General features: G+C 43.5%; 4 protein-coding genes, 2 long non-coding RNA genes, 1 other non-coding gene and 1 pseudogene across 28 annotated transcripts; 2 read left to right on the top strand and 6 right to left on the bottom strand.

Annotated features, from left to right (window-relative positions):
- Nucleotides 1–32,039: 32,039 nt before the first annotated feature.
- Nucleotides 32,040–147,839, bottom strand: TRIM44 (tripartite motif containing 44). Of its 17 annotated transcripts, none has more exons than XR_014069899.1 (6): nt 146,976–147,839; nt 127,396–127,473; nt 102,016–102,255; nt 88,872–88,891; nt 33,975–37,088; nt 32,040–33,487 (listed from the first exon to the last, which is right to left on the bottom strand). XR_014069899.1 is itself a non-coding variant. In XM_081545996.1 (6 exons), exons 1-5 carry the CDS (start codon nt 147,618–147,620, stop codon nt 70,272–70,274), a joined length of 1,107 nt encoding a protein of 368 aa, XP_081402122.1. In that variant the 5' UTR covers nt 147,621–147,839; the 3' UTR covers nt 36,263–37,088; nt 70,247–70,271. The 17 variants fall into 17 exon arrangements, 9 of the variants coding, with proteins under 9 accessions (XP_081402124.1, XP_081402125.1, XP_081402119.1 ...); XR_014069900.1 differs by having other exon boundaries at nt 32,040–33,507; nt 33,987–37,088; XM_081545996.1 differs by lacking the exon at nt 32,040–33,487 and adding an exon at nt 70,247–70,395 and having other exon boundaries at nt 36,263–37,088.
- Nucleotides 147,840–191,849: 44,010 nt separating this feature from the next.
- Nucleotides 191,850–194,378, bottom strand: FJX1 (four-jointed box kinase 1). Its single transcript, XM_081538106.1, has one exon. The coding sequence runs from the start codon at nt 194,076–194,078 to the stop codon at nt 192,765–192,767; it is 1,314 nt and encodes a 437-aa protein (XP_081394232.1). The 5' UTR covers nt 194,079–194,378; the 3' UTR covers nt 191,850–192,764.
- On the top strand, nt 193,285–374,561 carry PAMR1 (peptidase domain containing associated with muscle regeneration 1). 4 transcript variants are annotated; one of them, XM_081538104.1, is made up of 12 exons: nt 193,285–193,824; nt 195,502–195,606; nt 314,743–314,919; nt 321,166–321,294; nt 334,785–334,899; nt 338,681–338,898; nt 344,668–344,775; nt 364,931–365,143; nt 367,958–368,024; nt 370,291–370,523; nt 371,488–371,780; nt 373,500–374,561. In XM_081538104.1, the coding sequence occupies exons 2-12, from the start codon at nt 195,570–195,572 to the stop codon at nt 374,034–374,036; spliced, it is 2,127 nt and encodes a 708-aa protein (XP_081394230.1). In that variant the 5' UTR covers nt 193,285–193,824; nt 195,502–195,569; the 3' UTR covers nt 374,037–374,561. The 4 variants fall into 4 exon arrangements, with proteins under 4 accessions (XP_081394230.1, XP_081394227.1, XP_081394229.1 ...); XM_081538101.1 differs by lacking the exons at nt 193,285–193,824; nt 195,502–195,606 and adding exons at nt 292,115–292,336; nt 346,926–346,965 and having other exon boundaries at nt 364,920–365,143; XM_081538103.1 differs by lacking the exons at nt 193,285–193,824; nt 195,502–195,606 and adding an exon at nt 292,115–292,336.
- On the bottom strand, nt 226,551–226,623 carry TRNAG-CCC (transfer RNA glycine (anticodon CCC)). The gene has a single exon. It is a non-coding gene; the product is annotated as a tRNA-Gly (tRNA).
- LOC145525313 (uncharacterized) lies at nt 322,532–344,018 on the bottom strand. Its single transcript, XR_014068097.1, has 6 exons — nt 340,557–344,018; nt 339,650–339,690; nt 338,649–338,881; nt 336,994–337,160; nt 330,116–330,297; nt 322,532–322,566 (listed from the first exon to the last, which is right to left on the bottom strand). It is a non-coding gene; the product is annotated as an uncharacterized LOC145525313 (long non-coding RNA).
- Nucleotides 360,182–360,811, bottom strand: LOC145525312 (nucleolar protein 56 pseudogene; annotated as a pseudogene).
- Nucleotides 374,562–389,119: 14,558 nt separating the features above from the next.
- On the top strand, nt 389,120–539,283 carry SLC1A2 (solute carrier family 1 member 2). 3 transcript variants are annotated; one of them, XM_081544845.1, is made up of 11 exons: nt 389,120–389,415; nt 485,918–486,057; nt 488,065–488,217; nt 490,510–490,760; nt 495,593–495,761; nt 500,073–500,199; nt 510,402–510,635; nt 516,370–516,564; nt 520,906–521,040; nt 534,990–535,221; nt 539,120–539,283. In XM_081544845.1, the coding sequence occupies exons 1-11, from the start codon at nt 389,399–389,401 to the stop codon at nt 539,189–539,191; spliced, it is 1,725 nt and encodes a 574-aa protein (XP_081400971.1). In that variant the 5' UTR covers nt 389,120–389,398; the 3' UTR covers nt 539,192–539,283. The 3 variants fall into 3 exon arrangements, 2 of the variants coding, with proteins under 2 accessions (XP_081400971.1, XP_081400972.1); XR_014069583.1 differs by lacking the exons at nt 389,120–389,415; nt 539,120–539,283 and adding exons at nt 403,370–404,395; nt 524,005–524,394 and having other exon boundaries at nt 534,990–536,597; XM_081544846.1 differs by lacking the exons at nt 520,906–521,040; nt 539,120–539,283 and having other exon boundaries at nt 534,990–536,071.
- On the bottom strand, nt 402,459–404,338 carry LOC145527230 (uncharacterized). The gene is made up of 2 exons (XR_014069584.1): nt 404,251–404,338; nt 402,459–402,675 (listed from the first exon to the last, which is right to left on the bottom strand). It is a non-coding gene; the product is annotated as an uncharacterized LOC145527230 (long non-coding RNA).
- Nucleotides 539,284–576,716: the final 37,433 nt, after the last annotated feature.

The following is a 576,716-nucleotide window of genomic DNA, read 5'->3' as shown; positions in this document are numbered from 1 at the left end:
TAATATGAGTCCCTCCAGGGCACAAGAGTTCCCAGGGGAGCAGAAAGAGGGTAAGTAGCTCCATTTCTTTTTTCCTTTCTTTCCTTGGAGTGAGCACTCTGAGACTAGAAGGTGTAGCATGGTTGCTATAACTCTGTGTGCCCAGGAGGTATCCAAAGAAACTGTGACTTGACTAGGATATGTCCGGAGGTTGGGCCCTGAGCTGGCCTCTTCTGCTGCCTTGATGGTGTATCTTATTGGGCTCCCATCCCCTTGGCCATGGAAATGGTATGTCTTCTCTCCTGACCTCAGGGCAGCTCATGTATTTCAAGAGTTGGGTGTGTTGGCTCAGGTCACAGCTGTGCCTATCATTTCATATGGAAGATGCCAGATTTAGAACCAACACCCATAAACTCTATCCTGTAAAAATGAAAGTACCAGCACCAATGGATTTAAATTATAGGATATTTATTGCTACCTCATTTGTAGTGGCCAAAAAAAAAAAAAACAACAGAAACACCATCAATGCCTGTCAATAGAGCCAATGAATGGTGGCACCTTCAAACAATGGGGCATTGTTTTGCTCCTAAACAATTAGTTAGAGCTGGCCCTGCTGATCTAGAGAGACAGCAGTGATATCCTCTACTGGAAAAGCTCCTGCAGTGAAATGCGTCCTGTGTGCTCCACTTTTCTTGGTTATTTTAAATGATTGAAAAACTTCCTTTGTTTGTGTCTAGGTTTTTGTTTATATGTTTGAATATTTTGTATATCTTGGACCTTGGATGCTTCATGTGTAAACTGAGGATAACACTAGTATTTCCTTTTTTAAAAAAGTCTTTATTGAATTTGTTACAATATTGCTTCTGTTTTCTTTTAATTTTTGTTTGTTTGTTTGTTTTTGGCCCCGAGGCATGTGGGATCTTGGCTCCCTGACCAGGGGTCAGACCTGCACCCTCTGCATTGAAAGGCGGAGTCTTTCTGGACTTTCTGGACTTTCTGGACTGCCGGAGAAGAACCTAGTACTTCCTTTAAGGTTGTTGCAAGGATTAAACAAGCTAGAGTAGATCATATGGTAAAAAAACAAAAACGATGCTTACTTTGTAATAAGCATTGAGTAAGGATTTTGCTATTATTATTTGCTGTTATTTTAAATGAACATAGAGAGAGATGCAGACAGATGCCCCAGGCTGTTAACACAGGTCACAGTGTGGGGGGAAGAGAAAGTTGGAAGAAAGGGAGATAAACTGTGATTTTCACAAAATGTAAATATTATTTACGGTAAAAATTAAAGTGAAAATGAAGAAATTAATATTCTAAGTTATATCTATAATGTTATAAGGAATATGAAAGAACTATATATGCATGTGGAAAAAATAAAAATAGTGACTTAATTAGGTGACTGTGTAGGCAGTTTTTATCTTTAGATCCTGTAGCTATGTCAACATTGTTTTTCCTATCAACTATTTAAAAAAAGAAAAAGGCCTCATATAGCTCCTGGTTTCCCTGGTGGCTCAGATGGTAAAGAATCTGCCTGCAATGCAGGAGACCTGGGTTCAATCCCTGGGTTGGGAAGATCCCTTGGAGAAGAGAATAGCAACCCACTCCAGTATTCTTGCCTGGAGAATCCATGGACAGAGGAGCCTGGTGGGCTATAGTCTATGGGGTTGCAAAGAGTTGGATACAACTGAGGGACTAACACACACATAGCTGCTGACATACAGATGCTCAATAAATGGTAACTACTGCTAAAATAATTTCATTATAAGACCTGCTTCTCTAGCAGCTTCCCTTCCAAAACCTTATGGGAGCCCTTAATGAACTCCCCTCTACCTAATGGCCTATCTGCTGATGATTCCTGTCTGCAGGGTTGTTTCAGTCCTGTGCCACTAAGCCAGCAGAGAACCATGATCAACATGGTTGCCAGTGATGGAGCTGCGAAAGGCAGCAGGGCCTGACCCTCAGGCCCTCCACCTACTCCAGCCTCATCTACACAGGGGACATGAGAGGGAAAGCCTAAGTCACTTTGTGATATAAGACAGAGCCAATTTTCACCCGGGAGCTCCACCCCCTGGGAAGTCACTTTGGAAATAATAAAATCTCAGAGTCAAATCATCTTCTCCCATTTTACCAGGGAGGGCACAGCAAGTTCTAGTGATGCAGATCCACAGAAAAGCAGCCTGAGGAGGAAGAGAGAGGCCTAGCCTGGGGGGTGGAAGAGGGAGTGATGAATATTGGTCAAGGCCTTGGGACCAGCACAGCGGGGAATGCTGCTTGCTCTGTTCATCTTCTTGCCTTCAGTTCTACTGGAAATTTAGACTGGCTGTGACCACGAAGGGACTTTGTGACTGACTGGATTTTTACCTTACTTCTCAGGGAGAAGCCAAGGCATCTCGTTCCCAAAAAATAACCACATACCTCATATTATAACCTGGAAGAGGACATAATGGGAGGGTCTGATGGATCTGAGACATTCAGACACATGTATCCAAGTGTCTTGGATACATCTCAGGGACATCCTCAGATTCTCCTGACTTCACTGTCTTTCTTGGATTCTTTTGGTTCCACTGAAACTCGGCCCCTCAGCTGATCGCACTGTCTCGGCCATAACTTCCCTGTAGGCCTGCTGAGGCTGACCAAATGTTCATGGAGTGTCTGGTTCCACCCATCACTTGCAGACTCAGACACTACACCGCACTGAAGGGCCTTCCAAAAAGCTCTCAAAGGGTTCCGAATGATGCAGCCCGAATATGTGTAGGAATTCACTCTGTGTGGGGCAACTGTTGATAAATGGGAAATAAGAATTGGGAGGGTACCTGACAGATAAATTCCCCTTCATTTCTTCCTTCAACTGACTGCTCCAGAGACAGTGTCTCCAAATAGCCTACTTGGAGACTTCCACAGGGCTGGACCATTCACCCGCAGAGCAAGCTGCTATGTCTTTTCTCAGCACATCCTGGTCTGCTCAATTATCATCTTACATTGCTTTGCATTTTTGCTGCTTGGTAGCTCAGATGGTAAAGAATCTGCCTGCAATTCAGGAGACACAGGTTTGATCTTTTGGTCAGGAAAATCTCTTGAAGTAGGGCACAGCAACCCACTCCAGTATGCTTGCCTGGAGAATTCCATGGACAGAGCATCCTGGCGGACTACAGTCCGTGGGTTCATAAAAAGTAAGGTATTAATGAGCAACTAACACTTTCACTTGCTTTACTTCCCTTTTTCCTCACTCTTACTGCCGCAGGCTTATACATAAGGATAAAATGAGCAGCATATAATCCTTACCTTAAGCTCTATTTTCTAGGGTACATTGGTACCCTGAAAGATGCCTACATACTAATCCCAGGAACTTGTGACTATGTTACCTTATAAAGTAAAATAGACCTTGTGAATATGATTAAATGAAGCATCTTCAGATGAGGAAATTATCCTGGATTATCCAGTGAGCACAACGGAACCACAAGGGTCCCTATCAGAGAGAGAGACAGAAAGGTTAAAGTAAGGAGGTGATGTGGTTATGGAAGCAGAGATCAAAGTGATGTAGCCATAAGCCAAGGCATGCTGGTGCTTGTAGAGGCTGGAAGAGCAAAGGAACTGCCTCCCTTGAAGTCTACAGATGTAACCCTAGTAACACCTTATGCCCAGAAGACTCCTTTCAGACTTCTGACTGCCAGAACTGTCAGAGAACTAATTTGCTTCATTTACCACTAAGTCTGTAATTGTCCCAGCATCCATAGGAAACTAGTGTAGGAACCTTGGCTAAAACCTCTGGTTTTCTGCAAAATCCTATTTTGCACGACTAAGGCTCGGTGTCACATTGTACTTTGCCTTTGAATTCCTCCTGTGAACATATCCTAATCTCTTCTCAGGCAGATACTTTCCCTGGGTGGACTTGGCACAAATTTAATTCTCTGGAAGGCAACTATTTACCTATATGTTTATATATCCATAAAGAACAAAAACGGGAAGACCGGAAGAAGATATCAAATAATGGCAGCAGGTGACTTATTTCCTGCTTTCAACTGTTATGGATTTTTCAATTATCTTTAACAAACAGGCATTTCTTTTTACAATAAAAACCATCCTTTTAAGTGATCAGATATGAGAGTCTAAGTATTTACATCATTCTCTGGTACTTGAGCAGTTAACCCAAAGACTAGACCACCATGAGCTAGAAGGATCTGGGAGGGTTTCGTGGAGGAGGAAGAATCTGAGCAAGACCTGGAAGGATGGGTATTTGAGAGGTAGAGCAGTAAGGGGAAGGGATATGATGTGAGCCAGGAAAAGAGTGAATCTTCCTAGGTTAATAAATAAACCCATTTGACTTCAGAGGAACATCTTCAGAGACGATAATAACAACACAAAGAAAAAAATGATTTATCCGGCATATACTTTTTGCTGGATACTGTACTAAGTGCTTTGGTAGATTATCTAATTTAATTCTCCCAACAGTCTCATGAGGAAGGTTCTATAAATATCCTAAATGTATAGATATAGAATAGATGTCATTAACTGGTCAGCAAGTGATAGAGTTCAGATTTGAATCCCACAATCACACCAGAGCTTAAGTTTGAGAGGTGGATTGGAGATGTAGGATGACTAAGAACTCTTAAGGTCTTGAAATATCAAGTGTATTTACTTTCTGCTGCTGCATGCTAGGAACAGAGTATTGCATCTTCCCCAAAATTCATACGCTGAAGCCCTAACCCTCAGTGTAATGGCACTGGGAGGCGGAGACTTTGGGAGGTAATTAGGTTATGAGAGTAGGAGCCCTTGTGAACGCCCTTACTAGAACAGAGGCCAGAGAGATGAACTCTCTCTCTATCACATAATTCACAGCAAGATGAGAACCATGTGTAAACCAGGAAGAGGATCCTCGCCAGGACCTGACCATGCTGGCAACCTGATCTTAGACTTTCCACTTTCCAGAACTGTGAGAAATAATTTTCTGTGGTTTAAGCCACCTAGTCTATGGTATTTGGTTAAAGCAGCTTGAGTGAATATATTGCATAACAAATTGCTAAAAACTTAGCAGATTGAAAGGGCACTGCTTATTATATCATAGTTGTGTAGGTCGGAGTTCCTGGGGTTTCTGTTTAAAAGTCACAAGGCTGAACCCATGGCCTTGGCCAGATTGGGCTCTTATCCAGATGGTCTGGGGAAAAAGCAGCATCCGTGCTCCTTCAGCTGGTGGGATTCATTTCCTTGTGGTTGTGGGACTGAAGTTCTTACTTCCTTGCTGGTTATTGTTGAATCCTCCCCAGGCTTCTGATCTCTGAATTCTCTTCTGCTACTAGCTGAGAGAAAACTCTCTGCTTTTAACAGGCTTATATAATTAAATTGGGTCCACCTGGGTAATTTCCCTTTTGCTTTATGACATAATTATGGAAGTGTTAGCTCATCCTGTTAACAGGTTCCACCCACACTCAAAGGAGAATGAATTATACAAGGATGAGTGTCACTGGCTCATTTTTAGAATTCTGCCTACCACTGCTAGGCTAAGACTTTGGGCTTTTGTTTTGGTCAAAAAGTTTTGTTGAGGGATGCACTTTGCTGAACGGTGGGGTTTAGAAAGATCACGGGGCATTACTGTACAGGTGGGACTAAGGTGAGGAAAGAGTAAAGACAGGGAGACCAAAAGAAGCAGAGATGGGATGATGGTGGCCTAGACTGGGGTAGGCTTGGGGGAAGCTGAGAAAAGACAGACAGGAAAGAAATGAAGAAGAGAGGCCTGCTGATTATTCTCTAGGACTTTGACCTTTTGGAACACTTCTGCATCCATTACTTCATCTGCCCCTCAGAGGCAGAGGAGCAGCTGCCACCTGTGAGGCAGAGATACCTGTCAAAAGATTCTCTCCTTTTGACAAATGAAGAAACTGGCAAATCCCCAAACCTTGTACTTCAAAGGTCATCCTGTGGCTCTGTGGTCCTGGTCACTTGACTCAGCCCCCTTTCTCCTGGAGCTCAGGAGAAGGAAGTTGCGCAGGATAGATTTATAGCCTTATTGTCATGTGTCACTCTTGTTCCTGCCATCTACCCTGCTGGAGCCCATGGTGGTTCCTTCCTAAGTGAAACATCTGTGGGGATCTGATGGACAGGCATGTGGCTGAGAGTAGGAGAAATTCCATTTATATCCTGGAACCCCCAGCAATCTCAGCAATGCTATGAGGAGGAAGGAAGGGAGGGGAGAGAAAGGAAAGGGGAGCATATTGTCTTTGTTCCGTTGCTCAGTCATGTCCAACTCTGTGACCCCCAAGGACTGCAGCATGCCAGGCTTCCCTGTCCTTCACCATCTCCCGGAATTTGCTCAAACTCATGTCCATTGAGTCGGGGATGCCATCCAACCATCTCGTCCTCTGTCACCCGCTTATCCTCTTGCCTTCGATCTTTCCCAGAATTGGGTGGCTAAGGTATTGGAGCTTCAGCTTCAGCATCAGTCCTTCCAATGCATATTAAGGGTTGATTTCCTTTAGGACTGATTGGTTTGATCTCCTTGCAGTCCGAGGGACTCTCAAGAGTCTTCTCTAACACCACAGTTCAAAAGCATCAATTCTTAGGCATAGGGACGATTTTCTCAGCCTTGTTAGATACAGAGGAGATGGGAGAGAGAGAACTTTTTATTTTTTAAAGTCATCACTTTGAAAAGGCAATGGAAGTGGAAATGAAAAGAGTAAAATGGGTGGAGATTTGCCCGATGATATCTATGCTAGCCCATGACACCTATTGACTTTAGGGGATAAAAGACTATAGAAGAAACATGAGACATTTTTCTCAAATGGAACAGAAAGGAAAAAAAAGTCACTCGTAAGCCCACCAAGTAGAAATAACCCTTTTTAAGATTTTAGAGCCAAAGTTTCCAAGTTTGGTATGTGAATATGTGTGTCTTACATCAGGTACCTACTGTTCTAGAAATCTGCTTCTGTGATTGATCAATACTTATGATAGCTGTCAGGGACAGGTCCCTGGGGCCAGTGAGAGTTGATGTCTCTCCAAGCAGGTTCCTGCAGGGGCTGTTCCCCCTCCCTTACCACATCCCTCCTGACCAGCAGACAGGAAGCAAGTAAGCCCTGTCTTCCTCTCTCTCCAGGAAAGCAGTCCACTTAGCCGGCCCCAGACTGCCTATTCTTCAGAAACAAATCACTCCAACAACAACAAAAATCACTCCATTAAGAAATTCAGCTCAGTAATCTCAGCCCTTAAATGCTTGCTTTTTCTCCAGCCTGCCTGAATAGGAGAAAAGCGGAAAGGAGAATTTTAAATGGCACATATTGATTGGCTTGGCTCACCAAAAGAAGGCACTTTTATCAGCTTTTCAAATTACAATTTATTCAATAGTGAGAAAGTAACTCAATTTGAGAAAGAGCTCTGACACCCTTAGGAGGAGTTGCTTTCTCATTGGTTGAATTTTGTCATTATCATCGTTCACTCATCATCCTCTGGGAGCCACTGGGCAAAGCACAGTTCTTGGCACCCAGGAAGCAATTGATAAAGGCCATTGAATTAATGAGACTATAACTGGCAGGGAAATTCAAATTCCAGGGATTTGGGAAATTTGATGTGGACTGAAATGAGATACGCTTGTGAGGTTTGTCCCTTTTGAGAAGTACTGGGAGGATCTCAAAGTTTAGAATCAGCTACCTAAGGTTCAAGGCCCCCTTTACCTCTGTGAATGTCATATCTCTGAGTCTTGGCTTCCTTGGGACAGATATCTTTCCTGCATGCTTCTTGTGAGAATTCAGATACTCCTCATCAAATGCATCTAAAGGACCAGAACAAAGATGTCAAAATGGTTCTGACATCTGTGCCTTGCAGAGTGCTGCTTCTAGATCCTGTTTTAACTGAAGACTGGGGTTTGATTTTCCATGGCGGAGGCAGCTCTATCATGCGTGTGCTGTGAGTTAAGTCGTGTCCGACTCTGTGCGACACTATGGACTGTAGCCCGCCAGGTTCCTCTGTCCATGGAATTCTCCAGGCAAGAATGCTGGAGTGGGTTGCAATGTCCTCCTCCAGGGGATCTTCCCAACCCAGGGATCAAACCCATGTCTCTCTTATGTTTCCTGCTTTGGCAAGCGAGTTCTTTACCACTAGCACCACCAAGGGAAGCTGTCTCATGATCCCCTTAAAATAGTTGTTGAATTTTTGAAATAAGTGTTTATTCTCTTTGCTTCCCACTTCTTCCTTGCCTGCAATTCCACAAGCTGCCACTAGGGCTATAACAGGGGGTCCACTCAAAGTTGCAGTGAAACGCTGGATTGTTGACTTGAGGAGTGCATAATTTTTGTATTTGTTCCCTCTCCCATTTTTCTGTCCTCAAATGACCTTAATTTCTTTACCCAAAATAGAAGAATTTGTATATTAGTTTCTCAATTATTTCATTGTCAAATTTATGGGGTGCGTCTCTGCTTGGGACTGTCAGTTGTAGGAAAGAAAAAGGATAAATGAGAAAATCTTTGCAAGTTTCTGAATTCTTGCATTGGGATCAGTTGATGACATTTTGGGAGAGATTTACTACTAAGTGTTCTGGGATGCTTAATGAGGTTCCAGAAGATAAGTGGTTAATTCAATTCAAACACTGAAATTAAGAACAAAGATCATAGTGGCATGAAAAAGAATTCTTTTTTAAATTTCATGGGATTTTCTTTCACTTTAATTTTTACTCATTCAATTAATTTTGTTTCATTCTATTTCATTTCTTTCACTTACTCATTCTTTTCATTGCATTTTTTTTTTCTTTCAAACATTTATTGGGTGTTACATTTTGTTCAGCACTACTCTATTTAGGCCCTGGAGATATACCATATTCCTGGAAACAAAGCAAAGGAGTCTTTGTCTCATGGAGTTCCAGTGGGGGAGACAGACAATTGAACAACAAACAAATATAAAATAATGGCAGGTGGTAATAAATGTTTCAAAGAAACTAAAGCAAAGTAAGAAGTTAGATCATCTTGAAGGTAGTATTAGGACAAAACAACAGCAGACTAAGTCAGAGCAAGCCTTTGAAGAGATATGGGGGTGAAGGAATGTTATTGGAAATAGAAAGTGAAAGGCCCTGCAGACAGGAGCACACTTTGTGGATGCGAGGAGCTAGGAGGCCAGTGTGACCGGAGCACATGGAGCAAAGCAGGGGGTAGAGGGAGATATAGCTGGAGATGTGGCAGGGCTCCGAGCACACGGAACCCTAGGAGGTGTGGAGGTGACTTGGGATTCTAGTCAAAGTTAGTTGGGAAATCATGAAAAGGTGTAAAATGGCTGCATTGAATCCCCTACAAATTAATATGTTGAAGCCCTAACTCCCAGTATCTCAGAATGTGATTAGATTTGAAGACAGTGCCTTGATAGAGATGCTTAAGCTGAAGTGAGGACATTAGGGTGGGCCCTAACCCAATATGACGGTCCTTGTAAGAAAAGGAAATGTGGACACATAAAGGGATGTCAGAGACGCACATTTATGGACAAAAGACCACACGAAGACGCAGTGAGAAAGCAGCCATCCACAAACCCAGGAGAGAGACCTAAGAACAAATTACACCCGCTGACATCTTGGTCTTAGACTTTCAGCCTCTAAAACAATGAGAAAATAAACTTCTGTTGTTTAAGCCACCCATTCTGTAGCATCTTATTATGGCAGCCCTTACAAGCACAAATGATATCGGCTTCCCTGTTGGCTTATTGGTAAAGAGTTTGCCTGACAGTGTAGAAGACATGGGTTCTCTCCCTGATCTGGGAAGATCCCACGTGCTGCGGAGTAACTAAGCCTGTGCACCACACCGCTCTGTGCTCTAGAGCCCGGGAGCCGCAACAACTGAGCCCACATGCCCCAGAGCTTGTGCTTCACAATGGGAGAAACCACCACGATGAGAAGCCTGCCCACCACAACTAGAGTAGCCCCTGCTTGCTGCAACTAGAGAGAAGCCCACACAGCAATGAAGACCAAGCACAACCAAAACTAAATATAAAAAAATATAAAGGCCATCAAACTGTAGATCACTACAATCTGACTTTAATTTTCAAATGACGTCATTCCAGCTGGTATGAGAAGACCATAGTAGGGAAGTGTAGAGTCGAGGAGACTAGTCAAGAGGCTACCACAGTGATGCAGGTAAAAGGAGTCAGTGGGTTGGACCATATTAGCAGTAAAAGAAGTGAAGAGAAGTGACCAGAGTAAGGTAGATTTTGCAGGCAGAGCCAACAAGATTTGTGGGAAAGAGGAATTAGAACTGCTGGCAAGATCAGGCTTGTTCAGAATGTCCACCCATGCACTGGCTAAAATTATTCATAGCCTGGTCCCCGTGAGGGTCTGGGTACTGAAACAAGCTCTTTTAAGAAGATAAAAACAAGGAAGGTCTTAAGACTTTGAAAAGAAAAAAACGACCCCCTGAGACCAGAGCCAAACCAGTTTCAGAAGGAGCAAAAGGCAGAGAGAGGCTACTGAAAGAAAGGAAATCCTATAGGGCAAGTTATTTAAATTTTCTAAATCTCAGAAATTTTATCTACAAAATGAGGATGGCAATATCTACTTCATGGGCCAGTGTGAGAATTAAAGGAAGTATTTATATAAATCTCTCAACATAGATTTGGCTTACAGTAAATGGTCTGTGGTCTTCCCAAGTGGCACTAGTGGTAAAGAAGCCACATGCCAATACAGGAGACATAAAAGATGTATGTTCAATCCCTGGTCTCTGTGTTGGGAAGATCCCCTGGAGGAGGGCATGGCAACCCACTCCAGTATTCTTGCCTGGAGAATCCCATAGGCAGAGGAGCTTGGCGGGCTGCAGTCCATGGGGTTGCAAAGAGTTGGACAAGACTGAAGCAAATTAGCATGCCTATTTATGGTCCCTAAATACGATGTATCGGTTAGCTCTTGCTGTATAACAACTCCCTTCCCCAAACTCAGTGGCTTAAAATATGACGCGTGTATTATTGCTCATGAATCTGTCAGTTTCTTGTTTAAGGAGGCCAGGCAGGACTGAAAGAGATGAGCTCTGTTTTCAAGGAGCCTGTAAACTAGGGAAACAGTGGAGATACACCATAAGTTCACAAAGCTTTGCACAGGTTGTAGAAGCTTGTGAGTGTGGACTAGGATGAGCTGGGGAACCCGAGTTCTTGTTGGACTGTCATTTGGGGCATGTTTCACCTCTCACTGTGCCTCAGTTTCCTCATATATAAGGGGAGGAGTTGGATCAGAAAATCTTGAGTATACTCTCTTGAATACATGTAATACGCCTACCTACCTGTGTCTTAAACAAACAGGGAGTTATCTGTCTTTTACAAATCCAGAGTCAAGCAGTCTGATCTGAGGTGGCAGCTAAATGACATCATACGAATAAGTTCTTTTCAGTCTCTCTGCTCTGCTGTTCTTAGAGGGTAAGCTGGTTTTCTTATGGTGCCAAGGTGGCCACTGCACCTCTAAACATTACATCTTTGTTCTAAGCTGGCAAAGGGAAAAGGCAGAAAGAGAAAACATATTTATACCAGTGGAGTCTGTTCCTTTTTATAAGGGAAGCAAGTTCTTCCTCGGGAGCCTCCTGATGGTTTATACTTATGTCTTATTAGCCAGAACTGGATGGTGACAAAGATTCTGAATGGGAATCGGATCAGGCAACTCATGGTATTGGCTGCAAACACTTACTACAAACTCATATAGTGTGGAGAGGGCATTACTGGGTCAGCCACAAGGAGCTCTGGCCAGTCAGCTGGTATCATGGTAGCCTGCAGAAAGGTTGTTCTCCTGGTAACAGTTCTCACGTAATGGCATGGGACTAGAAATTCCAGAAGACAAGGACATTATTTGCTTGATCCCACTTAGAGCTTCAGGACCTAATCCAAGGCCTGGTACTTGGTAGCTGCCTAACAAACATTTGCGAATGAATGAATTGTCCCCCTCAATGAGGATGGATTTCAGTGGGCTGAGGCACTCAGGGAATGAGGGATCAGGATAATTGGATTTTCTGGCAGCCTGAGGGTGAAGCAGAAAAGCTTATGATTTCAAATTAATTCCAGCAACACTAAGTGCCTTCTACATCCAAGGCTCCAAGCTAAAAAAAAAAAAAAAAGAACATCCCATGTGTTACGTATGTGTAATGGTCAGGATCTTGGCAGGAAAGATGGCATGACCAGGGCAGTTCAGGAGGGCGTAATGAGGGACCACTTACAAAGATGTGGGCCGGGGTATAGGAAGCCAGCTGTGGGTGGTGAACTCCCTTGGGGCTGGTGATGATACCAGATAGTTGTTACCAACCTGCTGACAGAGGAAAGGGAGGAAGTGGAAGAAGTCGATCCTAAAAGAAGAGAGAGAGAGATGGCTGGAGCTGGAGGAGTCGACCTGGACTGTCTGGAGGAGCTGCATCCTTCCATAGAGGAGCACTGCCACTGTCTACAGCTGCAGACTGGGGCCCTGGCTCAGAGGGAGCTGGGGATGCGCACACCCCTGCTCACCTGTTGGCGTATCCCATCCCTGAACCGTCCTGGGGACCACAGCAGGGGCCCTGTTGATGCAGTGTGCCCTGGGGCACAAAGCAGGGAGGAGAAGGGTGGAGACAGGATCTGGGGTGAGGTAGGTGGAGAAAATCCAGCACAATGTATTAATGTTATATTTGCATGATTACTCTTTGAGGTTCAATATTACTGTGTCCACTTCTAAATGGTAGAACAGACTCTCAGAGTAGTTCAGTCTGTCTGAGTACACACAGCTTGTCAGGGGCCAAGCCAGGACTAGAGCTCAGGTCCTGTGACTCTCATTCCAGTGCTTGTGACTGGTTCCACGCAGCCTCCCACCCCAGCCTGCTGGGGAGAAAGCCTGCTCATTCCTTTGCCTTCTGGACTCTTCTTGGAATCAAAGGGACCAGAGTGGGAAAGAACTGCCTTTCTGAATGGGAGAATAAATTCTGCCAAGTGTAGGGTTGGAATTTGGATGCCAGGGAGGGGAGTTTTCTGGTTAAGCCTCTCTAGAGTGGCAGGAGAACTAGGTCAGCGGCCAGCAGGGCTGAGATCCAGGTTCCAGTTCAGTCACTCAGTCCTGTCCGACTCCTTGTGACCCCATGAACCGCAGCACGCCAGGCTTCCCTGTCCATCACCAACTCCCGGAGACCACCCAAACCCATGTCCATTGAGTCGGTGATGCCATCCAACCATCTCATCCTCTGTTGTCCCCTTCTCCTCTTGCCCTCAATCTTTCTCAGCATCAGGGTCTTTTCAAATGAGTCAGCTCTTCGCATCAGGTGGCCAAAGTATTGGAGTTTCAGCTTCAGCATCAGTCCTTCCAATGAATGTTCAGGACTGGTTTCCCGAGGCCCCCACTAATGACTGGAGGCACAAGCAAGTGAGCCTGTGTTATGTGCCAGGCACATAAGTGCTTCACATACATCCTAGCAAACCCTCAAATAATAAAAATAAATTGTTATTCTCCCTTACTGGCCCCCAAACAAAAGCACAGAGGTTAAATTACCTGTTAAAGGTAGACACAAGACTGGCTGCAAAGGCCAGTGGTTGCAAAGGCCTTTACTCCAGTGGTTGACCTTTGGATGCCTGCAACCTGATTTTAACCCACTTGCATCCCAAGATTTTTGTAAAAAAATAAAACCAGTGTCTAACATCTTAAATTTGTGGATTTCACATAAACCCTGAATTTTTGACTTCTATTTAAAAATTGGAAGGTTGGAGACCCTGGGTCCACACATGGCAACTATTGACCAAAACGGAGGGACAGCTGTCTCCTTCAAATGAAGGATTTGTTCCCATTGTTGCCACAGTCCCTACCACTCCCTATTGGCCCAACACTGAGGCTGAGAATCAGTTGCCATTTCTCAACTGTCTATACCATTGATTCTCTTACATTCAGTCCACTTTACTTACTTATGTTGCCTGCCTGGCTCTAATAGGCATTTGGGCTTATGTCTCCAAAGTGCCCACTTCAGCAATGGTACAAGATCACCTACTAGGGCGAGAGAAGCAAATATTGGACCTTCTGTTAACAAGTATGATCTCATTCATTTTACCATTTATTTTCATGTTTTATAACGTAATTAATAGAACAGTAGTCATGGCTGTATTTTATAAATAAATTTTACATATACATTGGAGGTATTTGCTCAGAATTCATTTTCCTGTTACCCCTCTGAGATACAAAAAGTTTTGACATCACTGCTCTTTTTTTTTAAAAAAAATTATTTATTTTTGGCTGCACTGAGTCTTCGTTGTATCACACGGGCTCGTTGGTTATGGAGCATGGGCCTCGTTGCCTCGTGGCATGTGGAATCTTCTCTGACCAGGGATCAAACCCATGTCTGCAGCATTGGCAGGTGGATTCCCAACCACTGGACCACCAGGGAAGTCCCAGAGGAGACCACCGCTCTTCATCACTACCTTTGTGCTAGCTGTGCGACACTGTGAAAAGTCCTTTGACTTCCTAGTCCTAGATTATATTTTTCCACTGGAAAATGGAGATATTGGTACTGTCTGCCTTGAAGAGTTGTTTCAAAATTCTAAGCCCGCAGCAACCAATAAAGTGCTGAGCACTAGAAGCAGAAAGCCACCCTGGGAGCAGGCACTCGGCACAGCCAGCCATGCAGCGGCTGTTTCTGCTATGTTAAAGTCAACCTGGAAGAGGAACTGGAAGGTTCCCTGTAGGGTGTCCAGCCGTAAAGCCTGGGCTGCGGGCTGACCTGGTCTAAGCCCCTGCACAGCCACAGGGATTGATTTCCAAGTTTTTTAGTGCTGTTGATGTGTTCCTGGGGCACACAATGTCTCTGCTCTCATTAACGAGAAGCAGCTGCCCCATTTCTGTTCACCTTCCCCTTACCTCTAGCCTACAGCTGGCATCCTGGGGAGAAATATCCCCATTTCCTTCAACCCCACTGGCCTCCTTTGTCCTTGGGTTCATTGTGGGTTGGGCAGAGTCAAGATTTCAAGGGGGACTCAGAAACACAGGGGAGGGTGTCACGGGAGCACTCACCCCAGTGTGGTCACGTCAAAACTCCCTCACTCCAGAAGGAAAGAGGTGACCCTGAGACCAGGCACTTCATAGATTCTCAAGGGCAGCTCTGCCTTTGTGTGAGCTCAGGGTTAGAGAGACCCTGAGAGCTGATTGAGTTTCTGGGACATGCTGCTCCAGGAACTCACTTCCTGCTGTCCAGTCACCAAGGACAGCTGCAGAATGGAGGTATGGAGAGGTACTGTTCGTCAGAACCATTGCCCACTAAGGAGTCGAGGGAGGATGACCAAATGTCCTGCTTTGCCTGGGCTTGAAAGGTTCCCTGGGATGTGGCACTTTCAGTGCTAAAACTGGGACAGTTCAGGGCAAGCTGGAAAGATTGGACATCCCAGATGGAGCCGGAACTCAAACCCTCACCATCTGTCTCCAAAGGACACATGCCTCTGCAGGGCCCCGAGTGAGGACAGTGAGAGCCACTGGGACGTGTGCAGCATGGCTGGCAGTGAACACCTGGAGAAGGAGAAGAAATAGCCTCAAATGCAGGGACAAGTTCTCTGTGTAGCTTTTTTTGTTTCAGAGAGGGGTGGGAGAGAGGCGAGAGGGTGGCTCCATACCCAGTCTGTTGGCAGGATGAGATTCCAGTAGGAAGATGGCCTGAGTCTGTGCAGATCCTAAGAGCTACTCTTTATGAAGCATCTTTCCATTTAAATTTCAGTCGGGCCCTTGGGAGGTAGGTTTTCACAGATGAGGAAGCTAGGGCTTCAAGAGGCTCAGTAATCTCCTCAATGCCTACTGTAGACCCCTGAGAGCTGCTATAGCAAAATACCAAAAAGTGGGAAGCTTATAACCAGCAGATGTGTGTTGCTCACAATTCTAGAGGCTGGACGTCAGAGGTCAGGGTGCTAGCACGATGGGAGGAGGGCCCTCTTCTGGGTCACAGGCATCTCATGATATTCTCACATGATGGAAGGAGCGAGGGAGATATGTGGGACCTCTTTCACATGAGTACTAACCCAAGTCACAAGGGCTCTAGTCTCGTGATCAAATCACTTCCCAAAGCCCCCACCTGCCACTGCTATCACCTTCAGGGGTTAGGATTTCAACATACAAATTTTGCAGGGAAGACACAATCAGATCATAGCAGCACCGTCCCCCTTACCCCCGCCCCTGTTGAAAGCGCACTTGACTTCAAGTCTGCTCGCTTCCAGTGTCTGTACATTTACCATCAGACAACATGGTTTCTCCAGGAGGACTTTCTGAAGACAGCAAATCATTTCAGAAGATTATTATAAAACATGAGCTGGCAGGGGTGGGAAGTAGGTGGTGGGGAGCTTTTGTTAAATCTTTCTGTGCCTTTTGAGTGTTCCTGAGTTTTCACTATTGGTTGGCTGGAGTTAAGGCAGAAGAGAGTGAGCCAAACTTCAGTGTCTTCTATTTCCTACTTATTAACACCTGGTCAGGAGAGACGGTCAACACTGTTCAGCGCACCAAGGTGGATTTCAATTAACCACCAGAAGCTCCCCCATTCCCAACAAACCCAGACAGTCTTCGGCTGAATTTTGCTCAGAAAGTGCAGGAGGTGGAGGCTGTCTGAGCCTTGTCTGAACATTTTGTAGAATAGTGAACGGTGTTAGCACATATGTGCATGCTCTGGGTTTAATTTATCAGTGTTACTGATTGTGAAAAAAGAAAGCTAGACTTTACAGCACTGCCTATGGGCAAGCACCAAAATTAGTGTTATTTAAAATACAGTAGAGAAACCAATAGTCATTTAAATAGCTTTAAAAAGAATAAGACTCCATTGGCTGTAAAATACTACCTTCTTGGGAGATCCATTTCAAAGAAGAGATTTTTCCTAGGTCCTGAAAATATATGTTTAGGTGCAGTCTTCTCATATCTGAGTAAAAGTCATTCACTTAATCATTTCACAAACATTTACTGAATGTCTCCTATGGGTCAAGACTTTTGCTCGGTGCTGTGAGGTTATAAAGAAAGATGAAATTGACTAGGATCTTTCCTTCATCAAGTCTCCAGGTCATTAAAGGAGATGAGACACAAAAATTAATTTACTACTAAGTAGAAATGAGGAAAGGGAGCGCATTCCAAGTAGTGGGCAGTGTCCTGAGCAAAGATCCCAGAGGATGGAAAACAATATGGTGGAGAATTCACCTGCAATGCAGGAGATCCAGGTTCAATCCCTGGGTCAGAAAGATCCCCTGGAGAAGGGAATGCGACCCCACTCTTGTATTCTTGCCTGGAGAATTGCATGGACAGAGGAGCCTGATGGGCTACAGTCCATGGGGTTGCAAAGAGTGGGATATGACTGACACTTTTACTTCACTTTCACCTTCTTGGAAAGCTAGAAAACTATTCTGGCTCACAGAGCACACGGGAAGAGATGAGAGAACACAGCAGGAAAGAAGTACCCGTGATGTCATCAGGAGTTAAACGTTGATAAATCAGAACCCAAAGAATGATACAAACTTGGGGAACTGACAAACAGGAGGCACAGATGACAAGATCAGAGGTTCAGCTGAGAGAGAGCTTGGTAGAGGCTGGAGGAGATGTAATCTGTTTTAAGGCTAGAACAGGAATTCAACCTAGAGGTGGGCTTTGGAGGATGGGAAGAATTTCTTTGGTGGGAGGGAAGAGCTAAGGTCATTTTGAGCAGAGAAATTGCCCTAAAAGGGTGGGGAGGAAGGAAGAAGGGAGGCCTGGACTGGGGGAGTCCCTGGTTTGGCAAGCACAGAAAGATGCTGCTGTAGCTTCCGCCCCTTCTGGATGAGTGGCAGACTGTGTGATCAAGGGCAGCCCAGGTTTTGGAGGCAGACAGATCCAGGTTGGGTTCAACTTCAGCTCTGCCTTTGACTCATTTTAGGGCACCTCTGTGCATCTCCCTGGCCTTGGTTTTCTTATTTTCAGAAAGGCCTTAACCAGGTTTCCCTAGTGGGGCTGCTGTGAGAGTTAGAATCTTATGTCAATCAGAGCATCTTGGGCACAAGTCTTAACAAGTTGGCTTCAAGTTGCCTTGCCTTCTCCCTTGCCTCCTCTCCAGGTTGGCTCCCTTCTCAGGAGCCTTGGTCACATCCAGGCACCTGTTGCCCTAAAACTATTAAAATAGCAGGTTATTTTACAGCAAAAATTTTGCAGCAAGATTTTGCAAAGAATTGCAATTCAGGACATGCAATCTATGGTGAACCATAGGCATGTCTGGAGAACAAAGGAAGGGAGCCTGCTTTTATAGGAAAAAGCAGGGGACTAGGAGGGGCTGTTGTGAAGGAAAGTTCATTGGAAAAAAGTAAAAGTTCAGTGTGGCGTTTCTCATTGGCTGGGTTGTTGGCTGAGCAAGGAGAAAGTCTTCTTGGGGAAAGTCTAGTAGTTGCACTTCCTGTTTGGGAGTGCAAGGTTATGCGTCTTCCTACGGGTCATGCAGTTGACCTTGAGTAGCAGGGCATGAGAGCACCCCCTCTGGCCTCCTGACTCTATTTTTAAAATTTTGGCTGTGCTGCTTTGCTGCCTGTGGGATCTTAGTTCCCCAACCAGAGACCGAACCCACGCCCCCTGCAGCGAAAAAGTGGAGTCTTAACCAGGGGGCCGCTGGAGATGTCCTCTGACTCCATTTTAAAGGAAGTTCCTGTTTATTAATTAATTAATGATGTTAATTTAATGATATTAATTAATAATGACAATTACAAGTAATAATATTAATAAATCAATTCACACACCAAATGGGGAAAGAGGAGAGGTAAGGCCTTGGAACCTTCTAATGGCTCTCTCCCAACTGGGAGGAAATCTCCCAGAAGCCCCAGCAGGTCACATCTCATTCTGAACCACTCACTGACAAAGGGACTTCCTTTAGACCAATCAGGCCCTCTCCCTGGAGCTAGGAGGCGAGGCATATTCCCAGCCCCTGGAAGGGGCAGGCAGCTGCTGCAGCTCTCTTGGTTAGATAGACTACCTGAAACATCCACTTCAGAGACACTGCAAAATCCTCCACACACAGTAGGTTCTCAGGTTGTGGAGGTCACAGATAACTGAGCTTCAGGGGTCTTTCCTTAACTGTGCGTGGGGTCATTAAACCTCTAATTAAAAGGGAGAGGAGAAAGTGAAGTGAGATGCTAAGAGAACCTGAACAGCTCAGAATGTTTAGCATCAAAATCATGTTGTAAACTTCCTTTAAATCTGTATTTCATGACTTTAAAAAAAAGTATGTTAACATATCTCTCATGGAGAAGGAAATGGCAACCCACTCCAGTGTTCTTGCCTGGAGAATTCCGGGGACGGGGGAGCCTGGTGGCTGCCGTCTATGGGGTCGCACAGAGTCGGACACGACTAAAGCGACTTAGCAGCAGCATCCAAGGTATAGCCACATACCCCTTTTCATTTCACACTGAGAAGCACCCCGTGTCTTGTAGGACATTCTAGAGTCCTTCCTGTTACCTCCTTGTGCCACCTGGAGATTTCTGTGTTGGGCCCTCAGGGTCCAGCTCCCTGAATACAAATCTTAGCTCCAGCACTTAAAGGCCTCTCTGTGCCTTTTTCCTCATCTGGAAAAATAATAGTACCTAACTCTTCAGATTGTTTTGAGGATTAAAAACTAATTTGGTCTTCTCTCTCTGGCAGCCTGTTGAAGATAGAATTTGTGAATCCTGGGAGACTGGATTCTTCCCACTTCCTGCCATCTCATCAAAGAACAGAACGTAGAATAGGGCCATGGGAAGGCAAGGAATGTGCAATTTAATGAAAAGCATGCATTCCATAATTTAAGGAAATTAGAGTATTATTACTCTCCAGCATAGCAACAAGATATAAATAGATACTAATAAGTAAAATTAGGTTAACTGATGCAAAAAAGCATTGATATAATTCATAATAGGGTTGCATTATAGAATTGTTTGCACCTAGTAAATTCTGCTAATATACATGGACTTTATTTGCTGTATAAATAAATCACACCACTAGCTGTGTGATTTCAGGCAACTCTCTTTACCTTTCTGAGCCTCAATTTCATTGGCTATGAAATGAGACTAACAATTTCTTTTTTGCAATAAAGGACCAGATGAGGTAATGTGTGTAAGGGCTTTGAAAACTGGAAGGCACAATACTTTCCTTAGGTAATTAATAATTATTGTAACTGATAATCATCCACAATAAAAATATATTCAAGGAAAATGTACAGACTCATTGTTTGAAACACCAGTCTTAAAAAAGATCTATAAGTACTAAACTCACTCTATTCTTTACTATAGCATCTATAAGACATTTGTTTTGCTTTTTAGACACTGACTTTTTTTTTATTAACATCACTTTTGGATCGCGTGGCATCTTCTTTAGGGGCGGAACAGTAATTGACAAACTGTTTCAGACAGAAATCTGGAAGATCCAAGCTCCTGGATTAAGGTAACTCCCTTATAGAATGCATTTTCTGTGTAAACATGAAAACAGGATTAAGCCAAGCGCTTCATTGTAGATAAGGAAAATGATGCCATGTGGGCTGAAGTGTTTATAGTCTTACTACAGAAATGGATGCGATATTTATACATATGAGTTCTGCTATCTCGAACCATGGCTCCTTAGCTCCTCACTTCATGTTTACACAGCCATCGAGATGGAGAGTCAGTCATTGTGGGTTAAAAGCAACTAATGTCAGACCCCTGCTGGCCTAGTCTGGCACTGCATAGGGAAACAACCTCCAGTTCATATTAATGAGGAAACTGGCTACAGGGGCAAGAGACCTGAGATGCCAAGGATTCAGTCTTGTCTCACTTCACATGTAGGTGTCGATATTCATCAAAAACTGTGTCAAAATGGGAGCTAAAGGAAAGGTCAGACTTGACTTACAATAGCTCTTAAGAGGCAGCCGGGGATAATGATCTCTATTCAGGGCAATTTGAGGCTTGAATCTGCCTGTCCCTCCAGCTTGTTCGTCATTGCTAACAGCACTTGGTATAGCAGTTGTTTTTCAATATGCTTTCAAGCTCATTGTTTGTTACATGCTCTTAACTTCTAAAGGGGCAGAGGTCTTCTCTCCAGCTTTTTCACTTTGCCCCTACAAGGCAAGGAGGAAGAACTCTGAAGGGTCAAGGTCAAAAATGGAGTGCTCAAGGATATATTTAATGGGGCCATTATAATAGGAGGTAGAGTTTACAGGTTTAAAGACTGCCCGGAAGGGGCTTCCCTGCTCTCTCCTCTTCTTCATGAAATTGAGATAAAATGGAGCCTGCCCCTGCGAAGAAAATGGGGTCCAGGGAGAGGATGTACAGGGTAGCCCAGGGATAGAGCAAAAACACAGACAAAAACCTCAGATGAAGAGTGGTGGCTCTTGTTTTGCGGAGGAGGCTCGTGATTAGTGCTCCTGGCTGGTAGAAACGAGACACAGCAGGAATGAGGATTTACTTTGGAGGAGCAAAGGCTGGAAAGTGGCCAGGTGGCTGAATCGTGTCTGGCTCAAGTCACAAGCTAGTGTTTCTGGCTACAGGGAATAGGTAAACCCCAGGGAGAAGACCAAGGGATTGAGATTGCAGAGCCATAAGGGATAAGGAAAGTCATTTTATTTTCTCTGTTTTAATGGCCAAAGATATGAATTTTTCTTCCTCTCATGGTAGGGAGCTTTGAGGAGCGTTTCCAATGACCGGAAGTCAGGTCCTTAACTCATTTCCTTCGCCCTAGTGACCCCAATGCTTGAAGGTCACAGGAAGAAGATGGGATTGCACCAGGAACCTGGGCATCCTTCAGCCAAGCCCATTAATCCCTTCCTCTTCAGGGTTTGTGCCTTTTCAGTTTGGCTTGAAAAATCCACTCTTCCCAGTAAAACGAAATCATCTCATTAGCATCTCAGAGAATATCCTGTGATTGCAGGAAGAAAATCTGTGATTGCCAGTCTAAATACAGAGGTCTCGGTGATTTTCAAAAGAATTGTTGGCTGAGCTGAGCAGGCAGTGAGAAACCCACCTTGATTTTCTGTAGAGTAGTCCTTTACATCAGTGGTCCCCACCAGGGACTGGTTTTGTGGAAGACAGTCTTTCCACAAACCAGGGGTGGGAAGATGGTTTGGGGATGATTCAAGTGCATTACATTTATTGTGCACTCTAGTTCTATTATTATTACATCAGCTCCACCTCAGATCATCAGGCGTTAGATCCTGGAGGTTGGGGACCCCTGCTCTACATGGAAGAATTCTAAGATAGTTAGCTAGTCTTCTGTTGATGGATGCTTAGGTCATTGCCAGACTTTTGCCATTAAATACAATGCTACATGGACATTCTCATGCAAAAAACTTAACATGTGTCATATTTCTTTCAGTTAGATTTCTAGACATAAGATTAAATATAGCCAAATTTACTTTCCAAGCATTTTCCCCCCCGCCCCAAGTCTTTGTTATCCTTCATCAATCAATTTATTATAATAATGCTAATATGAATCACAACTACCTTATTTCTTGAGGAGTTACCATGTGCCAGGCACTATAGTAAACAGTTTCCATGTATATTCTTATTGGTCATCTCATCAACCCAGAAAGGTAGGTTCTATTATTATTCCCATTTTAAAAGTGAGGAAATAGAGGCACAAGTCACTTATTTAAAGTGACTTACAAATGTGAGACCCAGCCCAGGCATTCTATTATTTCACTCAAAAAGAACCTATCTTTATTTTAGAAAGAGAAAGCTTGGGTAAAATGTACAGTGAACTTGGCCACCACTGCAGGAAAAGGAATCCAACTGGAAGCATACTATTGGACATATCAGCATCTTGAGTCTTCATTAGCAAATCTCTAGGTTTGGTGTTAGTGCAAGGACCTTAAGCTCAAGGTCACATGAGGATTTCATTCCAGCTGTGCCTACAAAACCTCATTTTTAAAATGCATAATCCAATTGACCCGAGTAGTTGTTTTATTTAATCTCTGCAAAACAATTGGTTGAAGTGATTTTTTTTCCCTTAGTTACCTGGCTGTCTTGTTGTTCTGTTCTGTCAGGCTAAAAGTCCCTGAAATGAGATGGTGGTAAATCTAGCTCAAGGCCATAGGTGATGTGCATTCCTGGGAATGAAATCCTTGAAAGACGTGCAACATCATAATTAGAACTGGGAACCACTCAGGCAACTGCGTTTTCCAGGCATGTTTGTGTCCATGAGCTCCTCTGGTGATGTACCTTTGTCCCTGGGAGAGAAAGGGTCAGAAGCAGCTAAGGAAAGGGGTGAGAAGGAGGAGGCAGAGGAAAGTCCAGCAAGTGGGGATATTTATTCCTTATCGTTGAGTAGTGCTCTTGTTACAGTCCACTGGATCTAATAATTGCCTAAGAAAATACCACCCTGTGTCTCTTCCTTACTTGGAAGGGCATGAATCGTATTAGGAGACAGCCTGTGACCACATGGGGAGTGTCCTGCATACTTTCTATCTAAGGATCATCACTAAATCATTAGCCTGACGATACACACACACACATGTGTACATGACTCATGTCCAGTGAGTGCTGGTGTCAAAGTGTCACTAAAATTGTAATGAGGTAGAAAACCATACTTTCAAGAAGTCCCTTCAGGGAGATACTTGTGTGGAACTGCAAGGAATGTTCTAACAGCCATTTGGAAGTGGGTGGGACAGACCCCAAAAGAGTAATTTGGAATAACAACAGATGGTCTTTTCTAAAAAGGGGGTCAGGGCTTTTGTCTCTGTGAGTGTGTGGAATGCAGGTGGGAACAGCCTTGACTGCCTGTGCACCACACTCAGAGAAAGGTGCCTGCCGCCCTTTCCTCTAAGTAAATGTTGACCTCATACTTGAAGCATGGGAGTTTGGAAGGGTGCCAGGTCAGTATTCTTCCCAATGTGCTCACATTTTCCTCCGGTGTTGCATGCATGCACACGCATGCACACACAGAAACACACACACACATTCACCGGCATCTCCCATCTCTGTGCTGTTGCCTGACACACCGATGCCCCCACAAGTGCATTTGAAGGTTCAAGGCTAAAGAGCCCAGGAAGGCATTTGAGAATGGTCCATAGTCAACTCTGTTAGAGGCCAGACACAGATGCGTTTTTTTTAGTGACCTTAATTTCCTAGTATTGGAAATGGATGTAACTGTTAAGCTGGGAACAAAAGGGCTGTCTTATCCACAAGGCTTACTGAGCAGCTTCGCCCTGATGCTTGCTGTACTGTTACAGTAGGGGTCTCAATTTAGTGGTCGGTGTGGCTTTTACTTGTCCCAACAGTAATCCCAGAACACAGCCTGGAAAAGAGAGCCCGCATGAGGGGGAGGGAGAGAACCAGAGAGAGAGAGAGAACTATAAATATGTAGGGAGAGCGAGAGAGGAAGATAGCTGGGTTCCAGCTGGTGCCTCTCTGACAAGGAAGCTTACAGAAGGCCGAATGCTAATGTCTGCTCAGGACCGAGACTAAGAACCCCAGCCTGTGCAGTGCTTCTCTTCGGGATCAAAGAAGGACTCTTGGGATGTCTCCTAGAATGTGGACTCTTGGGCCAATAAACAGACTTTCTCTTCCGGGAGAGGGTGGCCAAAGCAAGGCAGAGGTCAGGTTTCCCAAGAGCCTGATGACCTCAGGCAAATCATTTCATCTCTTTGGGCCTCAGTTTTTTCACCAGTTAAATGAGGTCAGCTGGGCTCAGCCCTAAATCAGTGCTTCCTAAAATTGTTAGAGGGAATGCCTTTAAAGAATACCCTACCCTTTCTTGAGGTTCCACAATGCAACTGAATGTATGATAAGGTTTGGGAGGTCCCACAGGAAAGAAACCTGCTCAGCATTGTCTAGCCCACTCTTCCGCTCAGCTACTGTCCAGTTGGCCATGGCTTAGGCACATCTGATGTCAGTCTGCTTGGTCTGTGATAACACCACGCGGTGAACTGGATGGCTCTTCAAGAGGAATTCCTTCATTTCTCACAGCTCTGCAGGCTGAAGTCTGAGGTCCCAGGCAGGTCCTGGTGAGGGCCCTCTAGTGGGCTGCAGAATGCTGACTTCTCCTTGAACACTCACATGAGAGCTCACACTCATGACCTAATTACTCCCTAAAGGAGTAACATCATTACACTGGGGGTTAAGATTTCCACATAGGAATCTGGGGGTAACTGGGATATTATGCCCAAAGCATTTGGGCAAGTGTCACTCTCATGAAGTCTACATGAGTCTAATTCTCCTGGGCAGCCCCAGTTCAGATGCTCCTCCCCACCCCATGCTCACACACCTGCATGGACACGCGCGCACACACACACACACACACACACACACACAGGAAGAAGGGTTGGGATTCTCAGAGGAAGCATCTTGCCATTCCCACTGTCACTTCCAGCTTTGTTAAGACCTTACAATGTTAGAGCTAGAAGAGACAGAGAGATCCTCCAAGTCAGCTGACTCTAGCCCTCATTTCACGAGGACTGAGAGAGGGAAGCTGACCTGCCACATGCTGCACAGCTTGTTAGTGGCAGAGCAGGGATGGCCCTTAAGTTGCCTAACTCTCTTCCCTCTTCTAAAGGAAGGTACCTTTTGATGCCACCACACGCATTGGGCACTCATGCTGAGGTAGATGTCGCTAAAGGTGTTGCCCAGTTTTCTGCATCAAGATGTAATATCTGAAGTAACTACGGATACGAATGCTATCAAGATGTCAGTCAGCATGTCCACAAATATTTTTGAACATCTATTTTGTGTCAGGCAATCGGTAGTACAGTGGTGAACAAACAATACAAACTTTAAAGAGGCACAGATATGAAAGTGTAGTTGGGTAGGTGTGTAGGCAGGGCTACGAAAGTAGCCTTTAGGGGAGCTAGAGGCTGATCAGACAAGCCAGTGTAGGGCAAGATGAGGACAGGCTCTATCCACAGCCCCGGTGGAGGGGGCTCCATTTTGACGAGGGATGGTCATCAAAATACACAGTGGTGAGCTACCACTTATTAAGCCCCTCCGATGTGTCGGGGACTGTCTAAGGCCCATAGGTAGATCCAGCTGCTTATTTAATTCCTCAGACTTACTTAAGGACAGAGCCAGTACTAGAACCAAGTCTGTCTGCTTCTAGAATTAAGTCTCAGGAGGAAGCTCATTCCGTTTCCCGAGGACAGAGGACCACACAGTGCTCTTTATCCTGGAGCTGTAACACTGGGGTTAAGCGGTTCTTAATGTCATAGTTTCTCCCTAACAATTTAGGCTGCGCTTTACTTTTCACTTCATTCCGTCACTCCTAGGTCTACCCTCCAGGGACCCTCCTCTTCCTCCACAGATGCCACACACAAAATCAATTACATCCTATTATCTGATGCCAGTTTCATTTATACCCCAGGAGGGAGAAAAGTATGTTTTTATGAGTGGAGACTTTATTTTTTCCATTCTGTCCCCTCCCAGGAGGGAATTTCAATATTTCTTCTGAAATCAGACATTGTGTGTGGGTTTGGAGTGGAGTGGGCGAGGGGATGGATACGTACCCCACCTTATTTATTTTCTCTTCTGTGGAAGGGTCTCAGCTGTTTTTCCTCCCAAATTGAGTTCTCTTACTCTTGAAGAATGACCCAAGCAAAGAAATTTCCCAAACATCTGAAATCTGAGAATTGGTGCCTGGAATCCATGAGGCTCATAGTTTCCAGATGGGGAGGCCGGAAGAAGGGGAGGCGGAGGAGCAGAGGAAGGAGGGCGGGAGGATGAAAGGCAGGGGAAGCCTGAACTCTGGCTCACTCTGCCTGCCCCGTGAGCCAGGCCAGCCTCCCATTTGTTCCACGGGTCTGCCATCTGAAGGCGTGCCAGGCCCAAAGAAATGCCGCAGTCGTGCTCGACCTCGTGAGACCATTCCAGTGATTACTGGGAAGTAAGTAATGGTGAAATTGTCTCTTCTGAGGGCGGAGACTGGCTTCTGGAACACAATATGAAAGCAAGCCCATGGCTTGGCTATCAAGAGGGGCATAAACACTCCAGATGGATTTTCTCACCATCTCAGAAACAGCAAAAGACCAGACGCTTCTAGAAATCTTGGCTTCTCTACACCACTTAACCAGATGCAAGAGTGGACCCCCAGGTGACCTAATTCTTCCTCCACATGTCTTGTCCTCATGCCAGAGGTGGGGAGAGAGGCTTAAAAGGCAACCTAGCTTTGAGTAAATTAACAGGCAAGTATAGTTTGGCCATAAGTGGGCTAGGTACAGCCTCAGGAGGAATGCCCTTTTTTTGATCAGACAGGCCAGTATCTCAGGCCAGACAGGCCAGAGGAAAAAAAGGAGTTCGGGGAAAATAGATCACCCCCACCTGTTAGCGAATGGGAAAGTGGTTTAAGTGCTGAGGAAAAATACCCATTTTTATTGTTATCAGTGGTTTCTTCACCACCATCCCCACCCACAATCACCACACTAACACTCACCACCACCACCATCGCCCCTGCCCTCCCCCTCCCGCCCACCAAACCAAGGAGCAATCTTACTTGTCTCTCATGGTTCTGCCCACTTGGAACAGACTCAATGTGACACTGGGATACAGTCATACAACCAGGTCAAACAGTCCTAGAAGCCTCACTGGGATACAGTCATACAACCGGGTCAAACGGTCCTAGAAGCCTCACTGGGATACAGTCATACAACCGGGTCAAACGGTCCTAGAAGCCTGAACGTGTGGAGAGAAACCAAATACAGAAAAGTTCCTTCCAATTAACACCTGCAGTTTCCAGATGTCCTAATAAAAATGGTGAGGCAGCAAACAGCCACCTTCAAGCCAGAGGACTACACCTGGACTCAGTGTTGTCAAGAGCCAAGCATTCAGGCTCCTCATAACCTGGTCTCCTGGCCTGGGACATGTAACTGTTGAACTACTCTCTGGCTTGGGGAGAGAGAGCAGGCAGGGGTGAACGTATCCTGTAATGGCACGACTTCAACAGACCATTCATCTCACCCTGAGGTATGAAGGGAAACTGCCTGCCTCCTCAGACTGAGCAGTGCCCAGAATTTATGAACTTCTTCAGAGTATGATGTGAATCTGGGGTCTGAGCCAGGCATTATCATCAGGAAAAGGTGGCAAATTTCCCTCTCCCTCCCCTCTCCTTTTCCTATTGCTGACTGTATTGTTCAGACATGGGCTACAATTTAATCCCTTCTGCTGCTAAGGGTGTTACAGAATACTGGTTGCCATGTAGTCATAAAAAGTATTTAAGTAATAGAAAGAATGAATGAAAGAAAAGAAAACGGGAAAAAAACAGTAGCAAATGACAAAACTTATCATTACTACAAGCAAAAAATAGATAGGCAGGGAAAAATCCTTGCCCATGTACCAGGTGGAATGCAGTTGATTACCTTGGATCATTTCTATCTATAATCAACATGGCATGTGCTTTTACAATCATGCAGTGTTGAAAGCAGTGCTTCTTGGGAGAAGGGATAGCTCCAGTCCCACGCTTACAAATTTCTTTTATCTTAGGGTCATCAGATGAGGGCTGAGTTGCCACAAAGTGCTCAATGACTCCTGGGAAATGAATCATGTTTCCATTCCAGGGCTTAATATATGCATTACATCACTATTAGAAGCAAGCAACTCTGTGGTGGATGGCTCTGATGTGGATTAAGGTCAAAAGTGGCCCTGGAGACCAAATTCCCTGATGAGAGTTTGCCACACAGCTCTGTGTGTCCTTTGCTTCTGAATTCTTTCTTTTCCTAGCAACAACTACTAAATACCAGCTTCCCAGGCTGGTTTTATGAGGTTTATTCTTCTTGCAGCAAAGAACTGGAGAAATACAAATGAGACTCTGTTATTACAGGTTAAATTCTGTTATACTCAACTTGCAGAGAGGGTCCAGTTTCCTTTTATTATACCCCAATTTTGCTGTAATGACTGTTGCTTGAAATAAATGAGCAATTGACAGGGGGTTAGAGATAACAGGGATGCTTAAGTGATTTTTATGGTAGCAGTATTTGCTGTAACAGAATTTGACCTGTATTCTGATTATTAGTTTTACTCATCACATTGGAAACTTGGCACTTCCATTGTTCATGCCATTATATGCAAAGCACTGTAGCATGAAAGTCACTTACAAAGCTATGAAAAGAAACTCTCTAATCACAAGAAGCTCCTGGAACAATAAAACCTCAGGTAGGGGGATGTTTTGTTTTGTTAAGCTGAATGTTCTGGATAGTTCCAGGTTTATTCCTTTAACCCCTAAAAAGGAAATTTGTTTCATTCTTCTGTACCATTTGTGATAGAAATATTTCTAAAATTTGATATGGAAATTCTTGCTTTCTTCTGAGCATAATTTAGTTTCAGGGTCATCATTTTGAGTATAATTATATGGTCCTATGATATGAGCATTTAGAAATTGAGATGTGTAAAAGAGCTATTTTTGGCACTAAATGCCACCCTAAAACAGTGTTTTTTTAGCTCGTCAGTCTATTTAAACTTTTTTTTTTTTTGTCTTCTGTATTGCTGTCAGCTCTTTTTCCTTCTTGATTTAGGTTTCTGCTAGATATCTGTTTCCCACCCTTAAATTTAATCTGCTGTAGGCTGGGAAACCAGACAGCAAACATTTAGAATTATGTGTGAAACAGAAATAAATAGGTCCTGAGTAGGTGCTTTATGGGGAGACAGATGGCCTTTCTCTTTATGTGTTTGCTTCATACTATTTATTTCAACTCATCAGAAGCCTTGTTTACTCGCTCCTTAGTTCTCAGTCATTTTTAAATGGGTCCAGCCAAGGTTTCAGACCTTTCCAGTTCTGCCTCAATTACTCATTGTCAAACCTCTTGTGTGGGTTTTGTTTAAGAAGTAGGGACAGGTGAAGCTAGCTGAGCCCTAGGAAAATGAGTTGTGACCGACTCCCTAAACTGGTGTGAAGATTGTGGACCATTTCGGTAAGGCAAATTGTATGCTATGGCCAAGATGGCTCAACTCAGTAAATGAACTATGAAACAGACAAGCTCCCTTTACAGTCCCTTTCCAAGAATATGAAGCTGGGCTGCTGTCAAGCTGTTGGAGACGCCTTCAAGATGTTTAATTAAATGACAGACTCGGTGCCAGAGATGGCTGACTTTGGGGATTCTAAGACTAAAGCCCAAGAAGCCAAGGCTTTGCCTCCGCTGGTGATTTAATGATTTATGGTCTTGGAAGAAAGGAGATAAAGCAAGTCTAGTAATTCCCTCCTTCCCAAAGTGCAGTTTCAGGCCAGAGAGGATTTCACTGTTCTCCTTAGCCTTCCTTCCCTCACTGTACTCTGTATTTCACAAACTGTATAAAACAAGGCCTAAAAAGACAAATTCCTTTGCCCCAAGGCCACACTGCATGTGTTTGTGGGGAGGATGTGCGTGGGTGATGCTGTTCACTAGCATAAGGTAGAATCAGTGCAGCTAGGAGAGGAGAGATTGAGAGCTGGGGTTTTATGTCAATTCACCTGTGCTGTGCTTAATCGCTCAGTCTTTGCAACTCCACAGACTGTAGCCCACCAGGCTCCTCTGTCCATGGGATTCTCCAGGCAAGGATACTGGAGTGGGTTGCCATGCCCTCCTCCAGGGGATCTTCCCAACCCAGGGACTGAATCCAGGTCTCCATTATTGCAGGCTGATTCGTTACCGTCTGAGCCACCAGGGAAGCCCAAGTCAGCTAGATCTGGGTTTAAATCCTACCTTTTCATTTATCGGGGTGTGTCCTTGGGCATAGCTTTTAACTCTCTGATGCTTGAGCAATAAAATAGAGAATAATATCAGTGCAGTGAGAATTAAATAAGATAATGTAAAAAGCAATGAGGACAGTACCTGGTCCGGAAAAAGAGCTCACTAAATGGTAGCTATTATTTAACAAAATGATTTAGCCTGAAGACTGTCACATTGAACGAGGAATGAGTACAGACACTCTGCTCAGCCAGTTATTGACTTTAAGCAGCCTTTCATTTTGTTTCCTTTTCTGTGACATCTTCTTTTCTTGCTAATACTGGCCGCCTGACTTTCTGCCGGGTGTACCCACCTCTGGTGTCTTGTTAAGGCCAGGAGATAGTCCAGACCAGCTGCAATTTCACTCTTTTATGAGTGTGAAGGAAATGGGGCCACCTGTAAGTTGGACCAAGCAAAGATCAATGAGACAAAATAAAGAGTTGTAGCTTTCAGAGATAAAGACGATAAAACGAGAAAAGGCTGGGGCAGTGGGATGTGGTATTGAGTTGCTGGCACCAGGAAGCAGGGAAGAAAACCTCCAAACACACTGTGGTTTGTTAAAACACTGAGACTCCCAAGTACCACAGTGCTTGGCAGCCCCACCTCACCAGGCAGAAGTGTCCTCGGCAGCTGGGGAGCTTATGAGAGATGGGAGGAAGTGGGCCTAATGGTTACTCCAGGAGACAGAGAGTCTGCTGGCCTAGCTCACTGGGTGACCTTGGGTGACTGACTTGCTATAGAACCCTTACTTGAACAATTTCTCCAAAGTTCATATAGCCCCCAGCTAATAAAGGGGTTTGATGGAGACAAATTTGTTAAAAAAAAAATTGTTTAGAGCAGCGCTCATAAACTGCAGCTCCTGCAGACACTCTTGCTGGTAGGTTTTTAAAAATTGAATTTTAATACCTTTAGATAGGACTTGTGCTTTCCAATTCATACATTATCTACTACCTTGAGTTTTCACATTTTGCCTCTTGGTTTTAATGCATCCTTGGCTCCTAGTATTACAAACTGGATGAGAACGGCTTCATTTGTAACTTAATTCTATCTCTTCATCAGTTGTATCAAATGTGTACTTCTAAGATTCCCCAAAGATGATTTTGCTGGCCTAACTGTAATTTGCTCTATGAAATCTCTTTTTTTTTCCCCTAGAAAATATGGTAAAGATTAAAGTTTGACCACCCCCTTGGGTTAATCCAGATTGTAAAGATTTAACATTATTTGAAAACATCATTCAGGACCAAGCATTCTTTACTTTATAATCTACTTTGCTCAGAAAATTTAATGTAGGCATGGATCATTTCACTTTGAGAAGAAAACATCTCTTTAAATAACTATGATTTTCAATCTGTCCTTCTGCAACTTCCAGAGACCTTCTAAGTCACTCCAGAGAAGTCAGGGCAAAGGAGCATCCCATCTCTCATAATCAAAATACCATCATCTGCGGCATGATCACGGTTAAGAGTGCAGATCACCGTGAATATTTACACCTAGCAGGGTCCTTTGTGCAAAACTCTGAGAAACAAATGGTATTTCCAGGAATAGTTTATTGATTTCCAAATGCACAGGGGCGTCGAGTCCAAACATCCTGGGATAGCGGTAAATCTCTCTTACAAAATAATTTACAGCATGAAAATGATATACTGCAACATTAACTCAAACGTATAATTCCCTTGAAAGATTGAGTGTTCCCTTGTTTAGTGTAAAAGGTGAAAGGGGAAGATGACTGAGGAGGGAATGTGACAGTGTGCAGGAAAACAGGCAGAGGACAATGGATTCGTTGGTTCTCCCCATCCATGTAGTGTATGAAAGACTGGTCACTGTAGAAAGACTGGTCATTGTTACTCCCATGAAGTATAAATCTACTGTCCCCTCAAAGTCATATCAAGCCCAGGATGATATGACCTGGCCCTGTGGCATTTTTGTACCAGTATACCCACAAGTGTTTTAATTAATTTATTTTTATTTTCCTGCTCTGGTACCTGTTCTGCTGTTTCTGGTGTGTGCTTGGGCCTTATAGCTCTTGGAATGAGCTGGAGTGGGACTTCCAACACACTGTTGGGTAAGGCAGTATTAATGAGATCTAAAGTCTCCTCTATAGGCCTTTTTTTTTCCCTCAGGGCTAGGCTGAGTCCACTCATAATGAGATCGATTTGTTTTTTAAACAGAAAATTTTAGATGTGCTAGGCACACAGTAAACATGCAACTGATTTTCTTACAGAAAAGCATGTGTCGAACAGTGATTATGTGAGTGTGCCAATTTCAGGTATGGGCAAGAGAATATTGTCTAGGTTGAGGAAAGAGCTTCCTAAGCCCTACCACTCTTACCAGTTATGAATTCTTCAGCCATGCCCTCAGGCCTGACTGGAATGGTCAGACTCTCAGGTCACCAAAATGGCTGGGTATCCAAATTTCCCGTATCATTAGACATCCTGGAAGAGGGCTGGAGTGTAAATTCCTTCAGGGCTGTCACCTTGGCTCAGCTTTAGGAGCTGACAACCTTTGCCAAGGCACTGCTCTTTCTATAAGCATCTCTTGAGCAAGCACCAAAGCTCCAATTACCTGGTGACACTTGTGATCAGAGCTGGCAGAAACCTCTGCCGTGGTATGTAAGATAATGAGGGGACTGCTCTGCAGTTCCCTTAGTTGTTAAACTGAGTGTGTGTGTATGTGTACATATACACATCAGGTATTTGCAGGAACACCTATATTCACTGGACTTTGAATTGCCACATCCTCACAGGGCACAGACTAGCTAGGTTTACTAGAATATGAAGATTTCCTTTGCAGCAGCAGGCATTTTCAAACAGAGAGCAGAACACTGCTCACTTCCACTATTTCTGAGAAGTTCCACACTCCTAAAGGCCTAGAAACACTTTATTTATTGGCTGTGTGCATGCCCAGTAGTGTCTGTACTGAGCCTGAACTGTAGCCCGCCATGGGATTCTGTCCATGGGGTTCTCCAGGCAAGAATACTAGAGTGGGTTGCCATTTCCTTCTCCAGATCTTTTCCACCCAGGGATCGAAGCTGCGTCTCTTGTATCTACTGCATTGGGAGGCAGGTGTTTTACCAGTTGAGCCACTGGGGAAGCCCAGTAACTGGCCTAGATGGCTTCAACTCCCCCTTCTTCATGAGGGATGGCACCAAAAAGGAAAGGCCTCCTTCCATTGCTGGGGGCAGGCTCAAGTTAGCAACATGTACTTAATGTATCTGCTAAACTGGAAGAATAAGGCTACCCTGATGCCATTTCTGGGCCCAAACTACTGCCACGAAATGTCACTGTGAAAAAGAATCCTTTATGGAATGGTCAGACTGTAGCAGGGGAACCCACAGCCTTTTCTGTGTTTTAGGGATACATAGAGTTAGGAAGGGAGAAGGAAATGGCAACCCACTCCAGTATTCTTGCCTGGAGAATCCGGTGGACAGAGGAGCCTGGAGGGCTGCTGTCCATAGGGTCGCACAGAGTCGGACACGACTGAAGTAACTTAGCATGCATGCATGCATTGGAGAAGGAAATGGCAACCCACTCTAGTATTCTTGCCCGGAGAATCCCAGGGACAGAGGAGCCTGGTGGGCTGCCGTCTATGGGGTCGCACAGAGTTGGACACAGCTGAAGCGACTTGGCGGCAGCAGCAGAGTTAGGAAGAGCCGGGTACAAAAATCTGGCTCCCATACTTCCTAGTTGTGTAACTCAAGACAAGTAACTCTTACCTACAAATCTGTATTATCATCTGAGGAATGGGGCCTTGGTGCAGGGTCCTCAATATTTCAAATCATTTCCCTTTTTGGGCTGTCAGAGCAGAGACTCCAGGCACTTCTTGGAATTGCCCTGGATTTAATGACACCAAATCAAAGGTCAAACCTCCTCTTAGCCTCGGATACCCAACCTTTGGAAGGCATCCAGGGATTGCTGTGAGGACCCAATTCATTCTGAAGACAGTCATTACCTGTCTCCCTTGCTGACTTCTCCCTAGGGATGTCTGCAAACCCTGCAGCCAGGCAGGACACAATTTGGAGCAACTCTACTGACCTGGTAGGAGGCAGGCCTCCTCGTGCTGGGGCTTAAGGCCAAGCAGCCTGCTCCAGCTTTGGGGAAGCTGGTGCCGCTGCAGGAAGCATCCTAGCTCTTGTGTTGATAGATGCTGCCGGCAGGAACTCAGAAGCCTGGGCAGAAGCTGCTGTGCCATGTTTAATGCTTTCCTGGTTAAAGTTTTATCAGGTACTGAAGACAGCGGGAGCCCATAAAGCAGATCTGAAATCCTTTCTAGGTAAAAGCCAAAGTGCTTTCCTCGAGGATTATAGAGATACGATAATTTATTGAGACAGGCTGGTATGTATTTTTATATTTCCATTCATATCCATTGCATAAATGCCTGGGTTTCCCAAATATTGATTTAAAGTAATAACCTATGATCAATTATGGAGGAGCCAATAAGCTGTCCATTGCTAAGATAAGGCTACCACTTGGAGATTAAACAATGATTACTGGGGAAAGACAACACAAGCTTCCAAATCCTAGAGTCTTCTTAATCTTCTGATTTTTTAAATTCTTTTTGAGAATGGCCACTGTTCTTCCTTCATCTTTCCTTGGATGTGGCTGGGGGTTGTAATCAGTGCATGCCAAAATCTCCGGTCTTTGTGAGCAGAAAGGTAAAGCACTGAAAATGTCTCCGCCATTTGCTGGCCACCAGTTTGAGAGAAAAAATAGTTTTTTTTTAAAAAAAAAAAAAACAGCCCAAACTACTCTCAGCCCCCAGTATCCAACATGATTTAGTGAGCTGGGGTACTCTTAACCGAGAAGCGTATATGCCTGGTAGCTTCCTGGCATCAAACAAATAGTCATTTCATAGCATGCACAGGATTGAACAATGATATAAACAGGATTCCGACAGTAAGCACTGTTTCTATCTCAAAACCATCCTGCACACACACATCAGTTGGCCCTAAAGCTTTGTTGACAGGTACACAGGTCACGGGCAGGCAGGCAGGAAAAGAGGAAGATGCCCCTGATGCAAGTTCCTTTGGTTCTGCCTCAGAAGCACTAGAAGTCTGGGTCCTGAGTCAGCAGAAACCCCAAGGCTCTTGGATGTATGCAGTTCCAATTGCACTTCTCAGAAGCAAACACCCAAATACCACTAACAGCAGAGGAGGGGGAACACACAGCCCGCTTGCAAATAAAATTCCTCTGTGAAGTCTCCTGTTTTATCTTTATAGTTTATGTATATGAACATTCTATTTCATAATGTAACTGTGTTTGTTTTATCCAAAAATAACATCATTCCCTGACTCCAAAACATTTGTTAAGTCAAAACCGCTGCTGCAGAAGATGCATGTTTTTCAGTTTACAGTTTTGTGTTCCCTAGTTCATCACTGCTTACTTGGGAGTAAAAAAGCTTGGCTGTAAGGAATTGTGATTTGGGAGAGGGGAGAGGCCAGAGTCCAACCACGGTGAGTCTCCACTCACGGCCTGTAAGAGGGGAGAGGCAGGGGGTGGGAGATGAACTGGAGGTGGGGAGTGCTGGGGCAGGAGGGGTCCCTGGAGTGAAGGGAAGGCCTGTCTGCCAGGGGGTGGAGCTCAATTCACACACCACAGAGGGCCAAGTACCCTCCCCGCACTGCACTGAAGCCAAATCGGGCTAAGCTAGGGGAAGGGGAGCAAAACCTACAGTGCAAATTCCCATTTGTGACACACATTCCAGACTTTCATGATGTGACGAGACCCATAAAACCTCAGAATCCACTCAAATAATTCAGGTTCCATCAGATCCTTTAGTGACTATTTTGGAAACCTAGGCAATTTGAGTTCAGAAATACTGATTTCGATTTCAACTTTTAATCAGATCTTTTTGGTCCCCCCCACCTTTGTTTTAAAAAGTCATTTCCTTTCTACCTCTTCAATCTTTTTTTTTCATTTCCACAGGATTGAATTATGAATCTGAAGTCCAGGATAACCTCACATACTAAAAATATCTTTATATATTTCTAACTTTTAACTCTGTCGGTTTTCAAGCCATCCATCTTATTTCATGAAACCACATTTTCACAGATGTATAATTGGACTTGTAGAGACTAATTACACGGGCTGATTCAGCCCTACTTTCCCCCTCATTTATTCCATGCTTCCGATATGAATAAAGTGGGGGGTTATTAGCAGGGAGGGAAACAAATTCTGACTGCCCTTCAAGATGATTTCAGATCCTTCTTAATGAAGTGATCCTGTTTGGGTATACACCATTACAGGGACTGGCTTTCCTGAGGAAGTTCAAAGCAGCTGTTGAGGGAATGGCCTGAAGGACCCTGAAACTGCTTCTGGTTGAGCACAGGGGCACTTTTCCTTTTCCTACCACGACAAGAGAATGAGAGGCATGGTCAGTAACAGTAAAACTGGTCACTCCTTGGAGAGCTCTGGGCCTGCTGTGGGTCTGGGGACGCATCTGGTGGAAGCACGTTGCTTGCCGGGCAGCCTTCACAGGGGTCAGAAGACGTTGCACACACGCGGTCACATACGCACAGGGGAAGGGGGGTCTTCACCAGGGAGGCCGGGCCTTCACGTGTCCTCCTCTTCATCGGCACCGCTACAAAGGAAAGGAGGACCGGGTGAGCTGAGACGTCACAAGACGGGAGGCACAGGCTCTGCTGTCAGACCCCGCTGGAGCCCTCACCCTCCCACCGCGGGGCACTGTGGCCAGCGGCATGCTTCTGCACCTCTCCACGTTCTGATTTCTTTATTTGACTGCAGAGATAACGATGACAATGAAACCTACTTTCTCAGGTTACTAGGGGAATAAATAAGGTAATACAGGTCAAATGCCCGTGCCTGGTACACAATAGGTGAATAGCTATTTAAAGGAACAAGTGATTTGTCACAGTATTTTTTTATTTTAACTTGACAAAATAAATAGCTGGTAAAAACTGGGAGTCTGACTTCCCCTAAGCCTTAAAGCCAGGGCTTCCTAGGTGGCTCAGTGATAAAGAATCTGCCTGCCAATGTAGGAAGCAGAGGAGACCCAGGTTCGATCCCTGGGCTGGGAAGATTCCCTGGAGGATCTGGAATTCCCTGGAGGAGGATATGGTAACCCACTCCAGTATTCTTGCCAGGATAATCCCATGGACAGAGAAGCTTGGCGGGCTACAGTTGTGGGGTCACAAAGAGTCGGACGTGACTGAGCACACACACAAACCTTAAAGTCACCTATTGTTACAAGAGAAAAGCAAAGAAGTTATCATTTTGCACATCCAGTGGCACTTCTCACTTGGAATAAAACCAAGGTTTCAATTCATGCCACAGGGATAGTCACTGGATTCAGATGTCACCGCCTCAGAGAAGGTCCTCTATCTCAGTCAGACTCCTTGGGCACTGTCCATCTCCATCTTATTGCTTTCATAGCCCTTATCATGTCCTATAAATCATTTGTTTGCTATTTATGCTTCCCTCTACCCCCGCCAGATCATAAAAAGAGGAGCAGTACTGTCTATTTTATTGACAACTGTTTATCTGGCACAGTACTGTGCTACGCATACAGAAGTGTTCAATAAATAGCTGTTCCTAAAAGGGAGTGAGAAATAAAAATGGGAAGGGAGGGAAGGAAGGTGCTGAATGGAACAGTCATTCAAAGCTGCCTTGATCAGGGCATCTTGGGTGTTGGTGGCATGTCGGGGCCAACAAATGAGTTGTAAGTCTCAGAAGCATGGCTAGAAGCTCAGCTGCTCGAGGTTACAGCCTTGCTGGCTTGTTCTCTTTGCAGAGAACACTGTTGATACAAGTACTAGGGCAAGAAAGAGGTAGGGTCAGTAAAAGCCTTAGAAGGAGAGTTAGAAGGACAGAGGTAGCAAACTTGCCTGGTTTCTCCTCCTCCACCACTTCTAGGGGTCACTATCCTGAAAATAAAGAAGGCTGCGCACCGAAGAATTGATGCTTTTGAACTGGGGTGCTGGAGAAGAGTCTTGAGAGTCCCTTGGACAGAAGGAGATTAAACTCGTCAATCCTAAAGGAAATCAACTCTGAATACTGGCAGAACTGGAAGAACTGATGCTGAAGTTGAAGCTTTAATACTTTGGCCACCTGATGTGAAGAGCTGACTCACTGGAAAAGACCCTGATGCTGAGAAAGACTGAGGGCAAGAGGAGAAGGGGGCGACAGAGTATGAAGGGGTTGGATGGCATCATCATCTCAATGGACATGAGTCTCAGCAAACTCCAGGAAACAGTGAAAGACAGGGAAGCCTGGTGTGCAGCAGTTCATGGGGTCGCAAAGAGTCAGACATGACTTAGTTACTGAACCACAACAACATCCTGAAAATAATGAGTCAGCTTGATCAAGTGTGCCAGGGCACCAAGCTAAGCACTCCTCGCCCATTCTTTCTATTACTCCTCACAACAATCCTAGGATGTAGGGACTGCTATTAATATTATTATGTTCCCCATTTGGCAAATGAGGAAAGCGAAGCTCTGAGAGATGTAAAATCCTCGGCCACAGAGTAAGGTCTGTGTCCTTAAAACTCAGGGATTAGTTTTGGCTGGAGAAAGTCTCACGGAGTCAGGCTAGGGTACTTGGAAGGGAGGGAAAATCTCCTTCCTCTGGTCAAGACAGGAGTTAGGAAAAGGAAAGGCCTGGGGTGCCTTAGCTCCCAGCTATGACCTAGAAATTTCTTTTTTTTTTTTTTACCTCACAAAGAATTGTCTATGTCTCTATAAAATATGTGCTGTTTTGCATCCACTTGGGAAAGACTGTAAGGGAAAATACCTTTGACAACAGACCTGTAGAACTGCTGCTAAGGGCGAAAGCATTTTAAGACACAGAACCTGAAATTAAGGCAAGTGTACTCTAGGAACCAAAAGATCCAACCCAGCAACCTTCACTATCCAAACTCTGCCCTATTCCATTCCCTCTTTCTGCCTGTTGTCCAGTCTTGGGAGGAAGGGTGCATGGTAGGAGGGGCTGGTCAGTGGACTGTCATTAAGGAGCAGTGCTTGGTGGCATCTGTCCCAAAGGGAACAAAGGGTCTTTCATGAGAGTGTCTTGGCAGAACCAAGGCACAGTTGGAACTGGCGCCATAGTCTCCCCTCTGGTATTATACCCAAAGCAAACTCAATGTTCTTTTGTCCATTTTCCTTCAAATATGAGAGGTCAGCATCAGCATGTGCCCTTCCCTTAAACTGCGGCTCACTTTTTAGCATTCTTAACTTGAGATGCATAGTTTAGAGGGTTCGTGAACCTACTGAAATTGTATACAAAATTTTGTCTGTGTGTTTCTTGTCGGACAGAGGCCATAATTTTCATTATACTCAAAAAGGGGTCAACAACCTCCCAAAACTAAGTACAATGAAATTATAAATAAATTTAAGTTCCTTTCAAGTGGCCAGGTCCCTTACTATAAGACATGCGGAGTTGGCTTGGGGAAAAGATCAGAAGCCCTGACCGATAAAACCTTTTCTCATTATCCTGAAAGAGATCTGTTATGGGGCCTGAATGACCATGCTCACATCACAGTTTAAAAGCATAAGACCTTGGGATTCTGGCACCAACTCTTTTGTGACCCCATGGACTCTAGCCTTTCAGCGTTCTCTTTCCATGGGATCTCCCAGGCAAGAATACTGGAGTGGGTTGCCATTCCCTTTTCCAGAGGATTTTCCTGATCCAGGGATTGAACCCACGTCTCCTGTATTGGTAGGCAGATTTTTTACCACTGAGCCAGCAGGGAAGTCCACATCATTGGTTAATTTGACTGTACACTCAGTATTAGTCATGACACTAGGCACAAAGTAAGATGAAATCACAGGAGTTGCCCTCATGGACTTTACAGCCCAGTAGGTGAGGGAAGGAGGAGGGGAGGGGAGGGATGAGGGGAAAGAGAAAGAGAGAGAGAGAGATGGGGGGTAGAAGGAGAGAAATATTTTTGTCCAGAATAGCGTCTTCAAATAAAGCATCTTCTTTTTCACAATTAATAACCTGGTTTTTTTACAACAATAAAGAAGAAAAAATTATAACTGAATCTATAGTACAGATCTCTGTTCACCTTGTGTGTGATCTCTCCTGGAGGGTCACATAGTACAACTGGTGTGAGATATCATTTAAATGCTCCTTCTTTACTCTGTATATATGACCTGATCTGTGTTCACAGGATTTTATCTTCGTCTGTAGGAGCCTTTAGTTTCCCCAAGGGAAGAAACACAGTCTTCCATCTTAGCCACTTATCATCCTCTACCCCTCACACTGGATTTATAATTGGAGTGATACTCAGAAATTTTTAAAAGTGTCTGTTTTGTTACTGCTGTTTTGAGAATAAACTAAGGGTATTAGATAGCCCATTCTGTAGTAGATATTTACCACGAGAGAAGCAGCACTATATAATGGCTTTGAAGTCACCAAACTAAACTAGGTTCAAAATCCCACTCACTCTGGCACTAAAGAGCTGTGGGACTTGGGGTGAGCTGACCAACCTGTCCGGGTCTCAGTTTCCTCGTGGTAATACTGTGCATCGGGGTGGGGTCACAATACGGGGATACTCTTCACAATACGGGGTTACTGTGAGACTTCTATGTGTTTTATGCAGTATACATACAATGTTGGCTCCCTTCTTCACCCTGCCTTTCTGCTTATCCAGAAGCAGCACCTGCCTAACTTTCCTTCCACACTGCGCTTCCAGCCTCTGAGATGCTACCCTTCAGAGCACGTGTGCTCCTGTCCCCAAATGTCCTTAAAGTTCTGGAGTGCGACAGTGCCTTGGTTTGCTTGCTTAGCGACAGACCTACGGATACTGAATAGGAAGAAAGGCTGAGCTCCCTGCTCCTGACCCTTCTGCCTGACGCAGTCGTGCCTGACTCTTTGCGACCCCATGGACTGTAGGCTCCTCTGTCCGTGGGGATTCTCCAGGCAAGAATACTGGAGTGGGTTGCCAGGCCCTCCTCCAGGTTCTACTTGACAGATCTCTAGAAAAGTCAGTCCCTGAAAACCACTGGTGAGGACACTGTGTGAACCCAGTTCACTGGCCTCAGTCACAGACTGACCCAGTTAGAGAGTGCTGGTGTATCTAAAAGCAGAGGTTTTGAAAGTAGGGTACACACACCTTTGTGCTACCTAGTGATCTCCCAGGAGGTTATCTGGTCACGGCTAATTCAAGGGAAATTAATGACCAGATCTGTACCTTCCATATATACTCTTTCTTAAAACTGACCTCTCCCAGAACATGCTTGTGATCTACAGGTTCTGTCTTCAGTCACTCCCACTTTTTACAATCACCTTACCCCCACCTCAGAAAAGAAATGCATATCCCTTATCCTACGGAATCTCACCACAGGACAATTTTAGAAAGCCTTGCTTCTATGAGAGCAGGGTAAGAAATAGTGAAGGATATAATCCCTTATTTCATCCGGGTAGTAAACTCCTGGCAAAGCTGTGTGCCTTTATCTGTCTATCCGCGGATCTAAGAATTCATATTCAGAAGTCAGACACTTGTCATGAAATGTGTACTAATATGTTCATTTTAATTGAAAAAAAAATGAAACAAGACTTGGATCTGACAGAAAGCAAAACTGATTTGGCTGGATGGTTTGACCATATAAACCATCTTTGCCCTTGAGATTATACAGTGGATCTTGTCTATAAATTTAATAAGCTGTATCTGTAGTGTCAAAGTTTTGACAAAAATGTATATAAAGCAACAAACTATGTCATAAATAACATCCTTTCCAACGATCTAAACTTGATGTATAATTTTAGGAGTTAAAATGGGCAAGAAGACACGTGATTTTTTTCTAAATTATTTTTGCGGGCGTAAGAACAAGAAGAATAGCGAAAGGAACTGAGAATTTCTAAGTAGTGACTGGGTGAGTGATTTGACATCTAACACCTGCTGGGAGTAGCGGTCCAGGTGACAGAACGCGGCTAAGAAGCCCAGCCAGCAGGCCGCTGTGTTTCCTCCGCCAGCGGGGTGCACCTCCTCGAGAACAAGCCCTTCCGTCTTGCTGTGCTTGTGAAACTGAAGGCCTTGTTAGAGGCAGGCCACAAGCCCCTGTCCTATTGAGCCCCTCAACCCCTACTGATAAAGTGATTATGATGGAAGAGTGTTTCCCTGCCTGACAAGCTTTTAGATAGTCCATATAGACAAGCAGCTCAGGTTTTCAGCTTCCATCCCCAGAGATGGATGCTTATACACGGAAGTTAACATTTGAGGTGGGTAAGTACTCTGATCTCGCAAGTTACTTTCTTTTCCTGAGAATATAATACAATTTAATTTGATTTGGCATCACTTACACTGCCGAGTCCTTGGCTATTTATTATTATTGCTGTGGAAATATTTTTCACTCATGATGATAGAGAAATTAAGAGGTATCAACAAGAGAGGAAAGCTAGACTCAGCTGGGATTCCAAACGACAGATGCGGTGTTCTCCAACAATGAAGCCACACAGGAACTGCATGAGGAACTAACGGGAAGTCTCCATTCACCGTCTAAGGCTGCAGCGGCTCACTTCCAGTAAGTGTGTGTTCAGCCCAGCTGGGGGATGGGCCAAACACCCAGATCAGAAATACTCCTCCACCAGCCAGAGCAGAGCTGCCACTCCTGTCTCCCAGGTCAGCTGTCCCAACAGTCTGGGATGCAAGCGAGGGGGTTACTGTTCTAGAAGGCATCAGAACTCATATATTTAGCTGCAGCTATGGTTTTTCCAGTAGTCATGTATGGATGTGAGAGTTGGCCTATAAAGAAAGCTGAGAGCTGAAGAATTAATGCTTTTGAACTGTGGTGTTGGAAAGACTCTTGAGAGTTCCTTGGACTGCAAGGAGATCCAACCAGTCCATCCAAAAGGAAATCACTCCTGAATATTCACTGGAAGGACTGATGCTGAAGCTGAAACTCCAATACTTTGGCCATCTGATGTGAAGAGCCGACTCATTAGAAAAGACCCTGATCCTGGGAAAGATTGAGGGCAGGAGAAGGGGATGACAGAGGATGAGATGGTTGGATGGCATCATTGACTCAATGGACATGAGTTTGAGTAAACTCCGGGAGTTGGTGATGGACAGGGAGGCCTGGTGTGCTGCAGTCCATGGGGTTGCAAAGAGCTGGATACGACTGAGCGACTGAACTGACTGACTGACTGTAGGACTAATACAAATTAGTTTTAAGAGATATAAGTGTAAATTTAAAACAGATACAAATATAAAGCAAAATGCCCTCAGTTTATCCTGGGATAACTGAGAAATACAAGACAGGACCCCACAGTTCTAGTCCTGGCTTTGCTGTGCAACCTCATCTCCTCACTTGGTGAATTTTACCTTAGTGAAATTTACAAAATTTCAAACCAGACAAAAGTGAAGCTCCTTTCTGACTTACACACTTGCTGGGCTCGTTAATTAGCTCTCACTTACACTGTTTTTTCTCTTCCTTCCTGTGTACTACCCTCTTGCTCCATGCTTCTCCAACTCAAGCTGAAGGCTAACCTCAAGAGTTCAAGTTCTTTCACCTCTTTTTCTGGCTGGGCCCAAATTCCAAGGTTGATGAACTGTAGTGCTTGCTCAAGATCTAGGGCTGACCCTAGTACAGTGAACTCTGGTAACCCAATTCATCGTGGCTCTTGAAGTCTAAAGTGGCACCAGCCTTGTTGCATCTTTCTTCGCAAATTACAGGAAACAGGGAGAAGGGCACTTCTCTCTCTAGATCCCTTTATATTTTATCCCATGAATCTTCTCTCCTTCAATAATAACCACTGTTCGCAGATGGGTGACTTCTTGTCCTAGGCACTGGGCTAAGAAATTTATATATACAATCTCACTAAACCCTAATAGTGACTTTAGAATAAGTATTATTATCTCCATCCTACAGATGAAAACACTAAGGCCAAGAGCAGCTACATGACTTGCTTGAAATACACAGCTTGTAAATGGTAGATTGAGCCTATGAAGATTCCAGGACCCTCAGATATGAAACTGCACTCCTGTAAAAGGAGAGACATAAACCTGATGTTCTGACCCTTGGTAGCCCAGATGGTAAGAGACAGCCATTCAAGAGCTCGAGGTTCAATTCTTAGCTGAAAAATAAGATAATAATTATCTACCTCAGCTATTTCAAATCCTGAAAGATGATGCTGTGAAAGTGCTGCACTCGATACGCCAGCAAATTTGGAAAACTCAGCAGTGGCCATAGGACTGGAAAAGGTCAGTTTTCGTTTCAATCCCAAAGAAGGCAATGCCAAAGAATGCTCAAACTACCGCACAATTGTACTCATCTCACACGCTAGTAAAGTAACGCTCAAAATTCTCCAAGCCAGGCTTCAGCAATACGTGAACCGTGAACTTCCAGATGTTCAAGCTGGTTTTAGAAAAGGCAGAGGAATCAGAGATCAAATTGCCAACATCCGCTGGATCATTGAAAAAGCAAGAGAGTTCCAGAAGAACATCTATTTCTGCTTTATTGACTATGCCAAAGCCTTTGACTGTGTGGATCACAATAAACTGTGGACAATTCTGGAAGAGATGGGAATACCAGACCATCTGACCTGTCTCTTGAGAAACCTGTATGCAGGTCAGGAAGCAACAGTTAGAACTGGACATGGAACAACAGACTGGTTCCAAATAGGAAAAGGAGTATGTCAAGGCTGTATATTGTCACCCTGCTTATTTAACTTATATGCAGAGTATATCATGAGAAACGCTGGGCTGGAAGAAACACAAGCTGGAATCAAGATTGCCAGGAGAAATATCAATAACCTCAGATATGCAGATGACACCACCCTTATGGCAGAAAGTGAAGAAGAACTAAAGAGCCTCTTGATGAAAGTGAAAGAGGAGAGTGAAAAAATTGGCTTAAAGCTCAACATTCAGAAAACTAACATCATGGCATCTGGTCCCATCACTTCATGGGAAATAGATGGGGAAACAGTGGAAACTGTCAGACTTTATTTTCTTGGGCTCCAAAATCACTGCTGATGGTGATTGCAGCCATGAAATTAAAAGATGCTTACTCCTTGGAAGGAAAGTTATGACCAACCTAGATAGCATATTTAAAAGCAGAGACATTACTTTGCCAACAAAGGTCCGTCTAGTCAAGGCTATGGTTTTTCCAGTGGTCATGTATGGATGTGAGAGTTGGATGGTGAAGAAAGCTGAGTGCCGAAGAATTGATGCTTTTGAACTGTGGTGTTGGAGAAGACTCTTGAGAGTCCCTTGGACTGCAAGGAGATCCAATCAATCCATCCTAAAGGAGATCAATCCTGGGTGTTCATTGGAAGGACTGATGCTGAAGCTGAAACTCCAATACTTTGGCCACCTCATGCAAAGAGTTGACTCATTGGAAAAGACCCTAATGCTGGGTAGGATTGGGGGCAGGAGGAGAAGGGGACGACAGAGGATGAGATGGTTGGATGGCATCACCGACTCGATGAACGTGGGTTTGGGTAGACTCCGGGAGTTGGTGATGGACAGAGAGGCCTGGTGTGCTGCAATTCATGGGGTCGCAAAGAGTTGGACACAACTGAGCGACTGAACTGAACTGAAGCGTTGTTGTAATGAGTTGGAAGGTACATGCAAGTTCTTTTTTAAGATGAAAAATTTCCAGATAAGGGTAGGATGACTATGGAAGGAGAAGGAAATAGACACTGGGTTTGTCTCTCAGCCCTCACAGCTGCCTCTGCCCCTATAGACTGGTGTAGGCACCTCTGAGAGAGGCTTGGGGTTCCAGTGGCCACAGATCCACACACTGACCACAGTGCTAAGTTTGATCTCTATGCATCTTGCAACCTGTACTGTTGGACAGGTGGCTGCCCTTCTTGCACTCCACAGAGGCTGTGTGGGTGGTGGCCCTTTTCTATGGAGGATGGACAGGCACCGGCAGGCCTGTTCAGGCAGTGCCCTTTGATAGGGAGACCGCTGAACACAAGTACCGGGCAGGCTTCTTAGCTTTCCAGTGTTCCATCTGTTCTCAGAACCCCCTTCTGTAGGACTGAGTCTTCTGCTACTGCTGCTGGATTTATAATGGAATTAACCCCAACCTTTTTTCTTTTAATTCAAAATGTAACTTTTTGGTTTTTGCTGATCTGTACTTTCTGGAGCAAAGAAGTACTGCTTCTGTAAAAAGGAAAAAAAAACCCATGGTGTTATCCACTGGTGATTAACACATTGAAATATATTCATTTATACCCCTCCTATGCATGCTAAGTTGCTTCAGTCATGTCCTACTCTTTGCGACCCCCTGGACTTTAGCCCGCCAGGCTCCTCTGTCCATGGGGTTCTCCAGGCAAGAATATGGGAATGGGTTGCCATGCCCTCCTCCAGGGCATCTTCTCGACCCAGGGATCCAACCTACATCTCTTCTGTCTCCTGCATTGGCAAGCGGGTTCTTTACCACCAGCGCCACCTGGGAAGCCCCTATACCCCTCTGATGCATATGTAAAAATATATATTTCAATAGGTTCTTTCATAGTTTACTTTTTTCTTTCAACTATCAATCACGAATACTGTTCCTTATCAAGAAATATAGTTCTATAAGGTTATGATTCATGATTAAGTTATACAGATTTATCATACCTAATATTGGACACAAATTATTTCTACCTTTTCACTATTACCTACATACTCTGTGATGCATATTCACACTGGTAAATCTTTAGGTTCACCCTTAATTATTTCCAAAGAAAAAATTCCCTGAAGGGAAACTCCTGGGTCAAAGGAAAAATTACAAAGATAGTACAGAGGGTTCCAATATCTAGTTTCCTCTAATATTATTATCTTACATTAGTGCATTTGTTAGAATGAATCAACAAACTTGGTATACTAGTATTAATACTTATATAAACTAGTATTTATACTTATATAAGTATTATACTTATATAATACTTATTATATAAGTATATATATACTTATATAATATTTAACATAATATTAAAGTATTAATATAAGTATTAATACTTATATAAACATATATCATGTCTATATTTGATACAGACTCCTTTAGCTTTTTCCCTAATGTCCTTTTTCTGTTCCAAATTTCACTCAAGATACTACATTATATTTAGTCATCAGGTCTCCTAAGTCTTATTTTGGCTTTGACGGTTTCTGAGACTTTCTTGTTTTTGATGACCTTGACAGTGTTGAGAAGTGGTGGTCAGGTATTTGGCAGAATGTCCCTACCATTTGGGATCTGTCTCAAGTTCTTTTCATGGTTATGGGTCTTAAGAAGGAAAATCACAGAAGTAAAGTACTGTTCTGATCACATCATATCAAGGGCACATGCTACTGATATGACAGTGCTGTTGATGCTGACCTTGATCACCTGGCTGAGCTAGTACTTGTTATAGGTTTTCCACTGGAAAGTTACTCTTTTTCCCCCTTCACCTACTGTACTCTTTGGAAAGAAGTCATGATGAGTAGCTACACCTAAGCAGTGAGGAGTTATGCTCCCCTAGGATGAAGGCAGAGTATTGAAAATCAACTGAAATTATTCTGAACGTGAGATCTGTCTCTTCTTCATTTATTTATTTATGGATCATTTGTTTACATCAGTATGGACTCACAGATACTTATTTTTACATTTGGGTTATAATCCAATGCTACTTTATTTTGTTGCTCAAATTGTTCAGCTTTGGCCTTTGGGAGCTCTTGTATTAGAAATAGTCCAATCCTGTGACCTCTGACATACCCTCATCAATGTGAGGTTTGTTTTGAGGTTTGGGGGGAGCACTTCCTTGCTTTCAGACACTACAAAATACTACAGCCTCATCCTATATATTTCCTGCCCCAGTCCAAGAATCAGATATTCCCCCAACAAGCAAAGGATAAGCATTTTTAAAAGTATTTGATCTATTATTGTTAAAATGCCCTCCAGAAATCATTCTGTACTGATTTACAATCATTACTCAAACAGGTATGAGAATGCCCATCTTCCCCACACCCTTGCTAACGTGGGGCAGTTCCAGTGTCTGTGGGGATGATATGATGTGTATTTCTTCTTTCTGCAATAATTTCTATGTTACTATTTGGTTTCCTGTTGAACTTCAAGAGGGAAATGCCATAGGGGCTGATTATTTGGTTTCCTGTTGAACTTCAAGAGGGAAATGCCATGTGGGCTGTAAGCTCTTCCTTTTCTCTGGCCTTTCTGTTGGTTTTCCCCAACCTCCCCTCCCTCCCACTACTGCTGACCTCCTGTTGTGAGGGCTAAAAGGAACTCTTTCCAAAGCCTCCATTAGGCCCTGGGCAACTCCAGGGGGTGGGGGTTTAGAAGCAGAAAATAGCTCAAGGGTTTACCTTCCCTGCTTCCTGCACCTCCAGGAAATCCACCCGACCCAGTTTCCTCATCTTTTCTTGGCAAGTGCATAATAGAAAACAGATCTCTCTCAAGCAGTTTCCTTCCACAAAAATCTTAAACATAAGATTTAATAAAATGCTGGACTTCAAATTTCCTGTTGCCTCAGCTGCTGTATCTTACAAGTTACCAAAGGGAGAGGAGAAAAGATCAATAAATAAATACACTCTTGATATTAATCTCTAATCTCTGTATGAAGAGTAGGCTTTTTTCCCCAAGTGTCCCATATTAGTTCTCAGTAGTTTTGAGTCCCAAGATGACCTTAAACTGAGGTCCGGAAGTTGTACAAAGTTGTAAATTGGAAGCACACCAACTCTCAGAATCTACTTCTCATGTCACAGAGGGTTATGAATGTGGATTTAAGAGTTAGGAACACCTAGGTTTGAGTCACAGCTTTGCCATTTACTAGTTGTGGGATTTTGAGTTTAGTGTTCTTACCTGGAAATGGAGGACAACTTAGTACCTACCTAGAGGAGTTACTGGGAAGATGAGCTGAGGATTAATATATAGAGAGACTGCTGGACCTATAGAGAGAGAGCTGGGCATGGAACCTGGCACCTAGAAAGTGCACAGTACATTGTATAGTTATAGATGAAGAAATCAAAGCTAAGAGAGGCCACAAGTTAAACAGGGAGCTGATGGCGGTGAGATGAATTGAACATGAGTTTCTGGTTCCTGAACATATCATCATATTTGCAAGCTTCATTTTCTCTAAGAATGCCATTTATTAACGAGAGAAGAGCCGATGCCGCTGTCACACATGCATGACAGGCATCATTCTGCCACTTGAATGGGTTCAAGATTGCTTCTCAAGCTTGTTCTCTTGGTGTTTGATAATAGGCTGTTGGCTAATAACAATAGTCAACAACTATAATTCATTGAGTGCTTTATGTGTACCAACCACTGTGCTCAAAATCTCCCTATCCCACTGAGTACCAGCGAGTTCTGTCCACTCCCACCGCACTTCTATCCTGTGGCTGTCTATTCCTCTTCTCCAATGCCACCACCATCTCCTGCTTGAACTGCTGCAGTTGACTTTGGACTGGTTTTCCTATTTCTATTCTTACTTCACTACTGTTTGGTTTTCAAACAGCACTCAGAGTAATAGTTTGTAAATGTACAACAGATCATGTCACTGCCCACTTAAAAATCCATCAATGGCTTCCTAGAGCCTTAAAATAAAGTCCCTAGCCTATATGGTTTGGCTCCTGCCTACCTCTCTGACCTATTTCATGCCACTTGCCAGCCACACTAGCTCTCTCTTTGCCTCCTCAGACAAGCAGAGCTTGGTCCTGTCTAAGACTTGTGCATTTGCTGTTAGAACTCAAAAGCTCTCCCCATCACAGCTTGGAATGACTGGCTCCTTAACACTTAGGTCTCAGCTCCAATGTTACCTTTTCTGAGACTTTCCCTGACCAAGCAGTCTAGAGTAGCAACCCCCACCCCCCGCCGTGCTATTCCATTAGATTCTCCTGTTGTCTTCACAGCACTGATCACTATCTAAAATTGTTTTGAGATGTAAAGGTCCTTAACTATTTTGTTCCTTGCTATGTCACTGGTACCTGATAGTGTGCCTGGCACCAGTGAAACTTCAACACAGTTATTCTGAGCGAATGGTCAAAACAACCCCATAAAGAATTACTGTTTTAGAAACATTCCAAGTCTCCCCAGGCACGATGTGGGCAACTTGTTGGTCTTAAGAGATACTGCCGAGGAATCTCATGGACAGCTTACTCACAGGTGAGCACGGGCTCCACTTCTTTCCTAACTCTCACTGCGATCACCAGGCACAAATAACCACCGGGGGCACCAGGTGTGGATTAAAATGCTGTATCATAAATGATGATTACTTTTACAAATGGCTGAGCCTTACTGGTAAAGAATGTGCATGTTTGATGGACAAGGAATGCTGTGCCACTGAGGATAAAGCAGAAGCAAGTTCATGTCCAGTCCTTCCCAAGCAAAGAAACCTGAAGAACCCACTAGGCTCCATGAGGAAATGTTCCCATCTTCCTTATAAAACAGCTGCATGTTTGGCAACTTCCAGCCCTCTACAATCCAGCTGTGAGCTGACTCAAGGCAAGCTTGGATTCTAAGACTTCAACTATTTGCCCCTCACCCTAATGGTCTATGGAGGGAGAGTCGTCCAGGCCGAGATGGAAGTAGAGGGGAGTTTGTTCACTGCCCCTCTCCTTCCCTTGGATGAAATGTCAGCTGAGGTGTAGATCCAGGAGTGGGAGAGCTGGGTGGTTACTGTGGTTGTAGTGACAGTTGGTACAAAAGCACACAACTAAGAATCAGAGACATGGCTTTAAACTTCATCCCAGTTCACATCAAAAGTGTGACCGCGAGCAGTGGGGGAGAATGCACACATGTATATATAGGGCTGAGTCCCTTTGCTGTCCACCTGAAACTATCACAATATTGTTAACTGGCTATACACCAACACAAAATAAAAAGTTTAATAAAAACATTCAGTTAAGCCCTGTGATATGCTGTGAAATCACATGCAAACTTCATATTGAAATCATTTACTAATCTAATTATACTAAAATTATCAGAATTATTACATTTTGCTACTTTTCTTTTAATATACAGTTTTCTTCCTATCTGTATTTCAAAATTTACATAGAACATTTTAAAGACTTTTATAAACTCTGATATAAACATTTGAACATTTTTTGTTTTAAATTTATATTATATATTTAAAAATTTCTTGATGCTTGAAACAAATTATTTTATTTTATTAAAATATCATTTCTGAAGTAAAATTATTTTGAATTGTGAAAAAAAGAAAAGCGGTACGACCTTGAGTGAGAGGCCTCTTTAAAGTTTCCATGTTTGTTTGTAAAATGAGGATAATGATACCTGTAATACTCACTAAATGGATGCTACCATTATTTACTAATGGGCTTTCCTGATGGCTCAGATAGTAAAGAATCCACCTGCAGTGCAGGAGACCTGGGTTCAATCCCTGGGTTAGCAAGATGCCTTGGAGAAGAGAATGGCAACCCACTTCAGTATTCTTGCCTGAGGAATTCCACGGACAGAGGAGTCTGGCGGGCTACAGTCTATGGGGTCGCAAAGAGTGTGATATGACTGAGCGACTAACACTTTCACTTTTCACATTATTTACTAATAACGCTAATTGTAACCCTCTATAACAGCACCACCACTCCATTTTACAGATGAAAAAGTGAGAAGTAGAGAAATGAATGACATCCCAAGGGCAGAGCTGGAATACAGCCAGGGCCTGGCCCTTGTTTTCAACCATGGACAGGGGACTTAGTGCTGAGTGAAGGCAGCTATGAGGGGGCACGTGAGGTCGGCTTGGCTGCATTTATTCAGCCAGGTTACTGGTAATGCCTCAATACCAGTAGCAAAGGTGGTAACCCTTGCTGACTGCTAAAGATTTTGCCAAGGCTTTGGCAGACTCAAATCCAAACCAGGTACTAGAAAACCACCTCCCTGCCTAGAGGACCCCAAGAGTCTCTTTTTTAAAAAAAAAATACAGCTAGATGTTTTCAGTTTTTTCAACCATAGCCAGTCTGTGACTTCCCTATAGCAAGTCAGCTGCAAGTCAGCCATTTCCCTCTGATTCTCACCTTGGTTCTTGTGAGCTTTAGCAAACAGTCATGCAAAAGGGCCCACCTCTAAGACACCATCCCCTGGACAGAGTCTCTCTGGGTCAGATATCAGTTTCAATTTCAATTCCACTTGTCTTGAGGTGACAGCACTCAGGTCCTATTTAATTAGGCTGCACAGAAAATATCCTTCAAGGCTTCAGCTGATTTTCACTCCACCCCACTAGAGAAGAAAATCAGTGTTAAGTCGAGATAATGCCCCGCTGTCTGCCTTCAGGGAACTGGTGATGAAGGTGGTCTGAGGGATGTCTGCTCGGCCCGTGCAGCCTGCAGGGGATCAGGGATTCAGCATGCCTTTACGTGGCTGTATTGTAAATGTCAGTCTTTCCTACTTGGACTCCTTGGAGGCCAGATCTGTTGCTCATTCACTGTTTGCCCCGAGTGTTCACCAACATGCCTGGCTCCTACGACAAATCTGGTGATGGGTATACAGTCTCTCTCGCAACCTGCCTCAGCCTAGGAGAAGGGAGACAGCTGGTGAAGGGAGTGGTGGGGAATGCTGGCCTACAAGCAGAAGCTAGGCGCAGCAGGAAAGCAGATCCTTCTCCTAGGATTGCTAAGATCCGCCTGCTAGGAGAACGCCTATAGGAGGTGGTGTGACATGTTAGGATTGCCCACTTTGGGGGAAGACCAGAATTCCCACCCAAGCCCTTCTGAGCTGTGCGACTTTGGTAAAACAACCTCTCTAAGTCTTCATCTCCTTATCTGCGAAACAGGGAGCCATTCATTCACTCACTCTCTCAGTGAACAAGTGTTTATCGAGTGTTCACAATATATTGGGTTTTGTAACACATGATAGCATTATAGTAGTGAGCAAGACTGACAAGGTCTGGTTTTCATGAAGCTTAACTTCTAGTAAAGAAAGGCAACTAATAAGGGAGTTACACAAATTAATACTTCCAGATGGTGGAAAGTACTACAAGGACAACAAAGCAGGATTCTGAGACAGTGAATGATGGGTGCATGTGTGTTTAGGGGCAAAAGTATCGGGATCCACTGCTCGGAGTCGACGAGTATTAAGTGAGATAACAGATGTAAATGATTTAGCATCCTCACTAACAAGAGAGGAGCACTCAACTGAAAGTCAACTGTTGTTATGTTACTTCATCCTGAGGTCAGCTGCTTCTCTCTCAGCTCACAGTGGCTGAGCCCCTGCTACAGGCAGGTGACCGGAGGCAGGGGGGGGATCAGATAGGAGCTCAGAGTCGGGCAAAGAATGTAGCCTGTGTGTTATAAGAGAAGGAAGAAGTGGTAAATTCCACCTACAGAGTCAGCAAAGGCTATCACTTAATGTTGACAGATGGACTGGTATGATCCAGGAAGACTACGGGGCCAGAAGAAGGGCATGCCAGGTGGAGGGAACAGCTTGAAAAAACTCTTGAAGATGCAACACAGCTTGGCATGTTCAGGGAGCTGTGAAAAACTCAGAACGGCTAGAGATCAAGTGCGAGAGGGCACGTGGAGAGGAGAGGCATCTCATCAGCAGCTCCTAATGCTTATCTTCATGGGTCTGAAGTCTCTCCTAAGGAGATGCGGGGCGGGGGAGCTGTGGACAGGAAAGAACAGGAGATGAGAAGTGTGTCAGAGCTCCATATGGCGTCTACCACACTGCTAGCACTCCACTCCAAAACGTGAATAAGGACTATGTTGAAAATGTGCAGCCTGAGTTCTGCGTGACGCTCCCCCAGGCAGCACAAACAGATGTTTCGAGGAGGGGGAAACCAAACGCCCAGTGGTAATGCAATATAAATCCCGTGTCAGTGGAAGGCAGGCATCGGGCTGCTCAAATGGGACTGTATCATCAGCGCAAGCCTGAGACTCAGCCCAGACGAGGAATGCAGGTGCCAGTGTGTGATGCTGGGGGTCTGGAGTGAATGGACACTTGTTCCCAAGAAGAACCAAGGACTCCCTCTTTGCCAAAGCCAGATACACTTGTCCAAGGGTCTAAGGCCCACGGGGGGAACTTTCTATAAGAGGGCTGTGTAACAGGGAAACAGGAAACTACAAGGAGGTTTCCTGTGCCAAGTTAGTAACTCAGGCACCTCTGCTAGCACGTCTTCTCTGAGATGAGTGCAGAAATGTTTGTGTAAGGGCACCATTCAGACGGGGGCCTGGTTCCCTGCCTGTTTATTACTGTGTCCTATCCCTGCCCCTGCAGTACACGTTCTTGTCGGGAGTCTTCCCAGGAAATGGAGAAGAAATTAAGAATGTCTCATCTCCATTCCCAATATTCCAAAAGCTTATGATACAGTCAACAGGTCTGGCCTGTAGGAATCTGCCCTTACTGAGAGGAAGGCTGCTCGAAGCAGACAGCCAAGGAAGGAGATGAACATCACGTCCAGTATGTATTCAGCATCTTACCTGAGGCTCTCCTTGGACTCCAGGTCAGTGCTGTCAGAGACAGAGCATTAATCTGGCCAGAAGAGAGGAAGATGACCCCCCACACGTGAACACAGCAAGCAGGAGAGACGAGCAAAGTGAGAAAAGAGGAACCGAACACTCCAGGTCTATCATCCTTTCGCCTGCCACTGCCCAGTCACAAGACTGAACAAAGACCACTGCTCTGGCTCAAAGGGCTGCCCTAGGCATTAGAGGAATGACTAGATACCCAACATGACATCATGCAGAAAGCAGCCAAAGCCTTCGTTACATTCAAAAGATCTCCGCATAAGCCATTAAAATCTAAAGACCTTATCAAGGTCACTTACCTTAAGTCTAATGTACTCACTCAAGCTGAGCTCCCAGAGTTAAAAATCAGTAGATATTATAAGACAAGAATAGGCCACGGGATCACCATAAGCACTTGAGCACAGGTGAGTTTTTAAGTGAGTCAGATGTCATCTCAGAAGCTGATAGGTTGAGATGGATGGTTAGATTTCACTGGGGAAAAAGAAGTAATACTCCTTAAAGGGCCAGGACTAGGGTATAAGTACAGGATACTGAAGGAAGCAGATAAAGATTATTAAAGACATGTTCTGTCTTCCTCCTAGGCTTTCCTGAAGCCAGCTCTGCTGTGACACTCAAATGACACAACCCTACCACTTCAGACCTGGTTCATCCGTTTTCAAAAGAACCTGTCTATGGCTCAGTCTCAACATATATCAGAAGTTGTAAGATTGACTGAAGGCAACTGTTCTCCACTGGCCCAGTCACAGAGCTCAGCTAGCCAGAGAAGACAATTCTTTGACTACCTGATGCAGAGAGCCGACTCACTGGAAAAGACCCTGATGCTGAGAAAGACTGAGGGCATGAGGAGAAGGGGGCGATAGAAGATGAGATGGTTGGATGGCATCACCAATTCAATGAACATGAGTTTGAGTAAACTCCAAGAGATAGTGAAGGACAAGGAAGCCTGGTGTGCTGCAGTCCATGAAGTGAGAGTCGCTCAGTGATGTCCGACTCTTTGCAACCCCATGGACTATACAGTTCATGCAATTCTCCAGGTCAGAATACTGGAGTGGGTAGCCATTCCCTTCTCCAGGGTATCTTCCCAACCCAGGGATCGAACCCAGGTCTCCTGCATTGTAGGTGGAATCTTTACCAACTGAGCCACCAAGGAAGCCCAGTCCACGGGGTCTCCACTTACTACCTGGTTCCCCTGGCCTCAATTTCCTCACCTGTGCAACAGGCTCACAGGTTCTTCATGAATCTAAGAGGCATATGGCACATGGCAAATGCTCATTAAGTGGCTGTTCTTGTCAGGAAATGGTGCGCAAGACAGTACCTGCAACTTTCCCCACGCAGCTCTGTTCCCTTCCTCCTGCCTGGATCAGATGCTCTCTCAGACTCCACATCCAGAGTCCCAGTCAGAATTAAAGTTTACACAGGACAGTAAGCATATCAGTAAGCATGAGAAACTAACAAAAGTACACAGATCTCCTGCTTTCCCTACCTGCTCACTACTTAACACAGTCCTCACCCAGCCCAGCACAGACAGGTCGGAGGGCCAACAAAATAAATATTTCAGCTCATCACTTTGGGGAAAAGATAAGAGAGTCCCTTTAGGGGTTGTTTCTAAATTAAAAATAAATTTTGCTGTGAGACAATAAGGCCACTCTTCCCTAAAAACTATTTTTACGGCTCTGGGCTAAAATATATACAAAAAAGAAAGAAAAGAATAAAAAGATGAGAATTCTGTATATAAGAGTTCAAGAAAAGTCTATGGAACTACTTTACCTATGGAAAGAGAAAGCTCTATTCCTTCTCCCATGGCTTCTCCAATCTCCCTGAAGTCTGATTTCATTTCACCAGCTTTCCTGATCTCCATTACAGACGTCACGGACATATGCTATTGTGTCACCTAAGGTATACAATGTGATGATTTGACACGTGTATACTGTGGAATGTTTCCCATTGTAAGGTTAGTTAACACATCCTTTGCCTCGCATAATTAGACTTCGCTATTGTTATTATGATCTAAGTCTGATTTCTGACAGTGCTCGGAACCCAGTGGGACGAAGGACTCTGGTGGCTACTCAGATGCCTCCTCTGGCCCACGGAGGAGGATGGGAAGACCAGTCTCTGGAAATGGCGCTAGATTAACTGCAGGAACCTGGTAACAAAGGCCAGAACCACTGGTCTATAAGGAAGACAACATGATCACCCACTTAGCTCTGATTCATTTTAAATGGCATGAACAGTCGCAGGGGAACTGTAAAGGGCACTCTTGCGAGGGGTCAAAACGAGACTCTGATGAGCCTCTAGCACAGGAATGTGAAACGCGTCTAGAAGAGGAGAGTAGAATGACTCCATGAATCTGACACAACTCCATACTAAAGGCTTTATTTTCTCGCTTTCATTCCAACTCCCCCACCCCTCCCCTCTGGTAAAGAACAGTAATAGCATTGAAATCCACAGATAATCCTTAAATCTCTGTGGCAGCTCCAGTTCTAAACTCCTCCTTCACACTGACGGTTTTAACAGCTGTTAACAAGTCATAACAAGACCCTCTCTTGCTCCAGCCTGGCATATCGATATCCTTTCTCTTGCCCTACTCAAATCATACCAGCCTTCAAGGCCACATGTTCCATGAGGCTGTGCTGACTCTCCAGCCTACATGTGTGTGTGCTCAGTCATATCCAACTTTTTGCGACCCCACGGACTGTAGCCTGCCAGACTCCTCTGTCCATGGGTTTGTCCAGGCAAGTATACTGGAGTGGGTTGACATTTTAGAGGGGATCTTCCCAACCCAGGGATCAAACCCACATCCTGTGCGGCTCCTGCACTGCAGGTGGATTCTTTACCACAGAGCTACCTGGGAAGCCCTACAGAGACTCCAGCCTACAGAGACTACTCATCATTCCCCCTCAGACTCTCAGGGTCTGGGTCCTGCCTGTAGGGCCCGGGGGAACTTGGTTCCACTGTTCATGGTGGAGTGGTAGAAATGCAGGATCCTGAGGGTGGGTGGATGAGACCAGGCGAGCTAGAAGCAGCCTAGTTAAGAGAATATGCATGAAAATTGCCATGGAGGCAAGGCACTGAAGGGGCAGAGTGGCAGCTGGAGCAGTGAACCATGTCTGTAAACAGGATCATTCATTATAAAGTCCAAACTTCAGAAGGTCCGAGAGGGCAAGGAAGTCGAGTGCAAGGTGAACAGGAATGGAGTGTTCAGGATGGGGGCTGTGAACACAGTGGGCACTGGAAGCCTCTTCAGAAGTCTAGGCTGTGTGGTTTGGGGCAAAGTGCCTGAAAAGTTCAAGAGTCACAAAGACGGGGATGAAGTACTTAATTTGAAATCCACTTCCCTGGCACTGACCCCCTCCACTGCGGGTATCTCTTGCGGTGCTATTAACCTGGTAGGATGCTTGCCTTTTCCTCCTCTGGACAGCTTGCAGCCTCTCAAAGGCATATATTGTGGCTTATCACAAATCTGATGAGCAGTCTTGTGTCTAAGAATTGTGAAATGAAGGTAAGAGCTTTGGATTTTTCCTCCATTTCCTGTACCTCAATCACCTTCCCCTTGGTGAAGACAACAGGCATTAGAAGGTTAAGAAAAGCGGGAGGCAATCTAGACCCCCGCCCTGGGGTGGGGGGCAGACCATGGGATGATGGCTGGTGGGCTCTAGTGATGGCAGCATGCTCCTAAGGGCACTGCACGCCTCTCACAGGGGTAACACACGCTGCGGAAATGTACTTCCAGCTGCCCTGTGCTTGTTATCTGTTTTCATTTTGTTTGGGGTTGGTGTTGTTTAAGAACAATGGAAGCTTACCCATCCCATAATTCTCTCCTGATCATACCTCCAGACACGCTGGACAGAGGGAGCCAAGGTGGGAAGGCGTCTGGAGCCATGCCTCCAGCTGCCTCCCAGGTGCTCTGGGACCCATCGTCTTGCTTTGCTGGAGCAGAGCCTGGCTGCCTCCTCCAGTCCCCACTGCTTTCCCAGAGGTCAGCCACAAGGTCACGTCAGCAACAAGCAGCGATTACAGGTTGCATGCCTGCTGAGAACATCCTTCCAGTGTCAAGACTGTTAAAAGCACTTAAGGAAATCACAAGTGGGAGGTGAGAGAATACTTTGGGGAGAGATGGGATAGGGAGGCAGAAAGGAAAGCAGCAGCCCACCTCCTGCCTTGGAGGGAAAAACAGGCCAGAAAAGCAAAACTGGTTCTAAAGAAGGGGCCCTCCTTTGGGAAACGCAGAACACTCCATTTTTCAACCACTCAACTGCTAGGGCCAAAATATTTCAGGGTGCCTGGGAAACCTTTTGCTGATACAGAATAAAACGAAATTTTAAGCAACTTTGTATTTTTTAAAAATTACTCAACGGCATGTATTAGAGTAGGTATTTATATATAGTCTCTCATCCAATTTGGACTGCATCTTTGTGAAGAAGATATTTTGATTCCTCATTTTACAGATGTGTAAACTGATGTTCAGAGAAGTCAGTGGCTTGATCATGTTTGGAGTTCAAGTTTGTCTGACTGCAAAGACAATGTTCTTCCTACCAAAAAAAAAAGAAATGTGAGCTGTGACTCCTTGGTAGGGCTGTGTCATTCTGACCTACCTGCTGTTAGTTACTTACTCCTGGGTTAATCAGGTATTAGCGTGTGGTGTGGGGTCTGTAGAGCACAGTGGCCTTTCCTGGGACCCATTTAAAGAAAGAGCAACCCTATCTATCTTAAGTGGGCTAACTGAGTCTCTGACGGAATCTTTCTTCAATCTTCTAGGTGTCAATAGCCACCTAGAAGAGAAGGACTGGGTTCTGAGATAAGCAGACAATGTAACCTAGGTCACTTTCCTCTTTGAGTTTAGTATCCTCATCTGTAAAATGGGTTCAAGAAAACCTTTATAATTGAGTAGTTGTGAACACTAAATAAGACACTTTATTAGAATCCTTAATATTATATCTGGCACAAGGTAAATACTTAATGACAGCTATTATTGCAATTTGTTTTTATTTCAGACAGTTTTGGAAAATACATAGGTTTAGCTTCAATTTGTTCCAATTCAGTAGATACTATTTATTACTGAAAATTTTTTTTTAAATCTTGAGTTTGTTTCATAGCCAAGAACAACTATTACAAAAGAATGGCAATGGAAGCACAGACAATTTGAGTTCAGGAAACAGAGTCATATTCTCTTCGGGGCTGGTCTTCTCCTTATCTGGTCAGTCATCTTTGTTGTTCAGTCGCTAAGTCCTGTCTAACTCTTCTGCGACCCCATGGACAGTAGCCTGCCAGTCTCTTTATCTATGGGATTTTTCAGGCAAGAATACTGGAGTGGGTTGTCATTTCCTCCTCCAGGGGATCTTCTGGACCCAGAGCTCCAACCTGCGTCTCCTGCGTTGGCTGGTGGGTTCTTTACCACTAAACCACCAGGGAAGCCCATCAATTATCTTGGAGCAGACTGTTAAGTACAGCTACTTAGAGACTAGAAACTTATGCTATATATATATATATATACACATATATATACACACACATATACATATATATATATATGGCAGGAACCTTGAGCACTTTAGGAGGCAAAAGACATGTGTAGGATGAATTAATGCAAATGCCTCTGCTTCTAGTTATATAGTCCCCTGAAGGCAAATTTACTTGAGGAACTCTCGTAAGATGGGCGGTTCCTCAGGAGGGCAGTTTAGGCTGGTTCCCTGGCTTGCCAGCCAGCTTAATTGAGCAGGGAGCAGTGAACTGAAGGAGAATCAGGCTGATACTGTGTCCTAGTTCCTGCTCCTCACTCTGACCCCAACATGGGCACAAAGACCTAGATTTCTCTGTGGGATTTATTCTCTGGTACTTCTGACTCAAAGCTGGTGGTAAACTGCATCTTCTTTTGCTCCAAGTCCATGGAAACCTGAAGCCACGCTGCAGGAGACAGCTTCTACCTGCATCCTCACTTCTGCACCCCTTTCAGAAAGGCTTTCCAGGTTGACGCAAGACTAAACCCTGCTGCAGGGCAGAGGTAAACTGTGCTTCATATCACTGCCCCTGAGGAAATGGTGAACAATCTTTCTCTTACTGTTTTACTCCTTTTCTTTTCGAGGACACAGCAAGCCGTTCCAGTTGTTTGAATTTGCAAGAATGGAGACTTTGAGACTCAAGAGATCCAACTCAGAGCTAGAATCATTTGTGTTTTAACTAAACCCCCAAACAGTATATTTGGTTCTACAGAACTTTCTATAAAATAGACTTTTCAGTATAGGACAAGTGCAAGTAGCTCTGTGGCATGAAGGAAGGAAGAGCAATAACTTCTTTGAGTACTGCACTGGTCTTAACTGGGCTTATACCGTTATGTAGATTTGGGAAAACTAGTTCTCTCAAGTCTGTCTTTCAGGTATTGACAGAAGAGTCAGGTGATACATTGTGTAAAAATTAAGGCTCCAGAGACTCAGAGGAAAAAGCACTCCCTATGAAACAGAAAAGGACAGATATTGAAATTCCACAGCCTCAGTTTTTTGATAGTAGATTTTCAGCAATAAAAATCTAGTGAGATTTAAGATTACTTAGAGACCAGAAAGAAATTTTGCTCCCCAAGCCAAATTTTACAGTTATGCTTGCCCTTTTTTTGTTAAAGGCAAAACCAAACATTTCGGGACCCCCAATATTTGCATTTTGCATACATGTGTACAAACACACACGCCCATACCTATTACCCGTTCTAAATTCAGTCTGCAACCTCTATTTCTTCTTTAATTTGCCTTGCAATCACTGAGTGGCCAATTTTTATTAACAGGCAACTCCTGAATATCTAAAAGATTTCGCTGGAATAGGTGTGGTATAAAAACATAGGGTTTTATAGAAATTTAGGATATTCTTACATTCTGTAAACCACCACATCACCTCCTTTAAAATTCCTAGAACCTTTGAATGGGGATTCACAATATTGGGCCTCACAGGTTATCTTCCAGGTACCCTTTAACTGCTGAGATCCCAAGCCTTGGAAAGGATATGTTTGGTACAGCTACACCTAACAAGATATCACCCTAAGAACCCCCTGCAGACAGCAGGCTAAATATCTAGCACTTCTTGGCGCACATATTGCTTCAAATATACAGGAGGCCATTTCTTGGATAGCTAAGAGCCCCAGCCTCTCTCCATAAAGGCAACATTCTACTACAATCGGGCATTTCAGATTCTGTGACTATTACCATCCCTCTTTTTCATAGACAGACTCTCACTATAAAGATAAGGTCATTCCCACCAAGTGGAAGGGGGGTTCTGGAAGGGGAAAACATGTACATCCATGGTGGATTCATGTCAATGTATGGCAAAACAAATACAATATTGTAAAGTTAAAAAATAGAAAATAAACTAATTTAATTAAAAAAAAAAAGATCAGGTCACACAATTAATTCCAAACTGAGCACATTCTTCTCCCTGGTGGGCCTATCTCACTATTTACCCTCAATGTCAAAAAGGCTGTGACGGTGTGTGCTGACTGATGAGACTGGCTGGTACCAAGCATATCAACCTTGCTGACTGTACACACGAGGGCAAGAAGATCTTGGGGGTACCACCAAACTTGGACCCCTCAATCAGCAAGGCTCTCTCTCTAACAACATCTGACTATAATTTATGCCCACTGGGTAGGCCCTTCTATCCCTTAGGAAACCTGCTTGCATAGGTTTGCTGATGTTCACAGCACATTACTTCCAATGTGCCCTTCCAGGAAAGAGCCAGACTCCTGCTTTGGGCACACAATTCATTCTGACCAAAACATTCTATCTGCTGCATGAATGCAAAAACATATGCACACACACAGGGCGGCCCTCATTTTCTCTGGAGTAATGGGAGCCTGGGCAATACTTTAAGTATTCATTTCCCAACATAAATTAGAATGGAGCATTGAAAACACCAGTGACATCTGCACGGATCCAGAATGTATTCATTATGGTTGGTGCTATTACAATGAAAGGAAATGCATTCATAATGGCAGGACATTTGAAATAATGTGTTGCTGGAGTCCGTGTCCATCAAGCAATAATGAAGAGACAGGAGTGGGTCAAATAAATTAGAAGGAGTAAGAGGGGCTTGTGATGAGGTGGCTTCAAGGGCTCTGGGCAATGTCAGTGAGCTGGCACATTCACTGGGTTCATAGGGAGAAAGTTATGAGAGTTTCAAGGTAGTAGAGGCAAGAAGGGCATCAGGCTGACCTTCTGGAGAACTGAGGTCTGAATCCTGGCTCTGTTGTATGCTAGCTTTGTGATCCTGGGCAAGTCACGTCAATATGACCTTGGTTATGTCCATACCTGGACTACTCATTTCTAACAAGAGGAGACAGATCTTAAGGACTGCATGAGGAGGAAAGGAGATACCATATGTTAAGTGCTCAGCTAGAGACTGGTGTGTAATGAGCATATGTCAACATTAGCTCTCCGTTTTCTTTTTTTGTTATCACTAACTACATGTTCAACTTTGTGATTTCAGGCATCGTCTAGCTCACCAAACCTCAGTTTCTTCTGCAAAGTGGAGCTAATAACACTGGCTCTTCCTACTGCGTGAGCGTATTAGAAAGAGTAAGTGAAATGGAAAGTTTGGCAAGATACTACTGATTGGCTGAATTTAGTCATTCTCAACTTGCTCTCCCTGCTGCTTTCTAGTCTGGGGTGAGGAAGCGTTAAATATCTGCATATCAAGCCTGTACTGCAGTGGGGGATGGGGACATGAAGCCCAGTTCAGGCCTCTGACATAGAAGGATAAGTCTTCTGGTTGTACGTGGGAGGCTGTTTGCTGGAAAAAGTGTTTACTTTTCTGATTAATGCAGACATGGCCCTTCTTCTGAGCCCTTCTTCATGCTTGAACATGGATATGACACCCAGAGCTGCAGCCCTTTTTCAATCATAAGGCAACGAGCACGAAGGAAAAGCCCAGGGAGTCTCAGAGGATCATGGCAGTACTGTCATCATTAGCAACTGAACCAAAGCAAGCACTCACCTCCCTCCAAACTTATTATGTGAAACAAATAAACCTCTTTGCTTAAGCTACCGATACCAGAGTTTTCTCTTACTCAAAGCTGAACACAATTCTCATACAATGCATTAAGTACTCTGGAGAATTAAAAGCCCTGTATATAAGTACGTGATCCTTCCTCTGCCAAGAACTTCATTCCCTTGGACCCATCTGGCTAATTTATCTATATCCTTTAAACTTAGGTTTAGTAATATCTCCTCTAGGAAGCTTTCCAAGACCCTATCCCTTGCATTTCTCCCATCCTCTGGACTTCTCAAAGCACTCCATAACGCCTGGATCAGTACATGTTCCACTGATTTGTAATGAGCCATCTCCTTGTCTCTTTGCTCCACTAGATGCTTTAAATGTCTCAAGAGCAAGGATCCCTATTCTACCCACTTAAAAAATTTCGTAGCGCTTGTCATTACCTGGCACACAGAAATAAATCATTAAGGATTTACTGAAATACTGAATAAACCAACCAAAGAATGACCTGAAAGGACATGAGAAGTAAATGAGAGCCTGTGTAGTCTCACTGTCCATTCATACTTTTGAGATACTGCAAATAGCTTTCTAATTCCTGTTATTACTTTTGGGGTATCTGGGTTGGGACAGCCTATGTTAGGTCTAGGCAGTGATTTATTAGTCTGAGTTCATGACAGTCCCCTATTCCTACCTCCTAAACTCTTTTTTGCTGTGTATTGACTGAGTCCATACTTACCTACACAAAAAGAATTTGATTTCCTTCCTTGTGGTGATACCCAAAGACATCCTGGGAATATCACAATATAGCACCAAGTAAACGTTCACACCGCCCAGCAGCCCCCTCCAAGGTGTCTGAGTTCTGTCTGCGTGTGACTGGGCTTCTGGGGGCGCCTGCTGACTCTGCCATCCCTGGGTCCTTGCCATCCTCGAACGTACAGTGTGGGGTCCTCAGGCTCAGCCTGAGGTATGTGGTTCTCTAGAAGGAGATACATGTAAACTCGCGTGTCCTCTCTGTTGATAAAGCTAGCTTGTCGCCATGACTTGTAGAGATCATAGCCTTCTTGAAGCCACATGACTAACCCATTGCAGAATACCCAGACAAAGAGTAATGCCAGATAATGTAATATTATGATTCAGATTATAAATCAGAAACATGTTCTATTATGAGGCATGTTATATTTTCAAAAAGTCTAAAAGGTGAAGTGGCCTGCTGTGACGGTCACCAGCGGCCAGCCTCAAGTCTGAACTCCCGTTCCCTTTGCCTCTAATGCTCACATGCCCATTTATGCTTGGCTGGCCCCTCTGTTCAGTCAGGTTTCAGCTCAAAAGTGACCTCCTTAGCCCTTCTTTGAACACCTTATCTTTAGCAGCTTCTTCTCCCCAATCCCCTTGTATCAAGTCACCCTTTGTCATTTCCTTTCTAGCACTGCTATCTGAAATTACTTTCTTCATTTAATGGTTTACCAGGTTTTTTTGTCTATCTCTTCTCACTAGAATTAAATTCCACCAGGGAAGGGATTGCATCTGTCTTGTTCACCGTGTATCTTTAGTCATAAGAGCTGTGCCTGGCATAATAGAGGTGTTTAATAAACATGTGTTGAAAATGAGGAAGAGAGTGGGCAGCGTGTATTCACTCAGGAAATCCACTTTGGTGCCCTTTACTTGAGTTTCCCTTTGGGAGTGAGGATGAGGATGGGGTTGAGGGCCAAGAGGAATCCTTAGGAGGGAGAGGCCGGCTGTGGGAGGCTCCGTGCAGATACGGAAAGGGCCAGAGTTCTGGTTCTGCTACTGTCCTGACTGGAACATGTCCCTTGATTTCGCTGAGCTTCAGCTTTGTCATATGAATGGTAAACTGTTTCAGCAGATCAGTGTAACAGTTAAATGAGACGGCAGTGGCACACAGTGAGGGAGTTTGTTCCCCTTTGCCTGGCCCTTGAGGCTGTAAAAGGAGGAAGCAGTCCAGGAGCCCCGGGAAAGTCATCTAATGCTTGTCCCTCTTCTAGCAGTCACCTTAGCAACCAAACAGTCCTTCATGGAGATAATGTCAACCTGCTGTATCACGGAGGCTAGCCCACAGGCCAGTTGTGAAGTCCTGAGGATGTTCTCAAAACACTGAGCATGAGTCTACTTTGCAAGTTTATTAGAAATGTATTCCTTCCTTCTCAACCTTACATCAACCTGCGTTAAACTGGGGCCGATGTTATTCCACAGAGGTAAGCTTATTCATCTGCTTGAAGAGCTATGGGTGCTGATTCTGCCACAGCATGTGCTTGCTGTAGTCTCATCAAAATCAGACATTCATAGCCATCAAAAATTTGTAGTCTCCGGGCCTGCTAGACACACTACTGGTGACATCTTCTTTGATAGATATTTACTTGTTTAAACACATTTAAATCTTACACTCAATTTATTCTACCCATTCATTTGTTAATTCAACAAGCATTATCTTAGTGCCAACGGCATGTTTAACCCTAAGAGTTACCATATCCTCACAGTTACTAAATGGTAAGCACTGTGCCTAACCCTTATGAGCATCAGATCATTCAATCTTCATTTCACCCCATAGGCATTATGATTCTACTCATTTTACAGACAAGAGAGCTGAAACCCAGGAGTTTACATCAATTGCTTACATGGACAATTAATGATGGCCAGAACTTTAACCTAGGTCTTTCTGACACCAACACCAACCCCATTCTGTTTCACAAATACTCGAGCAAGTAGGTCTTGAAAAGGCACTTGGTACTTATCAGGGTCCTAGACACTTTCATGAATTAAAAAGAAACAACGCTAGACTATGTGACCTTTCTCAGGAACTCTGTCTTACTCTTCTTTGCATTCCCAACCTCTTAAGCAATACTGAGAATGTGACTCCTGTTTTCAAAGATACAGTAGAGCCAAATAGACAAGTAGGCATGAAAGACCTTAAGAAGAAGTCCAAGACACAAACTCTACAGGGTACAAAATGTATGTGTATGACTACCACTAGGGGATGGGTTTAACTTTATAACTAAGCAACAAAACAAGGAGACTGGATGAGCCTGGGCATCAGAGATTCCAATGCTTATAGGGACCCCATAGGTAACATGAATGAATGAGGCGAATAAATTGTGCCAGGTGGAGGCTGGTAAACTGCAAAGTACATACCCCTTCTAAGGAGCCAGCTGGTCAATGTCATGGGTAAATACAGATTCAGTACTGCTAAAAATTCTGAATTTTCAAAAGAAGCTGAAAAAAATCTGCTTTTTGATGTGGAATCTTTCAATTTTTGAATGCTGGTCAGTTGAAAAAAATACTTTATGAGGCAAACAAAACCTCCTTGGGCTAGATTTGGCTGGCTGATGACCCATGAGTTTGCAGTTTGGGGATTAGGCTGCATTTCATAATCTTTTCACCATCAAGGACCCCCATGTACCCTCCAAGGCTTCAGAATTTGAAACTCTTTGTCTAACACACAACATTTTTGAATATTTAATTAGTTTTCTTGTGTGAATTAAATAATCAATAACTGACAAATTAGGTCACCATGGGGTGAAAAAAGTTAACATAATTCTGCTCTGTTGCAGTTAAATGTAAGATTTCTCACTACAATTTTTGAAATACTGAAAATAGTTTATAGACTTTTATTTCTATCTTCATAGATCCTTTTGGGGTCTGAAGAGTCCAGGTAGAAATTAAACATGTAGACTCTTAACATCTGGTGGCAGTAAGGCATAGTGGGGAAAATGTGGGAACTAGGGTCAAACAGAACTGGGTTGAATCCTAGCTCTTCGACTTATTAGCTGAGTGAACTTCAATAAATAATTCAGCATCTTTTACTTATTTGCAAAAGGGAATAATTTGTGATCCACGTTTTTCTCTTACCATCATCTAATTAAAAGAAGCACCCAGATAACAGCCCACTTAATACCATTACGATGATTTAAATAGCTCCAGCTCACAAATGAGCAAAGCAAAAGGCTCCCTGTCGTGAACAGGAGTCATGGTGACGTGCACGCTGATGGAGGAGCAGCGCATCTATGACCTTCCATTATACCTTTCATCCAAGGAACTCCAAGTGTGCGATGACAGCCCAGAGAGGCAGAGAAGTAGAGACTTGGTGTGTTTACAAGTCCTGCCGAAAACCATGCGTGCCCTGCCTTAGATGAACAGATGCCAGAGGGTCTAATCCCTTAGTAACTCATGCTAAATATCAACCAAAAAACTATCATTGTTGCCACCACTAACATAATCGATTAATAACTGAACTCATCAGTATAGTGTTTTACTATTCACAAAATCATTCAATGTACATTTATCATATGTTTCTCACAAGTATCTAGAGTGGCTGGGGAGGTACAAGTCAGCTCCATTTTGTGAATCAGAAAACAGATTCTAAGAAGTTGGAACTCGTTCATGGCCACTAAATCAGCGAGAAATGGAAGTAACTCCAGTGACTTAAAATTCATGGTTTTTCTCATATACCCTGACCTTTAAGAGGCAACAGCAAATGAGAAACAGGGGTGCTGTTAGGAGTCACATGTTGGTTGAGTGCATCTTCTGTTTATCTGTGAAATGCTAACTGTATAATAAATGAAGTTGTTCTGCAATAGACACTAGGTACAGGCACTTAGAGGCACTCTGTTGTCTAACTATTAAAAAAACTGTTAAGAAAAATTAAATTATCATCTTTGATTACATACCAGTTTGCTTCTCTAGGGGAGCAGAGCAGAATATTGTTTAATTTTTGCTTACCTTTTTCAATTCACCCTTCAATCCTGTCCCTACCTGGGGGAAGAAAAGCCCCACAAACCACATGACTCCTCACCTCCCACTCCCACCCCCCTTCTGCAGTAACTGACGAGACAGGCACCTAACTCAGGGGTAGCTAATTAATAGACATGAATTGGCTAGATTTTCTCTCAAGACTGTGGTGAATCAATGTTGAATTCTGCATCAGAAAACTGCTCTATAGCAGGGACCAAAGTGCTGCCAGGACAAGCTGAGATTATAGGGAAAGAGGAGAGACAAAGCAAACAGAGAAGTCTGCCCTGTGGGGTGGAGGGTGAAGCAGGAAGAAGAAAGAGAGAAAGAAAGAACAGAGACTGCGAGAGCAACTTCTGGTCTTCACCAGTTTCCATGCCTGTGCCCACCAGGCACAGAAACACTTCCCTTGATGGGTCCTGTGAAAAATGTACCGTATCTCTTCCATATCCCACTGTGTCATCTGAACTAGTTGGGGTGGATTTCTGTTCCTTACAATCAGAGTCTCTGGTTAATACAATAAGAAACAGGAGCCATAGTTATAACAGAGAACAGTTAAAAGAGTAGGAAATAGTTAAAAAGAAATTAAACCTCTTTCTTTTAGATGACAGAGAAAGAGAAGAAGAGAACGAATGACTGAAACTTCAAAACTGAAAAACTCTAGATTATGGATCCTCAAAATATGCCAAGTTTACTTCCATTATGTCTATGCTCTTTCTAAAATCAGAAGGATAAATGTTGGCAAAGCTCTCTTCTTATAAAATAAAGCATAATGCTGACAAAGGACTTAAATAGTGATATAGTACATACCTTCCCCTCGTGAACCACAGTTCAAAATTCCCTTGTCACTACCAGAACGTACAATTATGACACCCATTCTCTAATCTCCATCAATCAACTTACTGTTGTATAGCTCAGTTCAGGTCACTGGTTCAAATGGGTCAACACCTGTGAAATCTTCCCTGATTCCCCAGGAAGAATTAGTCACTTTTTATTCTGCTTCCCACAGCACTTAGCACATCCCTCTATGTGGGTTCTCGTACCAGTATATTATAATCCTTTGCCGATGAGCTTCATTTCTCAGTCGAACTACAAGTGCTTTGAGAGTAGGGCCCATGGCTCATTCTTTAACCCTGCTGCGCCTCACACAGTGTCTGACATACACACTGATGGAATAATTCAAGGCTCATTAGTTTTGCCTCCTGGGAGACTTCCTAGAAATAATAATTAAGATTTAAAATTTTTTGTAACAAATCAAGTGGGGTTACAACTATGCACACAAATGGTGTTTAACCATTTCAACTGAATTGGCCTATAATTTTAGTTTTTAAAAAGGTACAAAAATCATGTCAGAATTTAAATACCTGCTTGTTAAAAAGTTATATTTCAAAACACTGGCTATAGTGGAAGACAGGAAGGAGGTTAAAAACCTCAAACTATTTAAGTATAACTCTCATCTTTGGTCAACTTAGATGGTACCATTAATTTAATACTGAAATTTCAAAGTTGTCATTTAACTACAATGACCATATGAAAAGAGCACTGAATCCAGCATTTTGGGTGAAGTGGCTAAAAATATCAGGATATAAGAGGGTACCCAGTTTCCTGGAAACAAAGTTTATAAGGCAGGCAGACACTGGTTGATGGCAACTCAGCTTTGATGCAATACTTACGATGCACAATAAACCAGTCCCCTCTTTAACAGCTGCACTCTCCTACGGGCAAAGCTGAGGGAGGGGGACAAGAAGCCATCACCAAGTGTGGGGTGACGTTGAAAGGGTTCTGCTGAAGACTTGCTGTCACCTGTTCACTGCATTCTCCACTGTCAAACAAGGAGAGTAGAGACTTCAGGAGCTAAACTATGATCAAGGTATTACTTTTGTTAGTGGAGACCCAATTAATATAGTGCCGAGATTTCTAAAGCTACAGTAGGTGCCTCCTGCCACCTCTTCCACCAAATTAGTGAAAGTGAAAGTCGCTCAGTTGTGTCCAACTCTTTGCGACCCCATGGACTATACAGTCTATGGAAATCTCTAGGCCAGAACACTGGAGTGGGTAGCCTATCCCCTCTCCAGGGGATCTTCCCAACTGAGGGATCGAACCCAGGACTCCCACTTTGCAGGCAGATTCTTTACCAGTTGAGCCACCAGGAAAGCCCAAGAATACTGGAGTGGGTAGCCTATCCCTTCTCCAGGGGATCTTCCTGACCCGGGAATTGAACCGGGGTCTCCTGCATTCAGGCGGATTCTTTACCAGCTGAGCTACCAAGGAAGCCCCCCACTAAATCAAAGTCATCTGAATTCCAGGGAAGGAGTGACTTACTTAACTAGCCATCGATGGGGAAGCTGGAACAAAGACCTATCTGCATCCAGAAGAGACAACTTCCTCCTAGTCTGCTCATTTCAATGGAGAGCAAAGAGCAAGGAAGGTCCATCCTGCCTGAACCCAGTGATTCAAGAAAGCAAAAGGGGAACACATGTAAACCCATGGCTGATTCATGTCAATGTATGGCAAAAACTATTACAATATTGTAAAGTAATTAGCCCCCAACTAAAATAAATAAATTTATAAGAAAAAAAAAAAAGAAAGAAAAAAAAAAAAAGAAAAAAAAATAATAAGAATCTGAAATAACGTTTTTAACTATTTAAAAAAAAAAAAAAAAAAAGAAAGAAAGCAAAAGAGAAGAGGGAAAGCCATGGCCATGCTCTCTTTTCAGGGCAGTGATTGTTAACACATTAACCCTGTGCAACTGAGAGGAAAGGTCAAATAATTGCCAGACTCTCACCAATCAGACAAGTTATTCCTCTTCCCAAGGGAAGGAGTGAGTATAGGATAAGAGAGGCTGAAGCATGTCCTTGAGAGGGAGGAGGAGTGGCAGAAATTTCTGATTCTGTGGATATGTGGTAGGTGGTAGGCTGGGGCAGAGGGATAAGGATTCCTCTGAAACAGACTCCCAGGCTGGCACTGTGAAGGTGCTATCATAACATGAAATACACTGAAGGAAGCATAGAAAGATGCCAGGATACCAAAAGATGCTGGAGAAACACTGTCCATAAGGCTACATTAGTCCCATGACCTCAAGGTGCTATGTGTTTCTAAGGACCCCACTTTGGAGATGAAAAAGAAATTCTATTTCCTTTTTGGATTCAAAATGAAGCCAAGGAGAAAGAGGGCTATAAGCAAAGTCAAAGAGGAAAGGCACACAACCCAATGGGCTGAGACAGATGCAAACTGGAGTCATAACTATAACACCTTCTCTCTAAGCCAACCTTCCCTCCCATGAGCACCACTCCCAGTAGTCTGTGATCTCCTAAGACAGAGACTTCAGAGTCTTAGAGCCAGAGAGGGACAGAGCTAGAGGGAACCTCGGGGGCCACATCAAACTCAGGCCTTTCATTTTATAAACGTTGAACTCAAGCCCAGAAAGCTTCAATGACTTGCCTGAGTTTATGTAACTAGGTAGCGGCACAGCAAGGCTTGGAAGCCAGTGCTCCTGACTGAGCTCCATCTTCCTCCTTTATTCTCAAATGCAGCCACTCACTAAGTTCTCTCCAGTCCCCATACCCATGTTTCCCCCATCTGTTCTTTTCTCTGCGTGGCCACTCTTCTAATCCAAGCCTAGAACTTCAAGCTCTTTCATCTGAATCACCGCAAAAATGTTCTCATCTTGCGAGCCTTCCGGACTCTTCTCTCCCTCTGTCTCTTGCCTCAAAAGTGAGCCCCTGCTCTCCTGGGGTGAGTGCACCATTTTGCCACCGCTCTTTTTCCTTTGCCAGCCAGCATGTCCCACACAGGGTCTGCTCTTTAGCCTTGGTCTTGGAATGAAGGAGAAGGAGGCAGAGCTAAAGCTGATCCACAGGGAACATGCAGTATGTGAGAGAAGTAAAGGCTTGTTGTTGCCACTGAGACTTCAGGGGCCTTTTCCATATCCCATGCACTCAGAACAGTGCCTAGCTCAGATTTGGCACTCAAAAGATTTTTTTTTTAACTGAATGATCTCACTAGTCCTCACATTAATCTTAACTTTAGATACTGTTATCATCTGTATTTGGCAGATGAGAAAACCAAGTCCTAAGGAATTGAAATAGTAGGGCTAAGATTATAGAGCTAGTAGGTGATGAGGTTGGAATTCTGACCCAGAACCTCTGACCCCCAAAGCCTGTATTCTTTACCTAGTGCATCACACTGATTCTTTAGACTCTTAAAGTGATAGAGTATAAAACATGAATTCAGTTTTCAATGAGTATTTTATCTTAAAGCTGTCTGATTATTTCGTATATTACATCATTCCTCCGTATCCACAAGGGAATTGATTCCAGGATCTCCCTCAGATACCAAAATCCATGATGTACAAGTCCCTTATTTATATATAATGGTAGAGTACACACATATAACCTCCTCTGCCATTTCTCCTTAGTTGCAGGCAGAGTCCCTCCTGAAGATGTCTTTATTGACTGATGCTGGTTGATTCAGGACAAGAGTTCACTCTTCCTACTTCCAGTTCTCATGGAGTCAGAAGGCTGACTTGCGTACTCCTCACCTTGACTCAAGAGCTCCAGAGGCAAAGACTGAATTTTAAACAACTTTCAGGTCTGATGGACATGTAACTTGTAAAGAAGTAGATCACTTCTCCTTTTTCCCAGATGTCAGCCCTGTCACTCAAACGCAGGTAGGAAGAGAAACGCCTTCTAGAAAGATTGTTTTAAGAGAAGAAAGAGGAAACAGTCAGGCCTCAGCTGGAAAAGCAAGAGTCAGCACAAAAAATCCGTTTATTTTGGGAACTATCTCATGATAATACATGTGAGTTCACACCCTGCTTTTCCAGACAGCAGCCTGTACTACTGCTGGCTCAGACAGGCTGCTGTTCTCCAACTTCATCATCATAAGGCACACAAGTCTGCAGCTAAAAGGGCGGCCACTGACATGAAGGCACCTCTGCAGCCCATCACTTGTCAAGGACAAGGAAAGAGCACCGCCCAAATCTCTCCACGGTCCTCAGAGCACAGTTTACTCCATGCAAAGCTCTCACTGCCACATCCCTACCCTTCTCAGAAGGCTCAAACAGAGCAGACAGGGCATCTCTGCAGCTTTAAATGAAAAGAGCCAAGAAACTAGCCTTGAATACTTAGATTAAAATCCCTCTTTAGAGCAGATGCACACAGCTGAACTTTTATTTTTTAAAATATTTATTTACGAAATCATCTATTTATCTATCTTTCTCGCTGTAAACCTACATTGAAGATTTGCAAAGGCAGAACAAAGAGTTGGTTAAGAATACAGACTCCACAGCCAGATGGCTTTGGTTCAAACCCTGGCTCTCTATCATTCACTGGCTATGTGACCTTGGGCAAACTATTTAATCTTTCTGTGCTTAATTGTCCTCATCTGGAAAATGGGGGCAGCAGCAGCCTCTACCCCTATGGGGCTATCAAAAGGATTAAATGAAATCATGACACGTAACACTCTTAGAACAGCGCCTGGTATGTGGTGAGCCCTTTTATCAGTGTTTGCTATTATGGCTATTATCTAAGGAATAGCCAAGGGTTCATGAGTGCTAGTCAGTCATTTTCCAAGCCTGGAACATGGCTAAGTATTGCTTGTGTATACAGTTAGCGAATAGTATAACAGACCTGCTATGTCTCCTACTGAGATGAAGAAAAACCAAGTACAGCTGCCACTGTTCAGAAACTCACAGGCTGTTGGTGGATAACAAAAGCCGACTCGCAAATAACGGCTGAAGGTAAATGACCTGCACGAGGTGACAGATTGAGAATATAATCCAGTGAATCTAAGGTTTTCCTATTCCAAACCAGAGTTCTCTCCACAACTTCGGAAACAGGTTCTGCATAACTATTTATTCAAAGTAATTGTGTGCCTATCACTTTCCAGACACCAAGAGAATGGTGGTGAAAAAGACAAAGCTTCTGCCCTCATGACACTTACTTCCAGCGGGGGGAAAAATAAGTTACATATATAATCCATTTTCATGTAGTGACAAGCATAGCAGAAAGCCAAAGCAGGTAAGGAAGCAAGGAAGGTCCGAAGAGGCAACATTTCAGCTGAGGCCTAGATAATGAGAGGGAATGAGCCGTGTGAAGATCTGAGGAGCAACACCCAGGCAGAAGGGAACCCAAGCACGAAGGCCCTGAAGTGAAGGAACGTCTCCTCTGTCTGAAGGACAGTGAGAGAGCTGTGTGGCTGCAGCAAGCACAGGGCTGAACAGCGGGCGTGAGGATGGTGGAACCCCCTCCTGTGTGACTTTATAGGTCCTCTTCCTCCAGGTGATTCTGAAGCAAACTCCAGACATGATATAGTTCATCCTGGGGCATTCTAAATAATTAGATGACCTCCTTTGTATCCTAAAGGAACATTCCAGCATCTATGTGAAGAATGGACTCGGTGGGGGGGGAGTGGTTACAGTGAGGGGAAAGATGAGTAAGAGCGGCCATAGGGAATGACAGCAGAATGCCTGCAGAGAAATTATGTGGCCTGGACCAGTATGGAGAGTGGGCGGAGGAGAGAAGTCCTTGGATTTGATATATAGATGAGGGTAAATCTGACAAAATTTGCTGATTAATTGGATGTGGAATGTGAAGAAAAGAGAGATATTGAGTATTACTCTTAGGTTACTGGCTTGAGACATGATGATGCCATTTACTGAGAAGGAAAAGTCAAGGGTAGAACATGCTGGAGAGGGAGGAGAAAAGCAAGAGCAATGTTTTGAACAAAAACAGCTGTGAGGGCAAAGGCATGGGATGGAGAACAAGAACGCCTTACTGCAAGTCCTGACTCTTGCCACTTCTAGTTCTAGCTGGGCGACCCTGAACAGATCACGTACTCTCATTGAACTTTCTCATCTATGTAACATGGAGGTAAGCAAAACTACATCTCAGGTTTGTTTGAATAAGGGAATAAGATGTCCATGTTGTTGTTGTTTAGTCACCAAGTCGAGTCCAACTCTTTTATGACCCTGTGGACTGTAGCCCACCAGGCTCCTTGTCTATGGAGTTTTCCGGATAAGAATACTGGAGTGGGTTGCCATTTCCTTCTCCAGGGGATCTTCCCAAGCCAGGAAGCAAACCCACATCTGTTCAGCAGGCGATTCTTTACCGCTGAGCTACCTGTGTATACCATGTAAATTGTAAAGGTACTGAATCAAAGGTAACCTACTTGTTTGTTACTTCTGATACATGTTTGTTTAAATAATTCATATATGAACCTCAGGTTATGTCTTAAATAGTATTATGAAAAGACTTAACTTTATATCATTTTGCTTGTTTAATGCTCATACTTTTGAAGGGCACAGAGCATCATTTCCATTTCTTATTTGCATTTATTATATACTATTATCCACATATGTTGTCTCACTTAATCCTTAATACAGACAGAATGGGTGCTCTATGGGCCCTAAACTACTGATGAGAAAATTGAAGGACAGAGAAGTTCTATCAAAGACCTGACAACCTAGTCTCACGGCCTTCCTCTCTTTAAGTCAGAATACTGCAATCCTGGTATATAATCCACTTGGCATTAGGGCCGGGTCATACTGGGGAAATTTCTGACACACAGAATACTGAGCACCTCCATGATCACTGGTTAAAAAACAAACAAACACCAAACACAACAACTCCTTAGACCCAGCATGTAACAGCTTGAAAGATACTTCTGTACATATAAATTTTCTTGGTTCCCTCAACCTCTGATTAAGCTGGGCACTATCATATGACAAAAGGATACACTCACTTTATACACTGACCTAAAACTGGAAAAATGGCACTTTTCTGTATTGCTCTGTATTTAGTAACGTTCCTTGTCATTGTCTGTTTCAGTCATTCACTTAACCAATATCTGAGAGTCTACTCTGTACTACATAATATGCTGGGTGCTTGGGATATGTAGGAATTACAACTTTTCTATTGTTAAAGAGTGAAAGGAATTATGTTGTTAAGACCAGAAGAACAAAAAACTGATTTATGATAGATAAGTTATTTTTGAAAGGAATCACGGACATCCAAGTTTCATTTTCATGTCAATTAAAAAAATTCCCAGCGACCTTCTCCAGACTTTCTTTTCCCAGGAAGGTATATCAGTTTCCATTATTTGAACCTCTGATAGCTACACTCCCATTTGTATTGGACATAGATTAATAATAGTAGAGAAATGGTTCAGAAGACCTAGTTTTTTAAAAATACAACAAGATTTCAACCTAAGAGATGTAGACTCTTACTACATTGTCTTACGTTTCTTATACCCTCTTTCTAGATGGCAATTCATCAGCATCAGTTCTTAATATCCAGTGGACGATGAGCCACATTCCTCCAGTTGAGGAACACTGTTGCTAAAGGGTATTTATGTGATAGGGGATAAAAGATCCTTATGGTCAAGAAGTTTGGGAATGCTGGGTTAAACAAAGTAAGTAAGTCTTACTATTTACAGGAGTGCTCAAAGCCTTTATTATGCCATGGTACTTGTGGAACTTCAAGAGCTGGGTAAATGAGCAGCATTTGCCAGACTTATTGGACCCTAGAACCCTAGTTTAAAAGACTAAGTCAACAACTCAGATAATCAGTGTTCAGTCTAATATACTCGGAAGCCCAGGACTGGGGGATTTCCATTTATAACTGCACGTGATGAGCATCTTTTTAGTAAGGTGATGTTTCTTTAAGACTGGGGCGAGTTGAACAGACAGAGAACAGATGTATGGCTCTGAAATGGGGAGGAGAGACCAACTGCTATAAGTAAGCACCATGCAAAAAGGGACTGTTTTGGCTTTTGATTTCTATGACAGTGTCAACATCTAGCACTGCCTGGCACATAACAGACATTGGATATAATTTATTTTAATAAATGGATAAGTGGAATGAAACCTACAGAAATAAGATGGTTATGTAAATTTCAGAATGAGTGACTTCATTGTTTTTCTGTCTTCAGTGATTTCGATTTCCACATCTAGACTTCTAGACAGTGCTTAATTTATTTTCTTAGAACAAAAGACTGAGAATTATTCCAACTGCCTTTTGCATCATGACCCTGCAATAATCTAATAAGAAAGGTTACACTGCTTTTTGTAGATGAATGCACATTGAAGTAATCCCGCTTCCATTATGTAGACAAAATTACATTTTCCAGCATAATTATTGTGTCAGTCGAGCTCCCAAATTTTGATATTGTTTCATTTGCAAAGGCAACATCAACTTACTAGTTTGTCAAACCTCTGAAAAACTGAAGGGAAACTCATAGTTTTAAGTAGTGATTATCAATCTATGTCTCTCTTGTATTCTATCTTTTACATATTTTCCTACTAGCCAGAAGGACTGGGCAAGTTTTAGTCCTTGTAATAGGTTGTAAGAGAAGAACTAATGGCTTTCTTTAAGATGTGTTTTTAAACTACATACCATTTACATTCTTCAGTCTTTACTTGAGATTCCAGACTATAAGCTCTTTGAGGGCTATGTGGACCATGAATGCTTTGTTGAAAACTATATCCTGCACACCAAAGGACAACACCTGGAACAAAGCAGGTGCGCTGTAAGTACTGCATGAACACCATGTTTCTCCTCTCACTGGGACTCACTGTTTTAAAGTAAGATCTTTCTCTCTCTCTCTCCCCCTTCCCCATAGTTTCTCCCTCTCTCTCCCCGCCTGCCAACTCTGTTTCTCTCTCGTATCATGTATGTGCATTACACACACATACTCTGGAATACAGGGAGGTCTTGCTATACACTATGGCAGTTTTCCCATGAAAGATACATAAAGCATGGAAGTTTGGTGAAAATCTGTCATCAGAGGAGTTTTGGACAGTTACTTTGCACTGTGCAATGTCACCTCCTTGTCCAAGCCTTAACCTGCCCTGAGCCACAGAACAAGTCTGGAAGAAATCCTGACTCACACTTAAGTCATCTGATCAGAGCTGACCTGTGACACAGGGCTAATCTGTGAACCATGAATCTGACAGATCTCAAACCCATGACAGGACATTCTCCAGCACTGCTTATCTAGTAATTTTTATTTTGTAGCTTATCTTTATTCTACTAGAAAACAATATTTTCCTCTTTATTGTAAACTGTTTGTATCTAATTAAACCTGATTTTACTCTAGATTGGGACCATGACATCCCTATAGAGTACTATAGGTTTTACTTTAAAAACACAAATCAATAGGATAATAGGATTCAGTACATTGCTTTACTAGCTCTGTGACCTTGGGTAAAGCACTGAACATGTGTAAGTCTGATATGAGAATAATAACAGCACCATTGTCCCAGGCTGTTGTAAGGATTAAATGAGATAGATGATCCATGTGGAATGCTTAGCTCACATTCATTATTTCAGTCTCTGAGGAGTTGACAGACTAATAGCCATGATGATCAATGACCTTAGCAAGTTCATCACCTCTGTAAATCTTTTTATTTTCTTTCTAATAAGCCACTCTCCTGGATTCCATCCACAGGAGTAGAAGCTCACAATGGGTATGCCTTGTGGGTCTTGTTTTATCTCCAGGCATGAATTCCTCCTGCAGAGCTTAGATAGCATTTCTGGGTTGCTGCTGGTGGGGTGATGTCATTTAGGGTAGTCATTTATCTGGCCCCCTGCATTTCTTTCTTACAGCCTATATAATTTCCTTTTTCCTTATTTGGTACTTAAAAGGTCTTGATTGGCCGGGGACTTGACCCTTCATTTTCATTTATCAAAAATTCCTAACCAGAAGGGGTGAGTGCTGAGTTCCAGGGGCATGCTGAGCTGGGGCGTCTGTGCCTGGCCTTTTTATCTGTGCAGCTTGCTGGTAATTGCTAAGTTTTCCCTCCTGAAACAATTATCCCCCCATTTCTCTCCCCACCTCCACCCCACCCCCCAGTTAATTATCAGTTCTGGAATTAAACTGCTTGCCTCTCCTGCTGTTGTCATGACAACAGTTGGCCTGCACCTGCCACTGGGTGAACAGTGGCTCTTTCAGAAGAGGCGATGGCAGTTGCTGGCTCCACAAAAGCCAGGGAGTAAAGTAATGTTTACCTGTCTGGGGAGAGAAGTTCCTGTTCATTCCACCTTAGGCATTTTCCTGGCAAGTTCCAGGACTTCTGCCTCATACAAACTGCTATTGGCATTCAATAAAGAAAATGAAAACAACATTTTCTGATAAAAATGCCAAATCCCTGTTGGCTTGTCACCGTTCCATCCATTAACTTTACTTACTGCCAGCCAAGATGTTGGAAGATACGAATCTTCCATCTCCTGAGAAAGAGAGTATAGTGTGCAGGTTAAAAGCACCGAATTTTAAGCCTGACAGATTTGGGTTCTAATCCTTTCTAACTGTGTGACCATGGCCTAAGACTTTTTTGTAATATCAATTTCTTCATCTGTAAAAAGGGGATGGGAATAACTAAATTTAACAGAGTTTTTTTTTAAAGCATTGAAATAATATATGTAGGTCTGACTTCTACTTTAGGTATAACACATAAGCAGGTATCACTATGACAGCTGCTTAGGTGCTAATCCTGAACAGCCCTGAAAGTCAGGGCAAAGTTGGCAGCTAGGTTGTTTTTAACTGGTCCTTGTCTGAGTGGCAGTACCTGAGAAGCAGGATAAAACGGTACACTGCCCCACAGCATCTGAACCGATGCATCTAGCAGCCAGGGGCAGCTGAGCGATGCTTCTCTGCCTGCCTCCTCTGTAATTCTGTCAGCTCCTCCCTCTCTGTACTGTTTTTCTCACGCTCAGTCTCACTTTCCTTTAAATAGAATTGATAGAACCAGGGGGGAAGGAGACATGTACTCACCAAGGAAACAAAACACTTTTCTGTTTTACAACCACATTACAACCTACAGGGAACAATTGGTAGTGGTGTTAAGGAGTGGGGGAATGAGGCATTTATGTAAGGAGGGCTTTTTCTTTCCTAACACCCCTGCTTCTGGCTAAAGATGTCTTTTTTTTTTTTTTAAATGAACCTACAACCACTCACAGTTAGGTCCCAGGTCCAAATAGCACAGGCACAAGAGTATTGTTCCTTGGCAAAGACGTCACCATTTAGGGTACCCCAGCCTTAGCTCAGCCTTTGGCTACCTTCTTCATGTTCTGAAGCTCCCTCCTTGTTGTTCTCATTTTAAAGAAACCTGTATGCAGTGACTCCAAAAGTTCATACCATCTTGAAAAGAAAAAGCCCCAAACAAAAAACACACCAGCTTCTGCTCCCAGCATCTGGTACAGACACCTGCTGTGGGTTTCTGGGTAAAGAGGTGAATGCAGTTCAGCCATACAGAGCTTACAGAACAAGGAAGGCTCCTTGGAAGTTACTGGGGAAAGAGAATTATTCACCTCTTGCCTGCTTCTCATTGAGAGGCAGTAAGAAGGTGCTAGAGACCAGCAGGTTCCTCCTAAAATGAAAAAAGACCACTAATGACACTCGGCTGTGGCTGCCAGGGGTGAGAAGCGGGCAGAACCAAGGACATCAAATTTACTTATTCTTAAAACACAGACTGGAGTTTTGTGACTCCCTAACATCTATCACTGGCTTAGTGCCAGTCCAAAATGTTTAGGAAGATTAAACAAGGAAGAAGAGAATCAGGCTCCAACCAGACTATTCAGCACCGGATCTAACTCAGGGATACCTGTGACATCAATTTAGTTCTTTGACTAGCTTCTAAGAAACATCTAGAGCCTTAAATCTGTTTGGAAAATGCTGGTGCTTTTAGTATTCCTTATCTCCATTAATTTAGAAGGAACCAGGTATCTACTCTCCAAATTTGGTTTTAAATTAGAGGAAGGAGGGAGCTGTGAAAACTGGTATAAATAAGATAAAAACAAACAATTTCCTTTTACAACTATATCTCAGTTGCTTGCTTTTCTATATAAAAGAAGAAATCCAAAAGAAGAATACTTTTAATGCTTCATAAACTACTTGCCGTTTCAGTATAGCTAAGATGTGCAATTTGATGGAAAAACTGAGGCACAGAAAAAGCAAACAATTTACACATAACAACTCATGAGCTATGACTACAGGAGGAGACCCATACGATTCAAAAGTCCACCCATTTCTTCTATGAATAGGGAGGGCATTGCTGTAGTCAAGAGGCAAAGCCAACAGGAAGCGGTATAAACCATCTGGTGCCTCAAATGGCACACAAGACCCTGGACAAGGGAGACTCAGCCACTCTTTAGTCCCATCTCCTGCCTCAGGCCAGTCATGCAGTTACTCACCCTTCCCCACACAGCACAGGAGTCTACATCCCTCTGAGCCTTCAGAAATGCTGATCTCTGTGCTTGCATGGCCTTCCTACCCTGTCTGTCTAGAAAAGCTAATCCCTACACCCATCCTTCAAAGCCAGCACAAATGCTATTTTTTCTGATTCTCTATTTTGAATTAGTTGTACCTGATTCTACATCCAACATATTTATTGTAGCGAATCATTGTACTGTAGTGGTTAAGAGCCCACAGTCTCAAATCAGAGTACTTGAATTTGAATATTGGTTCTACCACTTTTCAGCTGAGTGACCTTGTTAGTGAACATATAACCTTTCTGCAACTCGGTTTTCTCATTCATATGAGAAATGAAGATAATGTATTAACCACTTATTAGGACTGTTGTGAGAAGTAAAAAAAAAATATTTAAAATACTTTCTGATACATTGGAAAAGACCCTGATGCTGGGAAAGACTGAAGGCACAAGGAGAAGGGGCAGCAGAGGATGAGATGGTGAGATAGCATCACTGATGTTACTGTTGTTCAGTCGCTAAGTCGTGTCTGACTCTTTGCAGCCCCGTGGACTGCAGCACTGCAATCAGGGTCCTCTGTCCTCCACTATGTCCCAGAGTTTGCTCAAATTCACGTTCATTTAGTTAGTGATGCCATGCAATCATCTCATCCTCTGTCGTCCCCTTTTCCTCCAGTCCTCAATCTTTTCCAGCATCAACAACATAGCTGGCATTCAATAAATGCTTTTTTATAATAATGTATAATTATAATTACTATATTGCCCTTACATGTGAATTAAAATTGTTTACTTAGTTCTCTCTTTTGAACTTCCTTGGTGGCTCAGATGGTAAAAGCGTCTGCCTACAATGCGGGAGACCTGGGTTCAATCCCTGGGTGGGGAAGATCCCTGGAGAAGGAAATGGCAACCCACTCCAGTACTCTTGCCTGGAAAATCCCATGGACGGAGGAGCCTGATAGGCTACAGTCCATGGGGTCGTGAAGAGTCGGACATGACTGAGTGACTTTACTTCTTCACTTCGCTTTTGAACTAGACTTTGAGATCTTCAAATACAGAGCCAAAGTGTTTCTTCATCTTCATATATCTGAGGCCTAGCATGGGGCCTGGCAACAGAGTAGACAATTGAAAATGTTTCTGAAGAAACAAATGAAAAAATTCCTCTGCAATTTTACTTGCTAAAGAGATTAGGGAACAGAACTCCTAAAAGTGAATGTTATTCTGATGAGCTCTGAGGTCAAACAATATAAACAAGGTAAGCCTGCCAAGCATCCTAACTATGCACTGGATGGCAAACCAAAGTTGGTTTAGCATAAAACCACACTATGAAAAGTGATATCCAGGTCTCTTCCTCCTGGGCCTTTTTTTCTTAGCATTATGAAGCCAGGCTTCAGGCTTGGCTGAAGCTGCTCCTAGCAGGCTGCTCCTAGCTAGCATTGCCACTGTGAGGTAGGTAGAATATGCTAGAGTCACCTTGGCTGAAGGTGTGAATGGATTCTCTGGTTATTGGCGAATATGCACAAAATAAAATAAAGCTGTGGCTCTCACAGGTAAATATATGAAAATCAATTACTTTAGGAAGACGGCTTGCTTTTATTAAAGATAGGCAGTACAATGCATTGCATGGCTTCATCCTTCATCGGGGTGAGTAGAGGATAAACAATTCACATCAGCAGAGGAAAACAAAGTCAGCTCAGGCTCCACAAGGGGGAAATATGACAGCAAAGACACTCTCTGTGCTGAAGCCAACTTAGATGTTTGAGCCCCATGTGAGGATAATAGGCAATCCTGACAGTTCCACTCCATGTCACAAGTATCAGAGCCATTTTCTTTGGCTTCCACCTGCTGCTGCTGCTGCTGCTGCTAAGTCGCTTCAGTCGTGTCCGACTCTGTGCGACCCCATAGACGGCAGCCCACCAGGCTCCCCCGTCCCTGGGATTCTCCAGGCAAGAACACTGGAGTGGGTTGCCATTTCCTTCTCCAATGCATGAAAGTGAAAAGTGAAAGTGAAGTCGCTCAGTCGTGTCTGACTCTTAGCGACCCCATGGACTGCAGCCTACCAGGCTCCTCCGTCTACGGGATTTTCCAGGCAAGCGTATTGGAGTGGGGTGCCATCGCCTTCTCCTGGCTTCCACCTAGATGTTCTCAAATGAAGACAATGTAAATACCAAACCACAAATTTACCATCAGAGGATAAAAGATACCTAAGTGTATCACTGACTTAGTGCCCTCTTATCTCTACAGACTAAGTAATTAGGAAGAGAAATGCCAGATCTGAGGACATGCATATGGTTGTTATTTTAGGGCATGGGAGAAAAGAGTACCGAGTATAAAGAACCAAGAAAACTTTTAAAGAAACAAAATTGACAAATGTAGGGGAAAAAACTCTACCAAATTACAGAATCTATAATCTGCTATAAGCAGATTCTTTTCATTTCATATTTGATATATGACTGTATTCCTGCACACACTATATTCCCAAAAACTGGGTGCAGAGTAGGGCAAGAAGGGCTAATATTTACAGGAAGATAAAAACCGGCTACATACAAAAAGGCTAAATGACTTGTCCAAAGTCATCCAGTCGGTCCCCTACCAAGAATAGAAGGTAGGTCTGCTGACTCCCCTTGAGCTCCTACTTCCTCAGAACTGCTGCTTGCTGGATCACAGAATCAGCTTGCTCAGATTCACACCGATCTCAGCAGGAGCTCTTTGCCTGAATAAGAGCCAGCCTTGACGATGAAAAATTCTACAGAAATCCTCAGTATGGTTGTTACTATTTAAAAAGCCATTTTCCTTTTAGTTAAAAAAAAAAAATCAGAGAAAATCTCAATAGCAAATGAAAATGTATTATTGATCCTGCTACTCTCTCCTCTGAACACACGAGTTTAAGGGTCCTTCCCTCTCTGATTTCCTCCCACTACACAACAGCTTTCAAGGTAGCAGAGCCTATTGCCGCCTCCTCTCCTTGAATATATATTACTTCTCAGCAGGCTCCAGCAGGAGTAGAGAAGGAGCCAATCTGTGAAGGAGCAAACACAAGATCTCCCATAATAGCACAGAGAAGACAGAAAATTGCTGCCAAAAGTGTAAATTGCTTTTTTTTTCCTTTGGCTTGGAAAAAAAAATCACTCTGGGCTTTAAAGATACCCTCTTAAAAGGTGATTCCACAGTGGTTAATATCCATGTTCTACATATTAGGACTTCTGTTCCTCCACTCCCTCTAAGAATCCTTGTCATCTGTATAACTGTATCATGGATTTGAAGAGGGACTACCGAGAAGCGAGAGGCAGCTGATTCTGCAGGGTCAAAGAAAGGCTTGGTTGCCTGCTCCCAAGGAGTCTAAAAGCACTCCTTTTACTACTGACCCTCAGGGAGCATTGTGTGAGGATGAGATGAAGAAATAGCTCCTACAGTAACAGAGGCTAAGGAGAGGAAAAGTAGCCTGCAGAAAACAGAGGCCATAACATTTGAACACCAGTGCAAGTAAGAACTCCCAGGTTAGAGGAATGAGATCAAAGTGATGCTCTGACAAGGGAGTGTGAATCCTCATGCCTTTCATTCAGGGACACAGAGAGAAGTGGGCTGGCCCCTGGGAGATAGTCCGTATCATGGCTGAGGGCATGGGCTCTGAAACCAGGCTAGATTTCAATCCCAGCTCTGCTTCTACCAGCTGTGTGATCCAGGGCAAGCTAATCTTTCTGCATGTTCATTTCCTCTTTTACAAGTGGGACAATAGCTCCATCATAAGCTTTACATGAGGGTTAAAAGAGAATATATAAAAATATAAAATATATAAAATATATAAACATATATAAAAAACACTTGTGCACAGTTTAAAAAATGGTATCTTTGATTATCATTGTTGTTAACTAGTAGGGAAAGTACACAATAGAATTCAGAACAAGGAACAGACATGATCAAAAGCACAAATACTTGGCCACCTCAAATGTAACCAGCTTGGGAAGTCAAAAGTGAAAAGAAAAAAGAAGGCAGGGAGACTCTAGCTGGCAGGAATGGAGGAAAATATAGATCTATTACAGACAAATATGTTTCAAAAGGACAGGATATTTCCTTTGTTCCGACCACCATAGAGAGTGGTTGGAATCCAGTCCTCCCTGAACTCCTGTGCAGAGCGGGGAAGGAGCTGTGTGGTAAGACTAGCAAAGGAGACACAGGTGTGAGACTCCAAGCAGACCTGGAACACACCGTCTCCAGATTCATGTCTCTTCTTCCAGCCCCCTGCAGGGAGACCCATACTTCCTTCTGTCTTCCTTACACATCAAACTCTCATTTAACACTGTCAGCAACACAGAAGCCTTTGGAACAAAACACTGGCTTACTGAGATGGTAAAGTGTATATCATAAATGTGAGAAATTTCAGATCAAAGGCAATCTGCCCTGAGGTGTTAACTGGAATAAATTGAGCCACATGGTAGTTCAACACAAACTGAATGGAACCAGGTAGGAATTTAAAGGGTAAAAGGAAAATTTGACTCTTCTTCCTGCCATACTGGAACACACTTTTTTCAAGTGCTCATTTTACCAAATAACTCCCAGTCCAACAGATCCCTACTGATATCCATGGCAGCTTGGCTTGAGGGAGAAAGCTTGATATCTTGGTTGCTAGTAAAGAAACTATTTGTTGTTGTTGTTTAGTTGCTAACTCGTGTCTGACTCTTCTGCGAACCCATGGACTGCTGCCTTCCAGGCTCCTCTGTCCTGGAATTCTCCAGGCAAGAATACTGGAATGGGTTGCCATTTCCTCCTTCAAGGATCTTCCAGACCCAGGGATCGCACTCACATCTCCTGCATTGGCGGGTGGATTCTTTACCACTGAGCCACCAGGGAAGCCCAAAGAAACTCTAAACACTTCACCACTATCTTGTCAAAATGACAGGAAGGAATCTGCAATTAAATTCTGAAGCCAGTATCTCATACTGAACAGTATCTCTGAAGGGAGTTAATCTCTTCATAAGGTCCCTTCATAAGGTCAACATGACTCTGGTATGTGGTCATAAAGACAAGATGAATGTGTCCATCCTAACCAGGCGCTCACGAGACAGAAATGCCATTTCTATATGCAGAATATGTACACTACATTGGCTGAAGTGTTTTCTTTATATTGGTCTTGCCTGAATCCTCTCTCTGGGGAAGAAAATGTCTAAGACTCTGCTTTGTCTGGATTTTAAGGAGCTAGAACTAGTTTTGAGAGAAGAGGTAGAGTTTGTCTAAACCAAAGGTTGCAGATAGTCTGATGAGTTTGTCTAAACCAAAGGTCTGTGTAAAATGGTGAAAACTTGGTCAATAACTAGAGAAGATGTTGATACAGGCTCCCATCATCACGAGCCTGATCTAACTAGTCTCCCAGGCTCTGAAACACCTCCCATTCATTTCCCATTCTGCATGCAGATGAGCATGCAGACAAGACTTCCAAAATGCAAATCTACTCAGGTTAATTCATGTTTTAGATTATTTAATGCCCTCCTACTTCAGGAGGCCTATAAGGACCCTCAGTGAGCTGGTCTCTGCTTTCTTTCCTCCACTCTCCTCTTGTCTACAGCTATTACCCAAGTTGTTCCCTGTCCTGTAACAGCCCTGTCTCTGCCTCTCCTCTGACTGCCTCCTCATCCTTTGGACCTCCGTTTTCACAAAATCTTTTCTGGTGAGCCTCCCCTTATTCTCCAAGACTGTCTCAGGAGCCCTTCCTAAAGCAGCCTAAACTTCACTTAATCATAGCACTTCCTCCAGACTATAAGTGCCCAGCCATGTGCTTGTCTCTCCTGCTAGACTTAGTACTCACAAGGGCAGGGACCATGTCTGTCTTAGTTTGCACATATGCCCAGTGTGCAGCACAGTGCCTGACACACAGTAGGGTCATGAGAAAAAGAGAGTGGGAGAGAGGAAGGAAGGAAACAAATGAACCACAACACAAAGGCAGCCTGGTCCTGAGGATGGCTGGAGGATGGCATCTGAAGGGATGTGTGGAGGGAGAAAGGAAAAAGAAGGAACTATATTTGTAAACAAAAACACAGAAGGACCAAATCCTGGCTCCAGTAAGGTAACCTTGGGCAACTCATTTAGCTTCTTTCAATGAGAGGCTTGCATTAGATGAGTGACTTTCAAACTGAGTTCTCAGGAACCCTACGTTTGTGCAGCAGCCCCTCAGGGTCTATTGTAAGGAACAGAGAAGTTTCACCAGTAGATGTGGCCCCAACTTTAACCAGACAAAAAATGTTTTGTATACACTCTACCCAAGGCCCATCTGAAAAAAAAGCTGTTTCTACTAAAACTAAAGTTTGAACAGCAGTGGCCTGGATGATCTTTCTGACAACTCCCAGCCTTAACAGTCCTGGATCCTATGTGACAGAGGGGGCCCATCTGGACATTGCACTTTTTACTTGTACAAATGCCCCTTGATTGTGTTCACAGCAGAGCTACCACATTGCCTAGAGCCTGATCTTGCTGCTGAGCAGAAAGAAGCAAAGGTAAGTAAACTTAAGTCCAGGTTCACTGAGAGGCAGAGGCAACAAAAAAAATGCACTTTTAAATCTCATGTGGTGAAACAAAGGCACAAAGAAGCATTTTTTTTCTTCCTAAACAAAGTGTTGTATACCTATGACCTTGGGTTCACTGTATAGGTGTCTTGAGTCAGACACAAGGCTGTTATAGGTCAGAAATAAAGAATATTGGATCCAGAGTCCATTAAAATTAAAAAAAAAAAAAGCAATCCAATTTCAATCAAGAAAGAACAATGCAAAAGTTTATCTATTCAGTCCACCTGATACCTAATTACCATTTAAATATAGTACATACTGGTCTTAACAAGGTATTCGGAATGTGCTACAGAATAAAGCAGAGTTACTGTCATTGTACACTTTAAAGCTTATCTTTATCTGAAGGTTACAGACAGGAAATGGCACAGATGGGGAGGGAGATGGGAATCTTACAAAATAAGATCTTCAAAGCCCTGGCTTAAGATGGAGATCCCTTATCTGTGCTGTTCCTTGGCTGGTCATATTTCATGGGGCCTTCAAAGGCCACAAATGTCACTCTACTCCAATTCTGAGAACACACAAGCAACAGTAATGTGATCTTACCCGGGTCCTTCCTCGTCGCCCTGAAAGAAACAGAAAGAAACAACATAAGAAATCAGGATCAGTAGAGACTGATTGAGATTTTTTTGTCTTCCCTCTTCTCTCCCAATCTGAAAGCGAAGCTTGCACATTTATTGTAACAGACACAAGCTAGTCGACATCTAAGTGCTAAGACAAGGGCTAATATAATCCTATGTTCAAACTGCTGAGCAAAGATGAACTAATAATTTGCCCTTGCAAGCAGAGAAGTGAATGCATAGACCTAGGAGGCCTAAATAATAGCCTTGCCTTTTATTTGTATGGCTGGCAGTATTTAGTTTTGAGCAAACTGAGAGCCCAAAATAGCAGTGGGTCTCAGGCAAAAGCTGACCAGCTCCAAAAGCATCAAGCTGTTCCCGTCAAAGGCTCACTTCAGCCTCAGCCTGGCATCTTTTCCCTCCAAACGTGAACACAGAAGCTCCAATAGAGAGCACACTGTGCGCACAAGGCTCTAAACTGGGACTCGGGAAACTGGAATTCTAGTCCAAGCTCCGTTATTTATTAGCTATGAGCCCTTGGGCTAGCCAGTTAATTAATCTGGACCTTGATCTTCTTTGTAAAAGGACAGTTCCGGCATTTGATGAGCCACACCATTCTCCAGTCAAAGAATGACATTTCTCTACTTCTCATCCACTCTTTACAAAAGCAATGTGTGATGGTGATTTTTCCAGGTACTGTATTCTGTGAGCCTAACTTTATCAGTGATCACAGTAGATTTCTTTGAGCCTCTTTTTGTGACCAAACAAGATTTTTCAAATGACAGTCAAACCTTCTCCAATCACTTATCCTTTTGGTGACAGAGTATCTTTGACATCCTCCTCTTTAGTCATTCAGGATTGGTTTCAATGGAGACTGTATCTCTTAGCTGGAGATAACTCCCCAGGAACTTATTTGATTAATGGATAGATTGACTGATTGATCTTATAGGTATCAAGGAGAATGAGCTCTGGAGTCAGACACTTGGTTCAAATCTTGACTCCATTACTTGCTTGCTATGCTACCCTGGTCAAATTATTTTGCCTTTCTTCACTTCAATTTTCTAATTTGTAACATAAGGGTAAAAACTGTCCTGATAGGGTAAGCATGAAATTAAGTGGAATAATGTGTACAAATGTCAAGCACAGTGCCTAAGACACAGAGTGCACTTAATAAAGGTTATTATCAATATCACTAACAATTCAGTATGATTCATTAGGAAGCTCTTACCTGAGGGCACTGAAGATAACAGACAAAAAACCCATAATGATCTATCCTTTTAGGAGCTCCCGTTCTGGAGCAGGGGGACTAGATAGCAAGTGAACTATGCCTGAATGTCTTAAGGGTGCTACCAAAGACATATCCGGAATGCTCGGAGAGTCAGAAGAGAATTGATAAACACAGCCTCTCCTGCAGAAGGGGGAAAAGGCTCCACAGAGGACATGGCATTTATACTACCCCTTGAGGAATAAGAAGGATTTTCCCAGGTTGAGAACAGAAGATAAATAGGGAGGGCACTGGAATAGCAAGAGCAAAGCCACCGCAGTTTATAAAATGCAGGCTTAAGGAATTTTGAGTTCTGTGAAACTAGAGAATGGGGATGTATATGTGCGTGTTTTGGACGAGAGATGTGGGGGTGGCAGTGGTGTGGGTGGGCTGGAGGGGCTGGAAATGCAACAGAGGTAACGGGAGCCTGCCAGCGCACAAGCCTCTCAAGGACACCTGCAGTTGGAAAGGTGATTCTGAACAGATTATGCACTGGAGCCTGGATAAAAAAGGACATTTTTAGAAGACTGTTAAGAATCTGTACTATTGCTGAGGGTGCTAATCATCTAATGAGAAGGGGGCAAGTGGTGGAAGGAGGGTATAGGAGTGGTGGAAACCTTCTCTTGTAGTTTGTTTGACTGCCATGTCTTATGGGAACTATAATCTAGTGAGAAAAATCCATATAATTTAAATTTAATATGAGCTACATAACTATCAATGACATATTTAAACCTCAACACAATTTTCCAATTATCTTTGGGTGTTAAAACATAATTAACTAGGAGAACTGTAAGGAAAAAAGTACCCAAACTTCCTTCCATAATTCAGAGGAAGTCTTCACAATCACCTATCTTGGTACAATGGTTAAGAGACAGGCTTTCTAAGTTAGAGAAACATGGCTTTGAATTCTGGTTTGTAAACTCCAACAGTGAAGCTTTCGGCAATTAACTTTTCCAAGGTTCAGTTTCCTCATCTGCACATGGAAATCCTAATTCTTACCTCACAGGGTGGCTACATGGATTCATTAAATGAGAAAATGTGTATAAAACATTAAGCAAGTGTCTAGCATAAGTGCTCAACAAATGGTGGTCACTATTGTACTTCTCTGAAACGTTATTTGATAACATTTCTAGGGATAGTGGGAAAGAACAGAAAAGATGGGCTTTGCTTTCCTTCATCTATTTCTGCTGCCTGTAGGTAAGTGATTATTTAAAAAAAAAAACAATAATTACTATCACTAAGCATGGGAAAAACAGGGTGAGAGTTTCACTTTTGAAGAAATGAATAAATTAATACAAGAACAAATGCACATACACATAAGGCAATTTTGAACAGGTCAGCAGACACTCAGAGATTTAGAAATCTTGCTAGTAAAAGGTGAGCCCATTCTCTTCCCACTACTTGAAATGCACATTCCTATTCTGAAAGCTAATTCCCATCCTTAAAGGTCAAGGCTCACTTGGAAAATTTTTCTCAATGGCAGACTGAGTGGTACAAATGAACTTATTTACAGAACAGAAAAAGACTCACAGACATAGAAAACAAACTTATGGTTGCCAAATGGGAAAGGGTTAAGTTCAGTTCAGTCACTCAGTCGTGTCCGAATCTTTGCGACCCCGTGAACCACAGCATGCTAGGCCTCCCTGTCCATCACCAACTCCCGGAGTCCATTCAAACCCATGTCCATTGAGTCGGTGATGCCATCCAATCATCTCATCCTCTGTCGTCCCCTTCTCCTCCTGCTCGCAATCTTTCCCAGTATCTTTTTAAATGAGTCACCTCTTCGCATCAGGTGGCCAAAGCATTGGAGTTTCAGCTTCAACATCAGTCCTTCCAATGAACACCCAGGGCTGATCTCCTTTAGGATGGACTGGTTGGATCTCCTTGCAGTCCAAGGGACTCTCAAAGAGTCTTCTCCAACACCACAGTTCAAAAGCATCAATTCTTCGGTGCTCAGTTTTCTTTATAGTCCAACTCTCACATCCATACATGACTACTGGAAAAACCATAGCCTTGACTAGACGGAACTTTGTTGGCAAAGTAATGTCTCTGCTTTTTAATATTCTGTCTAGGTTGGCCATAACTTTTCTTCCAAGGAATAAGCGTCTTTTAAGTTCATGGCTGCAATCCCCATCTGCAGTGATTTTGGAGCGCAAAAAAATGAAGTCTGCACTGTTTCCACTGTTTCCCCATCTATTTCCCATGAAGTGATGGGACCAGATGCCATGATCTTAGTTTTCTGAATGCTGAGCTTTAAGCCAACTTTTTCACTCTCCTCTCTCACTTTCATCAAGAGGCTCTTTAGTTCTTCTTCACTTTTTGCCATAAGGGTGGTGTCATCTGCATATCTGAGGTTATCGATATTTCTCCCGGCAATCTTGATTCCAGCCTGTGCTTCTTCCAGCCCAGTGTTTCTCATGATATACTCTGCATATAAGTTAAATAAGCAGGGTGACAATATACAGCCTTGACGTACTCCTTTTCCTATTTGGAACCAGTCTGTTGTTCCATGTCCAGTTCTAACTGTTGCTTCCTGACCTGCATACAGGTTTCTCAAGAGGCAGGTCAGGTGGTCTGGCATTCCCATCTCTTTCAGAATTTTCCACAGGTTATTGTGATCCACACAGTCAAAGGCTTTGGCATAGTCAATAAAGCAGAAATAGATGTTCTTCTGGAACTCTCTTGCTATTTCAATGATCCAGTGGATGTTGGCAATTTGATCTCTGGTTCCTCTGCCTTTTCTAAAACCAGCTTGAACATCTGGAAGTTCATGGTTCACATATTGTTGAAGCCTGGCTTGGAGAATTTTGAGCATTACTTTACTAGCATGTGAGATGAGTGCAATTGTGCAATAGTTTGAGCATTCTTTGGCATTGCCTTTCTTTTGGATTGGGATATGCACACCTGAAAAGAATACGTATTCTGTAGTTTGAAGTGTGGTGTTCTTTAAATAGCAATTAGGATTTCAGATAATTTATGTTTTTACTTATTTTTATGTCTAGTTCTTTCATGCATTGGAGAAGGCAATGGCAGCCCACTCCAGTATTCTTGCTTGGAGAATCCCAGGGACCGGGGAGCCTGGTGGGCTGCCGTCTGTGGGGTCGCACAGAGTCGGACACGACTGAAGCGACTTAGCAGCAGCAGTAGCAGCAGCAGCAGCAGCAGCTATCAACTGCTGAGAGAGGGGTGTTACATTTCAAGTATGATTAGGGATTATCTATTTCTTTAATTCTGTCAAATGTTCTTCAGATATTTTGAAGCTCTATCACTAAGCAAATATATATTTATGATTGTTATATCTTCCTGTTGAACCAGTCCTTTAATCATTATGAACATTCCCTTTTTCTCTGTTAATGGTCTGTCTTGATATCTGTTTTATCTAATGTTAGTAAAGCAAGTCTAGTGTTATGCTTACTGTTTTTGTGGTTTATCTCTTTCTATTCATTTACTTTCAATCTGTCTGTATTGTTAACTTATGTCTCTCATAGATAACATGTAACTGGGTCTTAGTCATTTATCCCTTCTGGTAATCTCTTTTAATTGAAGTGTAATGTCCATTAACATTTGATGTTATTATTAATATGGTTATATTTAGGTCTGCCATTGTACGATTTGTTTTCTGTTTTTGTTCTTCTCATTGTCTTTTCTTGCTTTCTTTTGACCTTTTGAAACATTTCCTTGAATCCCATTGTAATATATCCATTGACCTTCTAGCTCTATTATTTTGCATTATTTTTTAGTAGTTTCTGTAAGGGTTATAGTATGTATCGTTAAATTTTCAGTCTACTTAAAAATAATTTTAAACGACTTCACATAAAGTGTGGATAGCTTGAAACTATATAGGTCAATTGACCCTCTTTCCATATCCTTTATGTTGTAGTTGTCATATGTATATAATTTATATATGTAATAAACACTGCAAGACAGCTATAATTTTAGCTTTAAAACTGTGGTTTTAAGGAAATTAAGAAGGAAAAAGATAATTTCATGTCTGTGTGCTTGTGTGTATGTATGTAGAGTTTTAAAGCAAGTTTGTAATAATAGTTGCTTAACTCTAAATTTACTTAAAGTTATTTATATAAACTTAAAGCAGTTAATTTTATGGTATTAAAAATTATACCTCAATAAATCTGATAAAAACAATATGTCTAGGTGTCCTACCTGTCCAAGTGCTATTTACTTTTTTTCATGAAGATTATTCTAAAACCAGCAAATTATTTGCCAGAATAATATATAGCCAGCAAAATATATAGCCAGTATATTTATTTGATTCCAAGTTAAGGCCTTTTCTTTGAGAGTATGAGTTTGCTCTTTGGAGTGGAATGTCCTATTTCTGGCATAAGCCATACTCATACTGTTTCACTTATAAGGTCGTTTCAGTCTCTTTTTAAGTGAGGAGGATAACATTTGAAGAAAGTTGAATGTAGAATCCTTTTTTTATGTCGACTTTTTTATACCATTTTTAAATTGAAATATAGTTAATTTACAATGTTCTGTTAGTTTCAGATGTATGTCAAAGTGATTCAGTTATATAAATATACCAAATTTATATATATAAGTATGATATATTTATATAACTGAATCACTTTGATATATATATATACACACATATATGTTTATATATATTCTTTTCCAGATTCTTTTCCATTACACATTATTATAAGATATTTAATACAGTTGCCTGTGCTATACAGTCAAACCTTATTTTTTATCTATTTTATATATAATAGTATATATCTGTTCCTGGAGTAGGAAATGACAACCCACTCTGGTATTCTTGCCTGGCAAATCCCTTGGAAAGGGAAGCCTGGGCAGGCTGTGGTCCATAGGTTGCAAAGAATCAGACACTACTGAAGCAATTTAGCATGTATGCAAGTATGTATCTGTTAATTCCAAACTTCTAATTTATGCCTCCCCCGGATCATCGAAAAAGCAAGCGAGTCCCAGAAAAACATCTATTTCTGCTTTACTGACTATGCCAAAGTCTTTGACTGTGTGGATCACAATAACCTGTGGAAAATTCTGAAAGAGATGGGAATGCCAGACCACCTGACCTGCCTCTTGAGAAACCTGTATGCAGGTCAGGAAGCAACAGTTAGAACTGGACATGGAACAACAGACTGGTTCCAAATAGGAAAAGGAGTACGTCAAGGCTGTATACTGTCACCCTGCTTATTTAACTTATATGCAGAGTATATCATGAGAAACACTGGGCTGGAAGAAGCACAAGCTGGAATCAAGATTGCTAGGAGAAATATCGATAACCTCAGATATGCAGATGACACCACCCTTATGGCAAAAAGTGAAGAAGAACTAAAGAGCCTCTTGATGAAAGTGAGAGAGGAGAGTGAAAAAGTTGGCTTAAAGCTCAACATTCAGAAAACTAAGATCATGGCATCTGGTCCCATAACTTCATGGGAAATAGATGAGGAAACAGTGGAAACAGTGGCAGGCTTTATTTTTTGGGCTCCAAAATCACTGTAGATGGGGATTGCAACCATGAACTTAAGAGATACTTATTCCTTGGAAGGAAAGTTATGACCAACCTAGACAGCATATTAAAAAGTAGAGACATTACTTTGCCAACAAAGTTCCGTCTAGTCAAGGCTATGGTTTTTCCAGTAGTCATGTATGGATGTGAGAGTTGGACTATAAAGAAAGCTGAGTGCCGAAGAATTGGTACTTTTGAACTGTGGTGTTGGAGAAGACTCTTGAGAGTCCCTTGGACTGCAAGGAGATCCAACCAGTCCATCCTAAAGGAGATCAGCCCTGGGTGTTCATTGGAAGGACTGATGTTGAAGCTGAAACTTCAATACTTTGGGCCACCTCATGCAAAGAGCTGACTCATTGGAAAAGACCCTGATGCTGGGAAGGATTGCGAGCAGGAGGAGAAGGGGACGACAGAGGATGAGATGGTTGGATGGCATCACCGACTCAATGGACATGAGTTTGGGTAAACCCCAGGAGTTGGTGATGGACAGGGAGGCCTGGCGTGCTGCTATTCATGGGGCCGCAAAGATTCGGACACGACTGAGCGACTGAACTGACCTGATGCATTCAACAAGAAAGGACACATGACAGGTCATAAAACAAGCCTCAGTAAGTGTTAAGATGATTGAAATCATTCAGAATAGGTTCTCTGTTGACAATAAAACTAAACTACAAATAACAAGTTATGTAGGAAAATACCTTATATTTAGAAACTAAACAATATACTCCTAAATAATCAATGAACAAAAAGAAGAAATCACACGGTAAATGAAAAAATATTTCAAACTGAATGATAAACCACAACATAACCAAGTTGTATGATTTAACAGTGATTAGAGGAAAATGTATTGCTGTAAAAATTTACATAAAAGAAGAAAGTAGTAAAATTCACAATCTATGAAGACAGAAAAGAGAATAAAGTAAACTCAAGTAGGAAAAGAGCAGATACAAACAAAATAGAAAACAAAGAGTAAAATTAGCAAATCCAAAAGTTAGTTCTTTAAAAAGACTAATGAAGTTAATAAAATTTAAGTTAGGCTGATCAAGGACAAAAGAGGGAAAGTCACAAATTATCAGTATCAGAAATGAAAGATGAGTTACCATTCTAGAGACTACGGACAATTAAAAAATATAAGAAAATATATGAACAACTTTATACTAAAAACTAAAACAACTTAGGTGAAAATGACAAATTCCTTGAAAATTACAACCAATATAAAATTTTAACATTTCAAATCAATGTAAGATGAAAAAGTCTGACTAAGTCTATATCAAAGAAATTGAATTGGCTATCAAAAACCTAGGACAGATGATTTTGCTGGTAAATTCTACCAAATATTTAAGAAAGAAATAACACCAATCTTACAAAAACTCTTCCAGAAAATAGATGAGGAGGAAATAACTTCTCAGGTTGTTTTCTGAGGCCAGCACTATCCTAATACCAAAGCCTGACAATGACATTATAAAAATATAAATTTACAAATGAATATCCCTCTTTGAAGGGGGCTTCCCTGGTGGCTCAGGCAGTAAAGAATGTGCCTGCAACGCAGGAGATCCAGGTTCAATCCTTGGGTCAGGAAGATCCCCTGGAGAAAGGAATGGCTACCCACTCCAGTATTCTTGCCTAGAGAATTCCATGGGCAGAGGAGCACGGTGGGCTACAGTCCATGGGTTCGCAAACAGTTGGACATGACTGAGAGACTAACACTTTCACTTCACATCTCTCTTTGAACACAGACATAAAAATCTTTAACAAAATATTAATGAATTGAACTCAGATAATACATAATGACCAGGTGGGAGTTTATCTCAGGAATGCAAGGTTTAGTATTGTAATGCAAGATTCAACATTGTAAAATTAACCAAAGTAATCAGCCATCACACCAGAATAATGGAAGAAATTCACTTAATAATTTCAGTGGATATAAAAAAAAATTTTACTTCTAACCATGTTCATCTGAATTATTGTTCCCCATGTCTAATGTCATTTCTCTTTGATTTCAAGATTTTTTCTTTGTCCTAAGTTTTTGGAAGTTTGATTTTGATGAGTCTAGGTATGGATTTCTTAGGTTTATCTCACTTGGGTTCATTCAGTTTCTTAAATCTCTGGGTTTATATTTTTCAACCAAATTTTAGAAATTCCTTTTCCTCCTCTTGCTTAATAGTGACATGTAGGTCAGAGCTTTCTTTATTGTCCCACAGATCTCTGAGATTCAATTCAATTATTTTTCAATCTTTTTTCTTGGTTGTTCAGACTGAGTGTCCATTGATGTGTCTTCAAATTCACTGATTCTTTCCTCTGTCATTTCCTATTTGCCATTGAGCCAGTCCAGTGAATTTCTTATGTCTGTCATTGTATTTTTCAGGTTTAAAATTTCATTTGGTCCTTCTTTATATCTTATATTAGTATTTCTTTCCTGAGATTTTAAAATATTTTTCATTTGCTTCCAGCATTTGTTACTGCTTATTGAGACATTTTTATAACAGCAACTTTAAAATTCTGGTCTGATAATCCCTAGTACTGTGTCTTCCTGGTGTGGCCATTTACTGATTTTCTTTCTCATTAGAATTGAGATTTCATTGATTCTTGGTATAATGAGTTAACTATGGACTATATTCTAGACATTATAAGATCCGGTTACTAATTAAATCTTCTATTCTAGCAGACTGTCAACCTATTTAGGTTCAGAACACATTTCCTAGATCACTTTTATGGCTTAATGTTCACATGTCATCTGAGTTTATAAAACTTACGCAGGGCCATTCTGGTCGCCTCCTTTAGATGACAGAGCTCCAGTCTATAGTCTCCACTGGTGCTAGTTCAGGAGGAGGAGGGGAACCAACTCATCACTACCAAGTAAAAGGGAAAGGTATGATTCCACCCACTGACTCAGCTGGGGAGGGGCATTGCCTAGTTAATGCAGGGTGTGGGGGGAGGCGTTAAAGCTCCATCTACTGTCCCCAAGGGGAAGGGTGATCTGGAAGTGAACGTGTTAGTCGCTCAGTTGAGATCCCATGGACTATAGCCTGCCAGGCTTCTCTGTCCATGGAATTCTCCAGGCAAGAACACTGGAGTGGGTAGCTAGTCCTTTCTCCAGAGGATCTTCTTGACCTAGGGATCAAACTCAGGTCTCCTGCATTGCAGGTGGATTCTTTACCATTTGAGCCACCAGAGAACCCCACAGGGATGGTTTGCTATTTCCTGCTATTATTGCAGAGGAGTGGGAGAAGTCAGAGTTCCACCTTCAGGCTCCACAGGAGGTAGGCATCATTTAATTACTGTGAGGGGTAGGTACAAACTTTTATCTAAAGACTCCATGGAGAAAAATGACACCCCATTACTATAGGTGAGGGTGCAAAATAGGTTTTCCCTCACTGGCTCCACTACTGCAGTATCAGTTGGCGCTGGGAAGGGATGCAGCTTTTTTCGTGGTGCCTTCCACACCAGGAAGGCACAGTATTAGGGATTATCAGATCAGAATTTTAAAGTCACTATTATAAACACCATGCTCATTCATCCAGAATAGGCAGAAATGATTAAAGGGTTTCTCTTCAGTTGAACTGCCCTTTTCCAAGTCCTTTGGCTGCAGAGCAGGCTTTCTCTTGGAGATGTTCTTTTTGTCTGTGCTCATTAGTATTTCTAGCTTGCAGAACACCCAGGCCAGGATATATAGGAAGCAAGAACCCTGCCTCCGCTCCCCACAAGGAACTCATTGTGGTGTGGCTCCTCATATCCCAAGATCCCTGGTCAGTCTGCCATCTTTTCTCCACTTTTTGAGAATCTTCTGGTAGGTGACTCAGTATTTTGTCCAGGAATTTTTGCTGTGATCAGTGGAAAGAGTACAATGAAAATGCATTTACTCCATCTTGTTCAGAATAAGGAGGTGCAATTTGTTTTTAAATGCGAAGACAAGAAGAACTGAAGAGTAGAAGTTGGAAAGATGGCTATATACATAAAATGAATCAAGTACAGTAAACTGTTAAGGGCACAATCCTGGTGCAAGTATATGTGTGTTATCTACAAAATTCTTTCAACTTTGCTATATATATGAAATTTTTCATAATAAAGTGTTGGGTAGGATTTTCTGATCAAAATAAAAATTCAGGAAATTTTTAAAAACCCATACAATGCAAAGAGAAGAAAACAATTCCTCTGTTGAGTAAAAGAGAGGTACTGGAAATTTGCTCTGATCAGTAAGTTACCACATTAGCTGGAATGAGCGGCTATTAGATAATAACAGCTTTGTGTAAAAGCTTTAGCCAGATGTATGCTACTTCTCATTTTTAATAGCTTACTGTGTACATTGCCTCGTCCTTAGGGCTTGTCATCTTTGCACCCCTAAGAGCAATTCCATCGGAGTTAACAAGCATAGTGAAACTGAGCTACTCAAGTAGTTAAAGGACAATTAATGTTGGGGAGAGGCTAAATTCTTTATTTGAAATGAAAATAAAAGAAAGGGAGATCTCTTCAAAATTGAATCTTTATTTCTGAAAAAAATAATCGACTCACAGAATAAATGTGAAGGGTCCAATTTGAGCTGAATTGGGGACAGAGTTACGCCAATGATCTCTTAAGGCTGAACCTTTTGTTTGTTTGGACTTTGGACATAAAGTCCACTCCAATATTAAAGAAAAAATTTTAAATAAATTTATCTATAAATAAATTTATTATTATTTATAATTAATTTTTAAAAAGACACACAGTGACCACTTCCACAGAGTAAAAGGTCTTAGGAATGCAAAGCGGTCCAGGACACTGATTCTCCTTATTCTTCGCACAGATATAAACAGGACATTTGGCAGATGGTAGGGAAAAGCACAGGCACGGGAACAGGACGGACTGAATCCTGGCTCTTTTCTGCTAACTAAATGACACCCGGTCAGTGTCTACAGTTCTTGGCATCTCAACAGCCCATCTGTAAAATGGAGACAATGAACATTGAAATAAGGATTAAATGAAATGATAAATATAATATGCTCTCTCACTTATCTAGAAATGTATTTAGGCACACACTTTGTTCATTCTGGGGAGGATGAAATGAAAAGAACAAGTGCTATTTATTCCTTTCACACTCTGATGAAAACTAATCAAGAACTCTAGATAAGCAATGGTCTCTTATGTTTCCTGTCAGGATGACACCAGCAGTGCCTGCCTCCTGGATGTACCCTGGCTGCTTTGCTGGCTGGAATACTCTGTGTCTGGGCTCTCCTGGGCCAAGGCAAAATTATTCGTTAAGGCTGAGCTCACTGAGTCAGCAGCTATACTAGAAAGTTCACAGGACTCTCCTACGTTTTCTTCTAGAAAGGCCTACCCTAAACCTACCTGGCATAAGCTTAACCAGAATTTTCAACATAATGGTATGAAACCTCATCAACAATAGCCTCTCTCCGGTGGCTGAAATATGTTTTACCTGTGGGCTTCCCAAGGCAGCGCTAGTGGTAAAGAATCCACCGGCCAATGCAGGGGCCACAAGAGACGTGGGTTCAATCCCTGGGTCTGGAAGATCCCCTAGAGTAGGAAATGGCAACCCACTCTAGCATTCTTGCCTGGAAAGTTCCATGGACAGAGGAGACTGGCAGGATACAGTCCATGAGGTCGCAAAGAGTCAGGTGCGACTGAGCACATGCATTTTAAAAATAGCCACCTTAATTTTTTTTTCTTTTTTTAGAAATAGATTCTAAATGCCTGAATATGTTGTTTGGTAAAATGTCTTAAGATTCTTTTATTCTTGTTACAAAATAACAATGAATGTAGTGACTAAAACTGTCATTCAACATTTACCTTGAGTCTTTCACTGATATCTCTAATCCTCACAATGCCTGAGCCCACACGCCCCTCAACCCAATAGTCAGGCCCCCAATTTATGCAATTAGCTTCATAGAAAGACCAGCTGGAGGCACTTTTTCACTATTCACAAAATGAGTCCAATTTTGTGACATATTCTTTATGTCACAAAAGAATGCTCTATGCTTTATGCTCACTTCCTGACATATTCTCACTCAGCCCAGTTCTCATCCATATGGTGACTTTATCTATAGGCTCATTTAATAACTGGGAATCTGTCAATTGTCCTCTTCTTTGGCTCTGATTTCTGGCTTCCCTCATTAACTGGGAACAGTATCCGCCCCACTGACTACACTCCTTTAAGTCACAGTGTACACATATTTTGCTAGGCCTAGTTTTTGAGTACAGGCCCTAGCAGCCAATATTTCCAAACTGGTTTACACACCAGTCTAAACACTTATGTCCTGTTGAAGCTTTCAATCCATTCATGTTTAGGGACCAAAATGGGGGAATTTCGAGAATTAACAAACATGGCAGTCAGTTTCTGCCTATTTTTCATGCTACTGGCTTATTACAGGCATTCTCCTTTACCTCCGCCTTTGGCTCAGCTGATTCATTAGAGGTATCAAGTTGTTCCTTGGCTTGGGCCATCTGAGTCATCAATCTATCCATATGGGACTGGATGTCAGCCAGTATCTCAGTCACATGAGCTGTGGCCATTGCTTCCTGGATGTCCACTAAATGAAGGGCCTTCTGCTCCTCATCCGCAATCACCTTTTGAACTTTCTTAAATTCTTGCTGTATAAACACCTTCATCTGGTCCCGGGTTACCTGTAGAACAGAGAGAAGCAAGAATACATTGGACACGCAAAGAAATGGGAGAGTAAGACTATTACCCTAAATGCTAGGTAGCCCTGGCCAAAACACAAACCATGGGTCCTATCCGATCCCGAAGTTTGGGGAATATCCTCTGAACAGTGTTTCTCGGATATTGTTGATGAAATTCCTGCTACTCATTTTGCTTTTTTCATTCTTTAGGAAGTGATTCTTTATCCTTCCTTTTACATTTTTGTTTTTATACCAATAATACATAATTACTTTTTAAAAATTTAATAGATATTGTTGTTGTCATTTAGTTGCTCAGTTGTGTCTGACTTTTTGTGACTCCGTGGACTGTAGCCATTCAGGCTCCTCTGTCCATGGGATTTTCCAGCAAGAATACTGGAGTGGGGTGCCATTTCCTTCTCTAGGGGATCTTCCCTACCTAGGGCTTGAACCTGCGTCTCCTATATTGCAGATAGATTCTTTGTGTATATTAAGAAAAAAAAAGAGAAATTCTTCTTCTCTCTCTATCCCAATACCATTTTCCTCCTCAGTGGGTAATTACTGTTAACAGTCTGATACATGCCTTTCTGGCCATTATGTATGTATGTGTGTGTGTGTGCGCGCACGTGTGTGTGCGTGCGTGTGTGTGTATATATAATATATACAGGCCATTGTGTGTGTGTGTGTGTGTGTGTGTGTATATATATATATATATATATATGCATACCTTGGAGACACACAGGTTCTGCCCTAGACCACCACAGTACAGTGAATATTACAATAAAGAGTTACACAATTTTTTGGTTTCCCAGTACATATAAAAGTTATGTTTATATTATATTATAGTCTATTAAGTATGCAAGAACATTATGTCTACAAAACAATATATATACTTTAATTTAAAAAATACTTCATTGCTAAAAAATGCTAACCATCATTTGAGCCTTCAGTGAGTCATAAACTTTTTCAAATGGTAACATCACGATCACTGATCAAAGATCAACAACATAACAGACACAATAATAATGAAAAAGTTTGAAATGCTACAAGAATTACCACAATGTGACACAGGGACAGAAAGTGAGTATACGCTGTTGGGAAAAGAGTACTGCTCAATGTAGGGTTGCCACAAACATTCAATTTGTAAGACACGGTATCTGCAAAGCACAACAAAGTGAACCAAAGTAAAACAAAGTATTCTGTACGCATATAGACAATTACGTTGTTTTTATGTAAATGGATCATGGTGAACATATGTTCTGTGTCTTGATTTCCTACTTAAAAAGTTAGTATATACAGAGCAACTTCATTCATCATATTATTTTTAATGCCTGTATGATACAGGTATATATAAATATGGACATCTATATAGAGAGAGATAAAAGAATAAATATATCCATTAAATATTTCCCTTCTTAATAGAAATACAAGATATTTCCAAACGTTTGCTTTTATGAACAGGACAGCAATGAACATCAATGGCCATACCTCTTAATATTTGCATATGGATTTCTTTAGAAACCTTTGGAATCACTGAATCAATTTATATATATTCTAAAACTACTGACTGATACTGCCAAACTGTCCTCCAAAAAAAATGCACCAATTACATTCCCACAATGTGTGAAGTAATCATTTTCCTACGCTTTCCCCAATAGTGGATATAATATCAAGTCTTTAAATTTTTATTCTCTGATGAGTGAAAATATATTATTGTTCTATTTTGCAACAACAACTGTGTAGAATAAATAAAATATGACTAGGCTGCATTTGGCTAGGGCATAAGGCAAACAAAATGAGAAACTACCAAATATGAACTTCTAAATGCCATATCTTGCCAGCAACTACACGTATTGATGTGTCCTCATAACCATGTTTATTTTATGAGTATTGTTAAACAACTATGCATACTGAGTAGCTGAGGTAGGAAACAGGAAAGAGGCAGAATAGTAGACAAAAGGACAAAAGCCAATAGAGAATTTTAGAGCTGAAAGAGAAAGTAGCTGACATCTAAGTGAACCCCCATCTTTCACAGATAAGGAAAGAGACCCAGCTCTAATCTTGCAGGAAACACTGAGCTCTCTAGTCTTCTCGCTCCCAGTCTGGTGCTCTGTTCACTATAACAGTCTGTCAGAAGGGAAGTCAAACTGGGAAAACCTAAAAAGGAGACTAGGAAAGAAAAAGACTAAAGGAGAGAGGAAGATGAGGCCATTTTCTATTAGCCTCTTAAAACCTGAAATAGGCTTGATACTTTCAGCAGCTTTTGTAACACTGCCATAAAAACGTCAATGCAAAATAAGGCCTGCAGGACACATACCCATTCACGTGGCAAGTGACAAAGTGACAGAAGCCCTCATGAATTCACCTGCTCTTTGCAGGTGCTCTCCCCAGTGCTAAAGAAAAGGGGAGGGGGAGAGTTAAACGTTATTAATGTCCCTCCAAGTTCTTTATCAGATTGAGAACTGTGATTTGTGTTTATTTATACAATTCCTTTTTATTTTTAGTGTATATATTTCAAGGGTGTTATGCTTTATGGTAATCATTTATCAGTGAATCTGGATTCCTACCCTTGAAATAAATTTAGTCTTATAAGACCTCTCTTTAGGGACTAAATCTTCAACTAAGGCATAAACTTTTTGAATTCCTAAGAAAAGCTCTTCCAAGTGACTAAAAATGGAGAGCATAATAAAAACTGACTTGTAACCTACTTCACTAGACATCACATATACGTGATTTGAAGTTAAGAAGCTGACATCACAGTCAGGAAAGGTGGGGACTACATTGCAGTAGGTGAATAAACCATGGTTTTTAAAACTTAAATTATCTCTTTTCCTTTACATAAGTTTTTCAACCTTTATTTTATGCAATTAATTTTTATACAGATTAGGCCACAGATTTGAAGGCAGAATACTTTATAAAACCTTTATGCCTTCTTCTCACTCTGATTCTCTACTAATCAACAATAGGTATTCTCCAGCCTAGTTCAAAATGGCAAGAACACACTTATGGGTCATGACATTCATTTAAATTCAGAGCCCAAAGGAGAGACTCCCCGGGGGATCAGGCCATTGGATCAGGCCATTGGTAGGTTAATCGGTTGAGTACTCTGGAGAAAGGAGCCCTATCAATGGCAGAAATGAAACAGCTTTCAACACTTCCTTTCAGGTTCCATTTCACCCCATCATCAAAACTCCACCTTACTATAAACTTCACAGTTTTCCAGAAGCAGCCAGCCCCTCACATCAGCACTGATAGTTGGGAACCACTGACATCATTTCCGAGTAGGTTTCCTAGAATTTCTGCAGCCTCTATCCTACAGCTCCCCAAAGATGACAGTGATAGTCCCATACTTTTGACTATACTACACGCAAGTTATGTCAAAAGAGAAAGTTCTTCACAAGCAAAGAAGAGAGAAGGCTGGATGTATCACAGAATGATAAGACTGGTGATGTAGAAGTTTCCTTTTTATAGAATCTACTGGTAATTGTCACACCTTTTTAAAGCCACAGAGCTTCCCTTGCCTCAAACAAAGTCTTAATGTAGAACCCCGAAGTTTAATAGAGCCCAAAGTAAAACCACTCTGGTTAAAAGAAAAACCTCCCCCTCCTCCCTGAAGTGCTCCCTGGGGCACTGGAGGTACTCTCCAGGAAAATCGCACCTGAGTGAACTGGGTCCCTTACACAAATGAAACCATAAAAAGAGTTTGCTCTCTTTGGTCAATTGATTAGTTTCTAGGTTGTTAAAACTTTAAAGCCCTAGGTTATACGCAAGTTGATATATCTTTCTTATAGGCGTATTCAGTGAATAACAAAGCATTTTCTAAAATTACTTAAACACAGCATTGTAATATCAAAGAATAAGCAGCTTATTTGTGAATGGTCAGAACTAACTAGTGAACATCTGATTGTTCTTACTAGAGCTGAGTCCAACTTTCTGGTGAGGAAAAAAAAAAAAAGCCCCAGAGAGGTACAGTTACAAAGTATGGTTTAGAAACCAACTTTCCTCTGGTCTAGTCTGGTGTACCTTCTGCTGTAATGTGTTGCCTCTAAGGATCCCTTTCTGCCTGCTTCAAGTTCTTCATATTTATTTCTTCTTAATTGAGATATTTCTGCTGTTAACAGGTTGCTTCTGTTATTATCCCCACTAGGATGTTATTTCCCCAAAGTGGATCTTGGGACAAAGGATGAACATTGGAAGAGTTGTCTCATCCCACGGTACTTTCTATATGCTCTTATAGTTAATATTTCTAAGCCAGACCAGACCCAAGAGGCATGCAGACTGGCACTTTACATATACATAATTAAACCATAAAACCCCGAATTAAGAGCTTGTACTTGAAAACACTACCATTCAGTGGGTTTGCCATGAGCTGGAAGTCATTAACTCCTCATTAGCTGGCCTGTAGGAAACCAAGGTTTTATTTACTTTTTATGATAGGCAGATTATAAAAACAACAAGCATAGTAGCTAGAAAGCATGATGGCTTAAGAAAGATTTGTTCCAGAAAAGTGTTGCTGAGATGAACTGAGAAAGATGGAACAGGATCAGGAACAGGAAGCTACACAAAAGCAACATATCTGAGTCTACCCTGATTGAAGCTTCCAGAAATACTTGTTCTATTAGCCAAATCTCCTGCAAATAACTTCAAAGCAGCCCATTCCAAAAAAAAAAAAAGGTTCCAGTGGAACTTTTTCAATGCTGTAATCTGTCCTCACTCCCACAACACAGTACCCTCTCAGCATGCCAGTGTCCACGGAAACTTCCAGGTAGGGAATCTCAAAGTTAAGGCTACCAGTATAGCCTGTGGATTTATTCTGGCATTTTTACCTCAAGAGAGCTCCTTGCAAACCTCTGCCAAGCTCCAGTGAGGGCAGACAAGGGAACAGCTTCATCAGCAAGGAGGACAGAGTCCTTTTTCAGTGGATGCCTGGATCTCCCATTTCCTGTGTCTTTTGTGTATGAGAAGAATAGCCAATATTTATGAATAAAACAACTGTCCATTTCTAAGGCTTGGAAAATTATCTAACAGAAACTTCCCTTGTGGCTCAGACAGTAAAGAATCTGCCTGCAATGTAGGAGACCCACCTTCAATCTCTGGGTTGGGAAGATCCCCTGGAGAAGGGAATGGCTACCCACTCTAGCACTTACGCCTGGAGAATTCCATGGACAGACGGGCCTGGCGGGCTACAGTCTACGAAGTGGCAAAGAGCTGGACACAACTGAGTGACTAACACTTTCACTACACTTCACTTTTAGAAGCATAGCAGATAAGAACTACGAAAAAACCCCCAAAACTATGAACCACATTCTATTACCAACATTCTGAGAGATGACAAAAATTTTCCTGACAATGGTTAGAAGCATGGATTGCTTGGATTTTACAATGGGGTATTGAGAAGCATAGTGAAAAGGCTATTAAAATGAATATTTAATCTCTTCCCAAACCATTTTTCTCATCATCAGAAGCCTCTAGACAAAAGTAGTCATTAGTGTCTTCTTTACCTTCTTTCCTCATTTTGTTAAGAGTACCATGGGATCACTGCCTCAGCTATCACTTAGTTATTTCAAGTATCCACAAAATGAAGTAATAATGATATTTACTATTCCAGTTATTATTTGTATTATAAAGAATAGAATAAATATGGCTTCCCTGGTGGCTCAGCAGTAAAGAATCTGCCTGCCAGTGTAAGAGATGCAGGTTCAATCCCTGGGTTGAGAAGATCTCCTAGAGAAGGAAATTGCAACCCACTCCAGGATTCTTGCCTTGAGAATTCTGTGGACAGAGGAGCCTGGCGGGCTACAGTTCATGGGGTTGCAAAGAGTTAGACACGACTGAGCGACTAACACACACCAGGATTCTTGCTTGGGAAATTCCATGGACAGAGGAGCTTGGCAGGCTACAATCCATGAGGTCACAAACAGTCAGACGCAACTTGGCGACTAAACAACAGCAAAACAAACACATCAAAATGTTGGAGAGTGGTTATGTCTGAATGTTGGAATTAAGAGCACTTTTCTCTTTTTTTTACTTTTAAGTTCAAATTTTCTACAATAATGTGTAATACTTTAAATCCTCAGTAAGAGGGTCAAAATCCAAAAATCAAATCAAATCCAAAAGTGTATAAAAGGAATTATATACCACGACTTAGGGGGATTTACCCCAGGTACGCAAGGCTGGTTCAACATTTGAAAATCAGTTCATCTAATCTACAACCAACAGGCTAAAGAAGAAAAATCACATAACCATATTAACAGATACAAAAAAAGCACTTGACAAAATCTAATATCCATGTATGATAAAAACTCTCAGCAAACTAGAGAAGAACTTTCTCAACTTCATAAAAAAAGTGTACTAAAAAAATCTACAGTTAATGTCATACCGTGTGGCAAGAAACTAGATTTTTCAAGCTAAGATCAAGCACAAGGCAAGGATGTTTTATCTCACTTCTCCTTTCCAAAAGACAAAAGGAAATAAAAGGTTTACAGGTTGAGAATGCAGAAATAAAGCAGCCTCTGTTCACAAATGACATGATTATTTATGCAGAAAATCTGACAGAATTATCAAAAAAAGCTCCCAAACTAATAGGCAGTTATAACAACGCTGCCAGACATAAAGCTAATATATAAAAGTCAATCACTTTTCTATACATACCATCAATGAACACGTGGAATTTGAATTTAAAAACATAATATCATTTAAATTAGCACCCAAAAAGTGAAAGACTTAGGTATAAATCTAACAGAATATGTACAAAATCTGTATACTGCTACTAAATCTATAATGAAAGAAATTAAAAGAGAAAAAAATAAATGTAAAGACAGTCCATGTTCATAGACAGGAAGATTAAAAATTGTCAAGGTCTAATTAGCTGATTCAGTGAGTGACCTGAAGTGTGAAGTCATTGACTTTTGAGAAATTCGAAGCACACCAATGACATATAGACATCATCACAATATAGTGGAAAGATATCTGCTTTAAGACCTCGTATAACTACAGTAACACCAACCTTCACTCTACTGCTCTTATGGCAAAGCAGGAGACGGGGTTAGGGGCAAGGCTGGGGGACCCAGAAGGCATGCCTAACTTAGGCCTGCTCTCTATCACCGGACATTCTCTTGCCCCTTAATCTGTGCCAAAGATAGGGTCTTACAAATCATAATAATGAAGATATTAAGAGGGACCATGTGCAAGCAGTGTTCCAAGTGCCGTCACAGACGTGGTTCTGATTTAATCCTCAGGGAGGCAATAATACTTTCATTTTATGGGTAGGGGAAATTGAAGCCCCCAGGGATGAAGTCACTGGTCTGGTGTTACACAGCAGGTAAGCTATAGAGCAAAGATTCACCTCAGGTCAGCCTGATCTAGGTCATCACTCTAAAAACCACTCTATCGCGTAACCTCCTTCCTCTGAGAACCAGAATGAGACCACTGGAAAGCAACATGGCACAGAAGCGAGCACTGGCGATGGGAAGTCAGCGGCCGTGGGAGGCACTCAGGTCTGTCTTTTAGAACTGACCAGCTGCATGACTTTGGATAAGCCAGGGAATCTCTCAGAGCCTCAGGCTCCTGAGCTATTAAAAGTGAAAAGCTAAACTCAGTCTCGCTTTTATCTCTAAAATGATACAGCTGCACAAATGTTACACTCTTGGAACTAATGCACTAATCCAGATTCGCCTCTAATCACATTTGTTGCTAAAACAAGAGGGGCATCAGAGGAGTAGGAATCTGACCTAGAAGTTGTTAGCCTGATACAGTCAAATTGAGAAGTAACGAAGAATGCAGAATAACCCTTTTCCTATGGCAATGCTGCCCTCTCAAGAGATCATCCTCTCTCCTACCTTTCACCACCAAGCTTATTTAGAAAGTCACATAAAACTTGCTTCCCAGTCTCCGCCAGCACTGAAGACTCTACTGGTTGCTGACTCCATCTGCTCTCACGACTGACCTCTCTGTACCCTATGCCACTGCTGATAGCCCTAAGTCTTTAATTTCTCTTCTCCCGTGGTTTCTGTGACCTGAACTTCCCTGGCTTTATGTTTATCAGCTTCATCTCCGCAAACTTTACACATACTCTCCAGATGACTGTGACTGAGGAAACTACAAGGGTTTTTCAGCCTTGGCACAACTTACATCTGTCATTGGTGTTTCTTTGCTGGGGAGGAAATGAACTGCGCATTGTAAAATAACGAAGCAGCGTCCTCGGCCTCTATGTAGTAGATGATACATCGCTCCCCATCCCCAATTACAACAAACAAGAGTCTCCAGACATTGTTAAATGTCTTCTGGAGACAAAACTGCTTTCTCTCCATAACTTCCTCCTTATTAGTTTCATCTCATCTTTGCAATTCAACTACCACCTCAATGGAGATGGCTCCAAAGCCTAGGTTTTCTCTCTAGGTCTCCAGTCTCACAATTCCTTCTGATGTGTATCTCTACCTGGATACTTTCCTATCACTTAAACCGTCAAGCATCAAAAAGAATCCTTGTCCTCATCATTGTCACTGCTACCCTTTTGAGCACTTACATATCAGGCACTATTCTAAGCACTTCACATGCTATTTCAATTAATCATCACAATGATACCATGAGGTAGCAATTATTACTATTTTATCAGTTTTATAGATGAAGAAACTGAGGTTGAGTGGGGGTAAGAAACTTGCCCAAATTCACACACAGAGCAGGTGGCAAATTTGGAGCTTGAACTCACATAGTTTGATTGCATAATCTGCCTTCTAAACACAACACTATTCTTTCATATCTTCCATTCAAACCTTGTCTGTTCTCTTCTCCTCCTTAACAATATCAAAGTTTAGGCAGTCACCCAGGCTTTAAACTCTGGAGTCAGGTTTTATTTTCTCCACTAGATAATAGGTGGACTTAATATCTGAAGAAAAAAATTATGACATCTTTGCTTAGGGTCTGGCACATAATGGCAGTCAATACCTTCTGACCAAGTGTCAGAAGCCATCCCACGCCTGCCTCTCCACCACAGGTTGGCTGAAGAAGCCTGCCCCTACACCAATGAATACCTTTTCTTGCACCCTCTCCACTACTCCCCACTAAATAACTATACCCACTCTCCAGACTCAAACACTCCATTTACACTCCACCTACCTCCACCCCCACCTAGACCCACCAACGTTCAACTAGCCCCACTCTCCCTTGCACCACTAATTTTCTGAAACAAAATTCTAAGTCACAAAGAGCTGCTCAGTGATTTGAAGAAACTCTAGGATTCCAATCCTACCTCCAACTTGTTTTTGGCCAGCTTTTTCTTTCTCATTTCCACTTGGCCCAAAATCGTTGGCTTTCTAATCTTGACCTCAAAACCCACCTTAACCCTTTTGGACTTGGTAACTACATATGACTTTCAAGCTCTCCTTCTTGATGTTTAGACCTTAGATTTGCCCTACATAGTCTTCAGCTAGGCTTGTATCTTTGACTTGCAGAATCACATTCTCGTGGATAGGAGCCCCATATTTCAGCTAGAATACTCCAGCCTTCCTCTATTTCTGCCAGAGTGCTTCTTCCTGAGATTACACATTTTGGTACTTGAGCCTAAGTACTCTATTGTTCTTTATCAGCTTCATGTATAAGACCCAGCAATATGCTTCTCCTGAGTATCTTCCCTTTCATGGTTTTTCCACCTCAACATACATAAATACACATGTACACGAGCACACACATACAGACTGTTAGAGACTCAGGACTATGTTTTCTAGAGGCTTGGTGCTGGAAAGATGCTAATAAACACTTGAATCTGCTAATCAGCTGTGAAGTGGATAGCAACTGTGTGCTCTAGTCATCTGCGAGACACAGTCACAGCAGACGGACAAGCAGCCCTGCAGGAGAGACGGAGAGCTAACCACCACGGTGATGGCATCAGCGCAAGTACTCTCTCCTCCCAGGACTGCCTGTTCATGCTGTCGGCTGCTACGGATTTCTTGCCATGAAAACTTGATGTGGAACCTGGTGTCATGGCACTGAACTGGATGCACCAGAGAACAGTTCAAGAGGGGTGCTGGGCTCTCTCTGTATGGTACTGTTGCTTGCTCTTAAGATGCTTCTCTCTGCCTGATCCCAGGGTGACAACGGAGAAAGCAAACATGAGCTTCTGAACAACACTTTGCTTGAGTGAACAGAAAAAAATTCTGGGTGCCCCCTGTAGAAATGTGGAAGTAGAAGACTGGGTCCCCTGAGATCTTTAACAAACATGAATATGAGTGAGAGCATCTACTCCACCTTGTTTTTAGCTTTATTTCTACCTTAACGTATGTAGAAACCAGACAGATGGCTTCTGCCTCAGGAGTTATTGTTTAGGAAGTGGGAGGTAGGAACCGACCCTGGAAGTTTCAGTGGCAACTAAACAGAAATTATACTATTTTTAAACCTCTTATGGAAAATTCTGAAAGAGATGGGAATACCAGACCATCTGACCTGTCTCTTGAGAAACCTGTACGCAGGTCAGGAAGCAACAGTTAGAACTGGACATGGAACAACAGACTGGTTCCAAATAGGAAAAGGAGAACGTCAAGGCTGTATATTGTCACCCTGCTTATTTAACTTATATGCAGAGTACATCATGAGAAACGCTGGGCTGGAAGAAACACAAGCTGGAATCAAGATTGCCGGGAGAAATATCAATAACCTCAGATATGCGGATGACACCACCCTTATGGCAGACAGTGAAGAAGAACTAAAGAGCCTCTTGATGAAGGTGAAGGAGGACAGTGAAAAAGTTGGCTTAAAGCTCAACGTTCAGAAAACTAAGATCATGGCATCTGGTCCCATCACTCCATGGGAAATAGATGGGGAATCAGTGGAAACAGTGTCAGACTTTACTTTTTTGGGCTCCAGAATCACTGCTGATGGTGACTGCAGCCATGAAATTAAAAGACGCTTACTACTTGGAAGGAAGGTTATGGCCAACCTAGATAGCATGTTTAAAAGCAGAGACATTACTTTGCCAACAAAAGTCCGTCTAGTCAAGACTATGGTTTTTCCAGTGGTCGTGTATGGATGTGAGAGTTGGACGGTGAAGAAAGCTGAGCGCCGTAGAATTGATGCTTTTGAACTGTGGTGTTGGAGAAGACTCGTGAGAGTTTCTTGGACTGCAAGGAGATCCAATCAATCCATCCTAAAAGAGATCAATCCTGGGTGTTCATTGGAAGGTCTGATGTTGAAGCTGAAGCTCCAATACTTTGGCCACCTCATGCGAAGGGTTGACTCATTGGAAAAGACCCTAATGCTGGGTAGGATTGGGGGCGGGAGGAGAAGGGGACGACAGAGGATGAGATGGTTGGATGGCATCACCGACTCGATGAACATGGGTTTGGGTAGACTCCGGGAGTTGGTGATGGACAGAGAGGCCTGGCATGCTGCAATTCATGGGGTCGCAGAGAGTCGGACACGACTGAGCGACTGAACTGAACTAAAACCTCTTAGACTTAAATATACAAAGAAAGCCTATTTTATCTGTTGAAATTAGAGCAGTTTCAAAACAAGACCCACCCATCACCTCCATTCTGGTTCTCTACGCAAACATCTTTACTGCAAAGCCACAGCTATCTGCGTACCATGGAGACCACGAAACCAACACAACCCGTGCTACCAGGAATACTCAGGAAAGGGCACTGAGATGCAGGGCTCATGTTTTCTGGGTCTTCTTGCTACAGAGGGTCAGAATGGTAAAGCTGGTGGACTCTGTGGTGATAGAGAAAGCTTTTAGCATTGGCCCTGCTAACTCTATGCTTCTGAAACTCAGAAAGGGGTAAGTTGTTTCATTTGTAAAACAGGGCTAATAATATAGCTCTTGTAGACATTTCTGTGATGTTTATACAAAATAATACGTGGGAAGAACTTCATACTTTCTGGGAACACAGACATATCAGTAGAACTGTTCTGCTGGCCCAGGTAACAGTAACTGTGAACGTTTAGGGGCTCCCCGGGTAGCTCAAATGCTAAAGAATCCGCCTGCGATGTCAGAGACCTGGGTTCAATCCCTGGGTTGGGAAGATACCCTGGAGAAGGGCATGGCAACCCACTCCAGTATTCTTGCCTGGAGAATCCCATGGACAGAGGAGCCTGGTGGCAACATTTAATGTGGGTTTTCCCTTTGGTACCCACTGAGTTCTCACAGATACACAGCTCCAGTTTATTCTCCCAAAGAAAGAGAGCCCACACCCTTGGGAGTAGATTCTAATTTCCCAAAGGAACACGAGAAGGACTTCCTCACAGACCCTAGGCACTGAAGAGGACAGATGTCAAGTCAGAGGTTCCTCGTCTCAGTTTCAGTAGATGGTCATGGATTTTCACAGAGCCTTTTCTAGTTTGATAAGATTAGATACAATCTACTTCCATGACATAGACACAAAGCACAGAAAGCACAGGAAGGACAGGTCACACTCCGCTCCTCAGCACCTACGCAGAGTCTGAAGGTAGAGTCAGCTCCTCAACTTCACAGCTTGCCTCTATCATATTTGCTCTCTTTGGCCGACTGAAACCCTACTACACCTCCTCGAGGAGCTGACAATCTGTTAACCTAAGAACCACAGGGCCTGTTAAATAACTACAGTTTCTAAAATCCTTTTTGGGCTGCCAAAAGCCATGAAACCAATCTTCCTCCATAATTTCTTATCTGCCTCTCAAAAGTTTCTGTTTTGAGGGCACTCATTAATAAAAACATAGTATGATTAGTGTCAGTTCAGTTCGGTCGGTCACTCATGTCCGACTCTTTGTGACCCCATGGACTGCAGCACATGAGGCCTCCCTGTTCATCACCAACTCCCGGAGTTTACCCAAACTCATGTCCATTGAGTCGGTGATGACATCCAACCATCTCATCCTCTGTCGTCCCCTTCTCCTCCTGCCTTCAATCTTTCCCAGCATCAGGGTCTTTTCAAATGAGACAGCTCTGCGCATCAGGTGGCTAAAGTATTGGAGTTTCAGCTTCAACATCAGTCCTTCCAATGAACACCCAGGACTGATCTCCTTTAGGATGGACTGGTTGGATCTCCTTGCAGTCCAAGGGACTCTCAAGAGTCTTCTCCAACACCACAGTTCAAAAGCATCAATTCTTCGGCACTCAGCTTTCTTTATAGTCCAACTCTCACATCCATATATGACTGCTGGAAAAACCATAGACTTGACTAGACGGAACTTTGTTGGCAAAGTAATGCCTCTGCTTTTTAATATGCTGTCTAGGCTGGTCATAACTTTTCTTTCAAGGAATAAGCGTCTTTAAAGTTCATGGCTGCAATCCCCATCTGCAGTGATTGTGGAGCCCAAAAAAATAAAGTCTGCCACTGTTTCCACTGTTTCCCCATCTATTTCCCATGAAGTGATGGCACCGGATGCCATGATCTTAGTTTTCTGAATGTTGAGCTTTAAGCCAACTTTTTCACTTTCCTCTCTCACTTTCATCAAGAGGCTCTTTAGTTCTTCTTCACTTTCTGCCATAAGGGTGGTGTCATCTGCATATCTGAGGTTATTGATATTTCTCCCGGCAATCTTGATTCCAGCTTGTACTTCATTCAGCCCAGCATTTCTCATGATGTACTCTGCATATAAGTTAAATAAGCAGGGTGACAATATACAGCCTTGACGTACTCCTTTTCCTATTTGGAACCAGTCTGTTGTTCCATGTCCAGTTCTAACTGTTGCTTCCTGACCTGCATACAGATTTCTCAAGAGGCAGGTCAGGTGGTCTGGTATGCCCATCTCTTTAAGAATTTTCCACAGGTTATTGTGATCCACATAGTCAAAGACTTTGGCATAGTCAATAAAGCAGAAATAGATGTTTTCCTGGAACTCTCTTGCTTTTTCAATGATCCAGTGGATGTTGGCAATTTGATCTCTGATTCCTCCGCCTTTTCTAAAACCAGCTTGAACATCTGGAAGTTCACGTATTGTTGAAGCCTGGCTTGGAGAATTTTGAGCATTACTTTACTAGCGGGTGAGATGAGTGCAATTGTGCAGTAGTTTGAGCATTCTTTGGCATTGCTTTTCTTAGGGATTGGAATGAAAACTGAACTTTTCCAGTCCTATGGCCACTGCTGAGTTTTCCAAATTTGTTGGCATATTGAGTGCAGCACTTTCACAGCATCATCTTTTAGGATTTGAAATAGCTCAACTGGAATTCCATCACCTCCACTAGCTTTGTTCATAGTGATGCTTCCTAAGGCCTACTTGACTTCACATTCCAGGATGTCTGGCTCTAGGGCAGTGATCACACCATCATGATTATCTGGGTCGTGAAGATCTTTTTGTACAGTTCTTCTATGTATTCTTGCCACCTCTTCTTAATATCTTCTGCTTCTGTTAGGTCCATACCATTTCTGTCCTTTATTGAGCCCATCTTTGCATGAAATATCCCTTGGTAGCTCTAATTTTCTTGAAGAGATCCCTGGTCTTTCCCATTCTATTGTTTTCCTCTGTTTCTTTGCACTGATCACTGAGGAAGGCTTTCTTATCTCTCCTTGCTATTCTTTGGAACTCTGCATTCAAATGGGTATATCTTTCCTTTTCTCCTTTGCTTTTTGCTTCTCTTCTTTTCACAGCTATTTGTAAGGCCTCCTTAGACAGCCATTTTGCTTTTTTGCATTTCTTTTTCTTGGGGATGGTCTTGCTCCCTGTCTCCTGTACAATGTCACAAACACCCTCTTCCAACAACACAAGAGAAGACTCTACACATGGATATCACCAGATGGTCAACACCGAATTCAGACTGATTATATTCTTTGCAGCCAAAGATGGAGAAGCTCTATACAGTAAGCAAAAACAAGACCGGCAGCTGACTGTGGCTCAGATCATGAACTCCTTATTGCCAAATTCAGACTTAAATTGAAGAAAATAGGGAAAACCACTAGACCATTCAGATATGACCTAAATCAAATACCTAATGATTATACAGTACAAGTGACAAATAGATTTAAGGGAATAGATCTGATAGACAGAGTGCCTGATGAACTATGATTAGTCTCACTTTATAATTAAACTGAAGGTTCAGTCAAATCCAGTGAGGGAGGTAATTAAGTGCCAGTGCTTGGACTAAAATCATCATGCTCCAATGTCTGTGCTCTTTTGCCATAAAAGTAAAGGAAAGCATGGCATACTCAATTTAACTTTTCCCCTAAAAGTCTGAACAAACTCTGTATTTGTATACTATTCCCAACCCATCTTGTATAAGTAAATAGTTAATAACCTCCTATAATTACTACTAATTCTGTATAGCAATCACACAAAGGCAATTGATTGCCATCACCAGCCCTGTGGCCTTGGACAAGTCATTAAACCTCTTACATATTTGCTTCTTCAATTGTAAAATGAGGATTATAATGTCTATTTAATCAGATTGACTTGGAATTAAGGTGATATCATAGAATCTGTTTCACCTACTAAAGAAGTAAAACAAAAGCCATTCAACCATGGGATAGTCATCAACTGGATCGTCGGGTTGAATGGCAGTTCTCCACACAACTGCAGAGACTCAGAGACTTGATGGATTTTGCCCTTTGCCTAAATGCAGGTCTCAACCAGGGGGACAGGCCAGTTTTCAAATTTTACATTCATATATACATACAAGCATCTATGGGGCTTCCTCATTGGCTCAGCAGTAAAGAATGCCTGCAACGCCGGAAACGTGGGTTCGATCCCTGGTTAAACTAAAAGGAAAAGTGGAGGGAAGGAGACAGGAAAGGAGGAGGCCCTTAAATAAAACTCTGGGTGGTTTTTTATCACTATTATCGCAGTGAAGTTTTATATCTAGATACCCAGGCTCATAAATTAAATGTCAAATACAATCCTGCACTGGAAATGTGAAGTGTGGCTGCTGTGGGGGAGTCCTAACAGCTCCATTGCCTTCTTCACGTTGGCAACGTAATCGCCCTTTAAGCTCTGGCAGAGAGTATATTATCAAGGCTCCTGTCAGTGCGAAGGAGCTGGAGCAGGAGGAGAAGGACATCACGATGTGTTAATTTTATTAAGCCATTTAAAACTCAATCCCTTTGATTTCTAACAATGCTCCAGCCCACCAGGCGGCTCAGAGACCATGTCCACCTAGTTTTAAAATGCCTGGAGTCGATTTGTACAGGTGCTTCAATTAGGAGCTCGGGGGCTCCAAGAGAAAGAGAACAGTCAAAAGGTAAAGCAGAAGGGGAAGGGGAAGTAGGGAGGGAACCAGTATCTCAGTGGTATTTACTTTAAAGTGGGTTACATTTCCTGGTATGTCTCAAATGCCACACTCGATTTCTTTTGTGGCTCTTGATTTCTTTATTTTTATTTTAATTTGGCACCAGACAGTTATGCTAACTAGAGTTTGCTCCATAACAATAAACAGAATTGCTTTTATGCATTGATTTCTTATTTCTACTGGGAATCTATGGACAGTCCCATACTCCCCGAGGCAGATATATTTGCCTCAACTTGAATGGGCAATAGACACTGCGTCAACAACCAGCAAGGTCGCCCTGCAAAGCCCACAGAGTCAGCCAGCCAGGCAACAACACCTAGGGGTCTCAACTCTGAGTTTTAACTCAATTTATTTGCATGTCATTATCAGTCAAAGAGGTAGCAATGGCCCTTTGAAACCTGCAATCTGTAAGTGTCACTAATCCTGGGAAGTGTTAATTGATGTAAGTGCAGAATCCAGTTAGTTATAAAACAGGTGGCTTATTTTTCTCCACCAGTATCAGAAGGTCTCCTGAACTCTTGGAGGGGGTGAGGGAGGAATCTACACCCCCCACGAACCCTTGCCTTTCTGATGGAAACAGTGATGGTTCTCAGACTAGGAGAAAGCTAGCAGCAGCCACCATTTACAGGATGTTGTCCTGAGCATTTTAAATGGATTACCTCATTTAATTTTCCTAACAACTCTATGAAATATGTACTATTATCCTCTATTTTGCAGCTGAAAAAACAAACAAAAAAAACACCTGAGAAATGGGGAGGTTAAACACATGATCTGCTCAATACTGCAGTTATCAAGGCATCTGTCCCAGGGAGCTTTCAGTAACTATAAAGTGTTGCCTCCCGTAACAGAGGCTAACATTAGATCTCTGACCCTCACTCCTGCTAGAAGAGGAAAGGGGAAAGAAAAAGACTATTCACTGCTGACATTTCAAGTGAAGGGCTGAAAAAAAGTGACTCAGACAATAATTTTCTCAACAGCTTTACTGAGATATAATTCACATGTCATATAATCAGTGCTTTTTAGTACAGTCACAGAATTGTGTGATCATTACCACAATCAATTTTAGAACATTTTCATCATCACAAAAAGAAATTCCATACCTATTAGCAATCACTATCTCCCCATTCCTCCATCTCCCTCAGCTCCAAGCAACAAATCTATTTTCCTTCTCTAAAAATTTGCCTATTCTGGACATTTCATATGAATGGAATCATGCAATCATGCAGTATTTGGCCTTTTGTGAATGACTTTCACTCAGCATGTTTCAAAGCATTATCCTTGTTGCAGCATGTGTCAGGACTTGATTTCTTTTTATTGCCAAATAGTACTCCACTGTACGGATATACCACATTTTATTCACCCATGCATTGGTCAGGTTGTTTTCACATTCTGGACAGTGTGAATAATGTTGCTATGAACACTGGTGGGCAGTTTTTTGTGGATGTATGTTTTCATCTCTCTTGGGTTTATACCCTAGAATGGAATTGCTGGATAACACAGCAACTCTTAGGTTTAACCTTTTGAGTAACTGCCAGATCATTTTCCAAAGTGACTATACCATTTTATATCCCCCCAGAAAGATCAGCTGGTGAAGAATCCGCCTGCAATGCAGGAGACCCCAGTTCGATTCCTGGGTTGGGAAAATCCACTGGAGAATGGATAGGCTACCCACTCCAGTATTCTTGGGCTTCCCTTGTGGCTCAGCTGGTAGAGAATCTGCCTGTAATGAGGAAGACCTGGGTTCAATCCCTGGGTTGGGAAGAGCCCCTGGAGAAGGGAAAAGCTACACACTCCAGTACTCTGGCCTGGAGAATTCCATGGACTGTATAGTCCATGGGGTTGCAAAGAGTCAGACACGACTGAGCGACTTTCACTTTCAAGAAAGTCATGAGGATTCTAATTTATCCACATCCTTGTCAAATGGACAAAACTTCTCTTTATTGGAAAATTAGAGCTGTAGTCCTAAAAGCTGTCAACCTTCTCTAGCTCCGCTGTAACTGCCTGGGTAACCTTGGACAAGAACCTTTATTCCCCTGGCACCTCAGTATTCTCATCTACAGAGTGGAGGGACTGGAGCCGATGGCCTTGGACGTCCCACTGTGCTCTGCATTTATTCATTCAGTCCCATGACGGGAGACACCCTAACCAGTGGGGAGACAGATACTGTGAAACAGGTAGCTTGGAGCTGACTACCCAACTGTATATCTGACTTTGTACTAACTCAGTTTCCATTGTGCCTGAATAACCTTAGACTATGACTATCATGCTTGCCTCAAAAAAACAAATAAATAAACTCACAGAATCTGCTTATGCTATTAGGGAGAAAACAGAAATACCTTATTAGGTAAAGTTTCCATTTGGCAATAAGGGCAGACTGGCATTCAGGACTTGAGCTTCTGAAACTGAGATTCAAAGATAGAAGTGAATTCAAGTGATAAAATATATGTGTTTATAAGGAATAATGTCAGGTGATAAAAGCAGGATACAAACTATGTATGTATGTGTGTGTATATACAGCTATATAGTTTTACATATATATGAACACACACACACACAAAGAATTCCAACAGGTATATATACCACTGTCTCTTGAACGGTGCTGTGGGCAACCCTCTGTTGAAGTTGGGCTGAAGGTCCCTGTCTGGTTCAGAGTTAGCCCTCCACATACGGAATTCCTCCATAACCGTGGTTCTGGGTTCTGCATGCACAAATTCAACTAACTGCAGATTGTGTAGAACTATAGTATTTACTACTGAAAAAAAAAATCCTTATATAAGTGGAACCTCGCAGTTCGAATCATGTTGCTCAAAGGTCAACTGTATATAGAATAACAGGACTCTTCTGTCTAAAAGGCCAAGCCCCACAATATTAACCAGCTTTTTCACTGGTGTGTTTCAAAGTTGACAGTATGCATCAGGCTGCATACTAAAAAAGCAGAACTGCGAACTACCAAATTAGATGTTCTGAGTGAGGCTCAAGAATCCTCAATTTTAAAAAAAGAACTGAAAGCTTACAAACCACTGCAGGCAGCAGCAGACTGGCAGATTTTTTCCCTTTTTCATTTTAGTTGTCTGTACTTTCCATATTTTTCTATGAAGAACATGTATTACTTTTATAACTGGAGGATGAGAAAAAGGGAAACTGTTTTGTTTTTATAAAGGCAGGGAGTTGGTGAAAGATGGCAAAGAGCTTGTTTCTCTTTTTTTCACTGCCCAAGAGTCTACATGGGATGAAAAGAGGTCACATTTGCTTCTGGGTGATTTCTATGCCTCAGAGCCCAGACTGGACCTGAAAAAGCACTGGTATGTTTCCTATTTGGTATCATCTAGCCATAAGTTCTCCATCTGGCCAGGGCCAAATGCTCTGGGGCTATCATGCACCCTTTGCCATCTCCCCATATTTTCTCCAGTCCTGGGACTCTAGAGTTGTGGGGAGCTGTGGCTGCAGGATCCAGTATGAGAGGTAAAAGAAGGGTGTGAGGGAAAAGTAGTGAAGAGTCACATTGCTAGACAGGCTATGTGTATAAACATCAATTCATCCATGGGTTCAACAATAGTATGGGTGTGTAACATGAAACAGGATGAATCTGAAGTTAAGTTCTATTCCCATCACTTAACTAGCAAGCTATTTACCACCTATGAGTCTTAGATTGCATATGCATGAAACAGGGCAAATAATAATATTTCTTTTCATATGGCTGTTGTAATAGATAATGCATATCTATTACTATAGGGCTTCCCAAGTGGCTCAGTGGTAAAAGAATCCACCTGCCAATGCAGGAGACATGGATTTAATTCCTGGATCTGGAAGCTCTTCTGAAGAAGGGAATGGCAACCCAGATCAGTATTCTTGCCTAGAGATCCCCATGGTTGGGGAGTCTGGTAGGCTACAGTTCATGGAGTCACAAAGAGCTAGACATGACTGAGCACGCACAAGAAGAAGAAAATCTATAACTATGTGCCAGGTACCATGCTCACAGGGCTTGAGGATACAGAGATAAACACAATTCATGTTTTCCAAGATTACTATTTACAACTTATTTATTTAAAGTGAAGAACTAGGTCAATAATTCTAATAACCCTCCAACCAAAAAACACTTTTGAACGAACCAATTTAATAACTGGGGCGTCTTAATTATTTGCTTAAGATGGTTGATTAAATACTGCCTCAGTGACTACTTCTATCTTGCAGCAGGACAAGGACTGGTACAAGGCCTGGTTTGACCCAGGTGATAACAAGACACTAACACTAAGAATTCAAGTTCAGTTTGGCTTATATCCATTACCATTTGTACATGCAAAACCTATCATTTTAACAATAGTCTTATTAGCACTGGAGTGAAGGTCTGGGCTATGTTCTATGTCAATGACATCAGCTATTAAAAAGTATATTAAAAAAGTATTTTATAAAGTCCTCTTTCAATTATAAAATCCTCTGTAAATGCTAAATAAAAATAAAACAAGAAAACAATCCTCAGTTCTATTTAATTTCATGTTGCTAGACAATTCTTTGGTTTCACACTTCAGTAAGAATAACTTTAGAGATCAGAGAAAAAAGGAAAAGAACCTGATTATATTCTACCCAGTCTTAGTATGATTAGATCCCATGTTTAATCCCACTCCAGTCAGAGAAAATAATGTGAACTATTTGGCTCGAGTTTAAGATGCTTTTTTGAGGATAACTTCTTAATAAATTAGTATAAATTCTAGATATACAAACATGGTTTAACTGTTTGTTTCAAGCACAACTGCTATAGGAAGCAGTCAATGGTGCATCTTATATGGAAAGGAAAGTAATCAATATATAATGGAGAAAATGGCTATCATTAACTGCATGATGAGAGGTTGGTTACAGTGAGCTTAGCATGTTATACATTTGATTCAATGCTTTCTGGGAGACTGAGCAGAGGGAAGGAAAGGAAGGGAATCGATGTGTTTTTTAAGTTTTAGGTTTCCCCTGGGTAAACTATGAAAGATGATTGCATAGTCACTACAAAGGAAAGCTGTGAAGAATTCATGTGCTTTACATTTCCTATAAATCCAGCCTGGACATACACACACATACAAACCCCTAATTAACTACATCTTTTAGTTTCCCTAAAGTCTAGAATAAATGTAAGAAATCTAGAGACTAAAATCCTGCTTTGTGCAACAGATGTTTCTGAAAAGTTTGGCTGCAAAAAAATGTTTGCAAACTGGATCATGTCAAACACATGAGGATTACTTAATAGACCACTTCCAACTAAACATAATAAAGACTGCTATTAAAAATAATTTCTTTCCACTGTACACAAGTTCTGGATCCCTGGAGGTCTGTCCCCCTTAAAACTAGGCTCACCCTAGCAACATGCAGGCACACAACTTCGTGTGGACCTGTGCCTTATTGACCAACCATCACTGGTGCTCTTTCCCACCCTCAGGCTCAATCTTAGTAGCTGGGATTTGATATCTCTTGCTGTTCTCTGGAGAAGGCAATGGCACCCCACTCCAGTACTCTTGCCTGGAAAATCCCATGGATGGAGGAGCCTGGTAGGCTGCAGTCCATGGGGTCGCTAAGAGTTGGACACAGTGAGCGACTTCACTTTCACTTTTCACTCTCATGCACTAGAGAAGGAAATGGCAACCCACTCCAGTATTCTTGCCTGGAGAATCCCAGGGACGGCAGAGCCTGGTGGGCTGCTGTCTATGGGGTCGCACAGAGTCAGACACGACTGAAGCGACTTAGCAGCTGTTCCTCTGGTCTTAGAACTCAGCCCACTCCTGGACCACGACGCTTTGATCATCCTCCTCATTCCTGACCAGAACTCCTTTCCCTTTATTTGGCTTTGTTACTTTCCTGCTGGATATAACTGTTTAAAGGAACCCTGCCCTCTCAGGGAGCCTGAGCTGATGACTCAGCTCACCTCCCTTCCCCTCTCTTACTCCTTTGCTGCCTCAGCTCAGTTTGTTTTCTAAGCCTGGACTTTTATGTATTCCTTTTTTTTCAAGGTTGAAATCATTTGGACTTATTTACAAGGGCTCTTCTGGCTACTTGCAGAAAAGAATGAAAAAAAACAAAACACAAGAGGGCAGGAAAATAACGAAGGTCCAACACAGTTTCTAGTCCCCCCCAGACTCACTGAATCAGAAGCTCTGGGATGAGTCCAGTATGTTACATTTTAGTAAGTCCTCCAAGTGATTTTCATGCACATTAAAGCTTAAGAACCATTGATATGAAGAAAAGAGGGTATCCGACGAATATTTTGGACAAAATGAGGCATCTCATTTAGAAGTCTATATTACTGACACTGAAGAATGTTTTAGACGTTCTGTCTTAAGCCATAGCTATGGGATAATTTTTGTAAAATATCTTAGAAACGTATTTCCACATGAAAAAACGTCTAGAATGTTACATAGCAAAATGTTAACAGTGGTTAACTTGAGGGAAATTTATTTTAATTTCCTTTATGAATATTTGTATTTTTAATCTATAAGCATATATTATTTTATAATCTTTTTAAAAAGTTAAATCTAGGCATCTTTCACTTCTCTCGGGCAAAACTGAGATGTAAAAATTAACTCAGTCCCCAGCAGACCTCAGTGTCTGGGCTAATCAAATTTTGTGAGGCTTTAGGGAATTCCTGAGGAAGTGAGGCAGAGGTAGTGCTCAGTGCTCCATGATTCAATCAGTGCTTCTACGTAAAGCTGCCACACCAGGAAATAACAGGTCCCAAAGCCTGAGAGATTGTGTCCTTCTTAAATAGGCCAACATAAGAAAGGGATGGTAGGGTTAGGAGGGAAGACAGAACAGACTAAAAATGCCTGGATTCTTTTGGAAGACACCAGTTTATTACTGGGAAAATTTTCTTTGTTGCAGAAATTATGTATTTAAGTGTCCCATTTTTCATCCCCTCTTTGTGATCTGACAGTCATTCTGCAATGACATTGGTCCTTCTTCAAGCTGGCTCCAGGTAAAAAATGGCACACACATAAGGTGGACGAGAAAGGGGCTTGACAATAAAACAGACTGGTGGAAAATTATCCAGGACGAGACAAAGAGAAGATGAAAGAAAGGTGATTGTGTATAAACATCCTCAAGATCAAGTGAGGTCCTAACAAACGTCCTTTAGCTTGTGATGCATTGTGGGAGAATCCTGAGGCTTCCAAGGTCCCTCTCAGGGGACTGCTCAGTCCTCTCACCTCCCGCAAGCTTCCTGTCAGATGCACTATCTGCATTCATAGAGGATCCCAAAGCACTCCACCTGTATGCTCATCAGGCACAGAAGCCACTCAGTGTCATCTGTGCACATCCTCTGGCTCTTCACTGCCTATATGCATGTGGGTGTGGCAGAAAGAGGAAATACCTTTGTTTCCTTCAGGATAGCTGTTGTCCCAGAAACCAGAGAAACTTGGTTAAAAAAAAAAAAGCTTTCTGCTAGCTTTAATAATTTACTGGCTCACCTTCACTAAAGGAAAACTACTTTAATGTAAGTAGTTTTGAGGGGGTCTTTCTACTTTGAGCTACCAAAATTGACAAAAGTTACTCCAATTTTTTTTTTTTGGTATCAAGATGCTCTGGAACCCTAACCACACCAGAAGGCAAGAGGTGTTACTGATGTCCGAAAAACTTTCAATGCTGTGTAAAACGAAAATTATTTTGTAGACTGGTGACTGCAGCCACCTTTTGAAGAGCCTGTCATCGTCTGTGGCTCTGCCTCATCTAGTGTTTCACATTAGAAAATGGAAGTATAATGTGATTATATAGGAGAAAGGAGATGAAACCCAGTGCTTGCAGCATAATAAAAAAGAACAAACACTGGAATAAGATTTTGAATCTCAGCTCTAAATTACACTCTACTTGGGGCTAATGGACCTATCTCTCTGAACCTCAGTGTTCTTATCAATAAAATGGGAATAAAAGCTAATGTACAAGGTTACTGCAATGATCACAAGTGTGTAAGAGGAGAGGGAGAATGAAAAGTTAGTGCTTCATGGGCACAGTTTCAGGTTGGGATGATGGATAAAGTTCTGGAGATGGAGATCAGTGATGCTGCATAACAATGTAAATGTACTTAAGGTCATGGAACTGAACACTCCAAAATGGTTAAAATGGTAAATTTCATTTTGTATATTTTACCACAATTTTTTAAGAAGGTATGTAAAGCTCCTAGCACAGGGCCTGGCTCTTAGTAGGTGCTCAGGAAATGCTAGTCTAATTCCTCTTATAAAATTTTTTAATTAAAAAAAATGACAATACAAAAAGTCAAATAAAAATCATGCTCCTTTCTCTCTCAAATTGTGAGAGCCTCTGACTCTCAGGCGAAGCCAGCTGGCACCAGTACCGGGTAGCGCCACAGCGAGCATCGGGGTAGGAGAAGGGAGGCTGCATGAGTCATAATCCCTCAGGCATGTTCAGTTCCCCATCCATCCCTAAACCCTGGTATGGCACCTCCCAGAATACCAATCCTAGAGGCCCCCCAATATCTTACAAAGAAAACTGGGAAGCTTAAATCATTTCCCAGACCCGACTCCAGGTCATGAGAACAAAGGCATTCACTGCGGCAGCTGGCTCCTGTAAGTGAGAGAGTGACCAGACACTAGTCCTGAACACCAACTGCATAGGCCTGAGCTTATTCCAGTCCCCGGCATTAAGCTGACTGCATCTCTGATGCCTTTGGCTGGATTTAATGGACACGGGGACCAGTAGTCTCAAAGGCCCAGTAAAGGAAGATTAAAAATGCACTTGTCTGCAGTTCAGAAAAACAATTAATGATTATGTGTTGTAAGTCATAAAATAGAGAAGGGGAAAAATAGATGACTTATCTCTAGGCACATTAGAACACTGCTTTTGATGGGCAGGCTTAATTAATCTTGATGCAATGTTCAGATGGACGGTCATTAACATCCCTCCAATTTAGCCCAAGGAGAATGAAATACTTGGGGGTACCAATATCCAATTAAATTCAAAACAATACTTACTTTAGGGTCTGAGCTCTTGAACTTTAACCTTTCCACCAACTCTATCATAGCCGCCTTCAGTCCGCCTGAGTCTTTGCTCTAGAAGAAAGGAAAGTCAGGGGTCATTAGACAGCACTTTGTTACTCTCTAGAACACAAACAGTATTTCATGGGACAATGAACCGGAAGGCATTTTTTTTCCTTCCTATCAGCAAGAAGACCAAACGACTAAGGAAAGCTGTGTTGCCCCTTTTCCTCTTCTCTATGGACAGAGATGGTTGGGACATAAATTGCTCAGTGACCTGAGAGAACAATTGGAATGAAAATTAAACACAGTTTGTATAGAATGACTCACTGCTTCATCTCAGGGCTCAACTGTGCTATTATTCCCTAAGGGCCAAAGCTTTGCAAGAGATTTCTATCTGGGATGCCTATTTTATGACCAAGTGATTTTGATTTTAAACTTCTACATCACGAATACAGATGTATGCAATAATAAATATTCTTACAAAAATAAAAACAAACAAAAAAATGCCCCAAGGTTTAATTGGAAATGGCATTTCAGTGTGCTGGCTGAACACAGGTTTTTGAGTCAGACATAGAACGTTTCAAATTTGGGGTCTACGTTAACTAGTTAACTAACCTCAGGCAGGTTACTGACTCTCAAAACCTCCTCCCTTTTCAACAAAATGAAGATTATAAAAAGGGTTATTCTGAAGCTTAATTGAAATGGTGTTTATAAAGGCATGAGCGTAATATGTGGCACACAGTAAGAGTTCAATAAATGTCACCTATGATTATTGTTGTTGTTACTACATTATAATGATTTAGACTAGCAGAGTCCAACAGAAATATAAGCCAAAAATGCAAGCCACACATAAAATTTTAAGTTTTCGAGTAGTCAAAAAAACAAAATGAAATTAATTTGAATACATTTTACTTAACTCAGTATACCCACAATATTATCACCGCAACATGTGATTTCAGCATGAGGTATTTTATACATTTTTTTCATACGAGAGCTTTGGAATCTAGTGTGTATTTCATACAGCCCAATTCAATTTGACTTACCAAATTTCAAGTACTCTAAAGCCACGTATAGCTAGTGATTACTGCACTGGTTAGCACAGATTGAAAGCATAGACTAAAGCTACAATGCCTGGATTCAAGTCCCAAAGCTACTACTAGATCTGTGTGACCTCAGGCAAATCACTTAGCCTCTCAGTGCCCCAATTTCTTTATCTATAATATGAAGCTAATAATAGTACCCATTTCAGAGGGCTGTAGTAAGATAAAACAAGCTCACATACATCAAGGTACTTGGAACAGGGCCTGGCACATGGTAAAGCCAATAGACGTATGAGACATATTTATTATTATTGGCTGTCTCCCTCACAATATTTAAAATTCCTTAAAGGTAATAACATCTTCATTACATCTTTTTTCTGTATCTGTGTCCAGCATCAAGAAGGTGTTTTAAAAAGTACGCTGAACAAATGAATGAATGAATATGCAATCTTAAGATACAAATGCCTTAATAATAATACATGTGTGTAGCACTAGATGAAAAGTCACATGAATTTGTTTTCTTATCTCATCTCCTTGGGGATAGGATAGGATCTTTACCCTCATTTCACCAGTGACGGAAAGGAGGTATGAGAAAATCAAGTCATTTTTATGGGTAAGGGACAATAAATAAGTGTAATATAATCAAACATGACAAATATCTGTTCTTCAAAATTGGCCTCAGAATCAGTGATATTTTCCCGATTTGGGAGAAAAATGTCAATTTCTCCAAAACAGGACATACTTAGTAAGTCTCCATCATATAGATTGAAATAGACTAAAGCCTAAATCCTTTTTCCCCCTCTACCCTCCATTCTGTCCCAAGTCCATAGTAAAAGTCTGATGTAACCTAAGATGGATATCTGCTTTAGATGTGCTCTCCAGACATAGCTGACATTCCCACTCTAACTGTTGTTCTAAGTTTTAATAATTTGTATTTTTAAGATGATGACTTATCACTTCCCAAATTTCATCACCAATTTAAATCTTTAATCTCTGGTCTCACAGCAGACAGGTGGGAAAAGGAATCTGGAGGTCACATACCAGGAAGTGCGTGAGACCCAAAGTACCTAAAGAAGGGTTAAATTGCCAGACACAATCCTGCTTTTATGAGATGATCAGACAATAACGCCTGTCTGGTGATATCATTCCTCTAACCTGCTTCTCATTGGCTGAACAAGCAGGTCACTTGTCACTGGAAAGCTCTCTTCCCCCACATACCAGCTGCCAGCACCCATTTTAAGCTCTTCAGCAAGAGCCCTGATATATTATGACTTCCCCAACACCCTGCCTCCCCCCACAGCTCTAGAGAACAGAAAGGAATGCACTAAACTGTGTCTTAAAACATTCAGAAGAGAAACAGGATGACGAAGGAATCCCTAAGAAGCAGACAGCCTGTTTGCCGGCAGATGTGCCTTGTGAGGGGAGATAAGGGAACCCTTAGCCTTCTTTCATAAAAATCCAGTGGGTCAGCAGAATCCTTCCTCCTATTCACAAAGCAGCAGCAGCACTGCCTACCAGGCGAGGGACAGAGGAGAGGCAGAGACCCTTCCTTCAGGAAATTCACCCAGACCACTCCCCACCCTGCTCTCTTTGAGAATATTCTCAAAGATAATTGGGGTCTATATGGAGTCAGCCTCTAAATGAGTGGTGGAAAAAAACTGTCCCTAATAGCTTTTTAAAAAAAAAAAAAAAAGAAACTACCCTCCCCACCAAATGAGCAGTTGGGAGACTCTCCTCTGACAGCTGCAGGGCTGAGGCAAGAGCGAAAATGGACTACCCTGGCCCCAAAGCCACTGCCTTTTTTTTTCTCACACACCCCAGTCCCTTCCTGCACCTCAACAAGCCTTGTACACAGATGCTCAGGCTAGTACACTCAAGTTCTGGGAACATCACTTTCAAACAGTCACCCTGGGCCACACCTGGAACATAACAATGCACATATCAGGGGTGATGTATAATGGTTTGATTCATCTTTTGGAGGATGGGCTCAGAAAAAGCCTCTGCAGGCCCTGACAGCAGGGTCAGGACATTTCTTTAGGTAATTCTTGGATTCTGGATACTTGGGAGAGTGGTCTAGAAGGTGGGGGTGGTGGTGGTGGTTTAGTCACTAAGTCGTGTCCGATTCTTGCAACCCCATGGACTGTAACCCGCCAGGCTCCTCTGGCCATGGGATTCTCCAGGCAAGAATACTGGAGTAGGTTGCCATTTCCTTCTCCATTAGAAGGGGGCAGGTGTGGGCAAAGGAAGGGCCCTCTAAAGCATAGGACGGGGCACAAGGTTGTCTATGTCTAAGGTGGTATTTGAGTATGAGTGTCTCCAAAGCATCGTGTGGTCTTGTGTTTTAATAGTTTGCTGAGGGTACTCATTAGTCAAAAGGTAACTGGAATAGGTCATACTTACATACTTCCCTACTGTGGTGGAATGGAAGAGGTGCCTCTGAAACTTGTGTTCTAACTGAGAAGTCAGAAGAATTCTAACTTTGGAGACATGTGGAGCCACAAATGGCCAGATTCTACTATGTCAGTCCTTGGAGCAAGCAGCCTGAGTGGTGATGAAGTGAGTGTCTCCTGATGCTGCTCTTCCTCACCGCCTTCCCCAATGCGAGCCCATCCTTGTTTATGAACCTCTCTCCTCCCCCAAGAAGAGTGTAGATTAAAACAAGACAAGTGCTCTGTTGTGACACCCACCCCTCAAAATCTGATCCACCTGTGGAGAAGGGGATGCTTCATAAAAGTTAACTGCTAGGGATAAATCATAACAAAGTCAAAGAAAGGACGAAATGCCTACATTTGAAGGTATTCTTTATTCTCCAAAGTACTTTCCTATGCTCTACCATTAGCATTTCATAATAAAAGTAAAAAGTAGTGTATTCTCACTTTACAGCTGAGAAAAGGCTGGTGGAAATAAAATCAGAAACCCCCAAATCACAGAGTCTATACACTGTTTCACTAGCCTTACAGTAACACAATAACTAAAAGGTAGTATTATTGCCAAGAGCCAACTGATGCAATAAGCCAACACATTGGAAAAGACTAATGCTGGGGAAGATTGAAGGCAAAAGGGGAGGAAGGTGGCAGAGGATGAGATGGTTAGATAGCATCACTGACTCAATGGACATGAATCTGAGCAAACTCCAGGAGACAGTGGAGGACAGAGGAGCCTGGCCTGCTGCAGTCCACGGGGTCGCAAAAGAGTCAGACGCAACTTAGCGACTGAACAACAAGTATATTCTTATCATACAATAGGAAAAAATGGCTCTGTGGGACGTTAAATGATATCCCTCAAATTACAGAGCTGGTCAGTAGCAAAATCAGGATCAAAAAGATCCAAATGACAAAGATTTATAACATGTACAAGAGAAGAAGTTGGTATCAGGAACACATGGAAAAATACATAAGGGATTCCTATAAATAAGAAAAAGCCAAATAAGCACAAAAGAAACCCCAACAAAGGATATGAACATAACAGAAATGTGAAATGGCTAAACACATATGAAAAGATGTTAAGAGATGCTCAAACTTACTTGCAATTATGATATCATTTCTTATCCGTCATACTTATCCAAATCAAAAAAAGTTTTGATTTGATAACACCAAGTGATGAGAGACTTTGGGGAGGCTGGGGATTTTCATATGCTGCTGATATTACAAAGCTACTTTGAAATCACATGCCAAGCAAGTCCATTTTTCACTTTCTTCCCTTGAGAAACACTAACATGTGTCAAGGAGGTATGCACAAAAATATTTATTGCAGTACTGTTTTTAATAGTAAAAACCTGGAAACATCCTAAGCATCCATCAATTGTGGGTGGCTAAATAAACTATGGAATTAACAAATGAGGTCTGATATGGCAAATAAAAAGAATGAAGTAGACTGGTATGTACATGGCAATGCACAATGCTGAATTTTAAAAAACTTGCCAAACAAGGCATACTATATCATTTATTTAAAGAAATACAAAACTATTCTATGGATTACATATGTATGTAAAACATTAGAAAAGCAATGACTTGGGGCGACTGGTAGTGGGAATAGTGGTAGGAAGAGTCTTAGACTTACTTAAATGTATTCCTATTGTCTAATTAGGATTTAATACACAAAAAGGAAGGGGAGGGTGGAAGGGAAGACCGACCCAGAGTTTCTGCTTCGAGTGTCTCTCTCCTTGAGTTTGCCTACGTATAAATACCAGAGCACTGTTCCCTTTGCAGCAAACACGCACCAAAGGTATAGGAGAAGATTCTCCACCTAGGATTCATATATCGATTTCAGGGAGTTTGAAATCCCCAAACTATACGCAAGATTTGGAAAGTACATGCACTATTCTGTGAAAAGGGACTCGAGCGTTCCTCAAAGTTCCCCCAAAGTTTAATTTTCCTAGTGTAAGGGGCACTGCATAAAGAGAAGGGAGACCCAGGCTTCATTCCGACTAACTGCCACGTGAGCTTGGAAAAGTCATTTTATATCTCAGTTTCTGTTTCTCAGCTTGTAAATGAGGAAAGGGGGCCAAATCAGAACCTACACATTCACAGGCCACAGCCTACACAACTTTTGTTTTGTTTTTGGAGTGTTGTCCCACACTAGCATGCTAGGAACTTTAAATTAATCGCCAACACTTAAAAACCAGGAGATATGACATAATAAAGATTGCTAGCTTCTTCTGAAAATCTGAAAGGTCTGACTGTACTGGGTTCCCTTTCCACTCAGCAGCAGCTGGCGGAAGCTGAGTAGCAACTACCCACCTCAGGCAAGGCCAGCTCCCTTCAGCACGCCACAGTTACCCTGGGTGGCTTCTCATTTATCTTGTCTTTCTGTTCCCTGTAGACATCTGAAGTCGCCCCCCTTAGCAGCAACTCTGAGAGTTTTTTTACCTCTAAGGGTCTTTGTATTTGAACACCAAGAAAGCTGGCATGTCTCTCCTCAAAGGGATTCAGAATACCTCATAAATACACGTCCATCCAAAACACAGAAATAATATAGTTCACTCTGATGTAAACATTCTTTGAAAGTGGGCAAGCGGTAGAAACAAAGGTGGAATATGGTAGGTAAAGGGGGCATCAGAACAGGAAGTGTTTCTTGACAACCAGTCTCTATACTTTCAGAGGAGTCAGTCTAGTCTAATGCCTGTTACCAGCTGGGGACCAAAAGAAAAGTCATACGTCAGTAGAAATGCAAAAATCACTTAGTATCTTAAACTGACTCCTAAATATTGAATTCTGTATTACAAAGAATCAGAAGATACTGAGTTGCAAAAGAATATTGGCTGCCTGTTTTTTTTTCCCCTATCCCAATGGCCTTTCATTGGTACCATGCTTTAAAAAAGAAAAAAAAAAATCAAGTCAACTTTCTATCATTTTCACAGTTTTGGGGGGGAGAAACAATGGAAAAGGATTATAAGACAGAATGTATAAAAAAATCCTCCTAAGGAATCCAACCATAAAGCAAAGTCCTGACAAAAGGAAATTAAACCGAATTTAGTATCACCACACCGTGTTCAAAAATTCTTTTCCATGTTCTTCACATGACTTGATTTTCCAACTCCAAATCCACTCCCATGTTAGGTAACCACCTTTATACAGTTGCTCAGATCCAAAATCACTTTTGGGTCTCAGAAAACCTATCACCAAGTCTTTTCAGACCTAACTCAAACACAGGCCGAGTTCGATTACTCTTAACCATTTCTACCTGCTTGCTCGAAGTCCAAGAAGCAATATCGCTCCACTCACCCACCCTACAGTCCCTTCTCCACACAAGCAACAGAGTGAAATTTAAAGGTTAAAATATAAAAGGGCATATATGACTTCCATTCTCCACACACAGGAAGTCAGAGTCTATCATTCAACACAAGTTACACCCTACCAGGGTCCACACAGACCCAAAGGATGGAGCGGAGGACAGTAGCGGTGCCTATAATTCTTTCCCCCACTTGTCCCCATTTCCTACTGGAAAGAAAACACAGGCTATTTTCTAAGCAGAAAGAAAAGGGTATATTGTCCCTGCCTCCTCTCTGCTTCTATAAAAATTTCCCACAGTTCAGAATGTAAAACAGAATTTAAAGAGGACAACCAGCAAGGCTTGTGAACCTAAAATTAGACATACCAGCTGTGTTTTGGTTAGCTAGTGCATAAGGCACCAGCAGGACACTGAAATATACAGGAGCCTCTTCTCTGAAGACAGGTTTTTCACCAGTCTTTCTACCCACCAGAATAGAGCAGGCAGAAGGAGCAGAAGGAGAGGGGGCTGACCAGTTTCCACCCAAAGAAACTTGGTGTCCGAACTTCTACTTCTATCAGACTAACTGGTCTGGAATTGAACTCAGAATAGAACCATAGATGGCTCCGTAAGTATAGGAAGAGTCACTAATCGCTGAGGGATTATTATATTCCAGGCACTGTGCTAAGATCTTTACATGTATTATTTGGTTTTCACTATAGCCCTAAAAGAAGAAGTACTTATTATGGCCATGTTACAAATGATGAAACCAAGAATCAGAGAGAGAGAATGAATTCTCCGGCATGACACACACAGGTAACAAGTAGCAGAGGCAGGATTCAAACCCATAGAGGGCAAAGCCAATTAAGGCAAGACAGCTTGGTCCTTCATATTCATTCTCCCATTTCTCCTGAGTAAGACACTCCAGTTTTAGCTGGACACACCATGGCCTGAAGAAAAGACTGTTCCCTAGCACCCCCTCTTGCAACTAGATAATGCCATGGAGCTCAACTCTGACCACTGAAATATAAACAGCAATGTGTGCAACTTCTGGAAGGTTCTCTTAAAGGGTTCTCTTCCCTTCTTCACGTTCCTGTGCCTACCATCCTGGAATTCAGCTGTATTGGCTGGACCTCCAGTAGTCATCTTGGTCCATGAAAGGACTATACCCTAGGGATGCCATAGCAGAGACAGAAACAGCCTAGATTCCTAGTAACTTCATGATTCCTCCATACTAGCTTTAGACACCCTAGTTCCTTTTATACAAGAGAGAAATAAAACATCCGTCTTGTTTGAGCTGCCGATGTTTTGGACTTTTCCAAATTACTTCACTATTTTAGATGCAGTTGAACTTAATGTAAACATTGATGTGGTAAATCCCTATGGAATAGTCTCTTTCTTGATGCCCTGTGATTATTTGAGATTATTATACTTCATACCATACATTTACCAAACATATCATGTACATCTACTCTCCACCAGGCACTGTTCTAGGTACAGGGAACAGAAAGATGAATAGCATACAGTCCTAACCCTAGAAGAATAATTTATAACAAACACAGGACACAGACATGTTGGAAAGAAATAATATTGATATAATATACCGTGCACAGGCTATTGCCATGGGAGCATAGAGGCCAACTGCCTAACACTTGAGTGGTATCTACCCAGTAAAAGCGCACCCATCAAATCCCACCTCCAATACCGCTTCCTCTAAGAAAGCTTTCCTGATTACATGTCTCCAGCTGAAATTAAATTCTTTTCTCTGAGCCCCCACACGTGCATGCTAAGTTGTTTCAGTCGTGTCCGACTTTTGCGACCTTATGGACTGTGGTCCGTCAGGCTCCTCTGTCCGTGGGATTCTCCAGGCAAGAATACTGAGCCCCCATGACATACTATTTGTACCTCTTTTCTAATATTGACACACAAATAGGCATGTGAAAAAGAGTATAAGCTTTCCGATGTCAGGAATCTTCTTCTCAGTATCTGTCACACAGCTCATCATAAGTGCTCCAAAATTCACATAAATAAAATTAGCTTTAAAATACCAGTTTTTGACAATAAAGCTAACTATATGCTACAGTTTGGATATATTTTCTCTAATATTCTATTGAAGTTAAAAGCAGATTACTCTACCTGATCAAAAACTAGCTAAATACATCTGAACTTAGTTTAATTTATAAATACATGTTCAACAGGAACAATTTAGCATAACACAATGCACATCAGAGTCACTGCCCATATGGTTATTTGCCATAAATCATGGAGTTAACACAGTGTATTTGGAAGCTTTTGCTTGCTTGGTTTTATGTTTTTCATTCTGGATTAATTTCTGACATCGGTAAAGGGCATCGATACTGATTTTTTTATCCCGATATCATGTTGGCTTGATCCCTAGCATAGACGCACACACACACACACAGGCATAGACGCACACACACACACACAGGCATAGACGCACACACACACACACACAGGCATAGACGCACACACACACACACACAGGCATAGACGCACACACACACAGGCATAGACGCACACACACACAGGCATAGACGCACACACACACACACAGGCATAGACGCACACACACACACACAGGCATAGACGCACACACACACACACAGGCATAGACGCACACACACACACACAGGCATAGACGCACACACACACACACACACACAGGCATAGACGCACACACACACAGGCATAGACGCACACACACACACACAGGCATAGACGCACACACACACACACAGGCATAGACGCACACACACACACACAGGCATAGACGCACACACACACACACAGGCATAGACGCACACACACACACACACACACAGGCATAGACGCACACACACACAGGCATAGACGCACACACACACACACAGGCATAGACGCACACACACACACACAGGCATAGACGCACACACACACACACACAGGCATAGACGCACACACACACAGGCATAGACGCACACACACACAGGCATAGACGCACACACACACACACAGGCATAGACGCACACACACACACACAGGCATAGACGCACACACACACAGGCATAGACGCACACACACACAGGCATAGACGCGCACACACACACACAGGCATAGACGCACACACACACAGGCATAGACGCACACACACACACAGGCAGGATTCTCATCTCTACCCCACATATCTGCACTGAAGTATTTGTTTCACCCCTTCTTTGTGCTGCCTCCTCTTCCGAGAGGTCATGAGCATCTGTGCTCCTTCCTGCCACATGACAGGTTTAGCCTCTGGCTCTGGATATTAAAACACACAACAGACACAAGAGTGTGAAACTGAGCCAGTTATCCCAGTCTGAACTGTAACTTCAAGCAGAAGACACACTGACATCAACAGATCTCTAGCTTCTCAACTGTGGGTCAGACGCATGGGAAGAGAAAAGGTGGATGTTATCAGTGGACAGACAGGGCAACCTCCATGTTGTAGGCTGTGTCAAGAAAAGGTGATACCACAGGCACACAGTCCTTTATCCCCAGAGTGGCTTAAGAATTACATACCTACTACATCGCAACCTTACCCTGAAAAGTAATCATCTACTGGCACAATATGTCTATTAATCCATTCTATTCTGATTGAAAGGTTGGGGAAGTGAAAAAGAGGGCACTTCTTGGGAGAGAGAGCAAGGCAAGTCTGGACCTTTTCTCACAAGAGTCCTCTTGACAGTATGTACCCTTAATTCCATGGTCTTCCTTCTACAAACCAGTAACTCCAGTCTAACCATGAGATGAACAGGTGACAAATCCCAAGAGAAAGACATTCTACAAAATACCTGCTATTCCCTAAGATTTTGATTTTAGGCTGGGGTGAGGCCAATCATAGGTATTTTCTAAAGAATCCCACTCCATAGGTGATTCCAAAATGTGGCAACAAGGTGAGAAACACACTGTCTTATTAACCTACTTCCCACTCCTCTTTCATTCCATAATGGCCTTTTTGCTGTCCTTCCAATACCCCAAGGTCACCTCTACCTTTTTTCTTAATTCTTAGATTATAAGTGTCATTTTAATAAAAGGGGGAAGAGTCATACCCTTTACAAAACAAAATTTGATGACTTTTCCCCTGCACTTAACCCTGCAGAAGCCCTCTAGGCTCTCTCTAATGAAGTTCCATCCACCATGAGTGCTGAATCCCCTTTTACTTTAGTCTTAGCTTTTGTCTTCTTGTGTCTTATTCTATACAAATAAATGGGGTTTCCCAGGGGGTGCAGAGGTAAAGAATCCACCTGCCAATGCAGAAGATGCAAGAGACGCTGGTTCAATCCCTGGGTCAGGAAGATCCCTGGAGGAGGAAATGGCAACCCACTCCAGTATTCCTGCCTGGAAATACCATGGACAGAGGAGCCTGGCAGGCTATAGTTCACGGGGTTGCAAAGAGTCAGACACAACTTGAGTACATACATACAAATAAATAAAATACTGAGTGAATGACTGTGTAGCCAATGCTTTATGGTTTTATTAGAAGATATCCCAGATCCATTCAGTCAGGAATAAAACTATAAATAGGGACATTACAGAAGAAATTCAACCTTTTGCCTGCCTACCAGAGCTGCTTCTTAGGAGCTGACTACACAGGCAGAGCCACTGGCCATTAGGAGATGCAGCAGTGGCAAACCCCCAGCTCCAGCCCCTCCAGAGTCACAGCTGTTCTGAGCATATGCCTAAATCCTCCCAACCACCCTGCTACTAGTGCCCCCTCGCTGGGTACCCCCTGCAGTTGTTCCCACTGCCACTTAACCAAACATTCTTCTCTCCTAATATCCATCCATCTTAAAGACACATCCAAGCACAAAGGGAGTGGCTTCAAAATCTTCAGATCTGTCCATAGCAAAGCAACGTTAAAAACGCCACAGATGCTTGTAAGCACTTGCTGGATTCTGTCAATCACTTCTCCCTTTGCCATTTTATAAGACTCCACCTTTTCTTTGGGTGATCTTAGAATGAACTAGACAAGTACATTTAAAACCATAGGACTTGACCCACTAGTGTGCAATGAAATCAATTTATTGGGAGAATCTAGAATTTTTTTTTGGACAGAAAATAAAAGAAACAGAACAGAATATATCATACGCAGTAAGGTTAATAGTGTTCCATTTGTGCTAGTTACATGTGTGTGTGTGTGTGTGTGTAAACTAGACTACAATAAACTATATTTCCCCTACTGTAAGTTATGTTCAAAATAAGTTTTTTTAATTGCTGGTCTAGAGTTCTGAATATATGTAATTGCACTTACATTGTTCAACAAAAACAATTCATTAACTATAGCTATGAATGCAAACTCCCATGGCAACATAATTTTCATATGAAAATATCCACGAACCAGATCAAGCTCCTTTGTCAGACTCCGTGACCTATTTTCAGAATCAGAAACTATGGTCACAGTAAGGGAAACCCGCGTATCTGGGATGAGAGGTTCTGAGCCAGATGAGGGGTCATAATATGTGCCGTGTAACTATATTTCTATGATAAGGCTGGACCACAGGCTCAACACAAGTTTGGACCCGCAGAATCCTTTGGAGACCAAATCCTCTGGAACCAAACTGGAAATACAGCACAGGAGGAAAGGCAGGACTTTAACAGTCATTTCAGTGATTAAGGGTTAAGCTTTATCCCTTCAAGGTGTTCGCCTTAGTCCTTCTGGCATAGCCTTCAAGTTGCATTTGCCTGGATCCCTTCTTGCTCTACAATCACCCCGGTTTTCTGACCATTCTGGCCTGCCTACTCTAACTTTCCTTTACTCTAGCCCTTGGCAACAATTTGATCTTCTACTGCCAATATAAGCCACTCATGGTCCAGTCTGGCATTGAGATCTCAAAATATATATCGTTTAAATTCCTCTTAACTCTAAACTTATACATTTAACAAGACTCCTCCTATAATAATAACAAAGACAACAGCTAACATTTAAAGAGCACTTACAATGTGTTAAGCATTGTTTAAGTTTTATCACAAACTAGATTATTTTACTCTCACAAAACACTATTTCTTAACTTTATACCCATTTTAGAGATATAAAAACACAGCCAAACTGTTAAGTAACTTGTCCAGGGTCTAAAAGCCAATGGCAGAACTAGGATACTTCTGTCCCTCTCTAAACCCACAATGTTGTTTTATTTTTTCTTTGTATCACTTACTACATGCTTATGTGCCCGTTTGTTCTATTTCCTTCCAATACAATGTATACTCCAGCAGAACTACAGACTTTTTCCATCTTGCTATATTCCCAATGCTTAGAAAGCACCCGCCCTTGGCTGATGCTCAGTAAATATTTGGTGAAAGAATAAATGAAGTATAACAAAGATTCTCTTCTCTAGCCATTATCATGCCAAAACACTTTTAATATTCTAAGAGACCTACTCTCTTGTCAATAGGTAAATGTACACTGTCCTCAAAATATATGAAACCAGAGGTGAAATGAAACTACTTAATGCTGCAATCAAGCTCTGACCAAGTTCAAATTTTTAATGGGTAAAAATGATCAGCCCCTCATCTTAGCTGGCTTACAGAGCAAATGGTATGCCCTTTGTGAGGGGGGAAAATATGACTCTAGTATCTAGAGTTCTTTTAAACCGAGTGTCTAACATTGAATGAAAAATCATGAGAGATGAGAAGAATCATGAAAATATGGCATATAATCAAGAATGAGATCTCAAAAGATACAGAGAAATCGATCTTTTTTAAAAAGAGCTAAATAGGTACTCCAGAGTTGAAAAACAATATCATAAATTAATAATTTAATGTCTGCATCTCCTTTCCTGCTCTGCATGTAAAACCATCATACCATCTTTACAGATTCCAGGAGGTTTAAGAGGGAAGGGACATATGTATACCTATGGCTGATTCATGTTGACGTACGGCAGAAACCATCACAATATTGTAAAGTAATTATCCTCCAATTAAAAATGATTTTTTTAAAAAACAGCTAAAAAAAATTAATGACTGACACTCATTGGAGTATTTGCAGCTGAAATAGGTAAGTAAATAAATAAATAGGGAGGTCTATGGAGTGATTTCCAAGACATACTACTAAGTGAAAGAAAGCAAAACATAAAAGAGAATTTCTATTGCCCCAGAACCCATAATTCAAGTTTCACCATGAGAAAAACATCAGACAAATCCAAACTGATGAACAGTCTACCAAATACCTGACTGGCACTCCTCAAAACTATCCATGATCAAAACCAAAAAACTATAATATGGCCAGAGGACCCTGGCACTGAAGTCATCAGAGAAAAAACTGGTGAAATTCTAATAAGGTTTAGTAGTACTGTTCCAATGTTAACACAAGCAGAGTATAAGAAACAGCTATTGATCTGAGTACATTTACTGATCACAAGAAACTGGGATATGCGTTTGATTACAGGCAGAAAGTGACGGGGGGAGGGGGCTGCCACTTCAAGAGTACATGAACCAAGAACTTCCAGATGTTCAAGCTGGTTTTAGAAAAGGCAGAAGAACCAGAGATCAAATTGCCACATCCGCTGGATCATAGAAAAAGCAAGAAAGTTCCAGAAAAACACCTACTTCTGTTTCACTGACTATGCTAAAGCCTTTGACTATGTGGATCACAACAAACTGTGGAAAATTCTTAAAGAGATGGGAATACCAGACCACCTGACCTGCCTCCTGCAAAACCTGTATGCAGGTCAAGAAGCAACAGTTAGGACCAGACATGGGACAACGGACTGGTTCCAAATTGGGAAAGGAGTACATCAAGGCTGTATATTATCACCCTGCTTATTTAACTTATATGCAGAGTATATCATAGGAGAAGGCAATGGCAACCCACTCCAGTACTCTTGCCTGGAAAATCCCACGGACAGAGGAGCCTGGAGGGCTGTAGTCCATGGGGTCGCGAAGAGTCGGACACGACTGAGCGACTTCGCTTTCACTTCTCCCTTTCATGCGTTGGAGAAGGAAATGGCAACCCACTCCAGTGTTCTTGCCTGGACAATCCCAGGGACGGGGGAGCCTGGTGGGCTGCCGTCTATGCGGTTGCACAGAGTCGGACACGACTGAGGTGACTTTGCAGCATATCATGCAAAATGCCAAGCTGGATGAAGCACAAGTTGGAATCAAGATTGCTGCGAGAAATATCAATAACCTCAGACATGCAGGAGACACCACCCTTATGGCAGAAAGCGAAGAGTAACTAAAGAGCCTCTTGGTGAAGGCAAAAGAGAAGCGTGAAAAAAGCTGGCTTAAAACTCAACATTCAAAAAATGAAGATCATGGCATCTGGTCCCATCACTTCATGGCAGATAGATGGGGAAACAGTGACAGACTTTATTTTCTTGGGCACCAAAATCACTGCAGATAGTGACTGCAATGAAGCCTTGCACACTGCAGTTCATGGGGTCGCAGAGTCGGACAGAACTGAGCGACGGAATGAAAACAACAAAGGGGTCCTAAACAAGCTGTCCTAAACAAGCTGTCGGAGAAGGCAATGGCACCCCACTCCAGTACTCTTGCCTGGAAAATCCCATGGATGGAGGAGCCTGGTAGGCTGCAGTCCATGGGGTCACGAAGAGTCAGACATGACTGAGCGACTTCACTTTCACTTTTCACTTTCACACATTGGAGAAGGAAATGGCAACCCACTCCAGTGTTCCTGCCCGGAGAATCCCAGGGACAGCAGAGCCTGGTGGGCTGTCATCTATGGGGTCGCACAGAGTCGGACACGACTGAAGCGACTTAGCAACAGCACCAAACAAGCTGTACATTTAGGTCTTAGCAAAAGCAAACTCAAATCCTCTTTTGAAGAATCCAGCTTCATGCCAAGGCTTGGGAAATCCCCCCAAAATAGTTTTTTAAAGGCAATGAAAAGTTACTCAAATGTAACAAGCACAAAAGGAAATAATGAAACCTGAAAACCACCACCAAAAACAATAGCTAGCAGAGAGAGATCTACAGCCTTCACGTACTGGAAATATCAGTGACAGATTATAAATCAACATGCTTATTGTTCTTAAAGGAATAAAGAGGATAGCAATGGTATGAAAAAAAGATAGCAAGAGGATATGATTCATAAATCTATACTAGCATATTTGAAAATTTAAACAAAATGGACCAACTTCTAGGAAAATGTAACTTATCAAAATTGACTCAAAGGAAAACAGACAATCTAGACAGGCCTATAACCACCAAATAAATTGAATCCATAGTCAAAATACCATAAAAGAATAACAAAATAACCTCTTTCTCTTTCTCATTTCAGATGCAAATGGCTTCCCTGGTCAGTTTTATCAATCATTCTAGGAAGAAATATTCCAATCTTACACAAACACTTCCAGAGCATTAAAATAGGAAGAAAATATATGAGAAGCAATACATCCTGACTCATACTACGAAGCCAACATAACCTTGATAGCAAAATCTCAAGAGGACATTACAAGAAAGAAAATTTACAAGCCAATTTCTCTCATAAATATAAATGAAAAATCCTACATAAATTATTAATAAGCTAAATTCAAAAACATAAGGACACTTCATCACAACCAAGTTGAGTTTACCCAAGAAACGGCAGATTGTTTTAATTGGAAAATATAATAATAATAATGAAAGGCTGAAAATAAGATTATATATTTGTACACACCTGTATTTGCAAAAAGAAACACTTGAACAATAAGTGAAAAAACTAATAAAAGTGGTTATTACCAAAGGTGAAAAAGAGGTTTTTGAGACATATGAACATAATATTGATTTTCAAATTATTAAGTATATCAATTAATGCAATTCATCATATCAGCACAGCAGAAGAGTAAAATCATATGAACATGCAACAGATGCAGAAAAAGCATTTGATAAAATTCAATATCCATTCAGTACTAAGAAAAACTCTTAAACTTGGACTAGAAAGGAATTTTCTTAATCTGATACAATATGTCTGTAGGGAAAAAGTTATATCACACTTGTGAATTGTTATGAATTATCCCTCAAATTAAGAACAAGGCAGAAATACCTACTATCAGTTTTATTCAACATTATATTGGAGGTCCTATCCACAGCATCAGAGCAAGGAGGAAAAAAAAACAAGCATAAGGCCTGAAAAGAAACAAAAACTGTCCCTCTTGAAAATAATATGATCATGGGTGTAGAATAAATTTACAGATTTATTATTAAAATAGTAAGACAGTTTAAATGAAAATCAGTATATAAAAGTTAATCATATTCCTATATACAATTAGGGAAAATATAAAAAACATTTTTTACAATACTATAAAACTGTAAGTACCCAGGAATAAACTTCCCAGTAATGTATAAGATCTCCAAGAAAAAAAACTATAAAACTTTATTGTGAGGCAATGTAAAAGACCTAAAAAAATGGATCAGATGACTTCATTTTGTAATGGCATTAATTCTCCTTGTATCAGTTTATAATTCCAGTACAATACAAAAAAAGTCTTGCAAACTTTTTTTTTTTAATATAGAACTTTATGGTATGATTCTAAGAAATGTAAAAGGCCAAGACTAGTTAAGACACTCTTTTAGAAGAACAAAGTGGACAGACTTGCTCTACCAGATATTGAGACATGTTGCAAACTTCTGGTAACTAAGAAAACATGTGGCTCATGCCGGAATATACTAACAGATCAATGGTACCAAAGAGAGGTGCCAAGAAACACACTGCACACGTACGGGCGTTTGACAGATGACTGGCGCCACAGCAGATCAGTGCAGAAAGGAAAGGCTTTCCAACAAATGCTGCCAGAGCAACCGGCTATCTGCACAGGCTGAAGGGTGAAACTGAGCCCCTACCTCCGCTACCCAAAGAATCAATACTAACTGGAACAAGACACAAAAAGAACTAATGATAAAGGAAGTTATTGATCAAGTTTACCACCTTAAAATGAAGAACTTCTCTGTTCAAGGCACAATTTTTAAAAAAATGAAAAAGAGAGTAGAAGAAATTTGTAATTCATAAAAGTCAGTTATATATATATATACACACACACGTGTGTGTGTGTGTGTATAAATTCCTGTAAATTAATGAGAAAAAGACAACCCAAAAGAAAAATGAGCAAGACTTGAATGAGTAATTTGCAAAAGAAAAAACACAAATGACATTCAAAGTAGCTTTAAATTTTAAACCACAAGAAGAAACCATGACATATCCACATGACTGACAAAAATTAAAAATTCTGTAATAACAAGTGTTGGTGAAGATACTGGGAAAAAGGAACTCTCTTACACTCTTCATGGGAATGCAAATTGGTACATCTTTGGAAAACAGTTGGCAACATCTAATATTATTGAAGATATGCATAGTGTGTGACCCAACAATAGCACTCCTAGGTTGATATTCCATTTAAATGTATGTAGATGTGCAGCAGGAGATATATACAAGAATGTTTATACCAACACTATTTACGATAATCAGAAGCTCCAGAATTTGGAAATCAGATGTTCATCCTTGACAGAACAGGTAACTTGTGGCATATTTAGAAAATGGAATTCTACACAACAATGAATATGAACAAACTACAGTCACCCACTGGATGAATCTCACAAACACAATGTCGAAAAAATGAAACAAATTCCAAAAGAATGCACGATAACAATACAATAGCAATATCAACTGTGTCAAGTCAAATAAGTTTAGAAATGCATAAATGTGGTAAAAGTATAAAGATAAGCAAGGAAATTACCACCATAAAAGTCAGGATAATGGCTACCTATGGGAAAGGGAGATGGTTATAACTAGAAAATTATAAAAAGGGCATTGGGCTTCAATAGTGCTACTAATAATCTATTTCTTCATCTAGGTGGAGGTTACATCAGTATTTGCTTTACAGTTGTTGGACTGTGCATATGTTTTTATACACTTTGAGTGTGCATTTTATAATTTAAAAAAAGAGGAAAAATCCTAATATAGTGGATTTTGTTATCAAAGTATTTGCTATCCCAGTGCCAGCAACTGCAAGGTTGCTTAGAGAAACAAAAGATGTCACAATGACAATAAGCTAATGAACTAATCACTTAATGAACTGATAACTCACTTTCCTGACTGGTTAACTCCAGATGTCTCTCTCACTGATTCTAAGTATCCACAGTATAAATAAAAGGCAAATCATCTTCAAATCCATTCATTCAACAAATATTTATTAATATTTATAATATTTCCATACACTGTTCCAGGGGACCAGCAGGTTCAAGATAAATAAAAGCCCTGCCCTCCTGAAAAAGATAAAGGCCAGGGGAACTCCCACTCCCATCCGAATTTTGCCTCCACCCTCTCATTCTCTTTTCCAAACAAGTACCAAACATGAAGAACGAAAATGGATCTCAGGAATACACATGAAGTTACCATCAAAATCTAACCTTAGGGAGTCTTTTCACTACAGAGGAACCACATGCTTGGGTTCTCTGGCTAAACTATGGCTTGCCATGTTTTCAAGTAGGCAAAATAACTTCCTTATCAAGAACCTTAAGTCAACACACTGGTCTCAACAATGGAGATGCTGCGGGAACTGGCTTACATGGAGTCAAAATCCCAAAGAATGGCATCCAAAGACCAGAGGCTTGTAATTTTCCAGACACTGTACCCGAGACTTTGCGTGTACATTTATTTTTCTCAGGTCAGAGTCCAGAACTTTCATCTGATTCTCAAAGGAGTTCAGTCAAATAGGGGCCAACAAGCACTGCTCCCAACAAGTTGAACAGGCCAGCTTTTTAGGGACATGGTGAAAGTGAATGTGGCCACGGGGAGGCCACCTGAGTTGAAACCCACGTGTCCTGACCTCTGGGCCTATGCTCTGAATGACCAATACTTACTCTTAGTTCCTCGAAGGCTTCATCGAGGGTGGAGAGATGGTGGCCATGGTGAGCCCCAATGACCGGGCAGAGCACACAGATGAGCTGCTTGTCTTCCTGGCAATAGGTACTCAAATCGAGCCCATGGTCCGGACACTTCCTCTTGGCCACTCTCTCTGCTTCCATTTCTATTTCGGGGTCAAATTCGCTTTCCGCCTCCGTTTCTCCCTCGGCCTCGGATTCTCCTCCTTCCTGGTTGTCCTCCTCGGCTTCGCTCTCCTGCTCGTCCTCCATTTCTTCCTCACTGTCTTCCTCGCTCTCGTCCTCGCTCTCTGCCTCTGTCTCGCTCTCTTCTTCGGGCTCACTGTCTTCCTCGGACTCGCTCCCTTCCCCCGCCGCGCTTTCTAGGGCCTTCTCATTCTCCACCGGGCCCTCGACTGCTTCCTCCCCGGCTCCCGGGGTCCGGGCCCGGGCGGCGCAGTGAACGTACTCGGCCAGGTGGTGTCTGGGGAACTTCTGCCCGTGCGCCTCCGCGTGGTGGCGGCAGTAGCAGAAGCCGCATTCTCGGCACACCTCCTCGGCCCCCGGAGCCTCGTCGGGCTCGCACTCATCACACGTGCCGTCGTGCGGCAGCTCCTCGAAGGCCGCACCCCCTCCGGAGGCCATGTGGAGGCTCTGCCGCGGCCCGGGCCTCGGGGCTACCGATCTCGCCGTCTAGCCTCGGCGCGGCCTCCTCGCGGCCTCCACCCCAGCCCGGGCCCGTCCCGGGGACTGGCCGCGCCGTGTCCCGCAGCCTCGGGGCCGCTGCCGCCTGCTCCCGGTAGCCCGCGTCCGGCGGAGGAGCGAAGGGCCTTCCCGCCGGCTCGGCAGCTCGGCGTCCGCTGCGCTTCCTCTCGCGGTTGGGGCACTTCCGGCGCGGCCGACCCGCGCCCCCGTCGGCCCCCGCGCCGCGCAGCCCGCTTGGCTTCCCGTTCGGCCTCCCGCTGCCCTCGGCGAGATCGCGGAGTCGCGGGGCCTCCGCGCCGCCCCGGTTCCACTTTGCTTCCCCCCCACCCCCAATCAGGCGGCCTCCTTTCACTTCCTGAGTCACTTAAAGTGGCGATGGTCCTTTTCTGCGTTTCCCGCGGGGGCTCAGCATCCCCGGAAGGAGGGGAAAGATGGAAGAGGTGTCCAGTTCACTCTGCTCACTCTGGAGGCGGGAATTGCGCCCCGCCTCCTCCACTCGCTCTCTGGAGTTGTCAACCTGACTTTTCAGGTCACTAGGCAGGCGTACAGGTGCATTTCAGCCTCCTCCCTTCGAATTTGTTGCTGCCCTTCTCAGCCCCCGCTGCTGCCTGTTCTGCAAGGCGCCAGAACAGAGTGTTGTCTACCAGACTGAACCTGACCCCTTGGGATTTCCAGGGGGAAAGGTTGTGTTTGTTCCTCTAGGCTCAGGGACTCGGAGTCAGGAAGAGCAAACAGACATTTTCGATCTAAAGCAATACTATGCTTTGTCTATTTGCAAAGTCTATTTGCATTCTTGCTCTCTTAGGGGCTCCGAAACTCTAGAATGGTAGCCTCTGCGCCTTTTTTTGAGAGCTTGCCTCGAGTTTGGCTGAGATGTCAGTGAAAGGAGGCAGAGAGAGACAGTATTTGTCGAGTGAGAGTTCTAGTATGCAATCATTATCCTTTATGTTAGGAGACCGTCTAGACTCAGATTGGTTCCAGGAGAAAGAAAGGGGACTGGTATTTATTAACCAATACTGAAGAGCCAGGAATCGAGCTGGATCTTTTTTTGGCTCTTTAAAAGCCAAGTTTGGAAGAGCCACTGCCCAAGGACACTGCAGATCCTGGTACTACAACGTACTGGCTTTGCAACTATGGAGAAGTTAATTGATCATTCTGTTTTCCACGTTTAAGTATATATATATTTGAAGTGTGTATATATATATGTGCAAAGTGGAAACAATAGTAATACCTACTCATAGGCCTATTTTGTGGATAAAATGTAAAGGTACCTGCCTTGTAGACGTATTCACTATATTTTAACTGTTATTGGCACAAATTATAATTAGTGTACATAATGACCCTTAACACATTTTGCCTGGCTGCTGTTGTAAGCAACTCTATTGTATGTCTGAATGATTCTCTGAATCACTGCTGTAGATCTTTTTGAGGTCTGAACAAACGGCTTTACAGCCACACTCTCACCTTCATCATCTGATGATGTTTTCCTTGCAGCACCCTAGATTTATTTTTAACTGGAAGTCATTCCTTCTTTTTAGTGTTATTTGCCATCTGAAGAAGACAGGAATTTTCAAATCTAGCAAGCCCTGGCTCCTTTTTTAAAATTAATTTTTTATATTATCTTTTTCTTCTCACATTTTGCTATAATCAGGAAGAAGACTTCAGTCAACAACTTCAACACTTTACCTGGAAATGTACTTAACTAGAATACACGATTAATTAGGCAAATTTTCCACTTTCCACATTATTGCACGTGACAGTGTTGCTAAGTTCTTGCCACTACATAACAAAGACCCTCTTTCTCCAGTTTCCAGTAACATTTTCCTCATTTCCCCTTAAGCCTTTATCTACAGCTTTCTCAAAAGCCATGTTGGGGACTTCCCTGGTGGTCCAGTGGTTAAGACTGTGTTGTTATTGCAGGGAGGGTGGGGTTGATCCCTGGTGGAAGAACTAAGATCTTGCATGCCTGTGGTGCAGCCAAAAAAAAAAAAGCAGGATTCTCATAACAATTTCTTCAAGTTTCTTCAGGCTTATTACGATACTCTCCTCCAAGTCTTTCTGTTTTGAAGTCCTAGCTCACTCTGCTCACAAGATAGCCAGTGAATCCGAGACGAGGTGTTGGGACTACCAAGCGACTTTATTCAGGAGCTGGCTGACAGAAAAGGTGACAGGGTAACACCTCAAAATAACCATCTTGTCAGGGCCTGAGAAGGCAATGGCACCCCACTCCAGTACTCTTGCCTGGAAAATCCCATGTACGGAGGAGCCTGGTAGGCTGCAGTCCATGGGATCGCTAAGAGTCAGACAAGACTGAGCGACTTCACTTTCACGTTTCCCTTTCATGCACTGGAGAAGGAAATGGCAACCCACTCCAGTATTCTTGCCTGGAGAATCCCAGGGCCGGCGGAGCCTGATGGGCTGCCGTCTGTGCGGTTGCACAGATTCGGATACGACTGAAGCGACTTAGCTACAGCAGCAGCAGGGCCTGATTGCCAGGTTCTTTTATGGATTAGAGATGGGGGGAGGTGAGACAAACAAAGTAAAAAGACTATTCAATCTTTGCAAACCTCCTCTAGCATGGTGAGCTTCAGGCAGGGGAATGTGTTAGTTTTACTTCCTTACAGTCCTTCACAGGTATGTGGCTCAGGTTATCTCCCTGGGGCAAGCCATTGTGTTTGCCTACAGTCACAAAAGCAGCAAGATGAGGGTTAAAGTCACAGAAGCAGATCCAGCATAAATTCAAAACTAACCCTTCTTGGTTATAATTCAAGCTTTTCCCTCTATCTAATTCCAAACGCAGTCCAACATTTTAGGTTACAGTTTTGTTATGGAGTGAGCATGTGAGTGAGTTGCTCAGTCGTGTCCAACTCTTTTCGACCCCATAGACTGTAGCCCGCCAGGCTCCTCTGTCCATGGAATTCTCCAGACTGAAATACTGGAGTGGGAAGCCATTCCCTTCCCCAGGGGATCTTCCTCACCCAGGGATCGAACCTGGGTCTCCCGCATTGCAGGCAGATTCTTTACTGTCAAAGCTACCAGGGAAGTCCAAGAATACTAGAGTGGGTAGCCTATCCCTTCTGCAGCCAATCTTCCTGACCCAGGAATCGAACTGGGGTCTCATGCATGGCAGGTGGATTCTTTATTATTATTTATATAATAATAAAATATATGTTAGTTGTCTATTGGCTCAAACCATAAAGAATATGCTGGCAATGAAGGAGACTCCAGTTCAATCCCTGGATCAGGAAGATCCCCTGGAGGAAGGCATGGCAACCCACTCCAGTATTCTTGCCTGGAGAATCCCATGGACAGAGGAACCTGGTGGGCTACAGTCCAGGGGATCGAAAAGAGTTGGACAAAACTGAGTGACTAACACTTTCACTTTCACTACATAATAAACTACTGCAAAACTTTGGATCATCCTGGGGGTACCACACTTGGCACTAGCATTGTCTTCATGTTGCAATTAGCAACACCGATAAGGTACCTCCCAGATCCTCAGCAGGCAGTACATCTGGAGAGTGGAGAAAAGAACAGAACAGTTTGCATTTGAGACTGTCCATGTGGGACTTTTAGAAATACATGGTGTGTTTCTAAAGTACACAAAAATCTCCTAATTGTGTAGGTGATGGCTCTTATTAGACATTTGAACCTGTACAAGTGAGGAAGCCTAGGTTCAGAGAGGTGAAGAAACTTGTTACATGTTACCCAGCCATAAGGTAGCTAGACTGGGATTCAAACTCAGATCTACCTGACTCCATCTTACCATATTCACTTGTGGTATGAATAGGTGATACCCCCACCCCCAATTGCCTAACTGCTTCCTAGTAACCTTGCCTGTCTTTACCTTTCAACTCTGAAATCAATTTCTCTCTCTTTCATGTCTTCCAAAGAGACAATCTGGGTTTAGTAAGATTCACAGCATAGTTCATTTAATTTCAGAAAAACCTCTAGCAGTTGAAAAGAGAACAGGGTGGAATTTCTAAGTTCACTGCTTTAGGAAAGGTATTTGCACCCCTCAGCCTATCTCATTCTTATGTAATTACATTGTCACTTTAGTGACTGATTTCATTCCTGTTCCCCAAGCTCCTGAGATCACCTCAATCTCATCTCATGCTATTATCATATTAGCCAACATCTTATCTTATTAAAGTCAGTGCAGTGAAATATGATATCCCAACCCTGCCAAAAGAGCAAGAATGAAGTCTGTACTCCTGGGCCTGACTCTTTCTGTTCCTCAGAAGCCTATGGAGATGGATACCAGAATGATTCCTTGGCCCAACACCTTCCTGAACAAGTTCATTTTACCCAGTTCTCATATATATACCCAAGTGGTTCCCTGCTTGTTAGTATTGTAATTCTCCAGATACTTCCAACCCTTCAAAAATAAGTATTTGCCAAGATAGCCCCAGATAAGCTCTGATCAAGATATTTTAATTACATTCCTTTAGTATGTTGCCTGCTAAATAGTGTTAAGTAATTCCTATAACCACAACAGATAATAGAAATATCTCATTTTCATAACCACTATCTCATTCACCCCAAGAATGCAAAAAAAAAAAAAAATCCCACTGATACTTCTTTCAGTTTTCTTCAGATACTTTCTACAAAGTGCTTGCTAGTGGAGCCCTTGCCTGGGTTTTAACAGTATGGAAACTAATGCCAAGAGAGTTGTTAAAACAAAAAAATCCAGTCAATTGTGTGTTAATCTCTGACTTCCTTCATAGTCTCCAAGCCATCTCCCAGATCCCTGAGTAATACTAATTCTTTTTGGCAAAATTATGTTTTTCAAACTTTTGGAAATGCTTTCTTAGGGGTGGTCTTGGCGTTAATCTGAGTGGGCTGTAGGGAATGAGGGCAGACACTTAATCATCTATAAGATCAGTACTCTTTGGGAGTGAGAAAAATCCGTAAATTTGCCTTCCATTATCCAGTTGGAAAAGCAGTCACCTGTGGACAGGAACTAATTAAATACTGTGTATATTAGCAGGTAGCGCACTGCCCTTGTAAATCAGGAATTATGAGAGAGAATTGCCCTGAGGCTTACTGTCTCCATTTACTTGTTTATTTTGGAGTGTAGATAGGCTAATTAATCATACTACTCAGATCGTAACCTGTCTTTAGTTCATGTAATACATCTTTGTTATTTTATTGCATTTGATTTAATTTTATTTTTCCTTTATCTCCATACCCCACTCCCATTACTCCAACTTTTTTCCACAGAAGCTCTAACATATTTAATAAAAGTTCATGAATACACATTTTTAAAATATTTTATTGTTTTGTTTATTTGTATGTTAAACTTTACATGTATGATGCTCAAGAAAGTTTTCTGTGTCTTTCTTTTTCTCACTGAATACTGTGATTGGTAAAATCTTGGATATCGACTCCTTGATATTTGGTTGTTCTCCGAATTTCTAATTTTTGTCAATCTTATGGATATAAAGTGATAACTCATTGCAGCGTTATATTTACATTTCTTGGGTTACTAATAAAGATAAATAATTCTTAATAAGCTTGTTATGTAATGTCAAAATAAAACAATTTGGTAACAAGTTTGATATCCTTTATTCAAGGGAAAACAGTCCATAACCAGTGGACCACTCTTCTGAGGGATTTTGGGCAAGAGTGAGTTTTACAGAGCGTTAGAAGTGGCAATGCAGAAACGGCATGACTGACTGGTGTTGCATATCTGATCTTATATTTCAAAAGATCAAGGAACAAAGAAATAACTCTACAGTCCAGAGTTGACTTGGCGTTTGGAGTTGGCTGACTGTATACACTCTGTTTCTGGTCAAGTGGAACATTTTCAGGAACAGGAAATTTCGGTTTGCTGATGAGTGAGTGTTATTCCCTCAGTCGTGTCCAACTCTGCAATCCTGTGGACTGTAACCCACCAGGTTCCTCTGTCCATGGGATGCTCCAGGCAAGAATACTCGAGTGGGTTGCCATTCCCTTCTCCAGGGGATCTCCCCAACCCAGGGATCAAACCCAGGTCTCCTGCATGGCAGACAGATTCTTAACTATCTGAGCCACCAGGGAATATGACAACCCAAACAGGAGCAGCTCCATCTTGAGCCTAGAAATGTATTTCAATAGTGAATACCCCATTTTTACCTTTGGCCTATTTTTGAGTTCTCTGCCATTTTCCTACTGTTTGGCAATATTTTTTTGTACCTTCTAGTTTTTAACCCCAGAGAAGGCAATGGCAACCCACTCCAGTACTCTTGCCTGGAAAATCCCATGGACGGAGGAGCCTGGTAAGCTGCAGTCCATGGGGTCGCTGAGAGTCAGACACGACTGAGCGACTTCATTTTCACTTTTCGCTTTCATGCATTGGAGAAGGAAATGGCAACCCACTCCAATGTTCTTGCCTGGAGAATCCCAGGGACGGCAGAGCCTGGTGGGCTGCCGTCTATGGGGTCGCACAGAGTCGGACACGACTTAAGTGACTTAGCAGCAGCAGCAGCAGTTTTTAACCCTGGTCAGTTTTAAAGTAAATATCTTCTCCCAGTCTGTTACATGTTCAAGAACATTGTATATAGTAATGCTGTTTTGAACGGAGATCTTATATTTTGATGTAGTCAAATCCATCCTTCTTAAGTCCTGCTCCACTTCAAGATAATATCTTAACTCCAACATCTTCTTCCTTTATCTTTGTGATTTTGCTTTTCACAATCAGCTCCAACTGAAGATCACCTTTGTGTACAGTTTGAGGGATAGATCCAACTTTATTTTTTTTCTGTAGCATAAGACAGTTTTCTCAATATCCTAAGTCAATTATAATCCTACTCATGAATGAAGAAATTTATATTATGGGCGATACCATGATGAAATGACTGGTGAGGTGACTTCCTTTCCTTAAGTAGGCTTCCTAAAATGGTACCTTCTCAAAGAAAAGTTTTAAGGTAGTACATTGCCATAGTCCTTATTCAGACTGTGATGATGGGACATTAGAGGAGTAGAATTGGTTGGAAGAAGAGGTTTTAGTTTAGGGGAAAAAAACAGATAAACCAGAGGGCAACTAACATAGTCAAGAGTGGGAGGGCTATCCTGAAAAGTCTTCAGGAAGCTTCTTCTGATAAGGGTGAAAGGAGGGGAGAAACCAGGCAGTTTCAGACTGGGCCATTCACTCATTCAATAAGTTTTGATTGCTTTCCATGGGTCAGGCACTCTTCTAGACTCTGTAGATGCAACCACAAAGCAAGACCCACGGGACTGCTGCTGGCAGTGCACTGGGATTTCTAGCATGAGTTGACATTCCTACATTTCTGCTTTCCCCTCTACACTGCCACCAAAATAATTCTTCCAATTATTTAAGATTTAAATAAATTAAAAAAGATATAAAGCAAATTAAATAAGATATACTGATCTCATGAACATCCATCAGTAGATTTCTATTTGCCACTGCAGTCCTGGCATGCGATACCCCAGGTCTTCCCTGATTAGACCACATACCTACGTTTACAACTTCATCCCTTAGCTACTCCCATACCTCTACAGGCTGATTCCCAATAAAACAAACCGTTATGCTTGCTAAACCTCAGGTAATCCCAGACGTTACGGCAATCCCACTGTTTTGTCATGAGAGGGCCACGCAAAAAGGCTCTGACGGCCAACTTGAATGCACAAATGTTTGGGGATACAGCTGAAAATTTTTTAATGTCTACTTACTATGTTTAACATTAACTTAAATGTGTCAAATTAAATATTACTGAAATGTTAATAAAATAGAAATATTGATTCCTTTGTCTCTCAAGTTTCATGAAATATTTAATTCTAACTCTATATTGACAACTCTGACAACAGTGTCTGTTTTCACCATCGCTACAGCCATTTCTGAGTCACAGAATGCAGATTTTCAGAATATATCATTTTTTTAGTTCTGTATGTTGTTTGTAACACAGAACTTTTTGAAGCCGAGTGAAGTGCCACTGGAATCTTTATCACAAGCCACACATATTCATACCCCTTTATATAGCAATAAACATTTCAAAAAGTCTCTGATGGGTGTATATATGTATTCTCCATTATGCAGCTATGTGCTGTTTCTAAAATGGTCTTTAAAAGGCCAATTCATGATGACATACCCAAACAATTTTGAAGACATATTCAAACTGTGGTATTGGAGAAGATTGATCAAACTGGTCAATCCTAAAAGAAATTAACTCTGAATATTCACCGGAATGACTAGTGCTGAAGCTGAAGCTCCAATACTTTGGCCTCCTGATGCTAAGAGCCGACTCACTGGAAAAACCCTGCTGCTGGGAAAGATTGAAGGCGGGAGGAGAAGAAGGACGACAAGGATGAGATGGTTGGATGGCATAGTTGACTCAATGGACATGAGTGTGAGCATGCTCCAGGAGATAGTGAAGGACAAGGAAAGCTGGTGTGCTGCAGTCCATGGGGTCACAAAGAGTCAAAAGTGACAACAACAACTTCCCAGACAAAAAATAGTACTAAATATGCTTTAAATCTCTCCCTCCTTCTCTCTCTCCCCCAATGTCATCTTCCCCAAAAGGTAATTTATTTTATATAAAATAAAGTAACCATCAGGGATATAATGTACAGCATAAGGAATATAGTCAATAATATTGTAAGACCTTTGAATGGTGACAGATGGTAACTAGACTTATCGTGGTGATCATTTCGTACTGTGTAAAAATATTGAATCACTATGTTATATACCTGAAACTAATATAGTATTACCAGTCAATTATACTTCAATAAAATAAAACAGTAAAATAAAGTAAACAGGAGATCACTTCATAAAACAATAGACCTTGGAATAAATGAAATATGACACTTTTCTGAAAAATAAGTTTGGGGGAGATTTTTGCCTTACAGTTGCCCATAGGACGGATTGGTTACTATGGTTCCTAAACCACGCCATGCTTTCCATACTCCGACGCCTTTGCACTTGTTTTCCCTCTGTCCATATTGTACTGCCCCATCTCTCACTTCAGCTTCTGCCTGCCCTGCACCCAACAGTGCCTCTGTGACTGTGTTTCATACATCAGAAAGCTGTTACCTATTTCTGCTACTGTGCAGTGGAGTCCTCGAGGTCAGGGGCTGTGTCTGAGGACCCTGGGGTCCTTAGCACCCTTTGTAGCATCTAGTGTCTAGTTCTCTTCCATGAACAAACTTGAAGTCATTGACTGGGAGTGAATGGTTTAGGAGGTCATCATATGATTTATCATCCCAACTGGGGTATCTTGTTTGGATGTGAAGTGAAGCACTATTGACAATTATGCCAGGACACTAGGCATGGACCAGAACTGTTCTGGGTAAACCGAGAGATAGTCATCCTAATAAGATGACCAGGGAGGTGACCTTGGGTTTCTAGTTTGAAAATAGTTGATCAGTATTTGACCCTTCATTTCTCCAACTTCATTTCTGCTTATCTCTTCTTTCCCATTCTTCTTCCTTATTTTCTCTCTTCGGCTCACCAAGACTCATACAAACTTGCTGAACCAACATGCTGCACTCTCATCCTTTGCTTCACAAGGTAATTTAAGGATAAGAAGAGCCCATGAATTCTGAGAGGAGTGTACAGTGTGTTGGGGTTGAGTGGGAAGTGCCTTAAATATAGTTCTTGTGAAGTTAACCCTCAAGATTTTTTTCTTTCTTTCCTTAAGTCCTAGTGACTCTGAGTATGCGCTCAACAAGATTAAGGTCTTAAATGAGCCAAATCTGTCTTCTCTGGCTTCGTCCTGAAATCCCCAATGAACTGAAGGCACCTTTAAAATATGAAAGGCAGAGTTGGGCTGAATGGAATCACTGCATCCTGCAAGGCAGAAAAACTTGATTTGTTGGGAAAATGCCCTTGTGAGTCAGCGGAAGCTGTGTATGTACCATGATGATTAAAAGAGCAAGAATTTTAGAATCAGGCATATCTAGATTTGAATTCTGACTCCATCACTTACTTAGCTGGGTGACTGTGAGCACATTACTTAACCTCTTTAACCTCATTTATCTTATTTGTAAAATAAGGGGTTGCACCAGACCTACTTTAGAGGCTCACTGTGAGAATTAGATGAGATAATGCATTTAGCACTGTGCCATGCACATAATAAATACTCAGTGCAAGCTATTACATTGTATACACATCAACTAAAGTTGCAAAAGCACTCATTATGTCTGTATATAAACAGTTATGTCAGGTTTGATGATCAGAGCAGTAGGCTGAGAATGCAGAAATCTGAGTTCTTACTGTACCTCTGTGCCTGTTGAGCTATGTGGCTCTGAGTAAGTCATTTAACTTTAGTTTTTCAAACTCCTCTGTGAAATGAGTGAACTGAAGATGATTTCTGTTTTAACTACCTATTTCTCTGTGCGTACATGCATGAAAAGTGCGTACACAACTTCAGTCATGTCCGATTCTTTGCCACACTATGGACTCTAGTCCTCCAAGCTTCTCTGTCCATAGGATTCTCCAGGCAAGAATACTGGAGTGGATTGTCATGCCCTTCTGCAGGGGATCTTCCCAACCCAGGGATGGAACCCGTCTGTCTTACATCTCCTACATTGGAAGACAGGTTCTTTACCACCAGCATCACCTGGGAAGCCCTCGCTCTGTCTCACACCTTCCCAAAACATAGTGGCTTAAACCAATAATGATTCATGGCTTCCCTGGTGGCATAAATGGTAAAGAATCTGCCTGAAATGTGGGACACCTGGGTTCGATCCCTGTATTGGGAAGATCCTCTGAGGAAGGCATGGCAACTCACTCCAGTATTTTTGCCTGGAGAATCCCATGGACAGGGGAGCCTGGTGGGCTACAGTCCATAGGGTTGCAAAGAGTCATACCTGACTGAGCAACTAAGTACACACATTGCTTAGGATCTTGGGAATTCTCTGGGCTCAGCTGGATGGTCCTTCTGCTCTGTGTGGTGTTAGCTGGAGTTGCCCATCCAGTTGCTTTCAGCTGGGTGCTCAGCTGGAGCCAGAATATTCCAGAATATTCTCATGTGGTTGGCAGCTGTATTTGTCAGCTTCAGTTCTCAAGTCAACTCATCCTCTGGTGCTGTTCTCTCTCTACAGGGCCCTTCCAGCAGGATCCCTATGTCCTATTTACTGGGCAACTAGCTTCTAAGAGGGAAAAAAAATGAAAGCTTCAAACTTTCTTAGGTCAGAGGTCAATGTTAGTTCCATTATAGAACGTTGGTTAGAGAAACAGGCCAGCCAAAAGTAAGGGTAGGGGAAGAGACTCTACCTCCGGAAGATTTTCAAGTGAAAGTCAGTCATGTCCAACTGTTTGCAACCACATAAACTATACAGTTCATGGAATTCTCCAGGCCAGAATACTGGAGTGGATAGCCGTTCCCTTCTCCAGAGGATCTTCCCAACCCAGGGATCGAAGTCAAGTCTCCCACATTGCAGGTATATTCTTTCCTGTCTGAGCCACCAGGAAAGCCCAAGAATACTGGAATGAGTAGCCTATCCCTTCTCCAGAAGATCTTCCCAACCCAGGAATTGAACTGGGGTCACCTGCATTTCAGGCGGGTTCTTTACCAACTGAGTTACCAGGGAAGATTTTCAAAGTCACATTATAAAAGAAGAAGCAGGATGAAAGGGATTGTTGTGACTATTTTTCAAAGCAAACGCTTCAATCCCCGTGTTCCCTGCTAGTTTTGACTGTCCACATTGAAACCTAAAGCTCAGAGGCAATCCAGTTTCTTGGCTTGGTTTATGGACTCTCTGAATTTCCCAGTGAGCTCCTGGTATGGTCCAGAATTTAAAACCTACCCTGCTCTCAGTTTAGCCCCAACAGAAATCCAGTGTTTTTGCTATCCAATATCTTCTCAGCCTCCTCCTGGTAATCGAATGCCCCAATTTCCCTTCCGGAAACTAGTGCAGACACAGCTGGTTGCAACCCAGTGGCCACTCCCCATTCTTCCTTACCAGTAGAACTCTCTTTATAGTTATTTAGATCTTGGTGTCCTCAGTTCAAGAACATGAGCTTTCTTAGAGGTAAACATGTGACTCAGTGCTGGCTGATGACACATCAAGGCAAGTCTCCTGAGGGGCCTTCTGGAAAAGTTTTTCTTTCTTGAACAAAAGAAAGAGACTTATAAGAAGAAAGCCCTGTCCATTCCTTCCTACTTTAGGATCTTATTATGTGGAACCAGCTGTGGAAGCCACCTTGTGATCATGAAGGGTAAACGCAAAGGACCACAGAGAAGCACTCAGACCCTTGACATTATTAAACTTCAGATTTATCCGAGCTGGAACTCCCTACCCTGTATTTCTTGTAAAGACCCTGTAAATAAGAGTCTGTTAGCTACAGTCAAAATTATCCCTCCCCCACTCTTGTGAATCTATATGGTCTAGTGATGCCGACACCACCCCTGAGTCCAGAAACACATAACCCATAACTAAGCAATCAGAATGTGCATTCATCTGACCACAGCAGTTACTTCAAAGATGGGCCAGGGACGCTGGCATAACCCATGCAGCTTTCCCTGGAACTTTAGGAAAAACAAATTCACTCTTTTCTTGTTGGACTTAAATGCTGACAGGAAATAGCAGCTAGAGTTGTCGTGGCTGTATTGTTACCATCTCACTGACTTGAAGCGTCAACTCAGGGAGGCAGATTCAAGAGAAAAAAGAAAACTGATTCTTGGCAAGATCATTCGAGTCCAGGATCCAGGCATGCCTGAAGCCCCGATCCTGCATTTTTCAGTTTATTTGACCCACTCTTTTTGGAATAAACTGTCCTGATGAGACTTTTGTCATTTGCAAGGAGAAGACTCCCACCTGAGGATGTGCAGCTAATCATTATGAAACCACCCATCAAGCTACCACTTTGACTTGAGGGCACTAGGACTTTAGTCTTCAACTTCTATTCTTCATCCAAGCTCATTCACTGCTACAGATATATTTTCAGCACCTGTACTTATATTGTCTAGCCATTAAGAGTAAGACCTTGCAACTAGGCCTGGCCCTGGATTCAAACCCAACTCTGCTACTGATTAGGTCTTGACTTTGGGCAGGTCTTTCAAACTTCTGTGTTCTTAACTTTGGCATGTTTAAAAGTAGAAATATAATGGTTCCTGCCTCCTAGGGTTATTGTAAGGACAAAAGCAGAAAAATGTATGCAAAATGCTTAGTCAGCATAATGCCTGGCCCACGGTGCTTGCAATTCTTTTTTAATGAAAAATCTAACCTAGTAGGGTAGGGCAGAGTAATGACTCCATGAAGATAACCATCTTCCAAACCTTAGAACCTATGAATATATTATGTTTCATGGCAAAGGGGAATTAAGATTGCACATGGAACTGAGGTTGCTAATCAGCTGTCTTTACAATAGAAAGATTAACCTAGATTATCCAGGTGGGTCCAATGTTCAAGTGTTTTTTTTTTTTGTAGTTTTTTTCACTTTTTTATTGTTTTAGTTATAAAAATATAACATATTTATAGGAGATTTGGCAAATACAGAACAAAGTTACATATAGTTCTACTATATATTACAATTATCTTTTAAGTAGATAAGTTAAGATTTTAGACAGGAGTTTCAATATCAAACTCTCAAAAATTAATAGGATGAATATACAGAAATATAGGATATAGTAGACCTGAAAAGCACCACAAACCAAGTTATCAAATTAAGATTTATATAATTTCACACAACATTAAGATACAAATTCTATTCAAGTTCCCATAGACTATAAACTTGGAGAAACTGGAAAATATCCAGGGACATAAAACAAGGTGCAAAAATTTCATGATCTAAATGCATTGAAATCATACAGAGTCTGTTCTCTTATCACTGTGGAATTCTGTTAGAATTGAATATCAAAAGATATTTGAAAATAACTCCCATATTTTCAGGTGCAATGTGACATTTACCAAGAGAGATCTTTGACTTAGCTATTGAAAGCCTCAATAAAGGTAGAAGACTGGAAAAACACAGAGGGCGATTACAGAGAAGAAAGTATTCAAGTGAGAAATTAATATCAAAATGAGAAATTACGATCAAAGATACTTTAAAACTCATGTATTTGGAAATTAAATGACCACTTTTAAATGATGGGTGTGTCTAAGAAGTCATAACAAGGAAAACTAGAAAATATTTGTAAAAATGAAAAGAGAATTTACCAGAATTTGTTGCATGCAGCTGAAGCTGCTCAATGCAACTAAATACAATGTGGAACCTTGAATAAGGTACGAAAACAAATAATGGACACTCACATAAAATTTTGTGAAATTTGAACAAAATCTGAACCATAAAGCTTCTTAAAAATAGAAGGGGGAGGCAGAGGAGTTAGTCAAAGTGATGTGATGTGAGAAGGACTCAGTCTGCCGTTTCTGGCTTTGAAGATGGAGAAGAAAGGCTATGAGCCAAGGGATGTGGGCAGGCTCTAAAAACTGGAAAAGGCAAGGAAGCAAGTCTTCCCCTGGAATCTTCAGAAAGAAATACAGCCCTGTTGACACCTTGACTTTAGCCAGGAGAACTTCTACAAAGCTTTTCCTCTATATTGTCTTGTAATTGCTACCAGGGACTCAGCAATTAATGAGAAAGTCATGGCTCTACTCTTATGGAGCTTATGGGTGGGGCGGTGCATATTCTGTGGGGGAAGTGGAAGTGTTTGTTGCTCAGTTGTGTCCAGCTCTTTGCCAACCCATGGACTGTATGCCAACCCACCGACTCCTATATCCATGGGATTCTTCAGGCAAGAAAACAGGAGTGGATAGCCATTCCCTTCTCCAGGGATCTTCCTTACCAAGGGATTGAACCCGAGTCTCTTACATTGCAGACAGATTCTTTACCATCTGAGCCACCAGGGATGCCCATATTCTGTGGTACCCAGGGTTTTATTGAGATCCTATTTGGTAACAAGCATGGGATTTACCACTGAGAATTAGGAGATGTGAGTCAAGGCAATTACCTGAAACAGAGACTTCTAGAGAGGGAAAGTAGCAGTGGAGTAGGCATTGTTAATTGGAATAAGAACTGAGACAGGAGATGTTTGGAAGTCCATCTAGGATGGCAGTCTTAAGGTTTGGCTCCTCTGTGTGGGTGCTCAGGGAGGGGAGAAACATCAGTTTTGGTAGGAGGGAGCTATGAGAAGGGGACAGGAGACAGGAAAGCCATGCCTTCTATGAAGAGCCAGTGACTTCAGACCTCACCTCAACCTTCCAAGAGATGTTATTAGACCCCTTTCATAGAGGAGAAAATCAAAGCTCATAGAAATTAAGCATTAATTAAATTAAGAAATTTAATTACAACAAATTAAAGTGTAACTAGTTAAAGAAATTTCACGAATAAGTAAATGGTGAAATGGAATTTTAAAAAATTAATTAACTTTATATATATTTTTGCCAATAAAGAACCACACATCCTCTCTGTTTCTGCACAGTGTTCACTTAGCTGTTTCAGTGTTCTCTGAACACTGTGTACCTCACATTGTAAAGACAGAACTGTCTGGGCTTATTTACTCAGAACAGAGCACCAGAAAGCTTCATGCTTAGGACTATATTTTATCAAATCTTAGATACCATCTATTGGAATATGCATCATCATTTCATAAAGCGTGAAGAAAGAAAACATGCTGGGAATTGTTTAGATTCTCTGATGCAGAGATGTCAAAATATGGGAAAATGTGTATCTTGGGAGTCCCCGCATAGTGAAAAAAATTTTTTTTATGATGATGTTGATGAAGTGTCAAATTCCAGTTTGCTAATCCACTTCCAGTCTTACCCATGATTTAGGTTTCTTATGTTTTAGCTCAGCTTGTTTTAAAATGTCTTAAGTAAATTCCCTTTGGATATTATTTTGGAAGACTTTCATTGTTCAAAATGTGGTACTATTAAGTAGTAGCTCCATAAACATTAACAATGAACTTGGGCTTCCCAGGTGGCTCAGTGAGTAAAGAATCTGCCTGCAATGCAGGATGCAGTTCTATCTCTGGGTTGGGAAGATGCCCCAAAGAAGGAAATGGCAACCCACTCCAGTACTCTTGCCTGGAGAATCCCATGGACATGGGAGCCTGGCGGGCTACAGTCCGTGGAGTCGCAAAGGGTCAGACACGATGTAGCAGCTCAGCACAGCACACAATTTGTGTGCTAGACATTGTGCGAAGTGCATTTACATGCACTACCCTTTTTAATTTCACATAATCTTCTTACAAACAATTAAGTTTTTATTATTGCCATTTGCAGACAAGATAGTCGAGGCTCACAGAGGTTTAGTACCTTGTCCAAGGACACCCAGCTAGCAAATGCCAGAGATGAGACTCGAGTCTCTGACTTCAGTGCTTCCTCTTTTAATGGCTGTTTTTCATGTAAGCAAAAAGGTTGGAGGGAGCCTCTCTTTTCCTTTATAGAAAATTCTTGAACCATAACCTGTTGCATCATATAATTAATGTCTGCTTTTCCTCAGTCTTTCTGAGCTGCTTACCCAGTTAGACCTCCAAGAAGTGCTTTTACCTCCCAGTACTCATTTGTTCTTGTTCTCTCAGAAATCAGTCTCCAGAATTTTAATCATTCTTGGCTCACTTCTCTGACAACCTTACCAAAGACATGTGCTGGAACTGGCAGTCAGAAAAGTGCCCTGAAAAGTTAAAAACACACACACACAAACTTTTACAGTGTATCTGATCTACACAGGAAATTAGAAAACACCACATACTTAACTGGAAAAATACTTGAAATGAAATGAAAAGTGAGGTTTACTGTTATTTAGATTTTGATTAAAAAATGTTTATCCTTTATCTAAGGCTCGGGGACACTGGAAATGAAGAAGCTGGAAGCTTGCTTTATAGAACTTTAATGATCTTCTCTTATTATGTTTTACTACTGTTTCCTAAGCCTGTGGTCAAATACAATAGCTTTATTAAAGCTGTGATTCAGTTAGAAAGGGGAATGAATTTTTATGCCACAGGAGCACTGGTGAGAGATGAGGGAAGAGGATAGGGCCATTGGGGGAAAGAAAATTTCACAAGGAAACTGCTCGTCCCCCTAGTCAATTCTTCCCTCTAGGAGACAGACTTCCTGGATGCACAGCTTAGCAGCCTGGGGGTGCTTAGCTTCTAGTCCATTGGAGGAAGGAAAACAAAACAAAACAGAAAGGAGGCTGGAGTTACTGTTTGGACAGAAGATAAGGCTGCTTGTGTTCTGTGTAAAGTTCTGATGAATGCGTTATGGACTGTGACCAACACTCTCATTTATTCAACATTCACTATGGTCCAAGCACTGCACTATGTTCGTGTCTTTGTTATATCATCTAATCCCTACAAACCTAGACAATATATTAAAAAGCAGTTCAGTTCAGTTCAGTTCAGTTGCTCACTCGTGTCTGACTCTTTTCGACCCCATGAATCGCAGCATGCCAGGCCTCCCTGTCCATCACCAACTCCCGGAGTCTACCCAAACCCATGTCCATCGAGTCAGTGATGCCATCCAACCATCTCATCCTCTGTCGTCCCCTTCTCCTCCCGCCCCCAATCCTTCCCAGCATTAGGGTCTTTTCCAATGAGTCAACTCTTCGCATGAGGTGGCCGAGGTATTGGAGTTTCAGCTTCAACATCAGTCCTTCCAGTGAACACCCAGGACTGATCTCCTTTAGGATGGACTGGTTGGATCTCCTTGCAGTCCAAGGGACTCTCAAGAGTCTTCTCCAACACCACAGTTCAAAAGCACCAATTCTTCGGTGCTCAGCTTTCTTCACCGTCCAACTCTCACATCCATACATGACTACTGGAAAAACCATAGCCTTGACTAGACGGACCTTTGCTTTTAAAAAGCAGAGACATTACTTTACCGACAAAGGTCCGTGTAGTCAAAGCTATGGTTTTTCCAGTAGTCATGTATGGATGTGAGAGTTGGACCATAAAGAAGGCTGAGCGCTGAAAAATTGATACTTTCGAATTGGGATAATGGAGAAGACCCTTGAGAGTCCCTTGGAAAGCAAGGAGATCAAACAAGTCAATCCTAAAGGAAATCAGTCCAGAATATTCAGTGGAATGACATGCTGAAGCTGAAACTCCAATACTTTGGCCACGTGATGCGAAGAGTCGACCCTTTGGAAAAGACCCTGATACTGAGAAAGATTGAGGACAGGAGGAGAAGAGGGTGACAGAGGATGAGGTGGTTGGATGGCATCACCGACTCAATGGACATGAGTTTGAGCAAACTCTGGGAGACAGTGAAGAACAGTGAAACCTGGAGTCCATGGGGTCGCAAAGAGTCGGGCACGACTTAGCGACTGAACAACTAATCTCCTCAACAGCCCCATAAGGTGCGTACTATTATCATTTGCATTTTATAAGGGAGAAAAGAGGCCAAGAGAATAACTTACCTAAGTTTACACGATAAGCGGTGTAGCCAGGACCTGATCAGATATTTTAACTCTAGTCCAGACATGTACTAGGCTGTGATATGACAGGACAGTGTTAAACACCCACTTGCTTTTGTCAGGAGCCATGCACTCTGGAGGCTAGTTAGGCATAGGGGTGGGGGTGGGGCCTCTCATAGAACCAATAACTTCAACACAGACTGAGAAAGGAAGGATTTGGAAGGAAATTGTGACGGGGCCTCCTATCCAATGCACCCCTAGCTCCCTTTGAAGGGAGAGAAATAAAGCAATTTCAAAGAGTTGGTGGAGGCTAGAGGTCAGGACTAAGCCACCATAGCTAAGCAATGGAGAAATGCAAGCCTGTCATTGCTGAAGTGACAAAATAGAATATCAGGGCACATTCAAAACAACCTCCTGTAGTTATTATGGAAATCAACTGTTGCTATTTCTGAGACATTTTTGCCAGCCATGTGAGGGACATAAAACATCATGAACAATTACTGATAAAAGAGAGGATGAGGAATTGAGACTTGGGGGCGACTGTATGACCTTCGCCAAGTTACTTAACCTCTCTGAGCTCCAGTCCACTTGTTTGTAAAAGGGAGATATTAATAGCCTCTACCTCTTAGCATTCCTACAAGGATTAAGAGATGATAATGTAGGCAAATCGCTTGCCACCACACACAGTGCACAGAAAGTGCCGAAAACATGTGAATTCTCCCTTCCGCTGTCCTGTCAATTCCACCTGCTATAAAACTGAGGCCCATCTGTCTTGAGGGAGATGCATCATTTACCCATGAAAAGGGGGATTTGAATACCAACAAATATGTGTTGAGTGTCCTTCCGGTCCCAGAGTGGGTGCTGGGTGCTAGAGATACCGTAGTGCTCTCTTTGGGCCTGGTTTTTGCAAAAAATCAGGAAGCATTTTCTTTCTTTCTTTTCTTTTTTTGGCTGTGCTGCACATCACGTGGGATCTTAGTTCCCCAACCAGGGATTGACCTCATTCCCCCAGCAGTGGAAGCACAGAATCTTAACCACTGGAGGGTCAGGGAAGTCCCAGAGAAGTATTTCTGATTCCGAGAATACATTAGGGCTCCTGCCACGTACTTCCAGTACATCTTCTACTGCCTCCTTTTCTACTTATTATTTGCAGTCCTACTTCCCACCATGCGGTTAAGCCTCCCTGAGAAAGGGACAATTCATGCCTTAAGGAGGAATGTTAGTCGATTAGGGGGAGGGCACCGAGGAATACCAAGCCCCCAGGCAAGCAGAAGAGCTGGGGTGAAGTCTCAGAGTCAGTTTAGAAGGAGGCGTTTCCAAGAGCTGACAGCCGGCAGGGTCCAGTTTGGTTGGAACTCAGAGAGCATGGAATGGTAGGTGTTACGTGAGGTCAGAGCCAGAGGTGGGATTACAGAGTTTTTACAGTCCTGTTGTGGAAGCCAGCTCCTCAGGTGAGGCCCAGAGATAAGTAGCAGCCTTCCCTGTAAAAGAATCCTCCTGCAATGCAGGAGATCCCGGTTTGATTCCTGGGTCGGGAAGATCCTCTGGAGAAGGGATAGGCTACCCACTCCAGTATTCTTGGGCTTCCCTTGAGGCTCAGCTGGTAAAGAATTTGCCTGCAATGCAGGAGACCTGGGTTCCATCCCTGGGTTGGGAAGATCCCCTGGAGATGGGAAAGGCTACCCACTCCAGTACCCTGGCCTGGAGAATTCCATGGATTCTACAGTCTATGGGGTCGCAAAGAGTCGGACACGACTGAGCAACTTTCACTTTCACTTTCATTGCACTGTTAAGTCTAGACAATAGACCCCAGTGGTAGAATTCTGTGTGTGCGTATGTGTGTGTGTGTTTGTATATTCCTACCCTGTCAGGGTTCCGTCAGGGAAAACAAAGGCTGCTCAATATATTCCAAGATTAAAGGGTTATAATACAGGGAATCAGTTTCATAAAACTGAGGTGAAGTGAGAGGGGACAGTGGAGCGAAGGTCAGAGAAGCAACTGATGAGATTCAGGACATATCACTGCCAAAATATGGCAGCTTGGCGTATTGAAAATTTAAACTGAAGGAATTTGGGAAAACAGCAAAGCAGGAAAGGCATCTGACTTCCCCCATTCTTCTTCCTTGAAACAGATCCTAAAACTCCAGGTAGAAGCTACCTTCCCTGTACCAGGAAGTCTTATCTCCTAGGATGGGGAGTTGGGGGCCAAGAAATTCTTACAAGCAAACCCTGATAAACTCACCTTATCTTCCTAGTTACTTCGTCACCATTTACCACCCCTAGCCCAAACCCCTCTGTCTTATGAATTCTTCACAAGTGTATTGTTCCTCTGTCTAAAAGATACTAAAACTTTCTGCTCTGGTCAATCCTTAGAGGTTCATTCTCTTGTGAAGGCTCCACGTCCATGTAAAAATTCAATACGTTTTGTGTGCTTTTCTCCTGTGAATCTGTCCTTGTCAGTTTAATTTTCAGACCCAGCCAGGGACCCTAAGAGGGTTGAGGAAAACCTTTCCCTTCTCTACACAATCTCTGACCATCTGGTCCCGCTGCCTCAGAGCAGGGAATGTTCAAAGGTTTTCCCTCAGATCCCAGTCTATCCACGATCTCAGGGGAAAAAAAAATGACTTCTTCTCTTCTGCCTTCCTAATACCTCCTTAAGGGCTTTTCCCTGGCCATCCTGAACCTGAAACCAAGCAGGAAAGGGGGTCTGGCTTCTCCTCTCTGAGGTGCAGAGAGCATCAGCAAAACATCTCATTTTTTGAGAGATGTACTTCGCTTGAGCAAATCTAAGATTTACGCACCACTGAAAAAGGAAAATAGCTGCCAGTTTCAAGGACCCAGTGCTTTCTTGTCATCAACGGTTTGACACAGCCCCATTTCAAAGAGGTAAAAATGTGTTTGTGTGTTTGGGGCGAGGAAGTACCTCTTACAATTGATTTTTTTAAAATGATTTAAGGAAAACGTAATAACCACTGACTGTTGTGGACCCTTACTTTCCGAACGTGTGCCTTAGGGACACTGAGGCAGCGCTACAGCCGTCTCACCGACGGGACTGAGGACACTCTCCGAGTGGCGGCAGAAACGCTTGCCTGGCTCCTGCCACGTGCTGACCGCCTGGATCTGCCTTTCAGTCTCCCTCGGAGTGACTGTGAGGAAACCACAGATGCCAATGGACCCAGAGAGCTAACTGCCCTTGCTTCCTTCAAGGCCAAACTGAAGGGTCTTTAAAAAACTTTTTACTTTTTGTGAAATACATCACATAAACAAAAGTAGGCAAAACCACTACCGAGTCATGAAACGGACTGCTGCTAGCACCACCAGAATCTCTCCTGGATTCCGTGCCAGTCCAGACTTTCCTTTTTCCCTAAGTTGTTAGTCACTCAGTTGAGTCCCACTCTTTGCAGCCCCGTGGACTGTAGCCTACCAGACTCCTCTGTCCATGTAATTCTCCAGGCAAGAATACCATAGTGGGTTGCCATGCCCTTTTCCAGAGAATTTTCCCAATCCAAGGACTGAACCCCCGTCTCTTGCATTGCAGGCAGATTCTTTACCATCTGAGCCACCAGGAAAGCCTTTTCTCCCTCAAAGAAAGTTGAAAGTGAAGGTTGCTCAGTTGTATCTGATTCTTTGCGACCGAAAGAACTAAACTGTCCATGGAATTCTCCAGGCCAGAATACTGGGGTGGGTAGCTGTTCCCTTCTCCAGGGGATCTTCCCAACCCAGGGATCGAACCCAGGTCTCCTGCCTTGCAGGCAGATTCTTTACCAGCTGAGACATCAGGGAAGCCCGAGAATACTGGAGTGGGTAGCTTATCCCTTCTCCAGTGGATCTTCCAACCTAGGAATCAAACCAGGTTCTCCTGAATCGCAGGCAGATTCTTTACCAGCTGAGCTACCAGGGAAGTCCTTTTCTGCCTAAAGACAGCCACTATTCCGACTAGCTTCATCTATCTTGAAGTTGTATACAAACAGGATCACACACAGTACATCCTCTTTTGGGTCTGGCTCCTCTTCCCCAACATCACTTGTGAGATTCATCCATGTTGTGTGTAGCTATGGTCCAGTCATCCTCATTGCTTTTTAGTATTCCATTTTCTGGTATTTGGGCGTTAAAATATAATGTTGAGCATTGGGCAAATTCCATTTGGGTGCTATTGTGAATGGTGCTGCTGTCCTATTTGCAACAACCAGGACATGGAAACAACCTAAATGTTCATCAACAGAGGAATGGATAAAGAAAATGTAGTACATATATACCATGGAATGTTGCTGCTGCTGCTAAGTCGCTTCAGTCGTGTCCGACTCTGTGCGACCCCATAGACGGCAGCCCACCAGGCTCCCCCGTCCCTGGGATTCTCCAGGCAAGAACACTGGAGTGGGTTGCCATTTCCTTCTCCAATGCATGAAAGTGAAAAGTGAAAGTGAAGTCGCTCAGTCGTGTCCGACTCTTAGCGACCCCATGGACCGCAGCCTACCAGGCTCCTCCGTCCATGGGATTTTCCAGGCAAAAGTACTGGAATGGATAGCCAGTGCCTTCTCCGATCATGGAATGTTACTCAGCCATAAAAAGGAACAAAACTGGGTCATTTGTAGACTCGTGGATGGACCTAGAGACTCTCACATAAAGTAAGGCAGAAACAGAAAAACAGATATCATATATTAATGCATGTATGTTGAATCTGAAAAAAATGGTTTAGATGGTAATGTTTACAAAATAGAAATAGAAACACAGCTGTAGAGAATGAATGTATGGATACCATGCAGGAAAGGGGGTGGTGAGATGAACTGGAAGATTGGGATTGACATATATACACTACTGATACTATGCATAAAATACATAATTAATGAGAACCTACTGTATGGCACAGGGAACTCTACCCAGTGCCCTGTGGTGACCTCAATGGGAAGAAAACCCATAAAAGAGGGGATATATGTATATGTACAGTTGATTCACTTTGCTGTACAGAAGAAACTTTCACAACATTGTAAAACAACTGTGCGTGCGTGCTAAGTCGCTTCAGTTGTGTCCAACTCTGTGCGACCCTATGAACTGTACCTAACGGGCTCCTCTGCCCATGGGATTCTCCAGGCAAGAATACTGGAATGGGTTACTGTGCCTCCTCCAGGAATCTTCCCAACCTAGGGATCGAATCTGTGCCTCCTGCAACTCCTGCATTGCAGGCAGATTCTTTACCGTTGAGCCACTGGGGAAGCCAAAAGCAACCGTACTCCAATTTTAAAAATATAGCACTACCATCAACATGCTAGTGAGAGCCTTTTGTGAAGTTGTGTGTGCATTTCTCTTGGGTACGTACCTGGGTGTGGAATTGAAGGAGGATCCATCTTTAATAGAGTGGGCCTGCCTTTAAGCATGCAACTTAAGCTTCCTTGATTTCATTCCTCAAAGCTCACAACAGCCCTGCTCGAGAAGTTTTTCAGAGAAGCTTCCAGCCAAGGACTTGAACCTTGGAAGCATTCTATGGAGAAGAAAGTGACTTTCTTGACAGCAGATGAGAAAAGGATGGAACAGGCACATTCTCTCCAGGCGAAAGAGTTTGGTGCTGGTGAATATACAAGTGCACAGCTGCACCTGGAGAACTTTCTACAGGAAGTGTCTTTGAGGAGGGTCAGTTCTTCCTTTGCCTTAATTCAGCACCTTGTTACCTGGGCAGATCCAAGTTACCAGCTTCAGGAATCTCTATATGCCTTGTTGGATTTTGCATCCATGGCAACGCATGCTTTACATACCGTTTTATTTCAGACAACGGGAAATTAAACACTTGATGTGAAGCAATGTCAGGTGGCAGGTTGGAGTGTGGGGGAGGGGTAAGACTGTGTCTTCAAGTGGCAACTTGTCAGACAGAATGCCTAATGCAATGCACTTAAAAAAAAGGTGTGGATAAAAAGACTCCTTGCTTTGTGTCATGCATGCGAAATGCCTCTCACTGCCCAGTTCCCTCAGCCTTCCCTGCGCTTGCATGCTGATTACATTATAGAATGTAAACTGTGTACACACACACACACACATACACACATACTATCAAACATCAATTCTTGGATGAAACAGAAAAATTAGAAAAATAAAAGTCACTGATCTTCAGAATGTAGGACCTTTTGGTGGCTTACTGGTGGGGCAGTACAATGTGTACTCACTAAATATTTGGCTAATAAATGAATGAATGCACCCAGGAGCTCTTCAAAAGAAGGGTGACATTGGCGGTCACGTTTCACTTTGTGCACTAGTTTCTCTATTATGACTCTAAATGACTTAAGTCTGTGATTATCTTTATGCCCTAATAAAAGCACTTTTGAACAAGTAGGGATTGTTGCTCTGAAGTTGTATTTTAAATTAATTAGGCAGTGTGTTTAACAGCTTCCACTGTCTGTTAATGCCAACATATGAGAGTGGCAGGTGGGGAGGGGCAGTCCTGTTTACAGTGAGGAGGCTGCTCATCACTTCGGTTTGGCTTTGTTTTCTTTCTTTCTTTTGACTTTTTGTTCCCTCCACCCCCCAACAACATCAAAAAAGAAGGGGGAACTGGCTGGACAAGAAATCACCTTTGACGATGAACATCATGTTGAAAGAGAGCTTCATGTACGTAAGCTTTACTGGCTCAACAGACAGGAAGCCTTTCTCCTCCCTCTACACCATGTGAATCAGGAGCAGGAGGTCTCAACGCCCTGCCACTTGCAAGGCAATGTTGCATATGGGGGCAGGTTTTTGTTTTTCTAAACATATACACACCCACAAGTGTGTGAATGCCTAATATTTAGAAAGTCAAGCCTGGCAGGTGGAAATGAGCCCTTTTGACGAATCTCTATTTATTGTGTTATTTCACCGTCAGAGGCTCAAATGCTAACTAGCTTTGTGAATAATTTGTGGATGGGAATGTGATCATTTTTCTAAGTCAGCCGGTGGGTTCAGTTCATTGCACACCCCACCTAAAAATAAATTCTCTGGCTGACTGTGAACATACCGATACTTGCTGCAAGTGAAGCAAACTTATGGGGACCATTAAAGTGCCAGGGCATTGGAAAATAACAGTGAAGTGAATGCTGATTTGCATTTATGTCATAAAATAACTTGTCACCTTCAATTTATCACAGTAATTGGTACCAGAGGAGAATGTATGATGCTTATACTTGGTTCAAAGCCACCTTTCCTCACCTCCCAGTCCCTGCCTCTCCCTATCCTGAAATAGTCACGGGGCACTTCTGAAGATAAATGGTCTTATTCCTTTTCCTATATCATTGGAATTTGGGAAAGGAGATGTATCAATGTATTCAAAGAAATTAAGCCTCAAAATAATCCAATGCAGTATATGCTGTTATTATCCCTATATCGCAGATGAAGAAACTGAGGCACAGAGAAGCAAAATAATTTTCTCAAGATCAAGGTCATATAGCCAGTGAGTGGGAAAGCCAGGATTTGTGTGCTGACAGCAGGACCCCAGAGGCTATTGTCTTAATCACTGTGCTATGCTGTCTAGTTTAGACTATATATTTCTAATATAAATATTTGGGGGGGCATAAAGACCTGGAAAAAGTATTTTCAAAACTATAAGAGAATGACATACTGAGAATGGCAAAACATACTGAGAATGACACATCACAACCATTTCAAACCAAGAGAGAGAACTGGCCAGGCGTAAGCAAGTTATTCCAACTGGGTTTAGAAAAATAACCAGTGGTTTGTAGTTATTACCAATTCAGTTCAGGCATGACTCTCTTGATTACAGGGGAATGCTTTGAATCCTATGAAACTATTTCCTCAAGCCAACTAAAGCCACACGTGACAGATGGTTGCATCTTTATTAGGGACATTCTTCAGGTCCCTCTCCATGTAGCTATTACCAGAGCACCCGTATATTTCAGTTCTATGAATTAAAAGTTAGACTTGCCCTACGGATGATTTCTAAAGTATTTCTTAGTTTGAGTCACCCATGTTTCAGAGAGCAGGTGAGTTCAGCTTCATCTGACTGGCCTATGAGCACCCTGAAAGAGCAGGATTTATTCAGGCATTTTGGAGTATGTAAATTGTGCTGCATTTGATGACAGGGAGATCAAGGTTTAAACCCTCCATCACTATAGTGGAACCAGGGCAACTGAGTTTACCCCTCTGAACTTCAATTTCCTCCTCTGTCAAAAGAAGTTGATGATGCTTCCTTGAAGAAGACAGTAAGGCAAGTGTGCACATTTAGCTGATATTTGTAGAACACTTTATGGATTATGGCAATAAATTCTAAACTCTGTAGGTGCTTTAATTGTGAGCGTGTTTCTTTAAAAATATGTAGTAAAATAGACACAACATAAAATTTACCATGTCAACCATATTAAATGTATACTACAGTGGCATTAAGTACATTTACATTGTTGTGCAATAAATACATAAATGTTTTCATCTTTTTTATCTTCCCCAACTGAAACTCCTTTACCCATGAAACAAAAACTCCCCATTTCTCTATTCCTCCAGCCCTCGGCAACCACCATTCTACTTTCTATCTCCATGAATTTGATTATTTTAGGTACCTCATAGAAGAAGAATCACAAATAATTCCGTTTTTGTGTCTGGCTTCTCTCACAGACTTAGCATAATGTCTTCAAGCTTCATCCATGTTGTAGCATGTGTCAGAACTTCCTGCCTTTTTAAGGCTAAAAAATATTCTGTTGTATGTATATGTCACATTTAGTTTATCTAGTCATCTGTCAATAGGTGTACAAATATCTGAGACCCTGCTTCTAATTTTGGGGGTTGGGCTTCCCCGGTGGTGCTAGTGGTAAAAAACTTGCCTGCCTATGCAGGAGACCTAAGAGACGCAGGTTTGATCCCTGGGTCGGGGAGATCCCTTGGAGGAAGGCACGGCCACCCACTCCAGTATGCTTGCCTGGAGAATCCCATGGACAGAGGAGCCTGTCCATAGGGTTGCACAGAGTCGACTCAAGGGACTTAGCACACATGTACCCAGAAGTGCGATTGCTGGTCACATGGTAATTTCGTGTTTAATTTTTTGAGGTTGGGTGTCCTTTGTATTTATTATTTGGAGCAGAAGAGGTGTTGTTGAGAGGTACCTTGAGGGGTTCTCAGGTGCTCCAGCATGACTGTCCCACCATCATTCCCTAAATTAGTTCAAGGACCCACAAAGGAACTCCATAAAACCAAGGGCAGGCTACTGGGTCATTTAGGCTCTCTGGTGCCTGCCTCCCCCACCATTCCCTGTCTTCCCCGGGGCCCGCTTACGGGTGACGGGTTACCAGAGCAGGAGAGAGAGTAATCCGAAAGACATTAGTATACAAAACAGAATGGGGGACAATATGGTTTAAAACTGTTTCCCTACTGTTTTGCTATGGGTGCCTGTGACACAGATCCCACCCCCACACCGCCCCCTCCTCCCTCTGCTGGAAGAGCTCAGGCAGGCACACTGGGGTGTGTTAACGCTTCCCGTACCGGCATCAATGACTTCCTCAAAGCAGTGCCTTCCTCAGCAGCCCTGCCTCCGAGCAGTGAGCTAGCTGAGGAGCTGCCAGTCACTTGATGACTTCAATTGTTCCGCTGACTTCAACAGTTCCGTAACCGACAGACACTGAAAAGTCTCATTATCGCCCATAACGGGAGCACCTCATCCATACCCCACCTGTCACGGTAGTCAGGTTGGGCCTTCCACGTGTTCTGAAAAGCCAGCTCTGGCATCACACACAAGGAGAATCCTGCCCTCTGGCTATGCCCCTCCCTCTCCAGTCCAGTCCCCAAAGGCAGGTTCCAAGAGAAGATCAGAAGTAGCCAGAAACCAACTCATTTTTCTTTTGATATTGCTTTTTAACCTGTTGCTGATCTTAGCAGAGAGATGAGCTTTTCAGAGGGAAAAACTTAGTGCAAACGGCAGGAGGCTTGGGGGCAGCCCTTGAAGCTATGAAACTGCAGTTGGTCCTGAGATAGACACCTGGCAGAACTGCCTTCCTAAGTCATCCAGACAGGGCTTTCTAGGAAAAATCACTTCCTGCTGCATTGTCAGGGGAGCTGCTCAATGGAAGAAGTCACTGGAATGGTGTGACAATCATGGGCTTTGGCAGCAGTGGACTGGGGGTTGCATTTGGATGAATCATGTCATTTGGAAAAAGTTACCTCATCTCCCTGTGCCTATTTCCTCATCAATGAAATGAAGAGAATTTTTTGGAAAATCCCCTTTGCTTTCGCCTCTTATTAGTGATGTGGGCTTTGGTAGATCAGCTTTAATTGAGTTTTAAGTTTCCTTATACGAAAAGTGTGGAGAAGGCAATGGCACCCCACTCCAGTACTCTTGCCTGGAAAATCCCATGGACGGAGGAGCCTGGTAGGCTGCAATCCATGGGGTCGCTACGAGTCAGACACGACTGAGCGACTTCACTTTCACTTTTCACTTTCATGCATTGGAGAAGGAAATGGCAACCCACTCCAATGTTCTTGCCTGGAGAATCCCAGGGACGGGGGAGCCTGGTGGGCTGCCGTCTGTGGGTCACACAAAGTCGGACACGACTGAAGCGACTTAGCAGCAGCAGCATACGCAAAGTGGGTAGAATAACTCCTATCTCCAAAGGTATATTGTGAAGGTGAGATAAAATATAGGATAAGTAAATGGTCCATGGTAGGTCCTCATAACTGTTAGCTATAACTATTAATGGGCTTTCCTGGTAGCTCAGCAGGTAAAGAATCCACCTGCAATACAGGAGGCCCCAGTTCAATTCCTGGGTCAGCAAGATCCCTTGGAGAAGGGATAGGCTACTCGGTCTAGTATTCTTGGGCTTCCCTGGTGGCTCAGTCCCTGCAATGCAAAAGACCTGGGTTGGGAAACCTGCATTGGGAGACTGGGGTTGGATCCCTCAGTTGGAAAGATCCCCAGGAGGAGGGCAAGGCAACCCACTCTGATATTCTTCCCTGGAGAATCCCCATGGACAGAGGAACCTGGCGGCCTCAGTCAGTGGAGTCTCAAAGTGTCGGACACAACTGAATGACTAAGCACAAAACAGCATAACTATTAATATTTCAAGATGCCTTCCATCTTTTTGATGAGTTGTTTTTGTTCAGTTGCTAAGTCATGTCTGTCTCTTTGTGACACCATGGACTGCGGCACGCCAGGCTTCCCTTTTCTTTACCATCTCCTGTAGTTTGCTCAGTCTCATGTCCACTGAGTCAGTGAAGCCATTCAACCAGCTCATCCTCTGTTGTCCCCTTCTCCTGCCTTCAATCTTTCCCAGCATCAGGGTCTTTCCCAATAATTTGGCTCTTCACATCAGATGGACAAAGTATTGGAGCTTCAGCTTCAGCATCAGTCCTATCAATGAATATTCAGGGTTGATTTCATTTAAGATTGACTGGTTTGATCTCCTTGCTGTCCAAAGGATTCTCAAGAGTCTTCTCCAGCACCACATTCAAAAATTTTAATTCTTTGGTGCTCAGCCTTCATGGTCCAACTCTCACATTCACGCCATACTACTGGAAAAACCATAGCTTTGACTAGATGGACATTTGTTGGCAAAGTGAGGTCTCTGCTTTTTAATATGCTATCTAGGGAGATGGGGTAAATAATCAGAATGTACATACAGAAAATAAAATCTAGACTCAAGGAGGAAAAAACTGTGTTGAGTTTATCATTGCTATTTCTGCTGGGATGTTGAGTCTGATGCAACCTCCCATACCCTAGAAGACAGAAGCTTTTCACAATCTGATTCCCTCTGTCAGCAGACAGTCCAGGTTAAGTGGGACACCTGTGGCTAAATTATCAAGGATCAAGCCATGGCACATCAACTTCTAAGCCTTATGGTTTTGAATAATCTCTTATTCTCTTTGTATTTCTATTCCCAATCTGTATAGTGGGCATGAGACTTGCCTACCTTAGAGGTCATGATTAGATTAAATGAGATGATACCTGTGAAATGCCTAGAGTGGTACCCTTTACAAGGTAAAGTGTTTAATAAACATAAGCCATTATTATTACCCAGAAGCTTTCCTATGCAGCTGCCATAGTTAGAAGGTGGATAAACGTGGAGCTGGCCCGCACTGGCTTAGGAGAGTTCATGATACACATACATCTCTTCCCAACTCTGTTTTCAATGACAGTACACTGGTAGCTTGATATTGGTGGCAGTGGGAATATTTACACCATGGAAATTAGCAAACATTACAAATCAACCTTTCTCCCCTCTCTCTACACAAACTCAAATGTTAAACATTTACCAACATTCTGCTGGTTACAAGGGAAACTACGATGCCACTAAGTCTGCCTTTCCACAGCTCCAGGGCCAGGTGAGAACAGGAGACCAAGCAGGTCAAAGGTTGCTACCCATCTGGTGGGAAGAAGCAAATATTTTTCCTCCCCTGACCCTACAGTCTTCACATCCATCTACCTCTGTGACAATGCTTTAGGTGCAATATCTATTGTCGGAGAATCTTTCCAGAAATCATTTCTACTCCTCCTACTTTTTGAGTATTCTTGGGATCTTTAACTGTAAGCAACAGAAACAAGCTCTGCTAAACCTAAGAAAAAGAGGACTTTCATGGTAGGAAATGGTGCACTGACAGTCTTGAAATGAAGACTGAAGAAATCATTGGCTTGGAACAGATATGACTTAGGCAGCTGCAGAAAGTTCTGGTAGCAGGAATCCCTCAACTATCTCACCAGTTTGAATAAATAGGCTTTAAGCTTTTTATTTTTTTCTTGCTTAAGGAGCAGAGTTTTAAGAGGGAGAATTCAGGGGACTGAGCTTAGATCGCATATCCACTTGTTGGCTGTATGGGGGCATCTAACTTTAGTACTCAGCAGAATTATCCACAACTGGTTAATTTCCCAGAATAAACCAGATGCTCTCGAAGAAATTCATGCTGTGTGGCCACAACCTTGACAAATGTTCACTCTGTCTTTTTAGTCCTCTTGGTGGGATTTGTTTTGCAGTCCCTTTTTGCAAAGACGCCCACTGAACTTCATGTGCAAGGTCTTTCACAGGATGTGGGGGCAGCAGAGATGAGTGAAAAAAACCCCAGGCCAACTAGACTGCAGAAAATAATAACTTCAAGGGAAGCATTCCCTGCCTTTAGCTTGGATAATCCCGAAGTTTATTGAGTTCATAGGAGTGCATTTCACAGGGTGATCGCCATGTGGCATTCTCTGGGGAAAGACTTAAGAATTTAATGGGTCCTTTTCACCTCCAATTTCTCCTGTTCCTGCCCAGGGTGATGAATGCAATGATGGCTTTGATGACAGCCCCACAAAGTCCCCAGGGATCTGTAATCTTGTGATGGCATCCTGGGATGATTTGTTTTCTCCCAGGCCCCTGTGCATTTCTACAGGCACCAACTAAGCACCCAGGAAAGCTTTCTGTAAATCTGTCAGAAGTACTGCTGGGCCTTGCTGGGCCTTTTCTAGTTTGAATTTCTCATGGTGATCAATTTCAGGTGGTTTTTATCCTCTTTTGGTTCTTTCTTTTTTAAAAAAAAAAAAAAAAACTCTAGATGATGACCTCATTTCTTTGACTCTGTTTGGATGATCTTCTGTCACTAAGTTTCTGTGGCTTTTCTTTTGAGGAATATGATGAGAAATTGGTTCAGGAAAGAATGGAAATGAATCCCTAAAGACATATGGAACCTGCTTTTGATAGACTGGGTCATGGGAATGGGGTCAACAAGCAAGCTTCTTGTAACGATTGATGTGATAATAACACAGACAACACTGGATGTCTTTAAAGGGGATTATTAAACACATAATATTTAACCATGTAACAACCTTTGAATTGCATAGAAATGGATAGAAAAGGAGTCCCTTAATCTGTCTGTGCTTTACTTCTTTCTTGTGTCCTAGTAGTCAGTCCTAATATTCCCTGGTTCCTTACTATGTGCTAGGTGTTTTTATAAGTGCTTTACATATGTTAACTCATGAAAGTGTAAGCAGGACCCTATGGGGCCTTCTGGGAACAGAGCCCATCATGTTCTTCATCTGCTTCCTATTGGTAGAAAAACTTTAGCCTCCTAGGCTTTCCTTGACTTCCAAAGAGTACATTTAACCAGAGGTGTGAGAAAATGCAAAAAGAAAGGAAAACATTCAAACAAGACAAAATAATAATAGTGTAGCCATTAAACAAAATCAAGGACATTTATTTCCTCCTCAAAGGCTACAGATTATATTCTGAGCTGTTTTGCAGATACTGAAGCCCCCACTAGGTAGAAGAAATTAACTATATGATGGCCACGGGCATGTAGACCCCAGCCTGGTGGGAACCAGAAGGTTGATGATGTTGATTCCCAACTACCTCACTACCAACCAAGCAGAAGAATGTCCACAAGCTGACCACATACCTCACTACCTTCCTCTCTCATCTTGTCTTAAAAACCTTTCTCTGAAAGCCTTCAGGGAGTACATTTTAAGCACTAACTACCTGGACTACTTGCTTGGTGCCCCACAATAAATGCTGTACTGTCCTTTACCGTGACCTGGCATCAATAGATTGACTTTACTGCACGTGGGCAAGTGAACCCAAGTTTGGGTCCATTATTATTTTGTCAGTAACAAAAGGTGGGCCTTATCATCCCAGTTTTTAGATGCAGAAACTGAAGATAAGAGAGTATCAGTAACTCTGCCCAAGGTGATAGAGCAAAAAAATAAGGGAGCCTGGATTGGAACGAGAGCATCTCCCTATAGAATCCAATCTTTTCCCACCATACTAGAATATATGGCTAAGGAACAAGGGTCATGTTATGCAGCTCCTGCCCTTGGTATCTGGCACTTAGCAGATACTTCTGCAGCCTCAAATCCTGTAATTCTCTTTCTGGGGCCACTCTCTTCAATCATGACCTTCTTATAATTCAAGCTCCTTTTCTCAGGGCCTCAAACATGCCCTTCCTCCTGATTGAAATGCTCTCCGCTCCTTCTTTTCCTCTCTAACACTGGCTGATTTTCACTCATTGCTCAATGAGTGCTACATCCCTCAACCTCCAACGTGAGGTTGTCCCCTATTAACACTCTCATAGGGTCCTGCACTTTCCTGTCAGCCCATTTATTACAGTAATGATTTGCTAAATGTCTGTCTCCTCTACCAGTCTCTACACTCCAGAAGATCAGAAACCGTGTCTCTCTAGTTACTGACCTGTCCCCACCCTCTAATACTGCCTGACCCAAAGTAAGCAGCCAGGAAATATTTGTGGACTAAGTAGATGCCCATTGTCTGTTGCCAAATAGATGAAAGCTTTGAAGAAAGCAGAAGAACCAAGGATAAGGCTTAGGATGACAACTCCACTGTTTCAGGAGTTTGTACTGTTATACCTTATATTCAGGGGATGATACTCATATCATACAAGGAGTGATCAGAACTTACTGTTGGTCTTAGTGCTGGAACACTGGTCCAAGAGACCTCCTGCTGTTCTGAGTGTTAACCTATTAGTGACTGGTTCTAGTGTAGTGTGGGGATTACTCAGAGAAGGCCTGGGGTGCTTGGGAAAGTGGGAGAGGCACTCCAGGAACTCCTGGCAGTAATAAGCATTTATCAACCTTGCTAGAAGTATTTCAATAGTCTAACAACCAACATAACTGTACTGATATAACTACACATATCTGGGCCATGAGTAATCACTTGAAAATAACCCAACAGGGATTTCACATGAAGCACCAACTTCTGAGTTGCTATATCTAGAGGCATGACAATAATTTGTATGGTATGAGTCATGCGCCCAGGATCATAGCATTGGAAAAGATACACATTTAACGTGGAGTTGGGTCAGGACTGTTGTTTTATAAGGAGACTCTGAGTGGGGCTCAACTGTAAAGAGATGGAGGAGAAAAGAGCTGCGTAGCCACTTTTTTTGAACATCTTATTTTACTAGCTTGATGCCTTAAGAAGTCAAAGATGCTTAACTTCTTCCTTCATCAGCAATTTTTTGACTGTGCCCTGTGGCCTGCAGTAGGTTCACCGACCAGAACCCATGCCCCCTTGGCACTGGGAACATGGAGTCTTAACCACTGGACTACCAGGGAGTCCTTTCATTAGCATTTGTGGTGGTGCTAATAGATCACTAGAAATGGGCTTACTGAATGCTGAAGCCAAATGCGCTGAGCCTGGAAATGCAAGGTTGAGAGTCACATGTGATGGCAAAGGCTTTGTTTTCTTCACAAGGCTGGTAGAGTCTAGTCTTCGGTGTCAAGGGGTCTGAGACCAAGTGGCATGACTGAATTTTGCATATTTGAGAGCTGTGGAGAAGGCAGGAAGCTGACTGCAGATGGAAAGTAATTTTTTTTGAAGATCCTTGACCTTTTTTTACCCCTAAATGTAACCTGCGGAGGTACAAGCTCTTTGGCCTGCATTGTGGCATCACTTCTGCTGGCTCTGATGCACATGGGAGGTCAATCTGAGGCTAGATGTTCCAGAGGCAAGGGCTGCCCCTTTGACACTCTACCACATGAGATTCTTTTTAACAATCCCTGCTCACTCACCTCTCTTTTTACTCCCCATCTTTTCCTTTCTTCTCCCCTTTTCATCACTTTCCTGCCTTACATCTCAAATTTGCTAGTGGCAAACAGAACAGAATTTGCTACTGACTCCTGGGTCACTTGTTTCATGGATTATTTCAGGTCAAATCCTATTAAAGTAAATGTCTCCACTGTGGGGAAATCTCTCTGAATAACCAAATAGGGCATCTACTCCTCGAGTAAGGGCCAGCTTATTACAAGCAGGATTTGATAGCAGGGTTTAGAAAGAGCTCAGGTGGACTTTGCTTCCAGCAATAAGGCAAACTACATGACCTAAAAACTTCCCTCAGTAAAACACCCATAAATGTTTTATAAAATATAACAAACATCTTTTTAAATGCATAGCTGAACTCATAAAAATGTAAGGAAAATTCCCAGTGGGTTCCAAAGAAAGCAAGAATCAAAATCAGAGTGATAGGTGTGAACTGAAATTAGGGCTGCTTGGATGTGTAGGCGTGTGTGTGTGTGTGTGTGAGTGTGTGTGATCTTTGTAATCAGATGATTTGGGTTTAATGTGTCCCGTCTTGGGGATGATGGAGGTGGAATTGGATCTTTCCAAGGCCTTCTCAAATCTAAGACCCTCAAAGGGTAAGTATATCCTTCCAAGAAAGAGAGATGTGAGATAGGACTGCTTGTTTTAGCCTGAACTCTGGTTGGGGAAAATAAAGCTCTCTGGGAAGACTCTTCCTGTCATCATATATGTTTAGTACTTATATCTGCACTATCTTTTATGACTTCGACTTCCAGGCAGAATAATTAATATAAAAGTGAGCCAGTTTTGCCTTTAACCCTGGAGTGCATGACACAAGGAAATAAAAACGTCTTGGGGAGGACACATCTTCAACCTGAACAAAATGGGAGTGTCACAGATAAAAGCCTGGATGAACATAACTTTCGTGGGCTTCCCAGGTGGTGTTAGTGGTAAAGAACCTGCCTGCCAATGCAAGAGACATATGAGATGAGGGTTTGATCCCCAGGTTGGGAAGATCCCCTGGAGGAGGCCATGGTAACCCACTTCAGTACTCTTGTCTGGAGAATCTCATGAACAGAGGAGACTTGCGGGCTATATTCCCTACCATCGCGGAGTTAGAACATGACTGAAGCATCTTAGCATGCACACACAAACATAAGCTTCAAATCCAGAATTATGAAATACAAAGCTTCTGTGACTCAGATTGCATATTTAGGAAAATAAAAGAAAACAAGAAATCTAAGTAACTTTGAATTTGAGAAAAAACAAAGAAAAAATTTAATTTATTTTTTTATGTCTGTGCTGGGTCTTAACTGTTGTGTACGGGCTCTCTCTAGTTGTGGGGAGTGGGGGCTATTCTTTGTTGTGATGCCTGGGCTTCTCATTGCAGTGGCTTCTCTTGTTGCAGAGCATGGACTCCAGGCAGGTGGGCTTTAGTAGTTGTGGCTCATGGGCATAGTTGCCCTGTGGGATGTGGGGTCTTCCAGGACCAGGGATTGAACCCATGTCCCCTGCATTGGCAGGCAGATTTCCTGCCAATTCTTTACCATTGGACTACTATGGGAGTGCCACAAATAATTTTAATATAAGCATACCTCAAATATTGCATGCAACATACTAAAACTACAATATTAATCATTGTTTATCTAAAATTTAAAGTTAACTGGATGTCAAAATGAAAAGACCACATTCTGTATGATTCCAGCTGTATGATATTCTGGAATGGGCAAAACTATGGAGACAATAAAACGATCAGTAGTTGCCAGGGGTTAGGAGGAAGAAGGAATGAATAGGAAAAATACAGAGAAATTTTAGGATACTGCCCTAAAATGATACTGATGATGATACTGATTATGACACCATAATAGTGGATATATTTCATTATACATTTGTCCAAATCTATAGAATGTATAATACCAAGAGTGAATCTTAATGTAAATATGGATTTTGTGTGATGATGATATGTTAATGTAAGTTCATCAGTTATAACAAATGAATCACTCTGTCTGGAAACTCTCACTTGGAAATGTTGATGATGGAGGAGGCTATATATATGTAGGGCAGGGGGTATATGGGAAACCTCTGTACCATCTCCTCAATTTCACTACAAACTTAAAATTCCTCTAAAAAAGAGGACCTTTTTTTAAGAAAAAAAGTTGTTTTTTTTTTTTTTTAAGAACCAAATAGGACTTTTGGAAATAAAAATAAAATCAAGACAAATACAACAAAACTCCAAGGATGAATAAAATAGTTGCTTAGACACTATTGGAGAGAGAACTAATGAACTGGAAGAGAGATCTGAGGGAATTACCTAGAGGGCAGCATAGAAAGATTAAGAGATAAAACATATGTAAGAGAACTTGGGCCATGGAAAATGGTCCTACACATGCCCAATAATATTTCTAGAAGGAAGGAACAGAAAAAATAAAAAAGATAAAATATTTCAGAGATAAATATTGAGAGATAATGACTGAAAATTTTTTAAGATAAGAAAAAAGGGCTAATTAGACTTAAAAAACACACCATTCTCCTATCTACATCTAAATACATCATAATGAAATTACAGAACAAAGAGAAGATCTTAAACTAGTTAGAAAAGACTAACATTTTAAAAAGAGGAAAAAAAAAAAAAAAGGAAGACAAAAGGAAAAAGTATAACCTGCTCTTTGGAACTTGACAGATCTAACTTCAAGCCACAGCTCCACCCCTTCAAGTCATGTGGGAAATTTACCTTTTTGAGTCTTAGCTTCCACATCTGTAAATGTTTAATCCATGGCTATCATTGCTAATTCCATAACAACCTGGCAAAATGCATAACAGAAAGTCTTACTTGTTAGCACTTGTTCAGCAAAAAGGAGTTATTAATACTACTGACACAAGTATTAATAATTTATCTGTGATATGAATTTTTATCGTATATAATATGAATTTCTACCTTCCCATGAATCCAATCTCAGGATAACTAATATTTAAGTGTATGTCATATTGCTGAAAAGAGATGGCATCTCTTCCGTAACAAAAGCTTAAACCACCATCATGGGACTCGCTCAACCCTCCAAGACAAACTATGAAGATCAAGCCTCCCAATGACAATCTCTCTTTTTTGTAGCTTTCTTTTCTTTGAGACCTCCTTAAAATCAAAGACAAACACAAGGGCAACTTGTAAGACTTCTTTGGCTCCCCTACCCCAGACTAGTTGACCTGGTCCCACAGCACTTTCCTCTGGAAAGATTGAAGGCAGGAGGAGAAGGGGACAACAGAGGATAAGATGGTTGGATGGCATCACTGACTCAATGGGCATGAATTTGAGCAAAGCTCCAGGAGATGGTGAAGGACAGGGAAACCTGGTGTGCTGCAGTCCATGATGTTGCAAAGAGTTGGACACGACTGAGCAAAACCATTGATCACATTGTTTCTGCTGGATTATTTTCCATCCTCCCCGCTAAACTCTAAGCTCCTTAGAGGCAGGTACCTTATCTATCTTGCTCATCATTGACGCCACGGAACTTAGCACATGACCTGAGACTTTTAAGGAGTCTTTAGATAGAGAAAAGAAACTGGAAGTTAAGGGGCAAATTCATTTGTACATACAAACACAGCATTTTCTAGAATTGAAAGGGATGCTAGAGAACATCTAGCCTTCCCATTGTTTTTCCAGATGAGGAAAATGAGTTCATAAATTGGTGTGAAAACCCAGGTCTATTAAATTATGGAAATCAGACCCCAGTGCAGTTTTGCCAGTTCCCAGATGATACTGCTTACATTCTGTCATGTTGCCTTCAGGATCATGGCTGGGTAAGTGAAAGAAGCCAGACAAAAAGAACAAATATGTATTATTCCAGTTACATAAAATACCAAGAATAAGCAAGTTTGCAGAGATAGAAAGTAGATTAGAAGTTACCAGAGGCTGGTAGAAAGGAAGACTGGGGATATATGGCTTAATGATGACAGAGCTTTTGTTTGGGATGATTAAAAATTTTGGAAATAGATAGTGGTATGGTTGTACCACATTGATACTATATCACTGATTGTACACACTTAAAAATGATTAAAATGGCAAATTTTGTGATGTGTGTAATTTATCAAAACTAAAAAGAAAAAGATAAGGAGGATAATGGCTACAGTCATCCCCTACTCTCCCTGCTTCTCTAGGCCAGTTATAGGATGGAGACAAAGGCTTTAACAAGCATTGAAAAAAATTATTAAGGGGAAGGTGTAAACAGGCAGAGACAAATGCATGATGTAGGGCCATCAAATTAAAAGTGACACTTCTCTATTTATTAACCCACAATTTCTCAGTAAAGTAAAATCTGTGAGCTGATACTGGAAAAAGGCCAGTTTCACAAGCTATTTAATTTTTTCTGGATAGAGTGTAAAATAACTGTTAAAGCCATAAAGGATACCATATGGCATCAAAGAAGGGAGGAAAAAAAAACTTTTTTGTTGTCGCTGTTATTCAATGAACAATTAGTTCTCTATTCTCCCCCCAAAATTAAGGTGCCATTAAGAGAAAAAATTCAAAAATATCAAGAAGACATAGCCAGAATGGAAAGAAAGTTGAAAAGATAAATAAAATGAGCATTCCTTTAGCTATATTTGGAGGAGTCCTGCAGAGAAAAAAATTCCAGCTAGGCAGCATTGAGACATAGTTTATTAATCCAGTTTCCCCCACAGCAGGACACAGAAAGAGAAATTGCTAAAACAGTCACATTAAAAAATTATGACTCTTACATCCGATCTTTATGAATACACAGAAGAGAAATCGTCCTCTTGAGTCGTCCTTGGGCCATGTTGAGGCAGAGATGCAAAGAATTTTTTTCCCTTTCAAAGCCTCACAACATTTGCACACATGGTAGGAACAAACTGAAAGCTATATCCCGTCCACATTTAAGGGATTTTAAAGGTGTTTATGAAAAGACCCTACGTGAGATTTTGAGCGGTTCTTCCAGTTACGTTTTGCAATATACTTCAGTCTTTTGTTTTTAGAAAACACACAAAATTGAAATCTGCCTGTATTCCCTGCGGGGAAAAAATTATAGTAGGCGGTAACTGGTTATAAATGGAACTTCCCTCGAAACTTGGAGGTGGAAAGGAGCTTGAAAAGTGAAAGTGTTAGTCGCTCAGTTGTGTTTGACTCTTTGTGACCCCATGGACTGTAGCCCCGCCAGGCTCCTCTGGCCAAGGGATTCTCCAGGCAAGAATACTGGAGTGGGGACTTCCCTGGTGGTCCAGTGGCTAAGACTCCATGCTCCCAATGCAGGGGGCCTGGGTTTGATCCCTGTTCAGGGAACTAGATCCCACATGCTGCAACTAAGACCTGGCATAGCCGAATAAATAAATACATATATTAAAAAAAAAAAAAAGAATACTGGAGCGGGTTGCCATTCCCTTCTTCAGGGGAATCTTCCTGATCCAGGGATTGAACCCAGGTCTCCTGCATTGCAGCAAGACTCTTTACTGTTTGAGCCACCAGGAAAGCTGGAAAGGAGCTTACCAACCACCTAATCCAGTGTTTTGCCTAGGGTAGACTGTGCTGCACTGATGAGTTATTAAATCAGTTTAGAGGGTCAGGACTATCATTGGGAGTAGAGGAAGAGGAGGAATAGAATGAAATTGAATTGAATATAAAAGTGTGTGGTATAGACTGTTTTGTGAAAGTTTTGTTTCAATTGTGTGTTTGTGTGTGTGTGCACATGCGTGCATCCTGGGTTACAACATAAAGTGTATCTTACTTGGCATGGTCCACGGCAATTGGGTAGCTCAGAAGGTGCACAGTTCCACAGCTTACTGCTCCCTGGGGCTGAGGAGCCATTTGAGAAATAGAATCACAGCCTCCTTGTGAAAAAGAGGGGGTTGCATGCGACAGCTCATACAAGGGCATGTTATGTTGTTATTCGCTCAGTTGTGTCCGACTCTTTGCGACCCCTGGACTGTAGCCTGCCAGGCTCCTCTGTCCATGGGATTTTCCAGGCAAGAATACTGGAGAGGGTTGCCATTTGGTTCTGGTGAAAAACATTGTGAAGTTGCCAATCTAATCTAACACCCCTTTTTCCAGGTAAGATACCTGGAGTCAGAGAGGGAAAATGACTTTTCCAAGTCCATGACTCATAAATAGCCCTCCTCTCTGGGCTTACAATATCCTTTCCATTTGACTTTAATGATCAAAGCATGCTTGGCGGTGGGTGTCAATTCTTGCCCTGTGGTTTCCATGCCACCTTGGCAGCTGATATTCTATTACTACCTGGAGAAATTCCTGTGCTTTTGGATCAGCTGGAATCCCCTCTCCTTTCATACTCCTGCCAACCTTGCACCACCCAGGATCAGTGGTTCTGTAGGATGGGGCAGGTGTGTGGAGGGATAAATAATCTGTGCCCAGGCTTGGATGATCCATGGCAATTGGGTAGCTCAGAAGGTGCACAGTTCCACAGCTTACTGCTCCCTGGGGCTGATGAGCCATTTGAGAAATAGAAGCACAGCCTTCCTGTGAAAAAGAGGGGGTTGCTTGCAACAACTCATACGAGGGCATTCTCAGAAAGGAGGCAACCAGCTGACAACTGTGGGCTTTAGGTAACTCCTGCCAGACTCTTGCACTCTGGTCTTCCTGAGCCAAAATAGAAGCATGTAGATACTGTTCTGTGACTGTAGAGATATAGCGGGATTATGAAAGAGGATCCTGTCTGGGACTCAAAATGCCTCTGGTTTTGACTTAAGAGAAGAAAATGATCTACCCCATGAATAAGCAAACATTTATATTACATTTACTCTGTGCCAGGCACTGTTCTGAGAATATCACAAATATTTACTCATTTAATCCAAATAATCAACCTCTAGGCCTTAAGAGGACTCTCCTAGCTGCAGTCCTAGGCAGAAGGTGGAGAAGTGTTGAGAGGTGTTAAAATAATTTGTTTTTCTTCAGGATCCGAGGACAGGAGGGCAAGCACTCTTAGTAGAGTTTAGAACTATGTCATTGACAAAGTACATTAATCAACAGTCAAATCCAGAGTGTAAAGGTCAATTGCCTACTTTCTCTTGGCAGAAGGAATTGGGAGGAGGATTGTTCTTGCAAAGATTCATCACTTTTTGATGCTTTCCAGAAGTGGTGATGGATTTTCAATGAGCCATCTACTCTTGAAAAAAATCACCCTCATATATTTGCAGTGCAGCTGCCTTTGGTGCAGGGGCTCTGCTTGGGTCCTGAAACCACCCACTTAAGCTCATATGGAAATCAAACCTGTGCCCCTGGCCATAGGATCCAGTGCTTTGTTCAGGATCATATGCTAGAAGAGGGTTCTCAATCATTTAAACATTAGTTTACTATTAATTTCAAAAACTGGACCTGAGCTGAGAAACTTCTAAATTTGACTTTGATAATGAAAATTAGTAGAAATTTACTGAAGTGTAAGAAAGGCAAGAGTTTTTGTTTTTTAAAGAGCAATAGGAAGTGAGGTTTTTAGAAATATCTCTGTATCCTTATGTTTTCTATGTTAACATTTAAATCCCACAATACTCTGATTGAATCTCCATTTCATAGATGAGAGAACTAAATTAAATGACTTGCTGAAAGTAAATAGGTGAGGGACAGAATTCAGAATATAGTCTGCCTGCAGAACTCATTATTCTTTTACATCATGCTACAGCCTGAAAGTTTTTTTTTTCTGTCATCTGAAAAACGATTTGGTCCTAGCAGCATTCACTGACCATGGCAAAATGTTAATTGATCTTTCCACGTCACAGCCTACCGATTATCCACAAGGAATAGCAACAGTTAAAACCTCTGTAATTAAGTTTCGGTTCCCTTCACAACTCCACCATGTAATTAAACTTATTTCTCAAACAGGCAGAAACGGTTCACGAAAGAATCTGAGAAGAACCATTTAAGTTATGCTTAGTTTCTTGCTCTGGGTTAACCATGGTCAAGTCTGGGCTTGGAACTGAAGTTCAGGAGGAATGTGGAGAATGCTGCTGGCCCAGAGTGTACCAGTGCTGAAGTTTAACGGGAGTCAGGGTGTATTTCCTGTGCATCTGTGAAATTTCGAACTTTGCTCTGCCCATGGTTTTTCTCCACCAACATGTAGATTGCTGAATATTTATCCTTTTCTTGGAGCAGCCTCTATTGATTTGGGCAGCAAATCTCACATAGTTATTAATCATCAGAAATGGAAAATGTTTCTTTTTGAAAGATGTGACTATCAGAGGTTTCACATTAACAATGTCTCGAAAAAGATTTCCCATTATCACTACTGTCTGCGGCTGTATTATAAAGATATTTGGCTTACACCACAAAGTTTATGGACTCTTTTTTTGAGTTGTCTTAGCAGAGGCACTGAAACACAAGGATGGCATTAAATGGTTAAATTACATGCTGTGTTGTAATGCACAGTGAGATGGGAAACCCAGAGATTTAATACCATCATGAGTCTATAAAACCCCAGGTTTACAAATGCAAGTCAAATAAAAATCTACTAAAGTAGCCAAAAGTCACTTTGAGTTAGAGGTCGTTAAATAAAAAGAAGATAACAGGCAAGATCATTTGGACCCACATGTCAAATAAAATGCCAAGATAAAACACCAATGGACCATTAAAAAAATACATTAATAAACTGCCTCCCTCTCCTCTCCCCAAGTCAAAACGAAGCTTAATACAAAGATGTTTTCTAAGTTTGAAATCTCCAAGAAGTTAAGGGTCCACATGCCATATACAAAGTACTACACACTTTCCTGGTCTGACAATGGCTGCTCTGAGGGGACCACGCAGTTATTACCTGGGGGGGCAGGACGGGGAGGAGGTCTGGTGGGGGGTATTGACCAGTACAATCTCTTAAAAGAGCTGGATGAGTCCAGATGTTGGAGAGTATGATCTCCTGGATGCAATAGAATTTATGCTGGGAGATTAAAGAGAAGAATTAATTTATGACATTCTCTCTTTGCAATATGTGCTCAACTTATTATCGGTATATGTTGAGATGCACGGTAATTACAATGCTGAAAATCAGGTGTAACACATGACCACAGTAGTTAAGCTTAAGGGGGGGGCATTTGTCATATTTTAGTCTGCACATCTGGTTCTATCATATTTGCCAAATGATTAATATAGGACTTTATTACAGTGAAATCCTTTTATATCAAAGTTTTATTTGCCAGGAAATAGAATACTTTCCTTCCATGTCTTTCTCCACCATCCCCCACGTTCTCTGCTGAACTCTGCAATTTCCAGCACTACGATTCATTTGAGTGAGCAGGACAGGGAATTTGTTCTTGCCTTTGTTCAGCTCTCTTAAGTTCTGTGGTCACAACTGGGATATACATGCGTCCTTTGTTGTAAAAGCACATCCACAAGGGAGAAACCCTGAAGCCTATTCAAAAACCAGGTAGGATGTCAGATACCGCCAATAGTTAAAACCACAGGAATTAAATTCTAAATTTTAAACTCCCTTTTATTGAAATATAAGTTTGTTTAGTATATTTACACCACATTTTATGCACATATATACATAGAAGGCAAATTCTGTCAAATAAAAAAAAGTTTTTCTTAATAAAACATTAAAATAAAAACAAAGTAAAGTGCATAAAACGGATTTTTTTTTCCTTCTGGTGAACATCCTCATTGTCAAAATTTTGGCCGGTTGGGAAGGGGGAGGGATTAGAAATTTATTCTTTGACTCCGTGCATACAGGCAGTCCTGCATTTGTAGCCTTCAGGCCAAGGCGACAAGCTGTTAAGGAACAAGTCAGACAAACTGCCAGGGTCTGCAGGACTCCCCCCATTCTGCAGGTCCTGCTCCCTTTGTCCTATCGGAGCGGTTCCCTAGCTCTTAACAGTGACCTCACCATCACGGAGCCGGAACAAAGGGAGAACACAGGAACGGGGCTCCACCAGCCAATGTCAGAGCCCTGCTCCGGGGCCACCGGCGCGGCGATCGGTAGGCAATTGCAGAATTAGGTCGATGGCTCCAATAGAAGTTTTCCTTCTCCGGGAAGGGAAGGGGCGGGTGGAGAGGTTGCCAAGGAAGGGGCTGTATCTCCTACCGAGACGGCCACCCGGGGGCCAAACTCCGGCAGCAGCCAGTTTCTTTGGATGCAAACTCCGTGCTGGCACAGGGAAGAATCCTTTTATAGGCTGGGTGAGCTCATCCTCCCAGAACTTTGAAAGGAAACAGCTTGGGACTGCGAGAAAGGGGCAGGTGGGTGAAGCGGAAGTTTTTGGTCACCTTCGCGCTCGGGTCTCCGGCTGGGCGTTGGCCGGCTGGTCCCCAGGAGGTGGCAGAGGCGACGGCCCTTCCCCCTATCATCCATCCCCCAGCCAGGGGTCTCACTCTCTCTTCCTCCGGGGAATGCTAAGTCCCGGGTCGGCGGCCGTACTTAGCCTTACAGTGCAAAATGTGCTTGGCAAGGAAGTCGAGGCGGCGCTGCAGCAGCTGAGCGTGGGGATCGGCGAGCGTGGCCAGCTCCGGGAAGCGAGGCTCGTGGTGCCGGTAGAGGCGTAGCAGCCGGGCGGCCGCGTCCTGGCCGCGGTGTAGCTCCAGGACGCGCCGCGCCGTCCGCTCTCGGAACACGCACACCGACTGCAGCAGCGGCTCGTTATACTTGTCCCACATGCCCGCCACCCGGTAGCCGTGCACCAAGCCCGCCTCGTTGTCCAGAAAGACCAGCGCCCCGCCGGGGCCGCGGTGCAGGTTGCTGGTGGCGCGGTGCATGACCCGCGGGTCCCACTGCAGGCTGAAGAGGTTGCTGACTAGCCGATCGAAGTTGGCCGTCAGGTAGTCGAAGAGGATCAAGTCGGTCCATTGCACCAGGTCCACCAGCTCCGCCCGGCTGCGGTTGGCCAGCTCGCCCCCGGCGGCGCGCAGGGGCCGCAGACGGCCGTCCTCGGAGCGCCAGGGCGCGGGCACCACTACGTCGGTGAGGTTAGGCAGCCAGCGAGTCAGGCTTACCACGCTGCCCTCGGTCCAGTGCGCGGCACGAAGCTCCTCCTGCACCTGAGCCCACTGCGCGCCCCGAGCCTCCACCCGGGCCAGTGCCAGCGGCGGCACGTGGCGCTGGAGGCCCAGCAAGCGCGCCAGGTAGTAGGACAGGGCCTCGCCCTGGATCTGCTCCGGGTTGATGCCGTAGCGCACGCAGGCGCGGGTGCCGTCGGCGAAGCGGGCCAGTCGGTTGGAGCTGCGCCCGCAGCCCCCGCGCTCCAGGGCCACCACCCGGGCGCGGCGCGCCGCCTCCAGCCACGCCGCCGCCTGGGCCTCTGAGAAGCCCCGGGGCACCTGCTCCTCCAGGCCGCGGCTCCAGAAGACGCCCCCGTGCACCGCGGCGCGTTCCTCCGGCCGGGGCCGCCCGGTTGGCACGTGCCGCCTGCGCTCACCCGGGGGCTGCCCGGGCGGGCCGTCCGCGCCTGCCGCCAAGGTGAGCAGCGCCCGGAAAGTTTTCAGGGAGCCGCCGCGGGGGTCCCGCGCCAGGGGCGGGGGGAGAGGAAAGCGAGGCGCGGGCTTCCGGCCGCCGCTCCGGGCCAGGTGCCGCGGGAGTAGGTCTTCGGGCGGCCCGGAGGTGGGTAGCTCGGTCCTCGGCGGCAGGAGCCCGCCCCACAGCGCCAACAGCGAGCCCAGCGCTAGCAGCCAGAGCCCGGCGGTGACGGCGGCGCCCCGCATCCTCCTGCCCATGCTCCGCGGCCGCGCCGGTGCCGCCGCCGCTTCAAGCCGAGCCCCGGAGCCCGGGTCCCGGTGGCAAGGCGGGCCCGGCAGCTCGTTGGCTCCGAAGCTCCGGGCGCCTCAGCTCCATCGCGGCTGCGGGGCTCTGCCCAGCGCTCCGCCCGGCACTGAGAACTCGCCTGGCTGCCGCTTCCCAGCTGCTTTTGTATTTCGCTGTGAGACCCTCCGGCGGGCGCGATTCACAGGCGCCCGGACCACGTGGGAGCGAGGGCGGGGGGAATCCCCCTCCCCCTCCTCCGCCGCCGCTCCCCGCCCCCCACTCCTCCGCCCCCTTCCCCTCCTCTTCCCCTTAAAGCGGCGATGGCTCCTTCCAAGCGGGAGCAGCGGCCCCACACTCAGTCGGGGACTTAGGGGCCGGGAGCTGGAAGCCCGGCTGCAGGCGCCCGCGCAGGGGCGTGGGAGCAGGCGCCACGGAGCTGGAGCCGCGCGGGGTGGGAACGACGCGCCGCCGGTTCTCACGGGGGTTGGAGTGGGCTCGGAGTCCCTCCTGCAAAGTTCAGATTAACCCCCAACCGAGCTCCGGGCGCCGCCCGGCTTGGTTGGGGGCGGGTCTTCTTGCTTTGTCCGTTTCCAACGGTGTGATTCACCCTGCCTTATGTAAATCCCCGGGGAGCTCTCCGAGCCACAGAGGATGTGACTCCAGCCGGGTTAGAAGAACCATCTGTAGCAAACAACTTTGAACCGACGCCGCCTTTCCCGAGCGCGCTCACTACCCTGGTCCTGTGCGCTTTGAAGTGGGTCGCTCTCCCTTTCCTGAGGGACTCTCTGAGAATTCGACCTCACTGTGCAGGAACACCTAGGCAGGTTTCATTCAACAAAGCGTCTGTCCTCGGTTCTGGACTCGGAGCAGTAAAATCCACAGATGCGGTCCTCTGCTCACGGAGCTCGCAGTCTAGGAAGATGTTTAGTTGCCATGACAGCCTTACAACCCAAGATCCGAGCTTGTCCAGGGGACGGGGCCTTAGAGACCGTTTCTCTTAAGAAATGATACGATTTTGCTCCTGAGGAAACCGGGAGACACAGGAGGGATCGCGCTTGTTCAAGACCAAGAGGTAGCAAGTGGGGAAACGAACATTCAAACGGGCGTCTCCCAGTAGTATGCAGCTTGATTTTTCCCTCTATCAAGAAAGTTCACTATTTTTAATCAAGTGGCCAGCATTCTTATTTTTAAAGGCTCACTGTCATTTAGCTAGTCACTTTATGCCCCACGTGTGATTTTCAATTCAACACATAAAACAACAACAACAACAACCATGCTGTATTTGACTTACTGGTTTAATGGTTTTAAGGGAAGAAGTGGTTGGGGAAGAGGGTGGAGGAGCAAAAAATCATAATAAAATGAAAAACAAAACCGGCAATCCACATTGTCTTCCAGACACTTTTGGGTTCAGTCCACCAGGAAAGTTCTTGGATAAGAACTGGCTCTTCCTCTTAGCTCTGTGCATGAGACTCTGTCCCAGATCCAAACCAAGATTCTCAGGTAAGACACAAGAGGGGTGGGGGTGGAATCCCTCTGAAAGCAAGGGTTTGAAATGTTTCCTTTCACATGTTTCTCTTGCCTTTATCCCCTGCATCAGATGCACATGGGGGTTTTCAACTGCATCAGCGCATCACCTGGTACTGATTACACTGTATTTGCCAAAAAATGAACGTTCTAGAGTTATAGGGCAGGCACCCTAAGGTTTGTGACTAAGTAGAGGCATCTGAACACCACATCTAGAGACTTCCAGAGCTGCCCCAGTATACCTTGAAGTGTTTCCATATTGACTGAAGTGCGGGGTTTTGGTTGAATCTCTTCTGCACCCCATGGTAGCTATATCATGCCTTTATATAGATTTTATCTGATGATGAGGTTACTATTGCTGTACTATCTTACTTCATTAGAAGGTACCATCTTCCTGCTTTGTGCAAGCACCTTACCCTCATCTTTCCCTAGAAGGCAGAGGACTGTATCTTAACAACTTGCTGTTGGTCTTACCAGGTGGCGTAGTATATGGCACTAAAAAGGTGCTCAGTAAGTTGAGTTTAATTTTTTGTCTTTTGGTTTAACTTCTGAGAATTTTTTTTTTGGAATGCCTTGCTTTCAGCTTGGTTATAAACTATAAGCAAGATCTCCACCTTGTGGGCATAAGTAGAATATCATCTAACTAGAAAGAAGCATACATTTTCAACAGGCTGGTTAATGGCTTATTACTTGACTACCATGACCCTTGCTGTGTCCTGGGGGCTATGGGGAAATCCAAAGTAGTTAGTGTCACTGTCTTTTTAGCTGTTAACAGAAACTATAACTATAAGGGATAGTTCACTGTAAACTCGATGAGAAGTATGTCTTATCTGTTTTATGGATGCCTGGCACAATGCTTGGCACTTAGTGGGCGTTCAGTAACAACTGGCTGAATAAATCATTGGAATGTTAATGAGATAAAGCTCTGCAAGTAGCCTGTAACAAGTCATTAAAAAAAAAAACTGCTTACCATTAAAAGATACAAAATAAGAGCTTTCATTCATAAAAGGGGGAAAAATTGGTGAAGGATCCACTTGATGGAAAAGAAGAGGAAGCACATGATTTTCAGGCTAGGAGAGCTGACTTCAACCCGGTCCCAGAATCTTCCGATCACATTACTGGTATTGATAAAGAAACTGAAGACTTGAAGCAGTCAGCTAAGACCTTGCACCTCAGAAGACAGACCGACCCTATCACAGCCAGTTGCTCAGAGACATCGGGCTGAATGCACGGGGTTCCCCAGCGGGAAGCACTAATAGAAACTTGAACAAATGCATTGAAATGCAGAATTACAGAAAACTGTAAGAATAAAAGAGAAACAAAAAACAAACCCAAAGTAGAAGGCGGTTTCAGTCCATTATGTAAATGATGGTTTTAGGCAGTGTTTGAAAACACTTCTCTGTGTACTTGTAAGAGAAAGACACTCCCATTCTCCTTGACTTCCTGGCATGAGGACACCCCCCACTGCCGTCCCCCTCCAGCTCCTTGGGACAGCACAAGGCACTGTCCACCACCATGTGTGACCGCAGGCTGGCCCTTCTGGCAGTTTCTTAGGGATGAGGGGAGGTACTGTTCATCTGTCCCTACACAAGAACCTGTTTTCACTTGGAGAACTTTCCTAACAATCCTCCGAGCTCTCCCTGAGCCTCAGCTTCCAATTGCTTCACACTTGTCCGCGGTCCTGTTAGAAGAATGATTTGGCTCATAAAAGAGTGCCTGCTGGAGAAGAGAGAAGAGCTGGAGTTGAGGGGTGGGTGCAGGGCAGCAGGCTGGGGGTTTGGAGGTTTTCTAAGTCCAGCATTTCCCCTTACTGGCGAGTTATTTCCTATGTCTATGAGTACCAGTTTCCACATCTGAGAAATGAGGATGATAAACCCTACCTACCTCGTACGGTTGTTGTGAAGTTCATGTGAGATGTTACTAATAACCATAACAACATTAACATCAAATGTTTATTGAGCACTTATTATGGGCTAGGTACAGGTCTGAGCTCTGCACATGCATTCTCCTTTCACCATCCCGACAACTAGTCTTGTTCCCGCTGTACAGATGGGGAAACCAAAGCTTAGCCAGTAACTGGCCTGAAGTCACATAGCAAGTAATGATGAGGCCAAACTCTTGGGAAATTATAAACTAATAAGAAAATAGCAGATATAAAAAAATTTTAAAGTAAACTCAACTGTATGCAGGTCAAGAAGAAACAGAACTGGACATGGAACAACAGACTGGTTCCAAATCAGGAAAGGAGTACGTCAAGGCTGTATATTGTCACCCTGCTTATTTAACTTACATGCCGAGTACGTCATGAGAAATGCTGGATTGGATGAAGCACAAGCTGGAATCAAGATTGCTGGGAGAAATAGCAATAACCTCCGATATGCAGATGACACCACACTTATGGCAGAAAGCGAAGAACTAAAGAGCCTCTTGAAAGTGAAAGAGGAGAGTGAAGAAGTTGGCTTAAAACTCAACATTCAGAAAACGAAGATCATGGCATCCGGTCCCATCACTTCATGGCAAATAGATAGGGAAACAGTGGAAACAGTGACAGACTTCATTTTTCTGGGCTCCAAAATCACTGCAGATGGTGACTGCAGCCATTAAATTAAACGATGCTTGCTCCTTGGAAGAAAAGTTATGAACAACCTGGACAGCATATTAAAGAGCAGAGACATTACTTTGCCAACCAAGTTCCATCTAGTCAAAGCTACGGTTTTTCCAGTAGTTTTTCCCTGATGGATCAGCAGGTAAAGAATCTGCCTGCAATGCAGGAGACATAGGAGAGGCAGTTTCCATCCCTAGGTTGGGAAGATCCCCTGGAGGAGGGCTTGGTAACCCACTCCAGTATTCTTGCCTGGAGTATCCCGTGGACAGAGGAGGCTGGCGGGCTCCCTGGTGTCCACAGGGTTGCAAAGAGTGGGACACGACTGAAGCGACTGAGCACACACACCAACACATAGTTAATTTGCAATGTGTTAGTTTCAAGTGTACAACAAAGTGATTCAGTTATACATATATATGTATATATTCTTTTTCTGATTTCTTTCCATTATAGGTTATTACAAGATATTGGATATAGTTCCCTGTGCTATACAGTAGGTCCTTGTTGTTGACCTGTTTTATATATAGTAGTGTGTCTGTTAATCCCAAACCCCTAGTTTTTATTAGTCCCTTTTCTTTCTGTTTCTCTACTTTTCTCCTTCTTTTCCTGTTGCTGTCCTGCACCAAGCCTCACTTGAGTCTTAAGAGACATAATGCAGGTGGTGACCCTGCCCAAAGCACCCTCATTAAAGCCCCAGATGAGCATCTTCCCTGAAAAATTTACTCTCTTCCTTCCCTACAGAGTCAGTCCATTTGGTCCAAAGTTCCCAGTGTAACTCTTGTTGAAATCCCAGAGCCTCCAACCAGCCTTAAACAGCTGGCTTTCTCTCACTACTCTGCCTCATTCAATCCTGACCTTTTCTGGGTCTTCTGAGTAGCAAGCCTTTCCGGGGGAAAAATGGCAGCATGCACCCTTCTGGATGCTTCTTCAAAACAGAAGAGAGGGAAAGACCATATCAGAGATAAGTACAATATTCCTTGAAACTGGGTATGACTCCTGTGTTAGCTGTTACTAGCTGTGTGACTTCAGTTACCTTTCAAGTCTTTCTGGGCCACAGTTTCATTATTTGTGTTTCCTTCTCTACTCTGTCTCCTCCTACAGTACATTATTTTCCTGCTTAGGGATCATTTTCCTTTTCTTGGTATCTATTTGACCATGATCTGGATTGCCCAAGAAATGCTTAACTGATGTCATCTTTACATATCTGGATGTTAGGGACAGGTATTATACATACCTGACTCTAGGTAAATCCTGCTGGATAGCTAGAAGGAGGTCTGGAAACATAGTCTTTACAATCAACCTGTCTACATGAGTGAGTCCTAGTTGTTGTTTTGGCCATATCATGCAGCATGTGGGATCTTAGTTCCCTGACCAGAGATCAAACCCACGTTCTCTGCAGTGGAAGTGCTGAGTCTTAACCGCTGGACCACCAGGCAAGTCTGAGTCCCAGATTTAAGAACACACTGTGTTTCTGGAAAGAAAGGCAAGGTTGACACGAACCCTTAATTTATGTTGAGACTAATAGTTGTAGGATTCTGTTTATTTCATGTAGCTCTCTTTTTGACCTGCTTTTGGAAAAGGTTCCTGTAGCCACTGGTGTTAGAGACTAGAATCTAGAGTTGGAGGCTTGGTGAATTAATTTAGTAAATTTCAAAGCAGTTGCTGATGCATATCTCAGTCATATATCATCATACCCTAGTTACAGGGTATGATGGTAAAAATTCTGGACTGGGCATTTGGGGACATGAATTTCTTTCTCTACTATAACTTAGTTCAACTGACATTTATTGTTCATGTGCTAAAGGCCAAGAACTGAGCAAAAAGTAATGGCATTGGATTTTCTCTTGTATTTAATACCCGCATCAGGAAACATTGGTCGTCTTTTCTTCACCCATCCCCCTTCCCTTCCTGCTTCTTGGCAGGTCTCCATCCTCCTCCCTGTGCCTGGTGCTGGAGGGGAGGCTGAATCCTGATTGGGCTAAATTAATCAAGTCCCTTCCATCCCCTTGCTGGTGTTGGATTTAGAGATAGACAAATGGCAGCCCTTCTGGCCAGTGACCCCAGAAGGGAAGTCCACAGCGAGGTTTCTCGAAAAGATGTCTGTGTCATTTTAAAAAGACACAGAAAAGATATGACATTTTCCTTCATGGCTCAGGTCTAGATTTGAGGCCATCATCATGTAACTGCAAGGGGAGCTAAGGGGACACACTGAGGGGAGCAGAGCAGAAAGAGGGAAGGAAATCCCTGGTGATGTCCTCACATCCTTGGTGATGTCACCAAGCTCCTGAATTAATCCACTCTGGAGCCACCCTGCCTCTGGAGTTCCCTGGAGGTTTAACCCACTCTGTGTTGGGGGTTTTGTTCTTCGCAGCCAAAAGATTCCTAAATGATATACCTCTCACACGAGAGTTTGCAAACCAAAAAGAGGGCAGACGTATAAACAACTCTCCTACCACACCTGTGCTCCTGGGAAAGCAGTGTCAGTTGTCTCGTGGTGCATGTGCTCGGAGAAGGCGATGGCACCCCACTCCAGTACTCTTGCCTGGAAAATCCCATGGACGGAGGAGCCTGGTAGGCTGCAGTCCATGGGGTCGCTAAGAGTTGGACACGACTGAGCGACTTCACTTTCACTTTTCACTTTCATGCATTGGAGAAGGAAATGGCAACCCACTCCAGTGTTCTTGCCTGGAGAATCCCAGGGACGGGGGAGCCTGGTGGGCTGCCGTCTATGGGGTTGCACAGAGTCGGACACGACTGAAGCGACTTAGCAGCAGCAGCAGCATGTGCTTGGCAGCCAGGCTGAGTGCAAGCACTTACTAGCTGTGTTGTCTTGGGAAAGTCACTTAACCTATTAACTCTTCCGATAAAGGGAGGTGAAAACCTCACCTGCCTCTTTATATTATTGTGTGGATGAAATGCACATTAAGACTTATTAAGTGCTCAATAACTATTATCAATTGCTCTAGCTATTATGGAAATATTAATAGAAACCACACAAGAGCCCAGAGGAGGGAGCAACTAGTTCTACTAGAGAAGAGTTAGGAGGAAGGCTTCACCAAGGAGACAGATGTGAATCTAGGTCTTGAAGGGTAACTGGGGATATTTGCAGGTCAGGGTTTGGGGAGGAGGAACGTTGTGGGTGAACAGAAGGAGCCGTGCTTGAGTTCATTGCTACATTTCAGGAGCTCAGTGTCCTCATCCTTAAAAGCACTTGAGTGTGTTGGATTAGCTTAATCCTCTTTTCATGAAAGAAGCAAATCTCAGGTCCCTTCCCTAGACTGAGAAGCTCCAGATGGGAGATTCTTCGCGGCCCCTTTATCACTCACCTATCATTTTTCAACCCACCCTGGGGAAATTCATTCAACAAACATTTGCCACTGTAGAAGGTGACTCTAGCTGGCTTTGTTGATTTCTTTGTTCATTGCAGCCCAGAGCCTTATCTGCTGTGCAATTAGCAATGCTGTGCTTCTTCAGCTTCCCCAGGCTCCGTGCATCTCATCAGTCAGATAGATGCTGAAGCTTAATTAAGCTTGTAAAGCTTTCTGATTTCCTTAGATGAAAGGTGGCCTGCAAGTACCAGGTTTTATTTTGGTGGCTCCTGCCAAGGGTTATTATAAATAGGACTGAGTGCCATGTGGCTGAGCTCTTAGGGTGATAATGTGTCAAGACCAATCGAGGCTGCCGAGAGCAGAGATATTATCATAATGGTTCCATCATAGGTGGTAGGTGTTAATGGAAGTGACTGTGAAAAAAAAAAAGTACTGCAGGCAGCAAAGCTGGACCAAAGGTGGCTGCCAGTGAAATATCGGCAGCTCCTGGGATCTCCATCATAATCATTAGCTATATTAGTCTCAGAGCCATTCTTCTGCCATCTCTTCTAGACCAAGCTCAAATTCAAGTAAAAAATGATGCTTTAACTCCAAATGAAAATATATTCCCTTGCTGCTTTTTAAAATCCATTTACATTAAAATGATGGCCAGTAGGTAAGTAATTTATAACTGGAGGCTCACTGCAGTGTGGGGGGTGTTGTTGGAATAGTGAGCAGCCTAAGTGGGAGACCGAGGGACTTCCAGGCCTGGCCAGAGTCATCGCTGTTGGACTGAAGAGGGGCTGGAGGAATATGCAAAAACAAGGGGTAACTTAGGGACACTCCCTGGTAGGGGATGGTGAATGGAGAGGCGGCATTATATTTCAACAGGAAGGTGGGTGAGAAAAGAAGTAGAAGTTCTGCAGTCATGCAGCCCTTGTTAAGAATGTGCGAGCTTCCTGGCCTCTGGGGTTTCATTTTCTGAAACCAGTTCTTGGCCTTCAGTGGAAGACAGTCAATAATATCTGATGATGGTGATGTTGATGATGATGACAATGGTTTAACCCCATTGTTAGTTGAACTTTCCCTGTTCTTTTGAGATCCAGTTAATCTTGATCCAAATTCTTATTCCATGGCCTGGGAGGGTCCAGAAACATTCCCTCCCTTTCTGAGAGTGCCTGGGCCTCTGTCCCTCAAGCTTATCTCTCTGTGTCCATCTCCTACTTCTGTGCTTGTTGCTTTGACTCCAACACACAGTAGCGTGGATGTGAGGTTCACTGCCTTATCCACAGCCCCCACCTCCGAATCCACGTGGGCCAAGAGATGAGTTTAGTAACTTTGCTGAAGATCTATGGGGGCTTCCAGGGTGGGGCTGGGGTCACCTCATTATGCAAAGCCTTCTTCCATCCAGCTCTCCTTTCCCTTTCCCTCTCCCCTTTGTGGAGAAACAGGCAAAATTTCCCTCTTCTCTCATGTAAAGCAGGGCTGCTCCCATTCAGGCCTCAGCAGGATCTCAGCTTCTTCCCCCTCAGGTCCAGGTTTACCTTGTGATCAGGTTGGGAACAGAACTCTGGGGCACCACTGAAAGATTTTGGGGGTCCTTTCTACATGTGGTGCGATGTACGAGAGCTTTTCATGCACTTAGTCTATACGACCTTCCCCTTCTCCACCCCCTGGAAGTATTATTCCTCCATTTCATTGATGGGAAAACCAGAGCATCAAGACAAGGCCTGGGAGACTTCTGCTAAGTAACAGAAGAAGAATTCCAAATCTGGTCAGCCCAAAGACAGTCTTGTTGAATTTTTACAATAACCTGCTAGGGAGGGGGTTGGGGCTTCCCTTGTAGCTCAGCTGGTAAGGAATCCGCCTACAGTGTGGGAGACCTGGGTTCGATCCCTGGATTGGGAAGATCCCCTGGAGGAGGGCATGGCAACCCACTCCAGTACTCTTGCCTGGAGAATCCGCGTGGACAGAGGAGCCTGGTGGGTTACTCTCCATGCGGTCGCAAAGAGTCAGACAGGACTGAGAACTAAGCTCAGGGAGGGGTAGTAGGGCAGGTGTTAGCGACTGTTGCTATTTTATGAAGGAGAAAAACTGAGCCTCGGAGGGTTGTGTGATGAGTCCAAGGGTGTACAGCTAGTTCCTGGTAGACCTGGAACTTGAACACACTTTATCTGGCTTCCACTTCAGAGCTTTTCCTTGGCATTTCATTCCCATGGCATTCATACCTTGTTTGTTCAGTCTAGTCCACATCTGCAGACTTTGTCACCACCTCTGGTTTTCCACGTGGTTGCATATCCCTGTTGAATGTATGTTACAGTGACCACTAAAACTCCAGTAAAGATGGCAGGAAAAGGAGCCCAGGGACAGTTCCCCAAAACCTGTAATTGATAAAAGTCCCTATTCCCTTAAATGGTGCTTTCTGTTTCTCTCATTAGCAAGTGTGACAGAAAGGAGGAGGGAAAGAAAAACCAGAGGATTGTGGAAAAAGGAGAGAGATTATCTTGAAATCATTTTCTTTGCCAGCCTGATTCTGTTAAGAAACAGGATTTAATCAATGAGAGTCAGAGGCAGAAAGATGGGGTAATCACTGATCATTGGATTATGGGGAACTAGTTATCATAAAACACATCTGAGATGGCAGAGAATAAATGGTGAAAAACAAGAAGTTTTCTCTTACTTCTCTGCTCCTATACATGATACCCTTGCTCACACAGGGCAAAACCAAGCCAAGAGACCAAGGTAGGGTGCTTGACCTTGTTGCCTTTCTCCATTGAGAGGGTCACTTAGTTGGGGATGATAACAGATTTGTTTGGCTGTTTAGGCTCAGAGAGGGTGGCTAGACTACACAGAAGTCTTCCCGCCATGATTTTCTTTCTTTTAAGATGGGAAGTTAATGCTTGCCTCACAAGAGTATTATGAGAATTGAATAAGGATATGGGATTTAATACATATGGCAGGTGAAACATTCCGATATAGTTTCTGGCATATAGTAGGCATTCAATAAGTATTAAAAACCACACACTCAGCTGCATGGAAACATGCCTGAGAGGACATACTTAGTGATTAATAGCATGACTGGTTAAGAAAAAATCTGTGTGTGGGCGGCACTTTTACTTTTTATCATATACATTTTTTTCTTTATCCTTCCTGATGCATTTGGGAACGTATGCTGTATGTATTAATGGGTGTGTGTGGAGGCTCAAGTTAAAAGTTAAAATCAGATATAGAGTAATGAAGAACGTGATATTCTGATACCCCCATCTTTGTGTGATTGTAAGATTTGTACTCACTACTCTTGAGTCAGTTGCAGTGCCTTTGATGCTAAGTTACAGAAATGGACTGGCTAAGTCAAGAAGCAGAAATGGGATTTGATAGAAGGATGCTGAAGTAGTTCCCAGCATCAGTGAAGGACCTGAAAATTGGGTATTGGAAAGCACCAGAACTCCACAGCGCCAGGTAGGCAAGCAGGAGGTCTTTCCCTCAAAAGTGCAGGTATACCATGTCTCAGCTCCAGTCACCTCCCATTCAAGTGTTTACGGTCCAGGGAGAGGAAATCTAATTGGTCCATTTGAGGACAGCTGTTTCCACCATATTGGTTCACCTGGCCTTTGCACTGTGACGGGGAAGGTAATATATAAGAAAGCATGTAAAGGAGCAGTTTGGACTTCCCTGATGGTGCAATGGATAAGAATGCACCTGCCAGTGTAGGGGACACGGGTTCAATACCTGGTTGGGGAAGATTCCACATGCCACAGAGCAACTAAGCCTATACACACAACTACTGAAACATGCATACCCTAGGGCCAGCGAGCTCCAACTACTGAAGCCTGCTCCTTAGAGCCCATGCTCAGCAACAAGAGAAGCCGCTGCAATGAGAAGCCCATGCACCGTAACTAGAGAGCAGGCCCCACTTGCTAGAGAAAGTCCACACCCAGCAACGAAGACCCAGCACAGCCAAAAATAAATTAAAAAAAAAAAAAGGGTCAGTTCTGAGCTGGACCATGATGCTATAGGTACCTAGCCCAATGGTCTGTGCTGTTTGATTTTTTGAAAAATTATAATCTTGTGTTATTTTTAAAATCATATTGAGAAAACTCTTAACCATTCATAAAATAAGTAGAGCTGTACTGTAAGATCTTAACAGAATGTATTTTGTGCGTCTCTTATAAGGAGCCAATACAAATCACAACCAAGCAGCATTATATGCCTAGTGATACATCACAGAGTGACACATCAGCTCTGGGTCTGCATAGATGCTGATTATGATGGCAAACACACCCACACAACAGAAACAATACTTGTCTTTTTGACTCCAACTGTTAACAGATCCAAAATTTCCATAACTTTGTCTAGCACTGCCTCTTGATTAGGAAGGAAGTTTGAGACCTTTATTAGGGTAAAGAAAAGTAATAGGGGATTTCTGATTTTTCTATCACTAGCTGTTATTTTATGGTGTTTAGGAGGCATGCAGAAGAAAGAGAGAGAAAGAGGGAGAGAGCATTTCATTGCTCTGGGGCACAGAGCATTTCATTGCTCTGGGGCACAGAGCAATGTGGCCAGTCCTGTTTTGTATGAGGCAAGCTCCAATCCAGATTGCATTTTTGATGCTGACCTTCTGTGTTTCCCAGGGAAGAGGAGCCCAGTCATGGGTCCCAAGAAGCTGAGGGAAAAGTGAGGAGCAGGGAGTGTGGCCAGTCCGGGAGGATCTGGGGGAATGCTTTGTGTTCTTGAAGTGCCTCCTGGCAACATCAGCACCACAGTGGCTGTCTTGGCTCTCTCCCCTCCTGGCAGCCCCATAAGCATCCTTCCCAGTGTCAGTAAATCTTGTCTTTGGCCATCCACCCCTTCCTTGTGAGTTTTTTCTTTTCTGAGGGTGTTGCTGGGGGAGATCAGCAGAAGCTACTTAATTGAAGGCAGAAACCTCATCTCTAACAAACAGGGATGGATTGATAACGGATACCATTTACCAAGTCTTGCTAACAAGCCAGGCAGCTCACATATCCTCACTAACCCTTTCGAGTGGGTTTTTATAGACTCTTCTACAGATGGGGAAACCACAGTTCAGAGGGTTTGAGTATGTTGCTCAGTTTGGCACAGTTCTTAAAAGAATTAATGCTTTCATATTGTGGTGCTGGAGAAGACTCTTAACAGTCCCTTGGACAACAAGGTCAAACCAGTCAATCCTAAAGGAAATCAAACTTGAATATTCATTGGAAGGATAGTTGCTGAAGCTGAAGCTCTAATACTTTGGCCACCTGATGCAAAGAGCCCACTCGTTGGAAAAGACCCTGATGCTGGGAAAGATTGAAGGCAAAAGGAGAAGTGGGCAGCAGAGGATGAGTTGGTTGGATGGCATCACCAACTCAATGGACATGAGTTTGAGCAAACTCCAGGAGATAGTGAAGGACAAGGAGGCCTGGTGTGCTGCATTTCATGGGATCACAAAGAGTCAGACACTACTTAGCAACTGAACAACAATAACAACAACTTAAATGGTAGAGCTAGATGCAAATCTGGCCAGTGTGTCTTCAAGATCACCTGGTCCTGATGCCTCCTCTGTATGGGAAGGCCAGCTCAGGAGCACCCAAGACCCGGTAGCTTTGTCACCCATCACTGATGACTCTGGGACCAATCACAGAACTGTTGAGCAATCACAGCTTTTTTTTTTTCTTTTTAGTTTATTCCTTTGTATTTCACTTGTTTACTTATTTATTTTTAATTTTTTGGCTGCACTGCATGGCATGTGGGATGTTAGTTTCCCAATCAGGGATCAAATCCACACCCCCTACACTGGCAGTGAGGACTCAACCACTGGACCACTAGGGAAGTTCAGGAGTCTCAGTCTTAACTACAACATATTTGGGAATTATGAGATAGTATTACTCCCAAAGCCAGCAATGTAATGGCTCTGAGTCTGCTCTTTGGGGCATGGTTGGAAGACCAAGGCTCCATGACTTACCAGGACTGCATACCCAGTTGGAGAACCCTCCGAGGACTGCTCTTTCTGAGATGCCCAGGGAAAGCTTTTCTTCTCTCTTCTGCTTGAGACCTGAGTATCCTAACCTCTAAAGTTCCTGGGAACAGAACCATTAGACTTCATAGTTTTATTGGAATTAAAAATATTGTGAATTTTGGGCTAACTGCATCTGGCCATAAGGGAAATAAAAATGGCATTGCACTAATTAAACCAGTGGAGAATGAAACAACAGAAATACAACAGTGACAAAAATGGGAGTTGTGGGCTTCAGGATACTCCCCTAGAAGGCAGCTGAATTTAAATTTCCATTATTTTGAGTGAATGTGGCCCTGAGGAATCTTGCAGGGATGGTTTTTCATGTGATTTCCAGACATTCCATCTCTTGTAAGGTAGTAACTTTGATAAAACTATAGCGTGTTTTGTTGGGGAAAAAAAAGTATTAAATATATGTAGAACTAGGAAAGGATCCAGGAGGACACAGCTAACTGTTAGCAATGTGTTGCCTTGGGGAAAGGGAATTTGAAGAGAAAGGCCTTTCTTATTTTTCATGAAAAAAAAAAGTCTATATATTTCTGGTGTGTTTAAATTCATTATGAAAGTGAAAGTGAGAAGTATTAGTCGCTCAGTTGTGTCCAAGTCTTTGTGATCCCATGGGACTGTAGCCCACCAAACTCCTCTGTCCATGGGATTCCCAGGCAAGATTACTGGAAGGAGTTGCCATTCCCTTCATCAAGGGATCTTTCCAACCCAGGGATTGAACCCGGGTCTCCTGTATTGCAGGCAGATTTTTTAACATCTGATACTCAGCACAAATATTTTGAACAGACTAGAATGATCAAGGAATTGCTTTACAGTGAATGATTCATGCTTCATGGCACCAGGTTATCAAAAGGCAGATAGGTGACCGTTAAGAAACTGGTCCAAATGGGCCAGGAGTTAATACGGGAATGGGCTGGGACTGGATGGTGGCCATAGAGATGGAAAGGAAGGGAGAAGGACTTGAGAAGCCAGAGGGCATGATGTGATGGTTGATTTTATGTGTTGATGAGACTGGGCTAAAGCATGCCCCAGATGGCTGTTGAAATCTTATTTCTGGGTGTATCTGTGAGGCTGTTTCTGGAAGGAATTAGCATTTGAATGGGTAGACTGAGTCAACAAGATCACCCTCACCAAGGCGGGTGGGGGAACTTACTTGCTTGAGCTGGTGCATCCTTCTTCTCCTGCCCTGGGACATTGGTGCTCTTGATTCTTGGGCCTTTGGACTCAGATGAGGACTTACATCATTACCCTCCCTGATTCTCAGGCCTTTGGAGTCAGACTGAATTATACCACTGGCTTTCCTGGTCCTCTAGTTTGCAAAGGACAGATCATGAGGCCTCTTGACCTGCATAACTATGTGAACTAATCCCTATATTAATTATAGATTCTTACAGTAATTATATATATATTTATATACACATAAATTTTGTATTTATATAAAATTTAGAAATTTATATAAAAATTTACAAATTTAATATGTATTAGCTATATCTATCTATCTGTTTCTCTGGAGAACCCTGACTAATACACAAGGGTGCTACCTGAATTGGCTAAAAGCTTGCAAAGTGGTACTCTTTGGATGAGCGTGGAGCCTAGATATTGGTGCTGAGCTATAGAGGGACCTAAGGGCGCTAGAATTCTGAGTGTGTGAGTGGATGGGTAGATGGCTGGACAAATGAATGAGTTCCCTCATAGGAACTCCTTGCTTTCTGGCTTAGGCCAAACTTCTTTAAAAGCCTACTTAGATCCTGAGGTTAGGTAGTAATTTCTCATACTTTTCCCCTCACCTCAGTTATCTTTCCCCAAATCAGGGAGGCTGAAGGCTTTTCTGAGATCTGGACCATTTCTGGATGCCTCATGGGGTCATTTAGGTCTTTTTATGTTCTAATTCCCTGGAGTAGGAAATGGCAACCCACTCCAGTATTCTTGCCTGGAGAATCCCATGGCCAGAGGAGCCTGGCAGATTACAGCCCATGGGATCACAAAGAGTTGGACATGACTGAGTGACTAAGCAAGCATGTTCTAATTATGAGAACCTCCTTTTTGAACTCTCTCACCCTAGGGCTGGGAAGGGAACAGAGTGTGGTGGCTGGGATTCCTTCCAATCTGATGTATAGGAGCACAAGCAGGATCTGATATGTCTGAGAAATAAAGACTTATGACATTACTTGTGTAGCATAAGCATAAAGCTGTTCATATAGACAGAACTATAAAATCACATGCACATATACTTCATGTACATGATCACATTTACGCTTCACAACATCCTGCAAGGCAGTCATTGTCATCATTGTCTGAGAGGGGACGAAAGCCCGGCTTGGAGGCGGCTTTCAATACTTTGGCCACCTGATGTGAAGAGCCGACTCACTGGAAAAGACCATGATGCTGGGAAAGATTGAAGGCAGGAGGAGAAGGGGACAACAGAGGATGAGATGGTTGGATGACACCATTGACTCAGTGGACGTGAGTTTGAGCATACTCTAGGAGATGGTGAAGGACATGGAAACCTGGCATACAGCAGTCCATGGGGTTGCAAAGAGTCGGACATGACTGAGAGACTGGACAACAGCAACACGTCTCACTTCTAGAGGAGAGCTACAGGAATAGCAACCCTCTTCTGCCTCCAGATATTAGCACATCTGGATGAGACATTTGGAAGTGCTGCGTAGCCACGTGCTACCAGTCTGAGAACTAGGCCAGTACTGAAGATGGCAGAGTCAAGATGGAGAGAATCTGGGTCCCTGATGGTGGAGTGAGTCACTAAATAGCCCATCACAGAAACCTCCAGATACTTCTAGTTGACTTCCTGGTGTCCATTCTGGTCTTCTTCCTTAGTCACGTAAAAATCTATTTTGATGGATGTAGCAGTGTACCTGATACAAAACACATCTTCCAGACTCCCATGTCAATGCAAGTAGCTGATAAGATGTTAAGTGGCCCTTTGCCCTGCCCCTTTTTATTTTCCTATTTCCTAGGATGTGAACATGATGGCTAGAGTATAGTAGCCATTGTGTGATCATGAAGCTAACTTGAGAATGGAAGCCATGTGCTAAAAATGGACCCAGCACTAAAAGGGTGGGTCCCTGCTGACTGTGGAGCTGCCATGCCAGCTTTTGACTGTTTATATCCAGGCTTCTTTTATGTGGGAGAAACATAAACTTCTGTTTTATAGAAGCCGCTGTTTTTGGTGTTTTCTGTTATATCCAGCTGAGTCTAATCTCAGCTGCTCAGACTATGTCTTTCTAAATTTCCTGCTGGGTGAAAATTAATTTCCTCAAAGTCTAAACTGTTTGGAATGGGGGTTGCAATCAATGGCATCCTAATTGTTTCCTCTTCAAAACCCATACTGTTAACATCTTTACTGTATAGTCACCTATAACATAGGGTTGTATTCTTCAATTCTCCATTATTCTTGAGGTGAGAGGTCTTAATGTTAGGATATCCTCCACTTTCTACATATCTTTCCTGTCTCTGAATCCCATCATTGGGCAGTAAATAACTTCCAGGAAGCCCAAACAAAAAGCAGATTTTCCAGTTAGCTGCTACAGGGGTGGTACAGCATTGGTGGGGAATTCAAGTGGTTTCTTTGGCACTAACCTCAGACTGTCAGAGTAATACCTCCCACCTGAGCAGGGTCTGGCTTTCAATAGCCTCCTGTCTATTCCTTCACCTTCTCCACAGCGTGTTCCTCCTCGGTTCCTCCACCCAGACCATGTGGTCTGCCTCCCACACAATCCTCAGGGAGAGGAGCTTTTAATAACTGGCGAGGCAACTATTGACTCAGGTTTTGTTTGTCTGCCACTAAGTTCACATTTAATAAATGCAGGATTCTTGGTTTAATAGGCTGGTCATTGTGTATTATCAAAATGGCAAAGTAATTATTCAGAGCTGTGCTTGAGATAGGCCAGAGATGGGACCACAGTGGCCTGCCTCCTTCCTAATTCACAGTGAGCATTGCATTTCTGGCCAGTCAGTATTTATTGAAAGTATAATAGCTATCTTGTTAAACTCAAGTCTGTTAAATCTAAATGAAAGTCAGGGATTTGTACCGGAGGGTGGGGAGCGGTTCAGTCTATCTTGAGAGCATCCCAAACCACCCGCTTCGTTACTTGCATCTCGCTGTGAGGTTGCCAAAGCCAGCTCGTAAAGCACAGCTGGAATAATAATCCTTCCTTATCCAGGGACAGAACCACCCACCACCCTTAGCCCAAGAAGTTTTCCCTGGGATGTAAACCTGTAATGTAATGATAATGACGGCTACCACTTAGCAGGGCCTATCGTATGCTAAGTACTTTCGATCCATCATCTCCAGTTCGCACAGCAATCCCAACTTACGGATGAGGGTGTTGATGCCTGGAGGGGTTAAATAATCTGCCCAAGGTCACACGGTTGTTAACTGAAAGGGCTAATTAGCAGAGTTACTTTTGTTAATTAGCTCCAGAGTTTGGGGAGTCAGACTCAGATATTTTGAGTTCTAATGCCCATCCTCTCTTGCTGCAGAGACTCTGAGGGGCTTGAACATGTGTTTTTGTGTTAGCAGAGGGTTCTGTCCCTTGCCTCTTGGCTCAGAGCCTGATGGCTGGAGCAGTCAGTTTTGCGTCCCACCTACTCTCTTTCTCCATTTAAGTCCCCCAGACTTAGACACTTTTGCGTGGTCGTGCACAATGGCCTTTCCCCGCACTTGCAGTGCTTCCCTAAGGCTGATGTAAGCAGAGGCCGTCTTGACCTGCCTTTGGTTCCATCCCTCCTGTTTCCATCCCTATGTGCAGGACCGCAGGGTTTGTCATCACATTCTAAGGAGAAGGAACCAAATTCTCAAAGAGAAAAGAACTTTTTTTTTAAGTGCATCTGAGCCACTTTTCTAGATTCTCTGTTAGAGTTTGCCCCTGCCCTACATCGTAAGCCTATCTGAGCTCCTTCAGTGGGGGTCTTTGGCTTATAGCTGAGACCCAGCAGCCCTAGTGGAGGGAACATAAGACATGAACAGCCAGCTTCTTGGGGACTTCAATGCAGCTCACAACTTAGGATCTGAGACGCCTGATAGGACCCATGGCATGATGTTGCTAACCAACCAGGCCACATGGTTCAAGCCAAGGACCTAATACAAGGACACTCTGTTCAGCTTCAGTTGAAGGGAACCATGCCATTTTATTCATGCATTCATTCCACATGTATGTGTTGTGTATCTCCGTTGCATCAGGCACTGATGTAAAGCATGCAGTCTTTGACTTCACATAAGATAGTTCTGGAATCCCAAGGGCAGGACGGAGGAAGGAGCACTGACTGGACAGAGTATTGGTAGATCTGGGTTTGAGTTAGGATGACCAGCTCTCCCAGTTTGCCTGGAACTTTCCTAGTTTTAGCACTGAAAGTCCAGCATCCTGGAGACCCCTCAGCATCTGTGGATGGTTGTTTGCCCTAGTTAGAGTGCCAGTTCTGCCATCTACTAGTCAGTCCATTAGGGTATATTTCTTGATGGCCCATTACGTGACTGACAGTGTTCCATTGCTATGAGGACACCTGTGAGCAAAGTCAAGTTCGTGCTCAAGGTACCCCCTTTCAGTGCCAGTAAATAATACAAGCAAGAGCAAATAAGACAATATAAGGCATGTCTATGGGCTTCCCTGGTGGCTCAGCAGTAAAGATTCTGCCTGCAATGCAGGAGCCACGGGGGATGCAGGTGCAATCCCTGGACTGAGAAGATCCCCTGGAGGAGGGCATGGCCACCCACTCCAGTATTCTTGCCTGGAGAATCCCCATGAGGAGCCTGGCAGGCTATAGTCCATAGCATCCCACAGAGTTGGACACAACTGATGCGACTTTGCACACACACACGCAAGGCATGTCTAAGGAGATAAACCAGGTACTGTTACCTAGGTTGACTGTATGGTGGGGGAGGGGGCTGTTCTAGGTGGGAAGGTCAGAGATGACCTCAGTGACAATGAACAGACACAGGCCATCTTGTATAGATCTTGAGAGGAAGATTTCCAACTAGAAGGATCGTGAAGGGCAAAGGCCCTAAGATGGGAACAGATATTGCCAGGTTTGAGATCAGAAGGAATGTCAGAGCGGATGGATATAGGGGAGGTGGGAGAGGGAAGGAGGCGGATGGCAGCAGACCAGGGCCAGGTGACAAAGGGCCTTGGGCTGTGCATTAGGTATGTGCCCTGGGGGGAATCACTTTCAGAGGAGGAGTCAAAATTTCAAAGAAGTCTGTGGAGCTAGAAAACACACTCCAGACAGCTGAATTTAGGTATCCTAGCTTCCCCCACAAACCTGCTGTCTATGTTGCATTTTCTATCTTGGTAAGAATGTCACCATTCACAGAGTTGTCTGGGCTCAGAACTTCAATGTCATCTGGTTCCTGCTTTCCCATCCACCTCTGTTATTCAGTTAGTCTGAATGACATAAATCATTGCATTCCATGACCTTGCTTAAGATGATAGTAGTCAGCATATTTGCTCAAGTTGCAAACTTTCCCAAAAGCAGACTCTGAGATGAAGATTTGTATACAGGAAGTTTTTTGAAGAGTTTTTTGTGTGTCTTGATATGGTGAATTGCAGTAACTAATCTTCTAGTGTTGAACTAACCTTGCATTCCTGAGGTAAAACCCACTCGCTCATGATGTGTTAAATTATATTTGTATTTTCATTATAGTATATATTATATTTATAATTATATATATATGTATAATAGTCTCCTAAAATGAGGAGAGATTGACTTAAGAATGGAAGTGATAAAACAAGGGACTACTGTTTATCATTATAAAACTTTTAGCACTACCTGATTTTTAATTATTTTCCTCTAGTATATGAGTGGAGAAGGCAATGGCACCCCACTCCAGTACTCTTGCCTGGAAAATCCCATGGATGGAGGAGCCTGGTAGGCTACAGTCCATGGGGTCGCTAAGAGTCGGACTCGACTGAGCGACTTCACTTTCACTTTTCCCTTTCATGCACTGGAGAAGGAAATGGCAACCCACTCCAGTATTCTTGCCTGGAGAATCCTAGGGACAGCAGAGCCTGGTGGGCTGCCGTCTATAGGGTCACACAGAGTCGGACACGACTGAAGCGACTTAGCAGCAGCAGCAGCAGCAGCAGTATATGAAAGGGCTTCCCTGGTAGCTCAGCTGATAAAGAATCTACCTGCAATGCCAGAGACCCTGATTCGATTCCTGAGTCAGGAAGATTCCCCTGGAAAGGGGGAATCTTCTCTACCCACTCCAGTATTCATGGGCTTCCCTGGTGGGTCAGACAGTAAAGAATCTGTCTCCAATGTGGGAGACTTGGGTACGATCCCTGGGTTGGGAAATTCCCCTGGAGGGGGGCATGGCAACCCACTCCAGTATTCTTGCCTGGAGAATCCATGTGGATGGAAGAGCCTGGAGGGCTACAGTCCATGGGGTCACAAAGAGTCGGACATGACCCAGCGACTAAGCACAGGACAGAGGCACAGTATGTGAAAATCAATTTTTTAAATACTAAAAAAAACCCAAACCAAAATTCAAACCTGTAACTTTCCATGACTTGATGCTGGTGTGGGGCTTTTGCTTGTTATTTTTGTTTTTGTTTTGGAGTGACTGGCCTTTGAGAAAAGGCCTTAGGTCACTGCAGTTGGGCTGGGTAACAGTTGAAAGGAGATAGTAGGTACGTCTAGACTTGAGCCGAGGTGATCGTCGCCACATAGAAAGCTAGTTTCTATGTCAGGAACTGTGTTGGTACATGTCATTACCTGATTAAATCCTGACAAGAGCTTTTCTCAGTTAACTGTTGTTAACACAACAAACCACCCCAAAACTTAGTGGTTTAAAACAACTGTTTATTTTGCAATAAATAGTAATGCCACAGGCTCCCTTGCCAGAAGCCAGAGAAAGAGATGGAAGTATTAAAGAACACAAAACTTTTCTGCCTGCTTGGCCCTTCCCTTCCTATAACTGAATGCTAAAAGGATGATTTAAAAGAAGACAATTTGTACCAACTAGATGCATAGACTCATCTGTTGGTGGTACAAGATACAAAGGGTCATCTCTACAAATGTGATTGGCATTCTACATTTTGAGTTGGGCACTTATTCTTTGGTTTCACTTGGGGTCATCTATATGACTGCCGTCATCTGCCTGTTTGGCTCAACCAGGATAGTGAAGTGAAAGTCGCTCAGTCGTGTCTGACTCTTTGTGACCCCATGGACTATACAGTCCATGGAATTCTCCATGCCTGAATACTGGAGTGGGTAGTCCTTCCCTTCTCCAGGGAATCTTCCCAACCCAGGGATCAAACCCAGGTCTCCTGCGTTACAGGTGGATTCTTTACCAGCTGAGCCACAAGGGAAGCCCTCGACCAGGATAGAATGGTCTGAGATACTGATTGTCTTGTGGTGACAACATGTATGGGTGATTAGCTGGGGCTCCTGGCTGGGGTGCCTCCAGTCTCCTCCATGTGACCTTCCAGCAAGATATCTTAGGTTTCTTCAATGGTTATAGCAGAACTACAAAAGGACGAGCCTAAATGTAAGAATACTGAGGTTCCATTTGTGACCCATTTGATCATGTCCAGTTGGTCAAAGCATGTTGTATGGCAAAGTGGTTCAGATGGTAAAGAATCCACCTGCAATGTGGGAGACCTGGGTTCGATCCCTGGGTTGGGAAGATCCCCCGGAGGAGGGCACGGCAACCCACTCCAGTATTCTTGCCTGGAGAATCCCCATGGACAGAGGAGCCTGGTGGGCTATAGTCCATGGGGTCGCAAAGAGTTGTACATGACTGGGTGACTAGGCATAGTGTCAGTATGGAAGGAAGATATGCAGGGGCATGGATTCTAGGAGAAGAGATTCGTTGGAGACATTCAATGTAACAATCTGCCTCGGAGTGCTTTGAAGCGTACATTTATTATTATCCTTATTTTATAGATGAAGAAACCAAGTTAAATAACTTGCCCAAGGTCCTCTCTCATGTCTGGCAAGAAACTCTTCTCTTTCTGACTCCAAAGCCCACACCTAAACCATTGTAGTGTCTCCAGCGCCCTCCCCTGCCATTGACTTCTTTTGAGTAGCCCATTGTCCGATTATCCGATTGTCATGATGCTGAGTCATCTAGGCTCAGGTCTGCTCACGATGCTGAGTCATCTAGGCTCAGGTCTGCTGCTGGTCTCTTGTGTGTGTACCCTTGATGGTCTTCCCAGAACACACAGATACACACCAACACATACAAACACATGTGTGCACTCAAGAGCACCACATAAGTGTCATGTTCTCCCTTTGTATATTCCCTTCAACGTACTACGTTGTACTTCCCACTTCCACTTCCTTTATTCGTGAGACCTGGGGAGAATGAATACCCTGCCACATTTGCAGAGACAGCCCTTTGCATCTCGCACCTTTGAACAGATGAGATGAGTCCATGTACCTACTTGATACAAATTGTCCTCTTTTTAATCAACCTTTTGGCAATCAATTACAAGAAGAATATGGCCAAGTGGGCAGAAAACTTCTGCACTCTTTAATCCATCCGTCTCCTTCTCTGGCTTCTGGAAAGAGAAGCTGCTATAATACTTCTTTCCCACCACTCGGCAGACTGGTGGGGACATGGGAAGTCACGTCCTCTTGTTGTCATTGCCACCAGAAATCCTGTAGCATCTGACGGACTGAGACAGATGGCCTCTTACTCAGGGAGGCCTGTTTGGTTGACACGGTCCAGCCTGAAGGCCCCAAGCACCATTTCGGTATTGTTATTGGCAACATGATCGAGAGGGAAGCACAATGGCTTGTCAACTTGACCTTCACAGGAGTATTAAAGTGAAGCAGGAGATAAAATGTCTTTTGTTTTCAACAAGGTTTCCTTTCTGGCCTATGTGATCAACATGTCATAAAAATATGGCTTCTTATTCTCTCTCCTTTTAGGGCATTTTGCAACTGTTAGGAGAGATGCAGGCAAAGAGCTGGGTGTCGATTGTTGCTGATAAGTGTGATGCTGCTCTTTCTGAGATCATTATCTGTGGTAGGCAGAATAATGCCCTCTCTGCCCCCCTGCCCACAAAAATGTTCGTGTCCTAATTCCTGGAACTTGTGAATATGTTACATTTCATGGCAAAGGGAACTTAAAGTTGCAGCTAGAAGTAAGATCGCTAATCAGCTGATTTCAAAAGAGGAAGAGTATCCCAGATTATCCAGGTGGGCCCAGTGTACTCAAAGGGGCCATTAAGTGTGGAGGAAGGAGATTAAAGAGTCATCCATTGAGAAAGACTCAACTGGTCGTTGCTGGCTTTGAATGTGAAAGGGGATCACAAGCCTAGGAGTGTGGGCAGCCTCTGGTAGTTGGAAAACACAAGGAAAAGAATTTTCCGGAAGGAATGCAGCCCTATTGACACCTTGCTTTTAGCCAGTGAGACCCATTTTGATTTCTAGAAGTGTCAGATGATCAATATGTATCATTTTAAGCCACCAAGGTTTTGTTAATTCATACAGCAGCAACAGGAAACAGATACACAACGTTTCATTAGCTCCTTGTATAATGGTCAGTGTTTAAAGAGCATCCTGGTTGCATTTGTGGAAGACTTCAGCATATGTGATAGGAACAGAGAGCAGCATGGTAGGGATATTATCCCATTTTTCATGTTTCCATAGAAAACCTGTGAAAGCCACCCTACCCTTACACCAGAGAGACCTACCTGGTTGGTGAGGCTGAATTGCAATTACCAAGCACGCTCTGCTCAAGTTTAAGTTTTAAGTTTAGTTGCTCAAGATTTGTGGGTTGGCAATTTGGGCAGGACTCAACTGAGACTGCTCATCTCCATTCTATGTGGTATTTGTTGGGGTTTTTCCTGTGTTTGTGGTCGCTTAGCATGTTGATTAGGTGCTGGCTGATGCTGGTTGATGTCATTCACAGGTCCAGCAGTTGGTTGAGGTTTCAGCTGGGCCGCAGTGTTCATCCACATGGCCTTTCCACTGGAGTAAGCTAGCTTGGGCTTTCTCCCTTGGCAGCTGGGTTCCAAGAGGGAAAATGCAGACATCTTTAGAGGTCTTGGCTCAAAAATTGCACAGGGTCATTCTCCTTTCCATTAGCCAAAAGAAGTCACAAGAGTTGTTCATATTTACAAGAGAGCAGAGAAATAGACTGTACCTGTAGATGGTAGCCAATAGTGCAAAGTAGAACATATGCAGCGATGGGAGGCATTTGTAGCTGTTTTTTTCAACCTTCTATGCTCTCCGTGGGGCTTCCAGGTGGCTCAGTGGTAACAAATCCACCTGCCAGTGCAGGAGCTGAGGGTTCAGTTCTGGGTTGGAAAGACCTCTTGGAGAAGGAAATGGCAGCCCATTCCAGTATTCTTGCCCATGGGAAATCCCATGGTCAGAGGAGCCTGGTGGGCTACAGGCCATGGAGTTGCCAAAGAGTTGGACACAACTTAGTGACTAAATCAGCAATACCTTCTGTGGTTCCTTTTTTGGGCTAGGATGCCTCAAAGTTGAATGCATTCTTCCTTCTGCTCCTGCTTCTTTCATGCAGTGAGCTCACCAGGGCGAGCTCTGTAGGGACTGGCTTGGAGTTGTTCATCTGCCATGACCAGGCTAAGTGCAATTTGGAGAAGAAGGAGCAGAAAGCTCACTCAGGCTCAGGGCCAATCCCCACACAGCAGTTTGGGTGGCCAGCAGTTCAACTATTTTTAGGACCTCTCTCTGACTCCTCTGTCTGTTTCTTAATTGCTTTAGAACTTGGGGTGGGGAGAATGCATGATTAATTAATACCTTAAGAACTTAGTACCTGAAGGAGATAGAGATAACCAGTGACAAGTAGGAGGAAGTTCAGTACAGGCAAAACCGGGGCATTGTTCTACAAGAGATGACACAAACTAAGTTTAAGTGGTAGATATATGATGGAAAAGGGTTTTGCCATCCATGTGGACTAACTTTTAAAACATCCAACAGTTAGGATGCTTAAAAAACACTGACAAAATTCTGGAAAGCATGTACTGGTTTTGTGTTTCCATTTAAGTCATTTGTTTTCTGCATGATAGTTGCTATATGGACAGGTCTCCTGAGACAGCAATGGAGTATAATATAAACTGGCAGATAGACATTCAAACATTTCCCATCTTGCTAGTTCATCTTCTTAATAGACAACCCACAGGCATATACATTGAACATACTCATACACTGGTGGCTCAGATGGTAAAGAATCTGCCTGTAATGTGAGAGACCCAGGTTCGATCCCTGGGTCAGGAAGACACCCTGGAGAATGGCATGGCATCCCACTCCAGTATTCTTGCCTGGAGAATTCCATGGACAGAGGAGCTTGGTAGGCTACAGTCCATGGGGTCACAAAAAGTTGTACATGACTGAGCGACTAACACTTTCACTTTTCATACTCATACACATCTTCACTCTTGTTGATGCAATTGATAATGGGACTCTCTGGGCATGGGTGAGACTTTTCTGGTTAGCACTTCATTCAGAAGTCATTCCCTTCCTACAAAAATGACAGTGAAAAATCAGAGAGTTAGGTAGATGGTCTTGTTCTACATCAGCGGCAGCAGGATAGAGAGAAGGCATTGGTGTGTGACTGCAGGCAGCTTTTTGGTTAAAGCAGCTGTGAAGGTGGCACTAGTGGTAAAGAACCCAACTGCCAATGCAGGAGACGTAAGAGATGCGGGTTCAATCCTTGGATCAGGAAGATCCCCTGGAGGAGGGCATGGCAATCCACTCCAGTGTTCTTGCCTGGAAAATTCCATGGACAGAGAAGCCTTATGGGCTACAGTCCATGGGGTCGCAGAGTCGGACATGACTGAAGCAACTTAGCATGCAAAGAAGCAGTGCATCGTGTTGAAATGAGCATGGGTTTTGATTAAAGATGGTCCTGGGAGTTTCTACTCTTGGATTTACATATCACTCACTCTGAAACTTTGGAGAGGTAATTTCACCTTCTTCCATCTCCATTTCTTCTATAAAATGGGGCTCGTGATACTCAAATTCATATGACTGTTGTAAGGATTAAAGAAAATTCATTTATAATGTCTATCCTTGTGCTTAGGGCATTGTAGGTATGCCACAGTGATGGCCACTTGAGAACCAAATTTGCAAGATTGGTGGAAGGTGTCATGAGTCAAGCCCTGGCATGGATCTGTGCAGTAGCTAGTAGGAACAGGGATGGCTAAGGTGGTAGAGATGTGCTTGAAGAAACCTTAAAGGATTCCAGGTTTTATGAAATGCATTTTCATCGATAGCAACTACATAGCAAGAGACAATATTAGAACTAACATATCACTTTCATAGGATTCTCAGCTAATGGATCTGACCTGAAAAGCATGGACAAGAGTGACTGGGCTAAGCGGATAAGAGGCTGATGTAGAGTAAGACGACAGCAGACTGAACAGAGCTGAGCACACTCAGTCAGCCAGCTCTCTCGGCTGGTTTTGCGCTGTGCCATGTCCATGGCAGAGGCACAGTTTTGGTTCTCACTAGCTACACCCCTAATCTTTCTTCTCATTGACTTGGCAAGGCTGGTTCCTGTTCTGCACACCTCAGCTCTAACAGCTCTTGGACTGTTCTAGTGTAACAGGTAAAAGTAAACTGACAAAAATAAAGTAAACTGGCAAACACTCTCCCAGTTGAGCCCCTCAGCTAATCTCACAACAGCTGGGAAAAACCACTTCCTGGCTCAGCTGGTTCCCCCATAAACTGGATTCCTGGGGCCTTTCCCAGCTCTTCTTTCAGCAACCTGCTATAGAAGCAAAAGGAGGGAGAGAGTCAAACGATCTTTCTAGACATCAACCTTCATATTTCTGACTGCTTTGTTATATCACAGTGATGACTTCTTGGGGATAGTGACTTGTATGCTAAAAGTAACTGCAGTCTTCGGGGCTGTCCCTGACTTTCTCTCTCCAAAAAGGAAGGGAAGCCCACCTCTCCTTCCAAAGCATGGAAGTTCTGTCCTCCTGTTCCTCTGTTGCAGCAGTGGTGAGATCAGACTTTACACACTAGAGCTCAGGTGTGCTGAACCAGAGGGAACTTTCTTGATTTTAACAACTGATCTCTTTCTACTCTGAAACCCCCGTAAGAGTCGGGAGAAAAACACAAAAACATGTGCCAGTGAAAGAGATCTCAGTCCCTTCTGGTTAAAAAACCATCCCTGGTGGGTAAATATTCTGATGTTCTGTTTCCTTTCAAATCTGTTTTTCTCTTTGCTCTTTCCCAAGAGGACATGTGAGATGGAGGGCAGAGAAGCCATATCCATCCTCAGGGGAGAGGGGAGGAGCCCTTTGTCTGCGTGTGGTCCCCTGAGCTTCTGGCCTCATGGCCTTACAGCTCCAGAGCCAAGCCTGGTGTATCTGGGGGATGTTCTCCCAGCCTTCAGGATGCAAGCTCAGCTATCTCCCCTCTGCTGCCTCCAACCCTCCTGGGATTTCACTGGTTCTGCTGTTGCTATGACTTAGTCGCATCCACCATCAGGCCCCCAGACCTGGCCAGATCCCTCTGTGGCCTCTGCTACAGGAGTTCCTCACTTGTGCCTTAGTGAGCTCTTGTGGGCAGGCTTCTCAGTCCTTAATTCTCAGCTCCCTTCACCATTCCTCTCACTGGCCCTGGAGAATGTTCCAGGTTTTCTGTGTGCTGTGGTGGAAGAGGAAAGAGTTGAGAGTTTCAACCTGAACATGGTAGATATTGCCAAAAATAATCTACTCCCCCTATCTCAGTGGGTGAGGATTCCAGGGAGTAGAATATTGTATCCATGAGAACCCTCCCTTTGAAGGATGCTGGCCTCTGTGACATTTCTCAGTAGCTGACAGTAGCAAAGAGGTCCTGTGAGAAACACCAGCCTCCCTCCTGCCTTTGAGGGCATATAAGGGCTTGAAGCTGCCAACAGCTGTGAGGTACTGAGGGTTATGCTGCTGCCTTGCCTGAAATGGAATCTTATTCACAATTCAGTTCATGGTCCAAGAAACAAAAATAATATTTAATGAGGAAAATCTTCTCTGTTTAATTATGGTAAATGTCAAGGTCAAATCTGAGTGCTTTGCTTAAGGTCAAATGCTCAGAGCTATCAAAAAGCATTTAAACCAGAGCGGATGGGCTCTTAAAACCCAGGCTAGTTAAAATGAGGCACCATCCTCTCCCAGTGATTTATGTCCCCATCAGAAGCAGTCATGTTGGAGCTAGAACAATCCTCTTGTGTTTTGTTCTCTTCGGATGTTCTCTTTAGGCTGATGAGGGATTCCGAATGAAATCAATGCCCCGAGGCTCCCAAAGGGTTACCCCCACAGCTCTGGAATCCTGTTTCCATTTGACTAGTGTTTGAGGGAGGTGCTGATGCCCAGACCTCTCTCTTAGAGCTTCTGATTTAATTGGTCTGGGGGAGACCTGGGCACTGGTATTTTCTTTAAGGTTCCCAAGTGAAATGTTTCTAATATACGATGGGATTTAGAATAACTGGGTTAAATAGTCAACTTAGTCAAAATGCCAAAAGCTGAGGCTCTGTGTGCCCTGAGCTTTCTGCCATATTGTACTGGCCTTTCTCATAGTTTTCATTCAATCCAAATTTATCTTCTTCCCCACTGCCTCTTATCCTCACAGCCCAGAGCTGCCTCCTGAGATAGCACGTACTGTCAAGCTCCAGAAAGGGCAAGGTTGCAATGCCATGCTCCCCTTGCACTTGGCAGTGAATGGAGTGGAAACCATCTCTCAGATGTACCTAGCTCCACACCAAATGGCTTAGCCAAGATCAATTCTGAAGGCTCAGGAAAGAGATGAGAATTCAGACTCTTGGTTTGGGTCTCTTTGAGTAGTCTGAATAGAAGGGACAGCAGAACTTTCCTGAGCAGAGAGGAAATCTATGTCCTGTTATTTATGCACAATGCTTCACTGTTCCTTCTTTCTTTCTTGTCATACAATAGAAATAATGATCTTGGTACTGGACCCTGTGCTGCGCCAGGACGATTAATCACCCACTGAGTCATTTATTTCCTCGTACTCTCGTCCACCAGGACCATTATCCTGTAGGTAAACAGAGGTACCAGTAAATCATGGACAGAACACAAGCTGGTGGGAGAATAGTTGATTAAGCGTCTCCATAAGTTACCGTTATAGAGCATCTCTCATCCCAGAGGATCTCCAAGCACCAGATAGACTGATGAATGCGCCACTGCCCAGCCTCTATATATGTCATTTTCTACTCCATTGCCTCGGGGGGCAGGGGAGGTTTATTGCCCTTGTCATATAGTTACTCTCAAAACTGCAGTCATGGTTTAGATGGGAGGTAAAGAAAGGAGCTTTTCACTTCCTTGTCTTTTCAGGGAGCAGAAATCAACTACTCACCAGGAACTCAGCAGCAGAGAGTAATGTATATACCTTCCCTTTGGGGCAACATGTTTTTGGTTCCTGAAGTGCTGCCAATATTTCTAAAGTTGCTAACTTTAGAAGAGCAGGGATTGAGATTGAGGGGTGAACCAGGACAAGATCTAAACTAAGCCGTATAGCACAGGGAGCTCAGCTCTGTACTCTGTGATGACCTAGAGGGGTGGGGTGGGAAGGAGGTCCAAGAAGGAGGGGATATATGTACACATATAGCTGATTCATCTTGTTGTACAGCAGAAACTAACACAACATTATAAAGCAATTATACTCCAGTGAAAAAAATAGAAAACAATTACTTCAGTTCGGTTCAATTACAGTTGCTCAGTTGTGTCCGACTCTTTGTGACCTCATGGACTGTAGCACACCAGCCTCCCTGTCTATTACCAACTCCCGAAGTCTACTCAGACTCATGTCCATTGAGCCAGTGATGCCATCCAACCATTACTTAAAAACATATGTGTGTGTGTGTGTGTGTGTGTGTGTGTGTGTGTGTGTGACCAGGGTGAAAATGTTTTAGGGTCTGCTAGAATCTTAATCTAGGAGAGAATCACTCTCAGGGAGGATTATTTACTCACAAGACTTTACAACTATTCATGATAACTCTGGTCTTTAAAACTTAGTAATATATGGGCCCCTTTGAAAGAAGAAAATTTCCACTTTCCTCCCAGGGCTTTCTACAATTATAATGCATTCAAGCATATTGTTATAGCTCTGATATTTGTAGAAAGCAAAAAACCAAGTTATATTCAAGTGAGTTAAATTCAGTTCAGTACAATTCAATTCAATACAAGCTAAAACCAAAAAGCCAATGTGATTCAATTTAACAACATTAATTTAATGGGAAGGATGATGTTGTTTTGCTGAAACCAAATTACCTCTCAAATGAGAACATGATATTGACTACTACCTCATTAGTTCTTTCAAGTTTCATATAATTGTCCTACAGGGTGCCATGCGATGACCCAGTTTTCCACCATTTCTCTCTATTTGAACTGCAATGGAAACTCCCTCTGTGCAGTCCACTATTAATTTATTTGGCCTTAATTTGGGATGAGCATAACATTTCTGTGCTAAGTCTACATATGTGCCACTGGAAAAAACAAGCCCTTTAGGACCCTATGGCATGAATGACTATGTCATGTCATTAGAATGATGCAGAAAATGGTAAAACTAAATTTTAATACTATGATCAAAAGGAAGCCCCCAGTTAAAAAATCCTCATAAAACTTTTTAAAGATTCTGCTAGGGGTTTGTGTGAGCCATGGACCCCACGTTAAAATGCATATGTCCAAAGTCAATAGGTTTAGACAAATATTGGGTTTAAAGCTAGAATCAACAAAAAAATTCTGGGAAAAAAGCAAAAGATGATCAAAAGACAGCATGACAATAAAATTTGTCCTTAATCAGAATCTCGGACTTGAGTAAGGAATCTTGTCATAGTCATGATGGAGACTACTCAATGTCCAAGTGTGTGTCTATTGTCTTCTTTTCTCTTTATTTATTTATTTAGAGGCTAATTTTATTTATTAAAAAAAATTTCTTTTTTGTGCTTATAACAATTTTATTTGACATTTTAACACCAGGGATAATTTTCTTCCCTGCATAATCTTCAAAATATCTTTCTTTATTTAAATGAAGTGGCATTTATGTTCAGAGTTTGTCTAGGTTATTCCATAGACATTATTTTTTTTTAGACCACAGTTTTTATTTTTTTATTTTTTAAATTTATTTATTTATTTATTTATTTACTTTACAATATTGTATTGGTTTTGCCATACATTGACATGAATCCACCATGGGTATACATGTGCTCCCCATCCAGAACCCCCCTCCCACCTCCCTCCCCATCCCATCCCTCTGGGTCATCCCAGTGCACCAGCCCTGAGCACCCTGTATCATGCATCAAACCTGGACTGGCGATTCATGTCACATATGATAATTTACATGCTTCAATGCCATTCTCCCATATCATCCCACCCTTGCCCCCTCCCATAGAGTCCAAAGCATTGTTTTATACATCTGTGTCTCTTTTGCTGTCTCACCTACAGGGTTATCATTACCGTCTTTCTAAATTCCATATATATGTGTTATATGCTGTGTTGGTGTTTTTCTTTCTGGCTTACTTCACTCTGTATAATAGACTCCAGTTTCATCCACCTCATTAGAACTGATTTGAATGTATTCTTTTTGATGGCTGAGTAATATTCCATTGTGTATATGTACCACAGCTTCCTTATCCATTCGTCTGCTGATGTACATCTAGGTTGCTTCCATGTCCTGGCTATTATAAACAGTGCTGCAATGAACATTAGGGTACATGTGTGTCTTTCGATTCTGGTTTCCTCGGTGTGTATGCCCAGCAGTGGGACTGCTGGGTTGTATGGCAGTTCTATTTCCAGTTTTTTGAGGAATCTCCACACTGTTCTCCATAGTGGCTGTACTAGTTTGCATTCCCACCAACAGTGTAATAGGGTTCCCTTTTCTCCACACCCTCTCCAGCATTTATTGCTTGTAGACTTTTGGATAGCAGCCATTCTGACTGGCGTGAAATGCACCAGGTCCCAGTTGCAGCTCACTGAATCTTCGATCTTAGTTGTGGTGTGAGAACTCTTCAGTTGCAGCTTGTGAACTCTTAGTTGCCATATGTGGGCTCTAGTTCCCTGACCAGGGGTTGAACCTGGGCTCCCTGCATTGGGAGCACAGAGTCTTAGCCACTGGACCACCAGGGAAATCCCTCCCTTCCCATTTTAGTAAGAGGCTCTCCCTTGACCCGATTCCACAGTTGATCTCAGGGAACTTGGATAATAAGCTGGAGGCCACATTTCCCAGCCTTCGTAGAAGTTCCTTGTGGTCATGTGATCAGACTCTTGCTAACAGAAATGGGAACTGAGAGGTGCAACTTCCACATCACTCCTTTACAAGGAAATTGCTTGCTTTCCACTCTCTGCTTCTTCACTCTGGCAGGTGCTCGGATGTGATGCTGCTGAATTAGCACCAACCATGCAGCATGACCCTAAGAAGATCCAGAAGAACAAAGTAGAAGGAACTTGGGTCCCAGGATAACCTCATAGAGTACAGTTGTCAGTCCTTCCTGCTTACTACTGTTCTGCCATATCAGAGAGACATAAACGTCTTTGTTGTTTATGCCACTGTATTTTGGAGTCTCTCTGTTATAGCCTCTGAATCTATACTCTAGCTGATACAGAAAGTGATAGCTTAAGATCCTGTTTCATTCATTCAGCCATGTATTATTATGTGCCAGGAATTAGAGAGGAAGGGATTTATTTGAGATTGTGTATTTAGTTAGTGGTAGAGCTGGGGCAAAATGCAGGTCTTCTGCCTTTCAGCCCAGAACTCTTGCCATTTCACGCTTCCTCCTCATCCAGTCCTGTGGCTAATGCTCCAGTCATTGTGATTAATTAGGGGAGGGCCTAGTGTTCCCAGAACTGAGTGTGACCTGGTAGGCTTTATTCTCATGTGGCTGGTTTGACTCTTGTTTGTTTGGGGTTTATTTTTTTAAAGGGAAAAATAAGAATCGTCCAAAAAAAATTAGAGGCGTTACTAACCCAGAAGAAATGTGTATTCATCCCTGCAGGACCAACCCTGTCCCCTGTGTACAGAGGGATATACGGGGAAGCTCACAGTATTCCAGGGATATGACTTTCCAGCAATAATATTGTTACCGGAAGGCAGAAGCTGGAGTGAATAGACCTAGTGGATATTTATGCCAGGGAAGAAAAGAAATGGCAGTCAGTTTCTATGAGTGTTTCAGAAAAGTCTGAGTGATGAGAAAAGGAGCAGAAAACGTGATCAAACACAACAGCTTCTCTTCTCCCTCCCCTTAAAAATCCTTGTTTATTTCATCATCCTGCTTTGTTTTCCTTGAGGTATGATCATGATCAGAAACTTTCATCTTCATTTCCTTGTTCACACTTTTATGGTCCATCTTTTTTGAAACACGGTATTTCCATGGCTGACTTATTTACCGTTGATTCTCTAGCAACCAGGACAATTAGGCTCTCAAAAGCGTTGCTGAGCCAATGAAAGAAGTGAATGAATAAATGAGTGAATGAATAGGAAATATGGCAACACAGAAAATGAGCTACGTAAATCATGAAACACACACGGTTCTGTTTCTTGGTGACAGTATAGAGATCAGTTTTTCAATAAAGACAAATCGAGTATTACCTCTGAGAGAAGTGCTATTATTCCAGAATAACCTTCCTGCCTTACTGACCTCAGAATTTTCATTGTTAAATGCCCCTGTGGTGACCATGAGAATGTTCTTGAAGTCTTCTACTATAGGGAGGTAGAGTGGCTAATGCCACACTTCCCACCACCAGCCAGCAACTGGCAGGGCAGGGATACTCAGGTAGACACGTTTCCAGGAGACCCAGGACTCCACTGACAACCGACTTTGGCTTAGAGACCTCCTGACAGCTTTTTTTTTTAAAGCAGTTACATCTGCATTCTTTATATATATATATATATTTTTTTAATTTGGAAAAATATTTTTTAAAAGTCTTTATTGAATTTGTTACAATATTGCTTCTGTTTTATGTTTTGGTTTTCAGACCCCAAGGCATGTGGAATCTTAGCTCTCTGACCAGAAATTGAATCCATACCCCATGCTCTGAAAGTGTGGAGTCTTAATGACTGGACCACCAGGGAAGTCCCATCCCTGACAGCTTTGAAGAATCTTCCTTGGATTGCATGGTGGTCTAAGACGTTCTCACCCAACTTTCCTTCTCTCTCTTGCTCACTCAGGGCCAGACTCACATTGCAGCTGATGGCTCTCCCAGCCTTTCCTGACCCCTGTGTTCCCGCAACAAACCCTTATGTATGCAATCTCATTTTGGGTCTGATTGTTACAGGCCTTGGGCTAACACAGGCTCTGAGAACAGCGCTGGGGCCTCAGGTGGTGGGAAGGCTGCCTAACCCCCAGGCACCATCCAATTTTGAATTCTAAGCCCCCTCTCACAGAGCCACTGTCCAATTTTGCCTGCCACAGCCAGATCCAGCTTAAATTTGGAAATGCTAATGGAAAAGCAGAACGATAAGGCAAACGCTATTTATTAGTCCATACTCTAAATAGAGGCACTGACATGAAGAGTAAATATCAGAAAAAGGCTGAGAAGTTTAACAGGGAAAACAAAGACATAAAAATCTCTTTTGAATTCAGATCCTTCTTTACCATGGGGATGATGTCAACTCTGACAAGCAGTAGCATGTTTATTGAATTTTGGGAGGAAAAGAAGAGAGACTGGACAGTTTAAATGAGAGTAGCAGCTCTTGGAATGAAGACACTTAAACATACATACCTGTTGACTTTGTGTAATTGCGGAAGTGGGAGGAAATTGGACAGGGCATGTTAAACACTAAATTTCATAGTATGCCTTGGAGAAAGACAGTAAATGTGAACATTTGTTCCTGAGGGATGGATTTTCCAGTTATGACCTGCCACATTCTCTGGAACACTCTTGGCCTGGAAAGGCGCTGAATTTTTCTCTCTTTTACTAAAGGTGAAGACAATTTTTATCAATTTGTAACATAACAAAGGACAATATGTTTATTACTATCTATGGCTGCATAACAAATGATCCCCAAATCTAGTAATTTAACAACAGTTTTTATCTCCTAGTTTCTGTGGTCAGGAATCTGGCAAAACTTAGCCAGTACTTTGGCTCAAGGCTGATCATAGTCTGTAATCAAGGTATCATCTAGGCTGGTTCAAAACTGGGAAAGGAGTACATCAAAGCTGTATATTGTCACCCTGCTTATTTAACTTACATGCAGAGTACATCATGAGAAATGCTGGGCTGGATGAATCACAATCTAGAATCAAGATTGCTGGGAGAAATATCAATAACCTCAGATATGCAGATGACACCACCCTTTATGGCAGAAACCAAAGAGGAATTTAAGAGCCTCTTGATGAAAGTAAACGAGGAGAGTATAAAAGCTGGCTTAAAACTCAACATTCAAAAAACTAAGATCATGGCATCCGGTGCCATCACTTCATGGCAAATAGATGGGGAAGCAATGGAAATAGTGACAGACTTTATTTTCTTAGGCTCCAAAATCACTGTGGATGGTGACTGCAGCCATGAAATTAAAAGACATTTGCTCCTTGGAAGAAAAGCTATGACAAACCTAGACTGTGTTTTAAAAAATAGAGACATTACTTTGCCAGCAAAGGTCTGTATAGTCAAAGCTATGTTTTTCCAGTAGTCATGTATGGATGTGAGAGCTGGACCATAAGGAAGGCTGAGTGCCAAAGAATTGATGCTTTTGAACTGTGGTGTTAGAGAAGACTCTTGAGAGTCCCTTGGACTGCAAGGAGATCAAACCACTCAATCCTAAAGGAAATCAATCCAGAATATTCATTGGAAGGACTGATGCTAAAGCTGAAGCTCTAATACTTTGACCACCTGATGTGAAGAGCCAGCTCATTAGAAAAGACCCTGATGCTTGGAAAGATTGAAGGCAGGAGGAGAAGGGGATGACAGAGGATGAAATGGTTGGATGACATCACCGACTCAATGGATTTGAGTTTGAGCAAGCTCCGGGAGTTGGTGAAGGACCGGAAGCCTGGTGTGCTGCAATCCATGGGGTCGCAAAGATTTGGACATGACTTAGCAACTGAACAACAGCAACTGGGCTGCTGCCATTTTGAAACTTGACTGGGGAAGGACCTACTTCTGTATGGTTGTTGCCAAGATTCAGTTCCTGTGGGCTGCTGCTTTGAGGATCTTGGTTTCTCAATGGCGGTTGGCTGGAGGACACCTGTCCTGAGTTCCTTGATGGGTGAGCTTCTCTGTGGGCCCACTCACAATGTGTGCCATTGAAGCCCATCACAGTGAGCAAGTGAGAGGGTCAGAGAGAGGATATGAGCATTGCAGGTGGATTCTTTACCACTGAGCCACCTGGGAAGCCCTCTTAAATTTTATGCTTTGTTGCAAAAGTTCTCATGAATTGTGTATTCTAGGCTATAATATAGGGCTTCCCTGGTGACTCAGCTGGTAAAGAATATGCCTGCAATGTGGGAGCCCTGGGTTTGACCCCTGGGTTGGGAAGAAGCCCTGGAGAAGGGAATGGCTACCCACTCCAGTATTCTGGCCTGGAGAATTCCATGGACTATATATAGTCCATGGGGTCGCAAAGAGTTGGACACGACTGAGCAACTTTCACATATAGGCTATAATATAAGGGTTTGTTTGAATATAAAAGTATAAAAGCTACATACCATGGAGCACAATTGATTTTCCAAGGTGAGGCACCATGTGGATTTAGTTTGAAGAGCCTTATTAAGAGCTCATAGCACCAATTCCTTTTCCATGGGTCATCTCTGCTGAGTCATGGAGGTCCATGTCCTCCGTGACAGGAAGAAATTAATGACTATCATCTGCTGATAGGAAAAACATGAGAGATTTTGCAATGTCTGTTTATTTTCTGTTTTGTTAAGCATCCAGCCTTTGCTTGCTAATCCTTGTGTGGCCTACGCACCAGCCATGTTAATACCCACTTGCTCTTCCTTGAGTATAGCAGCTCTTTCTCACCTTGGATTATGCGGACTTACAATTCTCTTAGCCTGAACTGTCTTTCCCTGCCTTGTCTCCCTTTGTGACTCTCCCTTACCCTTTTATATTCCCCTCAGGAGTCAGGGTTAGTCTTGGAGAAACAGTGACATTTCATCTGAGTTAAAGGCTATATCAGCCCTGCATTTCTGGAGCCATCCTTGTGCTTCCTCATTTGAGTGTTCTGACAAATAAATCTACAGGGTCTATCTATTAATAATATTTGACATTTCCTCTTCTTGATGTGAGCTGCTTAAAGACAGACTCTGACTTTTCTGCTTTACATCTTAGCTGTGGGTATAAAGTATCCATTTTTTGTCATATGTTGTTGTTCAGTTGCTAAGTAGTGTCCATCTCTTTGCAACCCCATGGACTGTGGCATGTCAGGGTCCTCCATCCTTCGATATCTCCCAGAGTTTGCTCAAATTTATGCCCATTGAGTCAATAATGCTATCTAACTATCTCATTCTCTGCCACCTACTTCTACTTTTGCCTTCAATCTTTCCCAGCATCAGGGTCTTTTCCAATGGATTGGCTCCTCACATCAGGTGGCCAAAGTGTTGGAGCTTCAGCTTCTTCAACAGTCTTTCCAATGAATGTTCAGGGTTGTCTTCTTTAGGATTGCAGGTTTGACCTTCCTGCAGTCCAAGAGACTCTCAAGAGTCTGCTTCAGCACCACAATTCGAAAGCATTTATTCTTCAGTGCTTAGCCTCCTTTATGGACCAACTCTCACATCTGTACATGACTACTTGAAAACCCAGAGCTTTGCCTATACAGACCTTTGTTGGCAGAGTGATTTCTTTACTTTTTCATACACTGTCTTGGTTTGTCATAGCTTTTCTTCCAAGGAGCAAGTGTCTTTTAATTTCATGGCTGCAATTGATTTTGGAGCCCAAGAAGATAAAATCTGCCACTGTATCCATTTTTTCCTCTTCTCTTTGCCATGAAGTGATGGGAGTGGATGCCAGGATCTTAGTTTTTTGAATGTTGAGTTTTAAGCCAGCTTTTTCACTCTATTCATTCAGCTTCATCAAGAGACTTTTTAGTTCCTCTTCACTCTACCATTAGAGTGGTATCATCTGCATGTCTGAGGTTGTTGATATTTCTCCTGACAATCTTGATTCCAGGTTGTGATTCATCCAGCTTGGTATTTCACATGATATACTCTATATATCAGTTAAATAAGCAAGATGACAAAATACAGCCTTGATGTATTCCTTTCCCAATTTGAACCAGTCAGTTGTTCCATGTCTAGTTTTACCCATTGCTTCTTGACTCGCATACAGTTTTCTCAGGAGGCAGATAAGGTGGTCTGGTACTCCCATCTCTTTAAGAATGTTTGACATATAGTAGATGTTTAAAAACAATGGCTGTAGACTAACTCAATAGTTCTCAGACTTTTTAGTCTCTTAACATCTCTTTATACTCTTAAAATATATTGAGATCTCTTAAGAGCTTTTGTTTATATGGATTATATCTTTTGATACTTACTAAATTAGAAGCTATAACTAAATAATGGTAAGTTGCTTCAGTCGTGTTTGACCCTTTGAGACTCTGGACTTCAGCCTGCCACGCTCCTTGTCCATGAGATTCTCCAGGCAAGGCTACTGAAGTGGGTTGCCATGTCCTCCTCTAGGGGATCTTTCCAACCCAGGGGTCCAACCTGCATCTCCTGGCAGCTCCTGCATTGCAGGTGGATTCTTTATGCTGGGCCACTGGGGAAGCCCAGCTAAATAATAAAATCTACTAAAAATTGTATTAATTCACTTAAAAATAGCCACAGATCTATTGCATGTTAACTAAATAGCATGTAATTTTCCTGGATCTTATATTTTAAAAGCCTGGATCTTTGGAAGAACTTCAATATCTTAAAGCAGAGATAAAAGATTTGGGAGAAAATGTCGTGAGAGCAAAGCATCTCTTCTCCTTCAGGAGAAGTTCTTCTCCAGGAACAGTTGGCCTTGGCTTAGGAAGTGGAAAGATTGTTGGTGTTTGTGGAGCCTTAGATAAGAGCTAAGCCCAGGGATGGGAAAGAGAGGTTGTATACACCAAAGGCACCAAGCTTCATTCACTGGGACTATCTAAGAGAGTCCTCCAGACTGACTGAGAGAGAGGAAAGGAGAGGGAAGCTGTGTGTGATGTGTCTCAGCAGGTGGCACCTTAGATAGCCTTCCAGTTTTCTATGTTCCAGTGGGCCTGGGGGCAGGAGGATGATTCCAGGCACCCAAAGGTGTCAAGCAAGTTCTGGCAAGAGCCCCAGACAAGGAGGAAGGTTCTATCCAGTGGGGATCTGTGTTGCTGACTGCTGTGACTACCAGCTTGTTTTATGAAAAAGATCAAAGATGGATATTTTTGTACATTTTGTGATGGTTAGATGATAGGGATGAGATGAGCCCTCCACAGCTTAGCTCTTTTTAACCTCCTCAGAACTAGGTCGCAACCACCCGGAAAAGGGCAGAAGACACTGGGACAATGGAGGTAAATATCTGCCATTCAGATCTAAACAGAGCTCAAGATAAAAATTAACCTGGGTTATAGAAAGTACAATTATATTTCTCTATTATATGAATTTCTGGACAGAGGTTTGTCTTTGTTACCACCATTTTATTGATGAGGAATCTGAAACTTTGAGACAGCAAGACACTCACCCAAGAGTTAACAGCTGAGTGACTTGGCTGGGATTCAAACACCCGATTCCTGGTTCCTAAACATGGATTGGTTTGTCTCCCAGAGGACTCAGCTCAAGGCTGGAGGTATTCAGTGTCCAAGGCCACAAGACCATTTGGGGTGGACGTAGACATGGGACCGTATCTGTTGACTTCTCAGCCTGTGCCCTTTTCTAAGACAACGAGATTCTGTATTTTGAAGGAATGTGGTGACTTCCTACAGTGAGTTCTGTTACATGTGAATTTCTGTTGACTTCTCCAAAGGCCATGAGAAAAATCTGTTGATCAGGCCTGAATTTTAATCCTTTCTTTGCAAACTACTAATTTTGACGTCTTAGGAAAGTGATTTAACCTTTCACCTACTTTTTTTTTTTCTGTGAATGAGACTGAAGTATTTTTCTTCCCACTGCTTCAATGTGTGCTGTGCATAGTGACTTGCTTCCAAAGATTCAGTATCAAAAGGGGAAAAAGAGGAATTTTGTAGAAACTTGACACGTCTCATCCAGGTGATCAAGGTCACCATCATCAGTGATAAGTCAAGTTGAGAAAGGAACTCTTTTTATGTCGTGCGAGAAGGGCCCTTGATCTCTGTGGTTTCTTTCTGCAAACCCATAACCCCAATTTAGTCATGATAAAAGTACCAGAAAAATCTCACTATTGATCTACAGAATACCAGATTCATTTTAAGGTCACCAAAAACAAAGAAACATGAGAAACTTTCTCAGCCAAGAGGAGCCTAAAGAGAAATGATGGCTAAAAATAACATCCCTGGATGGGATCCTGGAATTAAAAAAAAAAAAAAAAAGGACATTAGGGAAAAATTCAGCAAGTCTAAATAAAGTATGGACTTTAATTAATAATAACATATCCATATTAAGTCATTAACTGTAACAAAGATACCGTACTGATGTAAGATGTTGATAATGAGAAATTGGGTGTGGGGCATATGGGAACTCTTTACATGCTCTTTGTTGCTGCTGCTGCTGCTGCTAAGTCGCTTCAGTCGTGTCCGACTCTGTGCAACCCCATAGATGGCGGCCCACCAGGCTCCCCCGTCCCTGGGATTCTCCAGGCAAACATGCTCTTTGCAATTTTCTGCAAATCTGAAACTATTTTGAATTTTAACAGTTTATGTAAAAAAGGAGAAAAGAGAGGATATTGGTAAATGAGAAAATAACAAGGGCAGTAACAAGGAGGTGTCCTTGAATGTGCTTTACTTTATTATAAGGAAACTAATTCTCAAAGTTAATTTTCATTGTGGTTAAAATATCCATAACAAAATTTATCATCTTATCCATTTTTAAGTGTACATTTCAATGGCATTAAATACATTCAGAATGTTGTGCAACCATCGCCACCATCCATCTCCAGAACTCGTTTCCTCTTGTAAAACTGAAACTCTATGCCCATTAAACAGTTACTCTCCATTTCTTCCTCCTCTAGCTCCTGGCAACCACCGTTCTTTCTGACTCTTGATTTTGACTCATCTAAGTACCTCATTTAAGTGTAAGCATACTCATGTCTTTTTGTTCTGGCTTATTTCACTTAGTCTAACATCCTCAAAGTTCACCCTTGTATCATATGTCGAAATTTCCTTTCTTTTTAAAGGCTGGAAAATACTCCGTTGTGTGTATAATTGACCTACTATATCCACAGGTTTCACATTCATAGATTCAATTAACCATGGATCAAAAATATTCAAGAAAAATTTCAGAAATTTCCAAAGCAAATCTTTAATTGCCACACTGACAACTATTTATGTAGCATTTACATTGTGTTAGGTATTATAAGTCTTCTTGAGGTGACCTAAAGTATTCAGGAGGATGGGTGCAGGTTATATGCAAATATACTTTTGTATATTCAAACTTACTTGTAATTGTTTAGAAACAAAGTACTAGTGACATACTTGGAGGTCAAGAAACTCCAGTTTCAACGACTGGGGCAGATGGTGTCTATAAAATGCTTTTTGGGAACTCAGTGATTCAGATTGTCAAATGGTGCCTGAGGTTCTTTCCTGGATTCAGTCTTTATCTAGTACTCAGTGGGTCTCTGGTGGCTGAGATGGTAAAGAATCTGCCTGCAATGCAGGAGACCTGGGTTGGGAAGATCCCCTGGAGAAGGGACTGGCAACCCTATCCAGTATTCTTCCCTGGAAAATTCCATGGACAGAGGAGCCTGGCGGGCTACAGTCCATGGGGTTGCAAAGAGTCAGACAGACCTGAGTGACTAACACTAGTACTCAATGGGAGTTGTATCTGGACTTAGCAGATCATTAGTGCCATAGGAAAACATACAATTTTTAAAAACATATTTTGCTCAACATATCCAAACTTATAGTTTCAACATATAATCAATAGAAAAATATTAATGTGATCTCTTACTTTTTAATATACTAAGTCTGAAATGAGTGTGCATTTTGCACTCACAGTACATCTCAGTTTGCAAAGGTCAAATTTCAAGTGTTCAGTAGCCACATGTACAGTTCTATACTATTAATATCATTTAGTAAAAGAAAGGGCACCGACACACACAAAATCATAATCTCTGAATTTTTAAAATGAAATTTAAGTGAAGAAAGAATGAATTAGCTACCCTTGTTTTCCTCTGCCTTCATTGTGAATGTCTTGGCAAACCTTGCCCGTTCATAGATGCTGTTTCCCAATTAGACACTTGAGGTGGTGAGTTGCATGATGGTGTCTGGGACAGCCATGCCCCAACCTGTGTTGACTCTTCTCTTCATTGAGCAGACATCCTTGAGAAGCTACATACTAAGCCCTGCTAGGTGCATAACAAACAGTGACAGTCAAAGCCAGCTGGGTCCCCCATGGCTCCAGTCTACACAATTGAAAGGTTAATTACAAAGGAGCTGAGTGCTTGGTGGTGTGAGCTAAGGGTGGGCCGGGTGCAGGCAATGAGGGAGTGTGCTGTCTGTGGAGAATTTAAGAACAGTCATAAAACAGATGGAAAGTTGGTCTGTTTTTCTTTGTTGTTTTGTTTTGTTTTTGGCTGTGTAGTATGTGGAATCTTAGTTCCCTGACCAGGGATCAAACTCATGACTCCTGCCATGGAAGCACAATATCTTAAGCTCTGGACTTCCAGGGAAGTCTCCATGGTCTTCTTTTTATTATCACCATGAGCCTGCAATTCTAAACCATGTCAATGATGAAACACTCCTTACAGGAAGGCTTTTAAGTACCCAGATTCCCTGTCCCCATCTGGTCCACTAAATCAGGATCTCCAGGTGGGTGGCTCAAGCCTTTGAATGTTTAAGGAGCTCCCTAGATGCTGTGAAGTGAATTTGCTGTTGTTGTTGTTGTTTAGTCACTAAGTTGTGTCTGACTTGTTTGCTACTCCGTGGATTGCAGCCTGCCAGTCTTCTCTGTCCATGAGATTTCCCAGGCAAGAGCACTGGAGTTGGTTGTCATTTCCTTCTCCAGGAGACCTTCCTGACCCGGGGATCAAACCCACATCTCCTGCATTGTCAGGCAGGTTCTTTACCACTGAGTCACCAGGGAGCCCTTATGCAGTGAATTATATCCCCCAACAATCCATGTGTTGAAACCTTCATCTGCCCCGCAGTGTGATAGTATATGGAGAGGGGGCCTCTGGGTGGGAATGAGGTTTAGATGAGGGCATAAGGGTGAGGCCCTCATGATGGAATTAGTGCCCTTATAAGAAGGGACACCACAGAGCTTGCAAGATAATGACCCTCCAAGACCTAAATGGAGAAGCTGCAGAACAAAACCCATCTTGCTGGCACCTTGGCCTTGGACTTCCCAACCTCCAGAATTGAGAAGAAATAAATGTCTGTTGTTTAAGCCCATCAGTCTATGGTATTTTGTTATGGCAGCCTAAGGTGATGAAGATACCAGGTCTAGACTAGGAATAATAGGTAGGGTTCTTATGCCATGCTGGCTGGGAAGAACTTTGAGTGCTCAAAGGAAGTAATGTCTGTCTCATTTAATAGTGATGTTTACCAAGGATGGCAAGGTGGTGGCATGGAATGAGGGGACTGGGGAAGGTTTTTTTGCCACAAATGTCATGTATTTTGTTGTTGTTTTTCAGTCACTAAGTCATGTCTGACTCTTTGTAACCCCACAGACTGTAGCATGCCAGGCCTCCCTGTCCTTCACTATCTCCCAGAATTTGCTCCAGTTCATGTCCATTGAATCGGTGATGCCATCCAACCATCTCATCCTCTGTTGCCCTCTTCTCCAGGTATTTGCCGTCCTCTAATTCTGTAAAGCTTTAACAGCATCTGTTATTTCCTCGAGTCCTCTTTTTTTCATTCCTGGCATTGTAGTTTTGACAACAATGTTAGCAAACCCTCAAAGAACTTGACACCCTTCCCCTTGACTCATGTATGCTCCTTGGATTTCAAAAACAGATGCTGAAGAGCCAAGAGTTCTTATCTACATGTGCCCTTTTGGTTTATCTTGATTTTTTTCTGTTTCTTTTCTTCAGAGTTCTGGAACAAGCTTGGGAGTGATTCATTAGTCAAGTGTTCTAACTTTAAAACAAAAGAATCTCTGGCATTAGAAATAAAAGAAGACAATTAAAATGTAATATCATCGAATTCCTTATCTTTTTCATTCATTCAGCTGTTATTTTTGAGCATCTTCTAGGAGTGGGTCTCCATACTACTGTGCCCGAGGGACGCTTCAAGTTAAACAGGAGAGCTAGATTTCATACCAAGTAATTATATTATGTTAGGGTCATAATGGGAGTTCCAAGGGAGCACAAAAGAAAGCCCATTTCTGTCTCGAAGGAGGTGGTTGAGGGTTTCCTAGAGTGTTAATCATGCTTCTTCCCCTGTGGATTCAGCAATTCATTGAACAAATAAATACTGAGCTCCTTCTATGCGCCAAGCTCTGCTCTCGGCATTTGGGAAACATCAGTGAACAAAACAAAGATTCCTGTTCTTATCAAGCTTATGTTGTAACAGAGGGATTGAATAGATGGAAGTATCAGATAGAGACCAGCGTTTCAGATTTAGTAGCTAGTAAAACACTATGGGAAACTGTGGTTTGGGCTTATGGCTGGGGTTAGTTGCTCCTTGTTTCCGCCCAAGTTCCCTTCCTTACCACCCTCTTCAGGGGAGACTAAACCTGCCTCATCCTGCACAGCCTCAGTTACGACCCTAAGAAAGGAGGCCATGGCCTTGAGCATATGTGCTTTCTGCAGGGATGGAGGAAGATCAGGTTAGCTTGAAAGAGAGGATTGTTCCTCATCTTGGCATTCAGATGAGCTACTACTTCTCACTAGGAGAGAGTATAGGGCTTGGGAGTGGGGTTGGGGGTGGGGGTGTGGGATGGAGACAAGATCAGATGTTCCTGATTTAGGAAGGAAGGCAAGGCGAGAAGAGTGCCTCTTTTACTTTAGATCTGGAAAAAGGGATAAGGAATTTGATGATAAGAAATTGTTCACCAGGCAAATAGGAAAGAGGGGATTTTAGTTCAAGGAACGAATGCCATATGCTGAAACATAGGCTCTGTCAATAAAGCCCCTGTAATGTTGGTATTTTTGCCTCCATGGTATGGGTGAGGAACCTCCGTTGGGTATCTCTTGTGCTCCCACTGCTCTTGGGCCCACTGTTTATTCCAGCCATTGCTGCAGTGACCAGCTTGACATAAGGTATCACCTACCTGACCACATCTCATCTAGGCTGCATTGCACTTCTCTCACTTTCTACTATTGAGGAGGAAAAACTATTCCACTGCACCCTTATGGAGAATCCCAGGGATGGCGGAGCCTGGTGGGCTGCCGTCTATGGGGTCACACAGAGTCGGACACGACTGAAGCGACTTAGACTTAGGCACCCTTATGAACGGTGTCTGGGGGCCTGCAAATTAAAGCAACAAAAGCAGATTAATAAGAGGACAAGTTTATTGGCCTGTGGAAGCTAGTAAAAGAAGTAGTTGCTTGTTAAATGTTTAAAGTTCAAGGCTTATATACCTAACTTGGTAGGGGAGCGGCAGGAGGAGAAAAGCGAAGAACAAAAAGACTTCTTTAGGAAAGGCACATGAGTTTTTAAGAGAAATGAGTGGGATGTAGGAAAGTTTGTGACAATGTTTGTTTATGCAGGTGTGGGTGGTCTTTTCATCTTTTTACAGCCATGAAACTCCCCAGAGAGGGAATTTATGGCAGCCTCAGTACTCGGAAATTGTTGACTAAAGTCATGTGAGGGAAACTTTGAAAAGGCTTCTTTCTGCATCTGTTGATTCTCAGTTGCCTTTAACTCAAAATAATCCTTACACCAGAGTGGCCTATTTTAAGGTGGCAGATTCTAATCCCCCTCACTGTCTCAGGACCCTCTGACAGCTGCGTGGGAAGTCTGCACGTGGGAAGTCAGAAACCATCTGCCACTCCCGCTTGTGAGTGGGTGTGAATGGTGGAGCCCGTTGATGACTGTCTACTCTTTTGTCCCTTGGGCATTCCACATATAGCCCTCAGAAGTTCCCTCTACCACTGGACCCAGGTGCTCACAGTGCTGGCTAACTCTAGAAGACCCTCTTGGGAATGGCTTTTTTTATTTTCCTGTTGTACTTATGTTACTTTCCAATCTTTTTCTTAGGTCGTTTCTCAAAAATACCTACATTAAAGCCATAGGCCAGGCTCTGCTTTCTGGGGGAACCCAATCTAAGATAGAAACTGCAGTTCAAAAAGGGTAGTGATGTTGCCAAGATGTCACAGATAATATGTGGTAGAAAAGTAATTCAAACCTAGGCTTCACTAAAAAGCAAGTCCTTTTTTCCTCCATCTCTGCATGTTTTCAGGTGTTAAACTATACTTGTATTCACTGCTTGAATCTCCTGGTCTAACAGCTAAAATAAAGTAGGAGTGGAAGACAATGATATTTTGTAAGGTTTGAAGCTATGAAATTTACATCTGGTTTCTTTGGAATTTCAAGAGTCTTTGCCACCAACAGTTACATTTGGAAAATTTTTCAAAATACTGGTTTTGGAATGGTTTTCTTAAAATTATTTGATTTGAAATCTATTTCATGTGGTTTTCATAACATGTAAGTGGTTTTCTAAGACAGTGCAAGCCTGTTTGGTTTCAAACCATCTTTTCAAAACAGATCACTAAGGCAAAATATTTTTGTAACATTTTAATACTATTTAAAAATTAAAGAATTTTTAATCCAAACAATTTAAAACTCTTTAGAAACCTATTTATCTGCGTACCAAGATTTCTGGATGAGTTTCACACTATTTAACGTCAAAACGTTTAGTCAAAATCGTCTGGATCCGAGACAGATTTCGAAGCTGTATGCTTTCAAAGTGGCTCATCTAGATAACATCCAACAATATATGAACCATTTTATTGTCTCAAAACATTGGTTTCCCATCATATAAATATGAGCCCCAGCAATAACTTCACAGTATTGCAAAATCAGCTACATATTTTTTTTAATGAAAACATCTATGCCATGCAGAAATGGATTGAAAAGTTTTCTTTATCATTAGTATGCAAACTTTTTTTTGCAAAACTTTCAGCCCTGCCCCCTCTTTCCCTCCCAGAGGGTTATGACGGTGGATTGCACATCACCGAATGGAACGAGCACTTTGTGGGTTCACCTGGCGCTTGCTGTTTTACTAGTATTGTCCCTTGTAATGCTCACAACAATGCCCTGAGGTGTGTATTATTATTATTATGACACTCAGGATGAAGAAAGGTTTTAAATAATTTGCCTAACGTCTTAAAGTTACTGAGGGCAGAACACGTTTCAGGCCTCATCAGTTTGGCTCCATGCCTTGAGTTCTTAACCATGGTACTTTCTGCCTCATGCCCAGTATTCATAACTTTAACTTACTGAACCAGTTTATCTTCCCTGTATATTTCCCCTCTTTCTAGTCTCTGTTCCGGTAGATTACAACCGAAGAATTTCCATGTCCCTGCAATCAGTTGTCAGATATATTATGAGTAATTTACCATCCATAACAAATGCTGATATTAGTGAATCAATTCACAGTGAGACACTACAATGGATTCGGGATAATCTATAAAGTAATATCGCTCCCATGCGTTTCTATTCATATATGATTCTTGAGGAGGGACGATGGGGAAAAGGTAGTATTAGAGAAAGAAATGCCATAATCCGGATGAAAATAGCATCTTCCAGGATGAGAGTGGTCAATGGACAAGAACTGAGCACTCTCTTTAGCTGTGGTGGCCTTCCCAGGTGGCCTAGAGGTAAAGCATCTACCTGCCAATGCAGGAGGTGCAAGAGTCACGGGTTTGATCCCTGGTGCCTGGGTTGGGAAGATTCCCTGGAGGAGGGCATGGCAACCCACTCCAGTATTCTTGCCTGGAGAACCCCATGGACAGAGGAGCCTGGTTGGTTATAGTCCATGGGGTCACAAAGAGTCAGACGCTCCTGAGCACACACACACAAACACACCCCTCTACGTTTAGACCGGAACCAACAGGAAGCAATTTAGAGGCTACCTGAGGGACAAAATGTGAAAGAGTGGGAATTAGGAGTTGGGGGAAAGGAAGGGACACCTCTGCATAATAGCAGAAAGAGTACCTTCTTTCTGAGAGAGATCGCCTCGTAAATAGAGGGTTATGGGGAAAAATAAAATATTTCTCCTGCTCCTGGTAGGATGACTGCACTGACTCTGAAATCACTGTTTGTTTCTGGCAGTGTGAGTAGCTGGGTTTGATGTCAACAGTTAAGAGCTAGATGGTAAGGAGAATTATGAGGTGTATTTCTGACAAATGTCAGAAGATAGCAAAGACATTCTGGAATAATCTGTGGGCCTTAGGGTGGCAGAGGGCAGGGGTGAGTCTCACTGGAGCTCCCTCCAAGCCCCCACCCACCCTAAATGAGCTCACTTTGGGGATATTGACTGCTGGCCAATGGATGCTCTGGAACAAGCATCCTGGAACAAGACCAGTTTCTTTGGATGAGGGTAGGGTAATGCCAAAGGTTGTTGGAAAAATTTATGGGAGAGACTAACAGGAAGTGCTTTGATAGACCTGAAGGCCAGAAAGCAAGCCTGGGAATGGTAGTGTGCTCATAGGCCACGCCCTGAAAGCCTTAGAGACAGGCCATTTCAGGGAGGGGTTTGTTTTCTCTTGAATCCATTACATTTGGCCCTTGTAGATCAGAAAAAAATGCCCTGGCTCCTAAATCAGGCCTTAATTAAAATAATTTGTCATGGATAGATATGTCTTAACTGCTGGTTAGGGCTTATCAACCAGAATAAGCCACTTTGCCTCTGACTTGGTTTAAACCTGTTCAAGTAAGTGAAGAATGAAGACAATTATACAAATAATTTAGTCTTCAAATATAGTTTTCCCTGAAAAATTCACTTAATTAAAGCGAAGGTTTTTTTTTTTACTTGAATTTTCCTCAAATTGCTTTTGGGTTATGTTAATAAAACTTCTGTCGGTAGGAGGAAGTACTGCTGGGAGGAGGAGGAGTGGGGATGGGTGATCAAGATTCCTGTGTAGCAGGGAAAATTACAATTTAACAAATATAATGGCTGGCTGCATGTCTGCGTTCCAGGGCACGAGCTGATTGCCTTTGTTTTTATTTTCACTATATTGATAATTAATTTCACCTTAGAAGCAGGCAATTCTTTTATGAAAGAAATTAGCTTGATAAGCTTTGGTGGACTTTTTGAATTGGAAAAGGTAACACTCCCCACAACCTGCCTGTGGCTGAATTTGGATGGGCAGCTGAAAATTGTTCTGGAGATAAAGTCATCATAGTTAGGGTTTGGGAAGCTGATAACTGGAGCAGAGTGGAGAAGATCTCCTGGGAGAGGAGGACCCAAGGGTGGAGGAGACAGGAATCCATCCTAGAGGAATTCCCCGCCACAGAGAATGACCAGTTTTAGGGGAGAAATGCCCATTGTTAACTTTTGACAATGTGTGATTGTATGTATGTTTTCATCTATGAAAGAAAACAAAGTCAAACAATATGAAAGGATCTAGGATAAATCTTAAAATGTTGATTTGGGTCCAGTACTTCTTAGCAGCATGGTCTTGGGCAGGTGAGTTTCTTAACCTTTCTGTGCTTCCATTTTCCTAACTACAGATGTAGATGAGTGATGGTGCTCACTTGACAGAGTTGTTGAGAAAAGAAACTGAGGTCACATCTGCAAATGGTTAAGAACTTTATCTGATCTTTAATAAGCACTTTTTTTTTCCCTCCTGTAGTCATGTATGGATGTGAGAGTTGGACTATAAAGAAAGCTAAGCACCAAAGAATTGATGCTTTTGAACTGTGGTGTTGGAGAAGACTCTTGAGAGTCCCTCGGACTGCAAGGAGATCCGACCAGTCCATCCTAAAGGAGATCAGTCCTGGGTGTTCATTGGAAGGACTGATGTTGAAGCTGAAACTCCAATACTTTGGCCACCTGATGGGAAGAGCTGACTCATTTGAAAAGACCCTGATGCTGGGAAAGATTGCGGGCAGGAGGAGAAGGGAATGACAGAGGATGAGATGGCTGGATGGCATCACCGACTCAATGGACATGAGTTTGAGTAAACTTGGGGAGTTGGTGATGGACAGGGAGGCCTGGCATGCTGCATTCTATGGGGTCACCAAGAGTCGGGCTTGACGGAGCAACTGAACCAAACTGAACTGAAACACTTTATAAGCATCCTATTGGTACTTTCCTGATGGTCCAGTGGTTAAGAATCCACCTTACAGTGTGGGGGACACAGTGGACACAGGTTCAACCTCTGGTTAGGGAACTAAGATCCCACCTGCTGTGGTGCTGCCACAACTAGAGATGCACTATATATATATATGTGTGTGTGTGTATATATATATATATATATATATATATGTAGTGTGTATGTGTGTGTATGTGTGTGCATGCACGCTCAGTCATGTCCAACTCTTTGTGACCCCATGGATAGTAGCCCACCAGACTCCTCTGTCCATGGGATTTTCCAGGCAAGAATACTGGAGTGAGTTGCCATTTCCTACTGCAGGGGATCTTCCCAACCCAGGGATCGAACCCACATCTCTTGCATCTCCTGCACTGGCAAGCAGATTCTTTACCACTACCACCACCTGGGAAGCCCATACTTACAGTTATTAAATACTTCAAAGGCAGTTCTCTTAACTCCACATTTTCTACCAGCTACTGCTCCATTTCTTTGATTCCTTTGCAGCAACATTTGTTCGAGAATTATTTATCTTCTGTCTCTAATTCCTTTCCTCACACTGTCTCTTGAACCAATGTTTCTCAAGTTTTCTTTTTCCATTTTTGTCCCCCTAAGGAACCTTTCTTGCCTTTTTTAAAAAAATTGCTTTCTCCTACCCATGACATCTGAAAAATCCCATGGACAGAGGAGCCTGGAGGGCTACAGCCCAAAGAGTTGGACACAACTTAGTGATTAAGCACCCATGATATTTAACACTGCAGATGTTCTATAGAGTTGTTTATGTACTGCGTGTTTATCTATATTTTATACATAAAATTTTTTTAAACAAAAATATTTTTCCATCCCCCAAGACTTTGTTTCCCCTCCCTTGAGAGAGCTGTCGTCCCCACTGAAAACACGTGTCTTGAATCTACCCCAGCCCTTCTTCTCCCCCACTAAGCAATAGTTCCTGCTCAAGGTCAGGTTACTGACCTCCACGTTGCTAAAGTGTGTTAGTCGCTCAGTGGTGTCCGACTCTTTGGGACCCCATAGACTGTATCCCGCCAGGCTCCTCTGTCCGTGGAATTCCCCAGGCAAGAATACTGGATAGGGTTGCCATGTCCTTCTCCAGGGGATCTTCCTGACCCAGGGATCGAACCTAGCTCTTGTTGCTGGCCAAAATCTTGACCTTCTCTACCCACCGAAGCTGAATGAAAAATACGGAGACACAGTTTGGAGTAAATAGAAATGTGGCTTTTATTCTCAGCCGGCAGAAAGGGGAACCCGGTAGGCTCCTGCCTCAAGAACTGTGCCCCCCTCCACGAGGAGTCTAGGGGCTTATATAGGGCAAGGGCTTGCAGTCAGGTGATGAGGAACAAAGGTGGTAGGATCTTGATTGCTTCCTCTTGCATTGTTTCAAAGACAATCATAAACGGGCATCAGTAACCCAGTAATTGAGTCTGGCAGTTTTGTGTTTCTGTCGCCTTCTTTCCGACATGTAACTACAAGGGGAAGGGTGTTGTAAGGGTAAACACCAGATAGGGGATGTATGTAGCAAAGAGTCAAAGGAAAAAAATGTGAATTGTGGATCCTGCAGAGTTAGTGGGTAGAAAAACAAACTTAGTTACAGACATGTAGAATTAGGAGCAGTTAAAGTGAAACAACTAGGAATGTTCAGGCCCTGCTCACTGTTCTCTTTATCTTCTTTGTTCTCAGGAAAAGGAAAGAGAAAAAACTCATTCCTCTTTTTGCTTTTCACTGCAACAGTCTCCTGTACTGCAGACAGAATCTTTACTGTCTGAGCCACTAGGGAAGCCCCCATGTTCCTGATCTGTGGTCAATTCTCAGTCCTTATCTTACTAGACTTCCCACCAGCATTTGCCATGGTTGATCACTCCCTATTCCTTGATATATTTTCTTCTTCACTGGCTTCTGGCACATCCCACTCTCCTGGTTTTTCTCCTAGTCACAGTTGCTCCTTCTCAGTTCCTTGCTGATTTCTCTCTTCTTTCCTTCCTCTTAATACTGGAGGACCCCAGGGCTTAGTCCTTGATCCTCTTTCTTAACTATACTCACTCCCTGTGTGATCTCATCAAACATCCTGGCTTTAAGTTCAAGTATGTACTCATGATTCCTTACTTTGTGTCTCCAGCAAATGTCTCTCCAGGACTCCAGGCTCATATAATAACTGCTTACTTGGTCCCTCTACTCCAGTGTTTAATGGACCTCCCCCTACTAATATATCCAAGATTTAACTTTTGAAATTCTTTCTCCAGACTGCTCTATACAAGATCTTCTCTATTTTTCTCACACTTCACCGATCCATTAGAAAATTCTGATACCAAAATAAATCCAGAATGCTCCTTACTATTTACCCAAATGAACTGAAATAAACCCACATCCATACAAAAACCAGCATGGGGGTGCTTACAGCAGCTTTATTTGTAATTGCAAAAACTTGGAAGCAACCAAGGTGTCCTTCAGGAGGTGAATGGATAAGTAAACTGTGGTACATACAGACAATGGAACATTATTTAGCACTAAAAATAAATGAGCTATTAAACCATAAAAAGTTATGGAGGAAGCATAAAAGGATATTACTTAAGTAAGAGAAGCCCATCTGAAAAGGCTACAGACTGTGATTCCCACTGTCCTTTGTTCCATTTTTGTGGGCTTTCCCCTTCTTTGTCTTTTAGCCACCGCCATTCTGGACTCCTTTTTCCTATTCTAACTACCTGACACTAAGTGAGAGAAGCCCATCTGAAAAGGCTACAGACTGTGATTCCACTGTATGACATTCCGGGAAAGGGGAAACTATGGAGACAGTGAAAAGATCACTGCTTGCCAGGGGCTGGGGAGAGAGAAGGGTGGATTGGCAGAGCACAGAGGATTTTTAGGGCAGTGTCAAGGATGACACTACAATGGTGGGTGTGTGTCATTACATATTTGTCAAAACCCATGAAACGTACAATACCAAGAGTAAACTCGGATGTGAACTATGGACTTGGGGTGATAATGACTGATGTTGAAGCTGAAACTCCAATACTTGGGCCACCTGATGTGAAGAACTGACTCATTGGAAAAGACCCTGATGCTGGGAAAGATTGAAGGCAGGAGGAGAAGTGGACAACAGAGGATGATATGGTTGGACGGCATCACCAACTCGATGGACATGAGTTTGAGTAAACTCCAGGAGTTGGTGATGGACAAGGAGGCTTGGTGTGCTGCAGTCCATAGGGTCACAAAGAGTCGGACATGACTGAGCAACTGAACTGAACTGATGCATCAGTGCAAGTTCATGGTTATAACAAACTGTATCCATGGGGTGCAGGATATTAACAGAGAGAGAGGCTATTCATGTTGGAAAGGGGGCAGGGAATAAATGGGAATTCTCTGTGTTTTCTGCTTAATTTTGCTGTGAACCTAAAACTGCTCTAAAAAAGTCTATTAAAAAATTCAGAATCTGCTACCAGTTTGATGAGAGCTACCATCTTAGTCTGTCTCCTGAATGACAATAATCACCTTTCAGCTGGGCTCCCGGAAGGCCTTGTCTCACTAGAGTCTATGCTTTGCCTAGTGGCCTGAGGGTTCTTGCTAGAACACAGGTCAGATCATGTTACTCTCTTGCTCAACACCTTCCAACGGCTGCCATCTGACTCAGAGAAAAACCCGAACTCTTGATGGCAGCTTTCTAGGCCTTCCTCTCTATCCCCTTTCTTCTCCCCTCCCTCTTGTTCACTGTGCTCCAGTCACACTGGCTTCCATACTGTTCCGCAGACACTCCAGGCTCTTGCCTCATGGCCTTTGTACCAGCTGTGCCCCTGAAGGCCTCTTCTTCCTGTACCCTCAGGACTCCCTCCCTCACTCTGCAAGCCTCTGCTCAAATGTTGCCTTTTCAACGGGACTTTACTGTCTGCTTATTAAAAACTGTAGTGCTTCTGTCCCCTGCATTCTGAGCTCTTTTACTGGCTCTATTTTTTTCATAGCATGTCATTATTTAGTATGCTATATTGTTTACTTACTTTTTAATTTGTTGTGTGGATGAAGAATGTCACCTGCCATTTCAGTAAACAAAAGCTGTTGTGGCCATCAAGCCATCAGCCACTGTAGCCTCTCTCCCCTAACCAAGTATGCACCCTGAGGGGATTCTAGAGGGAGAAAAAAGGATACTGGCCCTAGATAGCTAAGGGGCATATCAAAGGAATAATTTCAGTAAGCCCAGCCTCTTGCATTTTCCTGTACATGGAAAAGCAGTAAATTCATTCATTTGAGATGTCTGACTTTTTCTTTAATTACCAGTAATCTTTTGATGTTTGACTTCCTGATTGGTTTTGTTTGCAGAAACTTCAGTATATCTTGGCTTCTTCCTTAACTCTTTGGAACAGTCCCTCTGAGCTATCTGAGAAGCTGTAACCCTTACTTAGGTTTATCTCAGGTGGTGCTAGTGGTAAAGGATCCACCTGCCATTGTAGGAGACGTTAAGAGATGTGAGTTCTATCCCTGGGTCAGGAAGATCCCCTGGAGGAGGGCACAACAACCCGCTTGCCTGGAGAATCCCATGGACAGAGGAGCCTGGTGGGCTACAGTCCATAGGGTCTCACAGAGTCGGACACGACTGAGCAACTTAGCACTCACTCACTCATCCCTTGCTTAAGTCCTCAGCAAGTCTGCTGGTTAAAATATAATTCTCAACTTCGAGGCTGTGCATTTGTTTTTCAGTGGACAGTTTTTTATTTGGTCACCCACTGACAAAATAAAAGGTCCATGAAGACAGTTAATGTCTGTCTGTTCTGTTTGCTGCTGTATCCCAAGTCCCTAGAACAGTGCGCACGTGTTTGCTCAGTTGTGTCTGACTCTTTTCAACCCCATGGACTGTAGCCCACCAGGCTCCTCAGTGCATGGGATTCTCCAGGCAAGAATATTGGAGTGGGTTGCCATTTCCTCCTCCAGAGGATCTTCCCGACCCAGGGATCGAACCCACATCTCCCGCGTCTCCTGCATTGGCAGGTGGATTCTTTACCACTGAGCCACCTGGGAATCTCCTCCCTAGAACGGTGCGTGGCATATATTAGGTGCTCAGTCAGAAGTTCTTGAATAAATGAGAGTTTCCCTACTGCCTCTGACTCCAGGTCCTTCTTCAGTATATGCTTCCAAGGATGATCTAGGTATTTAGAAGCAAATAATTATATTGGGTTGACCAAAAAGTTTGTTTGGGCTTTTCCATAACATCTTATGGAAAACCTAAATGAAAATGTTGGCCAGCCCAATAAATTAAGGCAGTTCTTGTATTTTACTATGTTGTAATTCTGTTGATTATACACTTCAGTGAAAGTCTGCTACCTACAATTTTAACAGTACTTGGAAGGACTGAAGTAATGGGGTGTTCAGTGAATAGCAGGTAGGATGGAGAGAGGACAAGAGAAAAAAGATGTGAGTCAGGGAATGAAGAGAAATAATTCCACAGAAACACCAACTCAGTAAGACTGATCAGAAGAAACATCTGGTTCCAAAGACTCCTTGGTGTCATTAGAATAATAGTGTGTATTGTTATTGCTGGTTCATATACTCTGCTAGTTGAGTGAAAACTGAAAGAGCCCCCATCCCACTAAGGCTGGAAGCCTTGCTGATATCTAGACAGCAGTTGTCTTGATGAAAATGGAAGAATTTCTCTAATTCTTCATTTTATTTGGCTGATGTAAGTATAACCAGGGATACGCTCTCTAATAACTGTTCTCCAGGCTTCAATTTTCTTCTTTTCTTCTATTGCTTTTATGAGATGATCTCAGTTCTGGTGTGCTTAGTTGCTCAGTCATGTCTGACTCTTTGCAACCCCATGGACTGTAGCCCTCCAGGCTCCTCTGTCCATGGGATTTCCCAGGCAAGAATACTGGAGTGGGTTGCCATTTCCTATGCAAGGGGATCTTCCCAACCCAGGGATCAAACCCGCGTCTCTTGCATCTCCTGCATTGGCAGACGAATTCTCAGTTCTGGTAGCTGGGACCAAAGGTGTAGGGGGAAGAAAATGGGTTATTGTGGGATTGGGTAAAATTTTGCAGGATCCAATCCTTGTGATCCAGAGACCACCTCCACTCTCCTCCCCTGATGCAGTGACTGAAAACACTAGGACTCAGACTCCAAGGCAGAGCTGGCCTTCTCAGCTGATTTTACAGCAGTGTGAGTATGTTTCCTTCTGGCTGAAATGCCTCAGATTGCAGGTCTGGAACATGTATTAGTGGAGTAATGTCTGGGGAGAAAAAGACGATAACACGGAAACACTGACTGCTATGGCAACAGCTGGAATAATAAACAACATTTTTTTCCCCTAGGAAAATCATCGAGTTTGGCCTTGTGGCAACTTTAGGAAGGGAAATAAGTTATACCCAAGTTGTATCTTGTGTTTGGCTAGGTTTTTTCCCCTGGGCTGAAGAGATTTGCTAAGTGCCTTATTGGGCAAATGGAGGATGTTATACGTCATTTAAAAGTCATATGTCTTTCTAGAAATTTTTTTAAACAAAAGAAACGCGGAATGTATGAATTGAAAAGTCAAAGTTTCCCCTCCCCCTTCTCATTCTTCCTCTTTTGGGGTAACCACTGCACTAGGGATTGTAAAGTTTCTCTACATATGCAAGTATATTACTAACTGGTTTGGGTTTTTTGGTTTGTTTGTTAATTAAGTGGGTGAAACTTGGTAGGGTGCAGTCAGCAATTAGTATAATTCCCCCCTCCCATTTCTTGCTTTGAACAAACTCAAATGATTTCCCTTCTCAGCATCTCAGATGGTCTCATAGATTTCTAACGACTGGCAAGTATTCAACAGTCCAGGCCAGTATAAATTGAAACTTTATAATCTCTCATCTAATTCAGAGTTTCTTTCCCCACCACCCTCCTAGGATGCCCGGCCCCAGCTCAGTGCTGGCCTGCTGAGTGAGAAGGAGTGGCTGTGATGTGATCCGTTCTTTGACCCTTCCTGTACTCCCATGTCCTTTGTGGCCTTTGTCTCCTTCAGTATGGGGAAGAGGGAATTAGAAAAAAAAAGGAGGGGGGTCTTATTTGACTGGCACTGTTGTAACCTGTGTGGTTGATGCCCAAACATCAGATCTTCAGCGACCCCAGGCCTTTTACGCCACAGGGAAACCAATCTCTTTTATACCATTTGATGAGTTATAGCTCCCCAAACTTGCACCGCAAGAATTCATGCTTTCAAATTGTGGTGTTGGAGAAGACTCTTGAAAGTCCCTTGGACTGCAAGGAGATCAAACCACTCAATCCTAAAGGAAATAAACCCTGAATATTCATTGGAAGGACTGATGCTGAAGCTGAAGCTCCAATACTTTGGCCACCTGATACGAAGAGCTGACTCATCATCAAAGACCCTGATGCTGGGAAAGATTGAGGGCAGGAGGAGAAGGGGATGACAGAGGAGGAGATGATTGGATGGCATCACTGACTCGATGGACATGAGTTTGAGCAAGCTCCAGGAGATGGTGAAGGAAACGGAAGCCTGCAGTGCTGCAGTCCATGGGGTTCCAAAGAGTCAGACATGGCTCAATGACTGAACAACAACAAAAACTTGCACCCTTCCTTGTGTGCCTTCCTTCCCCAGTCATTATGAAAGTGTATTTGTCGAGGTAGGCTGACAGAACATGCTTTATTTATTTTTATTTAGCTTGATTCATGCTTTAAAAATATTTAGACATAGGATATGTGGGCCTCCCTTTGTCCTCTTGGTCTGGGACCTGGAAATATTAGGAGTGGTCCTGGTTCAGCCTATAGGAAACTCATGTCTCCATGACACGCTCAACCTTAGAAGCACAGACGGGTTCTGCTGATGCCTTCTCGCCTTTCTCCAGCCTCACAGACAGCCTTGGCCAGCCTCGCACCTTTCTGCCCTTTCAGGCTAGTGTCTCTCTCTCTGTCCATACCCCCAAACTCCAAGCGCTACCTTTCAGATTCTTCCAGAACCCTTTCGCCTTATGCTTTAGGTAGCAGTACCTTGTAGTGAGCTTGTGAGCTGTTCCCAGCGTACATTAGGCTGAAGGGTGAGATGTGGCTGCTTCTCCTGGCAGACAGACACACCCAGACTCCATGAATGGTTCTCTCGGGGAGCATCTCCCTCAGTCTGAAGGGAAAGGAGGAAAAACACGACTTTGCTCTCTACTCCCATGGATTCCTTTCAGAAGATATTCTCTCCTGAAGCTCAGCCTTTTCTTATATGACCTGGAGGTGGGTGAGCAGGATCCATAGGGAAGGGCACCTCCTGCTAAGACCTGTGTGGATGTGTCTAGAACTTCTCTTTAGAACGTGTGTGTCTTCATCACCCAGGTGTTTTCAGCCTTGGGCTTTAGCAGAATACAGAGACAATGGGAAAAGCCTCACCTGGTAATCTTTCAGACATGCACGTCTACTCATTTGTTAATTATTTATTGAGACCTGAACTGCCTTTTTCACTTGGATCGGTTTTAGACATTCCTTTAACAGCTACATAATATTTCTTGTGGTGCATGTGGCTGTACCATAATTTATTTAACCGTTCTCATATTGACAGTTATTTAGGTAGGTTATTTGATACAGCAAGAAAGACTGCAATGAATAATCCTTTAATTTATATCCTGTGCCCTTTTATAAATATTCTTAGAAGTGTGATTGCTCATCTACAGGGTCCACAGATTTTACATTTTGGTAGGAAGCACATTTTGTTTAATAGGTGGAGTCAAATTATCCTTCAAAAAGCTTCAGCAATTTATAGTCTTTCCCTAAACCCTTGCCTACACTGAATAGTGTCACTCTGCTGCTGCTGCTGCTGCTGCTAAGTCGCTTCAGTCGTGTCCGACTTCTGTGCGACCCCATAGACGGCAGCCCACCGGGCTCCCCTGTCCCTGGGATTCTCCAGGCAAGAATACTGGAGTGGGCTGCCATTTCACCATTTCCTTCTCCAATGCATGAAAGTGAAAAGTGAAAGTGAAGCCGCTCAGTCGTGTCCGACCCCTAGCGACCCCATAGACTGCAGCCTACTAGGCTCCTCCATCCATGGGATTTTCCAGGCAAGAGTACTGGAGTGGGGTGCCATTGCCTTCTCCGAGTGTCACTCTAATCAGTGACAAATTCTATCTCTTTGCTATTTTAATTTGGTTTTCCCAGATCACTAATGAGGATGAATACCTTGTATATACTTACTAGCCATTTGTAGTTCTGTGAATTATGTTTGTATCTTTTGATGACTTTTTAAAATAATTGTTTAAAAGTCTTTATTGAACTTGTTACAATATGGCTTCTGTTTTATATTTTTGGTTTTTCCATCCTGAAGCATGTGGCATCTTAGCTCCCTTAATAGGGACTGAACCCACACCCCTTGCATTGGAAGGCAAAGTCTTAACCACTGGACCACCAGGGAAGTCCCTAGATGACTTTTTTAATGTTTAGGATTCTATGTTTCAGTCATAACTGCTTGGCCTTAACACATGTTGCAAATATTTTTTCTCTATCTGTTATTCTCAAGATGCTTTAATCATAAATAGACAGATTCTTGAGGCCAAAGGATTCTTTTTGTTGACTTGAGTTATTACCTCCAAAAAAACAGAGTAATGAATTATATATTAGTCAACAAATTTACTATAACAAATTATCCCCAAATTTCTGTAGCTTCATTCAATGAAAGTTTATTTTTCTGTTTTGCAACACCCCAGCATGGGTGTTCCGGATCAGCTCTTTTCCAAGTGACTCATGGATCCAGGATCCTTCTACTTTGGGCTCTGCCCTAAATTCTTGAAGTCTTCTCCATTTCAGCTGGCAGATGGGGAAGGAAAGAGCAGACAATTTCACGGGATGTTTTATAGGCCAGGCTTGCAAGTGCCTGGCCTATGCATCACTTCCTCCCTTATTCCTTTGGCCAGAGCATAATCATATTATAAAGAAGACTAGAAATGAGGTCTAGGTCTGAGCCTGCAGAAGCCTCTGCTGCAGTAAATGGAGCAGACTGACCTCTCAGCAAATACACTTCTTCACAACTCATTGTGTTACTGAAGAAAGTCTAGTGACTCTTGAAAGGAGAGCATAGGGTTCTCCTTACCAGCTTTCCACACACAGTGTGCTGTCTGAATGTCAAGCATCATGAGTCCAATGACATCTTACATCTCTTCCTAATGAAACACAATTTGAAGTCTTCTTCAAAGGGGATATGGCGTCTACTGAATTCTTTTATAAGAGGAAAAAAAGTTCTCTCTCTTTCAATCCTAAAATATTTCTGGAGATTTCCTTGCCCTTCTCAGACTCAGAGGCTTTGAGTCGGGGGATTGGTGGAAGGGCTGGGAATAGGCATCTCCAGTAGGGGCAGGGAGGCAGTTGGCTGAGAGCTCATAAGGCAAGCTAGAGCTGGGGTGGAATTGAAATAAGTAAGTTTCTGGGTTGGGGAATCAGTGTGAGGGTTCCTGAGTGGTGAGCTTTGGGAATGTAACTTTTGTAAGGGGTGACCTTAATAACAGGGTAGGGCAGGGGGAGGAGAAGGCAAGAGCAGTCTGGAGCATGAATTTCTGATCCAGGTTTACAATGGGAAGGAGAGGGGCAAATGCTAAGACCGGTGATGGAAGCAGCATTCAGAATTTTTCCCCAAGAGTGACAGCAGGGATTTCCAGACAAAACATTTTATCATCTTCAGCATGCTTGAGCCCAGGACAGCCCTTTCACACCTTGGCCACTGTGATATTCTCTAAACCCAAGCCTTTATGTCACTAGGAAGCAGTGCTTTACCACCTGGACCACCTTCAGGGGTTATCCTAGGGTGCTGTTTGGTGCTCTGGCTCTGAAGATACTTGGCTAGTTGGAGAAGTACTATGTGGATGTTCATAACTAGAATGAGAGTGAATGCCCTCTGGCCTCATGACCAATGATCACATTGCATTAGATGTGCCGTTGAGGCCAGCAAGAGGCATGGCCTGTTTCTTTAAAGGGTAATTAGTTCCAGGACCAATAAAAAGGAGACAGCAACTTCTCCCCAAACTCCTCAGGTTCCAGGAATGTTCCTGACCTTGGGCAAGTTGCTTTCTCTCCCTGGTACTGTTTTACCATCTGACAATATGGGGTAGAGTCTGTGGGGGTGATTCCTCTTCCAGCTCTGACTTTCTTAGAAGCTAAACACAAGATGTAAAAACCAGAGTTTGCAGGAAAAAGGGGGTTCTGTCCCAAAGTGATCAGTGTGGTCTTCCCATGGGTGAGTTCATACATAACCTAGTAGTCTTTTTGATGCCCTAGACTGCTCAACGGCTTTAAAGTCTTCCTCATCACTCACACTGGAAGACAGAGCTGTCCCAGGGGGATGCTTAGTGCTCTGTTCAGGTGGCCTCACTGCCTGGTACCCCTCCACCTCCCAATCCTAGCACATCACTGATTTCTTTCTTGTGGCCTCTCCCTGTTTGAGTCATCCTTTCAAATAGGTCCATGTTGATGGTGCCCTGGCTTTAAATTTTGGCTTCTTATCACGGGGTCTCCCATTCTCTCTGAAACAATACACTGAAGGTCATGGATAAGTCCTCACTAGTCTTGCAAAGACTTAGAATCCCAGGTGTCCCCATGGAGAGAGAAATTGGACAGTTGTACATCACAGCATTTGTCCTGATTTTTCTGTTTCACCAAACTTCAGAGGCTGGCAGATGATGGTCAAATAATGTTTAGCTCTGAGAGGCCAAGAATCAACTTTGTGAGAAGGTGATGTGAGTTAATGGCCTTTCCATTGGCTAGCGATTTAGTAGAAGTAGAACATGCACATTGTAGGTCCCGAGGCTATCTTGGAGAATTCATTTACCACATATTTCGCTAAGATGAGAGGAACTTGACAATCAGATATACATGGGTAGCAGCCAACAGGATCTTGGAACCAGACATGAAGAGATCCTAGCTGATGTTCTGGTCCAGCCTTGAGCTACTATTCCTTGAAGTTGGTTTATAAATTTATTTATTTACTTATTTATTGTTTTTAGGCTGTGCTGCGCACAGCATGTGGAATCTTAGTTCCCTGACCAGGGACTGAACTCATGCTCCCTGCAGTGGAAGTATGGTATCTTAACCACGGGACCACAGGGAAGTCTCAAAAATAATCAGTATTTTCATGTCTAGGATATTCCTATCATTACAAAAAAAAAAAATCAAGATGCACTATTTGGGGCCTTATATGGGACTGGGAGTAGTCATGATGATTGACAGAACACGGAGCCTATTTTTCCTTATGCCACCCAGCCCCTTCTAAGTCAACAATCAGGAAAGGCTAGTTTTGTGGAGGGAAGTGTAGTATTGGCTAATTAACTTCTGCAGCATGGCTAGAACATGCTGATACCACTCTTCGCTCTGACCAGACCTTAATTTCCTCCACTTTGTAGGGGCACATCTGGAAAAGAAAAATGAATCTACCAACCCAGAGAGACAATTGTGGGAGAGAAGCTCCCACGTGGCTAGAGAGAATTTCCTAGAAGAACTTTCTTATCTAGGGAACCTACCCTGGGCTATGGTTAGATGAAGCACAAGCTGGAATCAAGATTGCTGGGAGAAATATCAATAACCTCAGAGATGCAGATGGGCTCCCAAATTACTGCAGATGGTGACTGCAGCCATGAAATTAAAAGATGCTTACTCCTTGGAAGAAAAGTTATGACCAACCTAGACAGCATATTAAAAAGCAGAGACATTACTTTGCCAACAAAGGTCCATCTAGTCAAGGCTATGGTTTTTCCAGTGGTCATGATGGATGTGAGAGTTGAACTATAAAGAAAGATGAGCTTAGAAGAATTGATGCTTTTGAACTGTGGTGTTGGAGAAGACTCTTGAGAATCCCTTGGACTGCAAGGAGATCCAACCAGTCCATCCTAGAGGAAATCAGTCCTGAGTATTCATTGGAAGGACTGATGTTGAAGCTGCAACTCCAATACTTTGGCCACCTGATGCGAAGAACTGACTTATTTGAAAAGACCTGATGCTGGGAAAGATGGAAGGCTGGAGGAGAAGGGGACGACAGAGGATGAGATGGTTGGATGGCATCACTGACTCAATGGACATGAGTTTGAGTGAGCTCTGGGTGTTGGTGATGGACAGGGATGCCTGGCGTGCTGCAGTCCATGCGGTCGCAAAGAGTCAGACACGACTGAGCAACTGAACTGAACTGAACTGAACCCTGGGCTGTGGGGTTGATGAGAGCAGGGTCCATGTCTTAGCATCATTTCTGGTGCACACTTGGTGGCCGCATAGGGAATGAACAGGTGAATCCAGGGCTGCCTCCCCAGTGTCCATGATGAATGCTCCTGAGGCTTCTAAATCTTAATCTCTAAACTCTAAAACGTACCCCATTTCTCTAAATCATTCTCTAAATCTAAACCTCTAAATCTTACCCTATGTCTTACTATTTGCATTGAACATGGTGTTTGAGATCTAGCCTGATTCCTAGATATAGATAATGGTTTCTGACTGCTGTGTAATATTTCATTATATATTTATACCAAACTCTCTAGAGATGGATATCTAGGTTGCCTCCAGCAACTAATCAACTCCCAGCCACCCCCAGGCTCACAGTATGTCCTCATACTTGTCTTCTTCCGAAACGCCATCTGACTTTGGTTGTTTAGTGTTTACTTGAATGGTTTCAATCGCAGAGTCATTGCTTTCTTAACTAGCGCGTAAGTTCCTTTCAAGCAGATAATCACAGTCTCTACCTGTTAGGGTGCTTTTGGGTATAGATGAGATTATGTGTTATGAAGTGCTTAGCACATTATCTGGCAAGCAGAAAATTCTCAATAGATGGTATAAGCCCTCCAGAGCCTAGAACACATTAGGATTTTAATAAATACCAATTACAATAATGACTGTTTAATCACCTCTGGTGATCTGAGGTCTCCTTCTTCATAAAGCTTGGTCCCAGAACACTTAAAACATGAGGTGTTCAGGAGGCAGTAATTACGAGAGTCACCATTAATCCTCCCAAATTATTCCCCTTTTACAGATGATAAAACTGAAACTCAGAGAGGTTTTGCATCTTGCTTATGATCATTCAGCATCGTTTGTGGCAGAACTGGGGGTGAAACCCTGGTCTAACTCCAAAGTTTTTACTTTTAACCACTCTGCTATATCACTACCCCTGGGGAAGCACACTTTGATTATTACTATTTCAGCAACAGTAGCTTTTATTTTCTCTGTGTGTGGATAACAAAGAATTTAAACTTCAGTTAATGCTTACTGAGACCTCACATGTGCCAGGCCCTGCCAGGACCATGTTTAAAGGACATTTCTGTAAATTACTGAAAGATGCTCCCTGGGTGGATACAGCAGTGATCACATGGCTTGGTGAGTAGAAGCCGGGCTGGATTCTGGCCTCTGCTTGTCCCCTACCCTGGTGCCTGTGTGCAGTACACAAACTGCCCAAGTGTGTGTCGTACCCCTGGGAATATTTCCTCAATGCCATGTCATTGAACCTTCTTCTCCACAACAGTCCTATGGGGCAAATACATTTCCACTGGACAGATGAAGAGACCAAGGTTCAGAGTTGCAACATTTCAAGGTGACAAGATCTTAAGGTACACAGATCCAGCGTTCAAATGGGAGTCCTTTGGCATCAGATCCACAGACTGGCAAGTATAAAGCAGTGTGATGGAGTGGCCTTCCATGCGGGGAAGCAAAAGAGATTCAGGAATCACTGGGCAGAACCTGCCAAGTTTGACAACTACTGCTGAGCCGATCCTCATGCTTTGATGTAGCTGCCTCCCCAGTGAGTGATGGATGTGGTCCCCCATCGGAACTCCAGAGGAGACAAAGTTCCAGACAGGCTGAAACCGTCTGGGGAGAGATCACCAGTGAGCTTAGCGCTGCGGAATGTGAATACTTGAAGGCTGTTATGAGCTCCTGGAATAGGCTTCAGGTTTCAGGGCCCATACGGCTTTCACTGCACAAGGGATTAGGAAATATATTTACCTGTAGATACATAGTAGCACATGCTCAACCGAGGGCCAAGAGATCCGGCCAGTGGCTCAGTGGAGAGGGACAGGCTTCTGGGTAGTGAGGTTACGATGAGGACCCCAGAGAAAGTCACACTGGGCTTGCCCTCCGGCACTTATGAGTCAACCTCTCAGAGCTTTGGTGGCCTCATCTCCTCCCTTATTCCTCGATGATTTTTCTCGTCCTTTGGAGACTGAGCTTATGATCTCCCTGAAGATACACCTATGTCCCAAGGTCAAATCAGGACCTCTGATTTTTGAATGTTTTATGAAGTCATTATCTCAGAATGAAGTCTACCCTCCCATGTTCATGGTAGCATTATTCACGATAGCCAGGATATGGAAGCAACTTCAGGACCTGTTGACTGCTGAATGGAAAAAGAGAATGTAAGATATATAAAAATAAGTAAGTAAAGTGTATGAAAAATGAAGTGAAAGTGAAAGTCACTCAGTCGTGTCTGACTCTTTGTGACCCCATAGACTATTCATTGCGTGGAATTCTCCAAGCCAGAATACTGGAGTGGGTAGCTGTTCACTTCTCCAGGGGATCTTCCCAATCCAGGCATCAAACCCAGGTCTCCCACACTGCAGGCGGATTTTTTTTTTTTTTACCAGCTGAGCCACCAGGGAAGCCGAAGAATACTGGAGGGGGTAGCGTATCCCTTCTTCAGGGGATCTTCCCAACCCAGGAATTGAACTAGGGTCTCCTGCATTGCAGGCAGATTCTTTACCAGCTGAGCTACCAGAAAAGCCAAATAAACTGTATATAAATGTGACATTCGTATATATATTCATGTGTATGTGTATATAACATATATATCTGAATGTTTCCTATTCAGTCTTTAAAAGAAGAGGAAATTTTGTCATTTGCAACAGCATGAATGAATCTGGAGGGCATTAAGCTAAGTGAAATAAGTCAGACAAGGAAAGACAAATAACTCACAGTATCACTGATACGTGGAATCTTTAAAAAAAAAAATTGCCAAACTTTAGAGTAGAAAGGGGCTGGGGGTGGGTGGAATAGGGAGGGGTTGGTTAAAGGGTACAACTTTCAGCTATAGGATGAATAAGGTCTGAGGATCTTAGGACAGTGTATAGGACAGTGTATAGGACAGTGACTAGAGTTGATAACACCACTGCATGATTGAAATGTGCTTAGATATTCTCTCTCACACACACAAATGATAAATATGTGAGGTGCTGGGTGTATTAATTAACTCTAGGGTGGGAATCCTTTGCAATGTATGTGTATATCAAATCATCACGTGGTACACTTTAAATATCTTCCAGTTTTGTCTGTTATATGGGCTTTCCTGGTGGCTCAGTGGTAAAGAATCTACCTGCTAATACCGGAAACCAAGATTTGATCCCTAGATCGGGAAGATCCCCTGGAGAAGGAAATGGCAATCCACTCCTGTATTCTTGCCTGGGAAATCCCATGGACAGAGGAGCCTGGTGGACTTCAGTCCACGGGGTCACAAAGAGTCAGACACAACTGAGCGACTGAGCACACACAGGCATCTAGGTGAAGCTGTGGGGAGTTGGGTGGTGCGCCAGGGGAGAATGTTGTTCTAAAGCATCCAGGATTTTTCTGCCAATGAAGGATATGTATGTTTGGGTGGGCTGTTCTCAAGATACTCTGCAGGTATTCCTTCCCTCTGAAACTGGGGACTCCCCCATCACACGCACAGATACACACACACACACACACACACACACACACACACTGTTCTGGGTGCTGGAAATGCCATAATAACTCCTACTTCAAGGGAGTTTATTTACATTTAAAGGGAGACAGACTAACAAGTGTTTATAATCCTAATAAGAGCTAAAGTAGGCACTAGAGCACTGGAGGAATCAGAGAAGACTTCCTGGAGGAAGTAATATCTAAGCTGAGTCCCAAAGGATGAGTAGGTGGAATGGGAAGCGAGTTCCAGGTGCAAGGCACAGTCTGTGCAAAGATCCAGAGCAAAACCAGCAAAGCCAGGAGGTTTGAGGAACAGAAAGACTGGGAAACGAAAGACCCCACAGGGCTGGCTTGTCTGTTTTGCTACATTCACGCTTTTGGACTTTACTGTGGGGGCACCAGGAGGGCTGGAAGGAATTTGAACAAGGATTAACGCGCTCTGAAGTTGAAAAAGATTGCTTTGGCCAGATGCAGAAGGCAGGGAGGGTGGGGCAGAGATTGCTCGAGGGGAGATTTGTTAGAAGGCTATTCAGATGCAGGATTATTTAAGGAAACCTAAAAGCCCAAGTCTAACTGTGCGCAATAGGAGAAAAGCCTTTCTCCTTCCACCCCAGAGGAGCTACCTTTGGAATCTTTGGAATCTCTATGATCTTGGAGGCCAGTGAGAGCCTCTGTCCTCCAGGCTCCCCCTGTACAATGGGAGTGCTCCCAAGTGCCCCCGTTCCTTCCCTTTCCGAGAATCTTTCCTCCCAGCATTCCAGTAGCCTCCAGACTGATCACGAGTATTTCTTCCTATGCCCTTCAGTTTCCCCTCTGACTCTCCTCTGATCTTCTCCTGACCTCCCTGGGGCAGACACAGAGATAAATCTGTTGGATTCTTGGCAGGAGAGTTCAGTCTCGTCCCCAGCTCTGGCCTGACACATTCCCTAGCTCAGCGGGGCAGAGGCAGCCCCTTCGCTCTGGGCTGGGACCGGGCAGAGGGGCAGGGAAGGAACTCGGATTGTCAGGTCTTTCTGTGATTCCAAGACAGAGAGAGGAACAGATTCTGGTCCCTTCCATCAGTAGCATGGTGCCCTGTCTCATGGTTCTCAACCCAGACTGCAGACTAGAATCGCCTTCTGGGGACTTAAAACAAAATGCCTGGTTTCTCAGAGATTCTGATTTAATTGTCATGGGATAAATCCAGGCATCTGTCGTTTTAAAAGCTGCCGGGCTAATTCTAACATGAAGGCAGGATGGGGAACCACAGCTCTCTTAGCATCCCATTTCAGAGATAAGCTGACACTTAGGTGGAGTGTCAGCTCTGGCTATTTTTTTTTTTTTTTGCTGGGCTTACCTTGGGCAAATCATAGCCTCTTTGAGCCTCATCTGTTCCCTCCTCTGTACAGGGGGGTTAATAGTACCTACCTCTTAAGAGAGTTGTGAACCTTCCAAGTCAGTCATTTGCATTGCCTGTTACATAGTCAGTGCCTGGCTGTAGCACTGATGGGTTATTTCTCTTTTTATGATGCCTTCCAGTTAGGTGCTGCCCTGTCCTTTTTCTTTTTTCATGCCCAGGGACTTTAGTGTGAGTTGGATGACCAGATTTCTAACATTCAACTGTGAGAGCAGATGTACTAAATAAAGGAGAAAGGTATAGGGTTAACATTTTTGCAAAATGATTGCATAAAAAAGTTTGTCTCCAGGGTGCCCACTCCCATTTCTTCTCCCTGGTCCCTAAGGCTTTTTGGACAGGATTTGAGGCCCCTGGAGGCCTCAGTCCCAAAGCATCATCCCCAAAGAGGATGGAGAGAGAATTCTTCTGTAAAATTTTCCTTTCATAAGTGGTTTCACCACCATTACAAAGTAAGACTTTCCATAGCTTTCCTGCCAAAGTATGTTCCATTGGTCTCTAGATGTAGCCTGTGTGGTCTTTTCCTATGGGTGGACTCTCAGAGAGGCCACCCATTTCATCTTCCTTTTGCTGTGATGAAGGGGGGTAATGCTAAATAGCATGGCTGGGGCAAGAGTGAGTCCTCCCAGGCACAATTCAGCAAAGAACCCTGTCACCTTGCTGCCATTGTCACAGCCGTGTTTTGCTGGGCACAGCAGAAATGTCAGCGGAAGAGAGAAAGTTCAGTGCAAATGCATCACCACTCCAGGAAAAACAGTTCACAACAGGTTCTTCGTAATAAGAAGAGACATGTCTCTCTCAAAAGATTTGAGACTCAGAGATTGGCAGTGGTGCTCAGGAACAGCTGAAACTGAGTTCCATAAAGATGCTCAGAGATCCAAGTGACAGCTGATGGGAGGAGCCCACACCTTCCCAGTGGATGTGATAGAATTGTAACTCAAAGGGCATTGCCTTGCCTTTCCATGGAAACTGGCTGTCCATTAAGATGGAAAACAAACAGTGCTTTCAAATCTGAGCCCTAAATGGATTAATCTAAAAAGTCTAACAGCAGTTCAGTTTCTGAAAGTCAAGCTATTTTAAGAAGCAGTATATTATCCCAAAGAATTTTTCAGTGCAATGACAGCACCTGGATATCCTAGACACTGACTCACTTCATAATTCAATAAGAATTTGCTGTCCCAATGAGCATCTGTTTCTTCTGCTTTACCACACATACATCATAGGGACAGATCTTCCAAATTGCAGACATTGACTGGTGATGAAACTTCTTCTCACACAGGCAACTCTATATAACGTGATCCAGGGTGAATACCTGGACAGATTTAATTGTGTGTCTTATAAACTGAATGACCAATTCACTCCACAGAGAAGCTTTATTGCAAAATTAAAAACTGGATTAATACCAAGCTATTAATTCCCATAGCTTGGTATTAATTATTAATGATTATAAAAAAATAATGTTGATTCAATAATATTTATTTATATACTTATATTATGACATCAATGTTAATTTTTATTGTTTTCATAAAACTTATTTTAACAATGGTTAATCACTTCTGCTAAGTCAACCTGGCAGTACAGTTAATGAGGTAAAATATGTCAAGTGCTTAGCAATGCCTGACATTAAAATAAGCTGTCAAGAAATGATGGTTCTCATTTTATCAAGGGAAGATTACAATTTTTTCAAAAGGTAAAGACATTTTAGAAATTACTGGTCTGATTATTTAGAAATCTCAGTATCCATGAAGTTCAGGTCTAGATATTCACTGACACTGTTGTTTTGATTGGTTTGCCCTTTCTCAAATGACTAATAGTATTAACAGCGACTACTGCAGTTATTGGCTTCCCAAGTGGCACTAGTAGTAAAGAATTGGCCTGCCAATGCAGGAGATGAAAGAGATGCAGTTTTGATCCCTGGTTCGGGAATATTCCCTCGAGTAGGAAATGGCAACCTGCTCCAGTATTCTTGCCTGGGGAATCGCATGGACAGAGGAGCAGGACAGGTTACAGTCCATGGAGCCACAAAGAGTCAGACATGACTGAGTGACTGAGCACATTAACAACAACTGCAACTATTATTATTCTAAATAATAGACTGAAACTCCAAGTAGTAATGATGGCCATAATTGTAGTTGGCATCATTTATTTCTGCTTCCTCAGTGTCCTAGCCCCCTGATATTGGAAATATCTAGATTATCCTTTGGAAAAATATCCCTCCCAAATGGCTTTGGTCTTGGTTCAGACGTCAAATTATACACCTTCTTTTGGAAGGTGACCCAAAGATGATGGGACTGACTCATCCTTACAGCAACACCTTGAAAATACCATGAAATGACACCTGTGACTTAACTGGGGACTCTCTTATCTCCTGCTTCCTGATTCCTTCCAAAGCTTGGCCATTCAGCCTTACCCTTTGATTTTTTGTCAACTTTCTATCTCAGAGCTACTCAATATATTTTCTTTTCTTTTTTCATAAGTTAGCAAAGTGATTTGCTTTGCTTGGTAATCAAAAATCCCTAAATAATAAGAATTTTCTGGGCAAGAGTACTTGTTGATTGCCTCAAGTGGGTTGCCATTTCCTTTTCCAGGGAATCTTCCCGATCCAGGGATTGAACCCTGGTCTCCCACATTGCAGGCAGATGCTTTACCCTCTGAGCCACCAGGGAAGCCCTGATAATAAGATAATACTAGTAATAGAAGTTCTGATTGTCATTATTATTTTTTGTCAAAGTCATAGTAGTAATAGCTACTGTTTACCTGCTATGCCAGCAAATTTGGAAAACTCAGCAGTGGCCACAGGACTGGAAGAGGTCAGTCTTCTTTCCAATCCCAAAGAAAGGCAATGCTAAAGAATGCTCAAACTACCGCACAATTGCACTCATCTCACACGCTAGTAAAGTAATGCTCAAAATTCTCCAAGCCAGGCTTCAGCAATACATGAACCGTGAACTTCCAGATGTTCAAGCTGGTTTTAGAAAAGGCAGAGGAACCAGAGATCAAATTGCCAATATCCGCTGGATCATCGAAAAAGCAAGAGAGTTCCAGAAAAACATCTATTTCTGCTTTATTGACTATGCCAAAGCCTTTGACTGTGTGGATCACAATAAACTGTGGAAAATTCTGAAAGAGATGGGAATACCAGACCATCTGACCTGTCTCTTGAGAAACCTGTATGCAGGTCAGGAAGCAACAGTTAAAACTGGACATGGAACAACAGACTGGTTCCAAATAGGAAAAGGAGTACGTCAAAGCTGTATATTGTCACCCTGCTTATTTAACTTATATGCAGAGTACATCATGAGAAACACTGGGCTGGAAAAAACACAAGCCGGAATCAAGATTGCTGGGAGAAATATCAATAACCTCAGACATGCGGATGACACCACCCTTATGGCAGAAAGTGAAGAAGAACTAAAGAGCCTCTTGATGAAGGTGAAAGAGGAGAGTGAAAAAGTTGGCTTAAAGCTCAACGTTCAGAAAACTAAGATCATGGCATCTGGTCCCATCACTTCATGGGAAATAGATGGGGAAACAGTGGAAACAGTGTCAGACTTTATTTTTGGGGGCTCCAAAATCACTGCTGATGGTGATTGCAGCCATGAAATTAAAAGACGCTTACTCCTTGGAAGGAAGGTTATGGCCAACCTAGATAGCATATTTAAAAGCAGAGACATTACTTTGCCAACAAAAGTCCATCTAGTCAAGGCTATGGTTTTTCCAATGGTCATGTATGGATGTGAGAGTTGGACGGTGAAGAAAGCTGAGCGCTGAAGAATTGATGCTTTTGAACTGTGGTGTTGGAGAAGACTCTTGAGAGTCCCTTGGACTGCAAGGAGATCCAATCAATCCATCCTAAAAGAGATCAGTCCTGGGTGTTCATTGGAAGGTCTGATGTTGAAGCTGAAACTCCAATACTTTGGCCACCTCATGCGAAGGGTTGACTCATTGGAAAAGACCCTAATGCTGGGTAGGATTGGGGGCGGGAGGAGAAGGGGACGACAGAGGATGAGATGGTTGGATGGCATCACCGACTCGATGGACATGGGTTTGGGTAGACTCCGGGAGTTGGTGATGGACAGAGAGGCCTGGCGTGCTACAGTTCATGGGGTCGCAAAGAGTCGGACACGACTGAGCGACTGAACTGAACCTGCTATGCATTATGTTCTGGGCACTATTTAAAGCATTATCTTACTGCACCCTCATCAGTTCTGTGAGGGAGTGAATATACACTGCTCTCACCCCCATGTGCAGATGAGAAAACTATAGGTCAGAAAGATCCAGTAATTTGCCCATAACCAGCAAGCCTATAGCCAATGCAGCATCTTCAACCATGGCACTAACAGCCTCAATCACTATACTGCTTTTCTATTACATGACTCAGATGGGATGTATCTGGCAATGTGCTAATCACTTTGTATCAATTAACTCTTAGTTTTCACAATCCTGTCTCAGTATGGGTTCTGCTTGAAGCTGTACAGATGAAGAAGCAGGGGCTCAGATGAGTTCAACGCTCCATTCAAGGTCACTCAGCTACTAATATTGCAGGTCAAAACCAACCAGCAGGGAAGGTCTGAGCCTGTTGGCAGAGGCATGAAGAAAAGAAAGCGGCAGGTCTGTCCAGACTTAACCTCACTCACTGTTAACAGAACAAAAGAACCTTTAAAAGATGTCGAGAACCAGGCTGCATTCGGAGGATTCCCAGGAGGCTTCAGCAAAAAGGGAAAACTTCCTTGTACTTAGATAACTTTGAAATTCTCATTTCTAGACCAGTTGGTTGTTTTTTTTCTTCTTTGAAATTCCAGGCCTGATTAGGTCATGCTCTGGCCTTGAGTCGGCCAAGAGCCATGGTTTAAATCACTGTGATCCTGATGACCCACATAAACATCTTAAAAGGATAAATCTATTCATTTTACTGAGAGAATGGAAAGTAAAGCAACCCCTGCCCTCTCCGGGAGACCTTGCTTGCCAAGTTGGTTTCATAACATACTTTTACAGTTGATTTATCTTTTCTGAAAAATGATATTTAAAAACTAAAAAAATAAAGAAGCCCTCAGTGATGCTTGTGCCAAAACCAGTGGTGAAAGCCAAGAACGTCATCATGGACCCTATTACCAGAAATGGCAGGTTGATGTTGTTTCCACACATAGGAACAAAGGCCACCAAATTCCACTGAACCTGGAGAAACTTGAGTGGTTGTATTTTCAGGGCTGTGTCAGAAAATGAATGATGTAGAAGGCACTCATGTGGCTGCCGTTTAGCCTCCACCACCACCACCAAATCCCCAAATCCCACCAGCATTTATGGCCCTCACCCCCAAACTTCTAGGTCTACAGGTTGCAGCTTTGAAATTTGTGCCCAGAAGGTGCGTGCGTGCTAACTTGCTTCAATCGTGTCCGACTCTGTGACCCTATGGCCTGTAGCCTACCAGGCTCCTCTGTACATGAGATTCTCCAGCAAGAATACTGGAGTAGGTTGCCATGCCCTCCTCCAGGGGGAGGGACCCAGGGACCAAAACGCACATTTCTTACGTCTCCTGTATTGGGAGGCAGGTTCTTTACCACTAGCGCCATCTGGGAAGCCTGTGCCCAGGAGGTAGATAGGGACATTAGAGAGCATTATCTGTCTGGGATGACTTTCTAGAGGATGCTGATGGGGGTGGTGTAGGAATCTAGTCAAGGTGGTGACAGAAGAACAAGTAATTTCTCCTTTCCTTTTGTAGCAGTTATTTCTAAACCATACCAACTTTTCCATAATGTTCACAAGAATGGAAGGATGATATTGTCATTGGACTACACAAAGGCACACCTGCCAGCAGATGAGGGTCACTGAACACCGTCTTGGAAACTGGATGCCACTTAAGACTGGCTACTATGTGAGCCTTAAGGACAAAAAGTCCTTAACACGGTCCACAGGGACCAGCTTGACTCACCAACTTCCACTGCTTTTTGCTCTCTGGGCTCCTTTTTACACTGGTCTTTTTTTATTTCCTCGCGTGTACCACGTCTGCCTTCTGTCCCAGCCTGCCTTCGCATGCTGTTGCTCTCTCCCCTGGAACACCAGTGTATCCCTTTGCTTCATCACTTCTCTTCATCCTTTTAAGCTCAGCTCCAACAACACATCCCCCAGGAAGGCTTCCCAAATCCCCTAGACAAGGTCTGGTCTTCTGGTCCCATGTACCTTATTGGTAATAATTGAGCTGTCAATTAATTAATCAATCATTCATTAATACTTACAGGAGTTTATGGTCTGACTTGTGCTCTCTGGGTCACCAGCAATGGAGCTCATTTCACCAAGTCAGACCCAGATTCCAGGTTTCTTCACTCAGAATCCTGGGTTCATACTCTTCATAACTGCTTTTTAATCCCTATTCCTAGGGGGAGAAAAATGGCTGTTATTGTACCTTGTCCTTATACAAGGCTCTTTTCATTAGTTAAAAATAGAATCATGCTGATTTTCCAGACTGAGCATCTAGTCTATATTTATGCTTCCAGGCCCCCTGCATTAACCACAAGAAAGCACTTTCATTAGAGTTCGTTATTTTCTTCCCTTACCCATTTGATTCTTATTTGTCAGCAGAGTTTTAAAAGTTACCAGCAACACTGTTTGTCACACGTTTTCTTTGGAGATCAAGCCCTGCTGCTGGAATCCATTGAGGGGAAGAGTTAGAAAAGAGAATTGTCTACTTTTCCCGGGCATTGAGGTTTGGCATACTGGATGGGCTACTTGGAGCAGAACTCTTAGTCCCCTGCTCTTTTTTTCACTCACACACATGCGTGAACATACACACACACACACTCCTTTGATTTATTTGCTAGGATGATGTAAATGGAAATTACAGAATCATACGAGCACGTGTGCGCGTGTGTCTGTGTGTATGCAGGCGTATGCTTGAGGCCAGTAGGGATGTCTGAGCTGAGCCTAAAATGGAATTTAAATATGTCTGTAGGAGGCTCTCCCACCCCTCACTGGGAGGGAAGGGGGATGGGAGGACCCCATGAAGTCAGACGCAGGCTGTGCCTTTGTTCTGTGGAAAGGGGAAGAATGAGGAACTGTTTGTATAACAGACTCCATGACCCTTTGAGGGCACAAGCAGGTCCTTTTGGAGGTCAGAGTGACCCTGTGTTACTCTGAATGGGGGAGGGAGGCCATCATCTCACTTTGGAGTGGACTAAACTTGGAAGCCCAGCAGCTTGGGAGTATGTGGACATTAGCATTGAACTAGCGTCAGCAGCAGCTCCGAGGCCACGGGGTGAGTTCTAAGGGAGCTCTAGACACTCTAGGTGTGTGGGGGGGGTGGGGAAGAGAAAAACCCAGTGGCTGCAACTGGATGCATTGTATCTGTGATAGTTGATTTATGATCACCTGGGAGACATGCCCAGGGGTCACTGGGACAAGAGGCTGAGATCTCATGGAGGCTAAGATCCTACGGAAGAAAGAGCCAGGGATGTGTGGGAATGGCAATAATAGTGAGCTTCACCTAGTCACACACCAGAGAGGCTGAGAATCTCTGATTTGTATAGAATAATCCACAGAAGTTAGAGGCTAAGAGAGACCTTAGGTCGTATAGATCGACCCTTCACTATACTGAGGAGGAAGAAGAACCCAGAGAGAAAGGCAAGTTTTCCAAGGGCAGACAGCTAGGATAGAGATCTGAGTTCTGGCCTTGTGGTCTCCTGGTACCTAAAGGAGTTTGAAGGACTTAGGTAGATCACTGATCCGTCCCTAAGATGACTGAGACTTGGGGGGAGGATGGACTGATGCTAAGAGACAAGCCGGCCTCCAGGTGGGGTGGCTCTACCTCTTGTGGCTGGAGGGACAGGAGAAAAGCAGCATGCCTGAACTGTCTCCCCCGGTGGCACACCCTGAATTCACGAATGCCCTCCTCCAAGGTCATTCCTTTGGCTTCTAAGCTTGTGCTTAGCAAAGATGCTTTATTGGAAGAGTTAGACCCCATGAGTAAGCATGGGAGGGGTTGAAGAAGGGATTAGCAGAGATGGCAGGCCTGCGTGAGGCCTGGGAGGAGAGGTCCATAGAGAGGCAAAAGATGCTAAAACAGGGAAGGGGTGGAAACGAAGGACAATGACAAAATGGGTCACTTCCCATTTTCACCGGGCCCCAAGCCCATTTCCCATGCTCCCTCCAGCAGGGTTTCAAGTGGCCCACTGAGCCTCAGCCATGTACTAGAAAATCCCCTTGCCCTAGTTAAGTGGTGTCCTAGTCTGACCTCATGCTTAGATTCTTAAGCTTTGTTTCGCTTAAGAGAGAGAGGGAGGAGGGAGGAGAGAGGAAAACGACATGAAAAAACGAGGGAATAGAGGAGGAGAGCAGAGGAGGGGAAGATGTACTGAGACCCAGAGAAAGAGCAGGCATGGGCCATAAATTGCTTCCAAGGTGTAAGGAACCACAGACACCCACTTTCAAGACCTTCTGGGGCCACTGTTTCATAGCATCCAGCCGTCTGGACGCAGGTGGGCCTCTCACTTGACTCCCATTAGAGCTCCTTGCCTCTGGAAACGGCATGATTTATGGGCCCCTCTGGGCTCGTGGCCAGACAGCCACCCCTCACCCATCTCATCTCTGCTGACCCCGAGTTGCCCTTCTTCTTGCACATGGTCCAGCAGGTGGATTTGAATTTCTAATGACTGCAGACACCTGTGTTTCCCTGAGGCTCGTGCCATGGTGATGGAGAACAGACCCAGACTGTACCCAGGAGGAAGAGCACAGCCGAGGAAATATGAGAGACAGAGTTGTTGGAGGCATGAAATAGAACTGCAAGTGTGCACCTTGTTAGGTTTCATTAACTGTTTACATTTCCCTGGCTGCATTCCGCTGGTCACCGGCCCAGAAACACTATTGGAAACACAAACCTTAAACAAGATCAGATTTGCCAATGAAATATGATAAGAAGAAAAGGGTCCAGAGTGAAATCACAGGTAAGTGGGCCCAGTCCACCAGAGGGACATTCAGGAGGATCCTGGTTTCAGTGCAGCTCTGGTCCAGCCTGACTTATGGCTGGCCTGAGGCTCTGGGAGCCCCGCTGTGAAAGAGATGGGGTAAAGTAGGTTTGCAGAGCCTAAGAGAGACATACACAGACTTGGATTTATGGGTGGTGGGGAGATCCCTCCCAACCTCTAAGTCCTTTGGAGAGTAGCATAGTTTCCCTGATGACAGTTCTGTTGCAGCTCATGGAAACTTAAGATTGAAAGTTAAAGGCCCGTGGTCAAGCCAGCAGTGCAGAAGGAATGGAAGACTTTGTTACAAGTCCCACCTCCACCAAATGCACCACAACTCATGCTGCTCATCGCCAAGCTGCTTAGCAGAGAGTAACCCCTTCATTCCTAGGAAGCTTGGTTTGAAAACGCTCTCAGTCAAGTCAGGCTAAGTCCTTGGTGCCAGTTTTCATGGGTCAGCAGATCCCTGCTGTAATTGCTGCTTTAGTGGAAGTTCAGTTCAGTTCAGTTGCTCAGTCGTATCCGACTCTTTGTGACCCCACAGACTGCAGCACGCCAGGCTTCCCTGTCCATACCAACTCCCGGAGCTTGCTCAAACTCATGTCCGTTGAGTTGGTGATGCCATCCAACCATCTGATTCTCTGTTGTCCCCTTCTCCTCCTGCCTTCAATCTTTCCCAGCATCAGGGTCTTTTCCAATGAGTCAGTTCTTTGCATCAGGTGGCCAAAGTATTGAAGCTTCAGCATCAGTCCTTCCAATGAATATTCAGAACTGATTTCCTTTAGGATTGACTGGTTTGATCTCCTTGCAGTCCAAGGGACTCTCAAGAGTCTTCTCCAACACCACAGTTCAAAAGCATCAGTTCTTCAGTGCTTAGCTTCCTTTATGGTTCAACTCTCACATCCATACATGACTACTGGAAAAACCATAGCTTTGACTAGATGGACTTTTGTCAGCAAAGTAATGTCTCTGCTTTTTAATGTGCTGTCTAGGTTTGTCATAGCTTTTCTTCCAAGGAGCAAGCATCTTTAAATTTCATGGCTGCAGTCACCATTTGCAATGATTTTTGAGCCCAAGAAAGTCTGTCACTGTTTCCATTGCTTCCCCATCTATTTGCCATGAAGTGATGGGACCAGATGCCATGATCTTAGTTTTCTGAATGTTGAGTTTTAAGCCAGCTTTTTCACTCTCCTCTTTTACTTTCATCAAGAGGCTCTTTAGTTCCTCTTTGCTTTCTGTCATAAGGGTGGTGTCATCTGCATATCTGAGGTTACCCTTCATGAATCTCTGTCAGAGCCTGTTGGGAGATCCTTTCCCCTATCAGTGATCTCACCTATGATCTTAGAGGAAGTAACTCCTGCTCTTACTCCTCTAATTTGTTGTACATAGACAGCACCACTGTCATCATTGGGATAAGTGGCATCATTTGGGTCATTATTGGAAATGCTGAATCTTAGGTCCCTGTCCCAGTCCTCCTGGATCAAAGTAGAGCATGCTGGGGCTCAGCACTGGGTCTGGTTGCCTGCAGGTTGGCAATGCAGAGGTGGCAGTAGTTAGACTGGCTTTGGTATGCAGCAGTTCAGGCTGTTGTAGTGTGTAACTTCTAATTTATGTCTCTGCTACTTTGACCATTCTGTTCATGTGCCCATCACGCAAACACCGGCTAATGTAAACTGACTGAGTCATTTCTGTCTTCTTGGATGTTTGATGCCTACCCAATGGTAGATGCTTTCTTATCCGGCATGATCACATTTTCTAGTCATCCTTGGTGCCCACTCCTATGTGCCCACTCCTATATGCCCATCCACATGCCTCCAATCATGCAGTCCTTTTCATTACAGGCTCCTGATCATCCAGCGAGGTCACTTGCCACCGTCCACAGTCTTGATATATTCTCACCTCAGGTCACTTCCTCCTCACAGAGCAGAGAATTAGGTGCACCACCCAAAGCTCCACCCATTGCAAACATTTTCCCTCAGCTCTGTCATTCAGGTCCATTCTATGATGCCTACAAGTTGCCCACCATCCATTTTTCAGCTCGAATGCATATTCCAAAATGTCCCATTTGTAACCCAAGCATGGGATTTTTCTCCTTCAGGTAGTTGTATTGGGAATTCCCCCTGAATGTCTGTCATAGGTGCATGCTGAGAGAGAGGTACTGAGCAGTCATGGAGGATGGCATGGGAGTCTGGGGTTTATGTCCATGAAGCTTGATTGTGCCCTCTGGTCCTGCTTGGGATCCATTTGGGATGTACCATTTCCATCTTAGAATGACCTGCTATGGCCCTGTGTAATTTTATGACTTGGAGAAAAAAGTGAAGTGAAAGTGTTAGTCGCTCAGTTGTGTCCGATTCTTTGTGACCCCATGGACAATAGCCCACCAGGCTCCTCTGTCCATGGGATTTCCCAGGCTAGAATACTGGAGTGGGTTGCCGTTTTCTTCTCCAGGGGATCTTCCCAACCCAGGGATTGAAACTGGATCTCCTGCATTGCGGGCAGATTCTTTACCATCTGAGCCACCAGAGAAGCCTCTGGTGATAGAACTCAGCTCAAGATTAGTTGATAATCCAGGGTCAAATGTTCTTGTCCACCAGGGCCCAGTAATAATCTATATGTTTCTCAGAAAGCAAATGCTGCAACTGACATGGCCTTGGTCCAGACCCCAGAAGCTTATGTTGTGATTCTTGCACTGGAGTTTGCTATAAGACCCTTACTGCATCTTTCCCCACCACTGACACTTCCAACACCAGATAGTCTCCCAGATCATATCCTCCACATGGCAGAGCTACTTGGGTTCTGAGTCCAGAGCCTAGATGAACTATAGATTCCTTTCTTGCTCCAGGCCCCATACAAAGCAGGCTATATTTCAGACTTCCTGAGATCCAGGCTGGAGTAGTATTGCTAGATGTGGAGTGTGCTGCCTCCAAAACCCATCCCAAAGAGCCCAAGAGACATTATACTTCTTCATTCTAAGGGATGAAGAATGCAGCAATTTGTCTTTTACCTTGGACAGTATTTCTCAGCCTGTCCCTGATCTTTGGACCCAGAAAAGTTTACCAATGTGCCATACCCCTGCATCGTCCTCGGGTTTATCTTACCATCTGCAGTGAGTTGTTTCACCAATGCCTCAAGTGTGCTAGCCAGCTTTTATAATCCTTTCTCTATCATTGATGGAATGGATCAATGTGATATTCTGCAGAATGTCTAGATGGTCCAGATTTCTTTTGACCATATCATGACAACATGAGAATTAACATAGTCCTAGGACAATACTGTAAAAGTATATTATTGACCATTCCATGTGAATGTAAATTGTTTCTAATTCTCTTCTCTGGTTGGGATAGGAAAGAACTCATTGGCTGCATACCATTTACCCAAGTTCATGTTAATCTGCTCTAGCAAAGGTACCAAGACAACCACTATTGAAACTACTTGTTTGAGTATGTGATAGATGACAGTCACGCTAGAGTATCTGTCTGGCTTCTTCAGGGGCCTGACTGGTGAATTAAATTGAGATGTGGAAACAGACCACCATCACTGCATTGTTAAGATCCTTAGAGGTGGTACTAAACATCGCCATTCTCCAGGAATGTGATGTTGTTTTTGATTCATTATCTTGGGGAACTGAAGTTTCAGAGGGGAGGACAATTTCAGGGGCTTTTACTCAGTCTATTATCATGGTTATCAATATTAAGATAAAACAAAGATTTCATGTAAGAATTCAACAGCTAAGTATATCAATCCCAATCAAATATTTGGAGCCCAGAAAAATGATCATTGGATGGGTGATCCACAGACCCACTATAAGCTGGCCTTTGGCCAAGAGTCAACTTATTAACCTGCTGACGTATACCTCAAACAGGTGGCTCTGATGTTATTTCACATCTCCAGAGCTTAGACTCTGTGTCCAGTAACCCTCAACATGTATGAGTATTTTTCTTTCCCCAGTCCATAGTCATCTGAGTAAGAGGTAATAGGTATTTTTAGGGAAGTATCAAAGGAATCATTATAACATATACTTGCCATCGTGTTGCTCTTTATTTCCTTTTGGGGACCCATCCACCTTTGTAGCCAACAGGTTTTGGGTATGAAAACTGGCTCATGTTCAAGAATTGAGTCATAGTCACAACTTCTGTTGAGGTAATCACCCTCAGCCTCTTGTTCATTTATTCTTGCCTCTTTTGATTGTATATATTAAGCAGCACCCTCCATTTCTGCCTGTTCTTTTGTCTCTAAGGAATACCATGTTGTATATCCACAACACCTTGAGGGTCAAGGCCCGTTGGTTGCCCCTCCAATCTTATTGATTGTGGTGGCAATTGTGGGGTCCCCTCATTTCTGGTGATTAATAACTATCATCTGGACTTTATTTCTTTGACGCCTTATCATTCCCATTGCTATTAGTAAGCGAAGTTTTGTGACATATTTCTTATAATCAACCTTAGCCTATAGAGGGAACTCACCACTGAATGTCTTAGTGATGCTAATATTCATCCCATCAGCATGTTGTTGATGTCCATTGTGAATAGTGCCTTCTCTAGGTCCTTCCATGGAAATAAATTTCTGATGCATCTTCTGTCCTCATGTAATATATCCAATTCAAAATGCCTATTTCCCTGAGCCATTTAATCCCACTGGTTTCCCCAGTGCCTCAGGCATTACTACTTGGTCAGCATGGGCTATTGTTTTCTCCGTATTTTTAAGAGTTTTCTTTTGTTTTTGTTTCTAGTCACTAAGTTATGTCTGGCTCTGCCACCTCATGGACTGTAGCCCTCCAGGCTCCTCTGTCCATGAGATTTCCCAGGCAAGAATACTGGAGTGGGTTGTCATTTCCTTCTCCGGGGGATCTTCCCAACCCTGGGATCAAACCCATATCAGCTGCATTAGCAGGGGGATTCTTTACCACTGAGCCACCTGGAAAGACCTTTTTAGAGGTACCTACTAGCAAATTTGCCCATGCCCTAGGGTTGTTGCCAAGGCAATAAATCCATGTTCCTAAAGAGTACTCCCAATTAAATGAACTGTTGCTATCTATTCTTCTGTTCTGTACTCCTTGATCAAGCACCCTCAAAATCCAATCCCATGGGTACTCCCCTGGCTCCTGCTAGTACAAGCTACTTAATTCTTGCAGCTCCATTGGCATTTGTCTCTTTCTTTCCTCATCATGTTCTAAACTGGGATTAGGGTGGAACTTAATCCTGTTTTCTGGCCTGGTAGCCAGGACAGGTCTGAGCAAAAGTCCTAAGGAGGACTCTTGACTTCTTGCAGTGGGAACACCCATCCTATTTCTTCCCACAGAACAGAGCTCTGGCTCTTAACAGGAACAGATGAGCCATCTCTGAAGGCTCAGGGGATTCAGGGAATTCAGTGGAACCACATACTTTGGGAGTATCCATACAGATGAGTCAACCTCAGGTTCAAGAGTTCAAGTTTTTCCAGGCAGGACGCTGATCATAGCATAGTAGACCAGCCATTACTAAAGCATTCCACTCTCTTTGAAGCCTATAAATATCAGAACCTGAGTTTGTTTCTCAGTTTAATCCACTCTACTACTGCAGGAACTACCAAAGAGGACCACTGGCTTTCACACTTAGTATTTAAATTTGTTAATTATACTTAGTTTCTCATTATCCCTCTGCAGGGCATCAAATCAACTTAGTAACCAGCTGATTCCATTGTCCTTAAATGTGCTGTTCTTCCATAATGAATAAAAGCCTGAATCTTCATCCCAGCCCAGGCATTCTCCTCCACCAGGAAGTACTTCCAAGTAGCCGCCTGGGAAATCTTTAGCAGTTGGGTTGCCACCTTGTGCCAGGGTTATCTATACCTCAAATACCATTGGGGAATGGGGCTTTCCTTGCCAGCTGTGTGATCTAGAACCACAACCCCCTCTTATCACCTCTTGTTTATTATTATTCCCGGTACTGGTTGTATTGGTTGATCCCAATACAATATTGGTTGTATTGGTGTCTAAGAAACAGACAGCAAGCAAAGTTAGAAGTGCCAGATAGAATTCTTGGTGGTAGCACCTCCCTTGTAGTCCAGTGGTTGGGAATCTGCCTGCCAGTGCAGGGGAACCGGGTTCAATTCCTGGTCCAGGAGGATTCCACAGGCCCTGGGGCAGCGGGGCCCATGTGCCACAACTACTAAACCCCTGCTATAGAGTCCTCACCTCAATAAAAGAAGCCAAAAAAAATAAAAATAAAAAAAATAAAATAAAATAAAAAAAATAAAAGAAGCTGCCGCAATGAGAAGCCTGCTCATAGCAACTGGAGAGTAGTGTCTGCTTGCTGCAACTAGACAAAGCCCGTGTACAGCAATGAAGACCCAGCACAACCAAAAATATATACGTTGAAATAAAAAATAATTCTTGGTGGTAAAGCCTATGAAACATAAAAGGGAGAGAAGCAGGATTAGGCAGGGAGAGACTTCAGACTGCTATGTAGGTCTGACCTGGTGAAAAGCAAGGGGAAACACAGGAGGATGGGTTAGGAGACCTTCAGACTGGTATAGCATTGGTCGGCGTGGTACAGAACACTAGAGTAGAAATGGCCTGCATTTGAGTAAAAATGGTCAGGTCCCCATACCCTCATTATTCCAACTGGGAATAACGTGGCTTGAGTTTGAATGCTGCAATTAGATCATTTCTGGGTGGGCTTCAGAGGGTCCACGCATATCCTGAAATTATAAGCGAAAATCAGTGTGTGTGTATTTTTCTAGGATCCATAGCTTTCCACTAAATTTTCAAAGAATTCTCCTATGCCGCAAAGGGAATGCCACATTGGTGTGAATTCACTTGATCATCCGAGCATGTTCTCCCGGTCCCTGCCGTATCCCCTCTCTTCTAGAGAGTGGGTTATGTCCTTGTGTGCTGGCCACACTGGACTTCTTTGCACTCCTCATGTGCTCTAAGCTCATCCCTAGCTCAGAGCCTTTATACTAGCTGTTCCCTGTGCCTAGAATGCCCTTTCCTTGGAGGCTCTCCTGATGTTTTACTCTAGGCGTCAGCATCCGTGTCACCTTCTCAGAGATGCCTGCTCTGATTCCACAAACTAAAGTACCTTCCTCCATCTCTCCTAGCATACTTCTCGGTTTCGTTTCTAGCATAGCACTCTCCCATCTGGTCTGCTCTTCTTTGTTTGTTATATATCTTTGCCCAGTAGGATGTAAGCTCCCTGAAGACAGGAATCATTCTGTCTTGCTCACCATGCTGTCCCCATAGCCTAGAATGTGGCTGACACACAGGAGACACTCAAAATGTTTTCTTAAAATTGAAGTATACTTGATTTATAATGTTGTTTGAATGTCTGCTGCCTAGCAAAGTAATTCAGTTATACATACATTCTTTTTCATATGCTTTTCCATTATGCTTTTTCACAGGATATTGAATATAGTTCCTTGTGCTATACAGTAGAACTTTACTGTTGATTCATTCTACATGTACCGGTTTGCATCTGCCAATCCCCAGCTCCCAGTCGATCCCTCCCCTACACCGCATCCCCTTGGCAATCATAAGTCTGTTCTCTGTATCTGTGAGTGTGTTTCTGTTTCGTAGATAAGTTCTTTTGTGTCATATTTTAGATTCCACATGTAAGTGGTATCATATGGCACTGGGAAGGATTGGGGGCAGGAGGAGAAGGGGACGACAGAGGATGAGATGGTTGGACGGCATCACCGACTCGATGGACATGGGTTTGGGTAAACTCCGGGAGTTGGTGATGGACAGGGAGGCCTGGTGTGCTGCAGTCCATGGGGTTGCAAAGAGTCAGACATGACTGAGCGACTGAACTGAACTGATGATGGCATTTGTCTTTCTGTTTCTGACATCTTTCACTGTTATGATAATCTGTAGGTCCATCCATGTTGCTGCAAATGGCATTATTTTATTCTTTCAAAATGTTTTCTTAAAGAATAAATGCTTGTCTTCTCTATCCATTGAAATATTTCCCCATGTGTCCTTTTCCTACATTTTTGTAGCTACTTTATAAAATGTAGATATAATTATTAATAATCCAGACATCCAAAAAAATTCCAGACTATAACAGAACCCTATGTACTAGCCTCAAAGAGAGACAGATGTTAACATTTGGCTTCAGCTGCTTCAATTTCTCTTCTGCTTGTTTAATATTTAAGCTAAACTTTCATATATCACATTTTGTGACACCCTTCCTTTTTTTTTGCATTTTTTTGGCTGTGCTGGGTCTTTGGGTTCTTCATTGCCGTGTGTGAGCTCTCTCTAGTTGCAGTGGGTGGGGGCCACTCTCCAGCTGCAGTATGCAGGCTTCTCCCTGCGGTGGCCTCTCTTGTCACAGAGCACAGGCTCTAGAGTTCGCAGGCTTCCGTCGTTGCAGCTTGCGAGCCGTGGGCTCTGAGTGTGGGCTCAGCAGTTGGGGTGCATGGCCCTAGTTGCTCCACAGCATGTGGGATCCTAGTTTCTGGGCCAGGGATGGAACCGTTGTCCCCTGCATTGTAAGGTGGATTCTTAACCACTGGACCACGAGGGAATCCTGACACCCCTTCTTTTGAATGGTAACTACTGCCTTTAAGGTGCTGTATGTCATTTCCATGGGGTCGCAAGAGTCAGACACGACTTAGCGACTAAACCACCACCACCACCGTGTCATTTCTACCTATTTTTAATAGTTTAATGGTAAGTTTGTATTCACAAGTAACATATGCTGTTTTTAACTGAAGTGTAGTTGATTTATAAAACTGTGTTCGTTTCAGGTACAGCAATGTGATTTGCATATATGTGTGTATATATATCCTTTTAAAATATTATTTTCCATTATCGATTATTATAAAATAGTGAATATAGTTCCCTATGTTATGCAGTAAATCCTTATTATCTATTTTACATATGGTAGTATGTATCTGTTAATTACATACACCTAATATATCCCTCCCTGCCTTTCCCTTTGGTGACTATAAGTTTGTTTTCTATGTCCATGAGTCTGTTTCTGTTCTGGAAAAAAGATCATTTGTACCATTTTTTAGATCCCACATATAAGTGATAAAATATTTGTCTTTTTTTATCTGACTTACTTCACTTAGTCTGATAACCTCTAGGTCCATCCATGTTGCTGCAAGTGGCATTATTTCATTCTTTTTATGGCTGAGTAATATTCCATCAAATATATATATATTTCCATCAAATATCCCATTTATATATATAAATATATAATATTGTATATCAGTTCAGTTCAGTCAAATATCAAATATCAAATATATAAAATATATATTATAAATTATAAATAAATATATATAATATATATGATATTACATGTATAATCTTATATATTATATTTTATATATTATAAATATATATTTATATATAATATATAATACAATGTATCATTATATAAAATTATATAATATATAAAAATATATTTTTATATATAAAATTATATATATTATATTATATGTATTATTTTATATTATATGTATTTTATATTATATGTATTATTTTTATATTATTATTTTATAATAATATTATAATAAAATAATATATATTATATAAAATATATAATATATACAATATATATTATATATCAAATACATAATAAAATAATATTTTATATTATTTTATATTGTATATATTATTTTTATATTTTTATAGTATATGTATTATATTATTTTATATTATATGTATTATATGTACAATATGTATATTATATGTATAATATGTATAATATACATATTATATGTATAAATAAATATATATTACATGCATATTATATGTATAATCTTATATATTATATATTTCTATATTATAAATATATATTTATATATAATATATAATACAATATATCATTATATATATAATTATATAATGTATATAAAATATATATTATATATTATATATAATGTATATAAAATATAATATATAATAATTATAATATATTACATTATTATATATTATATTTTATAATATAAATAATATGTATTATATATTATAATTATTTATATATATTATATATAATATATTGTATAAATTATAATATATATAATATTTTAGAATATAAAAATATATTTATAATATATTAATAATATAATATATTATAGTATAATTAATATATATAATATAATTAGTATATAATATATTATAATATAATTAGTATATAATATATTATTTATTAATTATAGTAATTATATATAATATATAATATATTAAATATAACATAGTAAATGTATTAATCATATTATATAATATATATAATATATATTACATACATATAATATATTATATCATATATATCATATAGATTATATATAATTAATTAATATAATATTATATATAATATGCAATTACATAATTATTTAATTATAACTATATATATTATATATTATTATATATATAATTATCAATATAATTATAATATGATATAATTAATAATGTAATATATACATAATATATTATATATATCTAATATATATGATATATGATGTATATATCATATATATGATATATATATGATATATATTATTGTATATTATATAATACATAATTATATATTATATAGCTATCATATTATATAATACATATTGTATGTATATAATAAATATATTATGTTATATAATATATATAATAATATAGTATAAATATTATACTATATTATATTATACTATACTATATATACTATATATAATATATACTATATTATACTATATTATAGTATTATAATATAGTATAGTATAATATATGATATTATAGTATAATATTTATACTATATTATTATATATATTATATAACACAATATATTTATTATATATAATATATATTATATTTATATATTATAATATATTATATATTATGGAAATACATGTGGAATCTAAAATATATGGAAATGACATATATATTATATATATATAGCATATATTAATTTATATATTATATATATAATTATATATTATATATATAAATAGCATCCCAGGTGGTGCCAGTGTTAAAGAACCTGGCTGCCAATACAGGAGACATTAAGAGAGGCTGGTTCAGTCTCTGAGTCGGGAAGATCTCCTGGAGGAGGAAATTGCAACCCACTCCAGTATTCTTGCCTGGAGAACCCCATGGACAGAGAAGCCTGGCCTGCTACAGTCATGGGATTGCAAAGAGTTGAACATGACTGAAGCGACTGTGTTTGCTAGTCGCTCAGCTGTGTCCAACTCTTCGTGACTCCATGATTACTGTAGCTTACCAGACTCCTCTGTTCATTTGGATCATATGGGAACTCTATTTTTAGGTTTCTGAGGAATCTCCATGCTATTTTCCAGTAACTATACTGATTTACATTCCCACCAGCTTGTAGGAAGTTTCTTTTCTCCACACCCTCTCCAGCATTTATTATTTGTAGACTTTTTGATGATGACCTTTCTGTCAGGTGTGAGGTGATACATTACTATAGTTTTGATTTGCATTTCTCTAATAATTAACGATGATGAGCACTTTTCATGTGCCTGTTAGCCATGCATACGACACAGGCTATTTTTATATATCCTAAGATTCTATAGAAATATGTGCATCAGTTCAGTTCAGTTGCTCAGTCGTGTCCGACTCTTTACGACCCCATGAATCGCAGAACGCCAGGCCTCCCTGTCCATCACCAACTCCCGGAGTTTACCCAAACCCATGTCCGTTGAGTCGGTGATACCATCCAACCATCTCATCCTCTGTCATCCCCTTCTCCTCCTGCCCCCAATCCTACCCAGCATTAGGGTCTTTTCCAATGAGTCAACTCTTCGCATGAGGTGGCCAAAGTATTGGAGTTTCAGCTTCAACATCAGTCCTTCCAATGAACACCCAGGACTGATCTCCTTTAGGATGGACTGGTTGGATCTTCTTGCAGTCCAAGGGACTCTCAAGAGTCTTCTCCAACACCACAGTTCAAAAGCATCAATTCTTTGGTGCTCAGCTTTCTTCACCGTCCAACTCTCACATCCACACATGACCATTGGAAAAACTATAGCCTTGACTAGACGGACCTTTGTTGGAAAAATAATGTCTCTGCTTTTAAATATGCTGTCTAGGTTGGTCATAATCTTCCTTCCAAGGAGTAAGCGTCTTTTAATTTCATGGCTGCAATCACCGTCAGCAGTGGTTTTGGAGCCCAAAAAAATAAAGTCTGACACTGTTTCCACCGTTTCCCCATCTATTTCCCATGAAGTGATGGGACCAGATGCCATGATCTTAGTTTTCTGAACGTTGAGCTTTAAACCAACTTTTTCACTCTCCTCTTTCACTTTCATCAAGAGACTCTTTAGTTCTTCTTCACTTTCTGCCATCTATTTAGAGCTATTTAAATATTTAACACTATTGTTGGGGCATAGACTGAGCTCTGGAGTCATCCTAACTGTGGACTTTTTGCTATACCAGAGAATACAGTTCCTTATTGTTTAAGCCAGGTAAGTTGGGTTTGCTGTTATGCACTGCTGAAAGCCTCTTTCCTGTGATAGTCTCACTCTATTAACATTTCTCACCGTTGGGTCCTTAAACTCTAGCAGTTTTCACTTGGCTGTAGATTTACCAACTGTATAGACACTTTTTGTTTCTTCTAAAGATCATCCAATTCAGAGATCTTTAGTATTAGTCATTTCTTGTCGTGGAACAAATTTAGCAGTGCCAAGCAACACAATTTGTTATCTTGCCTCGTTTCTGAAGGTTGGGGATCTGGGAGCAGCTTATCTGGGTGGTTCTGGCTAAGGGGACTCTTGCTAGGTTGCAGGCAAGTTGCTGCTGAGGGCTGCAGCCACCCGAAGGGCCCCAGAAGGGAGGATGTGCTCCCAAGCTCCTTTGGGGGACTGTTGTCAGGAAGCTTTGGTTCCTTTCCATGTGAGCTTTACTTCTCCCAGAGTGAGTGATCTGACAGAGAGAGTGACAGAGACAGAGAGAGAGTCTGAGAGAGAGGAGAGTGGTCCTGCACAGCTCACCACCAGGCATCTGTCCACACCTATGCAGTTATCAACAGGGATAACCCTCACTTTGCTCCCTTATTTTTCTCCCCAATCTATATCATGATCACTGACCCATCCTTTTTACCTCCTTGGTGCCTCTGAAGCCACTTCTCTCCATCCCGTTGCATACTGGATATTGTTGCAGAGGTGAACCTGGGGCACCAATCATCCAGTCACTGACCCTCAAGTTGTTTCCCATGACCCCCGCAGAATCAAGTTCATGGTTTTCAAGGCCTGCCTGCACCTGTAGCCTCCAAGTACACGGTCTTTCTCATCTCTTGTCCTCTAGTCTCCCTTCCGTCTGTGTTTCTTCAGCTCCGCAGTTCAATGTCGCCTTCTCCGGTTAACTTTTCTGACCTTCAGACCAGATTGGATCCCCTGCTTCATGCCTCTGGAATGTTCCGTCTTTTAGCGGGATCTTTCATTGTGGTGCAGACTCTCTAGCTGTGTTGCGTGGACTCAGTAGTTGCAGCGTAGACTTCATTGCTCTGCGGCATGTGGGATCTTAGTTCCCCTGACCAGGGATTGAACCCATGTCCCCTGCATTGCAAGGTGGATTCTTAACCACTGGGATACCAACGAAGTCCCCTTCCCTACAGTCTTTACAAATGTCAGAATACTTTTTCTTTAGCACCTGGATTGGGTCCACTCAGGTCAGACCTCTCAGTTTGTCTTTGAACAAATGCACTGTGCCCCTAGACCTCCAACTGGAAGCATAACTGTACAAGGCAATATATTTTTCAGACACACATTGGCTTCAAATCAATATAGGAACATAACCTAACTTCCATTACCAGAGCTGTGGAAAATGGTACCTATTTCAAAATGAAACTCTAAGGTTAGATGTTCATAACAGTCAGCCCTGACTAAACTACCATTATGCAGGCCAGCCTCATTTTAATCTCACCAGAACGATAAGGCAGCTCTCACCTCCCTTTTACTGATGAGTAAAGTAAAACTGCTGCTTTCCTGGTGGCTCATCTGGAAAGAATCTGCCTGCAACGCAGGAGCCACAGGAGATGCAGTTTCAATCCCTGGGTCATCAAGATCCCCTGGAGGAGGAAATGGCAACCCATTCCAGTATTCTTGGTTGGAGAATCCCATAGACAGAGGAGCCTAGTCGGCTACAGTTCATGGGGTCAAAAGGAGTCAGACACGACTGAGTGACTGACACTTTTCACTTTCTTTCTCAGAGGGGCCAATGGACTTGCCCAAGTTCACCCAGCCGGTAGGTAGGAGAGCCTTGGTTCACCCTGGGACCTGGTGCCTTTTTCATGCCACCATACCCTGCTGCCTTCCCTTGGAACTTTTCTATGTTTTGGTCCTTTACCCACCCAAAATGGCTCAACTATATGTCAAAACAGCACAACTATATGTAACTCTTGAGTCAGTCATTTGGACTGGGGTCCCAGTTTTTCCCAGAGTTCTTTATAAAGCTTTGCAGCTCATGGCATAGCAGAAATTTTGATTTAAATTGAAGTTTATAAATACACATATGAAAATCAAGAACTGGTTTCCCCAAGAGATTCAGGAGTGCAATGACCATGAAGGAAGGAAGTGCACCCTCTTTCAGCAATTTCCATGAAGAATGACATAGAGAAAGAAGAATGTGGCCAAAGAAAGAACCACAGACTCACCTACCTGCTTGCCCAGCTCCCAGTGGAAAGGGAGTGGGGCTGAGCCAGCCCTGGAGGCACAGCATCATCTCTTGTTGTGTAGGTGAACAGCCGGGATTCATTAGGGCTGGAGACTTCCATGGCGGGGCCAGTTAGAGCAGGCTCTGGTGGAAGGGCCCTTTGTCTTTCCCCAGACCTACCCTTCTCCATCTCTGGCCCTGGGTGACTTGAACTTTGTGTTTCGTACAGCTGATGAAAACCAAGCATAATGACCAGCAAGCAGTCTGGGATGCCTCTCGTCGACTTACAGACAGGTCTCACCCTAGCTATTCCCTCTGGCTTGCCCTCGATGGTCTCTGCTCAAGCTGCTGATCTGAAAAAGTTACAGCTTGGAGACTGGGGAGCTGTTGGCATTCACAAGACAGCCTCCGCTGCGGTTTCTTTCTGTGTATTCACATGCAATCAGCCTCCCACGGCAGTGAAAAAGGTTCAGGCTTTTTAGAGTGCCTCATCCTTTCATGTGAAAATTAGTAGGGATTGTGACTTGTAATTAAATGGGTGGCCCGACTCCATCTATTACAGCCAATTGTTGATTTCTGAGTGCTCATTATCCGAAGATAATTCTTAATTCCAGGTATCGGTCCCTGTTTCCCAGCATGGCACTTTGCCTCTTTCGCATCCAGCCTTTCTAGTGATTTATTCCTCCCAGAAGTGGGTGTCGAAAGTGAGGGCAGGAGGGGAGAGAACCATAATAAAAATAGTTAATGTTTCCTGAGTACTTAGTGTATTTTAGACACTGTTCTGAGCTCTTTACTCCAACCCCATGGGGGCAGGTACCATTACTCTCCTCACTTAACAGATGAGAAAACTACAGCCATCATAGGTGAAATAACCTACCCAGGTGTACACAAGTAGCTAGTGGTCCACCTGGATTCAGCACTAGGCAGTGGGATCCAGAGCAAGTGCTCTTAAGACAAAAATAGGAAAAAAAAGGGGGAGGAGGGTCCTAAAAATATCCATTGTGCAGTTTATAGTTTAGACTCAATCACTGTATGTACCAAACCACTTTCCCCAAACCCAACAAATATTTGGTGAACTTTTTAATGTTAATTTGTGAAGATCAGTGATTCTGAAAAACTTAGGTGTTTGCATATCCCTATGAGACTTTGAATAAGGCCCCGACTTCCTCTTGCTCCAAAACTGCATGAAAAATTTGCATATCATTTCCAGAAGTTCAAAGGCCCTGTGAAAAGTCCTCCCGGTAGACCCCATGGAACCTGGGTCAAGAATCCTGATTTAGAACAACACTAAACTCTATCAATACGAAAAACTGAGTTAATGGAAAGAGAGGAAGCTAAACTTGCATAGGAAAACTGAAATTTATGTAGGTTTGTATGACCTCAGACAAACTACCCACCTTTTTTGTGTCATAGTTATCGCTTCCCTCTTCCTCTGCCAGTCCAAGTTCATTGTCAAGTTCAACAAGGTAATATCTGATCACTGCTTTCAGTTCCCCGGAGGAACATATCCCATTCCTTTTTGAGAATTCCTTTCCAGGTTCCCTAGTCCTAGGAAATTTGCAAACCCAAATTAGTGACGTTATTCCTGTGGGTATACCAAAAATAGATAGATGTGACGGCCTGTTTCCAGTCCCCTAAGCCTGGAGCAGCAAAGACCTGGCAGTAGAGACTTCTTTAGGGAGCAGCCAGTCACATGCATCACCTGGAGCCCCACCCTGGTGGCTAAATTGCTGTAGGGATGAAACTGCTGGGTAGACTCAGGGAGGGTTTGTGTGTGTGTGTGTGTGTGTGTGTGTGTGTGTGTGTGTGTGTGTGTGTGTGTGTGTGTGTGTGTGTGTGTATGTGTGTAGGTGAGGGGAGACAAGGGAAGAAGGAAGTGGCATTGTCAGCTAATGGGAGAAACAGATTCCTAAGAGGCTGTAATACTACTGAGGAAGGAGGTAGAAACCTCCCTCCCACCCCCCACCCCCCCAGGGTAACATGATTGGAGATTCGTCCCTCAGCACTGACACTCCAAGAAGAGATGAGCAGAATAAGGGAGGAGGCTGGGCCCTGCCCAGTCCACGTATTTCTTGCTCTCAAAGTCTGAAGACCTCCCCGATCACACATGTGCTGGAAAGCTCCTTGAAGGTCAGAGGGGAGTGATGCTAACTAATGCCAAGCTACCCATATGCCTTTTCAGTAAAATCCATCCAGGCTAAGAGATGCATGCATGTACACACATGGGACGATCCTGAGATATACCAAATATGGACTGTGAACCAGGCAAATCAAAATGATTGGCTAAAGAAAACCCTGGAAGAAATACCCCATAAAAGTCATTCAAACTGCCACAAGGGCACGACTCAGTGATTCTCTCTCATGTGTCTATCCACACCTACTGTACTTGTTTTCCCTCTTAATAAACACTTTACTTATCTCACCACTTTCTATCTTTGTGGAAATTATTTTCTGCAAAGCCAAAGGGCCAGGGCCTTTGTCACTGACCACTGATCTAGGAGCTAGGATCTGGTACTTTCTCCGCCACACCCTGGTCTCAATCTCTGGCTGGGAACCCAAGCCCTGCTCCAAATCGTTGCAGGCTGAGGCCACCGGAGATCATATCCTATGGTTACTTGGAAACCATGTCAACTCCTCCCTGCTCCCATCACCAAAGGACTAGATCTGGTTGACCAGCAAGAAAGTAAACCTCTCCTCTTCTAACCTCCTACCCAGCTGCCCTTTGGCACTTCCCCCACCCTCCCTTTTAAGTTTATTTTTGGTGCCTGTTTTAACAAATTTCACTTTAATAGAGAAATTGAGGGTGAGGAAGAAGGCCTATACTATGGGATTTCCATGGGGTCAGTCTCAGACAGATAATACAGACAATGATTTATATTTATTGAGCATTTAGAACCAGCTTGACCTCGTGCTAAGGGCCTTATGTACATAATCTCATTAAATTCTCCAAACAGTCCACAAAGTAGTTTTGGTTATTATTTTCATTTTACATGAGACAGTTGAGATTCAGAGAGTTAGTGGTGAATGGAAGATTTGGCCGCTAGGTTCTTACTCCCAGTCTTTTGGCTGCAGTGGGCCCCAGAAGCAGAGCTGAGTTTTAGGGACTGCCTTGAGTGGAGTACCAATGGCAGGGCTCCTGCCCTTCCAGGCTGTCCTGAGTCCCAGGACTCTACCTTCCCAGAGTTCCTCCCATTGTTTTCCCTTCAACTTCCACTGCTTGCTCCTTGCTCCAGACCTTGTTCAGTAGCCCAGCTCTTCTCTCTAGGCAGGCCTTGGCCTCCTCTATCCCCCATTCTGGACACCAGGGAGGCTTTTCTTCTCGGATTTTGCTTTGGGCCCCATACCTTCTGCTCCTAAACAGTCAGAGTCTTACATTAACTATCGAATAAAATCCAAGCACCATGACTACATGCTTTCTCTTTACCTTCTCTCTTCAAACTGTATGGAGTGTTTATCCTCTTGAGTTGGCTTTTGTTCTGAGATATGTGTGTGTGTGTTTGTATCAGTTCAGTCACTCAGTTGTGTCCAACTCTTTGCGACCCCGTGGACTGCAGCACACCAGGCTTCCCTGTCCATCACCAACTTCTGGAGCTTGCTAAAACTCATATCCATCGCGTTGGTGATGCCATCCAGCCATCTCGTCCTCTGGCATCACCTTCTCCTTCCGCCTTCAATCTTTCCCAGCATCAGGGTCTTTTCCAATGAGATTATATATATATATGTGTGTGTGTGTGTGTATGTGTATGTGTGTGTGTGTGTGTGTGTATGTGTATGTGTGTGTGTGTGTATAATCTCAAAACTGTTTAACATTCATTTTAATATTTATTTATTTTATTTATTTGGCTGCACCGGGTCTTAGTTGTGGCATGTGGGATCCCTAGTTATGGGCATTTGAACTCTTAGTTGAAGCTAGTTCCCTGATCAAGGATCAAGCCCAGGCCCCCTGCCTTGAGAGCTTGGAGTCTTAGCCACTGGACCACCAGGGAAGTCCCTAAAATTCATTTTTTAAAAATTTATTTATTTTTAGTTGGAGGATAATTGCTTTACAATATTGTGTTGGTTTCTGCTATACATCAGCCTGAATCAGCCATAGGTATACATATGTCCCGTCCCTCTTGAACCGCCCTCCTACTTCCCAACCCATCCCAACCCTCTAGGTCGTCACAGAGCGTTGGGTTTGAGCTCCCTGCATCATACAGCAAATTCCCACCAGCTATCTATTTTACACATGGAATTGTATATGTTTTAAAGCTACTCTCCCTATTTGACCCATCTTCTCCTTCACTGTGTCCATAAGTCTGTTTTTTATGTCTCCATTGCTGCCCTGCAAATAGGTTCATCAGTACCATCTTTCTAGATTCCATATATATGTGTGTGTTGTCTAAAATTCATTTTAATGGTTTACATTGCCATGGATCCTTTGAAGAAAGGATAAATATAAAGTATCCTTTAATTAAACATGTAAATACTCATTTATTTCCCAGTGGCACTAGATGAACATAGCCCTTTTTCTTAGAAAGGCCTCCCCACTCCCTCCATAGATTGAGATCCTGCCTCTTTCAGGTCCCAGCTCAAGCTTCCCCAGTTCTGGGAAGCCTCCCAGTGCTCTAGGCCCAAATGATCACTTCTCCCAACCTTGGTTCTTCATCTGACCTCACAAACTGGGGTCAAGCACGTCTGGAAACCCCAGTGCTTCCCTGAGTTAGACCTGGGTTGTCAGTCCTGCTCTGCCAGTTCCAGCCAAGTGACCTTGAACAAGTCATTTAATCTCTGAGTCTTGGTTTCGGCATCCATACTACGGGGACAGTGCCATCTACTGTACACGGTGACTATAATGGCTAAATAAAACACTGGATACACAGAATGTTAAGAAACAGTGTGCCTGCTGTCTGGGATTGTAGCTTCTGGACCCAAGCTGCTTGGGTCTGCCATTTACTTGGATGAGCTATTGAATTCTCATGCCCCAGTATCCCTCTCTGTAAGACTGAGATGACAGGTGTATTATCAGGAATAAATGAGTTGATACATGTAAGGTACTCAGATGCCTGGCATAGAGAAATTGATCAAGAATGTCAGCTGTTATCTTGTAACACATCCTTCGTCCTCACTTCAACATCTCATTTGCTATCCCCATACCTAGACTGAACACCCTCACTACAGGGACAATCCTATGTGTTCTTTTATCCCTGAGCCCACTGCCCTGCCTGGCATGTGGGCAGGAACTCTTTAAGCTGCTGAACTCACCATAATGGGCGTTGTGGGACCATGCAGAATACCCCCAGCAGCCTATAGAGGCAAAGGATAAAGTTTCCAGACTGTGAGTGCCGGGAGCAAACGCTGGGCAGGAAGGAGACTGAGGATACAGGTGGAGGCGGAGGAAGCTTGGCTGCTTTTCTTCCCCTATCTCCAGCTCACCCCCTCCCCCAAGGCCAGGCATTTAATCTGGCCGACTCAGTGTGTGCAGCCAAGGCAGGCACTGGACCTCCCATCCGGGCTGGAGGTGGGGGTGGGGGTGGGGGTGGGGCTTCAGACCTCACCTGAGGTGGGGGCAGGGGGGCGCAGCCCCGTCTACTTCCGCCCCCCATTCAGGGTCCTGCTGGCTTCTCGCCTGCCCGCACCGCCTAGGGGAGCCCAGCCGGACCTGGGCGGGCCTCCGTGCCCCGCAGCTTCCCTTCCAGCCACAGGCCGGGGCCTCCCCGCGTGGCCACACCTCCCCGGGCTCCGCAAGGGTTAAGGCGGCGGCGGAGAGGAGAGGTTTGGGCTGACGTCGCGCCGGCTGAAGGTGGTTCCCCTCGGACGAGGATGGGAGAGCCTGGCGAGCTGAAACCCGAGCTCCCGCTCAGCTGGGGCTTGGGGAGGTCCGCGTAGGAGCCGCCTGCCCGCCGGCCTCCCTCGGTCCCTCCCCAGCAGTCTCTCCGGGCACCGCCGCGGGAACGATGGAGCTGGGCTGGTGGCCGCAGCTGGGGCTTACTTTCCTGCAGCTCCTTCTCATCTCGTCCTTGCCAAGAGGTACTGTGAGTCGCATTCAGGACCCCCCAGGAGGGGGGAGGACAAAAGTCTCCTGGGGTTAGTTAGGGGGCAGGAGCGGGGTGTCCCAAGAGAGGGTGCTTGTGTGTCTGTGGGTGGTGGTGGTGAGCTTTCTTCTAGTGGGATTTTGGGCGCTTGGCTGGTGGTGCTGAAGTGTCCCTCTTTCTTCCTAAGAACGTGACACCGTTTTTCTGCCATCCCAACTTGTGGGACTGAACTGGAACTGAACGTACCAGCTTCAGTTTTATGTGCTTTTTTTTTTTTTCAGCTTTTTAAAGCACAAAATTATCGCTGGGGTTCTACCCAGGCTCAGGTGCCCCCTCTGACATGCAAAAGCCAAATCTCTACTTGGAAAAAGCCCCCTCCCAGGTGAGCTGGGAGGAAAGAGGTGAATAAGAGCAGGGCTTGCAATGAGGGTGTTTGTCCCGAAGCATCTTGTTGAGGAAATCTCACACTACAACCGTTCAGAACAGATTGCCAGCAAAGGAGAGGTGCTCACTCAGCATATATACACTTCCTTTCTGATAAGGATGAGAAAGAAGAAGAAAAAGCCGGGGTGAAGAGTGCAAGTTGATTTGGGGGATGCACAGAGTTTATTTAGAAAGAGCTGTGGCTTCTGTGTTTTTCACATGTCATTTTCTGAGCCACAAACCCCACGTCAGATGGGCTCCTGGGGCAAGTGAGGTTGAAACAAGACCCAAAGCTCTTGGGAGCCTCTTGACCCAGCAGAAGCAAGGGGAGAGCAGGCTTGTCCTGTGACTGCTGCTGGGCAATCAGGGAGGGTGGACTTTTTAGGAGCATCCGTCCCACTATGGCTAGAGAGGCCAGGTGTCAGGAGGCAAGGTGAGACCTCAGGAGGTAAGGTGCACAGGTGATAAAATAGGGCAGCTTTGTGGAGGAGCAGGGAGTGTATGAGCCTTTGCTACTCCCCTCTGTGGGGGTGACCTGCCACCTGTGCTGGTGACCTGTCACCTTTGCTTTACTTAAGAAGTGGGTGCTTCGTTGCTGCATGTAGCTGGCAATCACCCAACAATGAAACAGAGTAAGCTGGGTGGTGAGGGTGTAGAAAGCCATCAGCTACAGTAGAAGGGAAGCTGGACCTCAGCACATATCCCTTCAAGGTGAATGAACAAAACCGAGACACATGGAAAGCACACCCCCGCCCACCCATTTTAGTCAATACTTTCCATCTACCTGTAGCCTGCCAGCACCAGGTGAAATATTCCTTGGTGACTGACTCTCAAGCTGGAGAGTGTTTCATTTGAATTTTGCCTTATTGGTCTCTGGAGCAGCCCAATAATGTAGGGAGAAGGAGCCCAGGCGGGTGGAGTCTGATAATCCTTTAACCCAGCCACTTGCCCGAGGTTTAGTTGGTGACTTTTACTTACGACTTGTCCCTGTTCCACCTCTGCCTCTTGGAGCCGACCTTCCAGGGCACAGTGGCCCAGGCCCAACTCCAGAGGAGCCTGCATCCCTCTGCAGTGCCAGGGCTCCCAGGTGTAGTTTTCTTGTCCCCGCATCTCTTTTTCTAATGTGGCAGGTGAGATGGCTGAAACCCATAAAAGCTAAAAACTAAAGCTCAGCTGCCCCTTTTTCCTTGCCCAGGACCTGAAAAACCCGTTTATCCCTGACCTGAGAATCTCTTGTACCTTTTACTCAGGAAAGAAAGCTGACTTTGGTAAAGACTCGCCTGCCAATGCAGGAGACAGGAGTTCAGTCCTTGGGTGGGGGAGATCCTCTGGAGGAGGAAATGGCAACCCAGTCCAGTATTCTTGCCTGGTGAATTCCATGGACAGAGGAGCCTGGCGGGCTGCAATCCATGGGGTCATAAAGAGTCGGACACGACTTAGAGACTAAAACAAAACCACCACCAACAAAAAAACCAAACAGAAAAGAAGAGCGTCAGGGAGGGTGTATGGTGTCTGGGCAGCCGAGCAGCTGACTGAGCCGGAGAGCAAGGCTATTTCATTGTCTGTCAAGCATTCACGTTTAAAGGGAGCACAGAGGGATGGAGTGGAGAAGTGAAATATTTCAAGTTGTGAGCAAGTGAGTCCACTCCCTGCTGGAATTCTGAATCTGGCCCCCGTCAAGGAAAGCTTAGCAGCATATTTCCTCTAATTACTTTTCTAAAAAGAGCATTTGATGAAATGTAAACACCCACTGGGATGGCACGGCAGACGGTTGTTGCTCATCGACTCGGGACACGTGTCTGAGGATGAGAATCCAAACATCAGGCCAAGTGATAACCCAACACAAACAGCACGTGAGGGGAGAAACCCAATTCCACTGACTTCACCAAATAGCAGTAGCTCTGCCAGCAGGATCCAGCCTAAAAGGAACAACTCATTGAAAAGATGTGACTCTGGGGAATGAAGCCTTCACATGAATAACTTCACAAGTGTTGCTTCCAACAGACATTAGCTGGTGGGGAATGAGCATCCAGGCAACCGAGGAGGATAATTTGAAGCCCAGATATGCAGTGGGCAGGAGCAACCAGTGGAGAAAGGGAATGTGGAAAGAAAGCAAGGGGGAAGGAGCGGCAAGAAAAATTAGATGTTGGTTTATAATGGGATGTGTTAGCAAATTCCAAGGAGAGAGCTATGCAAATTGGGCCTTCTTGGCAGGGCTAGATTTTTGTGGGGACTATGAAGAGGGTGTTCCCTTGATATATACTCTTAGAACTCCTGGCTTTTCCAACAGGGAAATAATTTGATGGTGGGATCATGGGTTTCAGGAGCTAGGAGTGACTGGAGAGATCATTTAGTCAGAGTACCTCAAAGGCAGAGGACAAGGAGAGTAAGCGTCTGAGCATTTATGATGGGCTCAGTGTTCAAACCAAAGCAGGGTAGGTGCTGTTATTCCCCAGCTGGGGTTTAGAGAGGGTCTGTGACCTGTTCAAAGATACACAGGCACGGTTCCTGGAAAAGTGAAACATTTGATATAGCAATTCCACCTCTGGGAATAGACACAAAATAAATGAAAGCAGAAACTCCAGCAAATATTTGTACACCCATGTCCACTGCAGCACTATTGCCAGTAGCCAAAAGGTAGATACAACCAACATGTGGGTAAACAGAATGTGAGTCTATACATACAATGGAATACTATTCAGCCTTAAAAAAGGAGTGAAGTTCTGATTAAAATGACACCACGGATGAGCCTTGAAAACATGATGCTTAAGTGAAAGAAGCCAGACACAAAAAGATAAGTACTGTATGATTCCATTTATGGAGGTGCCAAGAGGAGTCAAATTCATAAAGGCAGAAAGTAGAACAGTGGTTACCAGGGGCTGGAGGAGGAGGGATTGGAGAGTTAGTGTTTAAGGGGCATAGAGTGTCAGTGAGTACTGATGATAACATTCTGGAGATGTATAGCGGTGATGGTTACACAGGCCATTGGACTGTACACTTAAAGGTGATTAAAATGGTAAATCTGTGTTATTTACATTTTGCTGCAGAAATGATTCCCAGGTGGCACTACTGGTAAAGAACCCACCTGCCAATGCAGGAGATGTAAAGAGACGCAGGTTCAGTCCCTGGGCGTGGAAGATCCCCTGGAGAAGGAAATGGCAACACACTCCAGTATTCTTGCCTGGTGAATCCCATGGACAGAGGAGCCCGGCAGGCTACAGTCCACGGGGTCGCAAGGAGTTGGACACAACTGAAGTGACTTAGCACAGTACAGCAATAATGATAAAAAGAAAACACAAGAAGATTAGTGGAGCCTGGGGTGAGCCCAGACTGTCAGATTCCTGAGCAAAAGCTCACCTGGTACCTGGCTGACAAACTCTCACAGCTAACAGCCTCCTACACTGATGCGCATGTAATCGAGGCATGGTTTCAGGACACACGTGGCAGGAGAGGGTCCTAGCTCTCTCCCATGTGGGTGGCGCTCTTGTTGTGTCGTGGGGTGGCTCTGGCAAAGAGGGAAACTATAGCGTGGAAGGACTGGCAGCCTTTGGGTCAAAGGTCTGCAGAAGTATTTAGTAGGGTATAGTGCTTAAAAGGTTTTGAACCTGAATGCTTTGAGGTAAGCTGGGTCCCCTGTCTGGTCTGACACCCCACTGCTCAGTTCGCACGTGTGTTATCTGCTAGTCCGTGCTTGTATTTGCCTCGTTGACCTCTGTTCCTGGGAGGGATGGGGGAGAAATGGGATGTGAAAGAGAGAAACTGGAAAGCTGGGTGCTGAATGGGGAGAAGCACAAGTGAGCATTTTGCAGCAGACAGGAACATAAATATATTTTCACTTGTGTGTGTTGTGGAACACAATCTCACCTCTGTGACCACCAGTAAAATGTTTTATGAATGCCCTTGAGGGTGAGCTGTTGGTAGAAGTTGAGGGTGAAGCTGGGTGTTATATCTGGGTCAGTCAACTGGGGACAAAGCACCTTTGGAGCCAGAGGCAGAGATGACCTGGAGCATGTAAGTCCCTTAGACATATCCAGAAGCCTTAGGGAAGGCTTTGGAATGCTACTGGCAGGGACTGTGGATTTGACTTAAATTTATCTGCATCTGGGTTACCCTGGCTAGACAGCAACGGCTGAGATTATGGCATCTCATGGTGTCTGGAGGGCCTAATGATTGGCCTTAAGTCAGAAAATTATTTCCATCTGCCCTCTTAGGGGTGGCCAATCCCAGAGCAAGAGAAAACCTCTCTACCTGCCTTTCCTGAGCCCAGTTCTAGAAGCTGCAATTGATTTGGGGGGAGGGGTGCACATTTCAGTAATAAATGAGGGAAAGTGATACCCCGCTCCTCCCCTCACGTGGGAGGACCTGTCACCCCCACTTTGTGGATATTTGAAAGTCACAAGAGCCCAGATCCCTCTCCTCTTATTTTATTTTAACGGGGAGGGAAAACCAGTGTTTACATTTTCTAATTCCTGAATTCCAGGGCAGAGGACCCCGAGGCCAGCTGGAGCTTTGAAAGCTACCAGATCAGTGGCAGAAAGTCTATCAGATTCCAAGCCTGGTCTGCGTTTAAGGAGTTCTGTTTGTCAGTCATCCCAAAATCTGGGCCAAAGCATTAGATTTATAATGGAGAGAAAGAAGTAAAATGCAGGAAAAGTCAAACTTCATATCTATGAACAAAACCACTCAGGGAAAGTAGAGAATTAGAGTTGGCTGGAGATATTTCTCTTAACCAATGGGACTTTCTGCTACTCACTGCCCAACGCTGTTCCTTTCCTTGTTCTCGGTTGTCATTTGTGATACAGACACAGAGCCTGTGTGGGTTGAGAGTGGAGTAAGCAGGGTTGCACATCAGATATTTCACCTGCAGTGGTGGAAACACCAGTAGTGGAAGCCTCATACCTAAGGGACCAGATCCCAAATAATCTACTGGTATTTGTGGTAAATACCAGGCATTCTCCTATATGCTTGACATGTATTCATGTAATCCTCACAACACACCTAGAAGGTAAGTAGTTATTATCCCTAGTTTACATACCGAAAGAGAGGTACAGTACTTGCCCAGGTCACAGAACTGGACATCAGTGTTTTGAACCCAGTCTGACCCTATAATGCATGCACCGAAACAGTAACACTGCTGTAGTCAGTAGCGAGTCCAACTATGGTAGATCTTCTGTCTGTATTTTGGCCAAATCATAAGGACCACGGTGTTAGTAAAGAGTTCTGGTTATCCTGTGGATATTCCAAGAGCTGATATTCCCCGGCCCTTGAGTCAGCAAGGTCACATGCTAGCCACTGTGGAGGCAGAATGGATGTAAGAGAGGAGGGAGAGACCTCAGCAGCCCCCGTGGGACCACGTGGAACCCAAGAAGAGCCATTTTCTAGAGGAAACATGAATGTTAAGCAGATTGCAAATCCCACTCATTTCTGGGTAGCTGTCCACAGCCACATGCATCTCATTATGATTAGACGTGGGAAGTGAGAATTTCTTTGTCTCATGGTCAGACTTTATAATCAAAATCACATTTCTGTTTGTGGAGCGACAGAGTTAAGGATGAGACATGCTTCATGCCTGGCCCTGAGACTGTGGAGCACTAGTATTTTATGGATTTATTCTGTCAAGATCGTCAATGTGTGAATTCTTAGGTGATGGAATAGGAGTAGCCGGCCTGGCATGAATAAGGGGAGGCATTTTTCTTTCTTCTTTTTTTGGCATAATACAGCTGATGGATATTGCAGGGGATGGAGATGCAGCCTCCCTCCATTAATACTGAGATGGATTTTAACCAGTTCATTTCAACCTTGAATGAGGATCTGCTGTCTTTTGGGTCTTTTGTTGAGTGGTTAAGAAAGCCCAAATGAAGACACATGTTTCTGTCACCCTTCTGCCTCTGGATTTGGGGACATGCCTTTATTCCTGCAGTGTAGGCATCTTTATCACTGCCCTCTCTGAGACTGTGGCTATCTCAGAGGGCTGAGTTAGTGGTTTGGCAGTGAGTGTCGCTAAGTAGAAGTCTGGTCAGTTGGTTTGGTGATTGGAAAACCAGGGCTGCTGCTGCCAGAACAGAGCAAGGAACACATTCAGGCAACTTTAGCTCATGGGGAGGTGCAGCAATTGTCCTCATAAGCTGAATTGATGATTGGTTAAAATAAATTTCCAACCAGTTTAATGGAAATCCTCTGGGTGGAGGAAGGATGTTGGCCTGGTTTGCTTCAAATCAAATCATTTGAGGACTCTGGGGAACTAAAGTGTCAGTTTTTCAAACCCAGTTCCATGCCCATTTACTTCTAGGATTCCTTTGAAGATGATCAATTAATCCTTTATATCGTGCTACCCCCCTTTGAAAGTCAGTAGTGATGGTGGAGAACACCTAGGATGCCCAGGACAAGTTGCCTGAGCTTAGCTTCTAGCTGGTAGCATCTACTCCCATATTTTCTAATATTCCACTTGGCTCACCTGGGGTGCAAGCAGAAGGGAGGGCTTGGCTGGTATAAAGGATCTTTATTGCCTTACTTCTTGTTTGGCTTTCTGCCTCCTACTTGGTGGTTGACTGCCTGCTTCTAAGTGATCTTCAGCCTCCTTTCTGTGCAAACCTGGCTCCCCTGGCCAATTCACTGGTAGAACAGAACAAGTGGTGAATATTCAAGCCTTCATGGAAATGAGATACAAACTGTAATACACAAAAAAGCAAAATATATTTAGCAGTAATGGACCCAATTGGGGCTTTCCTGGTGGCTCAGTGGTAAAGAATCCACCTGCCAATGCAGGAGACTCAAGTTTGATCCCTGGGTCAGGAAGATCCCCTGGAGGAGGAAATGGCAACCCACTTCAGTATTCTTGCCTAGGAAATCCCGTGGACAGAGGAGCCTAGCAGGCTATAGGTCTTGGGGTCGCAAAGAGTCAGACACGATTGAGCGACTAAACAACGACAAATGTGGACCCAGTGGATTCCCTGTAAAATAGACTCCAAAACGTCATAGCAGGAGCCATTTCTAACAGTAGTCTTTGTCACAAATAACCTGACCCTGGAAATCACATATGCCTGATATGTCCACATTCATTTATTTATTCAGCAAGCTATCTGGAGATAGCATGATGAATGAGACCAGTCCTTTTCCTAAAGACACTTGTAATCTGTTGAGAGAGCTTATGGTCTAGCCTGGTATTTTCCAAAGTAGGTTTCATGAGATACTAATATTAAAGGATATTCAGCAGAAATAATAAAACCTAGGATGTCACGGTGAAATAAGTTTGGGGAATGTGGGAATTAACTTGGTACAAAGAATATTATAGACTCGGCAAAGCCCTACAATAAAGCAAGCTGTTACTAGCATTTAAAAAGTTGTTCAGCTGCAGAACCTCTTTTCATGTCATACCTTATACCATCAGTGGATTTAGCACTCCATGGAATACAGTTGGGAAAACTCGGGTCTCTTGCCCATAATGAATAAAACATTGAAGAATATATATCTCACCACTATGGAGGACAAAGTAAGAAGGGAATTGAAAATCTACAAAACTGGAGCGTCTCTTTGGACTTCTGCTGAAAGACAGACAGGAAGTCTGTTGTCCTGCTCACTTCACACTTGCTGAGACGTTGAAAGAACCATAGAGGTGATCCCGGCCCTGTTGTGATAAAAGTCCTCACCAGCGTCGACCTGCGTAGTTCACCAAGAAAGCTTATTTCTGGTCTACGAGGTGCTCACAGTAATGTGATTGCCCTGGGATCATTGGGCAGAATGAGGTGTGACTCTGATTAAGGTGCACGTGGTGATGTGGCAGTCCCAGGGAGCGATAAGAGCTGTGACTTGACTTCCCCACTAGGTTGTAACCTTGGTGACGGTTCCACTGTGTCCCCTTCAAAAATGAGGAGAATATTTGAGCATCCTTCTAGTTCTTGGGAAATTGAGTTCAAGATCCAAGTCCATTCATTACCAGTTAACCTCCCTCCACCTCAACACACATGCTGGTTTGCCTCCAACCTTTTCTTATGTGTCCTCCTGTCTGCTAGTTTGGGTATAGCTCAGGCACCATGATGCTGATTTCTACAACCTGGAAGCGGTCCGGGCTGTTTACACTGGTGCTGTATCCCACAGAGACAGCACGTGAGTTTGAGCTGTTCACCAACCCCTTGTTTGCTGTTTCTGGGAACAGCTTTATTCTTCCCTTTCCTAAATATTGTTCTTGTTGTCATGCAACACGATTTCCCCTTTAGCCCTTGCTTTGCCTGCCTCCTGTCTCTGCCCAGACTTGTTTCAGATTGGATGACTACAGTGGCAATGGATAAGGAATGAAGCAGCTATTCCTTTTAAGGGTTTTCTGCCCAACCCATAACCTTCTCAGCAAAGATTTAGCTCTTCCTGGCCATTTTATGTATTTCATTTTTGATGCCGATATCTTAATATGGATGTGTTCAAGTTTGAATATACATGCACACAGAAAAATAAAAGTATAGCAATGGTTGTTGTTGTTCAATTGCTCAGTTGTGTCTGACTCTTTGCAACCCCATGGACTGCAGCACACCAGGCTTCCTTGTCCTTCACTGTCTCCTGGAGTTTGCTCAAACTCACGTCCATTGAGTTGATGATACCATTCAACCATCTTATCATCTGTTGTCCCCTTCTCCTCCTGCCTTCAATCTTTCCCAGCATCAGGATCTTTTCCAATGTGTCAGCTCTGAGCATCAGGTGGCCAAACTATTGGAGCTTCAGCTTTAGCATCAGTCCTTCTGATGAGTATTCAGGATTGATTTCCTTTAGGAAATAGATATGGTTATGTATACACTTATGTGTATATATGGATGGGTATGTATAAACATGGGGTGTAGAATATTATGGTTAAAACATGGGACAGAGTTTGAATCCTGCCTCCATCATTTATGGCTCTTTTCTTGGAAAATTACTTAACCTCTTTCATGTGGCCTTACCACCTTTCAACCTGTACGCTGAGAATAATAGTGTCTTTATTTGAGTTTGAGAAGGGAACGGCAACCCACTCAAGTATTCCTGCCTGGAGAATTCCATGGACAGAGGAACCTGGAGGGTTACAGTCCATGGCATTGCAAAGAGTTGGGCGTGACTGAGCGACTAACACACACAAATGAGATAACCTGTTTATTTTTAAATTATCATTGGGATATAGTTTATTTATTATTATTATTTTATTTATTTATTTTCAATTGGAGTATAATTGGTTTACAATGTTGTGTTAGTTTCTGCTGTATAACAGCATGAATCAGCTATATGTATGCTTATGTCCCGTCCCTCTTGAGCCTCCCTCCATCTTCCCTATCCCACCCCTCTAGGTCATCACAGAGCACTGAGCTGAGCTCCCTGTGCTATACAGCAGCTTCTGGAATAGTACTGGGCCATAAAAAGGAATAAAATTGGGTCATTTGTAGTGATGTAGATGAACCTAGAGTCTGTCATACAGAGTGAAGTTAAGTCAGAAAGAGAAAACCAAGTATAGTTGATTAATAATGTGTTAGCTTCAGGTGTACAGCAAAATGAATCTGCTATACATATATATATCTCCACTCTTTTTTAGATTCTTTTCCCACATAGGCCATTACAGAGTACTGACTAGAGTTCCCTGTGATACAGAGTAGGCCCTTTTTAGTTATCTGTTTTATAGATAGTGGTGTCTATGTGTCAATCCCAATCTTTGATTTATCCCTCTCTTCCAATTTACCCTCCCTCCTCCTTACCCTTCAGTGGCCATAAGTTTATTTTCTACATCTGTAACTCTATTTTGTAGCTAAGTTCATTTGTAACCTTGTTTTTAGATTCTACATTTAAGTGATATCATATGATATTTGTCTTTCTCTGTCTGGCTTACTTCACACAGTGTGACAGTCTCTAGGTGGTCCAGTGGTTAAGACTGAGCTTCCACTGCAGGGGGTGAGGGTTCGACCCCTGGTTGGGGAACTAAGATCCTGCATGCCGCATGGCACGACCAAAAAAAAGAGAGAGAGAGATAGCCTATGCAGTATAATGCTTTGCAAAAAGGAGTACTCAGGAAATTAAAGTCATCTTCTGCTCCTCTCTTTTCTAATATTTTTCCCACTAGCACAGAAGGAATTAAGAAGGAGAAGTATTGGGTATTCTATCTTTAGTAGACTGGAATTTACATGGTCCTTTTCAGGCTCACTTCACCTTGGTGCACAGTCCTATCCTAGTCATCTGTGACTGTGTCAGAAAAAAAGAAATTCCTGAAGATTCACCGTATGTTTATTTCTCTGAGACTTGTTTTCTCCTCTTGCTTTTATCACGCATCTGCCTTCCAACCTTAGGGTGAAATTCCTGCCACATGCCTAAGTTTGTCCATGTGCTGGATTTTTGCAACGGTTTGAGGGGCTGGTGTCTTGCAGAGTGGGTGATTCTGGGTCAGTGATGTCTCCCAAACATGAGATGGTGCCCATGGCCACCTGTTGTGATTCAAGGGTAGAGCCAGCCAGGAATCCTCAAGCCAAAAGAAGTTCCCCTTCATCTTGTTCAAGCTTGTAGAGCTGGGGGAGGCAGCTATAATGAGGACTAGCCTGCATGAAACCACTGCCAGCTTAGGGCTTAGTGAACCATAGGACATACCATTATAAATGCATCACCCTCTCAGCCTGACATCTGCTCTTGGCCATTTGCCTTTGGTAGAAGGAAAATCTGGCTTCTGCTTGGCATCAGTGAACCTGAACGTGAAGACAGTAACACTGACTCTGGAGGCTCCTGGCAAAGGGATAGATGTGGTTGACCAAGGCCCCCATAGAGCCCTGGCAGACTCTGGCTCAGAAAGAAGGTTTTAAACATGTGAAGGATTGGGGAACAGGTGGGATTGTTTGTAGAATTCTTATATCTGAGGAACTCCAGATTAGATTTTTAGGGTAAGCATAAGTTTTATTGTTTTCTTAAGGAAATATTTTTTCTTGTATTACTTTTTAAAAATATTTATATATTTTTGTCTGTGTCACGGAGCTTCTGGGATCTTAGTTACCTGACAAGGGATTGAACCTGCATCTTCTGCAGTGAATGCTCAGAGTCCTAACCACTGGACTGTCAGGGAATTCCCAAGTTTTATTGTTTCTTAATTTATACATTCTAATGCTTTGCTTGATACAATATTTGCTGAGTTCCGTTGCCAAGTACTTTTAGATGCATTATTAAAAATTTTTAGTAGTCAATGCTAATTAAAAAAATAAGATCTATTCAGCTCATATTCCAGTGTTGGAAATAACCCAGAAGCAGCTGTCCTTCTGTGCTAGGGATTTCTAGCACAGTTGTTGAGGATAATGGCAACTTGGGACCCTTCCAAGATGCTTGAGTTTGGGTTTTATTCCCTTTGGCTATAGACATAGAATTTCTATTCCTAGAAGAGAAGCAGCAGGAGGTGAGGTATGTCCTATTTAAATAGGTGTCTGAAGAGGAGGTATTAGAGAGAAAAGATTAGGAAATCTAAAAGCAAGGGGGAGGAACTCAGAATGCCATGATAGAAACAAGAACAGACTGCTTGAAAATGCCATGTATGTGTGGGCCTCTGGCGGAGACACTTACTCACCCCTTTTGTTCCCTTAGCCATCTGTATCTGAGCCATACGTGTGATGGCTTTTAAAAAAATTTTTTTAGAATACAGTTGATTTACAACCTGAAACTAACACAATATTGTAAATCAACTATACTTCATTAGAGTATATTAGAATGTACAGCAAAGTGAGTCAGATATATATATATATATATATATATATACATTCTTTTTCAGATCTTTTCCCATATAGGTTATTACAGAACGCTGAGTGGAGTTCCTTGTGCTGTACAGTAAGCCCTTGTTAATTATCTGTGTTATGTATAGTAGTGTGTATACATTAATCCCAGTCTCCTAATTTATCACTCCCCTCCATGTTTCCTCTTTGGTAACCATAGATTTGATTTCCAGATCTGGGAGTCTGTTTCTGTTCTGTAAGAAAACTTCATTTGTATCATTTTTTATTTGATTCAACAAATAAGTGATATATATTTTTTTCTTTCTCTGTCTGACTTACTTCACTTAGTATAAAAATTTCTAGGTCCATCCATGTTGCTGCAAATGGCATTATTTCATTCTTTTTTATGGCTGAGTAATATTCTAATGTATATATGCACTGTATCTTCTTTATCTGTTGATGTGTTTTAATTCTACAGAAAATAGTGGTAATGTCTCAACAAACTTGCAATTTTTCTTACAAGGCACTTCATGCTCATTGCCTCTTTAACTGCAGTGACATTAACAACCCCATCAATCTACATCCATTCTCTTGAGATTCAGGGAAAATGCCACAGCAAGATGTCTTGTTTGTGATTGTCCAGCAGCATAAATGAGAGGCAGATTCAGTATTAAAATCTGAGTAATCTGCTTCCCAAGTGTGTTCACTTCACCAATGATGCATTCTTGATCTGTAAAGTCAAAGTTGTGAACTCTCTAGAATCAAAGTAGTGTGTTGAAAAGAATAAGACTTTGGCCCTAGAAAGAGCTGGCATCTTCACCTGAAAGCTGTGCCACCTAGGACAATTTATTTACCTTTCTGTTCCTGAGTGTCCTCATCTGTTAAATGAAGAAAATGATACTTACTTTGAGGGGTGGCTCTGAGGATTCAGTGAACTGCTTTGTTTCAAAGGCTCAGATACATTCTTGTGGGGGCTGGGACCCAGGGAGAGGGGCAATGAATGAGACGTGACAGAGTGGAGCTTAATAAAGGATGAAGAGGGGAAGAAAGTGACAAATTGATTTTTGCTTCCCTTTCCTCCCCAATGTACTAATGCCTGCAAACTAGATTTCTAGGGAGTCTATTAAAAGATTTATTTCTCCTGATACCCAAAGGGGGTGATGAAAGTGTTGACTTTCCAACTATCATTATCTTATTACCAAGAGGAGCTGTGAGAAGGGGAAGACCAAGGTCAACTGAGGGTGGGAATCCAGCCAGGGTGGGAATCCAGCCAGGCTGGGACTGAGAGTCTCTTGGTGGTGGGCTGGTTTCCAAAGTCTCAGGAGGAGGCACTGAGTCATCGAGAGCCCTAGCAACCGTTCCATCGCCCCTGACTCACAGCATTTCCGTCTGGGATTTGCCTGGCATCTGACATCAGCCCCATGGAGTGGGCGGTCAGACCTTCAGGTGGTTAGGAATGTGCTGTGTTAGAAATCAATGCGGGGAGTTCAGAGAGCCTGAGAGGAGGCGGAGGAGTGGGTCGGGATGAGAGGGCAGCCCAAGCTGCCTAAGTGTAGGACTCTGATTCCTACATCTTTTTTTCTCCCTCTGGTCTTAGGTTTATAACTTGAAGGACAGCAAAACGCTCAGTAGAGCTTTTCATTCAATGTGGTTAGAGGGAGGGCTGTGGGGTTGGGTGGAGACAAAGGCTATTCCAACGTCAAGGAGGAGCGAGCCCTTGATGAAAGCACCTTTCTCTGCCACCTTCTGGGGTGGCCTCAGCCTGGGCCTTTGGTATGACAACTGACGTTATATACGGAACAGGCCGACTCAGGTTTTCATCAAGAATTCTCTGACTGTTTTCAGATTTTCCCTAACAGTTACTCTCAAGTTATTTCCTTGTAACCTGGTGTTGAAACCATGCTACTCAGAGATGACGCTGCGGGGACTCCATTGCCCCTCTGCCCTTCTGTGGAGTTAAGCCCTGGTTGTTTGAGGGATTAAGTGTTCTCCGTCGTGTCAGCAGGAGAAATCTATCAGTGTTGGAGAGCCTTAACGCTAGCTGCCAGGCTGTGAAAATAATGCCGAAGGCCATGAGGACAGCCAACCTCTCACGCATTCATTCATTTTTTTCACCACGTCTATACAAACGGAACCTGGGCTTCCCTGGTGGCTCAGGGGTAAGGAATCCGCCTGCCAATGCTGGAGACATGGGTTCAATCCCTGATCTGGGAAGATCCCACACGCTGTGGAGCAACTAAGCCCGTGTGCTGCAACCACTGAACCTGTGCTTTAGAACCTGGGGGCCGCAACTACTGAAGCCCTCATGCCCTAGAGCCCGTGCTGCCATGAGAGACCACCGCCATGAGAAGCCCGTGCACAGCAGCTGGGTGTGGCCCCTGCTCACCCCAACGAGAGAAAAGCCTGGGCAGCAACGAAGACCCCGCACAACCAAAAATAAATCAATCAATAAAATTTTAAAAGAAATAAAAGCCAAACCTGTGCCAATCAGCCAGCATTTTTCTCATTGCCTTGGTATTTGCATGAATAAAACAGAACTGAGAAGTTAAGTGTCTTATGTTTTCCAATGTGAATTCAGGAAAAAGCAGAGCTGGACCCTTATAACTGAAATCTCCACTCAGGCGGGCTGTCCCAAGCATGGGAGCTGAGGAAGAGCTTGGGCAAAGCCCATGATACCAAAGTATTGGGTGGGCCAAAAAATTTGTTCACGTTTTTCCACAAGATTTTATGAACTTTTGGCCAACCCAATACTCTGCAACTCTCTTGATATATGTTCACCCTAAAAAAGAGGAAAGAGAAGCACTTGTCCACACAAAATAACGATGCAGCAATTTAAAATCACTTCTCAAGACTACTCAAGGTCACGAGAAAATGTCCATGACTGAAGTAAAGAAATAAAGCAATTTCTAAAGAAAACAAAAAGCATAATTGGTTACCAGTTTTGAGAGGTTAAGAAGACTGTGTACACATCTTTTAGCTTCTATGTGTGAATATATACATTAATTAAAAGATGACAATTGAAGGATAAGTTATTTCTGAATACTTTTTCTTTATGTATAATTTTTTTTTTTTTGATGCTTTCACAAGAAATCTTTTTTATTAAAGTATAGGGTCTTTTATGGATTTCTCTGGTGGCTCAGATGGTAAAGAATCTGCTTGCAATGCAGGAGACCCAGTTTCAATCTCTGGGTACGAAGACCCCCCTGGAGAAGGGAATGGCAACCCACTCCAGTATTTTTGCCTATAGAATTCCACGGAGAGACGAGCCTAGTGGGCTATAGTCCCTGAGGTCACAAAGAGTCTGACATGACTGAGCAACTAACACTTTCACTTTTCATAGAGTGTTTTATAAAAAAATAAATAAATACTTTACGCAATGGAAGAGTTGAGATGAATGAATGTATAATGTGCCTGGAACTTTGTGAGTTTAATTTTGCTATGTGTTTATGGGCACGTGCTTGACTGTTTGGTGCCTTGGTTGATTCCAGAGTGGGTGGTCTGTGAGTTCTTGGTGCTTAATTTGTACTTATTTCCTAGGAAGCACTGGCAGGATAAAACTCATTTGCGGTTTAATAAGACTGTTCTTTTTTTTTTTTTGTAAATTAAGTTTCACTGAAACACTGTCATGCCCATCTGTTTATATATTATCTGTAGTTATTTTCTATTGAGTAGTTGCCACAGAGACTATATGGCCCACAAACTAACACAACATTGGAAAGCAACTATCCTCCAACAAAAATTAATAAAAAATTAAAAAGATAAATTTAAAATGCCAAGAAAAATGTATCTGCCTCTTTATAAAAACCATTTACTGATCCCTAGGTTAGACAACAAATAAGGCTTTGTTCTTAAATGTGGACGGCAAAGTAACCTTTGTTCACATACAGCAGCCCAAAAAACTGGAGGTTGTCCTGCCTATTTTGCCCTCAGCAGCAGGCTTGCTCACGTCCTCCCTAACCCTGAGATTCTGCAGGCCTCCCTTTCTTCTCAGAATTCCCTAAAAAAATGTCTTTGGGGTTTCTCTTTGCTTATTTTCTACTTAGCTCTTTTCCTCACTGATAAAGTGAAAAGGTCAGAGTAACTCATTTTAACTTATAAGAAAATATTACCCATTTTGCTGGATCATTTTTAAAATTAAATTGCATGAACAATATAAAAGCACTTTAGCTAAACAAATATTAAAATGCTTTAGCATACATGCAGGAAAACCTTCAGTTGCTTTTCCACTGTTGATCTTTCTTTACATCCTAGTTTTTGTAACTTTTAGCCTCATATTGGAATTCCCTGAAATTTGTACGTGTGTGCATGCGTGCTCAGTTGCTCTTTGCGATCCTGTGGACTGTAGCCCATCAGAATCCTCTGTCCATGAAATTTTCAAGGCAGGAATACTGGAGTAGGTTGCCATTTCCTCCTCCAGGAGATCTGAAGCCAAATGACCAGTGTGTCCTTTGTCACAAATGGAGGAGGAAAAGTCCAGGAGATTGTTTTTGTCTGCTTATTGTACTTTCAGATCTCTTCAGGTGATCAACTTTAAATATTTCTCATACAATATTTCTTAATAAATTTACCTGTTTATTTCTTACATATATGTTTTGGGGCACTTTCCTGTCTCTTTTCTAGCCAGGTGAGAAGTAAGGGTGATGGACTTACCAGACCAGAGGGGCTGAGTCAATAACACCATTAACACTGTCTCCTCCTCCTTCACTTCCATATTCCTGGGAAGTGATCTTATCTTGGCAAATGATAGACTTTTATTTGTTATTTTATTTAACCCGCCTTAACCCTGAAAAAGTAGGCTTAAAGCTCAACGTTCAGAAAACTAAGATCATGGCATCTGGTCCCATCACTTCATGGGAAATAGATGGGGAAACAGTGGAAACAGTGTCAGACTTTATTTTTTGGGGCTCCAAAATCACTGCTGATGGTGATTGCAGCCATGAAATTAAAAGACGCTTACTGCTTGGAAGGAAGGTTATGGTCAACCTAGATGGCATATTGAAAAGCAGAGACATTACTTTGCCAATAAAAGTCCGTCTAGTCAAGGCTATGGTTTTTCCAGTGGTCATGCATGGATGTGAGAGTTGGACGGTGAAGAAAGCTGAGCGCCGAAGAATTGATGCTTTTGAACTGTGGTGTTGGAGAAGACTCTTGAGAGTCCCTTGGACTGCAAGGAGATCCAATCAATCCATCCCAAAAGAGATCAATCCTGGGTGTTCATTGGAAGGACTGATGTTGAAGCTGAAACTCCAATACTTTGGCCACCTCATGCAAAGGGTTGACTCATTGGAAAAGACCCTAATTCTGGGTAGGATTGGGGGCAGGAGGAGAAGGGGACGACAGAGGATGAGATGGTTGGATGGCATCACCGACTCGATGGACATGGGTTTGGGTAGACTCTGGGAGTTGGTGATGGACAGGAAGGCCTGGCATGCTGTGATTCATGGGGTCGCAAAGAGTCGGACACAACTGAGCGACTGAACTGAACTGAACTGAACCCTGTACCCCTGTAGATGTGGTGCTAATATCCCTCCATGACCGTCCGTTTGTTCCGTCCGCGTTCTGTGTTTCCTCGTCACAGTGAGTGTTTCTGTGTTTGTGAGGTCCTTTATCCAAAGTCTACTCCTCTATGAAGCTATGAGTTCATCCAACATCTGCTCCTCTATGAAACTCCATGGGGATGGTGTCTGTTCTCCTCTCCATTGTATCCCAGCGCTCAGCCTCCTACCTGGGATGTGGCGGACGCTCAGTAAACACTTGTGGGATGAAAGAATGAACTCATCAGTTCACCCACAGTCTTGGCACTGTGCTCAGTGGGATAACTGAGGACCAGAGTGGTTAAATGACTGGCCATGGGCTAACCTTTCTTTTGAGAAGACACAGTGTGTTAAGTTCCCTGTGGATGATGTAACATTACCACAAACTTAGTGACTTAAAACCGTGCAGTTGTATTTTTGTACAGTTCTGGAGCTCAGTGGTCTGCAGTGAGCCTTAGGAGGCCAAAATCAGGGTGATGGCAGGCCTGCGTTCTTTGGATCCTTTCCCCATCCAGCTTCTGCAGGCTGCCTGTGTTCTTTCAGTTGTGGTCCCTTCTTACATCTCGAAAGCACTCTGATCTGTCTAGTGCTGCTGTTGTCACACCTCTATTCTGACTCTGACCCTCCTGCCTCCCGTTTATAAAGATCCTTGAGATTACATTTGCCCTACCTGGACAAGCCCCCATTCTCTCTCCATTTCAGGATCCTTATATTTGTCACATTGGCAAAATTCCTTTTGTCATGGGAGGTCACATTTTCATTGGTCCTGGAGGTTAAGATATGGACATCTTTGGGGCTGTTTTTCTGTCTTCCAGACAGACTGCTTGGGAAGGAGCCAGCTGGCTGACTTGGCAGACAGTATAGAAATGGACTTCCCTGGGGTCATTCCCTTTGGCTAAGATGATACAATATTCTGGACCGTACCTATAAAATTAATGTATGTGCTAGGGAGGGCAGAGGTGGACTTGTTCATTGAAATAAAGAGAAATGCCAGTGAAGGCATTTTAGGGAATTAATTTCTTGGGTAAAGGGAGGCCCGTAGTATTCCATGGCTGGACTAGCCTGCTGCTTTAGGAAAAACAGGCTCCACCCTCTACTGCAGTGGAGCAAACCTTGCTTGGCTTTCCACATTTAAGTACAAGACTTACAAAAGTTGCAAGTAATTTTTATTCTGTCAGTGTCCCCCAGGAGTCATCAATATTTGTAAATTCTTAGAAAACCTGGAAAGATGGAGTACTTGCCCTCAGATGAGCAAAGGGAGGGGTAAGACATGAGCCACACCCAACAGGCATGTCAGATATTCAGAGTTGAGAAATCATACGGCTGGACAAGGCGGGGGCTGGCGCCAAGGAATTGGGACCCAAGTTAGATAACCTGGGCCAGTTGTTCTACACCCTTCATCATGGGAGGGAAACTGCCCCTGTTTGATATCAGCAAATTATTGAGCAGAACAAGCTCTCCTGGCTCATCACTCTGAGCTGGACCCACTTGATGAAAATCCTTGACAGTTGAAGCTCTAGAGTGGAGGCTGATTCATTCAAGAGGGATTTATCCAGTGTTTCTTGCATGCCAGGCCTGTCCCTATCTATGGTGGACAAATCAGGTGAGGTTCCTGCCAGCTTATGGTCATGTGAGGGAGACAGATTACATACCAGTCAGCGGAAACACAGAAACGGATTATACATTGTGGTAAAGGCTGCGAAAGCAAGCAACTGGGATGCTCTGATAGAGAATACTATGGAAGGATGAGCAGAGGCACAAACTTCAGATGAGAAAGTCAGTAAGGACCGTTCTCAACAGGTGTCGTTTCCACCGAAGCCCAGTGCTTTGATAGAGGCAGTGAGGAAAGCAAGTGTGAAGGCCCTAGGATGAGCAAGACCTTTGTGGCTTTGAGAAGTAGAAGGTGGAAATAGTCACCAAGGAAAGGCTGTAGGACTCAGGAGAGAGCAACTCTCAAAAGCCTTGGGAACCATACCAGAGCATTTAAGGTTTGCTCCAAATGCAGTTGGAAACAACAGAAACATTTTATGTAAGGGGTTGATATGTGGTGTATTCAAAAAATGAGATCCTTGAGAAATATGGAGTTATAGTATCTTTCTTCTTAAGCTGATAACTACTGAATGTTCATTATATACTAAGCACTATGTTAAACTGTTTATATACATTGTCTTATCTAGTCCTTTCAGCTAGCTCCTGAGTTTTATAAAACGAATTCATTTCATTGGACGGTAAACTGAGACTGAGTGAGGAAACTAACTTAGCCAGGATCATACACCCCGCAAGTAGCAGAGGTGGAATTCCAAACCCGGATCTGTCTGACTCTGATGCTTAAGCCTTTAAACATTTTGATTTCTCTCACTATTTTTAACAGGAAAAGTATAATAAAAATAACACAAAATTTGCTACATTAGCCATTTGAAGCATACAATTTGGTGGCACAATATTTACCCTTTTGTGTCTGGCCTCTTAGTATGTTTGCAAGGTTTGTCCGTATCATAGTTTGTATCATCAACATCTTGTTCCTTTTCGTGGCTGAACAATATTCCACATCCAGAATACTGTGTGCATATACCACTTCTTGCTTATTCACTCATCTCTTGGTGGAACTTGGGTTGTTTCTACCCTTGGTCTGTTGTGAATAATGCTGCAAATATCCGATTCAGTCTCTAATTTTGATTTTGGGGGTGTATACCTAGGAGTAGAATTACTGAACTGCATGTTAATTCAATGTTTAGCTTTTGAAGGAACTGTCAAATTCGTTTCCACAGAAGCTGCACCATTTTACAATCCCATGAGCAATATTCGAGAATTCCAGTTTCTCTACATCTTTGTCAACTCTTGTTATTTTCCTTTTTTTTTTTTTTTTTGAATTATAGCCATGCTAGTATGCGTAAGGTATTATCTTGTTGTGGCTTTGTGACTTGTGATATTGAGCATCGTTTCATGTGTTTATTGGCCGTTTGTATATTTTCTTTGGAGAAATGTCTATTCATGTCATTTGCCCATTTTTAAATTGGGTTGTTTGGTTTTTTGTGGTTGAGTTGAAGGGGTCTTTTATATATTTTGGATATTAAATCCTTATCAGATATATGATTTGCAAAATTTCCCCCCATTTTTAAGTTGTCCTTTCACTTAAGAATGCACTTTGTTGCACCAAAGTTTTTAGTTTCGATGAATCTGATTTATCTGTTTATCTTTTGTTGTTTTTTTGTGTAATGCCTAAGAATCCAAAATCATACCAAGTCTAGGATCATGGAGACTTACTCTTATGTTTTCTTCTACTTTCCTTCACTTTTAACCATTAAGCTCTCTTCTAGATTTTAAAAAGTATTCACTTCATCCCACCAAAATCAGAAACATGAGAAGCTCAGCTAAGTAAGTTTTAGTGTCTGTCCTAGAGGAGCTCACAGACTAGTTCAGGAAACAAAATTCCAGTGGTGACAATATCATAATGATCGATGCCAGTTGTTCCCAAATGCCAGTATGAGGATCTTTGCTGCCCTACCAGTGTTTGTGGAAAAGAAATGAGGATTTTTTTTCATAAAGCTGCATGTATTCATTCTAAGAAACTATCCTTTATCATGCAAGTGGTTCCTTTCTATGATGCTAGAATGTTCTTATGACCGGAGGCTGAGAGAAAATGGTGAGAGTTTTTCTATATGGCTCTACTTGGCAAATTAAGAATGATCTGCCCTTTGTCAGACTTCCAAATTTGGGGAAGGAAAACAGAAAACTAAGCTATGAAATTTAAGAGGTTAGAAGCCACAACAGATTTTAGAGTTGGTTTACATGGGTCTACAAAGTTTGATGAGGACCCTGGCCTGGGGTTTTTAGGGAAGTCTTCACAGGGAAGCCAGATTCACTTTCTTCCTCAAATATCTGACCTATTTCTGCTTCAATCATCATCTTAGTGCAAAATTTTTTAGAACTAGAGAGTTGAGGCAGGAGGAAGAGGAAATCAAACTGAGGTCTGTTTCTTAGCCTGGATTCCTCTGGGCAACCTCCAACTGATTACTCTTACAGTTTTTGCCAGATGGTTTTTCTTTTTCATTTACCTAAGACATATTTTAGGAAAAAAGAGAGAAATTCTATCCAGAAAGGAGTACTGTTTTCTCATGGGAAAGAACACTCAGTTGTATTGGGGGATTGAATGAAGTCCTGCCAATGAGTTCACTCTTGTAAAACATTGAAATTCTCCCAAACATACTAATTAAGATACTTGTCTTTTCTGCTGGTTTTAGCTTTGAAGATACCATAAAAATGGCTTGCTGCAAAATCTAGGAGCCAAGTTTGGAGGAAATGACATGGTCTCTACTTGGCATTCAGCCTTGTACTTGGTAGACCTAGCCTAGAGCGTGGTCACCAGACCCTTTTGATGGCCCAAATGCCTGGACTGTGCTGTACAGTATTGCAGTTGGATGGTTCCTTCTGGAATTGTGCAGTGCGCAACCTGTGTAGCTGTAAGCAGTGGTCTGATATACCCTAGCAAAAATAGAAATAAACATAGACACTCAGGAAATGTATGCTTTTTGTTATTTATGTGTATGTGTGTTAATCCACTTAGATTCTATATTGATAAAACATGATTTCTTTTTTATTAAAAATAAAAATGAATAGCACCTTTGAAATTTGAAATAACAAATTTCACCTGTCCCCCACTGGATGGTCGTAGGGCAAGGTGCTTCTTGGCAGTAGAGTACTTCTGGGTCTTGCCTCTTCCTGCCAGGCCCTCCATCCTCACTTACTGCGTTCTGTTTCAGAGTACACAGTCATTAATGAAGCCTGCCCTGGAGCCGAGTGGAACATCATGTGTCGGGAGTGCTGTGAATACGATCAGATTAAATGTGAGTGCCCTGGAAAGAAGGAAGTGGTGGGTTATACCATCCCGTGCTGCAGGAACGAGGAAAATGAATGTGACTCCTGCCTGATTCACCCAGGTGAGTGTGCGCTGGGAGACCTCGGTCACCTCCGTGTTTTCTGAGGTCACTGATGGAAGCAGGCAGAACCCTTGAATTCTGACAGGTTGTGATGCCATGATGATTAATAGTGGCATAACTCCACCCACTCTAACTACAGGCAGAGGGATTGGAGGAGTTAGTGCCCTTTTCAGTGCCAAACTTACAAAGCTGTGGATTCATCTACGTATTCATTCATTGAACAAACAGACTGAGCAGCCCCTGTATACTATGGCAAGTACTGGGAACACAGTGCTTTAGAAAAAGAGACATTCCTGGCATTTCTAGAACTTGCAGCCTGGTGGGGGAGATGGAAGAGTAAATAGGTAGCTGTAATGTATCATGGGAGGTGCTGTGATAGAGAACATGGGTGCCATGGGAGCCTGGGTGGGGATGAGGGTAGGTGACTTATTAGAGGAGGTGATATGCATGCTGAAGGTGGAAGCAGCAAACTGAAGAGCATGAAGGGAATCTAGTAGAGAAGACAGGCCATAGAGGATAGCTTGTGCTAAGGCTCTGTGGCAAGAGAAAGCATGGTTTAGGGAACTGCAAGTAGCTCAGTCTTGTTGGAGGGGGTGTGTGTGTGTGTGTGTGTGTGTGTGTATGATGAGGAAGATGGAAAGAGATAAAAGATTAAGGAGAGAACAGGCATGAGATGCTGAAGGGCTCTGCAGGCTGTACTATGATGTTTAAGCTGTATCCTGAAGATATTTTATGTAACACTTGGAGATCTTTTAGTAAAGAAGTGAAAGCTGATTTTCTTTTCAGCCACAGTATGGAGAAAAGATTGGAGGAAGGGCACGATTAGAGGTAGGGGAAGCATAATGGAGACCTTGAGGAACAGAAACCCTGTGGATGGGGAGAGGTGGAGGGATCCGAGAGCGATTAGAGAGTGGAGCTGATGGCAGTTTGGAGTTGTTTGGAAGGGAAGGGAAGAGCAGAGCAAGTCAAGGATGATTCTTGGGCATTTGGGAGAGAGATATTTGGGAACTGGTCCCAGTAGTATGTTTTCTTGCCAGGAAAATCCCATGGACAGAGGAGCTCGGTGGGCTACAGTTCACGGGGTCACAAAGAATTGGACACTACTGAGCACGCATGCACCACCACCCCGCCCCGTGATATGAGAGCATCCTGGGATGAGACGGGGCCTTCCCAGGTCATGGTGCCCATTCCTTTGCCTTTACATCAAGCTAGACTTGCCTTCCCCCAAGCCCCCACTTCCCTGGCCCCCACCATAGAGGAGACAGTGTTTTCCTTCTTCGCTGACGTGCCTGTCTGCCAAGAGCAGTGTGGACACTGAGTTTCACTCTTAATGTGTTTCTTGTGTGATGAGCAACTCACTGAATGGTTTCTTGGTGCTTTCATATCTGCTGCCTTGTGAGTCCTTTTCCCTTCTAGGCCTGATCAAACAGAGGATGTAGAGAATTTCAAATACACTTTCCTTACACTGAAGACTAAAAGGATGTCAAAAATAGGCTTTGGGAACTTCTCTCATTTCTGCCTCACCCCTTCTTTTACAAACGCAGAGGATGATGCTCATTACTACCAGGAACATTCTTTTGAGGAAAGTTACAGAAGAGGAGAGAAAACAGGGCTCAAGTATACAGGTGTTATATCTAAACCATTTTCCTTCTTGGAAGAGAGTAATGCTGAGCTTTAAAATAGAAATGACTTCAGTGTGACCCTTGCACAGTTGATCCAGAAAAGAAACCCACTGTTCCAATTCCCTGATGGTGAGTAGGGTTTGCAGAGAAATAGTTGAGCAGTGCCTCTAGATTTTCTAAGGAAAATCTGAGAGCTAAGTCAGGGTCTCCTGACTAAGGGTCCTTGGCAGAAGTACAGAAGTCTGAACAACTTTCAATATTTTCAAAAGGCTAACAATTACTGTTGTTGTGGCAGCAGGGGCGGGGGTGGCTTTGGCTTTCTGAGATGGCATGAGGTCATGGGGTAAGTAAGGAAACTTCGTAGGCAGTGTTGTGTGCTTCATATAGCATCTTATAGAAGGCCATCAACATCTGCCATAGCTGCACCCAACAACTTATTACATCAATACAGGAGGCACCCACCTTGACTGATGCTAGGAAGGGTCTTCCCAACCGAGTAGTGAAGAGCTCTTCGACATTAACCATATGGGTGCCCAGAAAGGAAGAGCTAGAGAAAGACTTTTTAAAAATTTTGTTTTCAAAAATAGTGAACTGATGTTCCAGCAGTCCCTATCGGTGATCAAAGAGGTTTCTCTGTGTGTGTGAGTGTCATTATGAACTCAGGCATTTTTATTTATTTATGTGGTTTAATCCACATCAGTCATTATTTATTTTAATGCACACATCCCATATTATGATACTGGGTTCCCCTTTGTGTCCGTCTGAGTTCTTCTGGCATGACCACACTGATTTTGAAGACTTGATTTCTTCTTGTCTGTTTTTTTGTCCCAGATCTGGAATCAGCCGTTTCTTCAAGGAACTCTGGTCTGAGACCATGATCTGGTCACCTGAGGCGTTCCTTGCTGTTGGACTGTCATTGCTACAGGGTTTTGTTTGTTTTCTTAAGTGTTTAGAACTGGGAAACGTGCATTTTTAAAATGTTTTTACTGCTACTCAAGTTCAAACGTAACATTCCAAGGTTGTTAATTAACTTCTTGGATTTTGTATTTGTATGTCTTTTCTTTCGTGGTGAAAATCCTGTGTCCTAATAATATTAAACCAATTACTTACTCACTTTTTCTTAAATTTGTACAAAGCCACACTAGAGTATTAGAGGTGTTAGTAATAAGAGCACTGATGCTTATGGTTTTTATTCACCTTAGAATATATCTCATTAGGTTACAGAGTCAAAATACTATGTTTTAAAGTCAATTGTAGTTCTTTTATCTATGGTGTTATACCACCTACTTGAAACTTACTTGCTTGATATGTAGGTAGGTTTATATTTGACAATATAAGCAAATCTGTGTATGCATTTATGTGTCTTTCCCCTTCTTGCACAAAAGACAGCGTGCCATAAACACTGCTGACTACCTTGCTTTTTTCTCTCTTAACAATGTATGCTGGAAGTCGCTCACTGACAGTATAAAGCCATTTTTTTCCACTTCTTCTTACAGTTGCATGTAACTGCATTGTGCATCATAAACTGTGGATTACCATAGTTTATGAGTATGTGGATTGTTTCTAGCTTTTTGCTGTTATAAATACTACTGTAGTGAATAGCCTCAGGGATATATCAGCTAGTATTTTTGCAACATATCTCTGGGATAGATCCTGGAAGAAGGATTGCTGAGTCAAAGGGAGGTGCATATGTCATTTTTCCAGCCTTTGCCAAATTCTCTTCCATGCATTTGGCGTTCACAGCAGCCATCCATGAGAGTATTCTTTTCCCAAAGTCTTGCAACAGAATGTGTCATTTTGGAATTTTGTCAGTCTCAAAGGTGAGAAGCAGGAACTCTGCCTGGTTTTAGAATTTCTATCCCTTCTGTCATCATGATGGACAACCATTCTTTCTCCTATGATGGCAGTAATTGCACGAGGATCAATGTCCAGGGGCCTGGTGGTGGTGTTGGGTGTGTGTGCTCAGTCATGTCCAACTTTTTGTGACCCCATGGACGCACGTTCCTCTGTCCATGGGGATTTTCCAGGGAAGGATACTGGAGTGGGTTGCTATTCCCTTTTCCAAGGGATCTTCCTGACCCAGGGATCGAACCCGCGTCTCTGGTATCTCCTGCATTGGCAGGTAGATTCTTTACCACTGTGCCACCTGGGAGGCCCGGTGGTGGGGATGGTAGTCCTGACATCCAGCAGCACCGGGGCCCTCACTGGAGCAAGTTGGCTGTGTCTTTTAGTGCATTTCTAGGCTCTTAGCTCTGACCTTGGTTCTCTTACCATTCAGGCAATTCTGTGAGCTGCTTAGTGTCTTTTTAACATAACCTTGTTAATCTTAATCACCGAACTGGTTTTTGTGGCTTGCCCCTAATGGCCTGGAGAGAGAGAGAGCTGACAGGGTCATCGAAGGCAGATGGAGTCCGTTGACCTCCTCGGTGGCACAGTGGGGAGAGAATCAGATGGGAATGTGACACATGGGAGAAGATGGCCTTTAAAAGACACAGTGGTCCCCCTGGGACCCAGTTATGGGCCATATGAGCTCTGATTAGTCATATTAACAATTCTTTTCTGGTTGGAAGAAGCAAGCCCTGGAAGAAGTGAGCAAAGTCAGAATGGTATGCAGAGAGAGCTACGAGTCTCTCTCTTACAGACGTCACATGGGTAAACACGGCATATATGCACTGTGGGCCAATGAAAACCTAACTTTAGCCAAAGAGAAAAGTATGCTATCAGCTCAAGGAAATGCTGGTTATCTCAAACAGTTCAGAAGCCTGGATTAGCAGTTCATTCATCTCTCCAGCTGTCCACCTATCCATTTATTCATTCACTCAAATCTCATATAATATTTCTGGAACACTTACTACATGCCAGATACTATATTAAGTGTGGGGGGATATGATGTTGAATAAGATGCAGTCCCTGACTTCAGTCTATATAGGAAAACAGATAATAGGGCAGTTAAACCTGAGCATGCCAAATGCTATGGTGGGGATAAGCCAAGTAAATGGAAGTATGGGAATGCAGAATAATAATAGTAGTTCATATTTGGGGGGTACTTGCTATGTGCCAGGCCCTCTATGGGTGTGAGATTAATTTTTAAATCAACTTTATGAGGTAAGTACATTTCTTAACCCCAGGTTTACAGAGGAGAACCCTGAGGCACAGAGAACTTAAGCAGTTTGCTCCAGGACACATAACTGGACAATGAATCGGGGAGCCAGACCTTAGCGCTCTGTTTTAATAAGCGGGGTTGGATTATCCCTACCTTTCCTCAATATCCCCCCACTCTCAGGAGGCCGTGTTTTAAAAATAACCCTTGACTGAGGTCTGCTCAGTCTACTCCGGTGTGGTCTCCCGATGGGGGGGGAGCCTGACACCTTCCAAGGTGAGCTCATTAGCAGGCACTAAGGTTGCTTCCAACAGCACACTCTGGCTATAGGAGTATATGACATAGAAGGATATTTAATGGAATGGGAAAATGTTTACTATTTTTATTAAATCAAAAAGTAAAACAGAATGTGCAATGTATAAGATAAGCCTAGTTTTTAAAAAATGTTTGTATATATCCAGAGGGAGAGTATTACAGATAATTTTCTCTGGATGATGGAATTTTAGGTGTTTTCAGTTGAATTCTTTTTGCTTGTTTGAATCTTCTTAATATTCTATAATCAATATGTAATACTTTTATATATAGAAAAAATACCCTATATTGATGTATTCTGCCTTTGACTACAGGTTGTTTCATTTTGCATTAAAGCATCAGCCACAAATGAACAAAAGCCAGACAAGAAAGGCCCTGTGTTGCATGTTTCCATTTATGTGAAATGACTGGTAGATTACTGGTTGCCAGGGATCAGGGACAGGGTGAGGGAGTGACTGCTAATAAGTATGGGGTCCTTTGTGGGGGAGGTGATGAAATATCCTAAATTTAGATAGTGGTGATGGTTACCCAACTCTGTGAATATACTAAAACCCACTGAATTGTACACTTTAAAAGAGTAAATTTTATGGCATCTGAATTATCTCAATGTTGACTTTTTAAAAAATTATGAATTAGAACCAAAATGTGAAATCAATCTGGAAGGTTATTACTAAATATTTTCAATATCTCATAATACTTTTCAGGTTACTGATAATACATAAGATAGGGCATCCTGGTAAAAAATGTGAAAAATTTACAATCAGCAAGAGGTTTCTCCTTCAGCACAGACAGCAATGTAATTTAGATTTGGTTTTAATGTAATAATCAGCATTTGCTGTCAGTCTTAGATTTGGAGGTATTTTCATCAATATTATTTGCTTTGTAAAACATAATGATTAAAAGTAAGTTTAAATAACATTGTATTTTATTGAAAATTGAAGTTCATAATTATGACCAGAAGCAAAATTTTTTTAAAACAAGCCATCAGCCACTAACCTGGAAGATGGTTCAGACCATCCCCTAAACTCCTCAGTCTGATTGCTGATGACTCTAGCATCTTCCTAGGGATGAGCATTTTTTCCTAAGGGCACCTTTCTGAGTCCAGATGCTCTTAGGTGAGACAAGATCCTGGCAAAGTCCACAGTTTCTCGTGCAGCCCATCAGAACCTGCATGTGCTTAATCGAACACCCTTCTGCTTGGAAATGTTTCAGGTTGCACCATCTTTGAAAACTGCAAGACGTGCCGAAATGGCTCCTGGGGGGGTACCCTGGACGACTTCTATGTGAAGGGCATCTACTGTGCCGAGTGCCGCGCGGGCTGGTATGGAGGAGACTGCATGCGTGAGTAGTCCCTGACCTAGCTCCATCTCTAGTGCAGGCTCCTTTAAAGTCTCACCTTGCCGTGGACTAAGGTTTATCTTGTTGGACTCTTTGAGTTCTGGAAATCTTGTGGCCAGAAGGCTTTCTAGGTAAGACTATAAGAAACAAAGATGTGTTTCCTTCTGCTGGGTGTGGATTGTGGACATCTGTTTGGAATTGGCCATGGGAGGTTTCTGTCTCCTCTTAAATCTTCCCCTCTCTCCTGAATGAAGCCAAGGCATTCTGCACACAAGCATGCCTCGTGTCCATTCCAGAAGCAACTGCGTGCTGTCATTGGTCAGCAGGCAGTGAATAAGGCTTCAAAAATGCTAAGTCTGTAGTGCATTTTAAATATAAATTCCTATTGGAAAACTTCCTGTATCCTGAGTTCAATTCTTGGGACCCACATCAAATTGTCAGCATGCCACTTGTCCCAGGAAAGGGATTCTTTCTGGATTCTGCTTGATCTCCAAGAATTGCTTAATCTTTGTTAGTGCTCCCCTCTGTGTCAATAATCCTTTGAAAATGGAGTGGAAATCAAAACTCTGTCTCAGTTTAAGATTCCCCGGTGCAGCAACCCAGTGGTGAATATCACTCTGAGAAGGATCTGGAGCAATGTATAAACTGTTATTATTTTGTTAAGCCTATTTTACATGTTCCCCATTTAAATTAGAAGCATTCAGGATGGTTTTAGAGTCTCATCAATTTTATTCTTACGAACGATATTTCCAGTCCACAGAAATAGAGGATGGAGTGTTACTGGTATTTCTTGCCTGATCAAACATGTAGCAAAAACGCTAGAGTCTGGGGCAAAGGGTAAGGAAAATACCTAAGACACCTAAGTCTGTGTGATTTATGGGTCTGTATGATTTCAGACCCCTTGTTCTCACCTACCTCCTACTGGTGAGCTCTTCCTGTAGCTCTGTCTTCTCTGCAAAGCAGCATATGAAGTCTCGAATGATAGCAGAGTAGAAGGGAAGCTGAGGCTTGAGAGTACCAAAATTTTGGGAGAGCCACCTGATGAATGAGGAAATGTGCCAGTTACCAAAAAGTTAAAGCATGCCCAAGCATGGCCGAGGACCCAGTGGAAGCTGGAACTAATATGTAGGTGATGCAGCCTGGACAGGTGGGTGATGCTCACCAGCAGCATGGTAGCAGAGGTGAATAAAAGCAGTCATATGGTTGATCTAAGAGTTGGCAGAGACATGACTGTCCAGGGGTCCAGGGTGGGCAGGACATAAAACCAAAATGAACCTGGTAAAGAAAATAGAGACTAGAGGTGTCGATCGATGAGATGGAAAAGCAGGCTTAGTGGTAATAAAGCCACAGAACATGTAGATGAAAGAGGTATTGTAGTAAGAGAGTAGAATTTCTAAGTTGAAACTTTCACGGGTGGTGGCGATAGTGTGTTCATATGTATTAGTCAGTTTTGGCTGCATAAGAGTCAACCTCAAAAGGACAGATGTGTATTTTTCTCTATCATGGGTCTGTGAGTTGGCTGGGGTTTAACTGCTGTCAGCTGGGTTGGCCTGGATTGAACTCTAGAGTTCGGAGCTCAGACCACAGCGGCAGTTTGGGGTGTGATCTGCTTCGAGTGTGTCACAGAAGCACAAGCAGTCAAGCCAAACACACGACCACATTCACGGCCTCTGCTCTGGCAACCCACTCCAGTACTCTTGCCTGGAAAATCCCATGGACGGAGGAGCCTGGTAGGCTGCAGTCCATGGGGTCACTAGGAGTCGGACACGACTGAGCGACTTCACTTTCGCTTTTCACTTTCATGCATTGGAGAAGGAAATGGACACCCACTCCAGTATTCTTCCCTGGAGAATCCCAGGGATAGGGGAGCCTGGTGGGCTGCCGTCTGTGGGGTCGCACAGAGTCAGACATGACTGAAGCGACTTAGCAGCAGCAGCAGCAGCAGCAGCAGCTCTCATCACATTCACTCATGTTCTAAGGAAGTCACGTGGCTGAGCCACAAATCAGTCAAGTATAAGAGTATATTCCATTTCAAAGGAAAGGATACAAATACTGCCTAAACAATACTCTAAACACAGTGAGTGAGTTTGTTTAGAGGACAGGGCAGAGAAAGGGAAGAATATTTGCATGCAGGAAGTCAAAGACACAGGACTGCATTTTCCCAAAGAAATCCTGTAGGTGTATCTTTCCAAATAGTACCTGTTGATTGAGTCTTGCGTTTAGCCTCGGTATAACAGCTGACTGTGTAGGTCTGATTGGTCTGGATTGGTGATGCTTTCCATGTGTAGGATCAAACTTTCTCAAGGATAGCAGAATTGGCTTAGGGCAATGGGTCATCACCACTAGGTGGCAAAGTGGAGCATGCATGCCCCCATTCATTAAAAAGAAGTAATGAATAAATCTACCCATCCATTCAAAAACAGTGAAGGACAGAGAAGCCTGGCGTGCTACAGCTCACGGGGCTACTAAGAGTTGGACACAACTCAGCAACTGAACAACAAACAATCCATTCAAAAAATGTTTCTTGAAAGAATGCTTCTATGTGCAATGATGAGCAAGACAGATGTAGTCACTGCCATTTTAGAACGTGAAATTTAGAGAAGAGAGACAAAAAGAATATGGTCAATGTTATGAAATAAACAAAGCAATGATCATACTCCTATTCCATTCTGTGTTGGTTCAGTTCAGTTCAGATTAGTCGCTCAGTCGTGTCTGACTCTTTGTGACCCCATTGACTGCAGCACACCAGACCTCCCTGTCCATCACCAACTCCTGGAGCTTGCTCAAACTCACATCCATCGAGTTGGTGATGCCATCCAACCATCTCATCCTCTGTCATACCCTTCTCCTGCCTTTAATCTTTCCCAACATCAAGGTCTTTTCTAATGAGTCAATTCTTCCCATCAGGTGGCCAAAGTACTGGAGTTTCAGCTTCAGCATCAGTCCTTCCAATGAATATTCAGGACTGATTTCCTTTAGGATTGACCTGTTTGATCTCCTTGCAGTCCAAGGGACTCTCAGTTATGCTTGTTCAATTCCATCGTGAAAGCCTTATTCCATGCTGCTGCTGCTGCTGCTAAGGTGCGTCAGTCGTGTCCAACTCTGTGCAACCCCATAGACGGCAGCCCACCAGGCTCTTCCATCCCTGGGATTCTCCAGGCAAGAATACTGGAGTGGGTTGCCATTTCCTTCTGCAATGCATGAAAGTGAAAAGTGAAAATGTAGTCGCTCAGTTGTGTCTGACTCTTGCGACTCCATCAGGCTACTCTGTCCGTGGGATTCTCCAGGCAAGAGTACTGGAGTGGGGCCTCATTCCATACAGTGTATGTTTACCTGATCACAGCCACATACGCAAAGGGAGCATTTCTTATGGATCACTAGGCAGGTCACCAGGGTAAACAAGGAACTCTGTGAGTTTACAATACATTGGTGGAAACAGGACTTGACCATAAGAAGACATCAATATGATGTTATTAGGTTCTCATCACCACAGGTCATACTGGCACTAAATAAATTAAAGGGGAATTCACAGGCAGAAGTAATTCATTTCAGTATTTGTTGAATGTCTGCCCAGTGCTGGGCAGGATGCTGCCTGCCTCTGTTAAGGGGCAGCTGAACACTTGGGTGGTCTGTGCATGGCCGAGTCAGTGCCGAAGCCATGTGGCAGTGCAAGCATTTGCCCAGTAGATGGCGCCCAAGTGATCCTCTCAGATCGTTTAATTCTGGAGAAGGAGGGCTTCTTGTTGAACTCCATCGTAGAGCCCCGGCACTTTTTCCTGAGTGCCATATAGAACCTCAGAAGAAAGGAGGCTGAGTGCCAGCCAAATGCTGGAAAGGATCACACTTGTTTATATTTTAATTATAGACCTTTCAGTACTGAGCAGACGTGGTAGCACCTTTGTTTACTCACTGTCCTTGACAATGCTCGTCACAGATGGTTTTAACCCAACTCTTTACGGTCTTAACATCCATTATGTGATCGATTCATTCATAATCATTGACAAGTTACATTAAGCAAGAGAACTGGAGAAGGGCTGGAGGCCACTGAGCCCAGGGGAAAACTTTCTTCACATTTTCCTGGGCAGGAAAGATTGGTTTAGTAATTGCAGAATATTCAGAGGAGTGATTCCTTCTTTCTTCTTTCTTCAACTTTTTATTTTGGTAAGTTTTAAGTACACAGAGTTGAAACTATACTACATTCATTCTTTACCTAGATTCACCCGTTATTATAATTTTCCCACATTTGTCTTCTCTTCTCTACTGTGAACTCATAAATTTTCATTTTTTTTCCCTTAATACTATCATCCTTTTTTTTGATGCTTAAATTGTCCCAGAATTGGCCACCAAAGTCCCTTTAAGATGAGTTCGCTGCATCATTCTGTGAGTACTTCCTTGCTTCTTGGCACCACCCCCACCCCCTCAGTGTTTCAGGTTTACCTTAATTGTTTAGGTACAAGCCCTGGAACCAGCCATTTCTCCAATCCTGGTTCCTTTTGTGGGGAATGATATTTAGGAACTGTGATCTGGCGCTGGCGATGAGAGGCACTGATCTCTAAAGTTAAAATCAAGGCGTCCTTTCAAAGCTTCTTAAACTGGAAAGTTGAGTTCTTAAGTGGAACCACTGTGCAGACTTCCAGAGTGAAGTTTATTTAACTTGGCCTTCAGACCAAGTTCCTAAGGCACTAAATGAGATGAGAATGAGAAGGCCCGAGAGCCACCGGATGTCACACTTCTAGGTAGCACTGAAGTGATGCCAACACTTCAGGCCCCGAAAGGTCTCGGGGAGGTAGGAAGGTTAGGAGAGCACCCTAGATGAGAGAGGGTTTATGGGGAGAGTTTAATACTTTTTATTTCCTTAGTCATATTGTAGATGGACACAGCGGAGCAGAGGAACGGGCCATCAGTGGTGACCAAAAATGTGGGGTTGGAATATCAGAGAGGAGCATGATTTGTGCTGGCTGGTCCTTGAGCCACAACCAGGAATGGTTGAGAGTAAATGAGAAGGAGAGAGAGGAGAGAGAGGGAGACAGGAAGAGAAGGAGAGAGAAGGAGGGAGGAAAAGAGGGAGAGAAAGAGAAAGAAGGGAGGAGGGAAGAGGTGGGCGGGGGGGAAGGCCCACAAAGCTGTGTGTCACTGATTTACTAATCTCTGGAGCTGTACTGCTGGGGAAGAATGGAGTTCCTTGGTAGAGTTACTGAAAACTGGCTCACGGAAGTCTGGGCTTTTGTGTCCTGACACCTCCAGGAAAGGAGCAGTGCTTAACTGGGTACAAATCAAGGATGGTATTATGTGGTGGTTAATAGCTGGGCTTGAAACCAGGCTTTTAATCTGTAGGACCTGGATTTTAATCTGTTTCATGACTCCTTCTGTGACTTTGGCAATGTTACCCAATCTTTGTAAATCTCAGCTTCCTCATTTACAAAATGGGGGGAGTAACAGTGCCCCATCAGAGGATTTAATGAAGGATTAATGTGAGGGTTAAATGAAGTGCTATCTATGAGATTCTTTAATAGGGAGTCTGGTACATAGTAAGTGCTTGATAAATGATAGCTGCTGCTATTCGTATTATTACTAAATCAGAGCCTCGAAGGGAGCTCTTTCTCTTTTCTTTGTTGGGAAGGAAATCAATGTGAGGCCACAGAGGAAAAATAACAAAACCGAACTCCCTAAGAAACAAGAGGATATACGCTGGCCATGAGGAGATTAGGGCTTCCCAGGTAGCCCCTGTGATAAAGAATCCATCTGCCAGTGCAGAAGTTGCAAGACACGTGGGTTCGATCCCTGGGTCAGGAAGATCCCCTGGAGCAGGAAATGGCAACCCACTCCAGTATTCTTGCCCAGAGGATTCCATGGACAGGGGAGCCTGGCGGGCTACAGTCCATGGGGTCGCAAAGAGTCGGACACGACTGAGCACAGCACGTGAGGAGGCTACTCTCCAGGACAAGTGTTGTATGTGTGGTGAACAGCTTTTATACTTTATGTGCTGAAGTTCTTGATTCTAGAGAATTAATGTTTGAGCTTTTGCAGAAGGTTTTATGTTATTAAGGAACTCATTGATTATTGCTCAACTTCTGGCATAGGTGGAGAGGGACATGAAAAAGGCCTTCCTTCCAGTTCAAACAGCAAGAAAGCACTCTGTAAATCAAAGAAAATTCAAAATTTACTTTAAAGCCATCACGTATCTATGAACACAGAATCTAAAAGAATCTAAACTCCATAGGAAAGAGCTCTTCCTAGGAGAGCAAGTGATACAGGATGCATCTTACCTGAGGCCAGCTACTGAGGTCAGGGCAGGGCAGGTGAAGGCCTGCCTGAGAAGGAGGAGGAGCCAGCCAGATTGTGATGAACCTGTGGGCTGCCCTATTGAACTTGTATCTAAAAAAGACCCCCAAACAAAGATTACCCTATCCACTGAGAATTCTCATTAGTGAAATTTTGCTGAGCAAGCAGAGGCTGGGGGTGATGCTGGAAAGCAGAAGATCTTAGAATGTTGTCATTTTCCACCTTCAAAAATTTGTCTTCTCAGGGTCTCATGGTCTCACAGGCTCAAAGATTCCTGGTCTTACAGTCATGGAAGTGCAGGAAGTTGGGCATGGGGAGTGTTGAAAATCAAAAATAAGTTTTCTAAGGTTCCCACTGCTTGACTTTCTAGATGCTTCTAGAGGGATTATGGCCTCAGTCCTGCCCCAAACCATCTTGCTTCCTGACTTGATCCATTGATCAGTACTTCATTCTACCTGCCTAATAGAGGAAAACATATTACCAAACAAAAGAAAATATATCTTTTCTGTTATGAATAAGCAAGAAGAGAATAGGACCAATAGTCAAGAGAAAGATCAGTCAAGAGAGACAAACCACATAGGATCAAATATTAGAATTTTCAGACAAGGAGTTTTAGATAATTTTGAAATGAATATATTAAAGGATCTACAGGAAAATGTAATTGTAATGGATGAAGAGAGGAGAAAATTGAGAATAGATTTAGAAAGCATTGATAAGAACCAAAAGGAAATCCCAGAACTGAACACATTATAATATTTAAAATTAAAATATCGTCAGAGAGGATTAACAGCTGATTGATCACAATGGAAGACAAGATCAGGGAATTTAAATACAGGTTGGTAGAAATCAACCAAACTGAAGCACAGAGAAAAAAGAAAATATTTAGATGTCTAATATTTTATGCTGCTCTAGCCCAGTCTTTGACTTTTGAACTGGATCGTCAGGGTTTTCTCAGTGTATGCTTTTTTTGTGAAAACTGTGATGAATCTGGAGGAGAAAACCTTTTTGCAACAATTGCTGGACAACTGTCTCAACTGAACGGATAGACCATTTGGTACAGGATTGGGACGAGGCTTCAAAAATGGTTTGATTGGACAGGAAGAGGCTTGATTTAACTTGGTAGAGTCATTCATTCAGTTAATAATTATTAAGCACCTATTTCATGCGTATAAAGGTGTAAGCAAGACAGACAAAGGTCCCTGCTTTCACAAAACTGCGTCACAGAGGAGACACACATTTAAGCAACCATTGTAAATTATTAGATTGATTGGAATTATAGGCCAGATCACAGGGCAAGCCGTGAAGTCATTTCTAGAGACCTACTGAAGACGCGACCCCCTGGTAAAAGCTATCACTTAGCACTTATTATGAACCAGACAATGCTCTGAGTACCTTCATGTGCAAACCATTCATCCTCATCACAGCCTTTTACAGGTGAGGGCATCGAGGCACAGAGAGGTTGAGTCACTTTACTGCTTGCTGTCCTGCAGCTGTTAAGTGGCAGAGCCAAGATGCCAATTCAGAAGCTGGGCCCCAGAGTCCAGTCCCTCTTCCTCTGTACTAAGCCACTTCTTGAAGTGAGAGGCCCTTGAGGTCCTCACTCCAAGTGCCTGTCTGAGGGCTGAGCAGGTCAGGGTAGGATGAACCAAATCACATGGAAGGTATCAGCTTCCTTCTTGCTCCCGGTCTGGTGCGTGGGTCATTCCCATGTCATCATCCAGGCTTTTGTTCTGCCATCCTTGTCTAGGCTCCTGGGCCTAAAGGCTTTAGAGCTTTAGCCAGTGATGTAAAGAGCCTCTTAGGAGACCTGGAGCAGTGGATCAGAACCTGGGCGGTCACCTGTGCTTCTTTTGCCCAATTTGTGTCTCAGATTCAGACAAGACTTGAGAAATGACAGTGTTAGTTGCCATTTATTGTTTATGTGTGCCAGGCACTTTGCTAAATGCTTCACATACAGTAACTATCTCATTTAATCCTTAAATAATAAATCAGCAACAACAACATGGTTGTAGGTACTCCTGTTATTTCCTAATGAGGGAAATGCTCAGCTTGGAAAATCAGAAGAACTTGTCTGGGGTCACACAGCTAGGAAGAGTCTGAACTGAGATTAGGACCTGGTCTGGCTTCCAGGGGCTTCCCAGGTGGCACTCATGGTTAAAGAGCCCGCTTGCCAATGCAGGAGACATTAAGAGACCTGGGTTCAATCCCTGGGTTTGGGATGATCTCCTGGAGGAGAGTATGGCAACCCACTCCAGTATTCTTGCCTGGAGAATCCCCTGGACAGAGGAGCCTGGGGGGATACAGTCCACAAGGTCATGCAGAGTCAGACGTGGCTGAAGTGACTTAGCATGCCCATGCACGCATGCATCAGTGGTTAGGACTCCAAGCTTTCACTGCTGAGAGTGTGGGTCAGTCCCTGGTCAGGCAGCTAAGATCCTGCAAGTCGTGGAGCATGGCCAAAAAAAAAAGAAGCTATCAGAATTCTTTCTTTAGTCCTCCCTGCCCCCAGCCAAGAGGAAAGATTAAAAAAAAAAAGACTCACTGCTTCTCAGAAGCGCCTCTGCCTCCTTTCTCCCCCAGCTGGAGATAAGGACACTTGTCAGAATGCTGGGGGTGTTCACTGCTATTGGGAAGCTTCCAGCTCTCGTTCTAGTTTGGAAATTCATGAAGATCTCCTTTCAGCTCTGTCGAAGCAGAGCCTATCCAGCTCCCTCCTGTTTGGGTCTGTAGCAAGGGGGAAGGATAGGGGAGGGCGCAGAGTTGGAGATGAGTCCAGGATTTGAGATCCCAAGGGCCAGTCTGGGGTGGCTGGCAAAATTCCCTACACACACGCACACACGCACGCATGCACACACACACACACCTCTTGCCCTGCAGCCAGACGTGGTCAGGGAATCCGAGCACGTCGTCCGGGCCCTTGCCACTCCCATCTTTCAGACCCAGGACCACCTGCTTGGTTGGCCAGCCGCACTTCCTTGGCGGGGACACTTGGCAGTGTTCAGTGTTCTGCCCTAGACAGAGGGTGCAGTGAGTCTGCCCTGCACCCGGCTCCTCGGGCTCCCCATGGGGGTGGGAGTGAGACGGCGGCTGAAGGAGCCCCTTGGTGTGGGGAGGGCATGGGGTGCCTTCTCCTTTTCCCGGTGCCCACTAACTGCGCCCCCCCCACCCAAGCATGAGAAGTGGCCTCTGTGTCTCTGGCTGCTTGGAACTTGTGCCGCCTCTTGAGGCCGACTCTGCCCTCCCCTCCAGAGTGAGAAGGAAAGCATCATGAAGGACACGGCTGTCGCGTGTGGTCGGGAATCCTGGCTATTTCTGAAGGACAGCCCCCTGGTCTCCAGGAACCAGTGGTCTCGCATCTCACGTGGCCAGGGGCCTGCACCCCGGTGGGGGTGGGTCTCCGAGTACTCCCCAGGCAGCCTGAGACCCTGGGGCTGGCCAAAGCCTGCCGGCTCCCCCGGATCTGAGAGGGGGAGAGATGATCTGAGGGTGACACTGCTGTCTGATTCCAGGGAGGAAACCAGAAGCTGGCTGGCAGCATCTGCTGCCGGTTCTAACTTGGGGTCCCAGCGGGAGGTTTGCTGCGGAGCTGGGACTTAACACCTTGCGGCGGGAGCTGCCAGTCCCCGGGGAGGGGGGGGCGGAGGCTGTGCAGGAAGGTTTCTTTTTTTGTCTCTCACACCCAATGTATCACTTCCGTAGCCGGGCAGCAGACGGGCAGATGGGGGCGATGAGGAGTGTGAGGTGTGCAGGAAGAAGGCACGTGCGTTTCCAATAGTTGGAGGGGGAGGGGGACGGGCAAAGATTCAGTGTATTTGGGAATGGGGGTGGGAAATCCTGCTGCTTCAAAATGGAGTGGGAGACGGCTGGATCAGGAAACCCTAAGTCAGGTTAAATGTAGTAGCAGAGATCCAGTGCTGGCATTAGACAGATTCAAGTTCAAGTCCCTGATCTGCCACCAATTAGCAACAGCTAGCATTTGCTGGTTTTTCTGCTAAGGGCCTTCTGTGTGCGTAATCTGATTCACGTCTCACAAAACGAGTGGGGTGGGTGCCAGTTTTATTCCCATTTGGCTCAGGTCTGGTGCGGTTCTGAGAGATGCTGTATCTCGCCCAAGGCCACACAGCCAGTGACTCTAAGGTTGAGACTCAAACTACTGACAGGCGACCCTGACGTCCCATCGCAACCACTACTCTACAGTTAGAACAGTCATCTGCCACCTTCCGACCTCCTGGCTATCTGGCCATGGGGACACCTAACTTCTCCCGTCCTTAGGGTTCCTCGTCTGGGGGATGGGGAGATAAATGTCATTCTCCCAGCTTTCTTTTTTTAACTTTTTATTTTATATTGGAGTATAGCCAATTACCAATGTTGTGATAGTTTCAGGTGCATAGCAGAGCAACTCAGCCATACGTGTACCTGTGTCCATTCTCCCCCAGACTCCCCTCCCATCCAGGCTGCCACGTACCACTGAGCAGAGTTTCCTGTGTATACAGTAGGACCTTGTTGTTTTCCATTTTAAATATAGCAGTGTGTAGTATATTCCCTTAGGAACTATCTATAAATGTGCAAAATGTAAAATTAAGGCGTGTGTGCTGCATACTTAGTCGCTTCAGTCGTGTCTGACTCTCTGCGACGCTATGGACCATGGCCTGCCAGGCTCCTCTGTCCACGAGTGATTAGTAAATACTCTACCAGGACCCTGGCTGTCCCTCCTGGGCCAGGCCTATTTTTCTCCTCACTCCTCTCTCTCCTATCCACCCCCTCCCCAAGGATGAACTAAACCAATCTCTCCACCTACCTCAGCTATCTCCCAGCTTTCTTGTGAGGATTAAACCAGAGAATGTGTGTAAACCTTTTAGCCAGTCCCTGGCCTGTCACAGTGCCATCGTTCATTCATTCAACAACTCTATTGAGCACGTGTTCTCTGCCATTTTCCATTCTAGGTGTACAAACAAGAGGAGTGCTAGCTCTACCAAAGGGAGGAAGCAAATAAGTTAGAAAATTTCCAGTAGCGATATGCATTAGGAAGAAAACAAAATCAAGTCATGGCAGTGACCGTAGAAATATGAAGGTCCATTTTAGCTGGGTGGTCCAGGAAGGCCTCTTTGAAGAAGAAGCAGTTGGGCTTAATTCCCAAAAGAAGAAGATGTGGAAGAGGATGAACCTTCTAGATTAAGGGAGCAGCGGGTGTGAGGCCTGGAGTTGGGACAGGAAGGGGACCATGTGGTTGGCTCAGAGTGAGGACTGGGTGAGTGGTGGCGGCGACTGGACAGAGGGCAGGGCCGTGGATGCTGTGGGGGGCGGCGGCGAGGCACAGGACACAGTCTTTGGAGGGTCGAGTCGAGAGAGTAATGTGATTTAACTCATTCATTTTGGCAGCTATGTGGGGAATGGAAAGTTGGGAGAAAAGAATGGTTGCAAGGAGACTGGGATCGCAGAGAGAGAGGATGGAGGCCGGGCCAAATCAAGAGCCTCACATGGAAAGTGGAGAGAGATGCTTCCCATGCTGAAATAGTAGCGTTAAGCATCCTAATGATGAGATGACTTGGGCAACTTAGCAGTCAGTTTTGCAAAGGTCACAGGCCTCTGACCTCACAGCTTGTCGAAAACAGTTTGGGCTGTATTCCTAACGCTGTAGGAATATTACCACCATCATCTTGCTATGAGGCACCATTCACTGATGTTCATGCTTTTCATTTGAGCATGGGAATTTATTTGGGGAGGTTATTAAAGATAACTGAAGGTCTGGAGTTAATGATGTCAAACTGGGTTCTGTGTAGAATAGGGATAAATGAACTTTTCCCATAAAGGGGCAGGTAGTAAATAGTTATATTTTTGTGGATTCTATTATCTTGTTTTGAAACTACTCAAGTCTGTCATTGTGGCTGGAAACCAACCTTAAACAATGCGTTAAAAATGTATGTGGCTCTGTTCTGATAAAACTTCATTTAAAATATAGGCAGTGAGCTGGATTTGGCCCATGGATCATAGTTTGCCAACTCTGGAAGAAGATATAGTGTATTTACAGGACCAAGATAATTTTTTTCCTTACAACAGGAATTCAAGACATTTCCCCCAAACTCTTGTAAAACAAAGGTACAGGCCTCTGCTTATCTTAACACTAGAATATGTGACATAATTGAATGAAGACTCAGTTCAGTAGTTTTCAAATCTTGGGGATTCCTTGGAACTAACTCAGGAGACCAAGGTGATAGTGAGGATGGAGGGATTGGAATCCCAGCTTCTACTTCAACCAGGACCCCCTCTTGGGTTCATTTTTAAAAATTAAATTGGTGGTCTTCATAAGAGTTTGTTTGGGGAAAACATAAGGTCTTGTGAGCTAGAAAAAAAATTGAAAATCACTAATCCAGTTGGACTGGTCGGAGTTCATGTCCCACTTCTGGCATTTGCATCAGAGAGATGCTTCTCAGGTGGCTCAGATGATAAAGAATCTCCCTGCAATGCGGAAGACCCAAGTTCCACCCCTGGGTCGAAAAGATCCCCTGGAGAATGGAATGGTTACCCACTCCAGTATTCTGGCCTGGGGAATTCCATGGACAGAGACCTGGTGGGCTACAGTCTATAGAATCGCAGAGTCAAACACAAATGAGCGACTAATGCTTTCGCTATTACATAATTGCTCATAGAACAAATTAACACATACATTTCCTAATTGGATGGAGGCAGGTAAAAAGGGGTTGCTTTGGGATTAAATGTGTGAAGTAGAGGGTGTGCAGGGAACGCAGAGCAAAGGGGCTTACGTAAATTTAGATGCTGAACAAAGGCCACAGTGTCCCAGGTAGAGCTGCTGGGCGGGCCTACTTTCTGAGCCTTGTAAGGTGGCGGCAGCAGGCTGGAGTGTGGCAGTCTCAGAGAGGCGGGATCAGAGTGGCTTGAACTTCACATTCAGATATAGCTAGGTTTAAAATCTCTGTTCTGTCACTTAATAGCTGGACAAATTATTTAATCTCTGGTTATCCATTTTTCCATCTGGAAAACTGGAATGATGCTATTTCCCTTCTCAAGCTGTTGGGATAAATGAATTAATAATTCATTGTCAGTTGCCAAGCATATCGCCAGGGGCTTGAGAAATAGAAATATTCTTCTCCATTCTGTTCTCAGGGGTACGGGGTGAGATCAGAGGCTTCGAGACCTTTTACCATCTCTTTCCTGTTGACTCCAATTTCCATGCCTCAATCTTCTCTTCTCAGGATGTGGCCAGGTACTACGTGTTCCAAAGGGTCAGATTTTGTTGGAGAGCTACCCCCTGAATGCTCACTGTGAATGGACCATCCACGCCAAAGCTGGATTTATCATCCAACTAAGGTAAGGGGCTGGGGTCAGAATTATGGCACCTGAGGCTTAAGGAAGTGCAGGAACAAAACCAAAGGTCCTGGATCCTAGTAATCAGGGCTAACCATCTACATTTTATTCTTGAAAGCAGAAAATGTATATTAGAGCCTTTCCGTTTACCTCTTAGTGATTTTGTGTGATAAGGCCTGGGTAAGACTACCACCAATTAAATGCTTGTCATTCACTGACTGAAGATAATGGGGCTCAGGTGACGATAACCCAAGGAAGACACCAATGTGACAGAACATGGCAGTGAGAGCCATCTGCCCAGCCATAAGCTTGACCAGGTCACCTGTTCATGTAGTGCTGGCTGGAGTCTATGGAAGGGGAGGAAATACGGCCAGGTCTAACCTTCAAGGACTGTGTACTCTAGATCAGGGTTTATGCTTGTCACAGCTTCTTTCCTTGCTGCTCTCAGAAACCAACCACCACCTCCACAACCAAGAAACCGATTCTTTCATTTGTGTGGAAGATAAGCCGTTCATCTTATGGAGCGTTGGGGTCCACACAAATGTTTAACTTATGCCATGAATCCAGTTCTATTGTAACTAGAGATAAATAACACAAGAGCGTCCTATTTTGTGAGAACTGTTCACTGCTGCATCCAGGAACCTGGAACAGGACATTGGTACACACTGCAGGTGCTCGATAGACCCTTCCTGCATAAATAAAGTTGAAAGAACTGCTCTCTGCCTCCAGTGTTTCTCCTCTCTCCTGGCAGATACCTCTACTCTTCTTTTCATGAAAGCAGAGTGGCCCACTCAGCCCGGGACTTTTAGGGACGTTGTCCACCTAGCTCTTCCCTTTTCTAACTCATGGAGACGTTGGCGGTGATAGAAATCTCTAATCTTCTAGAGCACAGGCTTCCAATAGGTGTTTTCTGGGCAGATTGATGAACTCAGAGGTCGCCACATGTCAGCTGGCTCCTCGATGACACTCTGTCGTGCAGGAGGGGCAACACTGTACCCCACATTGAGAGGGTCCGGAACTCAGGTCCCCTTCCCAGCCCTCCTCATCAAAGCCACCCTTTAGTTGCTGGTTGTCTTGCTCCCTGAAGTCCTGGGGTTAAGATTAAGGTTCAGTAAATGAATTGAGGAAGTTCAAGGAGCGAGAGGCTACCCCATTCTGCTGAATGGGCTCCAGGCTGGATTTTCCAGTGTGATAAGGACAGTGTTAGATGCCACAGGCTAATTTTTCAGCAACTCAGGGACCAGGACAAATGGTCCCCTCAGAGACCTCTGAAGAGCTTCTTCAAGACCCAGGATGAAAAGAAATCAGCTCCCCCTCCGCAACTCCGCCAACCAAAACTCCAAAATGTTGGAAGGGTTGAGAAGCACATCGCCTGCCCAGGAAAGGGTCCTCGGAAGGCATGGGAATATAGAGGTTTCTTCCCTGCAAACCTGAACCTGCTGGCCAGGGATAATTATAAGGATAGAAATACTCTGCAACCTAGTGTTCAGCCCCAAAGCTGGTTGTCATCCCTCGTGTTCCCTTTTCCATTGCCTACCACAGCCACGTCACCACAGAATCTATTTACTCAGCTGTAAAATAATCTCAAGTCTATCCACTGTCTGTACCGCCAAAATTCTACTTTGAATTGCCACCGTCTCTTACCTGGATTCTCTTGTAGCCTAACTGGCTTCCCTGCCTCCACTCTCGCTGGCTCTGCCATCTCCTCTCTTCAGAGTGACTGGAGTGATCCTTTAAAATCCTCTCTCAAATTTTATTCTGTTGGTGAAACCTTCCAATGGCTTATCCCAGGCTTGGAATAAAATCCAGACTCCTCACCATACAAAATATCTCCTGCTCTCCTCTCTGACCTTCGTTCATACCATTCTCCCAGGTATGCACCACCTTGCAACATAGCATCCCTGCCTCCTTTCACTTCCTCAGATATGCTCATGACTACCTCAGGGCCTTTGTACTTACAGATTCTCCTGCCTGGACCCCTCTTCCCCATGGCCTGCACATGGCTGGCTCCATTTCATCAGTTAAGTGTCTACCCAGTTATGTCCTTGACCATGTATGTAGAAAGCTTACCCTCCCAGTCACCCTCAGTGTTCTTACCTGCTCTATTTTTCTTAGGACTGAACACTCTCTGGAATTCCCTCATTTTCTGGTTTCCTTGCTTATTGTCTGTCCCTCAAATCAGAATCCATGAGGGCAGGCGCTGTGTCTACTAGAGATGTTGCTGTACTTTCAGCACCTGGAACAGCGTCTGTCACAGAGCAGACCTGCGTTGAATGAGTGAACACATGAATGAATGTAAATGTAGGTTGCAGTGTCTAGTGTTTCAGTTTCAGAAAAAGCTGTGATCTCGGTTTGGTGGTGGACTTGCCCCCCCCAACCCTCCCCCTTTTCGGATTAAGATACCAAAGCCCAGAGAAGCAAGTGATTGCTCAAGGCCAGCAGTGGGTTGGTGGTGGCCAGATCCTTACTACTATAGCATGTCGCACACATTATGATGAGTAGGACTTACACACCCTTACAAAAGGTTTTGTGATAAAAATTTCTGAAAAATAAACACTAGTCATACTCAGTGATCATTTCTTTTTTTTTTTAAATAAGATCTTTAAGAGCATTACAATATCCTGATTGTTCTCTAATTCTGGCACTTGAAGTTTTTACCCAAGGTGATAGAAGTGGCACTGGTCCAAACTTTTCAGGTGGTAATTCTGAGTTCTTCTCTCTAGTCCCACTTCTCTAGAAAGTGACGAAGAAGATACAGATGTACATTTTGTGAACTTGATACTCAGGCATTCCCTTGGGAATCTTCTGAAAAGTTATCTTTTCCTCTCTTGCCTTGGTGTGTGTGTGCCTCTTTTCTTACCTCTTGGAAATGGGAGCTTAGGGTTTTATCTTCTGCTTTTTTGATCCACTGCACCCCAATATTTCCAAACCCAAGATCCCTTTGAGGTAATCAAAGATATGTCTCTTTCAATTCTGAAATTTTGATATGATGCTACTTTTTCTACTCTTTGGGGCAAGAGTTATTGTTACCAAGAGGATAATTATCTTCTGATCCTTCCATCACAGACAGAAGAGTAGGCATGCAGAGAGTTTTTTCCTTTACTTGGTCTTTAAGATAACATATACTCTATCACTCTCCAATTGTAAAAGTGAAGTATCCATTCTGTCACCTACTCAACAACATTTGTTTATTGTCTCTACATGTCAGGCACTGCATTAGTCACTAAGCAAACAGTGATGGAATAGGACAGATGCCACACCCTGCCCTTAAGGAATTTGCAGTCTAGGGGAGCAGATAGGCATGCATGTGTGTACACACACACTCACGAAGTCAAGGAGATAAAAATGAGAAATTAAAATGTCTATACACATTCTGAAGAAAACAAGGGCTCCCCTTTAGAAAGAGTTGTCGAGGAAGCCTCTTTAAGGAGAGAATATTTTAGCTGAGCTCTGAATTTAGGAAGGAACCAGCCGTGCAGCCTGGGAGGAGAAGTGCCCCTGAACAAGGAGCCGGTGTGTGCAGAGGTTCTCGGAATGAACTGTGATGCCCCCTGCACCTGGCATGTGCATCCACACGCCTGCACACAGTACACCTGCCTACACACATGGAAAGAAATGCACCTGCTCTCAAGCCCTCCAGGACCACGGTTCTGTCAGTTCAGGACAATAGCTCCTCTCTTCCGGCGGCCTGCTTATCATCTGGCCTTGAACTTGCCTGGGGGTGGGGGTGGAAGGATTCTTTGGGGCCTCACCTGTTTCCTGCTGTCACCCTCTCCTCCTTCAGGATTGTCATGTTGAGCCTGGAGTTTGATTACATGTGCCAATATGACTACGTTGAGGTCCGTGATGGGGACAGCAGCGACAGCCAGATCATCAAGCGTTTCTGTGGCAACGAGCGGCCAGCTCCCATCCGAAGCACGGGTTCCTCACTCCACATCCTCTTCCACTCAGATGGCTCCAAGAACTTCGACGGCTTCCATGCCATCTTTGAGGAGATCACAGGTAAAGAGGCCAGAGAGAAAAAGGTCGAATTTTATTTTATTTTAAAGTTTATTTTTTGGCCATGCCCCGTGGCATGTGGGATCTTAGTTCCCCGACCAGGGATTGAATCCATGCCCCCTCCAGTGGAAGCACGGATTCTTAACCACTGAACCTCCAGAGAAGTTCCCAAATGTCACTTTTTATGGCTGCGCTCTAGATAAAATTCCTTTCTGTGTAGCCCTCTCCTTCCTGCCCAGCCTTGTTAAAACCCCACCTGCTGACTTCTCAGAAACAATCTGCACATTGAGAAGGTAGAGAGAGATGGCCAGGGGTATTTCAGAAACGCTCACCAGAACCAGAGCTAGGAATTCTTACTTCTGTAAAGCTGCTGTGGCACAGATAGATCAGGTCACTTGTCTATGGTTGCACAGCTCTGGAGATGGAACTAGGAATCTGTACAGTGTGGCTCTGGAGCTCCTATTAGGGGCTCTCATGGTTAAGAGAGTTAGCTTTGGTCCCTGGCAAATTAAACCATATGGCTTGGACAACTTCTGCTGCTCTGGGCCTGGGTTTCCTAATCAGTGAATAAGGGCGTAACCCTCGATCCTGCTCCATTAAGGAGTCTCTGGGAGACAGAAAAGACAAAGAGCTGAGCACAGTGTCTGGTGCAGAGAAAACCCTCAGTAGCCGCCCTGCCCCAGGCATGCCATGAACTTCCTTTGTCATCTTTCAAATAACTGTTCAAAGTCTGACACTACCCGGGAAATACCACTCACTTTATGAGGAGCTCTGCGTCTGACTTCACCTCCTATCCTGTTCATATGAGGAAGTAGGATTTGGCCAAAATGAACAATGGACTCAGTGCTAAGGAATCACCCCAGATCTTTCTTACTCCTTGGAGATGAGATTGCATCAGGTTTTACAAAATAAACTCCAGCTTGAAGTATTTATTTTTTGAAATAAATAACTGAATTTAAGAAATTGCAATGGCCTTTTGACCATTCAAGCTCCCTTAGGGAAGGTCTGATGCGGATGTCTCAGGAACGGAGGTGGGCGGAGGTGGAATCAGCCTTTCTTTACCCTCGCCCGTTCAACAAGACCAGCAGACACCCCACCCTCTCCGCCTCGTCCTCTTGAGAACGTTCCTGCCCGAGCCTCCAGCGGTTGCTCCTGTGAGCTGTGTGCTGGCTCCCTCCCAGGACGCGTGTCTCCTACACCGACTTGCAGGGCCTGGGAGCTCTAGAGGCTCTGCTGCTGTGCTGTGGTTGGCCTGCGGCTCAGTCCTTGCCCCTCGGTGCCACCCTGCCAGTCGAGGCTGAGATCCGTCTGGGGGTGTTCATGGCAGTCAGAAGTTGGGGGCAGCGGCGGCTCACCAGCTTGTGAGCCTGTGACTGAGGGGAGGGTCAGGAGGGTCTCTTCCTCACTCTCTCCTGGAGAACTCTGGTCTGTGTGGTCAAATAGACAGAGCTCTTCCTGTTCCTCAGGCACCTGGTGTGACCTGCCTGCACTCTTTATTCCCTGCCTAAAGCCACCTCCCAACTCCTGCAGGTCATGTCCCATCCCCGGAGGCCCTGGCAGATTTCTCCTCCCCTGTTAAGCCTTTTCCCTTGTTCCAATAGGCTGTGACTTTGCCCTTTTCTGAATGTCTTCCAGCACTTTCTTTCTTTTCTGACACTCACCAAATCACGCTTCAGGTTATAGTCACTGCCGACTCTTCTTCACAAAGTTTTGTCCTGGTGAGCAGGCTCTCATGTTCGTCTCTGTATCTCGCCAGCGCCTTCGACAGAGCAAGCGCTCGATTCAGGCTTGCTGCACTTGGCCCAGCCATGTATTTCTCAGTTCAGTTCAGTTCAGTCTCTCAGTCGTGTCCGACTCTTTGCGACCCCATGAACCGCAGCACGCCAGGCCTCCCTGTCCATCACCAACGCCCGGAGTCCACCCAAACCCATGTCCATTGAATTGATAATGCCATCCAACCATCTTGTCCTCTGTCGTCCCCTTCTCCTCCTGCCCTCAATCTTTCCCAGCATCAGGATCTTTTCCAGTGAGTCAGTTCTTTGCATCAGGTGGCCAAAGTATTGGAGTTTCAGCTTCAACATCAATCCTTCCAATGAACACCCAGGACTGATCTCCTTTAGGATGGACTGGTTGGATCTCCTTGCAGTCCAAGGGACTCTCAAGAGTCTTCTCCAACACCACAGTTCAAAAGCATCAATTCTTCCTAGCATCAGGGTCTTTTCCAATGAGTCAACTCTTCGCATGAGGTGGCCAAAGTATTGGAGTTTCAGCTTCAACATCAATCCTTCCAATGAACACTCAGGACTGATCTCCTTTAGGATGGACTGGTTGGATCTCCTTGCAGTCCAAGGGACTCTCAAGAGTCTTCTCCAACACCACAGTTCAAAAGCATCAATTCTTTGGTGCTCAGCTTTCTTCACCGTCCAACTCTCACATCCATACATGACCACTGGAAAAACCATAGCCTTGACTAGACAGACCTTTGTTGGCTAGGTAATGTCTCTGCTTTTTAATATGCTGTCTCGGTTGATCATAACTTTCCTTCCAAGGAGGAAGCGTCTTTTAGTTTCATGGCTGCAGTCACCATCAGCAGTGATTTTGGAGCCCAGAAAAATAAAGTCAGCCACTGTTTCCACTGTTTGCCCATCTATCTGCCATGAAGTGATGGGACCAGATGCCATGATCTTAGTTTTCTGAATGTTGAGCTTTAAGCCAACTTTTCCTCTCTCCTCTTTCACTTTCATCAAGAGGCTCTTTAGTTCTTCACTTTCTGCCATGAGGGTGGTGTCATCTACATATCTGAGGTTATTGACATTTCTCCCGGCAATCTTGATTCCAGCTTGTGCTTCCTCCCGCCCAGCGTTTCTCATGATGTACTCTGCATGTAAGTTAAATAAGCAGGGTGACAATATACAGCCTTGACGTACTCCTTTTCCTATTTGGAACCAGTCTGTTGTTTCATGTCCAGTTCGAACTGTTGCTTCCTGACCTGCATACAGGTTTCTCAAGAGACAGGTCAGGTGGTCTGGTATTCCCATCTCTTTCAGAATTTTCCACAGTTTATTGTGATCCACACAGTCAAAGGCTTTGGCATAGTCAATAAAGCAGAGGTAGATGTTTTTCTGGAACTCTCTTGCTTTTTCAATGATCCAGCGGATGTTGGCAACTTGATCTCTGGTTCCTCTGCCTTATCTAAAACCAGCTTGAACATCTGGAAGTTCACGGTTCATGTATTGCTGAAGCCTGGCTTGGAGAATTTTAAGCATTACTTTACTAGCATGTGAAATGAGTGCAATTGTGCAGTAGTTTGAACATTCTTTGGCATTGCCTTTCTTTGGGATTGGAATGAAAACTGACCCTTTCCAGTCCTGTGGCCACTGCTGAATTTTCCATATTTGCTGGCGTATTGAGTGCAGCACTTTCACAGCATCATCTTTCAGGATTTGAAATAGCTCAACTGGAATTCCATCACCTTCACTAGCTTTGTTCGTGGTGATGCTTCCTAAGGCCAGCTTGACTTCACATTCTAGGATGTCTGGCTCTAGGTGAGTGATCACACCATCGTGATTATCTGGGTTGTAAAGATATTTTCTATATAGTTCTTCTGTGTATTGTTTCCACCTCTTCTTAATATCTTCTGCTTCTGTTAGGTCCATACCATTTCTGTCCTTTATTGAGGCCATCTTTACATGAAATGTTCCCTTGGTATCTCCAATTTTCTTGAAGAGATCTCTAGTCTTTCCCGTTCTATTGTTTTCCTCTGTTTCTTTGCATTGATCGCTGAGGAAAGCTTTCTTATCTCTCCTTACTATTCTTTGGAACTCTGCATTCAAATGGGTATATCTTTCCTTTTCTCCTTTGCTTTTCACTTCCCTTCTTTTCACAGCCTTTTGTAAGCCATCCTCAGACAGCCATTTTGGTTTTTTGCATTTCTTTTTCTTGGGGATGGTCTTGATTCCTGTCTTCTGTACAATGTCATGAACCTCCATCCATAGTTCATCAGGCACTCTGTCTATCAGATCTAGTCCCTTAAATCTATTTCTCACTTCTACTGACAGAATGTGGTCCACTGGAGAAGGAAATGGCAAACCACTTCAGTATTTTTGCCTTGAGAACCCCATGAACAGTATGAAAAGGCAAAAAGATAGGACACTGAAAGAAGAACTCCCCAGGTCGGTAGGTGCCCAATATGCTACTGGAGATCAGTGGAGAAATAACTCTAGAGAGAATGAGAGATGGAGCCAAAGCAAAACAACACCCAGTTGTGAATGGGACAGCGATAGAAGCAAGATTCGATGCTGTAAAGAGTAATATTGCATAGGAACCTGGAATGTTAGGTCCATGAATCAGGGCAAATTGGAAGTGGTCAAACAGGAGATGACAAGAGTGAACGTCGACATTCTAGGAATCAGTGAACTAAGATGGACTGGAATGGGTGAATTTAACTCAGATGACTGTTATATCTACTACTGTGGGCAGGAATCCCTTAGAAGAAATGGAGTAGCCATCATAGTCAACAAAAGAGTCCAAAATGCAGTACTTGGATGCAATCTCAAAAACAACAGAATGATCTCTGTTCATTTCCATGGCAAACCATTCAATATCACGGTAATCCAAGTCTATGCCCCAACCGGTAATGCTGAAGAAGCTGAAGTTGAACGGTTCTATGAAGACCTACAAGACCTTTTAGAACTAACACCCAAAAAAGATGTCCTTTTCATTATATGGGACTGGAATGCAAAAGTAGGAAGTCAGGAAACACCTGGAGTAACAGGCAACTTTGGCCTTGGAGTACAGAATGAAGCAGGGCAAAGGCTAGTAGAGTTTGCCAAGAGAACGCACTGGTCATAGCAAACACCCTCTTCCAACAACACAAGAGAAGACTCTACACATGGACATCACCAGATGGTCAACACCGAAATCAGATTGATTATATTCTTTGCAGCCAAAGATGGAGAAGCTCTATATAGTCAGCAAAAACAAGTCCAGGAGCTGACTGTGGCTCAGATCATGTATTTCTACACCAGGGTAAATGAAGGTGGGGTTAGTGAGTAATAAGCAGACTAGTGTTTCCCAAAGTGTGCTCTATAGAAAAATGGTCCCGAGGACACTCTGTGAAATGCAGTCTCTCAGATCAAATAAGCCTGTGATAGGTAGAATGTTATGTGCATTCTTAAAAATTCACAATGCACATTAGAACGTAGAATGTTCTGAGAAGTTCTGCAGTGGGGAAATCTGTTATCATTTAACACCAGTAGCATTTCCCCACCGTATCTGAGACCACTAACTTTCACCTTCTCAAGGGACTACTGTTTACAGAATGCATGTTTGGAAATTCTTGAGTACCTTTCACCAGTGTCAGGAAGTTGTCTTCTGGTTTCTTTCCCCCAGTACCCCGGATGCTGATCTTCCTTGAAAAAAAGATGATGTATTACCCAAGGCTGCTCTCGCCCCGTAGGGGCCCCTATGGGAGGGGTGAAGTTTGCTTCTGCTTTAATTATGCGGTGCACTTGTGTGTGTTGTCCTAGACCAGAGGTGTCTGGAGCAGACTTCCGGGACCTTGGGAAACATCAAATAACATCAGCAACATTTGATTAGTGAGTAGCTGTTTTAGACAATCTTGAAACAGTGGTAACATGATTTCAATAAAAGGAGTTTCAAATGGCAGGAAGACTTTAAAAGACAAGTGAGAGGCTGTGGTCAGGACTCCAGGCTTGAATAAAGGGACTCACTGCACAGAGGCACTGAGAGAAATTGCCTTCTCTCTTACAGCATGTTCCTCATCCCCTTGTTTCCATGACGGCACTTGCCTCCTTGACAGCACCGGATCTTACAAGTGTGCCTGCCTGGCGGGCTATACCGGGAAGCACTGTGAAAATCGTGAGTTTGCCTGGAGAGTGGGAGTGAAGGTGTCACGCGGGGCTGGCGTGGGGAGGGTCTGGGGAGCTTGCTGGGGGTGGTGGTCCCTGGTGTCTACATGGTCTGTCCAAGATGGCGGGTAACATGGACTCGCCCATTGAGTGGATCTCAAGAGGGCTGGGCTGCCTCTGAGTCAGAATGTCTGGAACCACCCCGGTTTGCCCTCACCTGCTGCAAATACCTCTTAGAAAGATCTTATCTTAGAAAGATACGCCTTCAGTGGCCTCAAATAGTATCCAGAGCTCAAACACACTGAGAAAGGGCCAACAGTAGAAAGCCACCATCATACACCCTACTGAGGCCCAGAGTCTGAACTCCCTCTCCATCCCATGGTCTGAATTTTGGAGTCACGCTCCAGGGCACCATTCATTGTGTTTCTGTGCAGTCTGAAGCCCCACATTGAGGATGGTAAAGATGTAGGATAACTATGAGCCCCAGATTCCCAGGGACAGTCCTAGTTTATGTGTTTTGTCTGTGTCTAGTTATTAATAGCATACTCTTTCCTACTCGAGTGTCCTGAGTGGATGACAAAGTACAATCACCAACTATCTGACCAGGTCACATGAGTCACAGACAAAGCAACATTTTATTGAGGGACTGCTATGAACTGAGGTCTATGGGAATGCAGAAGAAAGCATATCTTGCTGTTCTCTGAAGGAGCTTATCCCGACTTGTGAGCTCAGCTCTGTGCTTCTCTGGTAGTTCTTGAGCAGGTCTGAGAGGCCATGGGGCTGTGGGGATGGTATAGCCCGGAGGAGTCATAGAGGAAAGAAGTCCGCCAGCCATGGCATTCCACATATCATTCTCTAGGATGGTTCCCCTTCCACCCTTGCCACTCGAGTTCCCACCATCTCCTGCCTGAGCCATATCCTGGCTGTCCCGTTGGGTCACCCACTCTCTCCAGTTCTTCCAGACAGAAGTCAAAAGCCGAACCATAGTAGTATTACCAAACCAAATTTGGATCCACTCCCTGAAGGGTTTCAGCAAAACATTTTTAAAGTCCAGGTGAAAGAGGGAGGTTGCAGGGCATGAAATCAGCTTGTGCATAATTCTCTGATTGGCTGATGGTGCAGTAACAGGGTTAGGGTCAGAGGGGTTAACATTGTCAATCCTTAGGTGCCAGTAGGTCTGGGGGCACATGCCCATGATCATCAAGTTTCGTTCATTTGGTGGTGATTTTAGCATCTATAAAACAACTCAGGAAATGTGCATCAGATACTATTATCTAGATACTTCAGAGAGGAGCTCCAGCAGCAAATGTGGGAGAGGGGTCTGTGCCGGGAAGAACCCAAAGGGTCCTGCTCGGTTACAGTCGTCGTCAGTAACCTGGGGTCAATCAAACAGCAGAAATAAGAGGAAATAAACTCAAATGACTTACTCCAAAGCAGAGTTTCTTATTCATGTTTTCGAAAGGCAGAACATGACTCTTCTGTGCTATTGGACTCAAGCTTTTGCCGGAGGAGAGAAACTAGAGCATGTATCTGATATGGCAAATCCATGCCCTTGGAAAGGGTACAAACAGGCCAATGTATATGGCAGCATCAGGTAGCACCCAGCCCAGTGGCTTGGTGCCCGGGACTGTGCCATTGGCAGAGAGGAACTTAAACACTATGACCAGAAATCAACGATCAAGGGTCTTTGGTAATCAAGATTCTGTCTATGTATGACAAGGGGTCCTAAAGGAAGTTTGAGACCTAAAACAGGTGTCCCACGCTGCAGCTGTCACATGGATAAAATGAGCAGAAGAACAGAAGGAGTCAACATTTGGGAAAAAGCAAAGGAGGGCAGCTAATGACCTAGGGAGGGTTCCCCCAAAGCAGATCTTGACATGGGAACGTGTGTACAGATGACGTGTTAAGGACACGTCCCCCAGGAGAAGCTGGTAAGGGAGTGGGGAGCTGGACCGGAAGGGAAGGAAGCCAAGCAAAGGCGTGATTTCGGGCAAAATCCCAGCCTGAGTGTTAACAGGCAGTGGAATCTGGAATGGAAAGTACATCTCAGAGTGTGTCCTGGCTGTAACGCAAGGCAGCTGGGCTTTCATATCCCATGTGCGATTGGTGATTGGATAAGGACTGCCTTGGGCAAGTGGGACATGCTTAACTTTCTGTGAGTGTGCCAGGGTGGTTCCAGTAAGGCTCGAGCAGTGGAGAAGCTGGTTGGTGCAGGCCATTGGAAGTAAAAGAGAGTAGATTGGGTGGGGGAGGGGAGGTAAGGGGCATCCAAGGACAGAGCCCCAGCAGCCTCTGCTGCTGTCACTTCTAATTGGGATGCTCAGGTTACTTTGCGGTCATCTAAATATAAGAGACCTGGTTTGACAGCATTCTGTAAAGTTCATGCATTTTCAGTTAATTTCATGAATTTTCCTTGCAAACAACACAGACTGAAGCCAGTGTCGGTAGTGTGTCTTTGAGTGTACATTTCATTCTACTTAAAACACCCGTTGCTTTGGGTGTCATAGCTGACCTAGTGTGATTATGCCGGCTCCTTAGAAAATTATGTTCTGCTTTGTGGTTCTTGTCTCGTTCAAATTCTCTGTGAGGCATACAAGGCAGAGAAAAGAAGTGTTGCTTTCCCTTTGTTTCAAGAATTTGTAGATAGAGTGAGTCTGGAGTCTTGACAAGGGCAGATCATGAGTGCTACCCTTTAGATGCAGAGGGGGGACAAAAAAAGGAAGCCCTAAATTCTTGACAAAAGAACTTTACTGTGTTAGGGATTTGATTAACAAAGGCGAAATTGGAGAAAAGTAAAACATTACCAAATTAGTCAAAATACCTGTAAGAAGCTGAGTCAAACTGGGGAAGGGGAGTGGAGCAGCGGGAAGGAAATTGGTCCAAAAGTTTTGACTAAAATATTTATGAGTAGCTTTTGAGCGAAAAATGGACTTCTAGGCATTATTACTCTATCCAGAAAAAAAAAAAAGAACAAAACAAATAAACATGATGAAAAAGAGTGTAAACTATGTCGTTATGAACTGATTCATAACTTGATTCATGAACTATCTCAAATCACTTTTGGTCTCAAGTCACTTTTGGTTTCAAAACATCAGCGTAGATGGACAAGAGAATTCTTTCTAGCTACTTTTTAAAACGTTGTTCAAAAACCATAATTCTCTTATTCTTCTGTAGTTGAGACTGGGGGAAGATATTGGTGGTGGATATCTGATAAGCCATTTGTTGGCAGCAATGTGGTGGTGGTGGTTTAATCCCTAAGTCATGTCTGACTCCTGGGATACCATGGACTGTAGCCCACTAGGCTTCTCTGTCTGTGGGATTTCCCAGACAATACTGGAGTGGGTAGCCATTTCCTTCTCCAGGAGATCTTCCTGACCTAGGGATCAAACCCATGTCTCCTGCAGTGCACTGATTTTTTTTTTTTTTTTTTTAACCATTGAGCCACCAGGGAAGCCTTGGGGGACCAAATGTTTGATTATTTTCCATAAGATTTAGGTTTTTCCATCTTAGGAAATTCACCATGAATTCCAACTAACTCAATGAGGGAATCATCACAATTATCTATAGCAGTTTACTTTGTAATTTCTGAACAAACTTTAACCATTTTTCCAGAAAAACCAAAAAAAAAAAAAATTTATCATAGGTATATCAAAAAGCTGAAAATACCTCCTTGGAGGAAATTCTTTCAAAATTAATAAGAAACTGAAGCATTCTAGGATACTCTAAATTCTAAAATACCCAAATTGGACTGGGCATATGTTTTTTAAAAATGACTTTTAAAGCAGCAAAACAAATATTAATGAGAATTCCATCTTTTATGTAGCACCAAGTCTGATGAGGGGAAATCATTTCGTGGATGATGCTTTAATGTGCTGCTCTCCTAAAGGTTTTGTGGGAAGGTAGATGATCCTTTAAGCAAATGAAGGATTTAAAGTACAGGGTTCAAGACACTAAATTGGTCAAATTCAAGACCAGAGTCCAGAATTCCACACTTCCCACCTTGTTTACAATCTCTCAGACACCATTCTCACCACCTGCCTTGGTGAGACTGCAGATGGTGGATTGATGACCTCTGGTTAGCATCCTGTCTGATTATCAAGTCCTCTCAGAGGACTTCCCTTCCCAGGTAAGACCCACCTATCTCTCTTCCCTAGAAAGTCCCGATTAACTGTCTCTTGATAAGAATTATTCTCTCTATTTTCTTTGTGTGTGTCTATGTCTGTGAGTGGGAATAGAATTGAAATAGATTTTCTACTTAATTACAGAAGAATATAGACTTGTAAAAATAATCAACCAGTACAGAGGTGTATAAAATAAAAAGAACATTATTTTCCCTGGCCAATCCTGGTTCCCAGGGTTAGCAACTTGATGAGGATCCCTCTCAACTTTTTTCTAAGGTGTGCAAACCTCGGTTGTCTATATGTCATTACTTTAAACCAGTGGTTCTCATCTGGGGGTGATTTTTTCCCCTGCTCCTACCCCAGGGGACTTTTGGAAACTGGAAACTTTGTTGGTTGTTGTAATAGCAGGAGGGGAAGGTGCCACTGGGATTTGGTGGGTAGAGGCCAGGGATGCTGCAAAACACCCTAAGATACACAGGACAGCCCCACAACAAACAGCTGTCTGGCCCACGGGTCAGTACCAGTCTCAGTGCCAAGACTGAGAAACCCAGTTTTAGGCAAAAGTGAATTTAAAGCATACATACAATTTTTCAACTTTTTGCTTTCAGTGTTTGTATCATAGACATTTTCCCAGGTCAGTCCATGTTGGTCTCCCTCTTGGGAGAAAAAATGATTGCTGGAGGACTCCATTGTATGAATGTCTATCCAATCGTGTAATCATTCCATCGCTTAAGATGGACTATTATGAAAAAGGCTGAGATGCATAGCTTCACATGTTTCTTTGTTCACATGCAAAGGTATTTTGTAAAATAAATTCCTAGATGTTGAACTGTTAGTCCAAAGGTTACCTGTATTTAAACTTTGGAGAGCTGTTGCCAAAGTGGTCACCAAAAAAGTCACTTTACCAGCTTACAAGACAAACCATTATAAACGCAAGTCCTCAAAATAAGAATTAGAATATGCATGTCAGCAGCTCGGTCTATCCTTGTCAAGTTGGAAATGGATTTATTTTCAAAGGAATTCTTTGAGTCTGAGGGGAGATGTTTTCTTCAGATTTTGTGGGGTAGTAGATAAACAACCTGGAGAAGAAAATGGCAACCCACTGCAACATTCTTGCCTGGGAAATCCCATGGACAGAGGAGCCGGGTGGACTATACAATCCATGGGGTCATGAAAGACTTGGACAAGACTTGGACACGACTTCATGAGTAAACAAGCAAGCAAGGTGAACAAGAAGATACAATCAACACAGTTTCCTGTTGGGTCAGCGAGAGGGTGCAAGAGCCCTGAGGGTAGTCTTCACTGACTGCAACCCTGCCTTCTCCTCAAATTGTTTTCCAAGGAAGAACCACCTTCTCCTGCTCCCAGATGACCTCCTCAGAGAACAAACACAGGGGAGTGGCCCCTCCTTAGCTCTGGGGCCAAGCTAACCTCCTGCCAGCACCCTCTGCAACCTCAACCTCCCTGGGCCACCATGTAAGAAACTGGAGCCCCTTTTTTTTCCCTCTGAAGTTTCCTGTTTCTTTGTATGGAACAGAAGGACAAAGTAAGTTCTCGAGTAAATGGTCGGAATCTTGTTTTGAAAAAGTGGAGAGCGAGGGGTTCACTGCCCGCTCCAGTTTCCATATTGCCTTTGTTCCTCTGGCCCAGTTGACGGTGCCGAGGTCTCCCCCCTGCATCCTAATGAAGGGCGATGAAATGGGCTAAATCTTGGGGCACAATGCTCACCCTGCGGGCTCAGACGCGCCTTTGAACAACACAAATCGGCTTCCACCAATTAAAGAAAAATGGTGTCTCTGGATTCATTGGGGTTCTGGGGCGTCAGAAGGTTTCCCACTAGCCTGTCCCAAGGACTGGGAAGAAAAGAGCCTAGGATAAGAGGCACACTTTATACTTCAGCTTCAAAGGGCCAGCCCGTGTTTCTCATCAAAATTAGTGACTGGGAACTTTGGGGTTTTCCGGGAGACCTTAATAGTGATGAATGTGCTGAGACCCCCTGTGGGTCACAGTCACCTCTCCCATCACAGGTAAATAATGTGCTGCAGACTTGCTGGAATTAATGCATATTGTTCTAAGATCTCTTAGGGGAGGCATTGTAAAAATGGAATTTTGTACTGGCTTCTTTAGAGTTCTAAAGGTCTGTTTCATCCTTAACATGTAGAAGACGGGTAAGAATACCTTTGTCCACACTGAGATGACACAATTTGGGGGTGGAGAGCTTGGACTCTGTTCAGAAAGACTTTGGTTTGGTTCTAAATCTGCAATTTACCAACCTGGTAAATCTTGAGCAAGTAATTTACCTCTTAGGAGTCTCAGTTTCCCCACTTATAAATTCCAGGAAAATCTTATCAAGTTCTTCTTAGGGGTGATGGCAGGAAGGGAATGAGATGATCCATTTAAGGTACTTGTGTATTGATATAGATAGTGATAGAATTATACTGAATTTAATAGAAGCAGTTATTCTTATTACTACTTCTGGGCCCATGTAGCCATTTAAAAGTTTGGCAGAAAGCAGGGATGTTCTAGCTAAGTGGTTAGGGCATCAGCACTCGTTTCTGCAAACTAGATGATCATGACAAACCTTTCTCAGACTCTCAAGGTTTAAGAAAATGCTCCCAAGAGTTTCTGAGTTTTCTCTGTGAACTGTTGCTCCTGAATCATTGCCAGATGCTAAGGCCTGCTACCGTTACACCAGCATCCAGGCAAGAAAGATTGGATTTTAAAGGACAGGTAGATACTGCCAATGCCATTGTCATAAAGAAACCCTGGATCCCAGGAGTAGAGTGCGCAGTGGCATGATGGATGGGGAGTCTCTGTAGCCAGAACAGCCAGGATAGGGGGCTGTTGGAGATGATAAGTGGAGTAATAGCAGTGGGGACTGGATTGGGAAACTCCGGGGCAGGTTGCCCCAAGCATCATGTTACCTGGTCAGCCTCCCTGTTTCTCATGGTTCTTTTTTAATGGTCACTCGTTAACATGAAGTGGACTCTATGTCAGTCCCCTGTGGTTATACAGGAGACCAAGACTCCAGAACATCCCTTGCTTATTAAATTAGAGCAACAGGGCAGAAAAGAGAATTCACGGTCTGGCTGGAGAGGACATGAGGGGTATAAGGAAAACTTCATAAAAAAAGCAGTTCCTGGGGATCCACTGTTATTACCCACCAGCACTCGGTAACCCAGAGCCTTCAGAGATGCAAGAAGCCCTGGGAGGATGCTTAGCTAGTAGTCTGCTTTCTTCTTATACTTCCTATACCTGAGCCTCCCATCTGCTAACATGAAGGTGAATCTCTGCCACCCTTCTTAGCGTGTTTGGAGGGATGCTGTCTCATTTGGATTTAGATCTGGAAAGCCAAAGTGGTCACTGAACACAGTAGAAGCTGCCCTTTCAAAACTATCTAATATTTACTTGCTTTTATAATTCAGGGGAAAATTTTCCTTATCATTTGAATCATTTTTTGTTAGGTAAATCTGAGTCTGCATAGACCAAATGACATGTTAGCCTTAACTCTGCTGGGCTCCATGAATCTGTGGCCTTTTAATCAAGGCATTGCCTCTTCTTATTCAGAGTAAGATGATTAGGATTGGTATACACGGGGTGCATTTTGCTGGTCAGCAATTGTTTTAGTGATGGATGGCATTCTAGCCAAATAATAAGAGGACAGATCAAGCCTCACAAACAGCTCTTTAGCCTGACTGACTCCGAGAGCTTGGGACAGAGTGCTCATCAGTGTGAAATGGGCCAGGTTCACCACTGTTTTACTAAGACTTTGCTTCCACTTGCCTGCTCCTTGTGGGGACCCTCTTGGCTTTTGCTTTGACGGACAAGTTCCCTGAGGCAGGACTTCATGCAGAGGTAGGATTTATTTTGGTTTTGGGTTAAGAGGTAACTCGTTAGAGCTGGGATGGACTATATGCCCATGGAGGGAAGTGGTGGGAAGATAAGAAGAATAGAAGAACTTGAGAGCAAAGCTGAATTACCTTCTGATGGAAGCAAACTTACCTGCTATTGCAGACCCCGAGACCGACTCCAGCCATTTGACAAAGGCTACAGTGTTCCCATTTTCCTCAAAAACTCCTGCCTTGTGGGGCATTCACCACCTGTCCCCCACCCTGCTTCAGAAGATGAAAGCTTCTTTTCTGCAAAACACAGGCATGTTTATTGATATCCAAGTATTAAAAACTACAATGATAGTTATTCTCTGCATCCTCAATATAGACCAAGCTCTGTGCTCTATGTGACACTGTCTCATTTAATTGTCACGACATCCCCCTGGGGTAGGTACTGTGATCCTGCCCACTTTGCAGATTCATCCAGCCAGACATTTTTGAGTGTCTGTTAGGCACCAGGCACTGGTAAGGTAAGGCAGGGCTCTTTGGTATATTTTCCTGCTTCATTTGGCAGAACTGTACAACAGTTCCAGTTTTAGCCTTTTTCTGGCACACGGAAGAGTGGTCATGCCATGCATGTCCCAGATACTATTTCTTCTAGAAAGGTGTTTGGTAATAATGGTGACGGTGATGATGAGAGTTATTAAGTGGGCAGGATCTCAGTAGTCACATGTCCTCTGAAGCTCAGGACTCCTCTGTAAGGTCATCCTCTTCATCCCCAAGGCTAAACAGAATTGCCTTGTTTGGGCCATTTTCATTGTGAACATACTTTACATTTGAAAAGTTGGCAATGAATGCTGCTGGGGGACATTTCCCCTAGTAGTTTAGAGTTATTACCTACCCGTCCAGCCCCATCCCCTGGAACTGACTCAGAAACATTCTGAGATTTGTGGGAGCCCTAAGAAGACTTACTGAGCACGTCCGCCAGGTAGAAGACAACTAAGTTTCTATAGTTACATAAGTTACCCATCACCTCTCCCGAATGAGGATGTTGATTTTGAACAAAAGCAAAGTGACCAGGACTTTCTGAGGATGTTTTGAAGCGGACCCGTCTCTTAGTCACAGGGAGTTTCAGCTGTCTAATGAAATAGGCCATCTAAACACCAGAAAAGTGGTATCCGAAAGACACAGTGTACCAGGAGCCAAGGACAATACTGATTAAAATCAAGTAGCTAATTGTAAGCCTCAGCCTCCAAATTGCTGCCAGATGAACAAATAGCAGTGTGTGCAGTCCAAGTATAATTTCACATGGGGACTGTCTCATTCACAACCTCAGAAGGCTGGAAAACATCAGGGGGCAGAGTTCCATCAGCTGGACAGGGATAAAAAGGGTTTTCAGTGGAGGAGTTATATCACCAGTTGGTGTCATTGTTCCTGGTTGGGGAAGACATTTTGAAGGTAAAAGATGTTAGGTCCAGAGGCACCAGACTCAGATACAAGCTGAACAGGAAGAAATGAGAAAGGGATTCAAGCCTGTCCGAAGGCTGTCTGGGTGTTGGTCTCATATTAAGTCAGGTTTCCAGGATGAATGAAGGCCCAGTGAGAAAGTTAATGCCTTATATATGAATAATGTATATATTTTAGAAAACATGAATTTTTGCCCAACTAAAAAATTTGTGACATTTTGATTCCACTTGTTTGACTTAGTACAAATAGAACGCTAGATTAATTAAAAAAGATATGCAATAAGCAGCAAAAGTTTACTGTATAACACAGGGAACTCTAGTTAGTATCTTGTAATAACCTATAATGGAAAATAATTTAAAAATAAAATATTGTATATGTATGACTGAGTTACCTTGCTGTGCACCTGAAACATTATAAGTCAACTGTACTTCAATAAAATATATATATTAAGAAAAAAAAAAGAAAGTTAATGCCTTTTCCAAACAGAACTGAAATTGTCACAAATTGTTCCTTTGAATTTGGCGACAAATGATAACGGGTGGATAGCAGAGTATTTGAAGAGTTGAGGCTAACACCCCAGCTCACACTGCCAGCTAGATAATGGAGTCCTGAATGTTGTTGACTTTGGATCTGTGTCCCTTGCTGGAACTCTCAAAATACTCTTATAGCTCTAACAGTTCCTGTTAAAGAGACAGAGTGGTCCCCTTAGTGTTTTGCTCAGGTGGCTCTCTCATTACCCTAAATGTATCATTAACATAAAATTTGAGAAAAGAAATGTATGATTTTTTAGGTGCAGTTTTGCCAAACACATCAAACCATTTTTGTAAGCCATCAGCTCCCCAGGTGGCGCTAGTGGTAAAGAATCTGCTTGCCAATGCAGGAGATGCAAGAGACGCGGGTTCGATCCCTGGGTGGGAAGATCTCCTGGAAGATGAAAATGGCAAACCACTCAAGTGTTCTTGCCTGGAGAATCCCATGGACAGAGGAACCGGAAGGGCTATAGTCCATGGGGCCGCAAAGTGTCGGACACAACTGAGTGACTGAGCACACACACTCACAGGGTATATGATTACAGTAAAAGAGTTTAGAAGCGGGACAAGAACAAGCGAAGGAGGACACTATATGGGAGGAGAGAGTAAGTTCAACATTTGCATCAGATGAAATGATCATCCTCAGAAAGTCTGTGATTCTGAGTTTCTTGGCAGCAAAGGCAAAAGGAGAAAGGCCTTCACTGGCATGGCTCTCATTGTGTATTAACAGAAAGCAAATACAAGTTCATTTGCAGATGCAAATATTGTTTGTGTTATTTTAATTCCTAATTCTTCCCTCTGCTTATCTAAAGGTGGGTGCTGGAGAAATGTTTTTCACTTCAGCTTTGTAAATAACAGAAATTTAACCTTTTTTATACCAAACATCAGAGAAGGCACTGGCAATCCACTCCAGTACTCTTGCCTGGAAAATCCCATGGATGGAGGAGCCTGGTAGGCTGCAGTCCATGGGGTCGCTAAGAGTCGGACACGACTGAGCAACTTCACTTTCACTTTTCACTTTCATGCATTGGAGAAGGAAATGGCAACCCACTCCAGTATTCTTGCCTGGAGAATCCCAGGGACAGGGGAGCCCTGTGGGCTGCCGTCTATGGGGTCGCACAGAGTCGGACACGACTGACCCGACTTAGCAGCAGCAGCATACCAAACACGTATAAAAACTGGATTCTTCCACCTTCCTGGGGAAAAAAAAAAAAGTAGCTAGACTTTATTATGCTAACACCAATACTGTTGACCCACTGACCTCCAGCCCCAGGCTTCTGCAGCTCTGCCTAAGGGCTTTCTCTGGCTCTCAGAGTCCATTGACTCATATATGAGCAAAGACTGGAGTGCTGAGGAATTAATGTTCATCTCATCATCCTTCAACAAATGGTTGATGGTGGTCTGTGGGTAATAACTAATATTCATTGCTCTCTGGGTAGTATGCCTCTGAGGCATAGCCTACACTGTCTCCCAGAGTTTCCCAATGGCATTGAAACTCCATTGTCCCCAGTAGTAACTTTCTTAATAATGCAAACTTCTGTGTCTTACTTCCCCACACTACTTTTGGCCCTTCCTGGGATCACCACCTACATAAGCTACTTACACTCAAACCTGTCTCTCCTAGCCTGCTTCTAGAAGAACCCAACCTAAAATACTTTGTGAAGACATTTCTCTGAGGAGCTAACTTAATACAGTTATAGAGCTCAAGTCAGCTAGATCACCATTTGGTTGTTTCTTTAAAATATTGGGTAAGCCTTTGATCAATGCTAAGTAACATATATTTCAGGATTGCATTGTCTAAAGGATGCTCAAAGTATGATTGTATTATTGGTTTAAAAAGATACAATGTTAGATACAAGAATTGATCTCTCTCTCTTTTCTTTGTCTCTTTCTCTCTCACACACACATTGTTCTTGGTGTGAAAGGGCCAGCCCAGTCCTTTGTGAGATGGGGTGGTACAAGTGAGTGGAGATGCCGGTAATGTTTCTAGAGAGAGCCTATAATGTCTCCCAGAGGACTTAAAATCTGAAGGATTTGGTCATCCTCTGCCATCTACCATTTTTCAGACACGTGTTAGAAAGTGGCTGCTCCCATCGTAAGGAAGCATCACTGGGCCTGTGCTAATTGTGTCCTTTTTCCTAATTGTGCCCTTATTCAACTGGTCTCACTGCATTAACTGTAACATGTGCCCTGGTTAAATGGTAATCCCTGTGTCAACACATCTGTCCAGTATCACAAGGAGAACACACATGTGATAAAATAGATTCCAACAAATCCCAAATGATTATTCTTAGCATGAGCTTCTAAAATAGAACCTGGCTCCTATGCACCCAGTTTTCTGCCTGTAGATTAAGAGGTTATCTTTCAGGCAACACAAAGGCTAAGTGAGTTGTATTAACACAGTTAATCGTACCTGATGGAATCTTTGGTGCAACTCAGACTACCATCAATTGCTGTGGTTGGCTAGTATTTTCTGAGACACTCTTACATCTCTTTAAATTATTTAAGGCCCCAGTGATTGCCTTTACTTTATTCTTTGGTTAGACGTTCCTATGTTCTGATATAATTTTATAAGCAGAGTTAGACACTAGTCATTTAGGATGAAATGGTGCTGATGAAAAAAATTATATATGTGTGTCTCCATTCCCCTGAAGACTTGGGGGTTAAGTCTTTGGAAGGCCTCAAACCATTTTTAAATAAGTGCTTACGTAAGCACTTATTTTAATAAAGCAGGGGAGGGCCTTGGGTTATCTGGGTTTAAATGAAAAATTTCCGTGTTAAAGTTACAGAAGCACATCTGCCAATACCTGATTTCCTCTGGGCACAGAGGAGGCACTCATTAAATAGAGGATGTAAGAAAAGTCATCAGTGATACCAACAGTCAACAGCACTTCACAAGCCTTTACAGAAAGGCACACTGGGCTTCCAGAAAGAAAAGTGGTGGTTGAATTCTTTTGTTCCTAGGGGCTTTTTTCTATGTGTTGTCTCCAGATTTGAACTTACAGCTTTGAGAAGAAAGGAAAAGATGAATACTCGTGAATCTGGTGTATCACATTGAAATTCTAGATTCATTCATAAAAAGGTATTTTACAAGCAAGGATATATTGGTGGAGAGTGATATAATGGAACAAGCGGTCTGCTTTCTTGCCACAGCTGGATCTGTCCTCTGAATTTTGTGATCATTAGGGTGATGGGAAATGAACCCTCTCCCTAAATTAGGGATGAAGAGTGTGAACTTCCTTTTGTTATAGTCAGTGTAGTTGATCTGACCAGAGGGCACAAAGAAGATGGTTTTATTTGTGTGCACCAAAAAGCTACTTCTCCTTATAATGTCTCTACAGTATCCTAATATACTTCTTTATGTCTCTATCATCATGTCCATTTTTTATGGTCATGGTCCATAAAACCTTCTGGACCTGGTCACTGTAGCTATTATACCTTATACTGAGTATGCATCTTAGTGGACCAATCAGGGGAGAAAAAGATATAACTTTATGTGCTTTAAATCAACTTAGGTCCAACTCTAAGACCCACAGTTCTGGCCTATGGGAAGTTCAGTCGTTGCTGGGGCCATCTCTGTACTGCAAGGTTGCAAAAGTTCCCTGGCTTTACACAGACAGCAGCAAATCAGTAGGGAGAATCCTTGGATGGTGTATTTTGGGTCCATACTGTTCAGCTTGGGGAAATCCATGTCTTAAAGCTCCTGTTCCCTTCAGGTCAAAACAGCCCTGCTGATGGGGCTTGGGGGTGGGATGCTGGAGTCTGAGAATATCTGTGGAGGCTGGAGACCCTCTGATGAGATGTGGCCTTTCTAGTTGCCCTGCCAGTCATCCTCCCCAAGACCTCCTAGGAGTGAGGAAAGCCAAATAAGCCCCATGCCGGGGGCTGAGGTAACCACCTCTCGGGCTTCTCATCCCTCCCAGGAGTGCCGCCATGGGGAGGCATGAAGGGTTCAGATGCCCAGGGCTAAGAAAACAGCAGAACTCCCCAGACCAGGTGCTGAGCCACATTTGGGTCCACCTGTTTATTAAAGGGAGTACTCTCAGGATCAACCACCAAGGACGTGGCAGAAGGAAAATGGGAAAGAGGAAGCAACCAAGCATGAGTGATTTTAGCTGAACTCCCAGACTCAGCCCCATCCTGTAGGGCGCTGGGAAGTGTAAACCAGACTCAGCCCCATCCTGTAAGGCGCTGGGAAGTATAAATCACGCCTTGAAGAACAGGAGCTGGGCTTTTGTACTTCCACACCCATCAGTCACTGCCTACAGGCAGCCCTGCGGTGAGCATGAAGGGGCCAAAGACCTAGGCATTTTTTAGCTCTTCGTATGGGCAAGATGGTGCCCATGCCCAAGGCCAGTCTGTGAAGGTGGCAGGTGCCAGCTCTCAGCAGCATAGCATGTATAGAAGCAGAGCTTGGAAAAGAATAAGAGGAGACCTCAATGGGGCACCATCAGTGATCACTACAAGAGCCATGCAAAGCTGTCGCATCTCCTCTGTAAAGTGATATCACAGTGAACTGCCTAATACTGCTGTCCTGAAGAACAAAAGAGGACAAGGGAGAGAAGGTCGTTTTAAATATGTGTATCTGAAATGGTGTCGCAGAGAAGTGCATCCTGAGTACTGCCTTTGCTCACAAGGTAGCATGTAAAGGCATGCTAAACTTAATGTGTTTATATCCCTAGGCTGAGTCCTCAAAGTAACAGGACAAGGTGCTATTTATGACTAATTATGGAATATTTTACTTAGCAAAGCAGGAGTTTGATGCTCCTTCACACCAGTGATGCAGATGTTTTAAATTCTCATTTGGCTTTGTGTGAAAACATCCACCCCACCGAGGAGAAATGAAATCAAAAGCTCTTGAAACATCAAATAGGAAAGAATCATGAGTCTGTTCAGTGGGGAGATACAGGGATTTCTAAACAGAGAACCCACAGGGAGAAAAGAGAGATAGCTTTGAAATCTAACCCTAGGGAGATGCTCTGATGAGATGCAGATGGTCTATGAACCCAACAGGTAGAGGTCTAAACCAGGAGAGAAAAGGACAGATGAGGAAGTCTTAGAATTCTCTTCAAAAGCATCAGAGGAGAAGGTACAGCTTTGAAAAGTACAGGAAATAAATGAGGGAAGAGCGAATAATGCCCAGTAGATGTTTGATGTAAGAATATAATTTTAAGGCTTCATTACACAGGATTAAAATAGATAAATGTACAGAGACCATGCTTGGTACCCGGAAGTCTGAATCAACACATTGGACCCAGATCTGGAAACCCATTGCATTACCAAGAGACCAAAAAGTATTGCTTTGTACTTGAAAAGGTCCAATAATTAGATTCCTTTATGGATTTTTTCTTTAAGGTGTATGCATTTGGGGAATTGATTTTTTTTTTTTTTTTTTTCTTGTGAATTTGTTTTTATTTTACTGGGTCTAGGGGATGGGATGGGGAATACCTCTGGAAGTTATGCCCCACTAGGAAGATGTCCATTCTAACTTTCCTGGGATAGCTTTCGGAGCTTTTTCTTTTTCTTGGAGCCGCTGCTCTTGCTGGCAGCAGCCTCTTCAGGTCCACTGCTGAGTGGCTCCTCCTTGGAAGACAATTTCCGCTTTTTCTTGGGGACCCTCTTGTTTTCTGATTCATCAGGGTCAGTAACTGGTTCTTCTTTGGGAAAAGATTTCTTCCTCTTGGGAAGACTTCCAGTACCAGCTGTCTCTTCAAGATCACTACTAACTAGCTCTTCCTTGGAAAAAGATTTCTTTTTCTTGGGTTTGGAAAAAGAGACAGATGGGTCTTCCATTCCATTCTCCTGAAGAGCCTCCTGGGGTTTTTGCTTTTTCTTCTTTTTGGGTCTTTCACTTGTCTCCTCACACTCCTCCGGGGCACTGCTATTTTCTGAAGAAGCCAGGGCAATTGCAGCCAGCCTTTTCTTTCTTCAAGCGTTTCTTCTCCTGTTTCTCGAGCTTCCTAGTAATCTCGGCAGCCGCTTCCTCTGCCTGAACCATTGCCTCCTTCATGACATCCAGATTCTTTCGGGGAATCTCTCCAGTCTCATAGAAGGACAGCCGCTCCTCAACTTGTTCTCGAAGCTTCTCCCCAAAAACACTGGTGGGCACCTCAGAGAAGCAATCGATTCGTGAGGCAATACTGCATTTGTTTGCCAGGTATCGGGAGATGCGACCTTTGTTCTTGGCAGCTGCTCGGCCAATGAAGGTAGAGTGGAAAATGAGTCCGTATTTTGGGGTGTTACCCCTTGTCTTCAAGGCTCTGGAAACTTGGTCCCTTTGCTGGGCCCAGGGAATCACTCAGACACCAGGACTGGCCATCGGGGAATTGATTTTTAAAGGCAGTTGGATGCTTTGTAAATAAAGGCAAACAAGGGAAGTAGAGACTATGTGTAGTTTAAATTGCTACTCAAAACCAGACCAACCAGAAAAGTGTTATTATCTTGCCTTATAGACAAGGAAAACAAGACCTGGAAAGATTAATTTTCCCAGGCCCTAGTTTATTAAGTGGAAGAATGAGTACATTTTAGCCTTTATCTTTTCCACCCACAAATAGACATTTGTTGAATACCTGTATATTTGAACTTATAGCTATCTGATCCTGGAGGCCACTATTTTTCCACCAGAGTCTAGTGACAAAACATTTAAATCTGAGTTCATGGAACATTGGATTACACTATGGTTATGCAGGATGGTAAAGAGATTTGCAGGGGGCAGAGGGGGTCTGGGAACACATACAAAAAAGGCATGAAGACTTGATGCTAGATTTATAGGCTTAGGCGGGGATACCCAAACCATTTCCCTGACACTTTAAAAAATAATAGCAATAGGACAACAACAAAATTGTAAAAAACAAATTTTATGGCTACATTTTCTGATTATAAAACTTGAAAAAAAAGAGTAGAAAGAAGCAAGAAGTATTCTCAGTGTTACAAACCAGAGATAATGACTGTAATTATTTTAAAGTATGCCTTTCCAGTCCTTTTCCCCCTTTGGCTGCTCAAATTTTCTTTCTTTGGTTTTGATTTTGAACAGCTTTATATGCTATGTCTGTGTGGGATTTTCTTCATACTTATCTGGCTTGGGAACTTGTAAATCTGTAAGCCAATGTCTTTCACCAGAAAAATTTCAGTTGTTATCTCGTTACATATTGGTTTTGCTCCATTCTCTCTCTTTTCTTCTGGGATGCCAGTTATATGTATTTACTAACCTCACCATATTCTTACATTTTTATGTACATTTTTCATCTTTTTGTTTCTTAGGCTTCACTTGAATCTTTTCTTTGAAGTTATCTTTCAGTTTGTCGGTACCCTTCAGTTGTATCTGATTTGCTATTAAACTCATCCACTGAATTTTTTACTTTATGTCACTATAACTTTTGTGTTCTAGATTTCTCCTTGGTTTACTTTTTAAGGTGAAAGTTTTCTTCCAAAGTCCTCAATTTTATATTTTATTTCCTTGAATATTTTCAGTCTATTTATTTTTAAGTCGTGTCAGACAACTGCATTATCTGAATCCTTTATGAATCTATTTCTAACGTCTACATTTCTCTTGAATTTCAGCCACATGGTCTCACCTTCCATTGAACCTTCCCTTGGAAGCATCATCCTGCTCAACCCTGGTCATATTTCATGAGCATAACTTAAAACCAAATGAAAGAGAAGTAGACCTACAAGAAAAGTAGGCATGTGTCTTGATTTCAGACATGTCATGCGTGTTATAAAGGAATATGCATTTAAGAATTATAGAAATGTAGCAGAATTCCTCTGCCTTGGGCAGATGTCTTTAGATATCCTGAGTCTGTTGCCCTTTAAATCTTCCTTTAAACCCTTTTCAATGACATGAAGAACCTGGATTGTCATGAGGCTTTATTACCTGGAAGGGCTTGAGAGCTCTCGAGGGTTTCTGCCAGTTAAACCCACATGAAATGTAATAGAAATAGGACCCATCTCGCATGTAGGAGATCACGAAGTGGAAGCCTAATGGACCGTGAAGGTACTTACTTCTAAGAGGAGAAAAATCCAATGATTAGGCTTACAGTAAAAGTGATTTCTTGTATTCTAACTGAGGCTGACATGGCTAGAGGCTAGTTCATTTTCTTTCCATATTCCAGGACAGGTCTTAAGTATCACTCAGTCTTTCTTGACCGTGATCTCTAGCAAGCAAAGTTCAAAATGAATGAGGAACTACACTTGAATTACACAAATCATAGCCCTTTGATAGTCTAACTGGTCACAGACTGAAGTCTCTACCGGCACCAGACAGCTGGTGGGTGGGGACTGTGACCAAGGCAAGAACGTGATCCTGTCTAAGCAGAGAGCTCCTCCCCGCACCAGCTGATTCTTGCCATGTGAGAATATAGGCCCAGGGTTTCCAGAGCTAAATTTTTTCAGAAGCTGGTAACACGGATTTTTATGAGACATTGTCTGATTTTTATGTTGACTGTGAATTCCATTCTCTAAAACTTGTAGTTACGACATATGTTTTTGAGATGATTGAAGTCTGTGGGCTCCTCCTGGTTGTTTCTGGCCTACATATTCTGCGTTGAATCAGTCTGTACTATAAGAAGGTGACCCTGTCAATGAAGCAATATGGAAGGCTCTTTCTGCCTCTTCGTTCCATATCATCCAGGGATTCCTGGAAGTATAAGCACTGGGATTTTTCTGAGTCCACTTGAAGCTTCAAAAAGTACAGTGCCTTCTCTATGCCATTTTGGTATCTTTAAACAACTCACTCGGTGAGATCCCTTTTTGACATTTAAAATGGGGCTTTGGCATCAACCACCAGGGAGATTGCTCAGAATGCATAGTCCAAAGCACACAGTGTCATTGAGATCATCTGTCATGTGAGCTATGAGCAGTCTTAGAATAGACAGACCAGGAGCTTGACCAGTTTTAGCAACTTTGCCAAATTGCACATAGGAACATTTATTAATTTTTAGTTCTGAAATATTGTAGAAATGTTACATGAATGGATATTCGTTTCTTCCCTGGAGGCAAGCAAGTAAGTTGTTTGAAAGGTAACTGGGACACTTAAGGGAAGAAAAGAATGTCCAGTGCATAATTGTGTTGTGTGGAGACTGTTTTATGGTGTGCTCAGTCGTGTCTGACTCTTTGCTACCTCGCCAGGCACCTCTGTCCATGGGATTTTTCAGGCAAGAATGATGGAGTGGGTGGCCATTTCCTGCTCCAGGGGATCTTCCCGGATGAGAGATCAAACCTGTGTTTCCTGCATTGGCAGACAGATTCTTTACCACTGAGCCCCCTGGGAAGCCCCTGTTTTATAGGGATGAGGCCGTATCTTAGAAAAATGATTAAAAAGAGACTAGGGAGCCTGATAGAGTGATTGGTATCTAAACTCAGTCATTAAAGGTTGAATTCTAAAGGGACATACTCTGTATCCTTAGGCAAGTAATAATATTCAGTATTGTACCATAATCCATTTGAGAAAAATATGTTGTCTAGCTGATCGAATATTTCCAGGATATATCTAATATCCTGTTCGGTGCTCAGGATAGCTGTTGATGCCAATTTTACTCTAAGTAGCTGTGCAGCCTGAATGAGAGAATAGAGATCTCCTATAATGAGTATTGTTAAATGTTTAGATGGAAAGTTCTATTTGGAGATTAAAGAAATTTGTTGTATCTCTGAATTTACATTGCCTCTAGTGTTTTTTAATTACAACTTTTAACACACCCAATGTTCTGGCAGATGAAATAGAAAATCTAAATTCGTAAATGTACTCTCATTTTTAATCTATTCTACTATCTGGGTACAACACAAAATAGGAAACTGAATAGTTTGGTTTAATTGCCCAAGTTTTAGGGAATGAAGGAGATGATATGACAATACTGAAAACCAATAATCCTTGCATACTGATCATAAAATCTAGACAAAATGTTTATTTTGTCCAGGCCTGTCCAGCTTTCACAATTTGGGAAGCAAATGAATGTGATTACATGAGGGCCTGTTGTGGTGTCAAATTTTTATATATATATGGTATGAAATAGTTCTTAATTTAAGAATAAATTGTTGAAACAAGAGATATGTCTAATGCATGCATTTTTCTGTTATGCGTTTTCTCTTGGTAATTCCTTTGAGTACCATTGTTAGCAGGCTCCATATCACTGCATTTTTAATTCAATGAGACGTGAAAAGATTCAGTCCTAAAATGGAATGCTTCAGACTCTTAATGACTCTCCTTTTCTTCTCACTTTCAGTCCTTGAAGAAAGAAACTGCTCAGACCCTGGGGGCCCAGTCAATGGGTACAAGAAAATTACGGGAGGCCCTGGGCTTATCCATGGGCGCTATGCAAAAATCGGCACCGTCCTGACCTTCTTTTGTAACAGCTCCTATGTTCTCAGTGGTAATGAGATGAGAACTTGCCAGAAGAATGGAGAGTGGTCAGGAAAACAGCCAATCTGCATAAAAGGTAACTGGCAAATATTTCTGAAGTCTGTAGAGATAAGTGGAGTTGCTGGACATTTTGGTAGCTCCCATACCTGTTTTTGAAGCCCTGGTAAAAAAATTGCCGTTCTCTTTTACGTTCTCACTGAAACCATATATTATTCTTATTTTGAAAACAGTCCATAAAACATATGCTGCTTTTTTGGACTGCCAAAGGACCAGTTTATCCTCATCACCATGTCTTGATGTGATCAAGAAGAGTGATGTAGTTATCAGAACAGTTTAGAGAGATGACAAGGCTGAGTTTTTTTATATGTAACCCCAAGGATAGAACTGAAACAATTACTATGCATTTATATGGCTACATTTATCTACTCTCTGTGCAACATTAAATCAATGCAAGACATAAAAGACACAATAGACACATCATCCCTGCCAGCCTGTGTGGAGGGAGGTTTGAAATGTTAGAATGTTTAAAAGCAACTTTAAAAGACAATAAACCCTGGAATGTTCAAAGGAGAGTTACAGTTCTCCTGTAGCGGGGAGGACTGGAGGCCCTCTGGGAAGCAGGAAGGATTTACGAGATAGAGAGGAGGTGGGACGATATTCCAGTTGGAAGACAAAGAAAAAGTGGTATAGGCAGAAGTGAAAGAATCATGGTAAGTAAAAATGAGTCAATCGGGGAATCTGGGAGGTAAATTTTAAAGAGTAGTTTGTGACCAGAACAAATGGGACATGGCATAAGGAAGTTTGGACCTGACTCCATGACAGTAGGCATATATAGTTTCTTTGATATATATATATATATGCCATTTTATTTATCTATCTACTTGTTATTTACGTTTGGCTGTGCTGGGTCTTCGTTGCTGCGCAGGCTTTTCTCCGGTTGTGGGAGTGGAGGCTGCTCTTTGTCACAGTGGCTCCTCTTGTTGTGCAGGACGGGCTCTAGGGTGGGTAGGCTCAGTAGGTGAGGTTTCCAGGCTCAAGAGCACAGGTTTCTGGGATCAATAGTTGCGGCACACAGGCTTGGTTGCTCCATGGTATGTGGATCTTCCAGGAACAGGAATCAAACCCGTGTCTCCTGCATTGGCAGGCGGATCCTTACCACTGAGCCACCAGGGAAGCCCCATAGTTTCTTATCATGTTAATTCACTTGTTGCTCCAGGTCAACAACAGCTCTCTTTTCGGTGGCAGGACTGAGCGAGTAACACACACACACACACACACAACTATCTATCTGTTTCCCAGAAAGAAAAGCATATCCTTGGCCTAGATTATCCAGATAATTGCTTCAGTCCTCCACTTTTCCTTCTGAGTGTTTGTCAACAACCTGAATCATGGGAGAAGGAATGAAAGAACAAGTTTGTGAAAGGAAGACTTTAGACTTCAGCCAGGAGTGACCTTCATCCCCAGCAGCACAGACTATGATTCTTGATTTCATTAGCTATGGAAATGGTGTTACCTATGTCCTTGGAGATTTTTTGTCAACCCTTCTATTACAAATTAATACAGCTAGAGTTCCCTAGGTTTCTAATTAGACAAATGTTGGCTGCTTGATTGGGAAAGTGTGATGGGAGGGATTCCTTTTCACTTGTGAAGAAAGAGGGACTTCAACAAAATTAAACCAGGCTTTGAGTTGCCCTCAAAGGATCATTAGAAGCCTTAATTGCAGAGAAAGGACCTGGAGGAATCAGTTGCTCAAGACTTACTGTTGGTTGACACTGCTGTTCAGTTTTAAATGAGAACCTTGTGATTTTCTATCTTGGGCTATATTTTAGAACCTTGTCCTTGGCTTTTATTCCATATTGATCTAATTTGCTAATACTATTTATGTGAATGGATAATTCCAATCTATTAACTACTATTGATCTGAACTCATGGCTCAGAGGTTAAAGCGTCTGCCTGCAATGCAGGAGACCTGGGTTCGATCCCTGGGTCGGGAAGATCCCCTGGAGAAGGAAATGGTAACCCACTCCAGTATTCTTGCTTGGAGAATCTCATGGATGGAAGAGTCTGGAGGGCTACAGTCCACGGAGTCGCAAAGAGTCAGACATGACTAAGCGACTTCACTTTCTTTTTCTTTAACTACTATTGCTGCATGTCACTGGGCTTCCCTGGTGGCTCAGACAGGAAAGAATCTGCCCTGCAAGGCAGGAGACACAGGTTTGATCCCTGGGTTGGGAAGATCCCCTGGAGGAGGGCATGGCAACCCACTCCAGTATTCTTGCCTGGAGAATTCCATGGACAGAAGAGCCTGGTGGGCTACAGTCTATGGGGTCACAAAGAGTCTGACACAACTGAGCGACTAATCCTTTCACACTTTCATATCACCTGGGTGGAGCAGGTCTGCAGACGTGTTTATTCTACTTGGGTTCTTCAAAGGGGGCTGCCATTTTATTAATAAATGAAACTCAGCATGCTCTGTGTTTTAAAAATTCATTTATTTATTTTGGGCCGTGCTGGGTCTTAGTTGCGCTCATGGGCTTCTCATTGGGGTGGCTTCGCTTGTTACAGAGTACAGACTCTAGAGCGTGGACTCAGTAGTTGTGGCTCACAGGCTTAGTTGCCCTGCAGCATGTGGGATCTTCCTGGACGAGGGATCGGACCTGGCTGTCCTTCATTGGCAGGTGGATCCTTCACCACTGGACCACCAGGGAAGTCTCTCAGCATGCTCTTTTGCTAAGCGAGCTGTTCATGCTTGGCTGACACGTCTCACCTCTGAGAGCCTGGGGAATATGCACTGGTGTCCAGAGAGGCTGGTCAGGTATGAATCTGAATTCATGGTGTGAACAGTTAGTATGGAAAGGGATTATGCAGCTTTATCTTTTTTTTTTTCTAGCCTGCCGAGAACCAAAGATCTCAGACCTGGTGAGACGGAAAGTTCTTCCAGTGCAGGTTCAGTCAAGGTGAGGTTGAAACACCTGAACTCTGCTTTAAAGGCGAATGAACATTCCTTTCTCCACCCCCCTTTCCCTACTTGTGTTTGGCCAAAGACAGTCTGAGGTTTCTTAGGGACACTCCGTGCTGACTTGCCAGGAAAGAAAAGGACTTGTTAGATGGAGGCTTATTAGCTAGCTGCCTTTAGCCAAGAGGTAGCAACTGTTGGAAGATGTACAGGTTTCACTGGATCGTGGGAAAGTCAATGGCTGGTGGGAAGCCAGACTTTCAGATGACCTTTAAGGAGCTGGATTTTAATACCTGAGTCCTCTTAAAATGATTGTGTATTTATTATGCAGTTTTTAGGAAGATGGTATTCCTACCAAATGCAGTCAGTTATGGCTTAGGAAGATATTCTTGGTAGTTACCAATAAGATAAGGCAGCCTGGTGGAGCTAGGAACCAGAGATGAATGACTAGCCCCTGGTGAAGGATGTGAGGCCATGGAGGCAGGGCAGTGGGGGGCCCACCTAGTCTTTCTCCTGAAAAGATAGAGGTGGGGACCCCTGGTGGCAAGCTTCGGAAGCTGCTTCCACTAGATTTCAATGAGACTTAATGCCTGGCTTCCCTCAGTTGCCTGTTCAGTTTTTACCCGGCAGAGAGACCCTCCATGACCATCCTTTATAAAAGATAGCAACCTTACCTCCACTGAGCTGACTTCTTTACCCAATATTCTCTGACCTTTACAGAGATCTCCAGTTTTCACCTTGGCATCCATTTTCATCTATTGTCCTACTGACATTATGTTTATTTGTTCAATTTCTGTCTCACAACCACCAAAAAATTGTGAAAGTTACATGTGCAAGAACATTTTCTGTTTAGTTCATGCTGAACTTCTAGTGCCTAGAATAGCACCTGCCGTATAGTGGACACCCCCAAAATAGTGAGTGAGTGAATGACTGGATGGGACGGATGGGTTCAAAAGCTATTTCTGTCATCTCTCTTTAGTGCTGGCTATTCTTGGGCAAATTCCTAAACTTGCAGAGCCTTTAGTTTCCTCTTTTCAAAAATAAGGGTAATCACACTAATGTTTGCCTCTAGGAATTATTAAGGATTAAATGCAAGGCAAATATCTTCCTGGAAGATTCGCTGCTGGAGCAAGGATATGATGGTCTTCAGCAGACAGGCTCACCCAGGAACCCCCAAAGGCAATGCAAAGCTTCAGTGGCCAAAACCTGAGCTTGTTGGCAAATACAAAAGCTCCCTGAGCTACAGACCTGGTTCTAAATATGAGCTAAAGATTTGTTGAATGGAATCAATGTAGGTGGAATATTTGCTCTGAGCAAAGCATTGTATGGACACATGGAACAGATTTCTTACAATGGTATTAGATTGGTGTGGTAGGGACACCAGGGTAAGAATCATGACTGCCCAGTGCTGTCGAGGGTCCTGTCTTAGCTTCTTGTGTGCCCTTCAGCGTCCCCACCTACCTCTCTGGGCTTCCTTCCTCTGTGCATTAAACAGGGATGAAAACATTGATTCCTAAAGGAAATCTAACATGTCAGTTAATAGTCATCATGCACTGATATAAAATGAGCATACGCTGTGTAGTGTGCATACCTCTCTCCCAAGAACCCCAGAGTGGCCTCTGGGGCTTCAACTTCAGGGCTCATTTAAAAGGCCTGTTCACGTTTGCACACAACACTTCTTACTTCTCCCAATCAATGCGCTCTGAGAGAAGTTTCTATTCTCTGAGGTGGACTAATTACATCCGTTAATTGCTAAATCAAGCTACTGTATCAACACAGTTTAGTTCGAGTCAATTCCTTATATTGCTCCATTATGATAATGGCTAGAGCAGAGCAGTCGCTTGGATTTCTTTCCTTGAAATTAACTTCTTTTCTTGTTTAATTTCACAATTAATTTGTGTGTGTGTGGGCATGTATAGCGTACCTTTGGATAGCAGCTGTTATGTCAGATATTATGCTCTTTGGTTAAAACCCTGGGTAGCTGGAGGCATGCCAGAAATGGAAATGGAGGAATAAATAGAAGGTTGAAGGGTGCCAGAAAATCTGCTCGGTGGTAGAAGAGATGTGTGTGTGTGCGAGAGAGACAGAGACTGAGAGAAGTAAGGGGAGGAAGGGAGAGCGGGTCACACACACAGAGGATGAGGTAGCTGTTATTTTCTTCCTTCATAACTGAACATCTTCGTGGAGCTTGGCACAGATACTAAAAGGGCTGTAATGACTGTCTCCTGCCCTCCTCTCTCTCTCCTGGCCCCTCTGCCGTGATGCAGGGAGACGCCATTACACCAGCTATACTCATCAGCCTTCAGCAAGCAGAAACTGCAAGACGCCCCTACCAAGAAGCCAGTCCTTCCTTTCGGAGAGCTGCCGCCTGGGTACCAACATCTGCACACCCAGCTCCAGTACGAGTGCATCTCACCCTTCTACCGCCGCCTGGGCAGCAGCCGGAGGACGTGTCTGAGGACTGGGAAGTGGAGTGGGCGTGCCCCGTCCTGCATCCCTAGTGAGTCAAGGCTTGTCCTTGCGCTGAAGCAGCTTGCATCTCCCATGGCTGCCTATGAAAAGCCCCTGACCCTGTTGAAGACTTTTGGGGAAAAAAATCCTTGTCCAAAGAATAGTCCTCTAATATTTTCCCCCAGCTTGGTGAAGTCTGAAATTCCACAGTTAGAGTTTCCTTCCTTTGGCTTAAACTTATTACTTAAACTTATTAGGAGAGATGATTAAATCTTGGATGAATTTTTGAGGAAGAGGGGGCATACTTTCTTGTGGATGATTTTATCATATTTACTTGGAGAAAAGGGACAGAACAGTCATTAAACACCAAGTGGGGAAGGGATTAAAAGTGCCAGAGAACTTCTAGTTATGTCATATTGGTTACCTGAGCCCCAGTTTTCATCCTCATCACCCAATGGTATTAATTATGTTATTGTTAGTAAGTAGTGAGGTATCAGTTACTTACAGGTTATAATAATGATTACTGAGATAATACATGGAAATGTCTGGAATGGGCTTTTGCACATACTAAGCTACTACCCCATCCTTTTTGTCAGAGGAGAAGAATATGGCTTAGTTCAAGGTGGTCATCTTTATAGCAATAGTCATGATATTTTGAGTCTGTTTATATACATCATCTCATCCACTCTCTGCAAGAACCTAGGAGACAGTTGTGATTACTGTATCCATTTTGCAGGCAGGAAGACTGAGGATCTAAGAGATTAGGCAACTTACCCAGTAAGTGCCTGGGATGGTAAGACTCCCAATTATAACCCTCAACTTTATAGCCAAGCATGTTAAGGTGGTTGATTAGTATTTAAAGAGAAAAAAAAAAAAAACAGGTTAGATGCTCTGTGGTCTTGACACCTAAAGGGTCCACCTTTCTAGATATGTGCTCTGTTGGTTGATTGACACATTCCCCTCTGGATGGTAAGGTCTGAGTTTATCTCACTGAGCTGGTGCTTTCTCCATAGTCTGTGGAAAAACCGAGAACGTCTCTACTCCGAAGACCCAGGGCACACGCTGGCCGTGGCAGGCTGCCATCTACAGGAGGGCCGGCGGGGTGCACGGGGGCAGTCTGCACAAGGATGCCTGGTTTCTGGTCTGCAGCGGTGCCCTGGTCAATGAACGCACCGTGGTGGTGGCTGCCCACTGCGTCACCGACCTGGGGAGGGTCACCGTGATCAAGACGGCAGATCTCAAAGTCGTCCTGGGGAAATTCTACAGGGATGACGACCGAGATGAGAAGAGCATCCAGAGTTTGCGGGTGAGAGTGGGCTGCAGCCTGGAAGTCCGGTTTCTTCCTCGGCAGCTCCCAGCACCGGGAGAGCAGTTATTCTGTCAATCTGTTACCTTGGCATCCAGTGCAGAGCCTGGAAATACTAGGCACATGCATGCTCAGTTGCTCAGTACTGTCGGACTCTTTGCGACCCCGTGGACTGTAGTCCACCAGGCGCCTCTGTCCATGGAATTCTCCAGGCAAGCATACTGGAGTGGGTTGCCATGCCCTGCTGCAGGGGATCTTCCTGACCCAAAGATTGAACCCATGTCTTTTGCATCTCCTGCATTGGCAAGCAGATTCTTTACCAACTGCGCCACCTAGATGCCTAATCTTTCATTATTGGCAGATACTAGAAAGGGGCATCTAGAAATACTATGAAGTCTTTCCCTCCCCAAAAAAAATTTTAAATAAAATACTAACAAATATCTTCTATCATTGGGGTCATTGAAAGGTAACCAACCACCTATTACGTTTAGGACACGGTGCTAGGTAGACTGTGAGGACATAGAGACTCCTAATAAATTTCTAATATTATTTTCTTTCCCTGCCTACCTGTCTCCCTCTATACCATCCACCCATTCATGCAATCTAGCTCATCCATCTGTCCATCCAGCCATCCATTGTTGAGTTCCCACAGCATGCCATTCTCTAGGGATACACACAGAACTGAACAAGGCATGATTTTTGCCCTGAAGAGTCCACAGGCTAGGGGAAGAGACAGACCATTATATTGTGACTGCTGCTGCTGCTGCTGCTAAGTCGCTTCAGTCGTGTCCGACTCTGTGCGACCCCATAGACGGCAGCCCACCAGGCTCCCCCGTCCCTGGGATTCTCCAGGCAAGAACACTGGAGTGGGTTGCCATTTCCTTCTCCAGTGCATGAAAGGGAAAAGTGAAAGTGAAGTCACTCAGTCATGTCCGACTCCTAGCGACCCCATGGGTCTGCAGCCTACCAGGCTCCTCCACCCATGGGATTTTCCAGGCAAGAGTACTGGAGTGGGGTGCCATTGCCTTCTCCGATATTGTGACTAATCCAGCACAATAGAATCCCTGGGTAAATGAGCTCAAATATATAACAAGTCTATAAAAATGTTACAGCGTATCACAGATGTAAGCTCCAGAGGGCCCCATCAAAGAGGGTGATGAGCAAGAATGGGGACAATCAGGGGAGGCTTGGTGGAAAAGTCTTGTGGACCACCCTAGGTGTAGCTCTTATCTTACTGCCTTGAGGGTAAATGAAATGTTTCCAGTGGACCAGAGGTTGCCAGCTGGTAATCTGTAGAGGTTTGTGTTTTGATAATGCTAATGTATATTTTTTAATCAGTTATTTGCCAACATTTAAAAACCAGGAGGTTTCAGCCAGAGGTCTGGAGTCTATTCTCTGGCAAAATGAGCATCTCTGCATGGCAGTGGTCAGCTGAGCAAAGTGGTGTGCCTCTTTGCTGGGGTGTGTACTCCCGTTCTCCGAAGCCACACTTGTCCACTCCACTTATATAAAAACCACGCGCCAGCCCTGGTAGGCATTTCAGTTTGCAACCCTGGAAACAGAGCAATTGCTTTCTATGATCCATTGAGCAAAGTGTGTCTGAATAACTGCAGCTGGCTCTCAGACATTTTCTCCCGATAATTTAGCCCTGGGGCTTGCCTGTTGCCGTCACTGTGGGGTCGGCCTCTCACCACTGCTGTCCATTCTTTACCTTCGTAGATTTCTGCAATCATCCTCCATCCCAACTATGACCCCATCCTGCTGGATACGGACATCGCCATCTTGAAGCTCCTGGACAAGGCTCGCATCAGCACCCGCGTCCAGCCCATCTGCCTGGCGGCCTCTCGGGACCTCAGCTCCTCCTTCCAGGAGTCCCGCATCACCGTGGCCGGCTGGAACGTCCTGGCAGACGCCAGGAGCCCCGGCTACAAGGACGACGCGCTGCGCTCAGGGGTGGTGAGGGTGGCGGACTCGCTGCTGTGTGAGGAGCAGCACGAGGAGCAGGGGATCCCGGTGAGCGTCACGGACAACATGTTCTGTGCCGGCCGGGACCCCACGGCCCCTTCTGACATCTGCACAGCTGAGACGGGGGGCATCGCGGCTGTGTCCTTCCCGGGCCGGGCGTCCCCGGAGCCCCGTTGGCACCTGGTGGGGCTGGTCAGCTGGAGCTATGACAAGACATGCAGCCACAGCCTCTCCACGGCCTTCACCAAAGTGCTGCCTTTTAAAGACTGGATCGAGAGAAACATGAAGTGAGCCGCAGGCCCCGGGAGGAGCGTTTCTATGCAGCCTTCCGTGTACCTGTCAGCCGGGGCGGTATGGACCCGAAGTGGGATTCTGCCCATGAATTTGGCTGTGCCCGGGCTTCTGATTTCAAAACCAGTGGAGGGCGAGTCGAGCTTACTTTCTGGTAGGCCACTGCCTCCCTGACTGCTGGGGTCCTCTGGAAGATTCCCACGCTGCTTACAAGAACTCAGTTTCTTCCAAAGAGACTATGTGAGTGGCAAAGAAATTCACCCCATTCAAACAACCCAGTGGCCTTTCCCGCCCACCTTTTAGTGCTGCAGATGCCATGGTCAGCTCTGGTCGAGAGAAGGTTGACCGGATTCATCCGGTCTCTTCCAAGGCTCCAACCAGACCGACTTCCAAAGAGCCACCGGCAGCCCAGCCCCGGACAGCGAGCCTGGCTGTGCCATTGGCCGTATCACAGAGTGGCCCTTTTCCTTTCCAGTCACCTATACATACTTTAATAAAACCAGGGTTGGCTTCTGACCCATGGAACATGTGTCCTATGGCTCTGATTCCTGCCTGCAGCTTTTTTGAGCTACATGTGTTGGGACTGGTTGCTGGGGTCAGCCTTTTAACAGATCATCATTCCCAAATAATGCATATAGCAAAGCCAGTGCCATCTGTTCAATGCCAGTGCTTGCAGTTTGCTGTTCATAGCATAGGAGAGAGAGGGGGTGGGCACCATTAGATAAGGCACAAGCAGAGGAAAATACCAGGGCCTTGACAATTTCTAGTGACCCCTCTGGTTCTCATGTTCTACTTTCAGGCACAAAACTCTGCTTTGAACCTCCAGAAATCTCTAGGACATATTTTGATAGCATCTGAATTGGAATCACGTATTTATTTACACACGATTGAGAACCCGCTCCTTCATTCTTCTCTATAACTTACACAACTTTCCTTTCAAGCCCCACGCCTGACTCTCACTGCATAGCAGAGGAAAAAAAAAAAAAAGAACCCAATCTAGTCCCTGAAGTGGTCTTTTCAGGAACATTCTCTTTTTGGGGTGACTCACTCCTTTATCCTTTCTCCCCAGCTTTCACCAGTTTCCTCCTGTCCCAGATGGTGCCATGGAGGAGTAAGTGACTCTGAGCCCTGGGACATTGGAGGCCTCCTGAGTTTCTGCAGGCTCTTGGGTGTGTGTGGTATTACTTTCTCATTCCTGGGTGTTCAGGGGACATTGGGTGCTCAGGTCTGTAACAAGTGTAACTTGTGCGGAGTTCTCTCTGCTTCCCTGGGACTCTGCGGTCCTATCCGCTCACTTGGCTGCTCTTTGGGTCTGGCTTGCACTGATACTCCTGAGATCTGGAGGGACTCCGTCTTGACACTGGTTTGGGTAACTCAGCCTCCTGGCCACAGTGGCAGCCTTCTTGGAAGGCTCCCCAGCTGGACTTTTAGTGACCTCCTCTTCCTCCCCTGAAGGCTTGTGGGACTTCTCGGTCTTTTCGGTACCTCCTGAGGCCTGAAAGTCCAAGGTTGGTGCCAATACCTGGGAGACAGTCATATCCTACAGACCCCAACAGAAACTCTTCCCTCCCTTGTCAGAGAGAACTTCGACCCCAAGGACTTTAGCCCCAAGGCAGGATGCCACATCTATCCCCCAACCTGCGTCCCCATCTCTGTGTCTTTGCCTCATTCCCTGAGCCAGCAGAGAATTTCTGGTACTTTCTCTCTTGGTTAGGCTTTTTTGAGGCTTTCCATAAGTCAGGCTCCCCACCCCCGCTTTTCATTCACTCCCTCCATCCTCACGGCTTAATCTAAGATCAATGTATTGGTGATCAACTTCTGAGGAACAACCATCCAACACGTAGTAGGTTAAACTGGACTGTTGGATTTGACAAATATTTATCAGGTTGCTCAAAAGTTTTCTTTTTTGTTGTTGTTGTTTTTAAGCCTAGAAAGTTTGGATCTCAAGAGGTGTAATGGTAGTCAGATCAAAAAGATCTAAATTCCTGTCTTTCTACTTATTTTAAGTGATCTTGGGCAAGTCACCTAATGTCACCTGTGTCTGTTCGTCATTTATTAGGTTGGTGTGCTGAAGTCTGTCTTTTGCAGTAGCTGGGATGATTCAGTGAGCTACCGTGTAAAGCAGTGAACATAGTACCTGGCGTACAGTTTAGTGCCTCTAACCCCTGGCAGGGGCAGGACTGTCCAGCTGGGCACAGGACCATAAAGCCTTCATATCTACCACTTCTCACCTGGGCGTCCATGCTTACACCTTCCGTTCTTTCACGCTGGTCTGACTCTTCACCTGCACTATCACATTCCCTAGTTTCTTGACACTCTCTTTACTCTTTACGTCATTTTCTGTCTTTGCCTCACCGCTCAGATTTGGTTCTTGTTACATCATCTCTGCTATGACTTTGTTCCCTTTAGAAGCTGAGTCTGGCCCCCAGGCCAGGTGACACCGCCTGTGGCTGCTTAGTTAATAGCCTCATGGCCACTCGCCACTCTCCCTACATCTCCCTGCCCTAGTACTGCTCTCACTACGAGCACTCAACCACACTAATCAGGATGAGGGAGTCAGATACAAGCCTGTCCCTGGGCCATACCTGGCACTGGAGGAATCTCATCCATCTCTGTCATGTGGTCCTTACATCTTAGGGATAGAATGCCAAGGATGAGGGATCTCTTCTTAGCTGGAAATCTGGAGTGTATATCAGTCAGGGATTTTTCAGAACTTTTAAGGGCCATGTAGCATAAGGGATTACGATGACCATAGACAATTATGGGCACTGGTGGCAAAGTCTCCTGGAGGTTGTGGCCTTTGCATTCGATGTTGGACCTGAATTCAAGTGGGCAGCAGTTGTGAAGGAAAGTTGGATGTGAAACTGGAAAAGCAAGGATGAGCTGGAACCCACAAGACATCAAGACTCATGTCTGTCTCTGCTGTCTCCAACCTCTATGATTTGAGTGACCTGCACCCCCACACACCTGGTCCAGGGGACTCGGAGAAGCTGGAAGAGGATTTCCAGCAGGTATGGGAGGGGCTGTGGGCCAGGGTGCTGTCCTGCCCTGGAAAGGTGAACGAGCCAATCAGTGACGTGTATGAACTGCCAAGGTGCCCGACGCTCTTACCAACTTCCAGAGTGTGGAGACGGCCGTAGCTTTACTCTCCTTTTCAAATCTCATGTTAAGTTTCTCTGGTGCCCACTGTAACCTGGAGGCATACAGGGAAGGGGACTCTGCAAACGTAGTTGCAGCCCCCCTCTAAGTCGACATGGAACAAAAGTCATCACAAGTCATTGCATGAAATAATAATGTGGTTGTTGACTGCAGATGCCTTTGTGGAGAGCTGGTGAAGGCTTCTGTTTCATCCAGGTTAGTTTGGCTCTAATTTCTTTTGTAGTGGTGTTTTGTTTTGTTTTAGACACATGCAACCCCCAACATCTGACATTCTATCAGCGAAGCCTTGGTGCCTAGGAGCTGGCCTGGCACTCACTTCAAAGCTATGGTGTTCTCCTGCTGAAGATCAATTATTTCACAGCGTGCTGGTATCAGTCAAGATCCTTCTGTGGCTGTGATGGATCAAGGCAGACACAAGGCTGCTTTATATCTTGTCAGTGAAGAGGCAAAAGCAAGGTCATTATACAAACCCAAAAATACCAATGATCCCCTTCTCCTGGTTGAGGGCAGTGACTGTCTTTACTTGTTTACCAATTACAGTGTTAGCCTCTATTTTTCCTTCCTCCTAGGTAAGACTTATAAAGATAGCCAATTACAGAATTACCTCCATTTAACTAATAGCATCCAATCTGCAACAAAGCCCCACTTCCCTGAGACTTCCTCAAAACCACCTAATAGAAGCCCAAATCTTAGAATAAGTTCTTTCTAAAACTCTCTTATTTTTTTTTAAATTTTTTTGGTTGTTCTGGGTCTTCGTTGCAGCTTAGGAGCTTTCTCTAGTTGTCACGTGATACGTGGGATCTTAGTTCCCTGACCAGGAATGGAACCCAGGTCCCCTGCATTGGGAGGTGGTTTCTTAACCGGATTCTTAACCACTGGACCACCAGGGAATTCCCTCTAATACTCTCTTGATGATGTACATTCTCTTTCATTTTGAAGAGCAATAAATCCATCTTGTTCAACTAGGATTAGCCAGGTTTAGCATCAAGTGAACTTTCAAGAATTACTAAGTAGTCACCCACAGTGCTTTCTCTTACTTAAACTCCAGCGGGAATTGAGATGAACGGGCAATCCAAATAAGCTAGTGTTTTTATTCACAGGGTAGTTAGAACTTCAATTGAGTCTTGAGTGTAGGTGGAAAGGAAGTAGGGTATTGTAAGTACAGACAAAGCTTGGAAAGTACATAAGATTAAACATGGAGGGGGCTGGCTTAGAGAAGGGCCAATTCTTTTTTTTTTTTTAATTAATTAATTTTGGCTACACTGGGTTTTCATTGCTGTGCACAGACTTTTCTCTAGTTGCAACGAGCTGGGGCTACTCTTCATTTTGGTGCATGGGCTTCTCATTGTGGTGGCTTCTCTTGCTGCAGAGCATGGGCTCTAGGCACCTGGGCTTCGATAGTTGCAGCACGTGGGCTCAGTTTTATAGTTGCAGCTTGTAGACTTTAGAGAGCAGCCTCAGTAGTTGTGACGCATGGGCTTAGTTGCTCCGTGGCATGTAGAATCTTCCAGGACCGGGGATCGAACCTGTGTCCCCTGCACTGGCAGGCGGGTTCTTATCCACTGTGCCACCAGGGAAGTTTGAGAAGAGTCAATTCTTTCCTTATCACGAATCCTTTGTTACAATGACAGGCCAGGTTGGCCAGCCAAGGCCAGTCAAGGTAAGGCCAGTTGGTGGTAGATCTCAAAAGCTAGGATCAAAAATTTGGCTTCTTATTGCCTATTTGCAAACATTCAAGCCCATGTTGATGTCTCCAGGAGAGTGAAAAGACAGAAGTGGAATTCTAGAAAGACCCATCAGGCTGGCTGTGCTAGATAGAGGCAATGGTTAAAAGACCCAGCCTGAGTTCAAATCCCAGCTCTGTCACTTACATGCTGTGACCCTGAGCATGACATTCAATCTCTACCCTACTGTGGTTCCATCCACAAATGGGAGTGAAATGATATGGGGATTCAGGGAGTTGTGTGTCCATGACTTAAGTATGTGGGACAGCATCTGCCATGTTCTTATTCTCTCAGTCATGTCTAACTCTTTGTGACCCCATGGACTGTAGCCTGCCAGGCACCTCTGTCCATGGGGATTCTCCAGGCAAGACCACATCTGACCTACTGCACTCTATAGATATTGGCCGCTGTTGTGACGGTGGTTGTTTCATTGCTGTTCTTCAAACAGGAGGAGACTGGAGATGGAGAAACCAATTATGAGCAACCTTAGGACGGGTGGAGAGAGGAGGAGAGGATTTAGAATGCTGTTGAGGTACAAGCATGTGGAAAGAAGTTTGGCAGTCTGTGGAATGAGGTTGAAAACAGGAAAGAGTGGGCAGAAATAAATGGGGTTACAGGTTAAAAGAACCAACAGGGTTGAGAGCAAAAAGCAATGGGACTAGGGACTTCCCTGGTGGCCTAGCATCTAAGACTCCATGCTCCCAATGCAGGGGGCCCAGGTGTCATCCCTGGTCAGGGAACTAGATCCCATATGCCCGCAACTAAAGATCCTGTGTGCAACAGTCAAAAATAAAGAAAAGCAATGGGATTATGTAAGTGGGAGTACTCTGCATAAATTTCTAAGAAAAAGCGTTAGAGCTTGCACTAGTTTTTTACACATTTCCCTGTCTTCATGTGTGTGTGTATGTGTGTGGTGGGTCGTTGGGGGGGCATACAGGATGGACTTAATAAAAAGGATCAGGTACAGCTGGACAAGTAGGAAATTTGCAGCCCTCTCACTGAGTCCTCACCAGCATAATACTTGTTGTTCTTTGGAGTTATGGCTGTGGAGTTTGAATATGAATCTTTATAGTTCTTTGGGATTTTCATGCCTCCAAATTCATCATCTACTCATAACTTAATAGGCCTTCCACACTTGCCTCCTCTATCGGAATATTAGTCAATAAAATCTCTTCCATCATGAATTCAATCAGAGATTGTGAGTTCATTCATTTTTCTACCTATCATTCATCCATCCACAAAAATTGAGTGTTAAGGATTGAAATACTAAAGATGGACAACATAGGCTTGGTGCTTGCCCTTAATCAGATAGTCCCAGAAATACATGGATCATCAGAAATCATGATGAATACTAGGAAGAAAATTCAGAGTATTGTAAAATTGCAGAACAAAGGTCACTGATTTAACCTGGATGGGGCAGGATAAAAGGTTTGCCTCCCGGAGGAGATGATGACTGATCTGGGAAGAAGTTGACTATTGGATGGAGGGTGGGGAGAGGGGAAGAACAGACAGAGATGAGCATGTGCAGAGATGTTGAGAGAAGGGTTTTTGGCATATATAGAGAACTTCCAGAGAACCAGTAAAGCTTCAGAGGAAATCATGAGGAAGGGAGTGGTGTGACAGGAGGCTGGAAATGGAGTTCTGGTGTGTATGGCACCACCCCGGGAGCTGAGAGCACCACACTCTATATGTCAAACTCCATGAACTCCGAGAATGTACGCTAGGAACTATTAGTGAGGCCATCAACTCATCACCTGTAGCCTTTGGCTTTGACCTTGTGTTTTTCTGTTATCCTTCTAACCTTCATGAATGAAGACCTTGAGTCTCCCAGCAATGACACAATTGCATAATGTTCTAAAAAAGATCTTAAATGAGGATGAGGTGAGTTAAAAAAAAAGACCGAAAGTCAATGCAAGAGGCAAAGAAGTAAGACCGTTATAGCTTCACTCCTGCCTTATTTTTTTCCCTTTCTTTAGTATCCTGTGAAAATGTTGAGTGAAATACTTTTTGGATCCCTAGGGCTTGGGGAAGTTTATCTTTTTAGGGCTGTTGGAAAGACAAGAACATTTTGGAGTGATTTGGTAGCCACTTGTGGTCTCTTTTTGCTTTTCTTGGCAGGAGGACCTGCTTTCCCTGGCAGGCCCCTGCCCGGATGTGCTGTTGAGGCCCAGCATTTTAAGAAGACTGTCTCAATGGCTGAGGTTTTTAGGGATCACTTCACGTTTGTATTCCAGTTCACCAAGTGTTTATCCAGAGGCTTGTGGACCAGGCACGATAGAGAGTTTTGTCAACAAAGAAATAAAAAAGTCAGTAGATAAAATTAGGGAATAGCTTTCTTGGGTGACAAATACTATTAGAGATTGAATTCTCAGAGGAAACAAAAGACAGTGTTATGTTTCTGAACTTATGGTTTCTAGGAAAAGATAACTCCAAACAAAAGAGAAAGAAAGAGTGTTATTAATCTTTGTTTCGAAAGGGGGACAGGATGTTACAAATAAAACAGTATCTAGGTGCTAATAAGTAAAACCTCCAAGTGAATTAGGACTCTCCTAATTTGCTGTTATTCCCCAAAGGCATAGTTTAGCCTCTGATTTAAAAAATATCGCTAAATCTATAACCTCAACTTAGAAGTCAATTACCTGTTTGCTGTCTCTCTTTTTCTCTTGATAAAGAAAATAACTTTATGAGAAAAATATTTTGGGATTTGATAACAAATTCCCCCTCAGAATTACCAAATTATTTCATAAAAAAAAAGTGAATACAGAAAATAGAACCAGAATCACATCACTGGATTTCTGGGGTCACAGAAGCCTAGCTTGGGTCCTTGATTTGATCCTTTAGCCAAATCATTTAGCATTTAACCCCAGCAAGCTGTATCAAGTAACAAAATCCTCTCCCAAACGTTAAAAAAACCCTCTCTCCATCATTTTGCCCATCATAAAGATGTCACTGCTGAATGCCATCCTAGCAAAACAAAGGGAAAGATGTATAAGTGGCATTCTTTGCCATGATTAGAAGAAATGGGAGGGGGATAGAAATGAAAATACCAGCAATAACTCTCAAGAAGTGTTTCTACTTTACACTAGGATCAAGCTACTAAAAAAGAGACAGTTACTCTAATTCAAAATTGTGTGGTTTTTATGGTGGACATAAAGAATTTGTACCAACCCTGACATTTTGCCTCAAGTTATCTCCTAGAAGATGCTGACACATAGGAATGATGAACCAGGGACTCACAATTCATCTTTTCCCACTGTGTCCTTTCGTCTTTCATCGGTGCTGAGTAAATGGAGTGAATTTGCACTCCTTCCATTAGAATTCATCAGGCAATAAGTGTAGCTAACAAATGCTTCAGTCTTCCTGAGCCTTCTACTTAATGAGGTGGTTTCTGCCTGAAGAATGGGTTATATTTAGACCAAGTTCTCAGTCTGAATTGAGATTTCTCTGAAGTGACATCTCTTTTCTCATCAGCATAGAGAGTCAGGTAAAAATAGAACTCCCTTACTTCCTTTTGCTAATGCGTGTTAACAAGAAAAGAGTGAATGAAACTAACTTGCATCTTACTGCTCTGAACACCTGTGGGAGAGGTAATTCTCTTTATCTTCTATTCAGTGACCACAGTGGACAGAGCTATAGGCAGGCTCTCTGTAGCTGTACCGTGTGGTTGGGTCTGAAGCACCACCTCCATTATCACTTCAGAGTGATGACAGCATGATGGCCAGGAGGCTGACATAATAAAGATGACAATAGCCATCACTGTGTGCCAGAAACTGTGACATCACCTCCTTTAGCTCTCCTCCAAGCACAGGGGATGGGGTCATTACTAGTCCCATCAGTGCCCAGAAGGTTAAGTGACTCACTCATGTTCATTCAAAATGGAAAGAGGGGGAGATGGATTCCATTTGAAACTCACAACTCCAAACGTGATTGAGATGAGTGGTTCCCAGGTCAATGTAATTCTGAAAGTGAAAGTCCCTCAGTCTTGTCTGACTCTTTGAGACCCCATGGACTATATAGTCCATGGAATTCTCCAGGCCAGAATACTGGAGTGGGTAGCCTTTCCCTTCTCTGGGGGATCTTCCCAACCCAGGGATCAAACCCAAGTCTCCCTCATTGCAGGTGGATTCTTTATCAGCTGAGCCACAAGGGAAGCCCAAGCATACTGGAGTGGGTAGTCTATCCCTTCTCCAGTGGATCTTCCCAACCCAGGAATCGAACTGCGGTCTCCTGCATTGCAGGCAGATTCTTTATCAGCTGAGCCACAAGGAAAGCCCACGCATACTGGAGTGGGTAGCCTATCCCATCTCCAGTGGATCTTTCCGACCCAGGAATTGAACCAGGGTCTCCTGCATTCCAGGCAGATTCTTTACCAACTGAGATATCAGGGAAGCCAATTCTGAAGGTCATGTTATAACTTCTATGGAGGCCACCGTCACTTTCTTAAGACAATGACCCGTGGCTGCTGCTGTGAAGATTTTCCTCCTACCAGTTACCACCCTAAAGTCCCTTCTCTTTCTAAACCCTTTTCGTTTTCAAGTTAGTTTCAGGCTTCTCTAATTGTCTCTCTTCGATGCTTTCAGCTTCAGAGCCAATGTTGTGTGAGAGTATTACCGTTCCTCTCAAGTAGAACTGTGTACAAGAATTTTCATTCATGGTTTTCATTCATCCTAAAAATAGCTTGCAGTTCTGCAAAATTAGCATACTCATTTTAATTGTCTTGATGAAGAGGCCTCCAACATCCTCTCTGTTTTATTTCTTTCTTAAAGACCTTACGGTGTCTATCTTGCAGTCTTAGTGATCGGACCAAAGTTTCAAAAGACAGATCCAGACATGCTGCTGTTTCTCTGGGTCACTTTCTTCTGATAAACTCTGGACATTGAAACATTTCTCCTCTGTTGTCATCATGATGGGGAATGGGCTTATTCAATGGCCTTTTATGGAAAAGCAGTGTAGGATTTTTTTCTTTCTTTTCTATATTAGGAGTCCCCCTCCCATCCTGTGTAGCATCAGAGATGCAATAACCAATCTCAGGCGATCTGAAGGAAAACCAAGACAGGGAATGAATTCCTTAGAAGAACAGATAAGAGAAGGCAAAGTCTTTATCCCTTCTTTGGTCCAACTAAGCTCCTAAAAGGACTGGAGAAGAACACTGAGAATTATAGGATTTAGGATTGGAACCTTTGAGGCCATCTGGTGATTTCTTCCATGGTATTAAACGTACCATCTTCTCATTTCTAGCCAATGGTCTGACTGGGTCCTCCCTGCCAGAAGATCCTCCGTGATGGAGAGAGTGTTGCATGGGGGCAACCGGCTCCAGTAGTGATGTCATTATTACTATAGGTTGCATAGAAGAGAGGTTAAAAGCAGGATTCCGCAGAAAGACTGCCTGTACTCAAACACCAGTTTTGACCCCGCTTCATCCATGGGTCCTGTAGGTTTATTCTCTGTCTCCATTCTGCTCTGTTCCCTGGGAGGCTGAACTATAAGAATTGAACTACAACTACTGCATATGAGTTATGCCAATGTGCTCCCCTGCCCTCTGCTTTCAGCTATAGTCAACAGGGAGACCCACAGGGGAGAGGAGAACAGGAGGGAAGTGGGGGTTAAGTTATTTATTCCCAGACCCCTCTCCAGCAGGTTGCCATGGCTACAAAGTCTCAGTCTGTGTCAGGTGGGACCGGTGTGCCCTTTGGGTTCAGGCTTAGGGTGGGTAATGATGCCCCACTGTTACAGTCTGTGGGCTCTGCCTTATGCCTTAGAGTTTCCCCACATCTTTCTCTTACCCTTCTAAATTGTCTCTTTATTAAACTTTGCACAACTTCGTTAATTTGAATATGCCAACTTTTTCTAGCTGAGCTCTTGACTGACACAACCACTCACTATCTGTGTAATGTTGGTCAAATTCTATAACCGCTCTTGGACTGTTTTCTCCTCTGTAAATTGGGGGTAATAATAATAATATATGCTGAAGAAGGACATCTTAAGAATCAAATGAGATGATTTATAAAGATACTTGGAACACACAGTAAGGACTCAGTAAATGCTAGAGTAAAACTATTAATACAACTGCCATGAAGTCTCAACCTGAACACTACCTTAATGCAACTATGGTAAGTTGCTTCTCATAGCTTGACTTAGGTTTTAAGTCAACAATCAATAAAGCAAAAAAGAAAAAAATAATTCCTCAGAGTCAAAATTAACCTTGAACATCCCTTAAGACGATGCAGTCAATTTTTTGGTATTCAGTCCTGCAGAGTTTTTATTCATGCCAAGTTTGATAACCTGTGGGTGAGACTTAAAGGTGAATCTGACATGCAAATGTCAGAGAATCCCACCCCTTCTGCTTCTGCCATAACCATGGAATCCCTAGAGGAGACTGAGAGATGCTAGAAAATTCGAAACTATTCCTGCTGGCTTATAGGGTTGACCTCATTCTGTTCTCACATCAGAGCTTTATCGACTTAATGTTGGCTGGGAGATTTGTAGTTTGTTGTGAAGACAGAAAGGAGTTAATGGGGTCACACTTTAGGTGGCTTTAGGGGAAGCTAGATTTTAAAGTGGGCTCAGTGGGAAATTAAATGGGGTGCATACTGCTGCTCCCATATGTCTGAGATGACCCTTAGATAATCATTCAGCGTGTGCCAGCCTCAGAGCTAAGCGTTTCCTCCATGTTAGTTATCTGGTTTAACCTCATGGCAACTATGAGGTGGAACTATTATGTTCTCTGGTTTTCAGATGAGAGAGCTGAACACCTAAAGTGCCCAGTCTAAGACTATATAGTCCTATTGACACGAGGGGCAGTATTTAATGTGTGTCTGCCTCACTTCTGAGTTTAGATCCAGGACTGAGGCAGAGAGAGCCTGGCTTACCCTCCAGTGTTCCATGTATGTGCAAACTGAGAATTAAACTCCATGTTTGATAGCTTTCATAATAGTTGTCCACAACAGCACACACGTGTTCGCCTGAATAGATTTTTATGTGCCTTGTGTTTGATGAGAAGAGAGTCAGCCTGGTATCTTGCTTTCTCCCCCGATGCCCCCAAAAGACTGAACACACCAACTTGCTTCAAGTGCTCCTCAGGGCCATGTTTCTGGACCCCTTTCCATTTGTTGAACCATCTCTAGTCCAGTGGTTCCTGATGCTGGCTGGCGTAGGATAAATCACCTGAGGAAGTTAAAGAAAAAAACCCCAAAACTGAGTCAGGACCCTGCTCCAAATCTCTGGCATGTGGCCTGAGCATGATTGTTTGTCAAAAGCTCTCTCAGTACATTTTAATCAGCAGCCAATATGGGAAAGCACTGCTCCAATTTGCTGCTAAAAAATTGAAGAATTAGTGGGGATGTTGGCAGGGCCCTCTGGAGCGAGGAAAAAGAATCGGTTCCTTCTAGCTAATGATTATTATCCAGAATTATCTGCGGCATGTTCCACACGATTTAGTAGGCCTCATCTCCAAGGGCAGCTGAATGCAAATGTCTCTCACTGTAGCATGAGATGTGAAGGTTCCCGAACAAAGCCATTTGCAGGGAAGGTGCAAAGTGGAGCCACTTCTTCCATGTAATCTGGCCATGCTTGTTGACTCCCCAGAATTCTCTCTGATCCTGAACACCGAAAATATAATTAAGACTGCTTTTGATTGGATGGTTTAAAATGTAAAACCAACACCACCCCCCTTCTTTCTCTGTCCTTTTACTTCCTCTGTGTTTTTGTGCCACCAGGTGTATTGCCCTTGGCAGTGAGGGCTGAGGAATGGTGTGGCTCAGTCCTCCTCATCTGCAGGTACTGAGGGACTCAGACAGAGGTGTTCCTCCGTGCTCCTTGTAAAGGGGGTGCAGTAGTGCTGCTGGGATCGCAAACATCTAGAGAGATGCCTGCGGCTTTGTTCTCCAGCTGCCACCTCAGCAGAAAGGGTAGTAAAATCTCAAAGTTATAAAGAGAAAAGGAGACTGTACATATTCTGCATCTGACAACTTCACATACAAAGTCACATGTCCACTCTTGACGGGACTCGAAAGGCAGAATCAAACATCACACGAGGCTCAGGAAGGTAGTTTTTCATCTACAAATGATTATAAATCACAACTAAATTTTTTAAAAAGAAAATTAGAGGTGCTATGAAGGGTCCTATGATAGGTAAGATATAGGTCTGGTTAATCTAACGGGCTCACAGGAAAGAGAGAGTGAGAGGGAAGGGACGAGATGGGGGAAGATGTGGATGAAGGAAGACTTTCGAATTCAAATTTGGAGAAGGGAGGTGAAAGGAGGAGGTGAGCAGAAACGTTTAAAAACTTCTATTTAGTTCTTTCCTCTTTTTTTTGTTATTTCTCTCATCTGCCTATTCACTCTTGGATATCGGGCTCAGAAAACTATCCTCCAAGGACGCTTAGATTAAACTGAACACTTTTTGAAGGTTTACTGGGTGCCAGACTCTAGTTTAAGAACTCTGCGTGTCTTTTACATTTCATTTAGATCTCTTAGCTCTGTGCGGTTGGGAATGGTACTCCCGTTTTGCAGAAGGAATGAGGAACAGTTGAGGAATTTCCTCCCAGATTATTCCACTGGAAGGTGAAGAATTCAAGCTCTCCGATATCAGCGTCAGGCATTTAACCACGAAGCCGCCCTGCTGAGGCTCCAGCTCCCCTGGCACGGTCCCCGGGAGGAACTCCCGAGTTCCCACGTGGCCAGCTGCATTTGGTCTTCGGAAAGGTGTCAGCACAACCACCGTGCTGGAGAGCGCCTCTCCCGAGGAATCAGGCCAGGCACGCGGCGACTCAGGACACTACCCGCGTCCCAGACCCCGCCGGGAGAAACCTGGCAAGTTCCAAGGGGTAGGTTTGCACCGCGGACATCTCTCGGGTGCGTTGCCACTGCAAATCTCTCTCTCAAGAGAGCCTGTTTAATTCTCACCGCGGCCCTACAAAGGGAGTTGTTTTGGCTCCGTTTCTTAGAAGAGGAAAGTGAGGCGTGCCCTGCCCAGCGGCCGCTACGTCGGCAGGTGGTGGAGCAGTAGGTGTCTGCTGCTCGTCCCAGAGATAATAAAATCTGCACGGATTTTGCCATTATTATGCAAAGCCGGAGGGGAGGCTCGGACCCTCCCTTGACCGAGCCCATCTGTCTCCGCGCGCCGCCCCCGGGGCACAGAAGCCGACAGCGAGCGGAGCAGAGTGGGTGGAAATCCGTCCCCGCCACTTGCCTCACCATCTCTCCGCTTCTTCACCGCCAGCGCCGAGGCCGACCTCCCTTGGCTTAAAAAAAAAAAACCCTACCGTACTCCCCCGTACCCTCCCGCCGCCCCAGGGAGCTGCATTAATATTAATCCCGATGCATAATTGAAGGCCGGAGATTTATTCCGGCCGAGGCTGGGGAGGGTGTGCAGCTCGGCCGTATTTCGGCCGCGGCCACTCATGTGTTTCGGCCGCTTGGGTTTCGCGCAGGCCTGGTACCCAGGACGTGGGAGAATGGGGTGGGTGTGCCGCCGGTGAGGATGAGCCTGGGAATGAAGTGAGCCCGAGCGGGTGTGCCAAGAAGTGAGGCGGGGTGCCGGGGGCTGCTCCAGGGAGGCAGGGACGGAGGGGCATCCCAGGTCTCCGCGACGTGGCCTGCGCTTTGCCCAGCGAGGAGTGACCCGGGGCTACGCGGGCTTGAGGGGAAACAATAGCGACTCCTTAGATCCTGGGCTCCTGCCACGGGCAGCCCGGGCTTTCCCGGGAGACCAGCCGGGCTTCTTTTCTTATTATGGCGAGAGGCTGGGGGCGGAGGGATGGCAGAGGAGGGACCGCGTCTGGAGACGGGGGGCGAGGGGGCGGCAGTTAAAGGAGTCTCCCGAGGCGGCGGCCCCGGTGATGTCAGCTCTCGACGAAAATAGAGAGGGATCGCCTGCAAATCCCCAGCTCCGGCGGGGCTAAACCTTGCAATCCCTCCCCGGCCGGCGCCGAGCCAGGGCGCAGGGGCCTCCACCGCCTCCCCTGGCGCGCACACACACACCGCACACGCGCGCACGCACGCACCCACTGCCTTGCACACCCACGGCACACACTCGCCGCCCTCCCCCCTGCCACCGTCCTCCGAGCCCGCGCTCCGCCACTCGGCGAGCCCCGCAGCAAACACAGGTAGCCGCGGCTGCACGCCGTCCAGCGCCCCCTCCTGCAGCCCGGGGGCGGCGCTCTCTCGGGGAAGCCACCCTCCAAGCACCCCCACCCCCTCGCCCTCCACCAGAGCACCCAGCCAAGCGACACCGAGGCCGGCGGAGGGAGCGCGGGACGCGCGCGGTAGAGAGCGGAGACGCGGCTTAGCGCCGGCTGGAGCCTCCTGCGCGCGTTGAGGCGCTAAAGGGCTTACCCAGGAGGCGGGTGGAAGGGCGGGGAGAGGCTCCCCCCTTAAATACCGCGCTCGGCTGCACTCGTGCGCTCACCCCGGCACCCGCTCACTCCTCGCCCGCAGCTGCCGGATTGTGCCGAAGAGGAGGGGGCGTTACCCCAGGACATGGCATCCTCGGAAGGGTGAGGGGGGCTTTGCTCGCTACCGGCAGGCAAGGGGATGGAGGGGCGCGCGCGCGGAGTGGTGGTTCCCTATCCCGGATGAGAACAGAGAGACGCTGGCGCCCGGCCTCCGAGACCGTGACGGAGCGATGGCTGGGCTGGGGGTGGGATGGTGGAGAGGATATTGATTTTCTTTCGCCAAGCTTGCTGCTTAACCCTTTGAAGATTCGAGAGACAGAGGATTGTTTCATTTTAATTAAAAAAGGTTTAGGTGGAGGCGTGCAAAAGAGTGACGAAGAATCCTCTTGAGGTTACTTTTGAGATTTGCAAACAATAAGGGATTGGGCACAGTAAGAGCGACAGACGCTGCCCAGGGAAGCAGCGCAAGAAGCTCGGCGCCGGCTGGAAGGTGGGGACCGGCCGGGAATGAATGAACTGGGACCCGGGCCGGGGCGGGGCGAAGCCCAGCGCGCGCAGCCTTGAATGTCGGATTTGCAGAGTCGCAGAGCAGATACCCGGCCTGCTCTGATCTCTCCTGGATGGCGGAATCTCCCTAGCCAGTTTGAAGGAAGCATGGAAAAGATTTGGGTGCTTCCCGAGAAGAGGCGGGAAAATAAGTGGCTTCGGGCAAGGACAGGAGGGACAAGAGAGGCAGGAGTGCCCAAATTCCAGCGTGGGGAGCGTTGATTTTCTCTGATTCTGCCCGCTGTCTTGGAGTTGTCTCCTGTCTCCTGAGGCAGCAGTTGGATGGAGAATGCTCCCGGTGATAATAAAGGCAGCATCTTTAGCAGGGGGAGATTTAGCTGCAAGAAACCCTTGAGTACTCCTATGTCAAAGGAAGGGTCCAAAACTAGGTCCCTGGATCACTATTTCCCAGGGAAGTCTCTCGGCTTGGTAGAGTTTGAGTAGGAATAAAAGGACTGGTTGGGGAGCTCGGCCCTTTGGGTCATTCACAAAAGTGCACTAGCCTCTTGCAAGGCATCACTGGATCCATATTAAGTGGCAAGCAAGTACCAGCGGCTCCTCTGAGCACCGGTGGAGCATCCTTGCTGCAGGAGCTTTCCAGGGCTTCTGTCTAACAAATTTTACCAACTCTGCAGGGCTGTTTTGGGAAATGGATCTCTAAGTAGGCATATAGAGCAGCCCCAAAGTTAGATCTCTAAACTTCAACCTCCAAGGAAGGACAAATATTTCTGAAACTGTCTGCTCTGTGTCCAGGAGAAGGAACCCATCTTTTTTCTGGCCCTGGAGTCCTTCTGGCCCCTGGAGTCCTTCCAAAGGCGATGGGGGAGGGCGGCTGGTATCTTGTGGTAGCATGAGACTTCTCCTCTCTTTTTGTCTTAACATTTCAGCTGTGTGGACCTTTTTGACTGTTTCTTCTCCAAACCAATGCTCCAGAAAGAGGTTTGTGTACAAGGAGGGCAGTACATTGTTCTAACACAGATCTCTAGAATTCAATATTAATATGCCTCATCCTCAGTGTCTTTTTGCCTGTTTAATTAGTCATTCATATTAGAAAAGATACAAAGGCAATACTGTCTGCTTTCAGGTCCCTTCTAGATTTGCCCCTGCTTGTAAGGGCTAGGTTGGACAACATCTGTGAACGAGATTGCTGATGGCAGTGTTTCAAGTCCTGCATCCCTATTTTGATGGCCAGATAGTAAAGGGAGAGGTTAAGACAACAAGAATCCCCCAATTAAGTGGTGTTTATCTCACCTTTGTCCTAAATGAGAGCTGCCAAATGATTTGACTCTGTAAGTATAGAGCAGAAGGGATTCACATTCTATTAGTAAGGTATTATGCATCTTGCTGTTGTCAAGAAAAGATTGGTCAAAGGCATTTGTATTTAGGGGAAGAACTGAGAAAATTTGAAAGACTGGGAAACAAATAGAGAAAGAACTCTGACCCATTATCATTTCAGAGCAGTACTGATGCGCAGGTGACACTCTCAGAAGCCCTGGTCTTTCCTTTTTTCTTCTCTTCCTTTCTTCCATCTTTTCACCAGGTGCATTGACTCAGTACTTGTTGGGTAGACCTCACGTGGTGGGCACTCTGGGTGTGTGGGGGCTCCAAAGATGTAAGACTTTGATTAGTAGATTGTCCATATGGTTTAGTGAGATTCTCTTGCCTCTTCTGATACCTTTAGTCAATTACCTTGTAAAGGGAGGTTCACAGAGAATCCGCAGACTGGTTGCCTTTGTTGGCCCCTGTCAAGCTGTTTCCTTGAAACATACATTGCTGAGAAGGAAACAAAAAATAGCAACAGAGTTTTATGCTTTCAATACATGTATTTTCCATTCGCTTGATCCCGAATGTTTGGGGAATGGAACTGTGTGGCAGACTGACCATTCCGGTCACCGTTTATCTGGTGATGTAGTTACAGTCAACAACACAGGCAGATGACTAGTTTTGAAAGAATTATTAGAAGCCATCGTGACATCTTCTGTTTGTTTAGCACTTCACTTTCAAGGCTCATTTGTGTCGTCATCACATTTGATTCTTCCAGTAACTGTGAAGTAGGCGGTCCAATGAGGATGAACTTGAAGGATAAAATGATATAGACTGTATAGTCATCTTTCTGGGAAGATTCCAGGACTTGACCCAACTTTGGAGTTACCATCTGGAAATATAAGTTATCATGGAAGAATGTGCTAGGCATGTCTGGCACAGGATATTACCAGCTTTCTTTTGAAACTTTGGCATATACTGTGCAAACTGCCTTTTGGAATATTCTTATTATCAGCCTCTGCATTTGATCATTGCCTTTGCAAAGCATATTCAAACGCTATCTGGTTATGTGAGGTTTCTGATTGTTTGGAATTGGGATCATTAGCATCCAGCTTCTAGAAGACTCTACGAGGACTCTTTGGTAGTTCCCAGACCCTGAGGGGTATTTTCCTGCAAAGCAGCATCTAATTTGATAGTTGAGGATTCTGTCTTTCTGAGTCCTCAGACATGGCTAAGAATTATGGTTTTGGTCCCTGATCCAAATTGGAAAGAGATTATTAGTATTAGGCTGGCTAGTGTCCAATATAGACTGAATTATGTTGGAGGACTCAGATGCGTAGTGGCAGGCATTTCACAAATACATTCTAGGGTTTGGAGACAGCTAGGTCACCAAGTATGTCAGGGACCCAAGGCAATCTGTCTTCTGATCGGCTCCCAGGAGCCAAGAGGTCAGAGCAAAAGCCAAGTGCAAGGGCTTGGGTTTCAATTTGACTTTGAAAGCCAGCAAAACAGAAAGCTGCTGACAGCAGAAGAAAAACCCAGCAAGAGGGACCACTGGATTTATTATTTCAAGCAAACAAAAGCAAAACATAACAATTGCCTTCTCCTGCCTCCCCTTGGGAGTGAAGTTGAGGTCAGCGGGAGGAAGAGCCCACAGAATAGACTTATTGAAAAGGCAACGGAGGGCATGGGTTTAGGGTCCAGAGGGGGTTGCATGTTGCCTGCCTCATGCAGTTTTAATTTCTCATTTTCAAGAATATAAAAATCAGCCTCCCTGGGTAAAATAAAGATGCATGAAACTCAAATGAGAAAGCCATTTCACGTTTACTAAGATCGCCTCTTGTGAGTGATTGAAAGCTTAATTCTCCTGAAACAGTTTCTAAAACCAAATGGAGCCTGTGACATGGAAAAAGCCAAGATGTTAAAAACCAGGAACAGTTCTGCCAGTCCGTATCCATGGCCACTTCTTTTCTTCTCTGATGCAACATAATTAGGGGCTGTCTCCCCTGGCTTTGGATTTAAGGGAATTGTCAAATAAGGAAAAGTCTTTAAGAGATGGCAGTGCTTGGGCTGCAGAAACAGGCAATATTTAACAGCAAGGTGTGATATTTCTGGGTCAGTGTGCCATAAATCATACAAATCCAGGAATGCAAAACTGACAGTTTGAAGCTCAACAAAGGTTGATTTCAGTGAAAATCTTGCCTCCCTACCCTCCTCCACGGCTGTATCACACAATGCCCAGATGTCTGGTTTTCCCCTCTTTTAAAGGCAAACTAAATTGTTTTTCATGCTGATTTTTCTCCCCTTGGGACTTGCTTCCCTCTTGGAACCAACTGCATCTCCTCATTTCAATCACTTGCTATAGTTATTTTAATCAAACCAGACACCGGTCATTTCAAATCTAGTAATAATAGGCAAAGGAGTCATTGTCAAGATGAAATTTTAGTTTTGTTTGCATTTTCAGAACTTGTCCTAGAAGTTTGAAAAAGCAAACAAATGCCACACACCGCCTTGCCTGCTCTCTTCTCTCCCATACCCTTAACAGCTTGTTGGGGGCCAGCAGAATGTTTCATAGCAAGGGTTTTAGGATCCAGATTACGGCAAATCTCTTTATTTACCAGATCGTGAGCTTGCTCTCTCTTCCCTCTGTCTGCCCCTCACCCCTCACCGCACCAAGCGGCCAAGTCCTTGGAGTGAATTAATTAAAGGAGTGTTTAAAAATATCTCATTGCTCCATCTCCACGTGCTCCATCATTGATTGGAGGCAGATGGGTTACAGATTTGTCAGTAGAATAGAAAAGGACCAGCATCTCGTTATAAATCTGTCTGGTTGGCATCAGATGATGGCAGAAAAGACAATAGGCCAGCAATATGAAAGGGGAATAAAGGCAGGGATAGATTCTTAAACTTCGAAAAAGGATACCTCATTTTCTTAGTGCTTGTTTTTGTTTGTTTGTTTTTTAATTTAAATGTTGTTTTCCAATGGTATTGATATTGATTTACTTATCTTTCATTCGTGGATCTATTTAATTTCTCATGGCTGTCTGTTGAACGGCCGTCTGATGTTCTTGGCAGTCTCAGCAGCTGCTTCGGATTATGGACTCATTGAGCAGGGGCTGTCCTTTAAAAATGGAATGAACTCTATTTTGGCGGCTGGATTTGTCTGTCTGGGTCCCAGTAGAATAGGTGGTGGTCTGTGTTAAAGACCTTGGATGAAGTCTCTGGGGGCAAGGAGAGAGACAACCCCCCCACCCCCTTATACAGCCTGTATATTAGAGGCTTCATTTAAACCAAGAGGACTTTCTTCTGTTACATTTCGTCAGGAGTGCCATCTGTCACTCGGTCTTTGTAATCTGGCATGGACCTTCCCATCACGTGCCCCTGCCATCCCGGCTTCCCAGACCCTGTGCTTGAAGGATCCCGGAGATGTTGGCCAAGGTGAAAGTGGAGTGGAGGCCTGTCTGCCTCCCAAGCTCTGCTCTTCCCATAGCAGCAGATTCAGGGTATCGGATGCCTGTGGACCGTAGGTGGCCCACAGACATACATGTTTTGGGTCACACAGGGTTCTGAAAACCTTTGAATAGTTTGCTTAGACTTAACAATGTTTCACCTAAAAAAAACAATGTTGATTCTGGTTTCTCCCAAATGTTGGGAAATCTGATAATGAAGGACCAGCCCTTTGTCTTGGTATCATTTATTGAAATGCTTAACAGCCCTACAGTTGTTTAAGCACTTTGCATGTATTAATTGATTTAATCCCCACAACAATGTGATTCAAAAGGACTATTATTATCCCCATTTTGCAGGTGTGAAAACTGAGGCATAGAAAGATTAAGCAACTTGCTGTTGGTTTTACAGCTAGTGAGTGGCAAAGCCAGGTTTTAAACCCCGACAGCCTGGCTCTGGAACCCATGACTCTAACCACTAGGCTACACTGCTTGGTCCCACAGGGGTGGAGGGTGGGAAGAGTCAGCTGGGGATGAAGAGTGGCTGTCCCCTGAGACAGGGCATGTGCTTTCCAGGTTGGACACAGTCTTTTCTGAGACCAGTTGCTCATGTTACCTGCTTGACCCCTTAGCCCTCTAAGGCAGCCACTGAGAGAATGAGAGCTTGGATTCCCTGTTCTCAGGGTATGCCAGTGTCTAGCAGTTGTGGCTACTTTTTCTTGTTAACCCCTTCAAAACACTCTCTTCTTCTTATTTCCTTTAACTTTGTTCTTAATGAAGAGTTCCTTTGTAATTATAGGCTGTCTGGACACCAATGGCTTTGTCTTATCAGATGCAGTGCTTTGAGACAGCCCAGTGCACGGCCACAAGGGTTCAATCCTTTGGAATATCGAGTCTTGAGAATTCACTTCTTAGTGGAAAATGTAGTGGAGCATTTAGCAGGCCCTGGAATTTATTCTTTCTTATGTGATTTTTAAGCATGGCTGGTTAGGGCTGTGACTTCACTTACCCATTTCCTAAAACAGCTACTTTTCTTATCTCTTTAGGAGTGTGGCTGATGTCCTTGGTTTGTTTGTTTCTTTTTTTTTGTTTTGGAACACATGCAGACAGTGATGACTGGGGATGCCTTTTAAATTGAGGAAGAATCATTCAGAGAGTGTGTGTGTTCGGTCAATCGGTCGTGTCCAGCTCTTTGCGACCCTATGGGGTGTAGCCTGCCGTGCTCCTCTGTCTGTGGGGTTCTCCAGGCAAAAATACTACAGTGGGTTGCCATGCCCTCCTCCAGGGGATCTTCCTGATCCAGGGATCGAACCTGTGTCTCGCTGCATTGGCAGGAGTCTTCTTTTACCACCACTGAGCCACCTGGGAAGACCCTCAGAGAATGTATTTCTGTGCATTTTTAAGAGTGGCACAGTTTGCTGATTGTCCAGTAGGTGGCAGTAAATGTCAGTACTTTGTCCAGACTGGCTGTTTGACTCCCTTTGGTCCTTAGGGAATCTCAATTCCCACAGCATCCCATTCTCTTTTGATTAAAAAATGTCTCCACCAAATATATTTTTTTGGTATTTGTGAGATGATTCTTATATGTGTGTATGTGCTCAGTCATGTCCAACTCTTTTGCGACCCCTTCGACTGTAGCCCACCAGGCTCTTCTGCCCATGGAATTTTCCAGACAAGAATACTGGAGAGGGTTGCCATTCCTTTCACCAAGGAATAGTCTCAACACAGGGATCGAACCCTTGTCTCTTGCATCTTCTGCATTGGCTTACCACTAGCACCACTTGGGAAGCCCTGTTTATAGATATCACCATAAACAAATACAAATAGGACCATTTGTTTGAATTTGGAATTCCAAGTCTATGTGACTATACATATATGATTTCATTAAGTCCTTGAAAAACTCTTATTAAATATTATGCTCATTTTGCAGATGGGGAAACAGAGATATTTTGCTTTTACGCTGTAATTGGGTACCTGATTTTTGTCATCTACTTCTACTGTGTTCCATAGTATCCACATTTTGCAATTAATTCACATTTCTTTAAAATTTCACAAGCTTTGAAACAGTACAAGGCATGACCACATGGCTATAGTCCTTTGTTCATTTGTTTGGTTTTGCTCTAATCATTTTGATCAAAGGAAGCAAGATAGCCAAGTGTCCTTGCAAGAAGAGATAGTCAAGAATTTAAGAGGCAATGCACAAGAAGGACAGCAATGGTGACAAAAAGAAGTGAACTTATCTTTGAATGGAGGTGTGACATTCAGAAGAAAATACTGCCATTGAAACAAAGTGGGAATAAGGTTAGGCGGCTGAGAATGATGGTTGGGCCTGAGCTTGTAGACGTTAATCTAGAGAATTTCAAATAGAAGAAGCGATTACAGTGCACGAAGGAAGATAAGGTAAAAGAAACCAGATAAAAGAAGAAAAGCATTCTTCTCAATTAGGTATCAGGCAAAATTGTATTTTTGTTTGTAGACCAAATTATAGTTTTGTTTTTATGTCTTGTATTTAGTTGCTCAGTCATGTTTGACTGTTTGCAACCCCATGGATTGTAGCCTGCTAGGCTCTTCTGCCCATGGAATTTTCCAGTAAAGAATACTGGAATGGATTGCCATTTCTTCTGCCAGGGGATCTTCCCAACCTGGGTATCAAACCCTTGTCTCCCACATCTCCTGCACTGGCAGGCGAATTCTTTATCACTGAGTGATCTGGGAAGCTCTTGTTTTTAATCTCAGTCTTCCATGTAAAAGGACGGCTATGATCTGATAACCAGCTTTGTTAGAGAAGTAGACCAAAGGCCATGTGAACAAAGCAAAATTGGGTTAATATGTCTAGAAGTGAAATGGATGAATATCAACTGACAACACTTAGACATGCTAAAGGGAATGATGATTTCTGGGTGATGGGTTCAGCTGTTACTTTTTATACTTCAATGCAACATAGGGTCTCAAAAGTGTCAAAAGTAAATATTGGACTAATTTCTAAGAAGAGAATAGAGTGTAATGAAATTATAGACTGAATCTGTTCCCCTAGTGTTTTCCTGGGATTCAAAGTCATCAATCAGCAGACATTAGTAAAACCATCATAGCGTAGAAGCAATGCAGGGATCATTGATTTTTCCATCCTGATTAATTGCTAACATTTCAATGAAGAACTAATCACTTGCAGGCATTTCTCTCTTAGTCTGAGAAGATTCAAATTTGGAGTCTTTTCAAGACATTAATACCTTGAGGTTGAGGACCTGTTGCTGTTCTCTCCTGGAAAATACTTTGGGATGGAGACTTGTGTGCAGGAAATTTATTGAGGGAACCTCTCAGAATAAATCCTTGTGGAAGAGAGAAGGGAGCAAGCGTGAGCAGAGGGAGAAGCTGAAATAGTCCGACAAAGTGCCTGTCCCATTCTTCAGGAGGTCCTGGTGCAGAAAGGTCCTGCGTGGACAGGAAGGAGACCTCTACCACCACATCAGTCCGCCCCTGGATTGGGTTGTGCTCGGCAGTGGGCCTGGCCCTGGGTGAAGACACAGCAAGGCCTTAGACAGGAATAGAGTTGGTAAGTGTTGTCACTTATCAGCATCCCAGCAGCTGGGGGGATAAATGCCTCAGTCCTGAAGCTGAGGGCATGGAGGTCAGAGGAACTCACCACAGCATCCACGGTTAGCTCCAAATTCAAATGTTTGAGAGAGGCTCCGTTGCTTTCCATCTGAATATCCAGGCTCCACAAAACTGTCATCTGTAATAAAATACTGTCCCTTAAAAGGAGGGTGCCGTTGGGCGACAGGGAGGCAGGTGGATTCTGGTGGGCAAGGCTGGGGAGAATTAGCAGGCATCACTGCCTCGGTTATAGTTGTGACCCACACAGCCCCCAAAGACGGAGGACCTAACCCTTCGCATCACTCAGACCTTCCAAAGGTATCTGGTCCGACAGGAGGCTGGTTATCTCAAATTGATGCCCAAGAAAGGGAAACCAGTTCTAGTGAATGGAAGGGGCCAGAAAGATCAACAGATAAATATCCCAGGAACCAGAGTCTAGCTGTTACTGATATTTCCAGCATTCACAGCAGCTGTTTCTATACTCCTGCTAGTGTTGTTTCTCATGGAGTCCTTGCCTTGGGAAAGGGGAGGCAGTGAACTGGGTCATCCCTTTCTGGAATATCCACTGCCTTGTTCTGTTGATTCAAGAAGTCATGCATTCTGTCAACCTCTGGCCCAAAGTGCTTGTATGTTGACTTTTCTCTGCTCTGTTCCCTTGGTAAATATTCAGATGTGTTCAGAGACGAAAGAGCACTTTTGTATGTAATCCAAGGCCTTGCAAATTATACCTCTGTGGGTATTTCCACTTGTTTTCTCACAGCAGGTGAGACCTGGTCTGCTTTGAGACTAGGACATTGGTTATCAATGTGTTTGTGTTTTTATTAGCATGACAACTCAATTCAAATGGCTCAATTATAGAGTAACAGAAGGTAAAGCAACCAACATTGAAAGCTTCCTTTCCTTATCTGTTTCTAAGAGTTATACATCTCTTGTTTACAATGGCAGATAGATATTGTGTATGTTTCCAGCAAATGCGTAAGGCAACACTGATTGTTTTCAATCTATATTTAGAAACTACATTTTGCACATGGACTATATCAGCTGAATAAAGGGGTGTGAAGAATTCACTGTCCACTGTCAAATAGATTATGTTAAACAGTTAAAAGGAAAACTTTTTGTCCTCTGGGTCGGTGGCTCTTTTCCCATAATGAAAAATGTGGCCTTATTAAAAAACAAATAAAAAAACCCCAAACTTCTAACACTACAGAGTAGCATAAAGACACAAAAATTTGTCTCTCAGCCCAATCCTGTTCTCCAAAAATACTCACTTTTTTGGGTCTGTCTTTTGAGACCCACATCAATGTAAACATCCAATTCTTAATATACAAATTGCGTTATCCTATCCAGGTTTCTTCAACTTACTTTTCACTTCATACCTCTAATTATATATCCATGTGATATATATATAATATATATATAATCTGTATATCTGGTAATAGCCCGCTGTCCACTGTGTGGTTATATAATAATTGATTTAAGCAGTCCTTGATTGATAGATATTTAGGTCATCTCCAAGTCTTTGTTATTATAATTATTATAACAATTTTGAGTGAAATATGAGTTGGAAGAAGAGAATGAGGCAGGACCACTGAGATCGGTTAGAAGATGACATCTGGGTGGAAAAGACTGGCCTATATTAGGTTATAGAGATACATACGCATTGCCAGATTCCAAGGATATTTAGAAGGACTCAGTGACCAAGCACGTGCAGTGAGCTGAGGAAAGAATCCTAGGGAGCGCTCATGTGCCTCAGTTCAGCTCAGTCGCTCAGTCGTGTCCGACTCTCTGTGACCCCATGGACTGCAGCACGCCAGGCCTCCCTGTCCATCACCAACTCCTGGAGTTTACTCAAACTCAGTTCCATTGAGTCGGTGATGCCATCCAACCATCTCATCCTCTGTTGTCCCCTTCTCTTCCTGCCTTCAATCTTTCCCAGCATCAGGGTCTTTTCAAATGAGTCAGTTCTTCGCATCAGGTGGCCAAAGTATTGGAGTTTCAGCTTCAGCGTCAGTCCTTCCAATGAGTATTCAGGACTGATTTCCTTTAGGGTGAACTGGTTGGATCTCCTTGCAGTCCGAGGGACTCTCAAGAGTCTTCTCCAACACCACAGTTCAAAAGCATCAACTCTTCGGCGCTCAGCTTTCTTTATAGTCCAACTGTCACATCTCATGTGTCTAGATGGACACAAGTGCTTTAGGGTACTTAGGATGTTGAGAAGTAAGGAGGGGAATCAGGAGAGAATTAAGGGTCCTGGAGTGGCTGACACTGCTTCATGCTACAGTGACATCAAATAATGTAAGTCCTGAAAAGGGATCATTTTCAAGGCAGTTGCTGAGCAGAGCTAGAGTCAGCAAGATAATGGCTACTGTTGGCATGTTATTGTGAGCTGGGAATGGCTGGAGAGAAAGTGAATGTAATTTGTTTTTTCAAGAGTGGTCATCAAGGGGAGGATGCGAGAGCAGGGCTACATTTTGGTTTACTTGCTTTAGTGTCAGGATGGGTGTGAGGTAAGCGTGCTCAAAAGGTTGGCTAAGTGATGCTGAGGTCTTGAGTACCCTTTGTGGGAGAAGCTGATGAAGAAAAGGAGTAGAACCAGAGGGCAATTCATCACTTGGTCTGGAGGTTCCTGCAGGAGGGGCAGGGCAGCGCTCTGAGTACTTGGTCAGAGCTTCCTGCAGTCTTCCTGCTTCATCCCACGATGCAGGGAAGAGCTCACAGCAGAGGGCGAGGAAAAGCTCACATGCCTAGACTGCTAGACCCATGCAGACCCTGGTGCTAGACCAGGGTGCTAGACTGCTAGGCCCTGATGACCCTTTGAGTGACAGAGGGGGCAGCTGGCTGGAGTCGGATATATTTTAGTAGTGATTGTTATTTACTTTTTTGTTTCACTGTCCATAGCCTTTCTAAGTCTCCCTAGCTGGATCTCTTCTATTTTCCTTCCTAATCCTTCATTTGTGCTCTTGTGTAGCTCCTAAAACTTCCTCGGACTCATTCTCGATCCCCATTCTCTTGGCTCTGCATTCTCTTTGAATCCCTTCTTGGGCACTTGCATACCACATGTATACTGATAACTACCAAGTGTGTGTTTCTATCTCAGACCTTTCCTCCAAGCTCCAGTTTCCTATATCCTTCACCCTAATGGACATCTCCATTTGGGCAATGCACACACATCTCAAAATGACCGACAGTGGAACTGTTGGTTATTTTCCCTGCAGACTCACCCCTACTCCTTCCCAAGTTTCTCTAGAGAGTCAAAGCTAGAAAGGTAAGTATTGGCCCTGTTTTTTTCTCTTCCATCAGTCCCAACCTACAAGCTTTCTCAGTTCCATCTCCAAAATGTACCTAAGTCTGGCCTTTTCTCTCCGTGGTCATGCTTTATGCTAGCCCAGGTAAGTCATCTCTCCAGTGGAAGCTCCCCAATCTCCTAACTTTCATTTCCTCAAACACCCTCCAGTCTTGCCCACCTTAGGGCCCATTCCCTTTGTCTGGACCACTTCCTACCCTCCACATACCCCCATTCTCCACTTGGCCGTCACCCTCTTAGCGGAAACATCCTTTAGTGCTTAGCTGGAGCAGCGTTTCCCAGAGAGCTCTTCTCTCATCCCGCCATGGAAAGTAGGTCTCCCATTCTCAGTCCTACATCATTCCTCCTTTTCTCCCTTCTTCATAGCATCAGTTACAATTTTATTTATCTTCTTATGTCTGTCTACCTCCATCACCAGAATGTAAGCACTCTGATGGCTGGTTCATCATGGCATCTCCCAGGATCCTAACGCTGTGCACTCAATACACATTTATTAATTGAATATTCACCCACCGCAGCCTGGGGATGTAGGGAAGTCTTCTCTAGAGAGATGACATTTGGGCTGGGCCTTTTCCAGGAACTTGGTCCCCATCACATTTACTACAGAGCTTCATTATCACAGGAGTGTGCCGACTGTTTTCTTGTCTGTCTGAGCCATCACAATCCTGAGATCTCTCTAAGGATGAGGACTACATTCATTTCTTTGTGCCCCAACTTATCATTATCACAATGCATGTTGGTGTAACTGAATTGTCCGATTTGGGAAGGAGACATGCAAGGGCATAGAGAGGATGGTTTTAAGGGAGGAAAAGCACCAAAGTTGAAAAAAAAAACAACAACAACAAACCCTGCTCTTTTGCTTGTTAGGACAAGTCCTCCTTTTTAGGTCCTGGCGGTCAGTTGAACTTCTCTGCCGAGCAGTCAATAACCAGTCTTCTCACTGCAAAGGTTGACAGGGTTCAAGTAGGTTACAAGAATAATTGGGCAGCAGCTCATCTTGTGAAGCCAAAAATGTATTTGTCATAGTCAATTATGTTCCCATGCTGTTGTCTGGGAAAGATTACAAACTCCTGTAGCTTCTGTTATTTTAAAATGCAATAAAATGGAATCAGATAAGAGTTTTTGAGTCCATTCCCCCGTCTTCCCCCTGTCTTTCCCAAGACTTCTGGCTTTCTCTGAGTGATGTCTTTCTGTTCCTTTTCCTCTTTCCTTCTGAAAGAAAACAAGGAGAAGTTAGCATTCATTTGATATTCAAAGAAGGATTTAAGTTAAAAATGATGTGTAAATTACATCAGTGAATAAATCCAGGGCTCAACAGTACAATTGCTTGTGAAACTGGTCTAGAAAAAGGTCCCAGTAGCTGACAACTTCGTTGTTAATATCGATGCTTTTTAACTTTTAAAGAGATTCTGAATGTATTTAATCATTCCCAATAGAGTTCTCTTCTTTGACTTCCTATTGTGGTTGGAAAAGGAAGAGCCCTGGGTCTAAAAATAAATACATCTTGCTGTTGGTATATGTTTTCTGGTAATGTTGCAGGAAGGGGGACCCCTTCCAGGGCCTGAAACGGGGCTCTTGTCTGACACTCGGAAATGAATTGTCCGAGGAGACACATGTACTGACAAAGCAAGAGATTTTATTGGGAAAGGGCACCCGGGCGGAGAGCAGCAGGGTAAGGGAACCCAGGAGAACTGCTCTGCCACATGGCTCGCAGTCTCGGGTTTTATGGTGATGGGATTAGTTTCCAGGTTGTCTTTAGCCAATCATTCTGACTCAGAGTTCTTCCTGATGGTGCACGCCTTGTTCAGCCAAGATGGATGCCAGAGAGAAGGATTCTGGGAGGTGGTCGGACATGTGGGATCTCCTTTTGACCTTTCCCAAACTCTTCCGGTTGGTGGAGGCTTATTAGTTCCGTGTTCCTTACCAAAACCTCCTGTCGTAAAACAACTCTTGCAAATGGTTACTACGGTGCCTGGCCAGGGTGGGCAGTTTCAATCAGTGTGCTTCCCCTAACAGTAATGTAAAGAAAAGTGTGCGATATTCCTATATTTCTTGAAGTGAAGTTCTTTGCTGGAGTTTTCTAGGGCTGGGACGGACATGTCGAGGGCTGTTTTTTGTGTCCTGGTGGGATAAGAAAATAAAAACTCTGCTCGCTCGGCATGCTCTTTTCTCCATCCTCAGGGAGAATTCTGTGATGGGATGAAGGGCCCGTTTATGGAACCCCTTCCTGAGCCTTATGAGAAAGTCTTCAGCTGGAACCACCCTCATCATCCTTAATAGCGAATGCTAGATTCTTCCTAGATTCAGAGCCGGGGCAGTCAGACTGCTGTTTTTGAGTTGAAAGTAGAATCAAAGTAGAGATGCTGTGTTTTCTAGACTCCTCTGACATAGAAGTCGTTGTTAGCTGGAGCACCCACGGATCATGTTTTTACTTTCGTTGCTTTTGCTCTCCCTCTGAAGACTCTCAGTGGGTTTCCAGGATAGTAAGCTGCAGATCTCCACACACAATTCCTACGTATAAGTAATGTTCAGCAAGCAGAAAAATCTACCCGGTTCGCCCAGAAGGGAGCGCTGTGGGGCCTCCTGCAGGCCAGCTGCAGGGCAAGGGTGGTTTTCCTGCTGCCCTGAATCAAGAGCCAGAAGGCACTACCTCCCTCCCCAGGCCAGCACCAGCTGTTGTCACGGTTTTTGAGAAGGGAAGCCCTACCGCTTTGACTGTTTATATTCCAAGTGACCTGGGATTGTTAAAATACCTGGAGACCAGAGCTCTGGAGCACAAGGCTATACCTGGGACAACAGGACTGAGGTTGAGAACAAGTTGACAGCCGTCACCATTGACCGTCTGGTCCTGGGTCGTCATCCTAGTCCTCCTGGCTTCTCCCTGAAAGTCACCAGTGGGCTTCGAACAAGATTTGCTGGTTCCAGAGCCTGGGTAGGTCCAATCCAGTTTGGTCGGGTTCTTGGCAGACTTTTTAAAACTGAAGGGTCAATCATGGGGAGGAAGAGAAGGTTTGTAATGAGAGAGGAAAAAGACGAGGGATTGAGAAGTACGTTTTGAAAGGACTGGAAAGGCCCCAGAATAAACATGGCAAGAGTGGAAGCGTGAAAGCAGATATTCCTCTCTCCCAAATGACTAACCAGCCACCCCAGAAGTCCAGCTTGTGTTCCAACCCAACTGGAAGCAGGAAATAGAATTCAAACAGGTGCGAAAGTGCTGTGTTTTTGTTGCTGGGCTCACTCCCTTAGGAGGAGACCATAGAGGAAGGAGGAGGGCCTTGTGTCCATATGCTGGTTGAAAGAGGACGTTGCTCTCCACCTTTGAGCTAAGCTGCCAGGCCAGTCAGCAAGATGCAGGTCCTCCTGAGTTTTCAAGCAGCAGGAAAATCAGGCTTCTGCACAGCTGTGAGTTTAGCATCTGGTCAAGGGGGCATTTAAAATTAACTTTTGAGTTTCTCATGTCATAGACTCATAAGGTATTTATAGAATATATACATGAAAACAGTCAAAAAGATCACTGGGGGGTGAGCTTTACTGCAAGAATTTCTGAGTCCTCCTTCGAGAGGTTCTTAGATTATTTGAGTTTATTGATTATAAACATAGAAACGCAGGAAAGCAGAGCTGACCTCCCGGGCATGGGATGGGCAGTAGCACAGGGCTCAGAAGGGACCTGTCCTTGGTTTAATGCTCTGTAGTCACGTTCTTTAAATCCTTAATAACAGAGTCCTGGGGTTTTAATTTTTGCACTAAGCCCCGCAAATCACATGGCCAGTCCCGCAGGGAAGCCACGCAGAAACAGGCCTACATGGAATACTGCTGTTCATGGTGGCAGTGACCATGAAGAGGATGATAACCTTGAGAATATCTGATCTCTTGCAGTGCCCTAGACTGTTTCATAATGAGATACTTGGCATAAAACAGCTTCTGGGACTAGCGTTGTAGTGGTTGGAAGGATTTTCTGTTGCACGGCTTACTAATAGTAAAACTCCAGGGAAGTTAACTAGCCTCTCTGAGACTCAGTTTATTTATCTGTTAAATGGGGACAATATCACCCACCCAATAGGGTTTGGAAAGGATTAAGGCAGAATGTGAACCTGGGACATGGAGGACACCGTGTAATGATGATTGTTTTTCTATATCTTGGAATAGCCTTTACTGTGTTGCTTTAAGCCTGCTGAACCTAGGTGGGGTTATCTGTCAATCTCCCTACTTTGCAAGTTAGGTTGCCAATACTCGTACGCACGGGTGTGTGTTTGCCAATTCTTTCTTGAGGACCATAGGTGATAAGATTAGAAAGTTGGTCCTAGACTTCTTTGATCTTATGGTGGTATTTGCACTAGTGATGGTTTGTTTGAAAGTTTTTCTCTTTTTGTGCTTTTAACCCTTGAACTATTTTTACTCATAACACACCTGACTCAAAACACGTGGTGCCCTTTCTACCACACTGTCCGATACCAGCTGGGTGTCATACCATTCAATTCAGTTCTAACACCATCTACCTGGGAGTTAGCATCCGATTCTGTAAGTTAAGAGCTCAGTCCCACGAGGCTGCCCCACTGCAGATGCTGGTTGAAAGCCCAGGTTGTATTTTGATTGACAGGCTGGACATTCAGGGGGTTCCCATTACCCACTCCTCAGGTTTGCTAATGTGTTAGAATGACCCACAGAACTCAGGGAAACACTTTAGTTTAGTTATGTTTCCAGAAAGTGAAAGTCGCTCAGTCGTGTCCAACTCTTTGTGACCCCATGGACTATACAGTCCATGGAATTCTCCAGGCCAGAATACTGGAGTGGGTAGCCTTTCCCTTCTCCAGGGGATCTTCCCGACCCAGGGCTCGAACTGGGGTCTCCTGTGTTGCAGGCGGATTCTTTACCAGCTGTGCTACCAGGGAAGCCCCCTATGGGTCCAAGTTTATTGTAAAGGATACAACTCAAGAATAGCCAATGGAAGAGATGCTAGGCAAGGTATGGAAAAGGGAGTCTGGTCCCCTCTCTGGGCACACCTTGATGTGTTTACATCCTGGTAGCTCTAGAAGCTTCCTTTGGAGATTTCTATGGGAGTTTCATGGTGTTGGCATGATTGATGACATCACCGGCCATTGGTTACTAACTCAATCTCCAGCTTCTTTCTCCTCCCCCCAGGGTCCGGGTGGGAGGAGGGGCTGAAGTTTCCAACCCTCTAATGCTTTGGTCTTACTGGTGACAGCCACCAGCCTGAAGCTGTATTTTTGCAGATGGAAAGAACTAAGTATCCTTTCTACGCTGCATAGGAATAGATGATTGAACAAGCTGCGTCCAACTGCAAGGCATCATCTACATGCAGGCGTTGAGCCTCAGCTCTGCTTCTCCTGTTCTTAACCTTCTTGTCTCAAGACCCAACCCTGACCCCAAGCCGGGCCACCTCCCTGCCTCCAGCTGTGGTCATCTGGATTTTGTGCCCCAAGTCTAAGAAGGTGACATCTACCTAACAACCAAATAGGAAGAATCATCCTATTTGTCTTTATTATCTGGGCAGGTCAAAATTAAGGTGTCAGGACCAAGTCATTCAGAGTTCTTGCTTTCCTTTCCTATGTGACCTGGGAGATGTCTGTGGGGAGCTGAGTCTGTTGGACAGCTCTCGACTTCCTTAAGGATGAAGGGGGTCCACGTGGGAGGACGGGAGATCAGGGAGCAGGGGGAGTAGTATGGCCATGCTCAAGGTCTGCATGGGTGGAATTGCTCCTTCCAAGCTAGAAAGAGGAGGTGCAGCTGAAAATTTCTATTTTGCAAGTAACTTGCAGGCTGATCACCCAATAAACTCACAAATGGAGTCTCTCAGCTGTTGGCCCAGCCGTGGGCAGCCTCTGCAGGCCAGTGTCCTTCCTTCTTATCCAGGAGGCTCTGAATGGCCTCTCTTCTCATCTCACGTGTTTCACAGCCCAGTGGAGCTGAGTAGGAGGCTAAGCTTCTGCTGCTTAGGGTAAGACTCTGCCTTTATTTAGATCTCTTAAGATTAGGTAACTCACATCATCTCCCTGAGGTAGAGGAAGGGGCATTGCCTTTTATTACCCTACAAACAGTGGACCCCAAATATCTATTTCAGCAGGCTTTACTTAACTCAGTGTGGAGGTGCTGTGAACTTAATATCCTCTGGACGACTCACCCAGAGTAGCACTTCAAGTTTGGGCTGTGTTTCCTTAGCCAAACTCGGATCTTATTTCTGTTCCCCCCTCTTCAAAAGAGAGAGCGGTCAGGGCATGCGAACTTGCCTTGGCAAGGAATGCTGAATTGGCTTCTGTGTCACGATAAGGATAATAAGGTGTTTCTTGTTGTTGTCACCATGGACTCAGAATGTTCCAGAACATTTGGCTCAGCGCCCTCATTAGCCAGAGGTCCACAGTCCAAATGAGCGGAGAGACCTGGGTTTTAGTCCTTGCTCTGCTACTGGCTTCTGGACCAGAAATCGGTCCATTAGATCTCATAATACCCTGAGTACTGTGAGTTTGAAAGATTGGGAGGAAGAAGGAAGTGAAAGTTGAAGACTGTCTCAAGCATATTCTAAGCCTGTCTTCTTCCCGGCTAGTGAGTGAGCTTTAGAGGCTGTGTCGCTCACTTCACCTGTGTTTGTCCCTTCACCTTGGGCCTCTGCTGGCTCTTCTGGGGCCCCTGGGACCATTACTGTCCCTTGGATGCTGCTGCTCTGTCTGCAGTCTTGCTGGGAGGTGAGGTGGCAAAGCCGAACTTCCCACAGCTCCCCTGTCCTTTAATTCCCCCAGAGCCTCTCACACACAAGGAGGTTGTGGATGGGTAGACTTTATTGAAGATATGAGAATATCCAAAGGGGATAATGCTTTTTTTAAAAAAGATAACCTTTTAATGATTTTTAAAAAGGTAACATTTTAAAAAAAAACTTTAAAAGATTTTTTTAAAAGATATTAGAAAGTTTTTAATATTATTTTTAAAAAATTTAAAACTATTATTTAAAATCTAAAAATGTTAAAATATGTAAAAAATACTATTTTTTAAAAATAATTATTCTCCAGCTGCCACATCATGACCAGCAGTTTAACTGTGCAGCAGAAATGGGACCCAGAGCTGTGTCTCTCCAAACCCTGGGGCCATTTGGCTCTTATCATTTCCACTAACTAGGTCAGAATCTACAGGTTTGAATTTTCCTGGAATTCCATCCTATTCTTGTCCGGTGGGATGGTGGCCCTCCAGCCGGTGAGCGGTGATTGAAGGTATGGCCACGGGGTGAGCTCTCCAGGGTAGAAAGGAAGGGATCTGCCTGCCTGGCCTGTCCTGTTTTTTTCTGCTGAGTCACTCGGTCATTTTCTAGGCCAAAAAGTTCATGCTTCTTTGACTAATGTTAAGGGAATTTTAATATTTAATCAGGAGAATTATACGAGCTATTTGCACACGCATGTAGTTGAAAAGCACTCTCACTCCAGCAGGTTCAGGTGGCCAGATTTGCATGTTCAATGTACAAGGAACAGTCAGGCAGGAACAGGACATCGTGGCAGGTCTCTGGTGCCTGAGCAGTGGGCTGAGGCTTTGGAGACCCAGAGCTGTGTCTCTGACCCCTCCACACCTGGCTGAGGGCACGTTTGGGCACAGAGTGTGGATCTCAGCCTTCACTGTGACATCATGGGCAAAGCTGGATGCTCCCACTGCCTGCAGGAGGGGACGTGGGGGAAAGAATCACAGCTGGGGGGCCTGGTACAAGGCAGTTTACCTTTCAAGACTCCTGGGGTTAAGGTTGGGATTTGTTCAAGATCTGGGGCAGGATTTGGTGACAGAAAGGCAGTAAACTTGCAAATTGCTGAGGATGGAAGTTCACACGTGAACTGGTGGATGCTGGATCATGGTTATAAAAGGGGCTCAAATGTCTGGAACCTCCTCTAGTCATTCCCACGAGATTAGAACCTCGGAGACGGAAGAGGAAAATTGTGAAAGAAATGCACAGGATGATAGAGGGAGTCTGTATTTTCTCCTCTATTTAAAAAACTTGAACATTTTTAGGCAAAGAATCCTTTAAAATGTCTTTTTAATATCCGCATGCCATTTTAAGATGCATGTTCTATTGACACCTATAATTTCATTTGGTTATATTTCATGTATGGAGGAGGCCACAGATTACTAGAAATCAGTCTTGAATATTCATTGGAAGGACTCATGCTGAAGCTGAAACTCCAATACTTTGGCCACCTGATGCAAAGAACAGACTCATTAGAAAAGACCCTGATGCTGGGAAAGATTGAGGACAGGAGGAGGAGGGAACTACAGAGGATGAGATGGTTGGATGGCATCACTGACTTGATGGACATGAGTTTGAGCAAGCTCCGGGAGTTGGTGATGGACAGGGAAGCCTGGCATGCTGTAGTATATGGGGTCGCAAAGGGTCGGACGGGACTGAGCAACTGAACTGAACTGAACAGATTACTGTAGAGAATGCTCAAAGCTTGGAGGAAAAGTGATCAATGACTTGGTTCAAATTCGTGAAACATCCTTCACATCTTGTCTGAATGCCTCTTCCTGATGACCAAATATTAATTTGATGAAAGGCTTAGCAGTGAATACCAGTTTGGGAATTACTTTTGCCATCTCTGCTCACGACATTAAGGTAGCAAAAAGAATTGGAAGAAAGAATGCAGATGCTATGGGTCACCTGCAGCCATCTGGCTTAAAAGTGACCAGGGAAGGGACTCCTGTGTTAACTGCAGGATGGAGGCAATATCAGGGGCTGGGCTGGCTTCTGCCTTCAGCATGAGAGCTTTAGGAGTTAGAGGAGTCTTCTGGAATATCACCTGGACATCTGGCTCAAGCTGCAGTAAAATAGGTGCTGTTCATTGATCTAACAGATGCATGTAGAGTGGCTGACCCTCTGCTTAGGTGTTAAGGATGACCCTCTGTAGGGATTCCCTGGTGGCTCAGGTAGTAAAGAGTCTGTCTGCAACGTGGACAGAGTTTTTTTTTGGTTCAATCCCTGGGTTGGGAAGATCCCCTGGAGAAGGAAATGACAACCCACTTCAGTATCTTGCCTGGAAAATCGCATGGACAGAGGAGCCTGGCAGGATAGTCCATGGGGTGGCCAAGAGTCAGACACGACTGAGCAACTTCACTTTTCTGTGAATCAGATACCGCCATCTGGGGGGGCCCAGCCACCTGGTGCCTGGAGAGAATGCGTTTTGGTCTCCTGCTACCTGCTGTCCTCACAGTCTGGCCAGAACCTTAGTGCAGGACCTCTGGCACCTAGAAGGAGAGAGAGGTGCTCAAGTATTGTACTGGTTATTTTGCAGATGAGCAACTTGGCTTCTCAGAGCTTCAGATTCCTCTTCTGTCCCTACTATAAAGTAGAGATAATAGCATCTACCTTGCAGGGCTGTAATGAAAGTCATCTGCCATTTGACTGGTCCTGAAACAAGTAGGTGCTTGGGAAAAAAGGTGGCTGTTATAAAACACATTGCCAGGACTTCCCTTCTGGCTCAGTGGTAAAGAAGCCGCCTGCCAGTGCAGGAGACACGAGTTTGATCCCTGGGTCGGAAAGATCCCACATGCCTTGGAGCAACTAAGCCCATGAGCCACAACTACTGAGCCCGCGTGCCCTGGAGCCCATGCCCTGCAACAAGAGAAGCCACTGCAGTGAGAAGCCTGCACGCTACCATGAAAAGTAGTCCCTGCTCACTGCAGCTAGAGAAAAGCTCGCACAGCAACGAATACCCAGCACAGCCAAAATTAAATGATAACTACATAAATGTAAAAAATAAAACATATTCCCGGGTAAGCACGGTAGTGCTTAGATCTCTCTGGAACACCTGAAACTGAGCCTTCAAAATGTATAAAACCTTTATTCAAACTGTACTAATTCTACATTTATGCAGATCCCCCCTCCAAGCACACATGTGCACCTCGTCACTGCTGAAAATCTGCCAAAAAAGAGATCTGAGGATGCCAGGCCTGGACGGATGCTGTGGTGGACCCAGGGCATCGCTTCCAGGTGGTTTTCCCAAGCCCTTCCACTGCCACCGAGAAGAGTCTGGAAACCCCGGAAGCCTTTATTTTGACAGGCAAAATCTGGGCCTTGGAGCTCGAGCTCTCTCACTTGTCTCACTCCACAAGCATAAATATTGTTGGACTCCGGGCATTTCTAATGCTGCTCGCTATATGCAATAGTCTATATGCAGTTGCCCAGCAGGACCACTGCCCCAGAGCAGCAGAGGCAGGCTTCCTCTGCCCGCTGCTGGTGACATCCCCCGCCCTGGACACAGGGGGGCGCTGTGGCCCCACGTTTTCTCAAAGACAACTGAGGCGCTCCCTGGGTTTCCTGACTGAGCGTTGAAGATCCCAGTCCTTTGCACTTACATGATTTCATTTTCTCTGTCTTTTCCTATGTGGAAATCAGTGGAAGGGTGGCAGCGACCTAAAACCACACACATAGAAAATGTGCGTGGCTTCTTCAACTAGGAAACGTCAAAAACTTGCCAGCAATTATCTTTGCATTGTAACAAATGCGTATTCCACACCCTCTGTGAGAATAGTCTTCAACACACACACATATAAAATAGGACATTGATAAATAATTTTTATTTATTCACCAAAATAGGATATCACTCTGCAATCTATTTTCTTTTTTGTCACTTTATAATAGCCCCAGTGAACTTTTTCAGTCTTTCCCACACTGTTTATTTTTTTTCCAAAATGACTTTATTTAGCTATCTGGGGCCATCAAATCTGAGGTGTGAAGCCCTGAAGTATTAGGGCTGAAAATGAAAAAAGAGGCACCTTAATGAAAAGCCCTAACTGAAGTGAAGAGAGGCTTAAAATGATGACATTTTGGTTATTCACAGAGCAGCATCTGAGCAGTATTTACTTGCATGGTGGGTCAAAAGCTGCTCATTTTCCCTAGAACTAAAGGGATAGTTACAATCCTTAAATTCCCTGAGAGGCTGTCTTCCCCAAACCTGTCCCCATTTTCCTATAGACTGGTTGACAGTCAATGGGCCAGTTCTCCAGCCACAAAGGTGGAGTTAGTGCTATATCTAGCTAGGAAGGGATTGTTTGAGGGAGGGGAAGGTGCCTACAAGGCAGAAATGGTAGCCCAGGCCTTATTGTCAGGCTGCTGTTGTCGTGCAGTCGCTGAATCGTGTCCGACCCTTTGAGACCGCGTGCATCGCAGCATGCCAGGCTTCCCTGTCCTCCACTATCTCTCAGAGTCTGCTCAAGTTCATGTCCGTTGAGTCGGTGATGCCGTCCAACCATCTCATCCTCTGCCGTCCCTTCTCCTTTTCCCTTCAATCTTTCACATCATCAGAGTCTTTTCCAATGAGTTGGTTCTTTGCATCAGGTGGCCAAAGTATTGGCGCTGCAGCATCAGTCCTCCCAATGACTATTCAGAGTTGATTTCCTTTAGAATTGACTGGTTTGATTTCCTTGCAGTCCCAGGGACCCTCAAGAGTCTTCTCCAGCATTACATTTTGAAAACATCAATTCTTCAGTGCTCAGCCTTTTTTATGGCCCAGCTCTCACATCCACATATGACTACTGGAAAAATCTTAGTTTTTACTATACAGACCTTTGTCAGCAAAGTGATGTCTCTGGTTTTTAATACTCTGTCTAACTTTGTCACAGCTTTTCCTCCAAGAAGCAAACGTCTTCTAATTTCATGGCTGCAGTCATAGCCTGTAGTGATCTAGGAGCCGAAGAAAAGAAAATCTGTCACTGCCTCTACTTTCCCCCTTCTGTTTGTCATGAAGTGATGGGACCAGATGCCATGATCTTAGTCTTTTTAATGTTGAGTTTTAAGCCAGCTTTTTCACTCTCCTCTTTCATCCTCATCAGACTAGCATGGGTTCAAATCCCAGCTCTGTTTTTTCCTACCCAGTTGAGTGATCTGGAGCCAGTTACTTAATTGCTTGGAATCTCTTTTGTAAAGTGTGGTAATGAAACTCCTCTTGCAGGATTGTCATTAGCATCAAGTCAAATAACATATACATGTGCGTGTGTATATATATGCATATTAACTGGCAGACAATAAGCATTTGATGCTCTTTTAGGGGTCAGCAAACTTTTTCTGCAAAGGATCAGGTGGTAAATATTTTAGACTTGATGGACATGAATTTGAGCAAGCTCTGGGAGTTGGTGATGAACAGGGAAGCCTAGCATGCTGCAATCCATGGGGTCGGAAAGAGCTGGACACGGCTGAGTGACCGAGCTGAACTGAGATCATACACAGTCTGTGTGGCAACTCTTCACCAATACAGTATGTGAGTGAAGCAGAGAGGATGTGTTCCAATAAGGGTTTATCTACAAAAACAGATGGCAGGGTGGATTTGACATAGACAGTCGCTGCTGACCCTGCTCTAGGTCAGTGCTGTCTGCTAGAACCTTAGTATGGAGCCTCTTCTGTAATATTAAATGTTCTCATAGTCACAGAAAGTAACGAGAAACAGGTGACATTCGTTTTAGTAAAATATTTCATTTGCTTCAAATTATCCAAACTGTTCTTGCTTCCACATGCAATCGGTAGGAAAGATCATTAATGAGGTATTTTACTTTAATGTTTGGGAATATTTTTAAATGTCTGCTGTGTATTTTAAACTCATGGCCCCTCTCATTTCATACTAGTCAGATTTCAAGTGCTCCATCCCTACATTGAACAGCACAGCTTTGGACAGTACTTCTCAAACTGCCATCATAACCATTTAGTGGGTCAAGAAATTCATTTGTTAGAAAAAAGTCAAATTAAGAAAATGAAATAGAGAAAGATAGGATCTGTCAGATCACATTCCGTACTGAAAGGATACAGATGGTTTCCTGCAGTTTTGTGTGTACTTGCCCATGTATCTATGTGTGTGCACGTGTGTGTGTGATGCATGTAAATGTGTGCTGGGTCATGATGAGAAACATCAGATGTATTTCTACCTGTGGGCTGTTGTCAAACATGCTTGATGTTCACTATTTTACACACTATAGTCAAGCTTTTTTTTTATAAACGGGGCCGAGATGTTTAGCTTCTTCCTCACTTAGGCCATGCAGGCACTGTGCCAGAGCTGTGTGTTGACCACATGACTGGTATAGAACCAGTCAAACTGGTTACCAAGTGTCACGCCAACCATTTCAAAAGCACAAATCAAAATTCTCAACTTTAAACTTTACTATCGCTGTACTTAATTTCAAAGGATCCTCCTTTTACAGGTAGTAAACTGAAACCCAGAGTGGTGCAATGCGTAATCAAGATCCCAAACATGAGCCAGGTTTTGGGGTGACAATGAGGCACTCTGTGTGCCCAGCTTGGGGACAGCTCCTGTCTCAGGTGTTGGGGCTCCCCCTGTGCACGTGGACGGGCGCCTGGGCCAACTCACTCAGTGACAAGTGTCACGAGTCCCTGAGGCTTGGAGCTTTGGGATTTATGAAACACAAGTTAAAGGGATGTTGCTTAAAAGTATTTCCTTCTCTTCTTGATTCTTTCACTGATTCTTCCACATGTTTTTCTGAGCAACCCCCCATGACCCAAGAGTGAAGTAAGTTGATGCTCTGCCCTCAAACAACTCAGCTTTTATCTTTCTATAATAATATGTATGTCTAATATTTTTCAGAAGGTAGTGGAGAAGAGCATGTTGTTGTGTCTGGCTCCTAATTCCATAAAAGTTGAAGATAGGAAACTGATAAAACTAGTTTTCCCTTCTTCTCTTTAGCTATATGATGAAAGATATTTTAAATAACGTGTATAGTAAAGATTATTTAGGATCCATTTTCCTGAAGTATATTCTGAGTTTATCTCACTCTCAGTTGGGTTCAGTTTTCTTCCTTTCCCGCAGGACTGGTGTGTAGACACAATACAGACTTTGGATTCAGGTTGACTTGGGCACAGATCCTGCCTACATGACTTCTAGGCTGTGAGGCTTAGCCGTGGTCCATAAGACTCAGCTTCTTCATCTATAAAATAGGGGTAATAATTTTGGCCTCACAAGTTTGTGGTAAAGATTCATTGGGGAAATATATGTTAAGGTTAAAAAACTGTGTGGGAAGAATTCTTTTACATATGAATTTTCCATATGAATATGTTTTCATAATACAGCTGAGTATAGAAATGCTATATTTTTTCACTTCCTCTTCCTTCCAGCAGGGTACAGTATAGAGCCAAGAAATGTTTTTGTGGCATTTTATTTTAATGTCCTGATATTTAATGACTTACAGACTGCATTTTAAGGCATCTTTTCTCCACCTGTTCACATTTCACTCTCACACATATATAGTTTCCGTCAGGAATTCAACATTTGAGAAGAAATGGTCTTACGTTTTAGATACTTAAAAAAAAAAACAACAAATAAGGGCCTTCAGCTGTCGCCATGACAACCAAACCCTCTCCAGTCAGTCATCCAGAGTGAATTATTAAAGAGCTCTGTCCAGAGAGTCTTTCTAAGGGGAAGGTTACACGGCTCTAATAGTGAGAGACGGTTGCAGTACTGGAAAGTGGGCTATGGGCTTGCTTTCTCACTTCATCCACAGGGAAAGACTCAAACGAGCCAGCCATTTGCACGTGGTCCTCTTCAGCGGCTAAAGAGTCTGTTTTCCCAGAATTTCAGGTTGCTTAAAAGACTGAGTGTCTCTCTGAGTCATTTTTTCAGAAGCAGGATGCGTGAACAAGCACTTTATCTCATTCCCGGAAAGACTTGACCTGTTCCTGCTCAGATAATCCTTCCTATAAATTAAGATGTCCGTCTACAGTGACTGGTTGATCAGGAACAAGCTGTCATACCAATTCCATGAGAGAATGGAGGAGGCTGCTGGAAGATGAAGTCAGAAAGTGTAGGTTTGCAACTTAGTGAGATATAAATGGCTGTCCGCATTTTTATTGTAAAGTAAGAAATGCCACATGTTAGTCATAGATAACCTTCTCAGACAAAGTAATATTAAGGCTGCTGCTGCTGCCAGGTTGCTTCAGTCGTGTCCGACTCTGTGCGACTCCACAGACAGCAGCCTGTCAGGCCCCGCCGTCCCTGGGATTCTCCAGGCAAGAATACTGGAATATTGGAATATTAAGGCAACTTACTTAAATTTTCCGAGCCTCCGTTTCCATATAGGTAATATAGGTTTCACCAGATCTTTTAGGGGTGGTTGAGAGGACAAATGCATAGAAAATGTACAGCGAAGTTCCTGGCACACAGTAAGCGTTCACTGTGCTAATCGTCGTGCTTAAAATGGTTGATTCCCATGCCACACATCATTATTTCCTTAACATTGTTGAATCTCCTGAAATCTATTGGGATATTCAAAATAAAACATCTTCAAGGTGACTATATTTTCAAAAATAAGAATTGGTTTCCTTTGTTTTTCTTTCAGAAGAAAATGCTTGAACCTGCCATCCAAGTAATACTATTTTGATGGCTTTTCTTCAGTATTGAGTTTTGCTGTATACTCACATCTTTGAATTTCATTGCAATGGTATCTGAGGTTGTCAGTGTCTGAAAGTACATAGAAAATATATGCATTTTAAACAGACAGGTTCTTCTGTGTGTATGTGTGCGCGCTCAGTCGTGTCCAGCTCTTTGTGACCCCACGGACTGTAGCCCGCCAGGCTCCTCTGTCCGCGGAATTTTCCTTTCCTGACACAGTGGGAGAGTGACAGATGAGAAGGCAGGATGGGCCTAAGAATTTAAGTATCCCACTGACGAGAAAAACCTGGTGACATGGAGAAACCATGGCAAGGAAGATGGTGAGGCTCAGAGACAGTACTTTCCAAAGGATGATTTTGCTTGCTGCTTTGTGTCTCCTCTGCCTAAATTCTTTTTAAAATAATTTTACTTATTTATTTATTGACTGTGCTGGGTCTTCGTTGCTCCTCGGGTTTTTCCCTAGCTGTGGCGAGAGGGACCTACTTTCTAGTTGCAGTGTGTGGGCTTCTCGTTGCCCTGCTTTCTCTTGTTGTGGAGCATGGGCTCTGGTGAACATGGGCTTCAGTAGTTGTGGCATGAGGGCTCAGTAGTTACGGGTCCTGGGCTCTAGAGCACTGGCTCGGTAGCTATGGTGCATGGACTTTGTTGCTCTCAGGCATGGGGATCTTCCTGGACCAGGGACCAAACCCATGTCTCCTGCATTGTCAGATGGATTCTTTCCCACTGAGCTACCAGGGAAGCCCCCAGTTTCTAACTCTGATGAGTCAAATTCCTGTAGCGTCAAAAAAAAATTATTATATGAGTTTGGTTAGAAGATGCTAAGGAGAATCGGGCAGAGAGAAATGAAACTAAGCCCTGTATCTTTGAAGAAACCCATCTTGGGGGAAGGTCAAGAGAGCAGATGGGCTTGCCTGCTTCCTTATAGAACTGGTGTTCTGAGATAGCTTACAGGTCTCAGACAGTGTATCTTTAAGGAATTCCAAAAGACTATTTCTCTGGCAACCATGCCCCTCTTCAGGATCTTCTGCCTGAGAAGAATGGGAGACACAGTATTGCAAAATTTGGAGGCTTTAGAATCAACAGACTAGCTTGGAGAGATTAGCTAACCTCTCAGAGCCTCAGTTTGCTCATCTGAAAAAAGGGAGATACTATTTTTCTTGTAAGGCTGTGAAGAGGATAAAATGAGAAACAGTCTGTGACATACTTCTCATGTCATATACTTTCAACATCTGTTATTCCTCTTCTGAGTATTGGAAAAGTTGTCCATTTTTCTAACTCATAAAGAGGAGGGCAGAGATGGTTTGATCTGGGAGATTTACTGGTCTTTCTAAGTTACACTTAGGGGCGAGGGGGAGAGCTTTTGTTTTTGAATATTTCTATTTCACTCTGAGGCCCAATCACATATAGTATGATCTTATCATCATTCAGCATGTGGGAAAATTTTTATTATCCTATATCTTTAGTTTATCCTTGTATAAGCAACAAATTTCTGGGAAGTTTAATCAAGTGCCTCTCTATGAGTTGGGCCATATGTAGGCAGGTGGTCACCTATTTAGTACACAATAGAGTAGGAAAACTATACTGCCCTGAGACTCTGACTGCAGGCTTCTGGTCTTTGGCAATCACGTTGACCTCTCTAACCTTTATTCTTTCTTTCACATGTAAAATATAAGGTTGATGATTGGATTTCTAAAATTCTTTTCAGTTCAGTTCATTTCAGTCGCCCAGTCGTGTCCAACTCTTTATGACCCCATGGACTGCAGCATGCCAGGCCTCCCTGTCCATCACCAACTCCCGCAGCTCACTCAAACTCATGTCCATTGAGTCGGTGATGCCATCCAACCATCTCATCCTCTGTCATCCACTTTTCCTCTTGCCCTCAAACTTTCCCAGCATCAGGGTCTCTTCAAATGAATCAGCTCTTTGCATCAGGTGGCCAAAGTATTGGAGTTTCAGCTTCAACATCAGTCCTTCCAATGAACACCCAGGACTGATCTCCTTTAGGATGGACTGGTTGGATCTCCTTGCAGTCCAAGGGACTCTCAAGAGTCTTCTCCAACTCCACAGTTCAAAAGCATCAATTCTTCAGCTCTCAGCTTTCTTTATAGTCCAACTCTCACATTCATACATGACTACTGGAAAAACTATAGCCAAATTCTATGGTTGAAGTTCTTTTATTTGTGTAATTGTCCAATAGCACAAACAGATAAATGGCCAAACTTCTGTGATGGTATTTTTCATCCCTGAAGTTGGTGAATCTTCTGAAGCTTTGGAGGTTGGAACACTGACGAGTATGCCACAGTGCCAGTATGGATAGGTAACTCAGCAAGTGAGTAAGCCTCAGTGATGAATGGATGTTCTCTAATCCACTGGGCCTAAAGCTGGAACAGTCTGAGACTCATTTAGGATTCAGGATTCTTGGATCCTCCATATGCTTGTCGTTTTGAATTATGGCCATATGCTGAGCAGATGGCCTCTGGGCTGGCCTTCCTTGTTTGAGCGGGAAGAGGTCATCTTCATTTATCTGTACATTCTATTTCTAAAACTCATGGGATTTTAAGGATGAGTTCAGAATTAAGACATACTAGGATCAAGCCATATGGATGATAACACTCATCTTCCATATTCCGTGTGGGATCTGAATTCATCCAGAGTTTGGCAAATGCTTGTCTTTATGTGCTTTCAGTTAAAATATTTCTAGAAGTATGATATTTCACAAAGTCATTCTCAGCTCTCACTAACCAATCATCCAATGCCTGGTCCAAATAGCATTTGGCCCGACAACTTCTATTATTACTTTGTTTCTTGTTCTTGGATTCTGTGAGATACCCATGCCTCACACTGTCACACTCTCCCCTTTTGTTGTGTGTGAGTTCATTTCTCTTTCAAGTAACCAACAGAGTCCAGACCAGAACAGTGGAGGAAGATGACAGGCCATTGCTAAACTTTATTGGGTTGTGGCCATACTGCTTCTCAACTATCTCCTTTATTCTGTTAGCTATCAGTGCTCCAGACTTACCACTAGAACGACTGCTGACCCTTCAGCACTAAGAAGCCCCAGGGACAGGATCTGGAGAGAGATTTACACAAAACGCATCATGATTGAGGTGGTATCGTGGTAGCTGCCCCTGAAAGCCCTAGTATTGCCCCCAGGAATCCATCTGGGCACCACTCAGCAGACATTGATCAGGCACCCACTGTGCATGAAGCCCTGTGATACTAGCTGGAAATATAAACGTGGATAAGATAGGGTGCTTGCCCTTGAGTGGTTTTCACCATAATAAACAATAGCTTATCCAGAACATGCCCTATGCCGGGCATTGTTTTAAATGCTTCATGTGTGTTAGCTCATGTGACCTTCAGAATGACTTCCTGGGGTCAGTATTACTATTTTCAACCCTGTTTTCTAGGTAGGGAAATGGAGATGCAGAGAGAATGGGCAACTTGCTCAGTTACAAAGCGAGTGAGTAACAGAACCAGAATCCAAACCCAGGCAGTTGACTTGAGTCTGGACTCCCACCCTGGCACATTCTGCTAATACTTTCCTTTTCTCTGATAACCTCAGTAACATCTTCATCTGCCTAATCTTTGTAGCCTTTTTATTAATAACCATTATTAACAATCATTTGTCAAGTAACATCGTTATAAAAATAACATTGCTCAAAACAAAACAAAACAAATTTCAACCCAAAATATCACAAAGCGAGAAAGCAAGCAACCAAAAAAAAAAAAAACACAACCCACAATCATTTTAATTTATGTCCTTTTAACCTGTATTTCAGAGAAGGCAATGGCACCCCACTCCAGTACTCTTGCCTGGAAAATCCCATGGACAGAAGAGCCTGGTAGGCTGCAGTCCATGGGGTCGCTAAAGAGTCGGACACGACTGAGCAACTTCACTTTCACTTTTCACTTTCATGCATTGGAGAAGGAAATGGCAACCCACTCCAGTGTTCTTGCCTGGAGAATCCCAGGGACGAGAGAGCCTGGTGGGCTGCCGTCTATGGGGTCGCTCAGAGTCGGACACGACTGAAGCAACTTAGCAGCAACCTGTGTTTGTTATTTTTTTTTTAATCAACATTTTAAAGTCTGAATCTTTCATTGAGCACTATGACAGGTTTGTTTTTTCCCCACTATATTCTTCATCAACATAACTTTAATGACTCAGTCAGTTTTCGAGTTTTCAAATCATACTTATACTGTACTATTGACTTAATCACTTATTGTTGGACGTTACTTCTTACATGTCACTGTCGCAGAGCACATGATCATGCACATCTTTGTATATACATTTTTTCACATATGTTTAACAATTTCCTTAGATGGTTGTCTGTTGGATTTTAACTTTTGTTGTGTTTGGGTGAGGAAAGCAGAACCAGACTTTGGAATCAGGTTCCAAAGAAGTACTTAAGTTCTTTTTATTCCTGGAGAGCTGAGAAATAGTAATACCATAAATGTTTGAAGCATGATCTAAATCATCTTTTACTTTTTTAGGTAAACAATTTTAAACTTAGGATTTGTTCTCTTGAAAATATAGAGAATCTTGAGGATTGGATTCATGATTCTGCCAAAGATTAGCTAAATCACGATGTAACTGGTCTGATTGTCCCTCTTCCTCCCTCTTGAAGAATCACAGTGAAATGCTGGCGAATCAAACACACAAAGATCAGGAACACATCAGTTTAACAGGAGTTCTGTGGGAGTGAAAATGTAGAGAGGCTGACAGACCAGGATGGAACACACAGCGTGAATAAATAACAAGTAAAAGTCCATCAAGCAATGGGTGGTTCAATACATAGGGGTCAACCACAGGCTTTGGAGGTACGTGGGGTTGAATTGGAAGCCCGACTCCACGTCTTACTTGCTGTGTGATCTTGCACAAGTTGTTCCATCTTTCTGAACCTCAGTATCTTCACCTGTAAAATGGGTATGTAATAGTTATCTACTTCAAAGGGTTGTTGTGAGGATTTAACCAGATCATGTAAATAAACATTATATATATGTAAAGTAAACATTCCAGTAGTCATGTATGGATGTGAGAGTTGGACTATAAAGAAAGCTGAGCACTGAAGAATTGATGCTTTTGAACTGTGGTGCTGGAGAAGACTCTTGAGAGTCCCTTGGGCTGCAAGGAGATCCAACCAGTCCATTCTAAAGGAGATCAGTCCTGAATATTCATTGGAAGGACTGATGCTGAAGCTGAAACTCCAATACTTTGGCCACCTGATGCAAAGAACGGACTTATTGGAAAAGACCCTGATGCTGGGAAAGAGTGAAGGTGTGAGAAGAAGGGGTCGACAGAGGATGAGACCGTTGGATGGCATCACCGACTTAATGGACATGAGTTTGAGTGAGCTCCGGGAGTTGGTAATGGACAGGGAGGCCTGGCGTGCTGCAGTCCATGATGTTGCAGAGTCAGACATGACTGAGCCACTGAACTGAACTGAACTGTAAGTAAACATCTAACTGCTGTTGGCTGACTGCTTTGCACAGGGCAGTAGACTATGGCAAGTTCATCATTATCAGTATCACTCAATGGAAGGGACTGTGTGATCAGAGGTCAGTACTCACTCTGTTGTGGGGCATGAAAGCCATCAGGGAAGTTTGCTTTTCTGGGAATGACAACAAATGAAAGTGTGCCATGTGACATCTGTGGGAAAGGAATGTTACTCTTTATTTTCCGAAAGTACAAAGTAGGATCAGCTTGGAATTTCCCATCTGCTTTCTGAGGGCAAATGAGGGTAGTTAAGAGGCCTTGGGTAGCAGGATGGGCGTGAGTGCACAGGCTTATGGCTTGTACTTTAACATTTCTTTGACGTTTTTAGAAATCTGCATTTGGAGATCACTCTGCCTTATGCTTCTTTGGGTACTCTTGGTAGAACCCCAACTCAAAGGGAAAAAAAGGGGAGCTTTTTTGGTTAAGGTCACGAGGGTGTCTAGGGAGTCAGTGATGAATCAGGACCAAGGGCACAGACATCATCAGGGCCATCCTGTTCCCTCCCATCTCTTGGTTGGGCTTTCCTGGGTTGTCTCATTTCAGGTAGTGATTTGAGGCTCCTGGGAGCTCAAAGCTTACAGCATCCTCACCGTCGATGATCTTAGTAATAAAAAGTGCTTCTTTCCTGATGCTTCAAGAAAAAGGCCCGTGGAACAGCCTCATTAGCTGGACTCTCAGTCCCACCCATTCCTGGTCTGACCGGTATAGGAAAGGTCATCTGATTGGATCACTTGGTTCACTCCTAGGAGCAGATGGAAAGGGGTGGAAGAGTAAAAAGAAAGGAAAAAAAAGAAAAGAAGGGGAAAAAAGGAAGGAAGGAAAAGAAATATATATAGCTACTAAAAACTCCTAAAAATCTCATGGTTTTGTGGCTTACACCTTAGCTCTGCAATACTTAATTTACTAAGCTTATGAAGAATGTTTTCTCCCTTTTCCACCTCCACTTCCACGTATGTGTGATTGCTAAGTCAGGTGTGGCCTTCTGACGCCTGAAGCTTCAGCAGTCGCTGTGTGCATCCTGCTTCTTTAAGCTCAGGGTGCCATTAGTGGCATAACAGCCACCCTGTGCCGCTTAACTTCTCCCTACAGATTCTAAAAATACCCAGAAGCTCTCAAAACAAACGGTGAGGCCGTGGCGGGCGCAGGCGCCACCGCAGCCCAGCTCCCTAAATGCCTTAGCGCTGTCCTTGGAAAGACAGCCTCTGGGTCCCTCAGCTGCATTCTTCATTCTTTATTTTACGCTTTGGCTCACCTATACCGCTACTTAACACAGAGGAGCAAAAAGGGGTTATTGACAGAACACAATTGACTGGAAGAAAGGGAAAGAGAAACAAACCCCCAACTAATTCACACTGTCAGTTTGCAGTTTGCTTTTAGCCCGGAACTAAGATGTGTCAAGAGATCAGTCCAGGGAGCAGCAAAGATTAGCTGGGATTTAAAATAAAACTCTTTAACCTGAGGTCATCTAGAATAACTCTCCCGTGTGTGTCCATGAAGACACCCGAGGACCCTATTCGGAGAAGGTTGGTGCTCACAAACCATCTGGGTTGCTACCTGGATGATTTTTTCAAAGGAAAGCAAAACCCAGTCCCTTTTCTGTGAAATTCTTAGGTAGAGTTGATTCATCCAGGGTATTGAGGTTTTCCTGTTTCAAGGAGGTGTCCCATTTTGTGGGGCTGAGGCGCTAAGAATATTGGCATCACATGTTTTGGGAAGCTGCCTGGTGCTGTTTGATCAAATCAATGAGCACTGGGTTGTTTACGGAACTTGACCAAGGGATTAAATGATAAAATCAGATGAGTTATGAAAATATGTGAGTCGTTACTGATCAGACCTTTTATAGTTTTCCTGGAAGAATCAGATGTCTCTTGAAGATAATGAACCTGAACCCAGCAGAAGCATGAGAGGAAGGGCTTTTGCTGTTTGTGCTTACATGTTATAATAGATGTCACGAGTGATGCTCATGCAAAGGAGAAAAAAAAAAAACCAAACACAGCTTTTTACCAACTCTATGGAAGTCCAGACTATGTCAAGCATTTGTTTTAGCTCTTGGGAACTGCCACACGATTAATAGATTGCCCAGAAGTTGTTTTCAGAACAACCTTTTAGTTGGCTGATTTATGGCAGAATGCTGGGATTTAAATTAAAAAGTTCTTCCTTGTTGGGTAAGCATGTAAGTAAGTAAGTAAGTTCTTGGGACAGAATGTACTGAACATTGTTTCCATCCTCACGTGAGTGAAGGAAGCGTATGTACCTTGGACATATGCTTCTCATTGGAAAATGCAATCAAATGTCTCTTTCTGAACTGGTTCTCATCAGAAGTCCTTGGCATCTTCTCAAGACTCAAGACTCCTCAGCTCCCCAGTTGCTAAGTGGTCTCTCCCTAGGAAAGAGTCAGAGGCAGGGGCTTCTTGCTCTTTGTGGGTGGGAGTTTGCTCATTCAGGATGTCCTCCTGTCTGCCTTCTTATAAAAAAATCTGCATTGCTTATTTAAATGGAATTGCCTAAATGTGATGAAGGTTTGTTTTTTTTTAATAATTTTGTGCATCTGGGCAGCCTAATAAGAATGTTAGTAATAACAATAGCATCAGGAATGACAGCTAACTAACGTTGCTGCAGTACCTCCTTTATGCCAGACACTGATCTGTGTGTTACAAATTTTAATGCACTTAATCCACAAACAATGGGGTTTCAGCTTACTATCTTCTCCTTTCAGAGCTACCATTAGCCAGGATGCCTACACTCTTTCCAAGATTGCCAGCTTTTAATGGCATCCATGCAGATTTGACTTTCAATAGAATTTAATTGAAGAGAGCCACGTGTTCTGTGTTTGTTTGGACACATGTATGTTTCACATTCTTGTTGGTCTGTGAGCAGTAAATTCAAAGCACACTTTTTATTAATCCAGTCCAGAGCTTCAGTTACAGGCAAAGACTCATTTTGTTCCCTCTGCCCTTCTTGCTTCCAGCACTTTGGAAAGGTTCTCATTGTATGCTAAATAGTTAAATTTTATGAGAAAGAAGAGCTGTGGACTTTCACAGTTGCTCATAAAGACACAAATTGCTGATGCAAATGGGAAGGGTGAGTGTTTTCCGAAATGAAGATTTTGACAAATCAGTTCAGGTTTGTGACAATTTTAAACTGCTTCAGATCGGTCATTAATGTTCATTTCTGGCGTTTCCTCTGCTTTTGTAGGCTATGTATGATACATAGCTGTGAGTTCCTCTAAGATTTCTGTGTTCCCAGGAGGCAGGGTCCCCTGAGTGTCCAGTGTGTCATCACCCAAACAACGTTTCAGAATAATCAGTCCCCAAAGTATTATAGTGCAAAGGCATCAGGCTGCTTCCATTGTGCCCATGTTTTAGGATCTGGGGATTCTGTCCTTTCCAAAATTCCATATTGCTTTTCTTTTCAGAATGTGAAATCCTACACTGAGAATTCACTTTTGAGGAAGGAGAGAGTGGTATTGCTGATTCTGTTTCCAAGTTTGAAACCAATGGACTGGGCTTGCATTGAGGGGCACTAATCTGGTTTGGGGTAGAAGGAAATGACAACCCACTCCAGTGTTCTTGCCTGGAGAATTCCAGGGACGGGGGAGCCTGATGGGCTGCTGTCTATGGGGTCGCACAGAGTTGGGCACGGCTGAAGCAACTTAGCAGCAGCAGCAGCAGCAGCAGCAGCAGCAGCAGCAGCAGCAGCAGCAGCAGCTTTATTCCGGCTGAAAGGAACTTCCAAGTGCCAGGCTGGTTCCATTTGCCATGTGCACATGTTCTCATTTAGAAATGCCTATTTTGTGAAATGGATTGTGAATCTGAGTTTCTTAAAAAAAAAAAAAATACTGGAATGTAGGAGAGGGGTGTTTGCAATTATCTAGATGGTTTAAGTCATGGAGGTGTCTAAGATAAGCGATATAGACCCCAAAGAAAAGAAAACAAGCAAAATAAACAAAAGAAACAAGTTACTCTAATTTTTTAGGGTCTAAATAACCTGGATTTGATCACTGTGACAGGCAAAATCAAGGACAATGGCAGAATCTGCATGAATTTGCTTATTTAGGCCTGTCTTTTAGGGTTACTTTGCAGGGACTTAAGAAGAGGTTTTTTTTTCTTCTTACCTACTTGATATTTTTTCACCTTATGAGTCTTCCTTGGAAATGGAATGAATGAAGAGAGCATGATGGGCCTTGCTATCAGGAAGATTCAAGCTTGAAAAATTTCAGTGTGTCCACTCAGCTGTCTGGTAACCTTTCTGAGCCCCAGTTACCTCCTTTGAATATGGGGTTCATCATCACTCCTCTTTGGTGATGATCAAATGGAATGATGGATATAGAGCATCTGGTACATAGTATGTGTTCTGTGATATTTGTCTGGTTCACTTTGCATCTTACTCTCTGAGTTGAGGACGAACCAGAGGATGATTTGTTAGAGAGAGCCAATCCAATTTTGGCTGAAATAAGAAAGTCAACAAAGAAAGGGAAAGCTACAGTCTCTCATGATAACGTGCTTTTCATGCTATATCCCAACTCTACTGCTGACTTGCTGTGTGACCTTTAGAAATTGTTTAGCCTCTCTGATCTTCGATTCCCTGATCGGTGACTTGGGAATTATAATCACAGTTCCTTCCTCCTAGGGCTGTGGAGAGGATTAAACAAGCTCATGCAGGCCGAGTGTGTCCCTCTGGGCCCTATACCTAGTTATAGGGAGCTGTGCCTCTGTCCTTTACCTCTCTGGCTGCCAGCCATCGTGTCCCTCATGAAGACGTGGGTCTCCCTGGCTTGCCCATTCCTCCTAGTGTGTGTCAAACCTGCTGCACTTCAGGAAGCTCACCCGTGCCTATGAAGTGGTACTTCACCTCCAGGGGATCCAAGCCTTTCCTGGGCAGTGGCCATCAACCTGTGGGTACTGAGTAGATCTGTTGAGTAGTGATGCTGAGAATGTGAATCAGAGAGGGAAAGATGCGAAAGAGAGACACACCCCAAAGCACGTGGAAGCGATCTGCTCTTTTTTCTCTTCCAGTTCTATTGAGATATAACTAATGTGCAGACGTGTAAGTTTAATGCGTACAGCATAATGGTTTGAGTGACATACATCATGAAATGATGATCACAATAAATGTTGTGAACATCCATCATCTCACATGAATATAAAATAAAATAAATAGAAAAAATGTTGCCTTATGATGAGAACTCTTAGGATGTATTCTCTTACTAACTTCCACATATGACATACAATAGTGTTAATTATATTCATCATTTGTACATTGCCTCCCTAGTGCTTATTTATTTTCTAACTGGAAATGTGTGCCTGTTGTCTGCCTTCATCCAGTTCTCCTGCCCCTAATCTTCATTTCTGATCTCTTTTTTCTATGAATTTGGTTTTTTTTTTTTTTTTGAAGTATGATTGACCTACAACACTATACCTCAGTGATTCAACATTTCTATACATTTAAAACTGAAGTGACGTGTTTTTCTAAAGAAGATCCAGGTTTCTAAACTTAATCATTGCCAGGTTTTGTTGTCGTTCACAATTTTAAACCGATTTAATGTCAAGTCAAAATGAGTACTTATTTACATATATAGGAGGAAATAATGTAGTATGATTACAATGACAAAGATAAACACATTCATTTATAAACTGAGAATGTCACTGGTTTTGGTCCTTTTGTCGTTTGTATATTTTTTGTTAGTTTCAACATCAAATTCTGTAAAAATTTTAGATAATTTTAGACTTGAAGAAGGACTGTAAAAATAATACAGAGAGTTCCCGTAGGCGCCTCACTCTGCCTCCTGTAATGGTAACATTTTACATAAACCACAGGACATTGATTAAAACTAAGAAATCAACCTTGCTCCAATACTGTTAGAACTTGTGTGGATTTCCCCAGGTTTTCCAAGAACGTCCTCTCTGTTCTGCGATCCAATCCAGGATCCCATGTTGCATTTAGTCCTGTCTCCTCCCACCAGTGACAGTTTCTCGGTCTTTCCTTGTCTTTTATGACCTTGCCACTTTTGAAGAGGTCTGATCAATTATTTTGTAGAATGCCTCTCAAGTTGGAATTGCCTAATAATTTCTTCATTTCCAGATTTTTAGTTGACTGTTCTATGTATACTTGACTACTCAGGCTGAGAAACCATTCACAGATAAATATTTCAAGGTCTGATAAATTATCTAGTTGCTTCTCAGAATAGCCTGATTAGGTGTTATAAATCCTAGAGGTTAAGAGTATGGACTGTGGAGCCAGAGAGCCTGGGTTTGGCTCCTGGCTCTGTGACTTACCTGCTGTGTGACCTCATGAATATTACTTGACCTCTCTGTGTCATCATCTACAAGATGAGGATAATATTGGGACTTCTTTGGGTTGTGGTGAAGACTCAGTTACAGCACTAGGTGCATCAAATGGTACCTTGCATGCAGTCATCACTCAGTATGTCTTAGCTGTTACCATTGCTGTCCTCTGCAACCGTGCCTCATGGAAGTTCAGGACTAATGATTTCCTGTTGTCACTTTTCAGATCTGCAAAGTCATGTGTGGTTCTTGCCAGAGTGATGACTTGGCAGCAAAGCCCCGGGGTTTTTGGATATAGGCCACATGTCCCATCTAGAAAACTCGTTTCAACAGGAGGATTGAATCTCGGCTGCCAGAACCATGTAGAAGTTCAGTCTCCAGTATGTTCTGGCTGTGCTCAGCTCTTAGAGTACACTTGTCTCATCTCCCACCCTCAGCCCCTGCAACAGCCCTGGGATCTGCTCAGAGCTCTCCCCAGGAGTCCTTTCTCTGTTCTGCCTTCTTCCAGGCCTCTCACCTTGGCGCCCTCTCTTCACCTTGTTCCTCTGACTTGATGTGAGGCAGCAAGTCATAATGGTTACACACACCGCTTCCTTAGGAACACTGGCTGGGTTTACTTCCTTGGCCCATCACTTCAATGTTACTTAGATCTCTGTGCTTCAGTTTCTTTGTCTCTGAAAAGGGCAAATGATAGGAACAATTATTATAATGAAATTGACTTTATTCTCTTTGATGCACCATTTACATGTTACCTCTATTATTACAGCTGTATGGTAGAACTACTAATATGCTCCCATTTTACAGACGAGGAAGCTGAGAAACAGCGAATTTAACTAGCTTGCCTCAGATCACAGAGCTAAGAGATGGAGGAGTCTAGATTCAAACCCCACCTAGTCTCGGAGCTCACATGCTCTTCGCCACATGGAGTCTTGGGTGGGGTAGGGGGGTGTTCTGTAAATAATTTACAGGGGGTTAAATAATTTACATAGAGCACTTATCAATGTGCCTGGCTTGGGGTTAATGTTCAGTCAGTTTTAACTATTATTAATCCCATGATCTGACTTCTGTTTCCTCTGGCTCGTGGTTTATATGATTCTGGGTTTATCAGTCATTGACCTGGCACCCTGCACCATGAGCAATGGACACCTCGCCCAGTCCCCAGACCAGTGTACCCCCGCTGCCCATGTGGTATTAGTCCCACAAGCCCCCCACCCAGCAGATGGGCTCACCCACAGCCCTTCACCGTGATACAGTCAAGCCTGCACGCCTCTGTTTCTAATCGACTCACTTTCTAGTGTCTTTACCTCTTTTCCATTTAGTTTCACCTCGCACCTCTGACCTTTGGTTCCGCTTCTCTGGCCCTGTTTCTGCCTTCTTCCTCTCACCCACAGCTGGCCTCATGCCTTCTCTGGACCAGCTGCTTCCTGTCCTCAGGCTCAGCCCCAGGGGCCTGTCGTGTGGGACAGTCTGAGACAGATCCTCATGACCGGTGTCCCTGCTGGATTTGCCCAAGTCATGAAGGAACTCTGCCCTGTGGTGGAAACAGCAGCACCTATTTGTGGGCCTTGAGGTCTGAAAGAAGGTGTTCAAGGAGTTGTTGTTGTTTGGTTGCTAAGTCATGCCCAACTCTTTGCGACTCTATGAACTGTCGTGTGGTGAAGAATGCTGGAGTGGGTTGCCACTTCTTTCTCCAGGGTGTCTTCCCAACCCAGGGATCGAACCCATGTCTCCTACATTGGCAGGCGGATTCATTACCGCTAAGCCACCAGAAGGACAACTGTGGGAGGGGCAGGGAGCAGGAGCTGGGCAGTGTTTTGTTCCCTGGTCCCAGGAAGCTCTTTTCCTCAAACCTCAGAGTGTTTAAGGATCATCTGGAGATTCTGTTTCACGGGGCCAGGCAGGGCCTGAGACTCTGCATTTCTGTCTTCTAGGTGATGGTTGCTGGAGTATCCATTGATAAATAAGGGGTCAAGCACAGTAATTCAGTCAGTGGGATTTCTGACAGTTCGATAAACAATTCAAGCTACAAAAGCGATGTCTTGAGCGTCAGTGCAGATATTGCCTCCTCCTAAAGATGTTACATGAGGTCATGGTCTGCTTTGGCACAGGTTTTGAGGCATCCCTCATCCTCTGGTACCAAAGAAAATGAGGCCACAGTTTCAAAATCAGCCTCTCAGGGAGCAGTCAGCTTCTTAATTCAGTAGTCATTGACCACAAAGGTCATATGCAAGGGGAAGAAAATTCCACTGTGGCCAAGGGATGGGGTTCTGAGGGCCCAGCTGGACCACGGTAGAAACTTCTCCAGGTCAGCAGGAAGGGAGTGAATGTGGGTTATGGTGGAGTTGGTGCCCCATCCAGGTGCTAAGGGGAGGCCATAGATAGGAGGTGAATGAAATGATAGAAGGCAAGGGAATGGGACCTGTCCTGGAAGTGTCCAGGTGGAGGGGATGTGCTCAGGATGGATGAGGCCAAGCTGTTCTCACTCAGGCTGGCCACCAGGCTTAAAGGACCAGAGCCGATACAGGTGAATCAACTCATTCCATCGCCTGAGCAAGACTCTTCTACCACTGGGGAAGTGGGGAATGGAGACTCAATATGGAGGCCTCTTCTCCTCACTTGTTGTTTTTCCCCTTGGCCACCTGCCTCCAGTGAGACAGCTACTCAGATGGAATGGAAAGAGATGTTACCTCTCCCTGCATGGCCATCCTCCTCCCCCCTCCCCTGCCCAGCCCTTCTCTTCACTCTCTGCTCCTGTAACACCCCCTCTGTTGTTTGGGCTTCTCTTCCAACCTGTAAATCCCCTCTCTTGGGCTGCTGAGTTTAGGGACTCCAGGCTGCTTCTCTCATGGCCGGTGGGGCATAGCTACTCCCATACCAGCATCATCCTCATTCCCTTGAAAGCTGAAGTCACTGCCACAGTTATTTTAGGAGAGTCTTGGCTGCTTTCTTGAGGAGACTTAGCCCAGCCTGGACTATAGGCGGAGGGCCACCAAAGGCAGGTAGGAAGGCTCAGTGCCTCGGCCTGTCATTGCCTCTCCCCCATCACGTCCGCTAACGATTCTTGATTTCCATAACCAGATGAGCTCATTATTCCTATATGGGCTGTTCCCTCCATTTCTAGCTACAGATACTTATCATATTCTGATTTTTGTTAACATTCGTTATGTATTTGAGTTACTACCAATATCATTCGACCCCAGCCCCCATCTCATCACATACACATCCTGCCGACAAGTATGACAATCAGTTCTCAGATGGTGGGGCCTAGCCCTGTTGAGCCTGCAATGGGTAGCATAGAAGGCAGTTCATGAAAATTCAGAATAAATATATCAGATGCTGATATGGAAATGCCAGGCTCCTTTCAGGCTCTTAGATATGGCCCATATCATGCTCTGGGGGGGTTTGAGGGATCTGGTGTTAGGGACAGTGCTGTGACAGGGATCCACAAAGCCATGTTCAAAAATGAAAGACCATAAGTGTCCATCCATAACTTCCCTCCTCCTACTTCCCACAAGTGCCTACAGGAAACCTCCGTGTCCTTAGCCATGGCACAAAGTGTCCTGAAGCTGCGAGCTGGCCAAGACCCTCAGGGAACTTCCTGGGAATGTCCAGCCAGTCCTTTGCTTCAGAATCAAGTGGTCAAAATCCAGCCCAGAGTCCAGCAGGCTGTGGGGATGCAGAGCGGCTTTTCTGGACTCTTCTACCTGTCCTGGGCTCCCAACCTAAGCCAGAGACTTTTGGAGTACACTCTGGGTTGAGAGCACCCCAGGTTCCCGGTCCCACTGTCTCCCAGACCGTGGAGCTCCTTTATCCCCAAAAGCCTTGTGTCTTTATTTCCAGCCTCCAGCCTGGGTTTCCTTTCATTCTCTGTGTACCCATGTTGCTTCAGTTTGGGCGAGTCAGGGACATGCAAGGCTTCTGATTAGGAATCTGGAGTCTTATAAACAGATTCTGAGGATGGGGCAACTACAGCACAATCAGACCTGTGGGCGATGCTGAAATATAACTTTTATGCTAAAAAGTATCTGACTCCATCCACCCCCACCACCACTGCCTTGAGTTCCGTGACAAATCTCCAGAGCCCCCAGTCTCTGGGAAGGCAGTGGGGGAGAAAAATCCACCTTAGGAGGTGTTATTTCTGCTGCACCCACACTGTCAGCACCAGATCAGGACTTGACGCTGGTGCTTTAAGACCAGTAAGGGGTGTGGGGAGGGAAGGCAAGCGACAGGTGTGTATGCTGTCTCTCTTCCAGACTTGTGCTTCTCCATCCAGGTGGCGCTAGTGGAAAAGAATCCACCTGCTAATGCAAGAGATACAAGATACCCAGGTTCGATCCCTGGGATGGGAATATCCCCTGGAGTAGAAAATGGCAACCTACTCCAATATTCTTGCCTGGGAAATCCCATGGACAGAGGAGCCTGGTGGGCTACAGTCCCTGGGGTTGCAAAGAGTCGGACATAACAGCACCAAACATGTATGTATCTATCATCTTAAAGTGTTCTCTGCAGGTGGTGAATCTGAGGCAGAGTAGGATTAAAATCAGGTGAGACATGTATAAATGGAATAATAAAAAGGCACAGGAAATGTCAGCCTTGTCTGCAGTGACCTCTGCCATGACAAGTGTCAGGGCTCTGCATGTAACCATGCATCTCCGAGTGGTTTTAGATGAGATCTTTGCCCTCACGTGCTGCCCTCCACAAAATGGCAAGCCCCAGGGCAGGTTGGCACACTTTGGGGGCCAAAGATGAGGCAGGCATTTCTCACTCTGGCCTGAATCTGCTCCAACTGACTGTTTATGTCCAGGCATCATGCCTTCTGTGTTTTAGTCGGAGGCAACCAAGCAGGCCTGTAGAGTTAGAAAAAATTAAATAGGACAGGAGTAAAAATATCCAACTTAAAATAGGTAATAATCCTGGCTGCACGTTAAGGCAGGTGTTTATAAGAGAGGAAAAAGCAAGGCTGTGTGACCTTGACAGATTACGCAACCGGTCCTTCCTTTCTTTGTCTGTAGAATGGGCATCAAAATGCCTAGCATACATTGGGACTTCTCTGGAGGTCCAGTGGCTAAGACTCTGCAAGGGGCCCAGGTTCAGTCCCTGGTCAGGAAACTAAGATCCCACATGCCACAATTAAGACCTGGTACAGCTAAATAAATACAAAAAATACCTATCATACAAAGTTAACAATAATAAATAGTAACGACAGCCATAATTAATTGAGTCTGACTGTGGGTCAAGCATTATTTGAAGGTCTTCACATTACAAAGGTGGGACTATGATTATCCTCATTTTGCAGATGAAGAAAGAGAAACCCAGAGAGGTTTAGGAAGTGGTAGAGCTGGACTCAAACCTGTACTGTTAATAATAAAACCACACGTGGTAAGAATCCAGGGCAATGAGACAGCTTTATTCAAAGCATGAAACACGTCCCAGTGAAATGAAAGACGATTTAGATGACTGTGCACTGGTGACAAATGAAGGAACGTTTCATCACATGGTGAGAAACTTACTCCTTTTCTGAATCTCTTCCAATCTTTCTGATTATGACAAAGTTAAAACCTTGGTCAGGTGCTGCTAGGCCCTTATCACTGTCCCTTTTAAACAAAGAGAGCAGGAGGCCGAGGCTTCAGCCTACATCCAGCTTGCATTCAATAAAGATATTTGTTGTCACATTTGTTTTCATGCCTACCTTCTATTGCTGACAAGGGCTACTGGGTTTTCACTGATAGTAGGCATGTAAAAATCCCTCTGAAGATACATGGATTTAAGTACAAAGAGTCCATCAGCACTAAACATTATTAAGTCAATTCTAGTAGAGGTGGTATTCAGATAAGGCAAAAATAGCCAAGGCTCATGCTCGTGAGTGGCTCAGGCATGAGAAATCTTGTGATAGATCGTGAGCAGGTTTCAGCCTGATGCATAGCACGGGGTTCATACTCAATGAATGTTAAAGACAGAGGGAAGGGAGGATGCCAGGCTGTCTTCTGATCTGGGAACTGGAGAAAAGAAATGAGCCCCTGGTAAACTTCAGGAGACAGTCTTTCCCTTGAAAGTGTGGGTATGAGTTTAGCTTGTTCTGAAGGTTGATGGATCAAGCAGGGGATGGAGAGAATGAAGTTGGTTTTGGTCTTCAGAGAACCCAGGTGGGTGAGTCTGGTGGTGGACTCAGATCTTAGGGTCAGACCCCAAGTTACAAGTGGAAGGCTCCAGATGGGGGGAGGGTTTTCCCCAAAGTCACTCAGGTGGAGAGCAACTGTAGAATGGACTGGTATTTTCGTCTGTTTCTAGCCAAGTGCCTCATCTTCGTCTCTTTTCCCAAAATAGTCACCAGGCTTGAGCTGGTTCCTGGTAAAACCCAGGTGGCTCAGGGATAAGTCCCCATCTCTAGGTGCTCACCACTTCTCAGCACTGCATGAGGCACCCTGAGTTACAGGAACCTCCATGAGGGGGAAAAAACAATCATCTCCAACCTCAAGGATCTGGTAAAGCTCTGCTGTATGATTTTGCCCTTAGACGAGCATCATTTGAGAGGTAAGTAGCCCAGGTTTTCCTAGAATAGCATCAGTTAGGAAGGTCCCTCTAGGAGTGATAAGCCCTGTATGACTCGGCTTTCACCAGGTTTTGCTTCAGTAACAACAACGCCCAAATCTCTGTGGCTTACAACCGCGGAAGTTTGTTTCTTGTATCTGTTACATGTTGGTTGCAGGTCAACTGCAGTTAGCCACCGTGTTTCCTCCATAAGGGACCCAGGCTGAAGACACAGCCCTCACCTGGGTCATGCCATTCTCGCAGGAGAGGGAAAAAGCAGTGACAGACTCACCTGTAAGTTCTTGAGGCTTCTGCTAGGAAGAAAAATGCATTGCTTCTATTCTGTTTTGGTTTGGGCAGACTCCAGAGTGGAATCCCGAACGAGGATTCCAACACGAGTGGTTTATTTGGGAGGGGCAGGAAACACCAGGAGGGAGGGCTGGAGTGGAAGGGCAGCCAGGAGAGGGTGGGTTATCAAGCCCCCCACCGCTGCGGGCGACTCTGGTTTAACCCACGGGAAATCGTAGAGACGGGCAAATTACGTGCCCTGCTAGCCCTAGAGTCGTGTGTCCTGGCATCCTCTCCAGGAATGGGGGAGCTGATGTATTTACACATTCAAACCTGCCAGTCATTGGTTGAGGGCTGCTCCTTGCACGAGTGTTTAATTCCCCAGCGTTTCTGCCCTTTACAGGGCCAGAGTAGCCTTTTAGCTTCTGAGAAAGCCCTCAGGCAAAGAGATCCAGATATTGGGATACAGATTGGGAGTTACTGGAACACATTAGAGTGATAAATGAGTGCTAGTGGTGAGGCACGGAAAATGCCTGAGACGTCTCCCGTTCCACTGACCAAAGTGGAAAGGCAAAACGTGGCATCAGGGATGGGGACAAATGGTCCCCCCACAGAGGTCCAACGGTTATCTGAGGTCTCAAGCACAATGTCAGCAGCCCCTGAGCCCTAATGTATGGAGCACAGTAAACTCTTGAGTCGAGAACGTGAGCGATGCTTAATTGAGAACTGCTAAGTAGACCAGGGGCTTCCCTGGTGGCTCAGATGGTGCAGAATCTGCCTGTAATGCAGGACACCAGGCTTGATCCCTGGGTCGGGAAGATCCTCTGAAGAGGGGAATGGCCACCCACTCCAGTATTCTTGCCTGGAGAATCCCATGAACAGAGAAGCCTGGCGGGCTACAGACCATGGGGTCGCAAAGAGTCGGACATGATTGAGCAACTAACACTTTCACTTTTTGGTAGACTAGACTGTGTTGACCTTGACAGAATTGACATTTGGGACTGGGTTATTCTTTGCCGTGGAGGGGCTATCCTATGCACTGTAGGATGTATAGCAGCATCCCTGGCCTCCACCCATGAGATGACAGTAACACCTTCCCACCTCCAGTCAGGACAACCAAAAATGTCTCCAGATTGCCACATGTCCCCTGGGGAGTGAAATTGCCCCCACAGAGAACCACTGATGTAGATCATGCATGCGTTGCTAATTCTCTGAGAACTGGAATAAATTACTAATTCTCAAATAATTAAATTATAGGTGCCTGGGCAGAGGAGCTCACAACCTAGTGGAGGAGACAAATATAAACTCTAAGGACAAGCTACTCTGTGTTGCAGCACTTTGCAATATGTAAAGGAAGGAGAACTAGTTCAGGAATGGAAAGAATGCATTCTTTGAAGAGTAGGGATGTGCAAGGAAGGCTATATAGCGGCAGAGACAGCTGAGTAAGATTTTGAAGGATGAAGAGGAGTTTTCCAGATGAGTGACACTATGTGTATAAGTTAAATATAATCTTTGATGATGGTGGAGACTTGGGAATGCTATAATAATTGATGCTGGAAATGCTGACTTCAGAGCCTTCTCACACTCAGGCCAGATTGCAGGACTGTAGTTGAATCAGCTTTACCTTGTGATGACAAAGCATTCTGAGTGCATATGGACCTGGGTTCCAGCCCTCCTCTGTCCATCCACCAGCTGTGAACTTCTCTGACTCCCTCCCCATTTTCTCATCTGTAAAATGGGTATGATACCTACCTTATGGAACTGTCTTGAGGACTAAATCATGCTGCGTCTCTAAACTCTCAGCCCTCTACCTGGCATATAGTATGAGAGGAATAAATGACAGTTAATTATTACCACAAATATTATGAAATAGGCTGAATTTGCATAATAATACCTAACTTTTATTGAGACTGTATTCTACTCCTGGCACCACCTCAAGGGCCTGTCTGTATTAACCTTGGAGCACAATAGGTATTGTGATTGCTATCTCCACTTTGCATAGGAAGAGGCCAAGGCACAGAGTAATTTGTAAGGTGGAAGAATGGTACTCAAATGCCAGCAGAAGTCTGAACAAGCAGTCTCTTTGCTGGATGGTTTAGTACTTACCATTTCTCCTTAACTTTTTGAAAAGAAATCAAGGGCTTGGTTACAAAGTTATTTTCACCAAAGTTTTAGAGCCAGTGTAGCAACTTTTCAATAAATGAACTTTTCTCACTGTTGACTGAAGGTCCTTAATGCAGTTATAGAATATTAATAAGAAGATGAGTGAGCAGAGACTTATTTTTAACCACAGTAGCTGAGCTGGCCTCTCTGTGAGAGTCTACTAGGGTAGATGATGAATCACCCAATGCCCACCCCTTCCAGAAATGTCTGTGAGAGGAACACAAAGGGAAACTTTCAGCTGCTTAACCCTCCCCCCAGCTCCCACCCCGCCCCACCCCCAGGCTATTAAAAGAAAATGCTGAAAATGTGTTTGTCAGCCTCCTGGATACCAGGTCCAGAACAGGAGGGGGGTTGTCTTCTCTCCCTTTGTGACAGGGACACATATGGTGTTCTTGGTGTTACAGGGAGCAGAATGTGTTCCAAGGACTGCTTTTAAATCCAGCCTCCCTCTGTGTGCCAGCTATGGAAATCAGCGTAGGGTCCCAGTGTCTGGGGGAATACCCTTCTTCTGCTATACCCTTGTTTCTGGCTAAGCTCTCATCTTTGATGGCCTCTCCTTGTAGGAAAAGAAAATACAGCTCAGTGAGGGCATGGACCTGGTCTGCCATACATAGTTTTGTGTCCTGAACCCATTGGAGGAGCCCCAACAAGAAAGAGCCAGTGAATGAAAGGTGTGGATGCTCCTTCTGTCCCAATACTACCTATCACGTGCCTAGACTACACCTGAGTCTCTCCCATCTTGGGCTCAGGTCCAGACTCCAGTCCTTGCCAGCCACATGTTCTGGGGTAAATTACTTCCCCTGTTTATGCCCTGTCAGTAAGGTGGCATGCGTGCATGCTCAGTCATGTCCGGCTCTTTGCAACCCCATAAACTGTAGCCAGCCAGGCTCCTCTGTCCGTGGAATTTTCCAGGCAAGAATACTGGAATGGGTTGCCATTTCTTTCTCCAGGGGATCTTCTTGACCCAGGGATTGAACTTGTGTCTCTTGTGTCTCCTGCATCGACAGGCAGACTCCTTACTGTTGGCACCATCTGGGAAGCCCATCGGTAAGGTGGAGCGAATAATAATTCCATGCAGAAGGAGGCTGGAAGAAGTCTAAAGTACTTGGCTCGTAGAAAGTACTCTTGGTAGTAGTTCTTCTGCTTATCATTTCGAGATGGAGCTGGATCCATTGGAGGTGTCCCTCGGGTGGGGGAGAGGGATTGGCATCCTAGAATTCCCCAATCCTTCCTTGGAGGGATAGTAAGGTGCTCTCAGGTTCCGTATTCCAAATGATATTTGAAACCCTCTGGTGAGCCCATGTTTTCCAAATGACAAAAACCATGGCAGCCTAGAGAAAGAGGCATCTGCAGCAGCTTTGCTCTCGTTAGCTGTGGCCCGGGCTCCAGCTGGCCCCCCTTCCTCGCTGCCAAGCAGCACCTGTTGTCTGCCTCCTACTTACCTCCTCCCACCATCCGTAGGTGGGTGGCAACTCCAGAACGTTCTGGGGCAGAACGTGAATGCCACTCGGAATGTGCCTGACTAGGTGATTAGCTGGTTGTTTTCTCTGCACGACACCCCCTAAAATGTTTTTACTCTCCGTGCCTCACCCACACCCATTCCTGCCTCCTCTACTTTCTATTCTTTCTTTAATATGCGTGCTTTCTTTAATATTCTTTCTTTAATGTGCCTCTTCTCTAGAGAGACAGTCAGCCCCTCCAGGGAGAGGCAGGGTCATGTAGTGGGTCTGGGCTGGGGCTCAGGAGTCCAAACCTGGAGGGTGTGGATCCCAGCTCTGCCATGGAGCTGCTGTGTGAACTTGGGCAAGTTACTCAGCTTCTCTGTGCCTTCTCCTGGTCTATACATGAGAATGATAGTAGTGCCTACCTGACAGGGTCTTTGAGAGATTTAAACAAGCCAAGCTCATGTAAAACACATAGAATGTGCTTTGACACATGGTGAGTCTTCAGTGAAGCTTAGCTAATATCAAGATCTTACAGTGACAAGTGGTAGCCAAAGAGGATGGCGATGATAAGAGCTTGCATGTAGTCAGGCTGCCAAGGGGATCTGGGATCAAAAATCCAGTTGGCTGAGGATTTGCCATGGATTCTTTTAAAGACATTTTCCTTTCTTTATTTATTTGACTGAGTCTTAGTTGTGGTGCATGGGCTTAGTCGCCCTGTGGCAAGTAGAATCTTCCCGGACTTGGGATCAGACTCCCTGCATTGCAAGGTGGGTTCTTTACCACTGGGCCACCGGGGAATTCCTTGCCATGGATTCTAATGGCAACTCTCAATAGTGAAATTGTTCAAAGGACCTTAAGGACTCATGAAGTGAAAGTATTAATTACTCAGCTGTGTCTGACTCTTGGCGACCCCATGGACTGTAGCCTGCCAGGCTCCTCTGTCCTTGGGATTCTCCAAGCAAGAATACTGGAGTGGGTTGCCATTCTCTTCTCCAGGGGATCTTCCTGACCCAGGGATCGAACCCCGGTCTCCTGCATTGCAGGCAGATTCTTTACTGTCTGAGCCACCAGGGAAGCCCAAGGGCTCATAAAGGCAATGGCTATTGTGCTTTTGTAACCTGATGTATGCAGGTTAAATGTCAGGGAGCTGCCAGGGAATGAGTGGTTAATGATCACAGTGGGTGTAAGGCTAGTAATGGAGGAATGAGAGTAAGTGCCAAGGAAGTATGGTGTGGTAACAGGGACTGGGGCTTGCCAGCCAGCTGCTGGGCTCACTGAGTGAAAAGTCACAAAACCCTGATAGGAAATAGGTGTAGTTCTTGCTTACGGAAAGGAGAGGAACATCAGAGGTCTAAGATGATCCTGTCGAGTTCTCTAACTCCAGTAATTACACAATGTTCAAACAAACACTTAGTGACCTTGGCGCTTTTCAGCCAAATGATACACTCAGTAGGACAGTTTGTTACTTCCGTAACATCAGAATACTGGCTAGGTAGACTTTCAAGCACCTGACAGATCTTCCTTCAAGGTACAACAGCACAGAGATGAAAGACAGAACTCATGCCCGTGCTGTGGGGCCAGCGCGTTCCTGGAGACGAGACGATGGTCAGGTCAGAAGGCTTGGGATGGGGTGGGGCTGGGCTGTGCAGGGTGATGAGAAGGGAAGAATCCCTTTATATTCCTGGAGGAAAAAGAGAAATGAAAAGTGAAACAATGGGTTATTGTAGCACACTCATTGGAGCCTGTTTCGGTATCTGGCAAAGACACTTGCTTTTCCCAGGGGTTGAGGTGATATGTGCTTCCTTCTGTGAACCAAGTCTTTCCTGGAAATGTAGAGGTGTCAAGAAAGAAGGAGTAAAAATTGGGAAATATAATCTGTTCATCAGAAAACAACTGGTTCTGAAATGTTTCAGACTGTTGAAGAAAATGTGTGGTCCCTGCACCCTGATGCCTAGCGATGAACCAGGCACACGGTTCCCTTCCCAGTGAGTATGTGTTGAATGAATGAATGAATGAATGAATGATATTCTTACGTTTTCATATAGGTTTTTTTCTCCTTTAGTTGTTGTTGTTTAGTTGCTAAGTCATTTCCAACTCTGCAACCCTGTGGACTGTAGCCCACCAGGCTCCTCTGTCCATGGATGACTGCTTAAATAACATATTAATAAGGTGTTAGTGAGACATTACTTTGCCAACAAAAGTCTGTCTAGTCAAGGCTATGGTTTTTCCAGTGGTCATGTATGGATGTGAGAGTTGGATGGTGAAGAAAGCTGAGCGCCAAAGAATTGATGCTTTTGAACTGTGGTGTTGGAGAAGACTCTTGAGGGTCCCTTGGACTGCAAGGAGATCCAATCAATCCATCCTAAAAGAGATCAATCCTGGGTGTTCATTGGAAGGTCTGATGTTGAAGCTGAAACTCCAATACTTTGGGCACATCATGCGAAGGGTTGACTCATTGGAAAAGACCCTGATGCTGGGTAGATTGGGGGCGGGAGGAGAAGGGGACGACAGAGGATGAGATGGTTGTGTGGCATCACCGACTCGATGGACATGGCTTTGGGTAGACTCCGGGAGTTGGTGATGGACAGAGAGGCCTGGCGTGCTGCAATTCATGGGGTCGCAAAGAGTCGGACACGACTGAGCGACTGAACTGAACTGAGTGATGACTTGGAAAAACTGTACCTTGTACTGAAATCATCATCTGTGATTGCATCTTGAAGAACTTAAGCACCCAGATGTGAGACATAGTCCTTAATGAGGCCATCCGCATTCAATCCCAGACTCTTTCTAGACGTTTGAATTTTAGCATTTTCAGCAATCATTGCTGAAGGAATTGGTCCAGATAAAAGCCTATGCACCTCAGCTCTGCTGTTTACCTGGTGATAACTGTATTTCCCTGTGCAAGCAAGTGCCTGGTACGTGAATGATTTCATTAAGACTGTGTTGTCAGTTAACCCTGCTGCAAAAGCTTTCCAGTCCAAAGATTTAAAAGCAAAAGTGTTTAAGTGGTGTTGCTGTGTGACCTGAACTTGGTGTGATGGGAAAGCCAGCAGGCTTGGTTTTCATGTTGGAAAGACACTTTCTGATATTGCTAAATACATAAGGTATTTGGTTCAATGTTGTACTCTGGGACCCTGTTAGCATTTCTTGCCTTTCTTGCAACACAAAGTGTAGGTGTTCCAAGGGCCACCAGCTCCTCCTGTCATTTTTCCTCTTCAAATCACTCCTCTTCAATTCCCTCCATAATTGGGGAGAAATGGCTATTGTTCGTTTGCTATCTGTTGAGTGTTTGTTATCAGTTTTGGGCTCAGTTTTAGGGTTTACTAGAATTGGGATGGTACTCAAATACTCTATTCTTTTATACATTGATTTGTGTTTTCAGAAGCCCAAAAAGATGTTTTTAAAAGTCTAATGAAGAAGAAACTGAAGATAGCCATAATTCAGGAAATCAAAAAGAAGAGATCAGTGTGGAAAGGTTGGATTTGGAGCAAGGACTCTCTGTATGTGTTTGACACTGTGATTGCTACCAAGTTGTGAAAAACCTGATGATTTTCATTTTTTAACATTAATTTAAATGATTTATTCTGTTCATATTTTGGCTTATTTCTCCTCACTGCTTTAAACTAATTTCTTACAGTTCATTTTTTCATAATTTCATTTTTTATAAAGGAATTAATATTATGATTATACAAGTTCTATATGCCCATTATTGTTTTTTAAGAAAAGGAACTCAAATCATTATGCTGTAAATTCCTGTTCTGAAGTCACCTCTACTCCTAGTGATTATTCTTAAGTCGATTCTGATTTTGTGTGGGCTGTGTAGAGAGCCTGCTGTATGTCCAGCTGCATGGACAGACACTAGGTTGCCCAGTGGAAACATAGATAAGAAATTACATCTCTTAATGGCTCTGTCATACTTCACTACTGCTGTGGCACTGTTTGCTTAATCTTTCAGAGAGAATGAACTGAGTTGTTTCTAATTTTCTAATTATCTAAATAGTTCTACAAATAATCATCTTTGTCCGAATTGAATTTACTTTTCTTGGACATTGTTCTCAAGATGGGGTTGCCAGGCCCATGAATATAAACAGACTTATAGTACTTGTTACCTCTTTACAGTATTACTTAATCCAATTAATACTGCCACCTATGATGTCCAAATGTACTTGTTTGCACAAAGCCCACCCCTGTCCAATTTAAGTCATTATATTTGCTGGGCTTCTCTGGTGACTCAGTGGTAAAGAACCTGCCTGCCAATGCAGGAGACCTGGGTTTGATCCCTGGAGTCAGGAAAATCCCCTGGAGAAGGGAATGGTGACCTACTCCAGTATTCTTGCTTGGGAAATCCGATGGACAGAGGAACCTGGCAGGCCATGGGTCTCAAAAGGGTCAGACACGACTGAGTGACTACACAATGACAACAATTCATATTTGCTGCCTTAATAGGGATCTAAAATTAAGTGAAACAGATCTGAATTTACTTTTTGAAACTCTTAACCTGTTTATCACCAGAGGTACATATAATGCTTGCCAAAAAAGTGAAGTGAGTTTGTTAATTATTACCTAAACAATACTTTAAAACATATAATGTATTATTAAGAAGTTAGTTTCTATTAAGTAATAAAATTAACATAATGACTTAATGTTTGAGAAAAGTTCTGAAAGAGAAGACTTGCTTCCATTTTGATTTTCCCTGATTTTTCTTTATCTTCTCACCAAATTCTCAGAAATTTTACCACTCTCAATGCCATTCACCTACTTGCCCTAAATGTTTCAAGCAAGCCTAAACAATAAGAGAAAAGTGATATTCTAGACCTTCAGAACCAATTTCCTTTCAAGTAGTGGAGAAGGGTCCTTGGATTTCTTTGCCTAGGAAGGAAAAGATGCCATGTGTTCTTGACCCAAAGTAGCTGTCTTGGAATGCACCCCCTCTCTGCTCAAATCTGAACCAAAGACATTCTGCCCAGAACTCCAGGTGAGCCCTAGTCACTGCCTGGAGTCTTAATCTTAGCAAACACAGAGCCATAACATTTGGCTAGAGAAGCACGTAAACATGAATGGATTCTCTCCAAATGAACCTTTCTACTCTCCAAGGACACCAATGGGGTGGAAGATCTTATCCCTGTACATTTATAAGACAAAGCAACACAAGCCCCTAATATCCTTGTTAAAAATCAATTAATAGTATTGTATGGGTTGATTATAAGTTTGTGAGTATAAATTTGGAAAAAAAGTTACAGGCTCCCTCACTTTGGTCTACTTGATGGCACTGAACCATCAAGTTGAATTCAAGAACATCCAAAGTGTAAACTGAGTACAAGGCTCTGGAAGCTTTAGAATCACTATGGCAGGATGTCTTACAACTCACTCGGAAGACTAAAACAACTGCTGTGGGTAGTCGGCCATGCATTTCACATGATTATTTTACTGAACATCTAAAGAGAAAAAGCAGTTCTGTAGTGGGCAGTGCTACGACCATCCCCTGCTACTCTCTGTCTGGGAATACCGAGCAGAGTTACCTTACCATATCCAGTGAGACAGTCAGCCAAGGTGCTGAATCTCAGTCTGTAACTGACGTTGCTCACTCCAGAGTCATGTGTTGACCAATCCCTGCTGATCGGCAGCACCCATGCAGTCAGACAAGATGGTCAGCAGGCAGGACCCATGGGTGCTGCCCTCCTAGTGAGCCTCTGAACGCCCCCAGGTGCTGATCACCGGAAATGGTGCTAGTTACGGGAGAGAACAGAAAAGGGGCTGTGGAGATGAAGAGGGTGGAAATGCAACAGGAGTGCATTGAAGGCCAAAAGGAGGAGGAGGAGGGCAGCCCACCATGGTTGGTATCATCACACACCCTCTGGATACTAGTTGTTTTTCATCCTAAGAATAAAGTCTATGCTTTGAACTTTTCTACCGATGAGTGGGAGGATTGTGACTTCCCACTGGCTGAGAGAGCCTGCTGCAAGGCAGAAATCCTCTGAAGGCCTGTGTTTTGTCTTTGACATTCAAGCACATTTTACGTCACCTTCTGTCATATCTCTATGTTTATTTCTGTATGTTATATTATTTTAAATTACCATTTAAATGATTCTAATATACAATCATTTATGAGTTTCCATTGATTTCAAAACACCGCATGGGTGGGGAGGGAACTACATTAATTAAAAAGCACATTCCATTTTCAGAAATATTGAAATATGGGGACAAGGTGTACCTTAGAATGAAGACATTCAGCAAATTCTGAGTGAAATCACTGCTTCTGGAAGCTGTGTCATGTTTCTGGTGGGGCTGGGTCTGTCTTCTGTATATGTTTGTGTACATGTGGGGGTAGACAAGTACCTTGGTATCTAATGCACAACCTTAGATGTGTTGTGGGGTAGGGGTGGGGAGTGTGTTGGGTTTGGGGCTGAGAGGTGTGAGGAATTGCCCAGTGCCCATTCTGGATTCTTTTCCGACATCCCTTAGGACAGAGTTCCTAGACCTTGGCAATGTTGACATTTGGAGCCAGTTAACCCTGTTGTGGGAGATGTTTAGCAGCATGTCTGGCCTCTATCCATGAAGAGCATCCCTTATCCCTGGTTGTAACAACCAAAAATGTCTACCTACAGATGCTATAAAATTGCCCCTGCTTAGGAGCCACTGCGTTAGGGCCAAAGAGAAGCTCCCGAAGCAGTGGACAAATACAGAGCCTTTGGCATTTCTGTTCTTGGGAAAGAGTATTGTGATTAAGAACAAAGTTTCTGAAGTTAGGCTGAGATTTTCAAGACCCACTTACTCTGTCACTTTGGGCAGATAACTGCACTTTGGGGGGCCTCAGTTTCTTTACCTGTCAAATGGGGATAAGAGTAGCACCTACCTCTGTGACCTCCCGGGATTGTTGTGGGTATAAAATGCTCGGAAGGACACCTGGAGTAAGTGTTTTGGACATATTAGCTACCATTACTATCAATGTTATTATTGTTGCTATTATTATTGAGGGTCCTTTGGCCACCCCCACCAGCTGGGATAATCACTGGCCATCTCTCGCCTGCAGGCTCCCGCCTCCGGATCGTGTTGATAGGGTTTCTCACTCTCTGATCAAGCTTTTCACTTTTCCTCAGATCCATCCTCTCTCACCCCCTGAATTCTCATTGACTTCTGCAGCGCTGTTTACCATCACATTAGCCCACTCACTCCCAGCCTAATCCTTGGAGTGAAATGTGTGCATTATGTTTATTACAAAATAAGAGCAACTCACATTCTCTCTCCTACCCTCTCTCTCTGTCTCGGGTTTGGTGCAGCTCACTCTGAGATATTTTTATAAATCTAGATGGAGATGATACTATTAGAAAGAGAAAGAGGAAAAATCATGCCAGTCCTTTGGAGAAGCAAGCTGGAACCTGGCTGTTTCCTCAGCCATTGGAATGGCTTCTAGAAGGACAACCTTGGCACCAAGACAGGATACAAATGCCTCATCTCTGCGACCTCTGAGGATCGGCTAAGGCGAGAGTGGATAAAGAGCTAACCTGACCCGCCTGCCAGCCAAAAATAGGCTGACTGCGTCACAGGGCTTTCGGTCATTAAAACTTTCCTCTGCAGAAGGCTGTGGTTCCAACTGGAAAGGGGCCAGGGATGGGTTAAGGTAATTCCTTTACAACCCTGACATTCCTCTCTCTGCATCAGAAGCAGGCTTGGAAATTGAGTAGTGCTACACGGAGGTGTAAATTCTTAACCAGGAAGATGTATAAGCAGCTAGCTGAGGGAACACGTGCAATGAGGCTACTTATAGATTAACTATTCTTTGTCTTTACTCTAAATAATGAAGACCTATTTTTTCGATCAATCAATTTATTTTTTTAACTTTTGTTTCTCATTCTAAAAGTTAATTCATGTTTGTTGTAGAAAGTTTGAACATAAAAAATCAATAAGAAATTAAAATCTATCCATCATCTTACCATTACAGCCACTGGGAACCTTTTGTGCCTTTTTTTTTCTTTGCATCTTGACGCAATGTACAGTTTTCCTAAAATTGTGATCATATGCAGTTTTCTGTCTTTTCCTTTTAAAAGTACACACAAAGTACTCACAATGATACTGTATCTCAGATTCAATTCAAGTGTTAGTCGCCCAGTCGTGTCCAACTCTTTGCGACCCCATGGACTGTAGTCCACCAGGCTCCTCTGTCCATGGAATTCTCCAGGTAAGAATACTGGAGTAGGTTGCCATTCCCTTCTCCAGGGGATCTTCTGACCCAGAGATTGAACTTGGGTACCATATCTCATGAGGTCATTAAATACATTACTTGAGAACAAGATGGATTTTGGCTTGTTAACCTCCTCTTGACTGGGTTGAGTGTACATGTTGATAGGAAGAGGCTCTGGTCTGGAGTGTTCTTCACATTCCACAGTCCCAGGAGGAACTGACGTGCCATCTGTGGGAGCAGAGACATGCTGGTCATTCAGGGAGGTGGGGAAGGAATGGGAAGCTGCCCAGCTGCCCTGGAGAAAGCGTGGCACAGGGAGTGGAGCGTGGGCTCCTAAGGAAAGCACTTCTGGGTTGTACTCTGTCTATGCCACCAATCAGTTGCCTGACTTTGATTAACCCATCTCACCCTCTAAACCTCAGTATTCTCATCTATAAAGTGGAACTAATGATTGTGTCTGTTTCTTTGGATTACTGGGGATAGTACCTGACACTGTGGGTACACAGAGTGATTATTAGTATGCTATCATGATTAATCCCTCAGATGAAGACTGGGTCAGCTGACTCCATCCTATGAGGACAGTGGGTAAATGAGTTCACCTTGTAAGAAAATGTCTAAAAGAAAATAAAAATGTGGATAGGATTTAGTATATTCTCCCAGAGGGGCTGCTGCTGCTGCTAAGTCGCTTCAGTTGTGCCTGACTCTGTGCGACCCCATAGACAGCAGCCCACTAGGCTCCGCCATCCCTGGGATTCTCCAGGCAAGAACACTGGAGAGGGTTGCCACTTCCTTCTCCAATGCACAAAAGTGAAAAGTGAAAGTGAAGTAGCTCAGTCGTGTCCAACTCGTAGCGACCCCATGGACTGCAGCCTACCAGGCTCCTCCGTCCATGGGTTTTTCCAGGCAAGAGTACTGGGGTGCCATTGCCTTCTCCGCTCCCAGAGGGGAGATGCAGTCAAAATGTAGGGTGGTCCAAAGATGGGAATTAGGGCTCCTTCCATTATGCTTTTGAGGCTATTAGTGGAAGATGCTTCCAATGCCTGCTAGGAGGTCACCCACCCCAGAGTCTGGGTCTAGACCAGAGAGAGTTTCCAACTCCAGCTGTGCGTCTTTCTAATCAGGCTTGATGGAGCAGCTAAGACTATTTAATACATCATCATCATCAGTTTTGTTGCTGCAGCCAAGGTTGTTAGGACCGGGAATCGACATATTGGGATGAAATCTTATCTCCCAGTACTTTTGTGGAAGGATCCCCAGGTAGTGGAGGTTCAGGTCTGGCTCCAGTCAGGAGCAAGAAAGCATCTGAGATGGTTGGAGAGACCTGGGTTTGAATCCTACTTCTGCAGTAGCTTTAGGACTTTGGGTAAGTTTCACACCGTCAGTCCCTCTTTACCTTCTCACTTGATCCAGGTTAAACATTTGTACCTTGTGGGTTGATGCTGAGAATTAAAAGAGATAAAGTCTAGGACATGCCTAGCACCATGCTGGACTTGCTATAGATACTAAAAAAATGTTGATATCATCTTCCAGCCCCCACACTCAGCAAGATAAAACAAGGAGTAAGAGAATCTCTTGGTTTCTCCATCTGTAAATAAGAAGGGTTAATAAAAATTAACGGCTCACTCAGCCTCTAGGGTTTGGGAAATGTTTGTCTTGTCCTCCGATTGTCAGTCCTAAACATCAGTAGTGAGTTTCTAGTATTTGCTGGCACATCCTGGAAGACAACCATTGATTGTATACCATGTGCCAGGCACTGAACTCAGCCTTTTGCATGGGTCATCCTGTTCAGGGATTATATTCCATAAAGAAGAAAAACAGAGGCTCAGAGACATTATTAAGAGACTCATTCCAAGTTTCTTAGCTGGTAAGTGGTGGAGGTGAGATTTGTGCCTAAACCCTTAGATAGCAAATAGATCAAACCAGTGCATCCTAAAGGAAATCAACCCTGAATATTCATTGGAAGGATTGATGCTGAAGCTCCAATACTTTGGCCACCTGATGTGAAGAGCTGACTCATTGGAAAAGACCCAGGTTCTGGGAAAGATTGAAGGCAGGAGGAGAAGGGGGTGGCAGAGGATGACATGGATAAATAGCCTTATTGACTCAATGGGCGTGAGTTTGAACAAACTCTGGGAGATAGTGAATAACAGGGAAGCCTGGCATGCTGCAGTCCATGAGGTCACAAAGAGTCAGATACAATGTAGTGACTGAACAACCCTTTACCTCTGGAGACCGTTTTCACAACTAAATATTTCTGACCCAGTTGGCAAAGTTAAGTACAAACAGACTAGAATGGCCATTTCAGCAGCTAAATTGAAGCCCCTCTGAGCCCAAGGACTGTGGGTTATCCACCCTGTCCCCTCCCAGGCAGGCATGCAGCAAATAGGAACTTGTGGATGAATGTATGGAAAATCTAAGCATCTGAGTCAGCTTCCTTTAAATGCATATGTCCCGTGAACAGCAAGTGCTGTTCACGTAACTAGACATGTGACTAGCTAGACACGTTCACATAGCTAGACACGTAACTCCACTATAAGAGAGACCAGGACTTTCTCAGGTCCCTGGGTGACTGCTCGGAGTGAAGGAGACTGAAAATCTGGAAGGGAAGAATGTTCCCTTGATTTTCGTTTCCCCACAAAAGGAAGGGAGGAAAGGACCAGAGATGAAGAAGACAGCTTCATAGGTTTCAAAACAGAAAACCATCTGAATTATTGATTTCCAAGCCCTGGACATTAGCTGGACGAAGTTTGGTGGTTAGCAGCATACGTAAAGAATCCGTGTTTCTAAGGACTTATAGAAAACTGCCACTTCATCCATCATTTAATTTCTTGTTCCTGGGGAATGTTGGTGTTTGATTCCCTTTGTGCTTTTGATTCCTTCCTGATTCTTCTTTTTAAAATTTTATTTTTGTTTTATGTATTTGTTCTTTTTGTTAAATTTTTGACTGTCCTGGGTCTTCGTTGCTGCGTGCGGGCTTTCTCTAGTTGTGATGAATGGGAGCTACTCTTCATTGCGGTGTGCAGGCTTTTCATTGCGGTGGCTTCTCTTGTTGCAGAACTCAGCCTCTAGAGTGTGGGCTTCGGTAGATACGGAGCACAGCCTTAGTTATCCCACCACATGTGAAATCTTCCCGGACCAGGGATCGAATCCATGTCCTCTGCACTGGCAGGTGGATTCTTAACCACTGGACCACCCTGGAAGACTCTGATTCTCCCTTTTAACGTGGCCTTGGTTTTTATCTTTATTTTCATCTGTATAGTACACACCGTAATTCTGGCCTCATTCCTGACTCTTTAGGGGCCCCCATTCACATCCTAACTTACCATTTTGCTCCCTGTTGCTCCCAGATTCACTTCCCATATCGTTCTGCCTGTTCCTGAACCTTGCCTTTCCCAGCCCACCCCTGGGCATGTTCCCTCCGCTGCTTCTTCCTGATGCACGTCTCCACTTCTCTGTCCCTCTGCAGTGTCTACCTACAGCCTTCCAGGCTCAGCCCATATCCTCCTCCTCTGTGACTCTGTCCCAAATTGTTTCATCCATCCCTTTGTTGCTCCGGTTGCAGTGATGCATGTGTGCATCTGTTCTTTGGCAGTTAACCACGTGCTTCCTCTCTCCCCTCTATCTTTTCTCCCTATCTATTCAGGAAGTCTTTAAATGTATGTTTTATTATGGAGACTCCACTATATAAAAGGCACTTTGCTGAGAGCTGAGGGACAGCCAAGAGGAATATCGGGCTTGCTCATCAAAAGATACTTGAAGGAAGACACCCCAGAAATAAGTGTCCATTGGCCTGACTCATGGCTGGAAGTTCTTTCACCAACCACAGGGGAAGCCAAGACAGGCTTGTCTCTGCTTTTGACTTCCCTCATCTCTTCTCTGCAGAAGCAGATGCCTGGGGAATGCTTTAGTGTTAGCCTGGGTTCACAGTCCTGTTCCTAGTGAGGTTGTGCCCATCAGTCCCAGGTCCACAGGGCAACGTGTGGATGCTGTTGGTGGGTTGGGCACTTTCTCTGAATGAGAGCAACCTCAGCTCAACCCAAGTGGAGCCCAGACCATCACAGGGAGTACGGTCCTTGGCAGGGTCAGAATGGAAAGCTAGCTTCAGAGGGAGAGGCCCCTTCTGCCACTTTTGCATGTCCTAAAGCTCACTGCACCCAGCTTCTTTGTTGTTGTTTTTCTTAAGAATAAATGAGTGTGATAATTCATTTAATAAGCATTTGCCAAGCACACCATTCTCTGATGCCCTAGTTCCTCCCTGGCAAAAAGATAAATATGACTGTCTCTGCTCTAAGTGAGTCGACATCTAAGAAAGAAGGTATATGCAAATTACTCAGAGAAAGATGGCAAATATGGGCACTCCTCAGTATTGTGCGCATGATAGATATTGCTAATCAAGCATAGAGCTCACTCATTTTGAATCTGGATTCAGCTTCAGAATCTTTCTCAATATATTGTTCAAGGCAGCCACTGTTATTGAGTTGGGTATAGGGCAAGAGTCAACTAGCTTGTGATCCATTCTTATCTTTGTTGTTCAGTAACTAAGTTGTGTCCAACTCTTTGCAACCCCATGGACTGCAGCACACCAGACTTCCCTGACCTTCACTGTCTCCCAGAGTTTGCTAAAACTCATGTCCATTGAGTCGGTGATGCCATCCAACCATCTCATCCTTTGTTGGCCCCTCCTGCCCTCAGTCTTTCTCAGCATCTTTCCCAGGGTTTTTTTCAATGAGACGGCTCTTCTCATCAGATGGCCAAAGTATTGGAGCTTCAGCTTCAGCATCAGTCCTTCCAGTGAATATTCAGGACTGATTTCTTTTGAGATTGACTGGTTGGATCTCCTTGCTGTCTAAGGGACTCTCAAGAGTCTTCTCCAATACCACAGTTCAAAAGCATTCTAATCTTTAAGGCTGTCTAAAGGCCACAGAGATAGGGGAGGGGACTCATTGTATTGAGTTACTGCGTCTGTCTGTTTAGTGGAAGTGCTCAGAAGTAACACTGCTTTTGAGGAAACTCCCTAAGATCACTCCTCATGACATCTTCATGCTTCCCCTGCTCCCTCATGGCTCCTTTCTGCCTGTGTTTTAAAGGATTCTTCTTCCTCTCTTTCCCCGCAGAAGTAGTTATGAGATTCAGCTCTTATCTTTTTAAGATCTTTGTTTTCGCCTGTTCTGCCACTTGGAGAGTTAATTGAAGTGGTCAACTCCCAAATCTTTATCTTCAGGTACACGTTTTTTTCCAAAGTCTCCTTCTTCCTTTGGCATTGGAGCACCAGGATAACCTGAGCCTACTTTATCTTCCCTACTCCCTCCCCAGCCCCTACTCCTTGCCTCCAGAACCTCTGCTGGGAGCATCTGGGTCCACTCACGTGGAGTCAGCTATGGGGCATCCTGCCCCCATGCCTCTCTTCTCTGCTTTGTCACATCCTAGCCAGCATCTGAGTCTCAACTGAACTGTCACTTCACCTGGAAGGTCATCCCCAACTTCTTTGTGATTTCCAAAGAGAACCAGGGGCCGAGATTCTTACTATCTTACTCTTATATTCAGCAAATAGCTACTAACTTCTCCTAAGGATCTGCAGTGAATACAATGCGAACCTGCCCTCAAGGAGCCTAGAGTCTGGTCACACTTCTGCTGCTAGTTTTTCTTGTTCATATGTCACACCTCTGCCATTAGACCAAACCCCTTGTGGCCACTGTGTCCCCACAGTCCTGTGTATGTACCAGATGCTCCACATATCCTGGAGTGGACTGAAAGGTGGCCTCTTTCAAGTTTGATGACTATGTAGTCCTTAGGGCAGCTCAGAAAGGGTGGAGGGCTGGAGAAGAAGGAACTTGGAACATGGTGGCCGGACCCCAGAGCATTGGGAGCTGGGGTAGGGATGGACACCTCGAATGGAAAGCAGTTGTGGTTAAAATGCATTAAGGACATGGTCTGGGTTTGCATTCCAGCTTTTCTGCTTAATAACTAAGAAACTTTGGCAAGTAACTTAACACATTATTGACCAGGGAATTTTTACAGAAACCTTGGCTGACAATTTCTTATGTAAGTGAATATTGTTACATCTCCAATCAATAACATTTGGGTAACAAATGTTACATCTCTAGTCAATAAGTTGTTAATTTCTCTGTGCCTCCGTTTTTTCATCTGCACAATGGGTCTTAAAATGTCACCCTTAGAGAGTGGTTATGAGGTTTAAATAAGTAAGTGGGTTTAAATGAAAATAAAGCGCTGAATACAATGCTTGGTCTACACATTGGCTATTACTTAGACTTTCCTGACAGTGGGATTTACTGGGGATTTTTAAAATAACTTTCTGTAAACAAAGTGCATATTATTTACGTAATCTGAAAAACAGACAATAAAACTATTTTTCTAAGAGACAAGGAAGGAGTCTGGTGGGTAAGGGGGTCACAGTCATCTCTGCTAGCTCCTGCTCCCTGCCCCACCTGTAGGTTGCTCGGTGCACACGTGTCGGGGAGGTAAGTTTCAATCCCGCCACCCTGCTGTTCTCTTTGGTCCCTCCTTGTCCTAAGAGTTTCACAGTGTGAGGCTCCAGCCTTCCTGGATGCTGTCATGGTTTGCTCCCAAGAGTCGTTTGTTCTCATAACTTGCTTGGAGAACAGAAATGAAATCACCCAAGGGTTCCCCTGCAGAGAGGATTTGCCGAGCAGTGCAGTAGCAGGGGTTTCTCAGGACTGGGCAGAGGTCTCTGCAAGTGGGAAGGTATATGCAGTGCTGAGCGGAGGAAGGAGGGAGGGGCAGCCTGCATTTGCAAAAGCAGGAGCCGAGTCCACACGTTTTATGAAGTGTTTTATGGTGAAGCTGTAATTGGAACCCTGGTATTTAGCAAGAATTATGAGGTGTGATGGTCTTAATGCTGAGAGTCCAGTGGAGACCTGAGAGAAACTAGCAGGGGAAACAGAGAAGTAGGCATCGTGGAGTGGGTTGCTTGGATTCCTCACACTGCTTAAATCTGCCTATTTATTATTTTTAAAATTATTGTTATTCATTTTTTACTCTGGGACATTCAAAACTCAACTTAGAGGCAAACCAGAGATATTTGACAGTTACCTGCTGTCTTTCTGAAACACAGTTGCTAAGCCTCATTGAGTGGTTCAATCCTCTTACTACCTTCTAGAGACAAAAAGTACCTCTGGGTCACTTCCAGCTCAGAGGGCAGAGGAATGGGATCCAGTCAGAGTGCTCAGGACCCAGAAGCCCTTGCCATATAGAGAGAGGGCGGTTGTCAGGCCCGTGGTTGATCCCGCTCATCTTTGCCCCAGCTTAACGTCTTAGTCGCCCGAGCTGAGGGACGGGCTTCCCAGGTGGCTCAGTGGTAAAGAATCTGCCTGCCAATGCAGGAGGCTCGGGTTCGATCCCTGGGTCGGGAAGATCCCCTGGAGAAGGAAATGGCTGCCCATTCCAGTAATCTTTCCTGGAGATTTCCATGGCCAGAGGAGTTTGGTGGGCCTACAGTCCAGGGGGTCACAAACAGTCAGATACTACCGAGCACGCACACACAAGCTGAGGGAAGGGGCTCCCGTTCCTTTGGAAATTCAGCACCTGCAGGCTGCCTGGAGAAGGGACGTGGTCTCCTCTGTGTCTCATTTACCCCGTGAGGGATGGCGGCCACGACTCAGGCTTTTGGAGCCATGCTGTATCCAGAGCAACAATCTTCAGTGGTTGGAGAAGGAACAGAAGTTGTTCACCAGGGTCCATGAGTAAAAGGTTTCAGGGGTCTTGGGTTGTAAGGATGTTTCTGTTTGTGCATTTTCAGGGGGAAATGCCTTCAATCACATCAAACATGTACTCAACCAAATTTGCCTGTCTGTATGACGGTGAGGAAATCCTCCTTGCTGTTTTCAGAATTTACCACCTCGCTCCTGCCTCCAGGCCTTGGCACGTACTGTTTTTACTCTCAGAATACATTTCCCAGGGTTTCCACATGGTCGTCCTGACTTTCTTCAAGTCACTGATGAAATGTGCCCTCCTGACCCGCTTATATAAAATAGTCCTCCATCACTCTCTGTCCCAATGCATCACTCCATTGTTTTTCCACAGTACTTTGCGGTACTTACACTGTATGACATTATTTGTGTATGATCTCTCTCTGTGTAAGCCTCTATGGTGTTCACTGTTTTTTCTGTGGTATGTAGAATAGTGCCAAGACCAGAGTAGATGCTCAGGAATGGATGAGCAGATGCTCAGTACCATCTGAATGGATGAGTGAATGAACAAATTAATATCTTTGATTATATTTGGGTCTCAGATGTAAAATGTATTTTTTTAAATGATAGAAGATGGAAATCTGAGTTCTTTTTTTTAATATAAATTTATTTATTTTAATTGGAGGCTAATTACTTTACAATATTGTATTGGTTTTGCCATACATTGACATGAATCCGCCACGGGTGTACATGTGTTCCCCATCCTGAACGCCCCTCCCACCTCCCTCCCCATCCCATCCCTCTGGGAAACATGTATATTATCATATGTGAAATGAATCGCCAGTCTAGGTTCGATGCATGATACAGAGTGCTCGGGGCTGGTGCACTAGGATGAGTTGTTTTTTAAAAATTTTTATTGAAATATAGTTGATCTACAATTCTGTGCTAGTGTCAGTTTCAGATGCAGAGAAAAGCAGTTCAGTTACACACACATATTTAAAATATATATATCCTTTTTTTTTTTTAACATTCTCTCCCATTATAGGTTATTATAAGACACTGAGTATAGTTCCCTGTACTATACAGTAGGTCCCCATTGGCCATCCATTCTATACACAGTAGTGTGGATATCCCAGTCCCAAACTCCTAATTTGTCCCTCTCCTGCTCCCTGAACAACCACAAGTCTGCCTTCCATGTCCATGAGTCTATCTCTGTCCCACAAATAAATTCACCTGCATCACTTTTCTAAACTCCACACACAAGCAATACCACACAATCCGTCCCTAGCTGTCTGTCCCACCCCCGCCTCTAGCACTCAGCACACACACACCACATCCTCTCCATCCATCCATCTATCCGTCCGTATAGACACCCAGGCTGCCTTCATGTGCTGGCCACTGCAGACTGTGCCACTATGAACACTGGGGTCTGAGTTATTAGTAGGGCTGCTTTTCAGCCACCTACCTTGTGTCTCAAGCATTTAATCTGCTATGAGATACACGTGGGCACTGCAATGGACGTGTGTGTGTGTATATGTGTCTCAAAATGAAGCAGTCAGATCTTGGTACACAGATATTATTATCATTATTAATTGTTATATTCTCGGGCACAGATAATGGGTTTCCCTCTTTTGAAAATGGGGTGCTGACATTGTAGACACAGTGGCGTGGTTTTTGTGACTTACCTGAGCCCTTACAATCTGTCAGAGCAGGACAAAGATGAAAGTCTCATTTGCAAGCTGCAGCCCCATCCTAGAATCATTATTACCACATTCTGGGGGAGATGTCCCAGGGGTTGAACCCAAGTGACCAGGACCAGTTTGGGGCTAGTATTTTCTCATACATGAACTCCTGTGAATGGGATACAACGGCCTCTGTTACTGACCAAGGGGAAGTGGAACTAAGACTAGGAAGGGAGATTCTGCATTTTCCTCTAATTGTATTTTTAAAAAATAAAAAAAAAATTGTATATTTACTTATTTTTGGCTGTGCTAGGCCTCTGTCGCTGCGTGAGGGCTTTCTCTAGTTGCAGCGAGTGGGGGCTACTCTTCTCATCTGAGCCTGGGCTTCTCCTTGTGGTGGTTTCTCTGGAGCATGGGCTCTAGGCACGTGGGCTTCAGAAAGTGTGGCGCACGGGCTTAGTTGCCCCACGGCAAGTGGAATCTTCCTGGACCAGGGATTGCACCCATGTCTCCGGCAGTTGGCAGGTGGATTCTTAACCACTGGACTACCAGGGAAGGCCCATTTTCTTCTAATTTTAAAGAAGAAAATAAAAGGTACCCACTTTTCCAGGAAGTATATTCCTTCTGATCTCTTCTGGACAGATTATTTGTTTTGTTGTAGGGGCATAAACCTCGGAATCATTTTGGACAGAAGGTTGTCTTTTGTCAGTATCTGTATGGGGTGAGCTTGGAAGTAAATTCAGCACACAGGCTTATGACCTCCCTGATAACTCCTCTCTAAAGGACAGCTTCTAAGTTTTGTGTTTTAAAAAGGTAATACTTTCCTGTATTAAAAAAATATTCTGTCCTCTTCCAGGCATTTTAGATGGCTTATTCACCATTCTTCAAAATAAATTTTAACTATAGAGCAAGACACATGTGTAGCATTGTTTCGGAAGTCAAAACCTAAAAAAAAGCCTACCAAAAATATGTATACACACACTCACCTCTGAAACCCTCTTCCATTCCCAGAGTTAACCCCTGAGAGCATTTTTTACTTCTCTTTCCAGAATTTTTCTCCATGCATTATAAATGTACATGTGAGTATACAATTTTTATATATTTATATCCTGTATATTTTTCCAAATAGTGATACATCATTCTTTAAAATAGATGCAGTCTTTCATTGCATCAAAGTGTATCAGAATTTATTCAGCCAACCCGTATTGATGGAGTTTATGTTATTCCTCAGATTTTACTATTATAAACAATTCTGCAAAGACTATACATCTTTGTGCATAGGCATGCACGCTTCTCTAGGACAGATATTAAGAAAAAAATTTCCAGGGGATCAAAGAGCATTGCATACTTTTAATTTTGATAGAAACTACATTAACCCTCCTTCCACGCCGCCTTACCAATCTAGACCCCCATGTTTGGTTTTCTACATCCTTGCCAATCCTAGATGTTATAATTTTAAACTATTTTGTCAATTTGATGTGCAAAAATTGCTCTTTTCCTTTGCTATACTTTGATTTCCAAGGTATTTGAGAATCTGTCTGTCGCTTATGATGCTCCCAGCATTGGTGGGTTTGTAAAATTATTTTCAAACATTTTCATTAATAAGACTATCCCAGAAATGCCTCTCTTCCAGGCAATTGGTAGTTAAAATATTGAAATCTTTTGCAAAAACAACCAGCTTTTACCGTATGTGTGTTGATAGTGATATGAAAGTGACTTGGAGGGATAAAGCATTTTCTAATCTGGAAAGCAGTATGGAATCACAGCTTCTGGTTATGTTATGTGTTCTCAGTAACTCTGAAAACACAGAATCCTATGGAAAGAAATATGTTGGTGTACATAGTTGGGTTATAATCATACTTCTAAAGCTAATATTAGAGGACTGATGTGGCCCATGACTAGTTAATAAACCAGGAGATGAAACAACAAAAACAAATAAACATTGAAATACTTTCATACTTGTTGGTAGAGTGCCCTGACCTTTAGTTCCTATTCCCTCACCCCCTGCCATGGACTTACCTGGGAGGCAGCAATGAAGTTAATATGCAGGCTAGAGGTGCAGGGGACCTTTAAGACCTCATTTAAGACCTCATTCTAGACCTCTCTGTTTCATGACCTACTCTCTTGAAGCCAAACTTTGCCTTTAAGACCTCATTTAAGACCTCATTCTAGACCTCTCTGTTTCATGACCTATTCTCTTGAAGCCAAACTTTGCCTACCGACATAAAGCTGATAGGAAGCTCAGACCCTGCTTTGTCACAGTCCCAGCCTCTCTTCAGATGGTTTGGTGCCCCAATGTACTATTTAAACAATATTTAGACAATTCTCTCCCCTACTTGCAACCACGTGCGCTCCACCTGTGTTTTAAGACATTTGGCAATTTCTGGCTTCTGAGAGAGCCACTGGAACATACAGCCGGAACATACAGCCAGCAGTTTTTGTCCCTGTTTTGTTTGCCAGTTTTCCAGGATTACGCTTGCATAATTTCCTTGTGCCCTTAGCCTGCACACCATAATCCCAGAGGGCACACCAGGGAAATAAGATGCCCCTTATGTAACTTGTTATGTAAGAGTCCAGAGATCCGAGTCTCTCTGGAGAGTGTCTGCTGCCTTTTCCAAGACGTCTGAAAGTTCATTTGGGCAGGGGTTTATATTATCTCTTTCAGTCAATTGAATTCTTTCAAAAGCATTGTGTTATTTTAGAAATGGCTGACGGGAAGGGAGAAAGAAGAAAGGACAGTATATTCTGTGTCAGATGCTTAGTGGAAGTTATCGTATCTAATTTAATCTTCTCTGCAATCCTCTTTCCTTCTAAACAGACCCAGCCTTTCAGGGACAAAAGCGAGTAGCTGAGACTCGTGGCTGGAGATACCAACTCTGGGCTATGCAGTCAGACCCAGGTTCTGTGTACCCAGGTTCTGTGTATAGAATGAGCCTGTGTGTGTGTGTGTGTGTGTGTGTGTGTGTGTGTGTGTGTGTATGTGATGGGGCATGAGTAAATCAGAATCATTCTAGACCTCTCTGTTTCATGACCTATTCTCTTGAAGCCAAACTTTGCCTACCGACATAAAGCTGATAGGAAGCTCAGACCCTTCTGAACACTTTCAGTGCCTTGGGGGCCAGGCTGAGGCCAGCTTTGTGATCTCTGTGCCATAGATACCCTCCTTGGGCCTGGCTGTGCTCAGATGGACTGGAGGCTGGCACTTTGGCTCCCTAATGCCCATTCCCTTCCTCTTTACCTCAGAGCTATGGCAGATCCCAAAGCAGCAGGTCCCATGTAACATGCTTGCCTGTCACAAGCTGGGTCTCCCTGCTTCTTCTGCCTCTGCTCAGGGAAGTGACGTGGAGAGGAGATCACACCAGGGTGAATGTTTGCAATGACCAAGCTCATCAAGCCTCAAAGAAAAAGCTTAACCAGGAAGCCTGAGGAAATGGGGTTCTGGTTGTTTAACTTTTAGGGTCACTGGGAGATGAAAGTAGAGGGGTTTCTCAGCAAGTATATTTTTGGTAATTCTCTCTTAGTTTTAATCCTTACATTGAGGAAGTAATAAAAACACGTGGAAAAACATTCAAATTGTGCTAAAGAGTGCCTGCCTCTCGCATGAGATACCTATTTACATATTTTTCTCCTAACAGGCCACCTTTATTAACAGTGCCCCATGATCCACCAACAATATTATCTGTAATCTTTGTGTATTAGGTTGGGGCAAACATAATTGTGGTTTCGGATCGTGAATTTTAAATCATTATAACTAGGCTCAAACACATCTTTATTAATCAAAATAGGAACCGTTACAATCAACATATTTTTGCCAACAAGAAATAGTTTATTTATGTAGCATTAAAATCTGTGCTTTAGAATTCAAGGAACTCTTGGAAAGCATTTTCTGTCTCTTGCTGATTGTGGAATTGTTTTCCCTGCAAAAGGTTGTCAGGATGGTTGAAGAAGTGGTAGTTGGTTGGCAAGTGGTCAGGTGAATATGGTGGATGAGTCAAAACTTGGTAGTTCAATTTTTGAAGCATTGGTTGTGCGACATGCGATTGAGTGTTGTCATGGAGAAGAACTGGGCCCATTCTGCTGACATTTTTCAGTGCATCGCATTGATTTGCTGAGCATACTTCTCAGATATAATGGTTTTGCCGGGATTTAGAAAGCTGTAGTGGATTGGATGGGCAGCAGACCACCAAACAGTGACCATGACCTTTTTTTGGAGCAAGTTTGGAGGTGCTTTGGAGCTTCTTTTTGGTCCAGCCACTGAGCTCGTCATTGCTGGTTGTCGTATAAAATCCACTTGTCATTGCACGTCACAAACCGATCAAGAAATGGTTCATTGTTGTTGTGTAGAATAAGAGAAGATGACACTTCAGAATGATGATTTTTTTTCTTTGATCTGTGGTTAGCTCATGAGGCACTCACTTATCGAGCTTTGTCACCTTTCCAATTTGCTTCAAATGTCAAGCAACCATAGAATGGTTGATGCTGAGTTCTTTGGCAACTTCTCATTTAGTTGTAACAGGATCAACTTAGATGATGGCTCTCGGTTCGTTGTTGTCAACTTTGGATGGCTGGCCACTACGCTCCTCATCTTCCAGGTTCTCGCCTTCTTTGCAAAACTTCTTGAACCGCCATTGTACTGTATGTTGGTGAGAAGTTCCTGGACCAAATGTGTTGTTGATATTGTGAGTTGTTGACGTTGTGAGTTGTCTACGCTGCTATATAACCCATTTTGATTTCGAATAAGAAAATTGCTCGAATTTACTTTTTTGTCTAACATCATTTCCATAGTCTAAAAGAAATATATAATAAACAGCAAGTAATAAGTCCTTAACCAAAAACACATAGAGCAGGAAATGTGCATTAAAATGATGTATAACACAACCACATTTATTTAAGAAGTTATTCCAATATCAAATGGGAAATTTCAGCAATGCAAAAACCATGATTACTTTTGCAGCAACCTAATATATAATAACAAGTGTGTATATTTTCTGTCTATCTAATCATTTATCATCAGATAGAATAGAATAGAATCATCATTCTCTTCCAACCTATGCTTAACTCTTGTGGCTGAAAATTATTTAGAATTCTCACATTTATTTTCTCATCTTGGTTTGTTGGGGGTCACTACACCCCTGACAGAAGGTCTTATGTGTCCCCTGGGATGCCTGTCTGAGGTCCAGTCCTCATTCTAAAGTCCTCCAGCTGGTAAAAGTGTAGCGCTGAATCACGCAGCAACCCAGAGACCTCTCTGAGATGGGGTTGCCATACCCTGCCCCATACTCCTTCTTGTGTCTGTCTTTCTCTTCAGAGAATATAAGGAGATGCTGTAGGAGGGGGTGATAATTTTTCCCCTAGTCTTCTAGGTTCTTGGATGATAGCCTGTGTAATAAAAAGGCAGATTAACAGGAGGAAAGCAAATTTAATTACTTATGCATATATGTACAGGAACTCCACAAAGATCTGAGACCCAAAGACAGCCAGGCAATCGAGACTTATACATCATCCCAAGCTAAGAAAAGGGATAGGGGTTTAGGGCTTCAAGAGGAGAAAGGCAATTCATAGGAAGAGAAGAAGGGCAGATATTTGGTAGATAAATGTTTGCCCTGCCACGCTGGTAAGTCTCTCAGATGAAAAAGTTACGTCTGGTAATAATTTTCTTCCAGAAATACAGACCTCCTTTCTAAATTCTTTTAGACAGTTAAGAGGAAGGTAAAAAGGTCTTCCCAGGTGGCACAGTGGTAAAGAATCTGCCTGCCAATGCAAGGGGTGCAAGAGATGCGGGTTCAGTCCCTGGATTGGGAAGATACTCTGGAATGGGAAATGGCAACCCACTCCAGTATTCTTGCCTGGAAAATTTTATGGACAGAGGAGCCTGGTGGGCTCTAGTCCATAGGGTTGCAAAGAGTCAGAGATGACTGAAAGACTGTTCACGCTCAAAAAGCTTTACTGAGACTGCTGGATCTTGATTGACTTCAACTTAAGACGATCCTTAAGCCAAAGAGGCATATTTTGGGGTTGGCATGTTCTGCTCCCCTTCAATGCCCTGTGGGTGGATGGATCCAGTTGGGTAAGATTTCATGGAATCCCTGCTTCAGCAAAAGCAAAGCCCTGTTTGACTCATCCTTTGCTAGAGAAGTATCCTAATTTATAATCCTTTCTCCCTTCATGGAGACTACCTGTTTACCTATGTTGATTGCTAGATAACCATATGCTCTAATAGAAGGAGATCAGTTTTCTCTACAGCAAATTTTTTCCCCCTTTAAGTATGGCAAGAATAAAGGCTTGAGAAATGGCTAGGACACCACTTTTTACTACAACAGCCTCTGAATTACCACCTGAGAAACCAGTACTCTACTGGGCCTTGTCACAAGTGGAAAACAGGATGATCCCCAAAGAACTACTCTCTAGAGAGCAGAGATATAGTTAGGCAGATTCCTTTTTCAGAGAAAGGAAAATAACCTGTTGGTTGTGTTCCTGCTCTAATCTGGTCTTCTGGAGAACTCTACGTCTGGTTCCCTCATCTCATAGAGCCCCATGTAGACCTGGGTCCTAGCCTCTGCCATCTACTACTCAATAGCTATGTAACTTTGGGCAGGTAAGTCTCCATGGGCAAAATAATTGTCTATTGTTTTAGTTGCGAGTGATAGATGCCTGACTTAATCTGACTTTAATACGTGAATGTATTGGCTTATTAGCTGAAAAGTCCAGGGGTAGCCTCAGGCAGCATTGGGTCCAGAAGCTAAAATCCTATCATTAGGACTTGTTCTAATGTACTAGTACATTTTAAAATAGAAGTAGAATCAGATCATAAGTATTCATTGATTTTGGATCCAAACTGAATAATGTAGTGACTTCATATCAGTACAGCTCTTGGTACATTCTTGAGTCAGTGGAAAGACCTTCTTCTGTACCAGTATGTTTTTATAACCCAGGAGAACTGCCTGCTGTTTGGATGACTCAGGTATCTGTTTTACACAAAGATTACTGAACACCTCTTGATGCTTTTGAAAACAGTGAATGAAGTGAGTAGTTACTCATTGCCTTACTTACTTCCCTCTTTGTCACTGTTTCTGCTGGCTTAGCATGCTGGTAGCCATCCAAACAGCTGGTTTCCAATTTGGCTATATACCGATGAAAGGTTGCCCCTCATATCCCCCATCAACATTTACGGAGACCCGTGTGTACTAAGAGGGTTAAATTGTGGTGCTGGAGAAGACTCTTGAGAGTCCCTTGGAGTGCAAGGAGATCAAACCAGTCAATCCTAAAGGAAACCAACCCTGAATATTCATTGGAAGGACTGATGCTGAAGCTCAATACTTTGGCCACCTGATGCAAAGAGCTGACTCATTGGAAAGACTGATGCTAGGAAAGACTGAAGGCAATAGGAAAAGGAGGCAGCAACGGATAAGATGGGCAGATAGCATCACTGACTCAATAGACGTGAATCTGAGCAAACTCGGGGAGATAGTGAAGGACAAGGAAGCCTAGTGTCCTGCAGCCCATGGGGTCACAAAGAATCAAACATGATTCAGTGACTGAATGACAACAAAAGAAGGTCATGCCCTTTGGGCAAAGTCTTCATGATTAGCAAAGCCCTCTGTGGGGTTTGGTTAACCAATAAACAGCCCCACAGTGATCCAAGAGGTGGATATTGTAGAACCACAGCTCTGTAGCTTCTCTTTTTTTCCACAAATTTATTTCTGATGGTCATTACTCAGGCTTATAACTTATAAAAGTTAATTTACATAAATCAACAAAAATAAATTTTTCATGAATCAAAAACAAGCCATAGAATTCTCTGGTCTCAAGTATTACAGGGACCTCAGTAAACACAATGGAACATTTGGGATTTGGTTTATCATTCCTCTAAGGCAAGGGTCAGCAAACTTTTTCTGTAAAGATCAGATGGTAAATATTTTATGCTTTGTGATCCATTTGGTGGGCTATGATTTGCTGACTCCTGCTCTAAACTCTAGTTAGTTACAAAAAGCAGAGCAAAAGATGGAGTATTTGCATGGGCTGCCCAGTTTCTCAAATGCAGTCTTTAAACACTTGAGCTTTAGAGTTGGACAGATGTAGGTTTAGCCCTGTGGTCCTGCTGCTTTGTGGGTGAATTTAGGCATGTTAGTTTTCTTGCCTATAAAATGGGAATAATAACAGTCTTCCCTCAATGACTCATGATGATCAAGCAAAGAAAGTCACTTGCCCCAGAGTTGATGTGCTGTCTAAATGATAGTAGTATAACTTGCACTGTTATCAATAACCAAGACCAATGGGTAAAAGGAACTATTTGGTAGCATGCAGTTGAGAAATTGACCTCTCTGGTTACCTTCAAAGGAAATTAGGTGGGGAATGCCAAGAAACCTATTTTCATCATCATCTTCTAAGGGAGGAATCTGAGACTAGATCAGATTTGCTTTGCACTGTTGCTAGGAGGCTAGTGCTAACTCATGACAGACCATGTTCCTTTCTCTGACAAATGAGTCCTTACATCATTCAGAGGAAAATCTCCAATTAAAAATCTCTTTTCTGAACACTTTCTTCAGTCATAGAGTTAAGGCATGTGGCCTGCTTTGGGTCTGGATCATCAACATGGTCTGAGAACAGGTGGGAGGAGGGACTACTGCCATGGGAGCTCTGGGACCTTGCTAATTACTTCCCAGTGACTTCATCATGCTGCCTTGATTTTGCAACCCTTGTTGCCATGGTTGAAGCTTGAAAGAATTTGGCCTGAAGCCACCTATATGCTCAACATACCGAGGAATATAGCTTTCAATAACTAAATTTTATATTTATTTCAGAAGAATTATGAGCTATGAGGTTGAAGTTGGGTGTGTTGGTTAAGACTGGAGAATGAAAAGTTTACTTCCGAATGGCAAAGTAAAAGAAAGTGCAAAATAGTAATCTCTTTTTCTTACACACACACACACACACACACACACACACACACACACACACACACACACACCACATCACATCACATCACATCACACAATACGCTACTTAGAACAATTGGAAGTCAGTTCTATGATCCAGTAACTAAAGAAATATCTAAGAATGTTATTCTCATCTGAAAATTCCAGGTTCTTGCAGCTGCTATTTTTATGATAAAAAAGGAAGAGGTTTGGAGTAAACACAGATCAGGCTGTGATTTCCAGCTCTGTCCTTTCCTAGCTATTTGACAGCAGGCAAATTACCTAATCTTGTTTACTCATCTGTAAAATAACTTAGCAATCACTTCTCACATTGTACAAAACGTCTGTCTTAAAAGATGCTGCAAGTAACTGCTGTCCAGCTGGACTCGACAGAACTGGAGTTCAAATTACCAAATCTGCACACCCTGCCCCTCACTGTAGACTTGTTAAAAAAAAAAAAAAAGGCTGAAGTCATTCTCAGCATTTTAGCACATATTGAGTCATTGCTCTAGAGGGTTCTAATCCTGGGGCCCTGATAACAAGGAGACCTGCTGAAAAGACAATGTAAAACCTACTCCACCCTCCATAGCCTGCTGGCCTGACATTAGTTGTTCTTCTTTGCATTGTCTCTACCTGCTGTCAGGGAAGGTGAGAGCACAGGTCACTTGCTTTTCATTTTTGTCCCTTGGGAAACTTTGCTCCAAGTTGTAAATTATGTGACATCTTTAGTAACAACATGATTCACTCTGAACCATACTCCTGGCCAATAAATACTCATTCCTTTCTTGGAGGTTTCGTTTATGCACACAGGGAAAGTCCTCATCTATACAGAACTACAGGGGACAGGGACTGCTAACTTAACAGGAGCCAGGCAGGTGTATAAATGAAGTCAGGAGGTGGTTGATGCTCCTGTTAACACTTCTTTCAGGAAAAAGAGCAGTGTAAGTTTTTGTTGTATATGGCACTTGGCCTTGGCATCAGGGAGCAATAGGGACGGGTGGAGACTGTGGCAGAGTAGAAAATTTGTGTCTGTCTAAAGGACAATCACTTCTCAGTTCTAGTTACCACTCAGGAATTAAGTTGGAGGATACCTAGATTTTTCTAATACTCTAAGAGATGAGAGAAATCTGAATTTTGACATGAAATCTATTAGCTTTTAAACATTGTTCAGTAATTGAAATTTTAAAAAGTAGTAACAACAACCGTGTGTTACTCTTATGTTTATAAGCCCTTCCATAGACTGAAAGGGAGAATTGGTGGGGAAAAAATGGAGTTGGGGGAAAGATGGTTGTGTGGACTAATACCTCAATAAGTGATGTATGGCATTTCTTGCAACACTCTCCAAGTGGAAAATCGTGTCTGTTTCATTTAAGTTTTATCACATTCCTCCAACTTTACTTACAAAGGCAGGAAAGTGGTCAAACACCTTTGGTATTTTAGATCCAAACAAAGAGCAATGATATTTAGTTAAGAAAAATGTAAATGGTTAACAATTTGCTGGCATTTATCGCTGCAAATTAAAAGAGATTTTTAGGATTAGTTCTCAACTTGTTACCTTTAACATTGCTAAAATTACTTCTGACTGAATTTAGCCAAAAATAAAAGGAATATTTGCCTAAAGAAGTGAATGGGTTCTGTGACTTCTCTCCATTATTTTTGGTGTGAATACATAAGAATATTTTCTTAGTGGCTTAGAAAGACCTCTTTGGAAGTACTTGTTATACTGTGTAGGGATGGGGAAGAGACCCACTAAAAGGAGCATGCTTGAAGAACAACAGCTGGGCAGCTGTTGGACAATCCATCAGGCTTGTGTTTTGCTCAATGGACTATGGTAACTGAGAGAGGAATTTGGAGGAGTATGAGGAGGAAGGACAAAGATGCTTACAATGAACTTTTATTATATGTTTGCTGATGGTGTGTGATGTAAAACCTCTTCTCCCCCTACTCGGTATTGCACTGTGAAGTTAGATCTGTTCTCAAGTAAGGGACAATGGGCCAAGTGTCAGTAGAATGTGACCTTAGGGCACATGGGCTGGGTAGAGGAAGGAGGTGAAATTGCCCATGGCAGAAAAGCGTGCCGCTTCTGTATTAACTCGAAGCCCTAGGATGTCCTGGAGTCCAGGGAACTGATTTCAGGGAACACTGTAGATCTTATCCAGCCCCTATTATCATATTTTATCCTAGCACTTAATTAGATCTACTGGTTTTCACTGAACACCTGGTAGGGGCCTGGCATTGTGCATGCCACTGTATAGTGGATTCAAGGAAAGATAAGACATGATCCTTGTTTTGATGTCATGATTTAAGAGCCAACCAGATAAGTCCTTGATGTGGAAATAAAGCACACTCAGAAATAAATGAAAGATTTTAACAGTTTGAGCAAAGATGGAACCTTTCTTCCCAAGCACCTGGGATGAAGAACTTTCACTTCAGTTGTTGTGGAGTGAAATGGTGTTGATGGTCCAATGGCCAACATACCGGACCACTTTCAGGGATATTGGAAGAGCTGTGACTGGAATGATTCAAGAGTGCATAAAAAGTCAAAGTATGACTACTTTCAGTAATTAGAGGCCCTAGTTGCTTTTGGCAAGGTCATCAGATGTTAGTTTGAGCTTCCGGTCGACTTCAAGGCTGAGGAGTTTTGTATATTCTTTCCTTGTGCTTTGTTTGTGCTTCTCTGCAAATCCATATCCATTGGAAGAGCCTCTTATTTAGTGCCTGATCTGGGGAAGCTCCTGCCACTTGGTGACAAAATCACCTCCTAGATCCTAAAGACTTGGGTCCCCTCGGTACCTGCAAATCATTATTTTCTCAATGAAATCTTGTGTGTTTAGTCATTCAGTCATGTCCAACTCTTTCGGCCCCATGGACTGTAGCGCACCAGGCTCCTCTGTCCATGGGGATTCTCCAGTCAACACTGGGGTGGGCTACCGTTCCCTCCTCCAGGGGGTCTTCCCAATTCAGGGATCGAACCTAGGTCTCCTGCATTGCAGGCAGATTCTTAACCAGCTAAGTTACCAGGGAAGCCCCAATGAAATCTGAATGAGCACCTAATAAATATTGGGTCCAGGAGTAGATATAGCCCCTTCCCTCACAGAGTTTAAAGCCTAATGGGGAAGACATTCAGACATTAAGGAGGCTATTTGAATGTGATAAAGTATGACGTGCAGGCTGTTACAGGCATGAAAAGTAGATTGGGACTCCAGAAAGGATTATTCAAAGAAACAATGTCAAAGAGTCAATTAAGATTTCAGGTTTAATATAAGAAGTAATATAGTCCTAGAACACCATGAACTACATCTAACTATTAAAAGTGGAGGGGGGGAATGGATCATAAAAAAGGATGTATTCCACTTGGGGGCTTTGCCAAATTTATGTAGACCACTGTGAACCAACCTGTCTCAGTAAGTTACCAGTTTGAGAAATGCACATTCTTCTCTTAAGAAGGAATTTTCCTGGTGATTGAATGGCTCTGTTTATCACTTGTAAAATAAACGTACAAGACTAGTTAAGAGGAGATTGGGCAGTCAATCTGGTGGAATTAACAGGGACTGAATATCTAGTTGACAGTTTCAGTTCAGTTCAGTCGTTCAGTCATGTCCGACTCTTTGCAACCCCATGGAATGCAGCACACCAGGCTTCCCTGTTCATCACCAACTCCCAGAGCTTGCTCAAACTCATGTCCATCGAGTTGGTGATGCCATCCAACCATCTCGTCCTCTGTCGTCCCCTTCTCCGCCTGCCTTCAGTCTTTCCCAGCATCAGGGTCTTTTCCAATGAGTCAGTTCTTCACATCAGGCGGCCAAAGTTTTGGAGTTTCAGCTTAAGCATCAGTCCTTCCAATGAATATTCAGGACTAATTTCCTTTAGGATTAACTGGTTTGATCTCCTTGCAATCACTTGCAACTCCTTGAAGTTGACAGGTTAATAGCCATATATTTAGCGGCTCATTAGAAGGAAAAACACAAGTCATCTAGGAGGCCCTGAAATGCTTCCTTTGGTGTGTTAACCTAAAATAATGAAACAGCCAGTTATTTTTTACAAGCAAGACAGGTTTACTTAGGAGAAGTGAAAAACTGAAATTTGGGACATGCAACTATAATGAAACATGTATAAATCTGGTAAAAAAAAAAAAAAAGAGGAGACATTTATAGAGGAGAAGAGGAAGTTGGGAGGGACTGCTATAAACAAAATGTCTATCAGAGGAAACTTTGAGTTCAAACTCTAGTGACTTCTCATTGGCTGAGTTGTGACAGTCTCTCATTAGCTGAACTGTTGCCAGGAAAGCAGAAATCTTTCTTCTTCCTGATCAGGGTAGTGTCTCTCCCTGCTGGAGATGCAAGGTATGTCTCTTCCTGTTAGTTTGTGCATGAGATATCTCCCTTCTGGTCCCCTAACTCCACTGTAGAGAGTTTCCTTTTATTAATTTTCACAGGTGATAGGTACCATTTAGAGACAGGATGTTGACCAGTCTTTGAAACACGCTAATGGTTAAGGAAAGATGGTGCTTTAGCCTCTGTTTATCTGGAGCTTCCCTCACTAGTGGAAGAAGGGAGGAAGGGTGATGTCGAAGAATTCTGCCTACATCACAGGAAGGGAAACTGAGAGGCAAGCCAGCTGCCTCTCTGAACAGAACTCTAGAAGGAGAGGAGTGAATATTGAGCAGAAACTCCCAGTGTCTGCCACCATGCCTCTTAAGCTTACTATAAACATCAAATAAGACACTTAGCCTATGGTCTGGGACTATTACTTTTCTATTGTTGCTATAACAAATTACTACAAATTAAGTCTTGTAAAGGCTTCCCAGGTGGTGCTAGTGGTAAAGAACCTGCCTGCCAATGCAGAAGATATAAGAGACATGTGTTCGATGCCTGAGTCGGGAAGATCCCCTGGAGGAGGGCATGGCAACCCACTCTAGTATTCTTGCTTGGAGAATCCCATGGACAGAGGAGCCTGGCAGGCTATGGTCCATAGGATCACAAAGAGTCGGACATGACTGAAGCAACTTAGCATACACCCACAGCCTAAAATCAAGATGTCAGCAAGACCATGTTTCTTTCTGACGGCTGTAAAGAAGAGCTTGGTTTTTTGCCTTTGCCAGCTTCCAGAAGCTGTCCATGCATCCCTTGACTCACAGCCAACGATGTTAGACCAAGTCTTTCTTACGTTGCTATTTCTCTAGTTCTCTCTCTCTCCTGCCTCCTTCTACTTATAAGAGCACTTGTGATGATATGTGTCTTGCTTGGATAATCCAGAATAAACTCCATCTCAAGGTCAGTTAATGAGTAACCTTAATTCCCCTTTGCCGTATAACTGACATTCTCATGGGTCCTGGATGAAGTCATGGACATTTTGGGAGAGTGGGCATGATTCTGTATCTGTACTATTATGCTGGTATGCAATAAAAGTCAATCAATGGTCCCTGTTTATTATCAGTACTCCTGATCTGTTTTTCTCAAGTGTGAGATTAGCTACTGGCCTTCATTCTTCAAATGCAGGACCAAAGCCTCAGCTCTGGTAGACTTTAGAAAGCCTGCCCTTGACTGTCTCAGGGGGCAGGGATGTGGTCAGATCCCCCCTGGAGTGTTGTGTCTGGCCTAGGAGGTACATTGTAAGTGGATGTAGTGGTTTGAAGTACTGCAACCAGGGTGGTCAGGAACTTGAGGAAGAGAAAATAATGGGAAAGCTGGTGAGTAGAGAAGGAATTAGGCTTTAGGTATTACAAGTGTGTCATGATTAAGAACATGCACCTTACACATGTAGAGCTGGGTTCCCATCCCAGTTCAGTCACTCACCAGCTGCCCGGCTTTGGGCAAATGACCTCCCCTCTCTGATCTCCAGTTTTTTGTCTATAAAAAGGAAGAATAATAGTATCTATGTCGTGAAAGTGTTTGGAGTGGTCAGTGAGATAATGCATGTGAAATGTCTAGTATGTTGCCTGGTGCTAATTATTATTATTATTAACTGATTCCATGGGGTAGAAAAATAACCAGCAAGTAGAAGCCACAGGGAAAATTTAGTCTTATTGTAAAGGAGGAGCTTTGTAATAGTGAAAGCTGTCCAGTGGCAAGATGGTGAGATGTGTGAAATCATAAGCTCCCCTTCATCACACCAGTTCAGATTTCGACTGGACATCAGCCTGTGGATCGACAACAGCAAAGCCACCTGGATGCTTTCTAAAAAGTCCAGAGGTCTAGGAGTCACACAATGTGCTAAACTGGGATGGTCAGGGATGGGGCTTAGAGATATGTGTTGGTTTTTTTTTTTTTGAATAGCACCCAGGAGCATTGATTGTCCAGGACAGGTGACAAGATGATGGGTTCCCTGAGCTCACATTGCCTTTTTCCTCCACTAGGGTCATACTCCTCTCTCTGGGTTCCTTCTCCAGGAGCTAGACTCGCATGTCCCTGAGTTGCTAGTGCCTGGGCAGAGATGGAAATATTTTTGTGTCCATCACTCTGCAGACATCCCTAGAGAGGATGTAGCCAAAGGACCCTAGACTCAAAGGCAAAGTACAACACAGGACTTCATTCTGCTGCAAGACCACCTGGTTCAAGCCCCAGCTTAGCTGCTTCTGAACTTGGGCGAGCTTCAGAATCTGCATGTCTGAGATGGAATAACTCTTTCCCAGTAGAGGACATCATAAAGAAATAAGTTAATAGAAGTGAAAATATTTTGTAAACAATGCAAATGTTAAGTTGTTATTATTTTTAATTTGTTTATTTTGGCTGCACTGGGTCTTCATTGCTGCTGGTGGGCTTTCCTTAGCTGTGGCGAGCCGAGGGCTACCCTCTAGTTGTGGCTCTCAGGCTCTAGAGTGCAGCTCAATAGTTGTGGCTGCATGGGTTTAGTTGCTCTGCGGCATGTGGGATACTCCTGGACCAGGTATCAAACCCATGTCCCTGGCCTTGGCAGGCAGATTCTTAACTGCTGGACTACCAGGGAAGGCTTTATTAAGTTATTATTAACTTATGTGTTTATAAGTTCAATGGATAAAATGTTGGTTATTATTTATAATTCAAAAGAAGAATGAAAAGAGAAGAGCTTACAAGGAACATTCTTTTGGAAGAAAAACTGTGTGAGAGTACTTTGCAGTTATGGGCATGCGGAGGCAGATAAAGACCAGGAATTTCTTTCCTGTGGCCCATGAGACCACTCTTGGGTTAACCTGGGCTACCCAGCAACCCCATCAATTTTGTCTCATCTGAAGAAGACCTTTGCTGCTGTTGCCACTGTTCAGTCACTCAGTTGTGTCCAACTCTTTGCGGCCCCATGAACCCTAGACCACCAGGCTCCTCTGTCCATAGGATTCTCCAGGCAAGAATACCGGAGAGGGTTGCCATTTTCCTTTTCCAGAGGATCTTCTTAAAGTGTTTTTTCAAGTCTAAAGTGCAAACAAAAAAGCACATAGACTTTAAATCACCAGCTTAGTTAATTTTCGTAAATTGAACACACATATGAAACTAGCCTCCAAATAAAAAAGAAAAGTAGAAAAAGAAAATCGGTAGCCTTAAGAAACCCTGCTGAGGCTGCAGAATTTTGAACACAGTGACTTCAGAACAGACTGGGGCAAAATTCACATCCAGTGTTCTCGCCTCCCCTCCTTTTATTTGGCTTCTGGATGTAGTTCTGTTCAGAACCTGTGTCTAAGGATTTTCCCCCAGCAAGTCCTGTTCTTTGGGAGAGAGCCGAGAAGATCCTTCACACTGAGGTGTCGGTGAATGCCTTTCCTTGGATTTCTAGCTTTCATCTGGTCTCCTGCAGCGATATAAATGGACAGGTCTCTCTTGAGGAGGACTTTCAAGGCCTATGGGAGCCAGGAGTGTATGATTTTGAAGAGCGATGAAAAAACCTTAAAGAAGTCCTAAAATGTCACCCCACAAAAGCACAATGTGGCCTTTCGATTCCCTGCCCTTGGAGACCTAATCATTTACATGGTCATGATGGTGACTTCCCTTCTTGCTTATTCCTGACACCACATTTCGAGATTGGCTGCCTGGAGAGAAAAGGTCTGTGGACAGACAGACCACTCTGTTCACAGAAGACTGCATTGAAGAAAAGCAATAGTAAGGTGTGACCAAAACGCCCAGAAAGTCTTAGCTACTGGATGCCTCACCCAGTTTCTACTGGTGCCTGAAGGCCGTGCAGCTCGTTGAGCTACTTAGTCAACATATCAGCCACTTCCATGTCTGGGGGACAGATTGGGAAGGCCCAGTTTGGGAAGCTTATGGGGCCAAAGGAGGAACTTCCCAGGCCTCTGGGCCAAATCCAGAGCTCTGTTAATCAAGGGAGTGCCTCGGAGTCAGAGTCCCATTTGGAAAGGAATAAATGTCCAGGCTCTTTGGTTGAAGGATCACATTTTCGAGAATCCAGATTTAGGGATGTTGATCTTGGCAATGGAGTCCTGAGAAATGGAATATTTCCTGCCATATCGATAAACAAGGATATCATAGTCATCAGCAATTGCAGCCACCACTAATGGTGAGGTGGTGAACCCTGAGGAAACTCAGGAAAGAAAGAATACCTGCTATGTAGCAGCCATCAGACTGCAGCCACTCCCTACTGTAAGTCCTGGAAAAACTCAGGATGTGAGAAATGCCAGAAACCAGCCCCAGATAGCTGAGGTGCATGTCAAAGGAATGATTTCACTGAGCCCAGACTCTTGCATCTTCCCAAACATAGAAAAGCTCTTGTTGTTTAGTTGCTAAGTTGTGCTGGACTCTTAGTGATCCCTTGGACTGCAGCACACCAGGTTCCTCTGTCCTCCAGTAACTCCCAGAGTTTGCTTAAATTCATGTTCATTGTGACAGTGATGCTATCTAGCCATCTTATCCTCTTCTGCCCCCTTCTCCTCCTGCCCTCAGTCTTTCCCAGCATCAGGATCTTTTCGAATGAGCTAGCTCTTTGCATCAGGTGGCCAAAGTATTGGAGCTTCAGCGTAGTATCAGTCCTTCCAAAGGGTAGTCAGTCCTTCCAATGAATATTCCAATGATTTCCTTTAGGATTGACTGGTTTGATCTCCTTGCTGTCCAAGGGACTCTCAAGAGTCTTCTCCAGCACCACAGCTCAAAAGCATCAATTTGAAATTTCTTAATTTGGGATATCTGGCTTCCTTTAATTAATATTAATCTTTTGATGCTCAGACTACCTGCCCTTTGTTGCAAAACTTCTGTACAAGCTGGCTCCTCCCCTCGTCTTCTCAGCAGTGCTCTCAGGGTTACTTGAGGTGCTGTCTCCTGGCCTTAAGTTCTAAAAATTCCCACCAAATAAAAATAACTCTCAACTTTGAGCTTCTGAATATTTTTTAAGTCCACAGTCCTAAGCTATCTTCCTGCATCCTCATCAGTTTTTTCTGAAGGCCTCATTAGCTGAGGTTCATGGCTCCACATACCCCGAGAATGCTGGGAGCAGTGAGGCCACCACGCTTGGGCAGGGCAACTGGATCAAAACTACCAGCAAGGAAGCGCCAGCCCTTGGGTGGTTCTGACCTGCCCTTCCTTCCTCCCACTGGTTTTTCTAATGTGAGTATTTGTTCTCTTTTCTCTCCTCCTCACAGATTTCTTTGTCTTTTAGAACACTACCATCTAGAATGGAGTATCACACAGAACCTGTGACTAGAACATATTTTTTATCTAGTCACCCATTCATTCATTCATTTCTAAACATACAATGACTGAGTGTCTACTATAAGCCAGGAACCACACTGAGTGTGGGGAAGACAGAATCAAGTCAGTCAAGATCTTGCCTTAAAGAATTCTATTCTAGTGGGGAAAAAGACAAGTAAATTGTGATAAGTAGCTTGAGAGAGATAAGCTGCAGGAAGAACATCCAAAAAGCAAACTCGGGAGTCAACAAAGACTTCCCGAGGGAAGTCATAGCTGAATTGAATTTTGAAGAGGAAATAAAGATTAGCCTACAAAGGCTGGATCAGAAGGTGTGGGGAAGAGGACACTTTAGCAGAAGAGACAGTTTGCTTCAAGGCAAACTAATTGGGGCCAGTTTCCCTGTGGCTCAAACCTGGAGCCCATGCCCCATGAATTGCCTCCTTTTATTGGACTAATACGAAGTTTTCAAATTTATTTTCATGTTGTTCAGTGAACCAGAGCCAGAGGGAATGGCATTTACTTCAGAATCGACACGCCTCTGGGGATTGGGCTGGCCAGTGTGTTCCTAGGCTATGGCTCAATCTTTATTTTTAGAAGGAGTTCCCAGTTTGGGAAGCTCAAACACCTCCACCCCAGTCTGTCACTTTGGCCTGGAGATTCGCTGTTCCTTGGTGTCTTATTTCTGTTTTGGGTGATGAACCTTTCTGGAGATGAGCGATCCCATTGGGTCAAGGCTGACTCAAGTCTCTACCCTGGGGAGGACCTCACAAAAGTCCAGAGGTTTTATACTTAAGGGTGTTCTCCTGATGCTCTTCCAGAGGTGGTCCAGGCCAATTCACAGTGTGGAGCTTACAGCCCTGGGAACTTCCCAGGCTCCCACCCACTTGGGCCTCCTTCTGGTACTTTTCTTTTTGTAAAAAGCACAAATACCATTTGTTGCTAAAGTGACTTACTAAAACTCACTGATAGCTAAGCTATCTGAGTGGTCATTTTGTACCATTTTAGGCATTTAAGACAAGGAAAGGAAGCTAAAATTGAATGTTAATTTTACGTTAAATACTGTTGATGCTTTCGTAAGTACTATCTATTTTTTTCGGCTCCAAAATCACAGTGGACAGTGACTGCTGTCATGAAATTAAAAGATGCTTGCTCCTTGCAAGAAAAGCTATGACAAACCTGGACAATCTATTAAAAAGCAGAGACATCACTTTGCCAACAAGGTCCATATAGTCAAAGCCATGGTTTTTTCAGTAGTCATGTACAGATGTGAGAGTTGGATCATAAAGAAGGCTGAGTGCCAAAGAATTGATGCTTTCAAACTGTGGTGTTGGAGAAGATTCTTGGGAGTCCCTTGGACAGCAAGGAGATCAAACCAGTCAATCCTAAAGGAAATCAACCCTGAATACTCACTGGAAGGACTAATGCTGAAGCTGAAGCTCCAATACTTTGGCCACCTGATGCAAAGAGCTGGCTCATTGGAAAAGACCCTGATGCTGGGAAACATTGAGGGCAGGATAAGAAGGGGACAACAGACGATGAGATGGTTGGATGGCATTACCGATTCAATGGACATGAGTTTGAGCAAACTCTGGAAGATAGTGGAGGAGAGAGAAGCCTGGTGTGCTGCAGTCCATGGGGTCGCAAAGAGTCAGACAGGACTTAGCAACTGAATAACAACAAAAAATCTGACTGAAGGTTCTATAATGACCCAGTGAGTTGAACGTTATTGTTCTAGAGATGAAATGAATACCTTGTCCCAGCCATAACTGGAAAAGGTAGATTTTAACCAAGAATCCGATGATCATGTAATTATGTAGTTGCATTCTGCCAAGGTCCCTTCTGTCAGCTGCTAATCAGAGCTTGTGGTTTTTACTTTTGGTTCTCAGCAGAATGAGTGTCATTTTATTTATTCCTTCATGGTTTTTCCTCCTAGTACTTCTTTTTTTTTAATTAAAAAAATTGTTTAGTTTATTTTTTATTGGAGAATAAGTGCTTTACAGTGTTGCTGGTTTCTGCTGTATAACAAAGTGAATCAGCTGTAGGTATACATATATCCACTCCCTCTTGAGCCTCTCTGCCACCCATCCCCTACCCATCCTAGCCCTCTAGGTCATTACAGACCACCAAGCTGAATTCCCTGTTCTATACAGCTGCTTCCCATTAGTTATATATTTTACATGTGGTAGTGTGTATGTATGTGTGTGTGTGTGTGTGTGTATAAATATAAATTTATGTGTGTGTATGCTTAGTTGCTCAGTCATGTCTGAATCTTTGCAACCCCATGGACTGTAGCCCACCAGGCTCCTCTGTCCATGGTGATTCTCCAGGCAAGAATACTGGAGTGGGTTGCCTCTGCTATTCTCTCAATTAATCCCACTCTCCCCTTCCCCTCACTGTGTCCTCAAGTCCATTCTCTACGTCTGCGTCTCTATTCCTGCCTTGCAAATAGGTTCATCTGTACCATTTTTCTAGATTCTATATATATGCATTAATATACAATATTTGTTTTTCTCTTGCTGCCTTATTTCATTGTGTATAACAGCCTCTAGATTCATCCACGTCACTATAACTAACTCAAATTAGTTCCTTTTTATGGCTGAGTAGTGAAGAAGAACTAAAGAGCCTCTTGAAAGTGAAAGAAGAGAGTGAAAAAGTTGGCTTAAAGCTCAACGTTCAGAAAACTAAGATCATGGCATCTGGTCCCATCACTTCATGGGAAATAGATGGGGAAACAGTGGAAACAGTGTCAGACTTTATTTTTTTGGGCTCCAAAATCACTGCTGATGGTGATTGCAGCCATGAAATTAAAAGACGCTTACTCCTTGGAAGGAAGGTTATGACCAACCTGGATAGCATATTTAAAAGCAGAGACAATACTTTGCCAACAAAGGTCCGTCTAGTCAAGGCTATGGTTTTTCCAGTGGTCATGTATGGATGTGAGAGTTGGACGGTGAAGAAAGCTGAGCGCCACAGAATTGATGCTTTTGAACTGTGGTGTTGGAGAAGACTCTTGAGAGTCCCTTGGACTGCAAGAAGATCCAACCAGCCCATCCTAAAGGAGATCAGTCCTGGGTGTTCATTGGAAGAACTGATGTTGAAGCTGAAACTCCAATACTTTGGCCACCTCATGCGAAGAGTTGAGTCATTGGAAAAGACCCTAATGCTGGGAAGGATTGGGGGCAGGAGGAGAAGGGGACGACAGAGGATGAGATGGCTGGATGGCATCACCGACTCAATGGACATGGGTTTGGGTAAACTCTGGGAGTTGGTGATGGACAGGGAGGCCTGGCGTGCTGCAATTCATGGGGTCTCAAAGAGTTGAACATGACTGAGCGACTGAACTGAACTGAATATTCTATTGTGTATATATATATCTCCTACTACTTCCTGTGTGAGAACACCTGAAGTCCCAACTGACTCTATTTGCCATTTATGTCATTAGCCAGTTTGTGCTCCTTGGCCTGGAAAGTGATAAAAAAAAAAAAAAAAATTCATTTTTTTATCTTGAATGTTTTTGTGAGTGCCTCGTGTCCAAATCCACAGGATTTGACTATGAATGAGATAGGTGACCTTTCAGTGATTCAGTGGTGAATTTGGCAATTGGCTGGTCAAATGCGAGTTCACCTGATGGACTATATTCCCACAACATTGATCTGCCCCTTTTAGAAGTATAGACTAAGAATAGGTCAGATATGAGAGGGTATTAAGATGATTCCTGTGTCTGAATTATACACTGAATTTGACCCTAAACTCAATGTTAGTAGCTATAGAAAAACATGCTTATGTAGCAGAGATAGGAAAGGAGAAAATGGAGGTAAAGACATTAAGCAATGGTTGTTGTTATCACTGGTTTGTCTCTTTTCTGTAAGTCACCCATAAAGTCTAAGCTCATTCAGTCCTGAATAGAATAGAATGGAGGCTGCCTGTCTGGAACTGAAGGCTATTAATTACCACCTTGCACCCCAGGAGAATTAGAGAATCACAGAATTTTAGAACAATAAAGAATTTCTAATACAACCCTCTTACTTTACAAATTAAGAGCCTGGGACCTAAAATATAAAAATCTGCCAAAATTGATACCTAAACCCCACTGGTATTTCATTTTAAGAGTGTGTTTTTATCATTTCATAGTGCTTTACTCTTCTGTCTGCTGATTATGGTCAAGTAAATTTACATCCGTCTGATACTATTTCTGATACCGCCAGTTAGTAGTACCCTGGAGTTAGAACCCAGACCTCCTGACGTCCCATCTCACATTGTCTACTAGGTCCAATCCCATCATGATTTGGGATAATTGGAAACTGTGCTCCTTAGCCAGACCCTCCGATAGTCCAGAAGAAGCTTAAGATGTATCATTTGTGAAGTCTGGTGTTCACTGGCAGGGCTTTTCCAGCAAGTATGTAATCTAGGAAATGGACACAGTGAACAGAAGGGACTGAAGGAGATTTGGAGACTGTGAACCTCTAGGTTTCATTTATTCTCAGGATCAATGAGGACACAGCATCTGTCAGAGAGATTCTGACTTCTTGGTTATTGAGCATCCTTGACGTGGTTAAACTCGGTCTTACAGGATCTAGAATGGGCGAAGGGAGTGTTTCTTGGAAATTCCCAACTGTTTTAGAGTTCCAGTACCTTTCCCTACAGGGGTGGTGTTTTTTAGGGAGCCAGGGAATTCCCAGATATGGGACAATCACAACTGTAACCACCGTTTTGTGGTGTTCAGAGATGACAGCACTGGTATTTCCGGCATTCTTCTCCAAAGACCTTGGCCACCTTGGGGGAAAGCCCCTTCAACAAACACTATTTCTGTTCTTGAGGGTCTAACCTAGTGTCTCCCATTAGGGCAGTTTCTGGACACTGTCTTTTCTGTGCCTCTGAGGTCTTTGGTTTGGGCAGCAGAGGGTGGGAGGGGTGATGTTCATGGCAGATCTCACATGTTCCAGATAAAAACACACCAGTTGCTTTTAGGTTCCTTGGGGAACATTCTGTTGTCACCTCACTGAACCAGCGTAGGAGGAAAAAGAGAATTCAGCGCCAGTTAAGTTGACACAGAAGTGTGCAGGCAGGAAATCTGTATCCAACACCACATCTAATGAGCCTATCGTTAGAGGCTCTTGGCAGAGCAAGGGAAAACAAACACAAATGAAAAACAGGTTCTGAGAACTGTTTAAAACTTAGTACCAGCACCATTACATGCTCCCTTTGGATTCACAGAAGATGTTCTGCACGTTAAGCTGAGCTTGCCTTTGAAACAGAACTCACGTGGATTTGCACGAGAAAGAACAGGCCAGTAACTGACTGCAAAATTAACAGCTGTTTAAATAGTTCACTGGAGGAGCTAAGGCAGAAGGAAGTTGTAGGCGCATTGTTCAAGTCTCCATTATCCAAGAAGCTTTCTCACCACATGGCCTTAATTTGTTGGGCAGTGGAGAGAGATCTGGTGGAACTGGCTTATGGAACATTCCAGTACTCTGTTAAGGAATTGCATTGCTAAATCTTCCATCCAGAAGGTACTCAAGTAGAAATAGAGGTGATGACAGTTTGGGGAGAGCATCAGGCTTGATGGATTTGGTAGAACCAAGCCATCACACTTGGGCTTTCAGAGTCCTTATTGCTTGGTTCCCTCTGCATAGCCACAAGTTGTAGGAATGGAGTGTTAATATAAGGATAAGTGTGCACACTTGGATTAACTTACTGTGTCTATCCAACGGACTTACCCAGATCAGGCCTTGGCCTTCCTGTTCATTGCCAGGGTAGCAAATCTGCAGGCTGCTGTGACCTCAGGCCTTCCTCCTGGGTCCAACTCACATTTCTCTGGAATTCATTTCTCCTGAAGCTGAGACAGTCATTGAAATCCACCATATTCATGATGATAATGGGACGCAGCATTACTGCCTTGACTTTCGTTTGAACCTGTGCCTGTGCTAAAAATCAACATGTGGACATCAGGATTGGCATCTGGTGGGAACTTCAGGCGCTAGTTTGGACAAATACATTCCTAAATTGTGTATATTTCATTTATTTTGCTAAGCTCTGGACAAATTGCATTCTTAATTTAGGAGACCCCTCATTCCTCCAGGTTTCTGGTCAAATGCCCCTTATCACAAAAGCTCTCCTTTTCTGACCAGCTGATGCAAAATAACTCTGTCTTCTTTCTGCATGTCACCCTCTTCCTGGCATAGTATCTCCACTTGAAATATATTTATTCATTTATTTGTTCTCCCACTAAAATGTATATCCTGCGAGAGCAAGAGCTTTGTCTCTTTTGTCTATTGTGTTATTTTAGCACCTGTAACAGCACGGGGCCTGTAATATATGCCCAATAGGAACTTGTGGAATAAATGCAGAATGGTGAGAGGGTTGCTAGGTGGTATGCTGCCAGCTACTGTAGAGGACCTTGTTCCCAGGAGGAAGCACAGTACCCTGTATAGCTGCTTTCTGCTTCATAGTTTCTTTGACCAAACATTTATCAAGTGCTCGGGGCCAGGTGTTAAAGAACACAGTCCTGCTCTCAGGGTTCGAAGAGTGGTGGAGGATGTAGATGTTTAAATTAAATCCATCCTTTAAGATCCAGCTCTGGTATCAGTCCCTCCTGGGAACCTTTCTTGAACTCTCTTCTTCTTCCCCAAAGCTAGGTTAGGCACTATGCTTACCAGGTCCCATAGCATCCTGTACAGGATCTTATCATGGCTCGTGTGCAAGGAGACAAGTACCAGACCATGCGCGTTGTGTTCTGCATACGAGCTCCTTAAGGGCAAGGATTATACCTTACTCATTACTGACTGTCGTGTCTGACACACAGAGTCCTCAGTAAATACCAGGTATCCTTGTTATCACTGCTGTTACTAGGTGCCTTCAGTAACCAGCATCCGCATAGCTGTGGATGTGTGTAAAATCATCTGAAAAAATGTATCTGTTCCAGGGATGTAATGAAAGCCATGATAAATATAACAACACTGCTGTATGTTATGTATGAAAGTTGTTGAGAGTAAATCCTAAAGTTTCTCATCACAAGGAAAAATTTGTTTTCTATTTCTTTAATTTTGGTACATATATGAGATGATGGATGTTTCCTAAACTTACTGTGATAATCATTTCACGTTGTATATAAATCAAATCATTATGCTGCTTACCTTAAACTTATACAGTGCTGTGTGTCATTTATATCTCAGTAAAACTAGAAGGAAAAAAACCTTACAACTATAGGAAGGAATAAAAATGATTGCTGTTGTTCAACTGCTAAGTCGTGTCCTACTCTTTGCTACCCCATGGACTGGAGTATGCCAGGCCTTCCTGTCCCTTACTATTTCCCTGAGTTTGCTCAAGTTCATGTCCATTGAATCGGTGATGCTATCCAACCCTAAAGATGATTAGAAATGGTAAATACAAAATAAAAACAAAGCAATATATCTCTTCTTCTGAGGATATATAAGGCTTAGAAGCAGTTCTGTATTGTGCTGTACCATATTGTTTAATGTTATGTTCTGTAATATTCTCCATTTCAAGCTCTCTTTGTGTTCTGAGGGGGTGTAGGGGTCACTTAGACTTGTCAAGGATTTTTACAAAGAGTTCTTAGGGGACTCCCTGTATCCCCAGAGGCAAGCCGAGGCCCTGATGCATTTTAACAATGATTTTCTACATGCAGATGTTAGAAGCTCCTCTGAGCCTGGAGCATGTGTTTAATTCCAAGAGGGCAAGTCACAAGCATCCTCTCAATAAATACTTGTGGGTTCATGAGATTTTGATGCCACTTTGATGTGGCTGTTTTGATTCTGGGCTTCAGGGATGTTTTGCCATGGCTTAAAAGACAAATTGTTAAACAAACAGAGATTTTGTGCGACTCAGAAGGGTGGCCAACAGGCATCCAACTACACTGCTTGATGGGGTGTGGACGTTAACCTAATATTTGTGTGTTTTTACTTGGTCATGACTGTCTTGATGCCTGACGCTTTCATGACGTTGTATGGATCTTGCCAGAATGTCTGGTTTAAGTACTTGATAGTCTCACTGAAATACCAACCATGATTCTAACGTCAGTGGCAGGAGGGCTTTGAATGAAACAGAAGGCAGGGATTATGATCTTGAGGCGCTAGTAGAGTATTTTGCCAAGGGCTGGCTAACGAATGCATTCACCATTTCAGATCACGTATGGCCGCCATTCTTTATTGGCAATTTCCTGGTTTACAGCTTCAGATTATTGGCTGGAGAAGTGTTTAAAAATATAAAAAGATCCTAATGCAAGCATGGAAATATGGTCCATCCATGTTAAAAAGATCGTTTTGATCATTTTCCCTGCTGTGCTGTAAAAAGAACTTTTCCATCTGTTTTATTTGGTGATGGGAGGAAATGGTCTTTACTGCTTGCTGGTCAGACAGCCCTTGTCTGCTTGCAGTGAACTTCCTGTCCTGTTTTCTTTAGACTACCTGAATGATCATTAATATACACACATGCCAGATAGTCGAGGGGTGCCCCCAAACTAACTAGATGAGGAAAAAATTAGGCCACTGTAGGAAGACTAAGATGCTTTTATTTTGACTAATGTTTTCATTTGAGTGTTCTACCAGACCTTGCTACGTTATTCCTAATTTTAAAATATTTTAGAAGCAAGTACATTAAGCAGCTTGTTAAGAAAAAGTAAGTCATTGTATTGGGTCCCTGGTATTGACTCTGAGAGTCCAGAAGCTAAGCTTGGTGTCTTGAAAGAAAGAAAGAGAAGTCACTCAGTCGTGTCCAGCTCTTTGCGACCCCATGGACTGTAGCCTACCAGGCTCCTCCCTCCATGGGATTTTCCAGGCAAGAGTACTGGAGTGGGTTGCCATTTCCTTCTCCAAAGATTGTTTCCGCCCAATTTTGACCCGGGGACTTTTCAAGAGTTAGGCAAACGTGATAACCACTACCCTATGGAAACTATATAGCTATATGTCCCTAATGGTGTCTTGAATGGTGGTGCAACTGGATGGGTCCCCTAAGTTAAATGTCACACTTGTCATGAATATTCCCTGGAGAAAGGAACCATGTGTGCTGGCTGCCTAACATACATCATCATGTTTAACTTCCACAAGGTAGGCCTCAAGCATTTCTTTCCTTTTTCTTTTCTTTTTTTTAGAAAATATTTATTTATTTATGGATATGTCAGGTGTTAGTTATGGCACGAGGACTCTTCCTTGCAGCCACACAGGCTTCTCTCCAGTTGTGGTCTGCGGGCTCCAGAGAGCCTGGGCTCTGTAGTTTGCAGCACACAGGCTCTCTAGTTGAGACCCTGGGCTCAGTAGTTTTGGTATGTGGACTTAGTTGCCTCATAGCACGTGGGATCTTAGTTCCCCAACCAGGGATCAAACCCATTCTCCCTGCACTGGAAGGCAGATTATTAATCACTGGGCCACCAGGGAAGTCCTGAGCCCTTCTTTCTGTAAACCACACAGCTAGCAAGTGATAGAGTCATGATTTGAACCCAGGCTCTCTGATTCCAAAATCCACACTATTTCCAGTATAACCAGTGATTTCAAACCACCGGTCTACAGGTTGGTGTTGGCTCCAAAGGAATGTCTCTCCAGTCTGTGGTGGGACTATCTGGGTAAGGCTGACACCTGTCTGTCTTGAAGAAAGGCATATGTGCTAAGCTGAATCAGTCATGTCCAGCTCTTTGCAACCCCCTGTGGACCACAGGCCACCAGGCTCCTCTGACCATGGGATTCTCCAGGCAAGAATACTGGATTGGGTTGCCATGCCCTCCTCCAGAGGATCTTCCCAACCCAAGGATTGAACCGGCATCTCTTAGGGTCTACCTGCATCAGCAGGCAGGTTCTTTGCCACTAGCACCACCTGGAAATAGTTGTTTATTCAGAGACTGTGACTTGTCTTTCAAGGTGTTAAAGACCTTTTTTTGGTTTGTCACATGATGGTAGTTGTAAATTACAGCTAACAGAAATGTCCTAAGATGTCAAAATAAAAATAATTGGCCTCCCTGTGTTGGTCCTCAAGCTTAAACTTGAAATCTTATTGGCCCAGGAAGTGACATAGCTGGAAAAAAAGAGACAGTCTACTCATTGTCCTGGCAGGGTCTCTGATGGCTGACTTAGCAGAGCTTGGGTTCACATGGGGTTTTTCTGGAAGAGGACTGGGGTGCATCTGCAGTTGGATGTGATCACAGGCTGCTTAGAGAGATGCCCCCTTGACACTGAGGAACATGACTCTTGGGCAGCTCAGAGGAGTCCCGATAATGCAAGTGACCTTTTAAAAACCACAATGGAATCAATTTTTTTTAAGCTAGAAAAATCATCTTTTCCAAAAGAGAGGTAGAACTTGGACTACTAGCATGTCTAAGTTTTCCGTGTCCAGGTTGGGGAATGCTGGAACTCAGAGGCATTTAATTTAGCAGTGACTCAGGCTGTTACTTTCCTGACCTTAGATTATTAAAAAGTCATCTTTTTGCTCTTGATACAAGAATGAAAGGGCTCAGATTTTGGAGCCAGACATATCTGGGCAAATTACTTTCTGTAAAATGGGGCAGGGACACTTGCCTTGGAGAGTTACCATGGGACTCTTGGAAGAACCTTCCATTGCCTGTGCGATGCCTTTCCTGCAATGATTCAAGATAATAGGGATAAAAACACTTAGCTCGTTGGCATTTGGTGTGTTCTGGTGTCCTGCTTACAGGTGAACTATCATTCAGGGCACCCTGAGTTTCTTTGACTTTTACTTCCCTGCCAGTGATTCCAGAGTCCCAGCTGTGCCCGGGGAGGTTGTTTTGCCTCCTACATCCTGAGCCCCTCAAACTGCAGAGGGGCAGTGCCCAGCAGATTCTAACCACTGCCTTCACTTCTGTTTCAGTGCCAACAACATGCCCAAGCAGGTGGAAGTACGGATGCACGACAGCCATCTGAGCGCAGAGGAGCCGAAGCCACGGCATCTGGGGCTGCGCTTGTGCGACAAGCTGGGGAAGAATCTCCTGCTCACCCTGACCGTGTTCGGTAGGAGACAGGCGGCCCCACCTGCCCCTCTGCCCTGGTCTCTCCTGGCTCTGTGTGGAAGCTGGTTCTGGCAGCGGGCACTCTAACCCAAAAAGCAAGCCACACGTGCCACCTAACCCCACCTTTGCCCTGGCACAGACGCCTCAGTGAGACTGTTTTCCCTTTCACCCGCCCCAGCCATGTTTTCCTCCTTGGGGTCCTAGTGGATCTCAGATTCCAGTGAGCATGAACAGTTTTTGTGAATATATGAGCATACAGATTTCTGGGTCCTGCTCATAGAGACTGTGCTGTGGGCCATTTGCTTGAGACTTGGAATCTGCATCTTAAACCTTCTGTGCATGTGTGTGTGTGTGTGTGTGTGTGTGCACTCAGTCGCTTCAGTCGTGTCCAGCCCTTTGTCATCCTATGGACTGTAGCTCGCCAGGCTCCTCTGTCCACGGGATTTTCCAGGCAAGAATACTGGAGTGGGTTGCCATGCCCTCCTCCAGGGGATCTTCCCCACCCAGGGATCCAACCCACATCTCCTGCATCTCCTGCATCATGGGTGGATTCTTTACCACTAAGCCACCGGGGAAGCCCCTTAAACCTTCTAGGTGATTCCAAAGCAGATGGTCAGTATACCACATTTAGAGAAGTACCTGCATCCTGATAAAGGCAACAGTTGCCAAAACCTCACAAACAGGACTCCAAAGTTTCACCTTCTCCATACACCTCATTAACTTGGATTCAGTTAGCACAGTAGCTGACAAGGTCAGTGTGGAAGAGACTTGTCTTGAAGCTTTGACCTGCTCCAACTCCACCTCAAAAGCCTTGCCCCTCTGCCTCAGGTCTCATCCAGGCACTGGTTGTCCTTTTGTGTGACCATTGATACAGACTTGGCCTTGGGTTTTCAACCAGGATTTATTGAAAATGGAGGAAATTGCAGTTTCTTGTACTGAAACCACATCATTTCATACCTTCTCCTTTGAGTCAGTCCTCTTGGATGTCAGTGGAGTACAGTCAGGAGTGGACATTTGCCCCAGCTCAGTTCACTTAATAGAAGAAAACCACAGGCGTGGTAGGGTTTTCCAAGGGTTACCCTCCACAGAAGGGATGAAATTTCATTCATCCTAAGTTTTAAAAAAGTGTGCTCTTCACTTGTGGAAGAAAAAAATATCAGATTTCCAGCCGTGTTACTTACTCTCTTTGCATCCCTGGAGTTAACCCCATAGCCACATACCTAGGATCCCCCTGCCTCCCTCCCCAGCTCTAGTCATGTTTATGACCCCATTTGTGGTTTCCACAAGGGTGGCTTATGTCAGCCACCAGTTTGGAGTGAGCCAAGGTTTTGTTGCGGAATCCTTGAATATGCAAAGCGAAAGGCTCCTGGTAGCATCTCTGCCTGAATTGTTTCCTCCTAAATTTTATATTTTTAGATACCCTCCTTTGTCTCTCTGAAGATCAGAAAGCCTCAAGATTATGTATCAGAACATAGAAGTCAAAGACAAAGCTTCTTGAGGATGAGCCATGGGGAAATGACTGGAAGTCAAAGAAAATAGTATAAAAAAGTAAACTAGTGCCAGTTTGGTCACTTAAATGTTCCTTTTGTCTGATATTCAGTTAAAAAGATAAGAAATATATTAGACACCATGGCATGTACCCAGCCTAGGCTGGGAAGAGAAGCATATCTGACATTGTGGATTATTTCTACTGACAATCTCTGACTCTGCAAGTGGATGATATCCTAAAGAAATTGGGATCAAGTTGCCAGGTTATATTTCCCACAAAGCCTTCAGAAGGCTCTTCTTGACTCGTCCAGTGTGGCCTTTTAGAAGAGTTGGAGATAGAAAATATTTTCTCACAAGTCAACAAAATTAACTTCACTTTTCTAATGGTATTTTTGTCATGTGTTAGTCATCATCTGATAATAGAAGTACAAGAAAAGTCAACGTTATTGAACTATATCCCTAGAGCTATTCATTTGATGAGGGCAAAAAATAGATTCATATTTTTTCTCCTTCCTTATAGGTGTCATCCTGGGGGCAGTATGTGGAGGATTTCTTCGCTTGGCATCTCCTATCCACCCAGATGTGGTTATGTTAATAGCCTTCCCAGGGGATATACTCATGAGGATGTTAAAAATGCTCATTCTCCCTCTCATCATCTCCAGTTTAATCACAGGTAAGACCACCTCTCTGGCACTGGGTCGAAGTGGGTCATACTCCTGCTGCAGCTTTTGGACTGACCGTAAAATCCCTATTTGGTTGAATCAATGTATCTGATCATCATCTATGTCATTTCACTTCAGAGTCTTGGTTTTCCTATCTTTAAAACTGAAATAAGCAACCCTAAAAAAAAAAGAGTTTGCCATCTATAGGTTGGTCCATCTGTCTGTATAGCAACAAAAGATAAAAAGGAAATAGCCACATGTTAAAAGTGATCATCTCTAGAGATTTTAATTTTTAATGTACACTTTTCTCATTTTCTAAATTGTATTTATTCCGAAACTGACAAATGAAGATAACACATAGAAAAAGAAGTTTTTTCTTTAATATTTAATTGAGTGTAGAAGGAAGTGGTTATTGAAGATAAATGAAATACTAGAAATGAAACTCTTGGAGTGTTTCAGAAGAAAGATACCCTTAACGTATAGTTCATGTCTACCTGTTTTTTGGCTCAAAGAGTTGTTTCATTTGAAAGGATTTTTTTTCCCCCTCCCTGGGCTTATACAGGTAGTTTTCTCCTTACCAAATATTACTCAAATATTGTTGAAATTGTTGAACTTTAGAGACTAAGCTCTGGGTTAGGGATGAAGAACTGGGTTTTGGTTTGTATCTGGGGGACCAACAGGCTGGGCGACCTTGAGAAATCTGTTCTAGACCATCTACCTTATGAATGTAGTGAAGCTTTGGTAACTCCAAGAGATTCAGCTGTTACAGTCTCATAGCTGGTTGACCAATGAATCCAGTGAGGGAAAGAGCTGGCACTCAGTGTCAGGAAGATCTTAGCATTCAACCTCAGACTGAGTAAAGCTGTATTTCACTTTAAATGCTCCTTTTAAACCAGAGAAATTTGTTTTCCATGCCTGTTTAATAGATTGTACATTAGCCAACCTGGTAAGGAAGTTTCATTTCCATGAGCTAGAGTTAGACTTCAGATTGTAAGGACAAATAGGTCATATATGGGTCAGCTTCATTCAGAAAAGTTAATGTCAATAATAGCTTCCTCCCCCATGGCAAAAAAGACTGATCCCCAGTAAAAGTTGCATGTCTCAGTCTAGTAAAAGCAGAAACTGAAACCAGGAAGTAGAAAAACTGAAGAAACTACTGGAAAAAAACCCGGTGAAGGCTGGAGTTTTTGTGACTTGCTTGGAATTTCTGCTAACCATCAGAGAAGCTTCTGAGATATAGATGAAGCTTCCACCCATGCTGGCTGTTTTATGCGTGTGTTCTCACATCCCTACACAAGGTCAGAAAACGTGGTCTCCGTCAGGTTTCACTTGGGAGGAGTGATTGGGCTCTGCTAGAACCACTTCCACTTTCCCAGACTTTGAATTTTGTGACCCGTAATGTATTCAAAAGAGATTTTGAATACATAGGGCTACCAAGCTTTTGTTTCCCTAAGTGAGGACCTTCAAACAAACAAACAAACAAAAAAACCTAACATGTACCAGCATCACCACTTCATACGGAAAGGATTTCTTAATACCTAATAAGTGGGAAGGACATAATCTCAGAATCAAAAATTGAATAGAGCATTCAACTTTCACTATCACAGGCTGAAGGAAAATGTTGTCACCAACCAGTTTATAAACCCTGGACCAGATGTTCTCCAACTCTTCCCAGTTCCCTGTATGCGTGTGATCAGTCGCTCAGTCGTGTCTGACTCTTGTGAGCCCCATGGACTGCAGCCCACCAGGCTCCTCTGTCCATGGGATTTTCCAGGCAAAAATTCTGGAGTGGGTTGCCATTTCCTCCAAGGGATCTTCCCAACACAGGGATTGAATTGTGTCTCTTGCGTCTCCTGCATTGGCAGGCAGATTCTTTACCACTAGCACCACCCTCTAGAATCTCAAAAATATTCTTGGAAAATTGAATCGTAAATTGTGGCATTGACCAAATATTCAGTTGAAGAAGGTTTAATTAACCATTAATACATTTGAGTAATACAAAGCCAAGGGTTGGTTATAAGTATGTGTGCCAAGTAGCTTCAGTTGTGTCCAACTCTGCAACCCCATGGACTGTAGGCCGTCAGGCTCCTCTGTCCGTGGGGATTCTCCAGGCAAGAATACTGGAGTGGGTTGCCATTTTCTCCTCCAGGGGATCTTCCCAACCTTGGGATCAAACCCAGGTCCCATGCATTGCAGGTGGATTCTTTACCACTGAGCACCTGGGGAAGCTATAGGTATGCAGACAGGGGCAAGTAACAGGAAGATAATGGAACTAATCTTTCTGGATTTCTTTTTCTATCCAGGGTTGTCAGGCCTGGATGCTAAAGCCAGTGGCCGCTTAGGCACGAGAGCTATGGTTTACTACATGTCCACGACCATCATTGCTGCGGTGTTGGGGGTCATCCTTGTTCTGGCCATCCACCCAGGGAACCCCAAACTCAAGAAGCAACTGGGGCCTGGGAAGAAGAATGATGAAGTGTCCAGCTTAGATGCCTTTTTGGACCTTATTCGGAATCTCTTCCCTGAAAACCTTGTTCAAGCCTGTTTTCAGCAGGTAACCCAGAGTTCTGATAGTCTTACTTCTCCAAACTCCTAAGTTATGAAGGTGATAACTTTGAGACTATTTCAGCAAATCAGCTGTAGGCAGTAATTTTTTTCATATTTATGTCTCTGCCTAAGTGTTGTGGGGCGTCCTCTGGGGCAGAATTTTCAGATAGGAGTCGCTTAGTCTTTTTTTTTTTTTTTAAGTTCCATTTCTTTTGGAGTACTTTTAATAGCATTTAGCTCTGGAATCTGTCTTCTCCTTTTTCCTGTTTGTCTCTTTTTTCTTCTTTTTGGTTCTTGTCTCTGTATCACCCACAGGCACATTTTATCACCCTTGCCCACAACCCTCTAGAGTACCCCGTGGTTCTCAATCTTAGCAAAGTAGCAAAACCACATGTGGTCCATTTCAAAATGCTTATTTATGTTCTATAGAATCAGAATCTCCAGAATGGGCCCAGTAATTGGGTATTCATCAAAGGTATTTGAGGATATTTGTCAAAGTAATACATGAGGATTGTACAAATTTAAAGAAATTTATAGATGCACATAAAGTAAAAATTCAAGTCCCCATGTCCCTTCCCTAGGCTACTCATGTTTCCTCGTATATATATATATATATATATATATATATATATATATATATCACATACATGTTGCATATGTGTGCATAAAGTCAAAAAAATCGATCTGGGCGTATTGCATCATCCATACGGTGTTACATTCTACTTTCTTGTTTAACAGTGTTTTAGTGTCATCTCTCTTTTTCCGTTGTTGTGTATTTCTAAAGGATAAGTTCTAGAAGCAAAACAGGCCCTGCCAAAGAGTCAATATTTTGTATTTGCTGAGGTTATAAAAAATGGTCCTACAAAATCTGTAGCAATATATACTCCTACCAACTGCATACAGGCATATCTGTTTTTTGAACACACAATTTTTAAAACCTGTTGATTCTGCTGGGTATGTTACCGGCCAGAGTTCTTAGACTCTAGAAATTGATAAGAGGTCAAACAAGAAATTCAGGCAAGGCTTTATTTGACCTCAGGCTGCAGCTGGAGTGAGAACAAGTAACATCTTCTCTTGCTCTGTCCCTGAATGTGTGTGTGGGGGGGGTGCGAGGGTGCAGGACAAGCTGGTCCCTTAAATTGGGTGAGGGTAGGGTAGTCCAGGGATTAGGCCAGTAGGGTGGCTTGGGTGGTTTGTCCACTCCCTTGCTGGTGCTGTGTGCAGGGGTTGTGCCTGGTACCCTGCTTTTGTTCCAGAAACCTCAGAAGTGGCAGTTGGGTTTTGGATCTTTTTGCATTGTGTTGTTCATAATTTGCCTCAACTGTGCATGCATGCAGTTGTCTTTAGTCCCTAATAGCTTCTTTTTACTGTTGCTTGAGGAGACATTTGCCCTGGTGCAAGCATGGCAGCAAAGGGTCCCAGGTCCCGGGTCCCAGATCCTAGCCTCTCTCAAGTAAATCCACTGAGTCAGCTGCCCAGACCCCACTCAACAGACAACCAGCCAGTTGTCTAGACCCAAGGTTAGTTTAGGTTAGAATACACCTCAGTTCCCATTAGCCCTGGTTGGAAGTAAACTAGAACCAAGGAACCTCTTTCAGCCATTTCCAGTGACTCACAGAAGAATAAATTTAGGAAACAGGTTACAGAGAAGAGAAGTGTGCATTCCCAGCTGCCCTCAAGGTGCCATTGCCACCCATTGCTGAGCCAGTGTACTCTGGATAAATCTGGAATATGGTCTCTGTTTCCCAAGGCCACTTTGGATGCACTTGTAGCAAAGAGCTGTATTAAAGGGAACATCCCAGGCGGGGGAAGTTGAGTGGGGAGAGACTAGAAGCTCCCTGATGGTGCAGTGGACGGGAGTCCGCTGGCCAGTGCAGGGGACATGGGTGTAGTCCCTGGTCGGGGAAGATTCCACTTGCCACGGAGTGGCTGAGCCCGTGTGCCATGACTGCTGAGTCCGCGTGCTGCAACTACTGAAGCCTGTGTAACCTAGAGCCTGTGCTTCGCAACGAGAGAAGCCACTGCCATGAGAAGCTCTCACGCCCCAAAGAAGAGGAGCCCCCACTCACCGCAACTAGAGAAAGCAATGAAGACCCAGTGCAGCCATAAATAAATACATTTAAGAAAATAAAAGCATTCTTTGTCCTGCAAGCAGTCATAGATTAAAAAAAAAAAAAAGGAATGAAACAAGCTAGGGAAGGGCTGCTTCCGGGTACCCTCTAATGCCCCTGTCCCTCAGCCAGCCTGTTTAGAAAGACGAGCTTGCTGGCTTTGGGGCGATGGACACAACCAGCTGCCAAGTTTATTCTTAACGTTTTGGAAAGAGCTCTCTGGAGCTGGAGCAGCTGGAGACTGAGCCGGTAGGAGACCGGGGGTGGGAGTAGTATCGGAGGGAGGGGAGAGGGACAGATTTGGGCTTCCCTCCGGTGCCTGATCACAACCACACTCCCTGCAAGAAGGAGCCCCTTTTATCTGAGTGATTGAGGCAGGACTGAGAAGCAGGCAGGCCCCCGGAGCTGTGGATGTGAGCTAGAGGAGAGTTCTGTGGTGTCAGCCACGCTCACGCTCCCTGAGCTGTTGGGTCGATGGGCAATCTCTGCATGTTGCTGCCCCGGGCAAAGGGCAGTGGGGGGTGAGGGGAGCAGTACCAGGATAGAGGATCAGGCCATTCCCTGCCCCGCTCAGCCCTGGACGCACACTTCCACTGGCAAAATTCATATGAGAAGTGAGCCCTTAGTCCTCCAACGAAGCCCAAGGACGTGGTCCCTTTGGGTTAGGACTACTGGAAAAAAAAAATCATGTGGAATATTTTACCTCAGGCTGAGGGAGGGTTCAGATTTCGTAAGCCAGTCTCCGGGCAGCCCAGAGGAAAGGGAGCTTAACCCAGGTGCAATCCCATGGGCTTAGGAGGGTCTTGAAGAGGGTTGGAAGACAGGGAACGCTTAGACGGTGACATGGCATTGCCAGAAAGAAAGGCAGAGAACACCCTCTGGGTGGCAGCATCCCTAGGACCTGGCCTCCAACTCAAGCCACTCACCTGTGCTCTTTGGAAGCTGCGTTTTGGAGTCAAATAGAACTCCTTTTGAATCCTGCTTTAGTAACTACTAGCTCTCTGTCCTAGGGTTAGTTACTCACCCTGTGAGTCTTGAGGGGCTCCTGTTGACATAAGAGGTAGACAGATGTCGCATGAACACGGAGCACCTGGCCACCCACCTGATCCTGGAGGCCTCCATTCATTCAGGACGATGGCTGTGGTGGCGCTAGTGGTAAAGAATCTGCCTGCAGATTCAATGCAGGAGACTCAAGAGACACAGGTTCGATCCCTGGATCGAGGAGATCCCCTGGAGAAGGAAATGGCAACCCACTCCAGTAATCTTGCCTGGAGAATCCCGTGGACAGAGGAGCCTGGCAGGCTACAGTCCATGGGGCTGCAAAGATTTGGACACGACTGACGTGACTGAGCACACACATGGCCATTGCTCCTTTGAGCTTTAGCTTTTTTAGCCTTCTCAGAATAGGCCTGTATTTGGCTATGGTCCCCACTTTGTCCCCGGGCACATGACTCTGTTGTCCGTGGAGGCTTCCCTTCAGATCCCCCCCTGCATTCTCTCTTTGGGCCAATGTTGCCCAGGCCAAGGGGGCTGTGAGCTGCCTGCTCCCATTCAGCCGGGCTGCCCCTCTCCCTGCACAAGTGTGCATATGGCCAGGTTGGTGCACAGAGCACTGCCTTGCTCCAGGGAGGGTATGCTGAACTTCCCTCTCCCAGTTAGGAGAGCTGATCTGTTCAGCCTTGCTTACCCTTGGGCTCAGCTGCTAGAGGATTGTGTCCATATAGTTTAGCAGGCAGCACAAGTGGTGAAAGAACTCGGGGGTGGTCAGTGCATCTGAGCTGAAGTCCCAATAACTATGACATCTGACGCGTCACTTGACTTCTCCATGCCTCTTCTTCCATATCTATTCAGGCTTCAGCCATCTGTCACCTACTGTGTGCCGGCACTGACATTCTAGGATTCTGCACAGCTTCTATTTTCATGCCCAGGGAGGTAGTGATTCTCTGGGCTCAGACGCTGAGTTTTCACAGCATGCAGAGTGCCTGGCACCTTTGAAAATAGGATGGCTGCCGCAGACGTTGAGCAACAGCCTGAGCGCTTCTTAGGGGACTGTTGGCCAGAGATGCTTGGGGAACATGGAGCAAGTCTTGGCATCATTCCCGGGAAGGAGAGGCTGTCTTCCCACCTCACAGCTCCCTGCTGTGGTGGCTGCTGGTGGCTGGCACATCTGGCAGCCAGATGGAAATCCCCAGCAGAGCCAGGCTCTGTGAGGAGCCCAGGTGAGAGTGGGTCTGTGAAGACTCCACGTGTTGGAAACCAGGCAGAGAGAAGCAAATCGTGTGGGTCATGGGGTGCTGATCTGTTCCCCACCAAGACCCTCACCCTCCTGTTCCTGGCCAGATCCAGGACCCGTCACAGGGGCCAGCAGGTCATCCAACTGGGTTTCATATTTGATATTGTCTCCCTGGGAATGAAAGAAGCAGACAGGCATCCCTCCGCTCAAAGCTTGTGTCCCGTTACTGACCATACTGCTCATAGTAGTTACAAGAGAATGTTATAAATCCTGTCACTACCGGGATGAGGACCGCCATTTCTTACCTGTATTTGTGCCTTAAAGCATCACTCAGTCAAACACAGACATAAAATATTCCCCAATTTTATAATCTCGTTTTGACATTTCTTAATTATTTTTGACCTATTGGAAATTTAAAAACACATAATTGACTAGGATTTTGGTGATTTTAACAGGAAACGTCTCGTTTTTATGTTTTCTCCCCCACCGCATTAGATTCAAACAGTGACGAAGAAAGTCCTGGTGGCCCCCCCATCAGACGAAGACAGCAATGCCACCAACGCTGTCCTCTCGCTGTTGAACGAGACTGTGACCGAGACTCCGGAGGAGACCCAGGTGGTTATCAAGAAGGGCCTGGAGTTCAAGGACGGCATGAATGTCTTAGGTGAGTACCCTTGTCGTCATCGCCTTGCAGGAGACACCTCTGCCGGGGCCACGTGGCCAGCCTTCCCCACTGGGCAGCACCAGGGCCTCCTGGTTTCCTTCTCAGAAAGCCAGTCGCCCTGCTGTCCTGTAGGTGGAGCAAGAGGCTTTCTCGGGAGCGATTTGAGGGTAACTGGGACTGAGCGTTGAGATGAAGGGCAAGGGAGAAGGCAGCAGCAATACCACGCGGGGATGTGGAGGCTGGAGTCGGAGAAGGAGAAGGGACTGACACTCACGGGGCACTTCCCCCGACTTTCTGCCTGGTGTGGGCCAGTCACTTTCTCTGACTCTCCATTTCATGAGGTTACACATCCAAGTCTTTCATTTCTTTCTCTTCCAGCCACCCTTGTGTGAGTCCCAGGACTGTGTAGGCATCGGAGCTGTCCCACCCCAGTCCTCACAGTCTGTAAACAAAGGCAGTGCTTTTAGAAGTGGAAAGTGTTGGCATTGGTGCTAAAAGGAGCTTCTCAAAAGGAGAAGCTTTTGTTTTAACTTTCTGGGATTCCAGGGAGCCCTTTCCCCAAGTGTGGAACCTTCTGAGCATGCCATCACAGGGGTTCTTGGACTCTGCAGTTGGACCAGTTTGGATCCTGTTTGGATCCCTTATGGACCATTCACTGGTTATCTAAGTGTGGACAGATGGCTCTATGTGTCAAGATTCATCTGTAAAGCGGGCATGGAGTTGGCCTTTCTATTGTAGATCATTGTGAGGATTCAATGAGATTGTGCACATGGGCCCAGCGGTACGTGCCGTGTGCTTTATCGTGTGAGCTGCTCTCATCATTAAAGGCGAGCTGCTCCGTAGGAAAAAACCCACAGAGGGTAGAGACTCCCATCATGGGGGTGACTCCAGTTTAATCAACTTAGTCCCCACCCACCCCCTGGGTCCATTCTTCCCACCATAACCCAGTCCACTGCTAGAATGGTGTCCCCAAGCCAAGACAGAGGGGCATTTGGTCATAAGGTACGAGAAATGGGAAATCTATGTGGAAGAAATATGCTGATCCATGCAGAGTGAGCTTGCTAAGGATTTGAATGAGAGCTCTTTAGAAAAGATTGAGCTCACTTTGTCATCTAGGAGATCAAATGCCCCTGTCTCTTTGGTAGGGGTGTCAGATAAACAACAGACAATGTTACAGGGTTATGTCCCAAATATTACACTGGATATACTTGTATTTAAAAAATGCATTCTTTATCTGAAATTCAGATGTTATCTGGGAGTCCTTTCTTTTTTTTCTAAATTTGGAAACCGTACTCCTTACTTATCCAGAATGGTTGTCTCAGCAAGATTGCCCACCACTAAAAAGTGTCTTTTTCTTTGACCTGGCAGGAAGTGAGAGTGAGAGAAGAGATAAGCAGACCAGGTTGCCAGGCAACAGAAGATCAATAAATATTGTTGACAATCAGTGGGAGGCAAGAGAAGGAAGGAGAAAGTGGGAGAGTTCCTCTGAGGAGGAGGGTTTGCAAATACCCTTCGAATCCAACCTTGAGTGGCTCTTCTTTGCCACTGTCCAGATATCTGTGACCTTTCAGGCATTCCCAACTCCCCTTGTCCACACACGACCTACGGTCAACATGGCCCCACCATTTTGTGCTGTGGCCATGAGTAATGGGGTCAGAGCTCTGGAGTGAATCATTCAGAAGACTTTTTGTGGTCATTTCCAGCATCTTGGTGGATTCTGGGAAGTCACATGACCTTTGGCTATATTGGGGAGTTTCAACACCATTCACGACTCGCTCAGCCTCAGTGACCAAGTCTAAGAGGGCTTTGTTCAAATGAAACACTGGCTGTTCCAGTGAGTGAGTTCAATGAGGCAGTGTTTACAGAGGGGAATGACAGGCTGACCATGGGTTTCTAAGTGTAGATTGAGGCCCTGGAAAGCTAAGGGAAGTTAGACTGTTGAGAAACTTCCCATTTACAAATCATGGCTGAAATAAGGTTCTTTCCGTGGTCTTCCAAGGCAGAGATAGTGGCTTTTTTTTTTTTTTTGGCTTTGGTTTGTTTTTTGGCTTTGGAAAGTCCCAAGGATCAAGCATTGCAATAGTGAAGATAAAAACTCTGGTTCCAGCCTCCCACTTCTTTAAAGACTCATTTCTCTACTCCCCAAACCTCCAGATTACTCCGGGCTCCACTTCAATTCAATCCCAACCACTTAAGTCAACTCCTTTGAGAGACTGCTCCTTTCAACATCTCTCTCTCTTATACTCATGGAGATGGACAGTTTCTGCTGACCCTACCAGGGATGCTATTTTATTCTAGTTCTTTGGGACCTTGAGACTTGGGCATTTTCTCTTAAAATTTCCAAATGGAATTAACCACGTGACACTAGCTATTCTCAGCCATGATATTCACAGATTATTACTCACCACACACCTAGAAAACTCCTCTCTGTGGGCTTGAGATGAGCCTAAATTTGATTTCCTCTGTTACTGCAGAACTAGGTCACTCTAATTCTAGGTCACGCTAATTCTCATTAAGCCTTTGCATTTATGGCCAAAACTGACTTGTAAGTCACTAGTTAATCTTTCTGGCTAAGAGCTGAAAGGGGGAAATATTAAATATCATGGATTAAAAATTTCAGTGCAAGTGCTAGATTCTTTTTGCTGAAGAAGAGAGGGTCCAGTAAAGGATAGTTGAGCAATCTGGGTTGATGTGTACTTGGTATGAGGAGTGAATGGTTTTGGTAACTACGGAAAAGGTAAATTCAGAAGTTTGGACAGAAAGAATTTTCCCCTAAGAGGATCAAATCATAATGCTATAATTTACCTTGATATGGCTCAAGACTGTGGGCATAAATGGACACTATAGGAAACTGGATATAATAGGGAGGGGCTAGAAATAAAGTCTGCCAAACTGGGACAGAGTGGGTGTAGGGAAGAGGAGGGAGAGAGAGGGAAGAGTGGATGGCCCATACTGCAGGGCAGAAAAAAAGTCAGATGGGCAAGCAAGGGCCCGTTGCCAAGGGAACAATGACATTGATTTATAGTCCATGCAGGTCATTAGCATTGGACCACCAAGATTGGCAATCACAGATTGGTAATTGAGGGGCACATGATGACTGGTTATCAGAAATCCAGAGACACCCCCCCCCACAGGCAGTATGGGGACATCTGCTAGCCATGGAGTGCACCCCAGACACTGGGAGAGTCTGGGTGAGACTCCAGGGTGAGATGCTGAGGAAGAGGGGTGGAGGGAGTGATGGCAGAGGGAATTTTCTGGGGAGAGAAAAGCTGGGTCTTGCCTTGGAGGAACTAACATATCAGGCAGGTTTCCAGGACAGATACTCAGAGAATGAGGCAAAGGCAACACAGAAATAAGACCCAAGGTTGGCTGTTGGTCTTGGTCCAGAACTTAGTGCAGTTTGACACTGACATCAAGAGGTGGGGACAGGGTTCCTCAGACCCTCCTGGCCTGGGATTAGATCGACCCTGGGAGCTGGGGTGCGGCTACACTTAGATGGAAGTCAAGTGAAATCAAGTAAAAGGAGCAGAGGGCCAAGGGGCTAGGAAATAACAAAGAGTATATTCTAGTTTTATGATCCTGGAAAAAAAAAGCACACACAATAAAAAAGAAAGCATTCTAACTGTTTGGACCATGGAAAAAATGATGATGAATTAATAACTAACAGGTTAAATCCAAACAAACTGGGTCATCTGGGGTTTTCCAGCTGTTTTGGATTTCTCATTGCTTTCCCTTTGATTTTTCAAGATTTCTTCCTCCTTCTCAAATTAGCAATAGAAAAATAATTTCATGTTTAGGATTTTCCTAGAGTGAAACATATACCAACCATGCATTAATTTGGGATAACACCAAACTAATATAGATGTAACCCTGGCAAAGACTGAATTGGCTAATTGGCCTCTACTCTTCTAATATTGGCTCCAAAGTTTGCATGATAATCCCCAAGTCCCAACAAGCCTTCCTTCGTTAATCTATGTACTAATGGAATCTGCTTACACATGACTTCATAAGTGAGGGGGAGAGAGAGAGAAGAGAGTACTTTTTAGTTTGGAATGAAAATGAATTCATTTTCTCCAAGGAACTAACCTGCTTACAGTTCAACTTGCTCATGTGGAAACTATTCAGGAAAGCCATAATTATGCAGGGGAAAGGTATTTTCAGTGTGGGACATAATACTTTTGTCTTTTAATGCTTAATTCATAGGGTAGCTGATAGTGTGAATGTGGCTGCATACACAGGGGATGGCTGTGAGCAAGAAGAAAACACATATTTTATCATTTGTCCTTTTGTGTCCTGTGATTCACCCAACAGGTCTGATAGGGTTTTTCATTGCTTTTGGCATTGCCATGGGGAAGATGGGTGAGCAGGCCAAGTTGATGGTGGAATTCTTCAACATTTTGAATGAAATTGTAATGAAGTTAGTGATCATGATCATGTGGTAAGTGGATTTGTTCTTAAATCATCATGGTGGGGGTGTGAGGTGGTCTTGGGGTCTCCGAAGGACCCTAGACCCTCCTAGCAGGAAAGAGTGAGCAGACATAAACCAAGGAAAAATTTCTCTGGAAAGGCTTTGAAAAAAAGGAATGAAAATCTCTTTTTTGGAACTTTTCATAGAAAATGAGCAGGAAAACTATATAGCCTGTGGGCCAGATCTTATCTGCTATTTGTTTTGTATGGCTTGTGAGTTAAGAATGGGTTCTATGTTTTTGGCTCAGACGGTAAAGCGTCTGCCTACAATGCCGGGAGACCTGGGTTCAATCCCTGGAGAAGGAAATGGCAACCACTCCAGTATTCTTGCCTGGAAAGTCCCATGGATGGAGGACCTCATAGGCTACAGTCCATGGGGTCGCAAAGAGTCGGACATGACTGAGCGACTTCACTTTCTTTCTATGTTTTCATTTTGCTGAAAAAAAAAATCAAGAATAGTAATATTCATAACACGTGGATATGCAAAATTCATATTCAGTGCCCATAAATAGTTTTGCTGGGACCTAGCCTACCTATTTGCTCTTGTATTGTCTAGGGTTGTTTTTGTGCTAAAAGACAGAGTTGAGTAGTTGTGACCAAGACTGTGTAAGCTGCAAAGCCTAAAAAGTTTACTGTTTGACCCCTTACATAAAAAGTCCACCCATCTCTGCCCTGGAGGAAAAGAACACACACACACACACATACACAAACACAAACCCCAAAAAACCAAAGACCAGACAAACTGGAAATATCAGTCAGTAATTGTGAATCTGAGCAATATCAGGATACACTACACTAAGAAAGGGCCAAGATCCCAGGGATGTGGCATGACCCAGGTGTGTGGAAGAATCACTTCTCCAGTATTCTGGTGTCCAAAATGAAATGCCTCTTATATCTGGCTTCTCATGACTCATACAGAAAATAAATAAACAAATAAATAAAAGAGGCAGTTCTCAGGCCATGCAAGAAAAAGTGCCATCACACAGGATTAAATGCTCTTGGAAATCTGGTTCCACCCTCTAGTTTTACAGCAGAGAAAGCTGTGGTCCAGAGACACTAAATCTTGATTCTTTAACATTGTCATTATCACCATGATCTTTATGGCTTTCCTTTTATCTGCCAAGAGTCATGAGAGTGCTTCATACCTCTCAAGTGTAATCCCCACAACCCCGCAAAGATGATGTTATGGTTCCCATTTGACAGAAAAGGCAATGGGAAAAGGTTCATGGAGGTGAATTAACTTACCTAAGACGATATAGCCGGGAGAAGAAGAGCTGGTGTTTATACTGATATCAAAGTCTTTGGTGTGTACGTGGGTGGGGGTTTTGTTGTTGTTTGAACCATGTGAGTGGTATTGTCTCCACTTCATCTCATGTGTGTTTATGGTCAGTGGTTCTGAAATCTAGGGTAGCCAGGAGAGCATAAGCTTCTTCTCCTTCACAAGGGATCTGTGTCACCTCCAGTTACTGGAAATTTCTCATGTCCAGTATCTACCAGATAGAACGATTTTTACATGTATTCATTTCAGATCCCTACAATGGTCCTGTATGCCTACCTGGGAATGAAGTAAAACTACTCTTGACCAAACAACACGTGGGTTCTGTTTGCCATGGGAATTCTGGGTTACAGATTCCCTCACTCTGCCTTCTCCAGTCCCCCACACCTGCCTCCCCAATCCTCCTCCACTTCCCTTCGCCTGCAATTCCACCTGTTTCATCTCTTCTTCCTTTTCTTGGCCCTTACTTCCTACCTTACAAGGGCAAAATCTGTTCTCAACTTGTATTTTATCACCAAGCACAGTGATGTGCCTGTAGTAAATTCCTACTAAAACTTTAGGAACAAGTGGGCTATCTGAAAGCCCCAGGGTCTCAGATCAAGATGTTCCTCATGATTTCATGAATCGTATTTAATAGTTCTGGTCTGTTCTGATCATTGCTTTATTGACTTTGGAAACACGGAAAAGATTCTCATACAATAGTGTGTTCTTTTCAATAATTGTATTGATTCTTCAACTTCCCAGGCAATGCTAGATTTCTAAATGTTTCTTTTGTGTGAAGATTTAAAGTCACACACAATGTCATGCTGTAAAAATATTTTAAAATATCTTTTAAGGACTTCTCTGGTGGTCCAGTGGTTAAGGCACCGTGCTTCCAACGCAGAGGGCGTAGGTTCGATCCCTGGTTGGGGAACTAAGATCCCACATGTGCACGGCCAAAAAAAAAAAAAAAAAATAGTCTTTTGAATCCATTCTGAGCTTGCTGAGAGTTTAATAAATGGTAATATGCAAAGCAGAACAGGCCTCTTAGTTTTAAACATTAAAGATCTGCCTTTACTTCCTAGAATTCCTAGGAGAGTGAGCACCCTTACTGTAAATATGCAGCTCAGTTTTCTTTACTATGATGCCAATGATGTGGGTTATGTATGAAAATTCCTTCCTTCATCCATGCCAGTGTCATTTCCACTGAGCCCTTGAAGCAGAAGGAATCTTCTAGGAAATCAAATGAGTCATGGGATAAAGTGTGGCCTCCCTTCTCCACAGGGATGGAGTGGGTGTGAATCAAAATGTTTCCTCTTCACTGAAACCAGAGCTCCTAAAGATTTAGCATCATATCCCAGTAGATGAAGAGCAATTGTGAGTCAGGAGCAAGGCCTATAGAATGGTTTCTGACAGCTGTTTGGTTACCGCATCCAGCCCAACACTCTGGAGGGTGTCATATGATGTGAGATGTCAATCCTACATATTTACTTCATTCTTCAGCTGCCTTGCCAGCAGTTGATAATGATGTGTATAAGAAGGTTCTGGATAAAACAGCCAACCACATCTTAACTGACATCCTCAAAGCTGAAATCATCAGAGTTCTTTTGTAGTCTTCTCTATGTGATAGTAAGAATAGTAATGATAGTTAAAAAACAAACTAGTGCTGCCATATGACCCTACAATCCCCCTCCTGGCCATACACCCCCCAAAAACATGATCTAATAGGATACATGAACCCCAGTGTTCATTGCAGCACTGTTTACAGTAGCCAATACATGGAAGCAACCTAAATGTCCATTGACAGGTGAATGAGCAAAGATGATATAGTACATATACACAATGGAATATTAGCCATTAAGGAGGATGAAATAATGCCATATGTAGTAATATGGATGGATCTAGGGATTGTCATGCTGAGTGAAGTAAGTCAGACAGAAAAGGAGAAATATCATATGACATCCCTTATATGTGAAATCTAAAAAGAAATGATACAATTGAACCTATTTACAGAACAGAAACAGACTCACAGCCTTAGAGAGTGAACTTATGGTTCCCCGGGGAAGAATGGGGACAAGAGATGGTTAGAGACTTTGGGATAGACATGTACACATTGTTGTATTTAAAATGAATAACCAACAAGGTCCTACTGTATACACAGGGAACTCTTCTCAGTGTTATGTGGCAGCCTGGATGGGAGGGGAGTTTGCAGGAGAATGGATACACGTATATATATATGGTTGAGTCCCTTTGCGGTCCATCTGAAACTGTCACAACATTGTTAATCGGCTATACTCCGATGTAAATAAAAAGTTTTTTAAAAATTTTAGAAAAGAGTAGTAATAATAGCACAAAGCATGATTGAGGACATTGCTATTAATCTAACAATACTAGCGTGTGATGTGTTAGTCACTCAGCTGTGTCCAACTCTTTGTGACCACGTGGACTATAGCCCACCAGGCTCCTTTGTCAATGGGATTTCTCAGGCAAGAATAATGGAGTGGGTTGCCATTTCCTTCTCCAGGGGATCTTCCAACCCAGGGATGGAACCCGTGTCTTCTGCATTACAAGCAGATTCTTTACTGTCTGAGCCACTAGGATATTAAATTATAACAGAATTATTAAATTCTTGCTATATGTTCAGCACTTTTTCGAATACTCTCCTGTATCTATTATTGAGAAGGTAATAATTATTATAATTATTATTTTAGGTCATAACTAAGATTTTCCAAATTCCTGCTACATGCCTAATACTTTTTCCATATTTTACATGCATTGACTCTTTTATTTGTCACAGTAAGACATAGTGAAAGTGCTGCACTCAATATGCCACCAAATCTGGAAAACTCAGCAGTGGCCACAGGACTGGAAAAGGTCAGTTTTCATTCCAATCCCAAAGAAAGGCAATGCCAAAGAATGTTCAAACTATCGCACAATTGCACTCATCTCACAGGCTAGCAAAGTAATGCTCAAAATTCTCCAAGCCAGGCTTTAACAGTACATGAACCATGAACTTCCAGACGTTCAAGCTGAATTTAGAAAAGGCAGAGGAACTAGGGATCAAATTGCCAACATCTGCTGGATCATCGAAAAAGTGAGAGAGTTCAAGAGAAACGTCTAATTCTGCTTTATTGACTACACCAAAGTCTTTGACTGTGTGGATCACAATAAACTGTGGAAAATCCTCAAAGAGATAGGAGTACCAGACCACCTGACCTGCCTCCTGAGAAATCTCTATGCAGGTCAAGAAGCAGCAGTTAAAACTGGACATGAAACAACAGACTGGTTCCAAATCGGGAAAGGAGTATGTCAAGGCTGTATATTGTCACCCTGCTTATTTAACTTATATGCAGAGTACATCATGAGAAATGCCGGGCTGGATGAAGCACAAGCTGGAATCAAGATTGCCAGGAGAAATATCAATAACCTCAGATATGCAGATGACACCCCCCTTATGGCAGAAAGTGAAGAAGAACTGAAGAGCCTCTTGATGAAAGTGAAAGAGGAGAGTAAAAAAGTTGACTTAAAACTCAACATTCAGAAAACTAAGATCATGGCATCTGGTCCCATCACTCCATGGCAAATGGATAGGGAAACAATGGAAACAGTGAGAGACTTTATTTTGGGGGGCTCCAAAATCACTGCAGATGGTGACTGCAGCCATGAAATTAAAAGATGCTTGCTCCTTAGAAGAAAATCTATGACCATCCTAGACAGCATATTAAAAAGCAGAGACATTACTTTACCAACAAAGGTCTGTCTAGTCAAAGCTATGATTTTTCCAGTAGTCATGTATGGATGTAAGAGTTGGACTGTAAAGAAGCTGAGTGCCAAAGAATTAATGCTTTTGAACTGTGGTGTTGGAGAAGACTCTTGAGAGTCCCTTGGCCTGCAAGGAGATCCAAACAGTCCATCCTAAATGAAATCAGTCCTGAATATTCATTGGAAGGACTGATGCTGAAGCTGAAACTCCAATACTTTGGCCACCTGATGCAAAGAACTGACTCATTTGAAGAGACCCTGATGCTGGGAAAGATTGAAGGCAGGAGGAGAAGGGGACAACAGAGGATGAGATGATTGGATGGCATCACAGATGTGAGGGATGTGAGTTTGAGTAGGCTCCGGGAGTTGATGATGGACAGGGAAGCCTAGCATGCTGCAGTCCATGGGGTCACAAAGAGTCGGACACGACTGGGGGACTGAACTGAACTGAAGACCTAGCAAAAATAGGTACTTTGGTAAGCCTCATTTTCCAGATGAGAAAACCATGCACATTGGTTAGCTTGCCTAGTGTTGCACGGTGTTAGTAATGGGAATCATAGAGAAGTGTTATTAAACTCAACTTCTATCTGAACCTGGGATCCCCCTCTTATGAGCTGAGTGATGTTAGGCAAATTAGATACACTCTATACTCCTCATCTTGACCTGTGAGATGGACTGGTCATAGAATCCACATCACAGGGTTGCTGTGAGAATTGAGTGAAATTGCGACAAATAGTTATGGAGCAGTTCCTGTGTGCTGGGACCTGTCTAAGCACTTTAGATGAACTAGTATTGTCATTAGGGCTTCCCTGGTGGCTCAGTGGGCTTCCCTTGTGGCTCAGCTGGTAAAGAACCTGACTGCAAGGCGGGAGACATGGGTTTGATCCCTGAGTTGGGAACATCCCTTGGAGAAGGGAAAGGCTACCCACTCTAGTGTTCTGGCCTGGAGAATTCCATGGACTGTATAGTCTCAGTTCAGTTCACTGTGTAGTCTATAGAGTCACAAAGAGTCGGGCATGACTGAGCTACTTTGTCTTAACTGGCGGCCCAGCAGTAAGAATCTGTCCACAAGAGGCACAGGAGATGCGGGTCCAATTCCTGGATCAGGAAGATCCTCTGGAGGAGGGCATGGCAACCCACTCCAGTATTCTTGCCTGGAGAATCTCAGGGACAGAGGAGCCTGGTGGGCTACAGTCCATGGAGTCGCAAAGAGTTAGACATGACTGAAGTGACTTAGCACACTTGTAGGCACAATATTGTTATTATATTGTAATTACCATTATTATCAATTCAATCCGTAACCTTTGTTTCTCCGTGCTCATGAATTCCTTAAGAAGCCTGCAAAGCCCTCTGCATCACATAAAAGAAAGAAAGAAAAACTCTTAATTTCAGTGTGATTTTCATATCCTCATTTTTTGCAGAGTGCTTTAAAACATTTTTTTTTTCAAAATCTGCAAAACATATAGAAAGTAAAACTTATCATAGTCTCACCACCATAGAAACATAAAGTAAGAAGTGAAATCTCTCCTCACTGTTTCAATTCTCCCTATCAGTTAACCCACTACCACCACCATCCATCCACCTCCAACCACCCATCCATCCATTCATTCTTTCACTTCCAAAATACTTTTGAGCATGTCTTCTCTGCCAACAACAATGTTAGGCACTAGTGATATAATTGAGCCTGGAAGCTCCATGAACTGACTTTCACTCTATCCTGATAAAAAGTTCTAACCCCCATATGGTAACTCTCAGCAAAAGTGACTTTTTGGATAGCCAGAACCTCTCCCAAAGTAAAATGGGAAAATGGAGATTTGTGTTTCTTCCTTACCCTGAATATGGACAGCACCTTGGGTAATTTTTGGAATGTTTATCTTTATTGACAAGCTCTTCCAAATCTTGAGTTCTCTTGAAATCTGCCCCAAACTGGCAGACCAGTGTTGTTATTGGCAATGTGTGAGACAGAACCAGAGTGACTTCAGGGCAGGACTGAGAAAGTACCTCCACTTACCTCTATCCACTCCAAGCATCTGGCCCACCATCTGTCCTGTCCTTGAAAGGCCCCAGTTAATCATTTTAGTGGGTTAAAACTAGAAGCCTTGAATAAGTTGCAGCTAAATAAAGGAAATGGTTTCCAAAGACTAACCAAGGAATATCTGTATTTCAGCCATTGCAGATAAGTTATTATTGCTGAAAACACTGATCTCTAAACACATCAGAATGACCTGGGGAACTTGTTTGAGGTATAAATGCCCCAAGGCTAGCTCTAGGAAATTCTAACTCAGTCGGTATGTGGTAGGTCCAGGGAATCCATGTTGTTTCAGGCAGGCCAGGTGATTTGGAAGCAGGAGTGTGCAGTTACACAGACTGAGATCAGGGTATATTAGTGCTGTGGATGAGCTTGTTTGTGGAGTAGAGAGCAGACCTTGGTGAGAACCTTAAGATAATAAGAACTGAGGTGTGAAGTGGGCAGAGGAAGGAATGAGTGATGCAACAGCAAGAAAAAGATGCCACAGGCCAGTTCTGGATGAATCAATGGCTTTGAAAATGCTGCTCAGAGCTGAGGATACAGTCAGTTTCAGGGCCGCATGGGAGCCTTTCCCTCCCCCAACTCTGTAGTCATACCTTTCTGATTTAGAAACTGCTGGGCATCACTTGGCTTTAGAAACCTCGCAAGAGTTCTGAGCCTCTTCATGCACTTTGGTTTACGGCTTTGGTTGCTTGCTTCATCACTTGAAGTGGTGATCTTGAGCCCTTGTTCATAAAATCATCTGTAGTTGGGTGGCAGTAGCCTGTGAGATACCTTGAAAGTGAAAGTCACTCAGTCGTGTCTGACTTTTTGTGACCCCATGAACTATAGCCTGCCAGGCTCCTCTGTCCTTGGAATTCTCCAGGCCAGAATACTGGAGTGGGTAGCCATCCCCTTCTCCAGGGGATCTTCCCAACCTAGAGATTGAACCCAGGTCTCCCACGTTGCAGGCTGATTCTTTACCGCCTGAGCCACCAAGGAAGTCTTAGAAAGTCTCTTTAACTCAGACTTGACTCATTCAGCATGGTGATGAGGGGACATGGGAGAGATGTGTGAAAACAGAACATGCAAGGGAGCATCAGGGGGATTCCCCCAGGCTCAGTGGGTAAAGAATCTGCTACCAATGCAGGAGACACAGGAGCTGTGGGTTCAGTCCCTGGGTTGGGAAGATCCCCTGACGGAGGAAATAGGAACCCATTCTAGTTTTCTCACCTGAGAAATCCCATGGACAGAGAAGCCTGGCAGGCTACAGTTCACAGGGTCAAAAAGAGTCCGATATGACTGAGTGGCTGAGCACACACACCTGTGTCAGCAATCAGAGAACTAGTGGTCCTAACAGGGATTGGTAGGGGCAGAACTTCTGATAGTGCGTACATATATGCAATCTCAAAAATATAATCACAGACTTCCCTAGTGGACCAGTGATTAGGATTTTGCCTTCCAATGCCAGAGGTGCAGATTTGATCTCTAGTCGGAGAGCTAAGATCCCGCATGCCTTGTGGCCAAAAAGCCAAGGCAGAAAACAGAAGCAGTATTGTGACACATTCAGTAAAGACTTACAAAAAAAAAAAAAAAAAAATCCACGTCAAAAAAAAAAAACCTTAAAAAAAACCCCTAATTCTCACAGCAATCCCATGAGGTTGTAGTTAGCCTCTCTAAGCCTTGACTTGCACATCTGTAAAATGGAAATAAGTCACCAGCCAAGGTCATAGAGCTGGTAAATGGCTGCAGAAGCTCCATGTCTCATGTCATTGTGCATATGACTCTCATCTACTCCTCATGGCTTTGCTTTAACCCAGGAAGTGTTTGCTGGCTCCAAACACAACTGATAGAAAAAAAACCCACCAAATCTGCTCACTGTCCTTCTCTTTTTTCTGACTCCCCTCCCCAAGCTGGGAGCCTGACTTCATTTGCCCCACAGTCTTTCTTTCAAATATATTCATAATTCTTAATAAGGTAGCAGTGTTCCCACAGACATGTTCATTTGAGTCAGAAGTGTCACAGACTGAACAATTTTGTGCTCCAACACTAGCAGGTTAAGCAGTGAAAAAGGGGTGTTGCCAAACATGTGAGAAGTATACCCAAGGTAAGAGAGAGAGAGAACGTGGTTGGCTGAATGAAGAGTGAGGACGACAGTAGACTGTTTCCAAACATACTATAAACTAATATTAATATAGAAATAGAAGATAAGTTTATTTTAGGATAGACTTGTAGGTGGCAAATTGTTTGCTTCTGTACAAAAAGCTACAACTGCTCCATCAAGGAAGTGGTTTGGTGGGTAGAGGTGAGAACCCCCAGTGGTCGAGTTTCACAGATCTGAGATGATTCTCCTCCTCCTCTTTCCTGGTTTCATGATCTTGGGCCAGTTATTTAACTTTTCCAAACCTCAATTTCCTCATTTGCCAAACAGCCATAATGAGACCTTGGTTTTAGGGTTGTGGTAAGAATTAAATGCGTGGATCTCTCCCCATAATGCTTGAAATATGATGAGTGGCAGCCAGCATTCTTGCTGGAGTAAGTATGGAAAGAAACACTTTCAAACTTGGAAGTGATAAAATCACGTCTCTCTGAACATGCTGCTTGGCTCCTATGATTTTCTTGTTCGGGCAGCTCTCTCTCTTTCTCTGTATTTTCTAGATTCCTCCCAAGCCAAAAACAAAGCACATGTTACAAACACCAGTGTTCATAAATTGATGAAATTCGAATGAGTTTTCTGGGAAGCTCTAGACTTATTCTCAGTTTTCAAGAAAGGAGATATGGAATAGAGAAATCAAACAAGATTATTAAAGATGTAGCCTGGGTGTCTCTCAACTTTTACGATGGTGCTTATTTAAGAGGTGGTGAAACTTGTCTCCTCTAGCCCTAAAAAATTACCTGAGCAACAAAGTTTATCTTGAAATTTTTCATCAGAGCAGGAGCCACTGGGTCCATAGGAAAGATTTCAGATAATGTGGCTAGTCAGAAGCAAAATATAGTATGTGCTGAGTCTCCTGGTCGTCTTTTGTAAACACTCTTTGTACAGAGATGTGGAGGGTTTTCCTCAGGGGGTGGTTCCTGGGAGGGCCCAGATTTTAAATTCTGAATCCCATCACCAGCTCTTCCATGCCTTTTCTTTTCTATTTTTCAGGTACTCTCCCCTGGGTATTGCCTGCCTAATCTGTGGGAAGATCATTGCAATCAAGGACTTAGAAGTGGTTGCTAGGCAACTGGGGATGTACATGATTACAGTGATTGTCGGCCTCATCATCCATGGAGGGATCTTCCTCCCCTTGATCTACTTTCTAGTGACCAGGAAAAACCCTTTCTCCTTTTTTGCTGGCATTTTCCAAGCTTGGATCACTGCCCTGGGTACTGCTTCCAGGTAGAGAACACAAGAAATCACCATTTCTCTCTGCTCGCTCCTTTAACTTCTTTGCCACTCCTTTTTCAAAACCTTCCCATCACAACATTCAATGAGAATACTTTTCACATATTATTGAAATATTTCTGGAAAAGTAGAACACTGTAGATTCTTGGCTCCTTTTAGGAACTTTTGATTTTTCTGATGACCTTTTTGCTGGTATGCCGCTGTCCTAGAACTATGATCTCATATAACATTTCCCGGGTGAATGCATACTGTTCATCTCTAGGCATCATTTGCCACATATAGCATTAAGGAAAAGTGTTAGTTGCTCAGTCATGTCCGATTCTTTGCGACCCCATGGACTGTAGCCTGCCAATCTCCTCTATCCATGGTATTCTCTAGGCAAGAATATTGGAGTGGGTAGCCATTCCCTTCTTTAAGAGATCTTCCCAACAGAGGGATCAAACCCAAGTTTCCCGCATTGCGGGCAGATTCTTTATGATCTGAGCCACCAGGGAAGCATATATAGCATTAGTTTAGCGTTAAATGTTTTCCAAAAGGGTTTAACAGGATGCTATTTTATTTAAGAAATTCTCTCACCTTTGATTTGAAAAATGCTATTATAGCATATCACTCTATTGAGTAATTTTTCAAGAATAAAAGAAAAAGGTTTTGCAGGGCGAATGGTAGGTTAGATGAGATTTTTCAAGCAAACCGGATATCAGACAAGTCTTTGAACCTGTAATGGACTATTCAGTCCCATTGATTTTGAGGAAACTCAGGTTGGTATTGATTTGACTTGACATTGACTAAGAGTTGGTTCCTTCTTCGTTACCTAGTTCCAGTGCCTCAGAAGCCAGCGAGGACTCCAGAGATATGCAGACAAAAAGAGCAAAAACTCTTCTTCCTTGGATACCATTTTGGACTGAATTTAGCAAAAACAAACCACAAATCAACCAAAGCAAGTACATAAGAAACACCAATCAATGTAGAATTTCCAAGACTAAAAGTTTTATTCTCTCAGCCTGCAATATTTGCTTTTATTTCTGCACATGTATCCTTGGTTCACGAAACAAAGACTATAAAGCCATAAAGGCCATAAAGCAGGTGGCAGGGAGACAAACAAACTCTGCAACCCACAGCTCAGTGTTATCTCTGGAGTCACAGGTTGGCAGGTTCTCGTTACAGAGCCCATGACCATGCTCTGCCAGGGAGGCAGCTACTCTGTGACACAGGGAAACTGCTGCTTCTAAACTACTGAGCCAGGCCATCAGGTTTTTCTTAAGTTACATAATAGGCCCATAGTGGTGATACCTAGGAAGCCAAATTATATTTCCATCTTGCAAATCAATGAGAAGTTTGGACTAGCAGAATGTAAGGTTTCAGAAAAAGTGAAAATATATACAATCTGGGAGATCTAGATTTTGCATTTGGTTTCCCAAGATGAAGGAAAGCACTCCAAAATTTCCTTTTTCCTTCTTGGTCTGTAAATTTCTATGGCTAAAGAGTTCTACCCATAAAGATCCTGTCTTTTTAGTGAAAAAGTCAACTTTTTTCAAAAATAAAAACAATCAGGTTTAGTTTTATTTTTGCTTTCTGGTTATGAGCATGATGTTTTCTCATTATGAACAATTTCAGACAGTGAATAAAAGTTTGGAGAAAAAACAGGCATCACCACTGATACCTGGTAGTAACATTTTAGTTAATCTTTATAGTTATGTACATTTCCATTTCCTATTATGTGCAGATATTGTACATTGCTAAAGTGGGTTGAGAAGATCCCTTGCAGAAGGAAATAGCAACCCACTCCAGTATTCTTGCCTGGGAAATCCCATGGACGGAGGAGCCCGGCAGGCTACAGTCCATGGGGTTGCAAAAAAGTAGGACCACAACTTAGTGATGAAACCAAAAATAACAAAATTTTCACTGGTCAACATATCATAAGAGTTATATTGTATCTATTAATATATCTCTTACTATAACTATATTTCTATTACTACTATTTTTAAACTTCATAATAATATACTGTATGTACTATAATACAACCCCATCCCAAATGTACATTTAAGCCTTGTATATTGAATAGGGCTGTGACACGCATCCTTGTAAATACATCTCTGCAAGGATGTCTGAAGATCACCTCAGGATAAATTTCGAGTTTCTGAATCTGGTGGTAAGCACATTGATGGTTTTGAAGCATATCACCAGATTACTATTTGGAAAAGTATGTTAGTTTATGTCCCTACTAACTGGGGACATAAAAGCAGTCATCTTAACACTTTCCAAACTATTGGTGAAAAGTGATCTCACTGAATTTGCGTTACTCTGATTACTAGGGAGGGAAAACATCTTTTTGTGTTCTTTTTGACCATCCTTCCCTCCCCTCCCCTGCCCTGTGAATTGTTTGTGAGCTTAATTTCCTATTGGGGTATTTATTCTTTCCTGATGGGTTTTCAGCTCTCTTCATGTATAAAAATATCAACTCATGTATCATATGTTGCAAATAATGCCCCTCTTCACTTGATATTTGTCTTAAAAACTTACCGTGCTTTGTATCACTAGCAGGTTTTAATTTGGGGAGCTTCCCCAGTGGTTCAGTGATAAAAAGAATCTCCCTGCAGTACAGGAAACACAGGCTTGATCCCTGGGTCGGGAAGATCCCCTGGAGAAGGGCATAGCAACCCATTCCAGTATTCTTGCCTGGAAAATTCCACGGACAGAGGAGCCTGGCCGGCTACAGTCGATAGTGTTGCAAAGAGTTGGACATGACTGAAGCGACTGAGCACAAAGTCATCAATATTTTCCTTTAGTATTTAAAATTTTGACTTTGCTTAGGAATATCTTTTCCACCAAAGATTATAAAATATTCCTTTAAATTTTCTTCCAATGCCATTATGGTTTTGATATCTATCACAAAATATTTTTATCTTTTCTTTTGAATGACTAGACAATTATCCTAGTCCCTTTATACGACAAAGGTAAGTCTTAAAACCATAGGGAAAACCCAAAATTATATTTAAGTCAAAGACAAATTCTTGGGTTATCTGACCAAGACCACAAACATTAGGCTCATTTCTCCCCCTTACCCTGTATTTCGTTTGAAAAAAGAATATAGTTTTAATCTTTGGTTAAAATGTGGCTTTTGCCTGGATGTGGAATTTCTTTTATTTTCTTTTTAAAGTCACTGTGGCAAGAGTCATGTACTGAGAATTAACTCAGGGTTTCTTTCCCATTATGACCACAAGGGAAAAGCCCCAGGGACAGCCAGTTAAGTACACTTCTACCTCCTCGGACCTTGGCCTGAATGGGACGTAGAGGGGAAGGTTGGCCCCGTTTTCTCAATAGGCACAGGGGCTGGTGTCAGGGCAGCCGGATTAGGGTAGGGGTGGCCTGGGACACATCTCTCTGCATCCCTCTGACTTCAGTGCCTGCTGTTAAAACTAATCTGGATTAAAAAAAGAAAAATCTCGAGTACCAGACAGTTATAATCAGCAACATTTGAAGAATGTCATATGACCATGGAGGCAGGAGCCAAAAAAAACAATGTCAGAATGTCAGCCTGTCAATACAAAAAAGAGTTAAAATTCTCAAATCTCAATTAGGACTCATGGGGTACATATGAATTTTTAAGACACAAAGCATATCCCCTAGTGGCAGTAAGAATATTTGCATGCCTCACCAATTGTGTTCCTCAGTCTGTTGAATTGTTTAAAGACCCTTTGATGACAGTGTGGGGACATGAATGTAGTAATAATAGTGGATATATTCCAGTCATCCCAGCAGTATCCTTATATTCATACCAGTGAGAATCTAGCTGCCCACCACAGCTATGCTGCCATTTCAGACCAGTCATGGTGTCCTGGTGACCTCAAAGGGTCTTAGGAAAGGACTGGGGGTGTAGGAGAGGAATAAAGGACACTAAGTGATATTAGTTGCTCCATTGTATTCAACTCTTTGTGACCCCATGGACTGTAGCCCACCAGGCTTCTCTGTCCATGGAATTCTCTACGCAAGAATACTGGAGTGGGTTGCTGTTCCCTTTCTGGGGGATCTTCCCCACCTAGGGATCCAACCTAGGTCTCCTGCATTGCAGGCAGATTCTTTGCCATCTGAGCCACCAGCGAAGCCAAAGGACACTAACTTCTCTTGAAATAGCTGGGGCAGCAAGCCAGGTACAACGACACCCCCGCATGTAAATGGGGCCAGACCCCAACCTTTTCCCTGGTTTCCTAGGGGTTTTTTAAATGAGAGGTCTCCAAACATCCATAACTTTTCCCCACCTAAAACCAAAGAGGAGGCATGAGACAGACCCCTGACCTGAAATCACAAAGAATGGTTCAGTAAGATGACTCTGGCTTCTCTAAGGTTGTTAATAGGGCTTGTGGAACTGTGGGATATTAAGGTGCAGATTTAGGAGACCCCAAGTTTGGAGCTTCAGGGCCCTTGGTTCTGAGTTGGTCCTGGAATCTGCATTTTATTTATCATGCCTGAAGCTGACAGTCCTCTTCCACTCTCTGAGAAACCGAGATCTTTGCAGGTGTCTTTGTCCAGCTTGGCTAGAGCCCTAATTCTGACAAGTAGGAGGGAACTATGACTAAGGCTATAAAGGCAAGAGAGAAAAATGTGCTGTCCACATTAGGGGTTTCTCTCAAGTCAGTTTGCTAAAGTTTGAATAAGAAAAAAGAGAATGACTCACAAGGTATTCCCATGGCAGTTGGAATGTTCTGCGTTGCTTTCCATATTCGTTAAACTTTGAAGCAAATCCACTCGCTCTCTCATTGCCTCTATCCACATGGGAATAAATAGTCTGGCTTTCAGCAACCCATACTCTTGTAGGTCTCCTGTTTTAGAAGACACCAAACATGTCAGGAGTTCTGGCCATATGCGATTGATTCATATGATCATGAATTTGCATCCCAAGCCTGGGAGGAGTGGGGCTGAAGTCACTCCACATTGGATCTTTGATTAGCTACAGAGCTTTTCTATCCTGTGTCCTAGGAGAGACTCTAGAGTTGGCAATGACCATTTATCAGGGAATTGGAATGTCTGTGAGGATCCCCAGGGAATTGCTAGAAACTTGGATTCTTGCTGAATGGTGCTTACCATATTTGTCCAGCTTTTTCAAAATTAGCAGGCCAGCTCAGGGCAATTCCCAGGGGCTGGGTACAACCCATATAGTTAATCTTGTTGGAAACAGTGTTTCTAGCACAAAATTATGGGTCATTCAAAAATTCCTCATTCTGTCTTACTATTGGTAGCTGATCCTTTTCTGATACCTTTTTTTTGCAGCCCAATTAATGTGGGCAGTTGCACAGGTTTCGAATATTTAATCCCAAGATGGAAACAGGGACCAAAGGGAAAGGAGAACTTGAAGCTCTGAGTAGATCTCAAAAACTAAAACCAACAAAAATATTTTGTTGCCTAATTAGCATCTTAATAAGATTGAATTTGAGCCTCCAAATCAAGGTTTTTTTGTTTGTTTCTGTTTTGTTTTTTATTTTGCTTTATTGCTAGAATTAAAATTTATTTGGATTTAAAACATTTTTTACTGGAGTACAGAACTCTATTCAATACTATATAATGGCCTATATGGCAAATCGATGGGTTTTAATTTAGTTCCAGATGCTACTTTTTTCAAGTCATGTTGTCTGATTGGAACAAAGAACAAAAGCTTTATGGTGGCATTTCGGATTGTGCTTTGTCCTGCTTCTCTAAAGTGGACATAACTCTCATCTGTCTTGTTGTCCCTTAGTGCTGGAACTTTGCCTGTCACCTTCCGCTGCTTGGAAGAAAATCTGGGGATTGATAAGCGTGTGACAAGATTTGTCCTGCCAGTTGGAGCAACCATTAACATGGATGGGACGGCCCTTTATGAAGCGGTGGCTGCCATCTTTATAGCCCAAATGAATGGCGTCGTCCTAGATGGAGGCCAGATTGTGACCGTAAGGTGAGTGAAGTGGGCGGGATGAAGCACTGAAACAATCCTTTACCCTTTTGTCCCTTCCACACTAATTCCATTTCACAGAGGCCACTTCAGTTTCAGTTATCCGGGTAGAAGAATGGTGAAAGAAATAAAGAGATAAAGGAATTATTGGCAAGCGCAAAGGGAAAATTGGAAGAGGAATTAAGCAGGCTCACTCTAATGTCTTCTGTTTGTATTGACTATGTGAAATTGCTTCAGAAATTCGATATTAATTAACTTTTAACCATCTTGTGATGTTCCGAGGCAGTTCCTTCCATGTTTATATAATAGATGAAGAAGCACAGGCTTCGGGAGCTCGGTAGTCTGTCCGAAGCTGTAATACTGTCAGTAATGAGCCAGAAGGGCTGTCACTGGGACCAGCAACAACCGACTCTGGATCCAGTTTTTCTTAAAATATGCTCCCTTCAGCATTCCAGGGAATGACAGCATAAATGATAAAGTACTTGGAGGAAGAGATTCCTCAATACAGCACATAACATTTTATTACAAATAAATAGTAACTTTTTTGTTTTTGCTAAAGCCATTTTACGTATGTATTTATCATTTTTAAAAATTCAGAAAGAATACTTTTCCAATATGTCATTAAAAACATATTGCTTCTCCGCAGACTTAAAGATCACACCTACTTGTATGTATTAATTTATCTAATCCTAACAACCATCCTAGGAGGTATGTACTTGTCCCAGTCAGCTCAGACTGTGTAACAAAATACCACAGACTATTTGGCTCAAACAGAAGATTTTTATTTCTTGTAGTTCTGGAGGGTGGGAAGTCTAAGATTAAAGTGCCAGTGGGTTCAGCTCCTGAAGAATGTCCTCTTCCAGACTTGCAAATGACCAGCTTCTAGATGCTCACTCACATGGCCTTACCTTGGTACCTGGAGAGAGACAGCAAGTTCTCTTTTGTCTCCTCTTATGAGGGCACTAATCCCACCATGCGAACTCTACCTTCACGACCAAGGCTTTGTCTCCAAGTACCATCACATTGGAGATTAAACTGAACTGAAGTCACTCAGTCGTGTCCGACTATCTGTGACCCCATGGACTGTAGCCTGTGAGGCTCCTCCATCCATGGAATTTTCCAGGCAAGAGTACTGGAGTGGGTTGCCATTTCCTTCTCCAGGGGATCTTCCCAACCCAGGGATGCAACCCTGGTCTCCCTCATTGCAAGCAGACGCTTATACCATTTGAGCCACCAGGGAAGCTCACTACACTGGAGATTAGGGCTTCAGCAAATGAATTTTGGGAGAACACACCTCAATCATAGCAGTACTGTAAAGGAGCCTCAATTTTAAATAATGGGACAATAATCACATATTCTAGGGTGGTTGAGAGCACTGTGCCTGATATGTAGTCACCTGTCAATAAATCTTAGCTACTAGTATTATTACTATTATTGATGCTTTATCAAATACAGTACTCCTAGCATATGACAGAAAAATGTGACAGTGATATAGCGAGTAACATGATGTTACTCAGTGGAAAACATGCTTTACGTCAGATTATCAATCCTTCTAACTCATGTTCTAACAGCCTGTGTACAGGACTGCCAACCTCCCTTGCTCTGATGTCTCTGAAGTCCCCCCATTGATGAAGCAACCATGCTTCCCATCAAGCTCATGTCATTAGATGAGAACTTACAGATCACACTAGGTGATTGAGATTGTGCTTGAATTATTTAAATTTATCCTTTACTTTAATAATGATAGTACTGAGAATTTTCACTGGACAAAGGATAAAGTTGGCCAAATATATTTAATACTGGTGCCCCTGGCAAGTTCAACCAAATCTACTATGTTTGTAGACATCACAAGGGCTGTCGTTGGGAGACACCCCCCCATGGAGTATATGTAGTTTATATACTCCATATGTAGTATATGTAGTTAGGTAGCTCCCTACATAGTATATGTAGTATATGTAGTTGCAATTTAGTCAGAGAAAAGTAGCCAAGTCTAGCTTCATTGCTGTGCTTCCAAGTACATTTCTCATCTTCTCATTTCCCTGCATGTAGAACAGTGGCTAGGAATTCTCAGCAAATCCGTTAAGTCTTAAAGTTTTCAATATGAGGAGGGATCAAGAGACATAAAAAGGCAGCGTGGCATTGGAATCGAGCAGACGAGTGTTCTGATCCCAGCAGACCATGTTCAAACTGAGTGACCGTAAGTTTCTCCACCCGTCCAGTTGGTGATACAATCAGATGTCCCTTGCAGGGTTACTGTGAGGTCCTGCTGCAATTAATGTGTGTGTGGTATCTTGTACAACATCCAAGAACCAGCCAGAGGAGTGAGCCAGAGCAACGGAAGGATGTCAAAAGCGGGAAGGGATAAAGAGAGGGAAGATCTCGGCCCAGGGGCTATTGCAGGACTTAGAATTACACAGACACTCCGCCTATGTTCGGGTCAGGGAATAACTGAGATGAAAAAAAAAAACACAACAACTGAGATGGAGGAACAGAAAGAGAACCAACTTCCAGGAAGATTTCTTTATAGAAGTTTGTCTTACACAACCAAGGGGTAATAAGACAACATGGCCACAGTACCCAGGGATGTGTAAGAGTGACTCATAGAACAGAAGCAACTGAGGTTGTAAACAGAACAGCCTCAGCCAAGACCGTTGGAACCTGGGAAGTTCCCCTTCCCTGGTGTGTTCTATCCATCTTGGGGAAATGGCTGAGAATTCCCACCTGCCAGCTCTTGGGACTTTAGGGAAGTTTTCATCGCAAAGCGGCCTCATCCTGCCCAGATTTCCCAATGAGAATAAAAATTCACATGTATTGGGGAGAGGGGAATTTTCAGTGTGCCAGCCTCTTCTAAGTGCTTTATTTCTGAGCTCCTGCCAACTCCATGAGTGAGACCCCATTGTTATCTCTTGTTTTACAGATAAGGGAATCAAGGCACAAAGAGGTTATGTAAGTTGCCCAAAGTCACGTGCTTAATAAGTGGCAGAATTGGGATTTGAAGCTAGGTCATTCAACTCGAGAACCTTCTCTGATAACCACTACTAGTTACTATCTCCTATGACCTAAGTGGATGCCCTCTACCCCCTAAAAATGGAGCTCTTTAAACCCTCAATATTGCTGGGGCAGGGTAAAAGCAAAGATGGGTTCTAATCCCACCTAGGGGGAGTATTGGTTTTGTGAGAAGCCTAAGTGGAGGAAGGATGGCAATATGGAAAAACCAGTGCAAACCACAAAACTTCCTGGGAACTTTCTTTCCTCATGTGTAAGATTAGGTAAATTCAGGTTCCTTTTGACTGTAATACCAGGGTTCTGTACATGGTCACACCAATTGGCAAACCAGTTTGAGAGTCTGATTCTTTGTTTGAAGCCAGAAGACCTACTGTAAAAACTCTATAAAAACTGTAAAAACAACAACAACAACAACAACAACCAACTTGATATAACCACAGAGAAAGCAGCCCCCTTTTTCTTTTCAGCAGTCAGAAAAGCAAGTTGGGAATCCATATTTTCATAAGCTGTCCATTCAGAAATGACAGCTTTTATAAATAGCATCCAGAATAGAGGGAGAAAAAGTCACTGTCCTTTGCTGGACCACAGAGGCCCTCTGCTGTCTAGATGGGGAGCTTGAACCCTACATTAAACTTGTTTCCAGAGACAACTTCAAAATGGCACTGGATATGCCCTTGGTTTTCCTTGGAAAGCAAGGAATGAGATGATTCAGGAGGAAGGTCTCCCATTGTTTTATTATCACTTCTTGGCACCCTCTTTCTAAATAGTGTATTTTCCAGCCCATGGTGAAATGTCCAGGCATCTAAAGCTTAATGTCATTTGGAATTCTGTCAATTTGTTTCCCCGATGTCCACTCAATTGAGTCTGGATATTTGCTATTCTGAGTTCTCATGTTAATGTTGGCAATGACCTCCTCAGACTCTTGCCACTTAGTCTAGAAGTCTCTGTTTCTCACAGAGACATAAAGGCGTAAGTAGAAATGAATGCAGTGATGTTCCTGTGGAAGGATTAAGGGTGATTTGTTTTTCTTCTTTAGTATTTCCTTGCCTGTGTTTAGAGCCATGCTTACCTTATTTGAGCCCTGTGATATATTTGGCAAATTGCATGTCATGATGGGGGCAAGACTCTGATCCATGAATTTGTAAGCTTCTATCAGGCTGAGCAAAATCCAAATAGACCCTATTTCCTGGGTCTTGGTACTCCATATTTCTCTATTCCTTGGGAGGAAAAGGGGATTTTATGACTGCTGGGAAAATTAGAGCTTAAAATTGCCTGCCAGTGATGGTTTTGGCAAGGCTACTTTCTCTTCCTTTGACCTGACCTTTTCTGTTCTCACAGCCTCACAGCCACACTGGCCAGTGTTGGTGCAGCCAGTATTCCCAGTGCTGGGCTGGTCACCATGCTCCTTATTCTGACGGCTGTAGGCCTGCCGACCGAGGACATCAGCCTGCTGGTGGCTGTGGACTGGCTGCTGTAAGTGTCTATGTGTGTGGTTCTGCTGGGAATGTGAATACCACCGCCCAGGGGTGGACAAGATGCAAGGTTGCGCCAAGATCTTCTTCGCCAGTCCCCGTGACAACTCTCTCATTTCCTCCCTCCTTTCTTCCCCCTAACATTTACTGAGTGCCTCTTTGGGAACCAGAGAAGAAAAAGAATGTTTGAGAGCTTCAGAGTCTAGTGGAGGAAGCAAACTAATTAAAATTCAAAGTTAAAAGCAAAGCTACAAGGGACCAATTACTGTTGAAGCATGCAGGGGATCTCAAAACTGAGTGAACTGATATACTGAGCGAACAAAGCACAAAGGAATATATCCTGTATGATTCCATTTGTGTGGTGCTCTAGGAAAGATAATATGATCTCTAGCAGTAAAAAGAGATCATGGTTGCCTGGGCCCAGAAATAGAGGCATGAGGATTAACTGTGAAGGGCACAAAGAAGGCTTTAGGAGTGACAGAAATGTTCCAGAGACACAGGTATGCACAGGTGTTCACATAAGTGGAAACTCATCAAAACAAACCCACACTTAAAATGGGTACATTTTATTGTATGTAAATTATACTTCAATAATGTATATTTCTAAATTGCACACACATAGAATAATAGTAATAGAGATAGACACCCATCCCACACTAGGATGGAAAGACAGAGTGGAGAAATCAGAAAACAAGGGAAATGGCTACTGAATATTCTGTGCCAGCCACACTGAGTCCTTCACAGCTTTCTTTAACAACCCTGAAGATTTGGTGTTATCACTTCCATTTTATAAATAAGAAAACTGAGGTTTAGGGAGAATGAATAGATATTCGACCCTAGGTGTGCTTGGGTTTGGAGGCCGCCACATTCATAATCATGGCCATATTCAAGTTTCTAAAGGTAGTGATACCTAAGCTGGATCCTAACAGGTAGGTAGAAGTTACCCAGGTACACATGGAGTGGGGAATAGGACATTCTGGTCAAGGCAAGCCTACACAAAGGCACAGAGGCAACGGAGACTTCTGAGTGGTTTGGTACTGTTGGAGCACAAAGTGTAAGGTAGGGAGTGGTGAAAGGTGACATAAGGTAGACAGCCATGAGGCCATGCAGAGATGCTTGAACTTGACAGTGTACACGTAGCCCAGCTCGCTTTCCCAATGAAGGGCATTATCCTAGTGTGAGGCTCACTATCTATTCCCAAAGGTGGGTCAGTCTATCCAGATGGCCCCCAGTATGGGGCTGACATATTCTTGCCAAGGTGTTACTAGGGCTCTGATGTTCTATGGCATGTACACTGATACTTCCAGTCCAGTCCTGGCACTCCATGACAGGGGCCAGCCCTTGGCTTCAGAGTCAGAGGCTCGGAATGATGAGTGCAGAGATCCAAAGTGCTCTCACTTAATTTTGTAAAATTGCCCTACCTGCCAGTAGCGATTTTTCTGACATTTATTGACACAGATTTTAAGAGCCAGAAGCCACATTTTACGGACTTGAGTTCCTCCATGCTAAAAGAAGTTGCACTTCTCTGCAAGCACGCTTCCAAAGAGAGGAACATGCAAGTGGCCGAAGGGAAGAATAACATCTTGGAAGGTTAGAAGGAAGTCTGGTCTTTCCAAAAAACTTGCCTGTTCTTGAGGTTTAGTTAGAAATGAGAAGTGGACAGAATCTGTTCAACCCAGGAGGGGCACAGATCTTCCTGACTGGTTCTTCTGTCACCAGAGAAATGCCCTGGCAATGGCTTTCATGGGAGATGACTCTTATCTGTCCCTGCCCTTCTCTTTCAGTGGGGGTAGCAGGGGCCTTAGTGCTAGTTTGGTGGTTCTCTGTGCCCTGTGTTGGCCCCAAGGGGCAGGCTTTCTCATGATGTTCATTCAAATAAGGCAGTTATAGGGGCAGCTGAGATTGGTTGGCGGAGAAGGCAATGGCACCCCACTCCAGTACTCTTGCTTGGAAAATCCCATGGATGGAGGAGCCTGGTAGGCTACAGTCCATGGGGTCGCTAAGAGTCGGACATGACTGAGCGACTTCACTTTCACTTTCCCTTTCATGCACTGGAGAAGGAAATGGCAACCCACTCCAGTATTCTTGCCTGGAGAATCCCAGGGATGGCGGAGCCTGGTGGGCTGCTGTTTGTGGGGTCACACAGAGTCGGACACGACTGAAACGACTTAGCAGCAGCAGCAGCAGAGATTGGTTGGTGGGGTTTGGTGGAAGGATTTGGAGGAAACAAGATAAGAGAGGCTAAGAGGTGCAGTCAGTTTTGGTCAGGAGGAAGACAAAGTGGAAATAAAGATGTTGGCAACTGTTGGGGACAGAGCACACAGCAGGAGCTCAATAAATGCATGCTAAAGTGACACACAGAGCTGCTGTGTGATAACCAGGGGCCTTTCCACACATGAAGAATGACAGAAGAAGCTATTAAAGTCCCAGCTGCTTCCCTTGTGACTTTAGCCTCCTCTACCTCTTTGACTTTGAACTTTTGTTAGGGTCCTTTGCCTGCTCCAGCTACATCGCCTACTCTCTTCTTGGACATGTTGCCAAGGCCTGAAATCCACCATTAGAGATTCATCTCTTTAGCAATGATTAGTATAGATGCTGCCCCCCCATTATAATGCAAATTCATTTAAGTGGAGAAATGCACTTGTTTTATCAGGAATGAAGAAAAGGAGCTGATATTTGGTGGGTATCACCGTGCTCTTTACATTGGTCTACAGTTAATCCATAAAGAGCACAGTGGTGTGCTTCACAGATGAAGAAACTGAGCGTCAAAAGGCACAGGGTAGCTTGTGTGGCCAGGTCAGGACCCTTCACACCACCCCACACAGTTTCCTAGCTGGTACCCAGGAGGAGGCGCAAAGGGGTCCAGAATCAGGTTGGGAAAAACAAGCTGATTCGGGGCACCCCTGGTTCTACATACTAACCAGAGAATTTTTTGTCTGACTTGTTTTTTTTCCCCCTCTCCCAGGATTAAAACAAAACAAAGCAAGGAGGTTAAGTGGGGACAAACAGGGTACAATGAAGGTCTCAGCCACTCCTAGACTTCAAGTCCTCCGGCCTCCTTGGATCGGCCACTGTGGGCCGGTCTTCCTGGCAGTCATCTTCTTCCAAGCCTCTTGGAGGAGAGTCAGCTCAGGAAACAGGCACGACCCTGCCTCCTCCTGACCTAAATGTCAGCAAACGGGCGCTCACAGGCTCACACCTGCGCCCAGAGCAAGGTGTCCTCATTCCGGAGATGCAACATGCTCGCAGGAGGGAGTTGGCTGAACAGCAGCAAAAACATGATGATCCGTTTGGATTAACTCTATTGATGAAATTGCATATAAGAAAACGTCATTGCAGGATGCGACTGCAAAGGGTAGAGTGATTGAAGAACTCGCTTCTAGTTCTGGGGTCTGATTTCAGAGGGAAAGAGGCTCTGTGATCAAGGGGAGAAAGGCAGAGGTGGGAGCCCCGGGTCTGAACTCTGCACCTACTCATGGTGGGACTGAGGGCTAGTTACTTACTTTCTGGATTCAACTGTGTCATGCGGACAATGGAAACAGTAAACCTGCCAGCTTGAAAGCACAGTCTAGACCCCATGCCCTTGAATGCCCTTCTAGTTTTAAGACCCAGACTAGGATTCTGCTGGTGATGGATATTTGTATACAAATGAGCATGAACATTCCTTTTCAGAAGCAAAGAAAAAGGGAGGGTAGAGGATCCTGGGAAAGTGTGTGTAGGGGTCTGTAGCTAGGTCAGATCTGCTTTGAATTAGTAACGGTTCCACATTCTTTCTCACCAGCAAGAGGAGTTCTGGAAACACACTCTTGGTCATGGGCTCCATGGCTGTTGGATGCCCTTCAGTGTGTGAGTGGGACAGGGGGGTGAGTTGAGAGAGGGGTGCAGGGGACTCTGGTTTTTCCCTGGTGATGTAGTCTGTGCAGGAGACAAAGAAAAGCAGGACATTTTCCTCCCCAGGTTTGTGAGGTTTGTAAGCTTTCATAACTCTAGCAATTTTTCAATTTAGAACCAAACAAAGCCCACAGTGACATTTAATGTGCCATGCTGTTTGCCAACTGCTGGAGGTCAGCCAGCCACATTACTGCCTGCCAGGCCCTGGATGATTTTCAATGAGCAGGCTTAGCTGCTCTGTAAATGTCATGGTGAAAACCAAGATTCTGGGCCCTGCAAGTGTCTGAGTCCTAGAACACCGGATGGGAGGGGCTGGTAAAATCAGAACCTCCCCCGGGGTCCAAGAAGCCCTTTGCTTCAGGAGTCCTTGGCAGATATTTATGAGTCCTTGCTGACATCCCCCCCTCTCTCTGAAGGCGTCGGGATGGAAGGAAAACTGGGGGATCAGTACCAGGCTTGCTTGCTTAGTCACTCAGTTGTGTCCGACTCTTTGCGACCCCGTGGACTGTAGCCCACCAGGCTCCTCAGTCCATGTGATTTTCCAGGCAAAAATACTGGAGTGGGTTGCCATTTGCTCCTCCAGAGAAATCTGTACCTGGCTGTGATCAATTAATTGTAAACACCACTGCACTCGGACCAGCCAGGGACCAACCCAGGGACTGAACCCATGTCTCATTACATCTCCTACATTTCATGTGGGTTCTTCACCACCAGTGCCACCCAGGAAGCCAGTACCAGGGAAAGGTGATAAATAACTGAGTCAGACCACAGGTGGGAAAAGGAAATCCAGGTGGACCTATGGTCCACTTATCACATAGGACTGCTGGTGAGATTGTTTCTGGGGACGTATTTGCTCATTGGGGATATAGTTGAGTTCTTTCCTTATAAGGAAGCCTAAGGGGGCCTCCACCCTGCAGGGGATACCCTGAAGCCCCCCCACTAACCTCCCAGAGGGAATAGAGCTTTGGTTCTCAAACTTGAGTGTGCACTCAACCTACTGGAGATTCAGGAGATCTAGGGCCCAACAATGGCTTATCTAACAAGTTCCTAGAGGATGCTGATGACCAGTCCAGGGACCTCACTTCCAGAAGCAATGGAGCAGAGGTAGAGAAGGGGGAGCAGGAGTTCCCGACTGTGGTATATGAACATCTCTACTCTTTTCTGAGCGCCAGATGACATTGGGTGCATCCATTCAATGACAGGAGATCAAGAGGACACCAGACTCTAATAACTGATGTTCAGTGTCAGACGTTCTACACGTGTCACATGGACTTGTTTAAAAAATTGCAGCAAATTATGAGGCAGCTAGTAATACTATCCCTGTTTTACAGTTAAGAAAACTGAGGCTTAGAGCAAAGAAATATACCCCAGTTTAGTAGGTCTTAAAGGGCTGACCTGGAATTTAAACCCAGACCATCTGGCTATTCCTTGGATGTCCCAGGCTTGCCCATCTGCATTTTCATTATCTTATTTAAGATATGCACACATGCATATTTACACACACATAACTGAGATAACCCCTATTCTGTGTCTAGTGGTAAAGAAAACCAGTTCCTATGCATACCATATCTCTGAAGATTCTAGGGGTTAATGTTTAAGCCTTTTGCTTCGATTTCCCACTTCCACTGACTTCTCTTTTCTACATCTTACCTCATCTTTCATTCTTTGTCATCCTGTAGCATGCCAGCCTTACCCTTTTTGAGTAAGTCCTTCTCTCCCCTGCCAAAGTGCTCCTGACTCAACACAGTGTAATTCCCCATTGAGGGAGTGGGGTGGAGGTGCGTCACATTTTAATGCATCACGAAAGAAATATGTATATATATGCTCATGGAAAGATGAGAGGAGGGGACAATCTCAGAAGTGCTATAAAATGAGAAAGAAAAATCTCCTTTTCCTTGCAGCTGCATCTTGAAAAGGAGCAGAATATCAGACTCCCCAAAATGCCGGTTAGCATGTGGCTTATTTTAAGCTGAAAGCGGTCAGGACCCATCAGACTAAGGACAAAATTTTCACCTCCTCCCGACTGAAAGGATTTAGAAGGAAGCCTATACCAGGAAGAACTCTATTACCAGAGAGAACTTTTTCACTGGAGAGGCTTATCTGTATGGCCGGGCAAACATTTGTTTACCAAATATTTGCTCTTCCTATGAGTTGTCTTCCTCTCCTTTCAAGCCCCAGACCCTTGTCCCCTTCCTTCCCTCAGGATGGCATGTAAGCCTCAATTACCTGACTGCCTTTGAGTCTCCTATTTTATTCAGGCTCAGGCATATACAAAATTACATTTTCCCATCAATCTCTTATGTAGATTTAATTATTAGACCAGCCAAAGAATCTAGAAGGGAAGAAGGGAATTGTTTTTCTTCCCCTATAATCTCAAGTCTTGTTTCTCTTGTGTCAGAATAATAATTTATGGAAAGTAAAAACTTAATAATAAGCATCTATTTTCTTTTCGAAACATCCTTGGGTGCACCCTGCCCCTGGGAATCTCTTCCTACACCTGTTTAGTTCCAGTCTCTGCCTCCCTGGCTGGTCCTCCTCACTCTCCACCTCTGTGTCTTTCCTCAGTTCTCAGGACACTGCTCTCATTTTCCTCTGCAGGGGAATCTGGGCTGTGTCTCCTTCTTCCTTCTTCTAGATCTCACCCGCTGTCCTAACTTTTTACCACTGAAATAGCCAACCGGAGGTTTGGTGAATAGAAGGCAGTTCTCTTTCTAGAGTTAATCTGCTTCCACTTCTTAAACAAGGCTCCATCCCCACCCTGCCTCCTTCACATACCCGCTTACCTCCTTTCCAACCCTCCTCCCCTCCTGCCCATGTCATCAACGAATACAACACAGTGTCCACTCCAAAAGGGCTTATAGTCTGGTAATGGGGACAGATGTGGTCAGAAAATCCCAACAGAGGCAGGTACAGGGGAGGAACGTGTAAGACGTGATGAAGGAATAAGAGAGGAAGGGATTTGCTCCCCTCTGTGCTTGGACCAATGATGGTGGTGGTGATGCAGTTAAGGTTGAGCACTGAATTTCAGTCAGGTGCTCTGGGAAGACTTTTATAGGCAGTTTGGTCCAGGACCTGTCAGAGGTTGAGCACTTCTGTGGGTTAGTGGTTGTTATCTTCTCAACACACTTGGGAGTGGATGTTACTTTCCATATTTTACAAATGACAAAACAGCAGAAAAACTAAACAACCTTCTCTGCTGGAGCCAGGATTGCAATCCAGACTCGAATCCAAAATTCAGTGTTTCTGTGGTTCCTTCTTCCTTTCCCTAATCCCATGTGGTCTGAGCCCTCAGATGCCCAGAATAGTGCCAGCCTTCTCAAGATCTGGGACCTCAGGGGACCCCTCTGCCACACTATGCACCCTGCATTCTGAGAGGGAGACACAGTGGTTTGTTTCTGTGAGTAGTAGGCTGGCTCATATGAAATTGCCAATAGTTGGCCTTTCTGAAAGAAAGTGAAAGTTGCTCAGTCTGACTCTTTGCGACCCCATGGACTTTACAGTCCCTGGAATTCTCCAGGCCAGAATACTGGAGTAGGTAGCCTTTCCCTTCTCCAGAGGATCTTCCCAACCCAGGGATCCAACCCAGGTCTCCTGCATTGCAGGCGGATTCTTTACCAGCTGAGCCACAAGCGAAGCCCAGGAACACTGGAGGGGGTAGTTGGCCTTTCTAGACTTATAACAATGGCAGTTTCATGCGGTTCACTTCAGTACCAGGTACCAGTTGAATTTTGAGTGACCCTAGATCTGTTCTTCTGTGAATAAGACTTTCAGACAATCCCACCATCTTCCTGCCAGAAGATTTAGACTGAGAGAAGGAGAAAGAGAGAGCACCTTGGCAACTGTTTTTCTTGCAAGAAACCCAACCCAGTGCCTCAGCATGAAGGAGCTTCATCAAGTCCCCATTTTGGTTTTGCTTCCTGGTAACTCCAAAGAATAGCTGTATCATTTTGTGAATTCATTTAATTAAAAACTCATGTCTTTCCCCTTCTCACAGTCTGGACATGCCATATCCAGACCAGAGAATAACAGGAAGCACTCTAAAATTCTTTTTTTGAAGCAGCCTAAAAATCTCCTGAGATCAGTGGGGTCTCATGAACAGTTGGGGCTGTTGGGAGAGAAAATGAAAGCATTTGTCTGTGGAGAAATTTTCCACACGTGAGCCATAAATCCCCATATCCTGCTCTTGGCTAGAGTTGGACTTCGCCAGAGTTGATCAGATATTTCCCTGGTGGCCTCAAAAAGCAAACCCAAATTTCTCTCTTCTGCCTGCCTCTTCCATTCTGTCTCCTCAGCTTCTCAGTCAGTCATCTTGAATAAGATGGTTCTACACAGCGTTCCCCCCTTCCTTACCTCTCATTTAAGCTTCTTCCAATGGAGAGCTGGCTTCTGGCCCTGCCTGTGTATTGAAGCTACCCTTGCCAGGTTGATCATGGCCTCTTCATTGCTGAAACCAAGAGGCACTTCTTTTCCTTATCTTACCCGGCCTCCAGGCAGTCATGGGCATTGTGCTTCCCCCACCCTCTTCTAAATTCCTGCCGCCTTTGCAGGCTCTTATTCCTTTGCCCATTCCTTAACTATTTTGTCTTCCTCGGGGTTCTGGACTAGATTATCTGCTTGTTTCACTCTACTTTCTCTCCAAGGATGAACTGAACCTGCCTTGGCACTCACCCATGGCCTCATTAGGTATTGACTCTTCGTTCACTACTTGCAGCTCAGATATCTCTCCTGATCTTTGGTCCATATTCCCAGTCATTTGCGGGACATTTCCCCTTGGCTGGGTCACAGTCCTTACACTCAGCACATTTACACTGACACCAGAATCTTTTTCTGGGGCAGTTATGCCCCCTACATATGGCAGCCTTGTCCTTTGGTTGCCCAAACCAGAAACTTGAGAGGAATTCTCGACTCGTTTGTTTTTCTTTTCCATAATCAATCAGTCCTCAAGTCCTGTAATTCTGTTTCCTGGTTGTTTTTGTTAAGTCGCTAAGTCATGTCCAACTCTTTGTGACCGCATGGACTGCAACACACCAGGCTTCTCTGTCCTTCACTGTCTCCTAGAGTTTGCTCAGATTCATGTCCACTGAGTCAGTGATGCTATCTAACTCTCTCTCAGGTTCATCTTTCTCTGTATCTACCACATCTTTACTAAGCAGGTTTTGCTCTTTCAGTCTTGCCATTCTTTATAATGAAACAAGGTGTGATGCTTCCCTTCCATGGCTCCCTGTCACACTTGGGATAAAATCCTAACTCTTGCATTTGACTGATAAGGCCATACATGATTTGGTCAGTCCTTTCCTTCTGCTCCCACTGTACTCATTATCCATCCTGAATGCTCCTGAGAGCACCTACCTCTTAGATTTCACACGTATTAGTTCTCTCTTCTCTCTAGCTCATTATCTCAGATCCACCCTTAGTGCCTGACTCAAGACACTTCTATTCAAGCCATTGATGGGACCCCAGTGTAAATAAAGTGCCCTGCCTACAAAACCCAAGAACATCTAGTACTTATTCCTATTAGAATATTTATCTTATTCTAGTGAAGGAGACAGACAAGTAAAGAGAGTATAAGTTTTTACAGAAAAGAGAGCATAGGAAGGGTCTTTTCTTGTTCTTTACTGCTTAGACACTTGGAATAGTGCACACACTAAAATGCTCCTTATGTATTTGTTGAATGAATCAATAAGCTATTAATTATTGTTAACTATTGATTAAAGTTAACTTTTTGACCAACCCAATAACAAAGAGCTCAGCAAGTATTAGAGTCCACATTCTTATTTTATGTCCACTTAACCACTTTTAAACTTAGCCATTTTCAGGTCAGGGCTGTCTGGCTTCTGAATGCTTTGTGTCATATGGTGGACAGTAGATTCTAGAGTCACAGTGCCTGTGTCCAGATTTGGTTCTGTGACTCTATGAGGGTGTGTGACTTTGAGAAGCCACTTAATCTCTTTCGACTTCAGTGTTTCCATCTCTTAAATTTGGATAATAATCCTTCTTATATTGTTATGGTGAGGATTAAATAAGGTAATATCTATAAAGTATATTCCTATTCATATAAATGTGAGGAATCATCACATTTCAATGTCATCATCAGGCTTCCCTGGTTGCATGGGGTGGCAACGAGTTGGACACAACTTAGCAACTAAACAACAACAACTGTCATCATCACCACCACCATTACTTTGATCCCTCTTTTTGCCAATAAGACAGATTCTTCTGGGCCATGAGATGAGTGGGTATTCAGAGCATTCTTCTTGAAGGCTTTAGTTCTCTTTGGAAACAATTGACCAGGAGTGTTGGATGCACAGTTCAGAGCATAACTAAGAGAGATGGGAAATAGAGTTGAAAAACAAAAAGTAGACTACAACTCTCTGAGGAACAAATAACTCAGCTGGTTAGTTGGGAGTGCCGCCTTAGGAACTGGCCTATAAATAGGGTTGATGTTTTAAGGGGAGATAGGAACTTAACCAGGCATGTTTGGATGGTCTGCCTAGGAGCTGCCCAAAGAATATATGAATTGACTTAATAAGATTAATAGTAGCAGTGAAAATGTTAGTCACTCAGTTGTGTCTGACTCTTTGTAACCCCCTGGACGGTAGCCCTCCAGTCTCCTCTGTCTATGGATTTCTCCAGGCAAGAATACTGGAGTGGGTTGCCACTCCCCTCTCCAGAAGATCTTCCAGAGCCAGGGATTGAACCCAGGTCTCCTGCATTGCAGGCAGATTCTTCACCATCTGAGCCACCAGGGAAGCCCAATGATGATGGTAGCTCACGTTTATGTGAACAGGAATATACCTAATAGATACTACCTTATTTAATCCTCACCATAATTCTATTAGAAATAAAAGTGTACATCATGCAATAATTAATGTTTTGTGAGTTCTCATTAAATGTCTGGAACTATTCTAAGAATTTTGTTATTTTATTTAATCTTCACAACAACCCTTCTGTAGGGAACATCTTTTTTATTATTATTTCCATTTTATAGATGAGACAACCAAGGCTCACAAACATGTATGATCAGGGTTGTCCAACAGGTAAAGGGAAAAGCTGGCATTTGAATCCAAGTCAGCTTGCCTCCAGAGTCCAATATTTTCCTTTCTTTCTTTCTTTCTTTTTGGTTGCTCTGGGTCTTCATTGCTGCACACAGGCTTTCTCTAGTTGCAGGGAGTGGGGGTTACTATTCACTTCATTGCATGAATTTCTCATCCCATGGCTTCTCTTGTTGCAGAACACAGGCTCTAGGCATGCAGCCTTCAGTAGTTGTGGCTCATGGGCTCTAGACCCTGGGACTCAGTAGTTGTGGCTCATGGGTTTAGTTTCTCGGGTGCATGTGGGATCTTCCTAGACCAGGTATCTAACCTGTATCCCTTGCGTTGGCAGGTGAATTCTTATCCACTGTGTCACCAGGGAAGTCCCAGGTTTTTTCTTACTACATATTCCTTCTCATCTCCTTATATTTGGGCTTCTTAGTGATCTCCATGTCAAGTGCCTGAGTCTGTAGATGACCTCAAGACTCAGTCTTCGTTCATGTTAAGACTATCGCTCTGAGGTAGATTCTCTAAAGCAGAAGAGAGGGCAAGAACCTTCTCAGATACAGAAATGTCCCTGAGAGTTGAAGCTGGCTGTGATCTGTATTTTTTTCATGGACAGTATCTTCCTGCTTGAAACCAGAAGGACAGCTGGCTCCCAAGCTCCTTGCAAGAGAACCAAGCCAGACTCCTTCTCCTGAAACTTCATAATGACTGGGCTTCCCTGGTAACAGAGCTGGTAAAGAATCCACCTGCAATGCAGGAGACCAGGGTTCGATTCCTGGGTTGGGAGGATCCCCTAGAGAAGGGATAGGCTACCCACTCCAGTATTCTTGGGCTTCCCTGGTGGCTCAGATGGTAAAGAATCTGCCTGCAATGCAGGAGATGTGGGTTTGATCCCTGGGTTGGGAAGATCCCCTGGAGAAGGGAACAGCTACCCACTCCAGTATTCTGGCCTGGAGAATTCCATGGACAGAGGGGCCTGGCAGGCTACAGTCCATGGGGTTGCAAAGAATCGGACATGGTTGAGTGACTTTCACTTTAAAGGAGAAATGGATTTGATCAGAGCAGGTAGAATTTATTTTAGGCTCTTGTTCCAAGAACCAATTAAGGTTTCCACTTTGCCTTAAACCAATTCTGGTGTCCTCCTTTTTTTTTTTTTTTTTTTAAATTTTGAATTGAATGCTAGACTGCTGGGCTAAGATGTCTCGGCAGCGTTTTTACTTAAACTCCATTTTTCTTTGTGATTTTCCAGCATCCTTCTTTTTAGAACTTTAAGTATCTCACAAATCTGGTCAAAAGGACTCTTCACACTGTTTTTAACTTATGGGTGAGAGATTACAACTTATTCTTAAGAACTTAATCAGTTTTCCTGATGCTGACATTTTGAGAGGGAGTGTTATGAGCCATCCTATTTTTCCAAGTCAGAACTTGAGAAACAGATTTAAGAAAGGATTTTTCTCAGCCCTTCCTGGTTCAAGAGGCCCTCTGGAAGATTTTTTTTTTTTTTAGATTAACAGAAAGAGCAAGAGAAAGTTTTTTTTTTTTTTTTCAGGGCACATAGTCACTACACATATTAGTCTGGGAGGAAATTTTGACTGGGTGTCTTAGCCAACAGCTGTGTCTGTGTGTATGTGTGTGTTGGGAAGAGATTGGGGTTCATGGGGGGATACAGGGCTGTTTTTATCCTTACAAAAAAGATGAAATTTCTGTTATGAGGGAATTCACAGGTGGTTACTCTTTCATGAAGAATTAATAAATAAGTGGAGGTAATCTGGAATCTTCGAAGAACAGTTTAAATCAAGAGGACTTGCTGGACATAACTAGGAATGGCTGCTGTCTAGGTAGTAATTCTGAGATTTGGACATTGTTGTTGCTATTCAGTCACCAAGTCGTGTCCAACTCTTTGTGAACCCGTGGCCTGCAGCATACCAGGCCTCCCTGTCTCTCACCATCTCCCAGAGTTTGCCCAAGTTCATGTCCATTGGATTTCCCATCATATATGAATGGCTCAGATGGTAAAGAATCTGCCTGCAATGCAGGAGATGTGGATTCAATTCCTGGATCTGGACTATCCTCCAGAGAAGGGAATGGCAACCTACTCCAGTATTCATGCCAGAATAATCCCATGGACAGAAGAGTGTGGTGGGCTACAGTCCACGGGGTTGCAAAGAGTCAGACATGACTGAAGTAACTTAGCATGCATGCAGAATGTGAAGCAAAATGAAAGAGGATTCAAACTTGATTACTGGTGCTGCACACCTTTCAGTTCAGTTCGGTTCCGTCACTCAGTCGTGTCCGACTCTTTGCAACCCTATGGACTGCAGCACGCCAGGCTTCCCTGTCCATCACCAACTTCTGGAGCCTACTCAGACTCGTGTCCACTGAGTCGGTGATGCCATCCAATCATCTCATTCTCTGTCGCCCTCTTCTCCTTCTGCCTTCAATCTTTCCTAGCATCAGGGTCTTTTCCAATAAGTCAGTTCTTCGCATCAGGTAATCAAAGTATTGGAACTCCAGCATCAGTCCTTCCAATGAGTATTCAGGGTTGATTTCCTTTAGGGTTGACTGGTTTGATCTCCTTGCATCCGAGGAACTCTCAAGAGTCTTCCCCAGCACCACAGTTCAAAAGCATCAATTCTTCAGCACTCTGCCTTCTTTATGGTCCACCTCTCATGACTACATGACTACTGGACATTACTTCCCTCTAACTCTTCCTCTTTCCTGCCTCCTTTCTTTTCTGATATTGTTTATTGGGCTTACCATTTCATTAGACATTTTGCTAAGCAATTTACATACATCGTTTCATTTAATTTTCATACAAGCTTATGAGAGAAGTACGATTGTTGTCTCCAGTTGACAAACAAGGAAATCAAGGCTCGTGAAAGTGAAGTCACTTGGTCCCGACCTGGCAGAGTGAAAGGTAGAGCTAGAACTCAACCCCAGGGCTCTCCAGTCCAGACCTTAACCTCTCAATGCTCACATAATACTGCTTCCTCACCAAGCGTGTTCTGTTCTTTGTCTCCAGGGACAGAATGAGAACGTCTGTCAATGTTGTGGGTGACTCTTTTGGGGCAGGGATTGTCTATCACCTCTCCAAGTCTGAGCTGGACACCATTGACTCCCAGCACCGACTGCATGAAGATATTGAAATGACCAAGACTCAGTCCATTTATGATGACTTGAAGAACCATAGGGAGAGCAACTCAAACCAGTGTGTCTATGCCGCACACAACTCAGTCATAGTAGATGAGTGCAAGGTACCTTTCCCATTCATGGATATCGAGACCTGTATATAATAGTGCATGCTCAGTTTCTTAAACACAAAAGCCCTGCATGTATTATTGTCACATTTATTTTTCTAAAGAATCACGTAACTCAAGCTTCTATGAGTCCCAGATCATCTAACTCTGTGTCTAACATGGCAGGAAACCAACAAGTCTAACAGTGAAAGAGTCAGACGGCTGCTTGTTTCGTCTATGTGATATGAAACAATTATTCTGATTCTCCTGTCCACCCACTCTGCAAATTTGATCAGTTTTCTTTGAATATTATGCTCAAGAATTTGTGGTTTCTAGAGCTTTGCTGGTTTTCAAATATTCTGTTCCTCAAGTGAAACATCAAGAGAAATGTCCAAAATCACTTGATTTACCTAACACAAGTGTTCCTCCTTGCTGTATATCATGTATTGGTTAAAAAAGATAAAGAAAAACATGTCCACATAACTTTGCAAAGCTATCATTCTCTTAATTATTTTCGTGGGAGCATGAGTTTTGACCTGGAAGTCACTTTGCTCCAATAATAGGGAAGCAATTGTCTCCTTCAGGAAAATTATCCATAAATGTCTTTTAAAAAACACTACATGTCACACATTGTCTGGCAGCACCATTATTCCTGAAGCATGGATGTTCTGGACTCTTTTCCAAGCTGTTGATGCTAAGTCTTAAAGCTCCATGGGCTCTGTCTAGCCTTCATTGTAACTAACTTGACATTGTCAAAGACTGAGTGTCATGACCAGATTGAAGCAAACTTGGAGAAACCCCGGCAGGTGAGCAAGGTCAACTCTGGAGGGTCTAGACAGCAGCTGAGGACAATCTGAACCCAACACAGATTTCTGATACCTTTTTGACTCCTGTTGATCTCATTTAATAATTAATTTCTCCCTGTGTTTCTGGGTCATTCCAAATATATACCAGACAACTAAGGATGACATAGAAGCAATTCTCTTTATTGGACTATAACATAGTCCAGTGGCTCATCCCCTCTGTATCAACTACATTGTGCGTAATGAAAATTAGGGAGGGACCTCACTCATCATGAGGCAATTGCATAAATTAATTAACTCTGTGAAAACAATTAAAACTGTTAGAAATTAAGATGGACCTAAATGGTAAACTCCATTCTCCTGGAAAGTCAGTGTTTTCCACATCTAAATGAATACGCTGGACTATTCTCCATCAAAATGTAAGTTTTGGTCAACGAGAGTCAGTATTTCACGGAATAGCTTTATGCTCTATTATATTTAACAAGTATTTATTGTGTGCCTTGTGGGGTTTAATTGAACACCCCCATTTTATTCCTATGACTTCCTATATTTTGATTATTAATCACGTTTTACTGAGTGCCCATAACCTGCAAAGCCCTGAATTAGGCACTGGAGTACAGCAAAATGAATGTACAATTACATAGCAAAGATACAGCTTGATCCCAATGGCTGCCATACAAGGAAATACAGTAATATGAACCAAAATAAAATCACCATGTGTATTTTTTAATTTTGCGGTTATATGTTGGAAGGATCTTAGTGGTTAATTACCTTTGGAGTGACCCTTTTGGAGCATCTCAGCAGGCTTCTTAACAATATTGTACAGGACAAGTTTTCAAGATGTGTAGGCATGGGGATAGCTTTAGATTTCAGACTTCCTGGATTTTTTTTTCCCTTAAAGGACATCAAGCATATCAAGACAAATTCATTTCATTTTTTTAGCAAACAATTCAACCCCTAAAGGGAAGTGTTGGTCAGCTCTCCCTATCACTGGGAAATAAGCCCATGAGAAAAGAGACTGTGTTCCTATGTATCACTGCTGTGCCCTAAAGCAGTACCAGGCATGCAACGGGCTCTGCAGAAATATTTACTGAGTGTATCCTTTTAGCATCCTGACCCTATGCTTTAATTCAGATAACCTCTTTTTTTTTTTTAATTTTGCTGGGCAGTTCCATAGAGATAGGCTTAGTTTCTATAGGTAATTGACCACTGAACCAACCACCTGCAAACTCACTGGTGAATTAGTGTTGAGATAATCAAATAGCGAAACTGAGCAGGACATGAAAACACTGAAACGACCATATTGGTTTAATAATTATTCAGCTGTTTTCATTTTTTTGGTTAAGTGATCGAGTTCAGCTCTGCGAAGATCATGAGGTCAGACAATTGACTCTTCTTGCTCTAGACCAATAGCTGGGTTGACCCCCATGCACAAAGGAGGCAGCCAGAGCTACAGAGATGAATTCACAGGCTTTCCCGGAATATCTGAGTTACATTTACTCCTGCCTTTGAAACTCTTCCTGGTCTGTTTTGTTTCACTGGTTTAAAAACTGAGCTGGGGACATCAGTGCTCGCTGCCAGTCCTCTACCCTTTGGCTTTTCTATTTCCCAGGTGTTGGAAAAGAGCCAGGCGGAATGGATGGGGGGATGGAGTCCCCACTTCCTTTAATCTAGTCAGAAAAAGGGAATGCCCCTCAAAACTGCTATCCCAGCTACTTTAGAGACAGAAGTCCTAATATTTGAAAACAATCCCCCCCCCCCCAGGTTCTGTCTGGTTTTCCAAAGGCACCACACTGAGATTTATAATGTTGCACAGCTATTGATCTGGTTCATCGCTAAAAGCCAAATAGGCACATCCAAGGTCATGGTGAACAGGGAGCTTGCTCCAGGCAGACAGTTTGTCCCTGGCAAGTCTTTCCTGACAGTTCACTGAAGGGGAAACAAATTTGCTGCTGCTCTGGTCACAACTTTAACCATTTTAAGCATTGTTATGTCATGTTGGTCTCTCTAATTCCAGACTCTGGCCTTGTAACCGTAGTTTGAAGTTATGCAGTGTTTTTTATTTTAACCAGAATAACTGCATGTGATGCTTGCATTTGCTTCTTGCATGGTCTTTTTCTTTTTTTAATGCGGGCTTCATGGGGACTGGTGGAAGGAGTAGTTTTTATTTTCATTTGCTTGGTTCATGAAAGGCATTTGGTTTTCTGTTCCTAACATGTTGTGTATGTTCATAATGCATGCGTCTCCCTTCCACTTGGGTAAGAAGAAGGTCAGATTTCTTTCAATCATTGCTGCCGTTTGTCATGTCTCCATGTCCTAATGCTTCCATAAATCCAGTCTCTCCATTATGTGGAATATCAGTCGTGGGTTTAAGTTTGCACATGACGTTGAGGACAGACAGATGGAAGGTAAGCTAGGAAAACGACTTAGATGTGAAGGGGGAAACCTCCCATTTTGTGTAAGGGTTCAGTTCACTTAGAGCCAGGGAAGCATAATCTAGACAGTCTGGTGATTACAGTTGATTAATAAATTTCTGCATTGAAATAATTTAGATTTACCAATCCTTGGCTTTTAATTCCCTTCTTTTCTTCTTTCAATGTTTAAAGCCTGGACAGCTTATATGGTGGAGCCAGACCACCACGACTTCTGATTTTAAAATTGGACATGTATAAAATTCACTCGGGCTCATTGAAACTGAACCTTTCACGTGCATGAGTAGAACTAGATGCTGGTTCTGGATTTTTTTGTTTCTCTGCGGTTGTCTGGAGTAGCACAGGGCACTATGTTTTAAGGACTGCGTTATTGTGTGGTGAGTCTATGGGTAATTAGACCCCCTCACAACCCTAAAAGCATCATACAAGTAATTTATTCCCCAACTTGCAAAGTCTCTCTAGTGCTTCAGGTACCTCCCCAAGGCAAATATGCATTTTTAAAGTGTGCAAATCATTGTTGAAAACCAAGACCAGCTTTAAATCAATTAGGAAAGAACAGTGCTTAACATTAATATTTAAGTTGCATAGTAGAACCTGGGTCTGGTGCTCCTCCACATAACCCCTGGGGTGGTTTTCCGGTTCATGGCCCGTAAGCTGGATGTTGATGATAATTATTTTCAGGTAACTCTGGCAGCCAATGGAAAGTCAGCTGACTGCAGTGTTGAGGAAGAACCTTGGAAACATGAAAAATAAGGATTTGACTCTCAGCAAATTCTTGAATAAACTCCCCAGCGTATCTTGTGGTAAAAGAGGATATAAACAAGCTTTCTTTAAAAAGAAAAAAATACATCTATGTCTGTGTTTACTTAATCTATTAGCAGAGGCTTAGAGGATCTGTTGTGAGTCAGTGACAGGCACGGTGCTGTGTGTCATTGCCAAATCATGCTTCATAAATGTCTCATTTTCTCACTTGTATTATTGTTTGAATGGATGCTGCTGGAGGAATCAGTTTGAATTGAAGATGCGTTCTTGCCAGCTTCCCTTTTCTCTCAAGATGCAGAAGCGTGGGTGCTCTTTTTTCCAGGAGACACAGCTAAAGGCATGAGGCACGTTCTGGGGATTTGGAATAATGAGCAGACACTTGGTGTGTTACTCTTTCCAGCGTTCTCCAGCCTCACCTTGTAGCACACGAGAGATTCTGTTAGAGCCTGTGTAAGAAAATCCCCTTCAATGTCTTAGAGCTTTTGCCCTTGGGTTGATGAAAAGAAAGTACCCATCTTAGGGAACTCTGACAATTTCTCTTCTGTATATTCTCTAAGTTGAATGACTAAATGTTTCAAGGAGAGTCACATTTGGAGCCATGTCTTAAAAGCAGCCTATTATGGAACCCACTGAATCTCTGCTCTACCCCATCTAGTCTATGGGAATAATTGTTGAATTTCAAAGTATGTTTCATAACTTGCTCTCAGTTCAGTGATGGATTAGGATGTAACTTACATAGAATTGCTGTATGTATTGACAGCACTTAAGAGAGCACGGTCAACACAAATTTTAACCAGATTCAAATTTGTTTGTGTTTGGGTTACATCACCTGGTGTAGTGAAATCAAGTGAGATTATTTGATCTATGTTTCACTGTCTTTGTTTTGTCCATAAAATTCTTATTTGGGTTTCTACCTTAAAAAAAGACATTCTTCATCCGCAAATTATTTCTGTCATATTCTTATCAGACTAAAAGATTTAATCATTTTACTGTCCTCACAGATGGAAAACAGTTATGTTGGCTGTGCCTCCTTTAATACTAATCTCATGATAAAAGCAAAACCAAAACACGATTAGTTATCTAACACATAGAAAGCTTTTTGTTATATTTTATCAAAGCACCTAAAACCAATTACAGGACATAGTTGGAAACAGAACCCATCTTTCTCCCCAGTCTTCTCTGTGTAAAGGACCAGAAAACAAACATATGTGCAAAATCCTATAAAGGTGACATTTCTACGGCAAAGTCAAGGCAGCCTTGAACCACAGAGTAGGAAAAAAGGGTGGCTTTACGGAACTTCACAGAAGGAATCTTTTCCAAGCTGTGGAAGTTTGAGGGGATACATAATATAATACTGGAGTAACTTGTCAGTGCCTTGCATGCTATAGGCATCTCCAAGCTACATTTTTCAGTGTCTGTACTATCATTTTCTATTGAATAAGCCACAGTATTTTCGTAAGGGAGCTGGCTTTGGGAGTTTGCTAAGGATTACTTGAACATGCATCACTGAGAAATAAAGCACACTTGACTCTAAGGAATGTGTAGGACCTTGGTCCAAGGTGGGAGTAGGGTGGTCATCTGAGGCCAGCAGATGTGTGCCGAGATATTCATGAATAGTTGTAGAATCCAAGTTTTCACAGGAGAAGGTGTTTATGGACATCACATGCCCTTCATTACCTACTCCTTGTGACCTTACTCTTCTACATAGGGAAACTTTGGAACACACAAGAGACATGAGATTCTAGTAGTTTTGTCTCTTAAGCCCTAGTTTGTTGTTGTTTTTTTTTAAATAACAATCACTGTTGAGCAGTATTAAGTAGCTCTTTGCTTTTTAAAAAAAATAATGCATTGGTCTTCAATTTCATTAGATGGATGGTTAAGAGGGCGGCTAAGGGCTTGCTGAAATGTAGCAGTGGCAAATGCAGCCTTTATAGTAGATGTCATGGGTTGTAAGGATGGTTTTTGGATTTAACTGTGAAACTGTTAAGGAGTCTCTTTAAGTCGTGCTTCCGAGGGCATCTTTTATGGTGAGGAGAAGGATGTAGATGTGCATCTAGGAATTTGTGGTTTTGTTGTTTAAGGCCAGCTTAGCACTTGGACATACTGACAGGCTACTCAAAGGAGTGATCTCAAGATTGTCTTCCAAAGATTCTGCCTGAAAGTCTTCCATGATTGCTTGTCTTCAGTTTTTTTCTAGTTATCGAGTTAGCCTCTACATGTATAAGGGGACAGTGTATTCAGAAGAAACCAGGTGCTCAGAAGAAACCAGTGTCAGAAGAAACCAGGTGCTCAGCTTAACAACGTGGTGAAACTACTAGTTTGAAACTGTATGCAGTAAGTTTCACGAGAATATCCTTAGGAAATCGGTTTATTTGGAAGTTCAACAAATCAGTTAAAAATAAGCCATTTCTCAAGTTCAGGCATAGCTTGAAAACCCAGGGTGTATGTAGAACTGACCTGTGACTGTATCCTCTGGTTTTTCAGGCCTCTCTCATTCTTCTCATGCCATGCCCATTGGGGTTTCCTTGTCCAGCATATGTGCCATAAACAGGACAAGTAGATCCAAAACATACCTCTAACAATCATTTTCTAAACAGAATATTATAACTTGTCAGTTGTATGCATAGATTTATTTTAGTAAGTCCAACATAAATATGAATGCTTATAACACTTCATTCATGTTTGATCACACATAAATGTTACACTTGTACACAGACATGGCAGGCTAGATATACACACTGCATCCTGTAAGTTCTGTTAAGTCAGGGCTTTGGCAACATAATTTTTTATGGATTCATTTACTATATTTAGGAATCAGAATTGTTTTAGGAAAAAACCAAGTAGACTTTTATTCTCTCCTTCCTCATTTATGTCCTTTGAAAAACCCAAGTGGAGTCATCATTTGATTACCTACTACAATTCAATGAATCAAGTCCTATTTGTGAAAAGAATGGCGTAGCGCTCAAGGTAAAGCTTTATCTTAGAACTTTGGGGATGTGCCTCCCATGAAAAGAGCACCAGAAATTCAAGGGAGTCATCTAAAAATCACTCAGATCTTCAATATAAAACTTTAGATGATAAGTTTTGAATCAAGTAGCTATCAGATTTGATTCTTACTATTGGGAGTGGAAACACAACCTATAGCCTGCAGAAGTTACCATGTTCCATAAGATATAAATATTTACCTCTCTTTAACTACTCATCAGCTTGGTGTTCAGGAAAGTCTAAAGAAAAGTTGCCAAAATGCCTGGTTTTTGGATTTGAACTGGTGGAAGCTAAGAAAGGCTTAGGGGAAATTCAGTTTATGGGGAGATGTACTCTTGGTCGGTCGGGTCAGGAATCCCAACAGCTGGTTAATTAGAACGTCTCAGATCGTTTCCACTCATGCGCAGAGACATATGTCATTTGTGAGTGTCTATCTAGTCAAGAAGCCCCTTTGGGGTCAGGTAGACAATCCCATGGACAGAAGGAGCCTGGCAGACTACACAGTCCTTGGAGTTGCAAGCGAGTTAGACTCGACTTAATGGTTAAGTAAAAACAATCACCTGCTGGATCCCGAGGGAAACCCAATCCTGCCACGTGCTTTGGCAAATACCACACTTTCATTTGTTTCCAATAGCAGAAGGCGTGGCACCATATCTCACTTGTGTCTGAATCAAGGGTTCTCTTTGTGCTATATTTTCCATACAAAGAATGTTAGAGAATTAAGGCAGTCATCTAGAGCATGCAGATCTTCATGATCTGAACCAAGTAGCTGTTAGAAATTCAACAGTGAATTCAAATAGGTACCTACATGTTCAGAGAGAATTCTCTGTCGTTCAGATTCTCGATAAACAAGCCTCAGCAGCTCTTGCCTGATGACTAAATGCTCGGCATTTACACCCAATGGAGGTGGCCATTCCCACTTCATTGCTCTTCAGTGCTTGGGGCCATACAGTTGCATGGGTTGCTAGCTGGGCTTTGCTTATTCTCCAAATAAATTCATTCCGAGCCAAGGAAAGGGACCAAATGGGATTTTTCAATTACATAATACTTGCTTTTTGAATACAATATGATGATCTAGGAGCCTGAAAAGCTTAAGGTTAAAAGCAAAAGGCCCGAAGGAATTTTGAAGTGAGAGTTTTGTAAATCTAGTTGTCAAAGAAGATAAATGGTCTCAGTATCTGGTAATTTTGTCTAAAACCAAGAAGGGCCACTGAGCACCAACCCAGACAGGTTGCACTACTGGCAGGTTGGTCTCCTGGCATGAAGTGAGTGCAAAGCTATTCAGACATCAGTTGCTTTTGATTTTTTTCTGAAAAGAAAATTCAACTTCCGCTCTTCCTTTTCCTCTCTTCTTATTCTAGTGATCATTGTTGCTCAGTTTAGTAAATGGCCATCCAAGTTAGCGCAAAGGCTGGTTTTAGAACAGATGACAGAGAATCTTAATTGAGTAGTATCTAATTTCATAGCACAGCTAATTTAGGAAATAACAGAGATGAGGAGAAATAATGCAGTTGGGAAGAGAAACATTTGACTTAGACTCTGCCCATTTTTATTCATACAACTTACACTAGTCAGTTTACACACGAGCACCGTTGGAAAAAAAAAGGAAAGGCTAGATTAAATTATTAAAATGCCCATCCATCCCTAAGAAACCACCATATAATGATCTCTGCTTTAACTTCTTTTTCTTAAGAGGCTTACTACTATGTGTGCATGCTAAGTCACTTCAGTTGTGTCCGACTCTTTGCAACCCTATGGACCATAGCCCACCAGGCTCCTCTGTCCATGGGATTCTCCAGGCAAGAATACTGGAGTGGGTTGCCATGCCCTCCTCCAGGGGATCTTCCCAACTCAGGGATTGAACCCGCATCTCTTACGTCTCCTGCATTGGCAGGCAGGTTCTTTACCACTAGCGCCTCCTGGGATACTTACTTACTACTATAACACATTACTTATTTATATTGTAAGTCAGAGGAGTCCACAATAATGAATAATCAATTTGGATTTTTCTCATCCCCTTGGGAGAAATTAAGTTCAAGCCTCTCTCTTCATTTGATGTCTTACAACAAGCTTGGAAGATGGCCATGTTCATCCACAGTTTGGTGTTTGGAAATACAAACCAACCTCCTTTTATAAAATTCTCCTTTACTTAAGGCGCTGTCCTAGTAATTCAGCTCAGGGAAAAAGGCTGCCCTAGTCATCATGAGGGGCCAGCATGAATCTGTGGCCTCCCTCAAACTCTTGCATCATTCCTGCTGTAGCAACAGAGCCCACGCTGAATACTCAAAACACACAGTTTCCTCCAGACGGTCCTAATTGCCAACCCAGTATGGGAATTTGGGAGCCTTTGGCAAATCAACTTGAACACTCTTATGAAATTTGGTGCAAGACTTACACAATAACAGCAGCTGTCTGTAAATACCTTTCTTTCCACCAGTACTCAGACACGCACATCCATGTGCAGGGTGGGATCGGGCCAAGTCCTTTCTCTGGAAAGGTTTGCAGGGATGTTCGATTGAGTTCATTTTCAAATTTTTCTGTTGGTTTGTCTTCACTATGATCATCACATCACAGGCGGAGAAGGTCTGTCTTACAAGAGTGGACTTGTATTGGTAATTTTAGATCTTCTTCTATGCATAGAGTTTCTAGAGTGAATAAAATGCATGGTCTGTCTGCAGGGGGCGTGTGACCAGCCATAGCCTTTGAACAATCTCTTGAACATTCCAGTATCACTGCAGTGGGCTGCTGTTTGCATCCTTGTTCTTTGTCCAAACTTCTGCTAAATACAGAATAGGATTTGTATTACTGTGGCATGAACACTTTCATTAACAAAGACCTCAGCTCTATAAACGCGGGACAGAGAGATGTACCGCTAGTACTGAAAGGATAGAGTTAGTTTTTGTTTGTTTAAATTTTTCATGCAGAAGACCTAACTTTAGAGCATCCATAAAAATATACTTCTTAACTGACCCATATAAGAACATATGAAAAAGTAAGAGAAACCCCCAAGTCTTATTTCATTCACTCTAAATGATATCATGAGTAATTACTGATCAGCTTGCCTATGTCCAGCCTTGCCTCACCTTCTTACCTCTGGAGCATGTAACCATTTTTGTATATTTTAAAGTCCTTCTGATTGTTATACAGGGCCCTTTGAGGCTGAGGATAAAACCTGCTACTGAACAGATCCCTGTACCTTGCAGAGTCAGCACTTGAGCTAGATAACAGGTCTCCAGTTTCTCCGGAGACACCCCTCATCCCTGGGTAAGTGTTGGAGCATAACTTATGACCATGACCATTGTCACCTTTCCCTGGGAGGTGGGGATGATGCAGTGGGAGCCTCACTCCTTCTGGCAACCATGTAAGCTGCCTAAAAACAGTCTGTTGCCTTTGGTAGGAGAGAAATGCACACACCAGCCAAGGAAGTTAGTTCAGCGTATCTCTGAGGTTTCGCCCCCATGGAGCGAGTTCCCTGAGATGTATGATCAGAAAGCTGGTGCTCTGGTCTCTTACTTCTCCAGGAGAGCTCTTCTCCTTACTCAGAGCTCATCCTTTGGCAGCCAGATCTTTCCATAAATGACCTTCACTCCCCTCCTTCCTCCTTCCCCCAGGAAATCTCAGCATTAACATTTCCATGTTGCACAGGACAGATCAGGTTATCTGGTCACTCCGGAGATTTGTATATAAAAAAATACTTTTGTGAGGATTTTTGTATATTGTTTTTCTATTTGTTTTCTGTGGCTTGAGGAGAGAGCTGGCAAACTGTGAATCTAATTTGATCTTGCTGCCAGCAGACATATTTTGGCTTCCTGGTAAAAATCTAAGTTACCAGGGACAATATATTGCCCTCTGATCAGTATTGTACCCTCCAAAATTCAGATTCCTCCAATCCAACCTTACATTCCTTTTTAAACAAATCCCTGGGCTTCTTTGCTGTTATTTATAAAAAGCATGAGAAAATGTATTTAGAGTCCTGAATATTATATGTTTAATATTGATTTAGCCTTTAATGATATTATAGGTTTGTATCTATTCTTCATAAACCATAAAGAACTCAGCGTAGACTGAATGGATCTATTTAGTATCTGTAATTTTGCAGACAGATATTTTCTTATGGTATTTTCTATATAACCACATATGTAGAATTACAACGAATTCAAGCACAAGACATTTCTACAGCAATTTAGAGCTGTCATTGTTTCCTGAGCATTTGGTCACATTCGAAAAATGTAAAAATACAGTCCTTTGTGATGCAATGAACAAAATGACCATTAAGAACAAAGAGTCAGTTAAATCTTTTAGCTCGTTAGGATATGAATAGTATTTAAACAATTAGGCTTTTTAACTCAAGGAATGGTGCTGACTCTTTATTTTTGACACCACGTCTTGTTTTTCCACCTAAGCGTTCTAATTTTGCTTTTCTCCAAGAACATGAAAAATAAGGTGGTAATAGTGGAATCATCTCTATTCAGAACCTCCCATGCCTTCCTAATAATTTATATGAAAATTGGCTTAGGAAAACTTTGGATAGCAGAGATTGAGGGTGAGTGTGAGGAAGCCAATCAGTACAGATTTGTTGCAGTTCATTCTTGCCAAGCAAATTGGTAGTAAATGTCACATTGTTATGTGAATTGAGCACATATTTCTAAGGTTAAAAAAAAAACACATTAGTACCAGCTATGAAGCAATACTCTATCAATGGGGCTTAGAGTCTCACTGAAATTATTTAGAAACAGCCCAGGTAGATTCTATCCTCAGGTGAGTAAAAATCTATGTAAATTTCTCCAAAAGGCAAATCAATAATCACTGCAAAGACAAGGAAGGGTTTTCCTTCCGCCAAAAACACTTTCTGATAATATGATTGTAGCGCTAGTATTTTTGCTATGTTTTAGGAAATAGTTACATAGAAAGTGTACTGGTGTGTATTTAAATCCACTCCTCATTAAGCAATCAGATTAGATGTGCCCTCAACTGGCAACAATTATATCTGTGATTTTCAAGTACAGATAGCTGTCAAGCATGAAGTTCTTGTGTATACACAGTAACACTTGGTTCACGCATGAAGAAAAGTGCCTATGCACTTTGTGTAGCTATAATGTAGATATCTATGTGTAATTTCAGTGAAATGGTATATAGATGTATTGTAATTTAATTTAAATGTTATTTTTGGCTGTTTATCTAAGTGCAGTAGAAATGTTGATTGATGTTTTGAAAATCCTTCTTTTCCTTCTTAGATAGCTAGTGGTGAATCATTTCTCCTCTTTCTTAAAGTGACTTGGGAATGTATATCAGTGAAGAACTTATCTGTGAATCCTTTGTACTGATGATTGGTTGAAAGTCTGTGTGTATCCAGTATCTTTGTAAATATGTGATTCAGGGCAAGGGGGTGTTGGATGTGTGTCATGATTTTTAGTCAAAGGTCATCTGATGTCTTTGTAGTGCCCAGTGAATACATTTGTGGAACTTTTGATTATCTAAGCCTAGGTAGATTTAGAATAAGGACATTTATCTGCAGCCAAGACATTTACATTTGCTTGATGAATTGAGCTCAAAGAGACAAAAGGTTTGTCTGCTGAGCATGAGCATGTTAGCATTATGTCTGTAGGTAAAGGTCTGCTTCTTTGGTTGCCAAATACCGATCATCATGCTCATGACTTAAAGGTTGTGAAGAGCCTTGTCCCCCTTGGTTTCTTGAGTTGGGGTACAGGAAAGACATTCAGTAATTGCCATGCATGTAAAATCCCACAAAAGCACACTTCTGGTAGTAAATTGCACAGTTGTCTCTAGAAAGATAGAGCATGAGAAGCACAAGAATGGTCAGTATACTCTTGGGGGGACTGCAAAAAAAAACAACTAGTGAAGCACAGATCCCGCGTATGTGAAGGGAGTAGGACCTCTAGCTACTAGGCTCTGTGTGTGTGTTTCAAGTCTTTGAATATAAGGTTAGCTAATGCAATTATATACTTGCCTCCTCAAACACACATTCTGTCTAATTATCACTAAGTTGAATGCTATGAGGTCTATAGCTCCTGTAACCCCCTTTTCCTTCTTTAAGGACAGAGAAAAATGACCATGTGCAGCTGGGAACACTGAGTGCCCCTCTCTTTTCACAAGAAGTGTGAAGCTTAAGAGACCCTCTGAGGGCACAGAGCATGTTAATTTTCAGTGTCTACTCCAATGATTGGAGTGAAAGGATGTAAGTGTGAACAGGCACTTTTTTTTTTCTTGAAAATGTGGCTGCTTCAACTTGTGTCATATTCAGGATGGAAACCTTACTGAAAGAAATCTAGCCTTTAGGTAGAATTCCCTTTGAAGATTCTTGTGTCCAGGATGAAAGATAAGAGTAACTGTTTCCCTCACATTCACAATCCCCATTGATCTAAAGTCATGTAACATAGAGCATCTATAGCACATCGGGTTTAATGAATGAAAAAAGATAAAAATTTCAACTAATTTTGGGGTTGTTTCTTACATATGGTACTAGGAAATGCCTTGTTGGCAAAGCATATTTTGGGTATTTGAAGTATTTTGCTTTCACCTTTAGCTTTCTTACAATGTGGACTGATTACTGTAACATTACATGTGTAAAATAACTGGATATTCTTTATATACTGGAAATAATCTTTAAATCCAATATTTCACTAAGTGTTTTAACTTTTATGTATATATCTCTCATTAATAAATGTGGATTCCAATTTCTCTTGGCTGTTGACTCTCCTTCAATTCCGATTTTAAACTAGTGTTCATTACATAGTAAGTGTCTCCAGTATTCCTTTTGGAGAAATTTGTGAATTGAAACCTACAATGTCAAAATGAATATTTTCTAGGAAGCGTAAATATACAGTGGAGTCACATCTTATGCTATAAAGTTATGAGTTGGACTAAAAATGGTGTATAATCAAAATTATGCTTGTGAATCAGCCAGTATGTGTTATCTCCCACATCTCAGGAGCTTAAAGCAACCAAGGTTGATTTTTTTTCATATGGCATGTCCATCACCGTTTGTCTGGGGGACTCTGGTCCACACCATCCTCACTGAAGGAGTCTGAGAGAGACTTCCTCCTTGTGCTTCTGCACTTATCAAATGCAAGAAAAAGGGAACAGAGCAGATCTTACACTGACTCCTAAAGCGCTCTTCCAAATGCTGTATGCCTCACTTCTGCTCATTTATCAATGGCCAGAACAAGTCACATGTATCGACCCAACTTCAAGGAAACAGGAAAGTGCAACCTGAGCTTGTGTCCAGGAGTAAAACTGGAAAGAGCTGATGAACAGCTCTAATGGCTATTAGGCCATAAAAATAAATACCCTTAAATTATTCATAAAGGATAGTATGCAAACATGTAGTCTTTCAGTAAATCCAACACAGTAAGTTTTTCTCTAGTATTGGAAAAACCAATGCAATGGAAGTCAGTGACGAGCATTTAATGTTACATTGTAGAAATAAAATGCATGGTCTTCAAGAGTAGGGTCACATTCAGCAGAATGAGATTCTCATCCAGTGAAAGGTATACATACAGGAATGGAGCCCCATTGAGAAGACGACAGCTTTTCTTTTCACACTTCAGGGCACCCACAGATTTAAAAGGATAGTTTGGATTAGTTGAATTGTTGTCTCTCATTCTTTTGGGAGAGGATAAGGAGGCAAATATTTGATTTTTAAATAAGTACCTAAATGTGATACATCTTAATTCTTTTCATCAATGCCAGCAATTTATTTAAATTGTTGATGTAAATGGACACTTCCTTTGAAAAGACACTTTTCTTTATTCTCTTGGAGTCAAGTGTACATCACATCCATATTCAAATGTTATTAAAATCTTATTTACAGAAAATATGCTCATCAGTAAATTTCTGGGCTGCCATTATGTTTTAAAGTAGCACAGAGCCACCAATTAGAGTTAAGGTAAGCTTAACACTTTAATATGGATACAATTTGATCCTTATCAACCACTCCTTCATAAGAAACATGACTTTGCTTGTTCAGGGAGTATAATCCCCATGTTTTAATTTCTTGCCCTTTCTTCTGGAACAGAGGTGTTTAATCCACCCACAGTGGTTATCAGGCCACTTATTATGCAGCTTTCATTTATTGAAAGAAGAAGAAGCAGAAGAAGAAAAATAAGAAGAATTATTTGGGGGCTGAGAATGGAGGGAAGGATTATAGGCTGGGAACCAGCAAGCAGGAGTTCTGATCTTCGCACAGTCACTAAAGTGTTGTGCAAATGTGGTCAGTCCCTTAGCAATTTGGAAGTCATTTTGACATATGTAAAATTAGGGGTTTGAAGTAGATAGAAACTTTTGAACTCTGAATTCTATCAGCTGGGTAAGTCATCATGACTACAGATAATTTTGTTTTTTAATCTGATTATTTTAGCATAATGTCTCATATACATAAAAAGATTTATGTAATCTATATCTAAGTTACAATGCCACATGATATAGAATCCTATGACTCGATAAGCCAGTGTAGGAACTAAAGCATCACCCATCATTTCACTTGACTTTTGTACTCCTTCCTTATTCCATTCAGCTGCTTTACTCCCCAGGGGAAACTGCTACTGGAAATTTTGTTTATCATACCTCTACTTTTAGAAATAGTTTTTTTTTTTTTTTTTATAAATTTATTTATTTTAGTTGGGGGCTAATTACTTTACAATATTGTAATAGTTTTTGCCATACATTGACAAGAATCAGCCATGGGTTTACATGTGTTCCCCTTCCCGGACCCCCCACCCACCTCCCTCCCCCTCTCATCCTTCTGGATCATCCCATTGCCCCGGCCCTGAGCCCTTGTCACATGCATCGAACATGGAATGGTGCTCTGTTTCACATATGACAATACACATGTCTCAATGCCATTCTCCCAGAACGTCCCACCCTCACCTTCTCCCTCAGAGTCCATAAAATTGTTCCATGCATCTGTGTCTCTTACAATACAGTATACTAATGCATATATATGGAATCTGAAAGATGGTAACGATAACCCTATATGCGAGACAGAATAAGAGAAATAGTTTTTTTTTAATCTCACACATATGCATGACTCCACAAGCTCTGCTTATTTCTGAGCTTTATAAAAAGGGTATTGCATTGCATGTAGTCTTTTCCAATATGTCTCTTTTCTTCTTAACATGTTTCTCAGCTTATTCATGCTCTTACAAGTAGCTGTGGTTCATTTTCACGTCTGTATAATTACATAGTATGTGAAATGTGCCATATTTTGGTTACTCACTTTCCTGCCAATGTATATTTGCCTCATTTCCAGTTATTTTCTGATGTCAAATCATGCTGCTATGAATGTTTTTGTATGTTTCCTGGGCATACAGCCTAAGGAGGCTTTGACACATGTGCTTCTAGGTATAATAATAAAATAATGTGTGTTTTTGTGTGTCTCTTTGTGTCTGTGTATCTCTGTGTATGTGTGCACACATGACTGAAAAGTTCCTCATCAAATCTTCCATTTATTTGTCCATGGCTCCTTCAATGGGCTCACTTGTGAACCACTGTTGGAACCCTTGGTGATTCATATACTGCTGGCTGTTTAATGGAGTCCATCTCACTGGCAGGAACACTGAGGCGGACAAAACCAGAGCATTTTAATTTTTTAATTTTTGGCCACATGTGGGATCTTAATTCCTCAACCAGGGATGGAACCTACATTCCCTGCATTGGAAGGCAGAGTCTTGACCACTGGACCACCAGGGAAGTCCCCTTTATATGGCGCGTGTGTGTGTGTGTGCGCGCGTGCGTGTGCGTGTGTGTGGCCACACTGTGTGGCATGTGAAACTTCCCTGACCAGAGATTGAACCTATGCCCCTTGAAGAGGAAGCACAGAGTCTTAACCTCTGGACAGCCGGTGAAGTCCAAAATGAGCATATTTAAAAGGGGAATTTAAATTTAAAGCTGAAGGCTTCTTTCCTCAGGCTCACGAGGTACGGACGGCCTTTGAGCACTGCTCTGACAGTAGCCTGAGAGGGCCCACTCAGCCTTTGGCCTCTTCCTTAAGCAATAATGTGCTACACCCAGCAACTCCACCCAACATCAGCAGGTTGCTTGCTATGATGCAAACAGTGGTTTGAAGGAAGAAGCTACAGGAAGTCACAAGAAATAGCTCTACCTACCCCAAGAACCACTAGTAGCCCAATTAGCTGCACTCTGTACCCCCACATTGGAAGATTGTAGTGCCATAAAGGGCTCTGCGGCTACCACCTATGGCTCTGAACCGTCTGGGCATCTCTCCTTCAAGGCACAGTGACATAAACAGGAAGCCAGGATTCGGTACTTCAAAGAACCACAGGTAACGGAGGTTTAGGCACCTCCAAGGAAGCGTTCATGAGGTGCTCTCCCTGCTCGTCACCGCTCAGCCCAGACAGGAAGGCATGGGTGGAGATGCCCACACAGTTGATGTGGGCCCCGCCAGAATAAAAGACTGTGGAGTCCCCAGCAAATAATACTTTCCTTCCTGGTAATTTTTGAAGTTCCGTTCATTCATCTTCTTACTGATGCAGTCAGAGGCCATCTTTAATTCCCATGTCATGGTAAGAAAAACCGAGCCACAGAGGCTGAAATTCAGGAGTGTTAGTTGACCTCCACAGCCTGTTCAAAAACAGTCTAAAAAGAACAAAAGCCATCCAATATAAATACTGTTCTTACCCTCAAATATTTAAAAGCGTTGATTTTAGAACTTCGCTGGTGGTCCAGTGGTTAAGTACAGAGGACACAGTTTCAATCCCTGGTCTGGGATGATTCCACATGTCTGGGGGCAACCAAGCCTGTGTGGCACAACTATGGAAGCCCATGCGCCCTAGAGCCCATTCTCCACGACAAGAGAGGCCACCGCGATGAGAAGCACTCACGCCACAGCCAGAGAAAGCCTGCACACAGCAACGAAGGCCCAGTGCAGCCAAAATAAATAAATAGATAAAATTAAAAAAATAAAAGCAGTGACTTTAAATTCTTCTGAATTCCATAAGCAGACAAGTAAAACATCATTGCACTTCCCCTGTCGCTCTTGATTGGGTCAGAATGAATATGCAAAACCCCAACATCTATTTTTGTCTGTGATTTGGGGTGATCAGATTTCAGCCTTCCAAATACTGTCTGGAAAAATCTAGAGGCCACTAGTGAAGGAAAAAAGACAAATATAGAACTGCTGTCATCTATGGTACACTCCTTTTGTTGCCTGAGCTGACTCTCCTGGAATTCTCCAACGGCTTCTGTCACTTCTCAGATGTTTTCCAGGCCTGGATAATGTATTGCTCACAGAAGGAGGTGCCAAAGAATTTCCAAACTGCCTTCATTTGAGTGAAAAGTTCAACTGGAACCCAGCTTCTCTTTTCCAGTTGCTTACTCTCCTGATCCCAAACTTTCCTCACCTCTTTGTGAGGAGGACAGAAATCATTTCAAACTGTAAGGTTAGAAAAGACCGCAGGGGCAAATATTTGAAGCTTAGCCATGTCTTTTTGCAGATGGGGGGTTCCCTGGTGTCTCAGATGGTAAAGAATCTGCCTGCAATGAGGGAGACCTGGGTTCTATCCCTGCATTGGGAAGATCCCCCAGAGAAGCGAATGGCTACTCACTCCAGTATTCTTGCCTGGAGAATTCTATGACAGAGGAACCTGGCAGACTACAGTCCATGGGGTCGCAAAGAGTCAGACATGACTGAGTGACTAACACTTTCACTTTCTTTCGCAGTTGAGGAAATCAGTACCATAATTAAAATGAATTAGAGGTAATACAGTGGCAAACCAAGGTTAAATCCTGATTCTGTAACTTTTCCAACTATGGATCATTAGAGTGTTTATGTAGCCTCGCTTTCCTCATCTGTGAAATGGGGCTAATCATGCCTATGCTACATAAAGCAGTTAACACAGTACTTGGCACATACATATTAAGGGTTCAATCAGTGATAGTTCTCATCAGCATCACTGTTACCATCCTTAGCACTCTCAGTCACAACTTCTTAGCGACTAAGTTGGAAGAAGTCTGGCTTTCTCTTTCCCAATTTGGCCTCTTTTTCAGCCATACCACATGGACACTAGTCTGTAAAACAGAGCTCAGCTGGGCTTCCAAAAATCTGGGCTTAATTGTTGGACCATGACCTCGCCTGACCCGGCCTGGGATAATCTCTACTCCTAGAGGAGCTTTATGAACATCACGAGCCTTTCAGTCTCTTGTTCCTGGTGCCCCTCTACACTTTCTTCTGCTGCTCGCCAAAGCTCTGATTCTTGACAATGACGGAAGGCACCGGATTTCTTCAGGGACAGGAATTGAATCTCAGCCCTACCCAAGTGGCCTCTCACTGGGATGAAAGCCTGAGCTTGCTCTTCCAACGGGAAGGGGAACATGACATCCAGAAATGAAGCAATCCTTTTCTTCACATAGGAGTCCCTCAGGGAGTCCCAAACTTGCAGCGTTACGTGTAGTAGTAGAGACAAATGTCATGAGAAAAGTTGTTACTGTGGAATGTGGCCAACCCAGCAGGTCCCTCAGAGCCCCTTGGCTGAGTCTATTCCTGGCAGTTTCCCTTCCCATCATGCTTTTCTCCATTGCCTTGTCTTCTTTCAAGAATGATGTTCGCTTTCTCCCCCAATAGTGTCAAGAACAGAACTTGGGAGAAACTCTGTGGAACCTTTTGGTTTGGGGAGCTCATCTGTTGCTGTGTTAGAATCATCTCAAAATGGCACCCCTCTTCAGTCTGCAGCTGCTTCAGGGCACGGCCACACTCTGATGAAAGTGAAGTCGCTCAGTCGCATCTGACTCTTTGCGACTCCATGGACTGTAGCCTGCCAGGCTCCTGCATCCATGAGATTTTCTAGGCAAGAATACTGGGGTGGGTTGCCATTTCCTTCTCCAGGGGATCTTCCCAGCCCAGGGATCGAACCTGGGTCTCCCACATTGCAGGCAGACTCTTTACCGTCTGAGCCACCAGGGAATCAGTGAAGCACCTGATAGTTATGATTAATAGCAGCTATTATCATAAGTGGTATCCCTAGAAGCAGAACCTGAGGCACGGTTCAAGTTCACAGGGTGTGTTTGAGGGCGTACTTCTCAGGAAACCCTATGAGAATAGGAGAGTAGTGGAAGAGGGAAGGAAAAGAACCGAGCAAGAAGATAGCTTCAGGGAAAGTCTAACTTGGTGTTGTCCCCACTTGAGGAAAGAAAACTTGTCTTTGGCACCCATATCAGTCAGTCACTGACTGTGGGCCACGTAGGGGAGGTGTGGGCAGAACCTGCAGGGTAGGCAGCTCTCATCTGCAGAGAGCCATTCACTAGAGAAGAAGCAGCCATGAGCTGTCAGCTGTCAACACAGCAGTTACGAGATGGGTGGGCGAACCTGAGAGGGGCATCTGGGCAGAATACCTATGGCATCTTCTCAAGTTTCCCTTCCGCACGTGACAGGCTCTTGTACACCTTGGGTGTTTGTCTTCTCACAACAATTCTGTGAAGCAGGCACTATCATCCTCCCTGCTTTATAGGTAATGTAAACCGAGATTCAGAAACTTACAGACCTAAGAAGAAGCTGGCTTGGGGCTTCCCTGGTGGCTCAGTGATGAAGAATCACCTGCTAATGCAGGAGACGGGTTCAACCCCTGATCTGGGAAATCCCACATGCCGTGGGGCAACTAAGCCCATGTACCACAACTACTGAGCCTGTGCTCTAGAGCCCAGGAGCCTCAACTATTAATACTGAATCCTGCAAGCCATAGAGCCCATGCTCTACAACAAGAAAAGCCTCTGCAGTGAGAAGCCTGTGAACCACAGCTAGAGAGTAGCCCCCGCTTGCCACAACTAGAGAAAAGCCCATGCAGCAACAAAGACCCAGCACAGCCAAAATTAATTAAAAAGTAAGAAGCTGGCCTGGAGGTCTTTCTGGTTTCAATATCTCCCACTATACTGGCTCCATTTCCCCAAATAACCCAGCAGAGTACATTGTCACATTATTGACTGTTTTAATGGCATTTAAACCTCTGGGCTGAGTGCAATAGTCCTCAATGTCTCATTTGGAAGTCCAATTATGCACAAAACTTTAGGGTATTCATTCAAAGAGGGTTGATTGGTCATGCTTATCATCCCATAAGGTCCTGCATCATCTACTTAACTGCTCCAAGGAATCATGAAACCCATGTTTGGTAAAGAGAAGATCTCAAAAGATACCTGTAGCCCTAAGGTGCACCTGTCCTTAGCTGCCCAGGTTGTTAGAACATTTTCTCTTCCTTAAAACATTTGCTAAGTCAACAAGCCAATGAGTGTCATCCAGAGTGTCAACTCTGATCAACTGAGAGTGAGGGGGATTCCCAGCTGCCATCTGTGCTCACTAGGGAAGAATCCTGTTTGATTATCAATGACTGCAAGCAAAGAGGTTGTTTTTTTTTTTTTAATAAATTTATTTATTTTAGTTGGGGGCTAATTACTTTACAATATTGTAGTGGTTTTTGCCATACATTGACATGAGTCAGCCATGGGTTTATATGTGTTCCCCATCCTGAACCCCTCTCCCACCTCCCTCCCTATCCCATCCCTCTGGGTCATCCCATTGCCCCAGCCCTGAGCATTTGTCTCATGCATCGAACCTGGAATGGTGTTCTGTTTCACATATGATAACATACATGTTTCAATGCTATTCTCTCAGAACATCCCACCCCCACCTTCTCCCTCAGAGTCCACAAGACTGTTCTATGCATCTGTGTCTCTTATTCTGTCTCACATATAGGGTTATCGTTACCATCTTTCAAATTCCATATATATGTATTAGTATACTGTATTGGTGTTTTTCTTTCTGGCTTAATTCATTCTGTATAATAGGCTCCAGTTTCATCCATCTCAACAGAACTGATTCAAGAGGTTGTATTTTATGTTTGTCTTATATCTCCCATCTTTCATTGTAGCAGTCAGGATGAGTTGCAGAGCAGTGACAAACACCACCCAGGTCTTGGTGGCCTCAGCATGATAAGTTTGTTACTGGCTCAACCATAGCTGAGGTTGCAGAGGTCTTCAGAGGTCACTCCGTTCACTGCAGTTACTCACGATCCCTCGATGATCAACCAGCTACTATCGCATAACAGAGAGGAAAGAGCTCCAGGAAGGTCCTCAACATGAACAGTGAAATGTCACTATGGCTTCCAACTTATTGGCCAGAAGGATCACAGGGTCCCACCCAGCCCCGAGGGAGAAGGCAATGCAATCTCACTGCGTTCTCAGGATGGAGGAGATGGAGAAACATTTGTTGACCAGCACTAACAAATTATTATGGCCCACTTCTCTCGTCACCTAATATTGGTTGCACTTTGTTTTCCAAATGCAAAATGTGTTTACCACTTGGCCAGTGGAGACCATATCAAAGTCTCACCCAATTTATGGCACCAAGCTCAAAGCCCAGGATCTTGGGGTGATGCGTGGACATTTCTACATATGGTTTGAATGTGGCTACTGTTGGCCTAGAAACCAATAAACAAACAAATAAACAAAAATCCAAGTTTTCTGCCGCTCCTAATCTCTCCTTCATACCCCTCCTACCAACATAGTCCCATAGTGAAATAGGGTCAATTTAGTCACCTTGAAAAGTGAAAGTGTTAGTTGCTCCAACAACTAACGTCTGACTCTCTGTGACTCCATAGACTGTAGCCCACCAGGCTCCTCTGTCCATGGAATTCTCTAGGCAAGAATACTGGAGTGGCTGTCCGTTCCCTTCTCTAGGGGATCTTCCTGACCCAGGGATCGAACCTGGGTCTCCTGCTTTGCAGGCAGATTCTTTATCGTCTAAACAAGCAGGGAAGCCCCATGGTCACCTTAAATATTTCCATCTGGACAGGAAACAAATGGAAGACCTAGAGCCACAGCATTTCAGAAATCCTGATGGGAAGACATTAGAGGCCCCCCATACTATGGATGAAGCAACAGTTAAGACTGGACATGGAACAACAGACTGGTTCCAAATAGGAAAAGGAGTACGTCAAGGCTGTATATTGTCACCCTGCTTATTTAACTTATATGCAGAGTACATCATAAGAAACGCTGGGCTGGAAGAAGCACAAGCTGGAATCAAGATTGCCGGGAGAAATACCAATAACCTCAGATATGCAGATGACACCACCCTTATGGCAGAAAGTGAAGAGGAACTAAAAAGCCTCTTGAATAAAGTGAAAGAGGAGAGTGAAAAAGCTGGCTTAAAACTCAACATTCAGAAAACTAAGATCATGACATTTGATGCCATCACTTCATGGGAAATAGATGGGAAAACAGTGGAGACAGTGTCAGACTTTATCTTGGGGGGCTCCAAAATTACTGCAGATGGTGATGGCAGCCATGAAATTAAAAGATGCTTACTCCTTGGAAGGAAAGTTATGATCAACCTAGATAGCATATTTAAAAGCAGAGACATTACTTTGCCAACAAAGGTCTGTCTAGTCAATGCTATGGTTTTTCCAGTAGTCATGTATGGATGTGAGAGTTGGATGGTGAAGAAAGCTGAGCACCGAAGAATTGATGCTTTTGAACTGTGGTGTTGGAGAAGACTCTTGAGAGTCCCTTGGACTGCAAAGAGATCCAACCAGTCCATCCTAAAGGAGATCAATCCTGGGTGTTCATTGGAAGGACTGATGTTGAAGCTGGAACTCCAATACTTTGGCCACCTCATGCAAAGAGTTGGCTCATTGGAAAAGACCCTGATGCTGGGAAGGATTGGGGGCAGGAGGAGAAGGGGATGACAGAGGATGAGATGGCTTGATGGCATCACCGACTCGATGGACATGAGTCTGGGTAAACTCTGGGAGATGGTGATGGATAGGGAGGCCTGGCGTGCTGTGATTCATGGGGTCGCAAAGAGTCAGACACGACTGAGTGACTGAACGGAACTGAACTGATACTATGGATAACAGAAATTTCTTGATTAGGTTTTGATCTGGCTCCCTGGAAGCCAGTCCATTTCCTGCCCCCCACCAAAGACCCTTAATTCCACCTCCTAGTAAGTCCTTCTTTTTCCATTATACTTTATTGATGCACATGAAGAGGATACTTAGAAATAATTTCTGCTGTAGCAACATTCTCTACCTTTTGTTCATAGAAAGACTATGCTGGATGGCACATTAGTTCCTGCAGAGGTTTTCACAATAGACGTGATGACCATGTACTTGAATTGACTTTGTTTCTGAGGCTGAGCTGAACTTTAGGGCACAAAACATCTCTCTATTTTATTTTCGTTTGGGGTTGAAAAGTGCTAACCTCTTCCAGCTCTGCATGTTTTCACATTTCTAGAATCTCTCCTTCCCTCTGGGGAGGTAATGAAAGTATTTGACTTAGTCACTGTGCCATTTGTCAGGATCTCTCAGTGGCTCTGATGGCAGAGTCTCTCTGGGACCTGGGATGGGCATAAAGCATACAGTGGGCAGTACGGTTTTGTTATCTGGGGCCACGGAGAATTTGCAGTTTTTTTGTTTGTACTGCTAATGGCTGCCTGATATATTAGGCAAATTTATTTCCTGCTCTGGATTTCAGCTTAAATGTTTCCTCTCTGCGGCAGCCTCATTTGGAAACAAAATCATTTGTGATTCGGTAACTATCTGAAGATGATGTATGTTTAACTGTCCTGAAGAAAAGGGAACTCAGTTGTTCCCTGTGGAAGCCAAAAAAGTCTTCCAAAGGCACAATGGAGGAGAGACAGCTGAGATAAAGGCAGTCTTGGCTGCGTTAAAGTAAGTTGTTTTTTGAAGATCGAGACCAGAGTTTCACAATCACAAAAAATTATATTTTATATGCACCAACTTCAAATTAGAAATGAGATTTTTTTTTTAAACCAGCTATGCTATTGGAAACAAAAATTATGAATTGGCTAATTAAAAATAACATTAATTAACAGTACTATTGTTATACCTTTATTTCTGCCCCAGTGGAATGGGCATCTCTGATTGATGAAAGTCAGAAGGAAAGTCTGTCCTTTCTCCAGCTGGATTCTTGCTTTGGGGAATGCTCCTGCTGTCTAGTGAGGCACATGGGCAGTTTCTTGTTTAAAACGTATTGAACCTGTATTAGGTAGCAGACACTGATCTATGGAATGGATATCTTTATCTATATCCTCACAACAACTCTATGGCATAGGTGTCTTCACTAACCCCATTCAACAGATGAAGAAACTGAGGCCAAAATGTGTTCAATAAGGTGTCCTCAGGCATAATGTCCACTGAGCTTCCCAGGTGGCACAGTGGTAGGCAGGAGACACAAGACACATGGGTTCAGTCCCTGGGTCAGGAAGATCCCCTGGAGGAGGAAATGGCAATCTGCTTCAGTATCCTTACCTGGAAAACTCCATGGACAGAGGAGCCTGGCAGGTTACAGTCCAAGGGGTCACAGAGTCAGACATGACTGAGCACACTCACACATAATGTCCATTAGGAGGAAAGGATACCCATTTTTCTATTCTTGCCTTGGATAGTTGGAGGCTGGAAGAATGCTGCCACCCTAACTTCCATCACCATCTCCGCCACTGGCCATTGCTACCATATTCTTACAGCCATCATTCTCTCTTTGTGTCTCTCTTGTCTGTGTGTCATTTACTTAAGCTTCAAAGTCCAAGACAGGAGTGTCCTTTTAGCCAAGCTTGCCTAGTGCAAGTTTAAGTCATACTTTTGCATTTCTCACCCACACTCTGTCCACGTGGTGCCTCAAGACCTAGGGCTTTTCTGGGTTCTGCTGGACCTCTTCTCAGAGACCCTTGCTCCGCAGGCACCTCGGGTTAGAGCTTCCTACACAGCCTGAATCAGGAATCCCTTACCACTTACTTTGAGTCTTCCAAAATCTGTTGAAATCTCTTTTTCTGCTTAAGTGTCTCCTTTCATTCTTTTTGTGTGGATTGGTCTAAACTTTTGATGCATTTGCTATCATTTGAGTAAGCTTTTTTTTTTTTTTTTGGCTGTGCTTGGTCTTTGTTGCTGTGCTGGGGCTTTTTCTAGTTGCAGCAAGAGGGGGCTACTCTCCAGTTTCAGTGCCAGGGCTTCTCATTGTAGGGCTTCTCTTGTTGCAGAGCATGGGCTCTAGGGCACACGGGCTTCAGTAGTTACAGCACCTGGGCTCAGGAGTTGCAACGCAAGGGTTTAATTGCTCAAAGGCATATAGGGTCTTCCCAGACCAGGGCTCGAACCCATGTCGCTTCATTGTCAGATGGATTCTTAACCACAGGACTACCAGGGAAAGTCCTTGTGTAAGCATTAAGAAAATCACATAAATGACTATATTCAATCTGCTGACTTACTTTAACAGAAAGTCTGAGTTGCACTATCTGTTCTCAAATGAAAACAATAGTGAGTGTCGTGTCCCTTCCCAACTGGAAGTACCTGGCTAGTACTTAGCCACACCCCGCCCATGTCCACATCCTTTGTTTATAGACATCACTGTATAAAAGAAACTCTTCTATACACCATTAGTCCTCTCGCTAGCTAGGTCCACTTTGACATCTTGGTGGCATTCTGCTAACTCTTCGGCAGCTGGCCTGGGGAATATATTCACAGCTTAATTCTAAGTTATGACTTGGATTGAAAATAACCAGAGACCGTAACCTCATTCAAATATCCTGGAAAAAAACCTCCAATAGCAGCCAGTGAATTAGGTCCCTTCTTTTCTGCCATGTGAGACGTGTCTCTTGCTATGCTTCCCAGGTGCATTTGATCAACACGCGTGACTGAGGACCTACTGTGTGCCAGGCACATGTGATTTTCTTAATGCTTACACAAGGACTTTCCCTGGTAGTCCTGTGGTTAAGGATCCATTCTTCCAAGTGCAGAGGACACTGCAGGGAACAGGAAGCTTATTGTGAAGGTTGTAATCCAGCTACTGGATTGAAAAAACTCCCATATTTGCAGCAATACAGTAGGGGGAGGATGCCCAGGCACCGTGGACTGATTTAACTTTCATTTCAAGCTGGTGTGTGTGTGTTGTGGGGGAGGTGGGGTAGGGTGGTGTTTCCTCCTGGAGTGGGCAACGTGAGATGTGCTCTTCATTTGCTCTTAATTCCCATCCGTCATCATATCTCCTCCATTAATGCCGTCCATCGCTGGTGTCTCCTCCCTTCCTCCTGCATTCGTCACCCCTTCCCACAGACATAATCGCATCTCTGTGATTCCAGCTCTCTTCCTCCCTCCTGCCTTCGTCACCCACAGACACAATCGCATCTCTGTGATTCCAGCTCTCTTTGCTTCCCTCAGCTTGCCCAGCCTGCTGTGTTAAGTGTCGATTACTTTTCTCCTACTTCAAGTTCTAGTTTCTCCACACACAATGGTAGGCTCCGTGTCTGCGTCCTCCGGGTTCCCTAGGAGTGAGCCCTGGGCACTGGGAACTGAAGGGTTGGAGGAAAAACGTGGTGAAAGTTTGCCACCCTAGGTGGTGGCTGCCCTTCCCCTGGATCGTGCAGTGCTAAGTCACTTCAGTCATGTCCAACTCTGTGCGACTCTGTGGATCAGAGCCCACCAGGCTCCTCTGTCCATGGTATTTTCCAAGCAAGAATACTGGAGTGGGTTGTCATTTCCTTCTCCAGATGATCTTCCCAACCCAGGAGTCAAACATGCCTTTCCTGCATTGGCAGGTGAGTTCTTTACCAGTAGCACCACCAATTAAACATATTTCATCACCTCTAGGATTAATTTCTTTCAGAAACCCCCTGTTCTGACCTAGATAACACATGTTTTCTTCCATTCATTTTGACACTCCCCCTAGCAGAATTAATAGCTGGACTAAATATGCTTCTAGAGCATTCACACCCACCTGGCCTCTGAGGTCATTTTTCAGGCACCTTACTCTTATTGGACAGTAGAGAATATCTTATCCAAATCATGTTTCCTGAAATTCTGAAGGCATGAGGAAATGTCAGTTCATCCAGTCCCACTGATGTTATTTGATATTTAACTCATTTGTGTAATTTGTTAATAAACTGGAGGATACTTTGGGGGACAGAAAATATTTCCAGCAAAAGAAAGACTTCTAGGAATAAAGAGTTTTCTGGAAAACAGATATTTGATTGTCTATTTACCTGGAGTAGACCGTTAATTTTGTATTTTTAAAAAACATTTTTTGGGGGGCTGCATCCCCATAGCACGTGGGATCTTCTTCCCCAACTGGAGACCAAACCTTTGCCTCCTGCATCGGAAGGTGGATTCTTAACCACTGGAACACTGAGGGTGTTCCAAATTTTGTGTTTTTAATGTTAACTCTAAGAAACAAGACAAAACACCAAATAAGTCAGTCTCTTCTTTGAAAGAAGAATCTTTAAAAGAATCTCTAGATTCTTTTAGCAAATTCATTTAGTCAAAAGAATAATTCCAAACCAAAATCAGGAGCCACAATTTGGTATGCAAGTGACTTTTTCCTCAAACACCAAACTGACAGGTATATGTGCTGCATTTAGAACCAACTAATAGGCATAGCAGAGAAGACAATGGCACCCCACTCCAGTACTCCTGCCTGGAAAATCCCATGGATGGAGGAGCCTGGTAGGCTGCAGTCCGTGGGGTCGCTACGAGTCGGACACGACTAAGTGACTTCACTTTCACTTTTCACTCTCCTGCATTGGAGAAGGCAATGGCACCCCACTCCAGTGTTCTTGCCTGGAGAATCCCAGGGACGGGGGAGCCTGGTGGGCTGCCGTCTATGGGGTCGCACAGAGTTGGACATGACTGATGTGACTTAGCAGCAGCAGCAGCAGCAATAGGCATAGACGGTTTGAGTCCCAGATGATTCTGAAATTCATTTACTAGCTGGTCAATGCTGATGCCAGCATCTTTAAAAGCTGTAATGAGAATCATTCCTGCTAAAAAGATGGGTAGGTTCACTCTGCTATATTTAAAATAGATAATCAATAAGGTCCTACTGTATAACACGAAGAATTCTGCTCAATGTTATGTGGCAGCCTGGATGGGAGGGGAGTTTAGGGGAGAATGGACACAAGCATATGTATGGCTGAGTCCCTTTACTATTCGCCTGAAACTATCACAACATTGTTCATCAGCTATGCTGCTGCTGCTGCTGCTAAGTCGCTTCAGTCGTGCCCGACTCTGTGCGACCCCATAGACGGCAGCCCACCAGGCTCCCCCGTCCCTGGGATTCTCCAGGCAAGAACACTGGAGTGGGTTGCCATTGCCTTCTCCAATGCATGAAAGTGAAAAGTGAAAGTGAAGTCGCTCAGTCGTGTCTGACTCTTCGCGACCCCATGGACTGCAGCCTACCAGGCTCCTCCGTCCATGGGATTTTCCAGGCAAGAGTACTGGAGTGGGTTGCCATTGCCTTCTCCGCCATCAGCTATACTCCAATATAAAATAAAAAGTTAAGAAAAAGAGATAGTTCCAGCAGTATATGTAGGAGTTAAGGGAAATGGGGAGTTAAGGGAAATTACCAACATCTGTTGGATCATCGAAAAGGCAAGAGAGTTCCAGAAAAAAAAATCTACTTTGGCTTTATTGACTATACCAAAGCCTTTGACTCTGTGGATCACAAAAAACTGTGGAAAATTCTTAGAGATGGGAATTCCAGACCACCATACCTGCATCCTGAGGAAATCTGTATGCAGGTCAAGAAGCAACAGGTAGAACTGGACATGGAACAACAGACTGGTTCCAAATAGCAAAAGGAGTACATCAAGGCTGTATATTGTCACCCTGCTTATTTAACTTATATGCAGAGTACATCATGAGAAATGCTGGACTGGATGAAACACAGGCTGGAATCAAGATTGCCGGGAGAAATATCAATAACCTCAGATATACGGATGACACCACCCTTATGGCAGAAAGCAGAGAAGAACTAAAGAGCCTCTTGATGAAAATGAAAGAGGAGAGTGAAAAAGTTGGCTTAAAACTCAACATTCAGACAGCTAAGATCATGGCATCTGGTCCCATTACTTCATGGCAAATAGATGGGGAAACAGTGGAAAGAGTGACAGAATTTATTTTGCGGGGGCTCCAAAATCACTGCAGATGGTGACTGCAGCCATGAAATTAAAAGACGTTTGCTCCTTGGAAGAAAGCTATGATCAACCTAGACAGAATATTAAAAAGCAGAGACATTACTTTACTAATAAAGGTCCGTCTAGTCAAAGCTATGGTTTTTCCAGTAGTCATGTATGGATGTGAGAGTTGGACTATAAAGAAAGTTGAGCGCTGAAGAATTGATGCTTTTGAACTGTTGTGTTGGAGAAGACTCTTGAGTCCCTTGGACTGCAAGGAGATCCAATCAGTCCATCCTAAATGAAATCAGTCCTGAATATTCATTGGAAGGACTGATGCTGAAGCTGAAACTCCAATAGTTTGGCCACCTGATGCAAAGAACTGACTCATTGGAAAAGACCCTGACTCTGGGAAAGATTGAAAGTGGGAGGGGAAGGGGAAAACAGAGGATGAGATGGTTGCATGGCATCACCAACTCAATGGACATGAGTTTGCATGAGCTCCGGGAGTTGGTGATGGACAGGGAGGCCTGACGTGCTTCAGTCCATGGGGTCGCAAAGAGTCGGACACGACTGAGCGACTGAACTGAACTGAAGGGAAATAGGCTCTGGCTCCAGGCTGCTCATGTTGGCATCCTGGCTCTGCCACTTACTAATTGAGCAACTATGCTCCCATGCCTTCGTTTCCCCATCTGCAGAATGATAGTAATTATGTACTAGATCTCACATGGTTGTGTGAGTCTTATTTCAGTTTTCTTATTTTAGCACACATTTGTGCTCTGTGCCAGACACTGTTATGAGACCTTCAAGATGTTAATTTGTTTAGTTCTGATAACTCTGTAAGCTATATTCTAAGACCTGTTTAGCCCCGGAGAGGTTAAATAACTTATTAACACATAGCACATACATTTTTTTAGTTCAATTAAAATTTCAAATTGAAACATTGTTGATTTACAATGTTAATTAGTTTTAGGTGTACAACAAAGTGATTTGATATTTTTATAGGCTTTGCTTCATTTAAAGTTATTATAAAATATTAGTGATATTCCTTGGGCTGTACATTATATATTTGTGTCTTATTTATTTTATACCTAGTAATTTGCACTTCTTAATCCTTCCCCTATTTTGCCCCTCCTCCAACCCTTCCTCCCACTGATAACCATTAGCTTGTTCTCTGTATCTGAGAGTCTGTTTCTGTCTTGTTATATTCAATTATTTATTTTTGAGAGTCCACATATCAGTGAAAGTATACAGTATTTTTCTCTGCCTGACTTACTTCATTAAGCATAATATCCTGCTTTTTCGATGATCCATTGGATGTTGGCAATTTGATCTCTGGTTCCTCTGCCTTTTCTAAAACCAGCTTGAACTTCTGGAAGTTCATGGTTAACATACTGTTGAAGCCTGGCTTAGAGAATTTTGAGCATTAGTTTACTAGCGTATGAGATGAGTGCAATTGTACAGTAGTTTGAGCATTCTTTGGCATTGCCTTCTTAGGGATTGGAATGAAAACTGACCTTTTCCAGTCCTGTGGCCTCTGCTGAGTTTTCCAAATTTGTTGGCATATTGAGTGCAGCACTTTCACAGCATCATCTTTGAGGATTTGAAATAGCTCAACTGGAATTCCATCACCTCCTCTAGCTTTGTTCATAGGGATGCTTCCTGAGGCCCACTTGACTTCACATTCTAGGATGTCTGGCTCTAGGTGAGTGATCACACCATCGTGGTTATCTGTGTCGTGAAGATCTTTTTTGTATAGTTCTTCTGTGTATTCTTGCCACCTCTTCTTAATATCTTCTGCTTCCGTTAGTACCATACCATTTCTGTCCTTTATTGTGCTCATTTTGCATGAAATGTTCCCTTGGTTTCTCTAATTTTCTTGAAGAGATTTCTAGTCTTTCCCATTCTATTGTTTTCCTCTATTTCTTTGCATTGATCACTGAGGAAGGCTTTCTTATCTCTCCCTGATATTCTTTGGAACTCTGCATTCAGATGGGTATATCTTTCCTCTTCTCCTTTGCCTTTCGCTTCTCTTCTTTTCTCAGCTATTTGTAAGGCCTCATCAGACAACCATTTAGCCATTTTGCATTTCTTTTTCTTGGGGATGATCTTGATTTCTGTCTCTGTACAATGTCACTAACCTCCGTCCATAGTTCTTCAGGCACTCTATCAGATCTAATCCCTTGAATCTATTTCTCACTTTCACTGTATAACTGTAAGGGATTTGATTAGGTCATACCTGAATGGTCTAGTGATTTTCCCTACTTTCTTCAATTTAAGTCTGAATTTGGCAATAAGGAGTTCATGATCTGAGCCACAGTTAGCTCCCAGTTTTGTTTTTGATGACTGTATAGAGCTTCTCCATCTTTGGCTGCAAAGAATATAATCAACCCGATATCTGTTGACCATCTGGTGATGTCCATGTGTAGAGTCTTCTCATGTTGTTGGAAGAGGGTGTTTGCTATGACCCGGTGGCTGGACTCAATTTCCACGTGGAACACAGGGATGTTTGGACGTGCCCACTAGGGGGCGCATGATCAACAGGTCAGAAAAGGCCATCAAGGAGGTTGGACTTCACAGGGAAAAGACTCTGAGTTTCTGAGAAGACTGAAACTAGGTGGGAGAATTTTCGTTGATCTCATCCTTGGCTTGCCAGATGAACACCTAGGATTTTTCTTAGCTTTTTCATGAATCTCTAAACTTTGCCAAAGAGGAAAGAGGTATAAAACAGGGGTCAGAAAGTCTGCCTGCTGAGAGAAGTCCCAGCCTGTTGCTGTCCTAAGACAGAGCCCCAGATCGCCAATGTTTCTGTAACCTGTCCAGACCTTCTGAAGGTGCCAGACCCCAGAGCCCAGTGAATGTGGCTTCAGGAGCGCAAGGCAAGAGCAGCCAAGTGTGGCCAATTCAATCTGTCCTGGGAGTGCAGCCGGCAAACCTCACCAAGAATGAGGGGAGAGATGCTGTCCTTCTTGAGACTTTTTGAGGCCAATTACACCTATTCTTGGGTTTCCCAGGTAACTCAGACAGTGAAGAATCTGCCTGCCAAAGCAGGAGACTTGAGTTCAATCCGTGGGTCAGGAAGATCCCCTGGAGCAGGAAATGACTACCCACTCCAGTATTTTTGCCTGGGAAATCCCACAGACAGAGGAACCTGGTGGGCTACAGTCCATGGGGTCACAAGGACTTGGACACGACTGAGTGCACGCGCGCACACACACACACACACACACACACCTATTCTGATTTCTGTGAGTGCTAAATGCCAACAGTCCTTAATAAATATCAACTTTTTCTTTCAGAACAATTGTTCAAGTCTTGCTCTTCTTTGTCTTCTTCTGATTCTATTTTTATCCTTCTGACTGCTTTTCCTGACATTTCTTTCTTCATTTCTTAATGAGACTTAAAGAAACTTGGGAGGAGTAGAAAATTAAAAGCGCAGCTCTTCCTGAACTCCAGTAACCTTGCCTGTGTTGGAATTGCCCTTAAGCCTTTAGAGATGAAAACCTGTCTCCCCACTTCTGCATGGAAGACTTTCCAAGGTGTGGGCCTGTGATCTCTGGAGCTCGGTCCCTGGGTCCCTGGAATTTCAACCTGTCTCCTCTCTCTCCTCAGGTAGGAGACCCCTGAAGCTTGGCTCTGGCAGGGCCTCTGTGTAGTAAGATTTTGTCAATAATATGCTTTGATAATTCCACCCTTCCCTAGAAAACAGGAGGGGAAACTCTTTTCCAATCCAATGGCTATTTGGGCATCTCAGGGTGGGAGGTTCTTAGGACCCCAATTCCTAGAAGGGTTTGGAAGGGGCTGAAAAATTCTGGAATACCTCTGACTTCCCCTGCATCCTGGTTCACATCCTATCAGGGTCCCTACTGTGGACTCACACAATAAAAACATGGAAGATGTCAAGAAAGAGACAGGAAATGCGTGTTCAACTACAATATCCCATCCATTTTACATGCTTTATTTTATTTAATCCCCCAGCAGTCTTTCCGGTGGTCATTACTATTCCCAAGTTACAGATGAGGCAATGAGGCACAGGGCCATTCAATGACTTGTGAAGGGCATAAAGGCAGTAAGTGGCAGGGGGTGGATTTGAACTCAGTTTTATTTTATTTTATTTTTTTGGCTGCACTGTACAGCTTGCGGGATCTTAGTTTCCCAACCAGAGAATGGACCCCACATCCTCTGCAGTGAAATTGTGGAATCCTAACCACTGCTGTGCATACTGAGTCGCTTCAGTCATGTCCAATTCTGTGCGGCCCTATGGACTGTAGCCCGTCAGGCTCCTCTGTCCATGGGATTCTCCAGGCAAGAATACTGGAGTGGGTTGGCATGCCCTCCTCCAGGGGATCTTTCCGACCCAGGGATTGAACCCACCTGTCTTACATCTACCTGCATTGACAGGTGGGTTCTTTACCACTAGTGCCACTTGGGAAGTTACCACCAGGAAATTCCCTGTCTCATTTTAAAGACAATCATTTTCTAACTAAACTTCAGCTGCCTTTCTTGAGATTTTTACCACTCCTCTTCAAGGACTTAGGAAGAAGGAAGTGGTTTGGACTAGACTCCTGGAAAACAGTAGTCATCATATGATGAAGCAAGCAGTCTGGAGACCTGAGGGGGCGGGATTGAGGAGGCGGGTGATGGGGAGCCGTGATGGGCAAACTACTGGTGATGAAGACCAGATGTCAACACAGGCTCAGGAGGAGGCTGGAGGTTGAGGTGCCAGTCACTGGGCAAGAAGGATGGCTCAGCCGGACTGCTCGCCCCCTTGACCCTTTCCCCCAGGCATCATGGTAAAAATCACCTTTACACGTGACTGACTCCTTCACTTTTCAATAAGGACAGCTTCCATGAGTTTGTTTATGGTTCCCTAAATTAATTCTATTACCACTATGGCCAAAATGGTAAATGTATCTTCACTTACTCATCCCCAAACCCTTCCTGTGGTTTCCAAACCCCTCCTTTGGCCCCACCAGGCACAGAGAGTGAGGGCGTACTGACCTGGTTTGTGATACTTGGAGACCATCTCTTAAAAAAACTTTGACAAGTTCAGTTTACCGCAAGTCTGCCAATAGGCAATAAAGTAGGTTAAGTCAGAGACTTGGATGGAGTTGGGCTCCATTTCAGGCCCCACCACTTCCTACTTGTGTAGCTGGAGGCCATCATTAACTTCTCAGTACCTGCCAGTGCCTCACTTGTTCAAATGGGGTAAGAATTCCCCTTCATGGGTAGTAGGGAAGACTCGTTAGTGTCTGGTCAGTCGCTAAGTCGTGTCTGACTCTTTGCAACCCCATGGACTGTAGTTCCCATGCTCCTGTAGGCTCCTCTGTCCATGGGATTTCCCAGACAATAACACTGGAGTGGGTTGCCATTTCTTTCTCCAGGGGATCTTCCCAACCCAGGGATCTAGCCCACATCTCCTGCATTGCAGGCAGCTTGTTTAACACTGAGCCACCTGGGAAGCCCCACTGCAGGTGGTTTCTTTACCGCTGAACCACCGGGGAAACCCAGCGAAGACTAACAGATGTGTAAACCCAGGTATCCATAAGTGAACAGCAGATGATAACTTTTGAGGCTGTTATGAAGCTGGGCTTCCGTTGTGTGTTGGAGATACAAAACCAAATCCTGCCCTCAAGAGACTCACTTGTCTCATGAAAGAGAGGCCCACAGAAAAATGAAGAAAATGGCAGCATAAGACCTGCTTCAATGACATGTGGACAAGGTGGAAAGGTGCTCTGAGGGGAAGAAAGATCTCTGTTCAGGTGGGGGTGGGTGAGACTACTTCCTGGAGGTCAGGATCAAAGCCATGGGTGGGGTTCCAGCTCTGGTTAATTTGCAACCACAGCTTGAATAGACGAGATTTCATCAAAGGACAGCGGCTATCCTGCTTCCTGGACTGCTTGCTTTTCAGTCTTGCTTTAAAGGAGAGCCTTGGATTCTGAAATATTCTGGGTCCAGATACCCTCAGTTAATAGTCACTCACATTTAAAAACTCGCTGATTCATGTTGATGTGTGGCAGAAACCATCACAATATTGTCATCATCCTCCAATTAAAAATATTAAAAAAAAAACTGGTTAGAGTTTGGAAAACTGGAGGGGGTGATGAAGAAAGATATTAAGTACCTAGAGTGTGTCTGTGGGAGATGAATTAATATTCAGATAAGAATTAATATTTTTAAGGACCTGATATATGCCAAGCACTGCCATGTACCAATTATCTCCTGCAACCCTCATAGCAACCCTGTGAAGGTTTTGTGGTCTTTTTTTTACAGATGAGAAAGCTAAGACTAAAAGCATTTAAGCTGTGTGAGCAGGGTTGCGCAGTGGTGAAGTGGTAGAGTCAGTATTAAAACTCAGATTTGTCTAATTCTAGAGCTGATGCTCTTTCTCCTGTCCTAGGCATCTCCCCAACTATATTTACATAGGGTCCGGCTCCTTCCTTTTCCAATGAATAGCAATTATGAAGTTGTTTGTGGCTTTTTAAAAGAACGCTATTGCCAACACAGTCAAAATGGGGTGTGTATCTTATGCATAAACAGGAGAGGTGCCCTTGAGCACAAGAATCTTTAACACATCTGTCATAGGTTGATTGTACTAATGGCTCTGGTCATTGGCCTCCTTGAAGCTACGGCTTTTTGTGATAGGACTTTGCAGCAATTCCCATGAGGAGGTAGCATCTACTTCCCGGCCTCCAAATCTGGGCTGGTTTTGTCTTGCTCTGGTGAATAGTATAATAGTGTTAGGACATAGGAGAAGTTCTTGGCCTCAAGGAGTGTTGTGGGCATCTGCCCTCACCTGGAACCCTGCCAGACCTGGACCAGGTATTTGGAGGTGTGTGAGGGTCACACAGAAGAGACTCCAATGGTCCCACCCACCCTAGATGAAGCCATAGTCAACTTCTAGCTGACCTGTTTGTTAAGTACAACCATGAGCAGTCCAGTCATGCTCAGCTGAGTCCTGGCCAGATCCCAGAAGCACCTGGTCAATGGGTGGACTCATGAGAAATAACCAATATTTGTTATTTTAAATTGCTCTGCTTTGGAGTGGTTTTAAAATGCATCAGTAGTTAGCTGCTATAACTGAAAAATAACCTTTTTTAATTAGAGGTCAACAAAGCTAAGGCGTTTATTATTTCCTTTATTAATCAGTACTCTAGTTTGGATTGATTGTTCCTAAGACACGCTGTACAGCTGTCATCTCAGGGTCTCCCTTTATTACCTCTTCAGGAATTCCTTTTACTTTGCTTTCTGAATCTCATGTTTCCCCCTTTCTTAGTAACTCCCTTGGTTTAATGGAGTATATCCTCCAGGAGAAGCCTGGGAATGGATGACTAGGTTTGGAGATAATGCAGATATGAGATGTTTTCACTCTGCCCTTACAGTTAATTTGTGGTTTGGCTGCATTAGAATTCTAGCGCGAAAACATTTCTCTTAGAATTTTTATGGCACTTGTTTCATAGTCCTGCCTCTTTCAAGGTGGCTGTTGAGAAGTCTAAATTTATTCTCTCAATCCTCTTTAGGATATACACTTTCCTCCTGAGAAACTTATAAGATAATCTCTTTGCCTTGACTATTGTGAATTTTTAAAATGACATGTGTTATTGTGTATCTGCTTTCGTCCTTCGTGCTAAGCACTCCGTCCTTTTCGTCTAGATATTCACATTCTTTAATTCTGAGGAGTTTTCTTTATTTACTTCTTAGATGATTCCTTCTTCATAGTCTCTGTTTTCTCTTTTTGTAATCCCTATCATTTGTATGTTGGATGTCCTAGAATTTTCTCTACTTTTATTTTCTCCTCTGTCTCCATTGCTTTGTCTTCACTCTGTTTTCTGGGATATTTCTTCAATTTTATTTTCCAAGCTTGCTGTTGTTGTTTTTTTTTAATTTGTGCTTTCAATTTGAATTTTAAAAAGCTTCTTTTTTTAGGGGTTCACTAAATTTTCCTTTTTTACCATAGCATTGTGTTCTTCTTTCATAGATAGAATTACCTCTTATTTTCTTACTGAGACTATTACTGATATATATTTTTAAAGTTTTCTTCTCCATGAATTGACTCATGGGTCAGAGGGAGCCACAGCAAGGTAAGAGCCCTGTGTGCCCGGAAGGGTTTGAGATCTTCATTGTAGATTGCTTTGCTGGGCTATAGCCTTGAGAAGCTATCCTGTTGGTATCTTTTGGTTTGCTCTGAAGTTTCTCAGATTCCCCAGGAAGACTGAGTTTTGTCTGGAGCATATTGTATATGCTTGGCTACCAGCATTTTGGGAGCCAAGTTGGGGGAAAATATCTAGGAAGGCTCAACATTCTTTATATACGCTTTCACTTTACAGAATGATACTTTCAATGTCAACTGTGTATGCCTTGTTGCTCCACAGCCAGACTCTCTTTTTTGCTCTCTTCAGAGAATAATCTTCCCATCTTTTGCTGGAATAGAGAAAGAACAGGCATCCAACTACTTGGTCATTTAGCCATCTCCATAATTTGAGCCCTGCCTTCTCCACCATGTCCAGAAACAGCTAATGCTGCCAAATCTTATGACTTTGAGAGTTCTGCTGCACAAATCTGGTTGCTTCTCAATTTCCCCCCTGCTGGCTTGAGATCCAGCTTTTCCAAATTTGCTCAGTTATCAATGAACCATCACTTTTCAGCTTCAAATTTTTGCTGTTATTGACTCTTCCTCCATCCTCTTTGGCCCCATGGGTTTATGTCTTTTTGCAATATCTCTTCATTGTCTTTTTAGAACCTTGCATGAGGGAAGGAAGTTGAGTATGTTCTCTGTCCTTTCTTTAACTAGAAGGCCAAAGGTAGTTCTTGGTTTTTAAAGAACTAACACTTCACAGTATCTCATTTAATTTGAACTGTTTGGACCATACACTTTTAATGGAAAATTACACTTTCTCCAAAAGAAGAGTTTTAAGTGTTAGAAATTAATTTTTCTTTTTAGAAAAAAAAGAGTATGAAGCTTCAGTCACCTCATAAACTTTTAGCTTTGCACATCTAAATTACCCAAACAACCAGATAATCACAGCTCTGCCCCCCTAGACCTCCTACCCCTTTTAATCAGAGGCTCCTGAGTCCATTTCCCTTCTAACCCACTAACCCTTTTAATAGTAGCCCTTTAATATGTTCCAATAAGTGCTTCTAGCTGAGCAATATACATACCATGCTTTACTCATTATTATTGGTCCATTAAAAAAATATACAAAAATCAGAGTGAGGGTGTGCTGTGAAAAATCAAAGTATTTAACAATGGCCATCATGCATGCATGAACAATGAGCTATTCTTGGAAAATTCAACACAAGTGGTTTATAAAAAGACATTCTTATGACATAAGGTGAATGTTATTCTTAAGTGCATTTTGCTTTCTAGAGAAATCAGTGATTTCTTTCTCCTACTCCCCTGCTGTGTACTGGTATATTGAGTGAACGGAGGCTATGAATTGATTCTAGTTGTCATGGTCTTGATGTAAATTTCTTGAGAGGTTCTGCTAGATAAATCTCTGCCAGGCTAGAATCTGCAAAATACGGACATGAAGGTATCTTTTGCCCCACCTTATTTTTCGCCTGATGCTAATTTAAAGGAAGCCCTCAGGAGACACAAAAAATTTGTAGTTTTTCAGGAAAAATTACACCTGAAGCCCTCAGCTTTGCAAAACTATCAGCTTTGCTCTCCTAAGCTCTGCAAAATAATAAAATGCTGGCCCCTTTCTTTTACAAATAATACTCAGTTTAAGACCCAGCCCAGGCCACCTGGCAAGCTACAGGTAGGAATGGCATGGAGTTATGTCCTTATTTCAAGCGCCAGGGGACAGATCCTATTCCCTGAGCACAGGCAATGTTGCAGGGGTATTGCATCCAAGGATGAAAGTTTTAGACCTCCCCTTTTCCTTTCTTAAGAACACAGAGGTATATCCAAGTCAGGGGATGACAACAATAATGAAAGGGAAGATCATATGTAATTCCAAAACAGAGTAGAAAACAATCTATTTCAGCATACTTGATGGAAAAATCACTGCAGATGGTGACTGCAGCCATGAAAGTAAAAGACCCTTACTCCTTGGAAGAAAAGCAATGACAAACCTAGACAGCATATTAAAAAGCAGAAATGTTACTTTGCCAACAAAGTTCCATCTAGTCAAAGCTATGGTTTTACCAGTAGTCATGAATGGATGTGAGAGCTGAATCATAAAGAAGGCTCAGTGCTGAGGAATTGATGCTTTTGAACTGTGGTGTTGGAGAAGACTCTTGAGAGTCCTTGGACTGCAAGGAGATTAAACCAGTCCATCCTAAAGGAAATCAATCCTGAATATTCATTGGAAAGGCTGATGCTGAAGCTGAATCACCAATACTTTGGCCACCTGATGCGAAGAGCCAACTCATTAGAAAAGACCCTGATGCTGAGATAGATTGAGGGCAGGAAGAGAAGGGGACAACAGAGGATGAGATGGTTGGATGGCATCATCGACTCAGTGGACATGAGTTTGAGCAAGCTCCTGGAGACGGTGAAGAACAAGGAGGCCTGGCATGCTGCAGTCCATGCGGTCCAAAGAGTCAGACGCGAATGAGCAACTGAACAAAATTTCAGCTTACTTGATGGGAATGTATAGAAGGGGTGGAAAACCTTCCCTAGCTGTGAGACTTGTATGACTGTCTAGGACCCCAAAGAGAATCTGGGGTAGCTTGAGCTGGGTCTGGATTTCTTGAATCTGACCCTGTCGTGGTCTGTTGCTTTTAAGTTAAAGAGCCTGCATGAGCCTGTCTGGGTCTGCAGCAGCCCAGGAGAGCTCTAGCTAGCGAGGGTACTTGGACAATAGCGGCAATAACAACAGTGTGGCTTGAAAATAAAGAGAACACCAGTCAGCTAACTATGGAGCTGACTGAGGATATCAACAGAAGAGAAAGGAAACTTTCAAAGACCAGGATGGGGAGGGGATTGTGAGGGTGGATGGGAAGAGTCGAGTTTGAGAATGAGCAGAAAGCCAGCAACTCTCCTTTAAATACTGATATATTCTTCAGAATCCACTCTTGGTGTGAGTCCAGCCCTGATTCACATGGGACTGCTTTTTTTTTTTCCTTCTCTTTCTTCTCTTCCTCCTTCTTCATATTTGGGCTGGGAAACACTGTCAGTTGTAATCAGTTCAGGCAACAAATTACTTTTTCTGGGGACCTAAGGAAGGAGGTCCCAGTTTGTAGAACCGCTTATTTTTATAGATTCAATTTCTTCTATTACAAGCAGCCTTTGGAAGTTTTAGGACCAATGGAGTCTCCTGAACTTATAAATAAAGACTGCTAAAGACTTGCCAAGCAGGAGATAAAGCCATTATTCTCTTACTTGGCCATATAACTGCTTATCTGGTGATGAGTCCAAGGTGGGAAGCCCTATAACCTTTTGAGGGATTCTCCAGCCACTTAATCCTGAGTAGTAACTGCTTTGGATGGAGATCACTGGCTTGAAAAAATATATACAAACACAGCCATAAAAATCCTCCAACAGGATCTGCACGTCTCCCCACCCCACTTTCCCTACTTGTGCCAGTCTGTTGGCTTCTGTCTGTGCTCCTTCATTTCCATTGGCTTCTCCTTTTATTGCAAAAGGTCAGAAGGCACTTC

Source organism: Giraffa tippelskirchi, chromosome 11 (assembly GCF_054371585.1).
Source record: "Giraffa tippelskirchi isolate mGirTip1 chromosome 11, T2T-mGirTip1v1.2.pri, whole genome shotgun sequence".
Lineage (NCBI taxonomy): Eukaryota > Metazoa > Chordata > Mammalia > Artiodactyla > Giraffidae > Giraffa > Giraffa tippelskirchi.
The sequence above is the reverse complement of the archived record's forward strand: the minus strand, read 5'-3'. Positions and strand labels throughout refer to the sequence as shown.

Coding starts and splice junctions, on each gene's coding strand:
- SLC1A2 (XM_081544845.1), top strand. Junction 516,565..520,905: donor GGCCAGATTGTGACCGTAAG/GTGAGTGAAGTG, acceptor CTGTTCTCACAG/CCTCACAGCCACACTGGCCA. Junction 521,041..534,989: donor GTGGCTGTGGACTGGCTGCT/GTAAGTGTCTAT, acceptor CTTTGTCTCCAG/GGACAGAATGAGAACGTCTG.
- PAMR1 (XM_081538101.1), top strand. CDS start 292,264: ATGGAGCTGGGCTGGTGGCCGCAGCTGGGGCTTACTTTCCTGCAGCTC. Junction 370,524..371,487: donor TGCCCCGTCCTGCATCCCTA/GTGAGTCAAGGC, acceptor CTTTCTCCATAG/TCTGTGGAAAAACCGAGAAC. Junction 371,781..373,499: donor AGAGCATCCAGAGTTTGCGG/GTGAGAGTGGGC, acceptor TTACCTTCGTAG/ATTTCTGCAATCATCCTCCA.
- FJX1 (XM_081538106.1), bottom strand. CDS start 194,078: ATGGGCAGGAGGATGCGGGGCGCCGCCGTCACCGCCGGGCTCTGGCTG.
- TRIM44 (XM_081545993.1), bottom strand. CDS start 147,620: ATGGCCTCCGGAGGGGGTGCGGCCTTCGAGGAGCTGCCGCACGACGGC. Junction 127,474..146,975: donor AAGCCTTCGAGGAACTAAGA/GTAAGTATTGGT, acceptor CCTTTCTTCTAG/AGCAAAGACTCAGGCGGACT. Junction 37,089..101,999: donor GGAGGTAAAGGAGAATGCCT/GTAATAAGCCAG, acceptor TTTCCTTTGTAG/CGGTGCCGATGAAGAGGAGG.